This window comes from Fringilla coelebs (assembly GCF_963513975.1).
Source record: "Fringilla coelebs genome assembly, chromosome: 1".
NCBI classification, from domain to species: Eukaryota; Metazoa; Chordata; class Aves; order Passeriformes; family Fringillidae; genus Fringilla; species Fringilla coelebs.
Window position 1 is genome coordinate 53,541,133 of NC_140028.1, and position 542,386 is coordinate 54,083,518.

General features: G+C 40.1%; 12 protein-coding genes across 21 annotated transcripts; 6 read left to right on the forward strand and 6 right to left on the reverse strand.

Moving 5' to 3' along the window:
* Positions 1–12,222: 12,222 nt before the first annotated feature.
* On the forward strand, positions 12,223–187,667 carry GNAL (G protein subunit alpha L). 3 transcript variants are annotated; one of them, XM_084210649.1, is made up of 12 exons: positions 12,223–12,810; positions 77,021–77,093; positions 77,937–77,991; positions 78,166–78,285; positions 134,539–134,636; positions 176,397–176,451; positions 178,829–178,902; positions 179,737–179,795; positions 180,040–180,160; positions 181,396–181,526; positions 183,506–183,573; positions 187,504–187,667. In XM_084210649.1, the coding sequence occupies exons 1-12, from the start codon at positions 12,345–12,347 to the stop codon at positions 187,648–187,650; spliced, it is 1,467 nt and encodes a 488-aa protein (XP_084066775.1). In that variant the 5' UTR covers positions 12,223–12,344; the 3' UTR covers positions 187,651–187,667. The 3 variants fall into 3 exon arrangements, with proteins under 3 accessions (XP_084066775.1, XP_084066776.1, XP_084066777.1); XM_084210650.1 differs by lacking the exon at positions 12,223–12,810 and adding an exon at positions 76,174–76,668; XM_084210651.1 differs by lacking the exons at positions 12,223–12,810; positions 77,937–77,991 and adding an exon at positions 76,626–76,668.
* A 3,380-nt stretch (positions 187,668–191,047) lies between these two features.
* Positions 191,048–201,811, reverse strand: MPPE1 (metallophosphoesterase 1). Of its 2 annotated transcripts, XM_084210678.1 has the most exons (11): positions 201,320–201,811; positions 199,025–199,222; positions 198,531–198,903; positions 198,052–198,160; positions 197,296–197,399; positions 196,683–196,763; positions 194,828–194,936; positions 193,824–193,895; positions 193,589–193,711; positions 192,644–192,784; positions 191,048–191,233 (listed from the first exon to the last, which is right to left on the reverse strand). In XM_084210678.1, exons 3-11 carry the CDS (start codon positions 198,803–198,805, stop codon positions 191,051–191,053), a joined length of 1,197 nt encoding a protein of 398 aa, XP_084066804.1. In that variant the 5' UTR covers positions 198,806–198,903; positions 199,025–199,222; positions 201,320–201,811; the 3' UTR covers positions 191,048–191,050. The 2 variants fall into 2 exon arrangements, with proteins under 2 accessions (XP_084066804.1, XP_084066805.1); XM_084210679.1 differs by lacking the exon at positions 199,025–199,222.
* Positions 201,812–202,930: 1,119 nt separating this feature from the next.
* LOC311153025 (uncharacterized protein) lies at positions 202,931–211,476 on the reverse strand (the record flags this gene model as incomplete). The annotated part of the gene is made up of 8 exons (XM_084204566.1): positions 202,931–203,573; positions 204,857–204,954; positions 205,844–206,030; positions 206,727–206,817; positions 208,679–208,759; positions 209,357–209,496; positions 210,636–211,221; positions 211,376–211,476. 8 exons carry the CDS (start codon positions 211,474–211,476, stop codon positions 203,445–203,447), a joined length of 1,413 nt encoding a protein of 470 aa, XP_084060692.1. The 3' UTR covers positions 202,931–203,444.
* A 9,457-nt stretch (positions 211,477–220,933) lies between these two features.
* On the forward strand, positions 220,934–242,216 carry IMPA2 (inositol monophosphatase 2). Its single transcript, XM_084203732.1, has 8 exons — positions 220,934–221,090; positions 227,217–227,350; positions 231,778–231,882; positions 233,184–233,229; positions 235,493–235,601; positions 239,061–239,169; positions 239,315–239,466; positions 240,282–242,216. The coding sequence occupies exons 1-8, from the start codon at positions 220,971–220,973 to the stop codon at positions 240,395–240,397; spliced, it is 891 nt and encodes a 296-aa protein (XP_084059858.1). The 5' UTR covers positions 220,934–220,970; the 3' UTR covers positions 240,398–242,216.
* Positions 242,217–255,932: 13,716 nt separating this feature from the next.
* CIDEA (cell death inducing DFFA like effector a) lies at positions 255,933–269,190 on the forward strand. Its single transcript, XM_084211410.1, has 5 exons — positions 255,933–256,031; positions 259,958–260,114; positions 260,301–260,447; positions 262,596–262,777; positions 265,943–269,190. Exons 1-5 carry the CDS (start codon positions 255,994–255,996, stop codon positions 266,073–266,075), a joined length of 657 nt encoding a protein of 218 aa, XP_084067536.1. The 5' UTR covers positions 255,933–255,993; the 3' UTR covers positions 266,076–269,190.
* A 14,632-nt stretch (positions 269,191–283,822) lies between these two features.
* Positions 283,823–292,049, forward strand: TUBB6 (tubulin beta 6 class V). 2 transcript variants are annotated; one of them, XM_084215128.1, is made up of 4 exons: positions 283,823–283,940; positions 284,490–284,598; positions 285,710–285,820; positions 290,132–292,049. In XM_084215128.1, the coding sequence occupies exons 1-4, from the start codon at positions 283,884–283,886 to the stop codon at positions 291,193–291,195; spliced, it is 1,341 nt and encodes a 446-aa protein (XP_084071254.1). In that variant the 5' UTR covers positions 283,823–283,883; the 3' UTR covers positions 291,196–292,049. The 2 variants fall into 2 exon arrangements, with proteins under 2 accessions (XP_084071254.1, XP_084071255.1); XM_084215129.1 differs by lacking the exons at positions 283,823–283,940; positions 284,490–284,598; positions 285,710–285,820 and adding an exon at positions 286,537–286,571.
* A 4,114-nt stretch (positions 292,050–296,163) lies between these two features.
* On the reverse strand, positions 296,164–320,230 carry AFG3L2 (AFG3 like matrix AAA peptidase subunit 2). The gene is made up of 17 exons (XM_084207848.1): positions 320,007–320,230; positions 314,978–315,077; positions 314,428–314,496; positions 313,845–313,960; positions 312,774–312,926; positions 310,541–310,615; positions 309,016–309,137; positions 306,480–306,753; positions 305,800–305,937; positions 303,926–304,079; positions 303,235–303,342; positions 302,988–303,113; positions 301,871–301,981; positions 301,175–301,290; positions 300,072–300,272; positions 298,274–298,468; positions 296,164–297,151 (listed from the first exon to the last, which is right to left on the reverse strand). Exons 1-17 carry the CDS (start codon positions 320,130–320,132, stop codon positions 296,909–296,911), a joined length of 2,427 nt encoding a protein of 808 aa, XP_084063974.1. The 5' UTR covers positions 320,133–320,230; the 3' UTR covers positions 296,164–296,908.
* A 2,808-nt stretch (positions 320,231–323,038) lies between these two features.
* PRELID3A (PRELI domain containing 3A) lies at positions 323,039–333,872 on the forward strand. Of its 4 annotated transcripts, none has more exons than XR_014616614.1 (7): positions 323,039–323,167; positions 325,505–325,673; positions 325,977–326,066; positions 326,744–326,814; positions 326,909–327,011; positions 328,604–328,716; positions 332,273–332,347. XR_014616614.1 is itself a non-coding variant. In XM_084218139.1 (7 exons), the coding sequence occupies exons 1-6, from the start codon at positions 323,136–323,138 to the stop codon at positions 328,655–328,657; spliced, it is 519 nt and encodes a 172-aa protein (XP_084074265.1). In that variant the 5' UTR covers positions 323,039–323,135; the 3' UTR covers positions 328,658–328,692; positions 332,273–332,366. The 4 variants fall into 4 exon arrangements, 3 of the variants coding, with proteins under 3 accessions (XP_084074265.1, XP_084074264.1, XP_084074266.1); XM_084218139.1 differs by having other exon boundaries at positions 328,604–328,692; positions 332,273–332,366; XM_084218138.1 differs by lacking the exon at positions 328,604–328,716 and having other exon boundaries at positions 332,273–333,872.
* A 9,375-nt stretch (positions 333,873–343,247) lies between these two features.
* SPIRE1 (spire type actin nucleation factor 1) lies at positions 343,248–465,768 on the reverse strand. The gene is made up of 16 exons (XM_084207475.1): positions 465,337–465,768; positions 453,337–453,371; positions 409,832–410,065; positions 387,062–387,187; positions 377,136–377,219; positions 375,484–375,648; positions 368,968–369,054; positions 368,465–368,594; positions 357,814–357,977; positions 353,563–353,653; positions 352,687–352,829; positions 346,457–346,594; positions 345,328–345,398; positions 344,609–344,636; positions 344,390–344,520; positions 343,248–343,588 (listed from the first exon to the last, which is right to left on the reverse strand). The coding sequence occupies exons 1-16, from the start codon at positions 465,638–465,640 to the stop codon at positions 343,336–343,338; spliced, it is 2,184 nt and encodes a 727-aa protein (XP_084063601.1). The 5' UTR covers positions 465,641–465,768; the 3' UTR covers positions 343,248–343,335.
* A 1,982-nt stretch (positions 465,769–467,750) lies between these two features.
* On the reverse strand, positions 467,751–482,304 carry CEP76 (centrosomal protein 76). Of its 2 annotated transcripts, XM_084207489.1 has the most exons (12): positions 482,146–482,261; positions 480,674–480,829; positions 480,268–480,349; positions 479,680–479,904; positions 478,964–479,149; positions 477,082–477,179; positions 475,849–475,977; positions 473,182–473,370; positions 471,085–471,251; positions 469,885–470,218; positions 468,465–468,682; positions 467,751–468,022 (listed from the first exon to the last, which is right to left on the reverse strand). In XM_084207489.1, exons 1-12 carry the CDS (start codon positions 482,206–482,208, stop codon positions 467,884–467,886), a joined length of 1,986 nt encoding a protein of 661 aa, XP_084063615.1. In that variant the 5' UTR covers positions 482,209–482,261; the 3' UTR covers positions 467,751–467,883. The 2 variants fall into 2 exon arrangements, with proteins under 2 accessions (XP_084063615.1, XP_084063614.1); XM_084207488.1 differs by lacking the exon at positions 473,182–473,370 and having other exon boundaries at positions 482,146–482,304.
* Positions 482,206–489,452, forward strand: PSMG2 (proteasome assembly chaperone 2). Its single transcript, XM_084207508.1, has 7 exons — positions 482,206–482,461; positions 484,063–484,234; positions 484,985–485,043; positions 485,876–485,994; positions 487,266–487,439; positions 488,635–488,755; positions 489,105–489,452. Exons 1-7 carry the CDS (start codon positions 482,207–482,209, stop codon positions 489,195–489,197), a joined length of 993 nt encoding a protein of 330 aa, XP_084063634.1. The 5' UTR covers position 482,206; the 3' UTR covers positions 489,198–489,452.
* Positions 489,453–492,361: 2,909 nt separating this feature from the next.
* PTPN2 (protein tyrosine phosphatase non-receptor type 2) lies at positions 492,362–523,413 on the reverse strand. Of its 2 annotated transcripts, XM_084222751.1 has the most exons (10): positions 523,213–523,413; positions 520,577–520,667; positions 512,890–512,990; positions 512,165–512,263; positions 510,861–510,998; positions 503,511–503,720; positions 502,016–502,174; positions 499,389–499,579; positions 497,760–497,861; positions 492,362–493,187 (listed from the first exon to the last, which is right to left on the reverse strand). In XM_084222751.1, the coding sequence occupies exons 1-10, from the start codon at positions 523,279–523,281 to the stop codon at positions 493,166–493,168; spliced, it is 1,182 nt and encodes a 393-aa protein (XP_084078877.1). In that variant the 5' UTR covers positions 523,282–523,413; the 3' UTR covers positions 492,362–493,165. The 2 variants fall into 2 exon arrangements, with proteins under 2 accessions (XP_084078877.1, XP_084078876.1); XM_084222750.1 differs by lacking the exon at positions 492,362–493,187 and having other exon boundaries at positions 493,504–497,861.
* Between the last annotated feature and the right edge of the window lie 18,973 nt (positions 523,414–542,386).

A 542,386-nucleotide genomic window follows, 5' to 3' on the forward strand; every position in this document is an offset into this window, starting at 1 on the left:
ACAACTTAATCTACAAGAACAGAAGAAAAAACTGTCTTGTGTACTCTGCCTCGGTAGAGGTGGATGGTAGAGTTTTATTTATCAGAGGATGCATCCAAAAAATAACATATGTCTTATGAGATGTGGGTGATGGCTTTTGTCTTCTCTAGCAAGGTTCTCTCACAAGCTTTCTCTGTACTTGGAATGTTTAGCTGTACTCCTCATTCTGCTGCCCACATGAGGTGCCTCCAGAGGTTCATTTATGTCACCAATACAGTGTTTTTACAGTGTCCTTTTATATCAACAATACAAATGACTCCCAGAGCTTTGCAGAGACCTCCCTTTCCCTGAGGAGGCTTTTCAATACAAAGTAAAAGGTGTGGTTCAGAAGGTTTACAATGAGAGAGTTTGACAGAAAAGACCAGCAACCCTTGCACCTCCACCTGTTGTCAGCCTTCTCTTGTCCTTCAAATTCAGCTGCCACTGGCTGGTTCTGCCTGGCTATTGCACCTGCTTCCCATGTCCCTTCTACACCATTAGCTAGCTGTCATAAAAGGAAAGCCAGCACCAAATGTGCCCTCTTGATTTTGTGGTCTAGATCAATCCTTCATCAGTCATTCAGGTTCAGCTCCCTCCTTATTACATTTAACCTAACCCATTGGTTCAGCTCCTGCTCTGGAGATGGTAAAATTCACTTGGCCTTGCTCAAGATTGACATTTAGCAAACAGGAACTTAATTTTTTGTACTGGATTTAACCAGTATGAAATAATATTAAGTCCTCAAGTGCCATAGTCTTGAACTTGAAAAATATTCACACTTTGTTGTGGACTTCCTGCATTTCATACAAACGTGGCTGAAAGGACACAGTACAACAATGCTACTTTACACAGACATATGAATAGGATTAACACATATCAGATTTCTGACAACAAGCAGTCATTTCAGAGCAACAGTAGACTCTGGATAAACTGACCTCTTCCCCCTTATTTTAGAGATATTGTGATAGATTCAAAGAAACTGTTTCTCTTTACTTATATCTCAATAATGATTCAGAAAAAAACATCCTATGCAGAATCTCCTGTTATCCCAAGACTTACCTTGTAAATGCACTTGTCAAGAAGAGATACTTGCTGAGAAATTAAGCAGCCCATTAATCCATCTGAACAGACTAAATTCTACCTAGCACAACTGAAAAGTGCAATATGACATTACATTTACATAGTGTGCATGGGCATATTTCTGGAAAAGGCTGTGTATTTCTGTTGTGCAACATGCTGCATAAGATATGTGATCAAAATGAGAGAAAAGTGTGAACATGAAGGGCCATTCTGTACATGTTTTTGAAAATTATCTCACAGATGGTACTTTCACTCCATAATGTAATTTTTTTATGCATCAAAAGAAACGAGAGGTAAGGACAGCTTGGTAGTTTAGAAGTAAAGGGACTCATTGCCTCTGACAAAGGATAATCTCCAGTTAAGAGTACAGTCTATCTAGGCATTTCAAGTAGAAACATACCACCCTTCCAAAGAAATTACTTTCCTTGCCATTCACAGGTTGCACTGACTGGCACTGGGCTAGCTTTAGTCACCACCCCACTGCAGAAAAATGCACATGTATAATCCTACATCTTTCATTCTACACAGGCCTCTCTCAAAACTGGCATTATTTAGAAGAATACACCACTAACAGTATAGAAAGTTGCCACAGTCAGTTAGGAAGATGCAGTTTTAGAGAGCTTGTTTCCTTGTTGGTTTGTTTGGGGCTTTTTCCCAACAAAAAATCTTACATTATATGGTGTAATGGAAGATTCTGGCTTCGACAATCAAGATTCAAATGATATCCAACAACCTTTATAATAGCCAAGTACAAAGGAAAAAAAAAACAGGATTTTTTTTAAGTCCTGATTTTGAGCTCTCTCCTAATTCTCACTATAGAAACAATCCATAGGTATGAAAGCACTGCAAGTAAGGAATGTAACTTTAGTCTTGAGACTTACACTAATTTTATGGCTTTCAAAGCCTTCACATCTATTCCAGCCTCCCAAATCACTGGGAGGCTTCCAGATGTGGAAGTGACACAAACTTCCAGAACACTTTTGCTTTCCATGTAATATTTTCCTTTCTTTTCCTTTGGCCCTGTGTTTGGAGACAAGGACTCTGATAGTACCCTCCTTCATTCAGTATCCAAAATCCAAACAAGCAGTAGTTGGTTCCCCATACTGAGAACTTGCATATATCTCTGTTTCATCAAAGGCCCAACTCTTTGCAAGATCAAGAAAATGGATAATTAAATTAAGCCCAGAGAAACTATATTATATAACAACTGGAAAAATAATAACTCTGTCTTTCATAAAAGAGAAGGAAAAATCAGAGTTTTCCAACACTATCGAGTTTTCCTTACAGATCTGGAACCTCACAGAAACAGTATCAGCTGCTCTCTTCCTACAAGCAACACCAGGCTCCCGAAATGATGCAGAAAGAAAGCAAAAAACATCTAACTACCCCCTTTGGAGTCTATGACCATCTGTTTTTCCCAGAAGCAGGAGAGATAATGAATTAGAGTGCTTTTCCAACATCAACACTTCTGAAACTCTTGATGCCTGTAGTTTCAAGTTCCAAAGAGACCGACATAATTCTAATCAAAGTTGCTGACTACAGTGATTGGCAAGTGCACCGAGTCTTCAGCTGCAAAAAGAAGTCTATCACTGCCACAGAGGCACAGAAAAACAACTTCCCTCAGACAACTCAGACAAACTTTAATTTGCAACCAAAACCAATGCCAAAACAGAGGGATACCAATGATACATAACAAGTTAGCAGTTTGGTATGCCAGTTGGAATATTGCCATTACATGGACACAAAACAGATGATCCAAAGCACAGGCACAGTCACAAGGGGGGGTCGCTCACTTGGGGTACCCAGAAGCTCAGTTTGCCTCTCCCAGAGGGTGTAAGAATTGCTCAGGGGTATTCAGCAGTAAAACAGACACTCAGGAAGGAGAGGCACATATGGGTGGGGACACTCAATCCCGAGAAGTTTCCTTGGGCGGCATCCCATCCCAAAGGGAGAGCTTCTCCTCACAGACCCACTGCTCCAATGAAAACCACACCCAGTGCTTTCTGGCAGGGCCCTGTTTGCATGCAGGGACGGGCTGTGAAGCTGGTGAAGGGTCTGGAGCACAAGTCTTATGAGGAGCAGCTGAAGGAGCTGGGGTTGTTTAACCTGGAGAAAAGCAGCCTCAGGGAAGACCTTACTGCTCTCCACAGCTACCCAAAAGGTTGTAGCAAGCTGGGGGCTGGCTTCCTTGTCCCACGTAACAAGGGTATGGACAAGCTGCGCCAGGAGAGGGTTAAACCCTTTGCTGAAAGGATGGTCAGGCTTTGAAATAGGCTGCCCAAGGAAGTAGTTGAGTCACCAATCTTGAAAACGTTAAAAAAACGTGTAGATGTGGCACTTGAGGACAAGGCTTAGTGGTGAACATGACAGTGTTGGGTTAATGGTTGGATTTGATGACCTTAGAAGTCTCTTCCAACCTTAATGATCCTGTAGTTCCATAACCTGGTTCTGTCAAGGCTCATGGTCATACCTGGTAATGGTCCAGAAATTTCTCTGAACCAAAGCTTCTCATGGGGACCCTGTCTGTTCACCAAGAGGTCCTGCCTTCTCCATTCCTGCTGCTGGGTGGTGATAGGGCAAGGAAGTGGAGGTTCTGGTGTGTGTGCCACAGCCATGGAGTGGTGCTGTAAGGGCAGAAATACTGGCACCAAAGGCTGGCAGCCACCACATATTGGCTGGGGGCAAATTTGAGGGGGTGGGGGGGTGCACCTGCCACAATCACTGGTATGAGACCCTGTCCCAAGGTTGCCTCTGACCACTGAGGGCTCTGTGAAGAGTTACAAACTTGTTTGAATTTCAGATCTTGCCATCATGCCCAAGCACAGCCAGGAAGAGACATCAAACAAGCCTGGCCAATCCATGCTGTCCATTCAAGCAGCTGGACAGCCTCAGAAATGTATCCTAGAGGCAGGAGCAGCAGAAAAGCACTAGGACCCATTTCTGCCTACATAATCCAGGCAGCAGATCAGCAGATGGTGGAACCTTTGCTCCCTAATTGTGTTCTTAACAGCCAGATTTTACCTTGCTACCAGGAAAAATAAGGTAATAATCACAACCTATTTTTTCAACCCGTATTAATAATTAATAAAAAAAATGTGTTTGACAAGTAGAATACTTTCTACCTGAAACTGATACCTGCAATACCTCCACTAACATCTCAGGAAACTCTCTTGGGTTTTTTTGTAGTGTTCACAGTTGAATGCTGGCTCAGCCACTTGTAACAATTATAGAAAAGATAATTCTTGAGATAGCACACTATGGCTGTGAGAGCCACAATGCAAGAAATAAAATGGTGAGTCCTGCCCATGCAAGTGCCCCACTTTTCACCCACCTTTTCCTCCCGCACACCCTGGTTACAGGGTGTTGACAGCCTCATGACCTGCATGATCCTGGAGAACAGTGCTGAAAGCTGCACACTCTGCACAAGGAACAAAACCAGATCCCTTTTAGAGAAGAACAGCTGAATTCTACATTTGCATTTAAATAACATTAAGGCAGTCACTAAGGCCATTTAAGTGTGAATAATGGAATAACTTTCTGCAGGTTGCTACTGCAAGACCCAACCTAAATAATAGTTAATTAAATCTATCTCAAGCTGGACCTGAAGTTTCTCATAACAGCCACTAGATGAAAACTAATGTACAGAAAGCAGAAGTCCATTGCTATACAATTGAGAGGCTCTGTCACTGCACTGTGTTTTAACATACCTTAAATGAAATCAGATGGCAGTTACCTGACACTGCCAGGTAAAGCAGAGTGAAATTCAGGTAAAACTTTTGTGTTCTTGAAATCTGCCTGGTATTTCTACTCAAAGAAGAGAATGAAGGCTAAAAAGAGAGAAAAGCAGAAAATGAAGAAAGCAGATGATTCTCTCTGTTTACATTTTGTGAGGAGAAATCACTGTAGATTTTGGGATTGGCATAAAGCTGCTTGAAAGGGACAGTCCCTCCCTAGCAAAGAGAAATCTCGAGGTATTCAAACTTCTCTGCTGTGCCAGTCCTGAGAACTGTGGAAAGGCTGCTGAGAATTCAGTTTCCAAATTTATTTTCTTGATAATGAATCAAAAAATGAATAAGAGTAAGACAAGGGAAGAATGGAATGGGAAAGTTTCTTCCATGTTAATTAAATTAAATTAGTCCTGGGGATCTAGAAAACACAGGACTAAGAAATTACTGTTATAATTATAAAAACTGCTCTGGGGTTTCCACTATTGAATGGATTTCTCAGTAAAAATAAATAATAATTAATTTCACTAGTCATAAAAATACCAGAAGATTTTTCTCATCTTCTGTTAAAACTATTTCAATATTTTTAACCTAAGACAAACATCATGTCAACATATTTTTATAAAGTCTGCTCTTAATTTAATATTCTTTCCTGCTTTTCCTCTTTGATTTCTACAATAAGCACTGATTAATTTTTTTCCTATTTTCATTGCTTTCCCGAGTGTAAGCTATTTCAGTCCTGTTAAGTGGCTAGTCTTGGAAGGAACTGTCAATCCTGATGTAGCCTAATTTAATTTTTTGATTGAGTATTCTCATTTTAACAATTCTGTCAATTTTCACCAAAAAACCCACTGCAGAAAATAATTATTTTATGAGCCAAATTTTGTCATCGATTCCTGCTTATATTGCTGTTCTCTCTTTGTATTAGCTTCCAAAATTCACATTTGAACTACGATACCCAGAATTACCTTCCAAACAGCACTTTGCCATTATTTTATTATTCAATATATTTTTACATGGATTCTCAGCTGATAGAATAATTTGCTAACTATTAAAGAATAGTTTTTGCTATAATTTGCTAACTATTAAAATGAAAGTTAAAGTTTGTATGATGACCTACATGTGGGCCTCAGCTCATCTGTTTTCTGTTCTCTAGCCTTAATTTAGTTTTTGCATTTAAGCAATAATCTAAAAAGATCTTCTTAAATAAAACAAATTTTCCAGTTATTCAGAAGGTTCTAGAAGTCCCTTTTGCTTGCTAAGACTTTTTTACAGATCTGCTGGCTGTTCACATCAAGAGCAGAGAGTCCCCAAAACAAACAGCTTAGTCTGGAGAAGTTGTTTGTGTGAAGTTGAAGACTGCATCATGATGAATATTTATATGGAAATGAATTGAGGTTGCACAGATAAAGCATGCTTCCCTGACTTAAAAGAAATTCGGTATGCGATTGATACATACATTATTCACACGCAAAATAGGAACAGAATCTTTTAATAGAAATGTTCCCGAAGCCATGTCCTTTCCCTCTGCCTAGATCAGGTCTGTAGCAAGTAGGACTGTGCCTCACTGTAAAAGCAAGCTGTGATGGCTTTTTGCTCTCTATTTCAAATTGTGCAACTCGCATTTTAAGAGTGCCACAATTTAGTCAAATTCGATCAGATTTTCTGAAAGCAAAAACCCCTTTTCAGAGTGCAAAAAATATTACAAATACCTGATTCAATACCAAGTTTCAAAAGAAATCTTTACAAAGATATTTTAAAGGGATCATTAGGAGCCCTGTAAGTTTATTTAGAAGTAGCAACAAACTAAATGCTGCAGAGACAGCAGTAGTTATGCCTCCACAGCAGTGCATTGTGTTATCTGGTAACACTGCTAGGTATACATAGACATCAATTTTATTTGTTTTCAATTTTTTCAAATTTTTTTTTCACTCTTTCCTTCCCTGCTTTATGCACTACCACATAAAATTACCTTATCCCACAATTTGCATTATAAATCTCTTTCTAACTGTTTTCTTACTTCATTTGCTCAGAACCTAGTTTTCCAGCAAGCTGACCTACTTTATCTTATTTTTGGTACTTGCAGTAAATTCCCTTAAGCTTGTCTACTCTGACATTGCTTAAAATGTCTTCTATATCCTGGTAATCACTTGTCTTAAAGCAAAAAGATCTACCATGACTGATACAGAATGATAATCTGTTGGTCCTTCTGAAATCCAGTAAGATGCTTTTACATTGCAACAGTATTTTTCTCATTAAACTCTTTGTGAAAATGGCTGAGGTATTTTGGAAGGTAAACCAAACAAACATATTCATCCTGAGACAGATTTCAGCAGGTGCTGCAATTTAGCTGAAATCCCATTTTTGTAGAGTTTTAAGCAAGGAAAAAATAATGTCTAATAATGGGAGATACAAGGCAACTTTACTACTGGTGTCACTAATGGCCTGACTTTTAATAAACTTTTATCAGTTTTTTCAGCAGGATATTTTATGGAGGATGCTTTAAGAGCTGCTAAATTGTTTACAGTATTTACATGGAAGGAGCTTTCCAAAAAGAAGTGGTAGATGGTTTTACTGCTATCATGCTCAGATACGACAAGGTGCAAAAAATACCATGGTGATGAGTGAGAGATGATTTGATAAAATTAGGTTTGAATCACTGTTGCTCTACAACTATTACAGTTGTAGCTGAATTCCCACTATAAGGCTTGTTTTTTCCCCCTTTAAAAATCTTCAAGCAACCAGTAAAAGTGGCATGTAACATTTGTTGTGAAGGTTGAAGTTCTGTGAAAACGGGGGGGGGGGGGGGGGGGGGGGGGGGGCAGAGAGAGAGTTTGTATCTGTGTCTCTGTGTGTCTCTGTCTGCAGGATGGATGAGTTATAAATCCTGCAATGTCCTGTAAAGAAGACCAAGGGAAAATACACCGTTTTCTGTCTTTTCAGTGGTCTTCTGTCTTTGGACAAATTGAGGCTGGGAGGAGATCAGGACACTCATCTAATCTCTGGGCATTTCACGTAGAGATTTGTTATTGTAGCTGTGCTTACTAGCAAGTTTTCTATCAGCAGCAAAGGTTTCAGCTTTTAGAGAGAAAAGCATATATCAAGGAGGAGTATTTTCCTCCTCCTGTATACCTGCAATGATACAGTAGGGCAGCACAGGCACACTAGTGTTTATTGTAAACTGTAAGGATAATAGTACTTATCCCACAAGAAGCAAGTAGATTTTTGACAAGTGTCTATCAAAGAAGATAAGAGATGTTCATTATCTGATGGCATCTGGGTAAATCCTAGACCCTTTATCCATGAGGAAAATTAATCTCAACGGGATTTTTGCAAATATCTAGTGGTTGTCATGGCACATGACTTTCTACTTTTTTTTTCTTTCTAGCATATTGCTTTCCTCTTTAATAAACCCAAAAATCTTGCAGCATTTTTCACTAATTGTCACTGAGGCTCTGAAAAATCTCAAGGAAAATATGTCAAAACCATTTAGCAATAATATCTCTACAGGTTCTGAATTTATAGTTTCTGGATTCATAGCAATATTCTAAGATACAGAAAAACAATATGGCAAAGCTGTAGTCAGAATATGGACAAACTCATTCACCGCTACAGTGATTTATCAGAGGAAAAAGAACGTAAACAAATGCCCAGCCCCAGAACAGCTTTTCCTTGCCTTTAAGACCCTTGCCTTATCAAAATTCTTACAGATTCGTTTAGCTGGAGTCCCTTCAATTACCACACAGTGATATTTTCAAGGCAACTGCATTTACTATATTTGTTTTGGTTTGATGACAAACACTCATTTCTTGGTTAAAACTTGGAACATTGTATAAATCCCAAAAAGTTATATTGTGTCGATAAATATTGTTAAATCAAAATGATTATAAAACTTGGAAAAGAACACAAATTATTTTCATGAGTGTTCAAGAAATGCATAACTTGCACTTCTTTTTAAGAAACCATGAAGACACATCTTCCTAGGAATAATATTTATAGATTTTCTTACTAGACTTGTATTACTCCTTGGAGTAAATAAAGCCATCTCATGGACATACCCAGCTCCTGCATATGACTGAGTACCATCTCCAATTAGTTATTTCTTCGGTAGAACTATACATTGAAAACAAAAAAAGAAGAAACGGTTTAAAGTGGTTTACTAGAAGTTCATATCCAAAGGTATTTATTTATTAACCATCCCCACATTTAAAAAAAAATATGGATGGACTGGAGAAGGTCCCAAGAAAGGCCAAAAAGATAACCCAGAGACTGCAGAACATACCCTGTGAGCAGATTGAGAGTTAGATCTTTTCTCTGTGGAGAAGGCTCAGGAGTGACCTTCTTTTCTCCAGGGAAAAGAGAATGCTCAAGAGAAACCTCATTACAGTATCCCTGTGTTTAAAGGGTGGTCACAAAGGCAAAAGAGAAATTTGTAGCCACAAGAAGCTATGGGGAGAAGACAAGAGGTCATGAGTGCAAGTTGCACCAGAAAATGTTTTAATTCAATGCAAGAAATTAATTTTTTACAGTAGGAGCAACCATCCACTAGAACAGCCTTGCCAGGGGCATGGTAGAGTCTCCATTGCTTGAGGTTTTTCAAGATGCAGCTAGACAAGGTACTAGGTGATCTCATCTAGGCTGCCTTGAAAAGTGAAATTCTGAGGATCCCCTCCCCAGAGAACAGTCCTGGGCTGTTCTATGATCCTATGATTCTAATTTCAGTTAACACAATGAGACTTGTGGCTAATTAGTGCTACTGAAAAACTGAGCCAGTCATTAAGTCCTGGTTTGGATGACTAACCTTTGAAAATTCTGTGAAAGATTCTTCAAAGAGTATTCAGATCAGAAAACTGCAACACACTGACTTTTTCACTTTAAATTCTTGAAAATCTCAGTCCATGGTAATCCGGAAGTAGTGATGATCACTATTCCTCTGGGGAAGAGAGAAGACAGGCTGCTTATTGTTCTTTATTAGAAATTATAAGAAAAGAATTATGGAAGTCTCTCAAGACACAGTTTGGTCTTGCAGGTCACTGAAGGATCTTTCAGTGAACATACTTTATGTGCCACTTCATAAGGTAGAACATTTATTTCAGTGTTTGGCAGAGCAGTCAGTTCATTTAAGGATCCTAAATTTACATAGTTGTTAATACATGGGCTGCTATTTCAAAATTACTTACAAAGCATGGGATTTTACAGTACCAATTTTTTCTCTTCTCTAATTGTGAATATATCATTCACCTTCCCTGTTACTGACTAAGCACACACTGTACATGCCCAGAAGCACTTCAGCAAGAGAAATTTTACCTGATCTGAACTCATTTGGCCAGGTTATGGCATTTCTTCTACTATTTGGAAAGCAGTTCATGGTTCTGCAAATGCTATTGTATGCATTGAGCTCTAAGGATCACTAAGGATCACCTTCACAAAACTAAGTATATCCATCAACATTTGGACCCCAAATATTAAATCCCTAACTTTCACCATTACTTTGGCTTTTGCTTGTTGTCGGGGTTTTCTCATGGTTTATCATTGGATGAGTAGCAAATTCTCCAATACACCAGAAAGTATACAGCTACTAATCCCAGGATCCCAGCTACCCAGTCCATTTAGATTCCTCTTATCCAAATTTCTGTTTGGTTTCAGCCAAAAGCTGAAATCTTCCACTCCCAACCTAAGAAATATTGTATCCTTATGGTCCATAAAGATCTTGAGCTGAGGCAGAGAAGCTCTGCAAAAGTGGTAAAACATCCTCTGCTGTGATGTAACTGCTTGCACGTTTTGCAAGAGGATTGCAACTCAGACACAGTAGGGTCAGGTATTAAAACATACAATAGAAGTAAAAGCTATGGGGTGGTTTCTCGCAGCCAAAGCATCAGCCAAAACTCAGCTGGTGAGCATTTTGAAGGGTATAAGAGAACAACATCTAGAACGTGCTGGATCCTCCTAATATTTTCAGAGGCAAAATTTCCTTTGTGTGGTGAAATTACAGACAGTTGATACTTTCAGTTAAAAGGAATCTATTTCTTTTATGTCTGTGTAGGGTGTTGGGAATTTTTTTCCAGTGAATGTTAAGACACAATTCACTGCTTTGTAAATACATATCTTATAGAATGTTTGTTAAACCATTTGACACAAACAGATCTGTCACAAAACCAATTCTGTTTCCTATACCCAGTAACTAAAAACTGTGTCAAATTTGCTCTAATTCATTAATTGTAAAGAAGTCTGGGAATTTTATCTCCCTCCATTTCTTCATACCACATTATATAAACAGTGGCATCTATTAAGAGAGTATTGCTCACTGCAAAAAAATAGGAGACAAAATCAATGACCTAATACAACAGGTCATTGCAGAATCCAAAGAGATGCAGCATGAATAAAGATGTTCATGAACACAGTCAAGGTTACTGAAGTTAGAGTCTCTAAATTATGCTAAGGTACATGTCAGTCATAATAGTGAACACATGACATGACCTTTGCTTTAAGATTCAGAGACCACTTTCATCCACTAGCCACGTGCTCCTGAAAAAGGACTGCTAAGGTTATGAAGAACGCGAAGATGCATGAGGCAGAAGAGCCTATCTGAGACACATTTCAAGTAACTTGAATTTTTCCAGGTCTTCTCTTGAGAAGGGCCGCCACCGCCTTGCAACTGGCTTTCTAGCACCAGCCTTTCCTCCACAGCCCACAGCAGCACGCTGCTGGAGTACTACTGCTGCCAACACTGATTGAGACAGCGAGCAAACCCCAACATTGCCTATTATTTTCTCCTACCGTCGCACCCAAAGCCTTCCTCCCACGGCATCCTTAGTCAGCGCGTGGGCGCGGAGCCGCATGTGTGTGCACAGGGCTCAGAACGGTGTTGTAGCTGTGAGGATGTCAGGCTGGCGGGGGCTGCCTCGGCCTCTCCGGGGCCGCTGTCGCCGTGCGGGATCCCTCTCAGTGAGAGGCCTCCGCCTCGTCTTCTCCCACTGGGATGCCGGGGGAGACGTTGTCTGTCGGGGGCATAGCCCTGGAGGGGTAGGGCTGTGTGCAGCTCTCGGGGCTCGCACACGCGGCACGGGGGCCCTTCCAGGCAGGGAGGAAACAAGGAGTGCGGGAGGAAGCAAGGAGGGCGGTGGCGTGAGGGGCGAGGGTCTCCGGCCAGGGCGCGGAGCGGGAGTTCCGGGAGACCCCGGCCCCCTCGGGCGGGCCGGGCGGGGGGCGGGGGGCTGCGCTCCGTGTGCGCCTGTGTGCCGGCGCGGCGCCCCCGCCCTTCCCCCGGCGGCGCTGCGCGGTGGGCTGGCGCTGGGGTATTTACGGTAACGTGGACCCGGCGGTGGCAGCTCGGTCGGTGTCAGGTGATCGGCGCCGAGGAGCCGCCGCCACAGCCCGGGAGGAAGATGCAAGATGGCCCAGCGGGGCCGTGAGGGGCTCCGCGGCGCCCCTTCCCCGCCCGCCGCCGCCTGCCTGGCCGGCGGGAAGCGCTGAGGCCAGCGCCGCCACGCCACAGCCCGTCCCCGGCGGGGGCACCGAGCCATGGGGCTCTGCTACAGCCTGCGCCCGCGGCTCTTCGGCGACGCCGGCGGCGGCGGCTCCATCTCCAGCGCCGGCGCCGCCTCGGAGCCCGAAGGGCCGGCGGAGCCTCACGCCGCCCCGCAGCCGCAGCCTCTTGGCGTCCCGCTCCGGCCCGGCGGTAAGCCCGGCGGGGAGGCGGACGGGCCGCCGCTGCTGCTGCTGCAGAACGGCGGCGGCGGCAATGGGGCGGCCCCCGAGCGGCAGCCGGCGCTGCCCAAGGCCGGCGGCCCCGGCCTTGGCGGCGGGGGGAAGGCGGCGCGGCAGCAGGCGCTGCACCAGCCGCCGGCGCTCCAGAGGACCTGGGAGAAGCTGCGCCTGGAGGAGCGGGAGGCGGAGAAGGAGGCGAGGAAAGTCAGTAAAAGCATCGACCGGGCGCTCAAGGAGCAGAAGCGGGAGTACAAGCAGACGCACCGCCTGCTGCTGCTCGGTACGTGTGTGTCTGTCTGTCTGTGCGGGGGTGTGCCGGGGCGGGCAGGTGCCCCGCGGGACTCCCCGGCAGCGCCCCCTCCCCGGCTTCCCCTGTTTTCCTTGGGCACCCTCCATCCCTCCTTTGTCTCCCCGCTGCCCCCCCCCCCCCCCGGCCCTGCCCTGCCCTCCCGCCCCCCGGCCGTGTCCGTGCCCGGGCTCTCCCCCAGACAGGTTTACACCTTCTTTTCCCTTCCTCCTCCCCCCGGTCTCTCCTCCCCGCTTCTGGCCCTGGCAGTGGTTTTGCAATGGAGAACACGATCGGCGCTTGTCGGGCGAGGGCGAGCGGCTCCACCCAGGCGGGCGGGCGGGAGCGATGCGGATGGAGGGGCAGCAGGGTCTTCCCGGGCGGAGGAGCCCTGCCCGGGCCGGGGCTGCCCCATCGCCCGCGGCGGGAACTTCGCTCGGCGCCCTCGCAACTCGGAAAAATTAAGGGAAAAACATAAAAATAATAATTTTTTTTTAAGCACGGTAGAAAGGAGGAAAAATGGCCATGCGTGCATGAGATGTGTGTAGCCTGTGGATGGTCCTCCTGTGCCGCGTGTAAGCAGGGATGGTTTAATGAGGAGCGGCTTGGGGCTCCTAAATGAGAGGAGTGGTGATGAGCAATACGCTCCTTATTTAAAGAAGCAGTGAGCGGAGTAAGGGGACATAAGAGGGTGTAGATATGTACATTCCTCTGACATCGTCTCTACTACAAGATGTGTTTTTCAGCTGCAGGCTCTCTGATTTTTTAGGGACGACTTGCCAGCTTTTGTCCCCTCTTCTCTGAGGTGCTACGTGCGGTCTGCTGTTGCCACTGCTCTTTCTAAGCATTAGTTAATAGTCCTCTCCGGAGGATTTGTACCAGCTGATACATTTACAGTATGAAAACCACAGGGGTATCTAATACAAGCATCTCATTTCCTGCAGGAAACAGAACAGTCATACTGCAGGGCTTTTTTTTATGGTCTGAGCAGAGGGCTTATTTGGCCTCTTAGCTGTGGTCATAAATATCTGTTTTCTGTTAGCTTGAAAATACCGATTTGCTTTTGCATTAGCTTCTTTGCCTGTTCTCATAAAGTTGTGTGGCACGGAGTTTTGGTGCTTATCTAAGTGCATTCCAGATTTGGGGTAGTCTTTACATCCTTCTTTATAAAACTCTGTTTCTGTTTTACTGGATTCCTTCATTCCTTTTGGTGTAAGGGGAGGAGAAAATATGAAATACAGCAGTGGACAAAAGGTCTGCCAGGACTGTAGTACTCGGTTTTCAAAAAACAAATGGTGGGCTTTATTATTACCAATTAAATACCAGCTTGTAGGAGGATACTAGTGTAGCTGGTAGAAAGGAAGGAGGGAGAAGACGTAATTTCTGCTGTATGGAATTATTATTATTAGTAGTAGTGGTAAAGTAGTGGTAAAATGTTCCTTCTGATTCTTGAACTGTTGCAGTAATTAACTCTTCAGTACATCTTTTTAAATAAAATATTAAAAATTTTCATTTTTTTCTTCCTGAAGCATCTGAACATGTGTTTTGGCTAGTATGGCTGCAAGAAGGCAGAGATCCCATTTGGTGGCCTTCCTCTGGAGAGCATTTTCATTGAACAAAAGAATTCTAACAAATAGATACTGTGTGTAGTCTGTATCATGGGTGGTTGTCATAGTAAACCAGAGCAGTAAACACCTGTTCAGAAACAGTGACATTTGAAAAATAAATCATCTCTGACCTTTGGTTCCCTAAAAGAAATTCAACACTCCTAAGACTCCCTGTGTTGATTTTTTTTTAAAAACCCTTGTCAAAATCAAAAAAGATTCTCTTGATCTCTGTATTGCTGGGAGGAAATGTTGGATTATTGTTTCAGGTCTTGCAGACCAGGGCCTGACTTAAATGTTTCATTTGGATGTAGGGAGAGCTGCAGGTGCTTTATATTGTTTTTGAAAGTAGTGGAAATGCTGCTGTAGATAAGAGGAAGTTATTTAGAATGGGGAAGCGTTTATTTGTCAGAGAAGAGTAAACCAAAATTGCATTGCACAAGGTAATAGGTTTCAGTCTTGCACAGAGGAAAAGACTTAAAATGTACACAAAGGTCTTTTAGAATAAAGAATATTACCATGCCGATATTTTATATCATTTCAAGCTATAAATAACTGGATCCCTGCCCCTAAGGTCTTCCTGGCAGAGTGAACCTGAAAAGCGTACCTTTGCTAGAGAGAGGAGGAATATTTTTGTACATCAACATGGAGGAAATGCACAGCAGAGGCGAAATGGTGAATGCAGTGACAGCAGAGCACCATCACAGAACAAACAAAGTTGAGCAACAGCGTTGGCGTGGGCTTTGTGTTTCTTTTTTTAAACACAAGTTTGTAAATAATAGCCTCATTTTGGCTTGTCCTTGTGTATGTCATACATTTACTGGGGCAAGTTTAGAGAATATTACTGAAATTTTAGACAAAAATTCAGTGTATATTTTAAGGAGCTACTATTAGATATCAAAAGGGTATGCAAATAAATGCACTAATGTAAGAATACTAAGAATCCTTAGAATCTAAGTAAGTAGTATATTAGAAGAGAAGCTTATAAATGTTTGAAAATGACCTTTCCTTAAAAGCACACTTAATCTTTTATTATGTCAAATGAAAACAATCAGCTTTGTGATGAGCTGTGCATATCAGTTACCAAGATATTATGAAGTCTCAAAGGCTTTTCATAGTGTATGTTGGTAAATACCTCTCAAAGAGCCTGTTCTTTCCTGCTACAGCTTACCCCAACTAATGTCTTGTGGTGCACGTGATGTTTTGACACTCTCCCCTAACCTACATTCGGAAGCACTTAATGTGTTTTGTCATAACCAGTGATTGTGAAAGGGAGGGTGTGCAGTAAGTGCTCAAGATCAGCTCTCAGTCTCTGCCTCCCCCATAAATAGGTGTTTAAGTATCAGGTGGCTGTATCTGTAATACTGAGGCTTTACTGGTGCGCTGGAGTAACAGCAGACATGGTTTGTGTCCATTTGTTTTTCTTCTTCTGAAAGAAGAACTGGCATAAAATGGAAACTGGCTTTCCACCTCAGTTGGCTGTTTCTTGTTTAGCATCCACTTTAAAAATACAATAAATTTATTGATTATTGAATTGATTATTGGGTGCTGTATTATTTGTAGAGGGGTTTACTTCCTTTTCTTTTTAGAAGTGAAGTGTTCATCTGTGCAGAATTCTTAGGATGCTTTTACTAACCCTGAGATGAGGTGGTATTTTTTTAAGCATATGTATTAATTGAACATATTTGCAGGGCTTCATCAGAGTTTTGTAGCTTTGATTTCTGTCTTGTTTTATGTTTGGTCTTTTTTTCCGCAGAGTTGCAGTCACCCTCTTCTGCAAGACTGTTTTAGCTGCTGATTTCCTAGAAACTGTAGAAACATTACAAATCTCTTTATAGAAGCAATTTACGTTCTCATTTGCAGTCTCATATTTTAAACTATTTAGTGAGTAAGTGGGGTGAAGGGGAATTGGCCCTAAACAGAATGTTAGCCATTGTAGTATAATTAAGGCTCATGTAATGTTGAAATAAGCTATAAATTGAATTTTTTTTCCTAGATAGCTGTTGTCTTCTAACCTCTGACTCCTATTTTTCCCATATACCCTCACTCCTGGTTGCTATCCTAACTTTGGATGACTTTCTCAAGCAGAACACATTCTTTTACACTTCCCTGCTAAATTGAAACTGAAAGTGTTCTGAGTAAAAACTTTTCTGTTCAACAGAAACTGGAAGTAATGATATAGGAATGAAGGAAGGGGAAACAGAAACAGCAATTTTCTTCACTTAAAAGGTCCTGGAACTACTTATGTGGTATTTAAATACTGACTTGATAGTGAAATTTAGATTTGTTTGGTGATGTTCATGTACAAAAGTATAGAAAACATACCAAAAAACGTAGTTCCTCTGAATTGATGGAAATCAAAAACAAAGATGCCTTGTCAAGCTTGGGAAACCCCTTTGCAGGAGATCCCAGAAAGCTCAGAGGTGTGTAACAAGAGTAATGGGTTTTTTTCTTTTCCTAACTCTGCACCAAATGACTATTGTCAGAAATGAACTATTTGTACTAAGAGTTTCTTGTCTGACAGTGGCTTTTAGACTGAAATTTCAGTCTCATATATGTTCTGCATCAGAAATCCTGAAGTTCATCATACATCCTCAAGACAATTTTAAACCTAATGAAAAATCTTTAAAAATGTTAAACCTAATGAATTTTATATTTTGAAAATAATTTTAACTCATGCTTTTTGATAAATACCTGAATATAGTTCAGCTTGATGTGGTTGATACTTTCCATGTGTCTGCATGAGGTTGAATGCTTGAGGTGTTTTTCTGTTACCACCAGAGAGGACTCCTTCCCTGGTTTGTAAGGGAGCTTGGCATATTTAGGATCCTTATAGCCAGCTATTTCTAATATGGAGATAGTGCACAGATAATTGGTAGGAACGGACATCTTCAGGACTTTGAAATCCTGGGCTGCAAATACTGATCAATGTAATAAGGCAAACGCATTTTATAATCCCCAATACTTTGCGTAATTTCCAATGTCTTTTCAAAAGCTCTTCTGCTTTTGTTGTGACTTCACAGGAAGTGGGACAGGAGGAAACCAGTAGGCAGAAGTCATCAGGACATTTGGGATCAGTGCTTAACTTTGGGGGAGTTTTAAGTGTACTGAAAACAATCCTTTACTTACAATCCTTAGCTTTTCTTTCTCTGTAAAATAAAAGCTAATTTGATTTAGCCCATATTTAGGTGTTTTAACTTCTTTCCATTCTTTGATTGATTTTGCTTATCTTGAATCACTTGATATTTAAGAAAAAATAACTAAATCATTTTTCCCTATGTTAAGTGTAGTAATACTGGGAGGTTTTAAGTCTTGTGGAAGGGTGGGTTCTGCAGCTGTTAACCAGAAATTTTGGTTATTGGGCAAGTTTTGTGTATCAGTGTGTATTCCATGAATCTTCCTGGAATGCAGTGTCTTAGCTAAGCAAACTTTGCAAGTGTGTTATGTCATGTTAGGCTCCCATTACCACTGCAACTTTTGACTGCTGAAATTTCCAGGAGTAGGTAAAACTCCTAGATTTTAATCTTTGTTTTCCCTTCTCCCCCCAAACAGTTTAGAAGTATATGGTTACTGTGTTCATCCCTTTCCGCTGCCAACCCACACACCCAATTTCTTTTTGTTTCATTTTTGACACAGTGCAGCTACAAATTTGGGGAAATACTTAATGATGGGGGTTTTTCATACAGTCATGGCTTCCCTCAACTTACTTTTCCAAGTCAGGCACCATTTGAGTTTGTAAAGTTAAATTAAATTTTTTTTTTAAGTTTTTTTCATTCGTTTGTTCTTTGCTTTTTGCTTTTTATAAACAGCAGTCTGTCCAAGCTGTGGCAGAAACCTGGCCTGCCTTCTGCTTACCAAGTTTAACTTTTTTGATAGTTGTGTTCCAGAAATGTTCTAGAAACATTTTGCCTTTGCTGAATGGTGTGGAAAGGATTCTTCTCTGTAGGTTCTTGAATAGCAGTAGAGAAACAAAATGGTGTAAATGAGATAACAGAGGTATTGCTTATTCTCACGTAAAAGGGATAGAATCTTATGAATCTTCTGCAGGATCTGGAGGAAATGCAGCCTTGTATCTGGCCTGTGCACATCGTATTTATGCTTTTTCCAAGAGTGGATAAGCATGTTAAGTACACTGACTAGTATATTTCATATTATCCCTGCAGCACTGTATGAATTTATATTTGAAACTCCTGTGTCTTGTGATTTCTCTGCACATGAATACTAAATAAAAGTTTAATAACTTAAAGCCTTGTGGAATAAGCTCTACGAAGAAAGAAATATGTGCTGTTTTGCTGACCAGAATAGGTAAAAACTCCTTAAGAAAGGATTTATTATTTTCTTTTTCTGTGTTCTTGTGTAGAAGATGAAAAAATCTGAGAAAAAAGCTGCCAATTAATGTCTGTAACATAAGATGTAGCATCAATCACCTGTAGTGGAACATCTTAGCTGATAAGATCTCTTTGAAGTAAAACCTGAATTGCATCCTCAGAATCTGGTATTCATGTTTCTTTGGTTTTAAATTAAGTTTGAAGAATTATAAATTCCACTTATGTTTAAGGAGCTGTTAGTTTCAAGAATAATAAATTTGTCCTTTTGAAAATACCGTTGCTGTAATAAAAAATCCAGGTAGAATTATGAATTCTATGCTGTTATCTTTATTTTAAAGAATGTAAATCCTGTGGGAACAATATTCATTTTGCAGCTTAAAGCTGTTTAAAAGTAAAAGGGTTTTTTTCCCTCAAGTGTTTAAAATAAAAAGAAAAAAAAATAGAAAAGTTTTGCACTTTCTATGATACACAATACACTTTTAACATTTTCTTTTAAGAGGACTTAATTCCTTTAAAGGGCAAAAAGCAAGTTCTTCTCAGCAATCAATTCAAGCAAATTATCTAGTTGGTCTTCAGAAAATGAGACCATTCCTTCTGTGATTTGGGTTAGTGCATGCAATGAAGATAAGTAGCAGGCTGAAAAACATCTGTAATAAAAACACAACAATAAATTGAGTCCTTATCTCTGGGGGTATTGTTTCCTCACCCCCAGCCTCTTTTTCTTAATTTGAAAGTCTGTACTTTTTGATACATGTGAAATACTGTGTGTTTAATTTGCCATCTGTAGATTAAAATGGGTAAGGAAGAGTTGAATTTTTCCATCATGAAGAATGAAGGCTATGTTAACCTGCCAAAAGTGTGAATACAGATCCTTAGTGTTGTGTGCAAGTGTAATTTATATTAAGCAACTTAATCTTTTATTGAAAACTTTTATGAATGTTGTTGAGACATTGCCAATTCTGCCATGCTGTAACTCTGTGAACTACAGTGAATTTATCATTCTGTATCTTGGAAAAAATGTGGAATGCACTTCATGGTGTTAGGCAGTGCCTTCTTCGGAATCATCTTTATTTTCCTGAATGCCACACATGGGGAGGATGAAACTACAGCAAAAGAAAGTTGGGTTTTTTTCCTTAATTGAAAGCACTCTTTCCAGGTTCAAGTTTGAATTGATTTTTTTGTATTGGTTGTAGAATCATTGTCTATTCCAAATGATATTTTTTCAGATAGAGGCACACACGTTTGTCTGTGTGTGTGCACGTGGCCACTCAAATTCTCGTAAAACTGAGGTGATTGCTCTGAAGTCCAGGTGAGATTAGCCAACCAACAAGAATATGTGGTTGGATTATGTCCTGGCAGATCTCATAGCCTTCAGTGTTCATAAGCATAGGGCAAGTGTAATGGATTCTGTAACAAGATTGCTTTTTTTCATCCTTTGATTCACTGGCCGTGTGAATTACAGAACAGACTCTTATGGTGTTATCTTCTGCCTGTTCTGAGCTTCCTGTGCTTGTCTAATTCACTGTCTAGCAGAGATAGGAACATGATATCAAGCACTTCTAACATGTCAGCCATTGCAAAGATGTATATAATTTTTTATGTTCTTTTATAAACTATAAACCTAAAATGCAGAAGAATATAATAGTTTGTATAAAGGACATACACAGAATTAAGCACTTCATGATCTGAAAAGATATGATTAAAGAGTTTGGGTGAGGTTTTGGGTTTTTTTTATTTTTTCTAAGGTTTTGGTAGGGTTTGGTTTGTGTGCCTTATTTTTTTTAATCTAATTTTTAGATAGGCAAAAGGGCTGTCTAAGTGGCAAGATGCTGTGGAAGGTATTTACCTCTCATAATGTGTCTGCTTTAATTTATTTTAGTAATTTCATCACCTAATACTAAAAACTGAATAAATTTAAAAATTCCTTGATATGTAGGAGACATTCTTCTGCTTCAGCTGTGCTTAAGAACCTCATAGTACATTGTCAGTCTGGTACTGTTACATGTGGTGCTGTGCAACCTGGTCATATCTAAACAACCAGGAAAATGGCATGAAGGACAGGCTGTAACTTAAGAGGACTTCCAGATCCTTTTATTCATTTGGTCTACTAACTTGTGAGCATGGCTGAAGACGGAAGAGTAGCTGTTCAACTGTTTTGCTTTTATCCCTTGAAAGTATTTCCATGAATGAAAACAGATGGGAACTACAGGACAATAATTCTGGTTTAGATTGAGTAGTTGATCGTCCTTTGATTTAACGTTTTGAAAGAAGTACAGAAATCTCAGATTCTTTAGAGTATTTTCTCACGCTCAGGATGGGGTGAGTGGAACAAAAATACCCAACCAACCAAGAAACCCCCCATCTGTCATGTAAATTCTGATAGCTTTGTTTTGTTTAGCAGAGCTGTACTTCAAATTCATATTAATCTGGAGGGTGCCTGCAGATGAAATAGCACTGAGAGGGGAACACAAGCTTTTGACACTTACAGAAAGACTGGATAACAAGCTGTATTGAAGTAACTGCCATGCATCGTTCCTTTTGGAAATACATTTTTCTTCTTAATTTTGGAAATATTTTTACTCTTTCTGTGATTCTTCAGTGCTGTAAATTATTTCTTTTGCCTTAATGGAAGACTAATAGAGAAACACTAGAGTTGGGCTTGATGTTGTGCTTCCTGACACCTTCTTCCAGATCAGGAGCAATATCAGAGCCTCTTCCTTGAAGTTCTTCATGCGCTCCAAGTGCATAAATCTTAATCCAAATTCTATTGCTGTTCTCTCAGGTTTTCTTACTCTGTTCAGTAACATCTGAGTTAATGAGCTTGTTTGTTCAGTAGTGTCTTTCCAACTTGGTTACTATTGAAACAGTACAGTTGGTGTCTTGTTCATTTTAGATTTTGGGTTTTTTTTAAATGGGGAAACTACAATAATATTTTAGAGGGCTACATATTCACTCTGAGGACTTTCTACTTCTTAACTCCATGTATAGAGGTGAAAATGTTCGCTCAGGAGAGGTGGGGGGGAAAAGAACAAAAAACTGCCGGCAGTGGTGTTTGGCTTGTGATGCACAGAACTCTCCTCTGTCAGGCAATCCTGGCTCCAGGTGTATGTCACCTATGTCTTTGAACTACCAGAGGTGGAACAAAAGCTGTTTCACAGAAAAGCTGAAATGGAGAGAGTAGTTTTTTGATACTTGAAGTTGCTCATAATTTAATGCAGAAGGGATCACCTGAAGAGCACTCGACTCCCTATCAACTGCCATTTGGCAGTAGTCCTTGTCTAATTAAAGCAGATTCACAGATATGAGATCTATCTGCCAGAGACTGAATTAATGCTTTCTAATATGTCAGGAAAAGTTAAAGCAGTGCAGTAAAAGGTCAAACCGCCTTTCAGATATGCTGGAGAGGTATTTGGAGGGTGGGCAGGAAAGATGGGACTATTTTTTCATGCTGCTTCATGCTAAGTACCACTGCTTGTGCTCCTGGTCCAGCTGTTTCAGGAAAAGCAGATAGGAGCGCTGATGCTCTGAAATAGAATGAGCAGTTGTTCCACACTTGGTCTGATTCCCTATACAGTGCTGAAGAGCAGGTACATGTTAATACCTTGCTCTGCTCTAGGGAGAGGCCATTCATCTTAATACCATAGTTTCTCTGGATTTCTGTGCATTGGTTGTGTGAGCAGTCACAGTCTGCCAGGGTTCTGCAGCACCTCCTGTTCTAGTACATGTAGATTGTGTGCAGGACAAAACAAATACATAACCTTCTCAAGCTGTAACGGCATAAGATCAGTACATCCTACTGTGCTGACTGCCACTGAAATGTAACCTTTTCTTGGTGACAGTATTTCCCTTAAGATGGCTGGGCAAGTATGAGAGGAAAAGTTTTCTCTTTGTTTTTCTGTTCCTACCCTTAATCTTAAAAGTAAGAACTTCTGCTGTTTTGGGATTGTTGGTGTTTTTTTGGTTTTTTTTAATATGTGTTTTTCTGTTGTTTTTTTTTTAATATGTGTTTGAAGATATTACTGATTCCCACATAAATGAATAGTATGTTTTGAGTTCAGTCCTTTATTCCCTAACACAGTTCTCTCTCTGAATTTAGACTGATAAAGACTTTGGTATTGGTAGCTGCTTAATCAGCTTGAGGTAAGCAATCAGACAATGGATCAGACTTTAAAGGTTATGAATGATTAGACTAAAGTCCAGAAGTGACTAGTCAAATTTTTGCATTTTACTATATATGTAACCAAGACATCATTTCATTTCCTCATAGTCTGTGTGCTCTAAACTCATAAGTTGCTTGAATTTTAACATGAATATTACACTATTACTTCATACAAAGTGTTCAAGCAGTGTTGCTGTTTTGAACCCTAGTTCAGAATAGGGGACACACTGTTCTACCCAGCCTCTTCAGCTTCTGCTGGATTGGAATTCATACTATGCTTGCTTTCTCCATCTTGTTTTGTATCTGTAACTCACATAGTTGCTCCATTTCTTGAAAAAAAACACTATGGAATATGTTCTTTAAAAGTTAAATGTGCTCATCACTTATTGCTCTTATCTGACTATTTTTTCCAGTGTGTCTGAAGTGGGCAGTGCCTGCTTTAGTGGTGTTTGTATTTCTTTTCTGCAGGAAGCATTGGTTTGAATTTATCTGACAATTCATAATTAGTTTATATCCAAGTGTTTCTGAAACTGGCCTATAAAAATCTTTGTACTCTGCTTCTCCTGCTTCTAGAGATATGACCTTGCCGTGGCTCATGGAAGAGTATTACTTGATTGTACCAGTTTTATCATAGTTGCTGTTCTCCTGCTTGTTCACACTTGAGTCTTTTGATAAGCTAACATTATTCACAGTGATATCTTTAATCAGTAAAAGTTTACTGTAGCTAGTTGATGGTTCACACTTCATTCTTGAAATCCATGTATTATCTGATTCCCGATTCAACTTAAAACGTGTTGTATCGATTGTTTGCAGAATAGCGTCAGGCATACATGTGCTGCTTATTTATAATATCAAATTATATTGACATAAACCTTCAACTTAATCAGCTGTGTTTGCTATCAATATCCCTCAGATATTTATTAGTAATTAGGAGAATAACTGATTCATTGGCGTTAGTTAGTAGATGCAAGTCCTGTGCTTGATGGAATGTGATTTTTCTCAAGCTGTAATCTAAATAATGGGATCTCGTACCTGAAAAAACCTTGATTTTCTGATGCCTTCAGGTTATCTCATAGAGTAGCAGCAAATGTGATTGACATTCCTTACGCCATTATCTGTTGTGATTTGCAGGGCATGCTCAAATCCTTCTTGTAGAGAGTTATCCTGTAAATATTAAGAAAATAAGTGTTTAGATCACATTTTGAAGACAGAGGGCAAGAATCTCTGTTTAAGGAATTAATTGTGTTGACACACAGGGCAATTTGCTGTTTCTTTTTTAAGGTAAAGAAGCTAACTTGACATTTCTGAGTGAATATGAATGTAATGTTAAACAATGAAGCGGGATCAACCACTCTTGGTCTAGCGTGGTGCAGAAGAGGATGCTGCTATTATGACTTCTTGTAAAACAAATAATTTTGTTAACTTGAGATACTTTAGCAGTAGCAGTACTTTGCTCGTACCTTTTAATCTCTGTTATGTAGTCTGGTTTTAGGGTATTTGAAACTGTTCTGTGTCCTTTTCTTAACAAAGAAACCAGATTCTTTTTTAAATTTATATTTTCAACAACCTGAAAATGCTTTATCAAGATGAAGTACTAGGCCAGTTAAATACTTACTGCTATTACAGACCAGCACAGGAGAAAAAAGATAATCCCATGATGTTGTGTTTTTTGTTTTCTTCTTTTATTTGTTACTGGCTGTGGTCCAGAAGCATCTTCTGTTCTATGTTAGGTCTTGCAGGCAATTGCTTGGACCTTTTATGAATGCTGTCTTTCAAATCAGCTGACTCTTGTTACTTTTTGCCTTCTTTGTTTGTCATTGAAAAATTACTTACTCAGATTTTAAAACAATCTTTACTATAAAGGAGGCCAAGTCAAAATGTAAAGCTCCTAAATTCAAGCATTTAGTAGACTTATACTTTCATTTTAGGTCAGGTTTTTGGTGGCATTTTTTTCTAGAAGTTAGGAAGGGTAACATCTGTTACAAAAACTGCTTATTGCCAGAATTCTTACATGTTATACATGTAGGAAATCAATTCTTACTCTAAGCTTTATTTGCTAAAATAAAAGAAGCCTTCTTACCTTCATTGTCCTCTTCTTTACTAATAGGTATTTTAATTAAGTCTCTCTGAACACATTGGGGTAGTCTCATTTTTTAATTCATCCTAAATGTGCACTAACAATTATCTCAGTTCATAAAACACCTGACCAAGTCTGTCATCCCATCACAGACAGTATGGGTTGATTGATTCTGAGGTGTACACATTTTTTTCAGAGCATCAGATGGCTTGAAAACCTTTCTTGACCCCCATCCCTGATTGACAATGTATTTAACGTTTCAAAGGGTAGCCCTTCCTCTGTGGGTGTTCTGATAAATCTGGAGCCTGGTCTTCAAGCATTTTAATTAACTCTCCACACAGGGACCCTTCTTGTGGAGAAAACATGCATTTTCTTTTAAAAGCGTTTCCAGAATAGATTGTGAGCATAAACTGTGGAGGAGGAAAATTTACTTGCGAGCATAGGAGCAGTTGTGTTTCTGATTTTGCTGTAGTATATAAAGATCTGAAATTCTAAGTCAGTGTAATGTGAAAGTACATAAAACACATGCTTTTACACTAAAGCATAGTAAGTTTTGCTGTGACTGCAGGAATCCCAAATGTGAACTTAATTTTGTGGTGTCATCAGTCTGGAATTTACTGCTTAATTTGAAGGAGGAAGCCGAGATCCAGAAGCATGGTAGAATATTTTCATAAGTGCCTGATTTCTCAGTTTGATTTTGGCAAACATCATCAAAAATGCATCAGAAGTACTGAGTTGTTCTGTCTTCTACCAATTTCACTTGGAGTTGAATGGTCAGCGCTGATGAAGACTTACAAAAGTGTTTTGTTTCAGTCTGAATATATCAATTCCTTCAAGGAGAATATTCTTAATTTTTGTTTTAGTGGTATTTTTGATGCTTTGTACTTGGCTCAGTCCTTGAATATGTACTTAGCTGATGTTAATAAATTAATTCATTTATTTATTTTGAGTTGAATTTCTATTTTTTAAGGGTACTCTTATTCTTAGCCCTAAAACTGCAATATCTTTCATGAAGCCTATAGAATGCAGCATGTAACTTCTGGCTCAACCGCAGGATGCTGAAAAAACTAGGGTAGATTTCAGAACAACAGATTTATTAAAATATTGATAGAAACACTTCTTTGCTTGTTTTCCTAGTTTTCCCTTCTGGTCATAAGTATCCATTGGTATTCATGATAGAAAACTTTAAGCTGAGAGGTTAAAACATAATACAATCAGCTGGATAGTGTCATATAATGAATATCATTAGGAAGACTCAACTATAAGGATCAGTTGGGTTTGATTCTAACTGAAGTCAGGCTGTCAAATATACATGCAAAAGCTGGACATTCCATCATGAAGGATACCTGTCCAAACTTTGGTACACGTGCCTTATTTCAACATGTGTTTTGTTGTCTTGGATTAAATGGCTGCTTCCTTTCTCTGTTCCTCGCTGTATTCTCATTCCTTACAGCATATACAGCATAGCATAAATAATAGCAAATGTGTGACATGTTGACTGTGTATCATCTTTTCTTTTTTTATGTGGAATAATTCTTGCACTGTATACAGAAGTCTTTAGTGTCTAGTGTGGATTTTTCCAAGGAGTAGACCACTGATATATTTCCTCTTGTTCAGATGGAAAAGCATGATTAGAAGTGTTAATGCTGTCTTTGCAATTTGGCAAATTGGGAGTAAACTGGGAAAGAAAACTTGTGGTAATTTAATTTTGAAGGCAGCGTGGATTTTTATTTTTTTTAAACTTAGGGGGTGTATGATGGTTAATTTCAAGATTAGGTCATGAAATACCATATTCTAATGAAACTTCTGTACAAGACACAGGCTGGTCTAGCATTTTTATAATGGTAACCATTGTTTTTATTGCAGACTGAAGTAAATTCTCAGATTCCTAATGGCTCTTTAGTAAAGAGTTGCAAACTTCACATGGCTTAGTAGATGTTCTTTATCAGTTTCCACATCTTGCCTATGAAGGAGAATATGCAAAAGTCAGGTTTTGTTTATGGTTGTTTATTTTTCAGGCCCATATATTTTCAGTCATCTTCTGCCAAATATAAGTTAAAGCTTCTGCAAGATGTTCTCCGCACTAATGGTAGAAAATAGGTCCTTTTGGAAAGCCAGGTGGTCTTTAGGAGCACTTAGGTGAAGTGAGGTGCACTGGATTGGCACTCATCACATGCTATTACAGTAGATACAGATGATGGAGCACTGTGGCTTTGCCCCAAAAAGGCAGGTGCAGTTTTCTTAGATACAGGAATGTGAGGGCAAATGCCAAGGACCTTATGTTAGATGGTATCTCACTGTGTAATACAACACTGTTAACTCCTTTAAATATTTCTTAAGCTATTTTGTGACATTATATGAGGAAGACTTTCTTGCATCTCAAGTCACAGATAAACCCATTGCCACCAAAACAGTAATTGCAGAGGTCACTGCGAATAGTCTTAGTAGAGATGTATTCTACACGCTGCATTCAGGCTTTGTAGTTAAAGAGCGATAACTGGTTAACTGTAGACATGGCAGCAACAACTCTGAAGATATTTGTCAAAGTTTATTAAAGCTTGTGCTTTAATTTTCTTCAGTTTCCCACTCCCACCATGCCCTGCTCCAGTTTACACCACATTTGGGATGAAATGCATACACTTCCACGTTGATGCGTGGGTAGCAGATAACAGACATGCAATTCACTTATTTCCTTCCTGTCTCACAGTTTCTCCAACTTGGCCATTTTATTGGAACCTCTTTTATGGAGAATATTCTCTGGTTGAAGGTAGATACTGAAGACACTGAGAGCTTTAAAAGCAGTTCATGTACCCTTCATGTTTTCTACAACTGCTGTTCCTGAAGCCCTATGGGAAAGAAGGAAGGATGATTGGTGACTACCCTTGACTTAGTGTAAATGGTTTGAGTGGTGGCAGTATCCAGTGTTACTCGGGCTACCCTATTAGGTCAGCCTCACCCTATTTCTTGTAAACCAGTAAGTCTCACCAACTTTGTCTTAGACAAGGCTGGTGTTGGTTCAAGGTGCATCTGATTCTTCTTTTGCCAGTTGTTCACCTTTCATCTCTTGAGCTTTCCTCCTATTTTTGGTTGCCAAATGCATCCGACATAGGCGAGATCACCTTTACTCATCCAGAAACTTAGTTACTTGAACAAGCAGACCCTCCTGCTGACTGGTGCCTGTGCTGCCCTTCTGATACCCTGGTTTGAACCTCATACAAGTGATGGGATTCACTGAAGGAATTATCCATTCTTTAGAGATGGAGAGATTCTTATCTATTAAACTTCGTGTTGCAGTAAATCTTAGCCAAGATGTGGTAGACGTAGATGCAGGTCTAAGATCTCATCACTTTTCAAGACATATGACTTTACTCTTCTGCAGACTCCAGTGTGTTGAGCTTGAGGAAAGCTTGAATATAAAGTGTTCCCATAGGTTCATCCTCTTTCTTTTTGTGCAATGTGATGTGCACATTTACAGTACTCGTGTGCATATTAACTGCAGACATCATTAATTTGAAACTCATTCATAATAAGCAAATAATAAACTTGCAGGTCTTCGGGTGGGTGTTCCTAACTAAATGAAATCTCCCTAAATAGTTTTCATTAAATGCTATTTTACCTTGAATTTTGAGATAGAACTGATTCAAACTCAAAAAGGGATGTCAAGTTTTGAGAGAAAAAGCAAAGCTGAAAAACCTTGCCATTTTCTGTTGCAGAAGTGATAACATATTATAACTGATACCTGGATTAGGAAGGTTTAAATACAAATATTTAAGGGGATGTCATGTTTCCTTAAAGATGTTGGAAAGCAGCAATTTACCTTGGGTAAATGAGTGAATGAATATTGTCATTACAAGTTCTTGTCTTTTCAGGGGATCGCACATCCTTGACTGCTACAGTTTTGTGTATATCAACTTACCAGTGCTATAAATATAAATGTTCTGATGTAGGCTTGTTCTACTACCAAAAGATGTAGCTGCAGAATTTAAGAAAAGTCTGTCCACCCTGATAATCTATAAAATTACCAGTGGTTTGTTCTTCTGTTTTAAAAGAAGTAATATGTGCTTGTCCTGTTACATTTTGAGAAAACTAATGACTAATTGACTGCGTGAGACTTTGTTGTTGTTGTAAATTTGTGAACAGATTTGTTTATCAAAACAGCATGCATGACATTTTAATGGTGATGTTAATGAAGTAGTGATACTGTTACTAGGAATACTGGACTCTTTTCCAAAATTTTATGGTTGTGTGGACCACTAAGATGATTAGGAGGAAGCCTGCTCTTTCAATAAAACTTGGATGTATAAATTGTGTGTAAAGATGGCAGGAGGAGTGAGAGTGGTGTGGATTCTCAGCTGTAGACTTAGTTTAGGACATCTTAGCCAGTTTGGAGAGTCTCCCTGCTTGATTTGTCCCTGAATTCTCCCTACTTTCACCCTTTCATGCTTTCAGAGGGGGTTCAGAGTGATAGGCTGGAATGGGATAAAAAACCCAGAAGTGAGACTGACCAGAGAAGGGTTTGCAGTTTAGTGTTGCTCTTCACCAGGTGTTCTTGAGGAATTCCTGCGTTCTTTGTATTTTGTCTTTAATCCTCGTGGTGGCAGCATACACCAAGAGAAGGGGAGCCAGCCGAGTGCTGCTGACCTGGTGCTTAATTACAGTTAAAATGAGCGTGCTCGTACTCACACTTTTAGCTTTTGTTTCCAGCGAGGCAGCTCAAAAACAGAGGGTCAAAACTTCATCATCTGCGATGTCAGTTTTTATGAACTTCTGAGAGACATTTAGTTGGGAAAAAAATTTCCTCTTCTCTCCATCCCCACACCAGCAGGTAAATGCAGCATTTGTGAAGATCGTGAACTGCTGAGAAACTTACATGGCAGGGTTGAAGTTTCAGTGATCCAAAATGTTATCCAGTTTTTGAATGGTGAGGGGTTTTGTTAACCCCAGCACTAGTGCCAGAACTCTTGTTGTTCAAGGCACTACCTTGCTGTAGTCTTTTCTAAATTTGCACACAAAGTCAGGGTCTGTCTGACGGATTCCAGTTGAAAACAGATACAGTGTCAGGCATCCAGTGAAACCTATCAACACAAGGCAAAGAAAGAAATACCTAATGTTAATTATGAGGTACTGGTAAGCAAATAACTGAAAAGTCACTAATACACTGGGAAGTTTGCTGCAGATATGACACTGTGCTAATTAAAGAAGGTAGATAGAACTAACTTTTGGTAGCTGAAACAGCCTTTTTCCAAAATTGCATCATAGGCAATTCTTTTACTGTAGACTGACTTGATAATGTGAGTGAACAGTTATTTCAGGGTAGAAATGTTGGTTTGTAAACCAGCACAGGGATGGATTAATTTCATGTCATCTGCCTGACCTCAAAATCACACATCAGTTTTTGGAGATCTTTTTTCACCTGACCAAAAGTGTCAGTATTTGTTCTGTCTTCAGTATTTCCTTGCCATACTGTGAAGCTCTCATCATATATATCAATCTTCTGGAACTGAAGCCAGTATTACTGAAATTTATTAAGTACCTAGAAGAAGGAAATAAGATAGGAAAACAGACAGCAGTTTATATGGAAAACAGGTAAATGTCTGTAGACACTTTTTCCAGGATTGCTTCTGGTATCTAACCTGAAATTATTTAACTTTAGGAACACTTTAGGTGTTCCTTACTCAAGTAAGGATGAAAATATGTTCTGTCTGCGCTGTATTCCAGTTAGAAGATTCAAGAACTGCAAAATAGGTAATAAGCATTTCAGTGAGGGCATTTTCAGTATCTCAGAAGTGGGCTAAAAGGCCAGTTTAATGGCTCTACCTTCCTGAGCTGTTTATGATATAATGAATTTTAAAAGAAATACAAATTGAAGGGATAGACTATTGGGCCTATAGACAGCTGCTTCTTTACCTTTGCATCTTTATTTTAGTTAAATGAAGTCTTTTTTTACTTAAATTTGAGAGCTCAAGATGGAAGTCTCTGCAGAACTAGTTATAGGACTAGAATAAATTGTTACTGTATGAGAATCAAGAAGATGTTTTGCTTCTCATTCCATAAAGGGCATTAAAATACTACCAGGAAGAAGAACTATATGTTTGCTGTATTCATATTGGTCATACAGAGAGCATGCATCATGCCCAACACAACTAAAACAGGGACATACTTTCTAATATGACAGTTTGTATACAAGCCTCAGCTGCATCCGGAAGAGGAAAAGCTCATGTGTGCAACTTTTCATTTTCAGTCATGCAAATTTAAGAGCTATACCAGAAATTATCCAGAAAATCACAGTGTTGGATGTTTAAACTACAGTGTTACTCAACAACTGGAAGATCACCTTACCTTTTTCATAATACTTACTTTGCCTTCTTACCACTGTCTCATTCAAGGAAATTTTTGAAGCTCAGTAGCCTTGTTTTATGTTGTTAAATGTGGTAGATTTATGAACTTCCATTACCCAAATCACTACTTGTATTGTAAGTGTTAATGATGGGATTGCTCTTTCATGTAAATATAAATATAATACAGTCAACTGGCCTTCACTGCTGAAAAAGCACTATTTGATGCACTGTGGTTATGGAACAGAGTACAAATCAAGTACTCTTTCTTTCTTGGTAACTGAGATGGATATTCTTTTCCTTTTTTCATCCTGTTAATTACACAGTGTAAAGTTAAGTTTGTGGGAAGAGAACGTACATTAGACCATCAGGATAGTTGGAAGTGGGCAAACTGTTGTGTACTTAAGGATTTGTGTGTTTTATTGTTCAGAGCATTGCTTTTATTCTACAACCCAATGTATTGCAAAAGCTGAGCCACCTTTGAAGGAATGCAATGTGGTTGATTTTTTCTATATGATCAGAAAATGACTGATGAATTACTTGATACTGGGATTTTTTTTTTTTCTTTGAGCATGTTGTTTGGTTTGCTTTTTTTGCTGAGAGTTTTGAAAAACCTTTGAAGAGCCCTGCAGGGTTCTCCCTGCAGGGCAACCTAAGACTACATTCAAGAACAGATATGGTAATAGAAAATGCCCTGTCCAAGGACAGTCTGACATGCAGTGTCCTAGACTGAAAATTCAGAGGGAAAATTACAAGATGTAGGAGTTCAGAAAAGTAATTTGTAACATGAATTTTAGGAGAATTGATTTCTCTGTGAACCACCTTGGTGCATACACTGGGTTACTTGTTTTGTAGAAGAGGCTGATGCTTTGCGCTTGTGAGGTGGGAAAGGGAATGGTGGACACTTGTGGATGCAGTAAAACTGGGCCAGCAGTTGGTGCATTTATTGAATAGTGGGGGTTTTAATGAATGTTTAGTGTTCCATGAAAAATTGAAAGGTGCAGAAAATAAGACAAAATTGCTCCAGTCACTTATAGGTACTTGTGTATATATAGTCTTTGGAAACTGTATGGTTTCTGTAGATGCGCCATAGCAGTTCAGCCATTTGTATGAAATTACATACTTTCTTTTACTAGCATCAAAACATGACTTTATCACCCTGTGATGCTTTTATTTTAAGACTGTGCAATGTATGTAACCTCTAATTGTTGAACAGCACCGATTCATAGTATCAATAACATGGATCAGAAAAGAACCAATTCCCAAGTACAGTAGTTATATACTACACAAAGAGTAATTGCTTGAGAAACAGGCTGGTTGCTTCATCTGTTATGTATTCTACATTTTAAACTTTGTGGTTTTCAAACCACAATGTTTCGGTGGTATTGGCAACATTCAAAGACTGATATTGCTTATGGGTGGAGTCAAAAAGATTTCTGTACAAAATATTGGCAGCTGAGTCTGGCATGATTCATTTTCCAGACTAAGTAAGCTAATCCATTTTAATTGGCGTATAATGCTGTCTTTCATCACTTACAGAGCATTACCAAAGAGTTAAGGGCAAATACAATGATTCCCTACTTTGTTACTGTACCGTAAAGTGAACATGGACACTTTTTACTTTATGGGGTCTTGCTGGGCCCAGAAATAAATTTTTGAATATATTATCCTTTCTTGTGTGGTGTTGCATGCTGAGGAAATCTTTTCAGCTGTTGAAGTCTTTGGGGAATAAAGGTCTAAACTACATCCTTCTGCAGCATGTCTGTCACTAAGTTGAAAATCCTTTTATATACAGCCATTTGACAGCATCTATTAAGATCTCCATCACTTTCTTAGGCTATTCCTTTGGAGAGGATGAGTTGGAGTAAGTAAACAAAGACTTTGGGTCTATTTTGAGATCTCTGTATAAACATATGGTCTTCTGTGTCTTTAAGATTCTTTTAGGCATGAGTCAGGACTTTAGTGTAAGAAGTGAAAATATTTTTATTAGGTGGGAGTGGTCTTGATTTAGAGTTGGAGTATTCTTTTGCCTATGGTACTGATAAATTCAGTTTGTATGTCTGTAAAAGATATATATGTGGAAGTGTATTGGATATAGTAAACTAATTTCTGTTTAAAAATATAATGAAATCCCTAAAAGGCTGTTTAGCTATATCATTTTTGAAGGACAAAAAAAATACTGACTAACATTAAAAAATCTGGTTTAGGTTATCTGTGTCACAGTCACTGAGCTCATGTCCTTTCCCCTTCCTTTTGTTAATCATTCCCTCATGAACTCCAGTCATCCATTTGGTTCCAGGAGGGATCGGTCAATTCTCCCTGAGTTAAAATGTGGGATCTACAAACTGCAACTCTTAATGTCTGTCTTGTGTCCAGATTTTTGGACACAAAAATGTGTTCCTTGTAGAAGAAAGAGGATTCCTAACCCCTGACTGAAGAGTCTTTGTAAGGCACAGCATTGTCTATTACAAAGAAAAAAAATCCTGGAGAATGTCTTTTTAAAACCGTGAACATACCTACGAGTCTGCTCGTCTCTCTTCTGCTTCCCTTTGCAGCTCTCTTCTTCTATGATAAATCTGTTGGGGTTTTTCACAATCAGCACATATCATCCTGGTTTTTTTTTTTTAATTTCAGTTTTCCTGCAGAGGAACTTCTCAGCTCCAGACTGCTTTCAAATCTTTTTTTTGGAAGAGTGCCTTTTGCAAATTCACATTGCCCTTTGCTAGAAGTAGAGCAAGGGTTTACTGAGCTCTACAGCTTCCTAGGCACTCCTTCGGCTGTGTTTGAATATTTGTATTTAGTAAACCATTTTGGTAGTCTTGTGAGCAGGCTAGAGCATTAGAGCATAAGAGGCTGTAAGAATTAGCTACACAGGATGATTTGAGTAATCCATCAAATTTACAGAACCTTTGCCTTTTAGGGGATTATATGCAGTGTTCCTAAAAATGCAGTGCTTTTATGTTTTTCAGTTATGACAGTACTAAAGCAGTCAGTCTGGTTGTATTTCTCATTAATATTGAGTCATACATTTTAATAATAGCTGTATGTTTAGAATTTCCTAGGATTTTGTACTTTCTAAAGTAAGAGTGAGGTAGGCGAATTAATCTTTAATTTGATTATGTGGCTATAGACCTCAGATAAATTTGTTAGATAAACTGCGTGTTACGAGAGTGCTGTATTTGTCTTATGTAATCATGAAGTTGCTATTAGAGCTTGTTACAGAAAAGGTATTTTTAAAGACTCGATGTCTGTAGAATGAACATTCAAATAAATACATGAAAAACAATGCAAGTGTGGTTCAGCAAAATGTGAAAGTCGATGAAGAAATGGTACCATTTTAATTTTTCTAGGTAAATTTTTCATAAAATGCCTTCCTTTTTTTCCCTTTTGTATGACACCTCCACTTTCTTCCCCTCTCCCCAATATTATAACACATGCATTTCAACTTTTTTTGGATCATTATAATTTGTGAACACTTGCACTATTCACACTTCCCACACTTGTCAATCTTCAGTAAAACGCCTTCATAAGGTAGATATTATACAATTTAAAACATGAAATCCCCTTTACAATTATTTGTTATAGCTGTCTTCAGCTTCACTGGTATAGCAGCAGTGAAATAGTTCCCACTTACTGATTCTTCATCATGCAGTGTCCCCAAGTCCATATTTAGCATGAGTGGCTGAGACTAGGGAAAGTGGGGGAAAGGAAGATGTCCAAGGAGCACCTGGGGTTGTAGGAGACAGCAGTGCTTCTTCATTTGGTTGAGGGCGTGCTGCTTTTTTTGGTCTTGGAAAGACACAAAATTCACAGTAAATAAAATGATAGTAGAGGAGTGAAATGAGAGCCACGTAGGTAATATTAAAAGCAGAAAAAGCCAGTCTAGCCTTTTTCACAGGATGTTGCTATGTGCTTTTTTTGTATTTCTTCACATAATGAAAAGGTGGTGAACTGTAAGCAGAAAAGTCTCTTCTGCCTAAAAATGGTATTTTAAAAAGCCTGGTTGGCAACCCTTGAATTTATTGCAGTTGAGAGGAAATCTTCACTGATATTGGTAAAGCGAGGTCTTTTCTCTACTGCAGCCTGGGCCTTTTCTTGTGCTCACTAGAAATGTGATACTCACTGTAATGACTAAGTGAACTAATCTCTTTAATCAACCAGTCAGATGAAATCCTGACTGCTTAGGACCCTTGGGAGAATGGCATGTGCTGAAGCCTGTTTGTGAACTTGCAAAAAGGTGCTGTTTATATGCTTTTCTTCATTTCAGTCCATGCCAGTGAATGCAGGTGGTGTCACCCAGCTTCCTCCTCCTGTCATATGCAGCTGAGCAGCGTGTTTTTAGCAACAAGGGTAGCGCTGTAACCAGCACTGTGGGAATTCAGACTGTGGATCAGTTTTCCTTTCCAGCCTAAATGACAGACAAATGTACTTATGTACTTTCCTGAAATCTTAGCAGCATCTTATTATAGCTGTAGGTTGTTGTTCTTTTTTTTTTTTTTTTTTTGTGTGTGTGTGTGTGTGTAAATGCACACCCCCTTCTTTTAATTACACTCCCATACCATTTTAGTTCACTTTATCTGCTATTCCAGCCCACCTCGGGGGTATAAAAAGGGATTTCCAGGAGCAGGTTTTATATCTCGAGGATCTTCTGGCATTCACTGCAGCAAGAGAAGTGGTGTGATTGATTCTTAGGAAGCTTAAAGACAGTCTTGGAGCTGAAGGGGAAGTAGGTCTGTTGCAATAATAGCATAAATACTGCAAGAAGGCCCTGAAATTGTTTTATGTTCCTGAGAGCTCAGCACCAGTGATGCAAAACTGAAGGCTTAAGGATTGCAACAGCCTTGGAGGGAATGGTGTATGAGTAGGTAGTAAGAGGATTTTTAAAAGGTCATGGGAAACCCAAGGCAGTCCGTCAAACAGCAGTGACTAAGGACTGCCAAGAACCCCTCTGTGAAACTCATGCCTTACATGGCTCTTCTTAACTGCTCTGCCTTCTACCCAAAGTTCCCTGAGACAGCTCAAGTTGGGCTGTTAGCAATAAAGTTATTCCCGTGCTTTGATAATTAATAACTCTTGTATGTAAGTGTCTGGGGTGTGGCAATAACAACCAAAAACGGCAGTAAGCCATCTGTACCAGGATTTCATAACTGTTTTCTTGTGAGGTGCTCCACTCTGTGGAGGGCTGGCCATCCAAACCACCCCTTAAGAAAGGCACTGGCCTGTGGTGAGCCACGTACCAGCTGAAAATGGGCTTCCATTGCGCTACGTGACATGCACCGTGATTTGGGTGTGCTGGTCTGTGATTAAGCTTTCATATTTCACTGAAAAAAATACTTGCTGTCCACCCAAAAATGTTCCTTTCTGCCACAAATCAGTGTTGTAACTTTTAATGAATGGCTGTGCGTTTGCACAGTATGGGAAACTGGGGTGGTATCCCTCCATGAATTCCATGAGGAAGATATTATTGGTACCGTTACTGACTTTGAGTTTTGAAAATAAATCTAGGAGCCACGTCCAGTTAGCAGCACAATGGTACATTTTCTGTTTATGAAGGACTCCTCTCAGGTACCAGTCCTTTATAACATTTTGAGAAAGTGGCTGAAAATGTCTCATGGAAGTAGTATGAAAATTAATATTATTAAAGCTAGGGTTTGGGTTGTTTTTTTTTTTTTTTGTGAAATGGTGTGTGTTTGCAGGCCCTGAATAAATATGTGATATGTCAAGTGCTGTGGTTTCGTCAATTTTTAAAAGTATGGTATCAGTTGCAGCTAATACTCCTTCTCAATAGGAAATAAAATCATCTTTGGTACACATTTCTACTCTGACAAGTTCATCTTCATAGTGTTACAGAATGTCACTTAGAAAAGCAATAATTTATAAAAAGACTGAATAATTACAAACCTTATGGTCATATTTTGCAAAGGATAAGTTGCTAATAGTCCTCCAAGTTAATAGCTGGGGTTAATGTGTATTTTTTAATGGGACAGATTTATTTTTGTGAGAGCCAAAGTTCTTTCTTGCTTAGACTGTGAATTCCATAAGGGAATAGTAAGGAGTTAAGAAGGAAACATGATGAAATGTTGGTTTTTGCATCCAAAAGAGGATTTAAGTCATGAACTCCTGACCTCGTGATCCTCAATTACTTATCCCGGTTGAGGGAAATCTGTTCTATTTAATGTTTTTATTAATGTGACTTGGAATGAATGCAAGCATTCTTCTCTCTTAGAACATGTTTAAAGAAAGTACCTCTGGATTAAAAAATACTAGATCTTTTAATTTTTAGTCTGTTTTGCATAGTCAGATTCTAACAAAAAAAAAGTTTCTAATTTAGAGAGGATTGGTTGTTGTTTTACAGGGCATACTGAACCTTGACTGTGGTGGGCTGAGAGCTGATGGCCAAGTATATTAGAATGTTACCTAATAAATAATATATTTACGTCACTGTTATGTTTTGGCGTCTATGAAGAGCCCTGTAAAGGCTCAATGGAGGTTGCTCACTGTAAAGGCTAGCCAGTGATTGCATTAACCCATCTTCTGCAGGTATTGCAAACCATCCAAATCCACCACCAATTTTTACCAGATTTCCTATGAAAAGTAGGTTTTGTCTTTATTTCTAATCTATCTTCTCTTTTACCAAAAACCAGAGACAAATCAGACCCATGTGTTATTTTCCTGAGTGTCTTTCTGCTAACCATTTTTGAACATAAGGGCTGTTTCCGTGTACTGTGCCATGTTTGTCTTTTTTATTTGAAACACGGGAAATTTCTGTGAAGTGTAGGAAAAGCAGTGCAGATATGTTTATGCAACTGCAAATTAGTCCCCACTTTAGAGAACTTACTTGTAGGTCTCAGGGTTCGGAGCTTCTTTAGTAAAATGTGAACTCATGTGAGGATGAAGAAGGCAAATGGAAATGAGTGCTACAGCAACACACATTAGTATTGCTGAGAATTAACTCCTGACCTATCAAAGCACCCAGTTTTTAAATCTTGGTTTTCAAATGATATATCATGCTGTTGTAAAAGCCAAATATATTTTTTAGTGTGCTGTAGCGCAAGGTCTGCTTTAAGTTAAGGTTACTTAACTTGTCATTCCGAATGCTTGTGTAATGTTTCATTAAGTGTTTAGAATTCACAAAGCATTGCATGCATTTGCTTTACAGAGCTGTGGAAATCTCTGCAGGAAAATAAGTGAAAAGAGAAGAGGAAATAAAATTGTCAGATCCTGGGATCTGACCTGATGTGACCAATTGGTAGCTCCATCAATTAGGTTGCAGATAGGGTTTGCAAGGCAGACTATTGGATTTTTGCTGTGGACCGGGAATCTCATTTTTGTGTCTAAGACAGCAAAGAATTCTTGTGTTTGGATTTTTTGTTTCATAGTATTAATGCAGTAGGTCTGCATGTATTTTAGCAAATATCACTGGCCTGAAAGCTATTTTTGTCAAATGTTGGAAATGTGTTTTAACAATTCCCAAAGACTGCTTTGGGAGAAGTTTATATAGGCTGTCATAACTCACATGCCAGTTAACAACTTAACATCCTTGAAGTCTTTCTTTAATAATTTTTGCATAAAAAACTTAACTTTCATGAACAGAAATAAGTACAATTATTCTCATCTGAAAAGTCAAGTGAACATAAGCATGAGAAAGAACTCCCTGAGAGGCAGCACATCTCTAACAGAAGAGTGCAAGTATGCTGCTGTGAATACTCAGGGCAGTGATAAACTCTTCCTAACTCATTTTCCCATTCATAAATTGAAGTTAATGACATTTTCTCACTTTCTTTTTAAAGGAAAGTGCTAGGTCATTCATAACTATTAATATTGTGAGCAGGGAGCTAGTGCTCGCTTAAAACACGTAAGGACTGTTCTTCATGTGTTCCTGGCTGATGCTTGCAGGGACACTTGTTTTTGTGCATTGGCATAAGTAGCCTGTGGCCTGCAAGCCTACTGCTGAATCCACTCTTGGCTGCCCTTTGAATAGGAAGCTCCTTACAAGCTCCCGATATTGCTGTAATTCTGGCGGTCTGATCCTCAGGCATCTTTTGTGGGAGATCTTTGGCAGGGGCCAGGGCTGACTTGGTTAGGATAAGCTCCTGTCTGACTTTACACACCACCCTTTGCACAGATTTCCCAGGTGAAAGGTGATGAACATGTGCAGTAATCCTACTTACACAGTGAGGAAAGGTGGTGCATGGCCTGCATGACTGGAAGGCTGAGATGTGGTGCTAGGAACCATTTTAACAGCACTTTGAAGACTGATTGGAACTTCTGAGGCTTCTTAGAGCACTTGCCCCCACCATGTATGTGGATTCTACAAATACCAATAAACTGATGTGCATAGCAGCTGAGAGGAGATTGTTGTAGCATAGGCACCTGGAAACTGAATCACATAGATTCTAAACTATCAACTGTTTGTTAAACTGTGGTATGGTTGAGTTGTTTGGGGGTTTTTTGAAATGGGTTATATTTATGTAGTTTAGGGCTTCTAAGACTTTCCATGCTTTCTGGTAAGTACTTTGAATTACATGTATAGTGCTTATGATACCTATATATGTGGCATGGCTGCCAAATCCAGCATCTGGGACACAAAGCAAACAAAACAAAAAATAACCAAAAAAAACCCCACCATCCCCCCCCCCAAAAAAAAACAAAACAAAAAAAAAAAACCAAAACAACAAAACAAAAAAAAAACCCACCCACATCCCAAAAAGTTGAGATGAAGGCTTGATTTAAAATAATTGCTTAAATTCACACTGAAATCCTGTGAAATTAGAAGAGTATTTTTCATGCTCTGTTTTGTCTTGGAGAAATGTTCAGTTGCTTTAATGACTTTTGCAGTTCATAAACTTATTCACAACAGCTTTGCAAGAGAGGAGTCAAGAGCCCTAAAACAAGTATCCTTTACAGCCTAACACTTGTTCATTCCCAGAGGAAGTCAGTTTTGTGCTTAGCATGAGGAAGGAATCCTGATGGGAAAAATAGGACATTGTCATTTAATTGGACATTGCATCATAAAACAGATTCATCAGGGAGAATGGTGTGGAGTGAATTAGAGTCGCACAGGTATTCTTAGTTTAAAAGAGTCTGTCTTACTAGTTTTTGTCTTTGTATTAAAATAAACTTACAAGACATGCTAGATCTTACATCACCTTGACATGAACCACCAGAATGGTTCTTGATACATAGCACAGTAATGTCAGTGTGACCAAAATGCTTTCTGTTTCCGCTCCTCTAACCTCCTCCTGCTCTGTGGTGTCTGTGGTTGCCACAAATAAGTTCCATCTCACAGGACTTCTCTGAGCTGATGTTCACTGCTTAACAAGATACTTGTCAGTCTCAGGTCCACAGTTTATCAGATTCAGTTCTCCTCACTTTTCTCTTAGTCTCTCCTTCCAGAAATAGACTTTCTTTTTCTTTGACCAAGTTCTGGCTGACATCACTCCTGCCCGATCTGTCCTCCACAGTTACCAGTTCTAGGTTTTCTCTACCTTTTTCAACTAATCTGCATTCCCAGGTTTTTTTCCTTGTAGCAGCCCCTGTTCTGCCTATGGATGATAGCACTTCTAAGTCCACAACAGCTGAACCTTTGCGCAGAAGACATGGGGAGCATGTTTTTTTTCCTGACTATCCTGGTCCCAAATCAACTGCAGTTTTGGGAATACAGAATTTCTTGTGGGTTGAAGCATTCCACCTAGGGAAAACAAGTATGTACCAAGCAGGTGCAACATTCTTCTCCTTCTTGACGCCACTTCAAAAAGAAAAGGCTTGGAAAATTGACTGATTTTGGCAGATTTTCACGTGGATAGCAGATGGGTCCCATTATCTTTAAGTTTACATTGCCCTGCAGATTTCCAGATCTCGACTTAAAGCATATGGGTGCTCAGACTTGATTATATTGTGTTCGTGACCTTTTTGTTTGATTTTAACATGTCATCAGAGTATGTTAATCCAGGCAAAGCAAACTGTTTTCTCTGTGTTCACAGAAATGATCTGTTTTGGCTAAATTTTCCAAAAGGTTCAGTCTGACATGACTCTCAGCACAGAGCACTTCTGCACAGCAGCTAACATTTGGTGAAGTCACAAGCAGTTGATGGCAGGGTCTTCTAATGGAAGTCATCAGACAATCTTATTAATAGGCAAGCTTGGAAGCATCGCTGCTGATCCATCTCAAGAGCTCCTTAATTTGAGGTGCCCTAGGTGTTTTCTATCCCAATATGCATATTTTCTATAAAACTTAGGTAGCTAGTCATTGATGACAGACACTGAACTCCAAGGTTACATTGCTTATGCCGCAGTATGGATTTGTAGTGCAGTCTGTCTATTTTTTTAAAGCCTCAGCATTGGTAAGGTTTTATTGTCAGATTAAGGGTCATAAAAAGTTTAGGAGCTATTTTTAAATGTCTGCTATTAGGCAGTTCACTGAAATTTTCAAATTGTTTTTTTGTAGTTTGGTGATGAATATGTTTCCTCTGTTCGGAAGTCTGGATTAAAAAGGAGACACTATTTGGGCTGAGATGTCAGCTGTAACTTGTCAATAATGATGACAGCCTGCATATCCCCCTTAGTCTAGGAACCGCAGTCTGAACTGTTTCAAGCCAGGACACAACTTCCTGTCTGCAAGGGAATTCAGTCTTGGAAAATTTCAGGTGTTTGTCAGTATTTAAAATAATTATCTTCATAATAAACTAGAACCTGAGCTTACATCTATCAAAGTAAAAGAAAGATCAGGTTTGTTGTTGGAGCAGTGCAGATTAGGCTTATGATGATGGGCTTTCTTGATTAACTGTTGAAAAGTTCCATTTGCTTGACATACTCCATATACTATTATGAAAGTCAGAGTATACTCTGCAAAGGCATTTGAATTGCCATGGTTGGATTTAGAGTAAAATAAGGTGCCCCTTAAAATAATAAAAATGCAGGGTTAGACAAGACCTTTCAGATGGACCTCCCTGATAAAGGGCTATATTTCAGCTCTACCTGACAAACATTTTTCCAACTTGCTCTTGCAGTTGTTGATCTTCTGAATTAACCTGTTGCAGTGCTTATGTGATTCTTCTAAGTAAGCCTTTTCCTGGTATCAAGCTGAACTCTCTCTTGTTACAAATTAGGGTAAGTATTTCCTGTCAGTGTCTTCTTTGCAATAACCTCCTTAATTTTAAAAAGTATTTTGTATTTGTTTCAGGTTAATCTCTTCTATATTGAACACAATTTGTTCAGTCTTTCTTTACAGGTAGGGTTGTTTGTGCATACTACAGTTTTTGGGCACTGTTCTCCAGAACTGATTTGAGAAAGTCAAGTTCAAACATGCGCATCAGCTCATATTAGTAATTTCTGTAAAGTGTATTAAAGAGCTATATCCTCTACCTACTACTGGAATATCCTGCTTTCTGTTAAAAATCTGTATTTAACAATCAGGATTAAACTTTGGGCCCTATCCCACCTGTTACTACACAACCACTCCAGTATTACCTAGATCATCCAAATGTTGTGTAAACAGTGGTTTGACCTCTTGGCTCTTATGACTCTTAATTTTTGACTGACATGTTAGAGAAATTTTAAGTGGGCTGGTCAAAGTAAGTGCAGAATAGAAACTGGAAGCTTCTTGCCCACCTGAACAGTGTTGATTGGAACAGCAGTCTGGGTCACAGTGAGCTTGAATTACTGTATATTATCAAATTTGCACAAAACCCTTTATGATGGATTAGGAAATTCCTAATTTCCTAAAGGAGGAAAAAGCCCTGGATGTGTGATATGGATCCTTATCTGTGCTGACATATTCAGTGAGTTTTGAAAGACAGCAAGACTGTTAATTCGTTTCCTCTATAGTCCTTACCTTTATCTGACATTAGTTCAGTATTCTTGAATATGGAGGGGATTGCAGGAAACTTGTCTTTCCTTTTTTTAATTACACTTAGTGCATTATTGGAGTTCAGGCATGTACTTTTGTCTTTTAAGGAAGTCTCTGTGATTATGCAGAAGATTTGGTTAGAGACAAAATAGAATTGTCTGACATAGTGCTGTTTGTTGTTTATTGCTTTACTCGAGGTACCCAGCTGGTGTGTGCTGCTTGCAAGTTCATTAACACATTTCTTGCCTTAGCCAGTGATACCCTTGACCTCACGGGAAGAACTTATAGTTAGGACTTTTGCTCTTTTCTGACATGATCTCATAGATCAGCATGTCATGTTTATTGCCTGTGGAGCAGAGCAAGCACTAGCAGTGTACTCTGGACTCTCCTGAGCTAATTGCCTTGAATGATTGTCTGTGATTACATGAGCTTGTAACGTTGTTCTTGCTTTGCAGTCTTCTGCTCCTTTAGGCACCATGAGATTCTGTCTGTGTAATCACCCTTCATTAATCATCCCTGCAGGTGGTTTTATCTGATTTCTGTTTTCTTTTAGAGTTATGATTTTTTTTCCCTAGGGGCATTTCTTTCTTCATTGACCCTGTGTCCATCTCTTGAAAATTTTCTTATTCAGAGCATTTTTGAAATACTATAATTTCATGCAGTGCAAAGAAAAAAAAAAAAAAAAAACCAAAAAAATCCCCAATCTATAAGAATCTGAAACTTTCAATGTTTCTTTCATATTCTAACTGGAAATAGTCTACCACATTTTTTAAAAAAGCAAGATTTGAAGTAATTTTTTTAACCGAGCAGTGACTTCCTTTATGGATGGACTTGTTTCACATAAAACATTCTGGAGCCTAGCTATAGATGCTGCTTGAAAATTCCTAGGAACTTGGCATTGTTCCCTTCTTATTCATATTCCTTGCAAACCTTTTTGTCTGCAACTGATGATGCAGAGCGGCGAAATGCCATTCAGTGGACTAAAGTTCAGAGTGTACTTCAGATACCAACTTAGACCATAAAAACATAGCATTGTCCCTCTACAGCAGAGCCAGATCTTCATATTCTGAGTATCAGAAGTGGTCATGTGTATGTGTTGCAGGTTTAGACATTTTATGCAGAAGACTGTGCATACCCATAGTAGGATCTTTCTTTTTCAGCCTTGTATGAATAGACTTTATTTACACAGCACGCTTTTAGAAAGCATATTTTTGAAATTACTATGGAATGTCTTACTGAGTTGCCAAAAAAAAAAACCCCAATCCAGAAGTCATCAAACCTGTCGGTCTACGTATATGTATTGCCCCAGTCTTACCCACTGTGAAACGGGACATTTCTTAACGTAATACGTTGTCCAGAAGTATAATCTTATTTAAATTTTGTGGAGGTTTTTTTCATTTCCTGCAATGTCACCCACATTCAGAGTGAATGCTGGTTCTAAGTTTAAAAAGTAACGTTAGTATTTGGATTCCTAAGTGTAGTATGAACTGTACTTCCTGGTAAGATGTAATGTACAGATCTGTGCAAAATACTGTAGCACTGCAGTTTTAGGCTGAAATCAATTAAATAATTAACTCAAATCCAGAATAGGCTGTTCTTAGCTATACCTTTGAAATTTGTTTTGGTTCAGGCTTCATTTACATTGTTAATGTCTGTCTTGAAATGCTTAGCAGACTTTAAAACACTTCTGTCCTTCCTTGCTCTAATTCATTTCGAAGATCACGTGGCTTTAGAAGAGATTTTTTTTTTGTTTGTTTGCTTTTAATTTTGAGGAAAATGCTAAACATGTTTTTGGCTATTTTTAAAAGAAGCTATAATTATGTCCAAAATATCACAATGAGGAAATATTGAGTATTTATAATGGGTTTCTAATGTATTTAGCATATGGTAAAAATGGATCCTGAAAAGATTTGTACAAGGACGTATTAAATTACTACAGAAACATGCTAAACTCCTTAAAATGGATAACACTAGAAGTGCTTTCTATATTTTTTCCAAACCATAATGAGTACTTGGTGAAAAACATATTTTGCTTGCACAAAAGCACTCTCAAGTGAACTTAGTATGCCAGAACTCTAGAGGGTGAGTTCCTCAGCCAGCCTTGTGAGTACAGGCTTCTTAGTCATCCTGTAACTTACTTGTTCCTATAACACTTTAAAATTCACAGTGGTAAAACAACTGGAATATTTGGGCATGTATGGTAAAATGTGCAACTGTAATGTTTGGATATTAGAAAATAGCAGTTTGCCTGCTTTTCTGCCCATTAAAGTTATTTTTCAATGGAACAGAGTTATTCTAAGAGGGAATTAAAATTGGGAGTTCATTTAAAAGGTTGCAAAGTTTTAATTTTGAAGTTTTGATAATCTTTTATCATTATACCAAATACTTAAAATCTAAGCAATTATAATCAAAAACAGATTGATATATAAAGCGAATAATGAATGACTAATAGTAAACTATGTTAGAATAAGGAGACATAATTCTGCTTTCTAAGAATTTTGAACTTGTGGGATCAAACAAGTTTAAGCTCTTTTAAAATGCATTATTAAAAGACAAGGCAGTATCCATAACAGCATCACAATCTAGCAAAGGAGTTCTGGTATTCAAGACAGACTTAATCTTCAAAGTGTACTCATGTCAAGTTGTACAGATATTTTAATAATAAAAAAAAAGTAGAAGTCTAGAAAAGAAAGAACATGAATATTAAATGCAGTGAAATTTTTGCTGAAGAACACCACAGGTGACAAGAAAAAGAAATTAGTAAAACACTGCATCGATACCTGTCTCCAGAAAAGCTACTGTAAATGTATGCAATTAACAGAACCAGTTTTACGTAATAAGTGATAAAATCATAGATGAAAGATATTCACAGTGCCCAATTTTAGACTCCTGCAATATGATATAACTTTCTCAACCATGAAACAACAGCTTTTATGAAGCAGCTGAAATCGATGCTTCAAAGCAGTAAATGTTTCAGCAGTATAAGTTTAATTTTCCTGTGTCACTCTTTCCCATTCTACAATACCTCAGGAGAAATTGCACTCTTTGTCACCAAGAGAAAGGGAGAATTGCCACGTCACTGGGTGCCAGAACAGTCCTGCCAACTGGCCTGAAGTTAGGACCTTTCCTCAGCCAAACTGTGTATATAATTTAATGTCCTGTTACTATAATCCAGAGATGTGTGATCATTTTTCTTACAGTGTATTCTCTAACCTATTCTAAGCAGGGTGCTGTCTGTGTTGCAACACAAGCAGAATCACCCTCAGTGCTGTCCTGGAGGGCATCAGGCACAGAAGGGACAGACACTGATCTCTACTCTGTGGTGACTGGTGACAGGGCCAGAGAAAATTGCATGAAAGTGTGTCAGAGGAAGTTTAGGCAGGATATTTGGAAAAGATTTTTTACCCAGAGAGTGACTGGGGACTGGAGCAGGCTCCCTGGTCACAAAGTGTTTGCACAATGCTCTCAGGAAAGTGGTGTGACTCTTGGGGTGTCCTGTGTAGGGCCAGGAGTTGGTGTTTGATGATCCCTCTAGGTCCTTCAGGATAGTCTGTGATATTTTGGCTCCAAATAGGAAGTGCTCTTTAACAAATTTTGCTCTCAGTTCTACCCATGAATTAAACATTTTGACGTTGGGGTTTTCTTTCTCATCTGTGTTTTCCCATTGAGGATGTTTTGAACATATGGCTTCAATTTTATGCAGTGTGTGTCCGTACCTTCCATTAAACTCTGTGAACTAATATTGTGAACTAATATTGTTTATATTTGGCAAATTGTTTACTGTGCTACTTTTATCTGTACAATGCATCATGTTTTCTTACTTAAGGACGTTTAGCCTGTGTCTGAAGCTTAAGATGACTTTTTGCATTAGTATCACTGGCATGGACTTTTTTTCCTAGATTTCATTTGGTGTGTCTTTATGAATCTCAGTTGTTTGTGTTAGTGCCTAAAAGTTTCCTTGCTTTGTAGGAATGTGCATAACAAAATTGATGGCTGTACCTGCTTTTATATGTGGCTACCATAGCAATAGCAGAATCCTTTAAATGTTCCCCCTTCTTTTTTTTACATATATGGGGAGATGTTCTTTATTCATTTTAGGCAGAAGGTTGAAATCTATATGGGCTGGCCTGTTAAGTGTAAACTTTGTCTTCTAAACTTGTTTTATTAGAAGCATTTTGGTATAGTGTGAAATGGATTTGCACCTCTTACTTGGAAGTTTACTAAATGTGGCTTATAATATTGCAGTTCATGTAACTTTCCTACAAAATAAAAATCATGTTTATGAAGGAGAAATGTGTCCCATCCTCAAACATGCTCTAATTTTTTCTAATATCTAAGAATAGATTTTGGCAGCTGCTGATCCTCTGAAGGGATCAAAATCACTTTGGGGGCAGTGTGAAGCCCTGTTCACAGTAGCAGACATTTCCTCTGTCCTCTGTGGTGTGTTCTGGGGCTGGATGGTTGGAGAGCAATAGCTTTTTTGGAGATTGCAGGCTTTGCTGTGTAATTATGTTGACATGCCTGGTATTCTTGTCTTTAGTTCTTCCCCATGCAGAAATTACGCCCTTGGGCTAAAGGATGGATGTGGAATTTCCAGACCAAGTTTGCTTAGCTGCTGCTGTCGGCAGCAACAATTATGCATTCTTGCCTGACTTTGAGAATGTTTTCCTTAGGGACTTCTGGAAACTTTTGGAAGCTTGTTCAGGCTATGATACGGTACTGTAAATGAGCTGCCATAAGCTGAAAAATTCCAGGCATTTCTGTGCATGGGTGTGAATCAGCTGTACAGTACAGCTGCAGTAAGATCAACAGAGGAGGAAAAGCCATGTGCATTTATTTCTGTCCAGGAAATCCCAGACAAGGATAGTAGCCCAGCATACTCATGCAACATCTCTTTTCAAAAGCAGAAATCAATCCTCCTCAGGATCCCATTCATCTCCCTGATCTGGAATGTCCATGCCAATATCATAGGCACCATGCTTTACTACCTCTGGCTTCTCCAAATTTGAACCCTGTTCAAATGTGCTCTGTCACACATGTCAGTCTAACCTTGTGCTCCCTTCCCCCCCCACTTCAAAGGGACCTCTCACCAAAGCAAAATACAATCCTGCACTCTTCCTTCCCTTTCCTACTCCCATCTAATTTGTGTCTGCCCAGTACATGCCCTCTCTGCTCTCCTGTGCTGCTCCTCCCTACCAACATGCAAACGAGGTCCCAGTACAGTTTCTGCCCTCAGCAGTGGCACAATCCTGTGCCCTGTTTCTAATAAAACTGCCCATATCCCAGGACAGAGCCTCCTCCCGTCTGCTGAATCACAGGTGTGGATCCCAGGCAGGCTGGTTTTGCCTGGCCAGGTGGCTGCAGGCACATGGGACTTGGGGCAGCTTCTCAGAGCCGGAAGTTTGGTTGGCCAAATAATGATCTTTATCTTGCTGCTCCTGTAGAAGGCTGAGCCCGGGAGGCACTGCATGGCTCTGTGCTCTTACTGCAGACACAGGACAGGTAGTGCGAGCACAGGGCACCAGGCACTGGGTTGATGAGATCCTAAAATCACATTGTGGTAGATTTTGGTATTTGGCACTATCTGGGAAAGGACTATGCTAAGCTGTAATTACTTCACCTGCTAAATTGTTTAAATTGTAGAGAAATAGGTTTCTTTCTCTTTTTCTTTGTAGAAAGTAGGGTAAGAACAGTGGATTTGCTGTATACACTCCATTTTTTTATTCTTAGAACTCTTGTTTCCCTGTGTTTTGCAAACAATTTTTGGCAAATGCATATCACAGAACATATCACTGTGTCACCATGTTTTGCTCGTCACCTAAAGTGATCCATGAAATGATTCCTGTTCAACAAAGAGACTTCTAAAAAAATAATTGAAAATGGACATTTGAAATATACCATGGAAACAGGTGCCAGGCATTTACCTGGAATGAGATTAATTTTGGCAAGTGGGGAAACTCAGCAAGCTGATTTGTTGAGGTGTGGGTTTGAAGATTGCCAGTGTGTTCTAACCATGACAAGAAGCAAACTTTGCTTCTTCATCTTTAAAAAAAAAGTCAGAAAGATAAGAGTTCTCAAATGTTTTCTGCCAATAGAATATAATTAAATTAGACAAATAGAAGAATGCAATTTTTACATGGCAAAACTGTTCTTGGGGAGGTCTGCAGTCTGTCACATTCTCACAGAAGTGGTGAGTGGCATTTTTTGCCTAATCTTCTGACACTTCCCAATATTTTCTTTTCCCATCCCTCAAATAACATTCAGGTCTTTCATTAGCTTCAAATGAAGATAAGACAGTGAAATTTTCTGAAAATAATCTTAGGATGGAGATATGCTTTGATTGAAATATTTCTTAAAAAACTCTTCTCATAGTAAAGATCAATGAGAAAGGTGATTTTGTTAGGTTTGGTTTTTTTTATGAATGCTGTAACATCAGACACATATTAAATACAATTTCTTAAATGAGAAATATATTTTTTCACTAAAGAAAATTATTTTCAAAAATGTTTTCAAGCACCAAGGGTCTTGGATCAAGTCTAAAAACAGCCCTAAAATAGAGTTCAAACTCCATATTTAATTTAAAATTTCTAAATTGAGTAACTTCTTTTTATAGAAGATATGATACCTAGGGCTTAAGTTAAACTTTCCCCTCTTTATTGCAGTGAGAGTTCCCCTTACCTGACAGTGGTCTAACCATGTTAATATATTAAGCCAAATCTAAAAATACTGAAGAGAGAAGGCAGTTTGGTACACCTTATGCTTTATATGACTTGTTATATTTATTAACTATATATATAGTTTCTAAATAAGTAGAAAAAATGTGGAAAGCAAAACTTAAGCAGACCTAAATTCCTTAGAGATGGCATTCCAGTGAGGAAAAAAATATCCTACAAATCTCTATCCATAAAGGTAAATATTCATGAAATATGCAGAAGTGGAACCTAGTTTACGCACAGGTCTGCTCTCTCAAGTTTTGTGAGACTCTTTGAGCCTGGATTTTCCATGTTGGCACGTAAGTTAGCAAAACTAATGTTCTTGTATGTGTAGGCTTTGTTCCTATTTGCCTGGGAAGCAGGAGGAGTTATTAATAGCTATTACTACTAAAATGGTTTGTGATTTCAGGCTGTATCAAACGTGTGACTGTCTTCCTGCTGTACTGCATGAGGGACCAAAGTATAGGCAGGGCTCAGAATCTCCTGCTACGGATGTTGCCAGATGTTTGTTGTTTGCCAAATTTTAAACAATTACAAAATTTCCACCATATCTTCAGAGCACAGCTTCCTTCCCTTCCCCCTCAGCCAACTTTCCCTCTCCCCTCCCCTTCCCTTGGCTTTGCTTGTAGGCTGTGAGTGCTCACTGTTCCTGTGGATCACAAGCACTGATTTCTGCTGACTGTGAACATTTATTTACATTGAGGTATTTTGCACTGTTGGCTCTACAAATGCAGGCCAGTGAGCAGGAGGTATTCTAAAAAATGTACCTGAAGCTTCTCAAAGTAGAAGAAATAATGTAGATCTTGAAATAGGACAGAAATATATGTGTAACAGATGAACACAAAGTTCCTGGGTCTTAATAATGAATTGACATATATTTCAAATCGTGGTAATTTCAGTGTTCTTACAAGATGTATGTTGTTTGGCTGTGCTTTTCTCAGAAATTTGTAAAACAATTTCAGATCATTGTGGTGTTCTGGTGATAAACAGCGCAAAGGAAGTGGAGATCGCACTGTGTAAGGTGCACAACCTTACATGAGGTTTTAAATGCATTAACATTTTTTCATGAATGAAATTATTTAGTGTTTAATTAGAGCTAATATCCAGGGAACAGGCTTCTAGTATGTGGTGTTAGAGAGCCAGGAGGTGGTTGCATAGTACAAGAATTAATGACTGCTAATTTTGTTAGCAAATTTGAAGTATTTTAATAATAGAACAAGTGCTTAGATGCTATCTCTAAATTCAGAACCTACCAAACAGGTATTCAGTCAGACTATTTTTATCCAAGTGTCACTGTTTCTGAAATCAAATATCCATCCAAATACAAGCTTACAAATGGATCTAGAGATGAGGATAGACTCCCAATCGTCCAAAACAATGTTCACGTGTTTGAAATAAGAGCAGCTATTTTCATCCATCCACAGTCCTTCCTTTGTCCACATGTCTGCTACTATTATTTTACCAGGAACTTGCTTTGTAGCCTTTTCCTTACTGCTGTCTTTGTATTGTATGGATGCAGTTCCACACAGCTTCTGTGAAGATGAAGCAGGACTCTGAGAAAAGTCTTTACCTTTGCCCTGAATCACACTGAAAGCAGCTGGCTTGCTCACTGAAAGGAGTTAGATGACCTATGGAAAAGTTGATACACCAACCTTCAATTACAGTCTTTGATCTTCCTGTCCATGCTAAGGACCAAAATAAGATTGCTCTGGCATCCTCTTTGTTTTTATAATCCTTATTTGTTGCTGCTTTGTTTAGTGGAGTTTGAAGTTATTATTTGAGTTTAGTTCTTGTAATTTAATAGTCATCTGTGATAACCAAAGGCTGTTTTGTCTGGGACAACAAATTAAACATTTCCTAGGAAAAGTGGAAGAGTGTGCAAAAATTGCAAGTTACTGTATTGTATTAAATTTTCTGGGTGTGCAGTTATCAGTTATGTTATTCTGGTTTTGTTAGCCATGAATTGTAGAGATTTTTCACAAGCACAGCTTTTCTTAAGACCTGAAAGCACCTTGTGGGGAAGTATTGTTACCGCATTCCACTTTGCTTTTAGACTTTTTTGTTCCTATTCTAGCCCTCTTGACTGTCAAGTAAATTGGATTATTCCTGTACATTTCCCTCCCACTAAACCCTTCTATTTCTTCCAAGGTATTCTATACTCTCAATTTAAGAATTTGGTTTTTTGAGTTGCAAGTTCAAGATTTAGATGTTATGTGTATTTTCTCTGGAAGGTACTTCTATGACTTCTAGCATGTGTTTTGAAACAAGCTTTGAAGCACGTGTGAGAAATACCTCACTGGGTGCTAGTTTCATAATATATATATCCCAAACGCTAACTTTTTAACAAAACTAGATATTTTCAATACTATCTGAAAAATAACTACTGGACAACTTGCAGTGTGACCAAAATCCTGAGATTTCAATGTAGCAAATTTACTTTGGCTTCTAGGAGTTGGGCTTGCTTGCAGCTGACACTCTCAGTGTCTCCTCTGTGACTAAGTACTGTACCTTGAGACATCCCAAGAAGCTTTTTCCTAGAGCCTGACTCTTCCTGGCTGCATGCTTGGGCAACAGGAAATCCTCTTCTCAAAGATGCCTCCAAAATACTCTGGAGATAGTGAGGTGGCAGTGGAAGCTAACCCTTGGAATGGTGAATCTACTTTGATCTTCCCAACAGCTATCTCGTGGCACCTATCAGTTGACATGCAGTTGTTCTTTTCCTTCAAGAACATGGGTGTATGATAGCAGTGCTTTCTTAGGCAGAGAAACTCTAAAAGAAATAATGAAAAAGAATCTTTTTTTTGTTTTCCTCTCTTTTGTTCTCTCTTTGGCAGCTATGATAAAAAAACACAAAACCAGATAAAAAGGTATCTGGGGATCTTAAATACATGCATTTTTTGAAGCTATATAACTAGCTACACACGTTATTTGGTGGGGGGGAGGTATGAGTGTTTATATGTTTTGCCTTTCTCTTGGAAGCTAACCAAGAGCTTGAAGTTTTTTCACACTTAGTGTTGTGAAATCAGTACGTGTGTAGTTCCTTAATGACTACCTAAGCAACACTTTTTTGTGTGTTGATTTTACTGTAAATTTTTCATTTTTCAACATTCACAATGCACATCTGGAGCCTGGTTGCTCAGGTGCAGGCTTTTGTATTAGATCCCCTGACTTTTTAAGCGAGTCTCCACTAGCTCTGGCCCAAATGCCCATGGGACTTAGTTTTAGCTCACAGACCCCTCAGTTACTCAGTGATTGTGGCTTTAGAGGTGCAGGGTGACATGTAGATAGCAGAGTACCAATAGCTGTGCACAGATGAGAAATTCTTAATTTAACAGTTCCTCTAATTTTGGTGTATATAAAGGTTAAAATAACATGCACATTGGGATTATTATTAATCCAGAGACTGTAAACGTGGTCTCTTAGTAACCTGATGGTAGTAGGGAAGAAGCTCGGAGTAGAGCCACTTCAAAAATACTCTGGTTGCCCCAGTTGAACTCACGTTGACATTTAAATAGGGTGTCATGTTCCACAACAGATGAGAAACAATGCTTGGCAAGAAGACCATTTCAAGAAGTGTACAGGAAAATGGGTCTACTTTCTCTTTTCCCAGTGGTGGACAAGCTATTTTGGTGCTGGACACTGTTCCTGTGTGAAGTGTATGGGAAAGAAATAACAAAAGTATGCTGAACCTGGAGAATGAAAATAAATAATTTCACAGAGGGTAGCACTGAACAACCTTAAGCCTGTACTTTTACCTGGGGAAACTAAAACCTGGCAACATGGCAAACACAGCTTTGCAGAAGACTAGCAACTAAAATCTTAAAAAGACCGGACTTTTGGAAGGAAATAGCTTGGAGAAAGTAGGAACAGTAAAAGTAGTGGCTGGACTAACTTTTGCTTCTGGAGGAGTGCTGGTGGTATTCCACAGCCAGCTCATTGGCAGTAGTAGAAATAGCAGGGATTAATTGTTAACTGTTTTGCTTTGCTTTGCTGTTTGTCTGATTTTAACACACTGCTGCCAGAGCAATGAAGTATATTATGAATAATATAACATAGTAAATATTTGTAATATTTTTACTGCTAGCCCAGGTGTGTATATATATATATATATATATAGCTATTCTATTACCTGCATGTGGAACACAATTCTTTAAAACTATATAATTAGCCTATCACTTTAAGTAATAGCTTCTTTAAGGCTGCTTCTTTGTTTAGATTGCCTTAGATATTCAGTTGAGAGACTGGTAATTTAAAACTTGATTTCAAAACATACTATTTTCTCCTTATTTTCTAAATAGATCAGTACTAAAAGCTTGGCACATTGTGGTCAGTAGAAACTATTGTCTTGGACTATGGATCCTATTTATCTAAACACATCATAAATCTAAGCAAGCTGTGGGAAAGACTGATTGAAGAGTCCTTTTCAAACTTTTCTTAGAGGAGTATTTAGCCTCCTTGCTCTTGAATTTTGTGTTTAGGAAAGCATGATCATTAGTTGGGAAAATCTTCCCTGAGAGTTAGAAGAGTAAGAATTCAATCTTCAGTGATTTAAGAATTATTTCCCTGTGTAAAAAGTATGATGTAGTAGGTCATTCCTTTCTGTTTTGAACTTAACACAACTTCCTGCCAGGGAGGGCAGGAAGCTGATGTTCAGGTGATGAGTCCATACCATGGTAGAGCATCTGTTGTAACTCTGCGTAGTGGGTAAGGCATTCCTCTCTTTCAGCAGGAATTACTTTGAGCTTGTCACAGAAATAGGAGTCACAGCTGCCTGAGTTCTACCAGTAATCACACTGGGATGTTTTTAACAAGATTTAATAAACTTTGACAGGAGCAGGTAGAAGATAAATCAGCAAGACATCCAAGAGCAGGGCTGTGAGATTGTGAGAACATGCTATTTAGTTGGCCTGTGGTAAGAGGCACCTTTTTCATACTGATGCCTTTAAAACCTGCCTGATTTGAGGTTATTTCCGGTATCAGTGACTTTAGGGGTTTTTTGTAATGCTAGCTTTGGACCATGTTTTCTGCACACCCCCTATACATACTGAGTGTTGTTTCAAGTGTAGATGAGCACATTGATTTCATTTTCAGTTGTTATCCTTCATTTTTTAAAATGGTTTGTATCATCTAAAAAAAGCCAAACCTCAGTTTGAAAGTATATTTTAATATTTTATCAGCCCTGCATAAGGGGTAATATTAGGATAAAAAGGGTGAGATTATTCAAAAGAAGTTCAGTAACTTGAAATCCCAGAGTTGTGAGAGTTTGCTTAATTTGTTTTGAAAGCCAGTCCAATCAAATTAAAAGCAGACAAAACTAAATTTGGTTCAAAGTTGGCTCACCTCAGGTTTCAGCAGGAGCTGTGAAAGCCAAGTTTAAATTGGGACAGGAAGGGAGGGAATGTGGTCAATAGCCTTAAAGTTGAGCATTTTAAATAGGAAGTCTGTTTATGACTCCAGTGGCACTTGCTGTTCTGATTTGTTTAGAAAAGCTAAAACAATTCAGGACAGTGGAGTTGCTTGAGGCTTTTCTGGCTGGGATTGAACTAAACTTTGTCAGAAATTTAAGCTCATCTCCAAGCTTTGATTCTTCCAGTTAAGTGGTGTGATTCCAATTTATACTCAAGGCACCATCTTGGCATTAATTTCCTCATTTTGCAATATTGAGCAGAGCATCAATATTTCCTTGCTTAAGAATACATTATATAACTTATTCCATGTGCTTTACTAAGAGTAGGTCTGATTTTATCATAAATATTGAAATACTGTTTCAAGGCAATAATATGGGATCACAAAAATTTTTGGAGGGAAATATATTGATATTGCTTACTGCTGAAATGTAGCAGGGTTAGTGTGTGGCTTATATTTGATAGCAGAAACAGAAGAAAAAGTGCTCACTCAGAGAGGTAAAAACAAGGATATAATTGCTAGATTTTGTGTAGGGTGAACATCCTGTCCCTCCCAAAACCTGCACAGAATTTTCTATAGGCAAAGCCTTTGCATTATTTATTTTATTTCTTTTCATTCCTGAGCTTAACCTCCTTCTTCTCCCCTCATTCTTACACATCTTCTCCTCCTGCCCCCACTTTAAAATGCCAAGGTTTTCAACAAGGCAGTTCTCCCAGCAATCTGCTGAACCATTGAAACACTGGTGGCTTAAAGCATCATCTTTGCTGGTTCACTAATGCTCCTAGCTGGATAATTCACTGATTTATGTAATACATCATATTTCTATATGTACAATTTCTATAATTTGTACACTACATTGTATTTATGGAATTCGGGAAAATAGTGGGGACAAGAATTCTATTTAAATTACTGTATTGGAAATTCATGGGCTGCTAATGTGGAAGAAAACAACCACATTCTTTACTCAAATAACAAAACTCTTAAACTGCAACAAACAAATTTAACAGAAAGAATACATGAATATGCAGTTGGAATTGATACATCCTTAATTTAGTTCATACCAAGTTGTTATTCATATATTTACTACATGTGATGTTCTCAATCCAAATCAGATCTTGCCTCTTTGGGGTCATTTTGCAAATTACTGGTTAGAATATTTTAGATATCTGTAACACAGATAAACAGATCTCAAGACTTGGCACTGTCCAGAGTGGTAAGTTTAATAAAATTCACTGAGAAACATGTGGGACACATACACATGCCACCTTTGCTCTGTCCTAATAAGTGCCAGCAGCAGTTTGGACAGTTTTATGACAACGCTGCAGCCGGCCTCCAGCCCTACTGAATGGTGTAGGGAACAACTGGAATATGCTGGCAGAGCTGGAATTGTAATGTGATGCAGAAGATCATGCATATGTTATGAGAAAGATGTGATTTCATAAATCTGTCAGCTGTGAAGGGGAGGTGATGGTGGTTTGTAGGCTTAATGAGACGTTAGTGAACAGTTATTGTTAGTGGCATAGGAGTGAAGAAACTGTGGAATTTGTCAGGTGTTTCATTCTACAGGGAAGAACTCGGTACATATTGACAGCATTTATATTTGTACTCCCAGAGTAGCAGGATTTTCGAGCACCAGGATTTTTTTTGGACTTGCCCTAGATCATGAAACACATTGGTCAGGGAAGAAGTTAAAACTACATAATGGTTAAGGCTTTTCTAAAGAATAGCCCCACCACAGCCACAAGCTCTGCTCTCTCTCCTGGTTTTACATAAAGAGTATGACACTCGCGTTTGAAGAGCAGGGGAGGTGATCTTAAAAAAACTTAAAAGGAAACTTAAAGGAAAGGGTTACTCCAATCTTGAATTCAAGGGAAGGGATTATGGAGCTGACAAGCATTCCTCCCACTAATATGCCTTTTCTGTCAAATACCTATATTATTTTCTTTGTCATCTGGGTTCTCTGCATCTGGATAAGGATCTTCTCCTTTCTTCTCCCCACCTGCACTAAATTTTGCTGCTACTGAGCAGCACCTTTTTATTCCCATCATTTTTTCACTACAGCTTCAATCCCCTTTTCTTATTAGCTCTTTACTTCACTCTTGAATTTTCCTGGCCCTGCAATCATGCATTCATGTATGCAGTTCCTCTTTTTAAAAGAAGTTTGATTCTTAAGAATTCTGCTAACATTTATTCAAAACAAAAGCATACAAATGCCAATTGTAGTATTTTTCTTACAGTTTTTCAGTTTTCTGCCAGTCATGTTGTGTGAACTGATACCATTGGAACACAATTTAAATTCAGTGCCTAGCCTGTCTCTTCCATCCTCTCTCCTCAAGTGAAAACTAATCAGCTAGAAATTAATTTGGATATATAATTTTTTCTGATACACTGTCTTTTAAGCAAAAAACATGTGCCTGGGATAACATTCGGGCTTGAAATCTGGTGTTCCCTTTGCTTTTTTGACTGTACAGTGAATGCTATACTCTAAATCCCGGGGAAAGTGTTGAGACAGAGAATGTTTTCAGCGTCTAAGCCATGGTTGGAACAGTCACCTTTATATTGCAGGAAAAGAATAGCAACATTTAGCAAAGCTCATGTGGTAAGGGTGAAGAAGAATTTATCTCTCTCTCAGACTTACATATGCATTTATTTAAAGATGCTCAAGTTAAGAACATTAATGTTACCCATTTCCTCTCCTGCCCCTTGCCCCTCTCCCCATAAATGTGCCAAACTTCAGAGCAATCCAAAACAGTCCATATATTTTGCTTTGTTTTCTGATCTGTTGAAGTACTCTTTTACATAGAATAACATCATCTGTTTACATATTACTGTGGAAATTTGATTTTGGGGAGACAATGAGGAGGCATTTTCATTCTGGTGGGGGTTGGCAGCTGCTAAGTGTGCAGAAGCATTCTTAGTTCTAACCAAGAACAATCTCAAAAGTTTCTCTTTGTGTAATTGACTTAATGATGCTTTGTTCTTTCTGCTTTAGCAATAAACACAAACATATTCCAGCTTGGGTGTGCTGGTCTGCTCCTCTGGAAGAGGTAAGGGCTCATCTTGACAGCACAGTTTCTGCAAAGTTTCTTCTTCAGTTTTACAGTTTCTTCTTCATTTTCTAGAATTCTTTGAATTGTTTGGGGAGTAGCGAAGTAAAGATAATCAGCAGACAATTTTCTTCCTGTTTCAAAGCCTTTCACAGATTTTATTTGGGGAAGATCAGCTAAGTACTGAAAGAGTCACAGGGAGACTGACAGAGTATTCTCATGATACTAACGTGTTGTCTGTTTATCTGTGTTAACAATGAATTTATGAGAAAGTTTTATGTCTTTATATATCTGTCAGTAGGCAAAGGAGATATTCTGGCTATACAAATCTACAAAAGGCTGAGGAACTTGGAAAGGGACCAAGCTAGGGGAATCAGCTGGAAGATTTCTGCATTTTTGTCATTGGAAACCTATATTTTGGCACAGTTACAGAAAATAGACTTCTCTCTTCTGCTTTTGAGACATGTAGTGGTATACTTGTGCTTGTTGGGGTTTTTTTTGTTTGCTTTTTTATAGTAACAGTTTTTCTCTTTCAAGTGTCCAAAAGCAGTCCAAATACCTGTAATCCCATATTAAACTCTTCTTTCAAGAACTCCATTTCCCTTTTACAGCTCTTCACAGGTTTGTTTATCTATGCTGATCATCACTTGCAGAATTTTAACTTTAGTATGTGTGGCCAGTGGCATTTCAGCTCCTCTCTCAATACAGTGTTCCCACTTCTCCTTGTTGAACATCTCACTTGTTGCACATCTTCCCCAGTTAATACAGTTCTGAGGTCTGCCCAGGTGAAATTTCTTCAGTCTCTGTTCTTCTTGATGTGTTGCATTAAACCTCCCTCTCTGCCACCCTTATCTACTTACTTACCAATGCCGTTTTTGGTAAAATGTTGCCTTAAATGCATATTAACAGTTGCCTTCATACCAGTGCTCTTGAGTAACACACAAGTGAGAGCTGTAACAAAGAATCAGTAAATACATTAGAGATGCCTCTTTAAATGTCAGTAGTTTAAAAAGTCAATACAGGTGCATCCACAGATTGAGAAAGTTTGGAGACTTTCTTTCATGTCAGTTCTAGAGCTCATAGAGATGGTATTTGTAGAGACTATTTTGGGAGAGGGGATCAAAAGAATGTTGAAATAAAATATTAAATGGAATCAGGAGGCATCTAGGAAAAATTCTGCTACCTCCAACCTCAATGGTTGTCACATACTCTTCAGAGATTGAGAAAAAAATCTGGTGGCTAATGAATGGTTTCGTTTTTTTTAAATTATGAAACCTTGATTGATTGCAATGTTGGTTGTCTTCTTATGACCTAATTTACCTCTCATCTTTTCTAATTCAGATCTTAGTCAGAATTGCATAATTTACTAAGTACTGCAAATAGAGATTCAAGATAAATTTTTAGGTGGGCTAGCTATGTCTTAAAAAGAGATGGGAAGGAAAAATGCACTTCATCAGGAACAGGGCAAGAGGACACAAGCTGTGCCAGGGGAGGTCCAGGCTAGAAATTAGGAAGAATTTTTTTCACAGAAAGGATGATTAGGTTGTTGTGGATGTACCAACCCTGGAAGTGTTCAGGAAACAACTGGATGTGGCACTTAGCACTGTGGTCTGGTTCACAAGGTGGTGATTAGTCAAAGATTGGGCTTGATGATCTTAGGGGTCTTTTCCAACCTTAATGATTCATGATTCTGTGATCTGTGTCTTAACGAGTCCATGTTTACATTAACTTGTCTTCCTTGGGTCTGCATGAGATTCTTCATATGATGCCTTAATTCACCTCTGAAAATCCCTCACATCACCATCAGTTCTTTCCCCTTCTGTATTCTCATGCTTTTTAATGTGCTTTTGTTTTGAAGGAAGTCACCAGGAGCAGTGGATAATAACCTGGTTTTTAGCTCAACATTGGTTGAGGAAATTGCCATCTTTGTTCATTTGGGGCATCTTGGCCTTTTTTAGCCACAGAAGAACACTTTGCAGAAGACTTGACTAAATTCAAAACAATTACATGTACCACATTTATGTTCTTAAAGAGAAGTCTGTACCTACCTGGCAGCTCTGAGTTTGCCAAATCACTGTCATCATTGGACACTCAGGTGACACTAGAGATAAAGGATAAACCCTGAGAGGTGCAGCATGCTTGTAGGAACATTGATGACAGATACACTGTGCAGATTTGTGATAGATGGATGCATTGATGGTAGGACAATGGACAACATTAGTGGCACTTTAGAGCATTATTTGCTGCTTACTCTTCAGTTCTTTCCATGGTATTCAGCTTTACTATTATAACTGAAGAATTTGCTTTCAAGCTGGGGAAAATTGAACAAGGAAACAAAAACATTGCATGCAATTTGAGATCCTCATTTTTTTAATGTGATCTACAGCTTGAAGCCCCTTTCATGTGTTCCTCAGAAATGCACTCTCCTGTGAATGCTGATGTTCATCTTCCAGCTGGAGCAGGCCACATGTCCTGAGGTGTCTGTGGAAGAGTCTTGGACAGTATAATCCTTCCCCATCAAACAACCAAACACGTGTCCTCTTTGGCCAAAATGCAGACTCTTGCATCCATCTCATGCTTTTGGTTGTGAAGGAGGTGTGTAACAGCTTGCTGTCCTCTAACAGAAACATGCCAAACATATGGGGGAGGAATGCTTTTGGATCCATAAGATGTGTGGTAGTGGAGTCACTGTGAAGGAAGTAGGGGAAGAACAGCACAGAAGGGGTGAGTGAAACAGGTCCTTTCTGGTTCAAGCCTTGATTCTCATGTAGGGAAAGAGAAGGGAGGGCTTCAAGGCTGGTGCCATCTGATGTCTTGAACTAGGCTTTTAGAGGAGACACCCCCTTGATGTGCTTTGCCTGCAGTTCAGCAACCCTACCCTTATTAGTATGGCTTCACTGAAACCTTTGCTTTTAAGACAGCTTCAGAGCCTGATGTTGCTCTGGTCTGAAGGCCCTTGTTAATTTTTATGATAAGTAATGATTGAGACATTTTGTGTTATGTGTCTGTAGCAAATTAGTTGATGCCATTTTGGCAGCAGTCTTTTGTGCATGAATTCAGTAGCTTCTTGCTACTGTTCTGGGTCTTGAAACTGTAAAAAATGACACAGCTAGTGATCTGCAATAAAATTCAGGTCAGTCTTTCCTTCTTTAGAGAAATTATTTATAAATGTCCTTGTTGCCAGGCACTTCATAACTATATAAGTGGGAGAACCTCTTAGTGATATACCTTAATAGCAGAATTAATGATGTTTGAACTTAAGTCTGTTTGTTGAGACTTCATTAGCTTTTCAGCCGAGAAAGCAAGCAGGGGAAAATGTGCTCCAAACACATGAGTTGTGCACTGGGGCACGCCTGGAGACAAGCAGCCAGCTAAAGCCCCTGTAGCACTGCTTTCTCACTATTAAACTGCTGTTGTTTCTTTCATGAGTTACATTTCTTGTGCGTTCCTTTCACCTTTTAGTTTATGTCTGTGCCGGGTATCTTCTGTTGTTTTAAATTCTACATGTGTGTGATTACCATCAGAAAAGCGTTTATGTGTGTGTATATGTACACTTTTTTTATTTTTAGGTTTCTGTAAAGTGTTTTCATGACTGAGCATCAAACACATGAGCTATTTTTACACAGTGATGAGTCTTCAGATAATCCTGTTTAGGAATTGGTTTTGCTTTGATTTTGGTTTCAAACTGTCTGAAATGGGACTGCTTGGAAGCCTGCTAACCACTGCCCTGGGTTGATGATGGGTAGTCCCTATGTTAAACTTATTAATGTTCTGCAGCAAACTTTTTCAGTTTCTTAGAACAAGAGGATCTTCTTATAATCGTAAGTGTGAAACACAGTCCTGTGTATTACAGTACTGGATTTTTTTTGCAGAAGACTCCCCTTTTAATGAGAGTGAATTCCTAGTGTTAAGAGGCAAAAATCATGTTTTACTGTTTTTACTACTTGGCGTGTCCTCAGACAATTTGTTTGTTGTACTGGATCGTCACGGGGTCTGTTAGATCATCTAATTGAAAAAAAGGGAGTTTGTAGTCCTGGAACATCTCCAGAAGTTGTTTGTTCCACAGCCAAGTCCCTCCTATGCTCTAACTCTGAGGTCATCTCCATAAGTCATGTTTATTATGTTTAATTTATTTCCCTATTGCACACTTGGAATCAAAAGTTTGTAATGAAATATATATCATAAAGTGCATTTTAAAAATAACAATGTAAATATGTCTCTAAGGTTGGTCACATGGCCTTGAGCTTTAGGTTGAAGGTTACTCGTTCGGTACTTCAACTGAAACATCCTGATTATCATTGCTTCTAAGATACAGAGAAGGTACTGAACAATGGACAGAGTTTTTTAAAATGAATATATATTTGTTTGTGGGGAAAAAATGAACATGCCTAGTCTTCCATGTTTTCACATCTGATTTTTCAGGAGCAGTAGATACATTACAACATGTCTTATTAACATCAGGCCTGCACAGTTTATACCTTTGTTTCTGATCACAATGTCTCAAGTTCTTCCCTCACCAGCTTTAATCAAGTTTTTCTTGAAAAGTATATTTGAGGGTAGGGTGTGTCTGTTTTTTTGTTGTTCAAGATCATTCAAAACCTAATCTGCTGCTTAAAAGAGGCTCTTAGCAATGGGATGGGACTTCAGAATTTTGTATACTGATCTGTGAGCAGGAGTTTTTCAGGAAACAGGAGTCTTACTGCTTCTTTTGAGAGAGATTTTTATGCTCTATAAATCAGGAAGGAGACTTTCAAAGGGCTAGCTCCTGTCTTTATGTAATTACATATTCAGTGCAATCTTCTGAAATGTGTATGTCTGTATCAAAAAGGAAAAGAGACTGCTGCTGACAGCTCTTATAAGCAAGAAAAGTCAGAGGGAGGGGGTTTAAAAGTTTATACTGTATTTTTATGATGGTTGTGGGCTCTCACAGAACTTTTTGAAATCATCTGTATGATTCCCTGCAAAACTGATGCTGCTGGCATTGATTGTTGCAGTGGATGGAGGGCAGGTACTGAAGAGGCCCCAAACAAGAAAGTACAGAGCAGAGGGGTGGTTTGGAGGGGCAAGGGGGAAGAAAGAAATTTATCAAAGAAGATGTCTATAATAATTAGAGAATGTAATCGTTCATAAAATGATAGCTTAGTCCTGACAATTAGACTTGGAAAGCAAGTAAAGGAGATTGGGGCACAGAAAGGAAAGGAAGGTGGTATTGCTTAATGCAGTTACTTCCTAGTCTAAAGATAGCTATCTCGATAAAAATGTCAGTGGTATGACAGAGTCATTGTAGACCAGGATGTATTCAGTTTGCTCCAGCTGCCTGACCTTGCCTAGCTGTTGTCTGAAATGAAACAAGCTGTGTTCCTATCAGCACTTTCTCTGGGTTGCTGTGGAAAGTTATATGAACCCCCTCTGGTGTCTGTGTAGGTTTTCTGAGCTATTGCACTGAATCCTGTTTGCTGCAGATTTTTCAAGCTCAAAGGAAAATTGTTCTCTGTGCCCAGCTCTGCTATGCCTCTCAAAACACCTGAAATAATTCTTATTTGGGCTGTCTGACCTGTCAGAAGCTAAAGATTAAAACTGGCATGCAGCCCAGTGAGGGAACAGCTCCTTCATGTAGCTCATCTAATCACTGGGCTCTCATTTTGCAGTGTACAGTCTCACTCAATGTAGGTTGACTTTAGTAGCTTGAACCTAAGTCTTCTGGCATTTTTATGTGGAAAATAAAGATCTTTCTTCTCCTGCCGCCCTCTTCCCCTCAGAAAGGGAGTATCAAAGAGTAAGGTCCACCTTGCACACCGTAACTGTATGACAAAACCCATGGCATTTGCAGGTGGATTCCACTAACTTGAACATATTAGCAGATTGTGCAAACTTTCATGTTGGAAAGTGGTATGTTGTCATAAGTTTGCCTACTCTTGATTTAAAGGTCTGTCTGTATTCTGCCTCTCAGGATTTTTGAGGACATGTACGCCTGCTTCGTAAATGGATTGATATGGACAGCTCTTTAATACAAGTTGTGGAAGTTGTCATCAAAAGTGAAAAAGAGCTCAAAAATAAAAGTATCAAAAATGCAGCACAAGTAGTGATATTCCTGCAGAATGATGGCTAAATTTCATGTCCATTATAACTTCATTGCAGCACTCTACAGTGATCCTTTTGAAGTTTCAAGCAGGTGTTTATCTAAAGCAGTTTAATTTAGGCATATGCATGATCTTGTTCACTTTATAGAAATATGTACAGATTTTGAATATTCCCTATCTTGCATTTTGATGAAAGCTTTGGTCATTTGGAGAAAAAAAATTCTGAGGTAAGGCAGTCTTTATAGGCCTTAGATCTCAAGGCAGTTTCATCAGACTCCACAGAAACTCAGCCAGTAAAGGTGAACACTGTCCCCATTTGCATGGTGGGGGGCCCATGAAAAAGTTGATTAATTGGATTATATCACTAACTTTAAATGGAGAGGTAACTTCATACCAAGAGACAGAAAATTTGTGTGTGTGTACATAGCATACCTATTACCTTAGGCTTTTAATTACACAATTTTTCATGGAGAAGAGGGAAGCTCTGATATGCTGCTTGCTTTTCATTTTTATTTTAAGGGAAATTCAGGCTTGCCTCAGTGGGTTGATAGGTAAATGCTAATTTTATACATACTAGCATCAGTACACATAGGGCAAATTTATTCAAATTGTCCTGGCTTGCAGTTGTGGTAGAATTTAGAGGGGGAGGAATTTAAAATGCAAAAAAAAAATAATGCAAAGGATAATGTATTGTCACAATCCCTGTAGTGAATAGATACAGAGTAGTTTACAGGTGAAGCATTTTTCTTCTTCCATCTTCAAGAATCATCACTTTTCATGACATGTTGAAGATACGAATTGCTTGCTCATATGGATTTTCTCATTGCTTGAGGTCATTGGATGCTTTATGGACTAAACTGTACAGCACTGTATTGAAAGAACTATTACTTTTAAGTGAAGAAAAGCATTAAAATGTATTAGCATTAATTCTTGAGGAAAAAAATTGATTCATTAATACCACTTAAAATTATTAGTCATCAGAAGAGTTGTTAAACTGCATGCAAAAGCTCTGTCACTTGCTGGTGACCAGCAAGTTTGATCGGTCACCAGCTCTGCACCTTTACTTTCCAAGTTATTTACACATCAGTGAGAATTCACTAATATTGGCTTGCTGCCATGCAATGCAGTTGCTCAGCTGTATTTCCTGCTAGTAACCTTTACTTCCATTTCACAGTGATTTCTGGGCACTGATTGTTAGATGTCTAGATGAACTCACCTTGAGTCCATTTATAGTTTGGGAAGAGCAAAAGGCAATTCAAGGGAGGGATTGATCAGATAATAATATATTTTTTGTAATTAGATTTTAAACATCTGTGTTAGAATGATTTTAGTTGTGGCATTGCACCCCACATTTGACTTACTGTAAGATTCAGCTTTTTGTGCTGCAGTTGCTTAAAATTGTTACTAATGGGAGAGTTTTGCATAATGTGCAGGGTTTTAACTCTTAGTGCATGTAACATCATGTCTTCACTGTGCATGATTATAGCAAATTTTCTCTGTGGCCCACAGCAGAATTTTCTCTGCTTATCATTGATCTGTTAACCCCAAAATGTTCAAGTGAACAGATTACAAGCATAAATTTGGAATACATAACAAAAATATTTAAACCTGGGGGTCAGGATTTTCAAGTGCCAGGTAAATAAAAAATTTATATTAAAAAAACACCATAGCATACACTTGGAATAGAGGAAGCTGTAGAAAAATTACAATTTTTTTGTATTGTATATGGATAATATGGCATTGGTTTGTTTAGTTTATAAGTAATCCAAATACTTTTGGGGTGTTTTTCAGTATAAAGCATGACTTTGTAAGTTACCATTGTGATTTCAATAACAGTTAGAACAATCATCTGCTAAGATTTATTTCTTAAAATCTGATCGTATAACTAAAAAAAAAAAAAAAAAACCACCAAACCTTAATAGTTATGTAGTGTTAGTATTTTTTTTGTCTGTTGATATTTTGAATTTTTGAAGTGCGGTCTATCTATTCAGTATTTTCCAGAAAGGCACAGAAAAGAATCATAGAATGGTTTAGGTTGGAAGGGACCAAGAGCAAAGATGATCTAGTTCCAACCCCCATGCCAGGGGGACGGATACCTCCCACTAGACCAGGTTGCTCATGGCTCCATACCCATTCAACAAGTTCATAGCAAAACATGCCATAAATTGTCCATTGTATGCTAACACTAATTCAGGATTCCATAGGCAATTGAAATCACTAAAAAACACAGATTTAGGCAGTACTGGGAGTATTTTGCCACAGCACCAGTTTTTAGTTAATCTTTGGCTGCGTGCTCTGTGCAGTTAACAGAAAAGAGCCATTGGCTCATGCTACAAATCTCATAAAATTTCAGAGATAGCATATGGAAAGTATCCAAGTTAAACTGGAAAATGTGGGCACTTGACTCAGTGACATCTTTTTCTCTTTTCAACTTACCTTCTTGCAGGGCATACAGAGAAGTAATCTGACTGCTCAGAGAGTTGTTAATAGCAGAGAAGGTAACTGGAGCTGGGGAAGCAGTATGGTAAAGGCATGAAGGGAGCCTGAGGAGATTCACAGATTAGGGAGAGGCTATTGTTTGCTGACACAATAGAAGGAACAGGCTCCAAAAGGTGTGTGGATGCATGCCATCTTCTGCCTCCTTTCTCCCTGCTGGATTGGACTTCCACAGCAGAAGCAGCAGCTCACCATGATAAAGTGGAAGCATGATGAAAGGGATGCCCAGGTGCCCTCTCTCCCTTGAGACAGTTGCACTACTCTCTGAGCTGGAATTGGGTGATGTTTTCTCCAGTCATGTTCTTACCAGATCCAGGCTCTTTTGGCAGCTGGAAACTAATTTCTCTTTCTGTCTCATTTACACATGGCTTGCAGCATCTCAAGCCAGAATTATTAAATTAGGTGAAACAGTTCAGTTTGGAATATATTAAATCTTTTTCGCTAGTCATGGGAAGGCTCTCTCATACTTCTCTGGAAAGCAGCGACATGCCTTTTGATTTCTGTAAGGCAAAACCAGCCATCCTGACCCACGGTTGTGGATGCAACATTGCCTGCCAACAGCCCTTTGCAGTGTTCCTGCTGTAGTAGGAAGCTGCAGCCCTTGTGCCCAGGATAGCAAGGGAAGCCATGGTGTGCTATGTGCTTCACCTGGTCATCACAGGCAAACCCAGTGATCCGAGGTCTGATAAATCCTGTTCCTCCTAGTCTGATACCAGCCATCTAGTTTAGCTGTCTTCATCCCTCTTCTCTGTACCTCTGCCAATTTGTGTTCCTTTATCTTCAAGGGAGGTGCCCCATGTTGATCATGTTTTCCACAAATTCCTATAATGTTAATATTTTTCTCTTTATGAGGAAAACCTTGTTTGATATGTTCTGGGCCTCCAATTTGGCAAGGTGGGGAGGGCATATCCTTGTTTAGTTTTGATTTGTTTTCATGGTCACTCTGACAGCTCATGGTCATTATGAGATGAAATATTTTGAGAAATTAAGCTTTCAGAGGGGAGGACTCTATGACACATGCAGAAGAGCTGCATCTGAGATGAATATACAACTCATATTTTGGCTTTGCTATTTTTTCGTAGTTTCTGCAGCCTCAATAAAATTATATGAAAATAATTACATTGACTAGATTTCTGTAATGCTCTCTGTGCCTTCTACAGATACAAACCTTGAATCATTCTGAATGTACAACTGTCCATTCCCAAACACACTGTAAATTGTTGCATGGACCACAAGCGTGTGAATGGTACTGAGGAGTTTTAACCTAGCTTAATGTAAGTCATTTGCATGTTCAGACAGAGCATCCTTGTGTGCTTCTTCCAAGCTCTCCTCTTTGTATACAGTCTTACAGTGGTTTGTATTTCTGATAAATATTTTGCAGGGTTAGCCTTTTTAATAGCTGGTTTTCCCTACATCAGCGAGCAGCACCCTATGCTGTCTAAAGGTTAAGAACAGATTTGTCAATGAAAATTTATAGTGCTTGATTTTATTTAAATCAAGTGTTCTCAATTAGTGTCCATGTAAAAGAACTATGTAATAGAATACAATAGTCATAATGTATCTAATGATCCTTAAGTGGCAGATTATGATCATATCTTTATTAGTGGTAGTAATTGTGGTGACAGTGTTGCTGACAGGTTAAACCGTTTCTTATGACAATAGCTTTTGTGCTGTTGCATTGGGATCAGAAATGCAGTTCCTGAAGATTTGCATATTGTGAAGAATAGGCTGCAAAGACATGGAAGCCTAATCTTGTCATTGTGTTTAGTGATGTGGGTGGCAGATTGTGTGTAACTGATTCTGAGCAGGAAGAGTCTGCATATGGGTAGGTTTAAAGCCCTTTTAGAATTGGTAGGCAAATTGGTTGACGATGTAAGTGTTGTTGTAAGTTGTTAAATATTCCAGGCAGCTGTAAGCTTTCTAAAACCTTCTCAATGTTTTAAAAAATACATTGCAGTGTCTGAGCAGCTGCATTAGGTGAAATTGCTGAATTAAACCCCTTTTGCACTTGTGCTATTCCTAACCTCAGACACTGCTGTGGTAGTTCTGCATAGCATTGTGCTGCATCATTGGGGCATTAGGATTTAAAATTTTAAGGAGGTTGCGAGGCATCAAGCTAGAATAGGTCTCCTTAAAAAACAAACAAACCAACAAACCAGAAAGCCCCAAACCAAAAAACAACCAAAACCAAGGCTACAATTATACTGATTGTACAGAAATATGGCACCATTGTTACTAAGTCTGAAACTTTAAACCCAGTGAAAATGTTACCATAGTTTAGGAAATTTTCTCACATTGTGTGTATTCATTGTAAAAACAAACTATTTCTTTCCCAAAGTATGTGAGAAAATACTGATTCCTCAGTAACTTATTAAATGGCTTGTTCCAAAATGTCTGCAAGTTCTGTGGACTTTTCAACCTTTCCCCCTTCTCCTTCGTGCACGAATGCTTTTATCACCTTTCACCCCAAGTGAAATGATCCTGTGAGAAATATTTGCTCCAAAGAATCTAATCCCTGTTATAAAAGCAGCCCAGTAGATGCTAGAAAAAACTTTTGGGTTTTAGTAAAAATAAGATCAGTAAAATTGTATGGGTTTGAATTTCATGAACTCATTCTATCAGAATAGTATTTGAGACTAGCAGTGAATAAAGTGAGTAAGTAAACAGTAGAAAAAGAGAAGAAAAATAGACTTACTTTCCAGGAGATTATCACGCTTTAAGATTGTATTTCCCCCTCTGCCACATAGGTATGCAGATGGAATAGTCTACATCTATATAAGTAATGTATCTGCTTAGTCTTCATATTGACCATTTTCTGTGTCCAGAGAAATAAATAAATTCATGTCATGAAAGCCTAAAGTTTAACTGTAACATAAACCTTGTTGTGGAAAGGACCATGTGGGTCAACAAGCCATGTCTCTTCAATTTTGAGCAAATATATGAGAGTTATTTAATCCAGAGATCATCGGCTTTGTACAAATATACCCTAGAAATACTTATAGGAAACTTAAGATCTAACATCACAAAAGGCTAAGCAGAACATGACTCAACAGGTATTTGTTACAATCAAATGTATTGTTTAAAAAATTAGATGCATAAGGAGAAAAATACTGGGTTGTTGTTTATTCAGTAAGTTTTGATATTTTATCTGGATTTGGTAGTCATGCAGCCAAGCAAAAGCTGTATTTCTGTGGTAAATATTATTTATGTAAATCAGGTTGTGAGCGCACGAGGCTACCAACTTACTGGGAACATTATTTCCTGAAGCGAATTTTTAATGACTGCTCTTGTGTGTAATTGCATGTTGGGATCCTTAAACAGGGTTAAGAACCAGTTACAGAATTCCTCACTTCATGCTAAGGTAGTTGTATGCAGTGATTTTCTATATTTGTAAGAATTTTCTGTGGAGAGATACCACTAACCATTCAGGCACTCACAGGAATTAGAGCATAACTTTTTAAACATGTACTTCCTTTTTTGTTTTGAAAATCAACCATTTCCTGGGGTAGCTAAAATTAATTTCTTGAGCAGAGAAGTTAAAACAACTGAGGAGAAACTAAAAAGTATCTCTAAGTTTATATCAAGATAGAGGGGTGTAATACAAGGAGATCACAGGTCAGATGTGTTTGGGGTAAATGTAGAGAAAATCTAGCTCAGCAGAATATTGGGGTGGAGGCAGGCATGCTGTAACTGTGAGATGTGCCTTGGAGTTAAAGATGAGGTTAAGGCACATCACACGGATGCTCAGTGTCTCACAAAGTAGTTTTCCTTCCAGTTTTTTTGTTCCTGTCCAGCTAGTGAGATCATGATAGTTGACCTGAGCATTTATTATTAAATGCAAAATTTTATGTGACATGCAAAAGCTATTATAAACTGCAGAGAGATGATTTGGCTTTGCTGTTACAGCTGTGCAAGATGTTAGTCAGCATGTTGCAGAGAATCCAGGACATGTCTGCTGTATAGGTTTTACTCCTTTTCTGAAAGTGGTAACTTCAGCTATAATTCTAGCTGACTTCTTTATTTATTGATAAATTCACTTCTTAAGTAGGGCTATATTAGCATGTTTTGCCTGGCTTTAATCTGTTTAATTCTAATGACTCCCCTAAACAACTGATTAGAACTAATTTTCCACTGCCTTAAAATGGGAATTACTTTGTTAAGGGGGGGGGAGGGAGGGAAAGTTGGGGAAATGCCCTTGGAGTGTCCAGCCAAGTGAAATTCTTCATAAACTGGGATCCTGACAGAAAAGTGCCTCCTTTTTTGCCAAAAATGTAACATATCCTATAATACTGCTGTCTTGCAAATTCATCAAAAACTTACCCTTTTGCTTATTGCAAATACATCTGTGTCATTTTGTTTAACAATGTTATTTCATTGTAAAATGTAAGAATATTTAAACCACAAAAGATTGCTTAGTCTTTTAAATGCTATTAGGATATTGCTGGATTTATGTTAGTTTCAATCAGCTGTTTCTGCCTCTGGTACCAACAGATGGACCTGTGTGGAATGATGCCATGTGAGTCTCTCTTCACAGATAAGGGATTTCTAGTCAGAAAAGACAAGAATAAACACCGGAATTATTTTACCAGTAAGGGTCTAAAGGGAAGCCTGAGCTGACGGAATGGCCATAGCAGTTCACTGTTCCCTCTGCTTTCTTTGGGACATGGATGAGGAATAACTAGCTTGGATGAGGAATAACTAGCTTGAATGAAAGAGAGTTGTCTTCTTTCTTTAGTGTAATCATTCTACAAATCTGCTTTTCACCTGATGCTTTTCTACACAGGCTTCCCAAGGAGCATCTGGTTCCTGCTAGATCTAATCCTCCCCTACACAAATGCTTTCTCAGGGCTAAAGGCCATCATTGTCATTTCTGTGAAAAACTTTTCTTTTTCTTCAGACTATTATCATAAGCCCACAGCTTTCTACTCCATCACATCACCTGCTTTCTCCCTTTTGCTGCTTTCTCCCTTTTGCTTCCTGTGCTGCTTAAAGATGGGAGAGGAGTGGGCACAGGAGAAGGTGGTTTGTCAGGTGAGTTAGTTACACAGTGGCAGCTGCCATGTAAAGGAGCATGGCTTGGGAAACAACCGTGTCAAGGAGCCAAGGATGCACTCAGAGCTTTGCCAGGCCTGTCAGCTTTGCCTGACCCTCTTCTGCAGCAGTGAATTTGTCCTTAATCAATGGACATGATGGCAGTTCGGGATCAGGTCCACAGTCACTGTGCAAATGCATACCTCATCTTTTCTGGCATGTCCCCCATCCTGCTTCTTAAAACAGATGAGCCCCTCTCAAAAAAATTTAATGACTTTTTTGAGGTCATGGGTTTAAACAAAAGGATGAAGGTTAGATTTGGTTTTGAGTGTGATATTCACTTCTCTGCAAAGTACATGCTGGTTTTTTCCTAAACCCTTAGAGTCAGTATTTTTAACACAGTTAGAGTCATAATTTTTTTGGTTCCTGGTTCACGTATCTTATAAAACTCCAAATGTATCCTTCCATGGAGTGTGTACTTTTGTGTTAATATTTGACATCTACAGAGAGAGAAACTTACCAGTAATTTATTACTAGAGAGAAAGAATTATTTTTCTTGCATGCCTATGCAGTTACAATTCATTTTTTCTCTTTTTTTTTCCTCCCAGGTTTGATGCTGAGGTAGAGTAAAAACTCAACCACTAGTGAGTTGCATATCCTTATTTGCCAGCAGTAGGCTACATGAAAAAGAAATTAGTGAGGAGAAGCAGCAATCAGGGCGCCAGTGGTACTCACCTAGTACAGTGCCCACACTTGAGGCTAGTGTCAGCAGAGAGTTCAGAGGTCCCTGTGAAAGTTGAGGCAGGAAGACTGGCAAGCTGGAAGAATCTCTTACCGGAGGCTTAGGTCCCTCCTATGTTTTTGATTACCTCCATCTTTCCATTTGTTCTTTTTTAAAAAATGGATCCAAAGCCTCAAAGGAGGCCGTGTAAAGGGAAGATGGGTTGCAGATGGTCTGCAGGGTTGCTGTATAGAACCTACTCCACTTTTACCTAGTGTTTGCAAGAAAAAGTTCTGCATCAGTCCTGCTCTGGATTGGAGGGGCAACCAGAGCAGGTCTCTTTAGCTGCATCTGTAGGAGCTCCACATTAATTCTTACTGGGGTTTTGTCCCTTCTTACTCCAAGCAGAACAGGCACAAGAAACGAGACTGACTTTGTGGCAGGGGGTGGCCACCTAGTGTAGCTTCAGCTGGGCTGTCAATCCTCCTCCATACAAAAATGCAAATATGGCCTCAAGCAAACAGCTTGTGCTCCCCAACATTCAGCCTGAGGCTCACAAACAGTGCGTCCTGAGGTGGGAACTCAAAGAGGAAAGCAGGCAGTAAAGGTGTCTCCAGTTTCCCCCCAGGAGGGCTTATGTTGTATTGCCTGGTTTAATGAGGCAATAGCACCAAATGTAGCACAAAAATAGAAGGCGAATTTTGTTTTTTTACACAGATAGCCACTCCATGTGTACTTATATTTATAAATATATGCATATATAAATGTGCATATAAAAATATATGTATGTATAAATATGTTGCCTGATGTGAAGGAGCAGAATGTGAAATACCTCATCCTTAGGAACTCAAGGAGGATCCCACGTGGGTTGCCTCAGAAGAGAGGGGGAAACCAGGAAGAGACTTCTTTTCCTTTGTCCGGGATTTTGTTTTTATTCCTGTGCACAATTTGTACTGGAAGTTGATTTGGTGAAGCAGCACCACTGCCACCTTTTATGGAGTTTTAGATTTATCTGTGTGCAGAAGAGACATATATGATAGCTATAAAAAAAAAAAGAGCTGTGTCCAAAGGGGGTGAAAATTTCTCTGTTGTTTATTATTGCTTCTAGGATTTTGTAGTTCAGTTATGTCAGGATAAGTGCTGTGTTTGGGAAAAGCAAAGGGAGAGTTGGGAATATAATTACAGCTAAAAGTTCTTTCTGGGCACAGGTTGCTTGTGCGTATCATTCTTGAACTGAGTGATCTTTTCGCGGGAGGAAGAGACCCAGAAGGGTCATGGGGTTTTTCAAGGGGGAGAGAGGAAATGAGAAAAACACTTTCCCTCTTTTGGAGAAAGGTAAAAGCAGGATATACCAGGATCCTGTAAAATTCTATTTATTAGCACTGAGCCGTTTCAAAGCTGGGAACAAGTCGCACCAAAAATGCCAGTGTTAGTACATGAAAGAGGAAAACTGCTGGGGAGAGGAGGGGAAGAAACAAGGCAGATTCCTGCAGACCGACTGACACTAGCCACGTTTGGGACTTAGGTCTCAAACTGAGGTATTTACACAGGTAATGAATATGGCTGCACACATCTCATGCATCATAAATTACAGCTTCTGACACTGAAGGACTATGAAAATTCAGACACAGTTAGTGATTTCTAACCAAGCCGTTCAGTTTTGGGCTCTCATACAGGAGGGAGCAAACATGACTGCTCTTCACAAAAGCTATTCATCATATATCCTGTGTCTGACAGCCTCCAAAAACAGCAGTCACCCTGAACTGTGCTTCCAAACCTATCTGTATCTGAGGTGCTTTTTGTCTCTCCAGACAGAAGAATGTCAATAGGAAAAAAGCAGTCTGTCCTAAAAAAATGCAGCTCAGTAACACTTCAAAAATGCATATTTTGACTTGGCAGATCCTGTCAATCCTGTAGTGTGTTACCCCAGCTCCCCCCACCTATATAAGAGGGAGGGTGAAAACAGCTTCCAGAGTCAAGATCAAGCAGTACCATAAAACCACATATCTGGCACTTGACTTTCCTAGTCTCCTGAAAACTCTACATAGCCAACCACAGGTGGAGCAGTACCTGTTCATTTTCTGGGTTCTGCCCTTTTTACCTTCCTCTGATGTGTGCTCAAATTAGACAGCACCAGTTTCTCTTCCTTGATTCAGGATTTCCCACCTGAGTGAAGGAGCCATTGAAAAAAACCAAAAACAGCTAAACTAAATCCTCCTGCTTGTAAAATCTAGTTTCTTTTTGCTACATAGTTTTCAAGATATTTTAGATTAAAATGCTGTTTTGTTTGATTGAAGTTGATGGCAATCTCCGTTTGATTCTAGTTGGGATGGGACCAGGATTTTGTACATGTATGTATCTATCAAAATATTCATTTTTCAGTAAGCCATCTTTGAAAGTATGGGGGACTATTTGGAGATAAAAGCTGAAAGTATTTGGGGACTGCAGAGTAACATCCATTCTTTTTCTAGTGTTCTTGTGCCTCAGTGTGTCAAGCATCACGTCTGAGCAGTGCAGGTGGTTTCTATGCAGGGGGGGTTTAGGACGAGCCAGGAGCTGTACCGCTGCTTTTGCACTGAGGTGCCAGTTTGCAAGGCAAGAGATTTGAAGCAAAAAGGAATACCTATAGGGTTGTTTAGCTTGAAGTTTCATTTTAGGATCTAAAATGGAGGCAAATGAAGGAACGGAGATACGGTTTCTTGTCGACATTTGTTGTTGTAGTGATATTAGACATGCATATTATCATGTTCATATTGCACATTATCATGAGCTGTTAGGATAGCTCCATTTTCTGGTTCAGCTGATGCAGTTTAGATTATTCAAAGGGAAAAGACGGCCCATGTGCTGCCGTGACTACTTGTGTGGAAAGGGACATTTTGTTGGTTAAGTCGTGGCACTGTGTTTGTGCATATGCGTGCTCTGTGTGTCGGAGTTCACGCGGGCAGACCCCGGCCGCTCCCAGACGCTGGTGCCAGGGGCTGGCTCCCGGCGCTGCTCCCGCAGGTCGGTCACGACGGCAGCCATCACCTGTGCCAGCCTGGGATTCTAGACCCAGGAGCGCCAACCCTCGCTCCGGTAGCGGCCAGGCTCTTCCCGTACCGCCTAGGAGCGCGGGGAAAGGTCGGGAAAAGCCCCCCCCGGGTCCCCGAGCGCCGCGTCCCGCAGCTCCCTGCTCCTGCGGCAGGCCGCGGGCGGGGGTCCGGAGGCCGCAGGTCCCGCGGCGGCGGTGCCAGCTCCGGGTTTTGGCGGCAGCAGCGCGCCCGGGGCCGCTGAGCGGGGCGGGCGGGGGCGGCCCGGGGCGGGGGGCGCGGACCCCGCGGCGCCGCCCGGTCCCGGCCCCGTAGGATCCAGGTAGATCCGTCCGGCTTTTACCTTTCTCCTTCGGCTTCCCTGCGCGTAGGGCTGGTAGCGGGGCTGTTTCCTGGTCTCGCAGAAAGAGGCAGTGCTGAGTTAGGAAGACAAAAATAGACCTTTACAGAGAAATATAGGGATTGTGTGCGCGGTGGGGAGGGAGAGCGGAGAGCGGCACCCGGCTGGTTTCCAGGAGGAGCCCTTTCTCCCTCTCGTTGCATGTTAGGCATTTTTGCACAGCTTTCTCCCCCCACCCCCTCCCCGCCGGGGCAGGGTTACCTCTGCCGCCTGCTCTTCGCATCTCTGGTGGGGAGCGAAGCAGCCAACTCCGCTGCGATCGGAAAGCGGCCAGAGACCATTTTATGCGAGCGAGCCGGGTGGGAAGAAGCGGAGAGAAACCGTCGCAGGGACACACACGGATAAAAAGACTTGTCTTCTGCCTCCCCCCCACTCCCTCCCCCTTGTAAATACTAAATCTGAGAAGGCAGCGATTTGACATCCACCCTGAGCAGCGGCTATGGGGTGTTTGGGCAACAGCAAAACGGAGGATCAGCGTATCGATGAGAAAGCGCAGCGAGAAGCCAACAAAAAAATAGAGAAGCAGTTGCAGAAAGAGAGGCTGGCTTATAAAGCGACACACCGCTTGCTGCTGCTGGGTAAGGAGGAAGCGGCAGAGGTGGGGGCCGGGGCGAGCGGGGCGAGGAGGGGGCAGCAGCCCCAGCCCGCCGGGGCGGCGGGTGCAGCCGAGAGGGGAGATGCGGCGTGCGCCTTGGCTATGGAAAATGTAGGCTGCTGTATTGAGCAATAAGCGAGGCGTCCACAGATCGAGCTCAGCGCCTGAGCCACATGGATGCACACATACAGAAATGCTGCCGAGGTGGGAGATGCTGTCGCGTCCAAAACATCCCCCCCTTCCCCCCCAAAAAAAAACCAAACCAAAAAAACTCTTCGACCACCCAGCCTGAACCGTGTATCTCAATATTCTCCCTTTCCTTCTTTCTCTTTTAGGGGCTGGTGAGTCAGGAAAAAGCACTATTGTGAAACAAATGCGAATCCTACATGTCAATGGATTTAATTCAGAGTAAGAATTATTGACACTTTGTGACTTATTTTTCCTTAAATGTTGGAAACAGGTTAACACACAGTACGCTAGGAAATTTCTCCTCTCATCCCCTGTGTTTTGGTGGCTTGACACTGTGTTGTGCGGGAGGGAGGGGAGTGAGAATAAGGAAATTGCTGCTATTGTATGTTTGCATTTTCTCCTTCTGGCCCCTTTACTGTATTTTACACTGTTGCTACTGCAGCGCTTGACAGGGCCCTGTGTAGCAACAACATGGCGACTACTTTTTACATAGAAGCAAATAACCAAATATTGCATCTGTCTGTAATATAAAAATACATGTCAAATCATAATCAGATGACACTGTGTACTGTTTTTCCGGTGCTGGGGTTAGCATAAAACTGAAACTAATTTTGCCTATTTGTTAGAAATCCTCCTGTTTTGTGAGGCTACATCATTTTCTCTCTAAAGAACTCTTTGCCAGAAGTCATTATTAATCCATAGCATTCATTTTAGATATTTGTTGGCCTTTACCTACGTGTTGTTAATTTAGAGCATGTTTACATCATGCTGTAGAAATGAAAGAATGACTTCCAGTTCCATCAGGGGAAGCTTTGCAGATGTGGCTGTGATTGAATGATTTAAAAAAATATATTAGGGATGAATGGGCATTGCTTTTCATACTATGCAAGAAAATGGAAAAGGGCAAAATGTATTTGTCTTGCCTTTTTTTTTTTACTATTAGTATGTTTTAATGTTTGAAGAGGAGATAAACAAGCGATCAGTGAAAAAAAAAATAAATGTAAGTGACTGAACTGCTTTGGAAGAAAAAATCAAAGTGTTCATATTTCTGTTTTAATGCAGAGAAAAGAAACAGAAAATACTGGATATTCGGAAAAACGTTAAAGATGCGATTGTGGTAAGAACACACTTTATCCTGTTCTTACATGCTTGTTTGTACTGGAAATTATAAGGATTATGCTTTCCAAGATTGTGATGAGAGAAATCCCATTTTGCTGATCAGATTGGATTATCTTCTATTGATCCTATATCCAGATTAATGTGTTTGTTTTTTTGTTTCATCCAATTCTAGACTATAGTTTCAGCTATGAGCACTTTAATACCCCCAGTTCCATTGGCCAACCCAGAAAACCAATTTCGAATGGACTACATCAAGAGTATAGCTCCTCTTTCTGACTTTGACTATACACAGGTAAGAATAGAAACCACTGATTTATTCTGCTTTGAGGGGGAATATAATGCTACACTTGGATTTACTGAGGCATTGGGGTTATTTACTTTTTGGAAGATGGTCATAGAAAGTACTTATACCAGCATTACTTCTGTTAACTTTCCACCTACAAGACTGTGGTGGTTGCACCTGTTTCAGTGCTGCAAAGTTTTGTTGTTATGGATTTATTTGCTAATGTTTCTAAATGCTGTTTCTGCAATTAGTTCTCTTCAAATTTTCTGATGCAATCTTACATATTGACACATCAAATAAGACTTTGTTGAAAGCTGATTTCCTATGTGGAATAGATGCAGGATGTTAATCTGAAGAGTTACTGTCTAGCTGCTGAAAAGGATATAAGAGGAAATAAAAGGCTAGAGTGGCCTCAGTGTTGTTTCCCATACTTACTGCACTTCAGAGTGAAAACCTGCGTAAGCAGTGGTCAAGTGAGGTGCTTTGCTTCCTCATGTATTGTAGTTGGCATGAGCAGTGGTTTGCTTGTATGTAAATGTTGCCTTAATTTGATATGGAATCAATGTGGGACTTGTTTGTGGAGGCTGATCTTTTGTATACAAATGAGAGATACTTTTCAGATTAACTTGCATAGGCATCATACATTATTTTTATCTTTTTATGTTATTATTTATAAGTACATGCATAGAATGTTTCATTTGTTATGCATGACAAGAAAGAAGTGCATAGACATTCTGAATTTTATTTTTGCTATAGCACAATTTTAATTTGCCTTAAAATGGTACTGAAAGCAATTTGTTATGGATACAGTAAGGACTTAAAAGTATCTTCATTTGTTGGCTAAATGATTGCGAGTTGTACATGCTATCAATACTGCCAAAGAAGCCATTTACAGTAGAGTGTCTTTAGGTTATTATAGCTTCAGGGTGCAAGGGGGAGAAGGGGAAGAGTCGTTTCTTTGTTATATGACTCATTCTCTGATGTGTGGTTTTGCCTCTGGTAAACCTACCACTTTGAAGGTTCAAGATAAAGAAAAATTATCAGACATCTTGTACAGTTAGAATTTAACACAGAATGCAGATGTTAAAAAAAAACGACTGCAAGGTACACCCACATATTGCATAATTGCTCAATTGGTAGATGTAAGTTATTGAAAATGAGAAACTCTTTTTAGAAATGGAATGTGAGCTTGACATGAAGTATTTGTCTTATGCAGGTATTACAGTTCTGAGGCATTTGCTGCTCATTTTATGTGGATTTTTTTTCTTGAATTTTGATCCTTAGAGGATCAAAATTCAGTTTTTACTTAGAGGAGTAAAAAAAATGGTGATACACATACTTTGCCGTTCTCTGTAGTACATATGTTCTTTTGAGTTTCTGGGATAAAAGAAGGCTAAACTGGACTTTTCATAGGGCTGGAGATGTTTTCATTTTATTATTGCTTTCAAATTTTCTCCTTTTTCACAGCAGCTGGCTATATCTAGTCAATTTTGATTCATGGCTTGGTATTTTATATAGAGGTAAATTTAACCTTCTTGGAGGGGAAAAGAATAGGACCCAGTGGACCTTGAAACAATTAATAATTCATTTGAAATCTCAATTCATAGTCCATTTTGGTTTAAAATAAAAATGTTAATAAGGGGTTTTTAACTGAATAGGTTCTCTGAAAATACCGTCATGTTATTTAAATAGTGTCAATTATTAGTCCTAATTTTTAAAAAATATTTAAATGGTTGGTACAAGTTTAAAAGAAGAAGAGAAATCTAATGCTGATTTAGAAGTAAATATATTTCTGTGTCACTTGCATATTTTCCCTTCTGTTTTCATCTCAGCTCAATTCATAGGTTTAATATTTGTAAAATGTAAAGTATGCCAAGATTTTTTGGGGCTTTTAAATTTTTCTTGGTTCGACTGTTATTTATCTCCAGGAGGATTTGTGAGCAAGGCAGATTGAAAAAAATGCTATTGTGCTTCAGGGCTTGATTTTACTCCAGTTTAAGCCAATGATAAAGTAAAATTAGGTTTCCAGCTGAAATAAATTTTGACCCATTTATTATTTTTGGATAAGGACAGATATAAAAATAAATACTTGGATAGTAATCAGTCAGGCATCCTCTGCTAAGCATTGCTGATTCTGTAATTAATAGCTGATGTATGGAGTAAGGCTTTTGAGCCCAAACCAAGTGTTTAGCAGTAGACATGCAGGACTTTAGGGCTAATCATCCTTACTTCAAAATAGTTGTGAAGGGAAAAATGCTGACTTGGGCAGCTCTGGGGCACATTTTGGCACATTCTATAGAGTGACAAAGGTTACCCTCCTTTGAAAGAGGGAAGAGGCAGCTTTAGGGTTTGTGAATGGTAATGAGTTGTTAAAGACCTTAGTGTTGCAATTTGAATTACAGATGTGTCATTTTTTTGGATGACATTAGCCATGTAACCTTTGTCATAAAAATCAATGTGTGTTAGTCGAAGATGGATTTCAGATACAATGCATGCCAAATGTGGGAAAATGACTGCACCTTATCAGGAGTCTTTAAAGAGAGATTCCTGATGAAATGCAGAAATTTCACTGATGGCACAATCTGACCAACACTCCTGGGGTGCTAATTTAAGCATATTTATGTCATATTGGGTGCGCTTGGACAGATATTCTTAAATTGCTTACAAATTAACTAATACACATTTAATTGGGAAAATTACCCTTAAAATAGGTGGATATGAAAATACTGATTTCCTGTGGGTGATACCATACTCTTAATTGCAATCTATGACAGAAATTCCAAGAACTTGAGTAAAGATGGGGACTTCATATCTAGACCAAAATATTCTGGTTTTTGTTTGTCTGGTTTTTTAAATTACATACCTCTCTATAAAATGTAAGCAGAATGTTTTCTTTAGTAGTGATACAAATTTTAAAACAAATGGGTTTTCTCTTTACAGTGTTTTAACATTACTTTAAGGGTCTGTGGAGTGCCCCCCACAAGAGTTTTACTTACTTTAAAAAATCATTGTCTATATGGTTTGGTTATGCTACCTTGATGGCTCTTTTAGTTTTTACAAAAAAACTGAAAGCTTTCTGAATTTGTTTTATGATTTTTACATAGTCTTTCATTACTTTTATAAAAGACTGTACAATTATTACAAAATATTTCCTGGCTGACTGATGTGTTCTAATTCTATAAATCATAAGAATTTGAGCTAGAGTTTTCACAAAATTGATAAATAGGAATAAGTCAAGTGTCCGCTGTATTTTCTTCCTTGAAGTTGTGACAGGAATCAAGATAAATTTTTGTCTGACCAGATTAGGCATATCTTTGCTCAAAGGTAGAATCAGCGGAGGTGCTTTAACACTGGAATTGTAGCCTGCGTGCCTTATCAAAAAGGATTTTTAAATTATTTTTGGCAATGTGTTGATTGATATTTGCTAAAGTTAACGGGAATTGACCTGTTGCAATTTTAATCCTCTATTGATGGGGATTTATTTTGTCCTTTGTCAGTCAGGATGAACATATTAAGGCCATATTATGCTGGTAGCTGTGGTGTATTTATCTAAGTTGTGTTTACTCAAGGTCAGTTGTCTTTGTTAAAGTTTTTGAATTTTCTGGGAACTACAAAGTTGATCAGTGTATAATTCCTTTACCCCATGTCTTCCCCGAAAATATAGCCAAATGAAGTCACTTTGCATAAAATATGTTTTGAATGAAGCTCATCTAATCAGTTTTTTGTAGGTTTATAGCAGGTAATGGTCACCTACCCCTGGGCTGCATTGTCAAGTGTTTGACCATACTCATCTGCTTAGTAGAGAACATGTAAACACTTCACAGGTTTTAGGGAGCAGGGAGAGTTTTCAGAAGATTCATCTTCCTTTGCAAAGAATGTTTTAGGGAAGCAAAGTATTTTTTGGAAACTTCATAAGTGGTGAGTTGTGTGAATGCAGTCCCTTGTGCTCATTTTAATGTGTGAGTTTTAAATATAATTTTTAAAGCTATTTTATTAGTCAGGCAAGCTCTTTAATTTAGCTGTTAAGAATGAAATGTTAATGTGGGCATTGACAGGGAAAGTACTTTAGATTAATCAGGTCTGCAGTTTGCTTTACATTTTCAGATATTGCGGTTTGAGTTCTGTGTGATGACTTTAATTTTTCTTCAGGTTTTCTTTTTAAAAATCAGGGCATCGCATTCATAATATAAAGACATGATAAAGAAAGATTACTTTTGCTCAGAGTTTGAAGTTACATAGACTTTTGTTAAGCATTTCAAGTTTTTCTGATACCTGGTATTCAAACTCAATCTTGTGTTGATGCCCTGAGGTGGCTGCCTTTCACAGTGTGCATCTCAGTGTTTGAAGCAACTGAAAATCTTGCTTAGGTGAAGTGTAGTGTTGGGCTGTAGAAAGTCTTCATCCTGGATTAAAAAAAACTTCATAAGTATGGTTTATAAATGGTTAAACTTGCTTGGATTGTACAGTTAATGCTGTCACTTTGACCACAAATTGTTTTAGTTTCCCTTTGATGTAACCCAAAGGAGTTACAAAACAGCATCACCTTACATTTTCTGATTTTCACTTAACTCACAATTTTCCCATCTTTTTTGTGAGTGTGAAAATATACGTTTTACCTGAAAAGAGAGAATGCAGAGAATATTGTCACTCAAATAGCTTCACTTGATTTTTCTTTCTATCTAAATTTTTATTTTAGGGCTTTTTTTACCATCTTCGGTAGAATGAACACAGGTTTTTATAACTACCTGTGATTGCAGTACTTAACATTACTCAATATTAATATCAATATTAACTTTTTAAATTCAATTTGACTTTAAAAAATTAAGTCATTTGTGGTGTTCTATGATCTAAAATGCACATTGGTAGATTTTCATATTTAAATAAAAACATATTTTCTTACTTGAACAAACACAGAAAGTTTTTGAAAGGCCAGGCAACAATATAATTGTGTTGGTCTGGCAACCTTATTACTGCCCTGAATTAATAACTCCTGAAGAACTAATGAAGAAGGCTTGTTAGAGAAGGACCGCTGACAACACATATGCTGTTACAGCTGTTGGCAGCTCCTTAGTCTTCATACAGAGGTTAAAATTGTCAGAACTGATGCTGAAAAGCAGAGGGTATTAGGGAGAAGAAGCAATCAGGTAACTCATGAAATGTTTTTATTGTGGTAGCAGGTTTTTTCATGCTATACACTGTGCGTTAACAACAGATACTGAATTTGAGCTCTTTTCATGTGAAGAGAAGATTCTGCTCAAGCCCAGCAATAGCTTTTCTTCCATATGAAGTACCTGTTTGCATTCAGATGTGGCTTTTCTGTTTTTCATTAAATCAGCAAACTGAGTCCTTAGTGTTCTGATTAGTCAGTGTCAAAGTTACAAGTATTTCATACATGAGATCAAAACAAATACTTCAGTGTTACTTGTTATGTTGTTCTTGTTCTCTGTAAGCAGTAAGTTTGCTTTTGATGGATCGGTCAATCCAGTTGTGCTTTCAGAAATAATCAGTTACTTTTTTAACTATAGTTTCAAAAATATGAGACTGGAACTGGGATCATACTACAAACAAGTATAGAACAGTTTGAGAGGGGAAAAAAACCCCAAATCAACCAATCTCAAAGCATCTAAACTTAGCTCAAATTTATCATATATACTAGAACTGTAAAATTGCAAACCTGTACCATGGTTTTCTTTAATTCTTTTAATTTATCTCCTTAATAAATGCTCAGACTTTACTGAAAACAACTGGAGGTTAAAATTGGAGTGGTTTGCGTATGAAGTGCAACTCTTCTGTGAAGCTCAGGTCTTCTTGCTTGAAATACACAGTTTGTGTTTGAGATGGTGTTTGCTTTAGACAAAAAAAAAACCCTGATGTTCAAGCATCAGACAAAGTAAGTTTTTTGCTATAGTAGAACATTATTTGGTAATAAAAGTGTAACATATTTCTTCCATCCTTTGTTCCAAACTCACTGACCCACAACAGTTTATAGCAATGAGAAGGAAAGAATTAAGTTTGTATCCCAGGAAAGGAGCTCAGGGATCTACTTAGGCCCCTAACAATTAGCAGTAGAAATACTGGGACTGAGAGCCATAGGAAATCCTGTACAGGATCACAAATGATCCAAAGTTAATAAACAGGAGTTGTATTCAGAAAAAAAAAAATTAAAGACACAGATATTAACTTTTGTTTCTAAGCCTTCCTGTCTCAATATTTTTAAGAACAGATTCAACTTTGAAGTATCTGGAAAAGGTTCCCTTTTTTCAAAAGTACTTTGCATTGTTAAAATATTTTTTTTCATAGATTACAGCTATAAAATAATTAGTTCCATTCTGAAAAGGCAATTATTTGAGGAAGTCTTATGAACAACGGTGCCTGTGAATGAAGTTCAGTGTTACATTAAGTATTACATCATCATAGTAACACCAAATTAAATGTTTGTTGTCGTATATTGTGAGTCTGATTTCCCAGATAGTGAGGTAGTATTCACACTTTATCCAGCCTGACTTACTTATTATCCTCACACAACACAGAGACTTTCATTGTGAAATTGGAAAGATTTTATTATTATTATTGCTGCTGCTAAGTAAAACTTAAGTTATTTCTGTGGTCTCCAAACCTGTTGACATTTTCTGGTATTACTTCCAAGTTTTGTACCTATTAATACAAATTAATTAGAGGGGTTTTTTACAGTTAGTCCAGCATCCAGTCAACTACTGCAAAGTATTAATAATAAATGTCACATTCTGCCTTTTTTTAATACAATTTGAGATTAAAGGTTCATATACTTATATTGCATTTTATTAGGATAAAAATATTTTTAAATCTAAATTTGGATATTAGATTTGATGGCAACAAGAAGGCTAATAACTTGAATTATCATTTTAAGTAGGAGTGACTGATTCTCCTCACAGAACCAAAAATGTATTAGAGGATAATTTCTGAACATTAGAATATTTTTGTTCATCAAGTATTTTTCAGTGTACACCCTTATTTTGAATTAAAGAAAGGCAAAATCAATAGGTTGAAGCCTGTACTGCCGTTGTCCTGGCCACAGACCATGAAGGACATAGATTTATTTTAAAGTGCGGCTGCTTTCGGGGTTTGCTGTTTCAAATTCCTTCACAGTTGTGGCTGCTGCCGGGGTATCTTCTGAAAGCCATGCTGTGATGCTGAGGTGGCAGCAGTCCTGTGTCACCCTAGAAGGCCAGGTTTGGAAAAACAGCCAATAGAGTAGCACTGGTCCCTATGGTGATGCTTGACAGAGGTGTAGTAGCCTGCCCAGAACAGATCCTGATCCTCAGTCTTTTTTAAGGCAAGAAACAAAAGAAGTTCTTGTCATTTTTATCATACTGTTGAGGTGCACTGAAATCTCAGAAGTAGAAGATTTAATTGCCAAGGAGTTTAAATATTAAGATTTGACATGAACATCAAATGCTGGCAAGAAATTCACTTGTTTTTCCGCTTATGTGTAAATCAAACTGAATTATAATAGAAGTAAATGTAAATAAGTGCAAAAAGTAACCACACTCCTAATGAAGACACATTGTCCATTTAGTTGAAGGATGATGACCTTTCAGACTTTCAAAAGTGTCAGTTTTCAGAAGGATATTGAATTTTTTTATGAATTGCCACTATTTATAAACTGCATAAAAACATATTTTCCATCACATCTAGAGAAAAGGTAGACGTAGCAGAGTATGTTTCAGAATTGTCTTTATTATCAATTAATTCTTTCAGTCTCTAAAGCCAAAGATCACAGGTTGATTTTTTGCCATTTTTGAGTGCTCTGCAAAAGTAGTATGTTTACTAGTCAGGGAGAATCTTTGTTTTTTGCTTCAGTGACCATGATAAAAGTGTACAGATCATGGATAAATCATTACATGTATGCACCTTGACACTGAAGCCAGTGGAAACCTATGGAACAGAGACTTATCAGCTACTCAGATAATATTAGTGTCATTATTTAGTGTTCCAAAGAAATGAGTGTTCATCTGCACAGCAGCAAAGAGCTACAATCCCCTTTCTTCAGCACCTGATGAGATCACAGCTTCTCTTTCTGCAGCCGTGCTGAGTTTAGCCCTTTGCTTGTTTTTTTCATCACCTCCATAGCTTCATCCATGGCTTGTACTTATTGTCAACAGCAGATTACCTCTTTTAATGTCAACAAAGACTGCATACACAGACAGGATATTTTGTTTGCAGAAGGTAGCAACCTGAGCTGAGGAACACAGAACAAGCTAAATAGTGTGAACAGAAGACTCTCTGTATACCTTGCATATACTGAAATAGATAGGTTAAAAACCAAAACGTATTATAAACAATTTCTTTCCTCTGAGGATCTAAGAAGCTCTTTATAATAAATATAAACAGGACTGCTAAAAAGCAGATAAAAGGCGAGAAAAATGCACATTTGCAGTTAACTGCTGAAGTTTCCATAAAATGTTTATGGTTTTGTTCTATCACTCTTGTGACATAATTTGTTTTGCTGTAGTTAGAGATTCAATTCAGGTTTCAGGGCCTTCTCTTTAAAAGGAGTCAGGAGGAGTATGTAATTTGTACAACATCATTTCAAGTTCATATTGCCTTTTATTTTGGAAACTTGTAATAATTTCTTGGAACGGAGCTACCTCTTATTGTAAGCATGCCAGCTATCACACGAAGCATGCAGGTTAGGGTTTCTTGCTTTAAATCAGTAGATTAATTTTGGTTGGTTTGAAGTGTTCTCTTGTAATTAATCTACTAGTATTTGTTTTAAAAACCTATGCTGGATGTTTTGAAAGGATATTTATCCTTAGGCAAGATAGAATATTGGAATTTTTTCTGCTACGTCGACGTTAGAGATGAACTTTGCCTTTTAAATCTTTTAAAAGTAAACATTTTCTGACACTTCTGCCAATTCATTACATTTGAGTTTTCTTGGTGCTGTCAGTAGGACTTAAACATATTCTAATGCAAATAATTATCCCACTGTTTTGAACTGAAATTGTTTAGCAAGATGAAATAGGCTAAAGATATGCAAGCCCTCTTATCTCTGTTAATTTGGTGAATGCTTTTTGATCACGTCCACCCTCACTTCCAGAGGATGTTAAGTGACAGAGCTGTGCAGATCATTCTTTTCTTAACATACACCCACATGCTTTCTTTCATAGGAGCTAAATAATACCAAATTTAAGAACTGTCAGGTAAGAAAACAAGAAAAGGCAAAGAACAGTTAACTAAAACAGGGGAAAGTGTGTCCTTGCTGCCTTCTGTACAGACAATGAATTGCCCCTTGCCTGCAAACCTATAGCTGCCACAAACAGCAGCTGGACCTGGTTGTCAGTCAGCTCCAGAGTGCCTTTGGTGCAGGCTGTGTGCCATGAGGAGTTACCATCTCCAGGCAAAAAAACCCAAACAAACAAAAAAAAAAAAGAAAAAAAGGCAGTGGAGAAATGTGAATGAAAAAACTATGTAGCAATATATGGTCACTAGAGGAAGAGGTCTGGTTGTCACCATGTGCTACTGAAACCATGTCATTAATTATTGGATTTCCAGCAGGTTGCACAGCAGAGTGAGTCTTCATGGTAGGATTTGTAGCTTTTAAAATGTGCATGAGAATATTCTTTCTGGCAGACAGGTGTCCTCTAACTTTAGCTTTTCTTTCCATCTCAGGATGTCAGTGCTGCCTGTTCCTTTTGGGAAAAGAAGACTCGCTTATTTAGGATAGCATACTTTTAGCTGAACAGTAGAGCTTTTCTTTTCCCACCCCTAGCATTAGCATTTCTAATCACTGTTGTTATCTGCTGAATTTCTCCCCAGATTTTAACAGCAGCAAACTTAACACGCTAACCAACAGCAGAGTATGGGTATATTCATGGACCAAAAGAATAATTAGTCAGGGAACATGTAAGGGAAAAATCATTATCAAAAAATAATTTTAGGGGCTAAAAATCAAGTCAATAGAGGAAGATGGCTGTTGACGTTTCTGAGAGCCAGCCATTCAAACTGCAGAGGATTTTCACTGGATTTTAAAGAAATAAAGTATTAAATTTCATCCTTGGCCTTCAGTTCTGTAGAGCAGGTTTTGATTCTTCTCACTGATGAATGAAAGGCTGGCAAGAACTATTATATTCCATAAATACAGAACTCATCCTAAGCAGCTATATTCCCAAGGGTCTAATGTTGCAAAGGCTTAAACAGTTGGATATATATGGACCTAAATGCACAGCTAGTACTGCCAGCACAGCATTCATGCAGCTGAGCTTCCGGTTATGCAGTGATATTAATATAAAATCACAAATACCTTCTACTGAAAAACAAAACAAGCAGATCATTTTTCCCTGTTAGTTTTATATTTGGGAGGTCGCTGAGCACTTTTATGGATTTTCTTGGGGGTGGGTAAAGTTGTGTAGGTTAGAGATTGGCACAGAACTTGAAATAAGCAAAATCCTTTTCAGATAAGTGACAGTTCTCTGGATGCTATTAAGCTGTGAACAGTAGGTCTTTTCAATCACTGTGATTCATTTTCATATTGTGGGGTTTTTTAATAATAATATCTTTAAAAGGCTTGCTGAACAGTAGGCTGCAGCAGCATAACTTTCTGTGCAGAAGGGAAGGTTTTATGCACAGTGTCCTAGATAATTTACCTTAAATTGATTTGCACAGTTCAATAAAACCATAAGAATACTGTACCAGCTCAGATCACGGGTTCATTTAGAACCAGATCTCATCTCTGATCGTGACTGATAGTGAAACAGGAAAAGGACCTGCACATAGTAATGTTTCCCACATTGGTTGTCCTAGTCTCTACAGATTTATGGCTGAGGTTTTTTTGGCTGGGAGTGGTATTTCTGTGGTATTTCTGGATATAATAATTTTGGTAGATTTTTCTTCTGGAAATTCTTTTTTTTTTTTTTTTTTTTTTTAATGAGGAAGTGTCACTTGATTGATTTGATTGGTTTGGAGGTTTTTGTTTGTTTTGTTGGGTTTTTTTTCCCTCCAAGCCTGCTGCCCACAAGTCTTCCCTAGTTTCTCTATTAGAAATATTTCATCTTTCCTACATTGCCCCCCTCATTGCATATCATGTACCTCCAAATATTTGTCTTTCCACTTCAAGAGTCTCCTTAACTTCTCTCACAGGGCTTGTTCTGTGTCTTAGCTCATTCTTGTTGCCCTTCTAGTTTTACTAGACCCTGTGGGCAACGAGAAACCCAAACGACAAATAGTGTTCAAGCTGTTGTTTTCTTTTTCATTATCTAGTCTTTTTTATTGTGGGCTGGGGGTTTTTGTTGGTGTTTTGCTGTTGGTAGGGTTTGGGGAGTTTTTCACACTGAGTTGATATCTTTGTATAATTACAGTAGATTTTATATAATTCTATGAGAGTTTGAGCACAATTGCAGGTAAGAGGAATGTGCATGAAGTCCTCTGTACCAACACATTGGCAGAGCCCAAAGGGTACTGTTAATGATCATTATCCTTATCTCAGGTATTTTCAGATCTGTTATACATCTTGACTAGTCTGTTCAAAAAATCCATTGCATTCAATTTTTTTTTATTCTTTCATGTGTAATGACATGTCTTCTCATTTGCTTTACTGCCATGTATGACTTACGAAGATGCATTTTTAAAATTAAGTACCATGACTAATGTTTTCTTCCATACAGATGGAGACCACACTTTATTTTTGTTCTTAAAATGGAAAATAAATTGCTCTTCAGCCTGATTTTGGAGAGGCAATGTTTACAGTACCACAAAGGACATTTGTGCTTTCAAATCTGCTCATAGTTCTTTAATCGTTCATTACAGTTTGCCTGATTTAGCAGAAAAGAACACCATTGTTTTGAACCCTTCTCATTAGAGAAATAAAATGTTTAAAAATACAAAATGCCCCTTTTTTTTTGCAGTTCCTAATGCTGTGTGTCACTAAGAGAAAATGGAACTTTTTGATGTCCCTTGGGGAAATGCTGCAAGTTGCAGAATTTTTTTATTTTTATGTCAATTTAGGTCTTACATGATTCAGCACTTGTGGTTTGTGGGAAAAAGTGTTGTATATTGTGATTAAAGAAGCAAAAATAGTAAGGAGTGGCTACTGGTGAAGGCCTCTTTTTACTGCTAAATTACTTCTTTTTATTGACTTATTTCATTTTTAAATCTGTACCTCTCTTCATCATATTTTCTCTATCAGTTGTGACTAGCACATTTCAAAGAAAATAGTTCAGTTCTGTTTTGCTTTTCAGGCTTTTTTAGCAGTACAAGCAATTAAGAGCAAGCTGCTGAAGGATCTTGGTAATACTGAATCTGTGCATTAAAGTCTGTCAAACGTGGTTGTCTCCAGCAGATCAACCAGTCATCCCCTTCTGGTAGCCTCTCAGGAATAAACAGAAAGTCTCTAGGGAAGGGAATGGAAGAGGATACAGGATGCAAAGAAACTGCTTGTAGTGCAGGAAAAATTCTTTGTTGTAGTAATGGACCACAAACAATAAGTTAACTCATTCTGGGATGCATTAACAAGGCTGTTGTACAAAAATGCATGAAGTAATTATGCCATTCTCTTTGGCAATGGTGAGTCCTCCGCTGGGGCATTGTGTCTAATTTTGGGAACTGAATGTAAAAAGAAGTACACAAATGGAGTCCAGAGGAGAGCATCAAGAGTAAGAGGAGACAAAGTAAACTGGATATGTTTACTTGTGGAAAGAGATCACTCCAAGCTGAAGAAGAAAGGGAGCCAAATTCAATTTTTAGTATTTAAAAAGCTGTAATTACATATTCTTGTGCCTGTCTGTTCAGAGGGAGAAAATGAAGTTGAGGAGAGGAGAAAATTCCTCTCTTCTATGGTGTATGGCAGTCCACATGTTTGGCAACAGTGAATTTAACAATCACAATCTCATAAATGCACTGAGATACAACTGCCCAGTTTCAGGCACTTACATCTGCTTTTACAGTTACATGAATCAGCTCATGCTCAAGAAGTTAAAAACTTCTGAAAATCTGGGAAACTTTGGAAGATACAGGGTCCTGTGAGTTGATCTTATGCATTTGTCACTTTCTGTTCACAGAGCTTTTATGGGCATGTTGGTTGAAAGCTTCTGGGACTTCTTTTCCAAAACTAAATCTTCTGTAATCATGTCTTGAATTAACCTAGGACTTCATTAGTTATCTAACTAATTTTGTCATGCCCACATTGTATGAACAGACAGTGATAATTTCTCATAAATAGTGCATGTTCTTCGAGGATGCTATGTCAGACAGGAGACTGTAACATAGCATACACAAAATTCTCTTGTGCTTCCACATGTTGATTGCTTTAAAACTAATTCCTGGCAAGATGCACATGATTCACTTCTCATGGAGAAGTGAATTACGCACATATCCTAATTTGACAGGGCCTAACGTTTTCCTCCCTAAAAGCAGAAAAAATGGCTGAGGGAAGTAATGCAGTCAGGAGTATTACCTCTAAAGGCTCAGAGGAGCAAAGAGCTTGCCTTCAGATATTTTCAATTCAAACCAGCATGCAGGAGTTTTTGTTTTCATGTGTGTGTGCACTGGCACGCATGTCTGCATTTATGTGTAAGATTTTCCTACTTCTGTACAAGGTTCTAATCTGTTCAAGATCTAGGACATCTGGTGAATAACAGTGGGGTGAAAAATCCAGTTCAGGGGCTGTTAGCTGTAGCCCCTGGAGTATATGGAAATGAAAATGGAGGATAAAACAAGTTTGTTTAAAGTCTGTGGCATCAGTGAGAAGGTTCTCCAGGTGGAGGGTGGCAGATGAGTAGCTTTGAAGTGTTAGTGACAGCCATCACCACGAGGAAGTAAACTCATGAGTCCCATGGCAAGTAGGGTAGTCTGCAGACTTTTTGGAGATGTGTGTTTTGCATTTGTCTTCAGAATAGGGGTTTGAGGGTGGAGTGAAGACAAAGCTGTTGATTTTGCTAGTGAGAGGTTTAAAGAACTACAGACAAAAATCACAGTATATCCAGGTTTCATTAGTTCTCCTGCTTGTGATAGCAAAATCTGTAGAAAAAAGAGACAACTTCCATTTCATTATTCCCAATAGGAGTAGCTCCTACTTTTCTGATGGAATGAATTTGAAGGAAAAAAACTGACATGGGTCTTGCAATGTTATTTACACAAAGGATTGTCACATTAAAAGGCATATATTTTTTTGGTTTTGTAATTGTTAGGAGTGGTAGGCTTATTATAAGTACAGCCACGTGTCATGTTGACACCATTCCTGATCCATGCTTACATGATAGATGTCAACATATTTAAACTTTAGGAGGCAGAATCCTGGGGAAATACAGAGATAAAAAATATGTAGTAAATCAAAGTTTTCTTTTCTTTTACTTTTTCCCTTTCCAAAATACAAACAACAAACATCTTTGCAAATAGCACAATTAGGTGCATTTGTTTTGGATTTTTTTGTAAAAACATACTATTCTCCATGCTTCCAGGCACCGAGAAGGAAATTTTAAAAGTTTCATCACTTGTGGAGAGTCGCTCTATGGAATGTGAAGATGTAGTAGGGAGAAAATTGTGACTCTAAGAGTTGGCTTGACTTGGGGGGGGAATTCCAGGCATTTGCTCGTAGCAAGTTTGTTCTGAGCACTCTTTGTTTGCTGTAGGGGAGGTTTGGCTCAGTTGTGTCAGTGCATACTCTCTCTGGGCAGGTTTTTCCAGTGTGGAAAGTTGGGTTCTTGTTAGGACCTGATGTTTCAAAACTGAAGGGTCTATCACTGGCCAAGTGACTTTGGAATTCATTTACTTTTCTGAGATGCTTAGGTTCGTGTGATACTCTTTTCATGGCTCTACATCAATTATTTTTCTCCTCAGCTTTTGTAATTAAAGCAAGTCTTTGAGTCATGTCCCTGCTCTGGGCAGCTGAGGAGTGCCTGCTATTTAGTCTCATGTGCATTGTTTCCAACAATGCTGCCAGGCTAAGCCATTGTCCTCCTTCCTCCAGCCCTCCCCCAATCACTATCCACTCCACTTTCCCATTTTTATGCACTGTGCCCTCAGCTGTGTCCTGGTAAAGCTGTTTGTTTGGCCTGACCAAATGAGGTGGAGGGAGAGGTTATTTTTAGTGCGGATCATTTCCGTGGTTTTAACTGAGGGCGGGTGACACAAAATGGAGAAGAAGAAAGCGGAGATGGGAACAAGCAGTAGGATGTAATGGGAAGGTGATGCCTATCTAAACAAGCAGGCTTACTTCCTCCATCTCAGTATCTACAGGCAGAGATTAGAGCCAGGCCAAAAGCCACTGAGAATCTGTGTGTCAGGAGAAATCCATTGTAGTGGGTTGGTTTTGCTTCTTCTGATGTGAGGACTGACATTCCTTGCAGAGATTAAATGGTATAAGAACAGGTCTGTCTTGCTCACCCTTGCCCTTTTGGATAAGTAAACACTGCAACATTCACTGTAGTTATTCCTAAACTTAACTTTGTGGAATGGAGCTTTAAGGCTTAAGGCTTAGTCTGATGCCTTTCAAAAGCAGTCGACTCACATGAACTTGAGTGTACAAAAGACTTACATGGCTCTTTGAGCCTTATGTCACAAGAACCCTTTTCTTGGTTTTGTTGCGTAACTGCAAGGCACTTCCACTCTACTACTCTATTATTTTTACTGAAAATATGCCAGATAGATATGCAGAGATTCCATGAGGGGTCATTTGACCACAAAAGACATGGCAGGGGAGCATACCTATATATGTGTATATACACACTTAAATTCTGCTTACATTTTCCCATGGTATTGGATCAGCCAGCATAAATGTTCTGTGGCTGTAAAGTAAGAATGAAGCATTGTTCCAGTGCACGTCATGTCAGTGATAGTATGTAGAATCAAAGCTATTCTGTGAAGTTCACATGGCCTTTGGAAGAGATGGGATGAGTTCAGAGTTCACAAAACAGAAATCAGCTGTGGGCTCCTGAGTATGTAGAAAGCCTTTTTGGCTTGGGTTCTTGAGAAGTCTTGGAAGACTTCTCAAGAAGTTGTTATGTATCCTTGTCCTGACCTTGCCCATTTCTTTTTGGGCATTCACTGTTGGAAAAAGGACAGTAGGCTAGAAAGAGCTCTAGCATGACCTTGCCTTCTTGATATAGGATTTAAGAAGTCATTTCCAGAAGAGATTACACTCTAATCTATCCTATATCAGCAGCATGCTGATTCATTTTTAAATAGGTTAACTAAAAGAACAAATGAATCATAGCTGTTGAGCAGGTGAAAGTTTTGGCTTATATGCCAGTGAGATTCCCGTTAACCCTTTCTTCATTTTTCCAGTTAGACCATAGCAAGTGTGAGACCACATTGCCTTTCTTTCCAGAATCCATGATAGTTTTCTTTCTGGTTTTCTTTCTGTAAGCTGGGAGAGGCTTCTACAACAAGAAAATCATCAACTCATTTCTACCAGCTTGTCCTTGTAAAAGGTGTTATCTGATAATATGAGGGAGCCTGTGGCTATCCAGAAGGGAAAGGGCTCTCCACAGGAGCAGTGAAGCTCCTGAGGTTTCACAATACACTTGAAAAGCCTGAGGATCAATTCAGATTTTAGCTAAGCTAAATTGTGTTGTTTAGGACATAAATGGAGAGCAAACATGATAAGATCTAATGTTTTGTCTTCATAAAGTCCAGTGAAGTTTTTCAGTTGAACTTTTCAACTCCTCCTAAAAATGTTAAATACAACCCTAGTATCTGTGCCTGTGTTAACTCAAGCATTAAATTATTTCATCTCTTTTCTCATGGAGGAAAAAAGAGGAAAAATAAAACTTCCTTTGCATTTCAACCTGGACTTATGTAACCAGAAAAAATGGAAGGAGAATAAATCAGTCTTTGCAAAAATGCAGGTGCCATCTTAGCTGAATACTTAATCTATTAATTATTATAAGCTGAATACTTAATAACAAGTACTATGTGGAGGCAATCCACATAGTACTTCTGTGCATCTAGCAGTATTTGTGATTTGTTTTAAATTGTATTACTGCCATCTTTTACCTTAGTTTCCATGTTTAGTTCTCCAAAATCAGAATCCTCTCTTATCATGAGGAAAATGTACCAGTGATGTTTCCTGAGCATGTAAAGAGACACTTGGAAAGGAAGTAAAATATTGGCATGAGCATGTTTGTCACCAGGTTTGTTAAAAAAAAATAAAGCCACTTTAGACTAGCATAAAATTGCTCTCCATCTGTGTCTAAATATAAATTATCTAAAATACAAACATATTACATGTTCAAAACTAGAACAATGGTATATTAGTAGAAGCCAGTATTGTTACTTTGGTTTTCAAAATAAGTGCAAAACAGGAATAATGACATTTTACTCAAAGGTAAAGTTTTCATTTAAGCAGGTTTTATTATGTTTTTGGGTTTTTTTTTTAAGATGGGGATAAATTTCCAAGTTTACAAAGTGGTAGATAGAAAATGTGATTGAAAGCCAGCCAACTTAGAATTAACCTGTGCAGCCAGCTAGAACTGAAAATTAGCAGTGAGGAAGAGAAATAACTAGCTTGTTTTCTTATTTATCTGAATGGATGTCAAAAATACATCAAAAAGAAACAGAATAAGACTTGGAACTGAATCATTAGTACCATTTTTAAAAGGACCTGAAACTTAAGGCTCTTCACTTTACAAGCAGAGAATGTTCAAGGAATATAATACAATTGGTTTTCATCAGTTGCAAAAAAAGCAGTAAAATTTGGGGCTTAATTTTTATTCTGATTTTCCAAGAGCTTTATACTTTGTATACATTAGTAAAGTGTTTACTGTAAAAACAGTATTTGATCATTACAGCAAATGTATACACCTGAGTATTGCACCAGTTTTTGAGATGTTGCTTATTATGCTGCTCATTTTATTTTATAGTGTTACTATATTGTCTTTCTGACAGTAGTCTAAAAGAAGTGTCAAAAACTTTCAGTATTTATTGTTGTGTAACAACAGGAATTATGTCTATTTCTTCCTTTTTTCATGGATACACATAATCAACCCTGCATACCTGAGTAATTCGTCAGAATATTTCTCTCTTTATTAGTGCTTTTCACAGCATCAGAAAGGCATTCCTGCTCTGCTTTCCCAACTCTCCATGAGCATGCTAGGTACTGTCTTTTCCTGTCTAGGGACATCTGCTCTGGGATGGTTGAAGTGAAGGAAGGAGGATGCTGAAGTAGGCACCCCAATATTTCCCCTGGTTTCCTCTTCTTTCCTCACTATCCTTGACTTGTCCTTTCCTTCCCTGGTGGGACCTGGGCAGTAAACTCCCCCAAAGATGTCTCCTCAGCAGAAGGCCTCTCAGGAATGTCTTGACTGTTTCTGCTTCGTGCCACCTAGGCAGACATCACAGGAGGCCGAGTTATATTTTTACCTAACACGAGCTCTCTGACGTGAAAAATGAACTTTTGCCCTACATATATGTGATACTGTCCTGCTGAATTGTTTTCTGTCTAAAGTACATGTTTCTCAGTGGGAAACACTTCCAGGTAATCAAAAAGCACTGAATAAATACACTTGGGTAAAAGGAAGCATGTTGGTAATATAAACCCTATATCAGTAACATCTGTATTTTAAACCTGATTGAACAAAGTAAGAACAAATAACTGCTGATATTTACAAAAACCTTTTATACCGATTACATAAAAGCAAACATCTTAGAGAACATAGTCACTAAAAAATAGAATATTTTAATTAATTCTCTAAACCATTTAAATGTAGCTTTAAAATCATATGCACAATCTGGGCTTCTAAGCTTTTACTGTCTTCCTTTAAGGTTGAGATTAATTAAAGGTCAGTGCCACAAACATTTCCACAATGCATAGTAAAGCCCTGGAATGAAATAAGCCTCACTTGAACATTTGATTAGACAAGATAATATATTTCCCCCTGGAGTAGTTTGTTATTCAAAACAAGCTCTTTAGGGAAGGAAGTTCACATCAGTTGGTAACTGTTCCTGTGGATACCAAAGAACTTTGTACAGTACACACTACAGTAAATTGCACTGCAGGTCATTTAGGAGCTGGAAGCATGTCCTGTATCTAAAAGTATCAAAATGTATTTTTAAAAACCAGCTAGATAACAAACAAACAGCAGGCTGTGATACTAGAAAAAAAAAATAGCACCCACATTTACAGAGATATTCATGCTTTTATCTAGTCAAGAAATTGCACCCTTCTAGCAGATGAATTTTAGAAATGCTGTTTTACACCTTATCAAAAAGAAAACCATTAAAACTTGACTGTAAATTGATACCTTGAGATATAATGTGGCATTTAATAACTTCCAGCTTTAATTTTCCTGTAAATATAGTTGTAGACGTGAAGATTATTAGCTATTCTGATGTGTAGATTGCATTTTTTTTCCTGTCATTGACGTGTATGGACCCTTTTTGTCTTCTCTCACTATGTATCTTGAAAGTTCTAGTGACCAGTAGCAAGCCATGTTCATTAGGACTTATATAATTTAAATTTCTGACTATTTCTGATTATCTGAATTAATTTACTTTAGACAGTAAGCATAAAACTAATGTTTTGTCTTGGACTCCTAAAGATGCTCTAAAACAAAAACTTATTTTCGTGAGATAGGAACATTTCATCCAGTTAATAAATGTTTGCTGCTGGAAAAGCAGTTTTCAAACACTTTGCAGTACAGCAATAAGTCTGCCATATCTCTGGTGGGTACTTGAGTTTTGAAATACAATTTAAAACTAATTTTGACTTTATCTTGGACTGCCATGTTTTTGTGGCTTTGATTACAGAAGTTTCTGTTAAATAGCCAGCCCAAAGAGTTATTGTGCTCTGAGGTAGCTGAAGGTGCTAAAAAAGCTGTGGTTTGTATCTTAAATTTGTTCTGTGGAATTATGATGATGATGGCCATCATAAAAGTTTCTTAGATTTGGGGAAAATGTTCTGCAAGATTTATGTAGTATGTATTATATAATATATAGTATTAAAGAGTGACTCAGTATAGCTATACATACATGTTATACAAGTGAGCTAACATAGATTTATATTGCCATCCTTGGTACGTAGTACTAGCATTTGAACTACAGTTTGAGTTAGTAAATAGTCCCTAATGTGGAAAATAGGCATATTGTGGCAGCCAGCTTGGATATCTGTACAATTCCAGCAAGTAACTTAAATCTCATTTCCTCCATTCCTTCTCCTGTCTTTCTTCCTAGCTAAAGCAGAATGGGGTTTGTGCTTGGCATAATCTGCTTTTGATCTTCACCAGGAGCTTTAAGTGGGGGGGGTTTTTCAGTCCTGTAGAGTGTAATTAGTTCTCTAAGTAATGGAACTAATGAATTCTGGTTTTCTGTGGATGTTGTAGACACCCAGCCTACTTCTCTCTCCAGTGACAATAAATAGCCCATTTCTCCTTCAGGTCTATTGCTTGATTCTCCTCAGAGCAGTCCTCGTCCCCTTCCAGGTGGACAAGAGGCAGTGCATGTCAGGGCATGTCAGGGCATTTTTGGTGAGTAAGTGCTGGCTGGCTGGTCAGATCATGTGTGTCCATCAGCAGCTAATTCAGCAGAAACAGGTAACTGGTTAGGATCATGCTGAAAAATTCCCTTCAGTGAGGAGGTGTCGAACCAGCCCCTTTCTCCAGCCAAGGGCAGTCTTGCTAGATTTGGAGGCCTTCTTTGAGTCCTCTGCCTTTTTGTGGCATTTGTTTGGAACTGGCCAATGGATTGCCGAGTTAGGTGAAAGCCATGATTGCTTGTCAGACAGGTGATCCAGCAGTGTAAGTTGCCATTTCTTAGGAAACTAAGTTGAGACAGCATACTTTGGCAGTAGGGCTGAAATAGATTGATAAATTAAGCTACAACTGAAATTTAAATGAAATTTAAACAAACATTTTATGCTTATGGTCACATTTTATGCTTATGATTGCCAATAACCATTCTCCCTCAAGACAGTATATTTTTTAAGAACTATGGAGTGCTGCATAATATTTTTCATTCTCAAGGAGAATGGAAGGTTTTCTGCTCATAAGGTAAAATGAGTTCATATGAACAGATGGCTGTAGTGATGGACCCAGGTGCAGAATGTTGAGTGCAGCGTTGCCCCAGTGTTTTGCTGCATGAGTCTGACTTTGGTAGATGTACTGAGTCTTCTAAATAATGTTGTATATAAAAGTGGATCTTGTGTCATCTTTGTTAATGTATCTTCTTGCTCTTGCAATGAGTTGTAAAGTGTTTGTATCGACTACTGAAACTTTCATTTCATCCTTCTGGTTTTTTTGTATGGACTTTTCTGCTGGCCTGCCTCAGTCAAGCAAAACATGTCTTGATTTCTGTCCTTCCAGTCGTGCCCAGAGCGCAAGACTGATTTTCACACGTATGTGCACATTCGAATTCTACATGGCTAATTGAGATGGAATAGTTTTTAACTATAAAAATAGTTTTAAAGTATATTTTAGATGAGGAAGTTAATTTCCCTGAATGTGCCATGGAAGATGTTCTGTGTCCTGTAGTTCATCAAAAGATCCTGTCTTACAGTGTCAGTATCATCAACATAAAGAGTATGGTTTGCTGAAGAACAGCATTGGATTTGGGGTTGATATCTATAATCTCCAGTGCCTGTCAGATTTGTAGTGATTGTCTCATTTTTGTCTCATCACTTCTAAGCCACCTTTAAAATATAATCATTACAGAAAATAACAACTTTTAAAATAGAAAAATGATCGATTTTTACCTAATTTTGCAAATTTATGGTTTTGTACATATTAATTGGTGTCCCCTTTAATGTCATGTCATTAAGTCCACAGTAAGATAGCTCTTGATGTATATACAGCCACATAAAAGAAGTTTAGTCAAAGTGTGTGCTGCTGGTTAGAAACATTATGTGTAGCTTTTTCTTGTAATTTATCAAATGAATGTAACAGAGAAAGAGGATAGCTGTTGTGAAAAGTTGTTACTACAAAATACAGAAGACATGCGATCTAATGGTGTGTTAAAACAAAAATAGCCTTCAGTAGCTGTTCTAAAGTAGGCAGAGCTTAATGGCTAAACAGACATGCTTCAAGTTTTTATTTGAAAAATCATAAACTGCTGAGGTGCAGTTCAGCCATGTCTTGTAGTTGGAAGGCTGTGACAACATCTTCCAGTGACAAAACTGCTAGTGGCATCAGGAGCCAATACCTTGCAACATGCCCAAGCTCTACTTTCATCCAAGAAAAGATTCACTGTCATAGGTCTTTCATATAGTGTGAATTCATCATTGCCTTGGGCTGGCCAAAGTGGTTGTGGGTGGTACAGAATGCAGAGTTGTGTAGCCATCATTTTCATACTATGCTGTTCAAAGTAGGGGAAAGTTGCTGTTGCTGAAGGGAAATCTACAGAGGGTTCCTGATGTCAGAACACTTTAAAATCTCTGTCCTGCATGATACTGATGGTTTGATATTTTAAGTACATTGAACAGTGTTTAAAAGCTTGTTTTGATGCCTGAAATACTACATTAATAACTTTTAAAAAAAAAATTTAAATTTAGGATCACTGCTTTGTTAGTGAAAGTAAATAGCCATTTTACAAATGAAAATGTAATATGATATCGCTGTGTTTCAGTGAATTACAACAGAGCTCTGCTTTTCCTTATTGCAGATAAGACGTGAGCAGCATAGTGCTTTTCAGATTACTGAGCATTTAATGAATTTTGAGATGAGATTATTCAGCTCATAGCTAAGTAGTTTGAAGGTATGCTTTCTTTGAACATGATAGCTCTTCATTAAAAGTGGCAGGTATCATTTCAATTTTCGTATCATAGTATTAAATGTCTTATGGGCAAACCATATTCTGAAAACATTCAGAACAGCTAGAAAAGTGAAAATACTGATTGAAAATGTGAGAAAATCTGGTGATAACAGTTGAGAGTGTTTATTCAATACTGTAACTAACTTAACCAAAATCCCTGTAATATTTGGGGTAATTTAGTTTTTCAAGGTGGACAGTGGAATTCCAACAGAATGAAGAGATGGAAAAAGGAAAATTATGCGGTTTATATGTTTGAGCCCTTATAATGTATCAACAGTAAGTGAATAATGATTTGTAGCATTTTTTTTGCAGTACAGAATTATTTCACAAAACATGGAGATGGATTTACACATGCACAAAAATCTATTGCACTTTTCTTAGTTTAGCAGAGTTGAAAATAAATACATTGAACAATTGTTATCTTCCTTAATATGATCTTATTGTAATGAATACAAAATATATTAGTATAAACAGACTTTAATGTGTGAATTTAGAAGTCCTTTAGAAAAAGAATACAAGCAATCAGGCAGTTAATTTTTTTTTGTGTATGTCCCTAGTAACCTCTTAATGACATTCCATGTCACACAGTATTTTTCTCAGTCCAGTGAGTGACTAATAAAGTGATTTCCCCCTTCCTATTCCCCTGTCATCAGGGTTGGTTGAATTGTAAAACTGCCTAAATAGTTTGTAAGTATATCCTGCCATATTTTATTAATCTCTGCATGAGATTGCAGGGATACAGGCATTGTGAAATACATAGTATCATGCAGGCTCAGGCAGTCCTGTGATTGCAGTAGAAGAGATTCAATTTTATGGGTTTGTATTATTCTCCCATTGAAATACTTGCTAAGCAGTATGCCTTATTTTAATTTTGGAAGTCTACTGCTGACTTCCCAGGACTTGATTTAGTTGCTGTAGCCTCTGGCTATTTTTATTCCACTTCCTAAGAAATGTGGATCTTGACACAAGCATTTTTCCAATCCACACATTGTCTGGAAAATCTTACATACTATATAAAAGTTAATCTACTTACCTGAAGACTGAACTTCTTCCTAAAGTATCTTGGATCTCTTCCAGCATCAGCAAAGAAAGCTTGTAATTTAGGGCTATCATATACAGAACCATTGTTGAAAAAATAACTCAGTGTTTAAATTTAAACTTCATTGTTATGTGTTTAGTTATTGACCCGTGTATCTGTGAAAAGAAGTGCATTTCTTCCTTCCTCTCTCTCTTCCTCTCCCTCCCACCAAGGGAGGTGAGGTCCTCCTGCTACCTTTCAGCCTTTGTCCCCCTTTAAAAATAGAGCTCCTCCACTTCATTATCATTTTCCTGAGCAGCTCAGCCCCAGTGCACTCGGTCACAAGATTCACTTTCCACTCTTGCCAGCATCCCTACAGACTTCTTTGTCCTAGATAGCACTTCCCAGTGAGACACCAGATGACTTAAGGAGATTAGGCAAGGGTGACCAGTTCTGTGGGCAGAAAGTGGGAGGTGTCTGGGTTCTGTTTGCGTGGGAGCCCTCCTGGTAGGCAGAAACTCTCTACTTCCACTGTGTTAGCACCTGTGGAAGAGCCCAACAAAACACTTTCAATGGGGATAGCAGGTTTTTGCTTGCTGCAAACATTTTCTTTTTGGCTTGAGTCAGAATCTGGATTAGTGCTAGTTTTTAGTCATCTGGAGATTTCTCAAAGAGCTACTGTTCCTTGGTGGGATTTTTTGTTTGTTTGTTATTCTCCCATCAGGTTGATTTTGCATTACCCCTATGGTAAATTGTCAGCAGAGTTTGGAGAAAAGAAAGCAATTCTTGCACTATATCCACCTACTGCTACCAGTCTAAAAGTCTGTGGGGCTCTGAAAAGAGTAGATTGGTGGTGAAGGGAATCAGCATGTCTTGTAGATTTTTGATCTGGTTACTTAATTGCCTTTGTTCCCTACAGATGATTAGTTAAAGGTTCAGCAAAACAGTAAGAAATTCAGAACTCAGGAGTATTTTAGATTATACTTTCTACAGCTCAGTAATGATAGTGAGCATTAGGCTGGGTGGGGAAGACCCAGTAAAACGTACAGATCTTTCCTCCACGTGATTAATGCACATTTTCTTCTGAAGAAAAAAAAAAAAGGATCTCTTTATTTTAGAAGTGTATCAATTAAGAATACTGTCCAGCTTGTTTTGAAATTCTTTTGGTTTAACTCCACGTTATGTACTACCTCCCTTGACATGGTTGTAATCTTTTTGTTAATACAGGGGGTAAACTCGGATTCAAAAAATAAAATAACAATTAACTCTAAAGTAATTATTGATAATGTAAATAAGTAATCATACTACTGAAACAGTAGTAAGTGTGAATTCTTACTGAAGTATCAAAATTTCCTAGAGACGAGAGTAGCTTTTTTCCTGATTTGTATATGGGCAAACTGAGCCACCAGAGGTCACAGAGAATAGCTGGCAGAGCCAGAAATAGAGCATAGGCATTTCTACTTTCAGCTCAATGTTCTTGTCACTGGATACCACCAGATGGTCTCCAGATTATTCAGTAAATAAGCCTCTGCATCCTCCCTAAATATTCCGCCAAAGCCAACTGGCTGTGTCTCTCGCTTGCTAGTTCCCAGTCTATGAGAGTGGCTGACTTGGCAGGTAATGCTGTAGCTGGCCCCATTGAGCAATCCTCTACTGTACAGGTTCTCTGGTTTTACCAGGCAGGATTTTACCAGGCAGGACAATCTCTTCTCTGCCACTGCTTTTAGCAATTCTTCTCTTCGTCTCAAGGAACTTTTTCTTTTTTAGTGTAAGACTTTTCTGTGTATGCTTGAGGCAAACAATCTAATTTAAAGAAAGAAACCAAACTGATAAGTGCCTGCAGATGTCAGAAAAACATCTAAATAAATATTTTATCTGCTTTAAAAATCTAGGTGACTTAATTGTTTCTGTGTGCCTTGAAATTCAGAGGGTAGAAATATATATGCATGCACTTGTGGCTCTGTGTGTCTGAGTGTGTGTAGCATAAATACCAGATGGGAGAGGAGGTTCATGACTACAAAACAAACTGTTTTCTAGTCTCTCTTAAATCACTTCTTCACTTCCCGGTTTGTAGGCCTTTTTTTTTCCCTATCTCTTCTGCTGAGGGCTTTCATGGCTCTTCAGTTCTTCACAATTTTGCCTATACAGTAATATGTGCCTCATATAGAAGTGTCCAAACTAACCTTTATGTGCTGCTGTTCTGTTGGCAAGTTTAGCAGCAGAAGTCTAAATGCTGCCCAACAGCAGCTTTCCTCAGTTCACACTGTTGCCATTGTTGTGCTGCCAATATTCTGAAAAAAATCCATTTTTTCCAAAGTAGACAGCTGCAGGAGCACATTCACTGCAGGAGCTGCAGAGTAGATGAGCTAGTTGACTGGAATGGACATTTGACTAGTATTCCTCAAAACTGGGTAAAGCGGTTGACTGGCTGGAGACAGGGCTGCCATTCTCAAGGACCTTGTACACTCTGCAGAGCTAGGCTCCAAGAGTTCAGCAATGAGAGTTCAGCAATGTGTCAAGCACCTGGGACAAAAAAACCTTGGAGTATCAGTGTGGACAGGAGACCAGCTGTCCATGTAGTATCTCCACTGAAAGTTACCTTGGAGGTCTGAGGGAGACAGTAAGCATTGAGTCAGCAGTGTCTTGTGCATACTGAGTAGCACTAGGAAGAGTGTCACTTGGTCAGGGGAGGGGATTATTCTTCTACACAATACTCATGAGATCTTGTCTAGGGGTAGTGTCCAATTCTGCACCCACCCCAAAATATCAGAAAGCTTCAGTAAGTCCAGTGGAAGAATGACTAACAAAGTTATTGAGGAAAATTATTGAGCCTGGAAAGAGAAGGCTAAGGTAGGAGTTAATCAGGCGTCATTTAAAAGAGATACAGAGTTACAGAAACAGACAGACCCCTCTCAGAGATGCACTGGGGTAAAATAAGAGATAACAGACTCCTATACAACAAGGGAAGGTCATATTAGGAAAAAAAAAACACTTTTGTCAGACATGAACAGGTGGCCCAGAAAGACCATGACATCCCCATCCTTGGAGTCTCATGAAGACTCAGCTGTAAATGTTATATGAGTCCTGCTTTGAGCAGGAGGTTGGACTGGGTGATCCAGAAACCACTTCCAGTATAAATTTCTCTGTGCTTCTATGCCTATACCAGAGATTTGTGTCCTTGTGGGGTGACAGGCTTTGGAGCACCTGTAACAAGTGAAATTGATCTGCATCTTCCTTGTAAAGAAAAAGTTATATGGATGGAATCACCAACAAAAAACATCTAGATTAGCACTGGATGAACTGTTGTAACTCAGCTGTTCAAGAGCCAAGTACACCTGTGAAGAAGTGGCCAGGGTGGTGATGGTATAAGGTTGTAACAGAATAAGAAAGCATTAACTGCTGTCAGACTTGTTCCCCTGTTTCAAGTAGCCTGGTTGAAACTGTTTTCCACTGCAAGCACATTTCTTGTATCCTCCCTCCTGTTGTGTAGGTGTTGGCCACCATCCTTAACAGCCTGAAGAAAGCTCACCTAGAAGTAAGGTGCAGTTTTACAGGGCCAGAACAAAATAGAAATCACATACCACAGAAATTACAGGTCCCACTTCAAGGGACAGTGTGTTTAAAAATGTGTTGGTAAAGGTAAGAGTGAGAGTTAAGTATTAAACTGGCTGCTTTAACAATTTCTGCATTAGCAAGGTCTATCCAGTGACCTGTTGCTTCTGCTGCAGCTTTTCCAGGAATTTTGTTCTTGTTTGTTGACTGGGGTTGTCTTCAACCACTACTTTTGTCTCTCTACAGTAAAAGAGCCCAGCTACTCTGCTGTGAATTCTTCCATCTCCACAGGTTTTTTTAAAATTGGAAGATAGAGCAGTTTATCTGCCTTTCTATGTGAGCTTCAGAGTTCATTTGGTGTAAAAATAAGTCAGAAGATGGAGGTCAGCTGCCTTTTCATGCAAATCAGTGTCATGGTTTCAACTTAATAATTTTAGGACTGTGCAAATTGTTTTTCATTTGTTGCAGTCTGTTCTCAAGTTCTCTGCCTGACTATAGGTGCCCCAAAAAGCATATGTAAACTGAAGGGAGGAGAAGGGAGAGAGATGCTTATTGAAAACTCTGCTAGGATTTTCACAATTTACCAGTGTTGGTTATGCAATTTTAATGTTTCAATTTTAAAAATCCTCAGTAATTGAGTCCACTTGAAATGTGAGGACAGCAAGGAATTCTATGGAACCAAATCAGTTGCTTCTTGCAGTGCATTTCTTTGTAGGTACAGATGTTTATCACCATGCTTTATGATTATTTTATATATAAAACCCAAAGGAACAACAGGTAGGGATTTCTTGTCACTATCATCAGAACTGGCTTTGGAATCTGCCAAGTGTGTTGACATTGGAAAATGTAAGCTCCAGAGAACAGGAGTAATGTGTTTGTGGAATGCTATGGAGCTTGCTAGCCTTAAAAGTAGACATTTTGATGCGTGATGCACACACCCACCTGACAAATTATATTGTCCCCCCAATCTTTTGGGTTTTTTCTAATGGCAGAATTGAAGTGCAATTTAGAAGTTACTTGGAACTTCTGGAGAAGAGGATTATTCTACATGAAGGGAGAAAAATACAACCCTCAGCTACTTAGAAGAATGTGACAGAGAAAAGTGTTTACACAGGCTTATGTCATGCTCAGCTGTACACTAAAACAGCTGCCTGCTCTAATTTAAGACTAAGAGCATTGGCAGTGTCCACTAAAAACACTGGACCTATTGTGTTAACAGTGCAGATAACCAGTAGTTGGCATCTAGGCTACTATTTTCTTTCTTTTTTGCTTTTCTTTTCTGTTTCTTTTTTCTGATCCTCTCCATGATCCTAGTTGCAGAGCCTTTCAAAAGCAGTTTTTATTTTCATGTCTTTACACAAATATACACATGCATGCCCTGTTTGCCTTACTTTTCACTATTACCAAACATTTTTAATCTGAGGCCATAAAGGAAGATGAGACCATAACATCACTGTTTTCTTCCTACATCTCATGGATTTAAAAACACCCTAAGGATTCTAAAGTGTAGTGTTTACCTTCAAGTCATCTTTGCTTTCAGCACAGAATTTGGGTTTTAGTGGTTCACCAGTTTGTGTGAGGTTTTATTTCTAGAGAAATGTTAGGAGCATAGTTTCAGGTATTTTCTTCAACTACTGAAATCCTATGCCTGATTTTATATGGTCAAGAGCTACTCACCTTTTTAAAATATCAGGTTCTGCTTGGCAGCTGAGGCCTCTGCAAAATACACAGGCTGGCTTGAAGGGGAACACTTCACTGAAAATGCTGAGTTCACAAAACTTTGAGCAGAGGGCACAAAGCTCAAAGTGTTGTTTGTGAAAGAGGTTTTGACAGCAAAGTCTCCTGAATCTGCTTCTTTACTTATGTCTGCCACATTCATAAATTTTTTGCTTTTTTCCTTGAATATAATCGAGATAATATAGTTCCTTTTTTTTTTTGCATAGTTTCTTATTTGTTAATATCTCCAGAGATCTCAAAAATCTCCTATCTGAAAGAATCCTTGTACACTGCATATGAAAAAAAATCTGGGGTATTGCAGTGACCAGCCTTCAACAAATGAGGATTCTCCATACAAAACTATTAACTCATCATGAGAAACTGAGCTCTTATCAGACTGAAAAACAAACCAATTTCCACATGTGTCCCATTTAAAGTAATAATATTTTTAAAAACCTCCTTAGAAGTACTTTCATTGTGGGAAGGCAGCAGTGGTACACTGCGAAATGTCATCCTAACTTAAAGGACCAGACAGTCTTCAAAAAAGAAATCCCACTTCCCTCATCCCCTTGAAGGACCTCCCCTGCTTTTTAGGTTAAATGGAAAGAAAATCAGGTGGAGTCATGGCTCAGTCTCAAAGGTTTGCCAGTCAAGGTGATCCTGGCTTCTCATTCCAACACCAACATCACATTTTTGTTTCTGGAGAAATACAAGAAATGAGAGAAACCAATCTTTTTCACGCCTGCATATGTAGAGAAACACAGATAAATAATACCAAAAACAGTTTATTAGTTTTCCTTTCCCTCAGATGGTGTGGCCCTAGTTGATGTGTGTGATTGTTCAGAGAGGGAGGTGAACTATTGGAATTTAAACTATTGTGTAGAAAAAATACTTTACTAAGAGTATTGGTCAGAAGCAGATAAAATCTTTTATGTCATGGATTATACTTTATGTTGTCTTCAAGGGAAAAAAAAGGCAATGCAAAACTCTCAATAGAACAGAGCAAAAGAAATTCAGCTGGTGCTTTCATTTTTGCCTAGTTGATTTGTAGCACAAGATGCCCTCTAAGTGTTTCAAGGTTTTCTGATTCCCATAAGGTTTTTATCGTGTAAGTGGTGGGTTTGAGGGCTTTTTCTGATAGGTATCATTTTTTACAAAGTTATTTTACTTTGCAGAACCTAAGACAGGTGTGAGAAGTTCCAGTTGATGGAGATGATCTGAACAGCAAATGCATAGAAAATCTTTAGAAAAAAATGAAGACCTATAAGATATTATCAAAAATATCTAAACAATAACAATTGTAAATAACAAAAAGAAGTTCAGGAGCAGTTTGCCAGACAGGGCTGCAGCAGTGATCAAGAGGATCTCTCTGTAGCACCAGCCAGAGTGAGCACTGACACAGACAGCTTTAATGGGATGTTTGCCTGAAGTTAAATAGTTGGGAAACAAACTCTGTGAGTTTATCTCAATGTATTCAGGATACCTCCTGCTACGGGGGGTAATCAGAACCACGTGGCGAGGGAATGCAAAAAAAAGATTTTTTTTAATCTAGGAGAGGAAGTTCATCTAAAATCAAAGTGTTGGACAATTGGACCATCTGGAGATTCCACCCAGTGATAGGATAGGTGCCTGTGAAGACAGAAAATCCAGATGCTTTTTGAAGGCATAAGAAAACTGTCAGTGAAGTCTAAAATAAAGTTCTTAAAAAAAAATTCCCACTACTCTCAGGTCATATATGCACCTCATGACATTCTGTTGCTTCAACAAAACTGTAAAGAACTAGAGATCACCTACAACTGAACATAAAGGAGAAAAAATTAATAATCTAAGACCATTATTATTTTAGTAATTGTGAAAAATAAAATTAATTTCTTACCCAGATCATAAAGAAAGATACAGAGATCAGAGACAACATTTACTTGGAATGTTTTTATTAATTTAATTCTTCATGGTTCTGCTTAATTTCATGTTTATAGGACCTTAGTGTTTAAAGTCCAGAAGCAGTAATCAGACTATGAGTATGAACTGCTGGGAAAAGAAACTCCACCTCTAATACAAGTATTTTTTTTAAATCACATCCTTCCAATATAGCAAATAAGTGCAAGGTAATATGTGTTGGTGACCATTTAAAGAAAAATATTGACTGTAATCGTTTATTACATTTATCCTTCTGATGAATTTCCATTTACAATGAGGGATGAACATAGAAGAAAAGTGAAGATGTATAATGATTTAAAGATGCATGAGGTAAAAAACAACGTAGCTACAGGGCAGTACATTTGTACATACTAGCACAATAAAAGCATGTTTATCCTGTGACATTCCCCCTTATTTCTGTGAGATGATTATTAAGTGCTATAAAAAGAAAATTTTCAGCTTTAAATCTCAAAGCTCCAGAATACAGTAGGTGAGGCAGGATTCAGTGGATTGGAATGGATCAGACAATATCCATGGAAAGTGCAGAGCAGATTCTTGCAGAGCCCTAAGCCTGCAAGTGTCTGGGATCCTCTAAACAATGGAGACCAACTGGTTCTTTAAGGGAAAGGCCCTTCCAGTTTGAACCATTTGCTGTTACTCGCTGGTGCTGGCACCCAGACAAAGTATCCCTCCCTCATGCATTCCTTTCTCACTAGATATATAATTATTCCTTTACGTGTTGTCATAGTTTTAAGCTCCTGACTCAGATTTCTTAAATACCATCTAAGACAACTGTGTATTCCCTTCTCAGAAACAAGAGTTAGGGGTAGCCTGGAAGGAGACACAGTTGCTCTCCACTCCTCTTTTTCACCACAGCTCTGTGCGCAAGTAGATGCGGTTCTCTTCAAGAGACCGGTTTTTTAAGGATTTCTTAATGATACAGATTTCTGTTAATAAGAAGTTCCTTCTTTTAGGCTTCAGTGGGACTTTGCATCTGTGGAGTCAGATGGTCACTTCCTTTGAGCCAGGATGACACAGTTGGTTCCCAGCTGCATTTTGAGTGTTACTTCATTCACATCTCCTGCCGCAGCATTTCCAGGCTTGGCGAGACTTGAGAGGAAGCTGCTGCCAAGTCAAACTTTTTTTACCTCATCTCTGCCGTTGCAGAGTCTGGACTGCTGTGGGCAGCCCCAGGACAGCAGTACATGATGGAAGTGGTCACGGAGGAGTGTCCCCCACTCAGCTGTGCAAACAGATGTTGTTGTGCTGGACATGGCACACTCCTCATGCCACAGAATCTACATCTTGTGAAGTGAGCACGCAGGGAATCGTGAGATGCCCAGATCAGTAGCAGACACTGATCGTGTGGCTGTGTTGTCTGCCACACACCTCTGCGCACATGGAAGTGCGAGATCTCCCTGTTTTTACTCCGGCTGGAAACAGTTCATCTAATTCTTTGGAATTCCTGACAGAATATGGGCAAAGTCTTTTACATGCCTCTTACTGCCTTCTTTTCCACCAGATATCAGTCTTTCAAGTGATTTTTCTATACTCTGTTCCTCTATAAGAAAGATAAACAGGACTTGCTGGGCTGTCTTACAAAGATTTTTGTGAATTAGTGGATTTTATTAAGGATTCATTAGAAATCTGTAATAAGAGTTTTGCTTATTTTGAAAGACAGTTTATAGTTGTTCTGTATTAATGCTAATGTTTTGAAAAGGGGCATCTGTTTCCCCTGTTGTTATTTTTTTATTTACGTTGATTTATGCTCTTTTTTAAAGCTAGGAGTATGAGTGAGATGGAATAAACAATATATAAATAGATGAATTATTACAGAAGGTCCTAGGACATGAGAAATTTCAGGTTTATTCTGAAAGGCACAGTCATATGGAATGGCACAGCCAGTAAAAAACTGCATCCGTTTTTTTGAGTTTATATTCCTTTCCCTTATCATCTATAAGTCCTTCTTATTTAAAAAACAAAACAAAACAAAAATAAAAACAAAACAAAAAAAAACCTGACTGTGAGCCCTCATGTCTGTAACGTGTACGTGCTGAAAGGGTTAGAGGTGTGGTAAAAGATATTTTAGTCAAGTCTTCAAATAGGAATTAGGAAAGATTGAGTTGTGGTCATGAATACTGGGAGTGTGCAGCCTCCTCACTGTTCTGAGCAGAGGTTTTGGGCATTTCTCATCAGGAGGTCTGTGGTCTTTTGCTGGGGCCCATGGACACAGAGCTGCTTCTGCTGCTTCCAGGTTCAAGAGTTCAGCACTGGTGTTCACAGTGTGAGGCAGACGGAGTCTCTGAACTCAGAACTGGTCCAGAAGCTGGCTAGCCAGCTTTGTCATCTGACTTCAAAAGCACCACATTGTGCTTGGTTTGGGAGGGTTTCTTTGTTCATTTTTCTCTCAAATAAAGGTAGACTTCTTTGGAATTATTACAGATTAGGTTTCAGGAGTATTAAGCGGTTCATTTTGCTTTCCATTTCTCCTGGGCCAGAACAATTTGGTTTAGGCTTTGAAAATGAATAGATGATAATTTCAGTTGTTTGTGTACGCCTGAAATAATCTTATTTCAATTGTTTGCCAAAGAAGAGTAAATCTTTAACTTTCATTTTGATAGTGAAGAGTTTGCTTTGGTGGTCTGCATGGGTATAGTAATTTTTAGTGATTATTTAATGTTCTAGCACAATGTGAATCTTTTATTTTTTCAGTTTTTTAAAATGCGCTTAGGTTTAATTAAGTGGAGCTAAACTTTGTATTGTTTATCTTTAAAATGGAAACTTAAATCTCTTAGTTTGCATTCTGTTTGTTGTAACATTATTGGCTGAGTACCGGTGTAGTCTGATCAAGTATGAAGCTATTTAAGAAATTAAGACTCACAAAAATTGAACTGTGACAGTTTGCAAAAGAAAATATTAAGATTTGAGCATAAATTTTTGCAAATTTAACTTCCCTGGGAAGTTAAAAATATAGGAAAACCATGTATTGCTTCGAATAGCCCTTTTCTGTAGAAATCCATGGAGTACTCAGTGGGATCATTTGAAAATCAGATGATGTATTCATGTTGGTTAAGGGAATCTGTGTTAGGAATCTAAAGAAAACATTGTAAGATTAGGAATTAGAGTATTTGCTTCAGTCTAGTAACTGCAGTTAGATTAGTGAAAGCAAAACCATGTATGTGCTTTTTTTTTCTCTGCTACATCCATCAGAACTGAGAGGAGTTGGATAGGAAGGAGTTTTTAGGAATACTCTTGAATCTTTCTAAAATAAATCAAGTCTTTTATTTGTATGTATGTGTGTGTGTTGGGGGGAAGGGGAGAACTACTGGGCTTTTTCATGGTACTTCTCTAAATGACTTTTCTTCGTTTTCTCAATACAGCATATTCCAGGTAGTACAACATGTGAGCTGATATCTTCTGTGTGGGTACTGGGCGTTCCTTTTAGACTTGGATGTCACTTAGACTTATGTGTCACACTTGTGCTGTGCAGACAGTGCATGCTCTGAGAATACTTCATAAAAAACAGTATGTACCACTGCAGCTGAAGGAGGACACTTGAAACCTGGACTTATTTTGCTGCATAAGGCTATATTAGTAGTAAGGAAACCTTTGTGACAAACTGTGGCTTTGTGTTCCTGTATTTGCTTTTAGAAATTCAGCTGTTGAGGAAACATTGTGCTGTCTTGAAAGGGCAGTCACATGGGAAAGTGCAAGTGTTTTTATGTGCCATGACACAATATTAATTTTTTTCGTCTTTCCTCTTAAGTGAAGTGTAAGGATAAATATTTGTGCTTAGAAGGATTTTTTTCCATATAAGCGTGTTGGACAGATTTTGGTTTTGTAGTAGTGGAGTCCATGTTTCTGAATATACAGATTTAATACATAATTTTAAAATATATTTAAAAGTTATGTGAGAATAGATGTTTCAGAGATAAAAGCTACACTTAGCTACTATAACCTGATTTAGCTTAGTTTAAAAGGATTACTGTGGCTTAAGGAATTGGTTTCCTGTGGTAACATCAGAATGCATGTATTACACGCAGTTACAATTTACCAGGGATTGTGCTTATCCATGTCCATGGTAGCAATGGAAAAGTAATACTGTCGTGACTTAGTGTTCCTCACGTAAAGCACTGACCAATTTCAAGGTAATTACTGTATATTCAGTGTGGATAGGACTCTATAAAATTGTGTTATCTGTGTACCAGTCATCACTAATTTTGAAGTGGTATTTTGAAATTACTACTTTTTTTTTTTCTCCTTGAATTTGCCCTAGCACAAATAGTAGGTTTCATGAGCTGCAGGTGTAGAGAGGTGGGTTTGTTTCATGTTTGGAGGTGTCCATTCTTGCTTGTAATTGTAATTTTAAGTCCATACTTACCTTGCCGGTGTGTTCCCCTCTTGCTACAGCAAACGGGAGCTTTTGCCTGGATTTTCAAAGCAACAGAAGGATGAATGCTTTAATACAGTTTCAGTGGGTCTTCTGACAGTCCACAAATGGCATTTTAAACTCCACAAAAAGTTATGTTTGGGCTTTAATCTTCAATATCTACAGAGGCCTTTGGGCATAATCAGAAAATACTGCTAACCATATCTGAAATAAACATTTTATATTGTCAAGTGAGTAAACCATGAGTAAGCATTCTTCTGTGGGTCTTGATTTACAATAGCAACAAGAAATATATATACTTTTAATGAAGCATTCTAATCATTTAAGTCCCTTACAGTTTATCAGTATTTAAACATTACAGAATAAAATAGTACAGTTTGGTAATTCTAAATATATCTTGAGTGTTTACCACAGTGGGGTATCTTCTTGTGTGAGGTTCCTTATTTTGCAGCCATGAGGAAACTACCAATTTGATATTGAAGTTGTAGTTCTCTCCTTTTCCATAATGACAAATACATCAACATTGTGAGAACATGCATTCTTGAAAGAGCAGTTTTTTTGACTCAGTAAAATTTTAAAGTTCTTAATAATTTACTGATATAAGTCCTGAATACATTTGGAGGGGAGGAGGGCATGTTCTAGTGGTCAAGTCGGCTGCTAATACACAGCTAACTGTTTGGTCAGAACTTCAAAATTGATAAGTATCATCTCAGAGGTTGTTATAAATACAGCTGCTCATTAATTTTTCAATACAGCAGCTTTTCATCTGGAAATGCTGATTCATTGAAACCAAAAGTTTTTAAGAATCAAAAAAAACTTGGAAGAGTGTTTCCTAACAAAACTGTCTGCTAAATGTGCAGCCAGGGAGAGCTTCCAAGGCAGGCAGTCAGAGCACTCATCTGGGAAATTCAGATTTCTGCCTGATTCTCAGTCGGAGGGCAGAGCAAGATATCTCTTTTCCCAGAGGACTGACAGGACCACCAATTCACTGGATTTGCAGGAATTCTCTTTGGTTTAGATATTAAGTGTAAGCTTAAGTGATGTATGTTAAGACGTACATACTGGATTTTTAAGCGCATATATCTTTAAAAACTTTGCTGCTGAAAAAGTGAACAAACACAGCAGCAGTCCATGTTGTTGTTATTTTGCTGTCCAAACAGAAAAAAAAGGTCGCTCTATAAGGAAAAGTTATCTTAATCCATTAAAAATGAGACAATCTTGGCTCGCTTAAGCTGATGTTGCTAAAATGCTTATTTCCTCAGCACAAAGAGCAATAACCAGGAAATAACAAGGTCAACTATCACGCTCTTTGTCCCTTTCCCTTGCTAGAAAACACTTTCACCCTCAGTTAGTTTCCTCCAGAATCACAGCCGGCACACCAGGGCCCTTGGTTGGAAAAGGGCAGGGTCTTGGCTGCTCTGCTGCATGGCTGGATGCTGATGTGCTGTGCTGATTTGTAATCATTTACGTGCTGCGTACTTCCATGCGTGATTCCATAGTCCCAACTATTATTCTGTTAAGTACTGTAACAACTTGTAAAGGGCGGGGTGAAAAAACAACCGTTCTCAACTTCATTCTTACAGAGAAGTTAGAAAATTAAGAGTGTAAGACCATCTCTGCAGGGACTAGAATAGTCCTGGTACATTTTTCAGGATGAAGCTGTGAGCGTTGGATCTAGGGTATGCTGGGAGGATAATGTGAAAAAATGTAAGAGCATTCCTTTTTCTGAATTTCAAGAAAAACATAGCCTTAAATAAAACTACCACATAAATAAAGTCTTGAGTCTTCTCAAGAAACTGAATAAAAATAAATAAGTTGTGTTCATATAAAGAATAGTTTCAAAATTCCTTGACTGTAGAAAATATTAATTCTTATAAACGGAGTATCTCTTAGGAATTTTGTTGAAATAAATAGATGCCTAAAATGGGGATTCATGACTATATTTGACAGTTGTACCAGCTCCTCGTCAATCCTTTTAGGCAAAGCCAGAATCAAGTTATAAAAATCAACCTTCTATTTATCTTTGCAGCTTAATCATTTGCAAATTATCAATCTTACTGATAGCATTCATAATAATCTACTTGTGTAAGCATGTATACATTCCACTGAATGCATTTTTGCTGTTCATTTAGGATGATTAGAAATTGCTGGGTTGAGTATTCTGTGAAAGTTTTACAAAATGTTTGCCTTGTCTTTATGCAAGCAAAGAAATCAAGATATTGCTTACATTCTTCTCATGTAGTGATGTTACTAAATTGAGAAAAATGTCATTTTTGGCTGCAGCTGAATTTCAATTTATTTTGTTTTGAATAATTCTGACTTTTGAAATGGCAAGTCAAAAAGGGAAAAATAGTTCAGTGTTAAATAATTAAGGAATATTTTTAAATAGTGAGATAAAATTTCGCAGTACAAAGAAAACATAATAGGTACGTTTCGGCTTTTAGGATTAGTAACAGACTTGTGTAAAGTCATTCTCTGTTATCTCTATTGTTACAAAATCAAGGATAATTTTTTAATTTGACTAATGATTATACAAGCTAGAAAGTCAAAAATACCTTATAGCCCAATTGACAAAATGGAGATACATTAAAATATGTGAGCTAAGGTGAAATAAAGCTTCCTTAAAAAACCCACAGCACAGGGAGGGCAGAGCACTATGGGTAGAGATATTTGAGTTTGTTGGGGTTTTTAACAGAGACCACTGTTAAGAGTCATAGCAGAAATGAATGTGGATCTTTTAGTCTCTCTCAACTGGAGTGCTTTCCTTAATAACACTTCTTTTCTACTACTTTACCATAGAAGAACTAGAAAGACAGGTAACTCTAGTGCTGACTCTCGAAGATTGAACAACATTCTTCCTCTTACCTGTCTTACTAATTCCTGAGGACCAGTGGGTCCTGGGAGTACTTTTCCCGTAGCTACTATGAGGGTGGTACTTAGGCGCTGAGGCTGATTTACAGAGCAAAGATTCACTTCCATGATAAATGGAAGTGTTGGAAATTTCTGTTGGAAATCACAGAATATCTACAATTTTTTTATTTTCTCTATTTTAATTACTACAATTTTTTTTCCTTTTTTATCACTGAGGAAACAGAGTTATGACATTCTCTACCAGATTAATTGGATGTCCAATCGGAAATTGTGAAGAAAGAGGAAAACAAATTTTCAGTGACTGCATTCACTCCTTACATATTCTGAGATGCTTTTGCTTGTCTCTCATTGTTCATTTGTTATCTCCTCAGTACTTTACACTGTTAAAATCTGGAGATAAACCATAATAACCAAATTTACATACTTGTTCCCCTGCCCTTTAAAATAATCAAAATGTCTGCTGCAGATTTTAGGTGAGTTTCACACACTGATGTGGCTCAAGCAAAATACTTTCCACATTCAAACTCTTTGATGATTGAGAGATCTCTACAATATCAGAAATCCAATTAAGAAGGTAAAAGTTTTAGACTGCCAGAGGAAAATAATTAAAAATAACTCTTTTATGTAATATTTTTTTGCAAAATACAGTCGAAGTTACAAGTGAGCATCAGTCAAGGCATTTTTATAATTGCCGTAGGGTTAGCTGTGATGGTTGTGAATTCTTGTCAAGTGAAGAAATTAGTCATTAAAACTGACCTTTTTTCCCTTCAAGTTTTGAAAGTTTCTGTTAAGAATGCCTAATTTCCTTTAGGAATATTTATTTTATTCTTTTTCTCCTATTCAGGTTATTTGGAATGCCTTATTTCTCTTCAAACTCCCTTCTCCTTCTCCTCCTAGCTGTATAATGGAATAGATAACCAACTCCTATAAGCTACTCCTTATAGCTGCTTTAAGCTGGTTTTTAACAGTACATCAAGTAAAATCAAAATCACATCAAAAACGTATCTTGTTTGAGAGCTAGAATGATAAGGAGAGGGAGCTCCCCACCTGAGGAGATGTTCAGGGCCTTTTTTTTTTCCCTACAGTTTGACTGGAAGGTCAGTCTTTTTTCTGGTACAAAGGATCTAGTCATAGGCCAGTTCTCAACCATATCATAGGAGATTTACAAATAGGACAGAAATTAAATGTTCTGGAGGCTGAAATATGCCACTGAATTCAAACTTCAATGCTGCTTGAGCGTGGAACCTGAGCACATTTTTGAGTAGTGTTTCAAAGATACCTATTTCTCTAAAGGTGGGAGTGTTACATCTCATATTAATTGAAGTACAGCCATGTTCTTCAGGCAATTTTCAAACTGGGTGCATATGTAGATCCAAGAAGATTTTCCCCCACAGCCTGTACTTTCAGCATAGAAAAAAAACTGCCCTAGACCAAAACAGTCATTGTAGTGGGCACGTTCCCATCACGTGTTCTTACTTGTTCTGGAGGATTTGCTCAGCTGAAGGCAGATGCTGCTAAGGTTGTTGCTTCTCCTTCTGCTGTCCTTGTCTGTGGCTTATCCTCCAGAAAGCAAAGAATCATTCCCCCAGCTCCTTCCTTGTTTGCTGTTTCTCTTTGTCACATATGCTGCCCACCCTTGTCCTTAAGAAGCCAGGGAGAAACTTCTCTTTACAGCTTCTACCCTTTTGTCAGGCAAAATCCCCCGTTAGGCAATCGTCCACTCCCCAGGATGGTTGGGGTTGAAAAGCTGATTTATCTTTGGCAATAGCTACTTGTTTTTGTCTTAGAACACCACAGTCTTAAGTATTATGATTCCCTTTCATTAGCCTGTTGCCCATAGTTTCAGTGGTTTCAGGAATCTGGCTCAAATAGATGAAGTTTAATACAAAGAAAAGTTTCATAAGCAGAAGTTGTTTTCCAGATCATCTCCAAAAGCTATTATTGCTACATTTACAACTTTCTTAGGTAGTTTGTTAGGATTATTGCATGACAATTGGCAGGCAAAGCAACAATCACTGTGTACTTCATATTTTTTTGATGCTGATGTGGCTATAATTGCTTTTTTATGTTTGAAGGGGAGAAATATTCTCAGTTCATATTTGCACTGTTATTGAATTGCAAAAAATAACGCAACATCCAGCCATATACTTGACCTACTCATGTTGAATGTGCCAACAGGGACCTGAATAATATCTGTCCAAAGCATTACCCAGTTGCTCAATCCAAATCACCTCCAAGAACAGGTGTTTCCAGTAGTGTGCTGTACTTTTGCCAGCACGATTGGCTTATTACAGTATTATTTATGTTAAATACTGAAATAGGAGTGTTACAAAAATCCCCCATTTCTTAAAAAAAGCATAACAGTAATATGGCAAATTCATAGACTTCATGGTCCAGACTGTTCAGAAAAAATAAGATCGAATGCTGGAACTGATTGCCTTGATAGAATATTTAATAGTTTTCAGCTAATATGGAATAGTTAATAAAATGGATAGCAATACACTGGGTTTTCCTTCTTTTTATAATTCTAGAGTGATCTGGGTAAGACTGATTGGGGTTTTTTTAATAATTTTTAAACAAAAGTCTCAAAGAGAAAATAAAACTTGAAGGAAAGGCAAAGGCATGCTGGATTCCTTTCTTTGGACTCTCTTATGTGCTTGCCCTGGCTCTCCAAGCAGTGTACGCAAGATATATAATCCCAGATAAATGTAACCATCTGAAGTGAGCTTAATGATTTAGTCTGGAGCTATGACATGCATCAGTTTCAGCAGAAGTAGTTTGTGACTTGTGCTTGAGTAATTTTGGAAGAGCACATGGTACTGTTTATATTTAGAAAAAGATATGGAAAACACTTGTTTTCCATGGGATATCAGTGTAGAACTTAAATAATTTAGTAAAAATAGATTTTTTTTTTCTTGCATCACTAGAATTCTGACTGGTTTTGTAAAACCAAAGAGAATGGGATCTCTTGTCCCACTGTTTAGTGATGTGTTTGGTTTATCTCTGTTAAAATTTTAAACTCCAAGTCAATTAAAGAGTAGTCTGTGCATGTGCATCTGGTGGTTTTCTTGGGCACTGTCAGTGCCCAGGGAAAGCTTGGACATCCCAGTGGTGTCTCCATCTCTCCATCTCTCTCCTGCTTCTGAAGCTGGCCCAGCTGAGGCAGGGTGTGGCAGGGATGGTGCCCGTGTTGGGCACTGAGTTTCCTGGGCAGTGACCCTTGGAAGGAGGGAGAAAATTACCATTTTCATGCAGCTGCTCCATGTGGGGGGTGGGTGACTGCCCCCGGGGAAAGCCGGGAATGGCCTCTGTCATCCTCTGGCTCGGACATCCCAGTGGTTTGGCATGGCAGCATGGGAGCCCTGAGTTAGACAAGAGGCGACTGGTTTGTTTTACAAACCATTAGGGAAAAGTCAGTGCATCCACAAATAAAGTACATACTTTTCTTCAAAGATTTTCTTTTTAGCATTTTCGTGCTGACTCTAAATGCTTTGGATGTGGAAGAGCAGTTTGGATGCTGAATATGCAAATTGATGTGCTAACTTTATTTTACAATACGTTTTATTTCTTATTTTTCTTAAGGCCCAAGATGAGTAGCAAAATATGAATGTTGTGGGAAGTACTTTCAGATTACAATACTTTATCTGTTGGCTTAATGTTTTGACTAAAGAACTCAAAGATGCATGTGTCTACATCTGTGGTCTATGATGTACAATCTTACATCTGGTTTATGACATGTAATCTAATGATACAGCCACACAGCAGCTGTTTTCTAGGAGGTGTGTTAGATTATCTGTAGTTTTCCAACTTTGTTCTTGGAAATCTTCATTATGAGCGGGTGTTAGTTGCTACATGTGAATACAGTATCTGTAGCAGTAAATTACAGTTGGAAGTTGCTGATGTGACTGTAAATCCGCAAACAGAAAATTTCCAAGTCAGAGGATTAACTCTGCATTTTGCAGTGTACCAGATTTATACACCGCTAATGAAGAATAATTTTATATATCCAGAAGAATATTTTAATTGTTCTGTAAGTTGCCATTAGAATTTCTTGATTTAAATTCGCAATCAGGTACACAGTTCAATAACATTTAAAAACTGGTAGCTGTGGATTATGTTTTCAAAGAGAAATATTTTGAGAACTGAAATCTAAGCAAGATCAATTTTTTGATATGTTGATATATTAAAGCAATGTATAAATATGAAATTTAAATTACATGCTGTAGAACTGATGAGTGAGGTTGATAAACGTCACAATTTCACCAATAGGATTAATAACCATTTTGTTCTAGTCACGGGGAACAAATATCTGAAAATGTAAGGCCTATTAAATTACATCTCTTAAATTCATATAGCATGTGAATGCAGTGTATCTGCATTGATGTGTCAAGGTAGAATAGGTATTCTGACCTAAGGATTTTTTCCACCATTGTAATCATGCTGTCTTTCTGAATGATGCAATTAAGCTATCAGAGGCTCACTCCTCTTAAATACTTGCTTTCACATTAGGTTTTGCTCTTACACTGCTGCTATTCACAGATTTGAATTTCTCACACATTGATCAGGTGTGATTAATCTAGCAAAACTTTGTGATATACAACTCATATCTGTCTCTAAGGAAAGAAAAAAAGCCTACAGAATTGTTAATAACTTTGCTATGAAAATTCTTGTGGGGTTTTTTTTTTAATATGTATCAAGTCTTGTGGCTGTTACCTAACAAAGATAGCTATTTTATTTAATGATATTCCATCATACGTTTGTTGTCCTCTTCTGCTGCAAATTGTTTTCTACCATATTTTTAGGAACTTAATGCAATTTTCCTTTTGGAAATGTTTAGTTCAGTCAGCCTACCTGGAGTAACAGGAACCACTGAATATATTTGGTGAAATATATTAAATCAGTTCAGCTAGCTGTCTAATCTTTGGTATTTATTTAGTCTTTATAATTTATATAATTGAAACATGGCAATACAATATTGCTGTTGCTTTACCTGTTGCTTTACCAAAAACCTGAAATGTCTCTTGAATCCTGCTAGCCAGTTCACTCCAGTAGAAGCAGATATGTTTATCTCATAGTTTGCTTCTAAAGGGAAAATGACTTTTCAATATTCTCTTGATAATAAATATCTTGCAGTTTACCAGCTCATACCATTAGAAGTATATGTAGTAATGAACCAGATAATAATTGTGCATCAAGGGGCTATTAGCACTGACTTGTGATTTAAAAGTGTATCATAAACAAAATGATCATGGATCAATTACTGGCAATTGGACTATGTTTATTTATGCTATTTTAAAGTTTACTTGCAGACCTACATTTCATCTTCTTGTGTGGTGTAGCTCTTTGGATCCTGTAGCTATTGTTAATCAGTGTGTTTGCCATCTTGTTTCTACTAAAAATATGGAAAAAAGGTATTCCTAGTTGTCCACAATGGTCACCATCAAGAGAAGTGCAACTGCTGTTTTACTAAAATGCTGTTTTATGAAGCCAGTATTTTCTCTACATTATTATTAATTGTTCAAGGGAGCAGCAGCTTGCTCAGGCTGTGTTGAGAGTACAGTTCTGCCAGCCTGTTCACCAGGAGCAAAGGACAGGTTAAAGCCTTGCCCCATCTGGGATGTCTGAAGATGCTGATGGCCACCGGAGCCTTGCACAGTAGTTTATGTACTTTAAAGGTTCAAATTAACATCAGGGTCCCATTGCACCAAGTCCCTGGGGGTGCAAAAGCAAAATATCCTCTAACCTTGCTGAGATTTGCTGCAGCCTATGTGTGCTCAGTGCAGTCATTTTGTGTGGGAAACATCTGACACCCAAGGACAGTGCTAAATACTCAGCTGTGTGGGGAAACATTAAAAAGTAGAGATTGTACAAATGCAGTGCATTGAAGAGCCAGTGAATTAAAATACTTGTTTATTTTTATGTTTCAGTATGGTCTCTAAAAGTCAATGAATGTGTTAGAGAACTAACTTATATTTTTTGATTTTGAGCAACAAAAAACCATATCTTATATAGGGGATATGAGTGTCCTTTAGATTTCATTAGAAAAGTCACAAAACTTTGGTTTGTAGATTACTATTCTCTTGTGAAGATACTCTGCTCTTTATCCACATTTTATTATAGTTTCATGTAAAGAAATGTTTGTGAAAAATTATTACACAAGCAAAAGTATAATAGTCAATAAGCTTTATTTATTTAGTTGCCTTTTTAATTGCAGCATAAATACAGTTTCAAAGTATGGTCCTGTAGAAGGCAAATCCTGAAAAGCAAAGCTCTTACACAAATTTCCTCATCTTACACACTGAATCTGTCATTAACTTATCTGTATTAATAGATTAAAAATGTATATCAAATGTTTGTTTAATTAAATTATATTGCATTAAAAATAAACCTCAATCTTTAAAAGGTAGATAAGAAAGCCATAGCTTTAAAAAAAAAACAGCTCCATATGAAGAAAGTATTTATGTTTAACCAAATGTGTCATACACCAAATGTGACAGATCAAAGTACTGTTTAGAGTCTTGAGTTCTCCAAGTCAATGCATTTTTTCCCCCTGGAAATAGACAGCTTTTCCATTGCATATTTAAATGTTTATTGTTTGCTCTAAATCTAGATATTGGGTTATTTCGCAGTGTTAAGGTTTCGACATGCTACAACTGATCAAGAATTTCACTTCGGTTTTTATGTGTTTTCTGGTTTAACTGCTAAAAGTCTTTGATCAAATTAATGAAGAAGGCTCTTTCCCTTGCTAGTGTATTTTAAGTTGGAAAATTGAAAAAGCTATTGACTAATAAAGAATGGATCAGTGGACAGGTAGAGAGGAAGAGGAGCTTGTCTAGAATTTGGTTTTTTAATTATATATAACTACTGGTGATGAACTACCTTCAGTTCTCAAAAATCTGTGGTTGCTTAAAGGCTATTGTCTACAATGCACCTGTTCCTGGCATTCTTCAAGGAGATATTTAGAGAGTTGGGAATAACCTGTATGCTTTTGTTGCCCAGCCATCTCTTTCGGTCATTCGCAGGAGGCAAGAGGTCTGAAAAGGCTGAATGTCTGTGGAATGGAGTTTCCCTAGAAATTCACAGTGGTCACTGCTAGAAGTTATTTATTTCTGTCAGGTTTTCTCTCCAGATCCAGCTGAATTAAATTTGTTCACCAGGTGCAACATCAGGCAGGTCCTTTTTGTTCATGTGCAACCACTCGTCTTGCAGGGAGGTTGCTGATGGCCCTGGCAGGCAGGTGGTGGCTCTGGCAGGCTCTTTGGCTTAGTAGTACCTGAAGGAAAGAGAAGGGAGAGAAGGTGCAGGGAGGCTCCTTGGAGTCTCACCTTAGTTGTTGCAGGTTGGAAGGGTCCAGTATCAATGACCTCAGACTCGCAGGTTCTGTGTTTTACTTCAGGTAGGCAGTGCTGTAGTTGGTGGCAGTTTGATTTTAATTAATGCAAAGAAATGGATTTCCTACCACTTCTGAGACAAGTGTAAATAATTTATTTCTCTTTAAGGAGTTCTGGCTGTATTTGCCTTTTAAACTGAAGGAATTATCTAGTTTTATTATCTCCCTCAATTCAATTATTTTACCTCACGTCCCCGTTTCACCATCATTTGTTGAGATTCATTAGCAGTTCTTTGGCAGTCACAAGACACTAATCATCTGTTTACAATATTGATCAGCAGCTTTCATGTTAGATTGCATTTGAAGTGAGAAATAATCCTGCAGCAAATAATAAATAAAGGGCTGGGAAGAAAGGGAAGAAGCTATCTTAGGCTCTATAAAGTATTTTTTTTTGAGGTACCCTGGAAACATCAACATGCCAAACAGTTGGGCCCCCTTAGTGACTTTCAGCTCTGAAATGCCAACAGAATTTCCCATCCACAAGTTGTACATTGTCTCTAGTCGTCTATATTTGTAAAGACACAGATTATTATTCCTATGGATATACATTTCTGTTGACTTCTAAGCAGTTTCTGAGTGGTAAAAATTTTTATGGGCTAACAAAAAATACTTAGCTTCTAATGCCTTAGCGATTTCAATTGTTAGTGTATATATCTTCTTTCCATGTTATACATAATAGGATGTTATGTTATCATACTTACTGAAAATTATGTACTCTTCAGAATGGGAATTGAGAACCAAATAGTAGGAATTGAAAAACTTACTTTTCTGAAGTTGCTAGCTAAATCTCTTCTAAATTAGTCTGAAAAGGTTGATTTTTTGGGCTCATCAGCAGTAGATTTGTGGGAACTGGCATTAGAAGAATGTTGAAAGTTATATAAATTGCAGCCAAGATTTACTTGCATTTACTCGTATTACTTCTCAGAGCTTTATTAAGATGCCTTAATCTTACTGAATAATAACATAGAGTAATTTTGCATCCATAAATGTTGTAAGCACATCTTCAAACTATGAGGTTCCTTTAAAATACATTACTTTCAGATAGTCAAAATTACTAGTTCATGCAGTTGTATCCAGTCATTTTCCAGAAGAGTTCTAAAAGGCAACAGCTATCAGATAGAAAAGACAAAGATATGTACACTTGTGGTTGTTAATTAGAAGAAAAGTTTCCTGAAACTCAATTCAGTTTAGCCATAGAGATATAATAAAAACTTGTATTGCCTTTTCCTACTATTATAAATATTTAAGAATGAGTAAGTTAGTGTGCTGAAACTAGGGTTTTGCACATGGATAAGGACAGGAAGAAGTGTCAAAAGAAGAGAGATAATGCTGAAGAATTTAGATAAGACTTGGGCAGAGGAACAGGACACTAAATAGATCTGGCAGCAGCAGGCTGGCTTTTCCATTACTTTCTGATCCAATTATGAGAGTAGCTCAAGTTGTGGATGCTGTCCATTTGTCACGTGATGTTGCCAGCATTTATTTCCGAATCAAATCTATAAAAGGAAATGAGAGTTCCCTGTCCTTGCAAACCACTTGTCTGGTAGGAAATCACTTACAAATAATAAACTGCATATTAGAGCACGGAATAGTTCCTTGATGTATGACCTTCAAAACTGGTTTAAGGAAAAAAGTTGAAGCTGGGAGTAGTAGAAACTTTTCTTACTGAAGAATCACAGGCTGCACCCCTGTGTTTGTACACACTTGTCTTCACTCTGAAACTGCATTTACAGAAGCAGCAGGGGTTTGCTATGGGCAGGGCAGGAGAACTGCCTGGGAACAGGAAGAGCTGCCTCCCCTCAGCGTTGGACTCCACTGGTTTGACTTCTTTGGGGGAGTCCTCACGCTCTCAGTAATGACAACAGAGGCAGACTTGTAAGAGAGGCTGAAAGCATGCAGGAGCAACTTGCAGGGGGGTCAGGTTCTCAGTGTCAAAAGGTGACAGAGTTACATTTAACCTACATTTAGATTTATCTCTCAAAGCAGCGGGTGAGAATTAACTTCATGATTTTCACTACTCAATGAAATAATCCATTGGAGGGTTTCCCATTTTTTGTACTGATTTGTGCCCAAATACATTGTGGCATGGAATAGAAAATTACCTTACTATACAGCTAATACAAAATGTGATCTAATACAAGGCTACTTGCGATTTATAATCAGGGAGGATTCAGATCCAATTCTGATGTGTTACAGCATGGTAGTTATTGTTTTTGGCCAGTGTTTTGAAAATAAAAATCTTGGTAATATTTCCTGCCGTGAAATGCCTCAAGTTTACTATTTTATAATTGAATTCCAACAGGAGCACTTCTCAATTCCATTACACTCCCTTCATCAAGGATTGCAGAGTGGGTTGTTCATACTCACTGACTGGATGTTATATTGACCTAAAACTGAATGTGGTGCTCATTGCAAAGGCGCAGGAGTTAAATGATTGCAGAACCGGAAGCAGTAACAAAAGTGCTGTGGGCTGATTTGCTGTCCTTTATTCCATTTGGCATACAGAATCTGTACACTTTCATGGTGCCATTATTGCTTTCAGTAAATAAACAACAAGCAAACCTCTCCCAGTACAGGTGACATAGAGATTATATGGTTTTCAGTAATGTTTCCAGTTTCAAGGCTCAGTGCTCTACATAAGACAACTGTGTAAGCAGCATTTTGATAACAGGGATAAATCACTTGCTCCCAATTTTTTTGCTCCCAAAGTCATTACATATTTTTCATTCTTTTTGCATCTTGTTCAGCACTTACAGATTAATTTCATGCTTTGTTATCATCTGTTGTCCACAAAAAAATTCTGCTTGAGGGAATTTTAACAGTTCCTACATTTTTCTTTTCACAAGTGCTTCAGAAACACAAAGGACAGCAATGTTGTAGGATTGTGTAATGCACCTTTAATTACTTTCACAAATATTTTGAGAGGTGGGTTTGTTTTTGTTTTTTAATTAAGAGCTTTTTATGTACATCCAGGGAGAGGTCCTGACTCTCCAAAGCCACCACGATTTCAAGGAAAAGAATGGGTGTGAGCCTTCCATCCTCAGCACATTTTTTAGGCACTATATACACTAAGTAATTTGCTTAAATTATCTCTCCTTCTTTTCTTAGTTGAGAGCTTGCTGGCCCCTTAAAATAGCAGGTAGGCAGCAATGTTCAAGGATTTGAACAGACTGAAATTTGAAGTACACAGTTAAAATGGAAACTGGAAGACTGAATCAGAGGTTTTTGGTTTTAGTATGATAAAAGCTTTGTTATCTAGCTTGGGAAAAAAGCTCCCCTATTTAACAGGTAGTGAAGGGAAAAATGTGGAGCTGTTCTCTGACTTATAATGTATTCTTATTTGCAAATCCTATCCAAATCACAGTGCTGGCCTCAAAATATTACGAAAGCACAAAATCATGTTATTATTATTGCTAGTATGATCTAAAGACCTTTTGGACCTTTTTTTAGTGCTTGACAGATACAAGTTTGAAGCATGTATTAATATATTTCTCAGACCTTGCAGATGAGTTTTGTGATCTATGAAAGTTGAACTTGTTGATTTCTATAAAATAAGATGGCAGATGGAACATGTTTCCAGCAGGCAGAAATAGAACTGCTAGGGCGATCAGGCTGATCCCTCAACTGCACACTCTTCTTGGAAGTTTAGTGTAGAGTAAGAGCTTAAAAGTGAAGTCACAGAAAGAGTTCAAGAAAGGGATGTAGAATATATCTGTGCTGGTCACACGCATGGTTTGTGAACACTGTCAGCGAGCTCCACAACTGATGCATTTTGTCTAGTGGTGTTACACAGGGGCATGTGGTGGCTATGTGCTTTTATACATTTATAGATGCTGTTTGTTGCCCCAGCTTCTTTCCTTATAGTTGCAAGTCAGATTAGATTCTCCTAGGAGTTAATAATATACTAGTTTTGTTTTCTTGGAATATGAGATGCCCCAGCACAGGTTGTGTTCTGTGAAGGCGGTATTTGCCATCCTCCCATGTTCAGCTCTAATGAACTGAGGTTATGCTTAGTGCAAACTGATCGTGCTTGAAGACTGTTGCATCTGGCCTTAAAAAAAGGCAAAATAAGTCCAGTGAAAATGAATAGAGGTAGATCTGGATGTATTATCCTGTAATTCTCTTAGACAGATCTGAAGTTAGGTTTTGGAGGAGGGTTAGAGGCCAAACTGCTGCTGTGCCTATCAGAATGAGTCACTAACTAGCAGAGTAATTGCATTGATTATTGCACACCCACAAATTACAACAGAAAATACTTTGCAGGGGGTGGAGGTTGTACTTTTCCTAAAGGTTTCTGTATAATTAATCTACTGTAAGTGCTGGTTCTTTAGAAACATCTGAACCCTACTGTAGAGCATGGTCCTAGTGTGGTAGTTGGCCACCCCTCCCTACGTCATCATTGCAGTGTTTCTTGTGCTATTGCTTTGGTACTAATGAAGGTTTTGACAATGCTGCTGTTGGGGAAATTCAAGTCATGTATTCTCCTTTTGTTTTTAAATTGTAACTGTTAGCTTGTCTTCATTGCGGGCATTAGGAGTTTGAGCAGCTGCATTTTGTATACCTACAGCAAAACAACTCCCTTGTTAGGCAGAACATTTCATAAAGGATTAAGGAGAGCTGACTGAGCCATAAGGGACACTTTTAACTCGTAAACAAGAGGCTGATTATCAAGAGGTTGTGCTTGTTTGTGGAAGAGGTAACTGAGCAGACTTCCTTCTCTCTTGGGTGCCTTACCTTATACTTCACCCAATCATTAAATCCATTTAAATTTTTTTTGTTGATACAGCTTGCATTTGCACTCAGTAGATGTTTGAGGATGAAGAGCAATTTTAATAGAAAATTAGTTGCTACACTTGGTACGAGCAAACCAATAATAATTGGAGTCACTGGGGAAGATTGTCACTCACTGTCTCTTGTGGGTTTCTTGGAACATCAGTCTACAGCCACCTCAGTTAAATGCTGCGTTAGGATTCAAGTTTAAAGTCAGGCTCTCAAAATGGAGACTGTCTACAGTGACTAGAGACTAGAGGCTTGCAAGAGAGTCCAAGATTGACAAAAGTAGTTTTTGCTTCATAATATTAAATTCCAGATGTTTACTTGGCTTAAATATAAACTTTTTTAAATTGCCGTTCTTCTGTTACTTTACGAGGCCTATGCTGCAAAACCCACCAGAATATTGAAACACCGATCAGGTTTGTGACATCTGCCAGGGCAGCAGCACAGCCCCAGGAGCTGTGAAGTTTTCTGTAGCATGAGGAGGAGCTCGGCTGAGCTTCCCATCACCCACAATGCAGTCACTCAGATCGTCCCCTGGGCATCACTCACAGCTCTGTGGGAGGAGATGAAAGCACTAGGTTAGAGTTCTTCCTCCCAGTCACCTCTCCCACACCGTGTTGCTGTCTGTCCTCTGCTATAATAGCACAGCATCCTGCTGTTTGCTGTTGCTGTCATGCTCTGGGACTTGGGCTGCAGGCTGATGGATCCAGTTCCATTTTGTCCTCAGATTTGGTACAGAAAAGGATGCTTCAAAGGATATTATTTGAATTGCAGAGTCAAACGTGCCACATTTAGAAAGCGCTGCTTGTAGTTTGCCTATGCACCCTTCATTTGACTCCACTGGGTGTCATCGTTATGATATTACAATGTTCCCCATCAGTTGTCACTCTTTTATTCCACAAAATGTTTCCATGGTTCCATAGATGGGAGACTGCCTCTATGTATATATACACATAAGCCCTGCACTATGCATTGGGAGGTACAAGTACCTTGCTCAGTAGGGAGGCACATGCCTCCCTTCCTGTGTGAATTAATTCTCTGGATCATCTTGCACTGCAGTTGTCATTGGAAGTTGGGGAGGTGTTAGGTGGGGATTTTTAAGGCATTATGTGATTTACTTTTTTGTTTGGTTAAGTACTTGAGAGAAGAAGTAGTAACTGAAATTCAGAATAGAAGTGATGACTTCATTTCACACCCACAATGGCAGAACTATGAAAATGTGTAACGTTTGCCACTTCTTTAAGTGGTTGTCAGGTAATCAGACAAGTTTAATCTGTGTTTTAGATGAGAAATTGTCTTACAGTCCTGACAGTCCTGAAGCTTAGGAGAATAAGAGCATAAATTTTGGCTTGAGGGAGATTGATTTCACATAGATCTAAGCAGTTGTTTCCATGTTTACAATATATTAACAGAAGTAGAAAATATGGCTCTGGATGGAGCCTTCTACATTCCACTTTCTGGGAGACTGAAGGTGACATCAGGATAGATGTTCTCAGGACTAGAACTCAGGACTGTTAAATGTATGCTCCATCAGGAAGAAAGGCAAAAAGAATCTTAGTAGAATAAAAATTTTATTCCTGACCTAACATGAACTTTTGTGGTTTGTAAAACAGTTAGATGAAAACTGCTTTTTTCCAAAACACGTAAAGATCTGTTCATAAAGATACGTAATTGTTTAATCATCAATAGTATTTATTCCAAATTAAGGTATCTAAAAAGTGAACTAAGTACATTTCTTGGCTACTTGAATTTTTTTTTTGTAGGAGTTTAAGGGGGAGGAGGTTTCTAAGGTATTCCACCAATAAAAAAGTTTATTTCCGAAATAAGGGAAATTGAATTTTTAGACCCGGCAGTAACTTCTAGTAAGACAAAGCTGAAAAACAGTGCCCTGAGGGTTAGCTATATTACATTGCATTTGTTACCTGTATTGTTTTCTTGGAATGCTATGTATGGGAATACATTGAATCAGGAAATTTTTCCCTGAATTAGGAGACTAAAAATATTTTTACAAGACCTTTTAAAACACAGTAAAAATAGGCTATTGTTTAGATCAGGTCAAGGTGTTTTTAACCTGCTTTTGGCTCTTCATGATTTTTGGATTATATATGATTATTTGTAGCAAAATGTATCTGCTAGTTAGAAGGAGGTTCAGGTGTTTGGGCTGAGATTTTGGATTGTCTCAGGAAGAGTGGAAAATTTCCAAATAGTTTTGTATTAATAAATATTTGTGGGGTTGTGTGTCACATCTTCATTTTGATGACATCCAAATATCACATCAAGGTTTTGCATGCTCTAGTGATCGCTATAAATTCTTAGATAAATGGTGTAAATTAATATGTGCAATGTAAAAAGTACCTGCAATTCATGGCACCTGTACCTCATGAGATCTAAAGCATTATCATTTACTTCTTTAATGCTCCAATTAAAATACTAAATTAAAAATATAGTGATTGCTTTATTTTATATGTTTATTAATAGGTGCAACTCTTTTTATGCCTCCATCCCTTGACCATGACGTTGGTGGTTTTCTGCTCTCAAGCACAGTACATAATTTCCGGTTCTCTTCAGTATGCTAAATATTTTTGGTAGATTTTGGTGGCTTTGATCTGATAGAAGTCAGCTGCATGTGCTTGCAAACACAGTGCATCAGATTACCAGAGTGATTTACCATCTTCCTGTTTTATTCTGTCCCAGTCGAGGTTTCTTAAAGGACCTGGTTCATGACTTCTAAGAACTGAAAAGCCACTTTTCCAGGAGTCACACCTTTAAGGAAGTCTTAGTTTGACCAACTCAGAATGTAAGCTACTATGGCTACAGCTTACTCTTAAAAACTTGATTTGTGTTTCCTGACATAAGGTAACATTTTAAAAAGTTTTAGTCCATCTCCCCTTACCAGCTGGAGCAAAGCTGAATTCTCTGTTCTTTCAATTACCCTGGCTCTTCCTCATGACAGGAATTGCCCACTGTGGCTGCCACCCCAAGGACAGTGCAGCCCCAGAGCAGGTGCTGCAGGGCAGGCAGAGCCCAAAGGCCACACCAGGGCCTGTCTGCCATTGAGGTGGCCACAATGTGGCCATGATGGGAGGGAGGATGATGAAGTGACAAGCATTGGGATTCATAGCAATGAGTTGTAAGGACTGAGGGAAGTGATTGTTGGAAGGCTGCTGAGGCAAAAGGGGCTTGAATGCAGGGGTTGAAGCTGACAAAGTAACTGCTGTCTGGATATTGTCCTGTGATGGAGAGGGGACTGGCATCCAGATATGTTTGCCATGTGCAGAATCCTCCTTTGTGCTTGCAGTGGGGGGGCCTTACGCAGATGAGCAGAAAAAATACTGAGGAACTTACAGCAGACAAGAGAAGGGTTAAAAACAAGTGTGAAAGTTGGATCATGGTACTTGGCACCTTGAAATGAAACAGGATTTTTCTGGAAGGCTTTAGTCACCTGGGAAGGAAGGATCGAGTAGCTAGCTGTGTGGGAGGCAATTTGCAATCAAGTGTACTCCTCTGCAGAAGATTGGTACATTTTAATGAGGGAAGCACATTTGCTCTCTTTTATATGATTTGCTTAGGACTAGAAGTCTGGAAGTCATTTTAAATAGATTGCATAGACATGGTCAGGTGGAAATATTTGAAGATATGATATGGAAACCCTGTATTTACAACATATTTGTAGGGTCTCAAGAAGCTGAGCTGAAATGATTGCCTCTTTTTCAGAAGAGATTTTTAAGAGTAAATAAAGCTCATACAGAGGATGTAAAGGCAGTGGTGAGGAACTCCTATAGCTATGCAAGTTTATTTATTTATTCATTTATTTGTTTGCTTATTTACTTCATAGTTATATTTTCAGCTGATCTTTCAATCCATGCCACCCTTCAGAAAAGGATACCTTTACACACACCTCCTCCTCATCCCCTCCCCTTCCTGTAGGCTCAGTGGGGCTGAATGGCAATGTTTCTTGCATGTTTATTCCCCTTAGAGATGGCTTTCAGGGTGAGTGGGAATTCCCACCCCCTGATGGGGGGGAGGGGAAGGCAGCCACACTGTGCTCAGACCCCACACCTGTAGCAGCGAGTGCCTGTGGGCAGAAGGGCTGAGTTGGGCCCTGCTCCCATCTGAGGGGATGGAGGCTCCTTCTGCCTCAGGACCTGACACTTACCCACAGTTCACTCCATCTGCTGAGAAGGCAGTGCTTTTCTTTGGCCAAAGATGCCAGCAAGTGAGAGGCATTCAGCTGATGCCCCAGGTATCAATCAAGCATAAGCTTCATGTTTGAGGATTGTTTCGCGGTTTCTGGTATTTATCATTTTGACTTATCCAGTTCTTTTTCTTGTAGTCATTCTCTCTGGTATGTGTGTCCGCTTTCTCTTTCTACTTTAGTTTGATATCTTGTCCTTTCTTCAGCTTGTTTTTGCTTTTTTCCTGCTGTAGGAACAGAGAGTTTACAATAGCTGTAGCATCACTTTAAAAGAGGTATCTGCAGTGTTTAAAACAATCGTTATAAAAGTAATTAAAATAACAAAGACTAAATAAACATGTCCTGGCCAAGTGAAGAAATAAATTTCAGGGGCAGTATAAGCATCTGCCTATATATGGTGTTGTTTCCTCTCTTCATTCAAGACTTTCTGCAAAGGTTTCTCATAGGTTTCTGCTTTAATGTCTTCTTTTCTCTAACATTTTCAAAACTTCTTAAAGAATGGAATTTTCTCTCTCTCTACACTGTGCATGGTGTTGTTGGGGAAAAAAAAAAGGCAAAAGGTTTTACATCCTGAAAAGATGTGGGGAGAGACTGGCAAGCAATTTCAGAAAAGTTTCAGAATTTAGATGTTTATGCAAAATTTTGACAGGATCATGAAGTGAATAGTGGCATTACACCCATTTTCAAATTGAACTGTGGAAAAGCAATTTGTTAGGTTTCACAAATTTGTGACTAACCAAAGGACTCCGCTAATTTATTAGCAGTGTTGAGGTGTTAAGAAAACAGCTTCTCCGTTTGAGTTGACGTATTGCTTTAACGATTTTGTTCAAGGGAGGAAAGAGCCATATAATAAAGGAAATACTAATTCATCTAAACATCCTTTGTTTGAATTTAGAACTATGTAGCTGGAAAAACTCCATTGCAGTGTCATTTACCAGTAATGATAAAACATAAAATGGACTCCCAGCTTTAAAACAAGCTGGATCCTTGAGTCTCTAGTGCTGGGACTGGAGAAAAGGAGCCAGCAGGAAGGGTTGGGACCTACCTCTCTGCCCGTGTGTGGCTGTGGCTTCGCTGGCACAAAGGACGGCTTTGGTTCCTCTTTCAAATCATTCTGAATTAAGCTTGCTGGCAGACATTTCTGGATTGGGTAGCCTGGGATAGCTGCTAGGAACAACACATTGTGCCAGGCAGCTGTTTGGAGGATGCAGTGTTGAGCAAAGACTCTGAAAGTCTTGCAATTAAGTTATTATATTGCATGAGAAAGTACCGAGTAGTGGAAAGTTGTGTTTTTCAGGAAAAGTTGCGCAATCTTTTTGAAGTTTCAGGCTGGCTCTTTCTCTGGAAAGCTAATGTTTATAAGCTGAGCAGCTTTTTGCATCACTTTGATGCCTTTTCCATGACAGAAGCATAAATTCAGTTAAAAATGAAGTGAACATTCTTCTAGGTAACTTTTGTACTTACAGTAAATTTTATATATGGGCTGGCATGAGTTTTGAAGACGGTCTTCATTATATATCATGTGCTGGAAACTCTCAGCAGCCACATGTTTTGTATATTTTATTGCAATTTTGCTAATAAATGCTTATAGCTTTTCTTCTGTAAGTGTATAATCTATCATTTTGCAAAGCATAAAGCATGAAGGTTGGGGGAAGGAACAGTGCAGACTGGGGATTGAAAAAATTGAGAAATGTTCTCTGATTTATTGCATTTCCAATTTTCAGGAGTTCTTTGAACATGCAAAAAAGCTCTGGGATGATGAAGGTGTAAAGGCATGCTTCGAGAGGTCAAACGAGTATCAGCTGATTGACTGTGCACAGTAGTAAGTATTTCTTTTTATGAAATTTATAGCCAAGAATGCGATAGTCTATAACCAGTTAGAAAATATATCAGTGAGATTCAGGAGTTTTGCAATGCAGGTATTAACGTTTTCATTCTCTGTATAGGTGGAGCAAAATTAATTTATTATCATAGTTTTCCATTATTATACAACTAAATATTCTGCCCCAAATATTTCACATCTAATTTAAAAAAGCATTAAAAAATCAAATAACTTGAAGTATCTTTATTCCACTCAAAATTGATTTACATAAAATCATTTCAGTTGAAACTATTAAGTCGGAAAAATGTTGAGTCAATCTAAGGAGAATCCTTTGTTTAAAATTCTGAGACCCAGACGGTGCTGAAATTGCTCTGTCTTTTCACATTCCATAAAAATTTCTGAGACATTTACATAACCAAATGCATACCTGCATTACTAATATATTTTCTAGGTGGAAAAAATTATAAGCAGTATTTAATTAAAGACAGTCATACATTTGGTATTCTGTCCTTCAAAGTGAAGTGGTACACATCTATGTAACACAGTCAAAATCTGTAAACAGATTCAGTCTGGTCAGAAATGTTCTGGGAAGTGTAGTAGATTGGGAAGGTGCAAATCATAAGTACATAGTACAGTGATTAAAACCTATTAATCAAAAAATAGTCTGTTAACATTACAAGGGCTACAGACTCAACTGTCCTTGATAGTAACACAGGTCTGAGTTAGATTTCCATTGAAAATTGACATTTCATGTGAACTGCTATTGCGAGAACGCATACTCATGCAGTTGCTATGGGATTTAGGGTTTCCAGAGAACACACGCCAGTGGGTTACGATTTATCTAATTGGCAGAATGGTCAGCAGCAATGCCACAAGTCTGTTCTTGCACTCAGTGTTTTGCTTTTCCCTCCTCTCTGCTCTTGGTGCTGAGCCTGAAGCAGGGGAATAGGTCCATGTCACTGAAGGACTTGTCATGCTTCTGCCACTGTGGGCAATTTTGGTGTTGCGGGTCATGGTTTGTTTTCCCTCTTTCCAGACCATTTTTGGGAAAAAATGATTCATCAGCACATGGAAGTGAGGAAAAATTAGATATGTGTATGAAGGAACTCATTTGACCTCAGTGTATTTACCAAAACCTGGGCATTTGCTCACAATCCAGACTAGCTGGAAATTAAAGCAGTGGTTGTACACAGAGACTTAGACAGCTGTCTGAGGTTGTAATCAGTGGGTTTCCTCTCTGCCCTCACTCACCACCACCACCACAGTACAGATTTGAGTTGTGCTTGCTGAAAAGTGCAGACTGACTGTTTATCATATCTTTTCGCACACTAAAAACATCAGACCAAGAAAACAGAATAACAGTACATATTTAAAATACGTGAATGTGACCCCTACTTCAATGATCAGTAAAGGTCTCACAATCCTATTTGGAAAATGGTGCTGAAAGGGCCAGACAAAACCAGGAATACACCAAATATAGTGTTAATGGTGATGTGTTTTCCCTTTAAAAAAATGATACCTATCTACAGGCTCTGACAGGAAGAATGTTAAGTCTCATGTTGTGTCCAAAACCAAAACACGAAGAAGGAAAAAAACTGGATCTAGAATTAAGTCCACTGTCTTGGAACAGAGAACTAAATCCTACTACCTTTTTTCTGTCAGAGGTTAAACCAAGTTTAATAGGGTTTCTTCTATGTTTCTTCCTTCCATAACTCTAACTGGCTTGCTTTTCCTTTACTGTAAGATTATTTTTTATAATAGTGAGTACATTTGCATAATTCTTTACCTTCAAGACCCTTCATGAAGTATCATTTGATATTTCAGTATTCTTTGAATGTATCTGTGCTTTTCATGTCATGATCTACTTGAAAATATAACAGCTGAGTGACTTATCCTTGTTTACACACCTTCGGTCTTAGAGCAGAAACTTGAAAGTCAGGTACAGCTGTGTCAGTGATCTGATCAAACAGCCATTTTTCTCACAGGCATTGATGATTTCAAACACTGAAGTATAATCTTGACAGAAAGATGCTAAAAATGCACCCAGCTTTTATCTGCCCCTCTATCCAGAAGAACATTTCTGTGCTAGCAGTGGATGGACGTTTGTCAGGGTGGTGGGGTCACATCCTCCTCATAACTGAGAGCCTGTGAGCAGAGGTTGGAAATCGGGTTCTTTCATCCACTTAGGAAATACAGAGGGTGAGGGTGCTGTTTTCTGGCTCAGCAGGAGCATGTGGCATTTCTTTCAGAACCTGTCTGTGGTTATCTTTCACTGGTGAAGGGGAAAAAGGAAGGGGTGTAATGCTGATACACATGCTTACTGTGGGATTTTGAAACATCTGCAGTGTTTCCATTACACTGGCTTTAGAAGAAAACATCCCATGCCATCAGCTAAATCCTAATCTTTTCTTTAGTAGTGAAGGAAGAATATTATGAGTAGGCCACCACTTCTCAGCTTAAAAGAACACAAAGCCAAACCTAAACATCCCAGCATGTGTTATAAATATCATTGGACTACAAGTTGGGTGGCTGGCTTAAGGATACTGAAAAGCATTATTAGCAAATTATAATGTCAGCGACCAAATTTGCTGACTGGTAAATGAGTTGCAAATACAGTGTATTTTGGAATAGTTTAATTTGGCTACAGTACAAAGCTTCTGTATTTTTAAAACTTAACCTAATTTTCTTTATTGCTGTGGGAGAAGTATTTTGCTGGAATCAGAGGTATTAGAAGGACACAGAGGCAAATGTTTTATTTACATTATGCCTGAAAGTTAATTTTCCTTGATCCTCAGTGCCCTTTCAAATTGTCAGGATACTGTTCCTTCACGGGAATGAGAATGGGGTCCTGCTTTTCCCTCTTTCTTATTCATTTAATCATTTTAGTCATTTTAATATTCTTACATGAGTCTTTATGTATCTCACTTCTTTCATTGTTAAGGAATACATTTAGTGCACACATCATGTTGATGCATCATGTGATATTTGTAACAAATACGGATCTGTGGCCAAGCCAGAGGTCAGCAAAGATCAGGATTGTTCTTTATCACCAGCTACAAAGACATTTATGTAACTCTTGGAGGGGGTATTATTGCATGGCCATCAACCATCTTCTTTCCTTAATGACCTTCATATATTTCTTTGAGATTAATATCATAAAACTGACAGGTTATTGTTTTTCTTGTCCTCTGATTTAATATTTCTTACAAGGTAAATTTCAAGTTTAATCTCAAAAACTGATACTTACTTTGAAAAGTTAATTTTATTTTGTTTTGTCCCCATTTGACTTACACAGATTTCAGCAGATTTATTATGTTTATGATGATAAATGTAACTTTAACTTATTTGAACTCTATTCAAACTGTGCTTTTTGTCTGTATTCGCATAATTTAAATTCAGCAAATTCTAGGTCTATGAGGGACTTTCAGATTGTGATTTAGAGAAGTTTTGGCATTGAACTGTCTAGTATATAAACAATAGGCAGAAATTAAAATTTTCCTGTGATTCTAGGACAGTTTTCCAAAAGTTAGTTTCCTATATGATGAATACAGCTCCATTTTTAATATTTCAGTTTCTTTTTACTGGTTACCAAATACCCAAATTTTCTTGTATCCGTGGATACAATAAAGAAACCACAAAGAAAAATTCTATAAATGTAGAACAGAACAAAACAAATAAAGGTTCAGGTACGATGGCCTTCAATTAAAAAAATTTTTAAAAGCTAGTGAGTTGATTATGTCTTTTAAAACTTGTAAATTTAAGTCAATTAATTTATGTGGCAATGAAGAGGTACAAAATTTCAATTCAGAGCATCAGTCATACTTGGGGGATAACAGACACCCCCATCTGGTGACGTCCATCTGTTGTTTCCATAAAGTAAGCATTGAGCTAACTTAGTTTTGGCTACTCAGCTGTTTGGTGGCTTGCTAAAATTAGTTTCAGTGATCAGAAAAAAGGTGTGGGGATGCTTGCAGTGCTCAGACATTGCCAGGGTAAGGTGGTAGTACTAGAGCACAAGAGTAGACAAGCAGAACTAGGCACTTTGGGAAGGGGACAAAAAAGACAAAAGCAAAACATTCAGTTCTCTTTTTAGTTCACACACAGCTCAAGCTGTTGTTGTTAGAAATAAAAAAACAACTCCTTTCAGGTTTATTAGAAAGTTCTAGAAAATAGAATTTTGTCTCACTGTGTTCACATGCAAATAGCAGCATGTGTGTTCATGAGTGGCCCTGGCTGGAAAGGGTTTTACTCAGCCCACTGAGGTCCTTGGAATAGGAAGTAGACCAAGGATTTAAGGGAACCCTGCCCTCAACCAGTACTTTGCCCCAGTTTATCAGTCTTCTTTCCCTGACAAAATATACCACTTCTGATATACTAAGTGTGAAGGCCTAAATTGGTCTCTGTGTGAACATTGGGGATAATAAAGCTTCATTATACAAGTTCTCAGGAAGCAAACACAAGGGATGTGAGCTTGGCCAAAGAAAATTGATTTTATATTTGAGCTGATATAGTTGGAAAAGACACAGATTTTCTTTTGCTTTGCAGTTATTCTGTCTTGGGGGGGGGGGGGGGGGGCGGTTCAGCCAATTTCTGAGATGTCTATCCTACATTAGGTAAAGTAATTGAAAAAACCCCAGCTCTGTGGTTGGGTTCTGTTGTTCTGCTCTGTTGTTGTCCACAGATTCAACTCTCGATGAGAGAAAAAAGATAATTCTTTTCTCAACAGCAGCACTTCTTAAAACCAAGCATATTTTTGATTTGCCTTGCACTCTTCTAGACATAAGGTTTAATTGCTGAAATTCCCTCCTATAGGCTGAGGTCAGAAAAGCTGCCTTGGCATTCTTTGCTTCTTTTGTCTAGTGTGCCATTTGCACTTAGGTGCATCAGTATACTCTTTCTTCATAAGGTGCAGTGAAGTAAATGTGGCTAGATTTATGATAAATTAAGCTAAGCACTATTATTATTGTTGCTGTTGTTATCTAGAGAACATTATTTTTAAAAGCAGTGATTCTTTTCACATTTGGTAAGTACTTAGTAAATATAGGACTAATAATTTTTACTTACAGAAGCACGAGAAAAGTATTAATATGAAGTGTTTCATGTGATGAGATTTTAAGAACTAAATTTTTATGGTGATACAAGAAAACCATAATATTATTTCCTCCCATCTATTCTGGTTCATATATAAACAACTCACTGTGATGATAAAGTTTCTTCATTTTTTCCTTTTAAAGTTTCTCATGCAGTATCACTTTCAAACCTTAAAAATTCATTGCTTAAGTTAGAAGCAAATGTTGTTTGGTTAATTCATGAACAAGTTTTCTCCACTTACCTGATCTAAACTATAAGCCTTAACCAAACACTAAACTGTTATTTAATAGCAATAAGGAAAAAAAAAAAAAAAACAGAGGTTATATTTATAGAGTAATCACTTTAGCCTCACTGATGAGTCTTCTAAACAGAGGTGGCTGCCAGATAGGACAGAAGTCATTCTCCAGTGTGTAATGCTTGCATTTTTCACTGTTTACTAACTAATAGACCACACTCTCAAGAGGCAGAATTGTGGTTTCTTAAAATATGCACTGGGAATTCTATGAAATAACCATTTCATGTGTTGCTGTGATTTTTGTTGTTGTTGTTGTTGTTCCCGTTTTTGCTTTCACTTACAAAACAAAAATCATTAGATTTAACCAACTCTATCTTAATTTTGGTAATCAAAATGTAACCATGATGTTATAATCCTAGTATTTAGAAGTACAAAGGTATGGAATAAGAAGTAGCTAGAGAAGCCTCCAAGTGCATTTGTATTTTCAGTTTGGGGGATGAAGCAGTATGAAAATACCATTCAGAAATAGCCAGAATGGCGTACAGGCATGTACCCCCCTGTATAAATCACTTTGGTTCACAAATGCCTTCCATACCTGGAGAAGACAATAGCACTTCTCAAATATAAAAAAAATAAGCTAGAAGGTAGTTTATAAACACAGTACCTTCTCTGCTTTTTAAAATTGATGTGACAAATACTTTTTCTAATTAACTAATTGCCACTGGAGAACTGTTTAAGCTGCCCTCAATGGACTGCTCAAACATAAATTTAAGCCATACATTTTCCCACATGCTTCACTGTGTATGACTGGTTCTGCTTCCTGCGGTTTTAGAACAAGCAAAAAGGTTGAAAGTCAAAGGCAGAAAAACATAAAATATTCCCTAACCTCAATTTAAAGGAGTAATAAAATCTGAAGACCAGGCAGAGTCATGACAGATGCATGGACCTACACTTTGACTCTTTTTGATGTTTTATTAGACAGTGTTAGTTTTCTTCGAAAAAATACAGCAAAGCTGGCTTCATTCTGTCAAGGAAACAGTTCTTTCCTCTCCTAGTCATCAAATTTTTCAGTTTTTCCTGAACAACTGATGAATGGTTTTCCTAATTTTTTTTTTCCTGACTGCGCACACGGGGCAATAATGGGTACAGAACATGTTAGTGTAACATGGCAACTCAGCCTCGTTTGGAAATGTAATCCATTCAGCAAATTGGAGAATTGCAAGCAGGTAAGCAGGTCCATCAGCTGAGCTTGTCTGCATTTAGTTTTCTCTATTAGTATCCTGTATTTAATTTGGAGATATATTTTTCCATATCCTTTCTACAGAGTTAAACTACAGGCTTTTGCAATACAACATTTGAGGAGCTTTTCAAGCCTGAGCAAAAGACTGCTGAAACACCAAGACACACAGTGTTACCCTCAGCATAGACACTCTTAAAGCATCAATATCCTTTATAACAAAGAAAGAGCCTTCTGTTGCATTTATTATTAAAAGAGAAAAGACTGTGTTTATTTTGCATCACAGCATTGAGGACAGATGTGAATAGGTGCTGGTACAGGGCTGAATCAGTGAGCTGGCACAGTGGGCCAGTGTGACTGGCAAAAATGACCAGACTCTGGGATACTGAGCAGCAGGAAGGGAAGGCTTCTCTATAAGGCTGGACTGCACTGAGGGACATTTTGTTTGAATTTTGCATACTAAAATCATAGAAGTGGTTATTAAAACATAGGAAAGGAAGATAGCAGAGTTAATCAGTACACTTTGAAATTGCCTTGAAGGTTTAGATCTTATCTAGAGTACAGATAACTGCCAATAAAGAGAACCTTAAAAATATGTGTATTCCTACTGACAAGTTAAAGAAAGAGTACAGTAAACATGCTGATACAGCTTCACTCCAGAAATCTTGGGTATGAATCATTGTTCAGGGTCAGCATCTCAAAATGTCTTCAAATGAAGTAAAACTGCCAATGATGGTTATCTCGAATCTGCATGCAGGATTTATGAGTGGATTTCAGAAGGAAGTTGTGGGTCATTCTGTCAATTGTGGTGTTATTTATGTGCTGTTCTTGGTTTAGGACTCTTCCAGTGTATGCGTGGGAGAAAGAGTAAACTATGACCAAAGCCAGCTTCATTATATTGCAGGGAACATTGAGAATCACTTATATTTATTCCACTTCTACAGAATTTAATTCAATCTGTTCATTAACAATTCATTGCTGAGTGTGTGCACGTTCTCAGTGGCAGAGTTGGTTGGTTAAAGAATACATCACCTTATTAATCATTACAAAACACAAATGTATTTTAAGTTCTGTCTATAGGAATTTTTTTTACTATGCTCTATAGAAAAAGTGTGTTGTATAGTCTCTTACTTTAAACCTAACCTACTGTGAAATGCATGTTTAGGTACTAAATTTAATATAACAACTGTATAATAATGGTGACTTAAATGCTTAAAAAAGAAGAGCATTGAAAATTTAATGGCAGGTTATATGGGATACTGTCAAATTATTTACATTTGAAGTTTAAGTTTTCTTAAATGCCACATGCCTTTTTCACTTAGAGATGGTCAGGTTTTCTTTTTCTCAAGTAGTCAGTTTCACATGATGGGATAAAGAAAGGCCAAGAGTCATATTTCTTCTTAAGAAACTCTTCACTGGCCAGACTCTGCATACACAGCCTGCTCTGCACTAATAGATGTACACAGCCTTGTTTATGTTAGGATCTACAAGAAGCCAGGGTTTGGGTGGCTGTGTTTTTCTAAATTAACACTGCACTGACAGATTTGGAAAAAGAAAGATGGTGGAATGCAGAAGTTAAGAAATAAGAAAATAAAATACAGTTGATACTATGTTGAAAAAGTCCAAAGACTAAGCATCTATGCTTGAAAAATAAATTTTACACCTCAGACTAAACCAAAATAGAGTCATGGTATTTATCAGTTTGGTTGTAATCCCACTTTTAAGACAAATCAGACTGGGAAACTAAGCAGTTCAAGAGTGTCTCTACTTCTCATAATTAAGTTAAAGCTAATTTTGTTCATTTTAGTACAAGACAACAGTGATGCTGCCAGAATTTTTGAAAGGTTTATTTGGCTTTAGAGAAATTGTTTCAGTTGTGTCTTTTGTAAAAGTATTCTTTCTGATTTAATTAGAATTGTTTGTTACATTGTGGGGTTCAACCTGAAGTTTAATTTGTGCCTAAATTAAGCAGTGGAAAAGAAAATACATGTAAGATGTATCAGTAGACATCCTGTTTGATGGGCATACCAAATAATGAAATTTCTGAAAGATAATTAATTCTAGAATTGGTTCAAAAATGAGTTGTTCCTCCTCGTACTATTCCCCTGATAACTACATTAATTGTAATAAAAAAAAATAAAAAAAGATGAGCTTTAACAGTTTTCACATATAAGTACTAATGCATGGAAAGGTGAATCTTGAAATCAGTTATATGGATTTTCTGAGAACAACCTCTCAGTTTTGGTTTTCTTTCATGAACATGGCAAGGAGGCTGGGAGGTTTTGTTTTGTTTTTCATGTATTTGTTTCTCTGAATTAATTGGACTGAATATCAAAATAACCCTTAAGTACATTTTCTGACCAAAATCTCTAGCTACATTTCTTTATTCTCTGCTTTTGCCTCCATGCTTGTTTTTTTTCTTTCTTAAAGAAAGATTCACTACCTTTCTTTTGGTTTAGAAGGATGAGTTTGGGAAGATCTGCATTCTGAGCATTAGCATCCTGAAATCCTAGTGGTACAGATTTTGGATAGTTATTCTTTATGAAGTTTCCTTCCCAGCTACATTGTGGAGAAGTTTAATGGTCAGCATGGGTGTAATTTCTTGGCCTCAACTTATTTATTAGCCCAACTATATCAAACATGTAAATGCCAACACTACTGTAGCAATTATTAAAAACCAGTTTATTAAAGAGTGGTAGAATGCTATAGAGCACTGTTGCCACCAGAGTTTATTCTGTTCAGAGAATGTAGAAGTAAGCTTTAAGTGTAAAGGAACTTGTTGATCCAGTATGACTTCTATATTCATTTAGTTACTTTTCCTATTTCCTTACATTGTCAGGATCTTAGAAACCTTTTTTCCCAGCAAGTTTGCCATTAACTTGCTTTTCACTACAAACATAGTGGGTTTGAAAAGCTTTTCTCTAAAGAGGCATATGCCAGGAAGCCTTTCTCTACATTCTACAGAACTGATTGTAGTAAACTATGGATCATTACATCAGCATTGTTACAATTCTTCAAAAAATGGGGTCAAATGTAGTCACCAGTTTCCCCAAGTTTCATTTTCTTTTAACCACATGGAAGTCTTTGTTTTTGGGGGTTTGATGGTTTTGTTTGGTATTATTTTGCATCACAGCAGAACTAACCAGTTCTGCACTGGTTAGTCACCCCTTTCCTCGGAGGTTTGTAGGCAGCTCCTGTCAGTAGGGGCTGAGGTCGAGGAGGGAGGTTCTCCAGAGCAGGTTGTGGTGCAGAGAGCACAGCTAACACAGGCAAAATTTGGGGGTTTTGACCTGATACAGCAAATTATGTTGTGTAAAAATTACAAGAGTGAGACCTCTATTAATGTTTATTCATAGAAATTTGTTAACTTATTTATAAATATACCATTCTGTACCTGTGTCAGGGAGATCATCATAATATACAGTATGTTGAAAGAATTATTAAATTACTATTAAAAATTATTTTAGGCATGCTTTTACTAAGTTGTAAACAAGTTATACCTTTTTAGAGGATGAAAAGAAGATGAAAAGAGAAGATTATATGTGGGCGAAGATAATAAATATGGGTTCACAAATAAAGCAAAAATAATAAAGCACCAAGTATTTTTGGCAGAAGTTCAGTCTCTTCTGTCTCTTTAATGAGGCAAATGTTAAATGTCTGGGACTGCATAATGTTGAGGGGGCTTAGCCTATGTCCTGATGGAAATGAGCAGAATGGATATGAGGAGAGAAAAATAACAAACCATCACAAAAGATCCCGAAAACAACCAAAGAGACATTGCTAGTGAAGTCTTTTATTTCCACACTATATGAAGAGCACAGCGCAGGTGAATGTTCAGAAACTTGAGTAAATGCACAGTTGGTTTCTGAGCAATCAAGGTAGCCTGGCTAAAAGGCAGTTAGAATAAACATGAGATATGGATATGGTATGGGTACTGTGAGGTTGTCAGAAATACACAGAAGACCACAAAAACTGAAATATAGGGAAAAATCCTTTAAAAGGGAAAAAAATAACAAAAAGTAAATGGTTATGCATTCCATTAATTTCTTTAGAAAGGAAATAATTGAAGGACAGTTCCAAAACATTTCATTCTAAACCTTTCATTAGGGATGAGCTTAGGAAAAATGTCTTTATTCACAAGCAAGACAGGTTTCTCTATCTCAACCTCATTGTTCCAGAAGATGGGTGTTATCTGCATTAGTAGGGTAGGAGCGCAAGTGCACTTTTTTCCCAGAGGAGAAATAGGAAAGGCTTTCCAAGCAAAAAGTCTCAGTTTCATTCTGCCTAATAGGATTGATTCTAGTTTTGTAAATTACAATGTGGACCTCAGAGCACCGAGACAGGTGCTTCTGTTTTAAACAGTGTGGTGCTGTCCTCTTTGCCTGAAAAAAAGTTCCCTACAAAAACGTTTAGGAAGAACAGTTCTTTTTAAGCACTACACTCAGTAATTCCCTGTACCTCCATAGAAATCTGTGAAAACCTATGGAAAAGCTCATAGGTTCTTCAGGGGCTTACTGGCTGAAAGGTTCAGCATTACTGATGTTTTATCAATTTTCTCTCTTAAAATGGAGTCAGAGGCATATCTCACTATCACACTCTTTTGGAGAGATTTCAGCTGCTTATTTTCTGGAGATTTTTCACCTTACACATGTGTAACAGTTATTGCAACACTGGCTGGAAGTCTTCTGAGCAGAATCCAGCATGTTTGGATTTTTACTTGCATTGCCTTTTTTCTTCTGTTTCAGTGCACAGACCTATGACTTACTTGTGGTCTTGATCTAAATTTGGTGGCTGATATATTTCCCTTTTTTCTCTCCACTTACTTAAAACTTCAGATCCATTTCTTTGCTTTACCCTGTTTCATTTGTTCATTGTTTTATTCTTGATAAATTGATAATTTTCTATTATTTGGGCCTCTGGGCAATTGAGATAGAAGATAATGTGTCATTTTTGTCACAGTGAGATGTCTTGCATATTTGCCTAGGTGTGTAAGGTTGGCTTATCTATCTGCTATTCCCAATCCTCCTTTGACCTTTTCTTAATAATTTCATTATTTTCTATTTTATGTATCAATGTAATCAGACAAAGCATACCAGCAGGAAAAAAGGGAGGGAAATGGGCATTGCTTTCAGAACAGATGTTTTCATCTTATTAGTAAATCCATTCTTCCTTCATAGTTCTCAAGTGAAAAGACTCCATCAGAAACTCTTATTGGAGTATGCTGGAAATTCCCAACTGTTGTTGTATATAAATAATAAAACTGTTAACAAATCAAAGATTAGGCTTTATGTGCATTTCTGCTTTTAAGTAGTTTAAAAGTAGGCAGGTAACATACTTGCTTCTCAGATGATGACAGAAATAAAAGTAACGAGTATAACCTTTGCTTCAGGATACAAGCTTTCTAGAAACATAATCTTTTGAAATATTTACTTGTTTGAAGTTCTCTTTGCCTGTAAGAAACTACCTTTTCAATGAAGGAACATTCTTTCTCCAGTTATATGGCCTCAACAGAAATTTTTTAAGCCTGGACCGCCCAGTTGGATGAAGCACTTGTGTTCATTTCTGGGGAATGTGAGGACTTCACTTATTTCTCTCTTGCTAAAATATAAATAATCAAATCCTAGTTGTTTCTCAAAAGTAAATAGAAGAGGACATTGAAATTATTCTTCTCTTTGTTGTGCACTAGAGACCAGTAAGGAGTGCGAAGGAAAGGAAATATATGGAATTACATTGAGTTTCAACTTACTTAAAACAGGAAAAGCAATAAAAATGCTTCCCACCAACAGTGGAAGGTGTTGAGTGACATGGGCTGTGCCAGTAGACAGGGCAGCGCAACCAGGGCAACTGTGGCTGAGCACAAGAAGGGCTTCCCTTTATTTGCAGCTGTTTCTTTGTCTTTTTATTCCATAATGGGGCCCCAGTTCGGGTTTTGCATTTCTTCCCAGGAGCTGCTCACGTGTTTGAACTCAAGACCTTTCTCAACATGTTATCTCCTTCGAGTTAAATGTAATACAGTTGCAGGTATCAGTTCAGATCTGTGACTCACTCATCTGCATGCCTTGGTTGGTGCTCTGAGCTAGAACTGACTTACCAGGTGCAGTTTTCTGCAGCAAAGTTCTTTCTGCATATACACTTGTGTGAGCAATAGTGCATGTGTTACACGTGTGCAGGTAATACAGAGTATTTCTCCCCAGACTGACAACTTCCAGATCTGCTACCAACTGGAGAAGGTGAGGGAACTCTGGAAACAAGGTGCTTTCCTTCCCTTTCCTCCCCCTGCACCAAATGGGGCTCTGCCTCTTACTTCCTCATCTTCCAGTCCCCTGTATCACTTCCCCTGTACCATTCTCTCCCAGAGGCACATTTTAGTCTCCAGCTTATAAATATTCCATGAATTGTTTGGGGGGGATGCCTTTCAGAAGAGTATGCTGAGATGTGGTATAGAGCCAAATCTGCAGCTTTACTGCACTGTACTGCACTGACACACTATAGTCAAATCATGCCAGAGGCATTCTGCAGACTCAGAAACAAAGTAGGATGGTCCAGTATTGTGTGTATTCCTAGAGTATCACAAACATCAGTGTTTCACCATTAAAAAAAAAAAAAAACAGTCCTTTCAGGTCACTGCATTACTTTCTGTTCTTGTGCTAGATGGAATTAGGAGTAAATTTGCTTTGGTTTCTTGGAATTATTGTGCCCATGTTGCATTGTGTTCTGTTCACAAAGCTCAAGGTTGATTTTTGTCCTGCCCGTGTAAGTTCTTTGATTATGGTAAGATAAAATGTTATGGAAACTGTTTTTTCACTTACCTCGTTTGTTGGTTTTACAGAAGACTTATTCCTAAGCCCAGGTAGTGAAAGTGTATAGGTGTGGGGATCTTTTGGCTCTTCCATTTGTAATATTCTGTTCTATTTAAAGAATGAGACTAAATTGAAAGTACTTTTCCTCTTTTGTTTGTTTGGATTTTTCTTTATGCCCTGCTCACTGTCCTTTGCAAATTATGGCATGTTGCTTTCTATTTTTCTGTTTGGTAGTTTGAGATACAGTTAGATGCCTTTCTAAGGATGAGTCTGAAACTCTGCATGTGATACAATGCACAGTGATGTGAATGGCCTGTTGTCAGCGCTGGTTAAAGGAGCTGTGACAAATCAACAGTGGAGATGAAGGGGGAGGAATCAGTTTACAGCTAGGAAAACCACAATGGCAGTTGTATTGGGCAGTCAGTGTTCTCTTGGTGTGTTTTTTATTGCCCAAATGTCAGTGTTTCCCAATGGCTTGCTCACAGGAAAAGGAGTCAAGGGAATTAATTCTCAATGTCCAAATCACAGAACATGTGCTATTGTTTGAATTCTCCTCAATGTGTGAGCTGCTCACAGCAAGCTGTAATCATGTATCATGCTGATTTGTGGTATCTGTTATGCATTACTTCAGTTTCTTATGACTTTTGTCTTCCTTATTTACACAGGAGAAGCAAAAGGGCAAACTAGATCAGGAAGAAGAGCTTTGAAATGTAGCTTTAATCAAGAGTGCATTACCTGGTTTGACCTTGGGTATTTTATACATGTCTTTCAGTTCAGCTATCTGTGAAAATAAAAAGGGTAGTGCCTTTCTTAAGAGCTTGTAAAAGCTGTACTCTGTTTGATTTTAAAGGTTACTGTGGAGGAGTCATAGGCTTTTTCAGTACAGTGCAGTCGTAGATATCAGTTTGTCTTTCCAATTGCAGTGAAGTAATTGTTGGTGCCACTCTTTGCCGAGGACATCATTATTCTGTCTAGAAAATATCAGGAGAGCTTCGGTACTTCCTGGTGTTTGGTGTGGTACAGATATAGGTCTGGTCCTTCTCAATTCTCACTGTACAGCACATGAAATGAACTCTGCTCCATTTCACTACAGTATTACATGAGAGCAAATTAAAAGTTTGTAAAAGCTGGGATGTGAATCCTAATAGTCAGATTTAGTAAAAGTAAAATAAATGTAGCCAATATCTTTTCATTCCACTTTATAAATTAAATATTTTGAAATTTTGTTCAATATTGCAGATGTTTTCAAGTTTTTAGGAAAATATTTACATTAGAATTAAGGACAGAAGTAAAGCAGCATAACCATCTTATCTAATCTGTGATGCAGAGATTGTTGCAAGTTCCTCTAAACAGCAGAGGAAAATTTAGAAAGTGATTGAGGAACATTTTTCCCTAAGCAGCTCAATTCTCTGTCCACTCTAACAAAATACACCATGTTCGAAAGGAATTAGCTCACAGTTTTGTCTTTCATGTGCATAAGAACTAGTGTGTAAAATGTGACCAATTCAAACGTCATTAAGAACTATTTTCCCTATCTGTAATAACAGTAAAACTGTGTTCAGTAGTCAGTGTGTTTTTACTGTGTGCCAAATGTAGACAAAGCCTGAGTTGTTCATTGTGAAATGCAGACACCAAAGAGCTTTTAAATGTGGGAAGTCTATGACCAACAGTAATGCTTGTAGAACTGTCGGGAACAATGTAGATATTTATGTAGATATTTTCCAGTAATGGCTTTGAGGGATATTTGCTTTAGACTCTGTAAAACAAACATAATACACCCATCCAAATGTCAGATGCTTCTCTTAATAGAGTATTTTCCGTGGAGGATGCTAGAGAGGAGCCAAGCTAGATGATAAGAAAGCACCCACATGAGTTCAACTTGCCAAAAAATATTATCTTCAGAAGGTTGCCTGGTAGTTAGTTCAGAAGCATTTCAGAAGCATCAGTGAAGGCAGTGGACCAGTGTATCCATCGTATCAGTTAGAAGAGTTCATGCAGGAGCTGTTTGGATTTCCAGGGATCCAGCAGCCTAGGGAGAAAGTGATCATTCAGGGTTCTGAATTGTTAAATGCAATAATCTGTCTCTAAAATGGATAATTCAGTGTAATCTGTGGTTATTGCATTTAGAATAGATACAGGAAAGCATCTCTTTTTTTAGTAAATACAGTGCAGCTAGGCAGTGTTTGAATGGAGCGTCCTTCTGTAGGATTGACTGCTAAGATTATATATGTTGTTTAGTTTCCTGCTGATTAAACTATATTACAGTTTCATCTGCCACCTGGCCATTTTAGGCATGCAAAGCAATAGAACTGGGTGGACTTACAGAAGGGACCTGGGTGCCTTACAGAAAGGCTTGGCCTTCTCTGAGGTTTTATCAGAAGAGAAGCGTGAGAGGAGTCACACCCTTAATCAACATGGCTGCATTGGTACAGAGCTCTTCCTGAGAGAGTTTTCCAGAAAGGCTTGGAGAAACATACTCAGTCATCTCCAACCACAAGCTGTGGTAGGGATGACTCTTTGCATTCTTAGCAGGCAGGCAGTCCCACTGCAATCTCTCTTCATGCAGCCAGTGCAGCCACTCTGCTGTTTGTCCTGTCTACTGCAGACAGTGCATCAAAATCTTGCAGTTAGAGAAGAAGAATTGCAGAACGTAAAGGGACTTTTCAGAATAATTTAAAAGCCTATCATTAAAGATCGAATTATTTTCTTTATTTTGTAGTTCTGAAATATCCTTTTCTAAGCTGGCTTAGTCTTCTTTTAGGTCTGTTGCTTGATCTGACCTTTAAAAAAATCTCTCTTGAGTGGCTGTGATTTTTATAGGGGAACCCATTCTGGTATAAGAACAAAAACAGTATAGGCATTCACTTTCCTGTGTAATACTTCATTGTCTTAAAATAAGTATTTTCTTCTAGTTGCTGTGGTTGGTAGTAGAAAGCTGTTAGAAAAAGGTCTACAGATTTAATTTGTGCTGTGATAGAACTGGGAAGGAAAGCAATTAACAATGATAACTCTTAATGTAAACTTGATTTCCAGTGGCAAGGCTTATGCTGTTTTCTTTGTCATGCAGTGAGTAGTCCAAGCATAAATGACGTTTGTATTTAAGATTCACGTTTAAGCAGTTTCCAGAGTTGTCACTGGCTTTTCAACCAAACTTGCTATTTTTAATGTGGATTTTCCGGCCGATACTGGGAGGTTCTGCCTGTGCAGATCTTTGCATGTGTAGTAGCTGGTCCTCCCAAAAGGATATATTAAATTCACATAATTTTGAGAATGATTCTGGGGGCTAAAAGGTATAGCATAAATGGTAACATATTTGAATTACACACTAGCTCTTCATGCTGATTGCACATTGCAGAGTTGAACCAGCCAACATTTGTAATTCACAAATATGCCCTGTCTTATTTTTAATCTCACAGCGTGATACACTACCACTGTGCGTGCTGTACCGACTTGCTTTTATTTTACTGCTCACAATGTGTGAACTTGGAAGGGGACAGAAAGGGAAGTCCTTGGGCCTGCCTCGTGCATCTGCTGCAGCAGCCAGTTTCTTAACCATGTCATAGCTGCTGCCAGACTTTCTTCTTCTGATGAATGGTCCTTGTTCCTCTGGAGCTGGACCCTGACAGTCTCAAAGTTGGAGTAAAAAATTACATTCTCTCAGTTGAGAAAACTTTAAATAATTTCAAAAAGTCCTTACACATCCTGGTGCAGGTGATTAAATGAGCCCTGGCAGTCCTTCAGAGTTGCATACATAGATAAGTTTTGTCTCTGCTTCTCCCCATGCTTGAGCCTGAGATAAAACAAGGCATCAAATTGGTCAATAAAGCCTTTTTCTGGCCCCAAAGGATAGAGATCATTAAACATGTCTGTTTCCCTTTTCTTCACCAACCCCAACTCTGCAGCAGATGACCAGATGGCCACAGGGCATGTTTTGTAGCTACAAGATAAATCTCATGGCAAGCAATTTCCTTCCATCAGTTACATCAGACACATGCATAGAATTTAGATTTATTTCCCAATTAAAAAAAAAAATCCCTGAAAACTCTGTTCATGAAAAACACTGCTTTATGTGCCAGATGGGAGAATGTGCTTCTCTTTTTGTAGTGCAGGGCAGCCAAAAATGGTTTGTGGTTCTAAAACAGTTGTAGTGTTTGAGAAAGTACAAATCCAGTCGTATTGACTATAAAAGATTAGGATCATCTTTTTCTTCTGGACTTCATAAGAGGTGTGTAGCATTTGGACAATACCTCCTGTCTGACCTGAGATGGTGATGGGTGAGAAGTAACAGGCATCCCTCCAAGGAGTTACAAAAAATACTGACCTGTGCTGTTAAACCGCTTAAAAATAAAATAAGGCAAGACAATGAATAGTATTAGAGAAATGTGGGAGTTTGTAGAACTGGTGGCAGTGGTTGACCGCTTGTATCCACCAGCAGACCTTGTTCACAGGGGAAGTTGGAAGAAAGCTGGCTGTTACTACAACTTTGTTTGCTCTAAAGGAAGAGGGCCCAACAGAAGGGAGCTTCAGATAGCAGTAGTAGGCATTTTGATGTATATTTTTAGTACAGCTAAGATAACATTTCTAGAAGTGTAGCTAATGTTTAAACTCTCATTTGGGGTTCTTGGTTTGTTTCATTTTGTTCAGGGATTTTTATCAGCACTTTCCATGCATTCTTTCTTTCCTTTCCATGGCTTTTCTAGTTGCTGTTCTGGAGCAATGTGCTTTTGTTTAAAGGTACTTTTAAAGTTTTTTAAAAATAGATTTTAATTGACTAGAAACATACGGAGTTCAATCATGGCTTATCAGTGTGAAGCTGGCTCACTTTTCTTTTCGTGGCCTCATGCTTTTGTTTTCATTCATCAGTAAGACGAGAGATGCAATTGACATTGCTAGAAACGTTTCTGACCAGACCATGGAAGGTGTACATTAGAGATTGTGTCAGGGGTTTTTCCTGGGATCTTCTGTAACGCTGCCCGTGTATTTTGTGCAGTGGGACATTTAGATAATGCATCTTTCACCCTAATTGCCTGGAATTAAGTTCACAAAGCCAAGTACCATTTAGCTTCTAGCATGGTTTTGAAGGTGCACGTAAAAGATGTGACCTGCTCTGTGTAGCTGTGGGTGGACCAGAAAATGGTTTGGAAATGCTTCCTGTGTTGCCAACCATTTTACTCCTTAGGATTAGGGGAGGGAAAAGGAAATAAAAAGTGTAATTTGGCCATATTTAAAATGTTGGCATGTTTATCCTGCACGTGGTGTTAAAAACTCCATTGTCCTAAAAGAACCAAGAATGCCTTTAGAGGTTGGTATTTATGGCCATTTTCTTGCCCTTTATCACAGTCACAGCATATGAGCTGGGAATCTAAGTGAGTATTCAGCTGAATATACACATGGCTAGGTTATCTCATTTCTAGCTGCCTGCTTTGTTTATCAAGCGCTTATGTAATGTTCAGAATTATATTAAGGCAGGGCCGAGCTTTGTATTCACATGCTGTTATCCTGCTGCTGATAGGGGAGATGAGCAGAGCAGGGTGTGCGGGATGGCTGCCCCTGCTCTCTCTCCTCTTCTAAGTTTAAGATCTCACATCTACACCCCAGCTCTCATTTGCTTTCTAGCAATTGCACTGCAAGGCTGTGGGACTTCATGCTTCTCACTTCCATCAGCGACATAGAGGCAACAGAGCTGAGGCTGCAAAGGCAACAAGTGCCAGACTGTAAACATTGATTTGAATGCTATCAAACTGATTTGGGGTTGGAGATAGAGCAAGGATTTTCAATACTTGTTGATAATTTAAAATGTAAACAGAATTTCATGTTTATATGCCCCAGATTAAAAAAAAAAAAAAAGGCTTTTAAAGCTCTGGTTTGAACTCCTTGAAAATAAAAGAATTCAGTGGTTAGGGTGGAAATGAAAATGACACTCCTGCGCTCCTGCGAGCTTTAAATCATAGTTTCCTCTTTTTCTTCCTCTCCATCACACACAGTTGCGCATAAAAACTCCACTGCAGAGTGCTGGCTTTCGTTCCTCTCATAGACCATACCCTTCTTCTGAACACATATGCATGTAACAGGTTTCGCTTGTCCTTTCCTCCGCCCGCCACAGCAGGATGTTAAAAAAAGGGTTTGCCAGAAAGAGTTGTTGAAGTTAATAATTGCCTGTTCGATTGAAGACCCTTCTAACAGTAACACAGCACAGTATTTTTTGCATAAATAGGTTGATACAGACTCACTGTAGCCATTACTTGGTCATGTAACTCACAAGCAGCTAACTAGCCAGCCTAAACTGTTTTCAGGATTCTGTTGGAATTTTTTGGTCAATAACTCATAACCTCTCTTGAGACTTACAAAAATTTGGTTTTAACCATGGTAGTTGCTTCAGTAATGTCCCTACTGGCATAAAAGTTTAGACACCAATCCTTAAATTGATAGTTTGCATACAGACTGCTAAATTTATGCCGGGAGCCTTACTGGACAAAGCCAGATAGTTTATTTGCTGGTTTTTACAAGAGAAAGCCTTGAAATCCCTGCTTTGGCTGCTGATAGCCATCTGAATTTTCTTTAACTTAAGGTTCATATCTAAAATAAAATCTGAGTCCCAATTTCCTTACAGCCTTCATTACTCACTCTAAAAACTTTTAAAACAGGCCTTGCTTTTCAGTTTTGGATTTTTTATTCATTACTTCAGTGCTTCAAATTTAAACCATTAAAAAACAGTGCATTTATACAGATACCAGACTTCTGCCATCCCTGTTTCTAATTTTGTTTTCCCTTGAAACTAACTCCAGCTCAGCTGGTAACACTCCTAGATGTGGTACTGTGAATGAACATCTGAACATTTTTGCTTTAGAACATTAAGACCCCTTCTTTTGTAGAAAGAGATGTAACCACTTGCTTTAACTTACTTGGATTTTGAGTTTTACCATAAACTTGTATTTTTTTTCAGAGAAAGCTCTATGTCAGATTTATGTTAATGCAAAATGTTTCACACAGACTTGAGTTCTGTGGCAAAGTTTGTAAAATCAGCATTTCTTACAGGACATATTTACATGATTACTTTCATGGCACAGGAAAGTAGTTTGTATAGAACAAGTGAAATCTGTTAGACCAAACAGGAGGTTTGTGATCCTACTACAAATTTCTGTTCTAAATTCTAGGCATTTTTACACAGCATAGTCCAACTGTCTGATGTTTTCAGTTAAATTTTCATTAAAGCACCTTATAAACAAATTTGGCATATTAAGCATTTTCATCTTTCCCCTTACCCTCCATTAACTGCGGGGTCAAATTTTGAATTTTCAGTGGTGCATTTCAGGAGGCCAAGTGAGATGAACAGCGCATGCTGTAGAATCGTACGTCGCTCACCCACTAACAGGGGCCTTTTTTTCTGTGAGTTTCCATAAATTAGATGTGGAGCCAAAGCAAGCGGAAGCTATTTTTAGTGCAGCAGCAGCAGCACTGCAGAACAGAAGCTGGCGGAGCTTCACGTGTGTCAGGCTGAATCAAAGGGAGTATCCCAGCAATGCAGTGTAAACAAAACAAGGGCGCTGTCAAAAAACAAGCTTCAGGTACTGAAAGAACCCAAATCAAAGCCTCACACGAGAGGCAAATGCACCAGTTCTGTTTCTTAGGAGATTTTCCTATTTTGCAAACATGGGAGCCTAATAAGAATGCCATGTTTCCTGGTGTCCCATCGTCTCACTCGATGCAGTCTTTACCATTAGGCATTTTATTTAGAAATTTTCTCTTTTATATAGCAATTTTCTATCTTTTATCAAGAGTGTAGTCGTTGTCTGAAGACACATGAGTGTAGCAGAAGCCAATGCAGCTGTCTGTAAAGCCTGCACAGGGCATACCCTTGCTGAGAAAGCACAGCTTTACAGCTTGGGAGATGTTGTTTTTCAGCAAGCAGAAGAGCAGTATGAGCAAATACTTCACTCTTACACATGAATTGGATTGATATATTTTTCTGTGAGGCTTCCCATTCATAATTGGTATTTTTATTTTGTGGGATTTTTTGTATTAAATGCATCTGTCCTCAGAAATTATACATTAACCTGAGTAAATACTCAGTGAACCTTTCAAAGATTAACTTCTACTTAGTTTACTTTGGTTTCCATGTGTCTGCATGCTATCAGAGGCACAAATACAATTCAAGACTGTCTTGTCTGTTACTCAGAATCACTTGCAAAGGCCATGCCATAAAAGCTTATGATCATTCTGTAGCATCATCCTATTATTATTCAAGCAGCTGAAACACAATTCTTACAAAGGTTAAGAAAGGTGTTGAAATTTTTCATTTCACTTAATATTAAAAAAAAAAAAACAAGAAAAAACAGCTGCCTTCCTTCTTCCTGGAAACCACCTGTTCAGGTGATACATCCTTTGTTGATCCTTCACATGCACGTATTTTAATGGACTGCAGGGCTTGAGTTTGTTGGGGTTTCTCTTTCAGGAGCCTGGGAGATGGGAGAGTGATTGTTGCCTTTACAGTAAATGCAAATAGCAGTGGAAAAGCACTTAGAGAAAAGATTGTCAGCCTAAGCTGAATTATGTGATTTCCCTATAATAGTAGCCCATGCAAAGCAGGGTCAGATGAGATTAATGTACAATAGGAACATCAAGAGAAATTCAATATCAAAGCCAGTTGTGTCACCAATGGCACAAAAGAACTCTTGAGTGCAATACATCCCTCTTGTTACTTCCCTGCTGCTCCTGCCTGGGTTTTCCCCCTGGGCTGGGGGAAGAGTTAAGATGGCATCTGGGTTTGGAAGGAATAGTGATATGGGCTCTTAGGCACATCAGACGTGGCATGAGCTCTGTATAGGTGCTGTGAGTCTTCTCGGAATTGTGAGCTTAGTCGACTTTGATGTCAAAGAGGAACTGTAGCCCCATCTGACCCACTGGCTGTACATTTTTGTTTATTTTTTTATTTTAGGCAAGTTGCAGCCAGGAAAAAAAATCAACATAGAATATAACGTTGAGAGTAGGAAAAGCTAAGAAACAAAGAGTAGAAACAGGAAATTGTTAAAGAATGTTTCATGCATTCTAAATTTATTCAATAATGATTAAGTTTTTTTCGTGGAACGTTTTGGGTAACTCAACACTTGGAGCCAAGCGTTTGTAAACTATTCATTTCGATGTTAATTTTTTTTTTTTTTTTAATTTTGACTTTTTGAGGCCAGGTTTTCAAGTGCCTGTAGCCAAACCAAGGGAGCACCCAGCTGAAATCAGAATTCAAGTTACTGTATGAACTGAGAATCTGAGCATACCATACTGCCTTACTGTAAGCTACAATAACAAGATATGGCCATGAATATCTCTGAATAAACCCCTGAACTTACTTCTTTTCGGTTCCTTTGCCCAGGTACACTCCCTCCTTATTCTAGTACCCATCTCTTCCTCTTTAAAATGCAAGCTGCAACGCATTCTCATGCCTCTTTTTGCTAGAATGGCTTCTACCGTTGTAACTTCAAAACACAGATAAGCTGAAAACATTTTGATTTGAAGTAACTGTAAATCACAGGAAAGTAGTTAGTTGTTAAGTAGAACTTTTGGAGTGTGTTTAGGTCTCAGAAAAACAGAATTTGGAGAGCAGGAGCTAATTGTGATTTGGCCAATACTAGCAAACAGTGTTGTGCTTTCTGTAACAAGTAATTTGCTGTTTATTCCCAGCAGATCTGCCACACCAAAACAGAAGTCAGTAATCACCTACATGTTTGTGGCCAAACTAAGTGGCCTTGCAGTGCTGACACTGCTTAGGAGGGCTGGCGGTTGTGTGTATTGCAACCACTGCATTTCCTGTCCCAGCCCTGGGAGGAAACCAAGGCAGGCAGCAAGGGTGGGGAATCTCCTGCTCCCTGGATGCCATGCTGGCCTTTCAGACACACACACCTCAGTGTTATCAGGAGTAAGCAAAATAAATAAATCGGTGTGCCTGCGAGGCCGTACGTCACATCCAGCTCACAAATTATAGCTTCTACAGCACAGCTTGCCACTAAAACACCCATAAAACAGATCTTACTGAATGAAGCATAGAGCAGTGATGGCACACTTAGGAAGTAATTGCACTGAGCTCTTAGTGATGCAAAAAATTGCAAGTTGGAGTAATAGTTGCTGTGAATCTGCTAGCTACAGGGGAACTTAGAACAGATGCTAATTTACTTGGATACTAGGATACCATCTTTCAGTGGGTCAGTTATGACATGTATGTAAACAAAAAATCTATTAAAAGCCATCATATTAACATACGGCAATATAATTGTAAAGGAAGAAGATTTCTTGAAAATTATGCTGGGTTAACATATGACTGCTTAAATTAACTTTGGCAGATAGAACTGTTTTAATTAGGTAGTGAATTAAATACAACTAGATCAAAGCTGGCATTATTATATATAGTTGCAAAACCTTTGCAAGGACATAATATTTGTAAACTGCTTGTAAGAGGTGTAATTTTCTTGTTCCACAGTCTCTGGTGAAGAAGCTGCTATACATGAGCCTTAACTTTCCACTGATTTACAAAATTCAGAAGGGGTTTTTTTCATATTTCTTTTCTTGCCAGCTTCTTTTCAGGCTCTTTGAATCTTTTGACACAGACTACAGGTGCAATTTCAGCCCATGTGGACACACCCAGCCCACCATCAACCTAACCAGTCTGGGCACCTGTGCAGAAAAAAAGAAGCTTAAATACAGCCATGTTTCTAAAATACAAGGCTCAGGTGCTAAAGCCTTGATATAGCAGATATCCTGCTATCTATAACTAAGCTAGCTAATTTAAATTTCAGTAGATGTCTGCAGTGATTCTCTGTATGCCTGTGGATCACCATGAAGATAATGTCTGAGGTATAATTTTCTCAAATACATAGTTACGTACCTATCCTGTGGGTGTCTTTTTTTTTTTCTCTAATGTGAGTTTCGTAAGCTCTAGTTCAGCATTTCCTCTTCCTTATCCAAATGGTCTTTTCTTTGATATTTATCTCTTTTTCTTTCTTCATTTCCACATCTTGCTCCATTATTCTCAACTCTCATAATTTGAAGTAATGATACTGGATTTTAATAATCATGTTTCGTGACACATTGGGAAAACTCTTCTTACTTGTTCTACAAGTGTGATGTATTTAGGAGCCTCCACACCCCTTGCTGAGCTTCAAAGGTAAATTGCAAAGTGTGCTTGATTTCGCTCTAGGAAAGAAGGTCAGGTTGCTGCATTAATTCCACAGAGAGTAGAATAAGCTCACAGCTGCATGTTTACCTAGACTCATAGAATCCTCAAGGCTGGAAGAGACAATTAATATCACCAGGCCCACCCATGAACCCCACACTACCCCTGTAAAACCCTAAACCACATCACCCAGGGCTGGGTTCAGATACCTCTTAAACACCTCCAGGGGTGGTGACTCCACCACCTCACTGGGCAACCTATTTCAGTGCCTGACCACTCTCAGGAATCACTTAATCCCTCCAGTATCTGAAACATGGATAGACATTTTTTTCGTAAGCTAGACACAGGGCAGAAAAATGTCTGCCCCTACGAGATTAAACATAAAAAAAACTTTGTCATAAATACTCAACAGAAGGCAGAAATATCCTTGTTTTGTGAAACATAATTGAGTAAGACATACAGGTGTTTTTCTGCTGTTGTGGATTGTCTTTTGTTTGTTTGAGTTTCTGTGTATTTTCTTAGAAATACTGTTATTTCAGTAACTTTAAGTAATACCAGCTGGCTTGCTTTTAGTTGTTACATTCCTCATTATATACCCTACCATGTACGGGAAGAACTACCTACTGCATATGCAACATGCAGAAATGGAGCTGAGGAGGTGATATTTTCTGAGTTGTCATCATGGGTACAAACTACAGCTCATCTGTGTCCTCTTTCTAAACAAAACCCTTGCTGTCAGCAAAACGTCATGCAAAGGGTCCCTTCCCACAGCGTTGTCATGCTTGTGTCCTACAGCAGAACTGCCCTTGCTGACAGAGGGCCTCCTCCTTGGGGTTAGGTTTGCCCCCCTGGTCTTAACCTTTAAATGACAGATGAATTAAAATTGGAGTTTGTATCAAGAGCTTCCCATCACTGACGGATTTAACCGCTTAAATGAAAAATATACATATTTTTTGTTATCACGGTGGTGATTGTCTGAGTGCTGAGTTGATACTGATGAACAGCATTAAATGGTAATGCTTGGCAATGCCAGTCCATCTTCCCCCTCTCAGTGTGCTTTTTATGCTCACTTTCTACTTGTTGCTAGGCTGAGATTTGGGCCTTGTTGCACAAATTCAGCAAGTGGAATTTTATGTCACAAAGCAAGACAGGTGGGGAAAAAAACCCCAGCACTCTCAGTGTGCATCCAGCGGATAGTGCTTCTCTCGTCTAGTACTTGGCAGGAGATTTTTCTGTTCTTGGATCCAACTGAATATCCTTCTCAACAGTCAGCTTAAGGTCTCTGAAGAGGATCTTGAATAAATTGTACCCTGAAATACACACTTCTCTCAGTTGTTTTTTCCAAGATGACAAAAAATTGTTGAGTTACAAAATTAAGACCCTGTAAGCAAGCAGAGGAATCCTGGTCATCAGTAGAGAAAGAGTGATATGGTCAAGCAATTTTCTTAGCTACTGGAATTTTTCTTTGGATAATGAGTGCAGGTTGCAAGGTGGAAATAGTGTATTTGGATTCTAACAAGTTCTACAGCAGTGACAGAAAATAGCTAGTGGTGAGAGCTGAGGGCCTTTTTTGAAAGGATTGTGAGAGAAGGCATGAACTTAGAACAATAGCGTTTTAGAATAAGACTGTATAATGTAACTTTGAACTATTTATAACACGCACAGAGATAGTGCAGGTACTTGTGTTTGGTGTAATTATGCTTATGCAATCAGCTTTTTTAGGAAGATAACCATTTGACTAGTTTATTTTTGGAAATGTACTCCAGGGTGCTAAGATGTGTATCTATATATCTGTCTTTATATAATTTTCGGCTTCGGTTCTAAATCTGTTTTCTGTATCTGTCAGGAAATATCCGTCTACCTATAAACTGTATGAGCTGATTAATGACTGATGGCAGACAAATCTACAAATATCAAGCTTTTGGCATCATAAGTGAAAATGCCTTGCTTTGTAAGAGGGGGAAGGGGAGAAATTAATTTCCTGTTTAATTTCTACGAGAAAAAACCCACAGCCTGACCAGATGGAATTTCTTTTGTACTATAAATAAGCAAACCTTCCTTTCTTTCATGATTTCAGTTTTGATATATTTCTATCTAAACTGCTCCTTCCACAGTTTTCTTTGTCCTGCTGTGTTCAGGGATGTTCCTTCAGATGCTCAGTATATGATGGGAATAACAGAACAAAGCTCTTCAACGCCAATAAAAATGCACATCATTATGTATCTATAAAACTCTAAACAAGCTGTGTGGCTACCTGGGGCAGTCCCAATCACTTGAATGTGTGTACTGGGGATAGTCAGAATAAAAGACATCTTGTCTAGATTTGGCACTCATCTAGGTAAATAGGTTTATTAACAGTTACAGAAAATATGGACTGCCTAAAAATATTGGGTTGTGGGAAATGCATTTGTTTTTCTTCAAAACACTGCATGTGTATTTCATGACATGTCAAAATTCACTTTCTCAGTTGGGTATAGTTTGGCAGTATTATTTTTATTTATTAATGGTAAAACATTGCTTTCTCATTATATCTTTAATTCCATTCCTTTCCTTAACAATTGTAGGTCACGTTTAATGTTAAAACATTGATCATTTTCATAGAAGTTATGATGCCACAGTACACTGGCTCTTTTGTAAAACTCTTACTTTGAATCCCTCACGGCACTGAATTGTCAGTGTTGTGCATGGGCACGTCGTTGACTATTGGTGTGTGTATGGTAGCTATACTAAATTTTAATTGTAGCCAGCTCATTACCAGACTTCTGGTGATAATCTGTGTAATTGTGTTTGAAGCAGTAAATACAAAAAAAGTCTAGTTGAATCACCAATGCTGTGCTCTTGTATTCTACTTCCAGCACCTCTCTCTTATGTCACATTTAAAGATAAAGACCTTAGTCATTCAGATTCTCAAAGCAAACAAATTTAACTTAAAAATTTTATGAAAGGATAGAGGTTGGGTAGGGCTGTAAAGAGCTGAGATGCTATCGCTTAATTCACTTTTCTGGTCTTTTTTTTTGTTCTTCTGATGTAATTAAGCAGGGCACGGGTGTTGCATGATGTTGTACTCCTTGCCAGAACAGAAAACATTTTAAGGTGAACTGCTGAAGAAAATCAATTACACTGGAAAACAAATCCTGCATGCATAGTTAACAAAGCCTCCTTAGCACTTGCGAGGCTATTCTTCTCAAGAGGCAAGTTGAGATTAATGATGGCAAATTATGGGGTTTTCCTAGTTGTTTCAACAGATCAGTGTGCAGGTCTTGCTGTATAAGCAGTGAGTCCTGGGGCCCCTCAGCTTATGGGCCAGCCCCTGTTTTGGTGTGGCAAATGATACTACCCCTGGCAGTCACCAGGGAGACTGGTGGTCACAAGGGCGCTTCCTGGAAAGTGGAAGGACAGACCTAGGCTGTGTCTTTGTTGCAGTGTCCCCATAGGATCATCCACATTATAATGAGGAGAAGTATTTAAAATGCAATATACCATACTAAGAGGTAAAGCTGGAGCCTGCCTTGATCCTGGTGGCTTGATGGAGGCTGCAGAGGAGCCTGTCAGTTCTGGTGGTGGATTGTGCACTGGTGGTTCCCTTGGGTCACATGTGGGCAAAACCACTGTTAGGTAGGGTGTTTTTCTTGCATTTATTATATCCTGTGCTAAGCATTGGAAGATATGAGAGAGGTCTAACAATCTGTATCTAAAGCTGCTGGATTTTTGAAAAATTACAGGTTACTCTTAATAGCAAGATAATTACACTTGTGGAGAATGACACAGTTGTGATCATTCCCCAGAATAAAAAGCCACCTCTGTACTTTCTAAGTACAGAGACATGCTGTGATGTCACATGGTGTTGGGCAATAGTTCTGACTGTGGGGTTTAGAGTTGGGCTGCAGTGAGTGAAGAGTGAGTCTTCATTTGCTTTGAGGGGGAAAACCTTCATTCAGGCTCTACACATCCAGAATTTCGCACACTTTACTGATCTTTTAAGCATGAGTGCTGTCCTGTTGAATTCTAAGGTCTTGTCACAATCAGTAGGATTACTTACATCCTTAAAACTATGCTTATGAGTGAGTCTTGGTAGAATCAAAGTTTTTCTTGCACTGAACTTCTTAGTCCTTCTGTATATCTAAAATATTTAATCATTCTGACATAATAAAAAAAAAGTGCAGGGAAGCTCAAAACTGCCACATAGTCAGAATATCTTGCCATTTGTTTGTGTTTATTTTATCTACTTTTGTTCTGCAGTTATTAAAATTCCTTCTTACTTGTAGCTTCTGGGAAAAAAATGCTCACCCTGAAAATGGTGTCAGTTTTGAGGAAAGGGTCAGCAGTTTTTCAGTGCACGTCTGTTATGGTCCAGATTAATTTTGGTCATCATTTCTTTCCTGCTGGCATGGGCTGTCTTTTCTAGAGGAGCAGAGGTGGCCCGGGACATCCGCAAAGGGTGGTAGTGGAGCTCATCATACAATTTCTCAGTGCTGAGAGGGGGAGGAACACAAACACAGGGCATAAAGAAAGGTTGGAAACGTCCTCATTTTCTCACTTCTCTACTTTGGCTTTTGTCCACATGATGCTTTGACACCAAATCTGCTCGGAAGTGCATTGCAGTGCTTGAGCTGAATTTAGGTCAGAGCAGCCCCAAATCTAACATATAACCAATAAATGAAGATAGATGTCCTAAAGATGTGTTGTTGTTTGTTACTTATATGTCTTGATTTGTGGTAGGGTTTTCAAGGTATTAGAAATACTTTTAAAAACACTGAAATTTAGAAACCATAGTTAAAAACATTTCATTTAAATATGAGTATTATTTGTGTTCACTTTTTGAGTGAGTTGCATTGAGACCTTCTCAAAAAGAATCTTGCAAAATGGATGAAGTATCAGTGTCTGCTGAGGTAATAAATGGCTTTTGACTTCAAAATATCACAGTTATGTTGTAAACCTGTACTTTTTGGATTTATTTAAAATTTTTGTCAGGGCACCCCCAAACAAAGTAATGCCCCACAAAGCAAAGTTACTATTCTTCTGAAGGAATTGTTTTGACATGTAATGCATGATATCCCATTGCAGTGCAGACATTTGTTAAGAGCAGGAGATCAGTATTGGTAGTGCTGGTGTTAGGACTGGATTATGTGTAATCTAATTAAGGAGGTTACTAACAATTTGAAGGGATTATAAGATTGGCAATTATCTGTGTGCTTATTTGATTAAAATAAATGCTTGCAGATTTAGCTGCCATACCTGTGCTCTGGTATTTGGGATCAGAAATCACATTTGATTGGAAGCAAAGAAACAACAACTTTGTGGTTTAATTCTGTTTCTGTGATGATTTCAATACAATGTCTACTCCCTAATTAATTTTCACTGAATTGCAGTGGACTTTATTATTAAGAGCCCTTTTGAAGAAAGGTTTTTTTTAGGGGAGGGAAGACCATTTTTAAAAATAATATACAGTCAATCTAAAAATTAATTTTTTAGGTAGTAGGTGGAGATAGTTATTCAATAGGATATGCCTTCGCTCAGGGCTGAGGATTTGTCTGTAACTTTGCAATTTAGGTCTGGTATCACTTAATGAAGCTTCCCAGATTTCTTGTTTGAAAAATGTCCAACTCTGTGTTATTGAGAGTTTCATCTCATTGTGGAGCCAAGATTCCAGAAGATAAAGTCCCAGAGGATAAAGGTGTTTCTTCTTCCTTACTTTGGGTCCTTCCACCTTCACTTCCTGAGGGCACCCAACTCTCCTGAGCCTGAAGAACGTTTTTATTAGAAGTTTGGTTGAATTCAGACTTTCTGTGAAAGCAGTTTAGATCCTTAGAGGTCATCAGAAGAGTTGTTCTCGCCCTCAGGACAAATGCTGGGCACTCTCCTTCTCAGAGCATATCCCAGCATCTGAGCCACAATGTCATACACATGGTTTGATGAGGGAAAGGGGACTTGTTAGGGGATTTGTTGTTTTAGGCATCCTTGTGTTTCCAGTGAGAAAGAAAAAGCAAAAGTATAAAAAGGCATCTCCTTTTCTCCCTGAAAATACAAAACTGCACCTGCCCTCAGAGCCTTACCACAGGGTGACCTGCCTATATATGTAGGCAGCTATAAGTCATTGCATAAACATGAGTGATAGTTCCATATTTAGAGAACAAATGATTCCTGATTTCCATTTCCACAGGTTGCATTCAAGCTGGAAATGGTATTTTTAATGGTATCTTCTCTTTAAAAGAAAAAAAAAAGATAGAAAAGACAACATTTTGAGATCTGAACTGACATGTGGCTTTGGGTTTCTGACATTTATGCCTTATTTGTATATTCCTTTTCAACCTTCTCCAGCTGCTACTGCATAAATCTTCCACGTTTTTTCCACTAAGTGTATGGATGGAGAAGACGAATTAGGAAAACAAATTAGGAAGTTCAGCTTCTTTCTTGGTGCCTCGGTTTTTAGGAGTTTTAAAAGTAGTCCAGGATTTGAAACAGTCTTTGGTGGATTTTTTTCAACAAGGTAGCTTTTCTCAAGTTTCTGCCCTTTCTTGTAGATGTGAACATGGTACAAAGCAGTAGCTCCTAGGAAGTGGCAGGGTGACTTCTCAGCTGTAAAGGCGGAAGTTGTTCTCATAGTAGCACTATCATGCCCTCAGGGGTAGTGATGTTGGCCACGATCCTGCAAGGAGCTGAAGCTGCCAGGCTCCCAGGTGGCTCCCTGCAGATCCTCAGGCTGGCTGGGCCATGCTGCTATGTTGCAGCACCAGCACAGCATGTCCAGTGCTGCTCGACCCCCTCCTTCCCGAAGCTCTCCCACCTCTGGCCATAGATGGTGGTAGCCAACATCTCAGTGTGGAGGCCATGCCGGGAGCAGCAAGGATTGTCCATGGTGCCAAATTCTCTGTTAGCCACAAGCCAAGATCCCTTTGCTCCCTTAGCTTTTCTGGTAAGCCAGACCTAAGAAATTACAACTACCTGTTGGGTACAGGGTAGAGAGATTGAAAACAGAAGCATAACTTTAAATCTTTAAAGTAACTTGAAGCAGGACATAATCAGGTTGTTGCATAATTATTTTCCTCATTCCTCAAACTCAACTCATTGAATGTTGTTTTAATGGTACAAATGCACTGTGCACCGTAAAAGTCAAGGAAAATTAATGAGAATGTAAAGAAACTTACAGGGAGTGCAGCATTAGGAACGCTTTTCACAAAATGCTCTATTAATAATAAGCAGTTGTTAATGTGACTTCCTCTCAAATGTACAGTTAGCAGGGTAGTAGGGCTAGTTTTTAACACTGAGTTGTTTAAATAGCTTATAGCTGTTAAATGGAATTAGGCCAATTATTAGTGAGTTGGATATAGTCACTGCATTCTTCTCTTTCCATTTTTGTAGTAACAATTCATCTTCTGGTCTAGCTCCATGCCTTCCTCCAGCTACCCGAGATAATCACTCAACCAAGCTGTAGGTGGTGTGACCAGTTGCTTGAATACATTGTGGTTAAATATATTCTGTTCTAAAATGGGCAAGATAATGGTGATTTAATGAAAACATCTCAGCAGCAGCATTTGTAAAGATACAGGAATTTTCATATGACTCTAATGGTTATGTCTAGCATTTTTATCTGTTGTGTTAGACCTCTGCTTGTGGTTTCTTGCGATTACTTTCACCTGGTAATTTCTAAGGCAGATGATCATACACAGATATTTACCTGGTACTGTTTTTCATTAGTAGCTCTGGAGTGTGTTGTGCATGGGAATAAGAAGGATGACTTCTGCTCTAGACTACAATTAGGGAAGCCCTAATAAATTCTGTGCCTGGCCTGAGCAAGTTTGGGAAGAACAAGCTTTGAGTCCTTCCCATTGAAGCTGAATGGTTGCTGTGTCGCCGTGCTAAAGGGAAGGCAACAGGTCTACCTCTGAATGATGGGTGAAGTAGTTCTGTTGAGTGTTTGGGGGTTAAATGCTCAGGAACTGCTGGGAGGACATCAGTTCTCATCATCCTTCTGTTCTTAACTCCTGAGCCATTGATTTTTGGCGTGTTATGTAAGTTGTTTTGACTTGAACGTTGGCACGGTAATATCCTGTGTCAGTAACTCCGAGAAGAAGCTGGTGAACCACATAACAGCCCAGCACATCAAAGGATTACTCATAGAGTTGTGTCCAGCATGACCCTTACCTTGTGTGAAACATGTCCTTCACACAAGGTAAAGGTATGAGACTGCACTGTTAAAGCTGGGACGAGGATTAAGGCGTACAAAACAGAAATTATCTGTCACCACACTTCATAAACTGCAGTAAGGTAAAAGAAATTGTTCCAGGTGTTCTGCAAGGTCAGCAATGAGAGTTTCTTTTTTCCACTGTGCAGGAAGCTGCTTGCCTTCCTGACTTTTCCATAGAAATATTTTTCTGTTTCCTTAGTTTGCACTGATGGCATACTTCAGGTTTTACATGCAATCCCAGAAAGCTTCTCTGATAGGATGGTTGTTAGGAGCCCTCATATTCCTTGAATGGGTGTTACCTGTAGAAACTTCAGATGCTGTTTATGTCTGTGCCTACAAGATATTCTCATGAGAACTGTGATCCTGTGATTCAAATGTTAATCCTTGATGCTACTGCCATTCTCCTGTTTAATCCCAGCACTCACTCAGACTCCAGCCATGTCAATTCTCCTGGCCGTGCCAACGCCTGACAAGGATGATAGGTGAAAGCAAACAGATAAGACTCTCGTTTTGCTCAGGATTCTAATGTGCTGTTCCTTTCATTTACATGTCAGCAGAAATGCACAGATCTGAAAACAGTAAGAAACATGCATGTGTGCTTTTTCTGGCCAGGAGCGTTCGCCGCCCTAAAGAATTCACTGTTCTTCTTCTGGGTTTTCAAGAGAGTATTAGCATCCTCTTTTTGGAATCATCTGGCTTGATTTTAGGCCTGAGAACAAATTCTCTTGCACTGAGTTTGGACTGGTGCCACAGGTAAACACATGCTTCTCGTGACTTCCTCTTCAGTCTAGTTTTTTTTTTTACCTTTTGTTTCTCCCATTTGGGGATGTTCTGCTTTCTCTTTTGTAGAAACCTCCAGTCAAACTGGTTTTTCCTTTTTGGCAGTCACTGTAACAGATTTATTATTCCAAACCACTTCCACCAGAGTAAGTGTTCTTCAATTTCCAACAACTATTGCTGTTTCTAACATGGATTCTTCAGGTCTCACAGTACTTGGTGAATTTGTGTATACTGGGAAGATATCTACAGTGCAACCATTTTTGAAAACAAAACCATCAACCAGAATGTGTAAGTTGCACTGAAGTAATTTTCCATTATGAGAGCAAGATAAACTTGTAAGCAACAGGGGAAGCTCTGTTTGCAACATCCAGTGAAAATACATTTTGTTAACTTTTGACATCCCCTGGCAATGCTATGGTATGTATCTGGTGCTTGTAAACCTGATGCATGTTGTAGCTTTGAACATTATCAAGGCTTTTTCCCACAGCTCAGCTTTCCTGAACATAAAAGCCCAAGTCCTTTTAGAAGAGTTCACCAGAGGAGATGGAGGTGAGGTCTTCTGTGCACTTTAGTTAGTGGGGCATAAACCCAGTGTTTTGATTCTGTCAAAAGGCACATTTTGCAGGTCCTGATGGGACAGCTGCATTCTGCCCACGTGTCTCATCTGATGTTTCAGGTATTCTCAGCTTCCCTTCCAGCACCAGTCTATGTAGTTGCTGGAAGATGCTAAACAGTTGTTTCATTCAGACAGTGGATAAAGAGATCCTAATCTGCCATACATGAGTTCACAAAGCAATCAGGATCCAGATCTCTCTGAATACCACAATATGAGCTTTCTGTTTTCAGGTTTTTATCTTTGGGTCGTCTATTCAAAATTGCACTTATGACTGCAGAATGTGTTCTGTGTAGCCTTTACATTGCAGAACTCAAATCTGTGTAAGCACTCCATGGGTGTATCAATATGCACATAATGATTGTCTCCCTAGGATTATCCACTCACAAGGAAGAAGAAGATACACTGAATTTAGTGGATTCACGCTGGTCAGAAGGAGGGTCTGCATGTTCCATTCGAAGCTTCAGATTTTATCAGTGCTTCATTCTTAGTCTGTGTTTTGCAGCGGCTCCACCACTTGCACCCCTGGGAATAAAACGTCTGAACACATGCAGTAGAGAAATAATGTCCCTTTTAAAATAAGTAAATAAATTACCTTTCTTCTTTTTTCTTTCTTTGCCTGTCATCTTCCCTGTTCTCTGAGATCCCATGTGGCAGAAGTTGCAGATGATGAGTCTCATTTCTGCCGGAGCCTGTTAACCTTTCTGTGTGAATGACAGTTTTCCAGATTTAAGTCTTAGTCAGTGTTTATGTTAAGAAGAGGGTTAATGATGATCCCCATAGGCCTCTCACTCGGAAAGCAAAAACATCTGCTAAGCCAAGAAGTGGTTAGTTTACTAAATTTAGAAGGAAGAAATGCTTTTCCCAAAATTTGCACTGCTTCTTAACAAATTTAGGGAACCAGTGGGGGCAAGCAGTTATGGAAGTCATACTGTTTATTCATTTTTTAGTTTAGTTCATGTATTTTCAGTTAAAAGTAAGATTGTTCTTAATAAACAGAAGGGGGGTATTACTCATATATCTGAAACATTTAATGCAATTGAACTCTTTGTGCATTTGTTTAGGTTAATAGCTGGACACATACCAAAGCCTGTGAAGCGTAAAGATGTTCTGCAGTATGTGCTTAGCGGTGGAGAAAGTGAGTTTGAAATGGATGTCTGCTAGGAAACTCCCTTAACCAAATCCACAGACCAGGAGAACTACAGGTTTTGGCCATCTTTCTGTCTCCTCACCAAATGTGCCCCCAGTTGCCCCCAGCAGTCTGGCTCCTTGCAGGAGAAGGTTGCCTGATGAATGGTGTATGAACCCTTGGTTGCAGCCATCATCATGTGTCTTTGCTCTTAGTGTCTTGGCCAAAGCTGCCATCAGTTAATAGGGCTCAAACTGGACTTTGTGAGATGGTGAGGGAGCACTGATTGCTGGTACCAGTAAAGCCTCTCATGACAGCAGTGCTCTTGATGACTTCATGGTGGCTGGGGCCACAGCTGGCAGCAGCCGTGGCCAGTGACAAAACAGGAGGGGTCACACGCTCCCAGTCATTCTTGTGCACCAAACTTGGGTATCCAGGAGAGGTCACCGTGTGGCCTGAGACCCTCCCAGTCTTGTTGCCCCTCTCCCTCTGGAGCAAGCACAGTGGGTTTTGCTGCTCTAGGGAAACACATGGCTTTGCTAAAGGCTGTACAATCCTCTCACTTGTCCGTGATCCCCAGCAGGCTGGTGGTGACCCGGCTCGAGCCGCTGCATCCCTCCTGGCCGAGCAGAGGGCTGGGCAGATGCTTTGAACGACAGATCCTCAAGCTTCCCTGGGCGGAAAAGGAGCTGGCGGTTTTCAGGCATGACTGTACTTTGCTCTCCCTCTTGGCATCCTGTTTAACCTCTTCATCTCCTGACACAGCACGCTGTCCTTGCTGGCGAGCTGGGAGGTGCGGATGGGTGAAAGTGCGTTTCTGTGGATAAATCGCACGGGTTTTTGGTCACCCCCACGCAGCCCTTTGGCAGCCCCGGGCAGCGCAGCAGGAGCTCTGCTGGGAGGCTGGCGGGCCGTGGGCAAGTACGGGAGTGCAAACTGAAAAAGGGGATGAGCAAGGTAAATTCAGGAGATCTTTGCTAAATTCATGTTTCAGCTGTGTTAGAGCAAAAACCTCACGGCGAGACCCAGCAGAGCCTCCCTCCGCCTGCGGACATGCTCCGGGGAAAGGGTGGGCCGGGAAGGAAAGGAAAGGAGCGGGATCCGGGCAGAGAGCGCCCCCTGCCGGCTGTCACCCCCCCGCCACCGCCCGTGTCACCGCCCGTGCCACCGCCCGTGTCACCGCGGCTGGCCCTAGGGACGCGGGAAGCGGGATCGCGGTGAAACACAGCTTTCGTACAGCCGCGAACACACAGGCCACGGAGCGGGTGCCAAAGCCGTGTGACAAGCACATCAGCCATCCGTGGGTTCCCAACCCTGCTGGAGGCGGCGCTCTGTTCCAGCAGCATCTTCAGTACTCGCGTATCTGTTTTGGGTGTTCTGTTCCATAACAGCGGCAACTGGTGATTCAAAACTGGGGCACGGCACCCGTGAGCCAGGGCGGATCCCAAACAGGTCTGGTTCTCCCTCTTCCCTCTGCCCTGCTGTGCCCTCTCACGAATGCTGACTCCTGGTGGGAAGTGGCTGCAGAGTGCTGTGGAGGGAGAGAAGGGGAGTGCTCCTCTAGCACATGGAAGCTGTGTTTAAAATATAGTGATGATTTAAATTCGGCAGGAAAATCGTTAGCCGCTAAATTTTGCCAAGCCTTCTGAGGGATTTCTGCTGGTATTTTCAGCAAATGACTTGGGAAAATGAATCCTTTAGGGGTTAGAATATTACTGGAGGCTGTTTTCATTATGTCTTTCTCAGTTACCTAGAAATACATCATGATAGTGTGAGTTTGCTTGCAGCCCGACCTTAGAGCCTAAAGTAATTCAGGTATTGTCAAAAACAAAAATTTGCAGTTTCCTGTTTCAAATGTTGCTGGAAAAATTAACAGGATTGTAATGGCTTAGCTGATTAAAAAATATATATGTGTGTGTGTGTGTGTGTGTGTGTGTGTGTGTGTGTGTGTGTGTATAGGGGGAAGAGGGTAAAAAGTGCAGTATTGATGTTGGCCCTGAGAACTGCAGCAGAAACTAAAAAGAAAAAAGTCTTTCCCATTTCACCTCCCTAGAGTCTTGGGGTGTGTGTTTTTCTTGTGAAGCATCTGCCTCACCTGTGACTTCATATCCAAGGAGAGTGGAATTAGAAGTCCTAGTGCTGGATGGTTACATATACATATACATATACATATACATATACATATACATATACATATACATATACATATACATATACATATACATAAACAGTTACTTGAGCCTAGCTGAGATGTTTGCAAAGCTCTTAATGGTTCATTACCTGAAGATAGTTTTGAGATTCTTCACTCTGAGAACATAAAACCTTAAAGATTTGCCACAATACTTTTTCCTTTTAAAGAGAGAAGCATTTTGAATGGGTTTGCTTTCTTGTTTTCCATGGGAATTTGTTGATGTAAGGCCATTGAAATGTTCAGGTGAGAGCATAAAAATGGTTGAAGTAGATCAAGAGTTATTAAAATGCCAAGTTTGTTGTATTGATCTGTGATTTAGCACTTCATATTTCTAATTCTTTGGATGTCGAAGTACTTTCTCACAAATACAGCATGGGTTTTCTGTCAATCATATATTCTCAAGACACGATTTTTCTTTTAATTGTCATTTTGTTTGTGGAGTCAGAATATCTACACAGAGCTGTGTAGTGATTTATTTAGTGAGAAAAGAATTTTCATGTACAATTACCTCCTCTTTATTTGTGCATTTATGAATCCTTTTTTCAGAAATTCTTATATAGCTGCTACTGCTGCTCAAATTGCCATGGTTTTTAAAGAGAATAATGCTTATTGATAGTTCCCACATGCACTGGCAGGCACATCTAAAACCTGTACTTTTGTGTTCACAGCTTGCATAATATAAAATTTAGAGATTGCTTGTCAAAGTAAGTGTCAGCTGAGTTTCCTAGGAAACTCAGTGAAGATATTTATAAAACTACAGATCAGCTTAATAATAGATATAATAATGTCAGTAGCTCATTATTTTTTTGACTTTATTGGTCCATTTTAGTTTGCTTTAATTTGTTGCTAAACCAAACCACTGCATTTCCAACCAGAGCCAAAGAGACCTTTCTTCCAATAACTTACCTACTTAGTTTCTTAAGAAAAGGGTAGTTTCTGCTATTCCACATAAGGAAATGTAAAACACCCTATGTAAAATTAAAAAGAACATAAGTGTCATACTAATTATCTGACTGAATCCTTTATAAGTAAAGCCACAATTGTGAAATATAAATGTAAATATTGTATCATGTTATTGGTTTATTCACTGTTGAATTGAATGTGTGAATTTGAAGTTCAGTGCACATGCATGCAAAATAGTCACTGCATAATTAACATAAATCCTGAGTATGGGTTTCTATAGAAGCTACATAAATAGAAGACCTGTCAGTATTGTAAAAAGGCATGATTCTGTGAAAATAATTACGTCCCTGAGCTGGAAAAAAAAAAAAGTATCTAAAAACAGAGTAAGTGATACTTGGTGTCCATTTTTTTTCATTCTTGTGTTATTATGTTTTCGTCACACTGATTCTTTCAGTTGAGACATCGGCATCGCTGCAGTTGATCTTTTTGTACTTTAGGTTCTTTAAATGGAAATTTCAGCCATGTAAATTCAGAATTTTCTGATCTGTTAAAATATATATATATGTATAAAATAATCTATATTTTGTCAGAACTTAATTATTCAAGACAATTAGGATCAGGTGAAGTTAACATTCTCTAGAAAGCAGTTTAGAAAAGTAATTTCAACTTTTCCATTTTATTATGGTAATGAGAATGAAGTTAGTGAGAATGAGGCAGTATTGATTCCTTATCTCATCTGGAATCCATTTCTTGTACCCAGTATGTACATTTGCCTGTCAGGACTATTTTTTGATGCTGTGCTAATTAACCAAGTAAGGAGTTCATATGGAGGATATTCAAGAACTGATTTTTCTCTTGAAAAGCTAAGAGTGTAGCTGTCTGTGTTTCTCTAAGAAATCTCATTGCACACTTAATGATGTTGTTGCAGAAGAAATCTTAGGAAGCCTGTCCATCACACACTGAAAAGGTTAATTTCCTATAAAGCTACAAAATTTATCCCAATCCTAATAGTAGCTGCATGTGGATTTATTGGATAGTAGTGATACCGTTCCAGCTTGTTACAGCAAGGTGGCAGGTGAAAAATATAAATCATTACATTTATTTTAATACAGCTTACATGCAGACAGCAACCTTACAAGCATAAAATGGTACAGCTGCTGTGTCAAATGATATTTTTTAAACACATGATATTTGTCAGCTGGCTCTCTCTTAGCTGTGGTGTTGCAGTTTAGGTTATTCAAAACTGGTCTTTCTACTGGGAGGAAGTGGAAGATGACTTCAACTCATAGGTAGGACATCTGATTGGGAGACTTGCCTCTTTCCCAACCTGCCATGGATTGTGTGCAGTGTAACTCACCCCTCTGGTCCTTACTATAATTTGCCTGTCTGAAATGTGCAAGTGCTAACAACCAAAAACCTCCCTTAAGTACTTGTATGGGTGAGAAAGGGGTGAGTTAGCGCTTAATACTGTGTTGCACCATTTTGGATAAGTTCTGCAAAAATGATGGTGATATTGCAGAGATAAGATGTATTGTCTCTGATTTATACACCAATTTCACAAGACACGTTTCTGCAAAAAAAGCCAATTCACACTGTCTTGCAAGATTTGTGATGGAGTTGTATTTGTGCACAAACACTGACTTCAGTCCACGCTCTTAAGTAGATCCCTCTCTGTGTGAGACAGAGTCTGTACTTTGGAACAGACTTTGAAGAACAACCATGTTAAGGAAAGTTACTCTGATCAGGAAGTTTCAGCCTGGAGGCATTTTTGTTTTGGGCTGTTTTGCCTTCTTTTTTTCATATTCTGTGCTGCAGGCATGAGGCGAGAGTTCTCCGGTGATAGGTGTGTCACTTAAAAAGGTATCCTGCGGCATCTGCATGAACCGTGGGATAACTGAAGTTAAACTTTGCTCAGTCTAGGTGATGACAATCATGTGACCAAAAGGTGCACCCTGAATAAAACTGCTTTCCCATGGTGACTGTAGCTGACTGTAAAAATACAGTTTTATATCCTTATATAAGTTTATAGGGCTTTTGGCAAGGAAGGAGGATTTGTGAAATGATGCTTTTTCTTCAGAGTTTCTTCCATATAGTTTTGCTAACAGGCACCCATTGGTGATTTTTTTTAAACCCTGTGCTTAGCTATCACACCTTGATCATCCAGAAAGAGAAGTTGGGTATTCTAACTGTAGATACTGCATTTTGTTTCCCTGCTGTAACAATGGAGGTTTGTAAAGGAAAAATATTTTAAGTGAATATATATGCAGTGTATTTTCTTTTCCTTTCAGTTCATATCCGTGGGAAACTGCTATGAGAATTACAAACAGCTTTTAGGGGGCTATTTTTTCAACTGGCCAGTGTGTGTGACCCTTGTGTTAACAGTGAGTTACATTTTAAGTCAAGAGTTCACTGGTTTTTTTCTTTCTTTCCCACTGCAATTAAGTGGGACGCATATTCCATGTGCACACTCAAATAAAATTGGGGAAAACTTGCCTTTTGATGCAGAAGTTTTGATAATATTGTAGTGGGATATGTCAGCCAATGGAATATTCACTGCCAAATCCCAAATAACAATGTAGAAATTCAAGAAAGCTTCTAAGTCATACAGGCAGTCTGGGGAAAATGAGCCAGCTGGGCTCAGGAAAGATCGAAGAAATGGATGGGAGCGAGAGAGGAGAACCTGCCTCTTATAGCAATAAATATAAAATCACATTTTTATGTCCGCAAGTGCTGCCATTCTAACACATATTAGGAAAGAATTAAAGCTTGGAAAATCTTTTAAATAATCATGGAATGTAGTTTCCCCCTGATTTTCTGGTTCTTTTTTTCCTTGCCCTTCCCTGCAGCTGTCTGTCTTTCACTCAGTGCATGTCAGAGTTTTGGTGACATAAAGAATCAGATTCATTAACCTCCACTTTTTGTGCTTTAGTTGAAGTGTTGGAGGGCAGCAAGTCAGTCCAAAGCTTTTTGTATATACCCACAAGCATTTCTGCTAACATTACTGAGACCATAATTAACATAACATTATATTTGATCAGCATTATACTAAATAAAGGCGCCCCTTCACCACATTTTCTATATTAAATCCCAAAATATTTTTTAAATCTTAACAACCATATGATATTATGATCTGTGGTTAGTTGTAGTATTTTTTAGTGGACCTCACAAAATTGTAACATTTCAACTGCATTTTGAGCCACTTGTGAGTACTGCATAATGGTAACTTTAAAAGTGCGGTATTGAAACAACGTCTGGGTAAAGTGTTTGTTTGACTTATAGAATATAACCTTGAGCAGTATATGGAAATAATCAGGCTCCTAACTTACCATTCAAGTTGTGTTTTACTTCTCAGCAGGACTGTAAACTAGAATATGTAGTGAAATGTCTCTTACTAGACAGTATTGTGTATATCTAAGTGCATGTTTATTTTTCTTCCAGCTTTTTAGAAAGAATTGACAGCGTCAGCATGGATGACTACACACCCACAGATCAGGTTAGTAAAAATAATGGGGTAGGGTCTGAACTAAGACAGATTTTCATGTGGATTTTCTGTGTAATTTATTTTAGTCCCTACTGCAGCTGAAATAGGGCATATGGCAGAATAGCAAAATATGGTCTAACAGTTTAAGTAATGGATATTAAAGAAGAAGAGGCATTTTGGTGGTGCAGACTTGTCTTTTACTGTTGTAACATCTAGGTCTGTGATTCCTGTAATACATCCATTTTGTCTTTTTGTTTCCCATTCTGTGTCCCACAAAAAAAAAGGTGAATGGAAAAAAAAGAACAGAAAGTATAAATGTAAAAAGTTATGGTTTCCCTCACCAGCCTTTGGTACAAAGAAGCAGTGCTTTATTTCAGTGGTGGAGGTGACCCCAGAGGGAGAGACTTCCCATGTCTATCAGAAGGGTCCTTCACAGGCAAAAGCTTGCAGTGAGTAAGGTGTTCAGATTCAGGGGAGAGCATCAGTGGCAGCAGCAGAGCTTGCAGACTTCTCTGCAGGCCTGCAGATTCCTTTTTTGCAGGCTGTGCCCATCTGCAGGTAGCAGAGTTTCTATTCAAGCCTTATTTGCAAGACAGAACATTTTTTTCCCAGGTGCTGTGATACATCTTGATGGAGTGTTCTAATGGCAAACATGTTAATGTTAAGGCTGAACTGGTGCAGTCTTGAAGTAAGGGAGCCAGTATTGCCTGGCTTCAGCTGCTTTCCCTGGGCTCAGGATGTGTGCTTTCCTTTGCTGTCTCTTCAGCAAACATTCTGAAGTTGTTATTTTTCAGTACTGCTATCCCACTGTCATTTAGGAGTCTCAGTCAAGATTGTGGGTCACATCATAAAGTTCAAATACAGGTGGCAGAAGAGAATCCCTGCACTGGATAATTCAGTCTAACAATGCAGGGTATATAACAGGGTGGATGCCCTTAAAAAAAAAACAGAGTTGTCAAATCTAACTGTGCAATTAGGGAGTGAAATTCAGAGAAATTAGGTGACTTGCCAGGGATCACCCAAGGAAGCATGCAGAGAAGAGCCTCTTCCTTCAGACCTAGTTTAGGTCCATAACCACAAGCATGTCCTATAGTCAACCCAATATAGGATCAATTATTCAAGCACTCAGGACATTTTCAGACCAAAGGAATTAGCACTGGGGTTTCCTCCATCTAGACCTCATGGTTTTAGCATCAAGATCACACACCTGGAGAGAGAGGTCAGTGAAGAAAAGGCTAATTTTTGCTTTCATTATTTACATTAGTGCTGGCCTGTTTGTTCCTGGGAGGCCCTTCTCTACCTGAAGTAGTCTTAGAAAATTTTCCTGATATTTCTTTTGGGGAGAAATGTCTTGAAAGATCAGAAAAGGCCCTTGGTATTTGTCAGGTGGAAAACTTGCTCTGAGAGGGGGATTCTCTTGTTCTTACGTTTTTGTCCTGTGTATTGTATCAGTTGCCTTGCTGAATTAACTGGTAAAAATCACTTGCTTCTTCTTGCCTTGCTTTCTGGTTTTTGGGGTTTTTTGTTTGTTTGTATGTTTTTTGCACCATAACAAAGTCAGCAAGTGACAGAAAATAACAGTAAGATATAAAATAACTAAAAGTAATAAATAAGTGGCCTTCAGCTGAGGGCATGCAGCTGTCAAAGCAGCCAAGTTTGCCTTGGCTACCAGAAACAGTGGATGGTACGGTAGGGAAAAAAGGCAAGCTGTGCCTGCACTCTGCACCACTGGCTGCCTCCTTCCATCCTGGAAGGAGGCATCATAAATTGCTTTGCTTGAGAATTGAGGAAATTATTATTTTTTAATTATTAAAGGAGAGTTGGTTAAGTTGTTAAGTATTGCTAGTTTAAAAAATAGGAAAGAAATGCCATATTTCTGCACGACCTAAATTCTGTTCCCTTGTGCTCTGTAACAGAGCTTTAATTACTCAGTCACAAGCTATTATTTCGATAGGATTCCTGTCTCATTCAGTACAAAAGAGGGCAGAGTTAAGGTTGCCTGGGCAACTGTAAATCTGGAGTTTTCTAACATTTGAATACTTGACTTTACAACATGAATAACATTTTTCTTAGTTTTATGTAACTTCAGAATTCATTATCCTCATGACATACCAAGGTGTATAACCATCAAGAACAGGTTTCAGTGGGCATAAGGAGAACATAGATGAGATCTCCTGCTTTCTGAGTGCACGAACCAAATGCAGTGATCATTATTAAGTATATTTACTATGCCAGTACAGACAAATGCAGATTTACCAATAGGTCTGATTGAGCTTTCATTAAATGAAACATTTAAGGCTTTTCGTGGAAAATAATATTCCAAGCTTTTAAGAACAAAATTAGGTTAGAAAAAAGCCTTACTAATCAGTTTCTGTGTTCTCATTTCCAGGACCTATTAAGATGCAGAGTGTTGACATCAGGGATTTTTGAAACAAGATTTCAAGTAGATAAAGTAAATTTCCAGTAAGTCTGTTAGTAATGATTTAAGGATTTATGAATATCATACTCATTTTTAATAGCTTCATTCAGATGTCTCTGTTCATGTATGCATGGTATAGCAGGCTTAGGATGGGAGTGGGTGGTTTTTTGTTGTTTGATTTGGCTTTTTAGCTCTCTTTCCAGAGGTCCTAGTAAAATTACCTCATACTTTGCAAAAATAGCCTTAATTAGTTACATTTATTCGCAGTGCTCTATAGTAGGGTTGTGTGTGGCTTCTTGTAAAAACTAGTGCATTGGTATAGCACTATAAAATCATAAAATACCTTTGGGGACAAGAGCTCACAGAAGTCAATGCGAATCCTCCCTTCTTCCAGAGGGCTTCATGCTCTGTGTTTGTCTCTAAAACACACACAGGCAGACTGGCTTCTCTCACCACTTCTTGCCCAGAAAGGTGGTAGTGCTCACGGGGCTGAGCTGCCTCACATCCTCCTCCATACAGAGATGCCTTTTCCCCACCACCCTTCAAAACATCCCGAAACCTGTACTTGTTTATAATACAGTATTACATGCCATATGCACTGCTGCGGACTGGAAAGGCCAACGCTTATCCTTGAAGAGTGTATTTCTCATTTTATAGGTTCAGTAGCCTTTTCCTGGCAAAGCAGGGCAGGTGGAGCAGTGCAGCTGTCTCTGACATGCAATGCAGCATCAGCAGATCTCTCTGCTCTTCAGGCAGTATTTTACTGCCCCTGTCCTTGGGGCTGTCAGATTTTTTGACTGAACCCTCGTGCTGTGCATGCTTCGTATGATTTTTCCTAGTGCACATAAGTGATATAACATCCTATGGCTTTTTAACAGCATGTTTGATGTAGGTGGCCAGAGAGATGAGAGAAGAAAATGGATCCAGTGCTTTAATGGTAAGTAAAAACATGCCATGGTTTTTTTTAAACTTATTCTCTGAGGTGTGAGCAGCTTAGTGTTCATACCCACACACAGTACCTCACTAGCACAGAAGTCCAGTGTTACAGATAACTTTTTTCTGCTATTTTTGGCTGATTGGTGAGTAATGGTGGTGTTACCCTGAGGAGTATGTGCTGGGATAACAGAGATGTTCTATTCTCTCTCCTTTCTTTCCTTCTTTCTTTTATGTGTTTTGCTCAGATGTCACAGCTATCATCTTCGTTGTGGCTTGCAGTAGCTACAACATGGTAATAAGGGAAGACAATAACACAAACAGACTACGGGAATCTCTGGACCTTTTCAAAAGTATCTGGAATAACAGGTAAAACAAACCTCATTTCCCACCCATCCTCCCCAGATTAATTATAGTTCAACTCCTTTCAAAATAGTACTTCCCTTGCTGTAGGTTCATATTGTTTATTCAGAAAATACCCATGTTGGGTCAGGTCTCAGAGTGTCCCCACGGTGACACCCCTCCCTGGCAGGGGCTGTGGCACAGGGACAGTGCACGTGGCTTTTCACCACTCCTGCCAAAATGATGCAGGGCATGGGGACAGCTTGGAAAGAGCAAGGCCCTCAAGGCTGGCTGCTGCAAGAGAGGCAGGAGAGACCCTCTCCTGGCATCACTCTGCTGCTTGGCCGAGACCAAGATCCTCTGAGGAAGATTTGATCTCCCCCTCCAAAGCAGCAGCAGCAGGAGCAGCTCCCTGTGTTTGTTCCTTATGTGGGCAACTGTTCTCGTAAGGGTCAGCTCTGAGAGCACAGGATACCTCTGCCTTGGGGGGCGATGCTTCAGACCTAACCTAACTGGAACTGCCATTAAATTGCCACAGTGCCTGTAAACTGTAGATGCATAACCAAACAGCAACATAAATGGGCTCCTGGTAGAGAACAAGTAAAAACGATGTGCAAAATAAGGTGATGAAGTTTTCAGCACATACCTGTGAGGATGCTCTGCACTGAAAAGTGATTGAAGGTAGAGTGAAGGAGGAATGTTAACTGCACATCCCAAGGCACATTGTCACGGTGATGGATTAATTGGGGAAGAAAAGAGACGTTATTTTCTTTCCATTCATCAGGTGTCATACAGGCCACCCTAAAAGATGGGATAACTGTATGGATGAACAGTAGCTTAAAGCAGTCTGAGGGAAGGGAGCTTTCTAGCCTTTTTTTTTCCCCCTTTATCACAACCAAATAAAGCAGACAGTAATGTCTGGTTGTAAGCTGTGGTGCTTCTAGAAAATGTCATCAGTTTCCTAATTTGATAACTAAAAGAGAATTTAGAAAAAAAAATTTAAAAATTGCTCCCTTCAGCAATGTCCACTGCAGTTTTTATAAATGTATTTGCTGACCTTAGAAATATACCCATTGTTCTGCACAGGTGCAGACCAATCAAAACAATCATTTAGGTCATCTTTTTTTTTCTGTTGAAGCATGTTCTACACTATTTCACTCTCTGTCCACACAGGGATAGCCAATAAATTTCCTATCAATGTGATACGTTTTTGTTGAATAACATGTCAGAGGTAACACAAACATTTGATTTGTTTTTGACAGGTGGTTACGGACCATTTCTATCATTTTATTCTTGAATAAACAGGACATGCTGGCTGAAAAAGTCTTGGCAGGGAAATCAAAAATTGAAGATTACTTTCCTGAATATGCGCATTATACTGTACCTGAGGATGGTAAGGTTCTCCCCGTGCTGGGATTGGACCTGCTGGGCCCGTAGCTCCTCTCCCTGTCTGTCTGTCTCTCACACACATTCACAAGCACACACTGTTCCTTGACATGAGCTGCTGGTCAGGTAAGGAGCATGCCAGCAGCATGTAGCTCACAGGCACCCCAGTGTGGGTGGGGTCTGAAGGGGTTCCAGCTCCACAGCACCTGCCCTCTCCTTTTGGGAGGAACCACCAGTCCCAGGACAGCAAAGCAGCCCCACATATCCCCCCTTCCCAGATGCTTCTGCCTGGGCCTCCCACAGTGCTGACTTTGTTGGGGATTCATGAGACTTATTTTGCAGCCATTTTGCATCCTCCAGTACTGTAAATTTCAGTTTTTGAAATACTGATGGGAAGCCCAGCAGACCAGTAAGGGAAATTTAACGGAGGAAAACCACATCAGTACATAGGAAGAGAGCTGTGGTGATAGAGTGATCAGTTTCTTATCTTCAAGAAGTACAATGGTTCCTGCGCCACAGTAGCATATTGCAGAGGTAAACTCTGGTATTATGCCAGGCAGAGTTCTCCCCAAAGGTCTCAGGTCTGTCTAGCAAAAGTGGCAAAACTTTTACTTTCTGACCACTCACCTCTGCCTTACCTGGGTGATGTCCCTGGCGTGGTGCTTGCAGCCACCTGTTGGAAAAGGCTTTCATTCTGTACCAACCACCACCAACAGCCTTGGTTACAGAGGTGAAGATGGTGATTATCTATTTTCAGCCTTCATTGAGGTCTGGAACTTCATGAGTGTGAACCTGAGATTCAGGTATAGAGGATAAATGAACTGTCCTAAAATCTGAGTTGATCTGGCATCTGTTTTGTAATGGTAAGGGTTTTCAGAAGAAATCTTACCCTCTTCACCCAAATTTCCCCTTCTCAAACATGCACCACATAGACAGAGTTTGAATGCATTTTCTGTGGCTTTTTATAATAAGCCAATTGTCAGGAAAAAGTAGTTTTTGGTATTTCTCAGAGGGATTTCACAGTGGGTATCTGGAGTGATCCAGAATATTCACACATGAAACAGCTCTCTATTTTTAATCTGTAGTTGTTCACTTATTCTTCCATTTCAGCTGACATTATTTAAGGGCAGCAGCACTGAATTCCAATATGCTGTTGATTGTGCTGCTGCTCTATTTTTACCCCAGCACTATGGATGAAAAATACATTTCCATACTCTGATAAATTCTGGCCTTTACAATGTTATGTTTATCAGTGTCTGATTTTGGTATCCTAGATGAGAGATAACACTGAAAGGAAATAAATAGGTTATCTCTTTGCTGCATTGTTACTGAGAGTAAATGCAGTCATTGCATGGCCTAGATAGTGACAACTTCATCTGCTGACAAACAGTTAATATTGAGCAACAAGTCTCCTGCTCAACAAGAATTTAATCCAAGATCCCTTGATGGGCAATATATCTGAAGTACTCTGCTGAATTGGGGCCTGGAATTAAAATATATTTTTATATATATATATATATCAAAAGGTCTTTCAATGCTATCATTTTTTCCAAGTGAAATCTTGGACTAACCATTTTTAAACTCACATTCCTGCCTGCAGAAGCTTTTTCAGGAGACACTATTCTGCTGCAGGAACTGAACAACTCAGCTGCTTTTTCTAGTCATATTTTCTGATAAAAGCTAAACCCTAACTCCCACTTGGTTTATGTGAACAAACTTGTGGATGTGAGTAAGCCTTTTTGTGATGTGACCAATGACATTGTTGCAATGATTTCAGCAATTTTCAGGTTCCTCAAATATGTTGTTCGTATAGTCAGGTTTTACTGTAGCTCTTCATTTTAGAATTACCTACTGGGAATCTCCTCTAGTATTTAACATTTCAATTTGTGTACTGAAGGGCTACTTCCTTCTTATTAAATCTTTTGTTACAAATAGATGATTATTTGGTTTTTGTGTTTCTGATGTCATTTGTTTTTAATTGAACAGCAATACCAGATGCAGGAGAAGACCCCAAAGTCACAAGAGCCAAGTTCTTCATCCGGGATGAGTTTTTAGTGAGTAATTTTCATCTTATGTGTGATTCTATCATAGGAAATACTGACAGATGGCATAGTTTATTTAGGGAAAACTGATGGGATTTTGCAGAAAGCTAGAAGGAGAGGACAATGTCTGGCAATTCCCTAGTTCTTTTCAGCTGCCCATGTTGCAGAACCTTCCTCAGTGCACTTTTTTATGCCCATTTTGTATAAAGTCACCTGCCATGCTAATTGTCACACAGTAAGTGCTAGTGCTTAGAATGGTCATGTACAGTCCATGCATAAACAAATAGGCTTTCTTACTTTTATCCTGCATTCCTTCAAGGAGTTTGGCAGTGATCAGTTGACAGCAGGAATTTAAAAAAAAAAAAGGCAGATTTCGTTATTTGATTAAATAAGATTTCTGGTTTGCCAGTTAGGAGGTTTACTTCACCTTTGGACTGGTGTCATGGTTCTACTGAAGCATCATAATAAAGTTTCCTTTTCTAGTCACATTTTTCTTGCAATTAAGGTTTCCTCTATAGCTGGAGTGAAGAGGTGGTGTTTGCATTTTGAAGGTGAAAGCAGTTGTCACTCACACAATCACAGCCCAGCCCTGCTGTCAGAGAGTGTAATCCAGTATCACTTGTGGCTTCATTCATTCTGAGTTGTCCCCACAGTGCAGAGCAGTACCAGAGACCAGAACCAAAGCTCATCCATCATGCCCTACTGGTAGAAACTATATCTGTGTGTTTGAGACAACAAATTGAGTCATTAGAATTAAGAATTTTAAAGTCATTTTGCATTTACGAGCATTGTTAGGATTTACAGCTGCTGACGTACCAAGAAAGAAGCAATTTACTGCACTCACACTTTGGGGATTTCCAGTTGCTGCCTTAGCCTTCTGGATCCTGAGGAAAAATGTCAGATTCTGCCGTGTTAACGTAAGAGTTACCAAAAAACTCACTTCAAGGCAAATCTCTCCTGTGGTAATGCTGGAATCCTGTGAAGCTGGTGATGATACGCAGTCTGTAAGGAGAGTGGCTCTGAGGGATGAGTTACCGGGAAATGAGGGTGAAACTCTTCGCCTTTATCTGCTTTCATGATTTAAGAACACACATAGAGGGCGAGGTCCTTACCTGCCATGACTCACTGGCATTACAGAAGGAGGCCACCTAAGAACAGGGAGGGGAGGGGTCGTAGGCTCTGCAGCCACACAGGAAACCCCTGTGGGTGCTGGGGGCAAGGGAAGCTCTTGTGCTGGGGCCAGCAGCTGCCAGACACCCCTTGGGGCTCACCAAGGGAGGCATGGAGCCAGAACAGCTTCTCCCTCATTTCCCTGCAACTGCTGCAGGTTTGGCAGAGAGTGTCTCCTCTGTAACACGTCTGTCTCCTGGCTCAGTGCTCTGAGTAACGTGGCCATGCCTGGAGAGGGCGAGGTGGGAGAAGGCCAAGTAGAAATGGTCACTCCCAGTTCCATGGGGTCAGACACAAAAGGCTGAGGTTTCAGAGAGGGAGTGATAAGGGGCACAGGAGAAATACAGACTGGTGGGGATCTGATGGCCTTAGCCAGGTGCCAGGAAGAAAAGGCCTGTATTTTCTACCTGTGACTTCCTTGGCTTTGCTTTATACTTTCTTTCCCAAGTTTCTTGATTTATGACCTTTTCCTTGCCCCACTCTGTTAAATTTTCAGGCATGGTTCAGAGAAGCCTGTGCTTATTATGCTTTACTGTGATTTTTATCATGGTATTAGGTCTGCATAAACCATGGATATGTGTGACAATCAGCACCATGGCTGCACCCCTTAAAACTGCCTGGCTGTAGGGATAGTGGCAAATTTAAAGCCTGTAATTTGAGGAATTTTCATAGGAGATTAAAATTCACCACATTTCCAATAACTATTGCTACACAGTATAGACCAGAAAGGTAAAAGATGTCAGCTCATGGCTTCAGGGCTGGTGTGGGGGCTGTGGCCCCTCGGGGTTGGGCAGCAGGGCTGAGATCCCTCAGATTTCAATCAGGGAGTGGCGTGGGAGGGGTGGCTGGGCCAAGCCCAGCCAGTGCCTGCACCTCAGGGCTGGGTTAGTGAGGGCATCTCCCTGTGCTAGAAGTGTATCTTGTGGGAAATCCTCTGTCCTTCAGCTTGGGCACATCCTTTCATCTCCCAGACTCTTCCTGGAGGCAGTGTGCATGTGTGCTCCGGGGTGAATCTGCTCCCCAGCCCTGTTTTGGTGTTCTGCACACAGGGCTCTCCAGCTGCTGATGTTTTGTTTGAACACATCCCCAGTGTGAATATACCCCCGTTAGAACAGTGGCATGGCCCCTCTGGTTCCTGTCCTGCTGCTTTTTACAAAACCTGAATCTGGGAGGTGAAGGAGCTGCTGTTCAAACACACAGACCAGGATTCCTCAAATTTGCATGTCATCCTGACCCCTGCAGTGTAGGGTTGCCAGTATTAAATATTCCTGCCTGGAAAGCAAATGTTCTTTCATCAGTGTCCCAGGGGACTTTTTCCCCCTGTGAACTGGTGCTGAGTAACACGCTACTTTTCAAAGTGAGGGTCGAATAGGGGTGACAGTTCTGCATTTATCTTCAAATGAGAGGACTGCAAGAACTGTCAGGTAACAAAAACAAACAGCCCCCTAATACTTTGAAAATACATCCTTTGGCATGCTGTGTATGTAACCAGGACACTGTGGGCAGCTGATTGCCATAGACATGAGTGAAATCAGTGCATGATAACACAAGCAGACAGTTCTTAATATTTTTCATTAAGTTAAGCCTCAAACTAGGTATTGAAAATAGCATGGTAAGAAAATAATTTTTAGCCTGTGTATGAACAGCCCTGTGTAATCAATGTTGAACGTGTAATATTACCTAAATTACCTGGAAAAAGTCTGCAATTGCTTGTTGATCTAATTATGTAAATCATGGCCTCTAAATTCCTGTAGTTTTGCATACCTGTAGCTTCAGGTATTTAAAAGGTCAAACCTACATGTAAAATAAATCCTGTGTTAAAAATATATGGCGTAGCCTGAGTGAGATGGACCACTCTTTTGTTGTTTAACTAGAGTAATTTATAATAAAATTTAGAAAATAGCTACAGAAATCATTATCCTAAAAACTGACCTTCTGCTTTCATGACATTTAGTTTATATTCTGCAAGATAATGGTCTAGGATGGATTTATATTTGTCAGTCCTATAGTAATACAGAACAAAAATTAGGGTATCTTTTTTGAATATGTTTTAAGATCTTGGGGAATTTTAACAAGATAACCATGGGAAAAATGATCCTAGGATCTAAGTTAGAACCTAAAAAGGTTTGCACTAGCCTGGAGAAAATGTAATTCTGTATGGTCTGATGTTTACTAGATTTTTGCATGCTTTATTACTCTAAGCAAACCCAGCCACTCTGGTGATAATTCCACCAAATTCTGGGCTCAGTGGTGATACCATTCCTTCAGCTGGCTTCATAGGTGCTCTAAGTGACAGTAACTTGAGGGGCCTGCACACAAGAAACAGAAGCAGTAGAATGCTGTCCTCTCCCACTGCTGGCTCCACAACTGGGAGGGTTTTGGTTTTGTGTTGCTGATGTAAAACAAGAGTTCAAGAATTTGCCACATGATGGCACCAAAAAAAGAAAACAGTTCCTGGGGCAGGCGCATGGCAGGCTGCACAGTGATGCACAAATGGCGACAGCCTGTGCACCTAAGGACGGCATCCATGGCTCCCACAAAAGACTCCTGTCCTGATCCCAGTGCCCATAATGTTTTCTAATCTTCATTTCAGCTTTGTCATTCAGACTGACCAGACCACAGCCCTCCCTTCCTTTTGTTTACTTTTTTTAGTGATCTATATACAGATTTCCTAGGGCTCTTGGTTCCCCCAAGTCTGTAGACTGCTGAGACGAGGAACTTCTCAAGGCATGGCACCTGATCCTTTTTGGTTTTGCCTCCCTGTTTGCACAGAGGATAAGTACAGCGAGTGGAGACGGCCGGCATTACTGCTACCCACACTTCACATGTGCAGTGGACACAGAAAACATCCGCAGAGTGTTCAACGACTGCCGAGACATCATTCAGAGGATGCACCTCCGCCAGTACGAACTCTTGTGAGGGGGATCACCGTGGAACCTGTGGTTTTAAATTCTTTGCTCCTTACTCTTTCTCTTGATACTACCCCACACAGGGTGGAAGAATATACTATAGAAAAGTCAGTCTCTTCACTTTGTTTACTTTTAATTGTTTAACCTTAAAGCTGATTTGAAGCAAGTTTGGGTTATTTTCCCTTCATGCTTTTTGGGACTATTTTTGTGCGTTATTTTGACATGCCACTTCTTCGTCATTCCACTAAGCCCTTTGGCTACCTCTGTTCCCTTAGGTTTTTGTTTTTTTAAAACTGAACGTGACCTGCTAAATTTTTTCCAGTGGGTTAACCTCAGTTCAGACCGGTATGTCATCTGGATGACACTGAAGTCATACCTATCCCTCTGTGTGGGTTTCCTTTTTAACATGACATTGAAGAGTACTTGATGGGTGAAAAAAAGATTAATGCACTTTGTATCAGGTTATTAAATACTGTTGAGGAAGTAGACACACAATGTAGCAGCACCACAATATTTATTACTCTGTCACAGTTTTTAGCATTTCTGAGTTGCAGGTCAACTGATAAAGTGACCTCCTCTTTTAAGCCGTTACTGGCACAGGAAGTAGAGTAGATAATGAGAGGAACAGTGAAGACAAAGCAATTTTTCTGGGGTTTTGGAGCTAAGTGTCTCTGCACACCTCAGGCATTTGAATTACAGCTACTTTTCAGCCTGTTGCATCTAGGCAGAAAATTTACCACCCTCACTTATGTTATTTGTGCTGTCCACAAATGATCCTTTTAGTTCCGATCATTCTTGGACAACAGTCCTCTCCCTATATATATTTTTTTGTTTTACTGCTGGTTTATTATATTGTACAGACTGTAAAATGTAATATTATTTTGTACAACTTTATTGAAGAAAAATACTTGTAGAAGATCTTTGTGCCTTGATTATGGCTGTACCTGTAAAATGAGCTAAGATGTAAGTATGTTTTTGATTGCGCTGTACAGCTTGATGTCAACCTTACCTGCAGCAGTGACTGGAGGTAAGAACTTTATCTGTAGAGTTTAGGGGTTTTTTTCTGGTTTATATAAAAATGCTCTTTAGTATAAAAATTATAAATTATGCAAATTAACCACTTACCTTTCCAAGTAAGGTATTACAGTCACCGGATGTTGCAGCAAACATGCCTTTCTCTTTTGAAGTCTCAGCTTTAAAACATTGGAATCCATTCAAGTGTCCAAATTGCAACCTGGTGTTGTTTTAATGGGAAACAAGGATTTATTTTCTTTTTCTTTCTTATTTCTTTTTTTTGTTTTTTTTTTTTTTTTTGTCCTTTATATTTACAAAATATGTTTGGTAATTCTTTGGTCATTCATAGAACTTCACAATTGCACAGACCGATTGTGAATGTGTAAAGCACCATTATATAGAGCTCTTCAATCTTTGTACCAACAGCGGCTTTCATTGTGCAAGTAAATAGCGAGAAAGAAGATAAGAAAAAAAAAAAAAGGTGTATAAACCCTTGTGTCTGGCCTAAGAGAATTACAAGATGACATTTTTATTTCTCTTTTAATAAAGAGACACATTAGAAAATTATTTTATTTTAAATATTGTAGAATCAAAATGTGTGAATATTTCTCAAACTTGAATAATTTATGCAAATGACATTCTCAAAACAAGTTGTGGTACAGTACAATATATAAAAAGCAAGAATTGCTGTAGCAATAAGGCATGTCCTTTTTAGTAACTATAACACTGCTTTATATTTTATACATAGGTGTTTTATGTCTGTGACTATATACTTTTCCTGTGTCCAAGATAACCTGTACAAATGTCTAAAATTACAGTTGCAATAACAGAAACCTAGAGAAGTGTTAGACTACATTACTTTATAGAATGTTTTACCACACTTTGGACCATTCCCCCCACTTCATTTTAAATTTAGGGAGAGATGAAGAGCTAACACAGTCCCCACACTGGCATATAAATCAGCAGGTTTTATTAACTTTTTACCGTATTGTTATTCGTTATAAACCCCAATCAGTCATCTTTTTTAAATCAGACTACAGTCCAATTGAGAACTTGTTTCCAGTTGAATATAAAACAATCCCATTTTAGATACTATAATTAATATGACCATTTTCTCTTTCCAGAAATCTCTATGTTCAGTTCACTCATATTTACCAAAAAGTGAAAGGCTGGGTGGAATAAACTAACAGTAAACAGAATTCTCTTATTTCTCATGCCAAAGAAAGTAATAGAATGAATAACAAAAGATAGTATTTTTTTGTTTTTAAACTAGCCCAAGCCCAGGAGTTCAGGTTAGAGCTCCCAGCCTCTGCAGGAACATCAGCAGGGAAAACTGGTCCTGGTGTGAAGTAGTCCCTCTGTTTTTTCTGGGGTGGGTGGGTAGCAGCAGTGGGCTTGTCCCACCTTCCCCCACACACTGGAGACACTGAGCTCACATTTTATCTTTGTGGCACAGCTGGTGGCTTCTGCCTCCCCACAGAGGAGCTAGTGCAATTCAAAATGTGACACTACACTAAAGTCAGCGGAACTTACGGAATGTAAAATCAAGTGCATTCCTATCCCTGGCTCTAGACTGATGGCTGAGGCATAGGATAATGTTACTGCAGCTGTATTTGACCTTCCTTCTTGCAGGAGATCGGCAACTAGAGGGCCCCTCACCACAGATCTCTGGGATACAATAAGGCCCTCTTTTTTTAAGCTCATCATAGCACATCTTTTTGAAAGCAGCAGCTTGAGGTGTCACCCTAATTTTTTTTTTAAGCGATTTTCAAGTGTGTATCAGCAAACTGGACCCTCGAGCTTCTTCCCCGTGTTGTCTGGTGGATGGATAGCTGCAACTTACAGTCAGCTAACAATTTACTGTGTCAGGAACCAGATTTCTTGTCCCAAACCACAGTCCCTTACACACAACGCTAAAAAGGTTACAGAAATCTGCATCTCTCAGTGTTGATGCATCCAGATTCTGCCTGACCCTAACAAACACAAGTATGACATTTGAAGGGCCATGCAGCAATAAAACAGAGAAACATTTTCAGTTTGCGAGATTCAGCCTCCACCAGGGTAAGACACAAGTGCAGACAAGTGATGAGGCTATAGGATTTACATAATGTACAGTTACACTTTTAATATACATATTTGATACAAAAATTATAGCAGGAAAAGAACTCATTTGATTGTCGAATACAGTATTTTTGTACAGCATGAAACGTTCATTTCAGTTAATTATTTATCCTGTAGTAGTCATATCAGCTGTATAGGACTTCTATGGTATGTGTAAATGCAACCTGCCTTCAGACTAGCAATCAAATTAGGTCATTTGCTGGCATGAATATAGTCTGATGTTTGACTGTTCTCAGCTTTGGTATTTCAGTGACTGAATGCAGATGTCTGGCTCTTCATACTGCTTTATGCTTACTGATTAAACGCTGAGCAAAATAAAACGGTGGAGTGAGAAGCTGAACATGAGCTAGTACCAGGATCACAAGCAGAGCACCTGCTGCACAGTAGATAGTGAAGACTCTGCTCTCAAATGGAAGGAAGCATTTTTGGAGGGAGAAGTCAGTTGGTGTTATGCTGCCCTGGAAAAGAAATGAAGACTGTCACTTCGCTGTGTTACAGTGGGTTCTGAATCAGGAGTAAGCACCACAGCTGTCAGATCTCCAATTTCTAAATCCCTGTGTTGGGTGGCAAGGGTTGGGGCCAGTTTCCTAGTACCAGTGCCTTCTCCAGGGGGCTGAAGAGTCCATACCTTGTGGTGCTGGGCACTAACTGGAATATTCACCAGGCCAACATTAGCCCAGAGGCCAATCTTCCCATCTAGCATAAACAAAGAGCTGGGCTCCTCATCTGATTTGCCTTCAAGAGAAGCCTAACTTTAGCTGCTGCAAATACACCTGGAAGGAGCCTTTCCAGGCTAAAGTTAGGTTTTGTGAATGTGCCCCTTCCTTCCCCAAGCTCCCCTCCTTACCCAGTACATGCTGCAAAAACACATGTTGGCTAATCCAAATTAGGAATAGTTCTTTGAGCAACAAAGAACTTTGTGGGGTTTTGGCTTGACTTTGCAGTTTAAATTAAAGTTTACAGCAGATCGAGGCTGAGGAGTTAAAACAGTAGTGAAGAGGATGCCACTTTAATTAGCCAACCTCTTGTTTTGCAGTGAAGATGTGCTGTCTGGCGTGTGCAGAGTGTGTGTGCAGTTTGAAGGCAGCTACTCTCAGGACTATGAAATAAACAGAACTACTTTCAACAACAAATATTAACAGTTGCATAAAATAAATTTAAACATTTGGGGTTACCTGTGTATTGAGCAGCCTAAACTCAACAGCAGTAAAACATATATAAAAGATTTCCCTCTCCAAGTCGCAGACTACTCTGTAAACAGATTGCAGGTTTTGCTTCTTACTCCAAGTTTCTAAGAGTTCTGTTTTATTTTTGAACTGGGGAACTAACTGATTTACTTCTAAGGATATACTGAGCACTGGAACTGCCTGCACAAGCATAACCAACACACTGTATAAAATGTGAACTGGCAATGAGGAGGCAGACTGTGGACACGTCACAAACACTTTCACTGCATTAATGCACACGTTTGAAAACCATGATCACCGTGCAAAAGGGTTTGAGGTGGATACAGTCTTGTTTTCATAGTTGGTAAATCAGCCAAGCCAAACTGGTCTTTCTACTGTTCAGTGCACAATACTGATTATTTTTACAAGTCAATAGTTTACAGTGCACCCTCTTTCTAAGAAAATGTACCCAGATACTAATTAGGTCTTTAGCAGCATTGCTTTGTACCACACAGAACATGTGGCTCCCACAGATGTACTTTATAAAGTGGATGCAGTGTACTGAGTGGGTTGGGTGGGTAGGCAGTTTTTTTTATTATTTTTCGTTTTTACAGGTAGAATCAGTTTTAAAATATAGCTGACTGCCATGTTGATTTATCTATGAAAGTTATCTGACAAAAATAAAAAAAAATTAAAACTTACCATGATGAAACTAGGATTGTTTCTATTCCTCCAACTGAATGATGGGACACTGATTTCTGGAATTTTCCCTGCGTGCAGCACTTCACAAGCACTATGAGTGTGCCCACTGAGAATCAAACGGGGCTGAAACCACCAGAGCAGCTAGAACACAAAATGGTAAAGCACAAAAATTATGTCACAGCTAAAAAAAAATTGAACTTAAAAACCTTTTTTTTTCCTTTGAACATGGCAATTCTCATATTCTTACAAATAATTATGGTAATTCTCATATTCTTATAAAGTGTTTTCTGTAAACTTCTGTTTTCCAGTAAGAAATCTGTTGGTATTACAATATCAATCACACCCATTTAGCCCTGATCCCAAGTACTGGGCTTTTTTTTTTATACAGATCAGAACAAAGGCAACAGCACGCTGGGGATATCACAAAGAAAAAACTTTGGGTTTACTAAAGCAATGCTATTTTCTTGTCTAAGGAAGAATCTTGTAATGACAATCTCTGAGTGAAGACATTTATGCAGAAGGAAAGAAACAATGACCATTGAATTTTAAAGGAATACTTAAAATTTTCTTGTAGTTACTAATTCAGCAGAAATTATGCTTTCAAAGTGTTGGAAAACTGTGGCTTCTTACCAGGTGTGTCAATAATGTACACAGTACAGAAAGTACAGAATGCTGAAGTGGAGGTAATGGCAGCACAGGAGAATTAAGAGTGCCAAGACTTAGGAGCTGTACCTGGGAAACCTGGCAGGACCAAGGCCAGGATGGTGAGGATCCTCAGGGGAGCAGCTCTAACAAGCAGCCTCTCCCAGGCCTCATTAGCCAGGAGCAGCTGTGCTCTGTTTGTCTCAGCCAACAGCCTTACCACAATTTTTTAACCTATTTATATCTACAGTCATGTCCCCCTCTCACCCACCCACTGCCACTCAAGTTCCCAAGAAATCAAACCTTTTGTGATGCTTCTTGAGACAGTACATCATATTTTTCCTTAAAGGGGATGTTTTTCTCCTCTGGAGGAGCAGAATCTTCTCCAGTGCATTCAGCATCGCTTTTCCGATAGAGAGGGTAATGCTGGGAGTAATTAAAAGCAAGGATTAGTTGTTAATGATCCAGCCTTTCTGGAACAGTAATAATCCACAAAAACAACATGTCAATATGTCGCCTCACCCCACCTCTAACACACCTGTAAAAGGATGGGTTCTGAAGCTGGAAGCTTTTCCACATCGCTGCATCTTTTGTTGGAGTGATTTGGTTTCTGTGAACGAAATTAAGCCATAGAAGGGGGGACAGTAACTAAGCAATAGCTAAGGTTTTAAGGGGTTAGAGAGGGTGGGGTTGTTGTTGGATTTGGTTTTTGTTAAGCAGTTTAGCTCAGATAACACTACCCACTGTATGAACTCCTAAGTGTTTTACTGTAGACTGGTGAAACTCCCCATTCTGTACATGTTGTAAATACAACTGTGCTTTTTCTGACTGTGATGCCTTAAGTTTTAGCTTTTATATTTTTCAGATTCTGTCCTGCTTTAGTTTTGAGCTTCATCAACTGCAGAAAGCAGCAGCAGCAGGATCTCTGCACCAACAAGGCAAGGGAGTTTGAGGGCAGCCCAAGGGAGATAGAGTCTGGCAGTTTTTCCACTGGGAGCTGATTTCCTGATTGACTACCAGCCCAGTCAGTCATACTGCCTACTGTGCATCCCATCAGCCTATGAAAAGGGGAAGAGGAAGGAAATACAAGAAGTGATTTGATATGATTAAAAAATGCAATTAAAACACTACTAGCGTACGAGGAAAGGACTGCAGTAGAATAAGGAATCTAAAAGAACATGCTTGAAGGCTATAAACCAGAACAATATCTATAAATATAAATGCAGGATTATGTATCTGGAGTCAAAGGGAGGGTTACAGACCTGCAATTGCTTGGAACAGAGGAAATGACACTCTGTTGGCAGCACCGACAAGGAAGTCGACACCATTAGTGCTAAGCAACACTGATAACAGTTAAGTAAACATGGTTAACAGGGATATGAATGAGGGGGAGAAAGACTTGCTAACAAGTTGCACTGTGAATTGGAAGCAGATTTTTTTGGGAGAGTCTGGTTGTATCCTGGCTATGCTACAGTATCAGCATTCCCATTGTGGTGGAGGAGGCTCTGGCTGTAATCAGATCTTTCTTCAATAATCTCTTACCTGCTGGGAGCAATTCAGTTTGTGAGAAAGTGCCATAAGTTTTGCCTCTGAGGTACGGCAGACAGCACAGCCATCACCCTCCATGGCTACACTGTTCACTAGGACAAAGCTGGAAAATACCAGGGGGTGGGCAAAGAGAAGTGGGGAGGACAGGAAGGCATTTGTTGTTCATGCACAGGTGTGGGATAAACTTCATTTTATAAAATACAAGTGTTTCTAAGGTGGACATAGCTCAACAAAGCAGCAGAATGTAACAGCTCCTGAAATCATGTGTTTCAAATCCTCCTCTGAGTATCTGTACCACAGCCATGTCTCTGCCTGGTTGGCTCCTTTATGCAGTTGTTAATTAGGTTGTACAATGTACCTTATGCTTCATGCTTACACTAAAGATTTTTTTATATTTTAATAGATGCTTAAGTTGTATTCTAGTGGAATGTTAGAAGTTCATCACTAAACTACATTCTGAGGGAAAGGAGAACTTGCTTCTCTCCCCACACAGTTTAGACCTCAGAGACGGCATTTGAGACACTGAATTTCTTCAGAACAACTGAAAAGCAGAACAGCACTGCATTTGGGTGACTGCCCTGAACAAGCTTAGTTTTGTACTTTGCAGCCTCTGACACACGAAACGGGATTTTATTCTTAATAGAAGGTTTCCCTGTAGATTTCAAATCAACTTAAGTTCTGCCACAAGATTCGTACCCATTTAGTCACACATTCAGCTTGAGATACATCCCCAGTTCAATTCAGTCTGTTTAAAACACAAAAATAAGCTGAATGCTCTGAATGCTTCACTTAAGACATACTAGTCAATAGTAAAACAAAAAATAAGCTGCTTTTATACCATAGATTTGTTATAAAATAGTTCATTAAGGAATATTTATTTCAGGAATGTTAATAGTGCAGCTCCTTGCAGTTAATGGATACCAAACATGCAATCTCTGCAACTGTAGAGGAGAATTCTGCTCTGCTGTTTTATCAAAGGAGACATGGAGATGTTCCTTAATAATTATTTTTTAAACAGCTGAAATATGTCTCTTGAGGACCTCACATCTGCATGATAAGCAACAGCTTTATACTGAGCATTCATGAAACTCAGAGATCTTCCTAAAATAGACACAGCCATTTCCATACCTGTTCAGAATTTTTAATTTATGTTTGCTTAATTAAGGGAACCAGTGTGAACCTGTAGGCTTTGAATCTCACATTTCCACAAGTGAGTACAAACCAAGGGCACACGTGGCAAACACAGAGTGGCAATGGGCCTTCCCTTCCTGAATCTCAGACTTCACCATCTTTCCACAAACCCGGTATTGCATTCCCTCTTCGGGTTCCTGCTCGGTGGCTGGGGGTAACAGAGCACACAGCAGGCAAGTGCAGCCACGGGGACACAGCTGTAAGAACAAACTGCACGGAGCCAAAACCAGCTCGAGCATCACTACCCCACCTTGTGGAACAACTGCAGACACACAACTGCTGTGTTCCCCAATTCTTCAAACAAGGGCTAAGTTCTGCAGACTAAAGAAGTTATTAAAATTAATGGAACTCCTAATTTGTAAACACAGAGGGTTCATGTTTCTTTATCCTGCTGTGTTTACAGCCATGGCTCATTAGCAGCTGCAAGGAAGTATAAAGGCACACCAGAGAAATGGATTCTGACTCCACAGTACTTTTCCATTTAAAAGGAAATTGTTAAACTTTACATAGCTCTAAGTACAGCTTCCTGTCCATATCAAACCACAGGTTTGTACAAAGTGTTTGGGTTTTACATGTCACAAGGTAGGTGATTAAAAAAAAAGGCCCTAAGTGAAGCATTCCCATACTATTTCATTAGGAAAAAATTAAATATACTCACTTTATTCCTTTCCGAGTTATCAGCTTTCCTGAAGTAAAGTTGAAAACCTTTTCAAATCGATTTACCTTGTAAGCAGTCATTCTGTGTCACAGAGCAAAAATAATACTGAGGTAAGAAATTGCCATTGGAACTCAGCTGACAGTTGCTTTACAGTTTGCTGACCACTCATGCAGCTTGCTGCTCCAATATCCAGCTCAAAGAATCATTCAGGAAACTCAGCAAGGGTGCTCTGACACCTCTTGTGTCCTCCAGCCCCTCCTATCAGTGGAAGCACCAGCAGCGAGGGCACTTACACTCTCCTGTGTGCTAAAGGGAGCGGAAATACGCTCAGGTGCCTTTCTGAGGTGGAGGCCCAATACAAGGAAAAGCAGCTTGAAAGATTCCATGTCATTGCAGAAGGGTCAGCTCTGAACAACCCTCATATGGTCACAGAAGCATAAACCTGTTCTGTGCACAGGCCTTACTCCAAACTACGACCCTTTCTAATTTGATCATGATCAAAAAGTTTTCTGTATAACCACAAAACAGGTGCCTCAGACCCAGCACCAGGTACTGTGGGCAGGCTGACACTTCATTCTTGGCACTCCTGTGCTCCTGGCACTGACAGACTCACTCGTAATGAAAGCCGATGTCGTGATTGCCAGCGATGACCACCAGCTCTGTAAAAACTGAATGCCTGAACATTTTCTGGAACCTCCTGACATCGTCTGCCCAGGCCTGCAGGAAAACAACAGAAGAGGAAATTAGTGCTGTTGCACAGCATCAGAGGTTTTGTAGTGGGTTTGCAAGGCAAGGTTTTGCTACTGGAGGGGCTGCAGGGGTGGCTTCTGTGGGAGCATCCTGTGTCCTACAGAGCCGATGCCAGCCAGCCCAAGATGGACCCACTGCTGGCCAAGGCTGACAGTGCCTCTGGGATAACAGAATTAGGAAGGTGGCAAAAAAGGAAACTGCAACTGCAGCCAGAGAGAGGAGTGAGAATTTGTAAGAGGAAGAGCCCTGCAGACACCAAGGTCAGTAAAGGAGGCAGGTCTGTTTGTATTTTCTCTCCCCTCTCCAGCAGAGGAGGGAAGAGACAGGGCAGCTTTGCTGGGCACCAGGCACCCAGCCAGGGTCAGCCCATCACAAGCCTATAACACAGAAGCACAAACTCAGATGTTTACGTTTTGTAAGTTTTATAGGAGGCACAAAACTGTCAAGATACTTCCAAAAACGAAGGAGAATCACATTTCAACTCCTATCTGAAAAGCTAGAAACTTCTACCAACAGGACAACTGTAGCAGTATTAAACAAAGCTTTGCATACCTCATCTGCTTCCATTTCCTTCAAGAAATCCTCAATTTTTGAAACAAGACAGCTGATGATGTCATACCTGAGGTGAGCTCCATTTTCCTTCATCAAAAACATCTCCCAGAATAAAAACAATATCTGGCTGCAGTAACCATAAGGCAGTTTGAAAAGATCTCTCCATTTGCCATTCCCTGAAAGGAAAATACTGAACCAGTTATCACTGCCCTACCTCTGGATCCTCAGCTCTGAATACAGAGACACAGCCTGGTGATAGGAACGGGAAACTGGCTCTTACACACTGAAATATGAAAATATATTATGAAATCCAAATTAAATACTTAGAAATCAGGTGTAAGGATAGCAGGTGCATCTTACCTGGTGGGTAATTCCACCGTGATACAATCAGGACCAAGACATGCAAGAAGAAATACCAGCTTGTTTATTTTTTCATTACAGTGCTAATGAATTGCTGTTCAATAGAACGGTGAGTTATTGTTCCATTAGCTACTACTAAAAATTCTAAACCTGGCTAGAGATTATTTTTACAAAATTAATAATTACCTTCTTAGCTTATCCAGCCAATGTCCTTTGATTTCACCAAGTAGGTGTGTATCAGCTAAAATTATGGCCTTTAGGACTGAAGCTGAAGTCTCTTTTTCAGCCATGTGAGCTCCACCTTTCACATTTGGCCATCGGCATTGAAATATTACCACATAGTAAATTAAAAATTCACAAAATATTAACACTGAGCTGACAAAGCACACAAGTTTCAGCAGAAAACAGAGCCTCCTCTTCAGAGGGAGATTCTTCACAGCAGTTGAGCTGGAACTCAGCATTGCAGTACCAGCATAAAACAATGGCTCAAGTTCTCTCAGATGAAAACAGCTTGGACTACTCAAAGGATCACATTGGGCTTTTTGTCAGCACAAAATCCCTGTGGAGAAAATACAAAATAAAATATTCATTGAGTCTGCATTCCCTATGGAAAGCTACCATGTAAGGCCTACAGTGTTAGCTTCTCATCACCCTGAAAGGCTTGGGAATATGTAATTTACCTCAAGCATACAGTTCTCCTCCAGGCACACAGATGGCCAGCTGAGCACAGAACTGCACTCGCTCCCACCAGCACCAAGGAAAGCAGATTACAGCCAGCCAGGAGCTTGGTGCATTATGCTTTTTTAAGAACTTCACCGTGAAAACACTATGAATGCGGGTCAAATGTAGGTAAAGACAGAGCTTAGGTGGAACAGCAACTGCAACAAAATAAAAAATATCTGTTAGGATCCATATAGAATCACTGAAGTTGGAAAAGAACCCCAAGACTGAGTCCAAGCCTTAACCCAGCACTGCCAAGTCCACCACTAAACCATGTCCCTAGCTGCCACATCCATACACCTTTTAAATACCTGCAGGGATTGTGACTCCTCCACTTCCTTGGGCAGCCTGTTCCAATACAGGACAAGCCTTCAGTGAAGAAATTTTTCCTAGTATCCAATCTAAATCTCCACTGGCAAACTTGTGGCCACTTCCTCTTGTCCCATCACTTACTTGGGAGAAGGGGCCAACACCCCCTTGGCTACAGCCTAATTTCAAGTAGTTGTAGAGAGCAATGAAGTCCCCCCTCAGCCTCCTTTTCTACGAGCTAAACAACTCCCAGAGGACATCTTCCGGCACAAGTGCAGAACATGGCTACACCAAATCAATAGCATTACCACCTTTAATATGGTTCATTGTCATCTCCAAGAACCAAGGGCAATTCACTATCCCAGAACCAGTTCACGGGACGTTTCCAGGAACACAGGCACATATAGACAGGTAATTAACTAATCCTGCTTCATTTCTGACAAGAGGAAAACAAGAAACATCTAAGCCTCAGAAAAACAAAACTTCACTGCAGCTATAGAGAAACAGTTAATGAGCCCAAACTGGTGAGATCACTGTAGTTACTGTTTTCTGCTGCCTTGGATACCTTGTAACCTAAACAGGGAATTTACTCCTTTTGAAACTCAAGTATTTTTTTCTGTTTCTTCCAAAGCCCTGGGCAGGAACACTTTTTCAGGGTAAGTGCCCACAAGAAAGTATCCCAGCTGAGAGTACAGAGGCACCAGCCCTTATTCTCCAATGAAATCCCTCAGTTTCTAGGTCCAGCCTCTCAGGGTCTCAGTCTGAAGAGCACTGCAGGTCTGAAAGCCTGGCTCTTTGAAGGTGAACTCCACAGCATGGTCAAAGTAAAGGGACTCCAGGGGACCTATAAAGATATTGCTTCACAGGCTCAGGAAGAACTTCCAGAGAAATCCAGCAAAATGTGGTCCCCCACCCAACAATGGGATTGCAATTTTGCTTTCTACAATAGAAAAAAGTCCTAATTTAGGACTAATATCCAGGACATGAGCAATTACTCAACATAGTATTCAGTGATTAGGAGACCCAGTCCAAATTAGCTAAGTCAGACTACAGCTGTGAATATTTGGTACCTTTGAAAATTTATACTCCAAATATCAGGAAAATTACAAATCCACACAAAATTAGTGGATTGTTTCTAAAATCTTGGCCTAAGTTATATGCAGAACACAGAACAAAGTTGAATTTCTTCACTGTCCTATGAACTAGCCCATTTTTTTAATGTCTCATGGAAAGTGAATACTGACACATGATTATTATATTATTTTTCCAACCAAAACCCCTATTTGATAATAGCCACTTATTTTCAAACACAAGCTTCCCATATCAGCACTACAAAGTACTTACTTGAGACAAAGAACCACTAGTCTGCATCATGAAATATTTCTAGTATGCATTATCAAACAGTAGCATGACTAATACTTAATTGCATGGAATTCAGTTCTACCTAAACTTGGTTTAGCAGGAAAAAGCCACTGGCCAAATGTCACAATTCCACAATATGTGGAACTACACATATAGACTGATTAACCTCTTTAACACTCATCTTGCCTGCACTTTAACTAGCAAACAAAATAACAACACCTTGCTTGTACGTCTCACAAGGAGGAATGATCAAAGCAGAGGTATCTGCTAACTGGCACAGCAACGAGGACAAAAAGACAGACAAATTCTTATCCAAAGAATGTTATTATCCACAAATTTATATGGCTTTATCCTGCAAAGTAGGAATTAGTGCTTATTTGGAAGTAGACTTTGGTAGTCTGAGACAGTCTCCTATTCCAATGAAAACAGCATTAATTTGAACAGAAAATGCCAGTAGGTTATTTAACTTACATTAGCCATAAAATAAATCCAGAAAATAAATAAATAAATAAAAATCACAGCTTCAAGAGCAAACTGATACCTTCAAGTTAAAAAAAAAAAATACCCACACCAACAAATCAAACCTGCAATCAGTAGAATATAAAAATATCTTCAAGGCACACTGCCATTTTCAAAAGTCACAGGCAGCAACAGACAGAATCAGTGCCCCAGAGCCGGTCACTTCCACACACATTCCTCCGCGGCGTTCCTGCCGCTAATTGTCACCGGCTGGGGAGTTGTGCCGCAGATGTAGAGCTTGCCAGAGGTGCCCCATCTGCACCCTACACCGCCAGCCTTCCTGATAGCGAAAGGAAAAGCGGAAAGGGAAATTAAAAAAAAAAATAAAAACCAACACCCCAGCCTCAGAAAGCCGGCGACGCAGACCGAGCTGAACGACAGCTCCTACTACCGGCCGAGAGAAATGCCCGCCCACCTCGCTGTGCCACCGGCCAGCCCACGGCCGCTCCCACCCCGTCCCATCCCACGGTCCATCCCCGGGCCCATCCCAGCTGAGCTCCGCCCGGCCCGCACGGGCTGGAGCTGCGGCTCCGCGCCTCGCTGCCGCTCCCCGCGCACGGCTCATCATTCTCAGCAGAGCAGATTTCCCCAGCAGAGCCGGGAGACCTTAGTTATGAGAAAAGACTGGAGGATTCCTCACTGTTTCTTGTTCTTTAAAAAAACGGCCCGTGGACGACGACAGTTACCGAATCATTTAACAACGGGACCAAAGTTTAAACACGCTGAAAGTGTAACTTTACACCACACCACCTGAGGGGGGAAAAGACTCCAGTAATTGGCACTGGATTCCTTCTCCAACATTCATGCTTATTTTACTCATTAGTGAATGTTACAAACATTTTGCACTGATAATTTTCTGTTATACATGCTACCCTCCTTATTTTCTTCCATGAGGTTTACTGGCAACACAGCTTTGCTTTGCTCCTCTTTTGTTTCCGTTTCCTATCTCTTGTTCATAACATTATCCAGCTTTAATTTACAATGAGGCAAGAATGAAACAAGGGAACACAGTGGTCTATAGCCAGAGCAGGCACAAGGAGTCCTGGAGTTTTACCCTATCACTTGGTGAATATACAACTCTGAACACCACAAATGCTTTGAGGCAAATTTCTTTATTAAATTACAACTTCATAAAACTGTCCTAACAAACCAAGTGGGACATGAGAGTCTTAATCCTACTCCTAGTCCTATCCCTCAGGTGTGTCCACGTCTTTTTATGAAGCTAAAGAAGCTGTATTAGTTTATTAGCAAGCTAAGTCTTTCTACTCTAAGCAGTTTGCACCCAACTCTACCACCACAATGTCACAAAGGTAGAGATCGACACCTTTCAGAAAAACATAGTTCTGCAATGTAACTATGTTAAACTTTCGTGGCGTGTCATTACAAACAAGCTAGATTCAAATCTTCCAAGGTTCTGCAAGCTACACTTTTAACTGGGAGTCGTCTCTTTTCATTCCCTGCTTGCCCTCCCTGAAGCAACACCACATTTCTGCCTCGGGGACTGTGACTTTCTGCACTCCCACTTTCCTTTTCAGCTCTTCAAATGCCAGAGTTCTTCAAGGACCTAACTCTTGAATCAAAAAAGAACTTCTGAGGAATTCTTCTTTTGATGATGCAAAATGCTCTGAATACACTTTCCAATTCTGAACATTAAATCCTTCCTTGATCCACAAATTTTCACTTATTATTGGGATTGAAGAAAAATTCCAAGCAGAGATTTAGCATTTTTCTTTTAAGAAACCCCTCTGCGATAATTTAATGATAGAATTAATTTCTGTTTGCATTAGCACATCCTTAGGACAGAAATTCATGCAGACTGACAAATCTACACAGACACTTTGATTTTATGTAGCTTACAGAAAAGGATAAATTGGAAAATTCTGAAAAATAAAATAATTTCATTTTATTCCCATACACATCCACAACCAGATTATATTCTGCAAGTGTGAAATAGATGGGTTTGAAACTTAGTTGAAGTTATGCAGATCACAGTTTATTTAAAAATATTTAAACAAACAAAAAAAATCAAGGTCCCAAAATACAACATTTCCAAGCACTTGTCATAATGAAATCACATTACTGAATCTGTATTATCAAACTACGGTAGCACTTAAGCAATGGTAAATTGAAGTGTTGCAGCAATTATAAAAAATATGTAGAAACTCTACCTGGCATTAAATTACTCAGTAGTTACAAATGTGCTGTAAAAGGAAGTCCATATATTACACTGATTTGTTTCAAGCACTTCTCATATTCATTGTTCAGTTTCACAGATTCCTGTACAGCATGTTTTAGATCTTCTACCTCTTCAAAAAAATCCTAAAAAAAACCCAGAAATATTCACCTTGAACTTTTTTTTCAAAGACATTCTCAGTAAGAGCTAGTCAGCAGTTCAGTTATTCCAAGACACCTTCTGTATTTTTACCAGTGTATGGCTGAGTTATGCAAACACAGCTATGGCGAGATACAGCACTCAACTACAACCTTAGGTAATAATTTAATAATTTCTGCCCTGAACACACAAGCAGAGTTCAAGTTATGTTAGAGGCTGGAATACAGACTAGTAATAGGAAAAATCAGTTTTAAAAAGGAAAAAATATGGACTTACAAGACAGCTACAAAATGACAATCCAATATGACAAGGGAATAATGTCACATTCTGATTCTTTGTAAGTCAGAAATTGTTGGGAAATACATGGAGAGAAGAGTATAATCACCCAACACTTTGTTTCACCAATCCTTCAATGTTCTAGCTACCAAAATAACAATGTGTCTACCTATAACCATCTATAGTTGACATTCTCCTCCCTATTCTTCCAGCATTTTTAAAATGAACAGCTACATACATATAACATACAGCAACTTAAAAAGGGACCACTGCTAAAAAGCTACAAGCTCAAGTTTACGTATCTCTCTTGCAAGATGAAGCTCTCAGCCACACGTTGTCCCTGATTCCCAAACACAGGGATCTAGAACTCACCCTGGCTTAATGTTCTGCAAGTTACACATCCAATGAACTATCACCCTCTTTTACTGTTACCCCTGCAATTAATACCATAATGCTATTTAGTTTGGGAGAAACGACTGCAAGGTAAGAAAAGAGATTCTTTAAAAAGAAATCTACAACAACAAAATAAAAAGACTTGAGGAACAAGCAAAAATCAGCTTAAACAATTTGCTGCTGAAAATAAAACCTTATGTCACCCCATTAAACTGAGTCTTCTATAGTTAGGTAAGAGCTCAGCATCTTGTTACATAACTTAAAGAATTACCAAATGTTCACATTTTCAATTTTTACACCTATAGATCTAACAAAAAATTCAAAGCCTCTGCCCTCCCTAAACTTGGAGTTCTGTCAGAGGTATAACTTTGACATGCTTAAGTTCAAGAGAAAATAGTCTTCCTTAGCTGAGTAGCCCTTCAGGACATGAATGTTTCAAGCAGTCACTCATTTCCATCTCTCTCAGAATGCTATACACTGGTTTCTTTATCTATTCTACTTGATAACAACATATGTTCAGCCTAAAGAAGTTTCAGCTCAAGCAGAAAAGTTAAGTTTTTAAAAAATCACCTACTGTTAAGCTTGTCTTAAAATAAATTACCTTGTCTAATCCAGCTAATTCATTTTTTAGTGCTCTCTTTTCTGCAGACAACTTTCCATTTTCTTTCTTCAGCTTTTTAATCTCCTTCAACAATAGCTCTATATTCAAATGAAAAAATGTAGAGTTCAACCATTACAGTCAACCTCCCCCTCATATGAATCATATTACAGCTAAAGAGCTGCCTACCTTTTGTGATATTAGAAAATTATAGTTCAGCTTCTTAAGTACCTTTTTCATACAGTGATTTATTCTTAAGAACTGGCCCAGCATATCCCCAGTACTATGAAAGATATCAGGGATCTGCCAGTTGGATAATCTGGATCTGCCAGATTCTTAGATGTGGGATTATTTTACAAATAATTTTACAATCCACAAAGCACACATCACATGCTTTATCTTTTTCTGGCTCATGAGAGGGTCACATCAGCCCTTGCTGCTACACATTTCCTGAAAATTATGCCTACATTATATGATCTCATCCATCTTTTTTCTATGCTTTGAAGTGGAAGAGGATCACACCTAAAATTCCGGATTTCCTTATGAGAGGAAGAACGTACTGAAACCAGCACTGTCCAGGCTTGTCCAATGCTTTAAGGCTAAAAACAGGTTATCCTGTGACTCAGTGTCTGAAAACCAAAGGCTGGTGCAGCAAACATTATTACTAAGAGATCTGCACAGATACATCTTACTAGAATAAATACCAGCACTAAATACAGCCACACGCTCCCACCTCTGATTACAACAACAGATCCATTTCAGAAAAAGAGAAAACAGCAAACATTTTATCACAAACAAATGCAAGGAGGAATCCTAGATTACAAAATGCCATTTTTACACAACCGGTTTTCAAAAATGAAAAAAACATTTTAGATACTGCTGGTTGAAGGAGAAGAAATAGCCTGGAGTGGCCTCTGGATCAGAAATAAAATGCATTCTCTCTGCTGGGCATACTGGAAGGAACATCATCAGAATTAACTGTGCCATTACCTAAATATCTACTGCAACAGGCTTCTTTCTCTGCAGAAACGTCCTTGTGAGAAGCTACTCCTCTCTCTGGGGCTTGACTTCGTTTTCTAGAAACAGCACTAGTTTGCCAAGAAACCTTTTTACATTCCAGTTGCTCAATCCTTTGCCTCTGCTCTTGAAGATTATGCTCTAGCTCATCAATTTTAATCTGTTGAGAAAATCTTTTTTAAATGCATAGAAAAAATGCGGTTCAACTGAATACAACTGGAAACATAACCCAAATGCAAACCTAGAGCTTTCAATTGCTGATTTAAAAACTACATTCACCCAAAGAGTTTGAAAGGGAAAAAAAACAAAGCAAAGATGAAGAAATTAGAAAATTAGACTGGTGAGCTGCAATGCTTGCTCCATGCCTGAAGAGGCAATATCCTCTTGAAGCTTCTGGAACTGCTCCTGACCACACAACCCTACCTTCACTCCAGTTATGATGCCAGACTCTGCACAGCAGGGCCACAGACCTTGCTATCCAAAAGAACTTTCTTTGTCTTCATTTGGTTTGCCTTCTGCTGAACTTCTGAGAAAAATCAGCTCATGACACATGCAGAAAAAACACCAGGGCTGGTGCAAAAGAGGTCACAAGGTGCATATACAATTGGAAGGAGGGGTAGGCGGAGGAGTAAAGAACAAACCAAGGGAAGGGAATACATCTTTCTGCTACAGACACGGCAGTGACAGAGTTCACTTTTAAAGGGAACTACAGGCTACCCTCCAGTATCCCTGTCATGGGAAACTAAGCACAAAAAGAAAAGCATGATTCCATTTCACAAATGTAAGAATTACTTTTCAGTCTCCCTAAAAGTTTATGTTTGGCTGTTTGATACCAGCTCCAACAAATTCTACTTACAGTGAGATTTTTAATTGCTTCGCTTTGCTCCTTGTTTGCTTTGGTTTCTTTAACATAACGCTTCTGTAGCTCATTATACATCTGAAGTAGTCTAAAACAGAAATGCATAAACTGCTGTAAAACATGAAAGACAACAAAATGTGGCATCATTTATGGTAAAAGTATTAGAGATGCCCCACAGAGATCACTTGGCCTATAGCTGTGCTGCAGAGACTCGCAATAGAAATATTCAAGATGGCAGTGAATGAAATGTGACCATCAACACAGAAAGAGAAAGCACCAGAAAATAACAGCAAAGCAAGTTAAAAGAATGGTCTGTATGGATGGCAAAGAATCCTTTTTACTCAGCCAGACTGAGGATCCCGTTGCTTTTGTCCAGCACACATGGCCACACTCCAATTAAACCTCAGTGCAAATCACTCTTTGAGGGAAGACAGCAGCAACAGGAGGCTGGCAGTGACTTTGCAGCATGTCATATACAGCATTCCTCTCCCCATTAGCACAACAGGAATAGCAAAAGAACACTCCTAAAAGATTTTTTAAAGTTTTTCCAGCGCCAATCAAGAACCCATGATGAGGACACATGAGGCAGTTCCCAGCTCTCTGTGTTGCACAAAACATCTCATTGCTTCCAAGTGTGTGGGTGCGAGGATATGAGTGAATGAAACCTATGTGAAAGTGAGTGGGTAAAATAAATGTCAAATAAACAGATTAGGGTTGTTAGCTTTCCCTCTGATATTATTTTGCATCGTGTTCTGCTGCACTAATTTCCTACCCTATTTCATAGCATTCAGCCAACATACACGAGGCCCACAATTTAGCTGATGGACATGAGCAGACATTTTTCCTATTTTTTTAGGAACTACAGTAAGAGCTGCCATTCATAATAAGTCATGACTGCACACCACAAGCAGGATGAGCAATACTGTAGCACAGCACAGCTTTGTGAAAGAACACACAAACAAATGCTAGAAAAGAAAGCTAGGTCGGGTTATCTACGTGCAATGTAACACAAGGCAGGTACAGCACGCAACTCAAAAACTAACTTGGACTTCTTCTACATGAGCACCTAACTAGGAACTCAATTTGAGCCCAGAGCCAGTCACCCAGCCTTCCTATGTAACTACACAGCTTGCAAAGAGAGCCCAGCACACTGTAAAGAGATTTGAAAAAAAAAAACAAAAGAGAATGGGTCTTCTACAGCCACCTAAAAAGACTAAAATCAGGGCACTTGGCCAAAGAGCAACAGAGATCTGTGTAAGATCCACATTTATGTAAGTGCACAAAAAACAGCCTTTGAAGGGGTGAGCAGCCTAGAATTTTACAATTTAATAATCAAGTCATAGAGGGATGGAGCAATATTTTACATAGCTTGCCTAGTTGTTAAAAATGTTCCAGTATGTTTTTTCTTAAAGACAAAATTGTAGCTTTTGCATCAGAAAAGCAGTTGCAAGAGCTTAATTCTATCACTTATTGGCAAACTACAGTAAGTAGTGGCTCAACTCTAAAATTATTAGACTGAAAAGCAGAATTGCTTCTCTAGCTTATTTCAAAACCAGCCTATAAATTTTATATGCAAGAAACACTGCGCAACATAAAATGAGCTGAGAAAGATTCCACACAATAAAAATAAAACCACAAAATTCTAAATTAAAAAATCTACAAAAAAGATCATTTGAGTGCACACAGGCACATGAAGGAGGTTCCTAGCTCATTGAATTCTCAATGAGCTACCTGAGAAAGAAATCCATTTTGTTCTTTGCTTGGTGCTCTTTTCAAGTTTAACCCAAGATTTTGTAATTCTTTTTGAAATGTGAATGGTTTTCCGTTGTTTCAAAGGCGGAAAGCCACTTGCATAACAGCTTTTAAAAAAATCAACTGACTTAATCATGAACATTTTCTACACTACAGAGAGGAATAATTCTGTGAAGAAGCAGCTTCCAGGAACTCACCTGACACTGTCACTCTCTAGAACCAGATCCTTGCTGTCTCCACCCTTATGCCATAAATGGGTTTCTGTTTGAACCTGAGCACTTAATTGAAACAAACACAACAGCTTCATAAAGTCATATTTCACTAATTTAATTTAATTAAACAAATAAACTGAAAAAGGCCAAGTTACTTTCCAGTTTGATTTTATGGTAGAGTTTCCAGGCAGATCACAAACACACCAAAACTTAAGCCTTGGAAGATTTTTGTGAACTGATGTGTAAATCCTGGCAGGACACTCTCCGAACTCCTAGCACTACAGCTTTCCAAGTCCTTAGGTTTTAAATCTTTCAAACAGCATGGATGTTGCTCAATTTATCTTTATCTTACTACTTTTTGGTGGAAAAAAGTGTAAAAGCCTTTGTAGTTTGACAGAGAGAGTGTACTGGCTGAGCAGGAGTATTACTTTTTGATATTAAAACTGTTTCTTTCACTACAATAAATTTTGTGCAAGATGCCCCAGATGTCCTTTGTTCCTCTACAGGGCCCCAGCATTTTCCACCCCACCATCCTGTCCACAGATAGCTCCTCAAAATACACAGAGCAGATAATGCCTAGCTCATCTCAAGGACATGCAAACATTAAGTCCTGAAATGCTGCACTTCTTTTGATGCAAAAGAGAAACGTTTGACAATTCTTACTCTCTGCTTGTGCCACAGACATGCATTAACTGCTGCAGAGACAGTTGTTCTTGGATCTGACCCAGATTCCTTTCTAGCTCCTTATTTTTTAAGTGTAGTTTTTTCACCTTCTTGACTAACTGCTCATTTTCATCAGTGAGCTGAAAAGGAAGAGAATCAAAAAACGAAAAATCAAGGAACACTTTCAAATCAAAAATTAATTAAGCTGATAATGCTTCAAATTAAAACCCTCTTCCATAAACTTTACTACATTTTTCCTAAACCATAGAAGTATCTAAAGGAAAATAAAAGGAAAAACGACTGGCTTCAAATTTTATGAACATTTGACTACAACAAAGCTCCTTTAACAGTTATCTATTAAAGGTGTCTAATATAACTTCATAATTCCTTAAGAAACATAGGGAACTGGTTATGCATTTAAAATTTATCACGGAGGGACAAAACATCCAAATTATACTCCTAAACTAACAACACCAGCTCTGCAACTAAGCTGGTGTTTATTTTTGATTTAACCTCACCAGAGACAAAAACACAGCCATGCTGGCTGAACTTCTTGCATCCATGTCTGCTGGACCTTGCCCAGCAGTATAGAGTCTCATCTATAATATTATATTACATATATATGAGGCAATATATAGCAATATGCATTTTGTATATATAATTAGATGTATATATATTAAGGCGTATATAAGATATATGTGTGTATATAGTATATATAACATATAAAGCTACATATAAGGCAATATATTATACATATATAATACATATAACTGTATTTATAGTTATTTATATAACATATATAACTATAGTGTGTATATATATAGCATTTATATGTGTGTGTATTATTGCATATAATATATATGTTATCGTATATATAATATATAAAGCTATCTATAAGGCGATATATCATACGTATGTAATACATATAACTGTATTTATAGTTATAGATATAACATATATAACTACAGGGTATGCATATATATAGCATTTATGTATATATAGCATATATGCATACATATACATATACGTATATGTATATATAGCATTATGCATATATATGTATGTACATATTAAATAAAACTATTATTTATATACACACAAACATATATAAGTGTAAGGCCTTATCCTACAGGGTACTGAGTACACCCGACGCCCTGAGCCAGCACCGAGCCCCGCGCTGCGCCCTCAGCCTGCGCTCGGCGCCGAAGGCAAATCCAGCCCGGCCAAGCCTCCCGCGCCCTCCCGGGCCGGGGCTCCCGAGAGCAGGGGCCGCACTCACTTGGAGGCACCTGTGCACGACGGGCAGGGCCATGGCGAGCGCCGGGGCAGTGGGCGGGACAGGCCGGGGCAGTGGGCGGGACAGGCCGGGACGGGCCCCGGGACCGGCCGGGATAGGCCGCCGGGGTAGGCCGGGGTGGGCGGGATGAGCCCCAGGATAGGCGGGGACAGGCCCGGGATAGGCCGGGATGGGCGGGATGAGCCCCAGGATAGGTCGGGACGGGCCCGGGATGGGCCCTGGGATAGGCCGGGATGGGCCCGGGATAGGCCGGGGTGGGCGGGATGAGCCCCTGGATAGGCCGGGACGGGCCCGGGATAGGCCGGGATGGGCGGGATGAGCCCCAGGATGGGCCGGGACGGGCCCGGGATAGGCCGGGATGGGCGGGATGAGCCCCAGGATGGGCCGGGACGGGCCCGGGATAGGCCGGGATGGGCGGGATGAGCCCCAGGATGGGCCGGGATAGGCCGCGAGCCGGGACGTCAGAGCCGAGCGCCCGGCGCGGGAGCGGAGCGGAGCTTCTGCCTGGCCTGGGGCGGCCGGGCCTGCTCCGGCACAGGCTGCGGCCGCGGGGGAAACACCCCAGTGCCTTTCCAGTTGTCAGTAGTGTTATTCGCAGGTTCAGTTGGTGCGTGTCATTCTCAGGGTGGCCTGCGCAGGGCCAGGAGCTGGGCTGGATGATCCTGCTGGGTGCCTTCCATCTCAGCAGATTCTGTGACTTTCTGTGAGGGACAGGCACCCACCGGGGCATATTGAGAACTCTGCCGGCCGCAGATGGCACGGATACACCAACACACGCCAAGTGAGGGTTCTCTGCAAAAGCGGGTTCTGCATCTCCCCCCATCACAACGGGTAGAGGCCGTCCCCGTGATGTCCCCCTGGCAGGAGATAGCAGCGTGCCTGGTAATGCTGCTGCCCCCCCGGGAACAGGGGCTGTGTCCTTGGTGCTGGGGTGCTTGCTGTTGCTGCTTCTTGCTGGGCTTTGTCTTTTGTGTATAAATAGCTAAAGGGAGGGTGGCCAAGAGGATGGAGCCAGGCTCTTCTCGGTGGTGCCAGGACAAGAGGCAATGGGCACAAACTGACCTGCAGGAAGTTCCACGAGGGTATGAGGAAGAACTTCTTTACTGTGGGGTGACCACAGACTGGAACAGGTCACCCAGAGAGATGTGGAGTCTCCCTCACAGGACATATTTAAGAACTATCTGGACACAATCCTGTCCATGTGATCTGAATGGCCCTGCTTGAGCAGGGAGGTTGGACCAAATGACCCACGGTGGTCCCTTCCAACCTAACCCAGTCTGTGATTCTGTGATTTGGGTTTTTTCTTTTTCTGTTTTTTTTTTTTTTTTTTGGCAGACCAGGCTGCAGGGCACACAGGCAGGACAAAAGCATTCCACCCTCAGGACTGCACCTCACAGACACCATACCAACAGCATGCACTCACCAGCCACAGGAGGAGCAGCTATCACAGCTGACCCAAAGCAGTGACTATTGCCTGATGGTCTTCCAAGCCTTTGTCAGTGGCAGTTTAAAACCTTTTCTCTTCCTCTCTCATTTGCTAGGTCTCAAATCTGGGTCTTCTCTTGTTCCCTGCAGCTCCTGTCTTTGTACAAAATCTTGCCTCACTCATTTCTTAAAGCACATCACACTTCCTTTTTTGTTTCTTTTTTTTTTTCTTTTTCTTTTTTTTTGTGTTTAATGTTGCCACCTGCCCCTCCATCTTGACCACGTAGCCTACCTGATTGCAGTGCTTGGCAAATTCTGCATAGAACCAATCACAAAATCGTAGAATGCTAAGGGTTGAAAGGGACCTTCGACGATCCTCTAGTCCCAAACCTGCTGCCCTGTGCAGGGATACCTCCCACCAGACCAGGTTGCTATCCAACACTGGCCAGGGCTGGGGTACCCACAAGCTCCCTGGATAACCTGTTCCAGTGCCTCACCACCCTCAGTAAAGAACTTCTTCCTAATATCCAGCCTAAATTTCCCTTTTCCATTTGTACTCATTACTCCTTGTCCTATCACTACTGTTCCTGACAAAGAGTCCCTCTCTAGCTTTCCTGTAGGCCCCCTGGATACTGGCAGCTTGCTGTGAGCCCCAGCTTTCTCAGCCTGCTGTGCCTGGGAAGAGGGTGTGGATGTGACAGGAGCTCATCACTGCCTGCTTGTGAGTCAACAGTTCACTGAAAACATGGCAGGAGACAGGTCAGGTTGGGCTGTGAGCAGGAACTGGAACTGTAATCAGATTAAGGGAAGTGTCACACACCTCTGGCTCCAGGGCACAACCTGGCATCTCTCCTCCACTCTCAACCCAGTCACCCATCCAGTCAACTTCTTGAACTTCACACAGGGGTCAGAGTGAAAGGTGAAAGCCTTGTCTGTATTCAGCTCAGGCTTTGCTGTGCTGAGCTGAATGTGCACAAGATTCCCAGCTCTGAGGCTGTCAGCAACCTGAGAGCCCATGTGAGGGAAGGACTTCCCATAGTGTTACCTGCTGCCAGGAATTCTGCCTGTGAAGACTTCTGCATTGGTTCCATAGAAACCACCACCCAACACTGCTAACTGCTGGAGCCTGTGACAAATCACCTTGACTCCAATTGCCTGGCATTAAAATTGCTACTTCAATCAGCAAGTGCCATGGAATGAACTAGCAATGGACAGTTCATGCTGTGGAAACCACAAGGTCACTTCTTGGTAAAAGGACAGCTGGATGTAACTAGCTACAGCTGGATGTAGCAGCAAGGAAAAAATAAACTTGGGAGGGATAGTAGCAGCCAGCAATGCCATGGTGCTGTAGGGACAGGGAAATCCTATTTTCAGATGAAGCAGCAATACTCTGAGATGCAGTAACTCAGTTTTATTCTGGTTTATCCAGCACAAACAACATCTCAAGTGAGGAGACTGTAAAACAGGAATAAAAACTACATACAGAAGAAAATACAGCAGATCAGGAGGTGCTGAAATCTGAATCATTTTAACTGAGTTTGGTTATTGTAAAGGACAGCAGTAATTGTTTTCTGTGTCTTCCAGAGGAGAATGAGCACAAATCAAGTTACTGTCTAATAGAGTAGACATCTCTCATCCCTTCAACTGGATGAAAAGGAAAATTTCTTGATATCAAAGAGAAAAATTCACATAGTTTTTCCTCAATATACATTTTAATAAACACATCAGAGAATGATCAGGTATGACTTTGAATACAGGTGCACCTAATATGCACATCACAATGACAAGAGCAAGTAGAGCAAGGACAAAAGTCCTTTCCAGGCCACCATTTCAATGAATCTATGTTATTGATTTAGAAGAAAACACACTCTGATATAATAGAGATTCTGATATTTTGCAGAACTTTCTGAAATTACTTCAGAAATAATTTTTCCAGTGACAAAGAGAAGCTGAAGTGTAAGAGTGCAATGGAGAGAGATCAGCACAGTGGAATCCCAGAGAGATGCGGAGTTTCCCTTACAGAAGATATTTGAGAACCATCTGGACACAATCCTGTGCGCTGCGATGACCCTGGTTGAGCATGGAGGTTGAACCAGATGATGCACTGTGATCCCTTCCAACCTGACCCATTCTGTGATTCTCATGTGAAACTTGCAGGCCCAGTTTCCCCAGCTCTTCTAGCAACACAATAACCAATTCTGGGCACACTGCTGCTCTCCTGCTTACCCAGGAGTTGACAACACAGCTGTGCACGGTCTTTAAGACACAAGTGTTGTCAAAGCTCAGAAACTGTTACCAGCAGTACACAAAAAAGTTGGGAAATAGGCCAACAAGAGCTAAAAGGGAAACAAGAATTCCTGATTTCTGACCTAGAAGGCAAGACATGCAGCCCCCTTCTTTCCCAGTTTTTCATGCCTGGCACGGGAATTGATGACAGACAGAGGAAGCAGACAACAGCCAAGTTTCTCAACTATGCAGGAGTTTGAAAGATGCAGATTTTGTCAAACAAGCATTGATCCTCCAAATAACACCAAAAAACCCCCTACTTGTGTCTTGCAACTTTTGGGAAAAGCTACAGCTGAAGTTCTTGTTGGTTTAATGATGCACACTATCATCAAACATCTTCAAAGTCACCATTGATTTTGAGAGGCTCCACTTCAAAATGAGCATCCATTCTTCCAAATTAAAGATACTCCATCAATTTGTGAAATTGGCCCAAGGCTGTTGAGTAGCACTGGGCATCAGATTTTGAAAATCAAAAAGCCAGTTAGCCTATGTGTATACAAAATACCCCATTGTTTATACTAATGATAAAAGACTGATGTGCACTTGATTAGGAAATATGTTACTTTTCTAAAGATCCTAGCAATACATTATTTTAAAAAACTTCTCAGTGGAAGTGAATGTATGAAATGCCACTAAGATACTTTCCATTGTAAACAATGACAGCAGAAACATTTTCTTACACTACTGTTCAGCTCATTTGTTGAACACAATTTTTTTCCTTGTATTTTTGTTTTAATGTAGTTTGGTATGAACAAAGACACATTTCATGCTGGCTTACATAAATGAAAATGTCATTGATTGCAGTAGTGCTGAATCTCCTACTTGCTGCCAAACAACAAGAATGTGACCCATTTCACTCTTTTTCAGCTCCATGTGCACCAAAATCATTGATTTGTCAGAAAATATATAAACATGGGATTATACAACCCTACAATATGATGCAATCCTACAGTAACTCCCAAGTGTAGCCTTTTTCCACATGGATTAAAGGTGATTATGTGTCTTTTCAAGAGCTATCATCCTCATCTGATTTTCCAGGAATGAAAATTTTCCTATGAAAATCTACATGCCTTTGTAAATCATGTACAAATTTCACCTGCCCCAAATTAATCTCTTTTCTCATCCACCCACCGTGTCAGCAGTGGCTTCTTACTGAGTCCTTTTCAGGCTGGAAGATGGCAAGACTAAACTTGATTTTTCTGCCTGGTATGTTATATGGCACAATCAGGGCTGCCAGTCTCACAGCCAAATGCCATTTGAAAATTCATGGAACATCCTTGAACAAAATGGCCAACATGGGAAAAAGGCCCTTTCCCCATCTTGTTTAGATCTTTGGTCACAGATTAATGATCTCATTTGTGTTCAGGAACCTACCCTGAAAAAGAGAGAAGCAGTCTGGCTTTCCCAAGCCTCAGAATGACCGTTTTGCCTAAAAGCAAAAGCTCAGAGTTCAGTTCATGAACATTTCCTGCATATCAAGAGAAAAGCACCAAGACATGATTGGATTAAAAGTGACCATTTGCAGAACTGGAAACAAAAAAAATACTTTCTCATAATATATAAGAAAGTCAATTTAATCTTAAAGCTGGCAAAACCAGAGGCAATATTTATTAAACCAAATTAGGCTACAGGCATCCCTGTCACAGCATGCTGACAGAAGTTCTGTATCCCCCTTCAGTGACAGGAACATCAAGTTATAATACTAGATGGTTTTCAGTGGATAATGTTCAGTGTTTTCAGTGGATCAAAATACAATACCAGCATGCATGTGGCAGTCTGCTGCTTCTCCCTTCAAGGCCAGGGAAAAATACCTTTTTATTTTATACCCACAAACATGGTTTAGGGAAAAGAGTAACAGCTTGGGACTGTATTACCTTGTCACAGAACCCCCTACAGAGAAGAAAAACATCTCTCACTGTAGAATCAAAGGCACTCACACCTCAGGAAAGTTCTTGCAGCCATACCTCCTGGAAGAGAAAATTTCCCAGGATGACAGAGCCAGTCTGAAAACTCCAGAAAAAAATGGAAGGATATCATTTTACCAGTAGAGCTACCTGTCGGACCTTGAAGTGAAAAAAATTTCATTGTTATAGCCTACCCCCGGGGTAGATCTAAAGGGAGAGCCTTGCACTGTATGTTTAAGAGAGTTTCTTAGTTTATAGCAGGAGGAAAAGCATGGACTGTGTCTAAGCAGTGATCCCTGTGCCTTCTGGACATAGTGAAGAAAGATGGTCAGAGTATGGCTCTGCATGATAGAAAGGGAACATGAGAAATAGCTCATACACCACTCAGTGCATTAATCAAGCGTTATGCCATAAATAACTCATTAGCGAGCATTATGGAAAACAGTGCCAGTGTTAGGAGTTCCTGTTTGTCTCCAATGGAGCAGAAGTGGGATCAGCACAGCTCTTCTGGGGAGTCCAGCAAGAAGAAAGAGCATCTCCTCACTAACTAACTTCCCTTCTTGTAGGCAAAAGGAAAATCTGGGCCAAACAGCCTCTTGCATCAGGTATAAAATCTCCCATTGCAACATTAGGATTACATTAAACTACAACGTTGTAGCAGTTTGCACAAACAAAAAGCTGCTCGTCTGGGTTACCACGTAAAAGCACGCTCAAACTACATGCTTTGTGAGATTCCTGATAAAAGCTCTCGGGAAAAGGACTAGAGATGGTAAACAACAATTTTATATGACTAATCCAATATAATCCTATGCTGGGTAAAAAAGCCATCTGCATGATTCCCGCTGAAGTGCACTTTAATAACAGTGCAGCAAGCCTCTGGCTGTCACACTGAGGAAACGATCTTTCCCACTCAGGCTAATAATTGCAAAAGATTTCTTCCTTTTTCTTTTTTTTCACCCCTGTTTTTATTAAAGCTGTTATACGCTTGTCGTCCCGTTTTATTCCCTGTTAGGAGATTATCCATCAAACCCGTGAAGTGACAAAGATCCGCACTAGAAGGCATCTGAGGATTCCATGTCGACGGCCGGGTAGCTACAGCGAGGTCACCCTCTCTCTGCAAAGCTACAACCTTTTTTGTTACATCACTGCAGCCTGCAATTACTGTCGGAGTAGAGAATGGCAAGCTGTCTGCTGAGGCAGAATTAAAGCAATTCCAGCTGCGGTAGCTTCCCCCCCGAGTGACGCTGGGTTTTGCTCCGAGCGGACGGCGGTGGGGACCCCTGTGCGGCACACAGAGTGGCCGCACCATGGACTCTGCCAGCGGCTTAGGGCAGGAAGGGAAGGAGACTGCCACCCTCAGCTGAGCCACACCTAAGTCAATTAGGGCTTCACACCCCGGGAGAGAAGGAAATCCATGACTAGGCTCCCTTTTCTCCTCTGAGGTCAGAGAGAAGAGGTTTTCCCTTCCACTGAGCATTCATTGTCTTAGGAAAGGAAGTCTGACATCCACACAAATTTGCCTGGGGCTCAGGAGGATTGAGGCAGACAAAACACCCAAGCAACACTTGTATTTCAGGTTCATCAGGATGGGCCTATTCCAAGTGTACGAGATTAAACACGTGGCGTGTGTGTAGGTTACGAAAGGCATGTGAGAGGAACTGGCTAGTGTTTGGGGTTATGAAAGATCAGAGGTTATGAAAGACCTTGGCAGTTATGAAAGATGAGCCAAGAGTCTGATCCAGCAAGGCAGAGAGCAGCCTCAACCAGCTCGGAGGTGAATGGATAGTCAAAATCAGCCAGCAGCTCACGTGAGGAAGCTCACGCTGCCTGGGCAGGTCTAGGCTAAGGAAGGTTTGAAAAAATCATGGACTAGGAGAATGATAAAGGGAAATATTATCATTTAAAGGCCTTACAGACAGCTGTATTTTTTTGCAAAGTATTTTGGAAGGTCTTAAAATACTAGCTGCAGTTACTGATTTTCTAAGTATTCTTTATGGGCCTTCTAGTTCTGTTTTAAATCTACCTGCACAAGTCGGATAGCTGCAGTGAATCTGTAAAAATCAAGGTTTCATTCAGGTATTTTAGCCTCTCAAGTTCAACCTTTGGTGACCCTATTATTACTATTCTACCACCAGAATGAAGAGAAGGCTGGGGAAATTCTACTGTTCAAATGCTTATTTTCCAGACATCACTTAGAAAGAGGTGATGACTCCTGCTAAGAAAAATATTGAGGAGAGCACTTCCCCCTCTTTGTAACAGTACTTCTCTGTGATGGTGTGTGTAACTTTCTGTAGATACCTTCAGTGGGGTTACTTGTGTATCCTGCCTACTGCATTGTAATTCACACTACCTGCTTTTAAAACATGCCTTAAACAGCCTTCCAAATGCCCTTGTGGCAGCCTAATAACAACAAATCTCCAGGTACTGAAGCAGACCCAAGGCATCCGGGAAGAAACCATCTGCACTACATCAGAATAGGATCTAGCCTGTTTCAGCAATAGGTATAGACTTCTACTGTTGGTAAATTCAGTAACTAAAACTTTGTAGTTCAAGGAAAAACACAGAAAACACTTCTATTATGGTCTGAGATGCTTCCTAGAATGCAAAGCCATGATTAACTGTACATTTTCTTTTTCACCAAAGTTAAAGCTGTCTATACTACATCTCAGCAGTCCACAAATCTCACCAGGAAATATGTTTACCCATCTGGCCCTGTACAGAAACTCTCTAGGGAAGATCCTGAAGACACCTCATGCTATGGCAGCAGTAAAAAGCACAGATTTCCAGAACCTAGAAGAAAGTCAGATTAAAGAAGGATCCAGATCAATTCTGTTCTATACTAGTCCAAATTACACTGCATGTTTGTAGGATTATTGCACTTATGGAAACTTATAAGAACAAAATAAATATGCATTTGGAGGAAACAAGTCACTTAGAACAATCAGTCAGCAGAAAAATTTTCAAACATTTGGTGAGGATTTAATCAGGAAAATTTCATCATTTCATGCTTCAGCCATACTTTTACACTATGTGTAGTAGTTAATTCACCTTCTCAGAGTTTGTTACTTTTTTTTTTATTATTATTCAAAATGGGGACTAAAAAATAGTTCATTAAGTAGACTGACAGCCTTGCTGTCTTTGTGGCATACACTGCTAGGGTGCAGCTTAGAAATTTAAAGAATGAAGTTGAATTCTTGTGCTACAATCCATGAAGTTTAGTCCCTTGCTTTAGAAGGAAAAGGTCCAAGTGTTTAGTTTTAAAAAGTGTCTGTTATTTTTGTGAATTGCCTAGGCAAGAATGTCCCTCTCATCCCAAAGTCATCCGTGTCTTACAAAGTAAACAACAAAAGAAAATAGATCTAGATTTAGGGTCTGATACGTTAAGTAGAATACCCACGTCAATTTAATTTGGCCTAGTCTCTAGGAAATTAATTAATTTTGTGCTCAGAGATAGTAAATGGTGGTGTTACACAATTTTCTTCATGCAAATGTGTTCACTACTAAACCATCTCTATTCTAGCCCTGAAAATGAAACTCTCAACCACAAATCAGGTGCTGAAAGACAATAACAGATTTCATACACTCTATGTACCTAATGCCTCTTTCAAAGAGCCACGTTGATGGACTGAGTCCCTGGGCTCTCTTTTTTCCCATTCAATGCCAAGTGCGCATCAGAACAAGTCATTTGGAAAAGCCTCACTCTGACAGATAAAGTGTGTGTTCCCAACACTCGCTCGGTGTTTTAAGCACAACAGTCTGGCTGCTCTATTGCATAAGCACGCACTCATCCTGGGCTGCCCTCCTTCTAAGAGGCGGATCCAGAATCGCCCAGCTCTGTTCCCTGCTCTGTCGGCATGGCACTTTGGCTTATACGGATTCTGGAACAGCGGGTTCTGAATTCTCTTCTTCTCATCCTTGACAAATCCAAAATGACACACGAAGACAAGGGAAAAATAGAAAGGGCCATGTATTTCTTACCACACACTTGAACACCCAAGCACTAACAAGCTGAACCCCCGAGGCCGCTTTTCCCACACTTTTCCTCTTTCCTTCCGGAGATGGCCAATGCCAGCCGCCAGCTTTTCCCCCAAAGCCCCGGTAACGCCGACAGCCGGGCCCTCGTTCCGCGAGATGGCTCTGGGGATACGGGGCAGCGGAGCCCCGAGAGGCCGCTCGGCATGGGAGCGCGGCCGCCCCTCCTTCTCCCGGGGGAAGCAGGAGCGCCCCAGCCCCAGCCTGGCGGCCCGACGCCATGTCAGGAGGGGCGGCCGGGGCACGGCGATGGCGGCGCAGCCTGCCCTCCGCATCCCGTATCCCGCATCCGGCATCCCGTATCCTGCCCTCCGCATCCCGCATCCCGCACACCCTGCCCTCCTCATCCCCCCTGCCCACCCTGCCCGCCGCATCCCGCCCTCTTGGCGAGGCCCCGGCGCTGCTCTCCGCGGTACCCCCGCCTCTCCCGGCCCCCCTCCGCCCCCGGGGCTCACCTAGTGTCAGCGCCCAGCAGCCAGCCCGCCTTCCCCATTGACCGCGGCGGTCGCCTCTCTCCGCCCCGCTGCGCGGGGCGGGGCGCGGCCGGGGCGCGCAGTGACAGCGCCGGGCTGTGTGTGCGCCCAGGGCATCCTCCTCGGCGGGCGCTCCTGGGCGGGGAGCCGGGCCCCCCGCGCCCCCCGGCCCCGCTCCGGGCAGCGCGGCCGCCGCGATGAAGCCGTGCGAGGAGGAGGAGGAGGAAGGGCGGGCGGCGGCGGCGGGCGGCGGCGGCGGGGACCCCTGGAAGGAGTGCGCGGAGGTGGCGGTGCAGCTGGCGCGCCGCGCCGGGCAGGTGAGAGCCGGGCCGGGCTGCCCCGCGGCCGGAGGAGCCTTCTCCCGGTCTGAGGAAGGGCCGTGCGGGCGCTTGGCTGGTGCGCAGAGCTGGGGAGGGGGAGGAGGGCGGCGGGCTCGGCACCCGCTCAGCCCGGCCGCCGGCGGAGCCCTCGGCCGCGGGAGGGATGGCGGCAGCGGGGCCCCATCCCGGGGCACCCCAGAACTTGGGGGGGCACATCCCTCGGGGGCCCCATCCCGTGGGGGCCTCATGCCGCGGGGCCACTTCCCTCGGGGCCCCAGCCCGGGGCAGGGGGCCCAGCTCTTCGGGGTACTTCCCTCGGGGGCTGCATCCCCTCGAGGGGCCCCTTCCCTGGGAGGCCCCATCCCTTGGCCGTTGCATCCTTCGGGGCCAGCATTTGTTTTCCAGCAGCTTGTGCAGAGAAAAATAACCGTGTCAAGGAGGTTTTCTCTCTTGTTGGGTCTGGCAGAGTCGTCAGAGTGGCTGAAATTCACTTGCTAGGGACAAACAGCTGTGTGACGAAGGTCTGTAGTAGCTTATTTCAGATCCATGTTTTGACACAGCAGGTTAGTCATCTTAGGAGGCATCCTGACCCCACTCTGTGCAGCAGCAAAACTTCTAGGAAGCCAGGAAGTGGAATCAGCAGATTGATTGATTGAAAAGCTGGGTGAAACACTAATTTATTCAGCAATGTATATTTCTCTCTCACTTCCATTCTGCTCTATTTTGAAATGTGCTTCGTACCTATACGCTGTGATTTAAGAAGCCCCCTTTTCTATCTTGTGTGCAAGACCCATAACTTTTACTTAGGGTGTGTTATTAAACATATTTTCTCCTTAGTGAAAAACAACTACACAGATGAACAGAATGCCAGAGGAGAGGAGACTTGTTTTAATAATACAGGGACTAAATGGATAATCCAAATCAGGATGACAGGTCATGCTCTCCCAGACTCTCAAAACAGGAGTTTCTCCGGCACAGTCATTCTGCCAGCCATTTCACAAGAAGAGACTCATGACTTGCTCAAGCCTCCACACCTTATTTCTCAAAATACCAATTTGTGAAGCCAGCTTTCAGCTTCCCCAATCATTTCACTTGCTTAGAAAATCACAGCTGAGCACCTTTTCCTGGAAGAAGTAAATATTCTCTAAGACTAATCCTTGAATCTGAAATCACAGTTTGCCATTGCTGCCTTGCAAATGGCAGGAAATAGCTGATTCCTTGGCAGCCCAAATTTCAACTAGCCAAGGATGTTAAGTAGGACTTTGGAAACTGGGTATTTTTTTTCCCCCCAATTATTTTGTCATGCTAAGGAATCTTTTTTGTTACAAACGGCACTGGAGATCCTTCTGGAAAAAAAGGTGCAGGTATGGGTCTATTCTTTATTTAAGTGTCAATCTGCTTCCAGCTGTTCCCAAATGAAACTAGAGCTAAGGACATCTAGTGTGGTGCAGCATGCATTTGGTAGGACTAGAATTTTGCTGATAATTGACAAAAATGGGTGTTATTTTGATCACCAAAAGCAGTCAATTCCACTAGTCAAGTTCATTTTTTTCTTCTGCTCCTCTTCCCATTCCTCAGACCTTTCCACCTTCACCTCCATCCCCAGAAATCTGCTTGCGCTCTCTGTCTCCCCAGATCCAACTCCAGTCTGCATCCCTGCATGAGACTTTGCTGCTTCAGCCTTTCTTTCCAGGGGCTCCATTTCTCAGGACTGTGGCAGGTTAGGAAGGGTTGGATTAATTAGAAAATGTCTACAGGAGTCTTGGCCTGAAGAAGAATGTGCACTTCCAGATTTTGGATTTCTAGGAAAAGTCAACCAGTAATACAGTTGTATGGTCTCCCCTTTTGGCTTATGCAACTACTTTATTTGTATTGCATTGTGTTTCATGACTGTAGATAAAATATATCTTCATTCCAAGAGGTAGGTGTCTGTACTCTGGAATAGTTTCTTCTAAACTTAAAAGGCCAATAAAGAAGTGATGCTTCTTTATATTTATATATATGTGTATATATATGTACATATACACCTGTATGTCTCAAAAGTGTTGCTGGAGTAACCTCTATTAGTGGGTTAAAATCATTGCTTCTCTTGCCCATCCTGTTGTTTAGTTCTTATTACTTTTATGAATTATCACAGGCTCTCATTTAATATATATGGCTGTTTCATAACGAGAATGGTCATGGTTTTGTAATGTCTGTAATTGACCTGCTTTAAAATTCACTTTACAAGGCCACAAATAAAGGCACTTTTTCAAACTTCACTTTGGATTTTTCTGTAAGTAAGCTGCTTGCTCTGTTCATGAGAGTACACCCATAGGTTTTATACGACTTTTTTCTCAAGAAAAGCAGGCATGACTAGTCTATGCATCCTTGATGCTATTAAGAACCCTGAGAACACTGAGTAATATCTGCATTGTTCTCTCCAATTGCAGAATTGGAAAAGCTTCACCAAAATGAGTAAATATACATCCAGGTAAAAATAAGAGTAAGAAACTAACACTAGGACATAGTATGCTGAAGTCAAAGCCTTTTTTTTTCTTTTTTTTCCTCTCTCTTTTTTTTTTTTTCTGGAAATTAATTTTGTGAGGTATAAGAGACCTAGCAGAATACCACTAAAAAAATAAAAAGACAAAACTTTCACTGGTATTCTAAAAAGCCAAGATTTTATCCATGATGTTAGGTCCCAGGGGAAATTTTTAGGCTATTTTCTATGTAACATGGACAGATGTTTTAGCAAACCAGACTGGAATTTCCTGAATTATTTGCAGGTACTCATGCTTTTTATCTAGGTGTTTGTTTTCATCAGTCAGCAAATATTTCAGGACAGTACTGCAAGCATCCAGAATCCATCTTTGATCTCCCAGAAGTGTATGGTGAGTGTAAGGCATATGGTGAAATGAAATATCTGACATGAGCACACTACTGTAGGTGGTTCTCCTGGCAGGTATTGAGGGAAAAGGCATCTTGACCCTCTGCCTTCTTCCTTCTGCTTGTTGGAATAAATTTTACAAAGGCATTCAAAAAGGAAGAGTCCAGACTGACTGCACTGAGCCCCAGTGTCTCCATTTCCCCTGCTCCATGGGAATGAAGGAGGGAGCAGGGAGAGCCTGGTTCTTGCTCTGTGATGTGGTCTCCATGTAATTATGTGAATGCCCCTTGCTTTGCATAACCCCCCAAATGGTCCCAAGCAGGGTATTATTAGGATAAGATCTGCATTAGAGGAGGGGCAGCATGGGCTAAGAGTGTTAAATGGCTCTGCTCTAAATAACCATGCTCCCAAAAATCAGTTGCTTAGAAATTGCTGAAAAATCTCAGTAATCTAGGGACAAGCCCTAGTACAGGAATAAAGTCTAGTAAAATACATTTAAAGTCAAATTACAGCATCTTGATTGCCAATTTCATTGTACAGTGGGGATAAGATGCAACCTCCTGTTTCCATTTCATCATCCTGTAGTTCCTTTGGTTTCTGCTTGCCTGCTACCTGTAACCTAGAGTGAGACTTCTATGGAACCCCATGTCCATCTGGAAAGACCAGGCAACTGTAGCAGGTATCCAGAGACATTATTTTAAGGCTTTTGCAAGGAGAGGAGTTGAGTGATGCTCTCAAGGTATTCTGAGGCACAGGCCGTAACACTCCTTTGTAGGCAGGTGACTTTTAGGGATTTTTCAGTATAAATTGATCTTTGCACTGCTCTGAGCTGTTTGATCATTTTCCAAAGAATAAAAGTTTTTCACCAGTTATGCAGGAAATGTGATCCTTGTGTGGGGCTGCTCTGGCTCGGACTGCATACCTGTACAAGCTGGAGCAAATGCATGGGGTCCCTTTTGTCAAGCCCTTTGTAAGTGGCAGATTGAGAGGCATCCATCCTGCATGCTGCGCGCGAGCCTCCCAGATGTGGTGCCCATTTGTGGCTGGTGACCTCAGCCCAGCACCATAACTTGTCTTCTCCTCTCCTCTCGACATTCTGCTTGCACAAGGGGTGGGGAGAAGCAGTCATTGCAGGGCTGGTAAGTGCTAAATGTGTGTCGTGGCTCCTTGGCATGGGCCCGCAGAGGAGATGGGTGAGAGGGCCACCGGCCACCACTTCACAGTGCAGGCACACCCTCGCCTGCTCCCACCTCCAAAGGGGCTGGAGCCTCATGCTGGCCACCAGAGAAACAGACAGGGTTAAAGTTAAAAATGGTTGTGAGCAACTGGGTAAAGGACCAGAAATGAAAAAATATGAAATTTGAAGCTGGCATGTGCAAAGGGTTGTACTCAAACCGGAGAGATCAAGTGCCAGAGCATGCGATGCAATCAGCTGATTGCAGAGAACGTCCACAGGAGAGAGGTTTCATCTCCACTTTTTCTTTCCCAGCAAGGCTCAGGTATGATCTCACTGCCCTGCTGAGCAGTGGCACTGATTTAAATGGCTGCAAAAATCTCAATCTACTATGCATTCAAACTGAATAGAAGTCAAGAGCGTGGCATTGCTAAGAAGAAATTAAAGTCTTCTCTGTCAAAAGGAGGACATTCCTCATCTATTTCACTATGTGAAGACAATAGAAAAGTAATGAAGAGCAAATAAAATAAAAGGTATCAGCATAGCAGATTTTTTAGAATACCCAACTGAGGGTGGTTGGAGTGTTTTGGATTTTGCCTTGGGCTGAAGAGGAGCCCAAGGGCCTTGCTGGAGTTACAGTTTTATGCTTCTGTCATAAATCCTTCAAGACAACCACATGGAGTGATTTTACAGAGGAGTAAAAAAGAGAGTTTACAGAGAAGTTTTTCAGAGGAGTAAAAAGATTAAGTGTGGTTAATATTTTGATATACAGTAATGAACTTGAGCAAAACCTCAAACTGAAAAGTACAACCTGCCCTCACAAGCTCCGTAAATAGGCACAGCTGATGTTTTACAAAGCAGAAGCATTAGTCCAGATACCTTCTATAGTAAGGCAATAGTTGGCCATATCCATTATTTGTCAGATCAATTGGCACACCCTTCAAATATAGTATTTTATACTACAAAAAACAAGAGTTGAGATGACATTTGGGAGTTCCTGATTCCCTTTCCCATGCATAATGCCGAAGAACCATTTTCTTTGGTCATCAAGTGTTTCTCAATGGTTTTAAAATACTTTGATCAATGGAAATTTAGTTAAGCAATTTAAATATATAAATTTTAGATGAGAGTTAGAATGTTGATCTTGCTGCTGGGTTTCAAATAAGTGGTGCTTATTTTTTGCTTGGTTTTGTTTTGTTTTTTTTTTTAATTTCAAATAATTTATCATTTTTACTGATAAAAAAATAAGCAATCTTCTTTTGCATCCTGTCCCTTTATTTTTCTTTTTAATGAAGAAATGGGGGGGGGGGGGGGGAACAGAAAGAAAATGGGGGGGAAATGGTGAAAAGCTTTCATTAAGTGTTTTCCCATATGTGCATTTGTACTTGAGCTTGTAACAGTAATACCCTGGAGAATCAGATAAAGACATTTCCAGAAGAGAGTCCAGGTTTAAATCATTGGTTTCATATCTAGGGAAAGCTTCAATTTTTGTTCTTGTTAAATACATGGCAATTATTTGGGAACCAGAGGATGGTCAGCATTTAAAGTTCAAAAAAACCCACAAAAACCCCAAAAAAGCAACGTGTCTTTGTTGGCAAAATGGAAAGCAATTACATTTGCCTTACTGCAGATCTTTTGAAGTAAGAGAGCAGTGGGGTATTGGCCCTGTATATTAAAAAAAAAAAAAAAAAAAGGAAAAGAAAAAAGAACAAAAAGAAAGAAAAAGTGCTTTCCTTGAAAAATGCCTGAGCCTTGAGGTTTTTTCTTACCATGTGCATACTTTTGTAATTTTCTAAATCATGATGACTGCCATCATCCTTTTATTCCCTTAGTTGCATCCCTTAATCAATCCTTTTCTGAACTGTCAAGAGTGGTTTTTGCAGAGTGATTCAAAATGCCATGTTCCGAAAGAGTACTCATTAGCTCAGAAGGATTTTTTGTCAAAAAATTGTAACAGCCTCTGGTAGAATTAGGCCTACAGCTGTTTTTCAGGATTAGCTATATTTTTTTCAGTGAAGAAATTATTTTAGATGGACAGGCTGAAAGACCAACAAATCTGATTTATGAACTTCTGTTTCAGATTATTAGGAAAGCTCTAACAGAGGAAAAACAAGTGTCCACAAAGACATCTGCAGCAGATCTCGTGACAGAAACTGATCATTTTGTGGAAAATTTAATTATTTCTGTTCTGAAAGAGAAATTTCCTTCCCACAGGTGAGTGCCTATAGAAACTATCAATGACCTTTTTCTGTCCTTTCCGTGCTACATCTCTGACTGGTATTTAAAGGAAACTTTACAACTCTTTCTTATATATTAACCTATTCTATTTTTCCTACACTTTCGTAGGGCTCCTGTTTTTTAAAGAAGTACCATTTCCTTATACCTAGTGCTTTATAATTTCTGTGTTTCTTGATATATTTATTTAATAGCAATGTTTCCCCTGTAGGGACATCATGGATGAAGGTTTCATGTGGATCTCCATGATGTTCAGAATACTGGTCTGTTGCCTACTGTATAAGAATTATGCTAATGCTATCTATTAAATATGGCAGAAATATATGCTAGCAAAGGTCCCACCCTGCAGACCTTTCCTGTTGCCATCACACATATGCCTTTGCCAGATCAGGAGAGGAAAAAGTGCATTTAATTACATTTCTCTTGTGTTCTGTAGTGAGAAGATGAGTGGGAAGCAGGGCTGTTTGCCATCATCATCATTATTTGATGCCTATTCATAAACAGGCTATAAATTACTACATGGGGTGCAAACCCGAGGTTTTAAAAGTAGATCAGGTTGTCAGTTCCTCTTGATTTATTCTGATCAACTTGAAAATAACAACTCAGCTCATGTACAGATTAGAGGGAGGGTTTGTATTAGTTGCCGGGTTTGTTTGATGCCAAGAGTGACATTGATTTCTGCATTTGACTTCAGTGGATAAAATTCATTTCCTGCAGAGCCAGTGCAAGGCCTGTGTATCCCTTAAATAGTGTCTGACTCCCTTCTAACTGGGGGCATCTCTGATGGGGATGAGCCTTGCATTCTAGTGCTGTGCAGAAATGAGCAAAGAGGAAAATCTGAAGGGCTCAGCTACTAATCTGATTGTCAGCGATGCTGCTGGGCAAAAAACCAGCGCCATAAGAAGGAGCAGAAAGCATATTTTTATACTAAATATGGCTTTCTAAATACATGCTGTATGTGATGGCATACTGAAGCACTACTGTACAGCATAATGTGTGGTTCTTGGCTGCAATTCTCAAGAGAGTGCCAGGCTTTACAAGCCTATTATTTGTGTAACGTTCCTTCTACTATTGCTGGCTGTGCTCTTCTCTCATCTCCACTCTTATGTTAGGTTTTTTTTCCTTGAGCAGTCTGGCAGAGAACATAAAACCTACACATTTCCCACAAAATGCGAATCACCAGACACACTCAAGTTACTCAGAATGGGAACAAAAGTTCTAAGGTCAACATAGGCCTAGCAACTGAAAAATCCCAGATATTATTAACTCCATACAGTTAACTTCTGACTTTATAAGTAAATTAAAGAACTGTCATTTCTTCAAGACAATCTTATTTTGTTGATAGTGGTTGTTGGGTTTGCTTAGAATTTGTTTAGATAATTAGTGCATTTAGATTAAACAAGAGATTAAAGCGAAATTTAACTAGACTAGATTAAAACACGTGCAATGAGGAGTCTACAAAACCAGTCAGGGGCTAAATTGAAGTACAATTAAAATATTAAAATATCATTTATATTGTATTCAGTCTTTCCCCTAACCAGGCTGTTGAAAGCAGCACTGAAGATTTCAGTGATTTCTTCTTCTTCTAAATCATCTTGATTCTTATGTCCTCTGAATCAAAAATGGACTTTAGGTGTTAGAGAAATTAAAAGGGATCTTATTAGAATAGGCCATTTGCACCAAGGCGCTCATGAGTCTTGAGATCCTGGAAATGTACTCAGAAGTACAGAGAAATACTAGGAAAATCCATTCAAAAAGTAATTCTGTCCCATGTTTCTTTTTTCTTCTTGGTTAAGTGGTATGCATCATCTTCATTCACACTTCACTCAAGTTTTAACCTTTGCTTACTTTTTAGTACTCTGATGTGCCCCGGTGTCTTTTCAAAAGGATGTTTTTTCAGATAGGTCCAAGTGTTGTGGGTAGGCACAGCCAGACTACCAGGGGCTGCTGGTTGCAAAAGGCTATCCCAACATTTATCCTTGCTATTATTACACAAACTGTCATCTTTTGTGTTCCTTGTGGCCTTAATTCTGTAGACATTGAAATCAGGACACGGGAGTTTAGGAGGGTTACATCCAACTCTAGCTTCCCATTGTTGTGTCCTCGGATCCCATATGGGGATAGGTGAGGCACCTGCCCAGATTGAGTCTCCTTCATTTGACTGGGTATCATTCCTGCTGCACATCATGGTGTGTTACAGCTTCCCTGCTGTTCCTGCAATGAATTTCAGAGTGGCATGAACAGATGTAGTCTAAGGCTTGGCTAAAATTACTAGACTCATTTTCAGTGGGAGTGAAGTGCAATCCAGATTTGAACAGAGGTCAGCGGAGCTGGCAGGCTGGCATCTTAAATTAAGTATTTTGATGAGGTAGTTGCCCTTCCCACTTCTCAAGCTGTTCCTAGAATTTACTCCAGAACCTCACACTGAGTGTTTTGCTTACTTTGCAGGTTTTTACAGGACGCAAAGCAAGACATATGAGGTGGCCTTGCAAGACTCTCACATTTCCCAGTGTTGTATAGCAGCAAGGGGGGGTTTTGTTACCCATTAGCTCAGATTTCATAAAACATGCACCTAATTTGGTCTACATCCACTTTGGAAAAATTGCTCTTGAGTGTGAAGGTTTTATCAGTGGCACTGCTGTGCCCCAGCTCCAGGTTAGCATTTCTGAGCTCAGGGACTGCAGCATCACACCCCCACTGTGAGGGAAAGGTGAGGGACTGGCTGATGATGCTTCAGGGCAAATCATCTGACACAGAAATACTCCTGTCTTTAATGAGTTCTTGTTTCACCTTTCTTTGACTGGCCAGACAGCAGCTATAGTTCAAGCTCCAGCTGGGGGGAGCTGGCAGAGAGTGGAAGCAGAGGTATAATTTATGTGGAATATGGATAATCTGAGGTGGGATGGAAGGTGCTCCACCTACAAGATGAACCTCCTCTGCATCCAGCAGCACAGACAAGGCGTGGTTGGGTTTGGATGCTGATCACAGGATTTGTGAAAGCAAAAGTCAAGTGATACAGCACCAACAAGACAAAATAGTGGAATACTTAGAGCAAGGAGCCTGCAAAGTGTTATGTTAAACTGAGAGTTTCAAACACCTGTTCAAGTCTTTCTTGTTTCTCAGTTGTGCATTAGCACTTTGTCCTTCAGCTGTTTCTTTTAATGGAGATGAAAATAGTAACAAACATTTCCTAATTCCCTCTTTGTACCATCTGGGGTCTATAATGCCATCAAAATAGCCTGTTTCTGCTTAGGTTGAGGCAGAGTAGCATTTGGAAAATTCAAAAAGTCTCCTCCTGTGCTGTCTGCAGAACATTTTAAACTCATGGCTTTAAGTGTTATCTGGAATCATGAGGTACAAGTTGAAGACAAAATAAAATAGCTGCTACTCTAGTCCTAGGGAAGGACTCTTTGCAAAAGACATTTTCTCTTTATTTTATCCTTTTTTTTCTCTTTGTGTCTTTGAGAGAAGCTTTTTTGTCTTCAAGCATTCGCAGAAACTCTGAATACCACTACCAGCTGTTCAAATGTGAAACCACCAGCAAGATTCAGTACTAGCAGTTGGATTCCACTCCTGCAGTACATAAAGGATTTTATGAAAATCTGTGAGAGTAGCACCTGCACATCTCTTACAGAAAGAGACCTTGGGCAGTTTATGGGAAAGCAGGGATAATTAAGGTTGACAGGAAATTTGCCAGAACTGAATGTTCGTTTCCCAGGGAAAAAGGAGAAAAAAAACTACTAAAAGAAACTGGGACAGAACAACAGAAGAGAAGATGATCTCAGATTTCATTTTGTGCCTTGTGCATCCAAACAACAAACAAACAAAAAATAATTTGTTGATTTTTTTCTGGGTCATGGGAAAAAGAAAGTCCAGCTTTGTAAACCTCTTAATTTCCTGAGTCAAATTACTGTAAAAAATACAGATAGGAGCAAGATTGTGGATTTTCTAAGAGTGTATTATTTCCTTCTGACTGAATTTGACTGCAGAAGAGAAGCAGATACACTTTGCAGTTTATATTAGTTACTGCAAGAGACAGACCTAACCCATAAAATTATATTCTGCGTAAAATAATCTTCTCCTTAAGTACCAGGGATGCCAGTTCAGATCCATTTCTGCATTCATTTTCATGGCTTCCTAAATGGTGTATTGGGGAAGTGTACATAAATAGAGTTCTTTTTCGTCATGTAAAATAGTGTGCCGTAGAGTTGAGAACTCTCCCTCAAAATCTCTTTGAAAGTTACCAATTAGTGAATTTAAAAAGCAGTATTTGTGTTTACATTTATACAAGAATGTTTTATGGAGAGAGGGAGAGGGTCTCTCTTAAAAACCAGAATGATGCTTTCCAAGCCCTGTATGTAAGCTAATGTTCTGGAATACTTGTTTTACCCTTGCACCAAATGCAGGTTTATTGCAGAAGAATCCACTGCTGCAGGTTCAAAATGCGTCCTCACCGACAGTCCCACCTGGATTATTGACCCTGTTGATGGAACGTGCAACTTTGTGCACAGGTAAATGGCCTGGGAAACCCATCAAAACCCAAACTGGAGTTCACACAGGTCCTCCCTTCCTCCTGAAGTTGCTTTTCCCTGGTGAGGACGTACCCATAGGAGCCATCCCTTTATCTCTTGGTATCTGGTGTGGTGTGTGTGGGGGAGGCTGTGTTTGTGCTGTTCCCTGAGGGTGAGATGGAGTTTGTGCTGCTGTCCCCCAGCTCACAGCCCCAGCTCACAGCCCCAGCTCACACTCACAGCCCCAGCTCACAGCCCCAGCTCACACTCACAGCCCCGGCTCACACTCACACTCACAGCCCCAGCTCACAGCCCCAGCTCACACTCACATCCCCAGCTCACAGCCCCAGCTCACACTCACATCCCCAGCTCACAGCCCCAGCTCACACTCACATCCCCAGCTCACAGCCCCAGCTCACACTCACAGCCCCAGCTCACAGCCCCAGCTCACACTCACATCCCCAGCTCACACTCACATCCCCAGCTCACAGTCCCAGCTCACACTCACAGCCCCAGCTCACAGCCCCAGCTCACACTCACACTCACAGCTCACACTCACAGCCCCAGCTCACAGCCCCAGCTCACACTCACATCCCCAGCTCACAGCCCCAGCTCACACTCACACTCACAGCTCACACTCACACCCTCCAGATCACAGAATTCCTGGGGAGGTGGGTGGTGTCATGTGGTGATGCTTCATGCAATTAAGTGACATTTCCTCTTTCTAGCAATATTTTCTGGACTTCCAAAGCCTGTTTTGAAATGTGTTTTTAAGAAATGAATTTGTTTCATTGTTTAAAATGTAATAATTATGCAGTAGTCAAAAGGACTGAATTAAATACATGATCATCACTTTGAGGAAGGACAGCATAGAGGAATTGGTTTCTTTTTCTGCTGTTGGTCAGCAGCAAGGTATCTCCATGCTGCCTAATTGCCATCTCAGATGCAAAGCTTGAACAAAGTGTGTTCTTAAAAACAGTGACTTGTTATAACATTAGTGGTTTTATACTGGATGATTCAATTACCCTAAAGCAAAAACATCCCTAAAATATACTACATGTTCAGTGTAAAAATTGTGATGTCTTCATGAGTTTATTTCTTGCCTTCTCCAATATTAACTTACATTTTAAAAGGAATTGACAAAGTTAAAGAGGCTGACAAAGGAGAAATAGTATAGTGAAGTGCATTTTGACAAGTAAACTCACAGAGCTCCATGTGGGGTTTTGTTGCCTACGGGGGTTGCATAAGGACTAAGTTGAGAGGTTTTTCATCAGTACTACTTCATTTCTTATTTTTCACAGATTTCCAACAGTGGCAGTGAGCATTGGATTTGCTGTTAACAAAGAGGTATGAAGTATGTTCTTTAAGATGGGCACCTGAGAGTTGGCTAGAAGTCTCAAAAAACCATGTGGGAACTTTAAATTAAAAAACAAAAACTTTAAAAAATCAGTCACTACTCAGGTTTTCCTATGCATTTTAAATGCATCTGATCACACTCTCCTCATCTAAAATCATAACGCTGCAAAACCTATTTATCCCAACTGGCATTAAAAAAAAAAATCTATAAATCTATGAATTATTAAAAGTATTATGGGATTTATTTGGAGAAGAAGGAACTACTGGTGTGAGTAAGGTTTAGTTAGACAAAACCATAGTAAGTTCAATTTAGTGCTGCCTCTTCATAATTTAAACATATATCCCAGTGTTCCTGTGTTATTATTATTGCTTCTTTCCTGCTAGCAGTGTCTGTGAAAGCTAGGACTCCTGCTAGGACTCAATGTAGAGCTGATTTTATGGAGAGCAAAAGTATGGGCCTAGTTCATTCAATCTGCATTTGTATTTTTCCTAATGTAGTAAAATAGCTATATTTACCTCATGAGGCCTTGATTATAGTGAGGGTGGGAAGGTATCTAGCCTTCAATGTGCCATTTTGAGTTTCCTAGCTATAGTCATTTGTGCTAGTGCCTTTTCTCCAGATATTGCTGGTTTGCAATTTGATCTATATCTATGAAATAACTAGTTGCTCAAATTGCCAATGAATGTGCCTCTTTCAGACTAATTCCACAATCTTTAATATATGTATAGCTTTAAGCAAAGCCAGCAAGAATTCTGTGCAGTAACAACCAAGTTTTCAGATGTGCTGGTACCTCTTACTGATTTAAACAGAGTAATATTGTGTACTTCTCTGGTTAGACTTTTTCAATATGGAAACTGCAGAAAAACACTTTAATGCTTTTCTGAAATTTATTCATTACCAAAGGTTCTTTTGAACACTACATTTTATTACCAGACAGTTTTTGCTGATATTTATGTTTTCTAGAACACCATCATGATTTTGATGCTGCATATTTTGGGTTATGTAAACTAAACAAAGCTGAAACAAAAGTAAAGAATGATGTTAAATCTCCCTCAGTTAAACAATTAGGACAAGCAGAAAAAAGAGTAAACTGAAAAGGAGCCAAAGTACACACAGGGGAACTGGCCTGATTATAATAAGCCTTGAAGAAATTCTTGCAGATGTCTTTAGGGAAAGAGTCTATAAATAGTGTGTTCCTCAAAAAAAAAAAAAAAAACTTGGTTTAGATGGGACCTCAGGGTAAGGAGCCAGGACAGTCTATTCCCTTTAAATTGTCTCTGATGAACACCAAGTGCAGCAGGAAAAGGTTTGAAGTCTAGAACATTTGAGATGTTTTCTTGACCTTGTGGCCAACTTCAGACACCTCAGGCAAGTCACTTAATTTCTGTGTACCCCTAAATTAAATAATGCTAATATTACTGATCAAGGGGCAATTTTCAGAGCTGACCCTTGAAGTTTGTAAAGTGCTTTAAAGTCTTTTGATAGAGTTTATTAAAGTAATAGACATTTTAAATACCAAGGGTTTGATTCTGACCCTCTTTTCATTGGCAAACAGAATCTCCCACGAAAAGTCCAGTGTTACACATTCTTAAGCTTTCATTGAGGGTATTTTTGTCCAGACTCCTTCTCTTGGAGTCCTGTGACTTCAAGAGATTTTTACAAAAGGATTTTGCAGAGAAGGATTTGAACAAGTGACCAGAGTGTACTGCTTTGATTGAAAAAGCAGAAAAATTCAATGCACCACCAAAGCTGAGGTGCCTACAAAAGCATCCACTGTTAATAAAGAGTGCCATGACTCCTGAGTTTGGATGCCTGACTGATCCTGGGACTGTAAATCTTTGTGGTCCAGCCAAGGTCAGTGGGGTTGCTTCAAGGAGTAACTGCTCACCAGTGAAAGGAAAGCATTCAGTCTTGCCTCAGAGGTCTTGCATATTTTCAGTAAAAACATTTAAATTGCATTTGAAAACAACTCAGTGTTTAATCCATTCTGATGTGAACAGAAGCAAACTATGAGTAAGAATTTAGAGGATCAGGAACACATTGCATTAACTTTTCTTTATAAACTGAATTTTGTATGACCTATATCTCAATATCACAGTAATAGTAAAATTATTCCAGTTTTTTAGCATCAGTGTAATCTTTATTATGTGTGCCAATTAAAATATTGCTGATCTTTTTGCCATTAGTAGTTGTTTATATTTATGATGAGTAATTTGAGTTGCATTCATTTCTTTCCTTTTCAAAATCTTAAAGCTTGAATTTGGTGTAATTTACCACTGCACTGAAGAACGATTATACACTGGTAGAAGAGGTCAAGGGGCATTTTGTAATGACAAAAGGCTTCAGGTATCAAAAGAGACAGGTTGGTCTAGATTTTGTTAGAACTCTAAAAGGAATATATTAATTTTGTTTCAGAGTTGTTGCAAATCATCATTAGGATAATGAACGTCATTATCCTGATGGAAAGTATTTCACCTGCATGATAATTTTGTTGTTTTGTGTTTGTTTTTTTCTGAAAAATCACTTTCCTCCTTTTCTTTTTAAAATATACGTCTGAATATGAAATATTTAAATAATCCGAAATTATTTTGCTTCACAACCACTGTTTAAAATAAGGAAGAATGTGTAGATTCACCAGTTTCATTCCAGCTGATCCCTGGCACAACTTTTTATAAGCAATGGGAATGGTGAATCAAATTCAGAGTACTATTGTGGCTGCTATTCACTTCTTTTCCAGTGATCTTGTACGTCACAGAGTGTCTGATGTGTGTAGGCAAATGTGCTAAGAGTGAATTAAAGGGTGCATGCTTCATTAGGGGCTCTTTAACAGCTTGCTCTGGTGTGTGAGGTATATTTCCATGTACAAATAGCCAGCAACACTTTGCCAACACTTGAATGGAATTCTTTTATCTTTTATTTATGGTTAAAACCAGTCATAGACCTGTCTGTTTACCTAATGATTATAGAAAATAATAATTTGGTATTATTTAGAGAAGCTTTCTTTTAGTTAATCAAAATGCAGAGGAGAGCAGAGCACTCAGTTGTAAGTGGAAGCTGACATATGCCAGAAGTGTGCACCACTGTACACACAAGGTGGTAAAAATTTCACCCCAAAGAGAGATTTAATGAGCTCAAAACACAGTAAATTCAAGCAATTAGACATACAGATTTCTTTAGTGCCTGAAGCAGGCCCTGCATCAAAATTTCACCTGAAATTTGGGAAGTTTGGCTATTCATCTAAGTTAATAGTGATCTGGGGTCTACATATTTGGAGAAACAGATTGTAAAGTCGTTGTAAGTATTAAATCCCTAAGATTTTAATCACTGATTACATATCATATTTATATCAGTGCTCAAATATCTCATATTCCAAAAAAGCCCATACTGGCAAAGCTATTAGGGAGACCTGGGGGTGCTCCCAGATGGACTGCATGAACCCTGTGGAAATGGCCTCACATGCTTTTGCAGTCAGAGGGTTCTGGTTTCCAGCTGAGCAAAGAACAATTTTGGCACATGTCACTTCTGTCTTCCTTTCTCTAGACATCCAGTCTACGTGGGTGTCTAGAACATAGCAAGGGAAATAGACCTTCTGCCCTTCCAAAGGCTTTGAAATTTTGTTTTGTTTTGAGATACATCATTTTGTGGTGAGAAATTTTCACCAGTGAAGCTGGAGCTGCTTCAATCTCACTCCTACTGATAAGTGTTTTAAATCACAATTCCTCTCTAAGGGCTGTGGCTTCAGTGAAATAAATCAACCCTGGAAGACAGACTTGTGTTTCTCTCTACCTGCCACTGGAATTGAATTGGCCATGATGTGTTTGAGACCTAAACTGTCATGTCAGTTGTTATCATTTGTTTTCAGGAAATGTGATTGTTGTATGACGTTGATCTACACTTATGCATTCATTGTTGAGGCTTAATCATCTGAAATCACAGCCCAGGCAAACATTGTTCTTTGTCAACAGCCAGTTTTGTAGAGGTTTGGTAGGGAGTCCATGCAGTTATGATGCACAAATGAAGGATCTATCTTCCCTGTTATCATGAGTGATACTTTCTTCTCATGCTTAGATTCATGTCAGGCCTTACGTGCGCTAATACTGTAAATGTATTTTCTTTTTTTAATCTTCTGGGGTCAACAGAACTGATCTTTTCCTCATAAATTTATCCATATCACTGTTAAATCTTTTCTACCAAGCCATATATTGAATTCCTGAAATCTTCATAGTGTTTTGTGATCAGTCAGCTCCTTTTCCTAAGCAGAGATCTCTCTCTTAGTTGCCTTAGTCTGTTCATCCAATTTCCAGCTGTAGCCTTGAGAAAAATTGAAGAGATCTGTTTATGCATTAGAAATATTTTTAATAACAAAAGAATAACTGTCTCAGTTACAACCTAACTGTGACTGGCCTGGTGTGAACGCTTGGTGCATTTCAGCAATGAGATGGACATTAAATGTTCTCTGATTATAAACTGGGTCTCTTATGCAAAATAATCTAAGGCAGATTGCTTTCACCATCCTGAATTTTTAGTAGTGGCTAAACACCAAATACCCTACAGTGTGCCTGGATTGGTGTTTTTCTGTTTTAACACAGTAATTTAAAAAGCAGCAGTTGAATCTGTCTTCCTACAGTTAATATTTGTGACACCCTATAACTTTTAATCTAATTACATACCTGTTACTTATCAACCATTTTACCACACTGCTGGAATCCATAAGGTTCATCTGCAATAGTAAATTCTTTGGTAGCCTGTTTAATTAAATGGTGCCCCACTCCAGCCTAATTTGCTCTCAAAAACATCCTTGCTCCTTGTGCAGAGAACTTTCAGCTTGTGCAGGTATCTGTAAGAACCAGGCAGAGGATGCCTACCTCAAGGAATGCCTCACCTTCAGCCCAGGGTAGGAGGTGACACCTGGCACGGGGCACAGCCCAGTCAGTGAGTTCTCAAACTAAACCTTTGAGTTTTGCCATCCCTTCAATGCCTCTGAGTACAGCTGGCACAGCAGGAGCAGGGACACTTGGCATTTGATCAACCATCTCCACCTACACTGGCACACTCTTATTGTAGCCTGGCAATTTTCAGATCTCACCTGAGGACTGCTTCAACACCTCTCAAGTCACTGTGAGTCTCTCCTTTGACTGTACACAAGGCTGGTATCTCCATCTGCTCTAGGACAGCATTGCCTTTGCTGAACACAAGACAAATAGAACTTGCACAGATTATTAAAAATACTGCTTTAATTTGTCATATGATGGGCTTTTTTATTTCTGTCATAAGGTGTCTTCAGTCTTTGAAATGCCAGAATGGGCTATTTCTAGGTGACTGGTGATTTAGGGAGAAACTTTTCTTTGCTCTTGCTGGGTTCCCAAATGTTTATAATTGGTTAACAAATTGCATTAGAATTCCCTATTCAAGAACCATCGTGTTTTCAAATACAAATAGGCTAACATCATTAGAAGTTACTAGATTACTGGATTATTTTTAGTCGACTGCTAATATTAGTGAATTTGCCAAAAGGTGACTGGTCAATGAAATAAAACAATGTATGGAAAGAGAAGGAATGTAATAATGCATTCTTGATTTTAATCCTCCTGTTTTGGGTGGTTTTTTTAAGTGTGTTTAGAGTAGACCATTTGATAGGAGAAACCTGGTTTTGTTTGAATTTCTGTGCAAAGTTGTCACTTTATGAAAAAGTTTGGGATAGAAAAAGGGGCGTGAAAATTGTTTTTTTGTGAAAAGTCCATTAGTGTTTAATTTAAAAACAAATTTATGGAACCTACCTGGAAGCTGCTGAATTAATGGAAACATCTCTCTACCATTGCAGATATCTCGAAGGCCTTAATTTTAACAGAAATTGGTCCAAAACGTGACCCAGCAACTTTGAAACTGTTCCTTGGTAACATTGAGAGACTGCTCAAGGCCCAAGCTCATGGGTAAGATGTTTTACAGCATATGTCTCACGTTTATGACCAAAAAGTCTTTAAAAAAAGTCATTAAAAAAAAAGATTGAAACAAGTGTGTCGCGCGCCTAGGTTGAAGTCAAAAGCGCTTTGTTCTCTGTGTTGCTGTGGGGTGTAGGGTCCGTGTCATCGGGAGCTCCACGCTGGCCCTGTGCCACTTGGCGTCCGGCGCTGCAGACGCCTACTACCAGTTTGGCTTGCACTGCTGGGACCTGGCAGCAGCCACTGTCATCATCAGAGAGGCAGGTGGCACTGTGATAGACACTTCAGGTGAGCAAGATGCCCTTGCTTTTCCATTGACTCTTGGGGGACTGGGTGAGTGTCACCCCTGTGGCTCTGCCTCATTTCTAGCAATATCCTGTAGAAAGGTCTGTACACTCCACCAGCCTCGGGCTGGTCGTTCAGAACACACTGATGTAATTCCAGCATGGGCTTTCAGCACATCAAAGGTCTTATGGGTCAAACTGTATTTTCATGACTTTGAGTAATTCCCTCAAAGCCTCGTATCACAGTAAGGAGCCAGCCCAGGAGACTGGCAGGTACACTCAGACGTTCCAATTTGATTTCAGCAGAGACATCCTCCCGAGAAAGCAGAACTCTGAGGTACCAGTTTGGACATATATGACTAGGAACTACTCAGAGGGAGTAAAGGGCAGCACAGTCTCCAGATTATTGCTTAATTAATTTAGATGGTACACATCTCAGAGTAATGGTTTACTGGTGAGCAGTACCTGGATACTGTGGAAAGATCTGGTCGATTAAGAAGAGTAATGAATGAACTGATTGAACTCATGAACTGAATGAACTAATTCCTGGCCCGTTGCTAGGAAAGGGGAATATTGCATTTGTTGTTGGCCACTGAGCAAATCCAGGCATTCACTGCTCCTCTTGCATACTTTGGCTCAGTATCTAGAATTTTATAAAATATTGTTTTGCTGGAGATTTCCCTGTAGGAGTTGTTGAGTTAGGTTGTCCTTCCCACCCCAAAAGGAGCTACGTATGAAGTTGTTTCTGTGTTTCTGACCCTATCTAATTGCAGCATGGCTTATATTTAAGACACTTCTCGTTAATCCTCTTGTCCTCAGGGGGACCTCTGGACCTGATGTCCTGCCGAGTGATTGCTGCAGGCACGAGAGAGATGGCCATGTTCATAGCTCAGGAAATACAAACCATTCACTACCGGCGCGACGACGAGAATTAAGCGCTCCTTGTGCGGAGCTCGCCCTCTGAACCACGGAACGTTTGCCAGATGGGTGTCTTGAAAGGGTACGTGATCTCAGCAGGATGATTTCTGGGGAGATTTTCTGTGTCAAATATTTTTTATAAATTTGTTACCATGTGGGAAGGCGTAGCGAGATTTTTAGACCTCTAAGGATCGTGTTTCCTTTTTAATATGTATCTCTTTCAGCAGTATCTTTTTTATAAGATAGAATATTTTACTTGTAGCAAATTAGTCTCAAAATTAAGTTGTAATTTCATATCTGTGGGGCTGATATTTAGTCTTTTGTAACACACAGCTAAAAAATGGAACTTTATTTTTACAGATGCAGATCTCAGGTAAATGAGCTTTAGGACTGTAGGAAAGGAGGAGTAGTTGAGATGTGTGCCTATAATAATCCCCCTGTTCCACGATGCTTAAGAATGCAATAAAAATGGCATTGTTATTTCCTAAGGAGGTCATAGCTCTGTATCCATATATGTACATGTCTGTGTCTCTGTGTGTGTGTGTATATAGGTGTATATATGCACCTACACGTGTCCATGGATGTATACACACACATCCCCAGGGGTGTATGTGTATATATATGGATACCCTGGATGTTTACAGCAACTTAGAGGATGCATAGACAGTGGAAAGCTAATACTGGAAGCTGTTTTCAGGTAATGGTTTTTTTTAGGTTACTTAGATGATTCCAGTCAGGGCTATCCAAATGGCGAATAGCAGAGCTGACCATGGAAAATGTTTAATTGTTTTACAAACTGCCCAGCTAGTTTTGTTTCCCTTCATCCCTCTGCATGGGCGTAAATCATACTGTCCTGTAGGCCTCTGTAAGATACTCAAACCTGCAAACAATTACTACCATAGAGTACTTATAGTTAAAACCAGGAATATTGAACTCAAGCTGAGTTATTCACAGTATTAACTATGACACCCAGCAGTAGGAGGCCAGCAGAATAGAGCACAGTGTCAAAGAGCTGTTGATTTTAGAGAAACTTCAAGCAGAACAGCAGGATTTGGCCCCTTACAGGCAAGTTATTAAAAATATGCACATAAGATATGCTTGCAAAAAGTTGTAAATCACATGCCCTTCTTGCACAACATTGTAATCACACTTTTTGATCAGAAAAGCCTGTAAAATCAGTTACATAGATTTCCTAAATACACAGTTGTTCTCTATCCCTGTATCTAGCCTATAATTTCTATTTAGATTGTGTTTTAAATCGTGAGCACAGGGAAAACACAAGTGTGTCGAGAAAAGCAGTTGATATGAAATCACTTATATTTTTTCATCAAAAATTGAATTAAAAGGTATCTCTTTTTTCCAAGAGTGCAAATTGAATAAAGGAATAAGCCAAAAGAGTTGGTTGAAAATCTAACTTTTTTTGTACACTGCATGTGTAGACTTTTTAAACGTGTTCAGATATCTGCTTAGAAGATACAAACTAAACAATATTTTTAAAAAATAACCTTGTGTGTGTTTCTTGCAATGAAAAATGTTTTTCACTGAACATAACATGAAGTTCTGTGTGATTTCTTGGTATTTTTTTCATGAGAAATACAAAATATTGACTGTGTGAGGAACATCTAACTCCAGCTAAGCATTTAAAAGCTGATGGTTCTTTGCAGAAAATCCACGCTTTCCATCACAGTGATCAATGTTTTGTCACTGCTCCCTTTTACCCCCTCCATCTCTTTGTACCCCTGTTTGGAAAAGGAGATTGTAAGCCCTCTGGGGCAGGAACTACAGTAGTTTAGTTCTGGGTTTTTACAGTGCTAATAGGATGAGATTCTGGTCCACAACTAGGCACTGAGGTGCTATAATAATACAAATAATAAATGCTAATGGGCTCACTTGTCTCTTGTTCACTGTCCCCCCACTTCCCGAGCACACAGGAGATGGCAGTGACAGATGCAGGGCTTGGTGGCACCGCTCTGATTCCAGGCTGCTTAGCCCTGGCAGCCGTGGGAGCAGCTGGGGCTTTACTCAGGCTTGTGCCGTGACTGTAAGCCCTGGAAGGAAGCTTATGCTGGCAGGGGACCAAGTGTGCTGGGAGCTCAGCCCCACTTCATCCGCTGCCCCGTCCCCCCAGTGCGTGTGTGAGAGGCTGCTTCGCGGCTCTGCGAGGTCTCCCTGCAGCTCAGCTCACTGGTACAAAGAGTGTCTGACCCAGTTTGGGCTGGTGTGCCCTGGCGCTCCCAGAGCTGGGCAAAGCAGGAGATCTGTGCATCCACTCCAGTGGCACACGATTCACAGAGCGGGGAGCCAAGCAAGGCAGGAAGGGAGAAGGGCAGAAACCCAATCCCAAGTTCTCATTTGTGCCCAGGATGCAGTCTGGGTTTTTATTTGGACTGTAGTCCAAGTATGTTAAACTGGCCCTGTGTGTGGGGATCGACAATCCCGCCTCCCCCACCTCCTCTGCTGCCTGTGTGCCAGGACAAACATTTCTGAACCCTTCCAGGGGACCAGATGAGTGAAGTGATCTGCCTGCAAAGTACCCCAGTAAACAACAAAGGGATTATTCTCGAGGCACACCGTTTTCCCAAGTCAGTTCAGTCCCTGGCCACCGTGAGTAGCTGACTTCAGGCACCAAAGGGGGTAGCAGGGGGCAAGCAGGACAGTTCCCTTCACAGATGGTGTCACAGTATCCCTGTTCAGAGTTTGCATCAAATTGCAGCCATAAGGTTACTTGACTGCAGTAAACTGTACTGGAGCTTGTCCTCTCTTCCTTATTTCTTGGTAGCCAAGTGAAATTTCGCTCAGCATGTGCCCAGCAGCTCGTCCTGTGAGTGCAAGCATTCATAGTGCAGCACATTAGCCAAAAACTTAAATCCCCCAAAACGCTCAAACACGTGGACTCTTTCCTGCCAGCTGCTGTAAAATGCTTCAACTGTTTTCCAGTGCATACATTATGGAGTACATAATGTATCTAAGATGGATGAAGATTTTCTCCCTGAACAGCAGCACAACAAAGATGCCTGTGCTCTGAAAAGTGAGTGCTTCCTCAGTAAGCAAACGGTGCTCAGCTTCCCAGAGCTGTTCCAGTTCATGCCTGCATCACTCACCAGCTCACTTGCAGAGAACAACCTCCAGTCTGCTGGTCTGATCTCAAAGGGTGCTTTCTGGTAGAATAAAAAGTGAAAATAGCTGTAAACTCCAGGGAAATGGTCAGTGGCTGATCCCTCTGTAGTGTGTGTCTTGTTGAGCTTGTCAGATTTTGCAGAACAAGTCCCGGAGTGTTTCAGGTGCTGAAGGACTGATATTTTCCCCTTGATTATACTAGTTAATCTCCCAGTACTGAAGAAAATATGCATGTATTGGAGCATTTACCTAGGGGCCCACAGGCAGCATTCTCCATGCTTCATCTAGAATTTGGTTCCTGTTGGCCTCAGCTTCGATTAAAGGAATAAAAATATCACTTACCAGTAGCCATTCTGGTGTGGGAATTAGAGTTCCGCTGTTCCCCCAGCAGGGCTGGATCTGCACAGGAGATGTGCACGGGGGATCTCTGAATAATGAAATAAGACTTAAGCCACTATATCAAATTAACACAGACCACACCTTTTTCCTGGTACCTTCCTAGAGCTGCCAAGACTGTTTAAATTACGATTTTATTAATGCTTGTAGGGAAGCTGTGTACAAAAATGTGCTCTGATTCAGGACTGTATTTCAAGACTGAAAACGTAGAGAAGTCAAAATTATTGTTCCTCCAGCAGTTTCCATTTTACAGCACATCAAAGTCAAGTCTTTCATAAAACATCTCCCCAACACTAAGGAGTGCAACAAATCATTCACCAGCAGTGGAAGGAGGAATTTCCATTTTCTTTTAATCCATCCACCAGACACAACAATAGCACTATGGGATGCTGCATTTAATATGCATGCTGTGTTCACATAGCAGAAGAGCTAATTCTGTTCCAAAGAGGAATAACTGTTGACACTAACTCTGGATTTCCATGGGGCTTGCTCCTGAAGTTTGAAATTTAAAATGCATTACAATGGTGGGTTTGTACTTCTGTCCTTTTCATCCCATTATATTTGTACAGTGAATTTCAGAGGAAAATGGACATAAGTGTGACCTTTCTTGGCACAGAACAGGAAGATGCATGTTTCACAACATGAAGAAGCTTAATTCTGTATCAGCATAGTGAATGTTACTATTTCAATGACAAAGAAAAAACCATGTGCAATTTCCCTTGTGTACAGCTGTGAAGTCCATGCATATCAACCAAGGTAGCACAGTGCAGCCTGGTAACAAGGCAGCCAGAGAGGCCCACTTCCTACAGGTGGTGTGGGAATTGGTCAATGTTCAGAAGGCTCTTTAATTGCAGTCACTTCTATGCAATTACTGAAATCCATTACATCATACTGAATACTTGAGTACATACCCTTATAAACAGCATTTATACATCTTTCATCCTCTGCACCCTTTTATACACACTGCTACTTCATGCTGCCTACTGCACTATGCTTCTTCAGTTAGCTACTGACTTTTAGTTTGACTAAAAGCTAGTATTTTTTTAGTGGATGCTCAGGGTTTTTATAATATTGCCATTAAAACTATTGTTTCCCATTTCACTGAAACAAACTGATTCAAAACTGAATTCTGAGTCTTCCTGCCAACACTTACCAGGATGAATTGCATAAATTGGTGGAGTTGTACCTCTTTTCAGGAGAAATAAAATAGCCAACATCTTCTCATGCAGACAGAATTTTCTATCTGGTCACAGAGGGGGAAAGCCTTTCATTCAGCAATGCCTGGTTTGCAACATGGAAGATGAGTCACCTCCAAACAGGAGTGTTTTCCTCCTCCAAGCACTTACTATCAAAATCATTGCTAATGGATATGTGACAATACAATTTGGAAAAAAAAATACTATGCATATACTTAATACAGTCTTATATTTCAATATTAATTTAATGCTGGAACAGTAGTATTTTATTCATATATGCATATAAATGTATAGATATCATAGCTAAAAATTGAGTCTGGAATAAGTTTTTTTATACAAATTATTAATACAAAGGCTCACAAAAGACAAGAATTGTCTTAAAATTTTTCAGTGTTTGTGTCTCCAGCCACCTGTCACAATCAAATTTAAAGTGTTAATCTGTGGAAAGAAAAGCACTTATTCAGAGATGTTTTCTAAGATAAACAATTTTCAGACACATTCTTTGCACAGAAAAGATTATGTTAGGTATTAAAGAGGTCAGTAGGGAAGGGATAATCTTTATCACATTAAGCTGGAAACCTCTTAAAGTGTGAAAGGTTTGTGTCCTTCAGCAATGCTTTTCTTTTAGCCAAAAATACACAATGGTGGTATTTGAATTGGGAGCTATTTGAGAAAGTGAAACTGTATGAAAGTGCATGGTTGCTGTATGAGGGATGCAGCAGGACTTGGAAATACTGTGACATTAGTGGTCGCTTACAGGACCCTGAATTGGCTACATTCATGGTGGAAATACTGGTTTATTCTATATATAAACTTGTACATCCATCAGGTGATGCACAGCCAGGATTTTTGGAGACACCAAGTGATTCTAAAGTCCTGCTTCATGTGGTCAGCATGCCTCAGGGCCACACTTAACATTTGAGACAACAAATATTGTAAGAACTCTTTTAATGTAAAATACAGTCATTATTATACACACATGTAGAAATTTAGAAATGTGATGTTGGTTTGTCCCTGCTTTGCACCCGGCATTTACTGTTTGTAAAATGGACAAGACATGCAAAGTTAACAGAATATTAATACTTTACACTCACTTTTCAAACATAGAAATAAATATACAAGGGCTCACCAGTTTCCAAAGTTTAGGAGAAAAGCACTGGAAATTTTTTTTCAGATGCACTCCATCCCTGCACTATTTAATCTAGACATAAAAGACCAGTGGGAGGAAGAATTAGTCTTACAAGATGCAACCTGACTTCAAAAGAGATTAAGGCTACTTACTTACACCAGGATATCCCCTACTGATTTGCTAAGTCTGTAGTAAATCTGAACCTAAGCGTACATCTGGAAATGGACAACAAAACATAAAAGTCATTATAATTCATGTAGACCTCCTAATAATTAATATACAATTTTCTTATCTAAGACATCCTTCTGTAATTATTATATGGGAAGATAATTACTTTTAAATGTTTTACACAGGCAAGGGAAAGATGGATTTTACGACTAATAAACTAATCTAAATCAAGAAATCAAATACCTTATTAACTCATCATATAAGCATGTGCAATTTCAAAGAATGCTCTCCACCCACTGATATCAGCTGAATTTAAGCTCATCTCCATCATACAGAGATTTCATCATGGAAGTATAATTTTAAAAAGCAAAAATATCCGTGTTGCAGTCTTGTTTATTTTTTGCAACATGATGCTTTGTCCTTTGGAAACTATAATTTCATCCTGTATCTTATACAAGTTAAAGAGCTTCTGGTTATTTTTTAATGAGTGCTACAAATCAGTGATCACAGAAATCATTAGACCAGTGTGCATGTTAGAAATATTCTCAAATGAAGCTTTCATTTTTAGAAAAAAAACCCCATGCATTAGCAATATTACCGTAGTGATAAAGAAAGAAAGAAAATCTGTGTTGCTCTCTGTGTAAATAACTTTCACACTGGACACACCTCTCAGTCTAAACAGCACATGAGCTCAAATGAAGCTATTTCTGCTCTGAGTCTGCCAGCTCCTGAAGAGACTGAGAAGGAGTAAATCCAGGAGGCAGAGCAGTCCAACTTCACACCCAAAAAGGATGCTCAGATGATATAAAAACAAAATTACTCATGCTAGACATAGAAGAGTAAAATTTCATTAAAACCTGCAAATTTTGCACAGTTCCTCCCTTCTCCTCACTGACAAAAGTGCAAAACCCAGAGTTTCATTATGGTTATGCCTCCTTTGAATTCCACTTCCCCTTTATTCCTGTAAATCAGGCAGTTTATCCTATTAGCCAGCCTCACAAATTCACTGTCAGGACTTTGAGTACACTCCCAGGGGTTTAACTGGCCACATCCAAGGCAAAGGTGATTTGATCTGTTTTGAAGAAAGGTCTGGAAAAAGCTACAATGAGGCTTCTCCCCGTGGGAGCTGCCTGAAAGCTGCAGCTCTGCCTCTCAAACCAGACACTACAGGTCCATGGAACCTGATGGAGAGCACCTACAAGTGCAGTGGGAGCTGGCTGATGCCAGTCTGATGCCACTTTTGGTTGCCTTTGAAATGCTACTATCTGGGAACATTCTTAAGCATTGGGAAAAGGCAAATGTCCCTCCTGACTTCAAGGAGGACAAGAAGAAGGGCCCTGGGAACAACAGGCCAGCCAACCTCACCACGGTCCCTGGGAAGATTCCCAGAGTAAATACTGCTAGGAGCCATTTCAAAGCACATTGAGGACAAGGAGGTGGCTGGGAATAGTCAGCATGGATTTATGAAAGGAAAATCATACTTGACTGATCCAATGGCCTTCTGTGGTGTGATCTGTGCTTGGGATTGCCCCAACCCACATGCAGGACCTTGCAGAGAAATAACTCATTGCCAAGCAGAATGTCACAGAACAGGATAGGTAAGACTGAAAGGTCAGGACTGAATTTTGAAACAGGTGGTAATTTCTTTTTCAATCTCATTAACACATTGAAACATCTTCAGCATAAGTGCTGTAAGTACATTTAATCTATCTCTATCCTAAGCTATAGAAATGGCCAGTACTATTGAACCATGGCTAACATATTGGTCCTTTTTTGCCCCTTGCTTACACACTGAAATCTCTCCTCAGCCCACTCATCCAGTGCAAGCCAGTTTTCTTTCTCAAAACCTTACTCAGATTCACCATTCTCATGAAAGCTCTTAAATATACTTTCACACCAGATCCTCTCACCTGCTTATGACAGACGACTGCTCCCCACCCTTAAAACAAGAAGGCAACTGAAAAACTGGGAAAGCACATTCCTCTTGTCAAAAGCACATTGTATTGTTTATCTAATAAACAATCATTTCAAATAAGGGTATCTTTTTAAATATTCATGAAGCTGCTGCTGTAGCATTTTCAGACACCATCTGATCTGCAGCCCTGCCAGAGAGCCACAGTGACAATCCTCAGCCTGACACTACGGGGCAATGAGGAGCCAGTCCTACCCCCAGTGAATGGAAAGGAAAGATTCCCACTTACTGCAATCAAATAGGTAAGATCCTGTGTTCCAGTGCTTCCATTCAGCAACATCATACCTTGAAAACAGGAACTTTAAAAAGAAAACAAAAATCCAGACCTTCAAACAGAAATAAAATGCTTGATGCCATACCTGAGAATCTGCACATCTAGCAAAGGTAACATGGCTTTTGTGAAAAGATCAGACATTTCCTCTAGCAGCAGACTGTTATCATTGCCAGTTTCCTTCAAGCAAGAGTCTTTCACTGATTATCTTTCCTCTGACCACTATCATTCCTACTGACAAATTATAGTCCTTTATCGTCTTCCCGTTGGCTTGAAAATATAAAAGTTTGTTTTAAACAGTTTCAATTCTGTGCATCCATCAAGAACAAGAGCTCTTAACACAGAGCCACCTGCTGACAGCCAAGTGTATTCACACATTAAGTTTGAAGTATCTCTGTAGAAAAACAACATTTCTTAGCACTTTTTTTTCCCTCTTTATCTGTATCAAAGGGCTTTGAGGGACAGAAGTTAAAAAGCAGGTCATTAAAAACAAACATAACTTCGCAGAAGACCTGTTGAATTGTTAAACATTTGTAAATCTGCACAGATTTGAGAGTGATGTTTATTTCTGCTTGGAGCTGTAGGAAGAAATGAGAGAGGTGCATACACAGGACAGTTCCATCTCTGTTTATTTCCTTCTCAGAGCTGTAGGGAAGAAGTCTGCCAAAACCTGATGCAATTATTGATCCAGCAGCATTTGATCCCTTTCTGCTCCAGTCATCCTGAAATGTCTCTGGTGGCTGCATCAGGCTCTCTTGTCTTCCCCCACCACCTTGCAGCTCAGGGGCTGTGGGGCTGTAACTTGCCCTAAATCGAGTCCTTCCCATACATAAAAAAAAAACCCCTCCTTTCCTGGAGACTGACTCAGCCAGCCTGGCTTGCCAACAGAGGGCAGCCTCAAAGCCTTGCCCTGCATCTCTGCTCGAGCTCTGAGAGAGGAGCACATTGCTGATGATGCATCTCCTTGGTTAAGGCTTGTCAAGCAATGCACAGTCACTGCACACTTAAACTTCTGCTCTTGTATGAGAATGTGTGTCAGGAGGGAAAGACTAAACACAGCCTCTGAGACAGGGAGGATTTATTATGAAGGATTGTGGGTTTATGTGTACCCACTCTAAGGAGCAAAATGCACTTTTGGCACTGTCAGGGAGAGCCAGCACCACAGAAAGGCATGTGCCATGCAGAAAAGCCAATTAGATATCGATATAGTTCATGTGTGGCAGCAGGGTAAAGTGCTTCAGTTATGTTTGTGGAAATAACATGAAATACAACCAATCTCTACAAGGTTGTGCCAGGGACAGCAGCGAGTTTCAGAACAAATTGTCAGACTGGGCCGATAAAGTGTTTCTAGAAGGAGAAACAGGTAGGCAGAGTCTGGCAGACCTTAGCAGAAAGGGACAAAGTCTTCACAAGACACCTGCAGCCAACAGCCTTTAGAATCCACTCTGAGCACATCCAAGCTCCCAGGTCTGTCCCAAACATAGCTTGCTCCAAGGAGCTCTTCCAGGGGATGCAGCTCGGAAGGCAGACAGAGCACATATTTCATCTGTATCCCTCCCCTCTACACTTTGCCTAAAAATTGAACTTAACTGGCATAAAACTCAGAGTTGAAACAGGCTGAACTTTTGCCTTGGATATGCTAATGGCAGCATATTGTGCATATAATCTCTCCCCTGATCTCTCCCCCAGTAGTTCCCAAGAGTGACTACATCAGCATTACTTTCTTCTTTTTTTATAAACAAACAAACAAAAAAACCCAACCCCAAAACATTCAAAAATTATGATTAGGCCAAAGTTAAGCTGAAAAAACTGTTGAGACAGAGGCCTTGGCCAAGTGCCCACCAAAATCAATAGGAGTCTGTCTATTTACTTAATGGGCTTTGGCTGAGCTCTGAGTGAAGGGGGTGGGAAGGTGGTAGAATCTGTGCTGATTATCCACCAACAAAGACGTGTTTGATATAATCTGCTGCCATCTGTCTTTGTTTTGCTAAACCACTCAGCTGGGCCTCAACAGAAAACCCATCAGCTGAATAAAGAATTAATTATTGAAAGAGTGATCCCTTCGCATTTCTCACCTTCTGCAAAATTTATCCCCACTGACCATGTGGGAGATTTCCAGCAAACCACCGTGGCACCGAGCCTATGGCTGTCACATACGTGTGTGTGTGTCAGGCAAGCTATAAATTAAGTAGATTTCTTCAGTCTCAAAGAGCTGCTGTAAGGTTCCTGTTGTATCTGTTAGGAGGAAGGAACGGTGACCACGAGATAAGGCTGGCAGCCCTGTCAGCTCCCCAAGGTGTTCCAAAGTGATGAACAGCTTAATTTCTCAGGACCCACCTCCAGGCAGTGCAAACACCTCCTGGAGTCTGAGGGTGACAGGATACCTGGGACAGAGGCAAGTACAGAGGCAGGCCAGCTCTTGTCAGAAAGCATTTAGCTCCTAAATCAGGCTTAGATGCCAAATTAGGTCTGACAGGAACTTGACTTCGAGCTTGCAGCTTACCAAGAATGTTTTTGTCCAGAGAGCAAAGTACCTGAGCAGAATCTAAAGTGAGTCATTGCAATATTTTTCTCGGTCTGTTTCAATCTGTGATCCTTAAAAATTTCCTAGTGGAGCTGCTTTGGAAATTTCACATGCACACAGATTACAGTGTAGCATTTATTAATCTAGTTCCTGTTCTTATGTGCCTTATAAACAACTGTTCAAGCTCTTAGGTGAACCCATAATAGGCAGAAAAACACGGATTCAAATGCAGTGGGACCCTCAGGAAAGTCACCCATTATCCTGTCTGACTATTACTGCCTTAGTCTTTGTTTTGGACAACACCAAAGTACAATAATTGTTATTTTTAAACTTTGAAAGAACGCCATGTAAGACATAAAGATGCTCCTTGTCCAAGAAGAATTTAAAATCTAGTTTTTTGATTAATTAGTGCAGCTACCAAAGAAGCATGAGCTCACAGTTCAATCTGAGGCCCAGTAGTTCTGGGGGGCTGCCTGGAGTCTGAAGCTCTTCAAGCCCTGCTACAGAAACCATAACATGGCTGTGCAGCTATGGGACAATTCCACAGCTGACAGCCTCTCATTTGGTGATGAAAAGCCTCATAAAAGAAAATTTCAATGCTTATTAAAAAAAAATCATGTTTCTTCTTGAATATTTTTTTCTTCCTGTGGGGAGTATCACTAAGCAATAAGAAATTGTAAAGATATTAGAAATGAATGAGCAAAAAAGTGATTTAGTATTATTTAGAACTTATACATCTTTGTAGTTCCAACTTTTGAAATATAAAATAAAATACTTGAGATTATCTTTGGCATGATCAGAATAAACAAATAATAAGTTTCCAGTTCATTTCCTTCAAAAATCTCCTGGGCAATACTTCTGTTTTTCATTACTGCTGTCACACTGATGCTCTCCACAAGTCAGCTTTCAGCTCAATGCTGCCCACAAACATGTGCAATTCACTCACACATGCATTATTGCAAGGGGGATAAAGGAGGGCAAAGCCTGACATTGGGATTTTAATACCCCTTATAGCTATAATGCCTCTAAATATAAATTTGTGTGTCAAAGTATTTCACACCACTGAGACATTCTTGAAAGGGCAACTTTCCCTAAGCATTCCTAAGTTGTGCCCACCCACCAGCACACACCCACCTCTTGATCCTACTGTTGAAATCATTGAAAACCAAAAGAAACAAAATACACCAAAATACCCACCCATGAAATCTCAGAATAAAGAACAAGTTTTTTCTGGTCCAGATAATTCACTGCAGTGAAGGGTTAGTTTTTAGTTCAAACAGAGCTTCCAACATCGGGACCTTGCTGGCCACAGAACCATTTCCAGCAAATTTCAGAGGATTTTAATCAGTACCAAAAAAACCTTCCCATCTTCTTCTACACAGCCATGCAGAGCAGCGAGATCACCTTTAGGAGGAGCCTCATCCCCTCTGTACAGCTGGCAAAAACTCGGTGGCTCCTGCAAAGCTGTCAGAACTTTAGCTCACAAAATATGGTTTCATCAGCAAAGATTCTGAAAAATATGGAAAATAGCAAAAAGCAACTTCATGAAATCTATTCCCTAATCTTTTCTCAAAATAATCTGCTGTATAATTAACCCCTTGTGATGGATGCTTGTCTAATTTGTTCTTTAAAACTTTAAAGGATGGCGCCGTATTGGTCAGCACAAATATTAAGAATGAACAAGCAAATTTTTAACATTAACAGCCTCACAGAAATAAAACAGAACCAGAGGCAGTGGAGATAGAAATCTGCTGAGTAGTAAAAGCAGTTTAGAAACAAATATTGTTATTTTGAGGACACAGTGAAGAATAGAAAGTTGGTTCTCTATGGAAGGGAGAAGAAACAATTTTGCTTAGGGGTGATCCCAAGAGTGCTTCTGACAGAAATCAGGATCAGACTTAAGTGAAAGCAGGAACGGCAGAAAGCTGAACAGAAGGCCAGCTTTTACAGATTTAACCCAACCCTTCTAATCTTGCTACCTTTGTAAATGTGTCTGCTCACTTCTTTCACTCCCCTCTTGGGCCAGGGAAGGTGAGGTAGCACCTCACTAATTTGCATCATTAATGCACTTTACTCTGCATTAATCTCATTCATATTATTTGTCAGAGCCTTGAGAAACAGAAGGAATGTCCAAATTGATCCTTAGTGTCTGGACTCATCTAGTGTGTTATTAGACCACTGGCCCAAGAAACATCATTGTCTAATTGACTTCACATCTTCTGTCAGCAACTGAGCCCAGCCCTTACCAGTCACCTTAGAGGTGAAAAGTTTCTTAATGGACAACCTAATTCTCCTTTCCCACAGGTTAAGCCCCTGTAGGCACAAAGAAAAGGTTATTCCATTCCTCTTCAGAGACTTCTCTGAAATCATTGAAGTCCATATATTGGTATCTCCACGCAGTCTTCCCAATTCCCAGACTACATAGCCCATATACCATATTTTTCTGCATGTCAGATCATTCCCACTTTGTTCTAAATTTGTTCCAACCTGACATTATTTTCTCAAAGGGCAATAAGGAAAACCTGGCCTGATACTGCAAGCTCATCAATGTGAAGTTGCACGCAAAACTATTTCAAGTACCTCCTCCTCCCTGTTAAACATGCCAGATGCAAACCTTTACCCACAGCAATATGACCCCTGTGAGAAGTTACTTAACCAAACTTGTTTGACTTGAACTGCAGTGGAAAAGTATCAACCGTGGAGGCAGTCACTGCACTCTGCAAGGGGACACTAAGAGAGCAATTTAGCAAGAGGGATTAGCATCCTTATTTAACTCCGCCTCTAGTATTCACTCCCTTCAGTATCAGCCGTGTACTTTGTGCCCTGCATGATTAATATCTTCAGTGATGTGACTGAAGCAAACATTGTGAAGTTTTCTGGCCTCCTCACCTCAGCCTGCAATTTGTTTTCTCTCCCTGTAAAAGAGTGGAAAGAGTCTACCTCTTACAGCTATCGTCTTTATACTGGGTGTTGTCTTGTCACGTGTCCGTTTTTAATGTCAGTTTTTAATGACCTCTCATTTGATTGCCCTGACCTGCCAGTTTTGGCACCTGCTCCTGGTTTGTGTTCTTCCTCAGTAGGTTTTGTGCAAATCCCCTCTATGTCCTGTCTTGCTACTATTCAAAGAAACTTCTTTCTCAGGACCCCAGCTCCTAGGTCAGTGGTTTTACCCCTCTGATGGTTTTACTGCTGCTTGCAGTAAAAGGAAAAAAGAAAAAAAGAAAAAAAAAGGAGTAAGGAGTATTTGTGCGGCTTGTAAAACTACAGGCAATGCCCTTTCAGATGAGGACAGCCTTTAAAAAGACATGTTTTTCCTGTTACTCTTGTACATCTATGTTTGCATTAGTTAGGCATCTGTGTTTGCATTAGTTACAACAACGAATGCAAATTGAAGCACTAATGCTGCTGGAGGAGCTTGTCCTTGCAAAGCACACAGCCCCTGCCTCAGAGCCGTGGCAGGCCTTGCACATCCCCTGGGGGGCTGCTGGGCAGGGGCTGTGCTGGTTGGATGTCTCTGCAGAGGACTCTGCATCACTTTTCAGACTCAACATCAGCTGTGCCCACAATCCACCACAAGACATAAATCCAGGGGAAAACTGCCTGTCTGGAGTCCAGTGCTCAAAAATTATATACAGCCTCTCACTTCCTGCTCTCTATGTTGTCAGGGTCTAATTGCAGAAGAGTTACAAAACTAAATGCCATAGGAAACGAGGGGGAAGGGGTTAACATATGAGAAGGATCCCTACAACACCTCCAAGACCTAAGCAGCTTGAGGAGGAAGAGATAAAAGTCTGGCCTTGGCTTCCCAGGGGCAAGTTTCTTGGTCTAGAGTGTGCTCTGAGGAAAAGCTATTTGTTTCATCAGGAGAGGAGATGCCATCCAAGAAAGCAATTTGCCCTGGACCAAAAAAGTTGAATTCTTAATAGCCGGTGAAGGCCCCAAATGCTGAGGACTGAAGAAGATATTGAGCAGGTGTCAGACTGCCTGCCAAAGAAACCTGCACTGTAAGAGGTGTCTTGAGTGGCCCTTTCTACCCTAAACAGGAAAAGCAATTCAGACAACCAAGTAAGCGATTATTCCTGACCCTGGGGCTAACCTGAGTGCTGGTGGCAAGGGCTTCTGGAGTCATTCCCTGATCAGCAGCGGCAAGGTTTCCTGTGCACATCCTGGCCCTAGGTCAGGCTGTTGCCTGAGGCAGGTTCTGATGCTCCTGGCTCTTTTTCGTGTTCAATAATTGCTGGACAGCTGTAGGCAACAGAACCTGGTTCCAGAGCCCAAAAGGACTGTGAAGGACTTGTGTCCATGTGAGCAGGAAACACTGCCTTTGTTCCTGTGTAGTAAACAGCAGTCACTGCCCGCAGGAGTAACAGTAAATACCTCCACTGCTGTACGCATTAATCCGAGCTCTAAGCTTATTCACAGGCCCTAAAATCAGCAGCTGAGACACCTAATCTGTTGATTTGCTCTAATGCCGGGCAGCCACAAATTAGATTAGCTTCCACTCTTACATGAGCTGTAAGCAGCTAACGTGTAGAGTGCAGCCCACACACACGCTGAGCAAAACCTTTCCTCTCCTTTCCCAGATAAACCATAAGGCGCTTCCTGAAGGAACATCCGTCCCAAAGCGTGCTCCCTGGCACCTGCTACTGCGGCTGCATCCCTGGGACAGCGGACAGGCGCTGAGCCCCGCCGGGGCCGTCCCGACCGTGCTCCCTGTCCCGGGACACGGCTCCCGGTGCCGCCGGGGGAAGGCGGGCAGGGAGGGGCGAGGGCCGGAGGAGGAGCCCGGCCCGGCGCACTTAAAGCGCCGTGACCGGCGCTGCCCGCGCTCGGGCGGGCCATGGAGGTGGCGCGGGATTGCGTGGGATCGCTGCTGCGGTGAGTGCGGGCACGCTCCCGCCCTTCTCCGTGCCGGCCGGGGCTGGGCAGCCCTCGGTCGGCTCCGGCTGCCGGGGGTGCCCGGGGCTGGGCAGCCCTCGGTCGGCTCCGGCTGCGGGGCAGAGGGCGCGGTGCGAGGGCAGCCGGGGCGGGCGGGGCTGGTGGGGGATTAACCCCGATGGACGCTGCGTGGGAGAAGCAGGTCAGGACGGTGTCGCAGCCCTGCGAGCCGGCTGAAGCCCTGCTGAGGGAAGCACAGGCAGGAGCCCTACCTGCCTTTGAGGCGTAGTGGCCTCTCGGCACCCGAGGCTGCTGACCGCAAGCCCGGTGATGCTGTCACCGAGTCAGCCGCGGCCGGGCGGGTACAGCTCTGTGAGCTGCTCGGAAACCCTGCCGCTGCCGCTGCGCTTGGGGAGGCTCCGCGATTCATGTTTGAGCAGGAGAACCACGCTGCGACCTGGTTGAACCCCAAGTCTCCTGACTAGTTTCCAACCTTTTTCTATTTTGTTTTGGGATTTTTGTTTTCTCTTGTTTTGCCTGGCTGTTGCTGCGGTGGTTGCCAGTGAACCCTAACCTAAAAATCAATCCGTGCCGTATCCTGGAGCGTGTTGTGCAACGTTGGTTTTTCTGAGGCTGAAGACCATTGCACCACATTCTTAGACAAATATATGGGGCATATTGCAAACAAAGATAAGGAGTGAAATATGTGTTCAGGGCTCAAGGCAGGCTTTTAATCCCCATGTCCTCATAAAGAATTAATTCATCTCTCCCACCAGATTTGACACTGGAGTGAATGCTTGTGGCAGCATTTGTAAAGCCCTCTCCAGCAGATTGTAGTTATCCAAAACAAACTGGATAAGATGCTAGGGTTTGAAGGTATTTGATCTTTCAACTATAAAATAGTTTTGTATTTTCCACAGACGTGGGATTCCTTCTTCCTTTAGAGAAGAGCTAGGACTTTATCCTTTTGGCTTTAAAGATTAATAAAACAATAATGGATTTGTCTGTATTTAATGTGTCACTCAACTTTCTAGTAAACGCAACCACACCTTAGCTCCTTTCCACCACTTGTTTCATGACTTAGCTTCATCAGCTTTTGATAGGAAATTATTTTTGGTAACTCCAGTCTAGCAGAGAAGTTCCCTGTATCAGGAATTGGTTTGTCTATGTTTTGAGGACGGCGACAACAAGAATGGATCTTTCTGAGAGCTGTCAATGTCGGCTGGCCTGTTTAATCCTGTGATCTAGGAAGGACAAACACAAAATAAAAACACACAAAATAAGAACAAGCTTTCAGCAATAGGCCCAGAAATTAAAAGATTCACACTTTGTTTATCTTTTCATCATTCTGCCTTTTGTCTCCTCATGAGCTGAAACTTCAGCCTGCCCTGGAGCCCAGACTCACTTCTTCATAAGCAGACTTAGTTTAAAGACGATATTGACAGGTTTTATCAATATGTAGGTGTAATTTCACCGCTGTTAAATAACTTCCTAAGATCTTTCCTGTTCAGTGGTGGCGATAATGTAAGCCCTGGTTTATTAATCTGTTTGTTTTTATTGCTCTGGCTTTAGATAGAGCTAGGCAGCAGTGTGGGGTGGCTGATCCTGACTCCTTGAGAAACTTCTGCTCAGAGCTTTGAAGTACAGCTTGTAGAGTTGGCTGGGGTGAGCCCTGTTGGCTCAAGTCCTGCCCACAGACTGTGTCCCTAAGATTTTTCATTCTTTGTCAGCGTGTATGTTTTGCCTGTTACCCTTTTGCTTTGTCTCTTTTGAATGAAAGTTTGGCTAAAGTAGGGGGAAAGAGAACTTTTCAATGGGACTAATATTGACTGTCCTCACCAAAAAAAAAAAAAAAAAAAAAAAAAAAAAAAAAAAAAAAAAAAAAAAAATTGGAGTACTCACATGTATATCACTCAGGTTACTATTCTACACGCAAGTTTTCAAATTTGTGAGAGGCAATGAGGTGTAATCAGCTGTGAAAGCTCTTGAAAGCCCGGTGCTGCACTTTTTGCCATCAGGGTGCCCTGTGAAGTGATGTCACCAAAGTAGATGAGCAGGCTTCCTTCTTGCAGGAGAGACTCAGTGATTCAGAATGTGAGCTGCCCATGACCAGTGGGGTGACTGGGGGCCCATTAACTTAGTCAGCAGAGGGACTGGCAAAAAGGGCCTGTCCTAGCAGGCTTCCCCTCTGTGCAGCTCCACTGCCCTTGTCAGTGCTACTGTCTCCATGTCCTCCTCCCTGGCCCTCTCCCTTTTCCAGGAGGAACAGTGCTTCTTAGCTCTTTAATGTGAAAGCCAGGCTGGCTGCTTTTGCTCTCCAGCTTTGTCACAAGAAGGACAGAGGTTTCCATCAGCCTTGTCTGTGTAAATGCCAAATGGTGAGACCCACTGTATGGCCAGGACGAGCAACAAAGTAAGGGCATGAGCTGGAGCAACACTGCTGAACGTTCTCCTCCTTTAAAAGAACTAAAGCTCCAATAATGCCAAGGAGTTTTTGTGGCAGGTATAAACTTATTGTTTAGAGGAAAGGTGATAGCCCAGAAGAGTGGTTCAGAATTGGATCGGTAAACGAATTATTTGCTGAAATCTGAATCTGGTCAGGCACAAAAATTACATTCTGTGCATTCCAAAAATATGCTTATAGACCAGATGAGAGGTGTGGAAACTATATTAAATGATATTTATTCTGCACAGTTGATGAGGATTTGCATAAAAGGTGTGACTGGGACACTCTAAGTCAAGCAACTTTATACCATCTCATTGTATGTTGTTCTATGAAGTCCTGTATTTACTCTCTGGCTGCAGATAAAGGCTGGCAGTTCACTCTACCCTCAGTGAAAGTGTCTTAGAATAGCTTTTCCTACATAAAGTTGACTTTTCACAACTATGTGGGAGAACAAAATAGGGATGCATCCCTTTCCCACCCCTGAGAAATTCAGCATGAAGGACCCAAAGGCATATACAGAGGGTAAAGTTCCAGGAGTGTGGGAGACAAAACATTGCCTCCCTTGAAAAGACTTAGCAATCGGTCCTTCCCAGGTGTCAGGCAGAATGCCATTTCTGGCAAGCTGGATATTGACTTAGCCATTATCAATTGGCAGAAAAAATTGTCACTAGGTGTAAATGAGAGCAGATCTGTACATTGGTGTGGGAGTAGGCTGTTACTGGTGTTATGTGCTTGGTTTACCAAAGGTAAATATGCAATTGCCCAGAAAAAATTTAAATCTCTTTCTAAAAGTGATTTAATTCTTCCAGCCTTGCTGGCAGCCTGATCCCAGACTATGTATTTAAGTACTTGGATATTAACTTTGATTGCATTTAACTGCTTCTGATACAAGCCATTTATTTTGTACTTTTCAAAACCAGATGGAGTTTTATAGGCTGCAGATATAATTTACAAACAAATGCCTTGACTCTTTGAAGTCAAGTGTAGCTGTATCACAAAGCTCTGCTTGCATTCTGCCAACGGGTGCTTTCAGTATGGGTAATATGTTCAGTCTTCCTAAAACAAACCCATATATTAACACACAAGACTGCTTTCAACTAATTATGTATCTCCCTGAGTGTTTATCTTGTAAATGAAGAGAATGAGCTAAGTAACTGAATGCAGTCAGAGCTGCTGCCTTTTAAATTCAGTTTTACAACCCATCAGCTTCACTGTGATTGTGACCTTGATGTCAGCTGAGCTAGAGGTGTCTGCTTGAAATTGTATTAATTTTAAGTCTTTCCAAATTTCACAGGCAAGAGAGTTCAGAGATACCATATCTGTAGGGCAGTGCAATATTTAGTTTTGAAATTAAGCTCCAAGAGTCTTAATGTGATCTGTGATTTACTTATGTAATGTGATTAGGTCAACAGTCTTCCTCCTTCTTGCTGTACTTGACATGACTGTTTTTGTAACTCTGTTGAATTTTCATTTGTCTTAGATCTTTCATATCCATGGGAGCATCTGTAGGAGCCGTAACAAAACAGACCCTGTTCCCTCCTCTCATGCCTGCAGGGCGCCCTTTCCGTGTGTCCAACACCGCCCGCAGCAGCCGGAAGGGAATTGTCGCAAGCAGCCTGCAGGAGCTCCTCAGCAAGGTACAGCAAACAGTCCCACTCTGACTGAAGCTCACAGGGAAATGCAGACCCCAGAAAGACAGCCCCCAGATTCTTGTTCTTCTAAAAAACAAGAAAAAAATATCTCTAGGGAAGTATTTCAGATAAGTGAGTCTCAATACGAAATGATTCTTTAGAATGCTAAAATCTCCTGGGTTTTTTTTTCAGACTTTGGATGCCTTTGTTATAACTGCTGGAATAGTCACTCTGGTTCTGGAAGAAGATGGCACAGTTGTGGACACAGAAGAGTTCTTCAAGTCCCTGGATGACAATACACACTTCATGGTTCTAGAAAATGGACAGAAATGGACACCAGTAAGTGTTCACTGCTTCTCCCTCATTTGAGTAGAAATGGATGGAGGAATGTTTGTGGCTGCTGAAACTGTTGGAAAGAGGGCAGAGGAGGAAGAAAAATTCCTCTGAAGAGGCATGTTGTAAACTCCTTGTTGAGCCTTCCCGGATGAAAAATCAAGTTCCTATTTCTTATTGTCCCTTGTTTGGACATAGATCTGTTGGCAAAATCCATCAGGAATTGAAGTAAAACATTACAACTGAAAAGACTTACAGGGAAAATACCCTGCTTTTGGAGAAGCTCAGAAATACTTGTTCTTGAGCCTTTTTGTAACATGAAGGAAATTAGGGCTTTGACTCTGAAGCTAAAAAAAATACAGTGTCTTTGAAAGGTCTAGACTGTAAAAATGCTTGAATAAAGTAATATAAAGCAAGTTCTGCCATCTGAAGGCAGTAATAGTTAATAATAGTTAGAAAAATGCCTTGTTGGATTTTGCAAATAGCCAGAAGTTGGCATCAGAACCTAATATTAGTCTGCATGCCTCAAGATTTTAAGAGCTATTAAAACTGGCTTGCTTTAGCCTTCTAATCATATTAATTCAGTATTTGATTTGTTCTTTTATGGGGAAATAGTCATCTGTACATTAATAACATAGAGTCAAGCTTCTAACTGTTTTTCCATGAGATGGTTGTTGTTGAAAGCTGGCATCAGAATTTTTTCTACCAGCTGCAGAGCTGGCTGTAAGCAGGGACAGAATTTTTGGGCCTGCACACATACAGCTCAATCATGTGGCCCTGTTTTCCCAGCCTCCTGTTGCAGGGTGAGCAGCTTCTACATTTTCCCCCCAAATACCTCACTGGTTTTTCGAGCTCTGCACGTGGGGCAGGAGCTCCAAGGGCAGAAAAGGAGTTGCAGCCAGGCTGTGACCCCACCTTGCTCCTTTCCCCTGTCTCCTGTCTGGCATTGCAGCAGCACAAGTTTGGAACAGCCCCTCTTCAGAATGTGCTGAGTGACAACAGAGGGATTGTCACAGTTTCACCAGTCACCTGGAGTGTGGCACCAGCCCTGTCCTGCTTTATCCAAATATTCTGGGTGCTAATGGGGAGGGGTGTGGGGAGATGCTTCCAAGCACACCAGCTGCTCGTACAGGTCCAGAGCTGTTGTTGATAGGGGACCCTGTTACTGGAGCTTGGAGGTTATAAAAGTAAAACAGGCATAAAATTGCTGGCTAATGATGTACTGCTGTGTTTAACTTTGTCTGGCTTATCATGGCACTGTCTGAGGGCTGGGGTGTCAAGTACAAAAAGGTCCAGTCTTACACAACTTCATTGCTTCATTTAGCCTGCAGAAAACAGCCTGGCAGCTGGCGGGTCGTTAACCTTGAGCGGAATGTGCTGAGCAGAGGATCCCGTGTATCCACTAGATGTCTCTGTGAATATGGGTTCTCTCTGCTATTTTCTTTTTGGTTTTCCTCTCTTGAAGCACACACCCTGCAGCAGACAAGGGCTGCTTTCAGTAAAGGAGGGTGCATTTAAGGTGGAAGATGACTTTCTATGCTCCCTCTCCTTTGCTTTTCCTCTTAAAACCTCATTATTAAACCCTTGGCCTAATCAGCAGTGGTTCCCTCCCTGTTTTTCTTTTTAGTAGGAAGAAAGAGAGGCTGTGAGCCAGATTTTGAAATGAGTCCCTGACTTTTCACTGATGCCATCTTTGTAGCTGTCTCCAAGAGTGCTCATCAGTATTGTGTTCCTGACTAAGCAGAAGGATCCTGGTTATTTGGTGGCCTAACCTTGCTGCCTCAGAGAGAAGCCAGAATGTACCAGGATAAATAAATGGCAGGAAGATTGTCCAGTGGTATTACCTGTGGCTTCAGTGTACTCTGAAGAAGCCTCACTACAGAAAATAAATATTCAGGGGGTGCTCCGTCACTCTAGAATTTTAGTGTCTGTTTGAAAAACTTCAGAAGCTTGTTCAGGACTTGAAAAACAATACATGAGCTACAGACCTCCTTTCCTGTGTGCTAATGCTTTTAATTCGAGTTTAGAATTGACCAAGAACTAGCCCCAAGACTGGAGTAAGCAAAGGTGCTTCTGAAGATCTGCACTGTTAATAATTGTCTTGCTGTAGTTTCCTGTGTCGTGGCACAAACTGTCTCTTTCTTTTTAAATCAGACAAAAAATGGAGTTGTTGCTGTGAGAAAAAAGAAGAAAATGGGGGTAGCTAACATCACATTTGATCTGTACAAGCTGAACCCTAAGGATTTTATTGGCTGCTTAAACATCAAGGCAACCTTCTATGAGATCTACTCTATCTCGTATGACATCAAATGCATGGGAGCTAAAAGTGTACTACGGTGAGTGTGTTTTCCCTACTGGGCAAGTGCTCATGCAAAAATCTGTGTTTGCTATTGGTTCTGTGAAGCAGGTGTGTTGATAAAATCAGTATTTTTATTTCTTACCTATTGGTCAATATGCTGGCTCTTTGTAAGGTGCATAGCTGACTGGTAAAAAACTTCCTTTGGCTTTTAATGATGGAATCTTAAGTTTCTGCAGAGACAAAACTCTTATCAGCTTGTATTTACTGAAAGGGTGTAAGTAGGGTTTCTTTGTTCTGCTGAGAGAATTTCCTCATGTTTCCTTGACTTTTGTCTGAAGAATGCAGGAAGCTGGGGAAAGAAGCTCTTTGAAGAGGAGACTTCAAGGGGATGAAATTAAAGGAATTTGAGATCTAATGTTAGGGGTCTTTAAAGCTTGCTCAGACATCGCAGCTCCTGTTTGCCAGATTCACCACTAGAGCTACATGGAGGCAAAGGAAAATGGAAGAGAGATGACACTCTGCTCTCCTAATGTGGATTTGTCATCTGTAGTAAGACTCTGTGGTATCATTGTTCTTAAGCCAGCTGGTGTGGTCTCCAGGCTAGTGAAGGGAGCCTGTCAAGGACCGCTGTCTCCTGCAGGGCTGATCTGCTGTGGGCTGTGAGTTTGGTAGATCTGCCTGTTGGGAAAAGCTGTCTTATTCAGTGCAAAATAAGCCCTGTCCAGTTCCCTGTTTTCAGCAATGAGTTGAAAGTTGGTGCCTTGTCAAGATCAGCTGTGCTCTGCCCTGGCTCAAGGAGGCTCCTGAGCTCAGACCCCTTCCCAGAGGTGCTGTGTGTGCTTTGACTGTTGTTTAAGCTGCAACCCCAAGTTTCTCTGCCTGACTTTTAGAGTTCTGGTTGAGACACAATGGTGTGCTGCATTTTATTACTTGGGACCAGATCTGACAGACAGATGTGTGTGTCATCAGTGACGTATTAACTTGTCCTGAGTGACATGTGGCCTTTAGAGGAAGTCTTCAAGCAGTCCTTTCTCTCCTGATGCAGGTATGCTGATCAGCTGTAATGCTGATCTTCTTCCCTGTCCTTCAGTCTCACCGACCTCTCCACTCTACTTGGGTGGTCCTTAAGCTTTCAGGCTACAGCTGGTGTGGCTGGAGACAAGACTCCTCTCTGGTCAGGATGGAGTCATTATCCAGCTACATGCTACCCCCCCTGTAACACAGATTTCATTAGGGTTTCTTCAAAGCAGAGGTTTGCCCTTGGACAGCTGCATTCCTCCAGTTCTTATGTTTGTCAAACTCTCTCGAGCCAAAACAAACTCTGATCTCTGCCTGCCTGCTGTGGAACTGAGTATCAGCACTGGAACTTGTGCTGCTAAGGAGAGTTTGAAGTGACAGTCCTGCCTCCCTGCCAAGACAGGGCAGCTGGTGAGAAAGGAGCGGTGCTGGCAAGCAGCTGGAGTAGCTGTGGAGTTCTCCTGGAAGCTCTGTTATGTTGCAGAGTTGAGCTGTAAGGGAAGTGTCACTGTCAGGGTGGGGTGGCAGTCTGCTAGCAAAGAACAGGGTGACAGAAGACATAACCTTGGCTACCCTTGAACACAGCAGTGACGTGGCCTGTCTCAACTTGCTGTTGAAATCAGACAGGATGTCAGGGTCCTGGTGCACTCCCTCTGCTAATGAGTTCCAGATTGCTAACTCTGATGCCCTCTGCCCGAGCCCACATGCTGAATGTGGAGGGAAAGGACTGAAAAATGCTGCAGCTGTTCATGCTGGGAGGGGCTGGAGGCCTGCCAGGTCTGATTAGTGCATTTCCCCTGGTGGTGTTTCCCTGTAGCTCCGACTGAAGGATCAAATGTCCGCTTCAACAAATAACTTGCTCGGTGGCTTAAGTGGCAACTGCTCCTGTGTGCAAGTGACACACTGCAGCTGCTCAAAGCCCAGCACCAGGTGCAGCTTTCTTTGCAACTGCAAAGCTCCTTGGCCTCTTCTGTGTGCTGGAGGAAGAACAGGCTGCAGTGGCACGTGTGGGAAGCATGAATAAGGGCACAGTGTTCTGTAAGGCTTCACAGGCTCTAAGTACAGGGTATCGTATCCTGCTATGTTGAGGCATTGGATTTCAGCTGCAAACCTTTCATGACAGTGGGGTTAAAAATTAATTTGTAGGAAGAAGATTTTTTCCTTCTCTGCTTAAGCTCAAAGGACAAGTGAATAGAAGCAGAGGTTTCACAGCTGCATGTTTTCTTAGACAAGAATTCAGGAAAATCTTTTTTTTTTTTCTTTTTTTCAGAAGAGAGACTGCTCTGGTTTCTGAATCTTCAGAAACTGATCCCATTCCAGTTTTGGAGTGGTTCCAGGTTTTTTTTGTACTGCTTCCTAATGCCTCAGCATCATGCTTGAATGCCCTCCTTACTTCTGGGGGATGAGACTCAAACGTAGCTCTCAGTACTTGTGTCCCTGTTGTTTCCTGCAGAATGAAAGATGCAGTTACAACTAAGTTGAATAAATGACCATTCAAATATGACTGCCTCTTTCCCTGTGAAGATCCACAGTTTACATTGTCAACCTCTGATGCTTGCCTGGTGTTATCTTATGGATTTGTACTGATTCTTGCACAGCACTGTATACTTGAATGTTGATTTTATCAAATTTGTAGAAATAAAGTAGTTGTGAACTGAGAATTCTTAAAGCTTGCAGCTTGGCCAGCAGATATTTTCCCGCTTCACCTCTTTTGCTGTTGAGTACCCACTATAATGTGATTGTCCAGCTTCAGATCTAATCAGGTTTAGAGTGTGGCTTGCAGATACATACACAGTTGTATTAGTGAATGACAAAGGTGAGACATGAGGTGAGTTTATGCTGCAGGAATGCTGCTCCTAGGCAACAAATCAAACAACAGTCAAAGCTGTTTTCTGTGGTACTGTGTGATGGTTTGAGTGATGGCTTTGCAGAAGGCTTGTAAGCATCTAGCAGGATGTCAGTCTGCTTTCTTGAATGTCATTTCTGGTCCTGCCACCATGTCAGTAGTTTTCTGTCCATCAAGTATTTTCTCTAAAGAAGGTACAAAAATGACCCTCTCCTCAGAAGTGAAAAGGAATAAGAGGGGTTTTTAAATATATTGACTCAACTCATCATAGTGTGGGTGGAAAGGGGGAATGCAATCTTGCTGGTGATTTTTTTCTTAAACAAATTACTTTTCTTCCAGGAAAGTGCTTCAGCTACTATCCCATGCAGCACAAATAACTGGACAGTTTCTGCTCTATACTGGAACATATATGTTGCAGTTGATGGGTGAATATGAAGAAGAAGACATGTGCATGAGATCCAGGCGGGAGTAGTGACCACAGCTGCGCTCCTGATGTCAAATCCTTTTGCTCAAAGCCGTTCTCCTACCCAGCTCTGATTGTAACCATGTTATAGCAGGGGGATGTGCACTAATGTGAACTAACATTTTTCCTGTTTGGGAGTGCTTGTAGGCCTTAGTCATGAAGTGTTGGATGTTCACAGGCTCTGAACACCACAAAAAGATGGGTGCCTAATGTTGGAGAATCTGGCAAAAGGAGAGAGAGGGCAGGGTTTTGTCCCAGAAATTCAAAATTAGAATAAGTATACTTGGAAACTGTAATGCTTTGTAAGCAATGGAATATTTTTTGCACCAATCAGGACACTGGGAGTTTTGTGTGGTTTTTTTGTTGTTTGTTTTGGTGTTTTGCTGTTGTTTGTTTTTCATGGCTATCTACTTGCATTCTGAACAGACTGGGGTGTAAGGTGAGGGCATGGGGACTGTAGGGTTAGTTTATTTGTTAGCTTTAATCCTTACCAGTGCTGACATTAGTGTGAAGCTGACATTGAGGTGAAGTGTACCTATTTACTCCTGCTGACAATGGAACCAAGTAGTGCAACTTCAGTCTTACTTCAGTGACTGACTCTTCTCATGAAGTCTAATTGTAGATTGTGCAACCACTAAGCAGAAGGTTAAAATTTAGCCTTACTTCCCTTGAAACAAATAAAACCTTTTCGTTAGTGTTCTTTCTATTTTTTTTTTCAAATCTTCAGGATGTTCAGGTTATTACAGCTCACACAGTGGAAGAACCTGATACAATTTCTTAATGAATCTGATGCCCAGTTCTGCCTGAGCATTGAATAATCTGACGTGGTTTTGTGAATATGGCTTATAAACCACCTGCTGAAGCTTTTTTCAGGGTTTAAACCACCACACTGCAGTTTTTACTGTTACAAGATGACACTAGGAGTCAAGTTGGGCTCCAGGTACATGTAAGAGGTGCTGGATATTTTGTTGCCCTTGGGTTCAGGGGAGAGCAGCAGGACACTGTCCAGTCTTGCATAACATACATGTATGCTCTAAAGTGAGAATTTGTGGTATTTATGATCTCCCAAGACAAGCTGTATTAGAGCACAAAGTACTGCTTCCTGCAGTTTATTGAACTGTTGCTATGCCCAGCTTTCAGTAAGCTTTTCCTCAACAGTGTGAAAAATTGGAGAACAGGTACCCTTAGGCATCTTGTGTCAAGATGCAGACCCATGTTGGTGAAGGAAAAAAAGCCCAATTTTGGTTGTTCACAGGTGTAGCTTTTGAGGTTTTTGTTTGCTTGCACATGAAGAACTTTAGGAAGGCTGAAAGCTGTTCAGGTGGCATCAGATGCAGGAAATGTCTGTCCTGGCCCTAGGTGCCACCTAGTAAGAGAAGCTCTGGTGCAGAGAGAACTAGTGGGGCAGGGAAATCAGTGAAAGCAAAAGGGACAAGACCACTCTGGACTGCACAGTTCTTGCCATGCCTCTGAGACAGGAATCCATTAACTCTGTGTACCTACTGCACTGACCTGATCTGCTAAAAGACACGCAGAAAGGTGGGAAAGATGAAGTACCATGGCTGGTGGTATCTATTCTGACCTCTTAGCTGGGTCTGCTCACTTCAGAGGTCACTGATAGGTGGGAAAATTGCTCTTGCTTTTAGCTGCAAATCTCACCTTCATGTGCTCATTTTTTCCTTCCCACTATGAGTGTGGCTATGCCAGTTGGAGCTGCATCTTTCAGATCACTGTTGAGAGGAAAGGCAGCCTAAACCCAAGTGCTAAAGGCACTGATGGATACAATTTTTGGTTGGTCTCTGCTCATCTCTGAAGTGATGGTATTGCAAATAAATAGACAGCTAAGAAAAGCTTTGTCTTTTTTCCTAATTCCTGTTGTTTCCCATCTACTTCTGAGCATTTGCTGGAGGAGGCAGAGGGCATACTCCTCCAGATAAGGGGAGGACTTGTTCTTTTGTCATTTCTCACAGGGGAAAATGTCTGGAGCTTGCAGCACTGTCAGGTGTCCTTCAGAAGAAAACAATAAACTATTCTGGGAGTAATGAGAAAGCTTCCATTTTGATATAAGCTCTTTGTTTTATCTGTATTTTTCTTGACACCCCCTGCATAAATGATTGTTGCCATGTTAATAGTTGGCCAAAGTCTGTCTTTCCCTGTTAAGTAATTGCATTTAACTGACTTTACAAGGACACATTAATTAATTTTTTCAGCTTTTAAGGACCACTTATTCTACTAAAACAAGCACACCTCTTGAAAACAAGCTCTGTTAAAGGCTTCTATGAGTATTTATGTTGCCTATGGTGGGAGCACCAGCATTAAAAGAAGGTAAAACAACCAGAATAGCTCATTGTTGCTTCGTTTGAATTGCTTCTTCAATATCTGCAGTACAAAAGTTTGTGCATGTCTGAACAGTGCAGATCCCAAATTCCAGCCTTCTCTAGCCAGAGGCAACTGTTACAGGACTAACACACCACAGTTTACAGTGGCACTATCAGGGAATCCAGCAGTGCTCTGAAAAGCTAACCTGCTATGAATGTACAATGTTTTTAAGCAGCTGCTCCTTCAACAGCTTAACACTTAAACCTTAAGCTGCTGAAGTTCCTGTGTGCAGCAGTCTCCATCTTGGAGCAATTCCCTCTGGTCAGCTGTTTGCATTTTGAATTAAAGTAGCTCAGCTTTGATATTTTCTCAAAATGGGAGGAGTGTCCTGAAAGTTGTGTCTAAAATTGTTTCATTGCTTCTGAATCTGGATCTTTCACAGGCTTAGTATTTGGAGGTGATATTTCCTACTGTACCAACTTCTTTCTGGAAATAAAGTCTTGGCTTTGAGTCAAACTGGAGGAGTTTGTCATTCTGTGAGTTGGAACCAGTCTGATTTTTTTTTTTAATTTTTTTTTTTTTAAGCAGTGTGCTGAAGAGGAATAGCTTTTACTTCAGCTGTATATTCTATGCAGCACAGAAAAACTTTGGCATTTCTAACTTTCAGAAAACTATATGCCAGTGCTGTACATTATCTAGCAAGACTGAAAACATGGGCTTTTTACTGCAGGACTGGGGAGAAGCAGCTATACTTTTCCACGAGGCATTTTTAGCTTTAGTTTTATTTGCCATAAACTCAGCTAACCTGCACCTGTTGCAGACAAGGCTGGGAGCAGTGATGTGCAGGAGGTGTGGAACAGTTTGCTGCCTCCTTGTTTGCTCTGACCCTTTTCCCTGTTGCTTTGCATCACTTACTGACAATGCACCAAGTCCTACTCTCTGGTGACCAAAAAAGGAATTTTCACTGAAGTAAGAGACCTTGTTGACTCAGGCACTGCTCGTGTCCTGCAAACAGAGCAAAGTTGCTTTCTTCTCTACCAGAATGGAGAATCTAGTAGCTTTCATCTGTGTGCAGTTTATCATTACTTCATTTCCTTCCTTTCATAAACCCCTGGAAGTTTTCTTACACCTTCCAATTCTTTCAGGAGAAAGCCTTTCTGTCCAGGGAGAGAGGAAAAGCCAGGATCTAAATTCCTTGGATCATTTGGAATATGCTGTAGGAAACATTATAAATCCCTTCCCTACAGAGGAGGGAAGATAAAAGCAGGAATACTGGACTTTGAACTGCAGTTTTTTTTCAGTGAAGTGTGCAGAGAGGTAGGTATTAACAGTTTTGGAAATGTTGGTATTTCTGAATTTTAAACGTGAACAAAACCTCATGTGATAATTCCTAACTGGCAGAAATATAATTCTCAATAATTTCAGTGTGCTTCTTCCCTGAAATCACACTTGGACTAAAGGCACAAGCTACTTAATTAAAAGTAAAAAAAGGTTTAAAACCAAAGTAAAAGGCATATTTTTGACTTGATGCCCCAAGGTTTATTAGAGGTCTTATTGTGATTAGCATACCACTTCAGTTATGTATCAGCAAGTATCCATGTGGGGCTTAGAGTTTGTCACTGCTTTCTCATTGGCATATATGTAGCTAAGATATTTTTAAGTGTAAGGTTTGTTGTTTTGCTAAGGGAAAATACAGCATTTTCCCACTTCACAATTTTTAATCTCAGTATTTTACCTTGCTGTGAAAACTGAGATGGGTGAAAATTGCATTCAGTGATGGCAATATTTTCTACTGTGTGGTGCCAATTTTAAGGAACATCGTTCATTAATAAATCAAATAATGTAGTGGCTTTGGTTGTTGTCTCTATTCATTTCCAGAATAACTTATTCCTGAAATAATCATTAATATTAATGAATCTATGGCCTGGCACAAACTGTTTCCAAATGCTGGGCTGTGGCAGTGAAGTAACTGGATACTATTTTGTGGCTCTGAACTCCTAACTCCCTACTGCTGACTCACTTTCTGGCCTCAGAGAAACTGTGCAAACTGTGTTTCCTTTCATACAAAAGGTTTGCTTTCCTCCATCTTTTACAAAAGTTGCAAAAGACTGCAGAATACTGAGTAGAGGAGATGGAAGGGTTCAGTGATCTCTGGAGTTCACTAAACACTGTTAGGATCAAGGGCCTCTTTATTTTGCCTCACAAAACCTCTCTGCAGTCATTTACCTAAAGATTGCATAGTAGACATTTGACTGCAGGGAAAAAATTAACTTAGTTTAGTGAAATATCATACTTGTCTAGTTCAGGTTTAATTTAAGCTTGAGGGGGGTTGGCATGCAAGTGTGATTTGTCTATTGCTCTTCTAGCTAACAAGTGCATGTTTTATTTAGCTTAAGGGACAGTTTTGCAGAGTTTGACTCGTGGAGCAGTACCCCTCTTGTGAGGGAATCCCAGTGCGGTTCCTTGCCGTGGGGAAGCACAGAACAGAGTTTGCTGCAGCAGCAAAGCTGGCACTGGGAATGAGAGGGATGCTGAGGGGCTGGCTACACGCAGCTCCTTCCATCTGGCTCTGAAAGGAACCACCATTGCCCGAAGCTGAGACCTCAGCCAAGCTGCTGGTGTCTCTGTGGAAACATTATTTACGAAAAGGTAAAAAAGGCTGGGCGGCAGCTGTGAGAAAGGACTGAAAAACATGCGGCAGATAACCTGCAGACATCAAGGTCGGATCAGCAGTGCGAGGAAGCGCTACCCGCGCCAGACAGAGCTTTCCCTGCAGCCTGTGGAGGAACACGCCGGAGAAAACATCCACCCGTGGACGCCCTCCTCCTCCCAGAGCAGGGGCCATGCCTTGGAGCAGCCGCAGCCACGGGGAGCCCATGGGTGAGGGAGGAATTGTTCCGGCGGGGCTGGAGCCGCCCTGGAGCCGCGGGGCCGCAGGCTGTGCGAGGGAAGCGCTGCGGCAGCTCCCAGGGAGCGGGCCCGGGGAAAGGGCCGGGAGGAGCACGGCAAAGGGGCAGGAGGAAGTGTGGGAAATGCCCATCGCTTGTCTTCTAAAATTTTACAGGTTTAATAGTAATAAAATGGTTATAAAAATAGTAATACAGTTAGAGTGGTAATAATTTGGACAAATTGAATTAGGACAATATGAGACAGCAGAAACAAAGAGTTACGGATGTCTGGGTACCTTTTTCTGGGCAGCACAATCCCGGAAAAGGACACACGTTAACAGAGGATTAACCCTTAAAAACAACAGCCTGTTGCATATTCATACACCTCATACATGAAACATAAATTCCATTCAAACACAGGATTCTGTCTGGTCATCGTCAGCTTCTCCCTCTGAGTCCTAACAGCGCCTTCGAGGCAGGAAGAAGTTTGTTTCTACTGATAACAGAGCAATAAATTCTCTTTCTCTGAAAGATTTTGGTGTCCTGTGGCTGCTATCTCCTGCAAGTCCTTTCTTTAAAACAAGTATCCTACGTAGCATAGTTTCTATTTTAACATTTTGTTATAACCTAAAACTATATTTAACACACTACTTAAGAGAGTTAGTACAGCATCACTTTCTAACACAACACATATAATATTCCTTCTAATATTTGCAAAAAGTCAATCATAAAATACGCATTTTTCACAGGAAGGAACAGCACAAAAGAAGGGATGGGGAGTGACCATGGCCCCCATTCCTCTACACTGCTTGGGGACAGGGAGAGAGGAGCTGGGAATGAAGAGGTAAAATTCAGCTTTAGAAGAAAGCAGTTTAGGCGAGGTGGTTTTGTTTTGTCTTTGTTTGTCACCATCTTGTTCTATTTTTTTCTGAAATAAAATTGATCTTTCCTGAGTTCTGTCTATTTTGCTGATGTCAATAACTGGTGAGTGGTTCCCCTGTCCCACAGAGTTTTCATCTTGACCCACAGATTATTTCATCTTATTTTCTCCCCATGCTTGCTGAGGGGATGAAGTGAGAGATCAAGTCAAGTGAGAGATCAGGTGGTTGCCTGGCAGACAGCAAAATTTAACATACCACAATTTAAACAAAATTTAACATAACACAAGCGCAAAACACTGGAAGTAAAAATAAGAAAAAACCCCAAAGTGCTGATGGTGGCCAGTAAAATTGGAAACAAATCTTTTGGAATGATTTCTGAATGGCTTTTCACAGCAATGGTTGGAGGAACAAAATACAGTCAAACAGAGACAAAGTTAATATTTTCACTTTAGTAAACTCAGTCTCAGGCATGTTTTTCCTAAGGTCACCCATCAGTCTGAATAGTTCATAGTAGGCCCCATTCCTAATGTGTTCTTGATTAGGAATATTTATTAATAAATAGCATTTATCACTGGAAAAAGAACTTTAAAATAGTACTGTTAGTAGTTTCATAAAACAAAACAACTAATAAGATGTAACACTATAAATAAAGTGTCTTAATAGACTCTAGAATCAGGATAATGCATTTTATGCAGTTTCAATATAAAAAATTAATTGACCAACAGTTTTCTAAAAAAGTCTGCTTCAATAATTAGCATACATTATGTATAGTTTGGGGGGGGAGTTTATGTAATGTAACTGTTATAACAGGTTGTTTGTCATGCATTAAAAAAAGAAAAAGAAAAAGCTTAGATCCTCAGACAACAACTCTATTTAAGAAAACAGTAGCTTAATGATGTGTGTAGTCAGTCTATAATAGACCCAGAGAAATCTCAGACATCTAAGAAGTCCTTTAAAGTCCTAAAGGTAATTTCTTATGACACACTTTTAATTACACCATGAAGTCCATAATAATCTTTTATGTTTAAAACATTTCTAATTAACAAAGCGTCTTCCCTTGCACAGGCTCATAGCTTGGTTTGCTGCTGCTCTTTATTAAAAGTGTTTTCAAATAATCTTCCCCCATCTCAAAAATCAGGAGAGAATGTACAAGAAAACTATAAATAATCTAATTTAAGTAGAAGGACTGCAGATTGATTAGTGAGCTAGACAAACTGAAGTCTATGGTAAACTCTATTTTATTCCTGAGAAGCTAAATTGCAAGTGCTGTCATTTCAGTGATTTCTGTACAAAATATGCTCAGTGTAGGTGCTCTCCCAGCTGCAGCTCTCTTGCTTTCTTGCCTGCTTAGGGAAGTTGCTTAGAAAAGCTGCCTTGAACAGTTGCAGAATATTGTCCTCGTTTGCAACCAAGTGGTCTTGCTTTCCAAATAAGTCACTATCTTCCAGAATAACTGAAGTGTTTTCAGAAATGATTGGTTACTCAAAAATCAATCCATTTTACCAGAAATCATAAAGTATTAGACAGCAGTTGCAAATATTCCAGTTTCCCAGAAAAACCATTTCATCTTTGGATGGGACGATCAAGCTGGTTTTCCTCATTATTACAAGCACTTTCTGCATACTACATTAGGATCAATATTTCATCTTGATAAGTCTCTCATAGTCTCACTGTCTCTCATAGTTCCACCTTTGTGACCACTGAATTTTAGTAAATAGTCCTCTCAATTCCTCCTAGTCTTAGCTGGCCCTGACATGGTACCATGTTCAGAATTTGCAAGAGATGTGATCAGTGGAAACAAAGCAGGTTTTGTCACTTGCAGCAGCAGCTATGGCTAAAGGCAGTAGCAATGTAACAGATAAGAGTAACTTTCTCTAACTTCTCTCTCTCAAAGAGTTGAGATTGGGTTTGGGGGTTTTATTGGAGTGGGGGGTGGGTTTGGTTGGTTCGTTTTGACATTTTGGTTTTCTTTCACTGGAAAAATTCCAGCTGCTACATTCTTCTTCTTGTTTTTCTCTGTGTCTGATGTCACCAACTTCAAGCTATTATTTTATACCTTTGGCTATTTTTTTGTACCTTGCCCCGATGGCCCCTATACACATGAGACCTGTTATGTTGCTTCTCTTGTGGCCTTCCATCCCCTCTTCCAGATCTCCTCTGGCCACATTCAAACTAAAAATACTTCATGACTGAGGGGAGAAGGGTCAGGAGGCGGGGGTGGGCAGGTGTTTAAAGAAAGACAAATTAGAAATAAAGACATTTATCTGTGTCTTGTTCTATTTCATGTTAAGTCTTCTCACACAGAAATGATCAGCCTCCTTGTTTCACCTTGCAGCACTTTGAGCATAACTGTCTTCCATGCTGACCAAGGTGGTGTCTTAAGACATTCCTGACAGATCATACAGGCCACAGGTGACAAAGTCCCGGCTCATTAACAGAGTCAGGACGCCACAATGAAATAAATTTGCACAACAGAGATGTATCTCTCTGCAAATCTTCCATGCACAGACAACAACTGCGTCTCCACACCCTTCCCACAAAGCAGGGGCACTCAGTTGTGCAGCCAGTGTCTATTGGAGCCCCATATCCTCCCCCATCCTGGCTCTCTGTTCAGCAAACCGACCGTGAAGTGTGTTATTCGTGTTATTCGCAGGGCCAGCCGTGGGCTGAGCCCTGGCCCTGGGCCAGACTGACCTCTTACATTCCTAGCATTCAACAACCTTTAGATCATGAATATGGTAATGCTGCTGATGGCTGCAGTCCCAGGCAAGGGTGAGCACCCTCAGTGCCGCTGCTGCTGGGTGCTTTCCCAAGAAAAATAATGTTCACTTCTCCCTGTGTGTCAGTGCTGGCTCCTCATTCCCAGCAGGTGACTCTTGGAGAGCCCTGCTCGCAGGGGGATGCTCCAGCTGCTTTTGTGCGTTCAGCTTTAGGACACGTTCCTTCAGGGGCTGCACCCAGCCAGTCCCACAGTGCTGAGGACTGCGCTGTTAAAAATAAGCCAGGCTTTGTCCAGTCATAGCTTGTGCTGTGCTGTTTGTCCCAGGGAGGAATGGTGCTCTTCTCACAAATGTAATCTGAGAGGACCATCTGTGGAGCAGGAGAGGAGTGGTATGCTGGTCTGGGTTGGAAAGGGTGACAGATGAGTGGGATCTGTGCTGGGGAGGGAAGGGTGGCAGCCAGGAGCCACTCACCACCTGAGAAAACAGGTGAGGAGGAAAACCGTGACTCACCTGAGAAACCCAAGACCTCGCTGGAGCAATTTATAGTCAATTTTAGCTGCAAACCTGCTTTTGTAGAAGAAGTGTTTCCCACAGTGGGATGAATCACTTTTACCTGGAGAGCTGCACATTTCATCTCAAATATGTGCTTTGCTTGGTAAGTGTTAAATAAGTGACAATCTAAATAGGATTCCAGCCCTTCATCTTAGAGGTCTATTGTTTCTTTTCTTTTTTCTCAGGGAATAAAACCGTGAAAAATTAAGTTTGTGCCATAAAACCTAAACCTGTCTTTCCCCCTTCCCCTCCTGCAGGTTGCAGTACAGATCTCTGCTGCAAGGGTTTTACTCAAGAGTGTTAAGGAGACTGAGCTGGATGGGATAAGATGCTTTAGCAACAAAAGACAAGAAAACTCCAGATTAAATCCATAGATTGTTCTTGGACCTGATCTGCTCAGTTCTAAATCATCTGGTGAAAAAAAGTACTGAACTGGTAAATCTCTGTGATTGTACAAAAATCTTTTAATTAGACAGTTAATCAGGCTGCCAGGCAGACTGAGCTTCACAAGTATTCCAGGATGCTAATCTGAATAAGCAACACCTGATGAAATTCAATATCCCTAACTGCATTACACAGGAAAAACAACCCCTGTGTTTCCAGTGACAGGATTTAGTTTAGTTGTCAAAAGACATCTCGGAGGTAGTGTGAACAGCTCAATGAAGGAAAAAGCTCAGCAGCAACCAAGAGGGCAAACACAAGGGATATTAGAAAATAAAAACAGGAGCAAGAAGCATCCTATAACACTGCATAAGTCGAGGGCCATGATTTAAATACTGTTACTCCCATTTCACAGACACTGCAGCAGAACCAGTAAAGGAGGCTGATAAGCAAAGACTGTCATAGAATTGCAGGGTCACACTCAGACATGGGGAGATTATTTAGTGTCATACTTTCAGCTCAGAAAATTTTGGACAGATAGGCAAAATGAAGAACAAAACTACTAAAACCTTCCCCTTACACACAGCTACAATGGTCATTAGGAACTGGTAGTCACTGTTCCTCAAAACAAAAGAGTTATGGGGCACCAATTTCAGCTGTCAGCTTTACAACAGAAAGAACTGCTCCCTCACAGAATGGGATTCAGTTGTGCATGGAAGGCAATGCCATAGGAGACTTTGGAGGCTGAAAGTGTAACTGCGTAAAAAAGCAATCATACACTTCAGGGATATTTGAAACAAACTATTAAATATGGGGTCCAGATCCTTCCTGTGGTTCACCAAAGGCTTAATCACTGACTGCCAGATGCAGAAGAGCATTTTTGGGGGAGCATTACCGTATTCTTTCCCTAGCATCCATCACTGACTACTGCCAGAAGTGCAATTCTAGGTTAGGTCTTCCATCTAATCAAGACCAGCTGCCATCAAGGCACTCATCTGGTCAAAACATGCTTTTTTTCCTGATAGTCTTTAGCATGACTTCTGGTTAAGAGACCTTTTTGTCCTTGTTCTGATGTCTCCCACACTCAAAATACCAGGACTTCATTGATAAGCTCTGCATTATATTGGCATCTATTCAGAGCTGACTAAACTCCAAAAGCAAGCTGTCAATATCTCATATTCATTTTCCTCTTACAGCTGTACCACTCACTCACCACATGATACAGATAATGGGTGGAATACATTCCAGCTCAATTATGATTTCACTCTGTCCTCCAAACAGATGGGTTCCCCAAAATCTTTAATGTGTAGAGAGGCCGGAGAGCTGAACACAGATAAATGCCTGCCTTAATTTTGCATTCCCATAGTCTTGGTTGTAGCTGTAAGGAAACACTAGACTGGCCCTTTTACTGATTCTGTTGAAGACAGAGTGCAGCCCATTCTCTGGCTCTGTTTGTTTGTGTAGCTAAGTGACCGATTAGAGTGGAGGTTAAAAACACAGCCACACCAAACACACATTTCTGCCTGACAAAACAGGCAGGTACATGCTTCCCTCTACTCCAGGTGCTACAGCTATTGCATAAAAACCACTATGACCAACTGTGCAAAAAGTCCTGGATGAGTAATTGTTAGCATGGAGGCTAAGCATGGGGAGAAACAAAGGGCTGAAAAAAATACTCATTTCCAAAGGACAGAAAATATGTTACAAATCAAAAGACATTAACTGCTGGAAAGTTCAAAAGCACATGAATATTCAGGGTTGGAATTAAAGTTTTCCATCCATTTTGTCAAATAGTGATGAAAGTGTGTGAAAATGCAGCTAGAAACTCCTTTGGACCAGATGATGGAATTCCTCCAGCGTCTCTTCACAATCCCTTGGACTTTGTACCTTAAGGTATTTTCTCCTAACTTGACTTAGTGACCTTTGCTTTAACATGACGAAGTTCAGACCACATCTTGTGGGCTAAAACAAACATCAGCAGTGTCTCCATTGACAGCCAGCAGCCAGATGAGTGGCATTAAAACAACCCTGAGTGCTGTGTTTGAGCATTGGTGGCAATTTGTGAAACCACAGCTGCCACAGCAACAAGTTTGATGGGTATTGGGGGTGACAAAGCAAGAAACTCTTTGAGAACCATATGAAATATAATGGGTTTTCTGGGCAGAATACAAACTCCAAAACATCTGAGCTAAATGTGCAGTCTGGTGTTTGTCATAATAGACCATACGTGTGTGTGTGTGTGTGTGTGTGTCTTGCTGTCTCACTTCCCCTTTGAAATGTTTTTGTTGGGTTCTTGAGCTGTTTCTAGACTCATCTGCAGATGCATAGTCTCTGTAACTCATGTGCTTCTTGTAGATTTTGTCACAAGAGGCTGAAGGAAAAAGAGGTAGTGGGGCAGATACACAGGTACACACTTGAGCAGGAGCATGACTTCCCATGCTTGGTTTTCTCAGGAAGCCAGGTTAAAAAAAAAATCTTTTAAGATTTTTTTTCCCTTTCTTAACTTGCATGAAACTCTTCAGACTAAAGAGGAAAGAGGAACTAGACTGGACTTTTCTCCTAAAAGTCACCATGGACTTAGTAGCATTTACTAGCTTGCTACAAGCTGTCAGAGTAAATCCACTATGTGAGTTATATTTCTTGCCATGGTATTTAATGTAAGTGCTAACAAGCTTTATAACACATATTCTTAAATATCAAAATACAGCAAATTTGCCATTCTGAAAAAAAGAAAATAATAGCTAACTTGTTAAGTGTTCTCCTATGGCATGAATTTCTCTCAAGTCCTTAAAAACTTCAGTAAATAGAAATAGTCTTAGCAACAACCCTGGTATAAACTCAAATGTGTTTCCTGAAAAGCAGGAAGCAGCTTAACAATCATATCACATGACTAGTTAAATACAGAAGAACTTTGCTGGTTTTTTTCCAAGGTATTAAAGCAAATTTCCATGTGACTTTGTGGTACATGACTGACTATTGCTTCAGCTGCTATTACTGGAAAATCCTTTTGCTCTGCAGCATGGGCACTCTACACATTTTGTCCAGCCTGTGAAATTCATCATCTTGTAGAAATCCATTTCTATGTAGCCTGTGCACGAACAAGGAGAACATGAGAAAACCTGAAGACAGAACACAGAATGCTCTACAACCCCCCATGGCCCCATCCTGTGACTGTGTGCAGCTGTTTCAGAGCAGCTGGGTCTCACACAAGATCAGTGTGAGTATTTAACTTGCTGCTACAGTCTGATACCTTGTCAGCTCTGACCAACAGGAATAAAGCCCATCACACTGGAGCACCAGAGACTTGTCCAGTAGAAATAAACTGTCTTGGGTTTTTACCAGCTAGCAATGTCAGACTAATCCAGATATGGGCAGCAGCCAGATCTTCCTCAATCCATATCCTCTCTATCATAAATGTCCATGCCATTCCCTAAAACTCAAGTTTTGACTTCTTCTAGAATTTAGTCTTTTGCTTTTACACTTGGGAGCAAAAGATACCATGAGGATGTAAGCCATGTAAACTGATTGTTCAAAAGGCTGCCTGGAGCATGAATCTGCAAACTTGAGCTGGTGGTTTGAAGTTATTGTAACACTTTACTAATATTTTGGATTAAATATATTAATTAATTCTTTTTAACAGCAAAAATTAAATTAAAATTGCAAAAGAAAATAAATAAGGAATAACAATGAAGGGAGTAAATCTGCAAAGGAAATCTTAAAGTTCTTCTCCTGTTTTATTGTTGGGGTTTTTTTGTGCATGGTGGAAAAAAAAGCCATACTGTAAGTATTAAATTAACCTATGGAGTGAATGGGAAATTAAAAAAAAAGGCTATGAGTTATGAAGGTTAGAGGTCAATCTATATTCTAGATATATGAGAAAGAGATAGCTGACAAAGCCAAATATAACAAGTGAGAATCCATTTTACAGAATTTACAGTGTGTTTCTCTATCAATCCAAATATACAATGAATCTCATGGACTCAGTCAGATGAAGCATCCAGGGAGAAATTTAGATGCCTTAAATTTCCAAGAGGTGTTTTGTGGGGTTTTAAAATACAGCCATCAGTAATCCATAACAGTTAAGTAGCTAGGAGGATTGTGAAACACCTAAGTACCTTTAAAATCCCAGACCAAGTCTGTGGAGACCTAAGAAGGATATGCAGGCTTCTATGGACACAGGTTATAATGGCACCTTCACTTCCTAAATCAGCTGAACTATTAAGTAAGCAGAAGCATGGATGAAAAGGATTTGAAGGTACATCCACACTCAGTGACCAACAAAAGTGTCTTCTCTCAGATTACCAGCAGTAAAACATGGAGAAGCTGCAAGTTGATTCTGGTCTGACTGAAAATTAAAAGTTACTTATGTAACTATAAAATTTGTTCATGGAAATTCGTTGGGTGAGCTGTTGCTCACCTCTATCAGTCACACAGCTCTACAGCCTTCTGTGCACCTCAGTGGGTCGCTTTGTATGTGTGGGAAACTGGCTGAAGTTTTGGCCTCTAAATGTTTTTTGACTGACTGCTACTCACAAACAGCAGACAAACCTTTCAGAGATTACAGACATTGGCAGTGCAACTTACACAGCTCTTCAGAAGGCACGTGGACCACAGGATCCTCTATAGTACACTCTCATTGCTTCCTTATTCCCCTTACTCCTACCTATGTCCATTTGCTCCTTCTTGCTTTTATTCTTAAGATCTAATTTGATTCAGATCACCATAGGGGTTTCACCTTCTGCTGGGTTATGCGATTCAAGGCTCGTCTCCACAAATGGAAAGGAGCACAAAGGAACAGAGGCAGGGGCAGAAATCCAGTGGCACACCCTCTGCCCTGGCTCCTGTCAGTGAGAGCTCAGCCTGGGGTCTGGTGTGACTCCCATCTCCACAGTCCGTGGGAGAGGGTCCGTGGGTCACTCCATAGAGAGGAGTTACTGCCTGCAAGGGGGTGGGAATCTCTAGGGGATAGAGGGGAAGAACATCTTTGGGATTGTACAAGACAACTTGTGGGATGTTTAAAGGAGGAATCAAAAGTGGGGGTAAGAGGGGATAAAGACAGTTTGATATAGAAAAATAAAAGGATACGGGGCTAAAGTGATTCCATTGAGCGTAAACAGGCTGTTGGTGAATACTCTTGTCTGGCTATGCCTTGCACCTGATCATCTCGGTCTGTCTTGTCTTTGTAGACTGTATTTTAATTTTTTTGGGGGGGGTGAGAGTGGTGCCTGTATTCCATGTGTATATATGTGTGTGGTGACCTGAGTACCACCAATTAGAGGTAGGGGCCCCAAGTTGTGGGGGCCACAAGTCACAGGGGCCTGTGTGCCCTAGATGCAGCAACTGGAGAGACAAGAGCTCACACTTTATGAGAATCTGCATGTCTGTGTGTGGACTTTAGCAAACAGCAAGCCAGGGCAGGTGGGCATCAAGTTTTGGAGTAGCCATGGGTCCAGGAAAGAAAGTGAAGAGGCCAGAGGATCTCTGAGCTGGCTACTGGAGAGACAAGGGGTTCTTCTGAGAAGGCTTTGGTGGGGTTAGCTGCTGGTGAGGCCACAACTCCGGACTAGCTACCAGAGGAACTTGTTTGCCTGTTTGTATCTCTGTGTGAGGCAGATTTGTATCTCTGGAGATCCAGAGGTCATCCATTGAACAGGCTGAGTGTCCTAAAGCCAGCCCTGGACAAGGGAGCCGGAGTTCATAGCTGCAGATCAGCAACTAGAGTGGAACTACAGGCCTTTGGGATAACATTTCCACGTTCCAAAAACTGGAAAGACTTGGGATCCAGGTGTTAACAACAGAATAAGATTGGTGTCTCAGACCAGCTATAGAGGGATTCATATTGTACAGATGTATGCAAATACATGTTTATTTTCCTTTTATGGGCTCCTGTCCTGCTCAGCCAGAGAGGGGAACAGGATGGGGCCATTAATGCTGTTTGTTTTTGTGAGTGCTGTGTTTTCCGCCTGGGTCAGTCAGCATGGCCAGCCATGTCCCTATCTATGTATCTGTATCGGTATCTGTATGTATCTGTATCTGTATCCGTATCCGTATCTGTATCCGTGTCTATATCTATATCTGTATCTGTATCTGTATCTGTATCTGTATCTGTATCTGTATCTGTATCTGTGAGTGAGCCTACTGGGAACACACACCCAGCCTTGCCACTACCTGGATCTGGGAACCTACTGGATTTTAAGAACTGGCATACCAGCAGCAGGTGAGAGGATGGCAAGTATGAACAGTAAATGGGAGGGTTTGCAAAGTGTGGGGAGAGCAAGGCCTGGAAGGCACAGTCAAGGACATAGAGAGTCAGGCAATGTCCAAGCCAACCTCACTAATCAGGCTGCTGAATAATGCCTTGTTCGTGGATCTCTTCCAAAAATGCAGATCACACACAGAAGGACACTTATTTTGAGTCCTTCGGCAGAGAAAAAGGCACATAGTATCCAGTCCTCTGCTAATGGCTGCTTGCAAGGCAAACATGCTGATCCTGATCCTCCAGCTGCTTCCTTGATGTCAGAAAGAGAATTGACTCAGCCTAGCATGATGCATGGGAGCTACTTGGAGGTGATTTGCAAGATGCTGCAAGCCCTGCTGACAAACATTTGTGGAAAGGCAAGGCTGGAGGAGCTGAGAGCACAGAGCTGAGATGACATTGTTCATGTCACAGCAACCTAAGGGTGGACAGGTGGCCTCCCAATACACAGATTTTTGGTTATTTGCAGGTTATGCATTGATTGGGGGGAGCTACCTTGACTGTGTTCCAGCTGTAGAAAGCACCCCAGACTGTTCTAGAGAAGAGCCCCAGCTGGGCCACCTTTAACAAGTGGATAAGGAGGTTCTGTAACTCTGACCTCAGGGCTGCTCTCGCACAACAGCAGAGGCTGGCTCGGGCAGCACAGATGTGCATGGACAGATTAATGTCACCCACCAGGGCTAAATACTGCAACAGGCTATACAGACAATGGCATGCCATGGAAGAGTTGTGCTGGGATGACAGCAGGAACCTTCTACTTGGGAAACTCTGCAGCAGTTACCCAAAGGGGTCATAAAGCAGATTCAGCAGCTGTGGGAAGGTGGCTTCCTCTCTGGAGCAGAAAGAAAATTTTTTTCATTAAAAATAAAGACATTTCAAACCATGCATATCCCTGAGCATTCCCTGTATTGTGATGACATGAGCTCTGAGGAAAGTTTCTTCACAGACTGCTTGACATCCCAGTTACAATTTTCAGGCAGAAGCTTGTCTTATTGACAAAAGAAAACAAACAAAAACCAACCAACCAACCAACCAACCAAACAAACAAACAAACAAGATCAACCCCCCCAACCAATCAACCAAACAAACAAATCACAACGAAAACTACTCCAAAAAACCAAAACAAAAAAACTCATCCGGAAAGAGCTGTGTGAGGAAGATGGCAAGGCACAGAGAAGGGCTACCCATCCTTTTGGATGTTGCCCCTTCACAGAATCACAGAACCACAGGATCAGTTCGGTTGGAAAAGACTTCTGAGATCATTGAATCTAACCCATGATTAACACTGCCATGTCACCTAGACCATGGCACTAAGTGCCACATCCAGTCTTCCCTTCAATATCTCTACTGCTTCCCCCGGGCAGCCTGTCCCAATGTCTCATCACCCTTCCTGTGAAGAAATTCTACCGAAGAACAGCTGCGCAACAAAGGCTGCGATGTGCGCTCCCGTCGGGGCAGGGGCACACGGAACAGGAGCCGGAGAAGGCGGCGATGTCCGGCCGCCGCACGGGGCCGAGGATGCCGCAGCCACGTTTGCTGACCGGGCTTTGGGGCGAGCAGCACACCACGGACGGGAGCTGCCGCTGGGGCAGGAGGACCCCCCGGGACCCCCGCTGCCGGCGGGGACAATGCGAGGGCCGGTGTCACACAGCGGGCGGCGTCGCGCCCTGTGCCGAGGGCGGTGCCGGGCGGGGGCGGCCGCCGGGCGGGCGGGGGGGTGCGGGAGCCCATAAAGCACCGCCCGGTGGGACGGCGCCGCGCACAGCCGGGCTGGGCGGCGGGACAGCGGGCGCACGGCGGGGCGAGCGGCTGCAGCCATGAGGGAGATCGTGCACATCCAGGCGGGACAGTGCGGAAACCAGATCGGGACCAAGGTGAGCCTGAAGGGGAGCCGCCGCCTGCCCGCCGCTTACGGACCCTCTGAGCGCCCGGGGGACGCGCCCGGTGGTTCCCCGGGGCTGCTGGAGCCCCCGGAGCTGCTGCACACCGGGGGCTGGGCTGGTCTGGGCTGTGCCAGCCGCCCCCGCTCCCCGCCGCCCGCGCTCCGATGGCGCTGCCGAGCGGCGCCGGGCGCGCCCGGGGCACCGCGCATCGCTCCGCTCCCCGTGACCATAAAAGGCCTTGGGAAGCACCGAAACCAAACGGGACAGCTTTTTAAAAATTGTTCTAAAAACTATTTTTCTGTTTGAGCCGGCCAGGCTGCGGTTGAGAAGCGCGGGAGGGCGGCAGAGCCCGGGCGGCCCCCGGGGCGCGGAGCCGCCGCCGCCCGTTGGGTTTGAACGCCGGTGCCCGCCCGGCTCCCGCTGCAGCGCGGGCGGGGAGGGGCGGCGGGCGCGCCAGGAATCCGGCAGCTGCCGCCGCCCCTGGCCCGGCCCGGCCCGGGCAGGGAGTTCCCAACCCACTTCTCGCTTTTCCTCCCTTAGTTTTGGGAAGTGATAAGTGATGAGCATGGCATTGACCCAGCCGGAGGCTATGTCGGTGACTCAGCGCTGCAGCTGGAAAGGATCAATGTCTACTACAATGAATCATCTTGTAAGTGTGGGATGGGGACGGGGAGGGGTGCGGGACGGGGGGCTCCGTGGTAAGGGGCACAGGAATCGGAAGACGACGGGCTCATAAAGCCATATTGCACATCTGGCCGCACTCCTCACATGCCACCAGCCCCCCAGCTGCGCCCAGCTCAACAGAAAATATTACCTATTTTCTTACAAACTATTAAGATGGCTGGGTGCAATCTCCCCAGACACAGAGAAGTGGCACAAGGGGCTGTCCTTAGGGTCTGGAGGTGGAGTTTTGTTTATTATTTAACATTACAGTTGGAGTTTTTTCTTCAAATATGTGATTACTTTGCCAAATGCATTTCTTCAATTACTCCAAATTAAACTGTTGGTTACATAAGCCCGCATGTATAGTACTCTCTCTTTAATTTACATGAATGAGAGGGTTGGGCCACAGGTAATAGAGAACTGTTTCATTAATGAGATGGCAAAAGGCATCCAAGTCCTCAGAGTCCTCTGCTGTTGAAAGGTGTTAACGGTGTAAAATGGGGATCTGGAGTCCTTCGGTCTGTGGACATGAACCTGCAAGTGTGAATGCTTCATCTTTTGTCCAGCTGGGTTAATTCATATTATTTACCTGAGTTTCCTTGAACAAATTCAACTTGACACAGATTGTTTGTTTTGTGCTTTGTGGTAGATGTGCTGACTACTACTGTTTGCAGTGTACACCAAGTAGCTCTTTCAGTAGAGGAGAATCCTTCAAACACAAAAGCTTGTGGATAACTTGAACATAAGCACTTCACTCACCCTGATATTTACAGAAAAGATTACCTACTTTCTTAAAAAGAACAAGTAAACCCTTTTTTCTAATCAGAAACTCCCTAATACCTCTTGCTAATAAAGAGCTTACAAAATGTAAAATTTGTAGAGTCCAAATTATGTCAGGCCTGTTTTCCAAGCTGAATTGATTTATTCCTATGGAGGTGGGTTTTTCACCACCATGCCTTTCTGTATAGGAAGTACTTACATATGTATGAACTATGTGTTAGACTAACAATATGAGATGTAATATATTTGTGTATTAAAAGCTATTACTCTGCTAGTTTGTTTCTGAACACTAAGGGCATGCTTACTTTGTGTTGTAGCCCACAAATTTGTACCAAGAGCAGTCTTGCTGGACTTGGAGCCGGGAACCATGGATAGTGTGCGCTCTGGTCTTTTTGGTCAGCTCTTCCGGCCCGATAATTTCATCTTTGGTACGTGGATGTTTCTCTGTAAAAAACAGACTTCTGCAACAACTGTCTGATTACCAAGTGAATGGTCAAAAAGCATTCAATCTCCCTGTTCCAAAGGGATCCTACTGAGAAATCCTAATAGCTAACAATGGGATTGCAATTATTATGTTAGCCAGTCAAAACATCCTGTTAAGTGGAAAAGTCATTCTTTTGTTGATCATTCCTTCGGTTAGCAAACTGCTGGAAGTTTCCTATAGTACTCAGAGAAAGTACATTTTCTTTCCACATATATGAACTCCAGAGAAATCCTGAGGCCAATTCTTCACAACAAAATGCACAGAAATTCTGCAGAAAATGGAGGGGGGAGGGAAAAACCTCAATCACAAACCAACCAGACTACCCTTCACTTAAATTCACATTAAATGCTTGAGTACAGAATTGTTTTTAGGCTGTGTAATTAAACTTTTTCAGTATATCCTTGCAGTGTAGTAACAGTGGAAGAAGATAATCTGTAATATAGAAAACACAGATGTAGCCAGTTACTGGGTTAGTTTCTAGCATAATGAGGAACAGTCTGAAAATACGTGGGGACGTTCTGGTTTTGCAGTGTTCTTGCAGAGGGTTGTTTTTACTTTTACTGCTTTACTTTGGACTTCCATAGTACTTTGCATCTAGGCTTAAAAATGCAATTACCCTTTCAGAGCATCCTTATGAAGCACAGAAGCATTGTCAGTCCCTTTGCACTAAAGGAGGAACAGCATGTGGAAGTCAAGTGAGCCACTTGCTGAAATGGGAAGTCTGAATGAAAGCTACCATGTCCTTTTGGTTTCCAAGTCTGCACTAGCCACAAACACAATTTGCTCCTGACAAGGCAAGCTTAGGTTGGAACTCAGTTTGGTACGTTGTGTTAACATAAGGAAGGAACAATGCCAGGGACAGACAGAGGAAAGATAAACATGATTTGGACGGTATAAAACAAACTTAAATCTGGGTTGTTGGGTTGGAGAGGGGAATGAAAAAGCCAGAGCTACTTTAAGTCTTTGACTTAAAACTTTTAGGCTATCCATGTTGTTCTCCTATAAACTCCATGGCAGTGATGTTAAGGATCTCTTCCAAAGGAGCTGTAAATTACAGCATGTAACTTAAGGAGTAAGCTTAGGGAGAAAAGCCATAGACATAGGCAGCTTTATGAAGTCTGTTTCTGTGTTCAGGTTTTTCCTTTCATTCCCTTTCACCTGCACGAACCACACAAGCCCTCTGAAAGTGAATTCACCTGACCTATGGAAATACCTGAACTGGAGCTTTGCAGTTTGGCACAACACCAGTAAAACCAGAGCAAAATCAATTCAGAATGTCTTCAACAATAGGCCAGTTTGCTGTACTCCCTTCCTGCCAAGATAACAATGAACCAACAGCATGTGATCCACTCGTATCTGTCAGAGGCCCCTGCCAGCATCAGGCACTGTCCTCCCAACCTGCTGAATAATGTAAAATGGCTGAGCGCTGAAGTAATGAACTTCTGTGTCAATAGCCAACAAAGCATTTTGTTTTCTCTTTTAAAAATCTGGCCTGGGCCCACAAAGGCTTTTGTGGCAGGAGCTGGCAGTCCCATACTTGCTGTAGCCCAGGCTGTATGGGCTCATTCTGATGGGGGTGTTTTCCACCTCTGGTCATATAAACCTGCATGTGCCCACTTCTCCACAGCAAGTAACCATGGACCCTCTGTCAGGATTTCATGCAGGGGTATTGAGTACATGGTCACACACTCCAGATACAGGAATTTTATATCAAAACAGCAAGAAATTTGAGAAGGACATGAAATAAAACTTATTCTTTAATGCCTGTGTTGACAAGGTAGTGATTTAATAGGTGAAGAACTGCAGGTGGAACAATCTTGCTGTATGAGAGCAGTAGGCACACAATTGCCCACCAGGAACTGCGGTGAACACTGATGTGTCTCCTCCTGTTAACCTGTTTTCATTTGTACATTTTTGTATTTGTCATTCTTTTCTTGTGTACACCCTTGCTAGATTTGTTACAGAGATACCACTCCAACCTAATTCATATGAACTGATGGGGACATCCAAAAAATAGCTGTCCAGAAGTTAAAGGCAAGTTCTGCAGCAGGGCTGTTCACATCAAGCTCCTAAGTGTTAATGTGCTATTGAGCTATTTCACCAGGCTTATCTTACATTTTGAGCAGTGAAGAGAGAAGAGGAGTGAAAGAAGATTGTAGGAAACAAGTGCCATTTTAGGGATTAAAAAATAAAGTCACTGTTTGACAAATGACTTCTCTGCATGTTCAGCTCAACCTGAACATGCGTGATAACCTTACAGCGTGTTGAAGAAAGAAATATTCATAGAAGGACCTGGAGGTGCTAGGAGCACAGATAAGTTGTGGGATTGCTCCATGTAGATGGACATGGGCTTCCAGGATGGACAAAAGATTTGAGAGGTCCTGAGTTTTATGGGCACAAGCTCATTTTCCACCCAGAGAGTTTATCCCCAGTGAAATTTGATCATTTCTATGTGTTTGTGTCAGGTAGGTAGGTACCTGATAAGTGGAGGGCATCCAGCAGAGTTTCACAGGATTGTGATCAGGATTTCCAGATTTGTGGCAGCCTTGTCAGGGCCTCCAGGGCTGAATTGTCATGGGGTAAGAAGGCTGGAGCTTCCAGGGCATTTTTACATGCTCTGTGTTGTGGTAGCCTTACAGTGCTGTAGAGCCAGTGGTTCTGGAAGGATTAGATAACTGGGTGCAGAAGCAGGAAATTGCCAGTGAAAATGCTGGAGATCCCAGGCACGTGGCTGTCTAGTGGATGGAGTGTAGAGTTGCCACAGGAGTAGCTCATAGTTGTCCTAAAATCAGAATTTATGTCCATTAGGAGATCAATGCCTTCTGCATTTTGGAGTGATGTCTGCTTGTTTGTGTGCATCCTGATGTGCTTCCCAATCTGTAGTAGGGGACCTGCTCAAGCAGGCTGCAGGTGTTACAAACATATCTCATTCTGGAAGGATGTTACTTTGTGCTTTGCCCAGCTGGACAGGAAGTGCTGAGCTCCCTAGGCTCAAAGAGAGAAAAATATAGCAACACACAGAACAATGCATTAAGTAACCAAATACACCACGAGGAAACCAAGCATTTATGCAGTGCAAAAAAGTACATAGCATTTCAGAAGTGTCCCAGCCTGCAATTTCCCTGGTTCCTATGTTTGGCACCAACATGGTGTTGTGGGAATTGAAATGAGAAGTGGTACTAGGAAGGGAAGGGAAGGTCTTGGGGAACAGCACAGAATTTGCCAGCTCTATAATGAATTCTGAAACCATTGCTCTGTCTGAACACCACTCCCAGGAGTACCCTAAGTGAGTTCAGTGGCACAATGTATGTGTGTAGTAGACACTGTGAGGAACAGGAGTACTCAAAAATTGATTTTCCAGTTTAATCCTCCTCGTTATCTAACAAATAACAGAACAGTGACATTAGCAAGTGATCCACGCTGTTTATCTTAATAAACTGATTGGCACATTAAACAAGAAGGGGAGCCTTGGGAAGAAAAGAATGGACTCATCACTTTTCTGAAATATCAGTAATCCAGTTTTCCAAGTCATTTTGCATATCCTGAAGAACAGTGAGTTTGTAAGGAAATTGGCAAAACCTAAAAGACACTTAACTTCTAAGATTTTGAATAATGTCCCTGAAGCTTCTGTTGATCACTATTTTCATTCAGGCTAGGTAACCATGAATTTAAAAAGCTATTTTTCCTGATAGAACAAGTTAAGTAGGATTTTGAAGCCCGGCTTTATTCTTGAATGACAATGTTTTCCCTTTGACTCACAAGAACAGTCCAAGAACCTCTCACTTTAATTGAGATACATGTATCTGTGATTTAGCTTTGCATGCATCATGGTCCTTACAGGCAAAAAGCATTTAAATATCAAACAGTCATCTTGTGTTTACAGAATCATCAGGGCTGGGAGTGTGAAAGTTTTCAAAACAAGGAGTTAAGGCTATCTTTGCATTTATGGAAGGTAAAATGACAAAAAAAAAAAAAAATAAAACAACAAAGGAAAAAACTCCCAAAAACAAAACAAACAAAAACCCCCCAAAAAGCCCCCATACATCCAAAGGCATTAATGAAAACTACCAGAGATTATATAAAAAGTTTATGTTAATACTTACATAAATATTTGTAGGCAAAACTGAAGAGCACGGTTACCTACCTGACAGATTTATAGCAGCTTTTGTTACAGATGTGAGTCTATTTAGCATGCAAATATGAAACCTTGCCAATAATTTTGTGTATTTTCTTTCCCTGTTGTATCTCACTTTAGGACAAACTGGTGCAGGAAACAACTGGGCTAAAGGACACTATACAGAAGGGGCAGAGCTGGTTGACTCTGTGCTTGACGTAGTAAGAAAAGAGAGCGAACACTGCGACTGCTTGCAAGGATTTCAGCTCACTCACTCCCTGGGAGGAGGGACAGGGTCTGGCATGGGAACCCTGCTCATCAGCAAGATCCGAGAGGAGTATCCAGACAGGATAATGAATACCTTCAGTGTCATGCCTTCTCCTAAGGTTTCTGACACAGTGGTGGAGCCGTACAACGCCACGCTTTCGGTCCACCAGCTGGTGGAGAACACGGATGAAACCTACTGCATCGACAACGAAGCTCTGTATGACATTTGCTTCCGCACCCTGAAGCTCACCACCCCCACCTACGGAGATTTAAACCACTTGGTCTCTGCCACCATGAGCGGGGTGACCACATCCCTGCGTTTTCCGGGCCAGCTCAACGCCGACCTGCGGAAGCTGGCGGTCAACATGGTCCCCTTCCCGCGCCTTCACTTTTTCATGCCAGGCTTTGCTCCTTTGACGGCGCGGGGCAGCCAGCAATACCGGGCGCTCACGGTGCCGGAGCTGACCCAGCAGATGTTCGATGCCAAGAACATGATGGCAGCCTGTGACCCGAGGCACGGCCGGTACTTGACGGTGGCCACCGTCTTCCGCGGCCCCATGTCCATGAAGGAGGTTGACGAGCAGATGTTGGCCATCCAGAACAAGAACAGCAGCTACTTCGTGGAGTGGATCCCCAACAATGTCAAGGTGGCGGTGTGTGACATACCTCCCCGTGGCCTCAAGATGGCCTCCACCTTCATTGGCAACAGCACCGCTATCCAGGAGCTCTTCAAAAGGATCTCGGAGCAGTTTTCTGCCATGTTCAGGAGAAAGGCCTTCCTCCACTGGTTCACGGGAGAGGGGATGGATGAAATGGAATTTACGGAAGCAGAGAGCAACATGAACGACCTGGTTTCAGAGTATCAGCAATACCAAGAAGCAACAGCAAATGATGGAGAGGAAGCGTTTGAAGATGATGAAGAAGAGATCAATGAATAAAAAAATTAGGTGCGAGATTTTTCCAGGCCAAATTCTCAAATCTGGATTTCTGATAATTAGGCTTGTAAATCCATACTTGCGTTTAAAAAGTAATAAAAAAGGGAGCATGAATTTCAGGTGTTAGAAGGGCTCTCCAGAGTCCATTTGGATCACTGAGGATGCTCAGCATTGCTGGAAATTGGGCCATTTCTATTCATGAGGCAAATGTAAGGCATTCAGTTAAGACTTTGGCCTAAGAGTCTGAACATGGAGATTGCTGGTTTGGGATCTTTTTTCTTCAGGGTTGTCATCTCTAAAGTTGCAGAAGAGAAGATGTAAAATAGGCATGAAAATCTACAAATTAGAGCTGCACTATTTTCATCCAATTATGAGTAAGAAAATCTTGAGAGCTTGAAGTATTCTGTACCAAATGTCCAAAACTAAACTGCCAGAAACAAAATTTATTCATAATAAAAGAAAAAGGTTTTAGATATTCTGTACAGTAACTGTTGACAGTGATATTTGATTCCAGTCCTCTAAAAATAAAATAAAAATTAATAGTACTCTCTCAAGCAGAAGTGTTCTGGGCAGTCAATGCTACATTAATGTGCAGTGAGCTGCAGGCTAGAGGCTGGATTTGTGTGATGTGACTTCTCTCTTGCTACTTCTGAATAATCACAGGTGATATCTGTGATATATAGATAAATCTGATAGATGTATCTGATATATAGATGTAATCCCTCCATTTATGATGTGTTCATCATAAATCCCTGGGGTTTAAAGTGGCACCCCAATATCTTGTCTTTCTGGCTATCACCAGCTGCTAATGTTAGTCCTAACTCTATTTCATGCAGCCCATGTAGCTGAAATCCAGATATTCCACAGATCAGGGTGGGAGAGGGGACAGGGGACATGTGCTAACAGATCTCACTGCCTGGGTTTTTAAGTTCTCCACACCTACAGATGCTGTGCATGTCTTGCTACCAAGATAGATTAAGCAACTGGACAGGTAAAGGTTAAAGTACAAGAGCATTCATCCACTATACTCAAAGCAGCTGGCAAAATGAAAGATGGACAACAGGTTTATCTGCCCCAACTAAAGCCAAGTCAGAAAGGTCTCTGCCCAAGCCAGCTGACAAAGTGACTGCTGAGCATTTGCCCTCCGTGCATGCTTTATGTTTCTGCTGATATCAATTAAACAGCCCTTCTCCATTAGAGATCCTCTACCAGAGAACACTCTGTCTACTTGGAGTCTCTTATTTAGGCCAGTTCCTAGGCAACAAAGCAAGCAAACAAAGGAGAAAACCTCTGGAAATCCAAACTTTAAATGTTTCAAGAACTCTTGCTTTTTCTTCTTGCTTTCAAAAGCACTTCCCAAGCGAAACTGTTGCTCAATACTTAAAAAAGCACTTTACAAATATAGTGAAATTTCCAAAGGTCTGCTTCTCCTGACAAGATGATTCTTTGCTAGTTTGGGATCCGGGGAAATGAGACAGTATTTCAGGAAGTATATAAACCAGGCAACCGTTAATAACATAACCTGAAGCTGTCTGCCCAATGCTATTCCACACAGAAGTGGAACTAAATTAGCTTTAATCAAACTTTTAATGGAAATTTACTTCAGAGGTTCAGACAGTTGCTGGAACTTGCTAACCAGACTGGCTTTGGCATGGAGGCAGAGCTTGGGAGGGCCCAGCTGATTGTTTTTAGAAGAATCATAGAGGAGACAGCAAAGTCACAGGGCCACGTTCTTTGCTATGTCTAGTGATGCTAAAAGGATGTATGAATAGCCATAGAGAACCTTTAAATATGTATTTTATAAATGTGAGATGTGGCAATATATTAATTACAGGACAAGATAAAGTTATAACACAATACACATTGAAGAGAATTAACTGTGCAGGACAATACAAAGCAAAATCCATCGGGAGTAAAACCATTAAACAAAGTGAAGTTGATTCTTTGTAAATGGTTGACTATTTGCTTTGAAGGGGAGGAGGATGCCTTACAGGCTTAGAGCCTGCCATCAACAGCTGAAGCACAGCCTTTCCAATGAAAGCACTAGCATAGTTTCTCTGAATGAAATAGAATTAACCATCTTATTGTGTGTGAAACTGCATTTTGTTGTAACACAGATTTCATAACTAAGTCCAAGTCATAAATTCTGGTATTTCTGTGGAAAAAAAAAAAAAGTTCATACTTCAAAAATGCCAGAAATCTTAGCATTGCTAAATAATGGAGTTGTTAACTTGGTGAACCAGCCTGTTCCTTATTGCATTTCATACACTTGACTCAAAATGCAGAATGCAGACTCTGAGGCTGTGGAATTCAGCCCTCACAATGATCCTGCTTTGACTCACTCATTCTTGCACATGTGTTTACTTGCAACTGTTTGATTTGAATTTCTAGAATGTGTGGAGGTGGAAGAGGCAAACTAATGCTCTCTTAAGAAAAAAGAGACAGCTCTTCCATCTGATCCTAGGGGGAAAAACCCCTCCCACCATAATGAACCCAGGACTCTGTAGCAGGAGGATCATCAGAGGACCAGCTTGTGCACAAGCAGTAACAGAGCCACAGGAAGCACAAACACTTCCTGTTTCTCTTCAGTCAACCAACTCTAATCACCATCCTTTCCTGAGAAACAAATGAAAATTGTTTTATAGCAAATTTAGTGAGCAATTCCTTCAGTTGCACTTCCTTTCAAATAACTTCCTGCCTTTTCCTTGGAAGCTTCTCTCTTATTTTGCAATGTCCATGGTGAGTCCCACCTGGCTTTGTTACTCTACTTCTCACCTGTCTGTTTTTCATTTCCCCTTTAATTTTTCAGCCTAGTCTCTGCTGAAACCTTTTCTTTCTGTGCCTGGCCCATCATATTTTTCTCTTTTTTAGTTGCTTTGCACCTGGCCATAGAGCAGTATCTAGCAGCAGGCTGCCAGGACAAGCCCGACCCCAGGAATCCTAGAAGTGCAGCTCCCAGTGCTCAGACACAAACCTGTTGACATGTGTCAACGCTAGGCTGGGGAGAAAAGATGGCAACCTACACCACTGACACCACTTGGAAACCGGGAGTGGGTGAGCTGGTGCCTGGGAAAAGGGTGTGGCATCAGGACAGAAATCGGGATCTAACTCCATAGGTCAGCAACTTTGCAAAGCCACTCTGGTCAAAGCCAGCAAGGAATGGGGCAGGCCCTCAGCTCACAGCCAGGAGAGTCCTTGCACATGCTGCCTTAACCAAAGCACGTCAGGCTCTCTCTGCATCCCATGATTACTGCTCAGATTATGCTCTCCATTCCTTCTCTTGCACTCGTATCCCTCAGGAAAATGTGGTCAGCCCTTGGGAACAGTCAGGTTGGGAAAGAGGGCCTAGACCTGTTCCTTCTCCCAGCCTTGGGAGGAGCAGGGAACTCAACTCTGCCCTTGGTGCTGCACAAGCCCCTGGTAGCTGAAGCGGCACTGCTCACCGTGCCTGCAAAAATTAATCTGGCATTATTGGCAGCCACAGCACAGACTAAACTTGATTTTCTCGATTCATGTTCAACCACCTGACATCCTAAATTTGGGAGTTGAAGGAGGCTAACAATTCTCTTCAAAGATGCAGGCTGGATAAATAGCTTTTTTTGGTTGTTTTTCCATATCTTTGATTCTAAAATCCCAACACCATCAAATTCTGCCATTTTTGGCACAAAAGATTTAGACCTGCTAATGTAAGGCTAAGCAAGCAAGTTAATGCTCTAAAACAGAGGCAAAGGTAAAGGAGAGGTAAGGCCATTTTGATACATCTATTAATTACATGCTGCAACTGAACAGGAGTGGAATTTATTAATAGACACAAACAGAGAGTAAGAGAAACCATCTCCTGGAGATTATTTTTTTCAGAGTCTGGTAGTGCCATTGTGAAGAGTCAGGTTAAGGGTTTGGGGGTTGGGTGGTTGATTGCTGAGTTTTCTGTTGGTTTTATTTAGCAAGGAATGAAGAAATGCAGAACTCTGACCTTTACTGTATAAGCACAGCTAGTCCTCAGCACTGGCTACAAACTGAATATCCCAGACAAGAAGTGTTCAGCTAAAGTAGAGGATGAGAAAAGAACAAACAAGGCATTAATGCAGAATACATAATAAGCTACAACACTAGAGCATAAGCACAGAAATCAAGCACTGCTTTATCATGTGAGCAAGACTGGAGTTTTAAAGAATTTTGCTATTGCAATAAATCATTCTAAACTTTGACCCCAAAAATTAAGGAAAATTAAGTTTAGTTTTTTCAGGCTGCTTTCCTGTTTATCATCCATTCTTTAACAAATGCAATAGGGATAAATAAAAGTGTTTAACAACTAAGGATTCCCAGTAAATATGCCCAAAATAGCCATATTTGCTCTGTTTTCCTCATTCCTCTTTACTGTAAAGCCAGGTAACATCGCAGATGGAAAAAGTTCTGGCATGAGGAAAAATAAAATCCAAAAGAATAATTTCCATAAATAATTTAACTCAAATGCATTTAGAACCAAGGGTTTAAACTTTCAGATAAACTTTTTCCTTTGTCATCCTACTGGTTTCCAGTATGTTGCAACATACAGATGGAATCAGTCACTAGTTATCCTTTTAACCTGCCCTCTTACTCATTACCCTTAAAGGATTTTTGTCCCGCAGAGGAAGAGTGGTTCATTTTCCTTCCCTCCCTTAACCACCACTCCACCCATGCTTCCCTGTCCTCTGCTGGGATGAGGAGAAAGGCCATTAATTTTTGAACAGCTAAATTCTCCAACTAATGAATTGTTAGCAGCAGTCAACTGCTAACATAACAAAAAGCTATGGGGGAAAAGCTAAGCAAATGAGTATGAAACTCTTAACGATCCACTTTATCACCTTTGGTTTTGGTTGCTGCTTGTATTTGTGAACGCAATCCTTTTACCCTGTATTAACAGAGTTTTGCATTGTTCTGAATTCTATACCCAGAAACCAGCAAGAAAAAAAAAAAAGGGACAGCTTTGTTCAGAAAAGTACTGTTTTTATTGACTCAAACTGTATTTACACATCACATTCATATGTTCAATAGTTTACAGAACTCCGTAAAAAACTGACTGGTAAAACTGCAGGAGCCAAACAGTTTCAGACTTAATTTAAGACACTGAACCATGAGAACATTTTAAGCAAGTGTTCAGTTTCACTGTCAACTTATATGGCAGTTTTCTGTAGACAAACTCTAAAATCAAAATGAGGTGAAGGGGAAAGGGTTAGATGAAAGAGCTGATAGTTTTCCAAAGCTAATACTTTGTACAACAAGACTTTCACATTTGACAATGCACTTTGTATGATTCTTTTTCTTTTTGGAAACAGGTCATATACAGGTATAGTTTAGATAAATAATCAAAAAACCCTTTGATTTTTGTAAGCTTACAGATGTTTGAAAAAAAACAAAACACCAGTGCCACAAAATCTGTGCATGAATCTGAACTGTTCCAATGCTTGAGAGGCTCAGTTCTGGCATTCCACTGCAGCTCCAATTTCTTGTATGCTTCTCCAGCTGGCAAACAAAAGACGATCACCTTTCACCAGTGAACTGATGATCTCACACATGTACATCAGAAGCAGAACATCCTTATCTCATCCCAAGAGATCACTCTTCCACCCATCTCTAATACAGTTTGGTTGAATAAATATTTTTTGTTTTGAAGTACAAACTAGGTGAGTTTGTTTCTCTTCCAGAGCGCAAGTCACCACGGGCACACACTTCACAGTTAAAATGGCATCCCTCCTCTGATCTGCCTAGCGACCTGTTCATCTGTTGTCTCCTCTTTTTCTTTTTCACGCTCTTTGTTCCAGTCTTTAAGGCCTTCTGGTAGTGAAGTATCCTCATCCAAACTTCCTGTACCTTCCACAAATTCTTCATAAGTAGACTTTTCTGCAAATGGTCTTGGGCCAAGCAACTCTAGCATGTCGCTTTTATCAAGCACTTCCTTCTCCAGCAGCCGCAGGGCAACCTGGAACAGCACAACAAGTTATGTCATACGTATCAAATACCTAAGATGTCCTATTTGGAAGGGTTTCTTAAGGCAGTTAGTTTGGCATTGATTAATTTTGATAGGAAAAACAGGTTGTTCAGAGTTCATCAGATACAAGATTCTTCTCCCCCTTGAGCACTTTTAGGGAGCACAAAGACAATTTTATTTTTAATCCTGCTTTTAAGATTAAGCAAAGTGCCCTCACTGTGGGTCACTGTCACTTTTATTGTGCTTCAGAACAGCAGCTTTTTGCTTCTGCCAAAAGGTTTCTGATGCAAGACATTAAGTGGCAGATGAAAACAAGTGTTCCCTTCCAGTCAGTGCAGATGGTTCAATCAGGCTCCTGTTGTGTTACAAGCTCAAGGGCACCATAAAATACCAATGTGTGAACACTGCACCAGGGTAGTTTGCAGCCTTGGGTCAGTGAGCTCATTGTTCAGCACCAACTACATTCAGTGATCTCTTTAGGGATGCTGACCTGCTACAACAGGATTTATGGAGCCCATACAAAATTGTCTCCTTGTCAGTAAGCCTATTGGATGCCTATCGTAGAAAATTATCCTTTTGCTCTATCAGGTTTTGTGGCACGAAGAAAGAAAATATGCAAAAGCTGAATCTTGGCTGCAGTGAGGCAGATCACAAGCAGCCAAGGGACAGAATGGAAGACAACACAGATATTTTTATTATCACTAAAAAGGAATTCAGAGAAAGGAAGTCACATGAACTTCCCTGGTTACAAGAGCTTCTTCCGCCCAAAAAAACTGGGGTCCTGGTATTTAATCTTTGGGTTTTTAAGTTTGCCTATCACATTTACTAAACCCTATGTTAGCAGGCAGTCTCTTCCCTCCAACCTTCCAAATGAATATTGACCACATAAGCAGGGAGGGATGTTAAATCACGCTTGTGAGATGCTCAGAGGTGTTCCAACACAAAAGGAGATTGCTTGTAAGTCTTGTGACACACAGTCAAGATTACATCAAATGGGTTTTCATCTAACTTACTCATGCACTTATACAGTCACTATTTCAAATCTAATTCAGTTCAATTTAGATTTTGGCTTACCAGCTGGAACTTAGGGGCTAAAAACACTGTAATGCTCACCTTCTCCACTTCTGCTTTCTTCTCAGTCAGCAGATTCAATGTCCTTTCATAGGCAATGTTAATTAGCGACCGCACTTCTTCATCTATCAACCTGGCAGTTGCCTCGCTGTAAGGTTTCTCTAAGACCATGTCTCCTTGACGAGGGAGATCAAAGGAAATCTGCCCCACTTTTTCATTCATACCAAACTGAACAATCTGAAGGAAAAAAAAAACCAAATAAACAAAGGAGACAGCAAGAATTTAGGGTATGTTGATGTAAATATGGCCAACAAAAAGGAAAGGAAGAAGTCCTTTTCCTATACCCTAATATTTTCCTGTAACATCAACCCTTCCCTGAAAACTCAAGTCTACTGAAGTTAACACACATGCATTGACTTTCACTTATTTCTTTTTACTGATTAAAGTGAAGGACACAACACCATTTTAAAGTGGTTGCTAGCGGTATGCATAGTGCTTTGCTGTTTAAATTCTATTACACAAAAAACACTTCAGCCTTCCTTAAGCAGTAAAACCCTTCTTTACCAGAAATAGAAGTGTTTTGCCAATTCAAAATACTTCTAAAGTTTAGCATATTCTACTCACCCATAAAGACAAGGTGACTTAAGTACTAAAGTAGAGGGTCTTAAAGGTTTTTCTAACAAGTCCAAAAATCATATGCTATCCCTCATCTCAAAACAACTCCTCTACAAATGTCAAACAATTCTTATCTTGCTTCACTCAGTACTGAATACTGACTTGTCCAGTTGCCAAATGTGGATGCTTTAAGTTGTATTTTGCTCCAGCAGAGGCAGAAGCAAGTTCAAACTGCTCTTTATTTATTCACTCCATGGCTACTACCAATTTGATGGTTACTAACGCAGCACTTCTCAGTCTAGCAAGATCCACATAGGTATGACAACGAATATTCAGAATTCAAAGAGACCTCACCATTAGAACCAGGCATCTTAACCTGCTTTCTTAATTTTGGTTGACATGTACAAAAGTCTGTAAGTAAACTTATTTTATAAATTTAAAATTGAGCAAGAGTCACTGAAGATCTCATAGAATTAAAAGGATATCATTACACATTGCCTTCCAGAACTGCGGCAACAAGAAGCACACCTGAGACCAGGAAGTAGGTGGGGTCTGGGGATAAGCGTGCAGGGGAAGATAAGAGTACTCCAAAATGTCTCTTGCTCCTTGTGAGTGTCTTATGAGATGATACCCTTTGTCCTCATGCAGGAAATGTAGTAACACACCTGTGTGTAGCCCACAGCTACACTTAGGTGAGTCATTGCATTGATAAGATTTTAAATTACTCATCTACCTTAGTTAATATGATACAAACACAAATCAATGTCTTAAGTCCCATAGCCTTAACTGACATCAAATAGTGCTTTCAAACAAGGTTGTCTGGATTTCAAGTGTGAATCCAAATTGAATCTTCACACTGGGCAATTGTAAATGTAGGATGATATGATCAATTCTGAGCACTAAATTCCATTTTAAAATAAGTATAACAACTCCCACATGTGATTGAATCCAATGGGATCCAACTGCAATGTGTATGTTCCTGTGGGCAGATGTAGGGCAGTAATTGAAGCCTAATGCACAGACTGCTGTTGTGAGACTGAAAAAAAATATTTGGTCATCGTCATCAGCATCTCTAAACAGCACCATGATGCTTATTCATACAGTGTTTTCTGAAACAAGGCTTCTGAGGGATGCACCTGATGAAATTGCATCATAGCAAAATATTAGTTAGGTCAGAGATAAAGAAAACAGTAAAGGAAAAAAAGAAGTCTCACTGAAGCCCTACCTGAGCATATGCACTCTGGGTCACTTTCTTCAAGTCATCTTGGGCACCAGTTGTAATTCTTCCAAAGAAGATTTGCTCAGACACACGTCCTCCCAGAGTCATGCACATTCTGTCCAGTAGCTGCTCTTTGGTATAAAGATACTGTTCTTTGGGCAAATACTGTGCATAACCCAGTCCTTTACCACGTGGAATAATAGATACCTAAAGACAAAAGTAACAGAGCTACAACTAAACAGCATTAAAAACCATAAAGCATTCTTCAGTTTGACTTATTTTTAATACCACAACCTACACCATACTCACCCTTGAGGTTTAATTCAGACATTATTTCCGTTTACAGTTTTGCCCCCACATTGTGTTTTATCCTTAAAAGCCCTGGCTAGCTCTAAACTGGGATAACAACTACTAGAATATCTGGAAAAGAAAGGTAAGACCACTGTCATATCTTCTCTAAAAACTGTATCATATTTTAAAAATACCGTTTTAATTAAAATCCATAATTCCTTGAATGTCATTGGGCATTATGTACTGTGTAACAGATATAGCATTTTCAACAGTTTAAGGAATTTCCACATTTACTAATGACCTTTGTTAAAGAAGTAAATCATACAGTATTTTTAAGCCTGAGATGTGATGAAAAACACAGCTATGCAAAACTGTGAATGTTAAAACAAGTTTGGGGTGCTTTTCCCTATATGTTCAACTTGTCATGCTGTGAAGCTAAAAGAAAGCAAATTGAAACAAAAAATTAGCTTTCTATATTCCTGAAGAATACCTGTGTAACCTGGTAAGAGTAACTTAAACCACTGATCAGTACGGAAAGCCTCAGAGAAAAAGCAGCCATCAAGGCAGGCAGATTCATGAGAAGAATAGTTCTCTCACTTTCAAAGGACGTTTATACCACAAACTACGTAACAGCTAAGTCAGAAAATAGTTAAGAAAGTTACAAGAAATGAACCAAAATGTACTCTAAAATTGACACACTTACACTGCTTTCTAATATATTTTAATATCTTCTTAACACTGGGGGGGGGGGGAACCACAAAGAAAAAGATGCTGTTCATGCTACTGTTAAAATTACAAGTCCAAATTAGCTTTCTTACCTTTAACAGGGGGTCAGCATGTTCCAAAAACCACCCTGCAACTGCATGCCCTGCCTCGTGATATGCTACTGTCTTTTTCTCCTCTGGCTGGAGTACTTGAGTTTTCTTTTCCAAACCTTTGTAAAATAAATTTGATTAATAGTTTCAGACACAACTTTCTCCTCTGAAATCCTTCACCTCATTTGCAAAGATGATGAGCAATACTTAGAGGCCATACATGCAATCCACTGAAAAAATTTAAACATTTCCCCCAAAAACTTGCAAGTTTTAGAAATTCACATCTTCCAGGTTTCACTGTAACCTTGTCCTTCCTTAGACTTTCTAGTTTCAATGGAAGTTCTTAAGAATATTCAAATATTTAAATAAAACATTTGAACTTTAAAAATATTTTCTAGACTATTTCAGGCTCGCAGCAGTTAAAAGAATCCCTAAATCCAAACAGTTTTTCTTCTTGCCCTTTTGAAGAAGAAATCAGAGATGGGCCCTGACGAAATTTGTCTTTGTACCCCTTCCTCTATTACAGAAGTCAGCAATACAAACAGGATACTTTCTTTTCTAAATCTCAACATGTTTAGGAGAGAAAGAAAACAACCTTGAAGAGCAGGACAAAGATTCAAAAGCATGGCTTCCGACACGTATAAAAAAAGGAAGTTGCCTATTACGATTTTTGAGAAACAATTGGTGCTATTCACCTACCTCCAATAACTCTTTCAATTGCTTGCTCAAAATGCTTTTGGTTTATAGCATCTGAGAGATGCCTTGCAGCAATTAAAGCAGCTTCATTACAAACATTAGCAATATCAGCACCTAAAAGAGAAGGCAAGAATTACTGATCCTCTTCAACACTTTTTTCTGAGTTTAGCATAAACATAATCTTACCTATAACTGGTGTGCTATAAACTCTCACTGAGCTTGAAAATTAAAGGTAATGTGCTCTGAAATAGCTTAATTATTTAAGATATATTTAAATACAAGTTCTATAGTTATAGGCCTTAGGATTTTTGTCAAAGGTAGACAGTCAGCAAATAAAGTTTATTACCAGTGAAGTACTTGTTTGATACATCTCACCTTCCTTTTCTGTCTGCAACAGATTATACTTAAAGGTATACTAGTATATATTTAGCTGCATGCATTTCCTACATGTGAATTCTGTATAGGTCAGATGTTGGCATGTCTTTAGAAGATATCCTTTCACATTATTGATTTCAAGCCATCCACTTTTTGTTAAAACTATTTGCAGTAGTGCTATTGAGGCAATAAACATCCTCACTGTAGCTACCAGAAACATTGCCAGTCAAATCACAGAAAACCGATTTTATATAGACCAAAAACCAGTAAAGAATTCACAAGTGTTGAATTCGGAATATATGTGAGAACTCTCATTACTGGCTTATAATCTAATTAATTGGGGCACTGGCTTTTTTTTTTTTGTTTGTTTTTACATCTAGAAACAAATTCCCCTACAGAATATGCACACAAACTCCACAGTAATGTTCAAGAATGAAGCAAACAAATCAAAGTACAAACAAAGGAAGAACACACACAGGAGTGATAACAATCAGAAACCTTTGAATTGCTTGTACTGAAGACAGAAGAAACTCCCTCTTCAAGTCACCCTGACTGAAGCTGACAAAACTTGAGACCCTCAGAAATCTCCTACCTGCTCTAACAGGCAAAGAGAATTTCAGGCTGTGCCAGTACATACAATGAAATCGAATGCTATCCAGAAGATCAGGTGCAAGAAAACCAGAAATAGTAGGGAAATCAAACATCTAAAGCTTGGAGAATAATAGTAGCATTAGGAGTCACTTACCAGAAAACCCAGGTGTTAGTGATGCAAGCTTTCTTGCTAGGTTGTCTTTATTTAAGACAGTGTCTAATTTCAGAGGTCTAAGGTGAACTTTGAAAATGGACGCTCTTCCTTTTATATCTGGGGGTCCTTTAAAATAGAAGACATATGGTTTTACTTTTCACAGAGATATATATTCAAATTGAGTGTGTGCAAGGAAGTTACATGTATAAATAGTTGCAGTGACTGCAGGCACCCAGGTAAAACTTACCAATGTAAATCTGCCTGTCAAAGCGTCCCGGCCTCATCAGAGCAGGGTCTAAAATATCTGGCCTGTTAGTACCTGCCAAGATGACTACATTTGTGGTTGTATTAAATCCTGTTAAAGAAAAGTGATAGAGAAAAGCTGTGTAAATATAATTTCTGTGACCCCCCCCCCAAAACCAGAAACAAAGACTGCCCACTTTACAGGGTCATACAGGAACTGACAGTTCAAACAAATTATCTTAAAGCTGAAAATATTTCTATTTATTGCTGCATTGTCCAGCTTTTCATAACAAGCAAGAACATGGCCTTGGGCTCTGCTTTGTGAAGTACTATATCAAATCCTGCTTTGTCTTCAAAACACAATAATAGATTAATTGCTCAGGAAAACACAGAACCAGCATGGCTAGCTGTATTTTTTTACAAACAGACTGGTCTTAGTGTGAAGAATTTTTTTGACTATTCAACTCTGACAAAGAGTTAGGAGATACAGAATGAGGGTTCTTTTTCTTTGAATGAATTTTAGTAAAACATCAGGCTGCAGCAAAGTGAGTCACCATGCTTTACTTTAGGAAACAAGGAAACAGAGGCAATTTAAATCTAAGCTAGAATCCAAATCTTGGTTAACAGGTCTGAACAAGCATATTCTTTCCAATATCCTTGTTATTATAACATAGTATTAGGCATTAAATACTCACCATCCATTTCTACTAAAAGCTGATTGAGTGTGTTCTCTTGCTCACTTTGTCCTCCAAAGTTGCCCCTTCCTCTCTTCCTCCCTACTGCATCTATTTCATCAATGAAGAGAATGCACGGGGCATTCTTCCGAGCCAGAGCAAACAAGTCTCTAACCTTAACAAGAGAACAGACAATGTAACAGACTGCTTTGTAACTCTTTAGAGTTGGGGGGTGGGGAGGGCTGCGAAGAGGTACATCAGTAACATTATCCCTACAGCTGGGTATGGCTCTGAAGAAGCATTCATTCCAAAGGCTTCAGCCGGCCTTCAAGGCAATGATAAGTTACTTAATTCCCCTCCAAATATTCAGTTGGAAGTTAAATTAACTTCTAGAAGTCTGGAAAAAACCTCCAGGACATGAGTAGATAGCTGAAATTTTTTTTAGACTTTAATATTTTAGGAAAGGTATTACCTAACTACTGTGGTAGTCGCAGCACAATCTGACTTGAATTTTAGATGCAACATTACAATGTTGCTCTGCTTGCAAACCTATCAGAAGGACCTCATTAAAACCAGTTCAGTGAGTTAACAGATCTACAACCGAGGAATCCAACTGGAGCAAACAGGAAATGAAAAATTAATGGAGAATTTTGACCTGAGTGAGAAGTAGATGCAGCTCAGAGCTTTATCACTTTATACATTAGTGATGCAATTACAGAACGCTTCTCTGGTGCCAAAAAATGTACAGCACACGTGAAGAGATGCAAATTTTGGACAGTAGAAAGTCACCCAATTTTTTTGAAAAAAGTACAATGAAGGAACAAGACAAACACATATCAGATACTTGAAGTGAATTCTCTTTTCACTGGAATAAGCAGAAATCCAGAATCACACACTATTTTTAGTGTATACACACTATGGGAATTAAAGGTTTCCATATGCATATACACTAAAAAAATCACCAAAGAAACCAAGGCTGTGTAAGCAGTTTTAGTTCTGGCATATTCAATTTACAAATGATCAATTTAGCATCACTAACAACTGCCTTATTTAATAAATTAATAGGAACTGAAAATAAAACTCTCTCATGTTGTTTTCCATAGGCATCAGAAATTATCAACTGTGTTGAAACCTCAATTCCCAGCCAAAGTTATATCAAGAGATTTCACTGGATATTAAAAGTACTTTCACAGACCAGTACAAAAAAGTTAGGTCACTTTGCTTTGGGGCATTTCAGGTATTTATTGACAACGAAAGTCTGAGTATCACTATAATTTTAAGATACTTAATACTTTCCCAAATTTTAATTACCATAAAACTTGTTTATACTACTTCACATGTTTTTAATGAGCTTTCTTAAGACAGTTAATGCAGAAAAGCATAAAAAATATTAGACATATATTTGGTTATTTAAAACACCTGATCTCCAGAAATCAATCACTGGATTCATATTTCAATCAGAAGCTTATCTGTATGTCTCAGATGTCTAACTCTTTACACTAAGAGTTTCAAACTACAAAGAGAATATAGTTCTTCAAAGAAGCAGGATTTAGAGCAGGAGGAGGCATTCCCATAGCAGTAGTTGAATGAGCTACAGATTTCTGATCCAGATAGTAAATTTACTTCAGATTAGAGCTTAAAGAGTGCTGTTTAGTGTTCTCAAGCACCTGAAAAGAGACACATCCTTAATGGCCTGAAACCATTAAGGCAGTTCAGCTAGTGAACTGCCTCAGTAACTTTTATTAAAGGTACACTGATGATTTTTGTGTTTAGACGTGCATCTGGTATCACTTGTAAGAAATCTGCATAGAAGAAACAACTTCAACTGCAATCAAACCATTTGTCTCCCTTTCAACAGCCAATACTGAAAGCAAAGAGGAAGGCCAAAGACTTACTCGTGCTGGACCCACACCAACAAACATCTCTAAGAACTCTGAGCCATTGACGGTGATAAATGGCACATTGGCTTCTCCAGCTGTAGCTTTAGCCAGAAGTGTTTTCCCAGTACCTGGAGGACCTGTCAGAATTGCCCCCTGCAAGAGAAACAGATATATTTTCCTCATGAAGAAAACATAATATTAAGCCTATGAAATAACATGTGAATGATATTGAGCCCTCTGGCTCTTCTTTCACCACAGTCAAAATCATGCAAGGAAATAATTGAAGATTAATCCCTCCTTTACAGAAGCAAAAGAAAAAACAAATTAGATCCAACACTACCATGCTGTCTTAGAGTTGCAGGAACAGTGTTTTCTTTGACTGACATACTAAGTAAGAAAAAGAAAGGTATGCCATCAGGTGGACTCCCCTGCCAGCAGAGCCAAAAGGCAATTCTGTAATAACCACTTGCAAGATTGCTGTTATCCCTATATGTGTATCACTTCTGGTCCACGTGAAGAGATAATGCATTCCAAAAAGCAAGTCTTCTGGCACTACAGTTACACTTAATGCTTGCTTATTTTGTTTTCTGATTGGAAGACAGAAGCTGGAAAGCATTGCATATGTAAACAATCCTAGTACAGTTTAGAATACTGAGGACTACTAAAAGAATAAGTCTAAGTCATTGATCCCTTACCTTTGGAATTTTTGCTCCCAGATCCTCATACTGTTTGGGATTTTTCAGGAAGTTAACAAACTCCATTATCTCTAATTTGGCCTCCTCACAGCCAGCTACATCTTTGAATTTAACATCTATTTCATCCTTAAGGACTTTGGCTGTAGTTTCACCAACACTGAAGAGTCCACCCATTCCACGCCCTGCCCGACCTAAGCCTGCAGGACCTCTTCTTAATGTGTACAGCAATGAACCAATAATTAGAATTGTAGGCAGCAAACTGAGGAGAAATGATCTGTGGAGAAAAACAAACAAAAAAAAAGAGAAACCTATTACAAAAATTCATTACTACAAATAACACATATAAGATGTTGGTTCCATTATAAGCAAATTCAGGACTAATACTCTATTAACTTGTAATGTTTGTACTTCTGCAGGTTGTTCACGCTGGGAAACCATCAAAATAAATTTGAGAACAAACTGTTATACTTATAGTTGCTTGTTTTTAAACCAAGCAAATCAAGTAACATTGCTGAGTTTTGTAGAGGAAAAACTGCATTACCTAATAAACAGAAGTAGTTTGTTTTTCCAAGGTAAATTTACAGGACTAGTTATGTAAATGGTTATATTCTTCAAGTAAGTTGCATTAGGTAGCATATAGACAGTGTATCCTATTACTTCAAGCAGAAATTTCTCTTCAAAATACACGCTCTTGTCCCTTAGGTCTTTCAGCTTTTTATGATTTTTTTCTCCCTTATATGTTTCCATTTTCATTTCCAAGGGGGGAGGGAGTGGTTTCTTCGGGTGGGGTATTTTGTTTCTGTTTTGTGGTTTTGGTTTTTTAAAATTATTACTCATTGTCCATTGTCCTCCAGCTTTCTAGCACAGCTCTGTAAAAGCCCCAAACCCTAACACAGTCCCCTTTATCACAGTATCTGAGCACTGTACAGATTTTTCTGTAAAAAGGAATAGCTTCAACAAACAGCTCACAAGACGTTCCATCCACACTCAGCAAAAAAATGCAGAAAAGAATGACAATCATAAAGCACAGGATTTCCAGGCTTTACAGATAACCCGCATTCCTGGGATAAAGAGGAAAAGAAGGATTTTTCCCTCTACTGTGCTATTCAGCAGATTCTGATCCAACAGGGAACAGCAGTACTTTGATTATATATAGCTGCTCACTCCTGTTTTCTGTGGCATTCCTGGGGCAGAGCAATATAAATGAATATCTATATAAAGAACACGCACTGAGGAGGAAAGGATCAGAGCTGGGGTCAGGAAGAGGGATTCAGGAAGTAAAGGTCTGTACAAAGCTGAAAAAGGCATAGGAACTGATCTACTTTTACCAGTCTGTGGTGAGAGCCCTTTTGCATAAGTGCTGCATTGCTGCATTGCCCTGACCATCACTTTTCCCCAGGTTTGTTTAAATAAGGGCTCAACAGATGAATTTATGGACCATGGGATGCTCCATTATAAAGAAACAGGGAAATGAGGCAGGCAGTGTGTAGAACAGGGAAATAAAAACCTCTGTCTGAAGTTGCAGGATTGCCCAGAGTTAAGGCCATTCTTCTTGTTGCCACCAAGACCAACAGGCAGCAGCAGCTTGGTAACATACACTGCAGTAAAACCAAATATTCCCCTCCATCCCCCCAAATCAAAACAAATACCCCCAAGTATGTAAACAGAACAGAGGCAGTAAATGAGCCATTATCATGAGTCACATGAGCTACTACACCCGAAGTCAAACTTCCTGATGATAAAAAACCTATCTGACAGACATCAGCAGGAGTAACTTCTAAACTGCTCACTTAGAACCAAAAACAAACTAGTCTTTGGGTTACAAGAGTACATTTGTCTTCCAAGCCATTTGGAAAAATACATCAGAGAAGCACTTTTACTGTCTTCTAAATAAGGTCAATGAAATTCAGCTCCATAAGGCTAATACAAAGAACTAATACAAGTCTAGTTTCAGAGCCATTATTCCCTAATGAAAAGCAACAATGCTGTAAATCTAATATCAGTACTATTTTTCTTAATTATTAAGAGCATGATCCATCTTCCAGTTTCTGTTAACAGGCAGATTAGTGAATCACTCATTTCTTGCTTTTTTCCAAGGCCTCAAAATTTGACTTATGCTTAGTTTTTGGCCAAAAATTGACGTCCAGAATATTTCAGCCAATATATTGTGGTTCTGTGATATAATCTGTCTGCTCAAAAATTGACATGAGCATCATCTCTGGAGCTCTGCTGCTGTGCCCAGCTAACTCTTGCTCTAGTAAAAATCACAGGGAGGAAGGGCTTAAATGAAGAAAGGAGTTACAGTAAAGCTGTATATATATAATAAGAAGCTATATTTAGAGTAAGAGGATATGGATTTCTTCATAAACAAAGTACTAAACAGCTTCTCTTACAATTCAAACCCAAGCTGATTGTTATTCTGATAATACTGCCACCTAGCGAAGCATAAGGTATGCGTATTACAAACCTACTTCTCTACTGTAAACACAACCTTTTTTTTTTTTTTTACCAGAGACCTTTTAAAGCAACTTCTTACCCATCACTCTCTGTTGAGTAGACTACAGGCAATCTGTTCTCCACTTCTATTCCCAGATCTTGCTGCACAGTCTCCAGATTCCGTTCAAAAGTGTCCACACTACCGATATTAAACCAGACATACTGCAAGGAAAATAGCAGAGATGACCAAGTGCCCTATCTTATTTCACCTTCACTACAAGCAGGCTTCTTCTTGTCTGGTAATTCCTTCTGCATTTGTTAGATTTGGACCGAGTTTAAGTTGCCTTGTCAAGTGTTTAACTGGTATAAGAGGCGCCCAATAAATCTGAAGCTCCCAACCTGAATACACTTGTATCTATCACTGCTTCTGCAGAGATGATAAATCCCAATCGTTTTAGGGCACTTTAAACAGATGGAAATACTGGCATTTTCTCCAGAAAAAAAAACCCCAAGGGAGTAATAAAGAGATGTGCATAAGGTACCTATATAGTTAGAATAATACAGAGCACTGAACCTGAAAACACAGCAGTCATACAATTTACTGTTTCATTTGAAGGTCTCAGCCCTTCTGATCAAGAAAAGTTTTTGCTTTATACTGCAGTTTATAATAGCTTTAAAGTCAGCTGTCTTCACAAAAAAAAACCCCCACCCAACCAAAAACCAGCAAAAATTTATCACAGACCAGAAAGAAAAATCCAGCAATTACATTCAAAATGTGTTGAGATCTGGTCAAGAAAATCTCCCCTTTTGCACCATGACCTGCCTGACTTGTCTCTCCTCACCCTGACATTGAAAGAGAAAAAGCAGAGCAGTTAACTGATTGGGAAACAAAGGCAACTGGCTGTATGTGGGCTAAAGAGAAGGTGTATAAATAAGCCACAATGAAACCCACTGATTAAGTAATTGCTGCAGATTTCACTTTACCCAGGAGGGACTTGCAGACCTTGTTTCATAAAGACAGTTAAGAAGGGCTCCACCACCTAAGAAGACATAACCTGATAAAGCTTTTCTAATGCTTCTTTGAATTTTCTATGAAGATTTAATATATTTTTATTAGGTCTCTGACCTAATTAGGTATCATTCTTTGGAAAACTTTCCCCTGCATCAGTCTATTCCTTGCTGTGCTACTAGAAGAGCAGCTCCATTAAATAAATACTTTGGAAACAAACACTTCTCTTTGTTTTCTCAAGTAACTGGCTAAACACAGTTTGGAACAGAAAAGATTCCTAAGTATGGGGACTTAAGTCTGGGATTTTCTTAAGCAGATGGAAAACAGCAGTTAAAAATACAGAACCTTCAGCAATTTCTTGCTCTTCCTGTTTAAGTATCTGCATTAAAGAGCATAGTGCTGGAAAGGAACTACTTGTCATAGTTTAAAGGTATCTATGGCAAAAAAACTGATTCAGTAAAGTGAAAAATACTTGATGTAGGATAATGTAACAAGAAAACATGTTTTTGATCAAAAAATGATTAATGATCCAGACCAAGATTTTGTCTCAAACCTTACATAAAAAGACTGTTTTGCTGCTTCTAGTATCTCATGTGCATGTATTAGAAGCATTTACCCATTCATGAGGAGACTTTCCAGGAACAAAGATGACTCTAACAAAGCGCTTGTTCACCACTTCGAGTCTGTCCACCTGTAGGAGGAGAAAAGAACAAAATCTGAGTGAAAAGTGTACAGTCACTGTGCTTCCACCACAGCTTCAGATAACAAATGTGAATCTTTCTGTTTTCCACTTAGGAGACTACAGTTAATCATGTACAGCAGGACAGTTCCACAGTCTACAGTTTGCCATTAGGAATCATGTATCTAATCAGGAAAAAAAGGAATACTGGCACAACAGAATTTAGATTGAAAGACTGACATCATATCCTTTTCTCAAGAAAAAACTCAATGCATGCATCAGCAAAAATCAGTTACAGTAAAATAGTTAAACAGTAGTTAATTGTCTCAGTGGTCAAACACCAAAACCATTAAGTTACATGATTCCAAACTTAGAGCAGCTTCCAAAACAAACCAAACTGAGCAAAATTAGGGAAATCTGAACTTTGCTCTCACAACTGTTTTCCCTAATAGAAAGGGCTTCCTGTGCTACAATATTAAATACAGTAACATTCATTACAAAAAAAAGTATTTAGCTGGGGTAACAGATACCATATAAACCTAGAAACTGTGCTACAGGTTTAGCAGATATATACCATTAAGTTCTTTTTTACAGGTCTCCTCCAATGGTTAGCTTCTTGGATTTGACAGGGCCTTTTTAGAAGTCAACTAAAAACTCTTCCATGTTTTCTTCCCCTTTCCATAAAATAACTGGTTTTAACATTTTAAAAGCATTTAAAACTAGCAATCTAGTTTTAGAAGTTGGGCCTGAACTGCACACAGGTTAGTAAGGTTGTTCCCTGAACTCACTACATGTGGCCATTTCTGGTAGAATTGAAGGAAAACATGAGCTAAGAAGTCACTCTAGGACTAACCTGATTTCATTCAACACTACCTGAACACCTTTGTTTTGAAAAGTACATGACTCCAGTAGTGCTGTCTTCTCCCCACCACTAAGGCAGCCAACAGCACTTAATACCTACACATTTAGTCTGTCTTAATATCCACACTACATCTTACGAAGACACAAGAAACCTGGTTTTGTGCAACAGCGTACTTTCACAATGCTTTTCTGCAAGGAGGCTTCAGGCTCTGTTCACTGTAACAGGTAAACTAATATTTTTACAGAGTTCAGTGTCTTACTGCTTCAGAAATTTAATTAGTAAGAGTTTTTTTCACAAGACGTACAAAACCACCAATTTAGAACATGACTGATTGTAAGACAGTCTAGGCAGAAGCATACTGAGCAGCTCTGCAGAGATCAGTTAGAAAAGAAAGGTAAGAGACACCCTGTTCAGCAGCTTACCAAAGTAAGGCAATGGAAGGTTAATTTTGTGTTAACAGAAAATCCCTCTAGGTCTGAAAGCTACAGGACAAAGCAAAACAATGCCTTCCTAATCTGTAGGGCAAAGTTACAAGCAGGGAGGGAGCAGAGCAAAGAACTCATGGCTCCTGAAGTGGAAAAAGCCTGTGCAAGACAATCTCCTGAACTTCAGGGCATCACCAACCTATTACTCCAAGTATGGAAAGCTGCCAAGTTCTACAGAGAGATAGGATATTGATGATAAAATTGATTGCTCCAGTAGTGGCTCCAGGTAAGACAAAATGAGAGGAGAAAACAAAGAGAGGAGGCTACTTTACAACACAGTCAGGGATGAAGGGATGCCAATGTATTGTCCTTGAAAGGATTCTTCCATTCCCCACCCATTCCATTCTGTTCTCACTGCTGCTTCTCAGATTCCTCAAGGAGCTGATTTTAGACATGAAATAAGCAGAAAACCTTTTCTTTTCAGAGGGATGGGCTCATGCAAGTGATAAGGTTATGAGCAAACTTCTCCCAAAGGCAGCTGGCATGTCTCTTTAAACCATTATGTCAGCTTACTTGTACTGTAAAGCCATACCCAGAGAGAGTGTGGCTACACTGCCCCAGCACCTACATGAGTTATCCAACCAAAGTTTTGTCCTGAGTTGCTATTCCCTCTCCTCTCTTGAAATTACATAAATCTTCACACATCCATCCAGAACATCAGATCTAGGAACTGATTAAAATGAAAGCTAATTCCTTTCTCCCTTGAAAATTACACTGAGCCAATTCTCTCTCTACAGACACACAAACACAAGCCTAACTGGCGAGGCAGAAATGAGCATCTTCAGCACTGTGATGTTTCACATTGATTTCCCTCCCCACTCACCAATCCTTTAGAAAGGTAATTGTTGACAAAGTCTTTCCAGGTGATTTCTCTCCCAGGGACCCTGAAGAAGAAGTAGTACACAACCATTGTCCAGAAAAAAGAACTTCCCACTACATACATCCGAAACTCCCTGACATCCCATGGAATGTCACCCTAGGAAATGGAGAAGGCAAAAAAAAAATAATTAGAGTCTGTAATACAGTAAGCACATAGGAAACAGGTTCTGATGTTTCTTTGTAGCTTTTATTCCCTGCCCTCAAGGTTGCCACAGAGAATCTTAAGCAAAGGTCTGTTTTGTTGTACAAACACACTTCATAAATTTCACATAGAACTGAGGAATTACAGCAACAGAAATTGGAAGAGTTTTGATCCATGAACTACTTTAGAAAGGAAAAAAAAAAAAAAAAATCACATGACCTTTCTGCCTCCATTCTAAAACAATTATCCTTGGTCTCCAGGAGTGCATGCATGAATAACAAAAAAATTAAGGAGAAAACTAACAGAAGAAAAAAAACCAAAAATAAAAATTAGAAGGATGAAAAACATGCACCAAAACCATTCTGTATATAAATACAGGAATATTTGATATATTCCTGTACTGTCAGGTGCCATCATCTTTGTGTTACACCTGGCAATAAATGGCAATAAATTTTAAAGGGAAACTCACATAAGTATTCCATCAAGGTCAGAACATGTAAGAGCAAACTACATTTAATGATTTAATAATTGTGTGGCCAGAAAATTCTCCAAATTGCCATTGAAACAAAACACGAGGCCTTTAAAGGTCTGAGGATTCCCTTTAAGAATACTGACTACTAGAAACCACATTCACACAGCTTAAACTTCATTAACATTCCTGAACAGAGGTAGATGTCTCTGGAGTTATGCACAAAACAGTTATTCACGAAAGGCACTGAGTGGGGAGCAGTCTAGAGCCAGTTGCCATGAAAGGCCTGGCACAGGAGGCTTGAGCAAGATTTGGACAATCAGAATACGGCCTTAAAAAGCAAAATCATGCAAGGTTATTTCATTAAGATAGTGACATAAAGAAAGATATTTTAAAGTCAAAACCTTCTGTAATCTGGTCCACCAGTTAGTTTCTTCTTTCTTCCCTCCTTTTTTTCCACCACTCCCACCTCCTCCACTACTAGTTCCACTGGGTTGTCTGGAAGTAGCTTGCTTTGTTTCTTAAAAAAAAAAAAAAAAAATTTTCTTTTACATCTTATGCTAATCTCACATTACCTTTTATTAGTTATATTAAGGAGATGTTCTGAAGAATACACTAGTCTGCAATACAATAATTAGATGATGTGAAAAACAGCATTTTCCATGAAAAAACCAGATATATATAGTCCATTAAATGACAGAGAAACAGTTATGACCATAAGAGAGGTCTGCTAACTTATAACTGAGGGACAACACTCCAACAGAAGCACAAAAATAAATACTATTCCAGAAGATGAACATTATTTTGCTTTCATATCATGTATAATAAAAACATATCAATTTGCACTTCTAAACCAATCTGGTACAAATACATCTTCCCTGAAAAATAAAGAAAAAACCTAAAACCCAAACTCACAATTGTTATGCCAAAATCTAATTTAATGAATACATATTCCACAAAGAACTGAAGTCAAGCAGCTTTTTGTACCTTTTGTTTCTCCAGGTGTACCTTTAGTTCCATTAGATTTCTTCCCATTGGGAAAATACTTTTCAAATCCTATTGAGAAAGAAGAAAGGAGCTCACAATTGGTTTTTATTTTATAATTCTTGCATCACATTTCAGTAATCACAAGCAGAATGTATACATCAGCAAAGAAGCTAGGAACATACAGACTGCAAAACCAGCTTTGTTCTGGTCTTTTTGTTGAAAAGCTCTACCAGCTCTCCATAATTAAATCTGCTGTGTTGACAAGAGAATATCACATCTATTTAATAACCTGAAGTAAAGCTATGTTTTAACCCGAGACAGAGAAATTTAGGTCAACAGGAAGCTCCACTGCACAGTGTTGAGCAAATGACACTATTCTTCAATAGCTCCTAAAAATCCCATAAATCAAATGTTTCATCTCAAGATTATAGGCTGGTTAGTACAAGAACTGACTTCCCCACAGACAATAAAGTGAAATAGCACATAAGTGCAGTCCTCAGCAAGGTATGTAAGCAGTCTGCTTTTTTTCACAAATCAAAGTTAGAGTCACCTTTGGGAGGTTGAGAGAAAAGCCTTCTGCAAGCAGCGATTACACTTGCCAAAACAGTGCTTCTATCAGCAGTAACTCCAGGAGTAACTTGGTCACAGAGCTGAAAGATGAAAAACAAATATAAAGCAACAAGAACGTGCCACAAAAATCTTCAAGCTCTCTAGTAGAGCCTTGCAGCTAGTCAGACAATACTTTACAACTGGAACTTTGCAATAGATATTGTAGTAACTGCTGTGTGCCAGAAAGTAAGATAACAATGGAAAAAGAAAAGTTCATTGAATGAGTAATTTCTACAGCAAGGAGATTTTTATCCTTGTTGTTAAGAACCGAGTTTCACCTTACACACATACAAAACATTGGTCATTAAGAGAAAAATCAAGCAGAAAACGCTACAAGCTAGGAACATTAAATACACATTGATTTCTATGGGACACATTTAATCATACCAGCCAAATAACATTAAAGTGCAACATTCACTGTGACTGTACAGGTGCGATCCACACAGTACTCAACCATGTTTTGTCTGCAACCTTTTTTCAAATAGTTAAGAAGTTGTAGCTTCTGATCATGAGAGATCTACTTGAATCCAAAAGAAAGGGATGTGGCAGACAATGCTTACATCCAGCTAAGAAACTAAAACAGACAAGGGATCTCAGTTCAAAAAGAATATCTAAAGCCCTATGTGGTAAACATCCAGTTGTAAAACCACAACAAACCTAAGCCTTAACATGGCTTATTCTTATCCTTGGTCCTTGTTCTAAGGCTGTTTATTGTTACTCATCATTTAAGTGCAACAAAGGAAAATTAAAATTAAATATTTAAACTCACTAGTTCTTAACAAAATTTTGCTAGTACAGCTGGATACTTCAAAAAAAGTATAAACTGCAATTTTCAATTTTATTCAAGAGAAATCATATCTGATTTCTTCAAGAAGGACATATTTTAGATAAAATCAGTTTCATAAGCTTTTCCAACACTTCTGAGAAACAAAATTTTATTCACGCCAAGATTTCCCCACAGACTGACTTTCCTTCTGCCTCCACTCCCTTCCACCACATAAAGGCACTCAGCCTCCTGTTCTTTTTGGTTGGAAGCGATTTACCCTAAGTGCCACAGAAATAGTAAAACGCAAAAACCAAACACTAACTGAAAAGCAACAGGTCCTGAAAACATGACTTCAAGTGTCCTTGCAAGACAGCAAACATCCATCTGGGACTAACACCTCTAGGACTATTTTGGTGAAGGGAAGCTCAGTGCTGTGGTCAAGGTAGAGTGGCTGTAAACAAAACCCATTTTTACATAATAAAGAAACTTTTGATTACTTGGTTGCACAGTAGAACTACCCTAGGCATCCTGTCATTCATTAACTGAACGCTGTAACTCTGCTGAAATCTTCTGTCTGGAGCTTCCCCTTCCACCCCTTATTAAATGATGAAATACATTAGACTTATTTCAAGCATCCCTGTAGTTCCACCTGCTGGAACAAAGAAGAACACCAAAATGTTCTCATTCCTTGCTTTTGCTGTAGACTGAGCTAAGAATTCTTGGGCTGCTTGGTCAAGATTAGTTTTGTGGCGCTGCATGTCTCTGAATAAAATCTGATACTGAAAATCCAAGAGGGTATTTCACTGATTCTCAGAAGCATGTGCAGTGCAGATAGTCTAAAGAGAAGCTAATGTAGAGAACAGCTACTAAGTCAAATACATTATGATCTCCAACATGAGCAATTCCATCTGTGCTCCTAGAAGAAGTTTTAGGACAAGTGGGATGCAGCCATGTGAGCAATAAAATAAAAAGAGCTTGCCACAGATCATGTATAGTTCAAATACAGACAGGGAGCAAATGCTGCAGCACTGACAAAACTCAAAGAAACAGTGGGGTTTTCTCCTGTCAGTGGTCCCCTACAACAGACAAAAATTAGGGACTTAGTTCTTCTGCAAACTCAGATTACTTGCTATTTGCAAATAGACTGAAATATCCTGAAAGCTTTACTCCAACTAAGACGAAACAACTGCTCATGTTTAAAAGAAACGTTTAATTAATCCAAATCTAATTGCCTGGCTCAGCCAGACTAGCACAGGTTTACTACAGAATTAAGTTATAGTTGAAGTGAAGGAGAGAAAGGGTAAGCAGACAAGAGCTTTGGGGCAGACCTGAATAATGGACTTGCTTCTTGTTGGATTGTCTCTACTGATCCTAAATTCCATGAACACACGCAGTCACCTGTCAAGTTAATATGCAGAGAGTTGCTTTGTGAGAAAAAGGAACAAGTGACTTCATGGCACCTTCAGAGTCACCTGACTGCCTTGAGAAGAGATGGCTGAGAGGGGACCTCATTATTGTCTTTAAGTATCTGAGGGAAGGGTGCCAGGAAGGTTGACCCAGGCTCTTCTCAGTGGTGCTGAGCAAGAGGACAAGAGGCAATGGGCAGAGACTGATGCACAGGAAGCTCCACCTGAATTGGAGGAAGGATGTCTTTACTGTGTGGGTGACTAAGCATTAGAGCAGGCTGCCCAGAGAGGTTGTAGAGTCTCCTTCACTGGAGATATTCAAGAATTCTCTAAAACACCAGCACAAAAACTGATCATCCTGATACAGGGTCTGTCTGGCAGTGGGAATGCCACAGCAAGCTTAGCTGATATAAGTACACCCATTGCCTAAACAGAGAGAAAGCAAACAGAGCACATTTTGATGGGATGCTGTTTCAGGCTGTATACCAGGAAACTCTTGCCAAGTATCTCCCAGTCAGAGGCAAAAAATTTCACTGTATGCAAAACAACAACCAAAAAAACCCCCAAAAAACCAAACCAAAAATCTTCTTTTTTTTCTTTCAGGCAAACCTTGTGACACCATCCTAAAACTCAAGATTTTTTAAAATATAAGTTCTAGATAAGCAAAACACACAAATGTAAGTTTTAGAGTTAAAATAACCCATGAAATGTTACTAGTCCAGAGTGCCACATAAACCCGAGACCACAAGCAGAACTACTTAAAAAGTTTACAAAACTGAGGCTACACAAAGCAGGAACAGAAAATCCATTTACTGAGCTATACAAATATGATAAAGAATCCATTCATTCTAGAAAGCTGGAAGTTTACAGTTTTACCCATTATCAAGTTCCAAATCAAAGCAAAATTAAACCAAAAGTCTTAATTATCTAACAGCCACCAAAATATTACACAAGAACATAATGGGAAGAGGGGATAACATACAACAAAAAGCTGGTAAAGAAATCTACCTTAATGCAAATTACTTTCTACATGGGCAAATAGTGACAGGACAAGGGGAAATGTTTTTAAACTAAAAGAGTAGAGATTTGGATTAGAAATTAGGAAGAATGTCTTTATTCCTTGAGGGTGGTGACCAACTGGAACAGGCTGCTCAGAGAAGTTGTGGATACCTGAAAGTATTCAGGGTCAGACTGGATGGTGTCCAGAACAACCTGGTATGGTGGGAGGTGTCCCTGCCCATGGCAAGGGGGACCATAACTAGAGGATCTTTAAGGTCCTTTCCAACCCAGATGCTAGAATGAATACAAAGTCCCCTTCCTAAGACTGATTTCAAATAGGGACTCTTTAAATTTTGTTGAAAGTAACAAGAATTAGCTTCCTGGGAGATCAGCAGCACTGCTGACCATGTTTTATTTATTGCTGAAATGATGTTCAGCTCTGATCAAACAAAACCAAATTCACCATTATAAAACAAGCCACATATTCATGCTGACAACAAAGCTACTAACATCCTTCTGTGTGTATTCCTCTCACAATTATCACTGTCTTAGAGATAACCTTCACAGCTATAAAGGTGTGGCTGTTCACCACTCTATGCTACAGGAAAACAAAGAAAAGCAAGATGTCCATGAAAGGGAAAGGAATTAAGCATCTTCCTTTTCCCACAGGCCTGTTGTAGCCCCACTGTGTTAGGGCTGCCAACAAGGGTAATATACATCTTGTAACAGCTGGCAGCAAGACCACTTTACTAAGAATGAGCACACAGACATCATGCTTTACCAGTTAGTACCACAAATGCAGGTGCAGATTCATGGCATCATTGCACTATGCAATCCCAGGATGCAAACAACCAAGCTCCTCTTTTCCAGAACACTGACACACAAAACAAACTGCTCAGTCACTTATCTTTAACATTCCAGTCTCTCACTCAGCCCCAAACCCACCTAGCCCAACTCATCACCCTGAGAAAGCAATGGAAGAACGTTGGAATCAGGTGGGACACAGCACCTGGGAAACCAGTGGGAATGTGGGAACCCTACTCTATGAAGAGAAGCTGAGAAAGTTGGGGCTGCTCAGCCTGGAGGAAAGTTGCATGGAGAGCTCACAGTTACCTTACAGTATCTGAAGTGGATCTGCAGAGAAGTCAGAGAGGGACTCTTTATCAGGAACTGTAGTGATAACACAAGAAGAAATGGGTACAAATTCAAAGAGGAGAAATTAAGTTAGATATTAGGAAGAAACTATTTACTGTGAGGGTGGTGAGACACTGGAACACGTTGCTCAGAGAAGCTGAAGATGTAGAGTTCAAGGCCAGGCTGCATGGACTTTTAAGCAACCTGGCGTAGTGGGAGTTGCCCCTGTCCATGGCAGAGGAGTTGGGAAGAGAAAATCCTTATGGTCCCTTTAACCTCTAAGTTCCTATGCATACCAGAGGGATGCAGCACCAGCAGCAGCTCTGGCGCGTCGCCTCGTCTTCCTTCTGCAAGAGGGCTGTGCTGCTGCCGAAGGAGCCCGCAGGTTCTCCGCACGGAGCCGGCTGCCACTTCCAGGCCGGGAGGCGCGGCACTCCAGCGCGCCCGCTCACCCACCCACGGGCCCTCGTCTGCCGCCGGCCGGAAGGGCCGGTACGGAGCAGGCCAAGGCTGCGTCCTCCGAGCGGGGTGAGGACGAGCCGGGGAAGGCGGCGGGCAGCAGAGACGCGCTCGCCTCCGAGCAGCGGGGCGCCTTTCTCCGCCCCGGGGCCGCCCGCTACCGCCACCACGGCCCTCCCTCGACCCCCGGCCCGCTCGCTCCTCACCTGCGCCAGGCAGGGCCTTGCGCCCCCGAGCAGGCCCCTCCCGCAGAGCAGCTGCTGCAGCGGGGCCCCGGGCAGCCCCCGGCGGCAGCCGCCGCCCCGCGCCAGCAGCAGGTACCGGTGCGCCATGGCCGCCCGGACCCGCCGTCACCACCGGCCCGCGCCGCCTGACGTCACCGCGCCGTCGCGTGCATTTCCCCTACGTCCGAAGGGCACACCTGGCCCTGCCCCCCGACAGAGGCCAAGCCCCAAAGAGGATCACGCTCCGCCTTCTGACCACGCCCACAGTCGTCATCACCGGAGCCCCGCCCCCTCGGGGCGGACGGGTTTCTCAGAATTCCGGAATCCATCGGGTCGGAAAAGATCTCTGGGTTCATCGAGTGCGGCCTGTGACCCTACACCACCACGTCAACTAGACCATGGCACCAAGTGCCACGTCCGAGCTCGCCTTGAACACCTCCAGGGACAGTGACAACACCACCTCCTTGAGCAGCCCATTCCGATATTTAATCACCCTTGCTTGAGGAATTTCTCCCTAATGTCCAACCTGAACTTCCCCTGGCGCAGTTTGAAGTTATGTGCTCTCGTCCTGCTTGCCCGGGAGATGAGACTGACCCCCACGTGGCCAAAACCTCCTTTCAGGCAGTTGTAGAGAGCGATAAGGTCACCCCCGAGCTAAACAGGCTAAACACTCCCAGCTCTCTCAGCTGCTCCTCACAGCACATGTGCTCCAGACCCTTCCCCAGTTTCATCGCCCTCCTCTGGGCACGCTCCAGCACCTCAGTGTCCTTCTGAGCTGAGGGGCCAGGACTGAATGCAATATTTAAGGTGTGGCCTCACCAGTGCTGAATACAGGGGGGGAATCCCTGCCCTGCACCTGCTGGCCTCGCTGTTTCTGATTCAGGCCAGGGTACCACCGACCTTCCTGGCCACCTGGGCACATGCTGGCTCACGTTCAGCTCTTGTTAACCAGCACCCTCAGGTCCTTTTCCACTGGGCCACTTTCTAAGCACTCTGACGGCACCTGTAGTGCTGCATGGGGTTGTTGTGGCCAAAGTGCAGGACCCAGCATTTGTTTTTGTTGAACCTCATGCTGCTGGTCCCAGCCCATCTTTCCAGCTTGTCCCAATCCCTTTGCTGACTCAAGGGTGTGGGTGAGTCAGCAGGGCAGGCTCAGTCCAGCCCAGCCCAGGTTGGCCAACCTCACTGAGAAGGGTGGGTCTCTTTGCTGCCAGGGTTGGTTTAGCCTGCAGCAATGCTCTACAAAGCCTGGAGGTAGGAAATAAGGAAACCTGTCTCCTGGTTTTGCCCCATTATGTAAGGCATTTCATATCAATGTGTTTGCTGTAGAATGAGTGTGTGCAAAGTCCTCTAGGTGAACTCAGGCACTTGGCGTTATCACTGTTAAGGAAACGTCCCAGTCTGATCATTCCCAAGACTCTCTGTCACTCACATTCCCAAGGCCAGAGACTTTCACTGCTGTGACCAGAGCCCCTTTCCAGCGAGCAGCTCCAGTGCACCCATAGGTGCCCTACTTGACCCCCCTCACACAGTCAGGCCAGGTCTCCTTACTGGAAACCTACATTCCACCCTACATTCCTCATGGCAGAGTCTCAAATGTCTCATTCCATAAAGCAATTTATTCATGGTGCAGTAACACAGAAACAGCCCCAGCTCGTGCCTCTGAGAAGGGAGCCCAACAAAGGAACCCCTTTTATACCCCCACAGTCCAAGCCACATGCAAACCTCGCTCTTACTCATGAGTCTTCGCTCCTGTTGTGTCTCCCAGTGTCCATTTACCTGGCTGGCACCACCAAAGGGTTGGCAGTTCATGGCCTCTTGTCTCAGGCTCCCACTGAGAGCTCCATCTACATCTCCATCTGCAGCTCGCAAACCGAGCTGCTGCCCCACATGTATTCCTCAACAATGACTTCATCCCTGGGCACAGCCCTGCTCATGATGTCCCTGGCTGCGTGTCACCCCCATGGCTGCTATTAGGGTATTTAATCAAAACTCCCGGTTTAATTAAACCAAAACACCAGTAGCTCACAGAATCCCAGAATCACAAAATGGGAAAGGAAGGGACCACAGTGGCTCATTGGGTCCAACCTCCCTTCTAAACCAGGGTCATCCCAGAGCACAAGGCACAGAGCTGCATCCAGATGCTTCTTGAATATCTCCAGTAAGGGATACTCCACAGCCTGTCTGGGCAATCTGTTCCAGCGCTCAGTCACCTACACAGTAAAAAAGTTCTTCCTCATATTCAGTTGGACAGAACTTCTTGTGCATCAGTTGCTGCCTGTTGCCACTTGTCCTAATGCTTGGCACCACCAAACAGAGCCTGGATCCATCCTCTGGGCACCCCCCACTCTAAGTACCTATACACATTGATGGAGTCCTCTCTCAGCCATCTCTTCTAGAGGCTGAACAGGCCTAGGTCCCTCAGCCCTTCCTCTCTCATGGGAGAGATGCTCCAACTCCTTCATCACTTGCAGCTCTCCCCCTGCTCTGGGAGCTCCACCCCTCCTTTGCACTGAGGAGTTGGTAGTGAGGGCTGGTTTATGAGGACCTGGGGAACAGCCAGCCAATGGTAATACAGAAGTGCCTTCTCAGGATGCACCTTTCCAGCATGAACTGGAAAGAGGAGGTTTAGGTTGGATATCAGGAAAAGGATCTTTAAATAGAGGCTGGTTGAGCACTGGAACAGGCCCCCAGGAAAACGGTCACAGCACCAAGCGTGACAGAGTTAGAGAAGCGTTCGGATAACGCTGTCGGGCACACGGTGTGATTCCTGGGGCTGTCCTGTGCTACGAACTGGACTCGGACCATTCCCGGGAGTCGTTTCCAGCCCGGGACACGGTGACACCGGGCCCGACCGGCGCGCGCTCCTGCGCATGTGCGCTGCGTCGCCTCTTCCACGGGCGCGGGAGGGGCGGGGCGGTGACGCGGGCGCGGGAGGGGCGGGACGGTGACGCAGGCGCGTGACGCGCGCGCCGGCCCGGGCACGCCCCCCGTGCCCCTCCCGGCGGCCGCTCGCGCTCGCCGGGCCGGCGCGAGGCTGTCCGTCAGTCGGGCTCCGCCGCCGCGCGCTCTCCTTGCCGCCGGGCTCTGCGGGACGCACCGGGAGCCGCCATGAAGATTTGGAGCTCGGAGCACGTATTCGGGTGAGGGGGCCGTGCTGAGGGGGGCGGAGGGCTCGGCGCGACCCCGGCGCTTCACCGAGCCGGGCCGTGCGAGGCGAGCCGGGTCCCGCCGGGGTGACGGCGGAAATGGGAATGCTGCGGGCGCGGTCGGAGGAGGAGGAGGGAGGCCGGGAACGGGCTCCGGTGGTGCCGGTCCTGCATCGTGTCGAGCTGCTTCCTGCGCGGCCGGACCCCGCGCCTGGGCTTCTCCTGTCTCGGGAACAGCATTCCAACAGGATGGAGTGGTAGAGCTGGCCCCACAGCGTGGTGGCTTGATGAAGGGCTGGGTGTTTAGGAAAAATAACTTTCACACCATAACTAAAAATAAATCCCAAACTACCGATGTAGCCTATGGTGTATTCCAAGAGGTGTGGACAGAGTGACGGTGTCCCTTAGCCTCAGGTGTGCCGCTGTGTGCCCAGCAGCCAGCTCTGAGTGTTCTTTCCATCAGCGCTTGTCTGCATGGAACGCGGTTCTGGCCGTCCGCTTCCACCTCCGCCCAGCGAGGAAGCAACCGGGAAAAGTGTCGGGAGGCGTGTAGCGAGCTGTCCCGGGGAGCTGGCTCCGCAGGGCCCGTGCCGTTCGGGGAATGCCACCGCCGACCATTCCTCTGCTACAGGTGTTCCAAAAGTCTTGAGGCCCGAAGAACACCGAGGGTGATAGTTCTTAACATATTTACAAAATATCCCAGTTGTGTTGCTCTGAATTTCTTTAATTAGCTGAACACAACTGAATACCTTGCACTGATGCAGGTACTCGGTGCTCCTCTTCAGCGTTGGTCTGGTGTAAGCGAACTGTGGTTTCTAGCAGGAAATATCAGGCAGAGGCTGCTTGAGCATGACACAACTCCTGAGTTTGAGATGAGTATCTGTCACCTAGGGAATGCAAAAGCTATTTTTATTTGACATTTTCTCATCAAGTTCTGTATTAGAACATCCACATTTTATGGCGTAATGTGTGTGGGTGTAGGTAGTTCATTTGAATGGTTAATAAAATGTTGTTGTGCCTTGTCAGATCTCTGACTCAGTCCCTTTGGGACATTTAACAGAATTTTGTCATTTTCAGTTTGTGTATCTTTTGTTGATGGAGGTGTAAAGTCACCAAAGATGGAACAAGGAGCAATCCTCCAGCTCTCCTTCTGCTGCAAGAATTGACAGCTTTTATTTCTCCTTCTTGCACCAGTAAAGCTTTCTGACACTTTTCTTCTTAGAAAAATAGCTTATTTTTTCAACTTTCTGTTTGTTCCTGTAGTGCTGTACTGTCAGTGTCTTTCTGTACCAGTCTATTTTAAGACTAAAATAAAATCCATTTAGGGTCCCAAGTGCAACTCTTAAGTACAAGTTGGCACCCCTAAGCCTTCTTAAGTTAGATGCCAATTGTTGAATTTTTAAACATACCTTTAAAGGCTTTAAGGCTATTATGTCAGGACAGTCAGTTATTCTGAATATAGAAATAATTAGGGACAGAATCTCTCTGTTGGATCAAGTCCATGGTTTCTAGCCTCCTCTGTTTCAGAAGGAATTATCTGAAGTACCTGAAGTGCTGTGTGGACAGTCTGGCCTTGTATAGCAGGACTGCTCCAATCCCAGGAATCTGGGGTTATCAAACTTTGTTTTGTAAAAACAGCTCAGAGAAAAGTATCCATAAGTGGAATCCATGCTGACAAACTGCTGGAAGGCAGTAGTGTAGGTGCAGAAATCAGGCTGTGAGCTGGTGGGGTTTCTAAAAATCTGTTTCTTTCGCAGTCATCCTTTTTTGGTAGAATTTAATTTCACTTTGCTTTTTTTTTTTTTTTTTTTTTTTTTTTTTTTTTTTTTTTTTTTGCTACAGGAATGAGCAGAAGCTAGTGATGTCCTCTTTTAGTTTATTTGGTATGCTTAGAATTACAGAACAATTTGTGGTGGAATGGACTCCTGGAGGTCATGTAGTCTAGCCCTCTTCTCCAAGCAGGGCAAGCTTAAGTGTTAGGTGAGGTTGCTTTCCTGGTGGAGTTCTGGAATGAGCTGAGATTTCCACCATCTCTGTGGGCACTACTTGGAAGGCCACTTGTAGCAGTGAGTGACTGGTGCCCCTTCATTTTTCTTAGTCTTGTGTTAACAATTCCTTGCTTCAGTCTGAGGAGAAGAATTTATTTTTTCATCTGTTTTTGTATCAGTATTGCCTTTCCAAGCATAACTGTATTCCAAAGGGACTTCTGGGAGCTGTGGAGCTGCACAGCCTGTACCATATTGCACAACCTATATCCTGATTTAGTATCATGTGGTTATTTGCAATTCAATGCAAAATACTTACAGATACTCTCACCTCTTCCTTTCACAGGCATCCCTGGGATACCGTGATCAAAGCTGCTATGAGGAAGTACCCCAACCCCATGAATCCCTGTGTGGTAGGAGTAGATGTCCTCGACAGGAGCCTGGATAACCAGGGGAGGCTGCACAGTCACCGTCTTCTCAGCACGGAGTGGGGATTGCCCAGTATTGTCAAAGCGGTACACTTTTGCAGTCTTCATTCTTTTTTAAGGATGTGATCCCTTTTATGTCAACCTGTGAATTGGAGCTGACTTCGAAGTAAAAGCTGAAATTTGTGTGTGCCTGTAAATGCCTTCCAGGCTGGTTTGTGCCATGCTCTGTGGCTGATACAATCTAGACAATGAAGTCTCGCTACTGATCACAATCCTCTGATATCCATGAATTTGTATTTATTTGGGGTCACTGAGAACTTGGCACTTACGTGTTTTAAGATTCAGTTTGTTTGTTGGATTTTGGTACTTAACATTTTTTTTTCCCTTCAGATATTAGGAACAAGTAGAACTCTGACTTACATAGAGGAGCATTCTGTGGTAGATCCAGTGGAAAAGAAGATGGAGCTTTGCTCAACTAATGTGAGTGGTGGCTTAAGAAGTTTCTGATAGTTAGTTCTGGAAGTTGAATGTTTTGCTCTTAACATTTAGATTAGAAGTGTATCTGTGTCTTTCATTGGAAGCAACAATTTACAAGTCTTAATCAGTGTCTTAGATGACTCTTTTCCCCTTCCCTTTTTTTCTTCTCCAAATTTAAATACTTCAACATCTAACATTTGTGATTCTACTTTTAATGTAAGATTCTCAGAATGCATGTAAAATAGTTTGTCTTTCAGATGAATGAGTTCTGTCATTCCCAACAAAAGTTTTAATGTGAAATGCCTTTTTTCATAGAATGTGAATGAAGCATTGTGCTATATTTTGGTATCCTGGTAACTCATAGATCTCAGATTTAACATGAGGTTGTCTGTAGGAGAGCCTTGTCTCTGTAATCACTGTCCATAAATCAGACTCGATATTCAGAGAAAGCTGCTGGTGCTCTGTCCTGTGAATGGGAACTTTGATATAATTAGATCAAGGATAGGAGAAGATGCGTCACCCTTTATAGGTCTTTTTATTGACTGTGTTCTGGGTTTTATATTCTGTGTACAGTATTTTGACATTAAATTGAGTGTTCTGCTATTGTGTATTGACTGCTGCTGATAACAGAAAAATGAAAGGTGGGAAGTGAGGATTTCAGCTCTGTTTTTATTCTTAAGATTACCCTCACAAACTTGGTGTCTGTTGACGAGAGACTGGTTTACACACCTCATCCAGAAAACCCGGAAAAGTAAGTAGGGAAATTTGTGTGTGTCTTTCTGTCTAGGAGACAATTTGTTAGTCCAGTTCAGCTTAGGTGTTAACCTTTCCTTATTCCCTTACAGGACTGTGCTAACTCAAGAAGCAATTATTACTGTTAAAGGCATTAGCTTGAGCAGTTATCTGGAAAGCTTGATGGCAAATACAATATCTTCTAATGCCAGAAAGGTACGTCTTTATTCTGTTTTCTCCCTCTCTTCCCCACCCAATCACTCTTTCTTTTGAAATAGTAATTGTCAATGGTGTGTGTTGAATGTTATATTTAATTTCTCTAGATTTTGTGTGCAGTGTTTCAGTAGATTTTTTTATAGAACCTCAGCAACCTATTTTTGGGACTTAGTGCTAGTAGAAAATGTAACTTCACTTTCAGCCTTTATAATGTGGATTTATCAGTTAATACCAGCATATTTTCTATGCTGCTTTGTCAGTTGTTCCAGTTCATATCCATTATTGAGCTGTCTCCTTTCCTTTGGCTAAAAGTAATTTAGTGTAAGCAGAAGCATATTCTCTGAGGTGAGACTGTGCTGGCTCACCTGGGTAACCCTGCGCTGACTGCTCTGTCCTGCGCTTGCATTTTCTATTTTGCCTGCAGCCATGGAGCTGCTCTTCAGCACAGGCAGAGCTGTGGGAATGCTTATTCTTGAGCACTTTGTCCTACAGTTTTTTGGGGAAGAAATAGAGTTGCTAGAGAAGCATAGGCCTTGCTGCCTAACAGCAGAATGAGTGCTGTTAGGAGTTTGAGATTGTGTTCTACATTGCTGGAGGGGTTCAGCACAGTGGAAATCTGGTCCAGGTAACTCCTGCTTTGCCAGAAATCCTGTGCTTTGGCCACCCCTTCATCCTTTGGAGGGATGCTCCTTGACAAGCCAGTATAAGCCAACTTGGTAGGACCAACTAGATCAGAGAGGAGAAAGCCTCCTTTTCCACCCTTCTGTGTGCTTCTCCTAAGGTGAGAGGAAAACATGTTAAAATCATGTCATGGGGAAGGAGTGATGGCTCATTTCTAGACAGTGAAGAGTACCTTTACCTAGCTGGGTCCTCTCTGTTTTAAATAGAAGGCATTTCATTTAAATTACTGTTCTGTTCTGATCCAGTTTCCATTAAAAAGTCTGTGTGGAATATATATTCTTGAAAGAGAGGAACAAACCCTGGCTCACAACCAAATTTCAGGCTGACCCAGAGGTAGCAAAGCATTGTCTAGTTGCTCACGTGCCAGATCAAGTTAGGCACACTTAAAAATGCTGGCAAAACTCCTCTTGAGGCATTGGCTACATTTACATATCTCTTTTGAAATCAGAGAAACTGTAAATATTTCTTGGTACCTGCTGAGGTGTTGCCTGTGAGAGAGCTCAATTTCTTTTAAAGATTGTTCCATTCTGCCATTTTCAAGGAGCACACTGGCTTACAAGCTTCTTGCAAATCAAAAAGATCTTCTTGTCCTGTGTATTTCACTGAAAAGTCTCCACAGATTTTGCACTTGGCAGGAATTTGTAAATGCTGTTACCAGCCCTTTCCTTGCTAACCAGTACCTATTGTGTTACTACTAGCTCTTCTTGCATGCTGTGCTCTCAACACCTCTGTGCTCTCAACACCCCTCTTAAACTTAATGACAGTTACTGAAAAATGTTTTGTTGTTTTGAAGAAATAGGAATTATTGAGACTTTGCTCTGAGGTAGCAGTGGCAGGTGATGCATTGTTGTTTTTGATGGCGATGAAAAAATCATTTACTGTTTGTTGTAAATACTTTTGTGTTACTCTAGGGGTGGGATGCTATTGAGTGGATAATTCAAAATTCTGAAAGCGCTCTAAGCTAGCAGTTCTCTACACCTGCAGTTTGTACTAACTAGTGGTAATGCCAGCATTCTTCTTCTTGGTACAGCATTTCAGCTTTCTAGCAAATATCTGCATGGACTGTTGTCACGTGGATTTCATAAATGACCCTGCATGTCTGTTTCACACACCTTGCATACAGGAATGGCAGACCTGTTCCTTGCACTGCAGTTGTGGAGGGTGAGCGTAGCCTCGGTCCAGGCTGGATCCATGAACCTTTGCTTGTGCCGCTGGGCAGCCAACGTGCTGCAGCCATGTGCCACACAGTCTCACTTATGGCTTGAAGGCTGCAGACAACTAGGGGTGTGAGGAGTCCCTCCACTGAGTGTTTGATCTGGTCTTCGTTTCTGTGATTTCAGTATATAAAGCTGGTACCTAAAGAAACTAATAAATTGGCTAGTGAGTGCAGTTGGCTTTATAAAAATGAAACAGAACTGTGTTCTTAGCACGTAAAATTGATTTCTTGAAACACGTTGCTAGCAGGGGTAATGTTTTGCGAGGCGGAATTGTATTTGTTTTTCTTCTGCCTGGGGAATAGTGTTGCCCTTCTGAGAAAATCTGTGCAAAGCTTGAAAGCTATCAGGATGCCAGACTGTTCCTATTTTTCATTTGTCTTGTAGTTATATTCATTTTGGTAGTGACATGTCCCTGCAGTTATATAACTATGACCAAATCTGAGTTCAGGGTTGAGAGAACTGAATGTATTTGTCTCTATGAGACCTCTGCAGATTGTTTTTCTTCCACTAGTCAGTGTAGCCTGTCCCTGTCATTCCTGTATTGGCTTCTGCTTCAACCAATAAGATTTCTTAAAAAGAAAAACATCCATTTTGCTGCTTCTTCTAGTTAAGAAAGTTGGGCTTTGAACACTGCTTACTTTGAGGTCCATGTATGCCATGAGTGTTTGCTTTTACGTTCTCATTCCACTAAGCTTTATGGCTGTTTTTCTGGAAAACATCAAGTACAAAGGCTCAGCACTTACCAGTCATTAAGCTCTACCAACAAATCTTCATATGCAGCGCTTGTTCTGCCAGCCACATCATGCTGCTGACACCTGCAATAATGAATAACACAATGTGCATGCCTGGGGATGAGTGTGCTTGCTTAATGACTGACTGCAGAACTTGTTGTACAGTATGACACTTTATAGACAGTCCTCTGTCAGATTTTTTCTTATAACTGGGTGGCACTTGGAGGCTTTGGATCTGGTTGAGATTTATAACTTAATTTCCTGTGCAGAATGTTCCTGAAGTCTTCCTTGCCAAAATCATGAGTTTATTCTTAGCTGCAAAATATGGCATATAGTGTATGCTAGTCTAAGGAGATATACACAGACCTAGGTACTCTCAAAAACTGGAGGAAATATCTTGGTGCTCCAGTTGAATGTCATGGATTTTTAAAATTAATTTCTCTCATCCACAAAGATATCAAGTAAGAGACAATGATGTGATTGTTTCAAGTCAGGGCCTGAAAAAAATCTCAGTGTTTTTCTACTGATTGTTTTCTATGGCCAGGGTGTTTTACCTTCTGACTAGTCTTCTTTGAGCAATATAACAAATGTAACATCCAAGCTGCTGCTGTCTCAGTTCTGTGTGCCTTTGTCACCTCAGAGAGGATATTTAAACTTTTAAAGGTCCAAAGGCCTGCTTACTGAAAGATGATTCCCCTTCCCTGCCCCCTTAGTGCTCCTTAGTGAGCACTCATCTCAGTTAATTCAAAGCTGGTTACAACTTTTTGCTGTGTAGTAGGTTTCCCAAGTCTGGGTGCTTTTATTTGTGCTTTGCTGGCATTCCCAGGTCTTGCACAGTCTGTGGAGAAGTTGGAAATTACTCCCTGCTGAAGAACAGTCACTTTGGTGCTCAAATGGAAGGAACTCAGAAGTTAAATCATCCCTTCTAAGGTCTTCTATCAGCCACCTGTACTTAAAGTGGACAATTTCAATCATGCTTTCTTGAATATTATTAGTATCTTTTAAAGACATCTCTTGAACTAATTATCTTAGACATCCTAGTTCTTGAGGTAATTTGGGGTAGAGCTTACTCTCCCTTTCTGAGCATTGACCAAGAGCTGAACACTTTATTGTGATACCTGGATGATTTTTCTCAGTTTAAGGACTGCCTGCCAGTGCAGAAATAGCAATTAGTGTTTATTCTGTGAGTCCCTGGAATATGGAAAACCCAAAGAGAAATCGAGTCAGCCCTTCACTGACCTTAGTGAGTCATCTCAAGAGAGTCTTGAGATAACTGTACTCCTATTCATAGTAAAACTTTATTTCTTTTAATAGGTTACACTTTGCGCTCTGGATCTGGGCTTTTCATATCATTCCAGACTGATGTTTCTAGCCTGGCAAAGAAATCCTTGAAGTGTGTATGAGCTTTCTTCTGACATTCTTTTTTCCTTAGGTTTCAAAGCTGCTTATGCAGATTCTTGTTCATGCTTAGTAATCTATAAAGGACAGCAGCAGGTTCTGGACACTGTGATATTTCTGTACACCTTTAATGAACACAACAAAATTAGCACATCATCACAGTTTGGAACAAAATACTGCGCAGAGGAGGCCGTGCTTGTCCCTTCTGCCAATGTCTACAGAAGGCTTGAACACTGACAGTGGCTCTCCTGAACATTTATGACTTCTTGGGCTCAAACCTTGATCTCCAGAATTCTAAACTTGGCCAGAGCCATGTGGCTCCCACTTACTGCTCTCCACTGTTTGTATTTCTTATTCTTAGTAGAGTAATAGAGGTGAATGTCTCTTGACTTCTCTCAAAGTGAAAAAAGGCCAGGTGTTCTCCTGGTCTGATCCCATCTGCTTGCTTTGACAAAAGCTGCTATTCTGAGCTTGCAGAGTTCTAAAATCTTGACTTTTGTTTAGTTGAAGTATTTCTCTTTCTTGACTTCATTGTGCCACTGGCTGCATCTTGTGGTCATTGGGGTGCAGCTGCTAGAGTCTTCTTCAGGTGAAAGGTTTTTGCCAGGCTTATTGCCCTGGGTTCTCCAGCTCTTACTGAAGCACTGGCTGTCAGTTCTGAGGCTGAGGCATTCCCATACCTTGATATAAAATGTGCAGCTCTCAGTTAGTCTGATTTAGCTGCTGAAAAGTTGCTGTGTACAAATGTAGAATTCAGTGTGAGTCCACTTCTGAACTCTTGATTGGTATCAGATCACTTAGCTTCTACTTCAAAGAGCACTGGAAGACTTTCATTGTCCCGGATCTTCTCAAAACCTTTCTATATAACTTGGCTAATAAAGCTGAGAACAGTACCTGGATTTTGCCATAATATTCTTTGGGTGGTGGGAGCAGCAAACAGCAAAACCAGCAATTTTCTTAGTAAGGAAACTTGACTGCTGAATTAGGCCTTGTGCTACTGGCAGCTCACACCAGCATTGCATCTGCTTCTGGCTTAGGGGTGAAGCAAATGCCTTTGCGGTGAAGTTTCCGTAAGAAAATGCTAAGAAATTATCAATATAATCTGGCGTCAAACTGTCCAGAGCATGGCCTTGATTTTAAAACAAGTTTCATGTCTGACAGAGGAAGAACTATAGAAGCATGAGCAGTGGTGGTGTGTCTGTTCTGATCCTAAATCCTGGTATTTTTCTGGCAGGGCCGGGATGCCCTGGAGTGGGTGATCAGCAAACTAAACACCGAACTGGAAGAGCTGAAGTCTACGCGCGAGGGGATCAAACCAGCCATGGCAGCAGCATCCACGGATAAATAAAGCCAAATATTTGGGTTCACCAAATAAAACCAAGTAGCTGACAGAAAAGTATTATTCTGCAGACTGCTCTGTAGAGCTCCCTCCCAAGGCTGATCTGCAGAGATTTTGTCCATTTATAAGAATACTGGATCAGCGGAAAAGTAACCTCATCCATCATCTCCACAGCAGCTCTTGTTGCCTACTGAAGTTTAAACTGACCTCCTGCAGATGCTCTTTTAATTTGAACAATTTATGTTTAACAATTTATGTTAAACACTGAATGTTTAGCACATTCAAAGCAGCCTAAATGTACCTTTTCAAACAAAGGTAGAGGGCATGTTATATTTGCACCATCTCAAACTGAAAAGCTTGGAAAAAAAGTATGTGTGGGATTAAGGGTTTTCTGTGTGAACTTTTGTTCTGTAAAGGGCTGATAGGTCCTAGAGCACTGAATTTTGTCTGGTTTGTAATCTGATAATGTCTTATGGCCAGTTAAAGGGAACTACATGAGTCAGAACATGATACTGTAGAATCTGATATTTATCTAGAGGATCATCTTGAGAGGCTACATCTTATGTGGAACTAACTCTTCTTAGGTGCTGCCTGAACATGACACACAGATACTTTACCTCTTAGATGTTTGTATCCAAACAAAGATAAAGTTTCTATTGATGTTAATAGCCTAAAATAGTTTTTCTGGTGGGAAGAAGGGTATAATTTATTTTCTTATTTATTAATTTTTCCTCTTTCCTTCCCTCCCTGTGGGGACAGGGATTACTTGAAGGTGCTGGAAAATACTTACTTATCTCTAAGAAGGGTATTTGTAGGCTGCTGGAATGAAGAGACTGTGCTGTTCCACTGGTCCTTGCTCTTCACATCACATCTTAACTGAGGGAGAAATTGATGCAATAACCAGAAGAGTTGAAATGAGAAATAAGCAGAAAATTTTAAATCCAAATGATAAGGTTTCATAAAGAGAAACTTTTTAATTTCTGAGTGGAGAAAACAAGAGTACAAGAACCACAAATGGACTCTCATTTCTAAATGCTTTCTGTTAACTACTGACTACCAGTGTAACTGAACCTTTTCAACTCTTTTTCACGTGGGTACAAAATGGTTTTTAAATCCTTTGAAATGCTTCTCATTATCTGGAAAAATACTCCAATAACTGCAGAAACTTTCCTATTAAATATACATAAATATATATTGGCAATGACTCTAGCCTTGTCTGATGTTTACAGAATTGTCATGTTTGGTCCTGATGTAGTATGTGTTTCTGACAGAGCCCTCTGTTAAGGCATTTTAACTTATTTCTTGGTGTGCACACAAAGTGAAACAAATGTTGCAAGGATGTTTACTTGTTCAAGTGGCAAGCATGTGCTCAGGAAGCTGTTAAAGAGCATGAGTAACGTTTGAAAAAATTGAAGAGTAAAATGTTGGTCACTGTTTTGATCTGATAATTTAAACGTGTTTGTTGCTTAAGAGAGTTTTCAGCATTCATATTCTGGTTGGTTTGAAAGTAAACTTTAATTTGGGTGTAACTAAATTACATGATCCTAATGAATAAACCTACTTTAAAAAATATGTCTATTAGTTGAAAGCAATTAAATGAATAGCAGATATTTACATTGCTCTTTTTATGTGGACTAAAGCCCTTCCTATTTTTGAACAGAAACTTAGAGCTTAAAGCAGCCCATGTCTGGAAAATAAGATGGATGGCTTTGGTGCAGGTCAGTTGTTGTCCCCTTTTCAGGAGTGATGTCACTTCCTGGGTGAGGAACACAGAAGATGTTTTAGCTCCTGGTGTTGTTCTGCTAGGCAGGGGAGTGTAGCTATGGCAGAGCTCTGCACAAAAAGAGAGAAAAGTTGGTGGTGTGTGTACATTTGCAAACGAGTGCTGCAGCATTTCCATACATGCCTGCTGGAGGGAGGAAAACATGACTGTCAGCAGGGGTAGGAAAGCGTTGGGAGAGGTGCACATATTGCTTTGGTGTGGGAGAAGAGTTGTCTAAAGCTGCTCCTTGCATCAGAAATGAAATATTTACTTAGTGTTGTCTTAGGGCTGGCTGACTTGTGCACAGCACTTGCAGTGCTGGCTTCCACCAAAGTCACCACGGGCTCTCTGGAGCTGAGCTCCTCTGCCACACTCTTGGGCCAGTGCCAGTTACATGTCAGGTTCCCGGATTACTTTCTTGACACTTTGTTTCCTTCTTGTAGGAATTAATCCCTATCTGCTTCTTTCCCTATCTCCTCTCTGTTTTGTTCCTCCCTGGTTTTAGGCTGCTTTCACTCCACCATTTCCTCCCACTTAGGAAGTATGTGGCTAAATGCTTGGTTTTCCAATCTGCCTGTTGTTTCACTGGCCAGGCATCAGCACCTTTCCTACTTGTGCTCAGTCCTGTCCTGCTTTTCTCTAGGCTAAAGGAGAGTGGGGACCCTTTGGGTAGGAAAAAACCAAATTTCTTCTGGAGGCCTGGTCTGTCACTTGGCTCCCTCTCATCTTAGGGTAGGTGCTTGTTGTGCATCCATGGGATTATTGATCTTCCTGTGGCTGCTCGTTTTGCCAGTATGTACATAGGACCTTGCAGTGGGGCACGCTGGAACCAGGTAGGTTCCAGTGTTCAGCAGATGAAGAGGTTCTTAATTTCCCATAAGCTTTCCTAGGCAGTTTTTACCCTGCTCTCTGTCCTTATTGTTGGTGTCTGGGGCTTCAATCCTTCTCCCTTGGCCATGTGACTGGTTAGATGGATGGGATCTGGTGGGATCTCCAGCTGTCTGTGCTGTGCATAACACTGTTTTTGAAGCATCTCAATTCCCATTCCAGTTCTTAGACTGTTATAGACTGAGTTGGCCCTTGAGGCAAAAAAAGTCCTGCTTTTGGAATTGTTTATTTTCGTTGCTCCCTAGAGAAATTCCCCTATCTTCTCTTTCTTCACTGGAAATGGCTATAAAATATTCCTGAAGTCGGTTTTATGTCAGGTGCATTGGCTGAGGTATCTCAAAGGCAGAAAGCTGCATGTATTAGGCTGCTTGTGGGAGCAGCAGAGTGCAGCTTTTTGGATTGCAGCAGAAGGAGGAAAAGGGATACGTAGGAGGAAAAAAATGGTGTAAAGTCAGTGCTGATTTACTTGGAGGGATCTTGAAGTGCTGGGGGCCAAGCAGAAGAAAGCTCAGAGCTTGTGACCGTGTTGATTAATAGGCAGCAAGTGCCATCCAATTCTGCACTTGGAGAGTTGAAAGTGGAACTGAAGTTGGGTTTTGTGAGTTGTGAGAGGGAGGTTGTGTACAGCAGTTGTTCAAGCTGCAGTTTGGTCTTTCTCAGCTGCTAGGTTGCAATTCAAGGGTGTGATGAAGGGAAGGTTGGATTTTAAGAATTTGGTGCCAGCACATCAGGTCTCCACACTGGATAGAAGTGTGGCTGCTCTCCCCATCCCTACAGCTGTGTCACACACACTTGCTATGGAGGGAAGGAGCTGGGAAGAGCTGGTTCCTGACTGCAGGGGAAGCAGCGAGGGAAGACAGCATAAGTGGTTCCCAGAGCGTGGCAAACTGGGCATGTTCGTTCTTGACCCTGAAGCATTTTAAGATGTTGAAGATCCCACACTTGAAATAGACAGGTTTCTGGTTGATGTCTAGTTGTTGTGCTGGTGCAGGCTCATGCTAGCAACAGAAATATTGACTTAAAACAGTGTAGTCAAATGGTCTGGTGTGTAATTAATGGGTTTGTTTAGACTATCCTTTCTTTTCCTTAATTTGGCCTTGTGCCAATGTGAGTCTTCCATGCTCCTCCATGCTTCTTATTTCTTTTCCTCCATCAGGTCAGCAGGCATGCTGGAGGAAGGGTTATATTTGTTGGGACAACAGGCAATGCTAGTGAAAGCTCCCATATTCTTTAAAACTTTGCTTAAAGTAAGCAAAGACATTGAGCTGCAGCAGGTGGTGTCAGGAACTGCCACAGAGCACGAACTGGCCACTGATGTACTGACAATGTAACAACCTAGCACTGAGGAAATGACCAGCCATGTTCCTTGATGAGACACTTCGCATTCAAATCCTCAGGTGCAGCAGTGGTGGGTGGGCAACACCATCCCTGCTGCTGCACCTCCCTAGACTGAGAGCTGTGAAGGCCTGGGCTGTAAAGTGTCTATGTACCCTGTGGTGCTATCCAAAATAAATGCCATGTGCAGTTTAAAAAACCCACTTCTGGTTGTGACTGTGGTAATATCTAACATACTGTTGGTTTTCTGAGAAAGCTGCAGAAAAACACTTTCCATTCGTCAATGCTGGGTATGCAGGAGGATCCAGTACCAGTCTCCCTGGAGCTTGCTGTAAGCCACACACTGCTCAAAAGCTCTGCAGGGGTCCTCTGGGCCTGGACTGGTAACTGCCTTTGGGACTGGCAGCTGCTTAATTTTGCATTAGAACAGGAAAGACTCATCTAAAATCACTAGCCTTGACTTGTCAATAAGACCTTATTTATCTAATAAACTGCCTTCTCACCCCACCAACACCACCTGCCACCTGTGAGAATCATGCAGGTAATGGGCTAAGCCTTTTAATTGCAGCTCCAGGGAGCAGGTCATGCTTTCACTATGGATTTGTTCAGTGAGAAGGCATTTCTGTGAAACACAAGTCCTGTCCGTTTAATTTTTCTACAGCTGAGGTGATTGAGGTATGAGTCTCATTTTACCAGAAGGCACCTGCAAGTGAAATGATCAGTAAGGGCTCCTAATGTGGGGCTCTGCTGGTACAATACCTTCTCTTTTACTTTGCTATAGTTTTATTTCTGACCCTGCTAAGATCTGCAGCAGCTAAAGCTCAGAGCTCTGACTGGCCAAACAAATGTGGACCATATCCTTGCCAGCTGTGCTCTGTAGGAAAAGGTGCCCATGGTCTTTACAGTTGTCTCAAGAAAGTGAGAGCAATGCAGTAATTTTAAAGAGCTTTTAATTAGTAAAGCATGAACAAGAAATTGCATTTCAGTACCACATAACATGGAAACAAGCAGAAGACAGTTCTGTGGCCTGTTGCTGTTAGAGCTGATGCCCCTGGTGTCCCTGAAGATGCGCAGACGGTACATGCACAGTGACAGCACACAAGCAGGGGAAGCTCAAAGGGGAAGGGTTTGTGCTTTAGGCCTCTTCATGTCCAAAAAGTGCACCTCCTGTTTGGGACTTTTTTTATTAAAGAAGGGGGTGAGGGAGATGGAACCAGCTTTAACAGAAATACAGCTCAATAACCCTTCTCATTATCTTCATTTTGCTTTTGATTCACAGGTAGTGTAACCACCAGCCCTTCAAAAGGAACATGCTTACCTTAAATGTCTCAGCTGAAGCTGGGCCCTGATAGTGCTGCCTCTCTACAGATCTGTGCCAGCTGAACTGGTGCTTATTTCCACCAAACTTAGGAAGCCCACCTCCCGCAGGACTTACATCAACTCATGCCCGTGTCCTTTAATTCTAGATTTAGCAGATTTCTGAACTCAGATTTCTGAAATCCAGTTTAAAAAATCCCACACTGCACTGTCTGGCCCAGGACCCATCCTGCAAAAGCTAAAGTGTTGCTGGCTCCCATTTCTAAGCACTGGTGTCTCTGGTTAGAGAAATGCAGAGAGGACCTGAAACTGAGTGGAAACACCTTCAGCTGCATTGGAGGGACCAAGAATATGTTTTTTTTCATACTGAGTGCTCTTATGGGTTGGTTTTTTTAAAAATCAAATATATCAATAATCAAACAGGCCCTTTTTAGCTGTGAGTTTACAGTAGCAGCCTGGCACCTTGAAAAACTATCTGCTTACCAGTATATTTTTTAATTAGCTCTAGTAAGGCCTGCTCTGAAGGGTCTGTTCCAAAGAGCTGTCCCAAACACCCAGAAATGTTCTACAGAACCCATCTCGCTGCCCTGGGCAGACAGCAGCAGCTCCTGTTACCTCAGGACACAGAGCCTGAGCTACCTTACATCTGACACTCAGTTCAGGCAGGCACTGCCACTGCAAAACAGCCTGACCAGGGAAGGAACTGGAACATTACTGAATTGATTTATTGCAAATAAACAAACTAAGCTACTACTGCATACAATTTGATGCCTGTTTAGCTCCTTCTCCTGATTACACCCCGTGACATTTGTTGAGAGCAGACCTACCATAGAAAAATTCATTCACAAGTCTTTGCTTGTCACAGTATTGTCAAGTTTCACCTCTCTGGAATTTGTTTCACCTGGAAGTAGGGCTAATTGTTTTCAAGTACTGAAAGCAGATGGAAACTAGCACTGCAGGATCCTTTCAGCTCTGACACTGAGCACTCAGCTGTTCAGTAGCAGCTCTCAAAATTCTTTAAACAGTTTGTGACCACTTTGAAGTGTCTTTTTGCAACTGGGGACTCCGGGACACAAAGCAGCTCACAACTTGTGCCAGGGCGGCTGAGCAACAGGGGCAGCTCTGGGGTTTTTCAATGTCAAGGTGAGGGAACAGGGAAGGCCTCAGGCTGCCTCTGCAGGAGCTCACAGGTGCTGCTCAGCACGGGGGTTCTGTGCTTTGTGTGCCACATCAGGCTGAGCTAATGCCCCTCTGTCATGGTTCTCCTACAAGGAAGTTCTGGGGAATAGCAATTTCAGGTACCCAAAAAGTCTAAAACACAGTAGTAAAAATCAGACAGAAACAATGAAGTGGTATTCATAAACATTTCAGACTGGCCTTAAGATACACATATACAAAAGAAGAAATAAACCAGAGCAGCTCCAAGTTATCAACACGGCAACAGTATAAAATTTTCTGGTAACATGAATGTAATCCATCTGCTGTAGCACCAGAGTGTAGAGTTGCAGCACCTTTCTCTCATGCCTGTGTGCTGTCACTGTTTCACAGATGAGACTGAGATGTAAGACAGACATTCCTAAGAGTTGTGCAGAGCTGCTGGACGAAGTAAAGCAGGAAGGGAGCAATCAGGAGTTTAAAGTTGGAGGTTCTAAGTAAGTTTTAACCTATAGAGCATGCAGCCAGTAACGAACCAGGGAAGCTGATGCTAAACTTGACTGGGGAAAAAGGGATGCTCAGGAGAGAAGAGAGAACAATGTAAGAGTTGTGATAATAATGTTCTCTCCACTTCTGGTTCAAAAACTAAACCAAATCCATCAAAAACCTCTCCAAAAGACTGTCAGCATTTCTCTCCCAATGATGAGGGAGGGATGGGGATTTCCCAAAGCCTGTATTACATGCAGGACAAATATGCTGCCTCAGGTACAGCCCGCCAGTGCTGGAAGAAGCAGCACACTGGTAACAGAGGGAGTTGGCTGCAGATGATGACAAGGAGTTAATCACATCACTGGGGTTACACAAGCAGTTTTTATTGCTATTCTAAAGGTACTTCAACAGGTTTTCATCCCTTCATGCAGCCCAGCCAGTGTTCAGCTGTTATGCAATCATTTTTGTTAACAATTCTTTGCCAAAAGAAACATCTGACCGATCTTACAAAACTATAAAAGCATGAAAAAGAGAGAGACAGAACCTTTTAATCAGCTTCCCCATGAATAATTAACACAGACAAAGGTTATAATGGAAAGGCATTTTATTTTTACCAGGTAACACCCCTCCCTGTATAAAGGAAGTAATGGAGAAAGGGAAAAAAAAAAACCCCAACAACCCCTCAAAACACTACTGTCACCATGAACACTTGAAAGGTCAGGTCTGAGAGCTGCAGCAAAAGCTTGCTCACATCTTCCATCACTGCCATGAGGCAGAGCTGGTTTTGCATTCCCCACAACCAGGTTCACATACAAAACAAGACTGATCCTGCCAGAGGCATTTTTAGCTCCTTGGATCTCCTATGATATAATTTAACAGACCTTGGGCATACTAATTCAGCTAAAAAAAACCAAAGGAAATAATTTTAAAATTCGTGGAATGGAGTTCACTGTGCTAGTGCCACGTTCTTTTCATCAGTAATTCGCTCTAAGATGTGCAAACTGTATTAGGGGGCTGAAAGCGTTAACTCTAATAAAAGATAACAGCCAACACACATATAAATAAGACTCGTTTCCTTTTTAAAACATCATGGGAAATTCAATTCCCATTTCATGATTGATGGAGACTTCCTAAATATTAATAAATATATTACAGATATTTACAAGCATCTGATTTCCCCCTCCGACGCTGCCGTGAAGTTCAGCCCGTAACTAGGACATGCTGGGCAGCACCACGGGGTGCTGGGCCAATGGCTGCAGTGCATTTGGGATGCTGGTGCAGGCAGGGAGGAGATGGAAAGCTAAAAATAGCCCCCTCTGCAGAGCCAGGCAACCAGCGAGCTGAGCTCCTTCAGCTTCCCGCCACCAACCAACCCGCTGCTTCTCCGCTCGCAGAATGAAACGCTGGGATAATGCGGAGCAACTGTGCCGGGGGGAGCCAAGGGGAGAGGCAGCCCTCCACACCGTGTCCTCTGGAGCCTGCCACAGCACGTGGCAGCAGCTTGGAGGGTTTTTTCCAGGGAAAAAGGGAGGTTATCCAGGCCCTGGCCCATGGCAGCTCTGTGTGAGCAACAGGGTGCCATCTGTACAACCACTGCGTTGTTTTTCAGCATTCGTGCCCTGCTCAGCACAGCAGAGCCTGCCCTGAGCCAAGGACTTGTGGGACTTCTGGGAAGGCACAGGCTGGATCACACGGCCCTGCCAGTGCCCCAGAGCCACCCCCGGACACTGCCAGAGCGGAGCAGGGCACAGGCATGAAAGACTTGTTTGCCTTCACGTGCTCTGGAGCTACTTAGTCCTTCATCCTGCTCGCTCTACAGCATCCCGAATCCCTCTCCAAGAGGAAAATTAATGTGCCGGATGCCCTGCACCTGGGTGGCTTGAGGACACCAGGGAAGCAGACTGTGAGCAGAGGACTGCGCAACTGAAACGTGGCCGGGGCATCTCCATGAAAAAGTCCTGACAACAACAGGGCAGATGCAAAGTGAGATTTCCTGCATTTGTTTCTGTCCGGTTCCCCTGGTGCACTGTGCAGCAAACACACAGCCTGGTTTTGGCACAGAAACAAGAAAAAGTGCTGATGTGACTGAGATCAGGCAACCCTTCCAGCAACAGCAGAACCTTTCCTACCAGCCAGCCTGTGCTGCTCCCCTGCAATCCTACATCCCTATCCCAAGCCAGTACTCCAGATGCCTTAACATGCCAGACACTTTTGCAGAGGTACCATGAAGAGAGGGCTGTGACACCTGACCTTAAATGGGACAGCAAGGAGGGAGAGTTAGCACTGAGCCCTGCTTTTCCTGTTTGCATTGGTTCAGAAAAAAAATAGAAACTATTTCAATAGTTTCACATATGTGAAAATTCTCATTTTCCAAGGGGGCTTTTAAGAAAAAAATAAGGATGGCTGACTCCCTGGGAAGGTTTACAGAGACTTTTGCATGTGCTTTTCAAATCAGGCTAAAAGAAACGATATGGATGGCTGCTCCAAAGGCTGCCAAAGCAGCCCTGGTGCCTCCCAGCCTAGGCACTGTGCCTTGCCAGGGCCAGAGGGGCAGTCTGTCTCTTGGGTGTTTTGGACAGAGGATGCTGTTTTGTTTAATACACCTTTAAAATTATGTTATGGAAGTCTAGTCCCAGCTACTTTGGAGCAGTTCTGAGGTATCTCTCTTTAACTCGAAGAATAGAAATGTTAATAAATAGATCTGAAACTTTTCTGCTATGTCATTCTATAATACACTGCTATATAGATATTAAATATGCCTCAGGGTATTAAAAAATTTATGAAAAAAGTTACAGTAGTCGATTTCAAGTATTAATAACTTGGCTATGTTAGCTTGTTTTTAAACACCAAAAAGATCTGGCCCCAAATTATTGACTAAACTCTGGCTATGACTGAATTAAAAAAAAAGGTATTTTGAATATAAAAAAAAGTGCAAAAAAGCATGAGAAGTCAGTTAACGTTGTAAAATTGTTGGAACTTCTAAACAATTACTCTAGCACTCCCTTGTGAGTGAATTAAAAAGGGGGAAAGAATGAAAAAAAGATTAAAGAAAAAAAAGAGATCGCTCCCAATCTGAGAGAGCGCTGTCCCAAATTTCAGCCAAACACGAATTTTTACAGCCAAGTTATAAACCCCAGAAAAAATGGGGCTACTAGTGGATATGCTGTCAGACAGAACTATAGCAGTATCTGTGTGCTCCATTATAATACAAATTTACACCTTACTCACTGCTTTCTCTGAGAACACTTTTACAGGTATTCAGTTAAAATTAGAAACCTCCCTTATTTCCCGTCCTCCCCATAAACTGTACAACTTTGTCTACTACTAAAATTCACTGCTACTAGTAGTCATTATCATACATTCAAGATAGAAAGTGAACTACTAAAACCTGCTCAGGAGTCACTCAGAAGGACACTAAGGCTTAAGAAGAACAGCAGCTCAGGGGTATGACCGACCACACGGGCCAAGAGCTTTGTCACCTGCTTTGCCCCGGGACACCGACACAGTAGAGTCCCGTGCTGAACCCTGATCTCACAGCAACCAGCTGGGTCAAAGGAAGATGGATCTGACCGGAGCTGCTCACGCTGGGTGCCTCAACAAGGGCGCGAGCATTCCGAGGGTGGGAATGCAGCAGGACCTATTGTTTGCTTGTGTGCTAACGCTGACACTGTGCTAGATCTGGTTCTCCACCAGACACCTGCTCTCAGCTCATCTCCTGAAAAATGATTCAAAGCATGGTTAAGAAAAGACTGAAAGCGAGAAGAGGCTTTCTCATTTCGACGCACACGCACAAAAGAGGCGGCAATTTCCAACTGTTGATTTTCTCCCAGCGTGAGCGGCTGCCCCGCCCCGCACAGATCCAAACACAGAGCTGCTGCAGCAGGAAATCCTGGGACCGAATGCAAACCCAGGCCAGTCAAGTGAACGAAGCAACGGGGTGACAATCCGCATCCAGTGACCTTGCTGATGGATGATGACCTCGTGGAGATGAAGCAAAGCAGAAGGCACAGGCTCAGATCTCATTGATCGTCCTTTCCGAGGGGCAGTACTCCGAGGTTCCTGGTGAGGACATGTAGAAGGACTGCGTTTTCCTTTTTAACCTGGCTCGCTTGTTGGCCAGGGACAGGCTGCGCCGGCTCGAGTTGATGATTTCTGAGATGAACTTCTTGCAGTCCACGCAAACCTCCATTGTGCTCCAGTCCTCCATTAACTCTTTGGGAAACTCTTCGTGCGACTTATCCACAGACTTGGACCTTGAGGTTAACCTGAAAGGCAAAAGAGCAGGATCTGTCAGTTATTTGTCAGCTTGGCTGTAGGCCCCAGAAAAAATCACATCAGAAAGGTCTGGATTTAAATTTTCCTTCCTCCTGTCCCAAATTACTCCAAACACTGGAGAGGACAGCTTCTGCCTGGATTGGCAAGATTGCAGGGTCACTGACTGAGGGTGTGTGTAACATTTACATCCTGGCAAAAACAACCTCACTAGTAACTAAAAATAGCTGATGTTTTTGGCTAATCTGCACATCACCATAGCAATGGTGATCTGTGCAGAGGGTTTATACAGCAGATTCCTTCTAAAAGGAGCATTTCTTTTATATTTGATTAGCTTTGACAACCATCTATGTATAAGATATAAAGCCAACAGATTACTTCATAATATTAAAATTAAAAAAAAAAATGAAAATGGGAGTAAGAAAAATTAGGGGAAAAGAAGATAAATCTGTGCACTAGACATCACTGAATTCTCATTCAGTGCTTGATTTCAGCCTGTAAGATTTATCTCCAAAGAGTCCATTCACACCAAAACAAAAAGACATGTTAAGTCTATTTTCTCAGAGGTCCTACAGAAATACAGTCGTCCCAGACTCTCATTATTTTTCAGCTGTAATGTGAAAAAGGTTTAAGACACCGTTAGGACACTGTTAGGCTTCAGCAAAGTTACTACAGGCATTAGAAACACGGCCAACTACAAAACAGGTGAGCAGCATCTTCACGATTGATAAGCCAGCATGAAACATTTGGGGAACATTTGCAACAGACACAAGTGAGGCCAGGTTGTCTCTCACCTGCTCCGCAGGGAATGGTGGTGACTGCTAGAGGGTTTCTCTGGCCTCATGAAGCTTTCTCCCCTTTGCAAGGTTGAGGGTCCCAGGGAGAAGATGGGGAGGGTGGAGTATGGCTTCGATGGCAGCCGCATCTGTTGGGAACAGCACAAGGCACGTGCAGCATCATTACAAAGGTTGCAGCTTTTTAGAAAGGCTCAGAACAGAAGTTTCCTTACTTACTTTTTTGCAACACTGTGAGCATACAGGCCTGTGTAAAAAAACAAGAGCATGAATCAATCCATTGGGAAAAATGATGTTTAAATCAAGAGTAAGGGATTTCAGGAGATAGAAACCCACCCCCCTCCATCCTCCCCTTAAACAAACATTTTTATTTTTAAAGTTCTTCAACATAGTAACTTCAATTAGAACATGAAGCCAGAAGCAAGGAGAAATGCTGAACAAGAATGTCACCTAAATCAAAAAACAGAGGGGAAAAAAAAAAGAAAAATAAACTGGTTTTCCTCTAAAGAAACCTCTTCTGGTAAGTGAGACCAAAACTCAGTGATTACATAGATCTTCTGACTTATTGTCTCACTGTTAACTTAAAATGTATCATTTTGCCTGCAAATATTTCTTCTTGCATTTCCCCTGCCTCAATACTCAAAAAATCACCCAAAAAATAAATTGCTTTGAAATGTTTTCCCCAAACACAGAGGTTGTAGAACTGTTGAGTGGGGAGCCTGAGTAGGGGTAAATTCCATGTTGCTTTCTCATAAGCACTGAGGAAAAAAAAAGTTTCTCTCACTTCTAGTTTCTCTCACTTTTTTTTAACAAAGATTTTTACAGAAATAAACCAAACCAACAGTATGCAGCAAAAATTTTTGAGGGTTTCTAACATATAAATCAATCATTTTTCCTATGAAATTGTACTCATTTATTAACAGACATAAAGTATTTACCTCTTGCAGAACTGACAAGTGTAAGACCAGGTAAAGAAAGAAAACCTTCTTGTTCGACAGCAAAAGCAGAGCTAGAGGAAGAAGAACAGAGGAATGCACAGTGTTAAGCAAAGTCCCACACAGTGATGACTTCACTGACCAGTTGCTGATGGCAAGGTCACAGTGGCAGGGCTACATCCAGTTCTGGGGTCTGTACTTCTGAGATGACATTGAGAACAAGTTCCAGAACTGTATCTTCATATATATAGAATTAAGCCTTTAATTGTTTTGTCTAAATTAAATACTCGCTCATTAACTAGATAACTTCAGTTAGAAAAAAAAGCAAACAATTTTAATAGTGGGGTAAATTAATTAAATCCTCAACCTACTTTGAGATTTGAGAAAAGCTCATTACTAAGCTTTATATGTCATGACAACAGGCAACAGCTGACTCTAATGAGTGACATTATAAGATTATTGTTCCTCTGCCTTAAATGTATTAAACCTTTAAAACAAATCTGCACATTAGACACAGGTAGGCCTGTAGATAAAATCCACAGTGAAGTCAAAATAGGCTTTCTGGAGGTGTCCAAGAAGCCCAAATTAAAAGTGGGAGAAAAAGATGCTGCTTCTACTGGGAAGTACCAATCCCTAATCTGCAGTTTACAGAAAAATGCATTAGTTAAAAGGTCTCTAAAATTAAACCTCCTTCTGGTTGCATTACTTCTCTGAAGGGTTTAATTCCCTCTATGCTAGATAGTAAGGGTTCATATGTGAAGAACTTGTAGTTTTCTGTTGCTCTCTGTAATTCTGTTTTCTGGAACAGAAAAGGTAACCAAACCTGCAGAAGGCATGGGGACAGAAATCACCTCAGTCAATGAAGTTCAAACCAGACACATCCAGAGACATTCTGATAATTGCAAATGCTACTGCATTTTTATAGTCAATCTGAACAAACAAGGTGTTTCCATGAAAAGTTTTGATGTTTCTGGACATCACTTGAGGAAGTTGACCTATGTATCACACATTTAGGGGGAGGTCTGGGGGATAACTCTTCTTTCTCTCCAATAAGAAACAAATGTGTAAATGGGAGGCTTGTGCAACTGGCCTCTCTCAGTACCCTTCAGAGCCTCCCCAGACTCAGCCCTACCTTTCCTTTCTTGAGAGCAGTGTAGACATCTTTATATTGCTGGTACTTCTCCAGCTCCGCCTTCACAAGCACCTGACGGATGTGCATGACCTCCTCCACTGTCAGAGCCAGACATTCCACGGGGTAACAGAACTCCTCCTGGAAGCCAAAACCCCATATTATTTCAAAGACAAACGGCTTCTTCCAGAGTTCAACGCAGACAACCAGCCACCTGGTTAGTAACTCCAGAAACAGGGGGTTTCTCCCATCAAACTGGAATAGCACTGGCTCAATCATGGGCATCACATGAGTGCCAGACCATTGGAAGCTGCATAAATGTGATGTAAATGATCTCATGTTCAGCCTTCACAACGATGACAGTTTTCTTCATCTTTCCTCCTCAAATCACTTGACCCTTCTCTCCGTTTGTCTTTAATCGTGAACATTTGTTTCAAGCCAATCAACATTCAGATTTATATTTTGAAAGGGAAAATGTAATATGGTAGATGGCATTATTTTATGTATACTGTTCGAGGTATACATCAAATAATTTCTCTCAGACTTTGTGATGCCCAGAGTGGCCAAGGAAAGTTGTTAGTAGCCCATTCTAGCAAAAATTTTTATTCAGTGGTACCACGTCTTAGTGCTCACATGATCAGAATCACACCAAGACTACAAAAAGTTACATCAGCTCAGGCAGAAAAGTTCTCCTTTCTGCCCCAGAAAGTAACAGCAGCAATTTTAGCTTTACAGAATAATGCTCCAGTATCAAGCAGGTGAACTGCTTACCCAGTGTTGCATTATAAATGATAGAGACTCAAATAGAGAATTAAAAGCACAAATTTCCACTTTAAAAATTTTGTATTTGTTTTGTGTTGCAGCATTTAGGAGAATATTGAGTGCAGAACTCCTGAATTTGGTACCAGGGAATAAAAAGCACCAACCCAATTTGTAATTCAGCCCAGTAGTTGATTATACATTTCCAAAAGAAAGACAGAAACCTCTGTGGGAACTCCCATTGCTTAATGCTTAGTGAACCTTTTCAGTCAGCCCAGAGGGGCTACTGTGCAGTAATGACAATGACAGGCACTGCTCTCTGAATAAACGAAGGAAATTTCTCCTGCATGCACAAAGACGTGGCTGACAGTTTGGAGATCTCGTTTACAAATTGAAGTGATGAATCGGATTAGTACGGAAATGCTCCATTTCCATGTACTCAGAGTTCTGTCTTTCCATCAGATTAAAAAGAAAATCCTTCTACATTGCAGACCTGGCAAACATTAGCATTTAGGAACCACCACATTTTAAAAACTGTTGTCTTACCTATCTAGAAAGGGAACACAAAGAAACTTCACTCTGTTTAGGGTACCCCACAAAAGACTAGAATTGAGTTAACTGTGTTAGATTTGCCAGCTAAACCTTTACGATATGGAAAACTACTTTTCTGGAAAAAACAAACTATATCAAAAGCAGCTGCAATTTGCTCTGAGGTGTAAAACTGCACAGCCAAAACAAAGTATCTTCTGTTCCTTATGAGCATCTTTAGAGCTAACCAGCAGCTCTGAGCATTTCGTTCTGGGTTCTTCCCATAGCAACTGCCTTGCTATGGGGAGGCACGGCTGAAGGCTGGGGCGGCCCAGGAAGTGGGTGGGAAAGCGGGATGCACACAATGCCAGCAAACCCCCCAGTCTGCATCCTGGGAGACTGAGGGAAACTACCCGAGGTGAATGAGGCTGACTGAATGCTTGCAATCAACCAGAGCTTTAAGTCCTTTAGAAAGACATTTCTTACTTGAAGCTCTTCCTTCCCCCTCATGCACGCCCATTCCTTTAATTTACAGAACGATGACGTCGGGGAATATTGCTCCTTTGAAGAAATGCTGCGGATCTGCTATAGGTGTAGAGCACGTACTAGGGGAATAGTGTGGGCCTGTTGTTGTACCAATCAAAATGAATACCATTAAAATAGAAATAGCCAGCCAGGCTGCAGGGGAAACATAGAAAATATTCACATGTTTAAATGCTAATGTTTTAATTCCAGTGGTTACACAAGGACAACAAAATGTTAATGCAACATTAAATGAAAGATAAATAATCATTTTCAGAAAACTGCTTGGGGTTTTTTTTTTCCCTTTTCAGAATATAAATAAGTACACAAGAAAATCTCTTTTTTTCTACACTACCTCTAAGGCATTGAAATTAATTAAATTTTGCTAAGCACTGGCTAAACTTCATTGAACAATGATGCTTTGGAGTTACTGCCCTAACTTCCAAACCTGCACCCAAATTCGGCAGCTCCAACTCTGCAATACTCGCGTATGACAGAACATGGTAAAGACAAAATGTGCTTTGAATGGTCTTGATTTTCCAGAATTACACTCAATACTCTTTTTAATATTAAACACAGGCCAATACACTTATTTTTAAAGGGGAAAAAATTTATTTGCAAATACTATTTTGAACTTGAAGTGTCTGTGATCCTCTTGGGGACTGGCTTAACTCTGACTGTGCAATCATTTTATAAACACTATACCTTAAAGTGTGTATGTATAACTTTTTTATGCAGGAAAAGCAGGTAGTAAGAATTGCATACCCATAATGAATATTTGTAGGTCATTCTCAGTGTATACACACCTAATAGGTTCTTATGACTAACACATTTTTACTCTAATGCATTCCTTCTTCTCATTAAAGGATGTCACTAGACATTCAAATGAGTTGCATTAGTAAATTGCAAAATGAATGAGTGCCAGAGTGACCTCTAAATTCTGCAATTCACAATTAGTCAGGCACTCTAAACTCTTGCTTCTTTTGCAGACTACAAATTTCTAAAAGGTCAGCTATGTATCTCAACTAAAAAATCTCCTACAGCTTTCTTCCTCCTTCCACTTATTGGTTGGGACAACCAAAAGAAGGAAAAATTAAATAATTAATGTTCAGTTAACATAGGGGTAAATGAATTACTTTTTATTTTCAGTGGATTTGCCTTCCCTGATAGATGGATATGAGCTATTCTGCAAGTTCTGATACACAAGTGTGCTGAGGACCAAAACAATATATGGGTTTTCAAGTGAAGCAGATTACAAGTGCCCTCCCGTCATTCTACGTAGTGTACCTTGGGAGAAACATAAAACCTCATTCTTTTAAACATAGTCCAAGGATCACAATAGTTGTGCTGGATTTTTGCTGCAGGATCTTCATGTGCTGTAATATTTAAGGTCTGTCCCATAGATAATCTGGTGATGTTGCATTTTTAGTTTGCTGTCCTTTCAGAATTGATTTCTTTTCCCCGTGAGGTGATTGAAGACACACAAATATCCTACACACATTGAAATCAAAGTCAATCAGGTGCAATGTCCCAGCCTAAGCTGTAATTCTTGCCACAGCTGAGGAAGTGCTCCCCTAGGAGGGAACATGCTGGTGAAGGTGATTTCCAAAGCCAGCAAAAAGAGGCAAACCTTTGCGGGTTTCCACCTGCTGGCAAAAGCTCTCTCACAGAGATAGTACATAGCCCCTGCCACCCCACACATGGCTGCTTCAACGGGATGAGAGCTGAGCAGAGAAGCTGTTTGCATAGTTGAAAAAAGTGGTCTGAAAGTCATCCTTGGAAATAAACTGGTTATCCTAGGAACCTGAACAATAGATAGGAAGCAGAGAAGCGAATGCTGTGTATAAATGAAACCATTAGCTTTGGTCCTCTGGGTCATGGAAAAAAAATAATGATAATAAAAATAATAATTAAAAAAGCAAACAGACTGCAAAGGCACCCACAGGTGAATTGATCTCACTGATTAAGCACCAAATCATCTCACTACAGCAACCACCAGGGCTGACCCCCCCAAAATCACTGAGCCACCCTGCCTTTCCATGTGCCACTGACAGGGTGACATGTCAAAAAGACTGTGTTTGGCACTTTTCCAAGTTTATTTCCCCTCCCCACCTACTTGGGCTTAACTACCTCTGTCTGATGAGATGCCAGTTCACAAAACCATCGTTAGTATGCAAGACAGAGCAGTTTCCTGCTAATCCTGCTAAGAGACTGTAGCAAACCCCTGCCTGGTTTCACTGGCATTGACAGCTATTTGCTGACAAGGCCTCTTTCACCTTGGAGAGAAACCAGGGTCACAGGAGCTGGTGATAAGAAATGAAACTCCATCAGTCCTGGAGGAAGGGATAAAGAAGTGTGAGGTCAAATAAAAAAGAAATAATACTCTGCACTTATTGAGAAGCGTTCACTCTGGGAATGGCAATTTCACAGGTGCAACATCTGGAGCAGCCACTGTAAGAGGCTGGCATCCCTCTGGGAAGGAGAGAGTTGCAGAGAGCCAAAGTGTGGAACTGGGCCAGTCCAGAATACCAGAACACATCTCCCAAAATGAAAAACAAGAGTGCTGAGGGAGGTATCTGTTGCACCCTAGAGGGCACCATTGCCAAGTTAAAGAATTAGCTCTCAAGGCGTCAAATAAAATAGGTTCTTATTAACAGAACATCATTTCACTATCAGCTTCCTTCTTTTTCACTTCAAAGTTAAAACCAAGCTAGCTGACAGTTCTCTAAAGATTAAAAAAAAAAAAAAGACTATAAAACAAACAAAAAATCCCCCCTAAGCACAAAAGAAACTAGTAAAACCCTTCCCATCTGTTCCCAAATTAGCCTGACTTATCTAATGGCTTTTTCTCCCTTTTCCTTTAGTATTTTTCAGGGGGAATGGAATAACTGAATTAGTTTTTCTGCAATGGTTTTATTTTTAATGAATTTTTCTAGGCATTTGTCAATGAACAGACTGACAGAGTGAGAGTATGTATGTGGTCAAGAAGATCTTGGTAAGAGCTTGGTTGACCTATTTAAAACAACAGCCTCCTATAAGATTTTAAGTTGCACGATCCTCTGAAATACACAAGGTTAATATTACAATGTAGCACACTCAGATCCAGTAGAAGTGTGACGGAGCAAATGTCTCAGTATAACACAGGATGCTTTCTCCCATCCTCCCTTTGAACTATTTGTCTGTGAATGACACTGGGCTCACCAGGAAATAAATACTGTGTTTCCACAGGTTTCCACCTCCTGCAGCAGGAGGTGCCAGAGCAACCCATTTTGTGTGACAGTGACTTCAAACACATGCTGAAGGAGCTCTCCAGTATGGGTCTGCTGCAATACATCCTGCTCCAAGTTCACTTTGGCAGGAGATGTCCACCTGGGCTCTGCATTTCTCAACATGTTACTACCTGACCTGCACCTGGAATAAGAAACTACATTCTACTTGGAAGGATGTAATAAAATCCAGCAGACCTCTGAAAAGGAAAAGCCCATTGTGGGAATATTTGGAAGTATCTTCCCTGGAACTGATCAGCTTCATCATCTAATAGGTTTGGATCCCGGCCGTCATCTCTTGGGCTGACAAAAATGCTCTTCAAAGCCCTTTAATACCACTGCACTACAAGACAGGGCAAGTGAATATTCCCTTCCTTTCAAAACTCAGATGTGTTTATCGATTTTTCTATTCACCAGCACCTCATGGGGCACACTTTGAAACCCTGCTGGTAGGAAAAGAGACCAGGAACATACCCTGCATGAAATTACAATGCACTAATCAGTATGTCCGCACAAACGAACCAGGATTTCATACCCTCTGCTGTTTGTACTCTGCTGGAAAACAGTTCTCAATTAAAGCTAATTGATCAAATGCACTGTACTTTCTTTTCAGGCAGTAAAACAGGTTTTTGCCTCAGTAACTTCAACAAAGCAACACAGACAAACCTTGATTTGGATTACTGAAAGAGCTTTCGTATGTATAAACATTACCAGGCAAGTTCTTAAGGTGGGAAGAAAATAAATCATTCAGTTCATCCAGTTATTAGCTGCAATACTTCCAACAACTAAAAAAATTCCCCCAAATCCCAAAATAGATCCACTGCTTTGGAATTGTCTCTATTCAAGTGGAATATCAGTAAGGTGAAGTTCATCTGTTTTGGTAACATTCTGAAACAAAAATCAAGACACGTGGTTTACCCGGAGTCCTAATCACAGTGCAAATGTTTTCTGAGGCACCTGTACCTGGGATTTTGGATAAATATGTTAGAGAGACAAAGTTCAAATCTTGATTTCAAAACACCTTTAGTAGCCGAGAGCTGTTTCTGAATTGAGGAGTTTTCTTTGGGTCATGTTCTAATCACACTGAAGCCAAGTTTTAATTTTCATTATACTCTTAACATTCCTCTTTTTCTCTCTCCTACCACCCACTCCACTTACAAGTGACCTGGAGCTCTGTTTTGAAGGGGGTAGGAACTGTCTCACATTGGTTGGTGTTTCCTTTTCGATGGAGTGTCGTCTCTGAGGCGGCTGCCGTCTCTCGGGCTGCGGCGTGGACGATATGGGCAAGAACTTTGGAGGCACTAAGGATTCAATCGGTACAAAAAAGTTAGTTCTTCTAGGAGAGACCGCTGGATAACTTTGCTCAGTACTTAATCCAGCCACTGATTTGCTAGAATTCCTACTACTGGTGGCTGAAGTTACATATCCATAGTGAGGTGTTTCAGGATATTTTCTCATTATTTCGCCATCATGCACAGAAAACACATGCACAGATTACGCAGCTCATTACAAAATCTTCCAAATGAAACTGAAACGCTTCACACAAATTAAAAATATTGTTACACAGTAAAACCTGCAATAACTGCCTGGAATAAAAGGCCAGATCTCGCCCTTTTCCCAGTAAGTATTTTTGAGAAATACTGGTGATTGCTAAGTGTCTTTCAAACACTGCCACAGTGGCAGAGATGGAGGAAACTTTTAAATTGGTCTTAGGTTAGAACATGCTTCCATAGCAAAAATTATTTTAAGAGATGAGCATAGCTAAGCTATCTCCTCCATTCACTTGTGACTTCCTCTACAGTCCTACAGTCTTCAGGTTTCATCCCTGTTTCACAAAGATATCCACCCAGAATGGAGGCTAATGCCTTCCAAATGTTTATCACACCTGACCCATTCAGCAGGGTTCAGCTTTAGAAGTTGATTCCATTAACAACACTCAACTTCAGCTTTCCATATAAGTGTGAGACAAAGTTCAAAGCACAGAAGACAACAGAGGTGACTAAAAAGCAGCCACTGGGCTCTCTCATAACTCACTCTTTCTGCTGCTGGTTCCTTCTTGAGAGGGGTCTTCCACTTGTGAGGGGGAGATGCTGCTGCTACTTCCTGACTGGTGCACTGATTCCTCCTGAGTGGCAAGAAGGAAATAAACAGAAATCCTCAGGGACTGTTTTTAGTTCTTCTACTGCTTTTTAGCACACAAAACGACAAGCTATCAAAGATATTTTGGACCATTCAGTCACTCAAAGTCCTAGAAGTCTTGAGAAAAACATTGGCTCTGCACAGTACTGAGCAAACAGAATTTTCAGTGCTCAGTTTTTTTTAAAAGTGAAATAAATGGTACATTATTTGAATTCAGTGTGTTTAACTACTGCATGAAAGAACAAGATCAGGAGAGAGGTGCATGAATCCACTGCAAACTGTTAATTTCCCTTGTAGTATTTAAAGACTCCTAGGGATTTGCAGCTGCAGCAGATATGTTAACACAGCTTTATAGCTCACATTAACAAGGAATTAGCCCTTAGATTTCTCTGGCCTCCAAAGGAAGGAGAGCCACTCACACAAGTGACTCAGGTGAAGAGAAATTAAACTGAATTTGACTGCACTGTTCCCTAATTCCCAGTCCTGGTGTGTTTTTCCTTTCTTCTGTATTTAAAAGAAATCTCATTCACTGCGTCTGCATGCTTCTTCTCAATAGCCAAGGGCAACTCCTGTAAGATGAAGGAAAGTGAAATGGGCTTTGACTAAGCACCTCTCAGCTATCTAAAGCTTTATGCCACCCAAATTATTAAATCCTTTGCTGTCACCTAAAGGCTGTCTTCAGCCACTTGGTACCAGCAAAGAAAGAGATCATCACAGAAGCCTCCCAAATGAAGAGTGCTGAAGGACTGAGCTTGAATGCTCTTCACCTCTAACGTGAATGCTTTCAACCAAAAAGACTTAACATCATTTAGACTGCCAGGATTTACAGATCAAATAAGTGACCTGCCCTAAAATCCAGCAAGTGGCTAAGCTTCTCTCTCACAGATTTCCTTAGCTGAAAATCTCCACTGGCTGAAAGATTGCCTTCTTTGGTAACAGCAAGTCAGAAGGAAAAGCTGGCAGGATCACCTCAATGAGCACCACGCATCACAGGACACAGGCCTCTACACATTTCCATCAGGTGACCTGTCCTTTAGGCTTAGCCCAAGGGTAGGTGTTGTATTTGAGGACACTGTTCCCTCCTCTTTGCCACAACACAGTACTCTGCAAGGGATCTTGCACCAGCTCACATCCCAAAAGAAGCATGTTCACTTTAACATTTCAGCTGTGACCCCACAAAACGTTTGTGATGGGAAGCTTGCAAGGAAGCCTGAGCAGCACATTGAGCTACATCAGCTGTTTTACTTGATAAAGCAGTACAGGTCAGAGCTGCCTAAGACAGCTCTGCATATTGCTGCATGGTTGCCTTGAAAGACCAATGGAGAGCCTCTATGACAATTGGATGCACTGTCCTTTAGAAGGAGTGCAAGAGTGTTCACATGCCTGGAGTAAAATATTTACATTTTGAGAAAGAGAACAGCCCTGAACAAAGGGAACTACTCAACTTTTCACTTTGTAGAAGTCAGATTGTTCTGAGTGGACAACAAATTTACCATTGCCAGAGAAGCTAAAGAGCTAAGATGAAGAACTAAGCTCTTCTGCTATTCTAAAGAATGAACCGTTGGAGCCAGTGGCTAAGTATAAAAAAGAAATATAAACCAAGACATGGAAAACAGAAGCCAGGAGGAAATTAAATTGGACATAAAATCCTACTTAGACAACAGGCACTCAAGGTTAGTAATTTCAAATTACTACTTCTGTGCACAAACACGTGCACTGACAATGCTATTTCTGCCCTACGATTTCTCAAACATAGAGGGCTTTCTTTTGAGAATGAAATCTTGTGTGGGAAGTCCTGATGAAGCACTGCATGAATTCCTCTATATCTATACAGCAACTGTTGATTATTATTTTAGACTATCTGACATTTTACGTTTGAGGTTGGATCAAACCCAACATCCAGGGCTTTGCACTTCTCCAGAGTGTCAAACAATTAGAATTTTACAGTTACTGAGAAAGCTGCAGCTTAAAACATCTAAATATATTACAGACAAATTTTTTGACCAGATAACTGTAGCATCATTAGGAAGAGAGAATTTTGTAATCTGCATCAAAAGTGACTATTAGATTGCTACTTCTCTTAGCCACACAAAGCAAAATGGCACTTCCTGTTCCATGCCCCCTGGAATCTGTGATTTTAGGGTGATGAAGAAAAAGCAAGGATAGAAAAAAGGAAGAATTTAGATAATATTCATCCTTGACAGAAAATGGGCATAGGGCTGTATCAGACCTTGCCTTTCACCTCTGGCTACACTGAGTATTGGGACACAGCCTGCATTGCAACACTGAGGAAAGAACAAAGGGGACGCATGGGGAAGAAAATGCATCTGCATCACAGCTCATTTGGAGGTCCACAGCTCAGCAGTGCAGGAATTTCCAGCCTGTAATTTAGGGCACAACACAGTAGTAATTTTACTCCCAGTGAGTAACTCCAAATAGGTTAAGCCCAATGCAAACTGCAGACAAAGAGGTGGCCGAGTCATTTACAGGCAATCAGAACAACACACAGACTCTTCTCTGTGTTACATACAAAGTAGGAGTCAGGGAAGAAATAAAACATTTGGACAGAGCAATCTTCACTTTCTTCCAATGTTCTATGTCCTTCACCACCAGGAAAAACTTCACCTAAACTCCCTTCAGTTTATTTTCACTACCTTAGCACTCTTCCTGAGCCCAACCAGTATTCTGCTGAGCATCTTTATCATCTCAGTTGCTTCACCAGCTATTTCTATTGACCCAAACTAGTCCAGCATCTGTTCTCTGTGACAGCTCAATGTGGTTGATTTATTTTCAATTTATCTTTTGCTGTGTGTTCCAGAGCTTGTTCCATACCACTTTGCTTGCCTACACAGTATTCCCCAATCAATAGTCAGTTTAGGTGTTTTATTTTTCCCTTCTACAAGAAGCATTTCACATTTCCCATTACGCAATTATCTTTTACTGACTTCTGCTGATTTTCCTGTGTGAAATAGCATGATGCTTCAGGATACACAGGGGTACAGGCTGTAAGACCCAACTCTCACTGACAGATCTTAGTATTCCTGCATCCTGCCCAGCTTCATTCATATTAACAAACCACATATAGCCTCTATTGTAATTTTAAAGACTGATGAGTGATCTCAGAATGCAAATCTCTTCTGCTTTCAGAACAGATGCACCAAATTATGCACCCACACAAGTCACCCACAGGATAACCCCAAAGAGGGCCAACCTTTCAGAGATCAGAAAGTATGCAAAGAGATAAATTTCTCCCCACATATATTTCTTCCCAGCCTCCTATCTTTCAGCATAGACGCCTTTGTAACTACCCTGTCAGGAAACCCCTCCTTTCCCATTTACAAGAGAGAAAAAGAGTCAGGGAAGACTGCTTTCCCCAGGCTAAAATTATCCTCTGTGAATAAAGCCTGCCTGCATGTGCTTTCCAGACAGCTTAACTTTCAGAAAGGTCCAAACTCAATTAATAACACTACTGGTCCAGAAGACAAAGCTCATTCTTGAGGATGTAATGTTGGTGCTTCCTGAGGATCACATATAATGCAGCTTTGAAGCTAAAAAGCTTTTTAATGTTTTCTCCTTCTAATGCTTTTTAAAATCTTTAACTCCTTAGTTGGAGTGGATGAATTCAAAATTATTTCTCCATCTGAGTGGTATTTGCTTGTCCCTATCTGTGAAACATTTTTGGGGTGTTCGTTCTGAATCTTATGTAGAAAATAAATGCACTGACATTTGCACCAAATGCAACCCCTCTGGCACAGCTGCTGCTCTTTATTAACAGCTTTTATGGTGAAGCTAGCCCCACATCTGAGTCCTTTAGCAGCTACTGCATGAGTGCCAGAAGGGTGCTATGTACTTTCCTAAATTCCCAAAAGCATAATTGCTACAAACGCACTGAGGACAGATACTGGTCATTTAAGAAAGTAAGTAAATGTGGGTTTAAGGCCAAAATTACCATTTAATCTTCCAAAAGAGTATTCTCCATTTTTGGGTCTGATCTAGTATTTTTGAAGTTCTGTGGGCTGACAAAGCAGCCATGGAAAATTCGGATTATAATTTGCACAGTCACTTCTCATCTGATCAGCTCAGCAAACTAAGAAGCAAGACTCAGTTCTGACAAATTGAGAATCAAGTTGTGTCCTGATTTTTTACCTCTGAATCTGAGCTGTCAAGCTCAGCCAAGGTGGGAGCCTTCAGGAGTCTCTTGCGTTGCACTGTCACTGGTGTGGCCCCGTTCTGCTTTCCTTGGGGTGCCGGGCTGCCGTTCACTACAGAGGCATCCACTAATTTCCTGCCAGCCTCTGGCGTCGGTACATCTACCAAAAGAAACAGAACAATTGGTGTTTGCACCTGAAATGCATTTTGCCTTCTCAAGTCTTACAATATACTCAAAAGGAAAAAACAAATTATTGTGATAGTCGTATCTGTGCAATTATTTTACTTTGAGTCATTCACAGCTCGGACAATTACAGGCAATGGCTTGCAGTACAGAAGCAGTATGAAAGAATGAAAGCAGTGCAAAAAGCAGCATTACATAATGCTAAAACCCAACCTCACACCAACACCAAACAGCTTTAAAAAAATTGCCTGTGTTAAACCCGAAAATATTCTTCCTTCAACTCACAGTCTGTAATTAACTATGTAACAAGGACCAGAGGAATGCACAACCATATCTGGGCAAGTGGGTTTCCAGTGAATCTGAAGACAACACCACACAGAAATGAGGAGGTTTAGCATGGAGTAAACCCAGTTTTTCCTGTGAGGACAGAATTGCACTTTACTCTGCAGGACAGAGAAGGAATGAAAATGAGGTAAATAATGAGTATTCATCAAACACATGCACAACTCTTGGGCTTGCTGGGCCGTTTGTATTAAAAACAGGTCTGAGAGGTCAGACCTTTATGGAACAGCAGGAACATGAGGCTCCAGCTCTACATAACTTTTACAAGGATGTAACTCCACTGAGTAAATTACTTAGGATTTCTGCCAGTGTGCAATGAAGATGCATCTTGGATAATGTAAGCTTTGGGTCTGCTGTGCTTAGCCGAGCTTAGCTTTAGACATTAAGATAATGACCAAGCCTTTGATATTTTAGGAGAGCTTAGAGTTTGGTCTGATAAATCAGTTTTATCCCTGTAAAAGTACAAAGTACAGTATTCCAATCTGAAGAAAATTATGTTGGAGGGACAAGGAAGAGAAGCTTTTAATCTCCCATCTGCATGTATGTCTAAGCAGCTGGTCTTTCTACAAATGTGTTTTACTGCTCATGTAATTATAGGACTCCTTCCCCAGCCTTGTAATAACAAGGTACCTCCAGGTATTATAAGGCTAGGGTAATGATGAGTAATTATTCCCATTTTTATACATGGTGAAAAGAGGCACAGAAGGTCAAGTGACTTGTACCTTAGGTTACTGGGAGGACTGTGACAGGGAAATGATATCACCCAGATATTCACAGTGCCAACAATGCAAGTACTCACACATCATTTGGAGTTACTGACACAGTCGCCCTGGTATAAACAGACAGTCCCTCCTGCTACAACACCCTTTGCATGGATAAAGCCATCCTTGCACCAGGTAAATCACAGCTACAGACTACACAAAGCACGGCTACAGGAGTAGGTCTGTTTAACAACATTCTCACCACAGCACCTATTGAAATAAACTAAGAAAATGAGCAAGTTAAACCAATATATATATTTAAAAGAATTATCCAGGTTATTGTTAAATGCTGAAAATGGATTTAAAAAGGAGAGGGGGTGCATTATAGTTGCTATATAAATCATATCTTCAACTGGGAGTATAAGAAAAGGCAATTATTTGGGCTAACATGGTGACATTCCAGGCCTAGGAATCTGCGTGCTACAGTGTTATTACTGCCTTCAGGTCCTTCCTACAAAGAGCTGCAATCAAAGACTTAGGCTCCCTAACCCTTACTTCCTATCTTCAAAGGCTTTGCTAATGGGTGTCCTGCCTACCACAATGGCTTATAGGTCATGAGTTTTCTTCCTCCTAGATGTCTGTGGGTACAGCATGGGCGTCCCCCACATCAAATGCATTCCTGCTCTGACAGCAGCTCAACACAATTCCAGAAAGGGACAGCAGGAAAACAAAACCCAAACTGCCTCCCCTTCCTGCTGCCAGGGACACTCCTTGAGACCTCATAAGTAGCTGGCATGTAGCCGATGGAAGAAGTTCGGAGTTTCCCAAAGGAGCAAGACAAACCTTTGGTTTGTCTTTGGGCGGCACAGGGCGGTTCCTGAACAGACTGTCCAAGGAAGCAGCCCCAGCACACAACAGCCAAAGGTGGTGCCCCTTCTCCCCGAAACCTCCTGGGTGGAGACTCCCCTGCCTGGTGGTAGGGAGGGTGAGGAGTGCCCTGTAAGCACTGCTGGGCTCACTGGGAGATAAATGATGGGAAGGCCAGCAGCACTGCCCTCCTGCCAAAAAGCAAAACACACAATGGGCCTGGGGAAAGGGAAAGGAAAAGGGGGGACACCACCAGACAACCCCTATGGCAGGTGATGGAATGTGTTTTCACATCAAAAATTGTTTTCTGGTGGGTTTTGTTTGTTGGCTTGTTTTTTTTTCTGCCCTAGGAATACGAGACAAATTTCTTTAGGTCTCAGAAATGGAACTCTCTGGTCATTTTGAAAGTAATTTATGTAGCCAATGACGATCTAGGAAACCTAAACCAGCAGTTATTTAAAATCAGGCACATGCTGAGTTGTTCATACTTATTGCTGAGTGGCTCATATGTTGTTGATCCAAGTCTCCTTGAAACACCAAAGAAATTTTAGGTAAATCAAGAAGACAATCCATCATAGTACTTGTTTTCAAGGTTTCTTCAGTAGGAAATGTGATTTATCATCATTCTTTCCTCTAGAGAAAAAAAAAACCAGGGAGTTTTTGCAACTTGCAAGCACTAAAGAATAATAATAAAAAAAGAATAAAATTAGAAAACAGTCCAATCTATAAAATCTATTTGATCAATCAAGTTCAATTTATCGTTCTTGCACTTACAGTACTGGATCCATGTGAATAAATGGATTATATAATTTAAGGAAAAAATCATGAAACATTGAAATGTTTCAACTCAAATTTTGAAACATTTGAGTTTCAACAAACAGATTTCAATAAAAAAGCCTTGTTCTAAAATTGAAACCAGAATCTGTTAGCAGACATAGACCAAAAAATGATTAGTTTGTTTAAGCTGTTTTAGTGATCTGTTTGGACAACAGAAACATTAGCAGGTGACGAATAATCGTACACTGTCATAAACAAGATAAAATTATTTAGGATAAACAAGTCAGAAGCAACAAAGAGACTAAATCTTATAAATATGAACATGACAGAAGAAATCAATGGACAATTCTTTGAAACAAAACTTAGATAAATTTTTTTATAAATGAATAGTAGTTTACAATCTCTAGGTTCATGGAGCACTTAAACATTTTGAAGATGATTTCAATGATATTTAAAAAGGCTTGTGTGCGTAATAGCCTGGGGTTAAGAATTTATTAGAGAGTCAGACCAGACATGCTGGGGAAATGTCATTTCTCTGTGTTTTCAGGCAGCAAGTACGGTGAACAGTATCTGAAAATTGGATGACTGTGTTTGGTTTCTTTTGAGATTTTCTCTAAGCTTTCATTACAACAGGCAAATGAAAGAAGGCAAGGTCTTGCTTTGATTACTTGATCTTTGTGTTGGGCTTCCCTGACCAGCCTTAGAAAGGGGGAGACAAAAAACCCCACTGTAGGATAACATGAAATGTGCCTTTATTTACATGTAAGATTACGTCTCGTGAAACAAGGAATTAAGCAGACCACAAATTACATGCAAACCTCAGCAGCCATGTAACCAGATGCTGTCTGCTTCCTAACAGCTCTCCTTGTCAAGAGTGATGACAGAAACACGAATTTTCTTCTATACAGGAAATGTATTCCTTGGGATTATCATTTTTTACACTGAGTTTAAAAGAAGGCTAAGATGGATTTGCAGAATTATTATATGTTTGCTTTTTGCTGGCTATTATGTCGATAATATGGTGGGACCTATTACATAATGAGTAAAAGTAACAGAGATGTGCTCATTTCACTGGACTTCAGATGTTGAATTCAAACCTGAGAACTAATAAATCAGTGTTTTGCTATGCTTGCATCCCATGCATCACTGTGCTAAGTAAGCTAAATAGTTTACAAAGACCTGGTGGAGCTCCTGCCTCGCACGGGTCTGAGACAGACACAATGTAAAAGTAATAATCCCCATGAAATTCAGTGTTAAACGCTTCAGTTTCCTCTTCTCTCCCTGCCCACCTCCCAGTTCCCCCCTTCCCCCAAAATGTACAAACTGTTTCTGAAATAACTTCAAAGCAGCACTGCACACAGCTCTGAGGTAAGAACTGGAGTGTTAAGAGTGGCAAAGACTGATCTTTTGAGCTGCATTCAGCACTGCATTGAAATGAAGCTGCTTTTCAGCTCTTTTTCTATTAGAGGAAGTGGTAATGACTGCCCTGGTGCCCAGTTGTTATCTGTGTACCTCTCAGGTAACTCACTACAGGCGGCTACCACTTGCTCCTTCTATTCTGCCAGAAGGAAAAAGTAGCGTAAAAGGAGACCCCAGGAGCCCCTCCTCTTCTCTTCAGGAGAACAGCAGGCAGATGTGAGGAGCTGGGCACTGTGACACAGCAACTACACTGGCTTGGTGCCAGCAAAAGTCTTCTCAGGACTCTGCATCCTCCCCAGCGCAGGCAGCATGAATAATAGAAACCTGCACCAGTCCTTTCGCAGGAAACACTTCTCTTTTTCAGCTGCTTTGTGGGGTTTTTGTGACAGCAATTCCATCAAGCAGAGTGCAATGAAAGCAGTGAAAAAGCAAGTGTGTGCAAGCAGTGATGAAAGCACAGTACAGCCTCTCTGCCTCTAAAAGAATGAAAAAAGGAAAAGCACGCAAAGCAACAGCATCCAAAATTACTGCTTATCTGCTTACTATCAATATCCCAACCCATCTAATTCACTTGTACTGCTCATCTGGTGTCTCACATCTACCCAACTGGAATGTTTTAATCATCCTGAATTTACTTCTAAGCACACTTTATCAGATCACTCAGTCACGCCATACGATGCTACTTGCTGAGAACCACATGACTTGCAAAAACAAAACCAATCACATTTGGGAGATGGATAAAGAAACCAGGAAGAGTTCTTTGGTGGTCAGTCAAAACCAGCAAATCCAAGTACGTTACAGATTTTTAAAGCTAGTTATTCAAAATAAAAATATTATGGTTATGAATTAATGGATTACAAAATATTGTTTGGATTTAAATAAATGAGGATGTCTCAGAATTCTTAGAAATGCGAGGCAAAAGAAGAAGCAGACAGACACACACAGAAAGACAGATCTGAACATTTCCCTTTAGCTGGTCACTGGCATATTCAGTTTTATATTCTTAAAACTAGAACTTTTGACACTTCTGAAAGTAGCAATACTTTTGAAAACATAAGTTTGCCTGTTTATGCTTTTGTCTGAGGCCCTGGGGACCCTGCAGCTTTCAGTGGAGTAAAATATGATGCCATGTACATATGTAATCTGAATCCCAGCAGACAGCTGCAGAAGCTGCACCACACACCACGAGTGTAAGGTTTCACAAAAAGGCTCGAGCTGCATTAACAGCTTGTCACCACCTCTGACAGCAGAGCCTGTTCCTTCTTCCCTTCCACCCCTGCTCATCAGCTGCCCTCCTCAGCCAGCTCTCTGATCATCTGATCAGATAGTAGGCAGGTTTCAATCACTAAAAGAGCAGAAGAACAACCTGGTAAAAAATATTAGAAGTATTTGTTCTTGGGTTACAGGAGTTTAACACGGTCCTCCTGTGAATAAATGAGCAGGACTGACACAGAGAAGGGGGAGAATCACATGCTTAGAGAGGAGCCTGGGGAGGAAGGGAGCAGTGAGAGTCCCTCCTCCCCTCCCAACAGTGGCAAGCTGTTTCCTTGGCTCAGTCAGAACAGGGAGCCACGTTCACAGATATGTCACTTGTGAACTGTGTTCCCATATTACATAAATGCTGCATTTTTTAGGTAAAACTTCTATGTGGTCTTTCTAGTTCACAATATGCCAGCATTTCAGTCAGATGATGCCTTTCTTTGGGGAAAATAACCAGATGAGGCTAAAGGATGCATGGAAAAACTGAGGATGTGAACTGTGCTGAAGACCTAGATGAGATGTTTCTGTCTTTAACTCAGAGGAAGGAGGGGAGGTGGTACAAAGAGCATGGATTTATTTGGAGACTTTTTTGAGAGTCACCTAGGGGAAATTAGATAAGAGCTAGCTGTTTCCTCTGCCAACAAACCTTTGAGGCTGATGTTGAATATTTCCAACATCAATGATGGAAATTTTGGGCCTGATCATCCTGGAAAGTTAGTGTATAATGAAGAAGGAATGAATTATTTTCTGGCTACTAGGCTATCTGACGTTGCAGTATCAATGCAATGGGCAACAGGTTCATACAGCTGCTGCATGTCCTAATTAATGGATCACCAGAGGAAACCTGAAAATTTATATTAGATGGTGGATGAAGGGTCACCTTTTGGATCCTCTGTACCAGCAAACCTTATTCTTCTAACAAGTCAAGAAGGAAGGTTTAGCCTTTTTGTTGGTGAATGTCTTTGATTTCATACCTCACAAAGCTTTCACCACAAAGACACTGCAGAACTGACAGTTTCTTTCTAGATCAATATACATAGGTATATTTCAATTAATCTAGAAAGGTAGATGAGTTCAAAGCTAGTTTTAGGATCCTGGTGAGAAATGAAATACTGCAAAAGATGGTCTAGTCAAAAAGTGAGTGCAAAGACACTGAAGTCAGATTTATCAATAAATAAATCAGACTTGAAGGCGATGCTGAACTCTGCAATCATTTTAAGAGTCTGGAATAGCTCTGGATCACCTTATTTTGTTTATTAATTTAAGCAGAATTGCAGCATTCTGGTGGTTTTCAGGTGAAATGCAGATGTTTCCTGTACCTAGGCATCTTTTTATGGCAAGGGAAATGTAAGTATTCATAACTAATTTATCTAATTTTTTTTTATTTTCACTGACCATATCTTGGAAGAATCCCTTCAAGTTTCTTTCTTAGATGGGAATTCGACAAACAGATGGAACAAATTTCACAATAAGCACAACAACCACGTCAGGTGGTGCAGCACATTTTACCTGACAAGTCAAAACTGTAAGACATGCTAAGTGGCCGTATTGCTGTAAAAAAAGAAACAAACACAACAAAAAAGAAAATGATTCAGCTCTTAGAAAAGCAGAGGGATAACAAAAACAAAATATTAACTCCACTTGAGACATTTTGGACTCTTGCTTAAATCCAAAATGTGTCAGACATACTACTGCTTTACTGTGATAAAACTCAAAATCTGAAAACTACAGTAGCATAAACGGGACTTGCAAACAGAACAATTATCTTACTAGTAAATTAAGATTTTTGGAATTCAATAAATCAAATATCAAAACAAGAGACAAATATCTAAAAAAATTTATACTTTAAAATAAAATCACCACAAAAGAGAAACAGGAAAAAGGGAAAGAGTGAGAGAAAGAGAGAGAGAGGAGAGAAAGAGCTGGAAAAAAAATTCGAAAGCACAAAGCCACATTTCACACAAGTTTCAGTGACCTGAAATAAAGATATTTCTAATTTTTTTAAGCATAATCTCCAATGATTATAATTAAACTAATAAAGAGAGACACCCAAGCTAAGCTTGCACAGTAGAGCAATCCTCCTCGAAGAGGATGGAAAAAAAGGCCAAACAAAATTTGATTTGTGTTGATTCCTGTTCTTTTAAAAAACCTTAGGTGCACCTAGCCATTAAAATGCATCCATAATATTATTCTCTTCTTCCTGGGCCTCTGATGATTTTATTGTTAGATAAGAAAGTGGTCAGATGTTCTTCATTTCTGGAAAGACCTATCCATATTTCCAATTAAACAGTGTATTCAGGGAGCAGACCCTCAAAATATTCTTCAGCTGAAAACAAAATTTCAGCGCACAAATCCAGATAAGCAGGCCAAGCCCAGTGACAAGAACGCGCAAAAATGCATCAAAATTGAAATCAGCTGATGTGTCTTCCTTGACAGGTGAGCAATCTGCAAGCTGGCAGAAAGAGCCTGTCAGACACACATACCACCACCATCCTAAAAGATGTTTATAAAAAGGTTGTACTGGGATACTGGGACAAGTTTTGCTCATGAGAATAATTTGAAGTGTTGCATGCAGTAGGTGGCTGACTCAGAGCTAAATTTGGGAGTGAGGGAATTTTTTCTGTATTCATTAACTAGAAATTATCCATAGATAATAGCTACAGTAACAGTATCAAAATTTCTGTCCATACTTAGCATAAAGACACATACTTCTTCAAGCAGAAGGCTGTTTATCACCTGATGCTGAGACATTGATAAAAGCAGCACATGAAACAAAGCTTCTCCAAGCTCCATTAGCTCCACTTGCCTGAGTCACAAATCCATGGCTTTAATTAAAAGCACATGTACCTCAAGGCTGTGCTTGTCTCCATGGCTTATGCTGACGATTTTATGGGGTCATTTGAAAGCTCACTCCAACTCCTCTACTCAAACCTCTCCCTTTGTGAGCACAGTTCAAGCCCATTTCCAAAGAAGGTTTAGACTGAGACTGGCCAGGGTAGAGAAGATCTTACCTGTGCCAGGTGTGTGTAGAGAGAGGGACAAAGCCTGGGGCTGCTGGGGAACACATGCCATAGGTACAGCCTTATCAGACACGAGGAACTGCCCCCACTCGCCCCAACAGCCAAGTGTAGTTGTGCTCTTGACTGTATAAACTGAGCAAAAAGGAGTTTGGGACATGTGAAACATGCCTGAGACATGTGAAACACACCTTATGCTCCTGAATACATCACTGTAATGTGCTATTTTTTTTTCTCCTTTTTAATAGCAACAAACAGTTCTGGACAAATAGTCCAGATGGTGCAAGTGTCCCACATGGCATTTCTACTTAGATTTATAATCCTTAAACCTCATTACCTTACATGTTGTTACACTAAATTACATTCAGTGGTCATTAAAACTGGATGGCAGATCTATTTGTGCCATACTGAATGCCACTAACGTTGCTCTGTTCCCAAACTGCACAAGCACATTCTTTTTAAAAAGGAACTTTAGGCATAACAATCGCTCCAAGTGTGAGAAAGAACGAAACCTCATATGTCAACATAAGGAAAATTATCTTAAAGGCCTTTGGTCTTTTTAGTTCTTCATGCCAGCAACTAATTTATCCTTGGAAAAAAGCTTGCATGCATCCACTTTTACACCTCCATTAATGTAGCATTTAATCCAGTCAATTCACTGGACTTAAGAGGAATCACCCCAGTTCCAAAACAGAAAAATGTAATGCTCTAACAAAAAGGGAAGAATTAGTGGAAGATAGGTATCCCTCATTGAAGGCAATACCTTGAAATCAGTGCAGAAGTCCTAAGCAGTAGTGGTTCAAAATTTAACATCAGTTTTAGATGCCATTTCTATCAGTTAGAAATTGTAAAGATTTATTAGATCAGGTTTGCTGCCCCTGAGACAACATGGTAGTTCCCAGATGCACAACACATAAAACACTGAAACTGAATGTTTGAAAGAAAAGTAAGGAGTCATTCCACATTTCCACAAACTTCCTACATTTGGAAAAAAGTGTAGGCCTGTGAGAAATGTTAATTGATACAGCAAACATAAACTGAATCCAAACCAGAAACTGGAAGGCCCAGAAAACCAATATTTGAAGCATTGTTCTTTTACAAACACACACAAGCATTCCCCAAACTCCATCAAGCACTTCAAAAACAATGCAACAAAGCCAGACTGATGAAATTGTTTTTCTCCAGAAACAACAGGTTGTCACAATCCACTTGAATCTGGACCAGTGCCTTTGGGCACAGGTGGCAAGTACAAATATCTTTCAAAAAGCAGTGACAGAGAGTACGTACGTGGATTTTTGACAGTTTTCAGCCATAAGATTCCACATTTGCTCTTTAAAAATTTAGCTACTTCAGTTTTTCTGATACAGATAAAAACAGTACACTTAAAGCAATCCAAGTCACTATGTAAGCCTGTATTTGTCATGCTTTTGCCATCAGAACCACTGAACTAATGCAAACTAACGCTGCATCACATAGAATTTGCATCATTTCATAGTGGTTTGCTGAAAATACACTGCAGGAATGAAATGCTTTGCAATGCAAGTCTGAATTATTTTCCCATGAAAAGACCTACAAACACGTTTTCCATAACTTGGAAAAGGAAGCAAAGATTTAGATTCAAAATAAATGCAACAGTAAACAAAATAAAAGCCGGTTTTAAATTTAAATAAATAAGTTGATGATGCTAACAACAGGAAACAAAAAGAATAAATTAATTAAAAATCAACAGGTAAAGAATACCTGGGGATAGTCAAGGTATACTGCACTAGAGACAAGCAATACCCGTTCCATTCTCAGCAAATCTAACATAAACTGTCACGTGCAACAAGCAATACAATACCATTCCATTTATCTAATACACTAAAATCTTGAATGGAATCAAGGGAAACCATTCCGTTTCATTTTTTAAAATATAACTAAGGACAAAGATTGCACAGCCCTAGAAAAGCCTGTAGGCTATTTCTTTTTCTGAAGGAGTAGTTTATCTTTGGTGACATCTGCACAGATGTGGCTAAAATTGCTGCTTCCTATGTGGGAGGTTTTTTGTGGCTGCTGCAGGTAAAACCTGGCCACGTGCTTACCCAGCCTGCTGCGCCTTATCTCATCAGGGGAGACTGGACGTAACTTCCTCTCTGCCTTGATCTCCTCCAGGATCCTCTCATGGAGGCTGCGGGGCCGGGGCGGGGTTGGTTTCAGTTTCCTTGCCGAGGCCTTGGGATACAGAGATAATCATATTTACATTAAAAAGTGCATCCTTGAAAGTAGATTTCACAGTTTTTTTGAAAGAAATGTGGAATGCTGTGATATGATTTTACATACACTCAATTTCAAACCTCAGCATAAATTGAAGGAGGGTTTTATGCATCATGGTTCCCTAGAGATAAAGGGCTGCCGGCAATAACAGCTGCTAATTGGTACGTGTAACACACTGCACACTGTTCTTCTAAGGGATCCTGTTCTATGTACAGAAGACAATGTTTTTGAAAGCCCTGGCAGAAAATGTTATGTTTAGGTATTTGCTGGAACCAAACATGCTTTGAAAAGGCACTGTTTTGTAAGGAATGAAGCCCACTGGATTACGTACAGGATTTAATGGAGGTCGCGATCGGATGAAATCCAGGATTATTTCATGGGCGCTCTTTTTTAATCGAGGTGGGATGTCACCGTTGACCTGGAAAGGAGAAAGTGAAATATATATTGCTGTGTTTCACAATTATATTCATACAGATGAGATCAACTGGAAACTCACAACAACCCTGACAGAGCTGCAGTGTTCTGACACCTGCACCAGACATCAAACCCCACCAGTCCTGAGTGGAGCAACAATCCATATGCAGAGCACAGACAAACCAAAAAAAAAAGGTACTTAGCAGCTTTTCAGTTTTGCTGATGGCTGCAAAATAACTCCAACTGCAGCAGCTTTAAGCAGCAGTATTTAGGATTTTGAAGTTATGAAATCAAACGTCAAGGCTGCAATTGTGTCTGTGGGAGAAGTAGGTTTCCTCACTGTAAATCACATATTTCTGTAGCAGAGGGGCTGGGTGAGGGTTGTTTGCTTTTTTGGTTTGCTTTTCTCCAGAAACACTTGGACATTTAGATGTAAGACCATATACAAGACATCACAGGGAAGAATCATCAATTAAATCCTGTACATGCACAGGATTTAAAGAAGGCAATGCAAGTTTTTATATAATATGAAGAACGTATAAATTGTAAGCTGGGAATAAGTGTATGGATTTGATTAAAAAAACCCCACCTGTCAGGTTCAGTCTTCACAGAGCACAGTGCCCAAGAATGCTGTCAGGGACAAGAGGTCATGCTATGTCATATATATCCTTCTGCTACCTCCTCTTACTGCACAGTAGCTGGCCATCAGCCCTGTCCTCCAATTTGACAGAAATTTCCACCACACTGTATTGCTTAGACCAAGGATTCCATATTTCAGACTTCTTTGTTAAGGGTCAGTTACCTCATTTTATTTTTGTGGGACTGTATTCATACAAGCTCTGTACCTGTGGAAAGACCCATGCTTGGTTTGCCAAATAACACGCCCTTCTGCTAACCAGAAGGACTGCTGCCATCACAAAGAGGGCTTTAAATGCCCATAAGGTCACCTGAATATGATCCCTAATGGAACTTCACCAATGCCATGCAGCTTCCGTACAAGCTCTGCTCACCTCAGGCATGCCCTGTGTCCAGGCTGAGGCTGAGTGACAGCCTCCTTGAGAAGATTCATCCCTTGTCCTCTAAACAATCAGATGCAGAGTCCCTCCTGGGGAACATTTAATTGCTTTCCTGAGGATTCTTTCTGGAGATATCCTACCCCAGACACACTCCAAATTCTATTTGTTCCACCCTCCTTAGTTTCCTTAGAGTGAATTTCACGTTGCTCGGCAAAGAATTTCAAGCTGCTAAACTCTGCAAGATGCATCATCTTCTTAAAAATAGTGCAGAAAAATTAAAATGGAAAAGGTTTATACTAAACCATGATTTGACATTTCCTGATGAGGAGAATACTATTTTAAGGGGTGTGATTGATTTCTTCTGTTCAAAGACTGAGCAGTTTTTTGAGGCCACCATGCCCTGGAAGATGGTTAATGAAATGAGAAGTCTCTCTTCCCTGAGCTACTGTTCATCAGATGTCAAAGTTGATAGCTGAAGTTGAGAATTATTACCATCAGAAGAGCCGTTTTGTAAACTGATAATCTCTGCTGGAGCCTTGGGGAACAACCCTCTGTGTGACAATAGTCAATAAATAATACATGGCTCTGAGCCTTTCACCTCAGGGCACTCTAGGCCCTGACTTAATGCCACCAGGGTATAATTAGTATCAGTATTACCATCTGATTGGAAAAAGAGAAATGTAGGATTTGCTTAAGTGATTTTCCACAGGATGCATGGGGAGCTGGTGGCCAAGCAAGTGGATGCTTTGCAGCCAAGCAGCCAAGAGCAGGAGCGTCAGGGGCAGAACCCACCTTTGGTACTTGGCGCCCAAACAAGATACTGACATGAAAGGTACTGCGGGGAAACCTTTATCCTCTCTGTTCAGACTAGATTTATTTATTTACTCAAACTAACTCTCTCTGTAGTGAGCAACTTCAAATGCATCCTTGACTTTTACTTAATTAAAATTCATGGCTCTTGATTAAAGTCTCAACCAAAGACATTGCACAGATGCAGCCATGATACCCAGGCTGCAGAGGAAAAACCACCAAGGAAAAAGTTTGGTTTTTTTTTCCTCTCCACATAACAGGCTGGCCCCAACTACAAACCAGTATTTGAATAAATACCTCAAAACACAGTAGAACTACCCTAAGCCTTCATGTGTGCAAAACAGTTTTTGTACAGCAGTATGCATTAAAACAGACAGTGTGAAGAAAGCTTAGCCAATTTTTATAGAAATCAAACATAAATGTAGAGATCTAAACAGCTACTGCACAGAAAAATTAGTGTGTCATCATCTACCAACAGCCTGCTACCATCACATTTTAATATATAAATATGGATTTGCAATTAAAAAATAATGGCAAATGGTACTCAGTTACCTCTGGCTGAAGCTCAAAGCTTTAAAAATGGTGATCAAGCAAGAAGTACATTGCTGATAACTTTCACAAAAAATAACATCACCTATCATTGACACTCAATTATCTTAGCCATTTATCTGTTCAGCTATAAAAGGTGTCATCAATAATTAGGAGAGTGCTATCTTTAAATAACAGTCAACAGGAAACTGATATTGTTGTACTATCTAGAATTTTCATTTAAAAGGAAATTGCATGGGCACTGAAACAGAGGGGACACACTACATCACTCCCAGAACAGCTCACGATAAAGTTCAGTGGTGAATTAAAGTATTTTAAGTAGCTATCTATTTACCACCCTGCATTATGCAGACAGTATAGTGTTTTAGTTAACATAGTTGTTACACAGTATTTTGACACCCACAGCAAGCTGAAGCAGCAATGTCCAAGAATGAAGTGCTCTGGTATTTCCCATCATGAGGCACTGTACTCACTCTGCTGCTCCTGCCCATCTATTGCAGAAACAAGTTATGATACCACATGGTAACCAGGGAGTCCCTCCTCTGAATACCCCTAAAACATGACTAGGAGCTGCAAAGCTCCCTGCTTTGCCTAGGACGACTCCTACACTTCTGTAGAAATATTGTGATAAAGAAAAGCACAGTTCCCCTGCTGAAAGTAACTCACCACAACCAAGTCAGACTTGTGTGTAAGGGGACAAAAAACTCTACAATGTCCAGCTGGATAAAGTGGTCAAAGTCCTTTGCACAGCAAAGCTCACATTCTCTATATCCTGCTTGAAGCATATGAACTCATGCTTATGAAAATACTGTCTGTGCACAGCTGTTACTGCAATTAACCTAAGTACTCCAAGATGATAAATACTGCAAAGAAGTAAATGAAAAAAAAACCCAACCAAAACAAAAAAAACCCATTCCACAGGATTCTCAGCTTAGATATTCAAATTACTGGATATTTTTGATAATAATGGCTTCAACCTGTTTGTTTAAATTCCCCTTCTGCAACATGGCCAATACCACTGCAGGACAGGTACTTGTGAAGAGCTCGAATATGATGACAAGAGTGCTCCTACCTACAAAGAGTGTAACTGTTATGTAACATAATGCTGAATTTGGATAGGGCATAAAAGTACCTGACAGGCATGGATTGAGCAGGCAACACAAGAGGTATCAGCTACTGTTCAAGAAGCATTGCTCAAGAAATACAGTGAATGGTGCATTGGAGGGAGGTGGAGACGGGCAGAAATCAGAGCTAATTGTGAAGCACAATTTCACTGAAATTAAAAACTAGCTCAACACATACAAATAATAAAGAAAAATTAAGCCTAAAAGAGTAATTTAAATCTTACATTTCTTCATTTTCAGGTGTTGACTCCACCAATGACCACAGCTTTTAGCTTTTGTGGGAGTGGGTGCTCCATAGGTGAGGAAAGCAATTAAATCTCTCTAAGGTAGATACTTAAAGTTTATAAAATTCCAGAATGAAAGCTAGCTTGCTCCCACAATAATTGCAGCAATGAGGACTCTTGCCTCAGGATAGAAAGATGACAAACCTGAAATTATTTTCAGATGTACTGAAATAGAAATGCCAACGTCACCGAGACAAATGAAACCAGTTATTTACCAAAAGCCCAGAATTTGACATTTTACATCTTCAAAACATTTTGAATATTTGCACTATAACAATGGGTGAGAACAGAAGCTCCAGTTACTGCTGTCTGTTAGCAGGACAGTTTGCATCACTAAAATATGGCCTAACAGGAACATCTGTTCCTCCCTTAATTTCTATGCAGAACACTGAGCAGTCAGCAACAGATCAAGCTACTCTTTTAAACACAACATCACATTATAAAAAGAACAGAAAGATTTCATGTTGCATTTCATTTACTTAAAGAAATTACTTATTACTTTGGAAATTTACTTAATCTCATGGTATCATTAGTAGGATACGTGTCCTCACAAGCTACCAAGTCTAAAACTACCACCCATAAATTAAAAGCAAAATTACTTTTAATACAAATTTTGCTGAACATCCATTTTGAATGATAGAAAGAAACATAATCCATCTTTCCTAGACTGCCTTAAAATTTGGATTTTGGATCCTTTTCTCCTCTTCTCAAGAACCACAAGGGTTTCTGCTGATGGGAATCCATACAATCAACTTCAACCTAATAGCCAGTTAGAAGATGTATCTATGCAATCTAACTAAACTTGTAATTCTGTGTGAATCCTTCAGGCTCCACATGTTCCATGTCAAGCTGCACTCTTATTGTTGAACATGCACAATCTTCAAGTAGACCCCTCAGCAGAATCCAAGTGACTGAGTTTAAGGTTTCCAGTAAGAAAGAAGTGATTTTTCTAACACAGTGTCATCAGCACTTGTCAGACTAAGCCAGCAATTGCATCACAGACAGCCTTACAGGCACTGTACCTGCAGCTGATTGCAATCATATTTATTCCCAGAGTTCACTTTGGACAATCTATCCAGAAGACAAGATAGCAAGCCAAAAATAGCTGCTTCCAGGGATTTTGTACAGAGCCAGAGTCTGGATAAGCAGAGCAGCAGCTGTGCCCCCAAGATGTACCACATAATGAAGGAAATCTCTTCTGAAGAGGAAGAAGCTTGCTTAGCAGCAGCTGAATTAAAAGCTAGTCTGACAAAAGCAAAATTAGATGACCCAGGGGTTCCCATTCAAACAAAACTACTGTTCTGATTGCATACAGCAACTGAGGTGCTGAGGGGACTGGTCCTCTTGTGCAGAGGGCAGTAGGAACACTTAGCTCAGTTCTCTGAATTGTTAGGGCAAAGACAGAAAACATCATTACCTGGGTATGCATTTTACCCTATTGATTTAACATTTCAGCAACATCTGCAGCAGAAAATAAATACAATCAGATAGTCTAAATCCAGATCTCGATTAGGAAAGTATTTTCAGCTCAAACATAAAAAGCATTTACACTACACACTTTCTGCCTCTCTCATCTGTCTCCCTCACCCCCACCTTCCCCTCTGATTTTTTTTAGATGGATCACAGCTCTGCCACTGTGTGAAGATTTGTAAGGAAAGTAAATACATCTGAATAGTGACTGAATATTCTAAGACAATGCTTCCATTGTAACTAATGGCAGGTGAAGATAAGTAAGTGTAAGGTATAAATATTGATGTTGACCAAATACATGCCCTTGACAAAGGGATTTACAATGTCCTACCAGGGATAAGACACCCTTTAGATCAGGTGCTGGGCGATCAGGAAGAAGATCTTAATATTGAAAAAAATATAACCCAAAAGGACAGAAAGAACAGGGAGACATCAGTAAAAGGGTTCTGATAAAAAGAGTGCCTCGAGTCAATTTTACAAGCACCTTTTTGAGGATCTAGGGAGAGGAGACCCATGAACATTCTCTAGCTTGCCATGGCATACTGTCTTGATTTGAAACCAACAGGAAAATATGATGAAAATAACTGAGCTCAACTTCTACAAATGGAAGATTTAATTTTTTTAACATAGACTATTCCTTGAAAATTTGTAATAGATCACAGTAAAGTAAGTTTACAAACACTGTGATACAGGCAGTTTTCAACCACTGTAGGTTTTCCTTTCCCATCACAGTATCATTCACGGTAGCACTTTACATTCTGGAACTCCAAAAACTATGTTTTTGTAGCTCAAGATAAATGTAGCTCAAGATAAATGTACTGCTAATAAGAAAAGTCTAAAACAATCTCTCATTGGAAAGCATGACAGGACTTCTGAGATGATTCTTAAGATGATCACAAACCCAACACAATGATTTGCTCAAGTTTATGATAGGCAGGCATGTCTTTCAGAATTTTAAATGCCTGCCACATGGAAAACCAAGTACACTACATGTGTTGGTTTCATGTTCTCTATTCAATGCACTGCACAAATTTATGATGCCATATAAACCCAATGAACGTTAGTATCTATAAGAAATAATAATTTCAAGATTCTCAGAAGAAAAAGAAAGACAAAAAGAAAATAAAAAAGTTAAATAGCATTTCAGGTTTGAAAAACTCCAGTGGTTCTCTTGACTTACCATGACCTTCCTTAAAGTATAGCGTTTGGACCTGATGTCATCCATCAGCATCTCATAGGGTGTGAGCTGATATTCTATGGGCAGGGGGTTGTACTGGCGCTCTTGAACTTTCTTCAGTTTAACGCCATTCCGCAAATCTCTCATCACCTGCACCCAAAAGCGGGCCTGAAGACAAAAGAGACAGAAATTTTACTTCATACCTTTCCCTTGAATACCACCTCACATAAAACCAAAGTTTCCCTTCAGGACACCACCAAATATTTACAACTCTACTATTTTATTTTTACCACATCAACCAAATCCCATTTTATTTCCTATGAGCTTATTTTTAACACTTGTGAACATAATAAAACTTTGTTGCAACTCAACAGGACTGCTGGGTGTCACCTCAAGTATGGAAAGAGCATCTGAAATTCTCATACCTTACATCTGAATTCCCACTTCAAGTACACTGCAAGTACATAATCAAAGTTTTTAGATTTGTAGCTAATCCTGTGTGAATTAAAACAGTGATTGAATCTGAAACTTTGTTACCCAGGACTCTCTTGTAAAATTTCTTTAAAAGTTGTTCTTCAAATTGAAATTTTGGAATGGACTTCCTAGTCCTAAGATCTTGCAGCAGAAAAATTCAACTTATTTTGCTCTGCCTGTAAGAGCACCTCACACTAACACCTCCCTCTCTTTTTCTGTGAAGCAGCATGGCTGGAGAGAAGAAAGAACAGGTGGTGGATTGAAGATGGAAATTAAAATCAAGTACTTTTTAGGAACCTTGTAATATTCCTCTATGAACTGGCAAGAACAGTAGCTAGGAAATAAAGTTACTTCCTACTTAAGAGTTTCCCTGCTGCCTTTTTCTTTCATCCCTAGAGAAATTCAACTGGTGGCTCTGTCTACTGCCTGACTGCCCCTCTGAAGGGTAGTCAGCATGGTAACTGTCTAAATGTCCAGTCTGCAAACTGCAACAGCTTCTCCATGAAAACAGCCTAAGGAACAATATATTGCTTGGATACTTGTACTGTTTCATCTGTCTGGAAAGGGAAGTTGGGATTTAATTTAATTCTAACTTGTAGTGGGCTACTACTAACACATATACTAAAAAAAGCCCAGAGACTGATTTGAGCACAGTATCATGGAATGGTGTGGGTAGAAAATACCTTAAAGCTTATCTAGTTCCAGCCCCCCTGCACTGGGCAGGGACACCTTTCACCAGGTTGCTGAAAGCTGCTCCTGTGCCCCACCACCTCCACTGTAAAGAATTTCTCCTTATGTCTAATCTAAACCTCTTTCAGTTTAAGCCATTCCATCTTGTCCTGTTATGAAATGTCCTTATAAAAAGTCCCTCTCCAGCTCCCTTGGAGGCTTCCTTTAGGTACTGGAAGGCTGCTCTAAGGTCTGCCTGGAGCCTTCTCTTCTCTGGGCTGAACAATCCCAGCTCTCTCAGCCTGTTTCCATAGGAGAGGTGCTTCAGTCCTCTGAGCATTTTTTTGGCATCCCCTGGACGCACTCCAATGGGTCCACATCATTCTTATGTTGGGAACTGCAGAGATGGACACTCTTTCAGGTGGGGTCTCATGAAGGCAGATGTAATAATGGCTTAGTTAAGCTTTATAAAGAAAAATAAAGTGCCAGTAGTGATGCCATTGTTGTCTTACCCAGTCAGCATTTTTCAGTTCATCGAGGTCTGTGCTGGATTCATCACTTGCCTCCTTGTCCATTTCCTGAATCTTCTTCAGGTTCTGCCAATGAAAAGGAGATGAGTGAATAAATGAACAGTGGCATTAACTCTCAAGTAAAACTGAAGCTTAATTTTTAATCTCTTGTATCATGTTGTTTGGGTATTCTTCTGAATGTTTTGTGACTTGTATAGCAATATGTAAAAGTAACTTGAAACACTATTTGAATATATTTCTCTTCCTTGGAAAGTTAACCTTAAATGCTGGAAATAAATGTTAAGTTTTGAGTATGAAAGTACTTCAGATAATAACATGCTGGAGGAAAAACTACACATTAAACAGAAAATATTACCAGCTTGATAAGGATCCATTCATAACATTCATACCAAAATTAATGCTTGCTGAATTCAAGGCAGCTCATTTTTGTAGAAGGACAAATAAACTACGAGAAATAAACTATGAGAAACATTGAATAGTGACAGAATTGCATATATATATATATAAAATTAATTAGTCTGCATAACGTGGGTGTAGATTCTGAAATATCCGTAATAAAATCATGTGAGGAAGAGAAACTGATCTTTCAAAGATGAAAACTGCTACTTAATAACCAGATTAGATCATGCAAATATGGAAAAGATGGTGTGCAAAGGGGCAAAAAAAAGCTTTCATACCAACAAGAATAGGAAAAACAAAAGTTACAGCAGACCAAAGAACAGGCAAGCTTGAACACAGAAGGCTGTGACTTTACACAAATTTTCTTATACACATCAACATCTCTTTATTCAAAAGGCTTTTTTTTTTTAGTTACTTCTGTATTGAAATGTTTTGGAATCAGCAGTGCAAGTAATTTCGCAGTAATCCGCTTCACTTTTATGGAGAGTTTTCCAGGAAATCTTTAACAATGTTTAATTAGATTGATTTTCTAAGTACTCACTAATATATCTGAAATGCATATTTAAGTCCTCTACTAAAAACCTTTTTTTATTTTTATGAGACAAAAGCAACAGGTCAGAGATCTGACAGACATATCTACCAATCTTTTAAGCTCTTATGCTCTTCTTATAATGGAACTGAACAATCAGTCTCCATTCAGCTTCTGAGCTTTCCAGAAAAAAAAAAAAAAAAAGCATACTCTTCAAAACTCTTTTTTTCCTGGAGGGAGTTCCTAAACTGCCATCATTTCAGTGTAAGAAATGGAAGCACTGGAAGAGTGCTTAACTTGCATGTTCAAAAGTGCAAGCATCTACCAAACCCAGCTGCAGAGATAGGACTTGTGAGTCAGCTACCACAGAGGTTTTGGAAAGAGACCAGATGGGTTCTTTATTGTCTTATTTACGTAAGTAACACAATTGCTTTAGTACCAAAAGAAATACTACCACTGCCCTATCAAAATAAAATACATCATTTACAAGGAGACTCCAAAAAAGCATAAATCACCCACACTAACAAAAGCAGATAGCTCACGGGACAATGTGGGAACATTTTGGCATGACTTGCAGCATCACAACAGGATACCCAGCTGGGAAAGAATGTCTTTATGGAAACTTCTGTTGGCCCTGGCTCTGTGGTCAGTCTGACACTTAGAGGCAATTGCCCTTTCCAAGGGAGAAACAGAAACATGGAAAGAAAGGGTAACATAAAGGCCTTGGTTATGTGTACTCTGCTATGCAGGGTTTCTTCTTTTCTCTATCATACAGTTGGAGTAATCATTCCAAATGCAGTTAAATGAGCTGTAAATTACTTTATTTCTTGCAAACTGCTAACATCTACTGGTAAACAGCAAAATATAACACCTGATACTTTTTCCTTTATCTCTTTGTAATCAAAAAGATAACTTCAGTAAATGGGCTCACAACTGTCAGATCTGCTCCGCCTTCAATTTTTTAAAAAATTAATGTGTTCCAGCTGCTTAACCTATACTTCAGCTATTCAACAAGACTGGTGACAATCACCCATCTCAGCAACTGTGTTCCCTACCATACAGTTTACAGGGCTGGTTTATGCCCAAAGGCTTATGCTTTAGACTGACATAAATATTTCATGAACCTAGAAGAGATTACAACCTGGTTTTTTTAACAGCAGAAAATAAGAAGGGGGGAAAAAACCCACCCTGAGCAGCTGAAAGATCTCCCAAATAAGGCAACCATCTAATTAGTTTCTCTGGAACATAGCTGGAGGGGCAGCTCCTACCCAAAACAGCACAGGTGTAAGTGATGCTGGCTACCATGCGCCAGAGAGCTGCAGGAGCAAAACCTGCCAGCCAAGAGATGAAGTGTCTCCAAGTGCAGTTCCATGATACAAGTGAGCTGGTACAAGCACAGGCCCCTGCCAAAGCTGGGCTTCTTTCTCTCCCCATCCCTGGGCTGAGTGCTTGGCTGCAGCCCTGCAACCACAGACACCTCTTTGTAGGGACAGGTCATTCCCTCCCCTGGCACCTGGCTCAGGCACTTCAATGCAGCTCACCATGCAATCAGTAGGGAAGAGTAGGAGATAAAGGAATTTCCATCATTATAGACCTAGCAAAGCTTTGGAAGAAACCAGCAAGTGCTCTATGCTTGCAGGAAGTGTTTAGGAAGGCTTCTTTAGCTCTTCCACACCTGTCAGGTGCTGCTTGGGAAGGAATAAATTCACCGTGACAAATGATTATAGTTAAACCTGCAGACTAAATGGAACATTAGGGTTTCCCTCCAGCATCCTCAGCCAGCATCAGTGGGTTTCTGCCTCTGTTTCAACCATAAATAATAGAAACCAACATATTTAAAATATTACAGACCCTTTGTCAGAATTCAGCTGTGTTCCAAAACCTGCAAGTAACCTCAGCTGCTGCTGCTGCAGCCACTTGCACTTACCCTTGGGACAGTGGCTTAAGAAAAGCTATTACAGTACAATAAATACATGGCCTAAATGGATTTCCATTCCAGAAAGCAGAAACGTCTTAAAAGGGCTTTTCTAAATGATCCCAGAACCTCAGACCCAATTCACCTATTACAGCCTGGGCATTCATTCAGGCAATAAGGGTTGGATATGTAGGAAATTACTGTTTCAAGCGCTTTTGCTTTTTTAAAAAACCTTTACAGCCTTTGACCATCTTTTTAGAAGACTGCATTTTGTGGCAAAAGCAAGTAATAAAAATATCAAATGTCTTCAAACCTCTTGCTGTACTATTAAAAGCAGGCAGCTGACTTGCTGCTGCTGTGTGGCCCACATTTGAGATGTGCTCTTCTGTGCTCAGTGACAGATGGGAATTTATGTAAGACTCTTGTCAGCACACTTTCAAAGACTCCCTTCCATAAAATCTTTCTAAAAACACGATGCTTTAATGAATGTGGTATTCTAGGGAATCCAGACCTGAACTTTGACTTTCACCAATTGCAGAGCACAGTCTACTGCAGTTCCCAGTTCACACTCTAAATTAGGAGTCACTTTTTCACTGATTAAATTGATTTTTACACTGCTATCTGTGAAACTAGTAAAACATTCTTGCACATCTAGGTTTAACTTAAAAATATATAATATTCACATATAGGAAAAAGTCCTTTTATATACCTTCAGCTATTCAACGTGGGTTTAAATTCCAAGGGCTTAGGCAGTAGCATTACTCTAGGTGTTTGAAAAGACCCCAACCCCATTTAATTCAAATTGGGAATAGGATCAGTTAAATCAGTCCCTGAAAACTTCGAGCTGATAGCAAAGTTCTTCATGTACAGAGAGAGGGGCTGATGCACTTTGCTCAGCTCTGGAGGGGGCAATAGTCACCATGCTGCTCAACATAACTGTGCAAGGAGAGGCAAAAAACACAAAGCAAGGGCATGTAACACTGATTGAGTGACAGCGGCTGCATCACACAAGAAAACCAAACCCTCCCCTGCCCAATACAAACCAGCAGTATTTTCCTTTACTAAAGGTCCTAAATTGAAGGATCAAACTGATCAAACTGATCACAAGCCTGATGAAAGTACAGCTGCAAAGGTGGAGTCACTGGAGACTTGAAGGTGTAGGCAAAAGTGAAGACATGAGCTGAAAAGTTTGTGAACTGATTTATTTCTACAGCTGTGCTCTCTGCAAATCCAAGCAGCAGAGTATTAGACAACTTTTACAGTCACAAGACTTTTGAGCACCACTTGGCTAATGACTCTATTTCCAAAATAAGTTAGCCATTAACACTGTTCAGGTACCTATTAACTACCTCCATTATCATATGTTGTACAAATAATACAGCACTATAGCCACCTGACCTTTCTCATTAGCTCTTTTGCAACTGAACCTTCATATGGCATGAAATTAGGAATAAAAGAAAGGAACAATTTCATTTCATGCATGTCCTTAATTAGAACTTGTATGTTTGCATTTCATACAGATTGGATTGAAATATATCCAGGCAGACTGAAAGAATTATGCTTTTACATCAGAAAGGACAGAAATGCAAGGCAATGTTTTAAAAGAACAGTACAAAGATGACAGATTGGGAGCTTTCTCTATTTTCTACCAAAAGCCTAATTACAAGGCGTGCTGTGGATAATGAAATTATGGATAAGTTTTTGATGAGCATGGATTTTCAGTGCAATTAGAGATGCAGGCAATTATAAAAATATACAAAGTCTTAATTAGTTTTGGAAGGAATACTAATTTTGATGCTCTAGGGTGCACATCAATCTCTAAAACTTTTTGAGGTACAAGTCAAACCTACTGCAACAGATCTGCCTACTGGACACTCCTCTCCTATGCTGGCCAGCATCACATGGTGTTTTCCAGCACCACCTGTGCCAGCTGAGGAGTTTATCACCCACAGGTCTACGTCCCACATGCCAGTATCACCTTTATTGGTACCACCCACAGAGTCACAAAGTGTTTCAGAGTGGAAGAGTTCTCTGGAAGGCAGCTGGTCCAAGCCTCCTGCTCAAGCAGGGCCTCCCACAGCCAATTGTCCAGCATCATGTCCAGGCAGCATTTGAATATCTCCAAGGACAGAGAATCCACAGCCTCCCCAGAAAATCTTTGTTATCCTCACAGTAAAAGTAGTATTTCTGGCTGTTCAGAGGAACCTGCTGTGTTTGTGTCCACTGCCCCCAGTCCTGTCACTGTGCACCAGCGAAAAGAGCCTGATGCTGTTGTCTTTGCACTCTCCCCTCAGGTACTGACAGACATTGATGAGATCCCCCTGAGCCTTCTCATTTCCAGACTGAACAACCCTGGGTCTCTCTGCCTTTCCTCACAGGAGAGTTGTTTCAGTTCTTCATCATCTTCCCGGCTCTTCCCTGGTGTCTATTCCCGTTTATTCCCTGACTCTCTCCACGGTTCAATGTCTCTCCTGTACTGGGGAGCCCAGAACTGGAGCCAGCACTGCAGCTGTGGGCTCACCAGTGCTGAGCAGAGGGGGAGGATCACCTCCCTTGACCTGGAGGCAGCATTCCTCCTACTGCAGCCTGGGACTCCCTAAGGATTCTTTGCAGCAAGGGCACTTTGCTGGTTTGCTCAGCCATGAAGCGCACGTGGAACATTAACTCCAGGGAAGGCAAGACCGGGCAGTAAGAGGGAGCCAGAGGAGCACTAGGGCAGATATCCCCTCCAAAAAGCAGGTTCCCCATGTGGATACAGCCTGGTGAATTCCCTGTCTGATCCTGAGCGCCAGTTTGGCATTCCTTCACTTGCACAGTCCCTCCCTGTCTCAGTCACACTCGGTGCCTTTTCTGAGCAATGTGTGCGACCTTTTCAGATAATCCACAGCAGGAACATTTGCTTTTTCTTATGGACATCACTGATTTGTGCCTACAGTTCTGGCTATGGCCAGGTACCACCAAAGGTCATGTCAATGACTTTTGGACAATTCTGAAAAAGATGGCTCTTTTCTTTTACATGGGTCAATTTTTAGCAGATATTCAAATTACCTTGCACCCACCATACATGTGCACATTTCCTTCACCTTGTGGACCATTTCCCCCAAAAACAATTTAAAAAAAAAAAGAAAAGAAAAAGAAAAAAAAAAAAGAAAAAAAAAAGAGAGAATCCCTTTCAGTGGGATTTTCTTACTGCAATTTTGAAAGCTCGCTTCTTGACATGAAAAACAAGCTGTACTCTATCTTTGTTATCAGCTGTAAAGGCTTAAACAGTAGGTCACAAGTATCAGGAGGTCTTGGCCCAACAGAAAACCACTCCTGGATACCAACCAGATGGTACCCAGGGTGAGTCTGCAGCAAGGGCACCTTTCACAGACCCTGAGCAGCATGCAGGTGCTGCCAGCAAGCTGGAAAACACCCCAGGAAACTTGCTAACAAAACCCTTCACCTTGCAAAAAGAAAACTTTTAGATTTTTACTTTTTTTAACTATTGCAACAGCGCTATCACAAATTTCTCAACTCTGCCCATCCTGTGCATCCACTACATGAAACATTTCACACTTTTCAAGAATAGAAGCACCATCTCCCTGTCTGCAAGTCAGCTCTGCTGCTGACCTTTCATACACAGGGAATCAGACTGGAAATAATCATATGGCATCAATTATGTGACAAAGTGCCTTAAACATTCTATTTGACCTCCACTGAGATGATCTGAACAGCTCACTCATCACTTCATCATCTCTGATTAATACACACACCCAAATTCATGCAGTCCAACCCTTTGTGAATCTAAGCTCTATTTGTTATATGACAGATGATGACTGGGAAACACGTGACTCCCAGTATATTAATTAGTATTAAAACACATAACAACCTATAAAGCTACCCCTCCTACCTACCACTCCATCCCTCTTGAAATCCTGGACTTTCAAAGTCCTGCTAAGTTTTTATAGGGCCAAACTGAAAACAGCTTCTCAGCAATATTTTTCCCTGACTCTTTCACAGTTTATTTCCCATCTAAACCTGTTCTAGGCTGCAGCATAATATAGGTCAGATTTAGTTCACTCCAAACAAGTGAATTTTTACTGATAAAAATTCTCCCTCTTCCACTACAGTGCAGCTTCCTATTTAAGCATTTACTGACCAAAAATATGAACCTCATATATCTGGGAAACAGATACAGGGGGATCTCCCACTCAGTGGCCCTAGAAGGAATCCAAGTTATTTCATAGTAATTTTTATCCACAGGAAAGTTACTTTGAATAATTCCCTTTTTTGGTGTTTTTAATTTCATTTTGATCTCACATCCAAAACTGCAGCTGGGTCTGAGGAAATCTAAAGGACGATCTCCAAATGAGGCTGTTATTTTTTGAAACAAACTAAAAATTTAAAATTCCTGGCATCTTTAGTGTCAAACCCACAATATTACACAATCACAGTATAATTTTTTTTAAATTGGAACTGACGTATGTAACTTGGTTATTTTCCCCCAGTTCTCTGCCAATGCAATCACCACAAATCCATGACAACAAAATTTCCTTACTGAAGTAGTCAGTCTTTATCTCCTTTATACCTATTACTTATGTGACAACAATAAAAGGAAAAGAGAAAAGGAATTCCCTAGAAGAGTATTTAACTGTACTCCTCATGACTTAAGATTCTGCTGTGTGTTTGCAAGACAGAAGAGCATGTAAACAATAGCACAGCTTTTACTGGCACAAACCTAAGGTGATCATATGATCCCTGCTTGCCTCAAGTACAAACTATAAAGGTCACTTTCAAATGGTGCAACAAGATTTACAGCATTGCACCTCATATTTTCTTCACACCTATTTTTTATTTTGTATACTGTATATTTTCAAAATTAAATACCTTCCAAATCTGTAGTTAGATAAAAGCTATGACCAAGGACCACATCATAAACCCAAAATAATCAGATTCCAAAAGCTGCTTCCAGGATAATTTTCTTGGTAATTTCTTACATGCCTACTGAAGGAGCGATCCAGAGTAAAATGAAATCAAAAGGTCAAAATTCTGGCCCTGGTTAGGTGCAGCAAAAAAAGTCTTACTGATTCAGTAGGGCCAAAATTCCATCCACAAGGATTACTTCCTTTGACCTAAATGTGCTTTGAATCAATGCCTAATAGTCTGTGAGAGGCAAATGGCTTCTTTCATTTGGGATTAACTCATAGTATTCTCTATGGTGTGTTCAGATGTTGCTGGGTTTTTATGCCCAATGATAAGGTGATTAAGTAATTTGCAAATTCAAAATGCCTTTCCACTTTTAAAAATAATTTTAAAATATTATTGTTAAGACATGATTTTAAATGGTTATAGACCACAATATTTTATTTTGACATTGACAACAAGGATGCCCTATTACTGCTCACTGTGGCCAAGGTGTTTGAGAACTATTGGAAACATAATTCCCCTCTGAGCAGAGAGAAGAACTCTGAAGGGTGTTACCTTTGAGCCTCATCATGGACTTTGCCATAGCTGTTGAGTGAGGTGTTTCCAGCACAGGTCCCTCAGTTAATATGTCCAGAAGTTAAAAGCCAAGATGTGAAATTAATGATGTCAAGGTTTGGGAGACAGCTTTAGCATGGAGATTTTGTATCCTGGCTGCTTCCTGTATCAGGGACACTGCATGCAGATGTTCCATAACACAGGCACTTCAGAAAACAAGTGGCTCTTTAGCCATGCTGACATTGCCAAAATTATCCTCGTATGACACTGTTTTAGTTTAAAAATTGCTTTCAGTTTGAATAAGACTGGAGAAGAAGTGGAGATGCAATGTGATCCTGTGCAGCAGAAAAACATCTCAGCAGGATTCTCCCTCCTGGATGATGCATCTCACTCAGGAAGGAAAGAGCAGCAGCCCCTTATGCCTCTGAATAGTTTGCATCTTCCACCATCAACATGATAAAAGCTCTCTTGTACTCATCTGAGGCTCATCTGACCCTTAATAAGCTGATTCAGCTCATTAACCTGATAAGGAGTAACTCCTTTACTTTTTGTTTTGCTTGATATTTACTGCATTTGTTCCCTAGAACCAGAAGAAGGAAAGCAGTGGGAGTATGTGTGCGTGGGTGGAATAGCTCTGCCTTTTTCAGCAGCAAAATTTTTAGGTCAGCCTGTAAAATCTTATCCTGCTTTTCAAAGGTACTGTAGATCTTGACTTACAAAAGAATAGAAAATCCTTCAGGGATTTATTAAGGAAAAAAAAAATTATGAAAGCGTTGCTACTTGATAAGTTGCTTTGGTGAAGAAACCAGCTTTGAGAAATGAGCTTCCCTTCCTGCCCTAGCCCTCACCCACCAGTTTTCCAATGTTACCAGCACCCAGACTGTTTTAACACAATTGTTCACAGGACCACTCTGCAGGCCAGATCACTGAAAGTATCTGCAGTAAAGATCAGCCTTAAAATCACTCTTCAGCCAGACCCGTTAATTGCAATGGTTCACAGGACGGCCTTTCAGCCAACAATAAGAGCCAAACAAGCAGCGAACATAAGCATTGTGACCTGAAAGGGAAAATTTTTCTATTTTTAAAAGTTGGCTCTGCTGTGAAACCAATGTGACAGGCAACAAACCAATCATACAGCAAAAGGTAAGAGAAGCTGCTGACTGGGGACAAAATGTGAGCAAGAAGAATCTCAGACAATTCTCAGCAAAGAGAATTCCCTCATGGGAAGGAGCTGAGGAAGAACAATCAAAGCTCTGACACTTCATAACATCCCCAAAACACCAGAGAAGAGTTTAGACTCGAATATATTGCATACACACTTGCAGGAATGGGTACATGTATGCAATGTGTTACCCTCCAAGAAAATATTCTGCTTTACTCCCAAACAGACTCATCACAATTAATAACAAATTCTGAGGGATGTAAATGTTTACAGGCCAAAATTTAAAAAAAACCTCAGCTGAAGGAGTGTACTCCCTGAAAACTACAGATCATCTCCTCAAGCATCTGACAGTCCCTTTTGGCCGGCTACAGAAGTGGTTTTGTAAGCCAAATTGACATGGTGATGAGCTCAAAAGCAGAAAGCCTTCTCAGACTGCTTACCTCTTTTGCACTTTTAATTTTGGCCAGGAAAGTGTAGAGCTCCATAGTTTCAGCAAACAGAGCCCGGCACACGGCTTGGTAGTGGTTGGGCGCCTCCGATCGCGTTGGCAGGTGGGCAGCACACAGCTAGGGAGAAAAATAAATAACAGGATCAAAACAATCCCCATTGCTTTCATAATGCTACAGAGCATCAGATGACATGAAAGTGAATGCAACCAAACTTCAAGGGCACAAGCATCCATGAGACATTTAAGCTTAGGAACTGGGGTGTGTTTTCTAAACCTTCCATTCCCATTTGTTTTATGAGAAGAGTACTATGGGAATGGTAAGGGGACTGGTAGACCATGTTCTAGAAAACCAAGACACTGCCTTTTCATAACCAAAAAAAAAAAGGAGTGGGGACAATATAATTCAACATAATTGTGAAAACAAGCAATCTTGCAGTAGCAAATTTTGGGAAAACATACTTAATTCAAACAGCTTTAACAGTAAGTGTTAAGTATTCCTATGAACACGGAAGAGAAATGTATCCCTACCAGTTTAGGAAAGAACGGAAGGTGAAGCAAGGATAAAAGTAGAGTGTAATCATCAAGCTGAAACTCTGATCAGATTTGTTTCAAGCAGCACAAAGATTTTAAAAATCAGCAAGAGCTATGGAAGCACAGGCTTACTCCTTTACCTCAGACATTCATGAACATTTTCAAACACAGGCGTAGCTAATGCAAAGGAACCCTACAGGTGTTTCCACATATGCTAAACGTGTCAAACTCTGAAAGCCTATTCAAATCACTAAGAATTATTCACAGGTACTGATGAGCAGCCAGTCTAGCATTGCTTCTAGAGCAAAGCATGCAGTTCCCATTTCCAACAAGAGAAGCTTCACTGAAACCAGCCTTTACATTTCAAACTGAGAACCTGAATGGTTTGAGTGACATCCAGCTATCATTTTCATGGAAATATTGCCTGAAAACAGACAGAATAAAAGAACATCTGTAATTTGTTTCCTAAACTCTTTTAAAAAATCCCAAAGCTGAAACTTGAGTATGGACAGCCATATACTGGTATATATGTAAAAATAAAGTCTTAATCAAGGTCATAAAATTGGTCTTATGTGGTTCTATTGTAACTATTTTTTATACATACAGAGCTACATTCAGATCTCCAGAACTAAAGCTTGAGACAAAAGCCTCTTTAGCAGAAGAGCCTTTAATTAGCCTAGTGGCATACTTGTCTAAATCTCTCCTCTTATTACAGTGAACGCTGTGGTTACGAGGGGCACGATGCATGCAAAGCTCAGGCTGCTTTTCCATATTGGTTTCCATTTGATTTAAATCCATACTGCCACTAAAAGGTGTGGTCCTGTGGCCTCCAGCTGTAGGAATCCAGAGATACCCTTCTGCTGGCACGGGAGTTCATGCCCTAACTCAGAGGATTACTCACCCTGACAAAAATTAACAATGTGAAGGAAGTGGAGCAGGAGACAATTACTCTTGGTGGCAGGGACACATTCACAGAAGTGAAGGCAAAAAGGAGCAAGGAGAACGCGCTGCCAGGGTGGGAGAAGGGAGGAAGGGCTGAACAGATTGAGACTGCCTCAATCTCACTGACAAGTTGCTCTCTGAGGCCATAGGCCCCTTGCTATCTTTTATTTCTCCCCATTAGAATAACAATACAGAGCTCAGTGGTCAGACCTGGTCATCAACTCCTTTGATAAACCTTTACAAGCACAATCTGGACTCCTGCAATATCCTCTTCTGATTATGTATTTATCTCCTTTTAGTTGTAAAAAAGAATATACATACAGAAAGTTTATATATATGTGTGTGTGTATTTTTATTCCTTCCTATATATTTTCCTTCCACATAGGAAATGCAAGGCAGCCATGTTCATGAAATTGCCTTTGATCCCTGCACTTCAAAATTTATGCTGTTTTACAGTGGATGGCCAAAATTTTCTTACTCTCTTCAAATTTATTTCTGGATAATCACAAGGACGTAGTTGTCATATGTGTCCCTTTTTCTCCCCACCCCCACAACTTCCTGCTTTTTTTCCTTTTTTCCTCCTTTTTTTTCCTTTTCTTTTTTCCTTTTATTTTTTAATAAATTGGATAATCTCCTTGGCAGATAAAGAGAGAAAAACCCAAACAGATGCACGCCTAATATGTGCAATAGTGATAGCACATACCAAAAAGATAGAATCTACTAAGCATTTCACTTAATGAAAATATTAGAACATTAGACCAGTTCTGAGTATGGTTGCGCTCTTTTTTCTCAATAGTGAATCATGTCCTTACTTGCCTTACTATGTTTTAATTTTCTAGTTATTAATTATGGTACAGAAAAAAGGGTTTCATTCTAAAATACGCTACCTACAAAAATAAAAATAATAGCAACTGCAATTTTGAAAAAGGTCATAAAATGTTATGTTTTCATAGCTGAGAATAAAATTTTATTATTATACAGACTGCATACAGGTTTTTAAGAATCCTTTTTTCTTTATTCAGAGGCATGTTAATTAGAAATATTTTGCATCAAATATTGAGAAAGTTAATGAAATGCAGTGGTGACAAGTTCAAGCAGGGAGTGGTTGTAATATTGATTCTATTAGTGAACACAAAGTAAAGCAAAAAAAAAAAAAGCCTGCTGCTGAACTGAGGTTACAAAAGCAAATCACATAAATCCTGACCATTTGCTTTGCAAACCTTAGGCTGCAGGTATTAAAAGAGGGCCAGCAGCTCCTACTAACTTTCATGTTCTGAGAAATCAATCTCTGAGTCATCTTATATTATGTGAAGATGCATTACATAATAAAACTTCTTGTGGTAATATTAAGTCAAACGACCCAACATGAGTTTTTTGGATTAGGGAAGGAAAGCCTGAAGAAAAAGGAAAATGTAAATAGGACAGGCTGATTTTTTCCCCCTTCATTGTAATATATTGTACTTGCACATTGGTTCAGAACGCCTGACAAGCTGTAACTTCTGCATGAAATACCACAAAATCTAGGCAGGCAAGGCAAATCAAGCATGAAATATCACTTCTAGCCTGAGTTCAGGATATTTATCCACTTTAAAAAATTTAAAATCTTGAAGTTTATGGTAGTAGTGTTTGAAAAGCTATGTTACTGTAACGCACAACAAAAATCCCGGTCAGTATGTTTTAATAACTGAGATACCAAAGGACAGCTACCTAATGAACTCCTCCTCTTACCAGGACATAGTGCTAGTAGTGCAAGGAGGATTAAGATCATATATGCAGTTTTTTCCAGTCATTTTGAGGTTGTATGCTTATTCTGACACTTGTCTTTTCATCCCTCATGATACATCTTTAAACCACCCTAAGGGGAATGAACTCGAACAGTGCCCAGAGCTTAATACAAGGCCTGTTTGTTCTGCTTCCAAGAAGTCTCAAAAAGTATGGCTCAAAACAGATTATGTGGTATTTGCAAACTGCTGAAATAATAAAAATATGATCAACTACTAAAACATTAACTAGCTCAGTCTGTAAATATTTCCATTTGCAATTATTGTGAAGAGCTGGGATTTCTGAATTTTTTTTTTCTAACTGAGCCTACCCAAAACCCCAGCTTGACCCAAAGCATTCAATCTTTGCTTAGATCACTAAGAAGATTAGAGGCTGTTTCCATCCACATTCAGGGTTCACAGGAAAAAAAGGCATTATGTAAATATCATAGCCTTGCCAGCTCCTCCAACTTCATCCTCAGTTGACTAGGAAACAGGGTGCACCAAGCCAAAGCAGCGCTAACAGGAATCACAATTTAACCATCTGAAGAGATCAAACAGCATTTCTTGCATTTGTTTGAATATATTCCAGCAAGGCCTCCATAAAGTTACAAGAAATACAACTGACTCTCTCACTAAAATGCAGCTAAGTTTTGCAAAACTGTTTTGGCTAGATATATACTGGAAGCTTCATCAAAACACCTGGGCTGCTGGAATTAGGATTTCAGAAGACAAAAAGTGTTTCCACTTGTAATTATCTTGGGGAATGCACCACAAAGAATAAAAAGATTTCTTTTTCCCATGGGCCACAAAGACAGGCCATTGATATTATGCAAAACATATTACCAGCCTGCAAATGCCAGGCTTGTTAAGTGTTTTGAAAGCCTTGGAGCATTAACAAAGACTTAAAAGATGTACTTTTTCTTAAGCAACAAGAAGAAATTACTTTAACCAACAGATCACTGAACATGCAAGTGTACTAGCTATTTGCCTCATGCTTTGCAGTATGGTACTGCAGCAGGTTCACAAAATAAAACAGCTTGAGATGCCTTTTCAAGTCCAGGCTATTTACTGAAAGATTTTACCTCCAGGAAGATGAACTAGAGTTTATGATCAGGCTTTTGTTTTCATATATGTCCTTCTTAATATGAATATGAACTTCAAGAAGCCCCATATCTTACCAGAGAAATCTTACCAAGACAGTGCCTGCATATTTGTAAAATCCAACTAAGCATTTTGCTTTGCTTTATTATCCCGAATCATGTTGAGGGATGGGCTGTTGACAGCAATAAATGTTTTGTCATGAGTTTTTAAGATGTTTCTGCCTGCTAGGAGCACCCCTGTGCATAGTACCCACAACTTAGACATAGTACAAGTTTTGAGCCGGCTTTCACAACACCTGAAGCCAATTTCAGCTGCTTCCCAGCACTTCAGAGCTGCTCTCCCAAACATTCCAGGCAGCCATGTGCCCCTGGCTCTGCTGCTTGTAACTGCAGTGAGCCAAGGACTGCCTGGTCCCTCTGATAAGGATTCTAGGGGAATACTACTGAGGAAAGACTGCAGTAAGATAAAAGGATGGGAGGAGAGTTAGCTATTATTCCACAAAATAAATTAACAGAAAATACAGAAAGTTACTCTTCACCTGGAGAAGTTTGGTAACTTTTTAATTGATATTTTAAAGGATCTTTTGCAAGTGCCACCGAATGTCCAACTGCTTGACATGTGATCTCCTAGTTTATTTTGCACACCTCAAGGAAAAGGTAGATTGTGGAAATTGAAGCAAATTGCTAGTACCAAGCACATCTACCTTGGTATCTAAGTGTTCTCCAGCACTCTGCTATGGCCTTCCCTTGGGCTGCTATTCGTTGCTTGGATCATTGCTTTGGGGTGCACAAGGGAAGTACTACACAGTTCCCTACTTTCACAATTTCCAAATTTAATGTTTTGAGTGATCCTCCCCATAAAATCATTTAATAAATACAGTCTTTCTTTGCTGATTTTCCTTTCCAGTATGAACCTGCAAATGCAGCAGCAAAGCTATTGCATTTAGCAATAACAGGTATAATTTGAAGAAACAGTGGCCTTGGATGGTTCTCTCTTTTATGACTGTGTAAAGGACACAACAAGGTAGCTGCTGAAATTGAAGCCAAAACTGCAAATGCAAATTGGATGATGCAAGGATTGAAAACACTGCTTTGCATTGGATCCTGATCCTTAAAGAAATGTCCACTTGTCTGCATCAGATAATCGTCATCGTCATCGCTAACTACCCTCTGCTTTGCAAAGTCTCAGCGTTAAAGGCTGTGAGCAAATGATTTATATGTATGCTGAAATGTCAAACAGGAATGGACTAACAAATGTTTACAAATGCCCTCCTGAGTCAAAACTGAAGTCAGCCTGCAAGTAAAATTGAAAGACGCTGCTCATGGGGGTAGACTGTGCTGGGAAATGCCGCTGTGAGGTTTTGGGTGCTGCCATTGCTTTAGAAACACAAAGCAAAACACACGACTCAAAATGTTGAGGATTAAACTGGTTCACAGTTAAGGGCTCCCTTCCATTATTTTCTCCTGAACAGAATATCTGTCCTGACACTGTTCCCTTCAGGGACCAATTGCACTGAAGTGCTGAGCACCGTGACTCATTTTCTTCCTTAAAATCTTAACACTACACAACTACTTGAGGAGTCCTAACTACTTTTCCATGCTATTAGACTGAATTTAAGCAGTGATGAGAATCTTGATAAAATTTCAACAAGACAGCAACTGCAAGACTAACACCCCACTGAACTGTCTCACCTATAAACTTGAACTTTACCCAACAACAGACAATTAAAGGTGAAGATAATTTGTAATCTGTTACATTTATATGATACCATCTTAGGTAAATGAGTCTAACAAACATTTAACATAATTACAAACACTTTTGAAACTACTTAAAACTTACACTGGTGTCAGGAAGAGAAAAGCTAACTCCACTATATGTTACTGACCACATCTCAATTTTTAAGCCAAATCCTGTATTTTTCATGCTCAGTGAACCCTATTCTCACTCTATTAGCTTTCTAAGAATGAAGGAAGACCATGACTATCAAAACAGACTTTAAATGAAAGTCAATCTATGTTTTTATGAGACAATGATTATTTCCACTGGACATTTTGATATTAAATTTTCAATGACTGACTAATTTTATGTGCTAGTGCATACTTCTTAACAAAGTTGCACTTGTATAAATTCTCATTTCTGCTTGAAAGCCATGAGGGTATTTTTACCCCTCAAATACAAGCCCCTGCATACAGCTGTTTCTGGACTATGTGTTAAGTGTATTGTTACACTGTCTTTACACAGTGGACTAACAACATCCTGCTTCTCAAAGAGACTTGTCTCAAAAGAGCCAATTAAGTGAAAAGCAATTCTGCCTTCTCTCTTAGTTTCAGAGAAACTGTGCTCTGTTGTTTCTTAGCAGAATAATGGAGGAATTAATAATATAAATATGCAGTAATCTGAATTTGCTAATTCTCCTTCTTTGACTATTCAATGGAACACCAATGGGATTATTCATGGGCAAGGGAGAAAACCTACTATTTTTGGGGTTTTTTTGCATGAAATGTCAATCCTCACAACATTTAGCAAAACCACTAGGTAGCCTGTCAGCAGCAACTGCTTTCTAAAGCTCTCTGCTTCACAGGTAGCCAACAGCTTACTGCAACTCTCATCTATCCCACTCACACACCTGCATTTCACACCAGAGCAGCAGAGTGAAGGATGAGATGGAGGCATCTGGGTAAAAAAACCAGCTTCAAAAGCAGAACAGAGGCATAGATGGGAAAACATGATAAAACTGGATAATTAAAGGAGAAGGGGAGTGGCTGTGCAAATTCACAGGGCTACCTGTAGTTATTTAGCTAACAGCCCATTAAGCTGTGGAACCACCCTTCACATTATTAAATAACTTAGACCTGAACAACTGCTAGCAAAGAGCTGCACCCTTGTAATGCTATTTTCTATGTTTGTCTGCCATGCTGCTCAGGCTCTCCTTAGGGCTGGAGGGTGCCTCCTCCTACTCCTGAATTACTGCTTCTGTTCAGGAGAAGAGAGGAGAGCTGGTTTTTACCAGGATGCTTGGCACATGCAGCAGAGAATGAGGGCAGGATGGAAGACCTTCTTTCTTCCCCTCTCCCCAAGACCCCACACAAGCAGATAAAGCAGTGATTACACCCAGGCTGCTGCTTGAAAAAAAACCAAACAGAACAGAGTATCTCAGGAAAAACAGTAGAAAATAGTGATGTTTTTAAAACAGTTTAAACAAGAAAACAATTTTATCAAAAGGTACCATAAAATGTTGGGGAATGACCCTCAAATCAGAAACCAAATCAAAGAGACACATGTAGAAAAGGAAGAGGAGAATGCTGCAGAAGAGAGGCTGCATCTCTCAGCTTCTGAATGATGCCCATCAATCTCATCACTACACAGTTCAGATCTTTGTGTACATTCTAATTGAAAGACAATATATTAATGTAAGGCAGTTTATTCATGAGCCACTTAAAATCCAATTAAAATACATCAACTAAAATAAAAACATGCACTTTCCTTGGCAGCAATTTACAGTTCACATACAAAGTGTGTGTGTGGGAAGCTTGTTTGTTTTTATGTAAAGTGCTGAAACTTCTCTCAGTAGGCATAATAATAATAATAATAATTTGCTTTCATGTTTTGTCCTGAAGCATGACTTCTTTATTCCTATCCAAAAAACAGCTTTCCAGCCACATAACCAAATATACAGCATGACAAAGCATAACAAGCTTTCAAACTTTACTCCCAATGAACAAATCAAGTAACTTCTAACCAGAATCATTCTGCTTTCATTAGAACTCAGCTTATGGAAAGCTTTTCTACTCCTTCATGTATGCCTACTTCTTATTTGTACTACCTTTGTCAGGGAAACCATGGCTTGGAATCCTGATTGCAGAAGAAAGGCGTACAGAAAAATTCTTTCTCTTCTCTTTCCAGGCTTAACACTTTTCTCTTAAAATTTATAGCCACTGCATCTACCTTGCAATTGCCTTATCAAGCATATCAGTTACATAAATGTTAAACATCCCACTCTAAGACAGGTATGAATGAAATTATTTAACCCACAATTTATTAATTCAATTGATTAAGTAATTTGGATTCAAATATATATCATTGCTTATTCAAACAGAATAGATATCCAATAAAACAGAATATTAGAAGTGTTTACAAGTGTTATTTTCTCCTCAGTTCCCTCTGTTTGTAGTGCTGGTGCCCTTTTCTGTCCTTTTCCTTACACACACTTCATTCCTGGAAATTGTCTCCAGTATGGTAATTACTAGAAATTGAATTACCTGGAGCCAATGGCTTTGCAATACTCCCTGAACACAGGTGGGATTCCCCACCTGTAGGGACTGCAGATGGTGTTTATGCTGCCCTGGATGCTCGGAGGCTTGAGGCAAAGACAACTCTGCTGCTTCACTTTGCCTCCACACGTTTCTTGCCATTGGCAGCAGCAGGAGCAAAAGCATTTTACCACTCTGTCACTGCATTTTTACCACTCTGTCAAGTATTCAAGGCCAGCTCATGTACCCCAAACTGTGCTGAGTCTGCACTGTGGGGACTGTGCTGTGCTGCTGGGGCTCTGTCACAGCCTTGCAGTCCATGCCCACACATATTCTTTCTCCCTTGTGATATTAGGAATTACAAATTTTATTTCTGTCAGTGCAGCCGAGGTCAATGCAAAGCCCAGTGGGCTGGTCAGGAATCTTTTTTGATATGGAAAATAAAAAATTCTGGATCAAAGCCATCGCTGACCAAATCACATATGATGTTACAGCACATGTATGCTCCCTTGGTCCATTTGCACTTCTATCTGCTCAGAAGATCTTGGTCTCCATGTGAACATTTAGGATGGAGAGCTGTAGTGAATTATAAACCATCTTGCAGTAATTGATAGTTTTCTTGAAATCTTAGGTGCTGAACTCACAGGAATAGATATGAAATATAACCTTCACTATTTCTAATTAAGAGATTGTGAAGATTCTAGTACATTTTAAAGGGTGATCTCTTGATGCAATCTCAAAATATACTAGTTTCCTCACATCATGACTTCTTGGAGGGGAGAGCAATGAGTCTCTGCTTCCCAAAGAGATGAACACACAGACCTCAACACAAGATAGGAACCCAAAGATGGAGAACAAGAGAGATTGTCTCTTGCTAATAAACTGAATACAAGAACATTTCTTCCTCTTCCTTGGGGCTTGGCTGTTCTTTCTAACAGTTATCTTGTTTATTTCAAAATATGCCACTTGTAGAAGTAGGCCAACCCATGCACCTGGACCAATCTCTAACTGCACAAGCACAGTTTATTTTCAAATTAACTTCCCTGTACTTTCAAATGCTGAGCATTCTTTTGCAAATGAATTTACTTGCACACTCAGAAAAAGATGCATTGGAAAACATAAATATATTTTAAAGTATTGAAGCATCTTTCCAACCTTTATTACCTTGCTTTTAATTAGCATAAAATAATTTTGCACTTTAGGTTATTTCAACATATCAGGTAAGTCTTACCATTCTTATCTGAGAAGGAACCTTGTAGAAACAAGTGTGTTCCTCACTAAAATGGATGTGGCCCTCAACAGAGAATAGTTTAGGGAAAGAAACAAACAGCAAAAAAATCCAACAATAAATCCCCCCCACACACCACAACCCAACTACCAGCCACCTCTTCATCAAAATCTTATTATCTGAAGGGAAAAAGAGAAAATGGAGGCAGGCAAACCATTTTGCTAGTTCTCCAGTCAAGTGCTGCAGGACTGTTTTGTTTTCAAACACAGCCCTTAAAAAAATTAAACAATTTTGTGCCAAGCACTCTAAGGGCCTGCACCCCAGGTAATTATTTACCTGTTCTCACTTACACATCATGAAAGATATATCTCTACAAGTCAGGCAGGAACTCCCAGCTCAGTTCTTCAACTTCAAAGCTACCTTTAAAACCCCTGGCACTTGCAGAGGCATCTACTACATGTCCATTGAAATTGATGCTTTTCCATGATAAGTCTATCAATGCCTTCTAAAGCAGAAATATAAAGGGAATTTTATCTCTGGAAGGCAATGAATACTGTAGTGGCCTCAGTCCAGAGAGAGTAAGGTTATCAAAGGGGTGATCATGGTAGAGCACTCTCCTGCATGTACTCAAAGACCAATTGTTACTCTTGGACAACTCTTCTCTATACTAACATTTTTCATAATAAAACCACTTTTGAAGGCCAAAAGAGCAGTTATATTTCTAAAAACCAGGACTTAGAGCAAAGAACAGTAACTAGAAATGCAAGTATATACATCTATTTCAAATATTGCCACCTTCAGAAAGATGAAAGGCAGTTTAACATCAACTTCACGCTGACCTTTACAGCAATGGATAAAGGGACATACCTAAGACTTTGGCAAAGTGCCTCACCTGGAGTTAGTCAACAGCTCTGAAGCAAATTTCGGATGTACCACCACATCTACCAAAAGTCTGGTGTAAAACTGATGAGTGTTAAAGCTCACAGATTGTTCTGTCAGCAAAGATAACTTAAAACATCGTTCTCTTGTCAAAAAGCCCCAAACTTTTTCTAAAGGGCTTTTTGCCAGTATCCTGAAGTACACATCAGTGTCCCACAAGAAAGACAGCTTCAAAAGGAATCTGGGGGAGGCAGGGAAGGCAAGGGGGGATCAGTTCCCTCAAACACTGCATGACACCAGCAGGGAGCTGCAGAGAAACCACTCTGCTCGCAGCACCTTCATCAAAAGGCCCAGACAGCTGCCAAATTACCTTCAAAGAGAGGTTATCTTTATCTGCCGGAGTGGTAAAGAAAATTAATAACCTTTTTATTGTGGTAGGCACGTAAGACAAAAGAGGTTTGTGGGGGGTGTCTAGTTATCTGGCTGGTTATCTCTCCTCAGCTGCTGGCTGCCCTGCACCCAGGCACAAGCAATACCTGCCCAGAGATTACAAACCTCCTGAGTTTCACCTGCACAGCAGCAAATGAACACAACAGAAACACCCGTCCTCTTCTGCCTGCTCGCTCCACCAGAGAGCCGGGCTGAGGGCAGGGGGTGCCATCCATCCCCTGGCTCCAGGAGGGAGCAGGGATGTTCCCTCTCTCCCTCTCCAAAGTAAGCCCATCTCAGTGTTCTGAGGTAAGGTTTTTTGGTTTTTAAAGGTTTCTGGTACAGGCAGATTTCAGCACTTCTGCTGAAGGTGACAGCAAGAGGCCAAGTGTCTGTCTCTGGCAAGCAGACTTCACTGGAAAGTGCCCAGCAAAGTGCCTGGGCTCCAAACACAGCAGGCACCATTACCAGGGTGAGAAATTGCAGTGAGCATCCTCCTTTGCTCACCAGCACACGCAAATGTGGAAAGGACTGACATCACCCTTTCAAAAGGAGCACAGTGGTTACTTTCAAAGTAAAGCTGACCACATGTTGACCTCCAGTTACATTGCCCCAGATGAAAAATCAGGACAACTGTTTAAGACACCAAATGACATCACTTTAATTAATGAAACCTGTCTATCAACATAATTCACTTAAACACTTGTCACGTTCAAAGCTGCTTTAAAATTACTTTGAAGGGATTTATGCGAACTGTCCCCAGCTTTCTTCATCAAGCTAAGGTCCAAGAATCCCTTCACTTTCTAGATGGGTTTATAAGAAATTAAATGCAAGGGCAAACACAAGGACAAAATTAACTCACTGAGCATTTTTATTTCCAAGTGTGTGTTGCCTAGAAAACATATTCCTTTTTTTTTACCTCTAAGCCATTAAAAATAGTTCTAAGTGTGACATGCTGCTTCTGTCCAGACATGAAAAGACTTAATAAATCTTGCTAATACTGGCCTGAACTTCAGGTTTTTTCTTTTTTTTTTTAATATCACACACTACCACAGAAGATTTTTTAAAAAACAAGTCCTATAGTTCACTTTCTTCACTTAACACTGTAATGTTTTTAAACATCATCTTATAATTTTGCCTTTCAAACAAGGTGGATTGAGGATAGTGATATCTTACATCTACCTATGTAAATACATGTGACTACAAAAAATACATATATGGGGGCTTGTTACATACAGTATGATATAACAGACTGGTAGATGTGAATTGATTACAAGAGTCCAGTTCATAAAGAGATTTGGCTTCATGAGAATTTGCTGATTTAAAGCAAGTGTTGGTCTTAATGCTCACATCAAGAAATCTTGGCATGCCAAAAAGAAAAAACAAATACAATTGCTCATTAGGACCTTCTTGTCCCAACTCTAAGCCTGCTTTGTCCTAAGAGAAGGCAAAAAACCCCAAACCTAGCCAAGTTGCTCCAAAAACCCCAACTATACAACTCTCTTTTGGCTTAAATCACCCAAAGTATCATGTTCTTCCCTGCCAACATGAGTGCAATAACTACAAAACAAATGCCTGGTTTTTCTAGCACTTAAAATCAAGTTTCTATCCTCCTTCTGTGAGATAAATAGATAAATAATATCAAAACAAAGGGTTTTGTTCTCTCTTCAGTGCAGAGGCAATAACACGCCTGTTTTCCATTCACCCAAGCTTCCCAAAAGAATCTTCCCAGTGCCTTCTTGGCAGCCTTTACACAAAGCCAGCCGAGGGCAGCGTGTGAAGCTCTGCCGCTGCCTGCAGCTGCCTGCCCTTAGCACAGTCCCTGAGCTCTGTGTCCTTGTCATTCCCTCAGCTAAATATTCCTCCTGAGAGGGTTTCGTTCGGGTCTCCAAACAACAACTACTCGTGGCTGCTACTCGGTGCTGCCAGCTTGCTTTTGCCTCCTCACATTAAACCCCTGAATCGCCACGCCTGCTATCTTTCTATAGCATCCAGGCTGCCCTACACCTTCCCTTCAGTAAAAGCTCTGCCAAGCTCAGTAGATTCGAAGAATTCACCTCTTGAGATTCAGTTGCACAGATTAGTGTGAGTTATCTGCAAGGCTGCTGGTTCAAACATTCAAATCATTCTCCACAATTCCGCATCCCCAGCCCATGTATGAAGAAGCTTTGGAATGCATGGCCCAAAGTCTGCAGTGAGGCAAACCTGAAACTACATGAGAAGTGCCCTGTAGCCATCACCCAGAAGAGTACTGCTTTTCCCATTCTGTTATTTCATTAAAGATATTTACAAATCAATCACTTAAAACACACTCGGGGCCATGCATGCTGCAGACAATAATCTTTTGAAAGCTACCTCTCAGGAGTGCTTCAGTTACAATACTGTTTAGGGATGTTGGAAGTAAATGTTTTGAACAAAAACCTACTGTAAGAAACCTTTTACTAAGAAATGCCAAACATGCTCTGCCTTCAGACCAATCTTTGGGATAAATATGATATCCTGCCTTTTAGATGTGCATCTTCAGGGGTCAGCACAATCTAGCAGACACTGTTTATTTCTTCGTATCAAATGGCCTTATCTCACTTAAATATTTTTCTAAAATACAGCATGCAACAGTACCCTAAGCAAAAGGGAGCAGAAAATAGTATAATGGGATTACAGTAATCAAGAGCATACTAAAAAAAAAAATCACATGGATAAAAGAGAGCAATTATTATTTTGGACAATTAATGGTACTTTTAAATCAATTCTATGACCTTTCCTCCAAATGTTTAATTTCTTTTTATACTGTTATTGGCACTGAAATAAATGCGCCAAAAGAAATTTTGCCTCAAGCCCAAGGCTCCCTCTTGAATAATTCAAAGGCAAGAAGATCACAGTGGCTTAATTAAAGGGCCCTCCCTCAGTTCCTTTATTTTTCCCATATTGCTGTTCCAGGACAATATGCCTCTGTAAGGAGTTAAGTAATTTTGTAGCATCTATGCTGCTTCTATTTTCTATGCCAATGCAATTATACCATTATAAGTGACTCTGGACTAGCAATATTGACAACTGAAATGCACAGTTTTTTACATATGCAAAATGCATAGTTTTTTACATAGTTGCTATCAGCAAGATAAACTGTAGCCACATTTCTCTTCAGAGAAAAGCAAGGCGCAATTCTTCCCAAGAATATTTCCGGGATTCACATTCTCTGAACCTCAGAGAAAGAAAACACAATTTTTATCATTTGCTGTGCCTGTGTTTGTGCAAAAGTAGAATACAACATGGAAATTGTTAACCCAAAGTCATAGTGTTTTGTTTCCTTGGCCCATCAGGGCCACGTGTGTGTTTGTGTTGGGACTGTTGGCTGACAGTCACGAAATTCAATGCAGTGTAAGCAGTTGTGTGCAAAGTCGAATACTTAGCAAATTCAGTTTTAGATATATGGAATAACATAGTATAATAAAGTAATTAATTAGCCTTCTGATATCCATGGAGTCAAATACATCATTCTCTCCCCTCGTCGGGGCCATCACAACATTGCAATAATGAAATTAGCACACTCATATTCAGTGATTTACTTCCTGGCAAGAACTAGAAAAGGCAAAACTTCCACAGCCACTTTTCCTCTTAACCTCTCTCCTGAATAGGCTGATGGATTGTGAGGCTCTAACACCTCAGAGAAGTTAGGGACTCCACAATTCATAGAGGCCCAGCACTCACAGACCAGCACTCACAGACCTTTTCTTTCACCCTGGATGCTGTGACATATTTTACCCCAGCTAAATCAGTCAGACTAATTAAGAAGTTCTCCTCCACCCCACAAGTCCTGCTTCTCTCATGCCTGTAGAGCTACAAGAACACCCACAGTGCCTATTTCAAATGAGCTGCAGATGCACTACATAAAACCTGCAGAAATGAGTTTATCTGCTGTTCTGAACACGGTCAATGAGTGCAGTGACTGGGAACCTGCAGCACATAATGCTGCATGAGAAAACTGCCCGTCAGTTTGGCATGTCACCTTAGTTTACCTGGCTACTGAAACAGGTATGCCACACATGCTGTCAGTAATACAGGGGGTCTTGGGAAGCTATGCTGGAAATTCCTCATGGGTTATCCCCTGTGGGATGCTGGCATTACCTGGAATATAAATCAAACATTTGCACCTTACAGGCAGGGTAGAAGATGTCATGTGAGTCTGTTTAAGAATGGCCTTCACTTTTAAAGCAGCTAAAGGAGCCTGCAGGGATGAAAAGCTACCAGCAACACCACAAACATCCATGCCTGCATGGGTAGAAAGGATTCTGACAAGATGAACCTTCACCAAATCCTAACGTAAGACAAGCTGCTGTCCTGGCTAATTCTTCTGAGCAGATCTACTGCCTTTACCAGGCTGACAGGGAATCTGAAAAACCCATCTCAGCCTTCTGTGCACTTATCAGTTTTAACACCTGGAGAAGAGGGGAGGTGAAGAGCTGGAGAGGGACACTCAGGCAGATCCCTCCAGCTTTGGCCAGGTCAGGCAGCACTGCTTTGCTGAGTGCTGCAGTTAATCTGTAGGGCAGAGGAGACGTGGGTCCTTTTTGTAATTGTGGCTCTGCTCTTCTCCTACTTTGTTTTGGGTCTCTACAGCTTTACTGTGTTAATTGACCATTACTCTGATTTCCAGTCATTACTTAGAACTTCAAATTAATCTGATCAAACAGAACATACCTTGTGAAAGTAAACACTCATTGATCTCCTTTAGTCTCCAGGGTATATTTTAGGCAGCGCAGGCTCACACTGATTCTTTGATACTTCAGATGTATTATTTCCTACAGATTGCTTTGCACATTTTCAAACTTGTATTTTTTATGGGATAACTGGAGCTCTGTCATGACAAATTCTGCCTTTTATGCATTGTGGGCCACCATTACCACCAAAGAATCCTTCCACCTGCACTAAAATATGGAACTTTATTTTTACCCTCGTATAAATTATTTATAATAATTACAGCATAAAAAAGAGAGAGAGAAAAAGTCCCTGCCCTACTGTGCCTCTTTTAGATGCATAAGGGCCCACACACAAATTTCAGGTGTATTCTAACCTCCCCATAAAAATAATCTGAACACCCCATCTGTGTTTCCTGTTTTTGTTGGACAACTCCTTGGATTCCTCAGACTATTTTAGACCTTAGACAGGTTATACCAGTATAATTATGTGAATTATGGGTACAGAGTTTTTTAACCAGTGTAGATGTGCTACTGTGAGCCATAAATCATTGCAGGAAAGGTCATTTGGTTTTGTCTCCCAGCCTGGAGTAAGACACTCCAATCTATCTAAGCCCATACTGATGGAAGGAATGTTTCCAAGAATAATTAAAGTAAGGAAGACAGAAAGTTCTTCTTTTTAAATGGAAAGACCAAGGTCTTGAGGGACAGCTTCCTTAAAAGTACATCAGGTACAAGCCCTTCATATCAAAGCCCTATTATTATTGTTAAATACTTTTATTTTAATACCAGCAACATGGAGATACTGCTCATACATTACAAAAACTCCAACATGCAGAGAGACACTCCTGCTTAATTTTGCACAGTCTGTCCTCAGCTCAGCTCTGTGGGCCTGCAGAGCACAGGACTTCCAACACTGGCTCTGGCCATGACTCAGCCAAGAGCACTGTTTACTCTGCACCTGCACAACTGTGTTTGTAGATGAAGGAACTGATTAAAGAACAAAGGCAGACAAATAAACTTTTGGGATGCTTTGACAACACATAGATCCCAGCAAAGGTGATAGCACAGACATGAGAAACACACAATGTTTTGAATGATTATCCATGATGCACAAGGCTTGCCCGGACAAGCAAAAAGCAGCAGGTTTACTGCACTTCTAAGACAGCTCCAAGTTCTCTCAGAGCAGGGTGAAAGAATAAGAAAAGGCCTGTGGATGGGTCCTATTCAGCCAAGATCCATCTATTCCTTTGCTAGTCCAGCCTCAGTGATTGTTCTGTAGGAGTCCCAAAGGGAAGGGTTGAGCACAGGAGATGACCCCGGTCCTCGTGACCTCGCTGCTGAACTCAGAGCCCCCACTTCTGTCAGTGCAGCAGGCAGAAAGGGTGGCCAGGAGTGTGCTGACACAAGCTGCCTACCTGCTCAGGGCAGCACCATGACACTCCACCTTCAGAGGCCCACACTGCCCAGGGGCATCCGCCCAACATGTCCCGTCCTTGCAGTATGAGATGGGGCTGTGTCTACAAAGCCACTTTGGGAGATTTTGGGGTTTCTTTCTAGCTGACAGTCCCCAAAAAGCTAAACTGCAAAAAACCAACAGCCAAAGGAGAACCTGCCTTCCTCAGAACTTAAAGAGGTACAAAAACTAGGTGGCTGCACTTTCAGAGACCCAAGCAGATGGGACAGGAGGTTTCCCAATATTACAAAGGGGGTCTCAGACAGCAGGTCTATGTGACTGAAGATCCACAAGTGGAATGTGATAAATTTTTGTTCAAGCTAGCAAGTACTGTCAGAAAAAAAGTGAAGAGAATTGAGGACTTCCAACCCACTGTAATTTCAATGCATCTCCACGCACACGAGACAAAAATCATGTTTTTCTAAAATGAGATCCACCAAGACAAAGACTAGCACATAAACATGGGAGTACAGGATTAAAGAGAAAGGAAAGGATCAATTGTTGTCTTTTTTGAGCATTTTCACAAATGGCCAACATTGCTGCATTCCTTTTTAATATAAAATGAATTGGCAACATCTGGGACTTACTTTACTATCTCAGTAAGTTTCCAAATCATCGCCAGCTTCACACAGAGTTACAGCATACACTGCAAGTTGCTTGTTTGGAAATAAAGCATAAATTTCAGGCTCATACAAAAATGCTTAAGCCAGCCCAGCCTTAAACTGAATTATACTCAAAGAAAGCTGCACCTTACTAAGCTTGGACTAGACAAAATTATGGGCTTTTGAATTCCAGTAACATGAACTTTTTAACTGTCTGTCATAAACAAATACCCTGACTTGTTTTTAACTGCATTTTCTGGTTCCTCTCTGACAGGTTCCCATATTATAGTTACATGGGGTCACAGCATCTATATGATAATAGTCCTCAGACTCAGAAGGGAGTCTCCAAAATTCTTAGATCTAAATGTAGATTTTCTTATCCTGCCTATAATTGCAGTGAGACAGGACATACTTTTCTTTTCCCCTATAATCCTACACATGCCATAGATGGTAGATCTGTTCTACTATCAGAGTACTCAAAATAAAACAGAGGCAGATCAATATCACCACGGTAAATTTCAGTTCCTTCCAGCTGAAAGGAGTCAGCCATATCCTCAAACTACCAAGACATATGAATCACCTAGACACACAAGTTTCTCATCTCATGACCATGCCAATGATTAAAAAAACTGAAATGGGAGACAAGTGTTTGAGGTTGAGAGAAACAATTTATTCTTCCTCTTTGCAAAGCACAAACATAATTTTCTACCAATAAAAATATTGCAAACTGCATCCTTGTTTACATTTCTTATAGCCAGATAACGCAATACTGACTATGCTGCTCTGAAATAAAATTTAATGCAAATTAAGTCAGCATGGAGATTTTCTATGTATGAGTTTTGTTTACTATGGGACCTGGGCCACTCATTCACCTTTGTGAAGCAGCACTTGCATGACAGTTAGTTTTTGGTCAGAATTAACAAACACTGTTACTGAACTTCTTACAAGCAATTAGGTAAGACCTGGGACCCGAAGCCATTGAGCACCAGAGACCATCCACCTGTATTTGTGTCCTAGGCAAGAAGGTGTGGCTTAGCTACAGATAAGGCTCCTGTTAAAAGATGAGTTAACTTTTGGGATGAAAGGTGAACATAAGAAAGAGAAAGATACTGGTTCAGGAAGGATGCTGCCTCCTTTATGAACCTTCTACAAGACCTGCAGAAAAAGGTAGCGAGGCAGTGACAAAGGTTAGTGTTGTGACTTGCAGGCACAACTGACAACACCTCTACAACACCTCTGCTCTGCAGAAGGGCTGAAGTAAAGTCTAGTACTGGCAGTAGTGACTTGGCTACAATGATGTTCAAATCTGGAAGAAATGAGACTAGGATGGCAGTTCAGCCCAGCAAATACCAGCACAGAATAAAACCTGCTATCAAAGCTTTATGAGGTTACCTTTACATCCAGAATTAGAAAGGGGTGTTGCCCTAGAATGAAGTATAATACTGTAACTGGGTTTAGGGTTGGGGCTCAAGCCAGCAGATATTGATAAATCGCAGCTTAGAAAGTGCCTCTGGGTTACAGGAAGATGCTGTTGGTTTAAACCATCTGCCTGCAGAGATCTGTGGGATAAGGAGTGTGATAATGTTAAGATTAGGAGTGGAATTAGGGTTTGAGCATACTCTGGAAGAGGTTGATAAACTGCATCATCTTGTCTCAGTATCAGGGAGGGCCCCATGTGTGATAAAGGTGCCACATGACAGGACTTCCCACACCCTTAGCAAGCCCAACACCGCCCAGCATGCCAGGCCTTCCCTGTCTATTCTCTGTTGACCGAGGCTTCCCAAGGTGTTTGTGTGCTGCCAACCTGTGCTCCTGATCCCTGGGATTACTATGCCTTGTGCACATGCAGGGCCAACCTGGCACTCCCCACGTGTACAGATTTCCCGAAGCACACAGCACGGTGTGTACACACGGTGGATGGGTGGGGAGAGGGACTCAGACAAGGAAAGCATCTGTCTGAAAATGTCCAGTCTTTGCTGGCTCTGTTTCTCCCTTCATTTGCAGCAGGGCTGGCAAATCAGAAATATATCAAAGACTAAAAGCTTCTGGTAACCAACATCTCCTCTCTTCACAGATGCATTTTTAAAAACAGTAGGTCAAGTCTGGGAAGCAGGTTGGTCCTGCCAAGGAAATCAGAACCTAAATCAACCAAATATACCAAGAAGCTGCACAAAAGCTTGTCTGTGTCCTCCCCGCTGGCTCTGCCAATGATAATCTTGGCAGTACTATTTAGCACTTACCCTTTTCCCAGTTCTTGGGCATCAGTGTTTGCCATATTACTCAGCATTTTCCAGGCTAGGGGGAGGGTGCAGGATTGACCTTGCTTATTTCACATTACAGAAAAACCTGACACATATCTTAACTACCTCTGTGTTTTAATCACAAAATGTGCTCACCCAGTTAGTGATGAATTGTGAAGAGTTCAGTTTTAGTGGCCGGACAAAGACAGTTTTTGGAGGAGGAACCATATAATCACTTTTCAAGGACAAAATAATTTCCAGACCAGAGACTACATAGTTAAAAACCTTAAAAATCAGTATTAGTAGCACACAGGCCAGCACTACCATTTTCCAAGCTTGTGATGTAGAGAATGAAGGGGAGGCAAGAACAACAGTTCTCAATTCAACGAGCAAACCTGCTTCAGCATTCACTGCAAACTGTGGAGGAAAAAGCTTTGCAGTGAGTCTTGCCAAGAGGATCTTAAAATAATTGAACCTCATGGTCACAAGACCACACAGAACTGTTGTGAAACAGTCACTGGGTAAATAAGGGTGTAGCCTCTAACATTTTACCACTGCTGGGGGGTGGGGTGGGGGAAATAAGAGAAAGCCACATGCAGAAGATGGTCTGACCCCTTAAAAGATGTTAAGTCAAGCAAAAAAAGATCTTGCAAATCTGCACTCATGTCAAAAATATGGCAGAACAATGCTGCCATTCTAGGCCTCTCAATGCAGTAATAACACTGAGTAGGGAATAAAGGTAATTTGCAGAGTTAAGCCTGCAGCACATAATTAAGGCAAAAATAACAACAGAAATGAAAGAGAATTCCAAGGGATGTAGGAGTAAAAGTCAGGATGATGTACAAATGACAGCTGACCAGATCACTAAGATGAAGTCACAGAAGGAGTACATGTCCAGGATGATCTAAAACTATTAACAAAATATGATGAAGAAATAAAAGGTAAGATGCTGATTTTAAAACATAGAAACAGGCAGAGAGCTCAAAGCAGCAGAGATATTAACAGAGCCAAATGAACAGGATGCCATTCCATGGCCTTAACTGTTGAAACCTGTTGAATTTTCTTATTGTTTTTGATTTCAGGGATGTCTACAACAGTGTACCTAAAGGAGTTCAGCAAAGTTTTCCAAATTTATCTTTTATTGTTTGCAGAAAAAAATCAAGTAAAGAACTTGCAAAATAATCACTTCCACAAAGCCACTGTCTTCAGCTCTGTGTATACAAAGATCTTGTCTGCCTCTGCACTAAGTGAAACTTTCACTTATCAATCTTATCAAAACATTTATCAAAAACTTCAGCCGTCACCAATTCACAGCATTTTGCCAAACTGGGGCAAAAGGAATCAATCTTCTAAATTTCCACTAGAGTGTCTGGAGCAGCTTGCATGGGGGCTTAGCAGGGTGCAAGCGGCCCCTCTGGGTGTCAGGGAGAGGCAGAGGGAGGAGAGGGCAAAGCACCTGCAGGCAGCAGCTCAGCAAGGCTGGCAGGGGCAGGGCCTGGAAGGGCAGAGCACTTCAGCCAGCCAGGCCCTCCCCATCACAGGGAGCAAAAGAACATTTCATTCCCTTTTCCCTCTGGCCCCTGCTTCTCTGAGGGAGGGAGGAAAAACAAAGGCATTAAGCATTTATCATTACTTCTGAAGCGAGGAGGATGCAAAAGCATCCTAAAGTTACTCCCTCTCCAGTTTCCTAAGAGTTTCTCTCTACTGTTAACCCAGCAGAAATGAAGGGTTTTAGTGGGGTTTTTTTCTGAGTGTCAATGTGTTCTGATGTGTTCTGATTTGGGACATTCTTCTAGTCTCAGCTTCCACCATGACACTAAATTTATGTGGTGCACTAAGCTCCTGGTCCTTAGATATGACTTGCATTTATGAAGAAGCACTATAAATGGCTCAGTCCTCTGGTGCAAGTTAGCATAATGTTTTTCAACCTGTATTAATATCAGATTATTTATAAGTTAAACCAATCACACTATTTTTTTTTTCAACCATGCTTATTAATACTTCTGTCTGTAATAAGAGCTCACTGGGCTCTAAAACATGCCCACATTACTTGTAGAAAACAGAAGGTAATACTTTAAAATGATTATTCACAGTCACCCAGATAACATTAAAGAACTTGTCACAATTAAAATTCATAAGCTATACTTCTGAATTTCACAACTCAGGTCAAGAACTGCAACCATAATGATTACCAGTGAAATACTGTGTCCTGACTCACTCCATCCAAATAAGCTACTGGTACAAAAGCACGGCTGTGCTCCAGGAGGGGAGGGTGGCAAGTGAAGGAACTGATAAGAAATAATTACCCTAATAACCTGCTAATGAAAAGGTGAATTAATTGAAACACGCCAGGAAGTATCCAAGAGTACACAAAGTAATTCAACAGATGTTTACACTGGAAGGCTGATCCAGTGCAGGGATTAAATCAGATTGTGATATTAATGCCACATCCAATGCTAAAGTTGATCATGGATTTTCTGTTGCCTAATGTCACACTTGAAATAATGCTGCATGTCATTTTCACAAACAAACCTTATAAAAGGACCAGGGAAATCAGAAAATGACACAGCCAGTATCACACAGAATAATAATGCAGAAAACAGAGTTTTCCCATTGACAGAACTATCATATAAACTGCCCATTGCTGTACCTTCATGACATCTTTATAGGAGTGAATGGCCTCGACTTCTTCGTTGTCATCATCGTCGTCCTCCACTCCTTCATCCAGAGCATCATATCCTTCATCCCTACTCCCATCTGTTTCTGTGGCATTAGTCATGCAGTCAATAAGCTGCTCCAGTGGAGGACTTAATTCCCTCTCTTCATTTTCCTTCAAACCATAGTCCAGGGCTTTATATATAATAATCCCTAGTGATTCAATAACCTGTAAAAACAAAAAAGAAATATATATTAATGCCATTTACATGAACAGAGGTCAAGTGAGGAACAACCATTTCTGGCGTTTGTATAACAAACCCAGCAACTGAGAGGGCAATAACCATCAAAACCAAAGAGAAAAATGATCCACTAATACCTAGAGTAGCACTTGAATAAGCACTTAAGTAATACAGCATAGAACAAGCAAGAGCAGCTCATATCACATACCTACAGCTCCCTTATTTCAATATTTGAAATAAAAATTCATAATTTAAAAACAAAGCTGGACCTTTTAAGGTTATTTTCCCTTTTTCCTTCTGATACTGCAAACCCCAAAGTAACATTACTGTACTTTGTAAGACTATATTGCACACGCGTAATCTCTTTTTGAGGGGCAGGCAGAAAGAGGTTGAAAGAAAGAATAAACTAACACAAGATGCCTTCTTCCTCTCCCAGCTTAATGACACTTGGAAACTGCCCTTCAGTTTGTGTCTCTTCATGGACCTGAGAGGTGTCTGGACACAGCTGTGGATGTCCCAGCATTACTCACTGAGCACTGGGACAGCAGCCCATAAGAACTCCTTTGCCTCTTGCACAGCTGTGGAGGCAACATCTGCCACTGAAACTGCCAACAACCGTATTCCATAGTGATGAGGTTGTACCTCTGTTTTTCATTGAATTGAGACTTCTTATTTGTGCCCTGTCAAGAGCAAAGCAAACCAATGACCTCTTACTCAGGGTGAGCTAGGAAAAGATTGTCGTGAACATCCCGCAATGATGAATGCACATTTTCTCTCTTGACATTAGTTATTTTCCTTATGAGCGCTATCAGAGCCTCTGGGATTTTAAAGATGTAAATAGAAGGCATTTCAAACTGAGGAGTTTGAAAATGGGTATTAATGAAGAGGGAAGGGAAAATGGGATTGCAATAGTAAACCACAAGAAGGTAATGTCACTGCTGGGAGATCCTTGTCTGGCAACGGAAGTGGGACTGGAGTTACTGCATGTAATCTCTGATCTTCCTTGTGTGTTGGGATAGATAGCATGTCACACAAATTAGCAGACTCCAGTGTAGGAGTAGTTGGCACAGCAGCAACTTTAATAACAGGAGCATTTCTAAATATACCAAACCTTGTCATCAAATGACATTTTCTCTAATCTGCCTTTCGGTATGATCCTGGTCGACACACTTTTTACTGCAGAGTTTTGAAATTCTTTTTCAGGAAATAGGACAACACAAAGAGATTCTTAAAACATTAAATTTTACTCTAGCTGCTTACTAATTTGAGCACAACAAAGTGCTGTTGGTGTGAGAGGCTGGAGGTTAGCAAAGACTTAAAATCGTTCCCCATTAGTTTATCTAGACAGACGATTTAATGATTGCTGTAGTCTGACAGCTTTACATTTGTGTACTTCATTCCTCTGTTGGGATTATTTTGCAGTGCAAATTCACTTTGCAAGGCTAGTAAATAAAAAATAAAAACCCAATATATAAACCACTTTATTTTATAATTTATTTCCAATAATTTCATTAACTTGGTTCAATATAAAAATTTTGCACATGCTAAACCCTTGAAATGTGTTTATACATATTTATTTTAAAATGCAGCTAGGGAAAGTGATTAGGCAAATTAGTGAAGAAGAAAAACCTGTATGTGTTGTTGAGTTCAAAGCTTCTGTCTTGGGGAGGGCTATTGAGACAGAAAAGTATGTCAGGGAAGCATCACTGCTTTCTTGCTCAGCTCCTGTACCCTTCCCCTGACTTCTGCCATGACTCACTTTGGGGAGAGGACACTGCACCATGCAGACCTTAAAAAAGCTCTAAAAGATTAAACTTATATTTGTAGTATATCTTGCTCACTTCTAAGGAAGCTGTTTTGCACTGTCTTGTAAAACTTGTATTGTTAAAAAAATAAACTAAAAATGTGGAATCACACAAAGAAAAATGCATTAATTTATTAATGGTAGACATGTATTTCCTGTAAGTCAGGAGCTGAATACAATCCCAACATACACCCCTTCAGCAACTAAAAGAGAACAAGGAATAGCAGTTTGAAGGAAACTGAAATGAAAATAAAGTATTAACTGAATAATCACTTTGATACTTTGAGTGCCTGGGAATAAACACAAAGTGAGTATGTTCTAACTTTAATAAAAAGTACATTTGAAAGGGTTTAGCATACATGAAAATGAAATGTCCAGATCAGATGCAAAGAAAATTATGTCTTGTGCCATACAGTGATGGCTGCTGAACACAGCTTCTGGATTTTGCTACCAAAACTTAAAAAAAATAGAAGAGGGAGTGGATAAAGAAAGTGTACTCTCTCTGCCTTCTTCTGTTTGGGAAGAGGATTAAGGCATTCAAAAGCACCATGGCTAAAACTGGATGACAGCTGCTGCTTTCTCTGGTGTATCAGCAGTGGGGCTTCTGGAATATGATTTGTGTGTTTTTATGCGCTATGAACAGATTCCATAATGCATGCAAAGCTGACACGAGCGAAAGCCTGTAACAGCACCAAGGCAGAGCTGTAGTTCAGTCTCTGAGCTCCTTCGTTAGGACACGTGATCAAAACCATATTTACTCATTGTCTGTATCACAGATCCCTCTTGCTGAAAGACAAAGCAGCAAACAACTTAACTAAGTAACTTTGCTTTGACTTGCATTGAAACGGAAATGTTCGGCGCTTCCAGGACAATCAGTTTACCAAGGATCCTGTAAACCACTCAACTGCCATACAGCTATCAAACAAAAGTCACAGAATTGTCAGTGCTTCTTCCCATGGATAAAACTCCTAAGGCAACTTCATACAAATAAAACTTTGAGGCCTATATAACTGGAAGCAAAATATACAAGTCAACTGATTGCTGCTTCAGCTCATGAGTGCTGTCACTTTACCTGTAATACAAATCAAATACAAACAAAAAAAAAAAAAGGAAAACCTTTTCACAGCTAACTGGATTGTGGTAAATAGGTATGATTCGTGCTGATAAAATTCAAACAGTAATCAATATTGATACAGTAATTAATATGTGTAAATAATAAAACAGTTGAAAGGAGCAATGCCAAGAAAGAAAGGGAGAGGAGGGGTTCCACCCCCCCTGCCTTTTCTGCAGATGTTCAAGGCAGGAAGAAGCAAGAGATAACTAAGAAGCAAAAGTTACTAAAAATTAACAGAGAGAAGGAAAAACCTGGTTGGGTCCCAGGAAAATGTTAATTATATGAGATTGATTGCTTTGATGCTTAAATATAATATTGGCATACATTATGATAGTCTTGGCTTATATTAGACTGGCCTGGTGCACATGTGTCACCCAAAGGTGAATTAAAGGGCACTGAGGAAGAGGAGAGGCCTTCATCAGTGTTACCCCCAAAGAGTGCTGGGGCATGTGCACTAAAAGGTGGTGATGGGGCGGAGGTGGAAGTGTGATGAATCGAAAATGGGAGGAGATGGTTTCGACATATGGCATAAAAGGGGAAATTCTGTTTGGCACGTTCGTACGTGTGGTGGCAAAGGTCCAAGGACCTGGTGCTCTGTACCCCACGGTTTTTTGCTTCTGCACTATTATTGGAACCAAATTATCTCTTATTTTAACCAAACTGTATTGTTAATATTACAAGTGTATCCGATTATATATATATATATATATATATATATATTTTTTTTTTTTTAAGCTACTCAATTAAAATTTCTGCTACTTTTAATATTGTTTGTTTTTTTCCTTGATGGGATAATGGGGCAAATATAACATGGATGAACTGATAAATAAGAGGGATTTTTGAGTTGGGTAATCAGGGACTGTTACTTTTAAAATTTTTTTTAAAGCATGAATTATTTACAAAGAAATCACACGTTCTAAACTCTACTGTTAGCCAGTTTAGCAGAAAATAAAAACCTCTGGCACCTAGCAAGTGACATAGTCTTCAATTATATGTGAAAACAGAGATATATTAAGGAAAACAAGGGTAAAAATGGACCTAGCAAAGCTTTTTTAAACCACAAAGTTGCACATTTACACCCCAAAACAACTGCATAACACTGTCATCACTAACAGTAAATAATGCTGCTCAACTCATTAAAAAAAAAATAAAGACCTGAACCTTGAATTTTAGAATACATTTGACTGATTTAAATTTCAGCAAAGACCTGACCTCTGGAAATCAATCAGTGGATAAATAAATTTTAAAAATAAACAAGGAAGCCTGTATTATTAAGCTTTACACCTTCTCATCAAGTTCTTTTGAAAGTCATGGCTTCAGACCAAAAAAAAAGCCCAACACACAAACATTTCCCACAGAGTGAAGTTGTACTTTGCTGTGCTGAAATCATTAGTGAAAGAACAACTTTGTCCCATCATGAGCATTCCTGCAGTTTCTACACCAGTCTGGACTCATGCAGTGTTTCTATAACAGACTGTGATAAAGTTGCTGGAACACTTGGACTTTAAAAACAATGTAAAAACAATATCCACACACTCCTTTTACACACATGGCAAAAACAGAACCCAAATTATTTAGATTCTTTTCATGCACAAACACTGCCCATGTTTCCATTCCATATACCTTCCTCCAACACCCTAAGGAGTGCCTCTTGGACAGGGCTTCACCAGTGTTGCAGGTTTTTAATATGGCCCAAATTATACTCTTCCAATGAACTCTGCCAATTTAACACCCTTGAGCTCTTCAAATACAAAGCCTTTGTACAGGAACCAAAGAGGTTTGACACTTGCAGAAGTGCAATTCTTGCAGATACTTCACTTTGAGAAAAAGCCTTTTTTCCCTTCAACATACACATGTCCCTGAGCAGGCAGAATCCACATCTCACAGCACACACAGTGGGGCACTGTCTGAGCTTTCATCCCCTTCCCAGGCCTGCCTCAATTTTTAAACACACAAAGCCTAAGGACAGGCTTGTACTTAGAGCAGCAAAGGACTGTTTTGCAGCTCAAATGCCAAATGCTTCCCAAAGTTCTCCCTTGGTCCAAAGGCCACTCAGGTTTTGCGTCCCTAAACTTGGATTAAAGATGCTGCAAAGCTCCAGCTCCTAAGGTGAGTTAACTAACTTTGAACTTTCCCACAGAGACCTCAGATTTGGCCACCAGCCAGAACAATATTTGCATTACTACTGCACTTGTATGAATTGCAATAGTTTTTTATTAAAAATGTACCGTACATTAATAATTTTTAAGCGCTTCCATATTTTACCCAGATCTCCAACACACTTAAGGAAGGAGAATCATTCTGCCTCATGGTGAGAGTGCTCAGAGTTCAGGGCTGAGCTCCTCTCCACCACCAACTCTGCTATGTAAAAACGAACCTGTCCTAATGTGACTTTCAATTATCCTGCCAGGAGCTCCTCACCCTGCTTCTGACACCATAACATGCCATATAAACACAGACACAGACACCCCTGAAGTCAAAAGTTAAGTATCTGAAATTACCTGGGACATATTAGAAGACAAACACACAAGTTTTTGTGCTCAATTTTTGTAATATGGTCCAAAGAACTGGAATGTTAAAAATGTTATGCAAAACCAACTTGCTCCTCTCTAGCTAGATGACAGAGGGTGAAAGCTTTTGCTCTGGCTCTCATTTCCATTTTTAACAAAGTAATTTGTTGTTTCTTCAGCATTCAATTCTGGAACTGAAAAACACCAGGCTTTTAGGAAAGGTGAACAAATGAAGGGGTTAAGATAATGCCATGCACATTTTTTTGATTATTTAGCTCATCCTGAGGTGCCCCTACAGAACTCTCAGGAGCACCTTGTGGCAAAGCATGTCCAAACAGGATGCTATGAGAGATGAGCTGCTGTCACTGCACACCACAGGTACATTGATGTAGTTTTCACCAGAGCATTCCCAAGTGGAAATGGGGTAGCATTAGCCAGGTTTAATGGCAGGAGACACTGCTAAATTTAAATGTGACCTTCACTAAATTAGAGCAACGTGCAATGGACTGTCAAATGAGAATAGTGAAAAAACTTCCAAGGGCTTCCAGGAAAGCAGCAAGGATCTGGACTACTCCCAACGAATCAAATGAATCATTCATTTCCAAAGAATATAGACATAAGATACAGAATTATTTAACTTCTGGGTGATGTTGGTTTGCTACTGAAATAACAAGTACTGCTTTCTGCAATATAATGAGCCTTGCTTTTTAAGTCAAAGCAGTAATGAAAGCAAAAAAAGAAAATCAGAGTATGTCAGGTCTAATAGAAAATAATATGAGACAAAATTAAATAAATCCTTTCAATTATATTCAGTCTCATTTAGATACATTCAGAGTTAGGAAAATTTCTCTACCATATTCAGAGATCTTTTGCCAAATGGTTTTATATCCTGAGTCTTTGAACGCACTAAGTGGGCAGACAGACCTACTTACTGAATTCTTTGTACTATTCAGGTGTGTGTTAAAGAGATTCAGTGCAAGAGCTTTTGATCAAAGACACATAACAAGCCCAAAACACACAAAGGGGATACTAGCTTTTTTTTTGTTTTGGTTTACTCCCCTCAAAGTGAATATGTGAAAACTGAAGCAGTTAAATATTGTTGGACACAGTTGCCTCTAGGAGTGCAGCACTAATGTAACTATAAGTTTATTAAGGATCAAGTGAATACAACTCTTCAACTTATTCAAAGGTTCTGATAACTATAAATGTGGTTTGTAGTTGTTAAAGTTGTACTATAGATATTATCTCAGGAGAACTATATTGGCATAAATGAAAGCAGAATTTTTTTCTATTGTATCAGTCTCAATTTACATTTTATCTGCAGTGTTTCCTTTTAAACACTGAAACAAAACTGTCAATTTTCTCCTAGCTTCAGTTCAGACATTATAATCCCCAAGATCATGACAAATCATTAATTTGTTACTACAGACTTTATTCAACCTGAAGGAATTTCACCATAGTGACAGTTCATACCCAGAGAAAAAATAAGATTAAATTCTCTAATTTAACTGTGGAGACTCTAGCAATGGCTGAAGCCTCAGTAAAAGAATTAGATGCAATAATTAAGTAACCTAGATGGTGAAAGTCATTTGAAAGTTCTGAAATACTCCTCTATTCATATCAGGCTTCAAATACAGGTCATGTTATCCTGATGCTATTTAAATAAGGAGAATATGTTTTTTATCCTAAGTTAAAGACAGAAAATCCAATCATGTCACAAACTTCTAGTTCTGTTGTCTTTTTTTTTTTTTAATTTTATTTTATAAAACATAGCTAAACATATACATACAGTTTTTTATAGAAATAGAAGGCAATCAGGCGAGCATTCCAGGTGAGGAAACAGAAGGGGCAAAGACTTCAGCTGACTTCCAAAAACATAACCAGGCCACAGAAATGCCAGTGGGTTCAAATTGTGTAAGAGACAGAAATTGCCATTTATCACATCAGCCTTTTGAATAAAGCCTTATCTAGATTACATGAGAGTACCAGATTAACTGCAGCAAAAGATTTTGCAGTGAGGGAGAGCATAAGCAGCTCAGGGAGAACTGGCACAAAGGAGAGTGAGACTAGTTCAGTAGCTCTGATGCTGAGAATTCACGTGGGACTGGTTTAGGTTTGGCTGACATTGCACACCTGCCTATGGTCTGCCACACAAGATACAGAAGATAGATAATCAAGAGCTTGCCAGAGCTTTGATTCAGTTCAATTTATGGTAGTCATGAAGCAATGCAAAATCAATGCCATTTTTATTCAAAACATCTACACAGTTTAACTACTCAAAGAGTCAGTTTGCATGAATTTTTTCAGCCTTCCCCATGGCTTTTATGTCAACCATTACAGCTGCCTGCTATAGGCTTGGCCCTCATTTAATTAATCCAAAAATTAAAGTGAGTAAACACCAGCTGTAATATAAACCATTTGTTCTCCTCTGAGTTAAGAACTTTCTCACACCTATTTTCACCAAAATTAATGACTACAAAAGCCAAGCAAACAAAATACCAGGACAATGAAAGCCATTCTTTTAAATACAAATTCTCGATTAGTTAAAGCTTTACATTTCCATGTACAGGTTAGAAGTTTTCCAGCAGCAGCTCACAAAAGACTTCATAAAAGTTAGGCTGGTTTCACCCTATTTGTCAGTGCTATGTCTGCATTTCAAGCGTTTCACAGCTGGTGAACTTCACAGAGACAGATGAAGCACCTGAACAAGTTTATACAGAGTGGGGAACATGACAACTCTTCTGGTTTGACTTCAGCTTTCCTCAAATCCATCTTCCTCCATTCCTGAAAAAATATGTCTTTCTGCCTCCCAACAGACTTCCCTTGTCAGTCAAATTGTCCTAATTCCAAGATTCCATGCATAAAATCAAATATGTCAAGAAAGAAGCCCAAATGTAATGACTCAACAGGTCCTTTTCAAAGTGATGTGCCACAAACGAAGGCTGCTGTGTGCTGCTCCTTTCTAGTGACTGCAGCATTCATTAACCCCACACAGAGCAGACCTCATTTAACACTGCTTCTCTTGGAGGTACCACACATTCATGGCAAGTCACATAACCACCCACAGGAAGGTGTCCTTTCCATCCATGCCAAAGGAGAAACTTCAGAGATGCCTATGGGATGTTGCATTGATCACGTAGCCACCTAAGACAAACCGTGCCCAGCCACCTCCCCTGCCTTGTGGAGGGTCACTCAGCCACACCTGGGCTTCTTTCCTAAAGAAGCTGATGGGAATTCACACTTACAGCCTGTGACCAGAAATGAAAAAAACTAAGACTCTTACTGAGAGTTTTTTTGCTAAAAAAATGTAAGGAAACATCATCCTGACATAAGGACATGATGATGCATGATTGATTATGAAGCATGTGAATTTTCACATAGACTATCATGATAGTCCAAGGAATTACTACTGAGTCAGACACATTAATTATTTAGGTCACATATGATGTCTGAGTAAGTCATGCAAAATATTACTGCAGGCTGACACAGCCTCTGCAAAGCCCCTGATTTTATGAATATTCTTCCAGGCCCTCTTCCCCACAAAAGGCAACATTGGACCAGGCATTTGGATCTCTCAGATATTCATCCAAAACTGAATGCCTAAGGGAACATAAAATATTTGAGGAACAAGCAAGGGGAGCTACTCCAAAATTAACTTCAAGTTCTTGTAGTGACCTTATTGGAAAAACTGGTATTTGCTAAAATAGTGCAAAAAAGCACAAGTAGGCACTGTTGACAAATTACCTAACTATAAAAAGACATTAGCTTGACATTCTTTTTTTCAGGTCAGAAATCCATACAATCATAGCATGGAAGGCTGACTTACCCTACACCAAAGAGCAACAGAACACATGGCTGAAACTCAGCAAAAAGCTCAGCACCTGCTCTTAGGGCCACAAAACCCCAGAGAATCTGTCTATGAAATGTCACTCACAGATTTCTATTGCCATTTCCTTCTGAACAATGAAATCACCACAGAAGAAATACATATTAAGACACACCTCTATCACAGATAAAAGCTATTTATACATAAAGCACACAGTTTATAACCTCAGGCATGAAATACCTTAGCACAAGATATTCCAGCACCTGACAGCTGTCAAAGTTGTCAAAGTGCTGAACAGTGACAGTTTATTATCCTTAATGGAACAGCCATATTCCTGGATTACAAATTGCTGAGCATTGTTTTACTGCTCTCTGCCAGTAATGACGACATCTGTGTATTCCAGTACAGTGATGATAACACAGATTTGCCTTCAGTCACAGGTCAAAAGTGTTACACCATTAAAAAAAAAACAACATATGGATTTTATGCTTAGATTTTAAAAAAACCCAAACCAACAACAAAACCAACCTTCAAAAACTTTAACAAAACCAAAGCATTCCTGACTCTGTCTGTTTGCAGAAACCTCCATCACACAGCTGAATTTTCTACAATGCTCAGCACCTTTGAATAGAATACAGATATTTTCCAGATAACTTATTTGGCTGCTTAGGTGGCAGGCAAGTTACCACTTATCCAACAACTGGTGGAGAGGGATTAATTCCAACACTTCCATCTATGTAAGACACTCGAGAGTACAAAAACAAACATCAAAAAAAGCGATATATGCATATCAACTAAATAGATTTACTGCCTCAAAAAAACTATAATAAAATCATCTGCTCCATTCAGTGCATTTTTTACTGCCTGGGAAACTTGAGAGTCTCATAAATTTAGGCTTAAAATTTAGGTCTCCCATGCTGAGACCTTGTTAATGGATGTGCTGAAGTTCCTGCACAAGGCACTCTCCTGTGCTCAGCCCAAGGAGAAGAGAAGTAGGTAAAGATGTGTATCTGAGATAATGTGGTAGCAAGGGGAAGGGAGAGCACCAGGACAGAGTGACCTGTCACATCCACAGGAGCTCTAACCACAACTGACCCCTGAATGAAGGATTCACACCAAATTCCCAAAGCTTCCTCACTGGCTTGGAAAGAACAGAGCTGAGCTCAGGTGTAGAGGGATTATAAATCCCTTTGGACTTCTTATGCTTTGGAAACTAAAATAATGCTGCAATATTACCCTGTCTTTCCAACTACATTATTAACCTTTAAATGACAAAATGAGATCCCTACCCAGAAAAAGTAAGTCAAGGAATTATATTCATATTGTGGCGAGTTTCCTGCTTTTTTGAAAGTACCACACTTTTGGGGTAAAATATAAACTAAAATTAAGGGTTTATAATGTCCAGGTAAGTGATGTCATAGCACTTTGAAATGAGAATACAAATGCCCCTGCAATTTTCTTGGCACAAAACAGCCAAAGACTTCAAATCCTATATTTAGTCCCATCTTTACACCCCCAGCCTCCTCAGCAAAACAAGCTGCACTGCCCTTCCTAAATTCATTGCAAAGCACAGACATTACCTCTTCTGGAGTGCTGGAGCTAGTTTCAAATGGAGGAACTGTATGGGGCTGGAGGTCTCTCCTGTGGGGTTTTCCTCATCACTCTTCCCTGTGAGACCTCCCACTGGTCATTTCCCCTCTCCTATAACAATTTTACCACCTGCTATATGAGGATATTAACCCATTTTCAAAGCTTTGGATCAGAAGTGCTATGCAAGTCTAAATTATATTTCTGCATGACATGCACACAGACTTAAACACAGCTGGAAGTGCTTCTAATCATCCAGCTTTCCATATGACTTTTGTTCCAAATAAACTAGAGGCAGGAAAAATGAAGAAAAGTACATGCCTGAGGCTAATGGTTAGGCTTATCAGCTGGGTGCAATGCAGCACATAAAGCTGCTTTTCTTTGAGAAATAAAGCAAGATGTCAGAGTGGTTTATTTAAATGTAAGTAGCCCAGGTAGCCAGAGAAAACAGTTACTAAGGGTAGAATATCAGATTGTTCTAAACTTCACAGGAAATAAATTCTGACAGCATCATCATCCCTTTGTCTTGTTGCACCATTGTAATTATACCTACCAGGCTACACTCTAGAGAATTAATGTCTTGAAGCTTAAGAAATGGGGGGGAAAAAGCAAGGTTTTAATGATTTTTGACACTGTGGCTTTAAATTTTGCTCCTTAATTAAATTAAGTACCCCTAATTATTTTTAATATCCTTTAAGACTTTAACATTTTACAAACTCTACCATATCCACGTACCCTTTTGGGAATACCTTTTCTGCAGTTCATATTACAGCTCAAACAGAAATTGTCTGGCAATTCCTACACCAATAAAAATGAAAAAATGGTTGTTTTTTCAGATAGTTCTCTAACAAGTGAAAAAATTTTCCTAAAGGGAATAAAAAAATGTAATTAATTAAAAACAAAATGAAACAAAATCATCCCCAACAACAGCAAGAAAAAAACCAAGAAAACCAAAACACCACAAAAAACCCAACTACTAAACAACAATGTAACAGTCAGAAGCTCCATTAAAGATAAAACATTGAATTCTGCTGGACTTTTATAGGAATAGTTTTGGAATAGCAAAAACATTCCTGCCTAGCCAAGAAACAAGTTCCTTCAAAGTAATGTCCTTAGATTGGAGATATATCCATTTGATTCCAAAAAAAGAGAGTATATTTTTCTCTTGTTCTCTTATTTGGTAGCTTCCAAAAAGTTTAAAAAATTAAGAATAAAAGAAAAATATCATTGCATTAGAAACACTTGCCTAGATTTCTCTGACTAAATGAGCACAGTCATCAATACTCTCGAAGGAATTAAAAACCTTCAATTAAATCAGTTTGAAAGAGCATCTACTCAGCAACCTCCAGGGACTCAAACATTCAGTATTTCAAGTGCCACTGAACAATTTATATCTGTGAATTCTGAAGCAGAATCTACTTTTCTTTTCATTTGGCCCTTTGCAGGGATTATTTGCACCAAAAGGCAGAGACATGTAAATGTCACTTTATGCAAAGGCAATACCTCCCAAGGGAGAGGAGCCTTTGGTGAGGATCAGCACCAGGAGACCAAGTGCACTGGCACAATTTCAGAAAATGCTGCTTGTAGGGAACACCCATGTCCTGCCAAACCAGAGCAGGGTGGGTGTCATCCTCCCTGCCCTGTGTACCCCTGCTACCATCACAGGGCTCGTGCTGCAGCGTGGTTTGACAGCTCAGAAAAATGATTTAGCTGGGAAAAGTCACATTTCCCTCAGCAGCTTAGGGAAAAAAAGCCCAGCAAACCCAAACCCCCACTCTCTGTGCTTGCACAGATGCAGCCTGTGCTACCAAACATCAGTGCTGGCTTTAGGGCAAAAGAAAGCACAGCACAGCAGAAACCTCAGATGTATTCCTACCCATGTCTGCTTTAACTGGAAGAGCTAAAATTAGCCTTAAAAAGGAGTGACTGCATGATTGTTTGCCCTAACATATTTTGATAAAATTCTTGGTGTAATGCAATCCTCCCTCTAACAACTTTTCTACCTTTTTCTTATGTTTGTAGTCTTCCCTAAGCTCCATTTCTAACCCATGAACAATGATTTTTACCAAATACTTGTTGTGATAGGTATAGCTAGGATGGGTAGGTTGAGCTCCCTAGGAAAAAGGAGGAGGATTTGCTTTGTATAGCTAAGATTAAAAAAGAAATAAATTTTAAAAAAGGAACTTAAGAAAAGAAACATTTGGTTCTTTTAAAAATATGATATTAAGATCAATCAAGTCACCCAAAAGTCAAACACAATAAAAATGTCTAACTCAAATCATAATAATATTTTAAACTAAGATTTATTAGTCAGAGAACTCCAATAACATTAAAGAGATTTTAAAGCAGAGTAAAACACTCCAAATACAATGTGCTCTTTTAGATTTTTCTTTGAAGTGAATTAAATAAAACCCCTTAAAATCAAGTTTTTAAGGACTTTTCCATTACACTCAAAGGTGTTTTTATGGAATAATATGTGGCATTCCAGCAAAGCCCAGGTGCAAAGGAACAAGCAGACTAGAAAGATAACCTTCCCTGCCCACTGCCCTTATCTAGTTAAGCCAATAAAAGTGTTCTACCAGAAGAAATTAGGCTTTTCTCTGTCCTAGAAAGCTCTCTATTTTTAGAGAGGAATGAATAATGTTTATAATAATTTTAAACACATCTCCCAGCTAAAACACCATGAACTGACCAACCAGTGGAAGTGTGTATGTGACCTAGAAACGGGTACCAAAAAAATTTTTTTTTCCCTTATGCATAGGGTAGACCTCAAACTGTGGATTACTGCTCACTAGAAAGCATGGCCTCAGGGAGAAACTTCCTCCAGTGAGCACAGATTCAGTGGTTGCTGCTCTTATGGGAACACTACATGAAATCTGTGCTAGGCAGAATTGCCAGCAGCCATCACAGATACAGACAGCATCAATTCCTGAGGAAGGCAAGCCTTAATATTCTTAGAGCATATGTGATATTTGCCCACATCTCTCTAGTAATTTGACTGCAGCTAATTTTTTTGGACTGATTTACAGATGCTTCCTCCAAACATACCTCATACTGCTATGAAATTTCCAGTTAAATTCCTATTGGAATATTTTATTCTTTTCCAAAGTGTTTTTTTACAAAAGATGGTTGAATGTTGCCATTAAGCTGTTCACAACAGATCACTTGTCACTTTTCTAAGGAACAGCAGCCATTAAACCTAAGAAAGGAAAATTGCGATGACTATCAGACTTACCAGGTGTGCTACCAATTCAACACTTTTGCAATATTTGCTACTGTGGGCCCATTTTTATGTGTATTGCTCAGTCACATTTTTGGGCTGCAACATTAAAAAATACACTGGATCTGTTAAATAAAATTCTATAACTCAGTAACTAAGAAGTAAGTGCATACAAATTGTGACTGCATAGAAACCACCCTGTTTCTGCATTCATCATTCACCTTGTGATGAACATGCTACCCAGCCAAATGATGTTTTCAGGCTTACTGTGGGCTGCTGAAGTGAGGAAGCACATGCTTGGATGAAGCAGCCACAGTTGCTAGAGGGTAATGCAGCACTTCATTTTTCAAACAAAATGGGCTTTTGTTAACCTTAATAAAACAGATTTTTGACTGACCTTCTTCCTTGGGGATATCACCGTAATGTTTATGCTGACTGATCAGAATAGATCTTTTGAAGTGAGCCTCCCCATCATGGGGTGCTGTGCAGAATGGGGCTCCTTTTGGATGAAGCTAAAACGTTAGATGAAATCCAAAAGCTCATCTAAGGTATTCATTTTGCTGATGGCACACTCAGCCTAAGGCTCTCAGAAAAGAGCTCAGCTGAAATAAAGCAGCTGGGATATGTATTCCATGGACACAGGGTCCTCGGCACAAACTTTGCTCCTTGCAAAATGCTGTTTGTTAATGCAAAAAACCGACTTGAGACTGAAATGTCATAAATTGTAAAATAGCTAGAAAACTATCAAGCCAGTACAGAAAGAATAACAGTAGCAACCATTTTCTTGGGCCAAATTCTGTAACAAAAAAGCTGCAGTTTTAGTTGGGCAGCTCAGATACCCTTAGGTGTTTTTTTCTTGCTGCTACAATATTGTGAAACTGCAAGTCATTACCATCAGTGTAGAATTAACAGGGGAATGTAATAACCACCATAATGTAACAGATCTAAAATATAATTTGAAGCTTTGGATATTAAAAGGTGAAATAATACAGGTACACCTATACTGCAGTTCAAACATACACCTGGCTACCCACTATTCTTTAGCCTTTGTGGAAAAAAATCCTATATAGACTAGGCCATGGATACGTTAATGTAAGTTAAATAAAAGAAACCAAAAACTAGTGGGTAGTCTAACCCTCATGACAAATGTTGTGGGGTTTTCAAAATAAATACCAGTATACATACACATTGGTCAGCACTCTATTTGTCTTTTAGGCCATCTATGTTTCTTACTGCAAGTCCAATTTCAGTGGGACTACAGATAATGAAATATGGTTGAAAACAAGCTGTAGTTAAATGCTCATCATTTACAACATCCTGTGAATAAGGATAACTGTAATCTCCCAAGTCACACCATCCCCAGAGAACATTCTTTTCACCTGTGTGGTACCCAGCTTGCCAATCAGGGATGTCCTCTCTGCTTGGTCCCTGTCTGCTGGGCAGGGACTGTGAGATGGGAGTGAAACACAAGCACGGATTCACTGTCACTTGGCTATTTCTACAACCAGAAGGTGCTTACACCTTCTAGTATCTCAAAAGAGGGATTTGGGTAGGCCAGAGGGATTCTGGATTCTCTGAACTCACCAAATCTAGTCCATCTTTCCAGCCTAGGGATCAATTACTGAACACCTTGTAACTGGCAGCTGAGAGAATGGCAGCTTCTCAAGGAAGCCAAACAAGGACTGCAGTTAAATTCTTAAAGTTTTTCTTTCTGTCCTCTGCAAAATGAAACCATGACACTCACAGCCTTATAAAGGTAGGAAAGGAGGCATATGAAATGAGCTATTAAGATGAAGTGGCATGCTTGATTAGAACACATTAATTATTATATGATGTGATATATGATAGTAGGGCAAAAATATTCAAACAATAATAAGCACTTGCTTCACGACAACAAATATCAGATTCATCTGGACACGAGGTAATATTTTTCAATGTCATCTCACAGTGTTTGATCACTCTGCTTTTCAAAAATCCTCTGCTTTATACCACAGATGTTGCAATAGGTTAAAATCCCATAGAGACAAAATGCCCCCGTTTTTACCTGTATGACCCTTGCCTGAAATAACCTGCATCCTATAGGAAATGTGTTATCTCAAAAACCTGCACATGTGCTAATGAGTAAGGGAACTTTGGAGGGATCGGAATCAGGGGTGGGAAAGGGGAGGGGAACTGCAAAGAAACAGGATGATTAAGATGCTTAAGACTACCTTACACCACATACAACCACTCACACCTATGTGAAACTGCACTGTTGAGTCTCTGTGGGAAAAGAAAGGATCAAAAAGCCAGGTGAAAACCGATAACCTGTGTGAAATGCACCTGAAAATACAGCCATTAATTGTGATACACGGTCCCTAAAACAAATGGCATTGTGAACACGAGTGGATGTAGTACCTTAAGCCATCTTATCACACAGATCTTTACCAAGGAGACCCCTCTCAAATTAGCATTTACTCCAAATGGGGGGATAACATGTGAGCAGATCAGCATTTGTCCAGCATCACCTTGAACAGTTTGCCAGGCTGAATCTACATTACAAGAGACTATAAAGGCTTCTAATGAGGACGACTCACAAAGCAGCATTGATGTACAAATCTACATTACAAGTAGTTATTGTAGTTATTTCACAATGCCCAGCCTGTGAGATGCAATCTCAGGTGGTCTACACCTGTTCTGCAGGGCTTGGGGCTGTCAAGGTCAGATATCTCGAGCTGGTTGTAACTTGAACTTTGGCAGAGTTCAGATAAATGCAGTTAAAGAGAAGAGAAGAGAAAGCTTTAGTGTCTCCCAAGTATCCTATTCCAACAAAGAGCAAAGGGAAATAGAAAGAAAGTTTGTGTTGGCTACACAGGCTTGTCTCTGTCTTTTTTCCTTCCCTCTCCTGTCCCCGAACCCACAGGCATTGTTAGATGTCTAATTTTAGTTTCAGATAGCAGATGTCTTTTTCATAGCTACTCCCACTAAAATGAAATAATAAAAGGGGGCTTCTTAAAATTTTAAAGGACAGAAAATAGCCTGTTGAATCTCACGTTGCTACTGTTAATTATGGACACTGAACAGATTTAATTAGAACCAACCGAACAGAAAAACATATGTAATCTATGCCTTTGGCATAGCATGAACCAGGCAAGGGGCAATGAAGCAACCCCCTGCCAAGACACTTTAATTAATTTTATTTTAAAAAGAATACACAGATCAGAATTCAGCAAGGCTATTTCTAGCAACTGATACAATTCATTGTTATGAAGGCTAAGTTTTCAGACAGCAGAATGCTTTGTCATGGCACATGAAAATCTTGTTGTACTAGCAGAAGAGATTCGCTATTGTGATGGAAGGGGCAACACTAATTTTGCCATTTCCCAATTGTCACATGTGTGAGATCATAGGTTTTATTCTGGCAAAGCAAGAAGTAAGAAAGGATGGTTTGGGTGCTAGCAAAAATTACCTCTCTCAAAGCATTACTATAAAGACACCTGAAAATTTGCAAGCTTCAACCCTAAAACAAGGGTTGAAGCCCTAATCCAATATGAGGCTGCTGCCTTCCACATGGACTGGTTTATCCTTAGCAGTCTCCTTGATATTTCTACCCAAAAACGCTTCAGAAGTGTATGGCCTGTCTTTCATCCCCCCCTGGGCTTTTCAGCCCATTCTTCAGCCTGTTTCATCCCTAATGGGGAGAACAAAGATGTATTGTGTTAAACTCAGGCAACATTTTGCTGGTAAAACTTCAGTCTTCACTGATTGAAAAACTGACTTAAAACACATCTGGGCGTCCATGGCTTTGGTTTCAGAAATGACATTTCTTAGTTTTAATAAAATCTTTCACCATTCAGTAGACCTTTACAAGTATCCAAAAGACCTGCTGCACATACTTAGTACAGCTCACCCCTAGATTTTATATCCCTCTTTTCCAACAAACCTCAGTTTCACTCAGGTCAGAATGACAGAGGCACTGAACCCCCAGAGCTGAAATGGAAGGAAATCAGTGAAAGATGCATGCTCAGAACTTCAAGTGCTGTAGAGTGTTAAGTACTCTGAAAATTGGATTCTAGGTATTCAAGATGGGACACCTAAAATTAGATTATCTGTACAATAAAATGAAAGCATATTATGAAAATACATTTGTAAAACCTTTTTAAATTACAGTAATTAATATAATGGCAAAGCCCATGACAGAGCCAACCCTTCTTTGAAAATTGATTTGAATGCTGCAATTATAACATAGGATGACTCTGTGAAAATGCTGGGGAAAACCTGCAGGATGATGCAAACACTGAAAGGAACCAAACTGCTCTTGCAAAGCCGTCACCAGCAATTATGGGCTTTCTCAGTTTGTGAACTCCTGAATGTACATCCTTAATAAGCTTTTCCTTTCTTAAAAATGTGTGTGTGAAGAAATAGCAGCACACTAAGATATTCCTTCAAAATAATATTTTAAATACAGGAGTGCATAGCCCACCTCAGCGATGTTTTTCACTGTGACCACGCAGTGTGCACGTGTGTGAGAGCACATGCACACAGGCACACACAAGGTACACAACAACCTACAGCAGTAAACCACTTTCCTGGCTATCCCTCCTATGGCTTTGAAGCTAAGCTGCTTATTTTAAAAGAGTTGAACCTATTCTATTTACTCTGGAAGCTTATTACAAGAAGCAATTTAACACCATAACTGTTAGGGGAATAATTCCTTTTAAAAACAATCCCAGACATAAATTGGGCTCGTCTTTTTCTGAAGACCATAAGATGTTCCACCTTCCATCTAGTGCCTGGGTGTTTCACAAAGTAGAGACCAAAGGTGCACTTCAGCAGTCTTATTTCTTTGGGAGAAGCTGCTGTGGAGGAGACAGGCAGCCTTTGTGATAAGGCTGTCTGAGCCCATTTAGGGCTTTGAACACAGGAGCCCCATTTGCAGCCGCACCCGGGATGCCACCGGCGGCCAGCGCAGTGCAGGGCGTGGGCATGGCACTGAGAACTCCTTCCACAGGGGACAAGTGGCATTTGCCCCCTTCATGTGGCCTCTCAGTCACACAGCAGTGAGCTGCAGGCACCGTGCTTCAGTCCCTCTCACCAGGACCATCGAGCAGAGCAGCCAGGGGAGCGGCCAAGAGGAAGGGCTTGGGAGCCCCAGCAGCACAAGGTATCAGATGTTAATCATCGCCACTTGTTAGCAGCTTGCTTTAAATTAAAACTAATTAATTTAAAGAAATTATGCAAGCTTTTCCTGACTACCAACTGCTAGTACCACCTACAAATTTCAAGCATTAGGTCAGTTGCACAGAGCTTGTGAAAATCAGCTTAAGCTTTTTTAATGCTTAATTATAGCAAGTCTTCTTTACAAGTGTTTTACAGTGTCATTACGCAAATTATAAGTTCAACCATAGTTTGAACATAAAGAAGTTCCAGTTATGAAATGTGACTTGCAAGGGTATTACATGAAATTAATTGGGAAAAAATAATCACCTAGACACAGTAATTACATTTTAGAAATGAAGCCCTTAGCCAATTTATAGGTCTCTAGAATTAGGGAGTTCATAGCTAATATATCTAATATACTGCTGTTCTTGGTGTTTCTTTTTTTGTTTGGTTTTTTAAAAGGAACAGTCATATGGTCTGTTAAAATAGGACCCTTTAAAATGCTATTGCTCTAACTAATGATGTCATAGAGGGAACAAAGGAGCAATTATTGCTAAGCACTAAAGAGAAGTAAATTTTTTTAAAATCAGCTCTTAGTAAGATCATGGATGAACAAGAACTTTGACACCTCTCCGTAGATATATGAAGAGAAAGATATGCATTTCAGTCAATACAAGCATTACCAGCAGGCTGAAATTATATTTGTTACAGCAGAATGGTTTCTTTTTTTGCACATGCTCTTACTGTGTACCTATTCAGGTCAAAATATTCTGCAGTATTCCATTTCAACATCATTTCCAACACTTTTGCCAGCAATTGCTAGGAAAAAAAGGCAGGGATGATTTGGTATGTCCTTTTCCATTCAGAGCTGTTTAAAATATCTAAAATACTACAGAATTTTGTACAATTAGAATGCACAATAGTATGAGAAAGTAATTTTGTGTATATATGTATATATGCAAATTTTCTGTCTGATGAAAAATAACATCACTTGAACATTAATGTTATGAGTATACAGAACAGACAGCGCCAAAGAGGATTTCTTGGAGGCTTTCAATGAGACAGTTTGTTAGTAAACACATCCAGCAGCAGCACAGGAATTTTGCTCTGTGCCTGCAAGGGCAGAAAGGTCAAGAATACAAAGCTCCATTTTTACAAGCAGGAAGAAAGAAAGTTAAAGAAAGCATCACAAAAGGATTTTTTCCCCCTCCTTGCTTTCAAAAAAATAAAGGATCAGAGAAAAGCTTCATTAACTTTTAACCAGCACCAAGGATTTTTTTTTGGTGTACAGAATTTTTGGTATCCTAAATACCTCTACTATTTTGCCTCTATACTAAAAAACAGTAAATCCCAAGAACATCTGGAACATTATCAGTTTAAAGAATTCAAAACAAAGGATGAACACAATATCAGAATAACTGCCAGCAAAATGAATTATAAAGAGTTTTCATTTTTAAAAGCACACAGACCTTCCTGCAGAATATGTTCCTTTCAAACATTCTGCTTTCACAACATGACATACTGTTTCCATGAGGATTAATTCAAAACTATTGATGTGTCCCACATGTCACCACTTCTCAGAGCTCATTTAAACAAAACCTTGACAAAGCAACCCAAGAAAGTCTACAGAAAAAAAAAAGTACATGCCTGCTTACAACAGATAATATGAGACAGACTATTATACTGCATGGTTCAAAAGCTTAAAACACCTCCTCATTCTGATTTCACTGTTAATCATTAAAATACCCTGTATGTGTATCAGAATAAGGTTCTTATGTCTCTGTAAGGCCACATTTCAAAGCAGTTTGTTCCTTGGCCCAGGGTTTGGCTGTGAATAGGCTGTTTCCATTCTGTTCAACTTCACAAAGTTCTGAGGTGTTCCTTTCCAATGCTTCTCCCACATCCTCTGCTCTAATTAGCCCCTTAGTGTTATTTGACAATCCCTTAAAACACAGTTTATTGAAAAGCATGTTAAAAAAAAAAAAAAAACATAAAAACCCCAAAATTAAAAAGACAAGGAAAATAATCCCTGGAGGAGACTGTCCTTATTTCCTTTATTTTGGATGCTTGGGTACCAGAGCACTTGCCACTAGAGGACAGGCAGATGAGCCTGGCCTTCCTCAAGGCTGGAGAAGAGGAAACATTGCTGAGGGAGTGAAGCACAGCCTGCTGATACCTGCAAAGTAGTCATGGAGAAGACAGAGCCAGGCTCTTCATTGCACTGCACAGTTTGGGAACAAAAGACTATGAAAATAAAGTGAAACAGGAAAAGTTCAGATTAGATATGATTAAAAAAAAAAAGTCCCAAAAAAACCCAACTACCTGGAGGACAACGAAGCCCTGGAACTGGCTATCCAGAGATGTTATGGAACCACTGTCCTTGGAGGTTTTTAAAACCCCCAAAAACCCCCTGAGTAACTTAGCCTGCACTGAGACCTGAACAGAGGTCCCTTCCAAGCTAATGGTTCTATTTGGAAATTTTTAAGCAAACATTTCACTTTAAATTTTCATGTTGCGGTTGCAAAGGAAGCAGCAGTTTGCATAAAGCAGTCCTACTGATGGCCACAACCTCAACAGCAGCAAATACAGAAATGGGGAATTTCCTTTCTCTAGAAATACATCACACATTTATGATTAATCATCACACATTTATGATTAAAAGAAAATAAAGCCTGTCACTTAAAACCCAAGTCTTAGAGGCTTTATTTATATGACAGTATTTATTAGGTTTTAAGATGGAATCTTGCCATGGGCACAAGTTCATGCACATGTGTGCAGTATTATTATCTCTTTTATGGCATAGGTGCTTTGTTATGTGTTATTTTAATGAAAATATAAAAGTCATTACATATTTATGTACGGATATTTTGGGATAAAGTTGTTCATGGGATTGGTTTTTGGTCTGGCTAAGAGAGAATAAAGAATTCTCCTGGCAAGCTGATTCAAAATTTACACATGACAATTCATAATTTATAAATTCATAATTTATACAGCCTTAAAAGTACATTTTCTATCAAATAGTGTGAAAACAATTACCTATGAGAAGTCTCCCTCTTTTTTTTGAATAACAAATATAAGCGGCTAATCCTTGTATATTTTTCTACTAGTATTTCAAGTGTCCAGATGATAGCAATGTACAATGCAGAATCTCTAAACACTGTGCTAAACTATAAGTTGGTCTTTGGAAAGACCAAATATACCAAAGAATTAAAAGTCACTAAAAATCTGTAAGATCCAGAACCCACTCCTGGCACAGTAACTCTTTTTGTCCAATCTGATTCAGCTGCCTGCTGGGCAGTACCAAACACAAATGCATCCTTCTTGATCCCAAAGGGAGAGGACCAACTTGAGAATATTCAATTTCAAGGGAAGATGGAATGGCACTGTATCATATTTGAAGGACAGCACCTAGAAATAAACTTATAAAGAGAAACAAAGCTAGGAAGACTCTGGCATATTCAGAATTCCTGACTTTAACAAAAATATTAGTATTGACGCATTTGGTACGGTTTTCCTCCTCTGAACAATTAAAATATTTTCATTGACTCACAGAAGTGCTGGTGTTTGACAGAGCTGACTATCTGAAATACATAAATTCATATTGGAAAATCCAGGTCACCTTCTCTTCTCAGTAATCCTGGAATGCATTAGATGTTCCCACCAGAACAGCCAGACTGTACCAGCGTCACCAAAATATTATTTGCTAAAAGCAGAAATTATGCCAGGATATTCTGACTTTGCCAAATGAAGATTGAGTTTCTGGATATGAACCAGATGTTGTTAATAAAAAACCCCTTGATTTCTGTGCCCCCAAGAAGATGTGCTTTCAACACAAACACATTATTTTGCTGTTCTTTAGGCCAACTTTTGTAGCATAAAACAGCTACATCTTCTCCCCTTTTTTCCCCTAAAATATTATGTTTACTTCTGATCATATAGTATATTTAAGCTGTAGCAGAGGAAAATGTGTTCCAGGCATTCCATGGGGCTTCAACAAAACTTACACTGAAAACCCTTTAGTGTAAATCTAAAGACAAGCCCTTGCAATACACTGATAGTGGTCTAAGACAAATGATGAGGACTGTAGCACAGCAGGTAGGAAACTATCTGGTCCTATTTCTATTAAAACCTGTTCTGTCTTGAGACATATTTGTAATTGCACTTGAAATACTAGCTAGCAGTTTTTATGATTTCAGCAAAAGACTCATGCAATTTAGTCTGTTCCTTACAATTACAATTCCTGAGTTGTGCAACAAAGTTTAGGGATTTATGCTTGTTCATTTTAACAGGGAGATTTTTTTAGCCTTTAAATTCCAGCAAATAGAAACCAAAAACCAAACCCCAGGAATCCTAAAAGGCTTGGGGCTTTGGGGAAAGAATTAAAGAATTCAAACTCAAGAATTTCTGGGGGGGAAAAAATAGTTTTCTAAAGCCTGACCCAATTTTAAATGCTTTGTTTTTATACTACTGCTTTGCTTCATTTCAGATTAAGTATTCCCATAGTAATCATTATGTAACTTCCACTTTAACAGCTGCAGATTTTCTAGGGAGGCTTAGGATACACACTTTCTATGTACATTTTACACCAGTATTAGAAGTTCTAGGGAGGAAAATAAAAAAGAAGTAAAAAGCCAAACTCACACTATCTCACTGTCAACATTCTCACTCCTAGAAACATTAAGGAAGTTTTAAACAGCCATCAAATCCTAGCCAAAATGAGCAGATTTAGTAGCCATTGCCACTAGAATACTTTCCCAGTAATTAACTAAGCAAGGCCAAAACATTCAGCATTACAAAAACCAGGCTTGCTACACCTTGTCTTCTAATCACATGAAGCAAATTCACAAACTTTCAAGCAATTTACCTAATGTAGCATACAAAATAAAAGCAGAAATATAAAGAGAAATACACTATTCTTCCAAAACCATTAATCATTCCAGTTTTTACATTAAACCTCTCCTAAACTTAATCTTAGCCAGTTTTTCACTACATTGTTTCCTCAGACAGAGACCAGATAGCTCTTTATTGCATCCCAAGGAATTCAAGAACTAGAAAATATTATCAACAGGACAGAATATTTACAGCTGAGGTGGTTGATCTATTGCATTACAATTACCCAAAGGCATGAAAGGCACCACCTAGAAAGCAAAAGATAAGGATTCACATTCCTTATTACTGCTCTTTTTTTTTTCTTTTTTATTTTTTGTTTTGTAAAATTTTTAACTATGAGCTTTAATCTTCTTCCTTGGTAGGAAGAGCAAGAACAAAGAGGAGCTGCACAGGAATAAAGCAAGTCAACAAGAATAAACAAGCAAATCCACACTTTTCTATAAAGAAACCATTTAGTGGGTGAAAGGTGATGGCAAAAATTACATGGGCTTTTTTTTCTGCTTCTAGGTAGAAGGGAGAATGAAACAATATTTTCAAAAGTCCCTTCTATCTACATGATATAATTCTGTGCTTAGTAGAGCTTCAGGCAGTTATAATGACCAAAGTCTCCACAGTGAGTATGCAAGATGTCATGAGACCTAAGAAATAGAATGTTTCTATTGTTCTGATGAGACAGCAATATCCTAAAAAATATTTCTGCCACTCCTCCTTAAAGGCAGACAAAATTTATTATAGCAGGACATAATTCTCTTAGAAGTGTATTTATCTTGCAGAATTTCAGGTAAGACCTGCAGTGTGGTGAGATTTCCCATTTTCACATTGTGCTGCTAACAGAAGAAAAAGAAGCTTCATGCTTGGTGTGACAATTCTTGACTTATAAGATACACCATTCGTTTTGGGCATGTCTGTCAGCTCCAGCAGGCAGAAACAGAGAGCCAGGTATTCCCTGTGGTTACAAGTCCTAAGCTTTGTATTTTTTATTGGAAACTGTGGCACTTGTACTCTTTCAGCAAGACAGAACTCCTGCTCAAACACTGGAGCACACTGCAAGACAGTTGTTGAACCAAGAGTTAGTTATGCTCCAGACTGAGATTTCAAGCATTTATACAACTAAGATGGTGCTTTTATATTAGATATTACTATGTACACACACATATATATACACACTGTATAGATGGTGGCATCAGACACATAGATTTTAATATTTTAAAATATATGTATATTTGAGACTTTTCCAAATAGAAAGAACCTCTTTTCTAGAAAAACTGCATGCTCAGATCCGAAGCATTGCAATCTCTGCTCCAGTGCCCTGAAGACAGCCCAAATACATCAGTCAGCTTAGGATGGAAGAATCTCAAGTGCGATTCATTGGTTGGGGAACTCCTGCCCACTCCACATCAATTAGGAAATGATTCAGTTATGGTGAAGAGAGGTACCCCTTGTAAAATAGCTAATGAAAAAACATCTGTATGTCAGTTCTTACCCTACTCAATCTCCCTGGTTCACAGCTTCAATCAGTTTGCAATCTGTAAATACTTTGGTCCAAAAAAAAATTTATGTAATAAATGGATATATTGGGTCCTTGTTTTTAATGACATTTCTGTATTTGCAATATAGCAGCATCTAGTCAGAGGAGCCAGAATGGCACAGAGATGTTAAAGAGGTGGCATCAGATGACTATGGGATGCTCACTCTGTAGGATTTCTTAAACATAACCACTTGACTAAGTAACAGATTCATCATTTTTCATATTCAGTCCTTTCTTCATGGAGCAGCCATAGATCAGATAGACACTGCCATTTTCTTTGCTGGGCTTTTCTGAAATACTGTCTTAGTAATTCAGAAAAGAAAGATTTCTGATGTGCTCTGTTCCCTTACCACTTTAACAGCAGTATCATAAGCAAAGCCATCTGACAAATATTCCTAACTGAAGAGCTCCACAAATACGTGAAGTACGTGTTCATTCCTCTTTGGGGAGCAATGAAAATGGGCAAAGAACTCCTTTGTGTGTCCTGTAGGTCCAAAGTCAACTCTGGTATTGAAGTACACCCAGTTTTAACTAATACATAAACACTATGGAAGTTACAAAATTGGGGTTTCCTCAAAACAGCTCCCAGTTTAGATGCTGCAAGAGGAGAAAGGACACAGGACTGACTTTGTTATCCATCCTTGGGAAGGTCAGGCTTTTGCTGCTCCTCTTTAAAGCAAGTGAAGCTCCCTCTTTGCATGCAATATCTTCTCTTTGAGAAAGAGGGACACAAAATGTATTAGCTTGCTTTAAAACTGTGCTTACAGTAGTCTGTGGTAGTAACACACCTAGTGAAAGCAAGTGGGGGGCACTTAAAATATCAGAGGAGATCTAGTATTTATTGTATTATTTTTGTTGACCTGAAAGTTTAAGCCTGCTTGTTTCTGACTCACAAGTAAGAAGACTTATTTAAAGTAAGTCATAATTTCTCTCCTCAGAAGTTACAGTAAAAATATTTCTTTCCAAATATAATTTGCTATGAAACAATTGAGATGCTTGATTTTCCACAAAGGAATATCTCTCAATCACAAACAAGTCTTTGACCTTCAAGCAAAGAGGCACAATGATCCCAGTAATAATCTAAATTTATACTTTGACTAGCTCACAATGGCCACATAAATCACACATCAAGGGTGGGAAGATGAAAAAAATGGATAGGCCACTGCCACCCAATTGGCTGGCTGGTGGCTCTTCTATGGATATTGGCCCTTTCACCACGGCATCTTCACTGGCCTGGGAGGGGATGCAGATGTAAAATACTGAAACAAACCTGGAATTAATTTCTCAGCCATTGGGGCATGCTGATTCCTGCCAGCAGTTTGGGTATGGCAATCACTGGGACAAACACAGGACAACTCCTTGGTACTTACTTTGATACCCACTATGATACTCTCAAGAAAGATGAGGCAGTAGAGGTATGCATTTTCCAGATCATTTACAACTTCACCTAAAAACCTTCTGTATTCTGTGTGAACCTGTACTCACGTGCATGTGTTGGCAGCCAGTGCTACAGGGAGAGAAAAGAAGTGCATGCACACCCACCTTCAAAGCTCAGCATTTGTGTGTGTCTGTATTTTCTGTACTGGTTTTTCATGCTGTGATCAGGGAAAGGAAACACGCTTCCCTGTTCCTGAATGAGTAAAGGAACTCATGTGAGGAAGCATTTAAGGGCAGCCACCTCCGCAACAGGAGGCGAGTCAGGAGCAGAGGGTGACCACAACAGAGGCAGGGGCAGTGCCCTCACTGCCCAGGGATGCAGCACACATCCTCAAACAGGAAAAGCAGAGCAGGTCTGGTCAGAGGCACCGGGGTCAGCCACAGCCCACGATGACCAAAGTCATCCCCCAGTGACAGGGCAGGAGGATGCTGGGCCAGGAAGGCAAGCCAGTGGGTCAGGTCCAGCGAGGGATGTGGCTGGGCACAGAACAAGCTGCAGCATGGCTCAAGAGACAAAATGCAAAGGCTCAGCTTAAATGCTCCTCCTAGAAAGGAGGTGGAATGTCTGCAATAAGGCTTCTTCACACCTCTGACATGGCTGTTTCCACAGTCACCTGATCCAAGGCTACTATGGCACAGCAGAACCAGCTTTGGGCATGGGAAACCCATCCCTATATACCAGAGGTGTGTGCAGAGGATCCTGGCAGGGAGCACTGTGCTTTGGTATCAGTCAATACTGAACCACAGGGCAAAAAGTGTGAATTATTCTATTAAACATATGTGTCTGATAGAAACACATCAGAAAAGAAAATATTACTGAAAAATCAGATGTCTGAACTCAAGGAAAAGTACAATCTAGTGCTCAGACATAACCTAGGCTATATAAGACATAGCTGAAATATATATGGACTTGGAAAGTTAACTTGTGAGAAAGCTGCATCAGATTCTTAATTAATCTTGAGTTTTTCTGAACTATGAAACAAAATAATAGTCACGGTCTTCAGGAAAACAGAAACTTCATCCTACAGAATAAAGATTTGGCAATTTGCTCACTACACTTGTTTCATAGCTGTCCATGAAACTACTCACAAGCCTACATTGTTCCTTTTTGTTCTGTTCATTTTTTAATTAAATGAAGTCTATTGTATTTGGGAATATCCTGGAAAATGTTTGTGATCAAGTCATTGATGGGTTTGTGGGAGCAAACAATGGCCTTTTTAATCCAATATTGTTTATGAAACTAACACCAATTAGGTCTGTCAACAGTAACAAATAAGACCTTCCTTTAAAAGAAATGACACCAGCTACTGCAGAAAATACTGAACATGAACATGCATGTGATTTTCACATCCACAAACCAGTCTTGGTTATCACGTGGCTGTGATTCCTGCACTGGCAGACTCATTTTGGGTGGCACAATCCTCCCCAGTGCACACAGGGGGTGCAGCAGCAGGACCCGACTCCCATTTGTCCTTTGTAAGGACCTCTGGCTCTCTTGAGAGACACTAACCTGGTTTAGCCAACGTGATGGCTCATTCCCCCCGGCCACCTGACCATCCTACACGCCCAGTGACACTCTGTGAGTCAGCTGGCAGTCTGTGAGACCAGGGCAACAATTCCACCTCCTCCCTGAAACCTCCCTGCGCTGTCTCTGACACCTCATCTCCCTACGCGAGGGCAGCGTGGGTGTTCCAAGCTATTTAAATATTTTAGGACTCCCATGTGTGAGACTCCCTTTCTCTCCTCTCTGAAACTGGAAAACAACCAAACTTTCTTTCCATCAAACACTTGAAGAGGCTAATGCACAGTTAACCCTGACTCAGAGCATTTAAGGAGCAATAAAAAGGACTGACTTACACACAGGGATTTAGTCTTTTTTACATAAATTATTTTGTTATGACAAACGAGCAAACAAACCACCAGTGTTCCAAACAGCTTATGTTTAGGCTGGTTTAACAAAATGAGCAGCTAAGAAAACATTACTAATATCTGGGAAATACTTGCTTATCTTGAAGCCTTCTTATTTTAAAATGGAATTATTTGTATAGGCATATATATGAGCAAAAGGTTTATAGCATGTTACTTGTTGTTAGGCAGCTGCATTTCTGTAAGAAACATTAAATAATCTCAGGTATATAAAATCTATACAAATAATCCCTGTCAAAGATCTATCTAAATTTGAGACATGCAGGTGGGAATTAAAAAAGGATGTATACAACAAAGGCAGAGAGATCCAGGCTATACAAAGAGCAAAGAGTTTATGTAGAAACTGTCTGGGCTCATATGTTTGGAAAACATTTCATCACTGGTGTCACTGCAGGTAAACAGTGATACAATCTAAATCAGAAAATGAAATACATCCAGCTGCCTAATAACAATGACAGCCTAACAGTCTTTTTAAGATCATTCAATAACATTAGAAAATGACTACATTATGGTAACACGTGTTGGGTATTTTAAACATTACAATCCATAAGACTCATTAAGTAACAACAAACTTTATGTAAGTAACATTAGGTTCAGTGAACTGAAGTTTCTTCTAAAACTTGTGATCAGTCACAAGGTTCTATGACTCTTGAAATCACCATTTCACTTAAAGGGGAATTGTTTCATCCCACCCCAGATATTTACATATTCAAAAATGAGCACATATCTGCTTCCCATACCTACTTAACAAAAAGCTACCAAGCCTCACTTCATTTTTACCTTGTGCAACCCACAGTAATTCTTGATGTTGTTTTACATGCCTGCAAAGCAAGCAATGCCATACTGCTCCTCACAGGAAACACCAATGTGTCCACTCTGCTTTCTGTTGTGTGCTGCTTCACCATGACAAAAATAAATATAAATAAATATATACAAAGACTCCTATGTGGTTTTGCTTGCTATGCATGATAAAATATGAGCTTTGTATCCATACAGTAATAATGATAATATTGGAAAGTTTAAATAAGATCACTCATTGTCTCTAGCTTCAACAATACTCCAAGATGGAGCTCATGCCTTTGTCTTTTATGTTGTGCTGCCACATTCATGCTCTGCTCTGAGCACTAACCTCCATGCCCTCAGTATTTCTCAACCTGCAATTCAAAACAAGCGGTGGTAGATTAAAGACAAGACAGAAAGAATGTACTCATACCCACGAATTACATTTTCAAGTAACTACAGCTACCACTAAGAAGTTGTTTTTCTGTGTTTGGGTGGGTGGCTGTCTGCATATGTGCTCTCCACAAGGAGGGTGGTGAAAGAGGAGCAGATTTTCTGAAGGGGCTGTGGGATGTCCAGCCCTGAATGCAGCTAGGCAAGGTCCTTATCAACCACATTTAACTTGAACTTGGTATTGTCTTCAGCATGTTGGTCATCCACCCCAGATGACCAGAGGTCACTTCAAATGTCCATTCTAAAGATATTACTCTGTGATTCCATAACATTGTAACTGTGGCTGATTTCAAGCCCTGACTCACAAACAACACACAAGCATTAAAATGCAGAGGCCTTCGTGCATGCAGGGAGCCAGAGCCCTGCACAGCCCCAGGCAAACACCTCTGCTGCCAGAGTCATCAGCAATGCCACAGCTGATGAAACTGCAGAGATCCTGGTGCCCATGCTGAAGAAGTCAGTGCTGGAAATCTTCCCAACATCAACTCTAATGCAGCTAAGGCTCATGAAATAAACGGCAATCAGCAATGCCAACACGACCACAGCTAATAGAATCTGTCTTGGCACAACACATCAGCCACGTCAAAAGGATTTGAGCAGGGATAGGCAACCCCCACAGTTACTCACTCCACAGTGGAGACAAAAAATCTGAGAGATAATATGAAGGGCTCAGACCCATGAATGTTAAAAAACAATTTTTCAGCTTCAGAGCAAGTTATAAATTTTGTGTATCCACAAGAAAAACACAAATTGTCTGTATAGGAACAGTTGCCTTCTATCTTCATGTCTTCAATGTCTTCTCATAAGTAACATTGTGATTAACAGGAATACCAACTTCATTGAAAGAAACACAAGTGACTATTGCCAAAGGTACAAATTCAGTAAGATGTTGCATCGTTCAGTCTCATGATACAAGAATCAGATTGTTTAGAATCTTATGACCTAGGAGTATTCTCTGCAGGCTGGAAAAGGACAATGCCTGTTTTTCTTGACCCTAGAAATTCTGCAAGACATTCTTAAGTCAGCCACTGTAAGGGAAGAAGCTGTGGAAATCAGAGACTTTGTGCAGTAGTTACATCTCTAAGACGGACTGTGGCAGCAGGAGTCATTCCCCCACTTCAGTGTCAAGAGGACACAGTGCCCACGAGAGTGCTGGAGGTCACAGGCCAAGAACAAGTGCCAGGCCCAAGGTGCAAAGGGAGACACAGCCCCTGTAAGAGTTGGCTGTACATTCAGAATCCTGACTCTCTGCAGCTGAAGGGGTTGTCAGAGGGTGCAGTGGCAGCACCTGCGAGGCTTAGGGCAACTAGAATTTAGCAGAATTTGTGGCTTGGGACAACTGTTGCTGTATCCATTCATATCAGATTCTTTTGCTCAGGGTTTTTTAGCTCAGGATACCCTCATAAGATCTGCAGATGAAATCCTGCACTATGATGCTCAGCATCCTGCCATTTGCAGCCCCGGGGGCCGTGGCAGAACTGGGTTAAAACAATAGAATTGGCCTCCAAGATGTTTTAAATAGGCACCCATCTCCTTTACAAGGAAGGATTCTGCAGATGTGGGCTTTGCTTCCTCTCTTTGTGGGATTTGAATCCACTGACAGCTCTACACTTAGTAACTGGAACACTCTGGAGCAGCAGAGATACTCCATGTGTGGGTGGATGACAAGAAGAATGCTTTGAGGAGTCTGTTCTCTGGAGGCAGATTGCAGCAATTTAAAAAAAAAATTAAAAAGCAAAACAAAAAGGGGCAGACTGGGATTCTCATTCATGGAGGAGCTAGAGAGACCTGGCACTAAGAGGTGACGAGCAAAGTAATTAGAAAATAATTATTTTAAGGGACAAAGGGATGTAAAAGAGTAGAAGTGAGTCAAGATAATTTCAACAGAATGAATCATAAAAAAGTAATATATAGTTCCTGTTGTACTGGGTGACTGAGAGGGAGGGGTGTGCTCCTAACAAGACATTAGCAAGATCTTAACTAGATCTTTGCTCCTGCAGCCATTAAACAGGGGAAAAGCACAGCAACCAACACTTTTCTATCTTCCATTCAGAAAGCTTTTTGAAAACTTGCTTTCACTGTCACTTTATAAAACCTGTAATAGGCCATGTCAAACAAAAACCCCAGTGTCATACAAATTCAATCAATCAGTGGTAAACAACCACACAACAAAAATACAAATGCACTTGCCTGATGATCCATGTTCAAATTTCCATGCCAGGAAATGCAAGGCAATGAATATGTGTATCTGCTGCACTGTCTGCTAAAATCCATTTACCTAGATATTCACACAGACATAAAATTGAAGAAACAAGATCTCCATACAAGCCATAATTTTCAAAAACAGGAGGACAAGCCACTGACAGGAAAGTGCATGGAATCTTATTAGTCTGACACTATGTGTTTCCATATGACATTTCAAATGCTAGAACAGCACAAACATGCTGTTTTACACCATAAATTCACAGTGAGGTTCAGGCTAGATTTAATTGGCTCATGATACAAGTGCAAGAAAAAAAAAAAATGATACCAGTCCTCTCAAGCAGATTTTGTGAAATGAAATTCTCTTTTCAGGACCCCAAGCTTGCTCACTTCTAACAGAATATTTTGTTTAAGTTCTTTGTCCTACTAATTAGTATTATAGTAATACCACACAGCAAAGCCAAATATTATTTAATCCACATTTAAATGACAATAGGCCTCATTTGTTTCACTGCCTTTCCAAACACTGCAGAAAAGAAGTTTCCTTATTTTGTATTACTTCTTGATGCTTCTATCCTTTATTACTGGAATAATTTCCCTTTATTCACACTTAAATAGAACTCCTACTTCAAATTCCCCATGTTTGTTTTTTTCTATCTATGAAACTGTTCATTTTTATCTTTTCCAAACATTCTCTATCTCTTTTGAAATGCTTTTTCTGACTGAAAAGTATACAAGAAACTTAGAGGTAAGCTTGTCTTCTCTGTAGGAACAAAGCTCAGTTTATCTATTTTCAGAAAAGGAACAATAGAAAGTAAAGTCTGATTTTGTATTAGGATAGCAACATTTACATGAATAAACCTGAAAGATAAGAAATTTATTTTTAAAGAGAATAGGCTACTACTTCTATAGAATTTTTCAAAGTATTTAAGAAGTTGACACAAGAAATAAAGAATAGTCTAGCCTGAAAGTAAATTTCTAGTTATCTTGATGAAATGTCTCTCCAGGGAATTAGTAATTTCTTGGCAGTAAAGTAATGGGCTTGTTATTTTGGGTAGTTTTTTTAATCTGAAGGAAGATCTTGGGGTTTGTGATTAAGGCTTAAACAATCTAGATTCTATGCTGGCTCCACCATGTAGTCCAAATGTCACACCAGGCAATCTGCCCGATGTCTTCAAACTTCAGTTTTCTTTCTCTAAAATGAGAATGTTTATTTTCTCCCACCAAAATATTCATCTAGTCTGCTTTAGTGTCCATTTAATTAGTCACTGGGGCACTCATACAACCAAATTTCATCATGCACTCATTTACTCCTGGTCTGGGTCTTAAATCGTGAAGTCTGCTACTACATCTGTGTATGTAACAAGCATAACAAGACAGAGAAATCATCTGAAGGATCTGAGAGCTGCAGGCAGGGAACACTCCAGGAAGCCAGGAGCCCAGGGATAAGAGATCTTAACTTTTAAACAAACATCTTTCCTCTGTAAGGAAATGAAGTACTTTAAATTGAAAAATAATTTTGCTGTAATGTCTCTAAATAAGTGGCAAAACTCTCCCCATCACAATGGGATGTTTTTCTTCCTTTGTCTCATATAACAACCCTTACCTATGTTTTTCAGATTAACTTTTTATTTCTCATCCAGCAATGAATCCAAAACATGAAAAACAGATAGTATTCCAACACATTTTCCCAGTGCCAATGGTTTAAATGTTACAGGCATAACTATGAAGCTGACTCTCTGTAAACACGCACTGTTACTGTTCAAATGCCATTTATGTTGTGCAATGGAAGCACCAGACTTTGCATAAGGAAAGCTAGATTCAGCACTAGCTCTCTCCATCAGATAGAAATGACAGCTCACAAAATTTTGAAACTGGCAGAATTTTGAAGAAAAATTCACTATAAGAAAAAAATTGTGTATTAAATAAAATCAAAAGTCCTTGAGTACATTCAGCTGGTCCATGAAAGCTAAAACTATTATGATAAAGTAATGCTGGATGTTATTATTCTGGCCAACAAAGTTTATTAAGGGCATTATTTCTGTCATGGTACAGACAGATAAAAAAAGAAAGAAGCAAAGGGAAAATAACTATTTTTCTACACGTCTTACTAGTTGTAGATTTAAAATTGACTACAACACCAAGCAATACAAAATTATAAAGAACAGCTCTTTGGAAAATTACAAGGCAAAAAGGTGGCCAAGGACCAGAGACCACAATTACTTGACTGTTTTCATGCAGTTTCAACAGTATGTATTTCCTCCATGCCCGGTGGCATGAAACATTTCAGGAAGACTTAGGAATTGCATGGAGCTTTCACTCTGAAAATACAGGTGAAATACTCAAATATTCAAGGACAGGCAACATGCTCAGAAAAACAAGGTCATTTGAGATGTTACAAAATATATTCAAAAGACAATGTTGATTCCCAATCACCAAACAGTGAAGGAGTTTAAAATATGTCATGGAAGGATACATGCATGTTTTTCTCATCTATGTTCCCTGAAGCATTTGTAAGAGCCTGCCTTCAAAGCAAACAACGCATGGCACATCTTCCTAACAAACAGACCAGATGGAGCAACTTGTTTACTATGCAGTGAGTGTTTGCTTCAGATCTACAACAGCAGAAAGAAGATAGCCTGAATGTGTAGGTCACAGGTGAAGCAAAAAGCAACATATGGCAATCCCAAACCCACAACGCAGCCAGAGGAGAGTCTTTCAAAAAACTTTGAAGAAATAATTCCCATCACTGCTCAGAAAGGAGTAGGTGGCAGGCAGTTTGCATTAGCCAAGACAACCCAATACAAAAAACACAAAGCCTGCTTGGCAGCAGAGAAGAGAGGGGTGCTTTGAGCAGACAGCAATTAAGGATTTGGCAAGCATCTGGAGGAAAGGAAAGGGTGTGCGTCGAAGATAATGCCAGTATCATTGGTCCAGATAACAGAGGCAGATAAAGACACAGTGAGAAATACACAGCAGAAAAATAATGAATTCAGATAGCAGTACATCATCCACTAGGACCAACAGAAGAAACAAGCAGAAGAGCAGAGATCTGTGAAAGCACACATTTGGAGCAGAGAGTCATCTCAGCAACACTGAGAATCATAAAATATTGTGCAGAGGCAGTAACACACACCTGCAAAAGCAGATGATTAACTTTTTGGTTAAGGAGAAAGAAAAAAAAGAAAGTTAATGAATGAACTATAAAAGATTTTGGAAGAAAGCAGGAGAGGGACACTTGGAAGTAAAGGTACAACACAGGTGAGAAACCCTGACTTGAGACGTGGACAAGGATGTTTCAGGCTTAGGGTCTAATAGGTGGAAGAGAAACACTTGTCAATTTAACAGAGTACCTCTACTTTCTTAAATGAAGCAGGAGTAAATCTACTAAGTGTGAACAGCTTGCCTTGTCCTAGTTAATTATTTAACCTTTACTTCTTGCTGAGGGTGAGGTACTAAAAGCATTACAGGTGCTTCATAATAGCCACTGGTTAACAGAAGAAAGGGACGTGATGAAATACGCATTTAGAATTTAGTCTAATTTTATCTGTGTCTTTAATTTACCCTCTGCATTTCCTTTTGGTAAATAAAAGTATTTTGCTTCACCTACTACAGCTCACAGCAACACTAAAGGCTAATCCAACAGTTCAGCATGGAACATCTTTCTTTCCTTCACGCTATTAAGAAGAAATCTTGGAGCTTGCTTTGTCTTCCCATGATTGACATTACAGACATGTAACTGGCAGACAAAATCAAACAGCTTCAGATGAAAATGTTCACACTGGTAGGTCATGGGGAGCACAGAAACTTACCAGTTGCTATAAAGTTCACTCTGGAACAAAAGCTCAAATGAATTGCACTGTGTCGAGTCAAACAAAAGAAAGTACAAAACTAACAAAACCCCCTTTTGCCTCAGTGAGCCCCAAGACCGAGTCAGGATCCTCTCTGCCAAAGAAAGCATGCAGTGCTGCACACTCTCACGGCTCGACTGCAAATCTTGCTTTGTTCAATGCCTCAGCTTCTCAGGTCAAGAGATTTCCATAAAAAGCTACATGATAAATGTTTGTGTGAAGAAAAACATTTAGTCACAGAAGTGCAAAGAAAAAAATGTAGCTATTTGGGTATGTATTAACTAAAACCTGGAAACTAATAAACCCCCCCCCATGTTACTTTCTGCTGATCCCACTGCATGCAAGAATAAGCCTTATGTATCTGAATGCTTGAAGACAGTGTTACAGGGAATTTCTGAAGCAACCACCATGACCTCTCTTGTTATTGACTTACTGAAAATGCATATCTCTACTTAAATTCCAATGAAGCTTTATTCTTAGTACTTTCCCTAAGAAACCTTTAGAAATCCTGTGAGAAACACCACATTTCTCCTCCCTTCTCTTGCAATAAATGCAGCTTCCTCATGTTCACAAGCACACGACAGCAGTTCTTGCTTCCAGCAGAGACAAAACAACAGAAGGCAGCAAGAGAGATTGAAGACCAAATAAAGATTAACAGCACTGTCTATTTGTTCACTAAAAAATTCCACGTGTTCATCTGCATTAGGTCAGCTAAAGCTGCATTTTAAAAAAATCCTTTCATAAGGACTTGTTATTTTCCCAAGTATAAATTGTTAAGGGTCTAATACATGTGAAGTATAAAGTGACTAACTAGAATTTAAATGTTAAAACATTATCTACTTCATACAATAATTGTTTAGATGAACTAGATCAATATTTCTAAATGCATTCAAAGAAGGAATGTTAAAATGACTCAATAAGTTATCACTTGAAAGAAGAGCACAGGTGTATTTAACAAAGCAGCTGGGAGCACTCTGAATTCACCTTATTCATAAACAACTATTTTTCTCACTTTAAATCTCTTCACATTTTGAAAACAACTGTCTTTCAATCCTTACCTCATGTTCTTAATGCCTAAATTTAAAACAACATTTGCTTTTAAATTGGGAAACCGGTGCCTGGTAACTGAACTGCTGAAGTGAAATAAAGTGTTTAGCTCCTTTGAGTTCCTGTCTTCTTTGACCACTGACCAAATTCAAAACTGATTAACAAGCAATTAGGCTATCTTAGCTGTGTTAAAATTAGCCATGGCCAGTAATGCAGGTTATTGTTGAAATTATGCTGCTTAGATTTTCAATGAATTTTATGTTAGAGAGCCTCTAAACCCAGTCACACAGAAATGTAAAAAAATTAGACATCAGTTAGAAACACACAGACACAAAAGGTCTGTTTGAACAACTTTCTCTCTTAAGATTAAGACTGTAACATTTTACAAAAACAAAAAATCCAAATTTCTTCATGAAACACTGTGCTTATCTACTTCAGTCAAAGGAAGTTACTCATGTCCTACAACATCAAAAGTAGAATATGGAAGAAAAAATGCAGCACAAAATGAATGCAGTATTATATTAAAGTACTTAACTAGCCCACTAAAGTGCTTCTTGTTTATCTGAAAAAAAAAAAGTGCTAAAGTTTCATTTTCCTTGGCTTTCCAAAAATCAAACACCAAACTGAACCTATTCAGTACTCCAAAATTCATCACTGCAAGTAAACACTGTGTGGACTGCAGTGGTGCAGGGAAAGAAGAGATGTAAACAACAGGAAATCTTCAGAGACTGAACTGCTTTATATGCTTTCACCTGTCATTGAACCTACATTTTACATATTTTATTCTCATCACCTGCATATCTTCTGCACTTCTTATATTGTGGATGTTGAACTTCTGAGTGAATAGAGACATTCAGGAATAGGGATTGTGTTGGAGTTTGTCCCCTACAGATCCAAAAGCTAATGCTATCAGGTCAAACTTATCACTGAAACTGAACTTGCTGAACTCCAGGGTGTATTTTACCTCAGTTTCAGCACTGCCCCAGGCAAAGTCCTTCAAGCAATAACAAAGAACTCCCACCATGCAACCACACTATTATCCTCTTTTATTCATCCACAGAGTGCTCCTTATGTTATTGTGCTTTGACTATTAACTTTTTGGAAATTAGCAAAGAGGTAGGAAAACACAGCTTCTCCAACAGAAAATTCGTAAGTAGCAGAGTTCATAGGAAAATGTTATATAATCTCAGAAGGCTTCAAGAGATTTAGCAGGAAAAAAAGGTATGAGACAGCATTGCTATTTCATACTGACACTCTAAAATTGCCTTTTATTATGCAGAACAACAAAGAAGGACCACACAAAAGGCTGGTAAATTGTCAGCATGCAAACATCTGAAGCTTAATTTTTTTCTTTCAGTTTGAATGAGCAATCAAATTAGTCTCTAGGTCTGAACAGACAGGCAAACACGTCCACCAGTAGTGGTTTACTCAAAAAATAGCACCTTAAAGCTAATTGATATGATAGCTATCAATGAGTACATATGATTGCTGCCATAGCTATGCTAGCATGCTTCTGATTAGATGGGTATCTTTTCAAGCACAATTTAATAGAATTTATATGGAAAGGGTTCTGCAAAAACTAAAGAGCTGTAAAAATTATCTTACTCTTCCAAAACTCTGAGCCCTCTTTCAGATTCATATAATCTATAGTTGCAGACTTTTCTATCTCATCCCATGAAAAAAAAGGGAATTCCGTAATTACCAAAAGCAAGAAAAAAAACCCACAGAAAAAAAAAAAAAACCAAAACCAAGAAAACCCCCAAAACATCAAATAAACACCAACACCACTTTAATTCATGCTCTGTGCTCTATTATTTGTGTTTTTTGCAGGCAAAGGTTCCCTGGAAGGGCCCAAGTTACTCTGAGACCTAGTTTTCCACCAGCCATTATCTGAAACTGTCAGAAGACCAAAGGCTGAAACTGCCTCTGGACTCTTCCCCAGCTGACTGAAAGGTTTATCAGTGGTATCTCTGGAATGGAGATTTCATCATAAATCCTGTGTGACTTCAGGGCGTGTAGATTAATAAAGGCACATCATATACTGCAAAATTACACAGCCTTTACAAGGAACAGCCAAATTCTCCTCGAGAACTCTGGACAGATGGCAGGATTTGACTATCACTAAATCAGCTTAGTCAAATACATTATTAGTTCTCCAGCCCAATATTTGCTGTGTCTTCCCAATGAAACTGCTGAATGAAAAAGGCAATGTGTCAAGCTTAAAGCAAGTAAAAATCAGAAATCCATTTGTCTCCAAGATAAATCTCCTCCTGATGTGCTAGAAACTTCTACAAATTACAAAAAGGCAAAGCTCCTCTTGAAAAAGCAGCTCATTGCAAAACACTAAAGGTCAAAACCTAAACTTTATTTTTTTGTGCTTTTGCTATTTAATTGAGTGTCTGTTAAGCTGCTTCTCTGCAACTATGGAGTATTTCAGGAAAATCTGGAGGTCAGACTGATTGCCAGAGAATCCCCACATCAATGAACAAGCATAATGGACTTTCAGGTATCTAAAATAACAGGTCCCTCAAAGGCTAGAGTGCAGCTTCTCTGCAAGATAATTCCATCAGCAAGGGATGAGTGCTTCACTTATCAGAACTGCCACATAATGCTCAAGCACAAATTAATGCTTGCAAGAAAAGATGCATGATCCTGTTTTGGTTTCTAGAAGGCAAATCAGAGCTCTTGTTAATTTTCCTCTTAAAAGCACAAGGAATCAAAAGATTTCATAGAATTACCAGATCTGTAACCAAGCATTCACAAAGAATTTTATTTTTTCAGTACGTCATGAAAACTTATTTTGATGGAAGTCACACACATTCATATTTTACTAAAATAAATTATTCTCAAACATTTTTGCCTGTCCTCTGTGCAGTGACATTTCTTCTCCCTTGTCACCATAAGGTTAATGCTCAGGAAGGAGAACAAAGTGACTATTACTGTGCATGACAAGGATTGTTTGCTGCAGCAATTACTCTTCAATCAGAATGCTACTTTTGTTTACACTCAACAAGGATAAAAATATGAACCCAAGATATTACCATATGCTAAATACACATTTTACACTGCTTGAATTGTGAGCAGGCAACACACTTTAATACAGGTGTGGCATGGCTTTTAATGCAAAATGATGACACCTCTTTTGAAATCCTAACATTCTGTGCTATTAAATACCTGTTCTTATTTTCATCTGCATGAGACAGGTGGTTAATTTTATTTGCATCAATACACTGAACTTACAGGTATATTCTCATTTGTATGACAGTGAACACTCTATTCTTATAAGCTGTATATTTATTCCCCTGAATTATTATCTAAAATACAGTCAATGCTTCAAGTTTCCAATGAAAAGGTTAAAAAAAAATTAGCTCCATAGACAAGCACTGTGATTTTCAATATACATTAAGATTTTTAATAGTGATACTGAGAGCTCATGAATAGAATTTGCATAGACAGCGCACAGTCTCCCCAAAACATTTCTACAATTGATTCCTTCTGTGATTTGACTTGGACTGAATAGAGTTGAGTAATTTATTCACCATTGTTTGGGACAGGCTGTTTAATTCCCTTCTGACCCTTAAACAGCGTGAGGGGTTGCGTGTGTCTCTGTGTTAGCGCCCGTCCTGGTTAACTGCATTAATCACACACAACAGGCCTGTGCTCACTTAGGTGGGTCTTTTCAAATAGATGGCAATTAAACCCTCCTACATATGAATCACTTCACATTCACAGAATACTTTCTATGTGAGCACTAAATATTTACAAATGAGGCTGGCATATTTTATATAATTTCACCACCTCGGCTGAGATGACTAAGGAGCGCTATCATTATGTACAGAACAGAATTATAGGCAGGTGCAGATTAAACAAGGTCACCTTATCCCTTATTCCCATCCTCCTATTATGGCTGTGGCACCTGGCCTCTGAACTTAACACACCACTCATATTGCTGGCTTGAAATAAAAGGTGTCCCAATTCTGGATGGTTTATATGTTTTGTGAAAAAAAGTTATGATTGTTATTCATTAAGATTTTAAGAAGTTTCCCACACATTTATTTAGGCCACTCTCTTCCACAGGAATCAAAAAAAGTGAGATGAGCTGTCTCTGCTGAATTCCTAGTTCTGAAAAACACAAACATCATCAACTTCAAGTCTAACGCTGCAACCCCAAAGGAATTTTGGAGGAGAAAAAAGTTACTGACTCCTTCACAGCCTCCTTCAAAATGACAAAGATAAAGAGAAGAGTCAATATGATAATGGTCACAGTGCTGCTTATTAGAGACATTCTATAGTGAAGCCTCTGTCTCATGGGAAGCTCCAATCTGCTTTTCAACTATCAACAAACACACTTTTAGAAGATCAAAATTAGAAAACTCTTTTCCCATGGAAGATTGAATATAGCACATTGAACTGACTCTTACTAGACATTTCCATTTGAAGCAATAACACTTCTATTTTCCCAAAATGAAGGACTTTAGGTTTTGTTAAAAACATTTTAACAGTGGTATATTATCTGTATTTTTAATATTAGAGCCTCTGATTACCTTCCTTTTAAAAAACACAAAGTAAAATTGTAAACATATTTACTATGGAAAGCATACAATACACAAGATTATAATTTGTAAATAAGGCACTAGATTTGTGAATGCAGGATGCATGTTTAAACCAAACCACTCAAAGCAATAAAACATGCCTACTTCCAATTTCTGTACTTCTATCTGTTATGAATTACTCCTTACACTGTATCCTGCAGGAAGAATATTTCTGGTTTTATTATTATTAATAATACTTGAAAACACCTGGATAACCTTAGCATTTTACCATCAGTAGTTGAATTAGCTGGCCTTTCATATTGTCTTTATAGCCAGCCATCATCCTGCACAGTTTATCTCTGAATAAACCACTTGGTAACAGTACTTTGTCACCCTCACATATATTATTGATGAGAACGCTGACAAGCTGCCAATTAAAGATGCTCCACTGCTTGTCCCATCTCCAGGCTCAGCCTGAGGTACGGATGGAACAGTTGCAGTGAAAACTCAGTTTTACATTTCAAAGAAAGTTCAAAGCAGTGAGAAAAGGCTGCCCTGCAAAGGACACAGAAATTATATTTATTGCTGGAAAACTTTATTTGAGGAGACTGTATTATTTATTCTGTATAATAATAAAAATTAGACTATGAGTCCACATCTTGTTCAACTAGATGTTCTACTTAGTTTTGCATTCAGTCCTGGATTAAATCTATGAATCTGACATTTAAACAATTACAACACTAATCACAGTTTAGTAACAAATGTACAGATTTAAATAACGGTCAAGATATAAATCAAGCAAATTTAAGTGGATTTGTGTTTCTGGTGTTACCCCAGCAAGACATACAACAATATTTCTTGGACCCCAAAACATTGCTGAGTGATAAATTAAAGGTCATACTAAAAGTATCTGAAATCAGGATGCTTTTAAATGAACAAGCAACCCTGAGATCACTTGTATTCTCTGTTCCACCCAAATTCTCAGGTTGTGAAAAATCGCCAAGCCATTCCTTAAACACTAAGTATTTATTCCACGACTGATTAGTCCTTTCTAAAGTAAGTATAACAGAATAATTTATCCAACAGAAATTACCTACATTAAATATTCTTTAAAATACACATATGTTTTTAAGAGATTAATATCAAATGAGATTACACTGGCTGCATCACAAATCTTTAATCTTGGATTTGAAAAACCACACAGCCTTTTTTCCTGTATTTTTGAACATGAGACTAAATATCTCATGTTAAGACACACTTATCAGCTGCCACTGAAAGTCATAAATACAATAAACATTACAACTTTGCAGTGATAACTCCACTCTGTAAGTATACTACATCTACACTATAAGTTAATGAGAAAGAGCTGAGCTAAATCACCACTAAGAGAGAACACAAAATACTTCTCTTACCTCCATTTCTGTGCAGTGTAAACGGCCTGATTTATCTGTAAGAGAAAAAAAAGTTTTCAGATAAAGAGACAATGAAGAACAAAACTAAAAAGTTGAATCACTTCTCTTTTTTGAGTAATTGCCAAATATTTCTTGTCTTACCTGAATCACACGTTTCAATAATGTTTTTATTATATATGCATCCTGGTATTAACAACAAGATGGCCCTACCCTGTAAGATTTTTCTTTGGATCCTTTACAATACTGGTTTTTAAAAAGATGTGTCTTTAATGCCTGGCTTCATTATTTAAATTGTATGATTGATGTTTAGCCATGGAGGGAACATGAAAACATGTTGGCTTAAATTAAGCAGTAGCAAATAGTTATTCCAAGAGAATAAGCAGCATTAATTCATAAACTAGGGAAAAGCCACCGTTTCATCTGATACTTCTGGGATTTCAAAGAGTTCAACAGATATATGAAGTTCAAACAAATTAAAGTTAAAACATTACTATACTATTTTTGTAAGTTTCACTTGTCAAGTTTTGCATTTCCTCAGAGTTCAGTAACATCACTTAGGAATTCGACTAATAAAGAAAAATTAAGTTTCTGAACTGTTTCATTAAATTGAAATGTCAGTTTTCTGAAACACAAAATAGTTTTATACCAAAGTGCCTTGACAGCTTAGCAAAAAGAAGACTGAAATTTCACAGCATGTTAGGAAAGTATCATGTCACTAAAAGCAGCAAGTTTATAATTTTGTATTAATAATCCTTATCAAAGTAGGGTCAAGGAATCCTGACAGGATGATTTCCTGCTGGAAAAAAATTATTCAAAGAATTTAATTGTTCCACAGAAATCTATCCATTTGAAAGGGGATCTACCCAAAACTTTCATTTCAAAACACACAGATATAAACTTTTACATTTTTTGTCTTAGCTTTTCAGCTTCATTGCATTCACACTGCTGGTTTAGAATTTGCAGCTTTGGACCCAATAGCATAGAGCCTACAAAATGCATGACAGAACTCTGAGATCTCATGTACTCAAAAACTAGAACAGGATGCAATTGCTTGACTGTGCATGTATATTCTAAGAGCACATGGTCAGGTGATGATTAGGAAGGATTTACTGCAGTAGTTTGGAAAAACCTGTGATTTGTACCCATAACTGGAAGGACTATTTCATCAGACTGGCTGACAAGCCCAAGGAAGCTCAACCAGCTGGCTGGCACAATGTTTGCACAGAGGAGTGATCCCACTGACTTCACATGACAAATGTGAACGGCATGCAAAACACTCGGCTCTGGGAAGAGTCACCTGCACAGAAAAACCCAACTTTTCATACTGAACTGGTCACCTTCCCTTTGAAACGAAAGGTTAAACACATCCTGAATTAACAGGGAACCTAACAGAGTGAAAGTTGTTTACTTTCCTTTGGAACTGTTGCCAAAGCAAGCTAACGCTCCGCGCTGGTGTCTGACTTCAAAACCAAGAGCAAAGAGTGACTTTAAAAGGCTTTTGCATCGCATATTATCTTTTCAAAAGGACTGGTACCTCTGGTTCACTCACTTTCAGACCCACATAATAAATTTTTTGGTGTTTAAAATGGTAACATTCACGTGATTGTTACAAACTACAAGCAGGGGAAATTTGCTGAGAATGTTTTTTAACTGCTAGGATTATTAGCAGATTTATTAATATTAGGGGCTACTTTTGTGAAGTCAGATGACAGGTGACCAAAACAACGTATCTTTATGATACAAGATGATACAAGATTAATTCAGAGAAATGCAAGACAGGGGAAGAAAAAAGCACATGCTGTCTTTAAAAAGACATTACTTTAAAAAAAATTACTACTTCATTAAAAAGTACTCATTTTAAACCTATAGCAATGCAGTGCATACACTATGCCACCAATGTTTGCAATCACTGACAGTTTAAAATATTCAGGCTAGCATCTCCTATGGTCTAAGGGAACAGGAGCCAAGCTGTCCTCTAGATCCTCTGATTAGCACCAAGCACTCACTGCTGCACCTCACAGCAGAGCTGAGATCCTATGAACATCCTTTCAGCAGAGTGCCAAACAAGTCCTGAAGCACAGAAAACAAATAAATCAGCCTGGACCAAACCAAGAAAGGCAAAATTGGAATTTCTGAAAGTAACAGCAAGTAACAACAACAACATTTCTCTTGCAGCTCCTTTGATAAACTTCCATGAAAGCTGTTCCTCAAGGAAAAGCACTCAAACTCTGGAGTGCTTTTTCTTATTATTAAACTCAACTATTTATTCCTATTTACACCAGTATTTTAAATCCCAATCATATTGTCATGAGTGCACGTGCTGGGGCAGGAAGGGGGGATACCAAGTCTTTCATGCACCCAGACAGTATCCTGGCTGGTGCAAGTGACTGACTCACAACATTTTAATGTACACTGCATTATGGTAATTATTAACCATTCCATGTGCCTCTGTACCCTGAGACCAGCTAGACACTCAGCAGATTTCCCAAAGCTGTTCACTGTCACTTGTGGACTCCCTCCACTGGGAATTTACTACATTTCTGAAGAGAGCATTAACAATACTGTTGATGCATTCACATGCATCTATCAAGACTGAAATGAATTTGCTTTTATATGGCTCCAGCAAGCCAATTTATTTATACTGCCTTTATCTATAGTGGCTGGGAGTAGAAATTTCTTCTCTCTTCTGCTGACATGACTGAAAAAGCAGTAACTCATAAATGTAGCCTAAGGGTCACACTCCCTTCATTAGCACTGGAGAAAAAAAAATTCCCTGTAAGTCGCAGAACAGTCTCTGCAAGCAGCATGAAGTGCTTCTCTGGTAAACAGGTGAATAAAAAACTATTCCAGCTGCTGATTCTTAACATAAATGCAGACTTTTCCAGACTTCAGAACCATTCAACTAGATATTCATCTGTGCAGCATTTTTACCACTCTTACTGACGAAAAATATTCAACAGTAATTTCCCATGACAGTTTTCAAATAAAAGCTAATGCATTCATTACTAGTAAACAGCACAACTTTAACTGTCAACTGCAGTTTATAAACAAATTATGGCTTGGAAAATTAGATCATTTTTTGCTCTCAGTTTGTTGAAATGCAAAAACTGAACAGTTTTTGTAAGAAGGAAAGTGACTAACATAGGAGGATTCCTGTATTTCTAAAAACAGTCTTCTTAAAAAGAAACCCCAAACCTCCACATTCATTTTTTGTTCTTCAAAATTTCTGTTTGAAAAGTATTCTTCTATCAAACCCTCAGCAAGGGGAGTCATGACAAACTTTCCTCAAGCACCAGGGAAGACTGTCTCATCCCTTCAGGCAGGAGCTCCCTGTACTCCTACCAGTGGTAAGAAGCACACATTTAAGACTGAGTTTTAAAAGTAACAGACATAACTCAGTATGTTAGAATGGACTGACCCAGGGTATTTGTAGGACAGCATGTGGGATGTGCCAACACATCTGCACTCCTCTATCCCAAGAAAAACCAAGCTACTGAGTTGACTTTAGTGATGTGACACCACAATCACACAGCCACCATTTTGGCTATAATCAGCTGGTCTAAGAGCCCTGCAGCTCAGAGCATCTCCCTAGCCTTCCTCTAGTGCCTCAGACTCCTCTGCTCACATCCACAGGCAGTCCCTTCAAGACAGCTTCTTTCAGAATTGAAATGATAAGCACTGATTTTTCTGGCAACATTGTGGCTGATGCACATGTTGGCAACAAACCTGAAACTGATTTTGTGTTAAAGATTAACATTATAATTAAATGTCACAGCCCACTTCGGCAGGTTTGGAGTGAAATCAAGCTGCTGTTGCTACAACAACAGAACTCAAGTTGCCCTCAGGAGTGACAGACACTGCCTGTATGCACTGAAAGACAGTGGAAGAAGAGGATGGAGAAAGAACAAAAGGGCTAACCTAGGGAAAGGGAGCAAGGAAGAACATGAGAGTCACTAACTTAAGCTCCTTGAGTTGAACAGTCTTTAGTCACACCCCTCAAATTAACAATAAACTGAATTTGTATTTGCTTTCTGGCTTTATTTGTATTTGCTTTCTAGCTTTTACATCTTCAAGAGGCACTGTAGCTACAATAGCCAGCTTTTCTTTGCCTTTAAGAGAATGAGGATTCCTCAAGTAAAAAAATAAAAAGAAGTTCAGACTCACGTTTAAACATCCAGAAAGTGGAATTTTGGTAACTTTAGAAATACCAAAAACTGGAAATTTGGTAGCTAATCTGAAACTGGTCACATTAGTTACCAAAAATCACAAGTTCATTAATACAAAGAGTCAAGATGAGCAAAGGAAAGGGAATTAAAGAAGAAAGCAAAGGCAATCATGCCACAGAAGGAAAAGAGATAAATATGCAAAGAATGGGATTCGTTATTAAATGAAGGGAGAGGAAAATATTGATATAGGAGAAGTGAGCCAAGCTGAGGAAAGACAGTGAAAACTTGTAAGATAAAAAGAAACAGGGAAAAAAAGTGAAAAATATAAAGACAAAATATTAAAAAAATTTTTAAAGTGAAAAATATAAAGATATTCTATAAAGATATCTTAAGAGGAAGACATCAGGATGCCGGGAAGAAGGTCAAAAAGAGCAAGAACATGAGGAAGTGGAAGGAAGCAGACTGGATTAGGAGAGGTAGAGACCCCCTCTGAGCAGGGAGCACAGAGACCCAAGTTCTTAAGAAAAATACTTGGGCTTTGAGGATCAACAAATCCTTCCTTTAAACTGTAATTAGAAGGTAACAAGAAAAGGGATGACGTTTTAGAGCTTGTGGCTTTTTGGCTATGACTCATGATTTCTGTATCAGACTACAGCTGATGACAGTAATTATATGCCTCATTTTTCTGCTTAGGAAAGGAAAGAGAAAACTTTCTTTTTTAAGAAAAATTTTAACAGAATACAAGGAAAATTCTTAGAGATTTTTCTAGACCAATGGCAATGAGGACTTTGCTTCCCTGTGCCAATATTTTTTCATGCCTTTTTTCTCCATTCAACACTTCATGGAAGTTACTCCTAATTTTGAACAGTCATAAGCATTTTTTGTCTATTGTAAAGGTAAAGGTAATGACTAAGAGGTCTTCTGTATTAATACCCTGTTAGATTTTGTAATAAAAATATTTTAAATTGCAAATTGATAAATCCATGCTACCTCCTAAGATATAATTACATGGTCGTTGTCTTGTCTCATTTCTATTCTGCACAAGGCTGTGATCAACATAGGATTTTTCTATGTTCCTCTGCTTGCTCTCTTCAGCAAACCGGTAAGTTTTCCTTGGGATCACATCAATTTTTGTTACTCTAAGATAAATACTGTGGTAGTTCTGCACCTCCAAGTACTGCTGGACTCCATTCATAGCTGCCAGTCTCTTCTGTAGATGCTTAAATAAATTCAGATGCTGCACTCATCCTCCTCTGGCCTGTACAGGTATCAACTCTTCCCAGGAAAAGTGTGAATTCGCAGAGTTCATGGGTCTTGATTTTTATTTTTTAAAATTTCTGTTACTCTGATCATATTCTAATTTTTCCCAGGGCTACCCAACTGCCTGCTCATTCAATACATATGTGTGCTCCTGGCAGAACTGTGACTCCGTTCAAGTCATCAGCAGTTTCTCCCATCATTTTTGATGGATCCAGAGCTTCAAGCAGGTTACAGCTTTTTTAAATTGATAACTCAGCACTATTGGATCTGTTAAGAACTGTCACCAGCTGTTAATAAACTCTCTCAAGTAAATGAAAAGGAGTTCTCTTCATTCTCTACCTCAGCCATCTCTTTGCACTATACAAAGTACTCATCTCCTTCTGTTCCTCTTAAAGTGCACAGTAATAAAATACAGTAATGCAAGCACAGTTGTGTGTGTCATGCAAGCTGTTTTAAGGTTTTATCAGAAACAGAACAATATTGTCTCCTTATTGGATCTGATGCTGTCATGTGATAAACTAATTCAGAAAGAATGAGCAAACACTCCTCAGTTTCTTTTTAACAGGTATGAAAAAGCTTCTCCACTTTCATGAAGACATGTTCATTGCCAACATGGATGCAGGATGTTACATATCTTTAATCCTCTTGTTACCTGCAACATTCCTACTGCACACATGGCAAACACAGTCAGGCTTGGGTAAAACCCATCCACAGCTCTGCTGCTGTGCAGGTCATTTGCACTGGCTGTAACTCTGATCCTGTCCTGCTCTGAATCATCCTGTTCAAGGCTCTCTCTCTTTCTCTTTTTCCCTTATGTCACATCATACATACACTGCTACTGTCTTCCTTTTCAAAGCTCTGCTTGTGCACTCCCAGTCCCACCCATCACCTCTCACTGAGCACTGTGGGGTAAACTCTCACCTCCAGCCAGCCCTGAAGCTGGACTCCATTATCCATTACCTATTCCACACCCCCCCCAAAAAAGCATCTTTGTTCTTTCTCCAGCAATGCCCCACAGGGACACGATATTAACTCTCTGCAACATCATGGCAGATGTCTCATTTTTCACTCTTCTCTTCAACTGCTGTTAACAATGACAACTAAAATTCCATTTTCCTTTCTAAAGCAACATTTTTACTGCATTAGACAGGAAAATCTCTGTTAAAGTCTTATCTTTTACTTTAAGTCATTATTAATACCAGGGGCCCACAATTCCTCAAAGTTCTTCTTTCTAAGTTCAAATTTCTATGTTTTCCTCAGGAATAAATGCAGTTTTCAGACAACAATAAATCAGAGTTCATTTGTTCACTGCATACTTAACATCTTAAGTATTTCTCCATACAAATATAGGCAACTAAGGTCACTTATTCCTGTTGGCAATTTCCTTCCATTTCTTTTATGCAGGCATTTGAAATATGCTTTTTTTTTTAACCAAATACATTATTTTGTTATGCTGAGATCTTTTCTTTGCTTATTTTGTCCTCCCTACCAGAACTGCCTACAATAGGATGCCCAGCATCTGCTGATATTCTCAGAGAGCCCATGTAAAGCTCAGTGCATGGGATGCATCCATATAAGCCATGACTGGAAGCCTTCCAGTTCATGCTTACGTACTGGGAACCACACTGATGACAGAAAGCCTGACATAAATAAGGCCGAGGCTTTCTCTCCTCCACAGATCAGTAGAGCAAGAAGAGATAAAAGCATCAACTCACTGAGGCTCCTCTCTGCTGTCTAGTAGTATTTTCTTCCTACTTCACATCCAATATTAAAATACCTATATAGGCATCTATCTTAAAACTCTCATGCAAGAAAGTGAGGCTCAATACATCAAGCCTTACTATTTTTAAATGCAGATGTTTCTCAATACCCTTGAATTAGATTTGAATTCCAAACATAATTAAGTCTTCATCCTAAAGGTACTATTTATTTTAGCACTATTCATAGCAACACCTCTTTCAAAACTTCACCATCAAGAAAGGCTACTCTCACCCATCTTTAAAAAGGGTTAACAAAATTAGAAGAAAAATGGTAGTACGTTTATTTTCCACTAAAAATCATGTATATTTTTTTCAGTATCCACCAGGGACTGACAGATAAGAACATCTTCATGCACACAACTTGAATTTGCATTTATTCATCCTGTTTCTCCATCCTTGTCTTCCAAAACCTAGGCACACAAGGATGTAAGAGGGACATGGAAGTCATTAAAACTGCCAAGACAACATAAACTATTCTTCTCCAGCATGTCTCACCCTGAGCCCTCCAAGTCCCATGAAAGCCACCATGCAGTCAACTTTTCTGTGATCTTTTTGATTCAAAGCCAGAATACTCCATGCATTATGCCCTCCTGCTGAACACCTGGCAGATTTCCAAGAGAAAAATCTGCATAGTACTCGCTTCTGGTAAGACCAGCAGTAACTTCCCTGCGTGTTTTCTCTCTTAGGGCTGGAGGACGAGGCAAAAGAAGGGCCACTGACACTACCCACAGCTTAGGGTCTCGGGAGGGAGATGAAGGCCACATTCATGCCAGCCCTGAACAGCCAACAGCTGGAAGTGAGCCCAACTCCGTGTTCAAAGTATCCTTCTTTGCCACTTTCCAAGATCCCCACGGCCTGTTCCTCTTCAGGAGCTCAGTGCAAGGCCCAAAGTCGGTGGCCACCTTTGCTAAGCCAGGGATCTGGCACTTACAAAACATGCAGGGAAAACCCTCATCTTACCAAACCCACTCACCCCCAAAACTGTTCTGTTTCCCACCTCTGAGAAGGAGGTGGCACAGCCTCCGTGCTGAAAAGCAAGAGCTCCTTATTCAGCTTGCAGCAATGACACAACCCCAATGAAACAGCCTCTGGCACCCTACAGTACCCTGATGCCCCTAGATCCTGGGCATGATGTTGGCTGCCAGCTCTTGTGTGGGTTTTCTGCTCCTCTATTTATCATTTCATTATTGCTTCAGGTTTATAAAAACATGTGTAAATGCGGTTCTGCAAGAAGAGAGCTTGGGGGACTCAAACCACACGTTTACCCCAAACGTTTTAGCTCATTCAGAAGTTATTTTTTATTGCATCTTGCACTTTACTGGACGCCACCATTAGCTCTTTTCACATAAATTGCAAGTTACAAAGACTGCTAAAGCGCCCATTAGTCAAAATAAATTCTACATTGCATCTCCAATTCCACCATGGGTATTTCGAAGCAACCCACACTTCTGTGGCACTTAGATGTCACTAAGACAACCTCGGTGAGCTTTACGTTTATTTTGCATATTCACACAAACTCTTTCCTTCTTTCTTTCTTACTTTGGTTCTGGAAAAGCAAAAAGGTTTGTATTGCTCTGTAAAAACATGGCTTCATGTGCATCTCTAGAGCAAACTGTGACATGTTTGCTCCTGATGTTGCCGAGCCCCACTGACAGGCGTGACTGATCACATCGTTCACCACAATCCTGGACAAAGCCCGAATGTTCACTACCCAAAGACACCATTCTTCATTCCTTTATTTGCCCACACAGGATTCTGTTGTTTACTAAAATAGAAACTAACAGCCAATATCTGTTCCTGTGAATTATCCAAACCTATGCACCAACCTACACCTATACATTTTTTATGTATTGCTAGAACAAAACAGCTTTACAACTGAGAGCATTAACCCGCAGAACCCCTATTGCTCTAACAAACCTCCTGACACAGGCATTTAAATCTAAATTGTCTGAAATACAAAGGCAGGAATCCTTCCTGATCCTCCTCTTGTCAGGGATTCAGGTGATATCAATGGTGACATGAAAAGGAACAACTGGGCAGCATTTTCATCCTTCATCTTTTTACTTCTTTTTAACCAAAATCTTGTATTTTTTTTAAATAACAAAAAATTAATAGATCACACATATATAACTGGAAAGATGTGAAAATCAGTCTCTGGTTTTATTTAAGAATGGGATTCAACTCCAAGGGCATTTTTCTGCCCCACTATCAGCGAAACTCATCTCTTTCCTATCTCAAGGACATTTTTCTTCAATTTCTATGTATCGTTACTTGGAATTTCAAGTATTGCACATGAACTGGTAAACTGCTTCACAAGAAACTGCTTTGGAAAAATACCATCAGTTTCTGCATAATCAGTACTTCTTTCTAAGAGAACTTTAATTTATATCTTGAAAGTAAAATTACTGTGACCATACAGCTTCAGGGCCTGTTATGTTGTGCTGCTCCCCAGGCCACAGAGCCAGAGCACTGGTTCTTCCTAAGCTTTCACCATTGCAAAGAGAATACAGGAGCCTACAAACAAATACCTATTCCAGAGGCTCAAGCTGTAACTGGCTGAGGAAGCACATTAATCATCATCCAAAGAGAATGCAGTGAGCAATAAAGAAAATAATAGGAAGAGATCAAAAGATACCAACGACAAGCAAGCCTTCTGTCAGCTCCTCAATATTCAGTATAGTGAACTCCCAACATGCGATGTATCACATATGTAACAATTTCCAGTGGAAACCTGCTCCGGGTTTCACAAATCAAAGAACACACAAAATCCCTTGTGAAAGCTTGGAGGTTGAGCAGCCTCTGTTTCCAAAGTCTGTTCAAAGTTAGGAAGATGAGGAAAGCCAGGGGCAGGGAGAGTACCCCAGGAGGAATCCTGCCTCTTTTCAAATCCAGGCACCTACCAGCCTGCAGCTGATGGAAAAGCGAGTTCACCAAGGATGCTTTAGGATTGGACAGCTGGCAGAAAAACCCCTGCCTCCCCTTTTCTATTATAGGCACTGGAGGGGGTACTCTCCCTGGGATAGCTCCCGCCTCCTGCTTTCCTGGGAGGTCTTCACAGACTGGTTATCTTTGTTTAGGTACATATACACACTCTCTTAAGATTCTCAAGATATAAGCACACACATGTGGTGTTATACAAATAATACATACACTAATAAGGTGAAAATAAAGAAAAATGGACAGGGCTGGAATATTTAAAAAAAAAAATCTCATCCATCCAAAAATTTAGCTGTGGTTTCAACATACACAGGTTAGGACATGTTGACTAAAACATTTTCACAGTAAAGCTTTAGCACAAAATAAATATGCTGGATATCAGTGAGGGGCCTGAACTTTATATTCAAGTATATTCAACACTCTCCTACAGCCAGTAATGATATTGTGTAAGAGAAAATAGGGTAAGTCCACCAATAGCAAGAAAAAAAGCCACAAAAGAAAGAAATACATAGTAAACTAATGTATTTCCTGCAATAGGAAAGAGAAAAGAAAAAGTCTTGATGTCATCTCAAAAGACTGTAAGCAAAAGCAGCACACGACATGCAACACAAAACTCTTCAATGCGCTTGTGACATGCAGATGCCTTGGTCAGGAGAGCATTTTCCTGGAATTTCTGGGTGCTGGCCTGGCATTTAATTAACATTACAAAGACCTGTTTTTTAAAACAATTTTAAAAGCACACCAGATCACATTTAAATGGAAGTCATTATTAGACTCATTACAATCACAGAACTAAATGATGTCCTTTCTTCCACTAAATATATTTTGATATTTGCATGTACCACTAGCTCCAAACTGGATTACTGCGAGCCTCTGCCAAAAGACTTTTCAGACAGGCACTGTATCAAAAGGCTTCATTAAATTGTAACACCAGGCATAATATTCGTGCTCTAAATGCTGAGGGCTCCATTAATCCCATTTGGTGAATTTACCACTGCCTTCTGATTCACACGGCTTTAAAATGCTGAAACCTCTGTCTTCTCGGAAAATTCTGTGACGTTGAATGTGGACTAGGCTGATACTGGGGAATACCATCATGTATTGGCCACATCCTTCTGCTGCCCATCTTTGATTTCTTTTCAGAAATCGAGCTTTACTTGCAACAAAAAAAATACTGCTTTCCACATTTAAAATCAGAAGCGTTGAAAGGCTGAGAAATAGACATGGGCCCTCATTTTCCTTTCCAATGCAAAATACGCTTTCCTGGGTATTTTAAAGAAACAGATGGTAGGTGCTAAGCCTCTGTACACGGCTTTCTCACTTACTTAGTGTCAGCACACATCTAAATGGATATATTTCTAATGGGTGCCTTTTGATGCCCAACTGTTCCGAGAGTCCCTGCAGGATGCACGGCCCGGCCGGAGGAACCCAAAGAGCGGGGAGCCCGCAAGAGCGGCGCTCCCGGTGTGCGGATGACACGGGATTGACTACGCACCAGGAGAGACGACGCAATTATAAAACACTGGACCGCATTCGCCTGCCCGTGCCCGCACGCAGGCGATCGCATCCCAGGAGAAGGGTTCTACCTTTCCACGCACGACACTGAGATGCCGCAGGGACACAAGCACACACACAAACACACACACAGACACGCACACACACACATACACAGACACAGACACACGCACGCAGACCCCCCCAGAGTCCCCGGCAGGACCGAGGAGCCGAGCGCTCGCCCACCGCGACCCTCGGGCGGGAAGGACCGTCACGTCCCGGACAAAGGCTGATGGAGACGGGCGGCCGCCCGCGCCCGACCCCCGGCTGCTGCCGCCGGTGGCTGCGCGGGGTCGGCGGCAGCGGCGGCCCCCCGGCCTTACCTGCGGCGGGCGGGGGCGGCCGGTCGGGCTCGTCCTGCTCCAGGGTGACGGTGCCGTCCCGCCAGACGCGGAGGTGCGCGGCCGCCGCCCCCAGCCTGGCGGCGGGGGTCTCTCCGCGGCGGGCGCGGGCGCGCAGCGAGGCGCAGCACTGGTAACACACGGCCCACGCCTGCTCCTCGTTGATGGGCTGGTTGTAGAGCCGGAGGATCTCCTCCAGCGACAGCGCCTCCGGCTGCCCGCCGGACCCGCCGCCGCCGTCCTCCTCCTCGGCGGCCGGGCGGGAGGCGCCGGGCTGGGGCTCCATGCCCTGCGTCCGCCGCGGTGCTCCTCGCTCAATGACCGGCCCCGCCGCCGCGGCAGCGGCTGCTGATGCTGCTGCTTGCGCTGATGCTGCTGCCGCTGCTTGTGGTGCTGCTGCTGCCGCCCGGTCCCGCCGTGCTCATCCTCTCCGCCCCGCTAGTGCCACCAGGCCGCCGGACGGACAGCCCGGCCCGCGCGGCAGGCAGCGGCAGCCAGGAAACAGGCAGGAGTCAGGAGGAAGGCAGGCACAGGATCGGCGCCCGGTCCGCCCGCTGCCGCCGCCGCCGCAGGGGGAGCGACAGCTCATAGCAACGCAATGGCGTCCTCGTCCTCGCCCGCCCCCGCCGCGCGGCGCCGCCCGCCGCCGCAGCGCCCCCTGCCGGCACGGCCGCCATGGCGGGCGCGGGGAGGATTCACTCGGGGCTGCCACGGCAACGCAGCCCGCCGCGCCGGCCGAGCCCTCCGCTTCCAGCTCCGCCGGAGACACCGACAGACGTGCGGCACTCCTCCCACAGCCCTCGGGCCGCTGTTTCTGCGCCGGGTGTTGGTAACCACCGCCCCCAGAAACAAACAACTCCCGGCGGGACGCGGGATGACACTCCCTGCACCCCCAAGTGTTGAACACTTGACACCAACCCGCGCCATCACGGATACAGCGAAACATACTAGCAGGGCCCCGCTCCCACAGCGGGAGAGCGAGTGCCTTTGAATTACACGGTCTGCCCTCCCAAAGCAAACACTTCCTCCGGGAAACCTCCATCCTAGGCAGCAGCAAGGCTGGAAGCGTCCAGGGTACACAGAGAGGCTAGCAGAGTTAAACCGCCTCAGTCTGGGAAGGTAACAGCAAGGGAATCGTCGTCCAAGCAGCTGGGAACTGACGTCCCTCCTTTAAACACACCTGGGCACCAGAAGGGCACGGCCCTTCATGCCAGCTTCGCCCCAGGCAAACGAGCACTTTCACGCAGAAAAACACCAAACTAAACAAGCTGCAGCTCACACCGAACACTCTCTGTTTCTCTCTTTAGTGTTGCACCTCTCAGATGTGAAAGCAAACTACAAATCCCCCGTTGGCGCCTGATCCACTGGGAGCCGGGAGGGTGTGAGGGACAGCGCCGGGGGTGCCCCCTGCCGCACAGGAGCGGTACTGCACCCGGGCAGGGCCCCGCCGCCCGCTTCAAGCAGCCAGCTCCTCTCTTGCCCTTGCACTTGCAGCTCCTCTCTCGCCATTGCATTTCCAGCTCCACTCTCGCCATTGCACTTCCAGCTCCTCTCTTGCCCTTGCACTTCCAGCTCCTCTCTCGCCATTGCATTTCCAGCTCCTCTCTCGCCATTGCACTTCCAGCTCCTCTCTTGCCCTTGTACTTCCCGCTCCTCTCTCGCCATTGCACTTCCACCTGACAAGTTTGGTACAGAAAAGTTCAGTATGCCCAACAACCTGCCATTTTGCAAAGCATAAAGACATAAAGATTCTCAGCAAAATCATCACCCACAGGTTTAAGACACACAAAATCACAAATGGCTAATTAAGTACAGAGCTGAGCATCAGAATTAGACAAAATCATGAATGGCTGTCAAGCAAAATGGCCTGGCTACAACTTCTACCTCAGAAACTTCCTAAGGTAACAAGTTTAACTACTTTATCTAACCCATTACAGCTATTCACATGTTCAGGTATTCAAGTCTTAATGTGTATTTTTGAAATAAGTCCATATATTATTAAATTCACTGATTAACAAGTTTACCTTTATCTGACTGAACTGCTCTCAGAAGCTGAATGTAGAAGTTACTGTTAGATCCATGAGAGGCAAAAATAAATTTTGTTGTCTGAAGGACACATGCCTAAACACATGCCTATTTCTGGATCTCAGTCACTCACAAAGTACACACTGTACACTACAGGGAAAGGTGAGGTAGAAAAGAGTCTGTTACCCTGCAGAGGTAAAGCAGACCTAAACAAACCCTTAAACCAATTCAGAACTGCAAAAGCAAGCCAGTATTTTTCTGACACATTTTAGTAACTTGACTCACACTTCTATAAATATAAAAAGTAACTTTTATTACAAAGAATAAATTCTCTTTATAAATACAATCATTACTGTGTACACAATCCCCTTCAATACACACACTGTGGCGTTCAAAATCAGTGGCATTTATATAAAATACTATATTTGTTTTTAATTGAATCATTTTTCACCCACATACATTATTTTGCAGCACTAAAAAGGTATGAACAATTTGGGATTTTTTTCAAAGGACAGAGCGGTATTTACAAGCAAACATGATCCAAACAGCACAGGCAGATTCAGGGTATGCAAACACTCGTACACGAACTGCAAGTCGCACTTGGTCTCCCCTGCAACAGATTATTTCTTCACAAAAAGGAGACCTATATGACAAAAAGAAACACAGGAGTAATAGACAATACTAAGATATTGTTAAAGCTTTTAATTACATATTGCAATTTTTTTTAAAGTGTGACTAGCATTTAAGTAAAAATGAATATCATGAGTTTATCATTACAAATAATAATATCGTTATGCAGTGCAAGGGCTGTTGCCTCGGAGGAAAATAACACCACCACTGATAATTTTTAAGAGGTACAGAGAAATGAAATTAACTCCTCATTCTTCAATTTAATACACAAGAAGTCTATCACCACTGAATCGCCAATGTAACCTAAAAGCTCTGTACCTCATGATCCATTACACATACCACACCACTCTTCCTCCAGCTCTAACCTAAGGAAATTAATTTTCTTTAAAATTCATTATTAAACAAATAAACTATTTAGTTTTAACATATACCTATATCTTTACACTTAGACTTACCTAAGACATGTGGCAAATACTCTCCTGGCATTCCTGTGCACAAAATGGATGGGAAAGCCTTTGAAGGTGTGACCATCGGGTACCGCTCTCCTTACGGCATCCTGAAACTCTTCGTTCCCTGCAGAAACACCTGTTGTGCGTTCCAGCTCATAGGCTGCTAATGCTTGTGACAACAGATAGGACAGCTGGTCATCCCAAACAGTTGAAAGGCCAAGATCCTGGGAGGCAAGTCACAGAACCATGAGAACTGTGCAGAAGGTACATCAGGATATGCCTAAACTCGTTTACTGTATAGATTCAAATAAATCCAAGAATCTTTATATCGGCAGTTAATGGCAGTGAATGAAGCAGTGAGATTCATGTATTGACTCACACACCAACTGGGAGAAGCAAGTGACACCACAAGTATCAAACATTTATCAAGGAATGAAGTTAAACTATTAGACTAAAACATAAGGCCAGCAGAGTTGAAACCAGATGTTTCAGCTACAGTATCTCGGCATGAAATGCAAGAAGATATGAATAAATACACAGCAGAAATACGGAAAAGATCAACTAGGATTCACCTGACATTTTTTCAAATGTCTCATGGAAAACCCTTTCTGAGAAAATGATGCACAACAGCTCCCCGAAACACAAAGGCACCTTCTTTGTACCATCCATCTTCCCACCATGTACATGCACCTTCCTCCCAGCATCCCAAATGCAAAGAAGTAGAAAAATCTTCCATGTATGTATTCAACAATGCATCAGACTCATACTCTGAGAATTACTTTGCCACCCTAAAGGCTGAGTATTGTGTGGGGAGATAAAACAGAAACAATCAAAAAAACTCATTAAAAACAAACATAAGCTATCAGGGACTTAAAATATTGTTGCCTTCATGTCCAGCACAGGAAGTATAATTTCTGGCACATTATCCATTGTAAAAATCCTGGTAAAGGACAAAATTAACTTCTAAAAATATCTCAGATTTTGTAAAGCAGTCAGAGTAAGATCACGAAAGCTGAATGCCTGCTTTTATCTAGGAACCAGTAACATTTGTGCTGGATTGGCAAAGCCCACTAACAACCAGATTTCATTTTCCTGGTGCTTTTAAAGACCCCTCATGGGTGGTCTGCAGGGCCAGTAAGCTGAAGATCAGACCTAAAAGGAGGGGCAAAGGCAGGGTGGGGGGAAAAGCCCACACATGAGGCTGTGGATCACCACTGCAAATAATAGTCTAAAACTGCTCATTACAGTCTTCCCAAACATTTTTTTCAGTTGTTTCACCTTTCCCATATCACATTTCTGCAAAAGCTGATGGAAAAGACATTGCAAAGATACAAGTATGTGAACTAACAAATGGCTATCCAAAACAAGTATACAATTAACACACGAACCTCTATTACCATGACAGATCACTGCCAATCTTCCTCACCTTTCTGTGTTCAGAGACCAGTATCCTCAGCTGCACTTCCATCTCATTGCTTGTTACAGCAGCATCTATTGTAGAAGCACACAGAGGAGGAAAAGGGGGAACTGAAGACGTTGCTCCAGGAGCACATACAGATTTTATTGCTTCTCCACTCATGGGTTTCCATTTGGATTCATCATGCAGCTCAAATACACACACCTCCACAGCATCAGAGGGCTGACAATTTCCAAAGAACTTTTCATGGTTGAAGATACAGCCTATGGTGCGGTATGGATACAGTGGCTTGGGTTGCTCAGCTAGGGGAGGGTCATCAGGGTTGATAGGTCTGTGGATGTACCTACACAAAAAGATTCAATTTCTCCTTAATACAACTTGTTTCAAGGCAAGGTAAAAATATTTAGATGGGACAGATATAGCCATTTTTCCTTCAAAAATACAAGCCAAGTTCGTCATCAACTTTTCCCCCCAAAAGGCATTCATTTGTTTACAGAAATGTAATTGTATAAGCTTTGAAGGCACAATCAAATAATACATCATTTTCAGTCTTTAAATCTAGAAAAATAAGCTGTTTAATCAAGCAGTTAAATTTTGCAACTATAAGAACATGCTCATACAGTTGCCCTGCTATTCATCACATTTAGAGAAATACACCTGCAAATGCTAATCACAGGATACACAAACAGTGGTAAAAGAGAATTGCTTGTTTTGAACACTGGAAAGAACATGTTCAAGAAGCTTTAGGACACCAAACAACTACACGTGCCCTTCTCAAATGACTCAAACCAAGAGAAAATCTCAGAGAACTCAGAGACATTTCTTCAGGGGGAAAAAAAATAATGCAACACTGATTTCACTGATGAAATCAAGCAAAAAATATGGGTTCCTAAACAATCATGTTGGATTTCATGTCCTTTACAAATGATGGCAGCAGTAACATTGATGGCAATCAGCTGCCCTAAGACACAAAACAGTTACCATACAGTATTAAAGACACTAATATATTACAAACTGATGAAATACTTCTCCTCACACTGAATCAGTTATTTTCCAAGCAAAAGCACTAGATGGAAAAAAATTTAAAGACAAACATCACCTGGATTATATGACAGGATATGGAGATTAAAAAAAAAAACACAAGAGCAGAAATATCCTACACAAACCTCAAAATAAACTGTTCTGTTTTCTTATATTCTTTTTACTCACCTATGTCCTGTTAAGCTCTCCCAAAAAGTAACTGTTCCATCAGATGCACAAGTCATTACCCAAGTATGGGGGACTCCTTTTGCTTTTGTTCCAACACACACAAAGGCTTCCAATCCAAACCCAAGAAGAAGACTACAAAGAAGATTAGCATGGTCTTCACAGTCACCCTAGACAGTAAATATTAATAAATATCATTGATAATAATAAAACCTTAAAGAAAGAAAATAGTGCTATTTATCAAACCACCATTTAACAAGTTATGTTACTCTCCTATTTATCTAAAGCAGGAATCAAAAGTCAGGATTTTACCATTTAAACTAGACAAGTTTTGATTTTCTGTAACAGAATAAATGAGTTTAAAATGCCTGTTCTAATGATAGACTGTTGATATTGTTTCTTCAATACAGTGTATGATTAACACTGCAAAACATTTCTTATGATTATAGAGATACCTTCAAGAAACCCAAAAACAGAATCTATTGACCATGACCACAGAAACAGTGTTCTAATTAAATGTAAAAATGTATATAAGACAAACACCTGAGGCAAGACTAGAAATTATGCAGTATTTTCACACAGTTAGGAACTTTTTCACTTAATAAAATGGAATTCACTTTCTTGAATGTGCTGCCAATCTTTAGAAACTAGCCAAAGATAAAACAAGGTTCCCCACAGATCTAACTGTAAAACAGCTGGGAATCATGCAGCTGTTTTTTTTCTTCAGTTAGGAAAACATTTATCTCATAAACACATTACTACCACTGATAATTCACAGAAAACAATTTCTAAATGCAATGTCTAATATCTTTTGTCTCTTGAGCTCTTTACAATTGTTAGCTGTAAAGTAAGAACAAAAATTGCTCAAACAATGAAGGCTTCATAACACAAAGTACAGCATTCAGAAGCAGAACAGTAAGGCTTTTTAGTCAAATAACTATTCAGAATGTTGAAAATGTAAAATTCAGAGTTCTTGGATGTATCAAAACAACACAATCTTGCTCTACCACAGTATAAAAGGGAAATATGCAGAAAGGTAGGTTTAAACAAGTTTGTAGTGAACCTGTGTTATTTTAATAATACTACACCACTTTCCACAAGAAAAATAATGGTGTCTGGTGTCTCAGGGGCTAAATTCAGTTATTTTCCATACAGCTTTCCATTTCTGCCTTGAAGGAACACCTTCCTCCGTGTCTCCAAACACAGCGGTCCTCAAAGTCCCCGCTGCCATCTCCATCTGAAAGCCAGTGGGCAGCCAGAGCTGCCTTTATGCAGCACCTATGCATCATCTGATATTCAGAGACAGCAGCCAATGCCTGTTCTACGTGCTCTTGGAGGCAGATCTAAAATCAGTTCCTGCTGCCCTGAAGACATCTTTTAAATGCAAACACACCAGTGATGTGATTTTTGAAGGCAGAAGTATCTCCATGGCAATGAAAAGCACTGACCACTCCAAAGAGGTATCAGTAGTGATCACTGGTACTTCTGCTCATAAAACAGAAGAGCTATAAACCAGAGCCAGTTACAATTTGTTTTGCTGTTTACAGTCATATGATACAAATGTCAGACCACCAAGAAATACGCTGAAACTTCTAGTGAAAATTCCTATCTAGCAAAAATGGAACATAAAAGCCATCAGCATATTTCAGCCCATCTATTGGAAAAAAAACCAAAAACACAAACCCTAAACCAAACCAAAACAAATACCAACAGAAAAAACGCCATCAAATTAGCAAAATACACAAGAGACTAAAGAGACTTTTTCTACTCTTCCTGGATTAGTCCAGATTTTTAACTAGCATCCTGCACAGTAGCAGGGATTCATTGGATGACAATAAGTGTTCTTACAAATGCAACAGAAGAGAAGCAATTTCACTGTCAAAGATATGCATTGACAAATGGACCCCAAGTACAGTAGTAAAGGAAGTCTGCTCCAAAGCCTTCTTGTTTACTATTTATCACCTGTTTCTCTTTAAAAACGCCTCAAGCACGACTGTAACAGAACCATCCAAATCCGATTTTAATGCATTTTCTTTGCAGCCTGTTTTAAATCCCTGACTAGGGTTAGAGCAGTGGCCCACCAGGGGCACTGTCACGCACCTTGTTCCTGCACAAGAAGGCGAGCAGGGTGCACCACTGCTCCTGCTTGCCGCCGCCGCCGATGACCGGCGCTCTCTCGTGACCCAGGACGCTGACGAAGCGCGCTGCCTGCCGCGGCGTGTCCAGCAGCCGCCCGGCCCGCAGGGGTCTCACGTACGAACACACCGGCCGGTTCACCCCGTTTTCATCCTGAACACGTCAAACGGGGTTATTTGCCAGCCGCGCAAATGCAGCAAAAAACGTTAATCTGAGCATAGACTTTTTTCCTCTGGGACGTATCCTCCCTGGAATAAGTATCACTCAGAAACAGTAAGACACGAAAATACCCCCAGAATTAGGACACAAGACCATTAAGGCCACTCATTTAGAGACATCACAGATTTCAGTCTGGCTCTGCCACTCCCAGGGCATTCTGGACTAAATGTCTGAATACCAGGAACAGCACAGGCTGCAATTAATTTTCTCAAATGGGTGAGGAACTGCTTATGCTCTACCTACTATCAATTTCCACATCATCATCAAATATAAACACAAGTCAGAAAAAAATCTCACACACCAAATTCCACAACGACCCCAAAAAAAACCTCCCCCAAAAACATTAAACATTCAGCAACTGATTCTAGAGTTCAAAAGGTGTTTATTTCCTTCTAAATTTGAATACCTCTTTTTGTAACAGCAAGCAATAAAAATTACTCAAAATGAAGTAACTAGATATACTAAGCAACTAGAACTAGTAACTAGACTTAAACTAAGCAATAATACTAAAAATTTCTAAGTTCTTGTAAAAATTTAAAAATAACATGACTTTTAAAAATCTGTTTTGTTACATGCTGCAGGCAAATACTATGATCATCATCTATTAAAACTATTTCAAGAAGCACAGAGGTCTTGTTCCTCACTGGGCTAAATTGGTACTTTTATGCTCATATATATTTTAAAAGAGATCAAAGCCTTTTGAATCTCTGCAGCTTCAGGAGATTATGGTCTCATATTTTTAGTGTAGTCACATATTGTCCCCGTTAAGGTTTTGTCATGCTTTTCCAGCAAGCTGGTGGAAAAAAAAAGCAGCATTTCTTTGAGGCTGACTGGAATCCTGTTGAAAACTATTTCAGCTCAAAAGCAATTTAAAAAAACCCCAGAGGCACGATTTCTTTTTAAATTTTGTCTTATATATATAATGCCTGTTTCTGCATTACTCATCTGAAACTTGATGGTAACTACATTATCAAACTAATCTAATAAACTCATTTCTGTTCCCAAAAAGTTTTACTAGGATTTGCTATGGCAAATGGGAAACTCAAGCTCTATACAGGTACTAAACTAGCAGGGGCCTAGTCCCTATCCTATTTCATTATAGACTTGTTTCTCTTTATACCCTGCCCTGAAGCCCTTAAGCCTTTGTATTGGGTCTATTTGGAAGGGAGTTTGTTTTCTTCACAGCAGCCCTCACAGTGCCATGTTTAAGATTTGTGACCCAAACAGTGCTGTGAACACACCAGTGTTTTAGCTGCTGTTGAGCAGGGCTTGTATAGGATCACGGCCACCTCTGCTTCTCATTCTGCCACCACACAGTTGTCAGATCAGGCTGGACAAAAAGCTGGAAGGGGACACAGCCAGGACAGCTGACCTGATCTGACCAAAGAGATATGCTATGCCATATAGTGGCATGCTCAGCAATAAAAACAGAGAGGTGGGGAACAGACATTTTCTAAACTTGTCCCTGCTTGGAGAATATCAGGGCATCTGTCTGCTCTGGGAGTGGCTGTCTCTGCATCACTGCTTTCCCTCCCTCCCTCGCTTCCTTCCTTCCTCCTCTGCTTGCTTGCTCACCTCCTTGCTTGATTTCTGTTACTAAACCACCTTTCTCCCAACCCATGAACTTTTCCTTGATTTTGCAGTTTTTATTCTTGCCCCCATCCCACTGATGAGGAGTGAGAGAGTGATGGGGTGGGGGCTCAGCTGCTGGCTGGGATTTTGAAGTTCACATCACTCCAGCACACTCAGGGCACAGCCAGAAGGGACGCTGTTGCCTCACCGAAGAGGAGCCACAGATCGCTTCAGGACACAGCTTGGAGATAAGAAGTTACTGTGGCAGGAAAATTGCTACCAGGATAAATTCATAGCGTGAAAAATGCAAGGATCATACCATTCCTTTCACTGAGGAACAGTTACTGAGGAGTAACTGATACAGTAACTTATCAGACTCAAGTGATTATGACTGTAGCTGTTGTGTGACATAAACCAGAGAGACTGCATTGCAGAGGACACAGAGTTCAAATATTTTGAGGATCTGTTCTAATACATCTAGGAAGTCAATTTTTTGTAGCTGTTTTATCTGGAACAAAACTTATCTGAAAAAGTTTGTACAGATCACCTAAGTCTGACATTTGTGAGTATTCAAGGACAAGACTGAGCAGGCTTTTTCACTTGGTACATCAGAGGTAGTCAGAGCAACCCTCCTGTCTGCATCATTCTTTTAAGCTTCAATAGGCAAACAGAAGTTCAGTCCTTAAAAATTTCATTTTTTTGCACAATACACCACATTTAGCCCTGACCCGAACATAAGCACATCATAAATCTACACAGATTCCATGTATGCATGAAGTTCAAAATCAAATCAAAAGATAATTTAAAGAAAGGCTTGGTCTATTTGCAAAACGTACAAACCTGTGCAAATATCTTTACCAGCCTTGTGTTGTGGGTAGGGCGGATCTGCAGGTATTCTCTCCACCACTGCTTAGCATACACAAGAAATAAACGTTCTTTTTCTGCTGTCTTCTGACGTTCCAAAGTGAACTGTAGGTAGGAAAAACAAAACCAATCCTACACATACTAATTCCAAACAGGAGAAAAAAGCCTATGAATGATATCTTAAGTTTTAGCTTTCACACCTTCCAGATTCTGTACTGCATTAGTATGTAACCTGAACTCCATATAAAGTGTTTTAGCAAGTTCTCTTTGCAGCTTAGTTAGAAAAACAATCCTTTTCTAGCCCAAGAACCAAGGTCACCGTTGCAGTTTCAGGCCCAAAAAGTACAAACAACATCGAATTGAGGAAAGCAATCTGAGAGGATTGGGCTTCATAACCTGAAGCTGTAATTGGATAATTAACCCCAACATGTAAATGGACCAGAACTTAAAAAAGTGTGAAAACTCATCACCCAGTGTCCATCTTGGGTGTAGCCATGGCCAGGCTCTTGCACTGCCCAAGGTGTAACCTTTGAAGGCCTTTTAATAAATAGCTACTTTATTCCTTTAACTCTGTCTGGCCTTTGTTCTAGGTAGCCTCTCAAGGCTACCTCATGACTAGTAAATACATTAACACCACATCCTGGCATATGTAAAATAAAGCTTAACATTTTAAGTGTGTCATGCAAATCTATAGTATTTTTAAATGGAAATCCAATGAGGAAAAACTTCAAACTGTATTTCTTGTTTGCAGGTCCATATGTTAGGCTTGACCGAAGTACTGTTCATTTTAAGTGATGTATTTCTGCACAGAAGGATTGCTTGGATTTTAATGTGCAGAGAAATATCTGCATGCACCTTCAGGCCAACATTTACTGGCTTTCCAAGCAGAACAGCTAACTTGAAATTACTGTTTCACTTGGGAAAGAGTAAGAAAACATATATACTACTTGAAGAATATTAGATATATTGCATCCTTCTTTTTTCTTCAGAGGTTTTGATACAAGTAAATAGAAAAACCTATGACAGTAATATTTTGAGTAATGTTCAGTATAGACAAAGTAGTTTTAAAAATGTAATTATATTTAAATTTAATAGAAAAAAAAAGTATTAAACATTCAAAAACTCCACAGTGCTCAACATCTATAATTCTATACTGAGCTTCTCCCCCACCAACAAAAGAATAAGTTAGCCCTCCCCAAAATAACTTACTTGAGTACTAGTTATTTCTGAAGAAAGTGTCTTATTAAGTGGTGGATACATTTCCAATCTGATGTTTAAAAGACCAACAGAAACCTTTGATTCTGTACCTGTGAGATAAAATAAATTTTCATCAGTTCTCTCATGTTCAATTTGCTCAGATTATTTCAGCCAGGCGGGGCAAATAATTAAAATATGTATGTTAGCCTTATATAATCACAAAAAGTAACTAAACTTCTTTCAACATAGGCAAACTTTATTTAAATTTTAAACTCAAATGAGGCTGTAAGAAAGCATATTATATGAAAAAAAGCACTGGTGTCTACATCCAAGACAATTATCCAAGGCCCTATTTGCAGCCAGTACTGGGACATATGAGATGAATTCTGGAATGGTATTCTAGAAATGTCTAGAATAGGCCTCTAAAATCAGGTCAGAGAATCACACACTGTAAATGTGCCCATTTCTACGGATTACACAAGTAGCTCAAATTTAAATAGGTAGAAATAAGAAGCCCATCTTCCCCCAGGACACAGGTCATTATGAAGGGCTCTGGCTGCCATACTAAGAGATTAATCAACTTAGAAAAAACTCCCCAAAACAACAAACAAATGAACAGCAACCCCCCTAATGCTGAAAAGTTTAGACTACATAAACAACAATGAGCATTACAAAACAGATTACAGATGGATCCACAAGCAATACAAGCAACGGAAGCCTCACATAATAGTTTATCTGAGATGGCAGCATCCTTTCATGTTCTTGATACATTTTGTACAATGATAGGATTTTGAAGAGGAGACAAAGCACTGGATTTATTGGACTGCTACTTTATTACTTGGAAAAAGGCTACTGAGAATTAAATTTAACTTGCTCCATAACCCATCCTAGAATTAAACAAACTTATTTGTTATGCATTTCCAATTCATTCTAGAAAATTAAAATCAGAATGGCCTGGGTTGGATGGGATCTGAGAGATCACCTATTTCCAATTCCCATGCCATGGGCAGGGACACCTTCCACAAAATCACGTCGCTCAAAGTTCCATCCAACCTGGCCCTGAACACTTCTCAGGATGTGGCATCCACAGCTTCTCTGGGCAACCCATTCCAGTGTCTCACCACTCTCACGGGAAAGAATTTCTTCCTAAGATCTAATCTAAACTTACTCTCATTCAGTTTGAATCCATCCCCCCTTGTCCTGTCCTTACCTGCTCTTGTAAAAAGTCTCATAGGAAGTCATCAGAGACCTAGTCTTTATTCACTAAATCATATCCTGAAAACTTGGGTTGGAACTCCTGAGGACTGGGGACAAGCAACACAGAAATACACACTGCTAAGGGTACTAACTGCTAAGCACCTAAACCAAGCCATTCAGAAAACACACTTCCAGCCACTGGGATAAATGGGAGCAGAGCAGAGATCCCTTTCTCCAGCAATTGTTGGTTTAGATCCCTTTCCTCAGCAATTGTTGGTTTAGATCCCTTTCCTCAGCAATTGTTGGTTTAGATCCCTTTCTCCAGCAATTGTCGGTTTGCTATGAAAGGCACACAAACTGGATTTTACTCCCCAGTGCACTGATCAGATACATTCCTGGAGATGAACTACTGGATTTTTGTTTGGTTGGCTTGATTCTGATAACTTAACCAAATTTTGCAGATAATCAATAGTGGGAATTCCCAGACATGAGGACCATTCTTACATGGGATCTGGAATACTCATTTTAGCAGCTTGGTAACAGAACAATCTGACCATTAAGTCTTCTAGGCATTTTCTAAGGATACTTTACAGTTACTTCTGAATTGTAGAAAGAAATGAACTAGATCAAAAATACTGCTTTAAGCTTGTAAGCAAGCTCAGTACCCAGTATTTTAAGTCATCATTTTCATCCTTACCTACACCCAGGAGTTCCACAGCAACATTTGTTATGCCATTCTCTGCAGCCAAGACAGACCTCCACTCCAAGAAATAGGATGCTACCAGTGTGGTCTCCCCAAATGTGTCTGTTTTGATCAGAACCATATGCACTGGGTCACATATAGATAACATAGTGGTCGCATCCACCATCTTGCTTCCGTCACCTGCCATTATTAAACCAAAAGAAGACAGCAAGAATATTATCATCCCAAGTTCTCCTCAGGATTTCAAAACAGTGTGCAACAAAATGCAATGTCTGAACTAAGTATAAAGAAGTTTTTGAGTCCAGAAGTGCAAGCAATGGTCCCATCTCTAAAACCATATTCATTTTAGGACAGAGCTACAGAGAGATTACAGAGAAGATAAAATTATTTTTGTAGTTAATACTGCAATGCAACTTGGTCAAGAGGCTACCTAGAACAGAGGCTAGACACAAAAAATTAAAATGGAATTTACAGCTAAGAATTGACAAAGCTGGTCAATATCAAGTATTTTAGAGTGAAAAAGAAGAAAAAGAGCAAGAGCAGAGAAAGATCTACAAGTGGCATAACCCAATACAGTAATCAATTTCCTCATGAAAACATGACAAAAACCAGGAAAGAAATCCAATAATAATATCAAACATATTTCACAATAACTCTTAGGTCAGAAAAAATCCCAACAGCATCAGCTTTAAACCCACAATGTTCCTTACCTAGGCTATCCTTGTGTATTTCAAGTAGAAAACCATCCTGAAAATCTGGCTCACAGGCACAGGGCACAGGTTTGGAACGGAAGCGCTGGTTTCGAAAATGTAAACACAGAGTGAAGGTAGAACAGATCTGGCCAGGCAGAGGCTCTGGTTCCTGAAGATGTTCCAGAAAAGCTTTTCCACCCAAAACCTGAAGGTAAAGATACCTCCGTGTTGGGTCAATGTTAGCTGTAAAGCGTAGCAATAAAAATGAAGAGACTACAAACAGATCTTAGAAAGATTAATTTGCTAAATATCAGCTAACAGGAGACTAGCAAAAAAAAGAAACTTCTTTGAAACTTGCTTAGGAGAAAGTGATTTTAAAATATATGGAAGTTATCTTAGTGTGAAGTAAATAAAATAATAATAAATCATATTTAATGCAATACTGATTGCTGCTGCTTACATGAGTTTACTCCCTGTGGATAAACAGAGGAAACATCCACCTTTATGCCAGTTCATACTGGATTACTAATTCAGAGTGCAAAAATCACAGACTTCAAATTCATTTCAAAGCTATGATCCAAACATTTAAATAAACAAGAAACATACTTTTTTTCAAAACTGGTGGTTCTCTGTCAACAAAATGTGTTGATGGTTTTGGAGCTGAAGTCCTCTCCACTTCGTTCACATCCTGGAATTACAATTAAGACTTTTTAAGGACTCAAAGGATGCAACAGTGCTTTTACCACAGTCCTCTAAAAATTAAAGGATCCTCCATTTCATCTGAATGCCATTCCTTAGGTATACTCCCTTCTTAATTCTAAAACTAACAAATATTTTCAGTGCAGTATTAAAACCAATTTCAGCATATGCATCAATCTTCTCTGCTCCTATAATGTCTTAAATCAGTAAGGTCCTTACAAACCTCCAGAAGCAGCACAGTTTCACTTTGTCAAAACACCACGTCAGTAAGAGGAATAAGCAGAAATATTTCTCCTCTTAAAAAGCTACTTACAGTTACAAATTTAAGTTCCTTCATAACATCATCAATGATTCCCCGCTGTCTGAGGGCTCTTATCAGATCTTCTGTGGACAGCTGCTGATGCTCAGGTGCCAGCTCTTCTCGTATAGTCTCAGCAAGAACTTCTCGTATCCTCCCATGGACATCCATCTGAAAGAAAATTCATTTTGTGTTACAAACACCAGCCCTCTGTATGGCAGCAGGTACAACTTACCAATTAAGTCTGTAAGGCTAAGGGGGTTTTCCTAGGAACACAGAAATAACTACACCAAAATATTGATCCTTGCAGAACTAATCAAATAAGCCGCTATTTTACAAAAGCAGCTCTCCCAGTTAAAAAAATTACAAGCATACAAAACCTAAATATTTTCAGTGCTCTTTGACAGTAACTCATGTTGAACTTCCCTCCTTAGAAAAAGGTCTGCAAATCCATCAATTACAAAATGGTCACTGTTCCAATTTCTCTTTTCCCACAAAATTCAAGCTTAATATAATACTTCCTTATTTTTTAAGGGGAAAAAGTACGGTTTTAAATAGGTAAGGCACAAAAGTAGCAGATCTCCCTTGCAAGCTTTCAGTATGCTCAAAGGGAAGTCTGAGAATGTTAGCCCATCATCTGAGCAGTGAAAGCAGATGGATTTATAGAGCTGACTCGCACACTGGAAGGATGTTAAGGACACAGCCACCGGGACCTGAAACAGAATCACAGAACGGCCTTGCTGGAAAACACCTTAAAGATCATCTCATTCCAAAGCCCCGGTCAGGGCAGGGACGCCTTCCACTGGATCCGGTCACTCAGAACCCCACCCAGCCTGGCCTTGAGCACTTCCAGGGATGGGGCATCCACAGCTTCTTTGGGCAACCTGTTCCAAGTCCCTCAGCACCCATCACAGTGAAAACTTCTTCCTAATATCTAATCTAAACCTGTTGTCTCTCAATTTGAATCCATCTCCCCTTGTCCTGTCACTACACGCTCTGGCCAAAAGTCTGTCTCCTTCTTTCTTGCAGGCTCCTTTCAGGTACTGGAAGGCTGCTATGAAGTCTCCACTGAGCCTTCTCTTCTCCAGGCTGCACAATCCCAGTTCTCTCAGCCTTTCCTCGAAGCTGCCTCCCTCTAACCACCTTGCTGGCCTCCTCTGGACTCGCTCCAAGAACCCCGTTCTCCTGTGTGACAGGCAGGAATATTCACCGCTGCACTGACAAGAGATACAGGAGTTACAGCCTCCTTACTTAGTTCCCGGCCAGTTTCAAGACCCTCGCTCAAAAAGCAGCACGAAAGCGACCAAGCGGTGCCTGGAAACCACCTGCAGCAACCCAAGTTGGGGAAACAAAGCGGGGCGCCGGAGCGGGCGAGCTCCGCCACCGCCTCCTCGGGCGCTGCCGCCACCCGCGGCCGGGTCACACCGGCACGGGGGGCGGCACAGCTCCCTGAGGGCCAGGGGAAGTCTCTCCGGCGCCGGTCCCACCTTGAGCAGCTGTTGGTGGATGATCTGCTTCAGCTCCGAGGCTTTCTCCGGCGGCAGCGACATGGCGGGGCCGCCAGGGAACGAGCCCCAACGGCCGCGCGGCGAGCGCGGGCAGCGCCGCCACCGCCCCCTGGCGGCAGCACGTGGGTGCGGCGTTCGAGCCCCGCTTCCTTCCCTTCCTCCCTCCCTCCTTCTTCCCTTCCTTCCTTTCTTCACTGCCTGCTTCCCTCCTCCCTTCACGGCCGGCATGTTCATTCCGTGCGACCGCGGCGGGGGCGAGGCCACCCCCGACTTTAAAGGCTTCACCCTGCTCATGGTGAGTCACGCTCCTGCTTCCCCTTTTCCCGCCCACGGTGGGTTTGAGGGGTCGCTGCCCCCGGTGCCTGTGCTGAGGGCTCCGCTCCGCTCCTGTGGGACGGGACACGGGGGGTTCTGGTGTCTCTCCCTGCCCTGCCCGAGGGTCGTCCCTGGGTACTTGGCCGCGGGATAAGCGGAGAAGGCGCAGGGCAGGCGGTGTGTGTGGAATCTGTGGGGTGTTCTGCCAGGGAAAAGAGGGTTTGGAGGGCTCTGTCTGCAGCAGAGCTTAGAGCGGCGTTCTCCGTTTCTGTCAGCTTCTCCCTCCTCAGAACCTCGGGTTTGCCCCTTCAAGACGATCCGTGCCGAGCTGCAACAGCTGTATTTTATTTTAGAGCAATAGCTATGTGCTATTTTGGAGCTATAGCTGTATGCTGTTGCTCTAAAAATTAATGCGCCCTATGTGCTTTTACTGGATTTGCAGCACCCGTGGGTTGTCACTGCAATAAAAGCTTGAGATTTTTTTTCATTTAGATGCGATATATAAATGCTTCCAGTGTTAAAAAAAGAAAATCATTCTGCTACATTTAAATCTCGGATTAGGATTGTTTTAGGAAGTGTTTTTATCGCCTTCACACATGGCGTGACATCGGTGTCGGGTCATGTGCCCGCGGTGACGATGTCGGTGTGGGACGAGAGCTCCAGCGCAGGCTGCGGACGGGCAAACGCCGTCAGTTCTCCCCTGGCTGCGCTCGCCGCAGGGAACCAACCCATCGCATCCCGGGCAGGGCTGCGCAGCCCGGGGTGACTGTGCAGGCTGCGCAGGAAGGCATTCCCGGTCAGCTGACAAGCGGCAGGAAACACATCACTGCCCGGCTCCTCGCCCGGCACTGCGGGAGCTGGGTGCCGGCCAGGGCGTGGGGACGCTCAGTGCTGCCGCGGCCTCCCTCACCTTCTGCCGGCCTCAAATCCCGTGTCTTTCCCCAACGGGCAGCAGCAGCAGCAATTATTAGTTTGATCATAAATTAGAGGAAAGCAACCGAACGTTTTATGGTTGTCTTTCTGTAATAGTTTCTTTGGAAGGACACAGACCTTCACTTTCTCTTTCCGTGCCATCATATTAGGTCAGTATGTTAGGTCACTATCTGCCCCAGTTGATGATAACCCGCAGCAATTCCTGTGAAATTAATTTATCATTTATCATTTTTATCCTTAAAAAAATGAGAAACAATCTACTCTTGTCTATGAGTCAGTCTGAGATTTAGAGGCTTAGTATGTAATACCAGGGCTGCCTTTGGGCTTTGCCAGTCTCACATCAGTTGCTTGAGCATCTTTTGCCTACTCTCAATCCAAAAATGTGGAAAGGGAGGTAAGTTTCCAAGCTGTTCTTTCAGTTTACAAAGAGACAGAATTATTCACAAAAGTGGCCAGGATGCTTTTTGTCAGACAGAGACCAAATCCTGTATTTACCAATTCTTCTGGTAGGAAATAGTCACCTCTGTCAGAGGATGAGCAGTCACTTTTAGAAATTATGTTTGACCAGATTTTAAGCTTTCACTATTTGAAGAGCACCTGATGCCGTCCATAAAGCACACTGTAATTGGGTTCTTTGTGTTCCTTCAGCCGGCAGTGTCCGTGGGGAATGTCGGTCAGTTGGCAATAGATCTGGTGATTTCCACACTTGACATGACGAAAGTTGGTTACTTCTACACCGATTGCCTGGTGCCAATGGTTGGCAATAACCCATATGCAACAGCAGAGGAAAACTCAGTGGAGCTGAGTATAAATGCTGAAGGTGGGTATTGAATGCTGAAAGTATTTGCAAGGGGCATAAGATTCAAGAATATCCCATTTACTTTTTCTGTTGTTGTTATATTTTGCTGATGTTTTTAAATTAAGGTCAGTAATAACAGCTGCAGAAACCTACAGACAGAAATGTATTTACATTTCACAGAGGAAACTGTTCCTGTTGTTGTTTTGGAAAACCAATGACATTTGGAACCAGTGAGAAATGTTTAATTTGAGCCATTGCAGTGCAGCCAAAACTCTCTGTGGTGTTAATCCAAAGCAATATCAAGTGTGCACATACTTAAAATAAATTATTGGAATATAAGTTGAATTTCTGATTTAGAAGGATTCTTATCCATTCTTCTTCTTTCCTACATACCTTTGCCTTTTTCCCTCTGTAATGTTTTTCCCACTCTCCCTACAAATTCCTAGTTTCTTTCCCTATGTTGATCATTGATCAATGTATCTCTTTTTTTTTAACCCTCTTAAATCACAGAAATCTCAGAATAATCTGTCAATCTTTGCAAAGATGCATACATTGTCTGAATCATTACAGGAGGCATATCCTCATCTATCTTTCATAATGCACAGAAATACATGTTTTTAACACAGTGGCTATTGTCAGGCTTTCCTGTATGAATTGATAGCTGAAAGGTTTACTATCCTGAAGTTTGGAAATGGGGTAATTCTTGATATATTTAACCCAGATCTCTTTCTCAGTTTCTGCTTATCAAGACTTAATGATTTCTTCTTGTAGTGTACTCCTTACCTTCAAAGAAACTTGTAGTTCTGCAGATCAGATCACCTTTTATAAAGGTACGTATGTTCATTGATTGTTCTTACTTCACGCTTTGGTTTGAATAGGTCTGCTGGCAAATACTAAGTGGCATGGCAAAAGTATTTTTCTACTTCATGCTGTAACACCTACTGCAGTTGGTAAAGTTTTAGTGATTTCTGCATTCATTGAGACATTTTGCATCATCATTTTCGGCATTTTGTTTTTCCAAGCCCCACAACAGCTGCCTGTGTTGGTAGATTTTAGTGTAAATATCTTCTTAGTTATTAAAAGTCATGAAAATACAAAATAGTCTGGGTTTTATCTGTTTATTTTTTTCCTTTACATTTATTATTTTTCTGTGTTCTTTGTAATAGGTTTATTTTTGTGTGTCATGCCAATTTAATTATTTCATAGTATTCTAGATTCATTTTAACAGCACTCATTTGGTAAAAATGAGGAATTTAGTATTTCTCATTAACTGGGCAGTGACTATAATTTAAAATAAGCAGAATGCCATGACAGAAAAGAAAATTGTGGTGCAGTATTTTAGCAGTTCAAAGTGTGGAAAAATACTGTGTGATCCTGCCATTCCTTCTTGCTCTAAAGCTTTTACCTTTGGTATTAATGGCACACAAAACAGGTGGTAGTGTTGTTGTTGACATGGTCTTAATGATAATTCTTGTAATGCTACGTAGTTTTGCTCAAGTAAACAACCAGGGCAGTTCTCTGCTTTCTAATAATATATGTGGGGCTGAAGATAAAGTGGATATGAAGAATAATTTACATCACTGCTAAACATTATATGTAACACCTAGTATTGTTAAGGACACTTTTAATTTTTCACTTTTTTGTCTGTGTCTTTGCATGAAGAACAAGTACAGGCCATTCTGTGAAACCCTGCTTTCTTGGGTGAAGAGCAGCAAATGTGCCAGGGTTGTCCTTCTGTCCAGCAGCCACGCTTACCAGCGCGATGATGAGCAACTTCTGGGGTATGTTTGGGTCCCTAAAAGACCTAACTCATATTTCTGGGCTTTTTTGACTGACATATTTCCCACTTCTTCTATGCCCTGAGTACTTTAGGCAGGTCCTTTTGCTTGCATGTGTGCATTGGTCATAAAATGCATAGTATATTGTTAAAACATGACATATTACAGGATAAGTCACTGAATTTTCTGGGTTACTACTGTCAGAAGTACTGATCAAATGAAAAGCTGTAAGCAAATTGCACTTAGCCTGCATTGCCTCAGTTTTAACTTCCTCTGGCTGCAGGCAATGTCAGGGATTAACTGCTGACATACAGGTCACAGGATAAATTTTTAATACTTGATTGCAGTAGTGGTTTGTTTTTGACCTCTGTCATTATTCTACATTTGAAAGGTTTTCTTTGGTACAGTAAGTTGTCTTTTTTTTTTTTTTTTTAAATAGGAAGTTACCAGTTATTATTTGTTGGGATGCAATTGCAGTATTTTTTTACTAGATACTACCCATCCAAAAACCAGGCATTTCTTGATGATTGAGGCCATTATAATTGGTGATTTAATGAGAAACAAATAAAATCAGTATTTCTGCAGTTGTTGTCCTCAGGCTCTATAGATGTATAGGGCCTCAAAGGAGATCTATGCACATCCCAGATATAGTGGTATATCCATACAACTGCAGGATGGCCAGCTAACATGGAATGAAATGAGAGGGACTGATCGTTATTTGATGAGGTCTAAGTGATAAGTCGTGATTTAAACCCTCCCAGCTCCCTCAGCACCACAGAACAACTTCCTTATAGCAGATTTACTAAAGAGTGAGGGTCGTGCATTCAGAAAACACTTTTAACTTGACGAAAGTCTAAATGTATTAGTAGTGTGCACTTACTAAAAATACTGTACAGAAGTCTAAGTTTACCCAAACAGATTTTGAATTAATCACCTCCCATCTGAAGGAAGAAAAAGCACATTTTATTTATAAAATATTTTAACAACCATAAACAGTTTCCCTATTTAGGTGCTTATGTATTTGGCACTTGCCAGTTAACTGAGCCCCTGAAAGGGTACCTAAATTCTATTTGTGGCATAAAGTTGAATAGTTTGGACAGTTTTGAGGCCACAGACTTACTTTCTAACTTTGATCTGAAGAGGGAGAGAATGTCAGAGCAGTTCTTCCCTGCAGGTGTGAGGTCCTCAGTGCTGGCACCTTCTGTCTGCCACAAGTGATAAGTGGGGCAGTGTCCTTCCTTGGCAGACTGAGTGCATCCTTGACTTGTTTCTAGGACACCACTGCGCTACCTGCTCACACCCGATCTGGAGAAAGCAGTTGGAGGCCGCATGAAGGAGCTAAACTGGAAAGAAATGGAAAAAGTAGCAGCTTATCCTGGAATAAATAATACAGACAAAGTTCTGCATATACCTGGAGGTGGCATCACAAAACTATTGTTTACTGAGAGGTGAGTTGCCTAAAGATAAGCATGGAGAGATATCAGGAGTCTTGTTTTTAGTACTTGGGTAAAATTATCTTATAAACTACTATGTTACAGGAAAAGAAAAGTCCTTCTATTTATAGAACAGGGCTTTATAGGAATAGAATTTATTTCTGGTCAGGCCCATAATTAGGAGGGAAAAAAGTAGGGAGTCCTGGATCATAAAGTTAGAATAAGATAAAAATATAAGGGAATAGGCTAAAGGAAAATAATAAAGTCTACAGTTGTGATCACAATCAATCTGGTATCTGATACTATCCAAACCACAATTTGTAAATAGTAGAATTCCTATACCTGTGCTACTTTAACTAAAACTGTTTCCTGAGGCAAGCGGTTCCAACATCAGTTATACAAAAGAAAACCAAAAATCCGCAAACAATTCTGAGCACTATGAAGGAGTTAAGATTTCAGGGCCAGCAAAAAACTGAGATGTGGATGTTTTGTTAAAAGGTGTGTGCATCAGAAGTTGTGCTGAAAGCTGAGCTTTTTACTTTTAGAAACTAATACTCATTTATAGCACAACTGTGTGGTTCTGCAAAAGATGCATTGTGTCCGGTGGAAAATTGACTTTTATTTTTTAATTTTTACTTTTGACACCTGACCACACTGTTGCATTCAACAGCAGCAAAGTTCCTAATGCCATGCTTACACTTAGACTGACTTCAGAATGGAAACAATATACAATTGCAAAAGAAAAAAACTGCCAGGACTTGAGGTAAAATTATTTAAAATAACCATCTTAATATCTAAATTTAAAAAATGAGAATATTCTGAGTGAAGTACTGATATGCAGCCTGCAAAACTGCTGGTTTAAAATACACAGATAAGGAGTGATTGTATCAAAGGATGTGTAGGCACCTCACCAGCACAAAAATGCAAACTAAATACCTAAAAGGCCTGAATACTCTTGCAAGATGTAGGATTGTTGCCTTGCAAAGTAAGGAACAAATTCAAGACTAAGCAAAAAAGCATTAATTGTGAAAATGTGATCTAGGAAATCTGGAGGAAAAAGAATATAAATAAATCTGGAGGAAAAAATATGTATATTTTTCCGTTTTGGCTTTTCACAAGATGCATGCATGTTGTTGCTGCTCTTAATACTTAAATATAATTATTATGGATCTAAAAACGAACTATAAATGCCTGCTCGTTTCTGTTACAGCTGTTCAGAGGGAATCCAAATGGCAGTTCTTCTGAAATTTTGCTCAGAAGGAGACAACATCCCTGACGCATTTGTTCTTGTTAACTATCTTAATGAATGGCTCCAGCTAATTAAAAGTGAAGTAAGTACTGTTTGATCATATTTTATATCCATTATTTTCATTTTTCTTCAGATGGGTTAATTTTGGCTCTTGATCATCAAGAATATGCCAAATAAAATATATATTTGTATTAAAATCTCAGTGGGAGTTTGCCCACTTGAAAAAACAAATCTGAACACCAGTTCTTTTGTTTGACAGGTGTGGGCAAAGATTGATTGAGTTGTGGGTAAAGGTTTGATTGAGTTCTGTCTTCCAGTGTTCTTCTCTAAAGCAACCCACCGTGACACTGACATTTGTGCTGCTGCCTATTATTTTAATAGCCAGTTGCATCATTACTACTTAAAACTTAATTATTCTGGGTTTGTTGCAGAGCAACAATTCCACAGATCCTTCTTCACAGTGGAAGATACCGAGTTCTTGGCGCCTGCTTTTTGGCAACGGTCTCCCACCTGCCCTCTTCTGATCAGCTTTGAGCTTGCTGCGAGTCACGTGTGCGGTCACAGATGTCCCTTGAGGTGGTGGTTACACAGTAAATGCCAAGGAGCAGCAGCTTGCTTTGGTGTCTACATAAATGCTTTATTTAAGAAAAATTCCTTTTGTGTGTGTGGGTAGCTAAAGAAATTAAGGTAACTTTCACAAACTCACCAAAGAAATATGTTTTGTACAGTTGTTTATTGAGTAACTTTGGTTGAAAGTCTTTTCTAATAAAATATTTTTTAAGAAATTTTTTTCCCTGGTTAAGTGTTACTGCCATGGACAAGCTTAAGGTGCTCCTTTTTAATGCAGCTGAGAACTGAAAGTGATGTGTAGGCATGGATTTTCTTGGAAGATAAAACCTTCTACTTCCATGTCAGCTGTGGATCTTAACTTTTTTTTCCAAGACTTCCTGGTGAGGTAAGTGAAGGTCAGAAGTGATCTGGTTTTGCCTTCTTTTCCCAATGCTGTTGTGGTAGCTTCAGCTGGGGAGACTGCAAGCAGTGCAACAGCCTGCTCTGTCTTTTCTGTCTATATAGAGTCAGAGAATGGTGTGGGTTGGAAGGGATCCTGAAGATCCTCCAGTTCCAATCCCACTGCTGAAGGCAGGGATACCCTCCACTAGACCAGGTTGCTCAGAGCCCCAGCGAACCTGGTCTTACACACTTCCAAGGATGAGGCATCTACAACTTATCTGGGCAACTTGAGCCTGTGCCTCACCACCCTGAAAGTAAAAAATTTCTTCCTAATACCCAACCTCAACCTACTCTTAGTTTGAAGCCATTTCCCTTTATCCTTTCACTACGTGCCCTTCTAAAAAGTCCCTCTCCCGCTCTCTTGTAGGGTCCTTCTGGGAACTGGTAGGCCAGAATTAGGTTACCCCTAAGCCTTCTCTTTTCCAGGCTTCCATTTCCAGAAGCTGCTAAGATGCTGAAACTAAAGCATTCTAGGTCAATGAGCCTTCTTAGACTGAACATTAATACAGTGCCCTGAAATACAAAGGAATCGGGAAACCTTGTGTCATATCAGGCAGTCTGGTATCTGTATATTTTACAGGCTTAGTCTGAGAGAGCAGCCGAGTGATGGATGGTTCACATGTTCCATGTTTGTCATGGTACCTGTTGCACTACAGTATTTAGCTATGTGTTCAATTTTGACATTTTGGAAGTGCTTGGTCACATCACCTGATTTAAAAACAACTTTAAATCATGGATGCAAGATGGTCAGTTCTAGAGTTGAAAAGTGAGAAGTAACCAAAATCTATTTTTAGGAGCTCCCACAGGTATCCAGACTGATAAGTCAAATTTGGTGAGTCAAAATGCAGATGTAATCAAAGAATGCAGACAAAAGGCCACGCGTAGCAGAAGGCAAGTCTGATAAGCCTAAAGCTAGCTGGAAAAATAACCATACTCAAATTGAGCCAAGTGACTTCGAGGTGTATGTAGAGCAGGCGAGCAGATGAAGTCTAGAGGGACTGAAGGAGCAGACAGAAGCAGTGAAAGGGGTGTTATTTTTCTTAAGTGAGCCAAAGATGTTCACTACCTCCTCAAGAGGCACAGCCGAGCAAAACCTCGAGAAGGGAAAAGGAGAACACTGGGAGTACTTTCTGAAAGAGAAAATCCTCAGGGCTTTCTGTTCCCGGTGAAGAAGGTAGAGGGCAGTCGGATCCTTGTGGGAGGAACAAGGATGCAGCTTCTCCAAGGCCGGCAGTTTGGCGGCGGCACTGCTCTTAGCCCCGAGCCACTCCTGCCTCCAGTGCCCGGGACAGGCGAGCACAGCCCTGCACGCACCAAAACCTTCCTGCAGGACTAAGGCTGCACCTTTGCCCTGCTGTTCAGATGACCAGCAAAATAAAAACACCTCTGTAACACTGCCCTTGAACATGGAGAAAAGAAATGGCAGTCAGTCAATGACAGCTTCCTCATTTGGAAAGAAATGCCTTTCACAAGTGTGATCATTTTAAAGCCATTTCTTTAAAGGCTACAATTACACACTCATTTGGTCCTTTCTCTCCCCTTCCTTCACCTTTTTAAATACAATTTCTCTACAGCTGTCAAGAATTGGGGCCTGTGTAGAAATAACCAAAAGTATAGAGGTCAGAAAGCAAAACTCCTGTCACAAGACAGCATTCAACTAAACAAAGGTTTTGGAACTACTCTATCTTGATCTCCTTTGCCAATTCATCAAGTTGGGTGACATGGACTTTATTCCAGCATCTCAGTAGTTGAAAACCATTTAAAAACTAAGGGCAATCGGCATTTTTATTAGGATATTCAGCTGTTTTATGCCCCACAAGATAAACTAGTTGCATATGATAGCAGCAGGTGGAATAAGGCACCGGAATAGAATACTGGCATGCACATTGCCAGTAGTCATGCACTGTGTGCTTCCTCACAACTCCAAGAGGGGGAAAATAATGAAAACCTAAACCATAGCTAAAAGTAAAAGGCATGAACACCTGAAAGCCTTATCCAAAGATGTCCCAAAGTGGTATAAACAGACCCTATACCACTATCAACAGTAGCAGGGTTTGTTGCAATGGTTTTGGCAGAGCTTAATCTCTTGCTATAAACACTCCTGGTTTCACAGCTGCACCAGCTTGAAAACTGAATCAAGTCACAATGTTGTTTTCTCCTCCAGCATAGGCTCAGAACAATGGTAATCAATCATATAAAGAAAAAAAAAATTGGAACAAACCAGACTGGAAATTTAGACTATTTCAGGATGGTGTCAGGTGTCTCTTTAGCTCAAGTAACAGCATTAAGGACTCCCCTGCTTCAGCTTCACCTTCAAGTTGAACACAACTCTGAATATCACTGCTTTCATGAACGGACCTCAAGACCAAGTTCTGATAAGATTTCAGGCTGCTACCATGTAAAACCCCACCACATGCCTGTTTAGACAGTCCTAGTAAATATATAGTTTTATGAGTTAAGGTTTATCTGAAACCATCAGAGAACAAATGCAGAATTGAGATCAGCTCTGTTACAGAAGGCACAGGGCTGGAAACCCTGCTGACCTCGACGGAAGAACTCCTTTAAGCAGCACTCTGGCTTACCCATTTTCAATCCATCCTGACTATGTGAAGAAGACTGACAGAAGGTGGGAGATGTGAGGAAAATACCGTAGATAGAACACACGGTGATGGCACAATCCAAAACCTTTTTAATTACAGACACCATTGACTTTTGTGCACTTCGTTTTTGTTCCTCGGCTCCCATTAACTGCACAGAACTCTGGGTCAAGAAAGGTCAGGTTCAACCTCTTTCTTCCCTTTAAAGCAATCACCAACAGAACACTTTCCCGTCACAAAGTTACTCTGAACGTTTTGTGCATATTTTATAGCAAACATAAAAAGAATTACCAAACCAACGGGTCAGATTATTAAAATAATATTCTTAGTGGTGTATTACAAAAAGAAATGTACAAGAATTCCTCCTAAATCAAACTACAATACTTAGCATTAATGAAAATACTTGCAAAAAGCACACTCTAATAATTTTGCCATTTTCCAGTTAAGACAGGTATCAGGAAACCTTAAGGCAAAACCCTTCTTTTTCCACAACAAACTCTTAACAGGTTCTCCCTAACATAACGCGCACACAACAGCACATCATCAATTTAAAAAAATATTTAATGCTGCCAAAAAGTATAAAAATACAATAAGAATGGCAGTACAAAACAAAATACCTCCTAATTTAGTTCTTTTACATCTTTCTACATTAATACAGGCATTATAAAAACACAAGATGGCAAATTATTTCGTTTTGCAAAGTAGCACATGCTGCTGGTGGTCTTCATCCCCTCGGTGCAGTTTACGCTGTAAACAGATAACTGAGGTCTTCTTGGTACTTAACAGACCTCACTTTTTGTTCCCGAAGAGGGGGAGTCATGTCTCGCTTTGCATGTCAATAATTTGCAGTTTATAGCTGCAGAATATTCACAAGTCTCGAAGGCTTAGGTGTCAGTCAGTCTCGGCCTGCGACATACAACCAAAAGAAAGTCACCGATTCAGTACAGAGTACGGGGATAAAAAACAACAAGAAAAAAAAGAGCTAAGAACTGACAGCAGGTTTGCAGCTCACTGTCAACACCAAACAGCTTCTCATGTGTTCCCTGGAGCAACTACTGCCTCTGAGCAAGTACTCTTGGAAAGCCGTTGCTTTTCCAGAAGGTATTTCCACGTTACAGTATAAGGCACATCCTTGCTGGAGAGTTTCAAGTACAGGTCTCAGTCCAGCAAACCACTTCCACACACATGTAACCACAAGCACTGCAGAAGTCTCCTTGGGCCTCAGAGGGACTATGCCAGGTTGCATCTCAAAACACATCACCTCTCACATTTGGAGGCCAATCCTGCTACAGCAGCTCAAAAGTAACTGTTTCTAGGCAAAGATTTCCTGTAGTGAGAGAAACACCCCAGCACTGGACATTTTGTTTTTAGGCAAGGGAAGGCTCTAGTCCGAGAGTCTAGAGAAAGAGACCTTGGCGTTCACAGCACCAAACCCCCAAGCTACTACAAGTAAAATGCATCTGAGTTCTGCAAGCACTACACTGATACATAAAGCACCTTTCCTCCACCAGGTATGACACATTGAAAGAGGGCTTCCAAGTATTTATCCTTCCAATTTAAATAAAGACTCAGACAGAGATGCAATTTTGAACACGTTTATTTTTTGTACATAAAAATGAAAGACTGACTTAAAACTTTGGGGGCAAACAAAAAGGCCCAGGAAGACTACTGTGTATCATGTCACCTTTGCAAATACCATCCTCTAACTTAAGCCACTCAGCCCTGCAGAAGACTTCCTCTTTTGTCATTGTTAATTTAGTTTCTCGTGCAGTCCTCAAGTGTCTCAGGTTTTACTATAATGCCAAACAGCAAACTAAATAATTTGGTTTACATTCATTAAACATAAAGCTAACCAGGCTTTTTCATCGCCTGCATGATCCAGTCACACATACATGCATACACATTTACGCCTCTTCCCTTTTCAGGGGGACATAAACTGATGTCAGTAAACCATATTACTCGAGGTTTAACAGAATAAGCCACATTTCACTGGCAACATCTCACTTCCGTAACAAATCCAGAGGTTTTTTTTTCAAATTGCTATTTCACACTGAATTAAATTATTTTACTTAATACATTTCAAAGAAAATACAGATGTACCGTCACTAAGTGGACTGTCCCTGCACCAAGAACACAAATAGGAAACCTAGAGGATTAATTCCAATCTTGCAAACCCCTTGCAGTGGAGATCCAAATGTTTGCTAGGTATTTCTTTATGAAAACATGCGTGATTTGTACGCAAGCGTTCGTTCATCTGAGAGCCAAATGTTTAGTCAGAGATGCCCACTATGCATCAAATATTTTGATGGATGCATTTCCAGAGAAGACGGGGGGAAACCAACACCAACCAAACCAAAACCAATTTTGAATTGAGCCCAATGACATTTTAGAAGTAGCATAGGACCAGGCAGCAGTCTGCCAGAACTCAGGGATGGGGAGAGAAGAGGGGTCAGAAGGCATGTCCTTCAATTTCACCCTTTAAGCATTTCCTATGATAGAGATGACTGGGATTGACAGTTCTTCATTTTGGCCCATATTTGTTCCTATTTAACATCCAAGCTGTGCAAAAATGCTGCAAATTTCAATCCTCCAGAATAACAAAGTATCACAAGGGCTTAGTGTGCAGCAAGGAAAACAATCCTCCAGATTTTGGGTTTTAAGGATTAGTGATGGACCAGAAAGAAGAATTTTATCCAAATTATTTCCTGGAATGTAAAAAGAGACCAATCATTTGGTTTTCCTTACTATTCTCAGACTATCATGAACAATTCACTGTTCAAAATTTTGTCCAAGGCTTGTACTGGTTCATCCTCCTTAAATTATTAACATTTAAGACTCCCAAGGTACTTGCAATCACAGAACCAAACTTTTACACAACTGCTGAATGTGCAAGTCCTGCTTTATTGCATCAAGAAGGTTAACAGAGTATGAGGTGATCTGAATTGGCTGCCCCCTGCCCTGCCCCACCCTGAACTGAGGAATGCTTACTCAGGATCAAGAAAACTGAAAACACAGAATTTAGAAGATGGAATCAGGAAAAAAAAAATCAAGTGACAACTTGACAAGCTGCAGTTAGAGCTCAGTGCCTGTAGGATACTGGTAGTCCAGGAAATCCTCCTCATGCCAAAAGAAGGGCAATAAATAACAGTGTGGTATCAGTCCAAGTTTCGCCTGCACTTTTTCCTTAGCTGCTTTTAAGTATCTAGAATAAAATCTGGACTATTTCTGTTACAAAAGCATTTAAATTACATTCCAATGTATTTTCCATAACCAAAATATCTTTATAAGGCACATACATTTACACCTACTATCAGTTACAGCTGATACTGAAAAACCTATCCTCAATTTAAAGGAAAAAAAAATAAATATTTTGACAGTCTTCTTGCTGGCTAAAAGTTACCGTGGTTGTAAAAATTGTGAAATGTCTTAAAATAGGTGAGCTGCCTGCCTGTGCTATGTCCCAGCAGTTAGCTGTCCCAGCAGTCATTTTGCTATTTGAGCTGCACAGTTGGTCAGCAATGCCATGGAACAAACTGTCCTGTTCTACTGACGCACAACTTCCCAAATCCAGTGCTCCATGAAACTACACTTGTTTTCCTCATCTGGACCCTTCAGCATTTGTTTACTATACAAACAGCACAGTCCAGAATAGTATTAGCTATTGCAAAATGAGAATTTTAAAGAGTAAACTGTACTTAGCTTTGTGTAGTAAATGTCAGAGTAATTGGGCCCCATGCCTCATATGTGACTACCAAGCTTGGACATACTGGAAAACTTTGAAGTCAATTCCTTTGAATAAGGAGCAAATAATAATCCAGCTCTTTTGAGTATTTTTCAGCAGTAAATCCAAGAAGTGCTTTACAAAATGGGGGAGGGGAGTGGAAGAAAACCCCCAGGACCCCACACCCAACAGAAAACAACCAAGCTTAGAAAACGGAAGAAGAAAACATAACTTCTCTGAAGTTACCCAACAAGGCAATGCTTGAATAAATAAAATTCTCTTTTCAAAGTACAATCCAATCCTACAAATTACTAGATCCTAGCTTGAACAACAAGCTACATTCAGCCATATACCATTTCTGTATTCAAAGGTAATTTAAAGGGCAGAAAGTGGTTTGTGTTGAATTACTATTTAGGAAGTGTTACTACTCAAGTAATGGAAAGGGAGTGCTCAATAATTTTAAAGGGGCTGTAGCACAGATACTCCCAAAATATTAGTCTTTAAATGTTTTACTAGCATGTCTAATACAGTGCTGGGGAACCTAAAAAGCAGTTCTAGACTTTGTGAAGCTACCAAAGTGGCTCATACAGCTGAAAACTGGGTATGGCAGTGTTTTCAGCCGTATGTACACTACCAACATTTCCTTTCTATTTGAGCCACCCTTGGAAGTTCAACTACCGTTTCCTTTGATGTGTTTCCTACAACTATTACTGATTAATTAATTTTATTCATTCTAGCAATTAAAATCTATAGACACACACAAAACATTATGTTTTACATTTAATGGAATGTCAGAACTTGAACAATGTTGGCCTTCAAAGAGTAGCTGAAGTCTGAATACATTAATCAACAGTATGACTTTCAGTGGGGGCTAAGTTCTCAAAAGCCTTAAAAAAACTCCAAGTCTTAAATAATGAAAACTATAAAAATAAATAAGGAATGCAAATTAACAGAGTAGAAATTGGCAAGTGCTTCATCAGACCCCTAGCTGCTCATTTCAAACTGGAGAGTCAAATGTGGGGAATGGGTGCACTATTCTTTTCATGCACAAATTATAATTACATTTAGTTTCAAAATGAAATTCTTTTGGTCAGAAATTTGTACAAACTGAGCTTTTAAAAGTACAGTGAACTACAAAAAGATTAAATATGTGATTATAAAATATATTTATCCTAGGTCGTAAGAATATAAAATGTTTATGTTCATGTCACTAGTACATTACACATTACACATATTTAAGGATAACTTCTTTGCATTAATAATGTAAATGATACAACACTGTTTATTGCTTATGTCAGGCATGTAAATTTAAATCCAGACAGCCTTCAGTAGCTGAACCTCCATGGTTCAGGATTTGTTCGAGATCTGGTAGAACACCATTTTAAGAAGTATATAAACAGTTGTAGCAAGTTTGTACCTGCTCATATTTAACAAAAACCATCAATTCTATGGGGGGCAGCGGTTCATTTTTCTAAGTACCTGCAGTGGAAAGTCCTGAGATGTCGACATGAGATCAAGTTTACATCACTTCTCTATTGTATGTAACAGTCTGTACCCATTCCAGGAATAAGGAGTTTATGCTTAAAGTCACACCCCTACTCATTACCTTCCAGCAAAATCAGCTGTTGGAGCAGTCACACTTACTGTTCACTTACAAGGAATGTTTCTGAAAATACATTTTCCAGCAAAAATAAGCACCAACTAAAATCAGTGTACCAAACCCAATCTTAGTGAGAATAGGTTTCCAGTATAACCACCTTTTCCTTTTTCTTTCAGCCTCATTTAGCTTCTGCTTCATCTGCTGCAGCTTCTGTGCTGTTTGCGCTCTTCTATCCTCCCGCAGTCGTTTTCGAACAGAACTTAAAAAGAAAAAAAGGCAATCTTACACTGAAGAACAGGAAAAAAGGCTATTATAATATTAAAACTAACCTCTTTCTAACACTCCCAATAATTAACCCACCAGTAGCATATAGCAGCAGTATATAAAATCCAGACCAAGCAATCTTTTATTATGTTTTAACCACCTTGATGTAGAGAGTTTCAGATAATGAAGCCCCACAAATAAGTACATGACATGTAAAGATGTACATGGTACTTCATCTACGAGTTTGACAGAGAACAGAATTAGTTAAATTATCTGAGCTGAGTCTTTCGCCCCTGTCTGTGCTCCATTTGGTGGCTGAGATGTTTTGTGTGGAGGCTGCCTTTATATGCAGTGCCAGGCACATGTGCGATTGTCACAGTATTTACACGGGTGCTTCCACTGCAGAGTTCAGAGCAGCCTCTATGATACACTGACTCCAACTCCTACTCACAGCTGCATGCAGGATTAATGGTACTCATCTCAGGATGCAAACCAGATCTTGATACAGGACACACGATAAACTGAGTTCTGTGTGTTACACTAGCAGGACAACCTTGTAATTGGAGTCTCCAAAAGTGCCCTCAAAATCTCTAAGACAGCATAACTGACACAAAAACCAACTTTGATTGACTTCTAACACACAACCCCACAGCCTCACTCCTTGTGAGGGGCTCCTTCAAACAACTACAGAATTGCTGTCATTCTCTCTCAAAACACTCATGAAGACACAGAAAGAAATTCTTGGGGGCATTTGGTGAGCTAACTGTTTTTTGCAATTCCAGCAGTTCCACACTGAACTGCTGTGTCTCATCTCAGGCTGCAGCCCTTTGGGACACACCGTGCCTCCTTCTGTGCACCACATGGCTCAGCTTGGCACAGCCCTGGCCCAGTTTCTGGATCTCTGGCTATGGATCAACATTTGGCAACCCACATGTGGGAAGGCCCAAGTGACACTGTGCCTCCCAGCTGAGGAATCAACACTCCTGAGGGAAAGGCAAATTCACCTGACATGGCTAAACCACAGGAACCTACTCACAGCAGGCAGATTTAACATGAACAGAGGGTAAAACATGGCTCCAATGATACAATTTCAACCATGACACGAAACATGGTATGTGATAAATCTTCAGTGTTTGTGAGGAACCATGTAATTTTTGAAACATAAGTTAGCATTGTATTTAAAAATCAGTATGAAATGCTGGACAATTTTAGGACCTCATTCACATTTCACAGTGGAGTTCACTTACAATCTGTTAAGAAAATGCTTTCTAAGCTTGAGGTCTATCTGCTTCAGTTAGCGACACTTGCTTTTCTTCTCTTGACTTCTGAATAGTAAAACCAAATCACAAGGAATCATTGAGGTGGTACTTTTAACATCATTAAATAAGATGGTCAAATACCACCTGTTCTCCCTTGTTACTGCAGAAAGATCTTGAATGTTTTTACAATAAAAAAGCAGCCTAATATTTCAGCCTTTTGAGAGAGTGTATCTGCCTTTTACAAGTTTCTTTATCTTGCTTACTTTTCAGTGTTCCCATCTATGATATCTTGAACCTTAGTGGACAGGTCAGTGTTAATTTTCTCCATCTGATCATTGTTCTCCAGGCCTATGCTGTTCCCATTGTACTTCTCTGTTGTTATTTTGGTTGGGCGTGGAGGAGACTGCTCGGAACTTGGCGCTTGGTCCTCCTTAGAGAGCTCCTTCCACCGTTTCTGAAAACAGGGAGAACACATTTCAAACATTCCCCTAATATTAAAGGGCCCCCTTGCCAAGATGTCTTCCAAAAGAACAGTCACAGAAGTAGATTAAAGGAACTACTAGATCAAGGAAAAAAATTTCTAGATGAAGAAATAAAGTTAGGTCAAGATGTGTCTTCTCCAACAACCATCGATGATCCTTTTTTCTACTTTTCCAGGATGGTGCCACTGCAAAGGCATGAGGCCTCTACCTTCAGGGTTTGTACTGTCCACAGCAGCTCCACAATTAGGAAGCATCACGTCTTATAAAATCCTGCACTGTCCCACATTTCCCATCTCCCTCAACTTGCTACAGGCCTCTGCTGTGCACTTACCTTTTATGGCTTCAAAACACAACAGGACCTTCTATACAAGAACTGCCTAGAAAGAGAGAACTGGGAAAATTTAACAAAGAGTTATCTATGCTAGAGTCATGACCTACTATTTCACTTAGTGGCCCATTAGCCCAGAGATCTACTGTATCATAAAAGAGTTATTCACCTTGCTTTGAGAAGTAATCTGAAATGAGATAGAATAAAAAAGAAATTGGAAGTAAACATGTTTTGCTAGATCTCTGTCCTAATGATAAATAGTCTGAAGAACTAATTGCTACAACAAAATTTCACATAGAAAAGAACCCTGGAAAGTGCACAGGAAGGAAAAGAACCAGACCTAAAAAACAATCACTTTTCTCACACAAATCAGCCAGTGCCTATAGAGACATAGAATACCTTGTAGGAAAAAAAAATCAGTTACTTTTAGAAGTCTATGATAAGGTAGATGAACTAAAAACTGAATCTTCTCAAACCAGGTAATGACTCCTGTCTGTGGAATGATTTCAAGACTGCTGGTGTGAACTAAATATCAAACTCAGAGAGTGATATAAAAAACCAGCTACTTATAAATGAACTGCTGGCAAAATGAGTTTTAACAATGAACTGACTCCTCCATTAAAAGTTAAAGTTGTGTTTGCACAGTTTACTGCCTTCTAAAACAAGGAGACATCAGAGATGAACATCTGGCTAATGTTAAATAAGAGAGGCATTCAATGACTTCAGGCCCTCTCCATCACTAGCAGAGAGAAGTGAATACCTCTCACACTCTGAAGAGTCAACCATTCCTTATGGAATAAAAATTACTTAGCTGACCTTGAAAGACAAATATGCTTTTTCTGAGCACTGCCAATTGATTTTCTGCATATAGTGCCGAAGCCTAAAGAGAGAAGCATCAGGACAAATGCCTGGCACTGCAGGAAACACTGATTTAAGGAAGATCATCTGAACAATCGTAACAAGAAAACAAGAACAAATGAGAAGTGTGCCTTCCTAGGCATTCTCTTAGTATGAATAACTAACACACTTGAACATGACAAGCGTATTCTGAGTTGACAATGCTCCTTGTATCCAGAAGTAAGAAATCCTGTGATCTAGATGGATAAGTGTTGGAACCAGAGCTGCTCACTTTGGAGCATGGCTTTTAAAAAAAGGCAAAGCAGAAAAATATTACTAGACACAATACCTTATACCACCAGAAACAGCTTCCACAAAATTAAGAGACTAAACTGCTGTTATCAGGATGAATCATGAAGTCTTCTAGACATATGGCACAGGTATTGGACCAGCAGCACGCTATCTAGGTGTTGATTAGCAGATGTGAAAAATTATTTCTGTATTTACACAGCAAATCAAGAAACATTTGTTAAGGGGAAGAGTCAGACCACTACCAATACCATAAAGAAAGGAAGTGTGTTTTAGCTTATCCGCTCTATTCGTGATTTCAAGAAATCAACAAAATAAAAGAGCCCTAGCATATGAAAGCAGAATTAAATGTGTTTCAAACCTTTCCTCCCGGTTCTCCCTCCCACCTAGGCCCAGTCACTTAACAAACCTGTAAGCTGTTATGTCTCCAAACCACACTGATAAAACAGTGAGATTTGGTAATCTCTTTGCACCCAAAATCATTATATTTGGCTAGATTGTACTAACTGTAACACAAATTTTAAAGGCTATGAAGAAACCAGGTCTCTTTACCAACAAATATCTGTAGCATCAGGCAACTTATCTGCTAGGAAAATAGTAAAGAAAGTCTAAAACAGATTACTGCTATCTTCAAAGTGATACTGGGTATTACCTTCCCTTTTTAGTATTAAAAATATCAATTGAACCATTTTTTCCTTTAAACATTTGGACAGACAAACTATTTTCATATTTTATCTAAGAGAGGACATATACACAGGGTTAAAAGTTTGATTTGATAGAAGGCACTGAACAGATACCCTTTGACACCTCCTAGGCATCTACTGAAAAAGGTTAATCATTTTATTTCACAAAATTACATGTTTTAAAATAATCTGGAACTTATTTTTAACTACTGTTGCAATCTGCTGTTCAAATACATGGAGTAAACATTTACCTGTATAGTTGAATCCCCCATTATAAATTTTGCTCCTTCTATTACAGCCATATATGAAAATCTTAGTTGATCAGGAGTCTGAATAAGTCCCATTCGATATTTTCTCATATCCAGTAATACCTTCTTAATATCTACAGAAAATGGGTCTTTTTTCTCCATCTGTAAATCAAGTTACATTGAAAGTGTCAATGGTATATAAAATAATTACAAGTAAAAATTAGTCAAAAAATTCAATCTAAAATCTAATTTGTCCACATTATGCTTCTATTAGGTGTAAGGAAGATTAACATCTCAAATGATTTCTAATTTGTTTTTGAAGGAAAAATGCAAATCATCTAATGAAAACTTACTATGACCAAATCAAGTGTCATGTATTAAGCAAATAAGTACCCTAACATTAAGTCTTAAAATTAAGACATAAAGATATGCTCAATTTTATTCAGGCTCTTATTTGGACTTTGAAATAGAACTATAAGAATCAGAGCTGTAAAGTAGTATTTCCTACTGCTTCTGAATAGAACAGCAATTCAGACTGACTATGGCAGAAGTTTCCTTATGTAAAGCAGAACTCCAAACCCAAGCAATGCACATGCTTGTCCCCATATTACATTCACAGGGTGTTTCTGAAGTACATTTCCATCAAAATATATCCCTGTGCTTTTCAAAATGCATAAAACCAAAGAAAAACCAGAAGTAACAAAAAAGTAAGTTGAGAGGATCTAACCAAACCAGAAAATGTGTCTCTTGTAATTCAACTGAAATTCTACTTCAGTTAAACCTGTCCTTTTCACTATTACCAAGCACAAAGAGAAAACTCTGTGCCTGAACTTTCAAGTCCAAGAAAAAATTTTGATTTATTTAAAATATTATTTAACATTCATGGTTCACTCATGTCATGAGCAATTATAGATGATGCAGTTCGCTATAAGCAAACAATCTATACATCCATGTGGCACTGGAACTGGCTGCCAAGCCCCATCACCCAGAGGGCTGCACAGCAGGGGAAATTCTGCACCACCCCTCATTACACACTGCAGGAGAATTAGGAGCATGCCTGAGTTCTCGTCCTAGTTCAGATAACAATTTTCTGCATGCTAAAGGAAAGGGCTCTGGAGAAAAAGACTTGCAGATTCAATCATCTCAGTATATATTCACAAGCTTTTTTCATATGGAAAAAACAACCAATCCTCAACCTTTTCTAAGCACATCTTATGTAAAAGGAAAAGAATGTTTACAATTTACTTTCCAGGAAGCTTTGAAAATATATAGCTGTCCTGGGGTACTTCAAGAAGAATTTGCAAATGCATTTCAAGAGCTGTGTTTTTGCCATCAAAATATGCGAAGAAAAAAAGAGCATGATGTCTTAATTTAAGTTTCCACTGGAATGTCATTAACTTCAATGTTTTTATAGCCTTCTGACCAAAAGGCCCATATTGGGAAGGTTGGCAGGGTGTCAGGGCCAAGGGAAGGGGTGACAGAAAATGTAAACACTTACCAGAACAAGACAAGTATCTACTAATGAAAATGTGCCGGAACGTCCTATTCCCGCACTGCAGTGAACTACTGCAGGTCCGTGCTCGGGACTCAGTGAACCAGATTCTCTGACTTTAAACAGGAAGTTCAGGAATGAAGCTGGGGATTCAGGAACTCCAAAGTCTGGCCATGTAGTATAATGAAAATGAGAGATCATCCTGGACTCACCACTCTAGAAGTGAAAACAAATAAACACTAGAACTAGAAAGTATTCCTCTTTGGCTCAGTTAGTGCACATTCCCCCAATCTCAATCAACAGCTCTTTTCTATTTTAAACCTCCCATTAAGACAAACAACCCAGGAACTTGCTTCAAGTTGGATGACAACCAACAATGCACGCTCAAGCAGTTTTATCTGAGTTGGTAATTTTCTCCTTTGCAATTATTATCCACACGCTGCAGTTTTTTTTCTTCTTCTTCTCAAACTTCCAATATTATGTTTCATTTGCTTTACTACTTACTCCCAAATGTCTTTCTTTGTCTACCAATAATGCAGTTCAATGTCTGACAGCAGTTACTAGACAGCTAGAATTAACATGACTGAAAAAACCCATGTCAGCATTGTAAACACCCTGCATTCTTGCTTCAAGCAAGTTTTAATGCCAAGAGGTATTACATCTCCTTTATACTAACCACATTACTGAGTGGAGCAGGAAGCGTTCCTTCCTGGAAAAGGCTATAAAACCCATACAGCAGGACATCTAGCAAGACATTTGCTGGACATCTTCTATTTTTTTTAAGTAAAAAAGAAGGATTCTAAAATCATACAGCTGCTTTAGAACTACTCTGTTAAAGAGTTCCTCTCCTAACACAACCATCTAACTGCAAGTACTGAAATGACAGCAAGAGTATGTACATGAAATTTGGATCACATTTTTATTTTATGCTGTTAAATGCTGCTCTCCTTGCCGTGGTCATTCTGAATTTAGATCAGGAATTTTGTAAATGTTCAGATATTTTAAAAAACTTAGTTATTCAGCTATTTAATTTTAATTAATTCAGCTATAATTTATTATTTCAGTTATTTAATTTTTCACACAGACTGACACCTACATAAACCTTGGCAAAGTTTGAACACAAAAGGATTTAAAATCAATGTATTCCAGAAAAGCTATTCTTCTTCTTCTTCAGCAACAGTAAAATATAGCCATGAAATAAAAAAAATTCTGTTCTTCATCTGTTCAGTCAGTTTCTACTTCTTATGAGAGACAACTTATGAAATTCCTTTGTAAAACTAAAATAATCCATTTCACGGTTTCCGCAGTAACAAAAATAAGTCTCCCAACTAGTCTTTTGCCTTCAATGCCCAATACTGCAAGACTGCCAATATTTTACAGAAAACAGTGGATATTAACATGAGTCCAGTTACTCTCAGATGCACAACTGTCTTCTGGAAATATTTTGTCTTTTGGCTAGGTGCTCAACAAGGACAAAGTGTGATCTACAATATGGGGAAAACAAGTTTATGTTAAGATTTCATAGGGGAAAAAAGGAGTATCAGGCCCAAAATTGTATAAATATACTGAGACTTCCCCTTGTCTGGAGCAAAGCACTAAAGAGTTTGCATTTGCCCTCTACTGCTCTTCTGTACCTAGTTTTTCAAGTAGCAAGTTAAATAACAAATGAATTGAAGGACCTGTTTGTTTAAAAATTATGAAGGAGGCACATTTTTCATAAGAAACTGTAAGTCACACTTAAGCAATTTCCTCCATTTCTAAGAAAAACAATTAATCACTTTAGAAACAAAACTAAGAACAAAACTAGAGAGATGAGCTAAATGCACATGCAAAGTAAAGGCTGAAGTTGTTTCTTGTGAATCTAGATGGTCTCTGTAGGTAGCAATTGATACTCCCTACTTCAACATTGTGAAAGAGCACTCCAGATGAAAGCATCCCTTACACCTCAAGAAGGTAAAAATGCCTTTTTCTGTCACCTCAAAAAAGGTGACCTGTGGAGTTTGTTTGTGTGAGCTTTTGTTTGGTTGGGGGGGGCTCTTTTGTGTGGGTTTTATTACCCCAATCCCATCCATAACAAGCACTGGCATCTTCTTCCTAAAAAAAAAGAACAAAGTATGGCTAAGTGTCACCCTACTTATACCCTAATCTAAAACTGTTATTTCTAAAAGAGATGAAACAGTGCTGTTGTACGTCACTCTGCTCTACCCCACAGAACTACCTTTTCCTTTCCTTTCTTGTATGAAGGCTTTATCCATCCCATGATTTTCCATCCCTTCAGCTCATTCTAGAAATACCTAGTCTCTTCATCTCTCTACAAGAGTCCCATTGCGAGGCACTGAAACCAGCTGGTCATCTTTGAATTTGCAGTCTCTAATCCTACAGCCAAATCCCATTTGAGTATTTCAAACCTCCCACACTGCTCTCTTAAACAGAATGGCTCTTTCAAGTGGTGCTTGGCAGCCAAGCTGTACAGCTGAAACACTGCCTTTGTGAGGATCTGTACCACCCTCTCCTAAACAGCTCCCAGTCACTGAGCCATGCAGCACTTACATGAAGTGACGTGGGACTGTTACGAGAAGAGGTCTGGCTTTTTGATTCACAACTATTGATGGACAAAAAGTCAAATTTAAATAACAACTAATTTAATTTGAAGTGTTACCAGGAAACTAGCTCATCTTTTCAAATAAAAACCCCTGGACTTCCAAGACTCAGGCAGCACTATAAAATTTTATATGTATATACAAGGGATATAACATAGAAATATTATATACTTCTGTATGGTAACTGAAAACCAGCTAGTTCTGTAGTAACCACAATGCAGTTTTCCAAGATGTATTCCCTAGAACTAGCTAACAAAAAAAAAAAAAAACCCACACCAAAAAAAAAAACCAACAAAACAACACCCTTGAATGATCATGGAACAAAACTTAAACTACTATTTTGGTTTTAAATTACTCAAACTGTGGAAGTTTTACAAACTACTGGGATAAGCTTTCCATAAATAACCAAGATAGCTAAACCTGATGAACTTGTAAAGCAGACACCACCCTGCACAGCTCTGCACTGACTGCTGGAAACATCAACAGTATGATCAAAGGACATTCAAAAAACAAGCTGCAAGTTACAGAGATCCACAGGACCTCTGAGCAGAAAAAGAATATCCCACTGCATTAACTTCCAGCAAAACAAGCCTTGCCATAACCTTTTTACAGTGACTATCCAATCACTCAAAACAAAAAGGAGCAAAAATCTTAAGAGTAACTTCAGTTTGTTCAGTCACATGAGAGTTTGAACATGAATAAAACACTACCAAATGCTCAAAGGTTAAGTTGGTGCCTTCAGGGTCAAGTAAAACAGGGGATAACAAAACAATGCTGGTCTGTCAAGTTTCACACATTGCCTATAAAAGCCATAATCAAAATGCTACTGAAATGGCCAAATATATGGAGATAGAAAACACCTACAACCATACAGTGGTTCCATGGTTAATGAACACTCCTTAAGTTCATTAACAACTGATTTGATCATATAAAAATGAAAAGGCATCCTATAATGGCAGTATTCCACAAACTGAAATTAAAAATCATAAATCAATTTCTACCAGGGCCTCCTCTATTTGTTCATTCATGATGGCCAGAATGTTTTCCAAAATTTAAATGAAAATGGACTTGAAGATAAGGGGGCCAAATAATCATCAGAAACATTCTGGTTCATCTGCAGGATCATGAGCGAGGGCCGCTAAACAGCCTTACAACACCTTACTCTGACAGTCAAAGCCACACAGAAGCTTAGTACTAAGTTGAGAATCCATTTTACTAACGGGTTTTTACAAATATTTGCTATTGGGGAGGACTCAAGATTCCACTAGAGATTTATTAATGGTCCTCACTCTAAAGTACCACACCACCAGAGCCATATCAAATTTAGTTCATTTGTACTAGTCCTTTCTCCACCAAGAAGTATTTTCTTCACAAACCTCTCCTTCTACTGCTGTACTCTTACTTCCAGAAACCCAGTCTGAGATATACTCAGAAAGGTTCCTTCTGAAATATCAAATTCCACTGCTTCATTCCATCATCCAAGCAATCCCTGTTTTCCCTAAAGATCTGATGTTCATTTGCCCTTGTATAGTTTATCTGAACTTCTCTGTGCCTGAAATTACTGAGAACAAAGTTTTCTTTCTCTAAAGACCAATACAAAAAGTTGTGACATAAAGGAATAAAAAAGCTGAAAGCAACAATAAAGAATAATATAAAAATACATATTCAACACAAGCTGGAGTCTTTCCCAAGTTAGATGTCAGTATCTAACAATTCTCCTGCAGCATTTTGCAAAGGTAATTTTATAGATTTAATAGGCTCTTGTACACCTTGCTATCCACTTCTCCAGTAAACTGGGAGACTTTGCTTCAAACCACAGCCATTCAACAGCTTCACTCATAAATTATTATAAAATTTTAACATAAGCACATTATCTTCCTTCTCCCTTTATTTTCCAAGAGGCACTGGTCGGTGGAAGCCTTCAAATGAAAGTCTCTATAGAGGGACAGTTCTGATACCTGAGCTATTACAGTAGAAAGCAGCACTCAACTTTCAGAAAAGCTGACAACTGATACCACCAAACCCATGGAAGATACAAAATGAACCATGGTGGAAAAGCAGCTTCAAATACCTGCACTCTAAAATGCAGATTGGGTCAGGCAAAAAAATAAAGAAATTCTAAAATGATCACCAGCAAAACAAAGAACATTAGGCATCTTCTCAAAACTTTTGGGAAGATACCAATCAACATCATTTTCTCTCCATTTTCTCTGTGCTAGCCCCAAGAACAGAATTTTCCTAGAACAGATATAAAAGAAAAAATCAAACCAACAAATACCTTGATACAATCCTGAAAAAGAACAACCCCAAATCCCATCTCTATTTCTAAGTAATCTTTAACACAAGCACCAAAACAAACCAACTAAATACTCAGAGGCTGTTTCATTGGTAACAAAGTAAACAAAATATGGGTGTACGAAGAGTAAAGTGTTTATGTCTTAAAGAGATTTGCTGCAGTAAGACAAACTTAATTGAGCTCAGAATGCTTGCATTACAAAGACAACCTTGGTTCTCTCTGTTTTCAAGGAAATACTAAATTTCAAGTATTCTGGGCATTCAGAGTATATTTTGTTCATGAGTCATCCTATATTCCAGGCATTGAGTGGCTAAATGTCTTACACTCTGCCTCCACCAAAGGCCCCTGCAGAATAACTTACATAAACACAGTTAAGCTCACATTTCAAGTTACTGTGAATAGTCAGTTCCCACAAGTTTTATGGTATAATTATCAAATTCTTACAAAAGGCTGCATATAACATTGACAGTGTTAGACTAGGAACTAGGCAGCTTTTTTTTCCTGAGTAACCAAGTATGTTCTGCTTCTTCTACAAAAATTATGTGTTGGAGTTAATATTCATGGAGCCTTACCAGAGTGCTAGAGATATAAAATTAAAATTCATTACAGAAAGATATGTATTTGTGAAACTGATTTAGATGACTGTCCTGGGATTGCAGTCTTAAACCAAGATAATGACATACAAGAAACTCTACACCGCTGACAGGCCTGCACTGCTGGTCCTAAACAAACCCAGAAATTTAAGTGCTTAATAGCTCCAACTCAGAAGTCTACTGAAGTATACATTGTGCTGTTCCCTGAGGCATTTCTGCATTTTCCAGGTAATGTTATATTCAAACATAAGCATGTAAAGAAAATTGCATCCTTTGAAAATAGGAAGTTTAAAAGTAAGGGCCAACATCAGCCGAACAATTCCAAAAAGAAGCCTTTTTGGTAGTTAGGAAAACTTGCCTCAGCTTTCCAAAAGGCAGAGTTGTTCTTTTTCAGGCACTAGCTAGCCAGCATTACTCATCTTTCTTTTACCTTTGCTGTCAATAAATAGACTACTAAAGAGAAATTCTTCAGGTCAGCAGGACAATATTTCATAAAGCTCTTCTAACATGGAGAAGACCAAGCAACAACATGCCAAGTTTTATCATGTTGACGTCATGAGGGAGGTTATGAATTAACACATATCTCAGAATACCATCAATGGTTACTATAAATTCAAACATTTGGGAACAAATATATCAACAGTTGTATAAAACAACATGCAGAACACCTTCAACCTTTCCTTTCCCAAGTTCTCTGACAAAGATGACCTTGAAAACTTGCCATACTAGCACTTTCAATTAATATAAGGCAAGATTTATAGGAAGCAAGAACTTCTTACAAGACATAGCTGGAACAAACAGACAAGCTCTTCAATCCTGTCTTCCACTCTGAAACAGAAGCAGTAAATTCCAACCCAAGCTCAGGCTAGAAACAATTGAGCTCAACTTGGTTAAATTGTCAATGTGCTTAATTTTTTAAGAGAAAAGGATGGTTGGTCCTCTGGAGCAAAAGGGGAGGTGGAGCAAGAGAAGATAAAAGTTACTGACGTATAGGTGGTATCACTCCTCCCTCCAAAACTTAAGACAGCTGGACTAAATTGCATACAAAACTCAAGTTCCAGTACAAAATCAGTAATTACTCAGTCAGGTATCTGATATTCAAAGGAAATCAGAATTTTCCACTCTTGTGCACCTCCACTTGCAGTAATCCATGGGTTCCTGGGCTTCATAGGAATCCAAATCCATCTAGCTCAGACTCTAGCCCACACGGACTTGCATAGACGAAGGTAAAAGATGAGAAGCGCTCTTCTCCACGTGGGGATGAGTATCCTGTTTATTGGCTTGGGACAGGACACTTCTGGTGACAGCGACCACCCAGGTAGAAAAGAGGGCGTGGCACCCTTGCAGTGGAGTTTTATACCCAAGGGGATGGGGGTGGGAAAAGCTACCCATGGGACAGAGCACCAGGTGTGTATAACAGGGGAGTGTGTGAGGGAGAGACCATGTGATTGGGGAGGGGGAAAAACCATCCACATGACCTAATTTACTCAGTAAAATTTCCTATCACCCAGTGCAAAACAACAACTAAATAAACAATTTAGTGCAATAGAACACCTCCCTTAAGTTAATTCTTACAGCTTCTCTTAGAATCACCACTACCATCATTTAGAATTCAGCATGTTAAGGTACTGCCAAATGGAAAATACAAGTATACAAGTGCCAAAGATATTATCTCTCCTAATGTATAGATTGAGGTCTAAATCACCTGCTTATTTCCACACAAACATCTTCAACATTCTCAGAAGCAAAGTGCATTAAAATTTCCAGTGTAAAAGCTCACTCAAACCTGAAGTGACATCATGCTAAGTTGTTCTCATGACACACTTAAGCCCATGAAAAGGAGCTGTACAGACTGAGAAAAGCTTACGTTGATATTTTCTAATTGCAGTAGATGTACTGTGTAATAGGATTTGACGTCTTCAGACACTAGTCTCACACGGAAACCTGTTTCATTGAATGTCATAACGTCTTCTTTTTTTGTTGGCCAGTATTGTGCACACTTTACCTAATGGATTTTTTTAAGAGAAAGAAAAGAGAAGGGAAAAGAAAAAAAGAAAAACCTTGTTAAATATCCTGGTATCTTAGGCCTTGCATGTGCAGATTCTGAGTCCACACTGTTCAATACAGTAGACTCAAGTACCTGCTCTCACTTTGAGGAATTCCTGAAGTCCACAATGTTTACAGCTAAGTTACTACAACTGTTTCAGTAGCTATTACGCATTCCAGTTTTGTGTGCTTATGCTTTCTTCCATCACATGGCTAACAAGCTTCGCAATACATCTTAAGCCTTCCCTCTCCCCCCTCCAGTTCTCTACAGGGAACTGAGATCTCTGCTCAGCTATTTCAGCACTTCCCCCCTTTGTTTCTGACTTGCACACCTGCACATTTACAGAACTCATCTATCACACCCAGTTCTACCCAGGCTTGCTGAATACTGGAAGGTTCTAGTTAAACAAAAGAATGAACTAATAAACCAATGCAAAACTATTCTTTGTCTTGTATTCCTCTTGCTCTGCACTCAAACTTTCTGTAGGAAAATTTTTGTACAAGAAAATAGGTGACTTTTTAACAGACCAGTCAATTTTTTTTCACAAATCTGCATTGAATAAAAAACATAAACCTCAAATGACATGCATTTATAACAAAAATCTACAATGCTTTTAGGCACTGTAGCAGAAAAACTACATGATAACAAAAGATTTGCGTATTCTGCACATATGCCAATTGTTCTAAAGAATCAAAAATAACTAGATTAATTCAACAGCTCTTAGGCAGCAGTCTGCCTTCACTGTTACAGCTAACATCTCTTTATAACAGATACACTACTCAATTACATTTAGAAGAATCAATCTAAAGATACTTTTTTTTCCTACCTTCCATTTTGTCCTGGGAACATCTTACACTGCCTCTACTCCTCACCAGTTTTATCTGTACATCCTTTCTCAGAATGCTACTTTCACCATTACCTCTGGATGTACGTTCGTTAGATGCTATTTTCACCAAACTGATCTGTATGTCTTCACTCCCACACTTCACTGTCATAATAAATACACATTATACTGCACACCAGTGAGAACATCTGTTAGTTCTTCTAATATAACAATCAAACATTGCTCAACTGTATTAAAATTGTGTGCCTCATTTAACAACTTTAGGCCTAATGTCACTTACCGATTCTTTTTCAACAATCCTGTTCAACATGACAACTGCTTTGGTTTGTTGTTGCCATACCATTAGCCAAAAATGACAACATGTGTTAGGTAGTGGACCCTGTGTAGTAAAAAATACAAAAATAGGCATGAGAATGTAGAGGCAAAGCAGTGTTTGAGCACAGTTAACAGTTCACTGTGGGAAACAGGAAAAAGTCCTCCCCTTAAGTTTAAACAAATTATTAACAGAATTATAGAAATCACAAGCAAGAAAGTAGCCACAGATCATTCCAGGACTTAAAAAGGCTGGGTTTTTAAGGAAAAAAATACTAAACAAAACCAAACAACAAAACAGTAAGAACTCAGGGAATGGTTATTTTGGTTTAAGCATCACTACTATTGTGCTGTTAGAAGAAAAGCTACTGCAGGCAAGCTCAGAAGGTACAAGATAGCTTAAGGGGTCAAAGTATTGTTGCAACATTACAAAAGAACTGAAGAAAAGTGCAAGAAGTATTTGAGAAGCTTCATATGCAGTAAATTACTCATACTTCAATATCCCCTTTAGCTTTTCTTAAAACATAAAATAATCTGTTAGCAACATCACACTGAGATATTGTACTTCATGTAATAATGAGATACTTTTAATTCATGGAGAGAAGAAATGATCCAAATATGAATTACAGCTGTACAAATCCCCCTCCCCTAGATTCTCAATCCCTGAAATAACCCAGTAATCATACTGCTTACCTGTGTTAAAATATAATATCTCTGGGCTTCTTCTATGACCACTAGGCTGGCATTGATATAATCATTCTCAGTGTTCTGGAGTTTTACACGACTGTGATCATCTAAAATTCAAAGAAAATTAAGAATTAACGATGCATCCGTCTCAGTGAATACTTTCTAACAGGCAAGTTTAGGTTTAGGCCTAGTCTACAAGCAACTAGAACTAAATTTAGCTGTATGACCCAAACAGCAAACTACAAATAAGAGAAACTATTTTCTCACATAACTTTGATAACTGTCCCATTCTCCCATTGGCATTTCAGCAGAGTAATTTCAGAGTAATTAATAGAAGCTGCTCAGAAAACTGGAATACCTATTTTTCTTTTAAAAAACCCAAGCAAACAAAATAACACTCCCACACAGTCATCCCTCAACCGTTACATTTCCTCAATACAACAGCACCAAAACTCCCACTAGCCAACACTGCCCTATCACACCAGATCACTCCACAGCACTAAGCTCATTATTTCCTACATTTCGAGATTTTTGATGAACTGAAGTTTCAAAGGTTGGCGCAGAATCATAAAGTTAAGGTCACACAACTAAAAAAAAATGCAGGAAAATCTACTTGCAGTAATTCAAGCCAGGCTTGAATTTGATCAATTTCATTTCCCCTGTAAGCTATTGTCTAATATTATACAACATAAAAATACTAAAAAGGCACATGCAAAACCAAAAATAGTCAACAAATCATCCAATTAAATGAAACCTAATCTAACAACATGGTTTTATCTCAAAATTACACAAGCAAGACTGACAATTCCCCTTTTTATGGCAGGGGCAAGCAAAGGACTCTGTTTAAAATTCTGCCATTAAAATGAAAAAGATTATCATACTGTCAAACTAGAAAACTGCATAATAAAAAGTCATTGTTGTTGTTTCTAGAACCTTTTAGTATGTGATTTATGAACCTCTAGAAGGTTTATGAACCTCTAGGAGACATTTAGGTAATCAGACTTGTGCGCAGTAAGTAATCCTTCAGCCATTTATTGGTCGCTGTATTAAATAAACAGTATTTTCAGTTTAAAGTTTGTACACAGCTACATGCCAGAAAATGAGATTCAACTGACTTTAAACTCCTGAAGCTCAACACCTAGCAGAATAAGCAGAGTAAATAAAAAATAGCAAACTAAAATTACTTTTAAGAAACTTCAACATATCTCAGGAAGAAATGGAAGAGATTCCATAAGGAAACTGACAGTAGAGTGAATTATGATACAATACCAATTTTTAAAACTAAATTCACCTAGACTGACTCACAAAACTCAATTAGGGCCCAGACTGCTGTTAAAATGCCAGCCCACCCATCCTTCCACCAAAAGGCTCACTTCCTTTAGACGAACACTTCGGGAACACACAAAGACATTAGCAACTACCAAGTATCAAATTCAGCACAACTGCAATAGATGAACTCACAGCCAGCCTGTGCAGTACCAGGCTTATCTCAGAAATCCATAAATATAAACCTGGATAGGCAAAAAGCTGATGGCAATCAAAAAACAGTTAACGGATTAGATAGACTCTTGTTCTACAGACAACTTGTATGATTTAATATGATTTTATATTTAACACTTTCCATGTGTTTGGAAACCTGGGAAAAGCACATTTACTAGGTCTTGATCTGCTTTTACATTCCCTCTCATCTATCTGCTATTGGCAACCACCAAGGATGATCTTGCTGGATTTGAGTAAAGAAGTCAACAGTAAAGTAGAACTTTTTTGCTGCTGCTGAAGCACTCAAATTTGGGGCTGTTGCCCCACCTCCCTTAGCTCCTAGCTTTTATATGCAGTCACATAGGAACATGCAAAGAACAGAAAAATGCTGGAAATTTATTTTTGATATAAAAGCATGAGAAATATATTGGGTTAGTCTATTTTCATTAGCATTCCAGCTGTAAGGCAACACCATCTTAACTTTTAGGAGTCTTAAAAGATTTATGATACCCCTGTGTGAAGAAAAAAAAATATTATCAAAGCCAAGACACAGCAAAATTAAGACACATGTGCATTTTAAAGTAAAAAATATCTCTTTGTATTATTTTGCCAGGATAGGAAAGCATTACTTTTTCCTTTCATGTATCACTTTATCTGAAATGTTTCTACTGGAAAGAAACCAAGACCTCTGTAAATATTACATGTCATTTGCCAACAGGAAAAACTTAAGATCTTGTTATAGTAAATCACACATACCGGTACCAGTGTTCTCGGAAAGGTGACGCAAGCAAGCACTGTTAACAGTTTAATCACCCAGCGGCAGCTGCTGTACTGCTGCCAGGGACAAAAAACTGCAGCCTCTAAGGAGGTTTCCTACTTTAATCCTTACATTCTCAGATTCATTTTTTCCCTTCTTACCAATTTGGCTTTGTAAACAAGACAAATAAAGTTCTCCAAGTTGTTTTTTTTTAAGTCCCTTTAATAACTAATTTTATGCAAAGACAGCCTCCCTCTCCCTCCCCAACTAAAACAGAAGAGATCCTGCAAGTACTCTGGCAGACAGTCCACAGGACAAAAAAAAAAAAAAAAAAAAAAAAACAAAAAAAAACCAAACCACTAGAATATATTGATTTCTCTTCTTTCAAGGGATGAGGTTTTTAAAGGACACAATGACCTAGAAACCTCATTCAAACCCTGGCTTGCTCTTCTGAATTAACTGAAGCAAGCCAGCCTTTGACAGTGAGTTAGCTGTAATGTATTTCTCGTATGTATATAATTTCCAGTTACAAAGTACTTAGATTTATATGAATGATAAACCTATCTTTAAGATAAGATTTAGCTCATGTGCTGCCATGCCCACAGCAGCTAAAATACAGTACTGCTTTTCTGAAGCGCTAATTCCCCTATTTCGACAAACTATGCAGCCTGAAAAGGAAGTGGAAACCTTAAAAATTATTCTCATTCTGTCTCCCGCACTGAGAAAAAACACTCCCAGAATGACCCTATCTGAGTAAGCAAATTCTGATTACCCATTTCCAGTGGAACTCCATCCCACTGACAGTACTTCCCATGCATCAAATAATGCCAAAACTTCACAACACTCATCAACTGCTCACCTCTTGTTTAACAGAAAACAACAGATCCAGTTGAAATCAAGATAAAAAATCCTTGGCATTTTACATCACGCAGTTCTTGCAGTTAGTTAATGAAAGGCTTTCATTATAAAAAAAGCGTGTTTCTAGAACAGTGTATAACTTCAAAATTACCTTTTATCCAAGAGATGTCTCTGGTCCCCCAAATATAGAGCTATTAACAATACAGGAAGGAGAAATGCTACTTAGTGGATTAAAGAAAGTCATAAATAAAACATGCAGCCGCAAGCCATCCCAGTGACCCTGCCTAACCTTTCCCGCCTACCAACAAATCCCTTCCATTTCACTAATCTAAATCTAGTCTGAGCTGCTAAATTATTAAAATTGCAATACTCTGTCACTAGACTTACAGTCTCAAGTTTCAGAGGTAGCCTAAGGCAAAGGAAAGGCAAAATTACTTTTCCTCACCACGCTATCACTGGTTGTACACAATGATTGCCATTGGTGAACTAGGCCATCATATCCGTCATGGCCTAGTTCACCACTGAAATGTATTCACACGGAAATACACGTGGCCCTACTGCATAGCATCCTTACAATTGTAAGCAGGATTACAGGAAAAAATCTTGGGCACAATAAAGTTTAGATCAGCATGTGCTATAAAATTCCCCTCTTCCCCAACCCCAAAGGAAGAAGTATCTCCAGACTCAACAGCAAGTTGAGTTTATTTTACAGTGTTTCACGTGGTATGATGTTTTAGAGAATCATTAGATAATGTCATAAAAATCACCAATGTCAGCTTCTAATGTGGACAAGAAATGCAGCAGTCTTATTCTGGGCTGAACATCTCCCTGTTCTCAGCACAAACACTTGAAGCACAGGACAGAAAGGGAACAAACATTCCTGCAATGATAATTAATCAGCACCACATGTAAAACCATTCAAATCAGCTCCAAGTCTGTTCCCTGTAAAGCACAATTCTCTTCATGTTCCTCTCCTGTATTCTATGCCAACTGTAAGCCTATGGTTGAAAGATCTGACACATCATCTACTCAAGGCCACAGGAAGAAAACATGAGAAATCACTACCGTGCACAATCTTCCAAAAGCAATATGATCTATCAGCAAAAATGCTCAGATGACCCAGGTTCTTGAGCAACACACCATACTACAAAGGGAGGCTGAAGAGAAAAATCCTGTAAACCCCCATCTACCCTTCAAAAGCAAAAGGCAAAAAAAAAAAAAATCCTGCCAATTTTGCTGAGGGGATTTCCTTCTTGCCTGTAAATCTGGGACCTCAGCTCTAAAGGTGTTTACAGTCAATCTGAGACACTAGACTCCACTGATAAGAACTAAGGTTAAGATTTAGAAAAAAGTTAATTACAGAAATCTTTGGAGTTTCATTAAAATTAATAAAGAATAAAAACCCCACAAGTTACTTTCCTCTGTTAACATTTTCTGAGAAATGGTTTCATCTGTCAGGAAATGACTGGCTGTCAAACCAAACCTATTTCAGATTAACTTCCTGTTTCAGTACTATGAAGCCAAAATACTACTCTGCCTATTCTAGACTAATACCAAACTATTAGACTGCTATTTTTTTTCATCTAGGCAGTAATTCTTGAGGGCTTTTACCAAACCAAACTTACATATGCTACAGATCTTTAGCAAACGAAAACGGACACTAACAAAAATACTTATGAAACAGTAAACACTGTGAAACTCAACCGTAATGGGCAGAGATGCTTAGCCTTCCCCAGCAAACAGAAATCAAGTTTTATCTAGAAATGTATGTAACAGACACAACTTTGTTTCAGCATACTTGTCCCAGACATCACAGTAGAAATGGGGCAAACCAATCCAAAACATTTTTTCCTGGACTCGTAATTGACATATTTCCCGTAATATTGAACAACCTTTGCACTTCCTCTTGCAGACACACCACCTCAGATTTTAGACAGGCTTGGCAGCTACAACAGTTAACAAACCATTTTCTCGTTGCTTTTGGAGAAATAAAACTCTTTCTTTAAAGTACATCTTTCAGTATGATTAAGTAGCTAGATCTTAAAAGTCCAACAGCTCATTCTGAAGGCCTTTGACTATTTGAGAATATTAGTACCACCTGTTTTTCATCTAAACACTGTTAAAAAGCAGTGAAATTTGCATAGTGAAGGACTGAGACATCAAGATTGTGTGAGACTGAGTTGTCTCGCATTTCTGCAACATCAAGTCCTTGCATACATGCACCACAATTAGATGTGTGCACCACAGTGACCAAACCACGCAGCTTTTGTCCCAGCTACTTTGAAATTTAGGCACAGCTACCTTGAAATCTTATTTATCATACAGTCCCCTTCCAGGCCTCTTTCTGCTCCTGACTCTCATCATTCTTACTGAAGCAATTGAGTCATATTTAAAAATACGGAAGTAAAATTCAGGAGGAATTAGCTAGTTCAAATACAGTGTTTTGCCATGTTCTCCTGATACAGCTTTGTTCCTAGTGCCCAGTTCTGCAAGCTATCTAGGTGGACCAATTCAAACCAACCTTCTGTTATAAATGCTAGAAACTGACACATTCTTCAAAAAATTCACTATCTTATTCAGGTCATTCATCATGTAATAATCTATGCCAGAGTGTAACAGAAAAGCTCTAGCCTTTTCCTAAGCCCAACCACTACTTCAATACTAGATTTTATTTGTGTCTCTGCTTCTGCACTGGGTCCAGGAATTAATACAATCATTCATATTTTTTTCTACTGGCTAAACATGCATTTCAGAAGCAGGTTTTGCCATGACTAAAGCAAAGGTGTTTGATGCTCCCCACGACTGTAAAAGACACGCCGTGATTAAGGAAAATACTGAGCTCCACATAACTGCAGGAGATGAATACAAGTCACATCCATAAGGTATTACTGAAGGCATTATTAGATACTACTTAAACAATATAATGTATTTTTATTTCTTTTAGAAACCCTATTAAAAAAAAAAAAAGCACAAACAGTTTGAAAGTAAATCTTCACTCTCTTTACATAAATTACATTAATGTATGGGAGAAACAGTAGATATATGCACAGATACAGGGTCTGGCATGGAAACTGTATAGAATGTTAGACCCAGGACTAGAACCTAGGACTTCTGGGCTCAAATCTTACTTCTTGCCTTCTAATCTTAAAACCCCCATTGCAACTTAGGTATGAAATAGAAATCAAATAAAACATCTCTTTCAGCACTGGTAAGATGCTAATACTGTGCTGCAACAGGACAGCAAAGCTGGGACACCCAAGTGCCTCTGTACAGACCAACACGCGTCCACCGCAGGCCAGGCTCCATTTCCTGAGCCTGGTGAAAGTCAGTCAGCCTTGCCTCATCTGAGGTATCTTCCTCAGCACTGGACACTCCTCCAATGTGATGCCAAGCACACACAGCAAGGAGGCCATGCACTGAATTCCTAGGTTGAGTTCCATCAGCATGTGTGGGAAATGGATTTACAGAAAATTTCGGGGGGTTCAGCACCTCGCCAGACTGGGCCCATTTGGTCCAAATTCACTGTGCCACTGGAGCATCCTGGCAGCAGCCTAAGGAGCAGTGCTGCATCTGACCAGTGTGACTCAATCCAAGACCCTTTCTGTGCCATTTTGAGAAGTGCTATGCACATGCTGTCACCACAACTTTCAACTGGAAACAAGGAGCTCAGCACTTCTCCAAATCTTAGAATAGGTATTCAGATGAGGCTCCCAAGCGAAAAGCCCCAATATAACAGCAACCCTCCAAAAACTCTAGATCCAGTAACAAGGTGGTTTTTAGAACCCTCCAGTATTCTCAGAAACTTCATAAGGAACACATAAACATGTTATTTGTCCCAACTTTAGTATACTGCAAAAAAAATTAAAGCTGTATAATTTTTTCCCCTATCTGTAGCTCACATATCTTTTTGCAATATATTTGGCTTACAATTTCTGAAGTAAAATGCTGGTGAAAAGAAGCCCACATCATCTCTGTAGCAGATAAGCTGGTCTAAAAAAAGTTTTTTCACGTGAGACATAAGATCATTATGTCCAAAAGACCATTTTATGGGAATTAGTAGAAGTACAAAGCACTCCATTCCTTATTTACTATATGGGCAAAACCAACAAAATTTCAAGCATTTTTAAAGCACCAGTAGAAATTGAGTGGCATTTATCCAAACCACCTTAAAAATGCGCACAATCACTCAGTCCAAAAAGGAAACATCTCTTTTAGTCAAGGTGTACTAACTTAACCTCTGTACTCATTTTTTACAACAGATAAAGCACTACTGAACAAATAATTTCCCTATGAGAAAAATGCCTCTAAAACACTACTCTGCAGCTCACAAAAATTTACCTATACACTAATACCTCTGATTTGCAACCATCTCTCATTCACCATTCAGCACAATGACCTTAGCATGCAGACTCTTCTCCCTCCTGTTAGACACATTTGTGTATGTGTTACCAAAATATCCCACATTTATCACAGGGTACATGCCTACAGAAATAAACAAAATGCAAAATTTGCAATAACCATGATTTATCACCTCCAGTGTCAACAGGGTAAGAGAAGGTCTAGTAAGTTTACTGCAATGACTGCAGAAAAGATACTCACATGGACTAACATCTCTGTATCTGTTTCGGTTTCTGTTTTCTGGATATTTTGCAACTCTGTGAGGGTAGTCACTGGATTTATGTCGGATTTCCTTAAAAAGACAAAATAAATAATTGACTCGTAGCCAACAACCTGATTAAGATTAATGTTCTACACATACTAATAATTAAGAAACAGTATTAATAACTAATATTTTTTAAACTAAGTTTTACTGCCCCTAGTGTCATTTTCACTCAGAAGATGCATTTCATTCATGGCCAAACTTACCATTTAGATCTTCCTACATTTGACAAGCAACTGATGCATCAGGATCAAAGGGCAAAAGAAAAAAAAACCCTAATCCCAAAAATTGATTATGCTTACAGTTTACCTCAGAGCTGCACATTATCTCCCAAAGCAGTAAGGGACTCAGATGCAACAGCAGTATTCTGCTGGCTCCTTTAAACGGATTGGCAGCATAAAACCCCACAAACATAAGTGAACCAGTAAATGATTTTACGGCTGCTATTAAGGGCCATAGGGTTATTCTTAGTGGTTTGATGGCTCATCCCATCCAGCTGTAGTTAAATGTGAACAAAGATGAAGACTTCTGGAGTCACAAATATCAATGTGAACCAAAGCCTGTTCTCCTCACGCATTAACACAAACCTTCTAATAATCTATGAGATACTCAGACTCACACACTATTTTTAGGATCCTACTGTTCACATGTTCTGAATGTTCTGCTTTATCGATTTTGTCCCTGAGTGCACCTTTTCTATTACTTCATTAAGATATACAGAATTACCTTATGTAGAAAACTGAGAATGGCTTTCAATGTATTCTGCTCTGTATTTATATCTCTGCACTGATGCCATCTCAGCAGAAATGTTGCCCAGTACAGAATTAACAATATTTTACTTTGAACTCTCTTTCTGTTTTTAGATTATGTTGCTACATTTGTCATTATGTCCCAAAGGGCATTTAAACTTCTTATTACAACTGAGCATTCTTTGGTCTTCTCAATGTTCCACTATCTTTGTCTTCAAACTTCCTAAAGAGTCTAGTCTATTCCCAGACAATGAACACAGCCAGAAAGGGCATCAGCGGAAATATAATGTACCAAAGAAAGCTCTAATTTTTAGCACTGGTTGCATGACCTCTCTTTAAAATGTACTGCCAATCTGCAAAGAACATAAATCACCATGTGGAGCAGCAACTTCCAAGCACCAATACTCCACATATTTGTATAAAAACTTCTTGATCTATTAGGTTTTCTATTTTGATACAGCACACTGCAACTTCTCTTGTTTGCATGGCTGACAAGCTTTGGGAACTTGCTCATGGAATGAATGGATCTGGCAGACATTCACACCCAAGTTTCTATGAAAGGTAAATTTTGTATTACTCAGTAACAGGATGCAACATATTTTGTTTCTTAAAGCATCTGCACCATCAGTGCACAGAAACAGACCCATGCTTTGATAAAGAAATATTAGAATAGCTAGAAACACTTATACAGTGATGGTGTGGGAGGGTAGGCTTGCTAAAAAGAATTAAATTTAAAGAAATTTAATGACTAATTCAGAAATCAGTTTTCCCACATAATACCCAGCCATCACACGGAATCACAGCACATCCTGACCGGGAAGGGATCCACAAAGACCATCAAGTCCAACTCCTTACTCTGCACAGAATAACCCAAAGAACCACACTGTGTGCCTGAAAGTATTGTCCAAACCCTTCCTGAACTCTGTCAGGCTTCGTGCTAGATCCTACTTATTTGTAATACAGATATATCCAAAACTGCAACATCTGAAATACTGCAGTAGAGATACTGCATTTGAGTCACATATAAATCAAATAAATTACTGATTTAACAGAGAAAAAGCATAATTTGAAGTCAGTAAAGGAAACTGTGGGGGTTCGGTTCTCTTTCCTCGTTTGTGAAATAGTGCTATAAAATACTGTGGGCTTAAATAACTGCTCTAGCTGCTATTTAATTAATAACACCAGCTGATACATAATGCCTGTTTTATGGAACTGACTCTTCCTGGAAGTTCTTCATCTCGTTTAAAAAAAAAAAAAATCTAAATACTGCATTTTATTTACTGCACTCGCGCAGAGCCCCCGCAGCAGACGCCGAGCTGGCCAAGGCAGCGGCAACGGGCGCTGAGGAAGGAGCACGGGTGCCTGAGGAGCCGCACGAACCAGCGGAGGGATGGGGGGGGGGGCACCCAAGGCTCGGCCGAATCCGTACTATCGGGCACAGCTTCCCACACCGCCCGCAAGCCGCGGGGAGCCCCAGGGCGGCGGTCCCGGCTCGGAGCGGGCCCCGCTCCGTTGAGCCCCGGGGGCAGCGCGGACCCAGAGCCGCCACCGAGCCCGCGCACGCGCCTCGCCCCGCGCCTGCGCGCGACCGCCCCCCTCCCGAGTCCGCCCCGAGCGCGCATGCGAAGCGCTTGCCCACGGCTCCGCTGCCCGCACCTGAGGGCGAGAGTCGTGTTGGCCCAGCGACTTCCGCTCTCCCCGCTGCTGAGGCGGCGGCGGAGCCGCACGCCAGGCACGGGCGCAGCCAGCCCGCGGGTCACTCTCCCCCCGCCGTTCCTCCCTCCCTGTTGCTCTCCGGCTAGAGCCGACCACGCCGCTCGGCTCACCAGATAACGCGCCTGCCAGTCGTTCGTGGCGTCGATCTCCTGGAACTCCTGCTCGATGGCGGCGGACATGATGGCGGCGGCCGCCAGGGCTCGCGAGCCTGTCCGCAGGAGGCCGAGCGGCGAGCCCGCAACCGCTCACGCACAGCCCCCCGCCTCACGGGAGCGGCGGGCGCGCACATACGCTCGCGACCGGGTGTCCCGCAGCCGGCGCCGGGCGCATGCGCAATCCTCACCCCGCCCACCGAGAGCCGTGGAGATCACGCCTCCACTGAACGAGGAGGCGGGAAGCACCTGGGGTGACGTCACTGGCCCGGCGGGGGGCGGGGCCGCACCCAGGTGTCGCGGGGGCTCGGCAGGGCCGGGGGCTTCGGTCGCCAAACGGCCACCGAGCGTTTGCTGTTACAAAAATCACCGACTCAGTTCTGTTGGAAAAGATACCCGAGACCGTCGAGTCCAACCTGTGGCCGAACATCACCACGTCACCTAGACCATGGCACTAAGTGCCGCAGCCTTCTTTAAGCACCTCCAGGCACGGCGACTCCATCCCCTCCCTGAGCAGTCCGTCCCAGTATTTAATCGCCCTTTCTGTGAAGGACTTCTTCCTAATGTCCAACCTGAACCTCCCCTGGCGCAGCCTGAGGACTTGTCATCTCGTCCGGTCACTGCTTGCCCGGGAGATGAGACTGACCCCCACCTGGCCAAAACCTCCTTTCAGGCAGTTGTAGAGAGCGATAGGGTCACCCCCGAGCCGCCTCTTCTCCAGGCTGAACACCCCCAGCTCCCTCAGCTGCTCCTCACGGGACATGTGCTCCAGACCCTTCCCCAGTTTCATCGCCCTCCTCTGGGCACGCTCCAGCACCTCAGTGTCCTTCTGAGCTGAGGGGCCAGAACTGACCTCAGTATTCAAGGTGCAGCCCCACCAAAGTGCGTGCAGGGGAACAATCGCTGCCCTGATCCTGCTGGCTACACTATCGCTGATACAAGCCAGGATGGCATTGCCCTTCTTGGCCACCTTCACACTCTGCTGGCTCTCGTTCAGCTGCTGTTGACCACTGGTCCTTTTCCACTTTGCAGCCACTCCGCCCTCAGCCTGTAGTGCTGCATCGCTGCGCCGATGTCACTGAGCGGACACGGCACCCGAAGGATGCATGAGCTCTTCCAGCCGCCGGCGAGTCCCCAGCTCGGCTCAGCGCCGCATCCCCGGCGATGTGCCCCGCCGGGAGCCCCTGGTTCCGAAAGCAGAAGTGCGGAGACACGGACGCGTCGGACAGACAAATGACGGCGGGGCTCGCCGTCCCGAAAGCAGAAACGCCGTGTCCCGCAGCATTGCCTCACTGGGACAGAAAGTCCCTTAGGGGGCGGCTCCGGCATACGCTGGGCAAAGCCAAGGGTCGGGCCGGGTCAGAGAGGGCCGCGCTGCTGGGGGACACCAGCCTGGGGCCCCCGGGCAGGCGGGGCCCGGCACAGACCACTGGGTAACGCCCGGCGCCTTAAAAATGTGTGAATTAGTGCCACAAAGGGGAAGTACATATCATCAGTGTCTGTAGGCATCTGAAGGGAGGGTGCCAAGAGCCAGGCTCCTTTCAGTGGTGGACAAGAGGCCACGGCAGAAACTGATGCACAGGAAGTTCCACCTGGATACGGGAAGGAATTTCTTTATTGTGCGGGTGCCCGCGCACTGGAACAGATTTCCCAAAGAGGTTGTGGAGTTTCCCTCACTGGAGATATTCAAGAACCGTTTCGACGTAATTCTGGGTAATATATTCCAGGATGACCCCGCTTGAGCAGGGAGGCTGGATCAGATGATCTCTCCCAGTCTTCCACATTTTGTGAGAGGTGACAGCGCCGCCCCGCACGCCGGTGACAGTCCTGCCCTCTGCCTCGCCGCCGCCTCGTCTCCCGCGGGCTCCTCTCCTGAACCTTAACTCCTGGCGCACCTTTTCCCTGCCACAGGGTCTCCCCCACCCCCAACACGGCCCCTCACGGGCTGGGAGGTTTCCCTGCAAACATTTGTATCTGCCCTGTCCCACGCCCGCGGGGCCACCGCCCTGCAGTGCGCCCCAGCCGCTCCCCTCGGCTTCCCTGCTCGGCCACCACCGGCCCCGCTGCCCCGGGCCCCTCGGAGCGCCCGACACCAGGCACGTACACACGGGCAGGGGCTGGGCGTGTCAAATGCGGTGTGACTGACAGCTGAAGGACGCTATGCCACCCAGAGGGATGGCATAGATGTGGGCAAGCTCGAGAAGTGTACCCGTGGGAACCTCATGAGGTTTAACAAGACCAAGTGGTCAGGTCAAACCCCAGTATGAATTTAGACTGGGGTCTAAATGCATGGAGAGCAGCCCTGCCTAGAAGCACTTGGAGGTGCTGGTGGGTGAGAGACAGGACATGAGCCAGCAGTATGAGTTTGCTGCCAAGAAAGCCAACCGCATCCTGGGATTCTGTCCCTCTGTTCTGCTCTTGTCAGCCCCCACCTGGAGAGCTGCATCCAGCTTTGGCGTGCCGAGCACAGGAAGGACATCAACCTGTTGGAGCAAGTCCTGAGAAGGGCCGACAAGTTGATCAGATGGATGCAGCTCCTCTCTTATGAGGAAAGGCTGAAAGAATTGGGATTGTTCAGCCTGAAAAAGAGAAGGCTTAGGGGTGATCTATTCATGGCTTTCCAGTATCTGAAAGAAGCCTACAAGAAGACATGGATAGACACTTTTTAGAAGGGCATGTAGTGATAGGACAAGGGTGAATGGCCTTAAATTGAGAGTAGGTTTAAATTAGGTATTAGGAGGAAGTTCTTTGCTCACATGGTGGTGAGACACTGGAACAGGTTGTGCAGAGAAGTTGTGGATGCTCCATCCCTGGAAGCATTCACAGCCAGGCTGGACAGAGCTTTGAGCAACATGCTCTAGTGGAATGCAAAGGGGTTGGAGCTTGGGGATCTTTAAGATCCCTTCCAGACCATATGATTTTGTGATCTGCAGCCCCTGTGATAACCAGCATCACAGTGCTGAGTGTGGCTGTGCCATCACTGTGGTTCCTCGTGTGCTGTCGCTGCAGCCCCTCCACAGCCCCCTGCCTCCTGTGGGCCTCACCTGATATTTAAGCACAACAACAGCAACAAGCATTTTTTTTTGAAGCAGACTTTTGAGTTTGAATACCTGTCACTGAATGCTGCTGCATTTCCTTTCTGCCACACAATGCTCCAAGTCCACTGGCTCATGTGCTCCCCCAAGTCCTGGAAGAAAAGCTGGAGTTTTGGACACCATGGGACTGTGTGATGCCTTTGAAGTACAGCAGATGGGACAGCATGGATCAGTAAGTTCATAACAAGTTTTTCCAAGCAACTCAAGGAAATGTTGCACAAGATTTTCTTGAACTATGGGGTCAAGCTTTGAAATCAATATAGGGAATGGCTTTCTTGGATTTTTCTGCCTGCACGACTGAGTTATGGGTCATGTCTATAATTCTGCAGGTGCTCTCTAGTTAATCAGTGTTCTATGTATGATCAGTTATGAAACAAGCAAATAAGAAAACATTTGTGAATTATGTTTGTGATTTAAGAGTACAGAAAAGAGTCCATACTCAAGGTAATGATTGATTTTCATCTGAAATAGATTTCTTTTAATTCAATGAATAAAATTGTTCTTTACATCAGAAAACTTATGTTGCACAAGCTGGGTGTAAGAAAGCAAATAGGTACATGGAAGCTGTCTGCAAAATAATGTATTTTAATAAAGAAATTAAAATAGACATCTTCTTCATTGATTTTCCCTGTATATAAGCTTTCTGATTGGTCTGGATTTATAGCATTTATGACATGATGTGCTTTTCACTTGTGCTTGTGATATTTGAGGATGTAGTTAATACTGGGACAGCAAAATAATTGTGTGGTTAGGAAAGGGAGTTTTATGGTAGCAGAATCTAGAATCTCTAATGCAGATCAGTGCCCAGAGACATCTCATGGAAAGTTCAAAATGTTTATTCGTTGGGATTTGGAGCTGGCTTAGAAAAGCAATAACTTGTAAACCAGGGTTTTCTGAAGAAATTGCTATTGTCCATATTTGGGTTGCTTTATTTTTACTGTAAATATGCTGAAAATGCAGCACCAGTTCTCTGGCTTTGGTATTTGAGCCCAGGATAGGCACAAGATTACATTTCTAATGGTCTGTGAAGGAGAACTGTATATACAACATAAACCAAGTACACTCATTAGAAAATTTATTCTGCCAATAGTAACCTCCCATTCTGTATTAGCTGTGCAGCCAAGCCCAGATGAACTACTACATAAAGTCTTATACCCTTGAGACCATGTGAGACATGCAAAGAAGGACAACATAGTTGCTAGAAAGTCTAGTATATTGTAGTGTTTTCTGTCTTAGTATAAACACAAGCAAGCAATGTTTTTAAATTAAAATCTCTGATAATTTGAGAAGCCCATTGCTGTACTGACAAAGCAGTCCCCCCAAAGTAATTGGTATCCACAGCAGTTTTGATTTCAAAATTGACTTTGGTGCCCATGAAGACTAATTGAGTTAATTTTAAATGTTTTTGTTCAGTGACCTTGGCTGAACAATTATTTTAGTACCAGTCTGGAACAGACTAAGTGTTTGTTCCTCTGTGTGTACTTTTTTGGGTCATTCACTGGAACTACTTAAGCACCATTTATTGGAAATGGTCTGGTTTGTGCTTGCTTTTCTGAGAACCATTTTAGATATTGGTAGATGAAGAACAAATTCTTCCCTGAGGTAGTTTTATTCACAAATACACTCCACATCAATTTTAATTGTTAAGGAAGAGAGCTGTAATGTGCTTGAGCTTGCCACGATGTGAAAGGAGGAGAACATATAATTCCTGATTTAAGTCTTATAGCTCAAGGCCTAAAGGAGAAGAGATCCTCCTTCCCTGATGAACTGGATAGGACTTGAAGCCCAGAAGGGCTGGCCACTCTTCTGGCATCTGGTAGAGAGTAGGAGAAGCTGAATGAAAAGGTCCAGTGGTCAGGATAAAACAGGTTTCATTTTTTGTGTGCATTTTCAGTGCACTCATATTTCAGACTTTTGGAAGCTGTATTCCTTGCTCAAGTGAATGTTAAAATTCTCATTACTGAAAGTGGATGTTGGTGCAAATACTTTTCTTCAGCTATATTATTGCTTTCCTTCCCCTGCCCATAATTGTATTCTATCATACAACAAGAAGGGGAAAAAAAAAGAAAGAAAACACCCAGAGCCCCACAGCAAACCCTTTAAAATGTATGTAGCAAAATGCAAATCATTGAAGCAGCAACAAAAGCAGAAGTGCAAGGGCCTCAAATGGATTTGCTTTCAGCTGAGGAGGTCTTTCACATCAGTCAGAAATCCATAACAGTGGGATCCTAGCGTCCAGTGTCTGATAAAAACCAGCTCTGTAGTAAGGTGATGGGAGGAGAAGGGCAGTGCAGCTGTGCCCAGACTATACGATTGCTCAAACTGTTGTCTGGAGTTCTATGTAGAAGAAATTCATAGCCAAGGAAGAAAGGAAATATTAAGAACTATTAAGGAAGTCTGCTTCACAGTCTAGAGATTTGTGCCAGTCTGTATGGCACTGGACTCCCGTGGTGAAGCTGAAATAATTGTGGAGTATGAAAAGAAAAGGGTAACTGGCAGAAGTGCTGTCACGAGTGAATGGACACACCAGCTGGCAGAAAAGGCAGCCAGCCAGGATGTCTGAGGGATAGAACAACTTTAGGCTCTGCTGTGGCTTTGTGAAACAGACCTTCCAGCAACCTAAGCTGGGGTGTGCAGTCAGCCACAAAGCCTAATGCCTATGAGTCAATGCAGGGGGTGTTGGGTACAGCTACGGGAAGAAGAAAAGAGCCATTGCCAAGAGAAAGATGACTCCGAGTTATTATTTTTCTTGCTTGTAGAGAGGATCTTGCCTGCTGGGGATGATTTGTGTACATTACTTGACTTTCTATTTCTCTTTCCTTTTTACCCCTAGCTACAGAAACATTTATTGAAATCATCATTTGCAAGTGAGAAACTCTTAATTCAGTGAGTGTGGCTTAGTGTCATTCCATGGTCCTTGTCAGAAGGTCAATTTTTGCTAGAAATGGCATCTATAATAACTGCCTGTAGCTGACACAGTTTTCATGTTGAAAGTTTGTTTGAAGATCAGGGGTTTATTAGACTTTAAAACTGCCTCACAGATTGAATAGGACTGTTCCTTGCTTAGACCATTTCTAATCTCATAGTAATGAGATTTCAAAGCATTACTTTGTATGATGGTATAATGGTTAACGAGCAGTTCTGGAAACAATTCTGGAGTAGTTTTTTATGCTGGCCAGTGAGTCTTTCACTCAAGTTCTCTTACAATTGTGAAGTCATAGTATCATGATCTTGTAACTTGTTTCTAGCACAGATTCTGTATTTTAGTGGTTTCCATGCTTGATTATATGTATCCTCATCTATATTCAAGCTTATCTTGCAATTACAAAATTAAGGTAATTTTCTGAATTACAGCAGGAAAGATTGTGATGCACCAGACCACTGTTGTTTGCTAGGAGAAGTTCTGGTAAGAAAATACTGTTTTAGCAGAAGAAGACTTTCTCCTGAGGAGTAAAAGTAATGTTTCTATTATAAACTTGTATTCTCAGTTTTATGTTCCTGTTTTCCTTTGGGTTTCCCAGCATCAGAACAAAGCAATTGTGACTGTTTTCATGGATCTAACAATCTCTGAATTGTTTTTGCTAATTTTTTTTTGCCCCAATTGTTCAAAATAAGAGTCTTCAGATTGTAATCCATGTTTGTAATTTATGCTCCTGCATTAGACAACCTGATGTGCCAATAAAGGAGAGGGTTTTCTTGTACTACTTGCTGCAATAGGGATTTAAAATATCTTATTGTTACCAACTTCATAGATACTAAAATTTACCATGTGGTGGTGAGCCTTTAGCATTTATTGCAATAATTATTTCTGTCTTTCCTGTGATAGCAGAGGTAGGTCTGTACAGGATTTGTGATATCTTTGCCCGTTTTTAGGTTGACGTTAATATATCGAATTTCATACAATTTCCCGTAGAAGCTTGTCCTCTTGAGATAATGAGCAGCCCTGTAGGAGCCACATTCTCTGAGTCACTGTTTTGATGGCAGAGTTCCATGAGTGTGTGGCTCGTTTCGCCTGCTGAGATGTCCTTTGGTATGTGATAGAGAACAAGGTGCTCACACTTGTGTCGCTGTGGAAACTTGGGCACTGGATCTTGTAAGGGCTGTGGAACACTACAGCAAAATTTGCATTGCTGCACTTACTTGGCAAGACAGGACTGCAATAATCAATGCACCTCTCTTTTTATCTCCAAAGTAAATCAAAAAGCAAGGAGGAAAATAGATTTTGCCTGTAGTTGGCAAAGAGCCATGAAGAAATTGTTAATTTTTCAGGCAGTATGATTTCCTAACAAAAACAAATTAGTAGTGCATGTAAAATTTACCTTTCCCTCTTTAATTTGATAATGTCCCTTATAAAAATGTCTTTGAAATTAATCTACTAAAGTAAGGAGTCTTGAAAACCTGTTTTGCATAACCAGCATAATAGAGCTTTTGAATGTATGCTATGTTTCCGTTGGTCCAGACATTTCAAACCTCTAATTCATACCCTTGTGGCATACAAATGGGCTATAACTGCTAAGCCAATTTGTTTGTTTTCTCAAAGAAAAGAAAAACTGAATGTAATGTACTCAAAGAAGGATCCATAACACGCGTTTTCCAATTGGAATGCTGTCAAGGTCTTTAACATCTTATTTTAGCCAGTGGAACAGTTCCAGCATTTCAAGTCATGACATGACCACTTACTGGAATTAACAGCCCAGGGAGAAAAGTGCCCTTCTGCAGAACGTGTCCAGTATCAAAATAGGTATATGAAACTCTCTGGATCTTTTACATGTTATACATTTTAATTGTTTTTTTCTCCTATTCTCTCACTCTGTACAAAGAGACCACTAAAAGACATATTTTCCTTTTAAAAACCGTATGGTACCCCTCCTCAAGCAGAACTCTGCAAGTTCTTTAGTGGCAGACTTTCTAACACAGATTTGCAGTAAGGGAAAAATGTTACAAAGAAATAAAGAAACAAAGTATGTTATTAAGGTTGAATTGGTCAAGAAATATCCCTCCTGGTCACTGCAACATCTCAGGTAGCTTCTAGCTCCCATTCTCTTACATAATTTTGGAAGCTCTAGTCACTTGAAATGAATTTTCATCATCCAAGACGGCTGCTTTCTTAATACCAGCCCCCTCTGAAGCACTGAGCAGGAAAGGTGAGGTGCAGAGTAAAAACAAAGATGTTTGGAGTTTTTTCATTTGTTTTCTGCTCATCAAAGACCACCTCAGTTTTCCCTTCTGTTTTTCTTACTTAAGAAAGAACATTTAATTGAATCTGGTGACTAGATTCCTGAAAGTGTTACAGTGGACAGGGGATTAGGAGATACAACAGCCATAAACCCATATCTGCATTCCCTAAGTTGTTACATTAACATGTATGTCATAATCAGAACAGTCCGGATTTCCCATTGCTTCTCAGCACATTGGCAATACCTTATGGATACTGTTATCAGAAGTTATAAATGCACAATCTAATTTCTAGATTCAGAATGGATTTTGGCTGGTAAATGCCATACAAGGAACAAAATGCCAGCAGCAATGGTGAATGAGAAGTGGGATGTACTATTTGTGAAATTCTGCCACATGCACGGTCTTTGTCCTGACGTTTTCTCTGGTGAGCATCACAAATCATGTGATGACAATATTTCTTTGTCTCAGAAAAAGTGGTGAGGATAACTGTCACCTAATTTCCAGAGTTTCAGCAACCTTGGAAAGCAGGATGAGGCAGAAAATGGAAGGATTGCATCAGTAATTACAGCTAATTCTGTTGTCAAATATACATCAACAGTGTGCAATATTACTAGTGAATTTACTCAATTCTGTCACAGCAAATGGCATAAATCCTGAATTTCTTTGGATTGGAGGTTCCAATGAAATAATGCAAGGATTAGGAGTCTAAAACATAAATATATATGCTTCTTAGTGTGATTTTAAAACTTTCCCTTCTCTTTTTTTACCTCTCACTTTCCTCACAGAGAAAGAAGTGGGGGTGCTTTGTTCACACAGAGGAATGAGTCCTTAACAGGTTTGATAAATTAATCAGATTAATGAAATCTATGCTGAAAGTTACAGCCCTCTGGTTACTCTAACTGGAAACTTATATGCACAGCATTTTATACAGTTGTTTTTCTAATGGGAATTTCATAGATGTACACCTTTAAATCTACCATTCTAACACAATGTGATAGAAATTAAATTAGCTAAAATTATCAAGTGCTGAACTATATTTTTCTTGATAATTTAAAATATTTCTATATGAAGTAAGGCAGATAATTTTAATGATCATGCAGGTAACTGCATGATTAACTCTTGAAACTTTACTTCTTTCATCAGAATATAGCATTATTGGGGAAAAATGGAAATAATATTTTTGCTTTCCCTAATCTGTGCAAGTCAGCAGATGGTGGTTAAGTAGTCTCTGCGCACTGTTCAGTGTTCTATTCGTATGCTTATACTTTGTGCATGATACTTGAGTATATAAATATCATCTGCTCCTGCTGTCCTCCCACAGAGTGCTTCAATGTACTGGGTATTTTCTTTGTATTTCAGATATCCCAAGGGCAGGGGCTCAAAAGAGATGCTCAGCACTTAGGGATGGTACATAAGCCACTCACCAATAATACATCTATCTGAAATAGTTGTCTTTCATCTTGTTCAAAGGCATAATGGTGGGGGAAATACTGAAAAAGCTGTGTGGGTAAAACTTATGTCTTTTAGGCATACGCTGTTTCCCTCACAATGTAGCAAGGGGTTACCTTGGGCAGAAAGCAGTCGCTGGCAATTAGTGTCACTGCCTTGACCTTGGCTGAAAGGAGCATCCCCTGAACAGCAGTTGCTAGTACGCCTCCACGATAGAGCTGTGTGGGAATGTTCAAAGCACCACTAATCCTGCGGCACGATGTGAGCATTTCTTAAAATACCCAAGTACTTTTTTCAGCATGTTCATATGGTGGATGCTCTCTCAGATTTAGGCTGTGTTTGCTTTGGCATGCGCCTTGAGTTTTCAGTTTAAATTTCTGTCACAACACAAAAATCTCTTATTCCTGTAAGGCCAACTAACCGTGCTAATTTGTACAAGACTGTAGAAAAGAGACTTAACAACATGCAGACTTGATTCTTCTCTTGCAACAGTGAAATTTCAAGATTTAGAAATAATTTAATCTAAAATATGTTAACTTAAACTATGACCATACAGTATACACAATAACATCCACAAATTATATAAATTCTTTGCTGCTTCTCATTATTCCCTTGAGTAATCTGTCCTCATAGGAATTTCTGTTGGGAAGTTCTCCTTGTTATGATTCTGATCTAACAGCATTGCTGAGTTGAGACATAAGATGAATAAAGTTGCTGGTGACTAGTATGAAATCACAGTACATTTTCTCTTTAAAGGGAGTGCACACTCACATCTGACAGTAAGGCATTTTTGCTAGTAAGAATTTCATGGGCAGAGGAGAGCACAATTGAGCACAACAGGATATTTTCAAACTTTCCAGTGAATGGGGAATTAGCTTTTGTAGTCATGTGTCTTCCAGAAATTCAGTATGCTTCCCCTGAATCTTGTCTGGGATTTCATTACATTTTCTTAATCCAGATGTTTCAAATGCTTTGGAAACAATGAACTATTATTATTGTCAGAATAAATTAATCACATTTCCTTTTAGAAATGTCAGAGGGAGGAGAAGTGCTTAGCACATCTCTAGGGAGCCTTTTGGTGTTCTCTCAACTGGAGTCTGAAACCTCCCCAGACAAATATGTTTAGCTTCTCTTAATGGTGGTCAAAGCAGAAAATTACTCTAACACTGTCCATTTAAAATTTGCTGGTATATATTATCTGGACTATATCCCCAGACTGTTCCTTAGTCAAATTTACTCTGTCTTGTTATGCCTCAAGATTATACATAAGCCATATATAGCATATGACATCCCTAAATATGTGATTCGATATCTAAAACATAGTCTCCCCATGCACCTTGCATAAATTTAATTTGAAATCTGAGATAGAGAGACAGGGTCTATTCTCCATAAGAAAAGACTGAAGAATCATCTAACAGTTTGAAAATCTTGGCTATGCCCTTTCATAAATATTCCTTGAGTCTGAAGCTGCCTGTAGGTACTGCCACTTGCCTCAGCTGAGATTCCTGTTCCCCCCAGAGCATACCATAGGTCCTTATTTCTTATGCGTCTTCTTTTAGATACACGAAAATGGCTTCAAGAATTATTATTTTGCTGGAAGACAGAAGTATAAGGATGGCTTTGGGATGGACCCTGAGTTTGTTAAGCTGTTCTGCTTGTAGATGCAAAGATATATTAATGTTCTGTATAGCTGCTTAAGTAATTTTTTTTTAGAATGGGTAATCCTGTTGTGTTTGGGGAATATGTGGTTTTCCTAAAACGCTGATTTCAAAAGCTCTTTAGTCTATTATGGCTAAATAGCATTTTAATGAAGCATGTTTGTTACACTTACCAACAACAAAAGTATCTATCATGTAATGAGCAATAAGCAAGTTATTTCACCATGTTGTTATCATCCTTCAAACTGCATTTACCAGCTCTGCTGCACTATAAACTGAGAATGGTATCAGACAAACATTTGGATATTACACCCCAATATAAATATTTATTCTTCTTTTTCCAAATAAATAAGAAATTCTTAAAGAAAATTATTGCTGAGCTTTCCATTTTAAATTTAGAGTTTTTATTTTATTTGAATAGAAAACAACAGGTATAGGCAATGTGGGCAGGTTGCCTATGGATGCAGCAGTTCAAGGTGGCACAAGGGCCTCAATAAAGAGCAGCCAAGTTCTGCTTTCCTCTGCCGAGGCCTTTCTCCTGTGGAACAGCATTTGAACTGTTCATATCATGTGAGCTCTACCTTCTGACAGCAAACTTGCTCAGCCTATAGGTAATTTATACTATTATACTGTAAGAATATATGTGTTACACTGTATGTGTGTGTGTTTCATACTCGCTCTAAGAGTGAGTATGCATCAGCAGCAGTAGCAAACCTGACTTTTTGAGCCAATCCTATTTCTGCCCCTTCCTTTGCCAGAGCAGCTGAGCCCTGGAAGAAGTGGAGGAGGTGTAAATGATGAGATGTTTGCTGCTTGAGAGGTGAGGAGTGTGGGCAAGGAGAGGAACAATCTCCTGAAACTAGAGACTGGAGAGCTGGGATCCAGTGACTGATGAAGTGGGTATCTTAATTCTACCCCTGGTCATCCCAAAACTTGCTGAATGGTCTTGACAATGACCGTACACCTCCCTCTCCTCTTTCCTCCATGCTCTTCTTCATGCACGTCCACCTTCTACAACCTCCATGTTCTTTTCTGTAGAGTCTAGTACGACTGCAAAATTCAAATTTTCCTGTACATGGAGAACCCTTGAGTCAGCTCCAGGAACCAGCTACTTAAAATTTTCCAATCTATTAAGCAGATCACATTAGGTTGTACACTCACTTCGAATATGTGAGAAAGAAAAACTCCAAATAAAAGAAAAAATAATCTAAAGATATACCTATAGCAAATTAAATTGTTACATTCCGAATGGATGTCATCATGTTGTGTATTTGGCATGTGTGTACTGTGGTGCAGCCCTGCTTTCTGTGGCCCACCACAGCTGTGCCTCTGCCTCTGTCCCCACAAAGCAGGAGGACTGTCATCCTGCAGCTCCATCCATGGTGAGAGGCTGAAGAGGAAAGGCTGCAGCACGTGCTCCTTCCCTCAGCACTGCTCTCCCCCTTCATGAGCAAACTGCTGAAGGAAATGGGAGCTGGCTCATCTCTGAGGTCACTGAGAGGCTATGGAATCTACAAGGCAGAAGTCCTTCTTCAAACCCAGCTCACCAAACCCTGCCCGACCCCACTGTCCAAATCATTAAATATTACTGTGGTAACTGGTGGTGCGGGGAAATCTTTTTATAAGGTAGTGAAAGATTTGTGTTAGCACCCAACAGTAAAGGCATTAAAGGCTTCCTCAGCCCATAAACAAGCATACACAACCATTCTGTAAGCAACAGCTATAATAATGCATTTGATATTCTATCATAATTGTAGTCTGCAAAAATGATTTAACTGGTAACTTTGTCAGCATTTATACCCTGTTTTCTACTTCTGATGTTTCTTTCCACACTCCAGAACTGGCGGAAGAAAGCCACCGCTGCTAAGTTTAGACTTTTCTGTCTGTTCTTACTGTGAAAACTATCAGGGACAGCTATTTTCTACTTTTTCTCCTACAAGCTGTTTCTATTTCCCAACTTAAGATCAGTAGTTTAAAGATAGCTCTGATGTAATTATACCATCTGAGATCAACCTTCATATTCATCTGTTATGAAGCCATCAGTATTCCCTTCCTAGCTGTCAGTTATGTTGCTTGTCAACTTGTCATTCCAATTTTCCCTCACATTTCTTTGCACATTCATATGACTCAGAATAGTTTCCCATCCATAAGCCACTTACACATACAACACCACTTCTGTTTCTCCTTAACTCAACTTTATGTGCTGCCACAGCTATACTTGATCATGACTGAGTAACTGCTTTGCTTGACTGTCATTTCTAATAATTATTTTGCTTACTTTGTCTTCCGGTACTCTTTTTTACATTAAGTAGTTAAACCTAATTTTATAGAGTTGGAACTTATATATTTTTTCTTGCATCTAATACTCTTTTTTTTTTAAGATAAAACAGTTTGGGACATTCTATTGAGTTCCTAAATAACAGGTTCTAAGTGGAATTCTGCAGCGGCAACAAAGCAGGGTGATACGTAAAGGTTCACTGCTCCGCTTTAGGTGCCTGTTTTACTCTCAGGTTACTCACATAAAGGCCTGGGGACTTTTCCCTCATTTTTTCCCACAAAATAATATTTTGCTAATAATTTCTTGCCATGATAGGCCAGTCATGCCTGGTAAGTGATCCTCTTAATTTGTCTTACTCCTTATAACAGTAATTGCTGGTATTCTTTTTTCTGAACAGGAATTCAACCCACATCTTGCACACACTGCTGTGATTACGCGTGCTTTCCTCTGAAACATCCACCTTTAGATTTCCAGTTTGTATGACACTTTTGATACACATACCAGACCACTTGCTAACATTTTCAAACTCTTTCCAAGTTTTAAGCCTCAGAGTCTCAAAGCTAAACAAACTCCTAAATGACTGGGTTTGCCAGATTTTTTCCCCCAAATCTAATTGCTCAATAACACCAGTCTGTATTTCTACATTGCCTTAATCCAGGACATATAATAGTAGATATCATTTTACTCTCTGTGAAATATTAATTGTTGTGAATCCAGTTTTTAAGTTAAGGAAAACATGGTACAAAAAACTGTGTGGATTTCACAGGGTCAGGCAAGTCTTCCTTGCCAAAAATAATATTTTTAAAAGGTTGTCAGGAATGGAACCTTTAACTCTGCTGAAAGCTGTTTGCTGTTGGCATGATAATCCAGAGTGCCTGTAACAGACCAGCTTCTAGTGCAGATGTGACTGAAGCATGTAACAGTGGTAGACATTTTAAGCAGGCTTCCTCATCCTCTATCCCATGCTGATATGACAAACATTCTTAATGAGTACAGTTCATTATTTACTTTATTTTTGGTAGGCCTTTGCATTTTATAAGATCTCTCTCTACAGGCAAAAGCATCTTTTACTTGAAGAAGGTAGTCAAAAGCGAGAAAAGGAAAGTACTGACCATATTTTTTAAAATTCAAAGCAATGTCAGTTAAAGTCACTTTGAATGAGAATATCTCTACCAATGCTAATACACTTATACTGGACTTCTGGCAGAAATACATTAAGTTATGCGGTTTTATAAAGTCAAATTGAGAACAAAATTGGCCTACTGTGTCAAAAGTGAAAAACTAACCTTATTATAGATGCTTTTACTTCTTCTTCTGTGCTGTGGTTCAGTTTAATTTAATCAAGGAATAATACTGAATCAAAATGTTAAAAAATATGTCCCAGCATTGTCATAGTTGTGTGATCTTCCTCTGCACATCATTATGCAAATAGTAATATTAAAATACAACTGTCTTTTCCACCTCATGCACACCATCACCACAAAGAATGTCTTTCCTTGCTATTCAGCTGTAAGAGGAAGTCTCCAAGGTTAGCTGGTAGCTGAATCCTGATTCATGCCTCAGCTAACTGGAACCTGCAAACTTCCTGTGGTTTCCCTGAGTTCCAGCTTGCTTCCCATTATCTTGCTATGTGGCAGGAAATGTTCTGGTTACCATCAGCAGCAGATGCTGGTGCCCCCTGACCTGGCCATGGTAGCTGCCAACCACTGCTGCGCAGTGGGGACTGTCCCGTTGTGCACCAACTTTACAACCCTCTGGATACTCTGGAAATGCAGCAGGGAGCTGCTGCAACCTTCCAGCACCACGTGTCCTGCTTTCTGGATTTGTTATACCATTCAAGGGGGAATGTCTCACTAGGCAGTAGTATTGAATTTGTTATTAATTTCACCTAGATTAAGATAAAAAGAAATTGAGGTATTTATTCATAACAAAGGTTTCTATTAGACTTAGGTGAGAAAGCAAAAGGAAAGCACTCACATACTGTTCATATTATTTCTATCTGATTTACCATACTACCCCGGATGTCAAGACTTCTGTGGTCCAAGATAATTGATGTTCATGTTACATCATTGGAAAATCCCTCTTTTGATGTAGCATGTTAGCTTTTATAGCCAATTTTTGGTAACGTTTGAAATCTTCCTGAAGAGGCCCAGAGAGATTTGATCTTATTCAACAAATTTTGTTTTACTTTTAATGTGAGAGATACTCTGGCCATTTAAAAGAATTCAAACAAGTGTTGTTTCATTTCCCAGAAAATGTGAAACCTCTTCATTAGACTGGATGCCTTCCATCCTAATTGGCTGTCTATTGAATGACTGCTTGCCTCAACAAAGGCTGTGTCTTGTCCTCTCATCCCTTTGCTAATTTTGGTGTTTCACTATGAAGTCTTTCCTCTATTGAACCTTAATTCTGTGTCAGTCTTTCTACTAACTGAAAACACCAGGTACAATTGTCTACATGAGGTAGATGTATTTATCTCATTCCTGGGCACTGACTAAAACCAGACACCACAGTAAACAGAAATTCTGGGATGACAATCATCCATGTTTCCTGGATTTTTTTAAGTAAGTGATGATTTTAGACCCAGTTTCTAAATAAATCTAAACTGACCTAACTTGCTTTGAATCTAGGGAATGAGGTCAGGGGCTGGTTGTATTTAAAAATGGACAAATATTTGTGTATGTGTACATGTATTTAAAAAAATAATAGTTATTTGGGTTTGATTTTCTTTTTTTTTTTTGCTTACTGACCAAACTAAAATGTCAGAAATAAAGCCTAATCTTGACTTGAAGTGTACAATTTTTGTGTCTTGTCAGAGAAAACAAACATTTTAGGTCACAATGTGCCTTTGTGATACATTTACATATTTATATATTGTTTAAATGAAAATTATTGAGGCTAATTATTTGTAAATCTGACAATTTTGCCCTGCTCCAACTATACCAATATTACTGGCTGAAGAAATAAACTAAATTTGAGCAGGTGAAAGATATTAATTTACTAGTTGAAATGTACTCAAGTATCAACAAAACCATTACATTACTAAAATTGCAAAAGAATTGGGTTTTGACAGCTGAATCACTGACTGGAAACAATTGTTCTGAAAAAAATGCAGTTTTTACAAACATAGTCAGTGGTTTACAGTAAAAGACATTTCCCCAAATAGCTAAAAAAAATCGACCATTCAGATACACTGTCACAGACCAAAGAACTTAAAAGTCAGCTTTAATGCTTTTATTAGGCACTGTCTCTCCAGCTGTTCGAATAAAGCAATAACTGAAGTTTCAAAGTACACATCTCTAATTATGCTGAAAGATTTAAAAAAATAAAAATCTTCCTCCTTAGCAATCTAAATACAAGCATTACTACTATTTGTTTGGGGGTTTTTTTGCCCTTTTTTGTTTGTTTTTCTTACATATGAGGATAGCATGAAAAATTTACTGTCTCTCTCACTACAGCACTGAAACAGTCACAAACACATTTGCTTGCTTCTTCTATTCCATTACCTAAAATTTAGCCATTGTTTAGAAAATACTGCTTCCAAAGTGATTGCATGTGATTGCAGGGATAAAAAAAGGGTATTTGTACTACAGTCCTAGAGCCCAGAGTGAGGTTCCCTCTAGGAGAGGAATTGTGCAATACCAGTTCATCTTCAGAAAGGAGAAAATATTAACCTCTTCCTTTCATTAACTTCTCATTTTTAAAAATGTTTTGCAAGTTTTCTCTTATTTATAAATGCCAACTAAATTTCTCCACTAATATAAACAGGTAAAGCTTAGATATCTAAATTTTATCGACAATTTTCTTGCAAATTCCTCTTTTCAGCTTCAGATGTTGTTATCTATTGAGATTTAGTTCTGTAGTATTTTAACAATATATTTTTTAAAACTAATATTGGCCAACTTGGACAAGAATGTAAAATCAGCTGGTGATTTTTCTTCCAAATTCTTACACATTTTTGACCCTCTGTAATTGAAAGCATTTTTTATATTTGCTGTACTTGGGCAAAAATATATTTTTCAACATGTTAACTTTTCCTTACCCAGTATCACAAAAATAATTTAATCCTAGCATTTTAAAGCCATGGTGTACCTTCAAGTCCAAGTTTGTTGTAATTTACCTTAATCTATTATTCTCTATCTATTATAATTCCTTATCACATTTGGGTACCACCATATTTACTCTTAATATAAGGCCTGCCAATGAAACTCATGCATTAGGGTGCTAAATACCAGCATATTTTGTATGCAGGTTATGCAGAAGGAGTGAAAGGATCCCTCTGGCATGTGATAACAGCACCTCCATCAGTCCCTACTGAATGTAGTCATCTGTAGTTTGTAAAAATAAATGCATTAAATATCAAACTGTCAGGTTTATTTCAAAAGCACGTAACAGTTTCTTTATAATTCTGTGAAGATTTTGGATATCTCTGAACAAACCCCATTCACTGAGTGGACAGAAATTGAGTTCTCATTGCCATGAACATGAAAATTTTAAATGAGATAGTGAGAAGCAAAAGTCTTTTTGAAAATGTCAAAACTAATTTTCTGTTAAAGCTGCAGTTACAAAAATCTTCTAGAAAAGGTCTGAATCTGATGAATCCAGAGAATTTGAATATATCTGGTATCAGGGAATTTCATGCTTTCTCCTTTAATAGAGGATTGGAAAACTGGATCATAGCTTTAAGGCACTGGAGGTGTTCTGAAGACTTCAGTACTGTTTTGGACCTGATACATAAACCAGCTAAATACAAATGTATTTGCTTTTGTTGTCTATTGCCACAATAATAATTTTATTATTACTTCTTCTCTTAAATCTACTGACTGCCTTATTGCTATTTGGAATACAGTGCATGAATTATTTTCTCTCTGCTAATACTTGTCCACTATAGTAGTTATCTTCAGAACAGTCAGTAAATAACACAGCTTGCAGATCAAACATTCCTTCAAAAGAAGATGCTGTAACAGTCTTGTGCTCAGTGTTACAACAAATGAATGGTATTTAAAAAGTATTGGCATGTGAGCTGCATGAGCCAGTTTGTGAGGGGATACTGCAGGACACAAACTGGAAGAGAGTGCTTCTTGTAGTGAGGAGCTCCATGAAAGGTGGTAGGTTAGGGGTAAAAGTATTGAGTCCTCAAGAGTCTCCACCTGCTCTGGTTCATTTATTTTGCACAGTCCTCTGACTACAGACCAGTCATCACTGCTCTGTAGCTCCCTCACAGAGCTCAGTCACTTGTTATGTGTTTTCTACCACGTGCCAGGCTCTATTCTGCTTCTTCTACTTCATAGTCTGGATCTTATCCAGCACCCACCGTGTCTCACTTTGAATCACTGGATAACCTGCCTTGGAAAGCACCTTAAAGACCATCTACTTCCAACCCCCCTGCCATGGACAGAGGCATCTTTCCTAGACCTGCTTGCTCAAAGCCCCAGCCAGCCTGGTCCTGAGCACTTCCAGGGATGGGGAATCTA

Bases quoted from the DNA above. Each gene is read 5' to 3' on its own strand.
- GNAL (XM_084210649.1), top strand. From the start codon at position 12,345: ATGGGGCTCTGCTACAGCCTGCGCCCGCGGCTCTTCGGCGACGCCGGC. The intron at 178,903-179,736 runs GTAAGTCTGTTA...GCTTTTTAACAG, and splicing joins GTAGATAAAGTAAATTTCCA to CATGTTTGATGTAGGTGGCC. The intron at 180,161-181,395 runs GTAAAACAAACC...TGTTTTTGACAG, and splicing joins AAAAGTATCTGGAATAACAG to GTGGTTACGGACCATTTCTA.
- MPPE1 (XM_084210679.1), bottom strand. From the start codon at position 198,805: ATGCTGAGTTCCAGCTCAACTGCTGTGAAGAATCTCCCTCTGAAGAGG. The intron at 196,764-197,295 runs GTGAGTCTGTCA...TCTGTGACACAG, and splicing joins GACATCGGCTTTCATTACGA to AATGACTGCTTACAAGGTAA. The intron at 193,712-193,823 runs GTGTGTTAGAGG...AATTACTCCCAG, and splicing joins CAGAACCCATCCTTTTACAG to CATTACCCTCTCTATCGGAA.
- IMPA2 (XM_084203732.1), top strand. From the start codon at position 220,971: ATGAAGCCGTGCGAGGAGGAGGAGGAGGAAGGGCGGGCGGCGGCGGCG. The intron at 221,091-227,216 runs GTGAGAGCCGGG...CTTCTGTTTCAG, and splicing joins TGGCGCGCCGCGCCGGGCAG to ATTATTAGGAAAGCTCTAAC. The intron at 233,230-235,492 runs GTATGAAGTATG...AAAATCTTAAAG, and splicing joins GATTTGCTGTTAACAAAGAG to CTTGAATTTGGTGTAATTTA.
- CIDEA (XM_084211410.1), top strand. From the start codon at position 255,994: ATGGAGGTGGCGCGGGATTGCGTGGGATCGCTGCTGCG. The intron at 256,032-259,957 runs GTGAGTGCGGGC...CATTTGTCTTAG, and splicing joins TGCGTGGGATCGCTGCTGCG to ATCTTTCATATCCATGGGAG. The intron at 260,448-262,595 runs GTAAGTGTTCAC...TTTTTAAATCAG, and splicing joins ATGGACAGAAATGGACACCA to ACAAAAAATGGAGTTGTTGC.
- TUBB6 (XM_084215128.1), top strand. From the start codon at position 283,884: ATGAGGGAGATCGTGCACATCCAGGCGGGACAGTGCGGAAACCAGATC. The intron at 283,941-284,489 runs GTGAGCCTGAAG...TTCCTCCCTTAG, and splicing joins GAAACCAGATCGGGACCAAG to TTTTGGGAAGTGATAAGTGA. The intron at 285,821-290,131 runs GTACGTGGATGT...ATCTCACTTTAG, and splicing joins GCCCGATAATTTCATCTTTG to GACAAACTGGTGCAGGAAAC.
- AFG3L2 (XM_084207848.1), bottom strand. From the start codon at position 320,132: ATGGCGCACCGGTACCTGCTGCTGGCGCGGGGCGGCGGCTGCCGCCGG. The intron at 310,616-312,773 runs GTGAGTGGGGAG...CTCCTCCTACAG, and splicing joins ATTACCTTTCTAAAGGATTG to GTGGACAGACTCGAAGTGGT. The intron at 303,343-303,925 runs GTGAGTATTTAA...TTTCTTTAACAG, and splicing joins GCTTTTAGTAGAAATGGATG to GATTTAATACAACCACAAAT.
- PRELID3A (XM_084218138.1), top strand. From the start codon at position 323,136: ATGAAGATTTGGAGCTCGGAGCACGTATTCGG. The intron at 323,168-325,504 runs GTGAGGGGGCCG...TTCCTTTCACAG, and splicing joins AGCTCGGAGCACGTATTCGG to GCATCCCTGGGATACCGTGA. The intron at 327,012-332,272 runs GTACGTCTTTAT...TTTTTCTGGCAG, and splicing joins TATCTTCTAATGCCAGAAAG to GGCCGGGATGCCCTGGAGTG.
- SPIRE1 (XM_084207475.1), bottom strand. From the start codon at position 465,640: ATGGAGCCCCAGCCCGGCGCCTCCCGCCCGGCCGCCGAGGAGGAGGAC. The intron at 346,595-352,686 runs GTAAGTGGAGTG...TTTGGCTTCCAG, and splicing joins AACAGAGCTCCAGGTCACTT to GAGGAGTTCTGTTACCCCGT. The intron at 344,521-344,608 runs GTAAGTAAGGAA...TGTTCCCAACAG, and splicing joins GCTCACAGTGTTGCAAAAAA to ATGCGGCTGCCATCGAAGCC.
- PSMG2 (XM_084207508.1), top strand. From the start codon at position 482,207: ATGGCGGGGCCGCCAGGGAACGAGCCCCAACGGCCGCGCGGCGAGCGC. The intron at 484,235-484,984 runs GTGGGTATTGAA...TTCTTCTTGTAG, and splicing joins GCTGAGTATAAATGCTGAAG to TGTACTCCTTACCTTCAAAG. The intron at 485,044-485,875 runs GTACGTATGTTC...CTTTGCATGAAG, and splicing joins TCAGATCACCTTTTATAAAG to AACAAGTACAGGCCATTCTG.
- CEP76 (XM_084207489.1), bottom strand. From the start codon at position 482,208: ATGTCGCTGCCGCCGGAGAAAGCCTCGGAGCTGAAGCAGATCATCCAC. The intron at 480,830-482,145 runs GTGGGACCGGCG...ATTTTCTTTCAG, and splicing joins TCCACCAACAGCTGCTCAAG to ATGGATGTCCATGGGAGGAT. The intron at 470,219-471,084 runs GTGAGTAAAAAG...CTTTTTGTGTAG, and splicing joins GAGAGCTTAACAGGACATAG to GTACATCCACAGACCTATCA.
- PTPN2 (XM_084222750.1), bottom strand. From the start codon at position 523,281: ATGTCCGCCGCCATCGAGCAGGAGTTCCAGGAGATCGACGCCACGAAC. The intron at 510,999-512,164 runs GTAAGTGACATT...AAAATCCATTAG, and splicing joins GGATTGTTGAAAAAGAATCG to GTAAAGTGTGCACAATACTG. The intron at 502,175-503,510 runs GTAAGTGTTTAC...CTTGATTTACAG, and splicing joins TAGATACTTGTCTTGTTCTG to ATGGAGAAAAAAGACCCATT.